The 576,716-nt window shown below is 42.7% G+C and overlaps 1 protein-coding gene across 1 annotated transcript; it reads left to right on the top strand.

The window, feature by feature from the left end:
- Positions 1-118,507: 118,507 nt before the first annotated feature.
- LOC124711310 (lysosome membrane protein 2-like) lies at positions 118,508-548,810 on the top strand. Its single transcript, XM_047241326.1, has 10 exons — positions 118,508-118,696; positions 305,126-305,217; positions 406,452-406,615; positions 491,438-491,582; positions 500,385-500,582; positions 504,699-504,947; positions 512,457-512,598; positions 534,476-534,594; positions 539,230-539,358; positions 547,024-548,810. The coding sequence occupies exons 1-10, from the start codon at positions 118,585-118,587 to the stop codon at positions 547,231-547,233; spliced, it is 1,560 nt and encodes a 519-aa protein (XP_047097282.1). The 5' UTR covers positions 118,508-118,584; the 3' UTR covers positions 547,234-548,810.
- Positions 548,811-576,716: the final 27,906 nt, after the last annotated feature.

The following is a 576,716-nucleotide window of genomic DNA, read 5'->3' as shown; positions in this document are numbered from 1 at the left end:
AATAACAATAGATGTAATGAATTACCAAACAACATATAATAATTAGGTAGACAATGTTGTTAAGAGTTTTACAATAGTAATAAAAATCATTTTGTTCGTAATAGAACTGAAAGATGAATCGATATAAAGTAACATGATTATAATTCTGATAAATATGAAATAGGTAACGGCGTAAGGAGACAGATTAATGAACCAGCACATCGTCTAAATAACTCGTATTAAAAAACCAGAGCCAGCTCACTGGCACTTGCTCATTGGTGATAACTTCCCTATCGGATCGGTGATGCACAACAATTTCCAACACCACGAGAACGTCTAGTTCCCTAACCTTAGACTGAACATGCAAAATTATGCCGCAAAACAAGCCCGCGTTTCTTCCGTGCGTGGAAAGCCGCCCTTACGTTCTGTTTTCTAAAGTCATGCGCTATGTTATTGCAACAAGTGCCGAAGTAAGACATGGAAATGAGTTTGAATTTACCTTTCAAAGCTGATCGCTGAGAGAATTTTGCTACCCATCCGTCATACGACGGAAAGGAACGTCAGGGACGTCAAATAAACAATGAAAAATATAATGTATGCCTGACAAATAGGTAAAAAGACGAGGGCTAGTAGAACTCTTAGGGTAACAGAAGATATATTGAATTTAGTTGATGAAAGGAGAAAATATAATAATGCAGTAAATGAAGCAGGCAAAAAGGAATACAAACGCCTCAAAAATCAGATCGACGGGAACTGCAAAATGACTAAGCAGGGGTGGCTAGAGGACAAATGTAAGGATGTAGAGGCAAATATCACTAGGAGTAAGATAGATACTGTCTACAGGAAAATTAAAGAGGCCTTTGGAGAAAAGAGAGCCACTTGTATGAATATCAAGATCTCAGAGGGAAACCCAGTTCTGAGCAAAGAAGGGTAAGCAGAAAGGTGGAAAGAGTATATAGAGGGTCTATACAAGGGCGATGTACTTGAGTACAATATTATTGAAATGGAAGAGGATGTAGATGAAGATGAAATGGGAGATACGATACTGCGTGAAGAGTTTGATAGAGCACTCAAAGATCTAAGTCGAAACAAGGCCACAGGAGTAGCCAACATTTCATTAGAACTACTACAGCCTTGGGAGAGCCAGTCCTGATGAAACTCCACCATCTGGTGAGCAAGATGTATGAGACAGGCGAAATACCTTCAGACTTCAAGAAGAATATAATAATCCCAATCCCAAAGAAAGCGGGTGTTGACAGATGTGAAAATTACCGAACTATCAGTTTAATAAGTCACAGCTGCAAAATACTAACGCGAATACTTTGCAGACGAATGGAAAAACAGGTAGAAGCCAACCTCGGGGAAGATCAGTTTGGATTCCGTAGGAATGTTGGAACACGTGAGGCAATACTGACTCTACGACTTACCTTAGAAGACAGATTAACGAAAGGCAAACCTACGTTTCTAGCATTTGTGTACTTAGAGAAAGCTTTTGACAATGTTAACGGGATTACTCTCAAGTTCTGAAGGCGGCAGGAGTGAAATACAGGGAGCAAAAGGCTATTTACAACTTGCACGGAAACCAGATGGCAATTATAAGAGTCGAGGGGCATGAAAGGGAAGCAGTGGTTGGGAAGGGAATGAGACAGGGTTGTAGCCTATCCCCGGTGTTGTTCAATCTGTATATTCAGCAAGCAGTAAAGGAAACTGTGGTGTCACCGCCAGACACCACACTTGCTAGGTGGTAGCCTTTAAATCGGCCGCGGTCCATTAGTATACGCCGGACCCGCGTGTCGCCACTGTCAGTGATAGCAGACCGAGCGCCGCCACACGGCAGGTCTAGAGAGACTTACTAGCACTCGCCCCAGTTGTACAGCCGACGTTCATAGCAATGGTTCACTGACAAATACGCTCTCATTTGCCGAGGCGATAGTTAGCATAGCCTTCAGCTACATTTGCTACGACCTAGCAAGGCGCCGTATTCAATTGATATTTATTATGTGAAGCATGTATCATCAAGAGCGATGTTCTACAATTGTGGATTAAAGTTAAGTATTATATCAACTACTTACTTTATTTGCTACTATTAATTCCTTTAACTGTTCCAGACCTCGCGCCAGTCAGCATGTAATTAAACGCGTGCATTTCGGCCTCCTCTAGCAACACAGTGTTGGCTCTTATGCCAACACTACAGAAACAAAAGAAAAATTAGGAGTAGGAGAATTAAAATCCATGGAGCTAAAATAAAAATTTTGAGGTTCGCCGATGACATTGTAATTCTGTCAGAGACAGCAAAGGAACTGGAAGAGCAGTTGAACGGAATGGACAGTGTCTTGAAAGGAGGGATCGGTTGATAGGACATGTTCTGAGGCATCAAGGGATCACGAACTTAGTATTGAAGGACAGCGTGGAGGGTAAAAATCGTAGAGGGAGACCAAGAGATGAATACACTAAGCAGACTCAGAAGGATGTAGGTTGTAGTAGGTACTGGGAGATGAAGAAGCTTGCACAGTATAGAGTAACATGGAGAGCTGCATCAAATCAGTCTCTGGACTGAAGAGCAGAACAACAACAACAACAATAACAACAACCTCCTACGAATTCTATTTGGCCAAATAGCTCTCCCGTATATAAGTAACGTTACATTCGGCAAGACCGGAGAAATCTAGGGAAGTACTGTCGAATGTAAAGGTTCTGCTCAATGTTTTCTTCGATTGTAATGGCATGAGTTCGTGCCAGAATGTCAGACGACCAATAAGCAGTATGCTATTTCCAGGAAGCAATGCGAAAGAAGCGCCCGGGATCGTGGCGAAACAATCAATGGCGTTTGCACCACGATTATGAACCTGCTCACGTTTCATTGCTTGTTCGTGAATTTTTGGCGGAAAGCAACACTGAAATGATGGCCCAGCTTTCATATTCGCCGGATGTGAACCGGTATGACTTCTTTCTATTTCCAAAAGCATAGGGCCGTCATTTTGGGGGTATAGATGAGGTTAGAAGCAAATCTCTGTAAAAGCTAGTGCTGTCCCTAAGGTTGAGTTCCAGAAGTTTTTTGGGGGTTGGAAGAAGCACTGGCGTAAGTGTGTAATATCTAGTGAGGACTACTTTGAAAGAGGTAACATGAATGTAGACAAACCGATTATTCTTAAAAAAAATGGAAATACCCAATACTTTGAACACACCTCACATATGCTGTGTCAGTTCTACAATACTGCTGACTACTGGAAGCTGTTGTGAAAGTACACTTCTTCCTGTTGTATCCCAGAAATGCGTATTGGTGACCAACAGGGCACCACGGTAGTCCAATCTGGGACCCGCACAGTCCTCAACGTGTTTGTGGTGTGCAGTAAACTATAGCAGTGGTCGTAAAAGCTATTTGGTTAAGAGCCAGTATTAACATTGAGGGACGACACCTCGGGCCGCATATGTACCAATCTCATTATTAATCGGTAAGCTATACAAATTGGTATGTTGCAAGCGTCCAGTAGCATAGTTGTGGTAAGGGCGCGATAAGTTGGCAGCCGGCTCCCCATGTAGCGATTATTAAAAATCGGCACCATTTAGAATACTTCGTGTCAATTGTTCTCTGTTTCAAACTGTTCCACCATCAGCGACCCCAAAGTAGTAGAACAGATCTGAGTAATTAAGTCTTGTGTTGTCTGTGTGAACGGATGGTTAATTGGTTAATAAAAGTAACTGCACTTATGTTTTAAGGCATTATTCAATACGAGTCACTATGTCATGATTTGAATGTCAGTTTTCTTCTACTCATTGCACCGTATGTTAAGATCTTTAATGTAATGTTCCTTGCTGCAAGCAAGTATCACATTTGAAGATGATCGTCTCTGTAACGTGCATTCACAAATCCATGATACTTCCGTCTCAAAATTCATACCGTTAACTCTGATCGCTACGAGACGAGCCGGCAGGTGTGGCCGAACGGTTCTAAGCGCTTCAGTCTGGAACCGCGCGACCGCTACGGTCGCAGGTTCGAATCCTGCCTCGGGCATGGATGTGTGTGATGTCCTTAGGTTAGCTAGGTTTAAGTAGTTCTAAGTTCTAGGCGACTGATGACCCCAGAAGTTAAGTCGCATAGTGCTCAGAGCCATTTGAACTCTTAGTGATATATGCCTCTACATCCTTACATTTGTCCTCTAGCCACACCTGATTAGTCATTTTGAACCATTTGAGCCACGTGACGCTCCCACACGTGAGTTGTCGGTACTGGAAGACAAAACAATAAGTTTCCCGCTGTGAACACAGCAGAGGCCACGCTACTTGACTCCTATACGACTGAGGTAAGCGGCCATCTTTACTTAGCTCATGGACGAATTCATCAACATCGATTAAAATTAAACACATCTTAAAATCGTGCTAGCTGTGTACGTATTTTTTGTTACCAAGCAGGAAAACTACAGCTATTAACGTTAGTACACGTTTTGGATTCGGCTGTTGGTTGTCAGATGCATATAGTTATAAAATACAGCTGAGAATCGCGGGCCACACGAATATTTGATTCGGGCCACAGTTTGACTAACACTGGTCTATAGCATGGCCCTTGCATTATACTATTGGAGTAATGACATTTGGTACACTGATCTTGAACGATATGCCTACAAGGCTTACATTTCTTACCACATCCTGCCAGGCATATAACCTCAACAACTATCAAGTCAGTGGTGTCATTTCCAATAACACCCGCACCGCAGGTTGGAGTGATAGGTAAACTGAGAACTGCTGCTTCCTGTGACTTTTATCGCGTCATCTACCCACTGTCATCGATCTGGTCACCACTAAAGTTACGAGACTTTAACTGTTGAAGGGACTTCAGCTTTTGACGGGATCTTAACTTTTGTGAGGGCTGGACGTGCCGCAGTGCTGAACTTTAACTTCCCCGCTAGCATTATGGAATCGAGGCTAGACAGAGTATGAGTGCCTACTTTTTATCCCTCGCATTTTTTTGTGTGTAAATCGCGAATCTGAACTCTGATTTAAGAGACTCACAGAAAATCACTTAATGTCTACATCTACATCACCATGACTATTCTGTAGTTCACACTTAATTACCTGCTAGCGCGTTCATCAAAACACTTTCACAGTATTTCTCTGCCGTTCAGCTTTCTAACAGTGCGTGAGAACTCCGATTTCTCTTATTTTATTACAATGATCGTTTCTCTCTATGGAGGAGGGTCTCAACTATACATTTTCGCATTCAAAGGAGAACGTTGGAGAGCGAAGTTTTGTGAAAAGATTCCTATGGCAACAAAAAACACTTTCGTATTAATGATTGCCAGCCCACTCGCGTATTGTAGCTATGAATTTTTCTCCTCTATTTTGCGATAATAAAAAACTAATTGCCCTTATTTGAACTTTTTCGATGTCTTCCGCCGATCCTATCTGTCACGGATACCATACTGTACAGAAATACGCTATCACACGACGGACAACCGTAGTGTACGCGCTCTCTTTGTAGATAAGTTACATCGTTTAGGTCTTCTACGGATAAAATGCAGTCTTTGATTTTCCTTCCCCACAACATTATTTAAGTGATCCTTCCCATTTAAGTTATAATTCCTAGGTATTTAGTTGAGGTGACAGTATTTAAATTTGTGTTATTTACCGTGTAACCAATACTTCACAGATTGCCTTTAGCACTCATGTGATCCATTTCCAATGACACACCATACAGATATCTCGTCTAAATCATTTTGCAACTGCTTTTGATCTTTTGATCACGTTATTAGACGGTAAATAACAGCACCATCGCCGGCCGCGGTGGTCGTGCGGTTCTAGGCGCTCCAGTCCGGAGCCGCGCTGCTGCTACGGTCGCAGGTTCGAATCCTGCCTCGGGCATGGATGTGTGTGATGTCCTTTGGTTAGTTAGGTTTAATCAGTTCTAAGTTCTAGGGGACTGATGACCACAGCAGTTAAGTCCCATAGTGCTCAGAGCCATTTGAACCATTTTTGAACAGCACCATCTGCTAACAGTCTAAGAGGACTGCTTAGATTGTCTCCCAAGTCGTATGGGTAGGAAGAGCAGAAGTCCAATAATACTTTCTTGGGGAACGCTTGATATCACTTCTGATTTACTCGATAACTTTCCGTCAGTTAACACGAACTGTGACCTTTCTGATTCCAAATCACGAATCCAGTCTTACAACTGAGACGATACTCGAAAGGTACGCAACGTGATTGTAAGCTACTAGCGAGTAATGCTATTTAAGGCATTTTGGAAATCTACAAATATGGAATAACTCTGAGATCCCCAGCCCATAACATTCATTACTTCGTGAGAATAAAGTGCTACTTGTTTTCCACAGCAAGAACGACATTTTCTGAATCAGTAACGACTGTGTATCAGTAGATACTTTCCCTCGAGGTAGTCCATGATATTCGAATACAGTATATGTTCCAAAATCCTACTGCAGACAGACATTAGAGATATGGGTCTGTAATTCGTCGCATTACTCCTGCTTCCTCTCTTGAGTGTTGGTGTACCTGTGCACCTTTCCAGTTTTTAGGAACGGATCTTTCGTCGAGCTGGCGGTTGCCTATGAGTGTTAAGTACGGAGCTATTATATCAGTATACTCTGAAGAGAATCTAATTGGTATACAATCTGGAGCTGAAGACTTGCCTTTATTAAGTGATTTGAGTTGTTTTGCTACTCCGAGGATATCTACTTCTATTTTACTCATGTTGCAAGTAGCTCTTGATTCGAGTTCTGGAATATTTACTTCGTCTTCTTTGGTAAATAATTTCGGAAAATCGTATTTAGTAACTCTACTTTATTGGCACTGACATCGGTAGCATTTACAATGCTGACGCGCAGTGAAGGTACTGATTACGTCTTGCCGCTGGTGTACTTCACATAAGAAGCATCTCATACAGAAGTTCTCTCTCAGCTTCAAGCTTCTGTGAAATATCGCCAACATTGGGGGTTTTGCGTTCTTTTAAATTTGGTACGCTTTTTTCGTTTCTTCCATACCCACCAAAAAATAAACGCAAAATTTACAAAAGCAGAAAAATTTTGGTTGACGCTTTCCTAAAAAAGACAGCCTCCATCGTGTCCTAATTATGAAAGGGCAGGCCAAATGAGGGTTAAATTCAAAGGAATAGTATCGACAACTGTGTAGTGACCTGTGCTCATTAATTCCTGTATCCGCCATAATACTGCATATTTGCTCGGGATTGCTTGTTGCTAAGAGGTCAAATGTGTTTTTGTAATCATTCAGGATTAATCTGTGTTAGTCATAACACAACCTAAGTAGTACTGCTGTAATATCTAATCCCACGTATAAAAAATGCGACCTCAAGTGGTGTAAAATGAAAGTAAATAGTTATGCGAGTAAACCAAAACTAGTGAGTAGACTGCTGACTGTCGCGGCAGAAAAAAAAGTACGTTTCTTTGACAATTTATATTGCCTACACTCGTACGTTTGTAAGCAATTTCAGAGAAGAGATGTAGAAGGTGAATTAGCACAGCATATAATTAATTTGGAGTCCAGAGTCTTCGGAGTAACTATTACTGTACAAGAAAACGTGCCCACCAACTTTCTGAGAAATATCATCTATCACGTGGCTTCAATGCAGGAAAGAAGGAACCAGTGTGATAAATATGAGGAAATAGTACACGAACGTAAGTTTACTGCTGACCATTTGTATATAACGTGATGAAACAGCATCATCCACAATTCACAAATCGTCCAAAGCAATTTCCCGAAAAGGCAAACACCAAGCGGGCGCAATCACAAGCGAAGAAAGGGGTCTTACAGCAACATGTGCTATGCATGCAGCAGGTCAGTTCATACTTCCGACTTTAGTATTTAAGCGCATCACAACGAACGGTGTCTTAAAAATGAGAGCGCGAGAAAACACAGGATTTGAATGCTCGACAAATGGATGCAGAACATTTTTAGAACACTTCATAAAATGCACAAAATTATTAGAACAGGTACGAGAAACTAGTCATACTTTTACTGGCTGGACATAGCAAACACACCAAAAAATTTAGAGACAGTTCAGCTGGCACGTGATAATCATGCTGTCATTTGCTGATAACACGACTCATCGTCTACTGCTGTTGGATACGTCGCTCTTTAAAACATTATAAAAAACAGGTACAATGAAGCGGTATCCTCGAAATTTCGTTTAAATCTTGTTAGCGTCATAAAACAAGCTAACTCTGAGAATGCATACACCACATCAGCATAGTACTAAATGGGTTTCAGGCAGCAGACTTTGTGGCTAGTATTGTACATATTGTTGACCAATCTGATTAAGAATCGGCTGATGGAAACGAAACAACAACACGAAAATCTGGAAGGCGACCTAACGATGCAACACAGCTTAGTGACCAGTCTAGATCTTCAATAATGTCTCGAGAATATAGACCTGATAACTTTATTCCAACAGCTTCCAACTTTAACATATAACCCATCAAGTCGTACATGAACACTCTATCTTCAATCCCATGTTTAGCGATAGTTATCAAGAAAAATATGAAACGACCTAAGCCAATACTAGAATTGACATCAACTCCTTACAAATAAGAAATGGAAACCAAGGAAAACGTAAATAAAAAGAAGACATCTGTGCACAAATCTATAGAAGGACCAAGATGAAAAATGCAACAAGAACAAAAAAAATAAAAGAATGAACGGGTTATGGCAATTGTTGAGGGAAGGAGGCGTGATTCAGTGTATGACTTATAAAGGATGGGTGCGTGGGAAGTAAATTTGGGTAATATTTCTGTAATATCTGTGTTCAAACCAACTGATTTTCGATATGTTAGTTTAAGTTGTTAAGAATTTATGTCTTGTTTGCTGTGGTAAATCCCCTGTGTGTAGCTCTGGAAATAATGTACCTTATATAGTTTGTAATTAGTTACAGTGAAGTTTTGTTATATTATTCCATGAATTTGTTATGTCATCGGAGATTTCTTGTCCTAAGTGCGCTATAGACCACAGAGAGGGAGGGAGTTGGGGGGGGGGGGGTTGCGGATTAGGAAACTAGGCGCTTTAAGGTACAGATCTGAAAATGTATTAAGGGGTACGACTTGAGCAACATTATCCTAACTCCTTGTGAAAAGTTGTGAAGTTAACTCACATGACTGTTATGGGATGCAAGTCGCTCTTGTCTGTAGACGTTGATGACCTTGCTGTTTACTTCTCTAATCCACAAATAATCATCATCATCATCTCTTGTCGATGGTATGATGTAAGTTGGAAACAACGCATGGCAGCTTGAGGATTCAAGCCAGCTTCCCGACGTTTCGTGGTGACACTCTACCCGGATTTCGACTGACCTCATAAATCCAATCGCCGAAGCCAGTCGAACAGTTTTACGATCTTCTCGGGGTGCAGCCTTTCTGGAGGAGCCCCATGCCTCCTCTTCTTGTCACACCTAGTGTTTCAAGTTCATCTTGTCACCACTGTTTCGTTCAAGAGAAAAGTGGCAGTCTGGCCTGTGCGACTGGAGACCGTGGTCATGCATGTGTGAGGTGTTTCTGCTTGAATGAATGTGCGTGTATGTGTTTTCCTTTCTTTTCTGAAGAAGGCTTTGGCCAGAAGCTCAGTGTACACAAACTTTTCCTTGTGCTTGTCTGCAACTCAACGTGTCATTTTTATGGTGAGCAGCAATCTGCCTTTTACATAATGGTTGATATTCCAACCTGGCCTCTCCATTGTTGGATTGCCAATTATGTTGTACTCGGTCAATATGTTCATGGTGTAACGTTTTCCCTTTTCGTCAGCGCTCCTACGTGTGACTGTAGTTATGCACTATGCCTAAAGGATCAACCACTAAAGGAAAGTGAAACGAAGCTAAAATGTACAAACGAATTTTTACGTAGCTGTTCACAAATACACCATCAGTTTATAACTACATACTGGGAGGACGTATAGCAAGTATGGATTCAGAGGGATAGCATAGACACTAACGTTTATGAGAGTTGCAACGACAGTAAGGATGCAAGCGATTAAACGAACTTATATTACCAATATGTACAGCAGAACGGTACAGACCAAAGAGCTGTTTCCAAAGTAAGTTAAGAGGATTTTCTGCTGAAACTTAATATGAGAGAAAGTTCCAGTGGCGGCTTTGTAGAGAACTTAACTCCAGTTCTTGTATATATGAGTATCACAGAGTAAAGCCATTCACCCACTGCGAGTAACTGACGAAAAAAATCTCGAATATTGTGTGACAGACAATAGCGTTAAATAAGTCCTTTTATACAATGAGATAGTGTGGTGTAAAGGGTGGGATAATAGCTTCATATGAAGGATGTTGTGGGTTCGAATCTCATGAAAGGCAGTAAGTTTCTTAACTTTTAAATGTTTATCGAAATGACTTTCACCATCATGTTATTCAATTAATTGATTTAAATCCAATTTTTTATTTCCATTCCTTTGTCATATCATTTTAATCATAATAGCTACTACTTCATTTGCTCTAATTTTTCTTCCCATCATTCATTTTCACTTGAAATCTTTGTTCACGTGTTTTTAATTAATTTTATGTATTAATTTCTTGTGTTTTACTATCCTGCTCCTTCGTCCACATTATTGCATTCATTATATCTGTTTCTCATTTACTTGTATTTTGTTCTACTTATAAAAGTATCTTTCATTTAAATCTTTTGTCCACAATGCAATATCAATTTAGGTTAAATTTTAATTTTTGTACGACGATTACCACGAAAAATACTGCACATCTGGTAAGGAAAAATACATTTTCCACACCATTTCACTTTCCATAGAAATAGACATAAATAGATTCTTTCTTTTCTTAACAGTTAGATCAGAATTTCCAAATAATTGACTATTATAACAGATGAATATAATTAAATTCATATTTAAAAAATTCCGAGTGGAAAAAAATGGCATAAAGAAAGGAAACAAATGAAAAAGTTCATATGGTGATTAAAATAATGTGACAAAGAAATAGAAATAAAACACACATTGAAACCAATTACCTGAATAAAAATAATGATCAAAGTCATTTAGATAAGGATTTAAAAACTAAGTAACTTACTTTGCCTGACAAGATTCAAACTCACAACACCGTGATTGTGGAAGTACTATCCTACCCATTACACCACGCAACCAAACTATGCAACACAACTATTTTAACGCTGCTGAGTGTCACACCAAATTTCGAAATTTTTTCGTCAGTTACAAGCAAACGAGGGCCCACCAGGGTGAATGGCTGCAGGATGTTTTACCTGGAATCTTAACCTACATCATCCTACATTTGGTTTCAAAAAAATCAATCCCATCGCTGTGGGCCTCTCCGTGTAGGATGTCTAAATGGAATAGAACAAAGAGGCTGCCGTTTTGGGGTCACCAACACATGCTCTACAAGTACATATGCTGCCATCAGTGAAGCGTTGCTTGATGCGGGAGTCGTCCGGAAACACTACCTTTTACCAAAAAACACGATAGCCCATCACTGCAACTTGTTACCGCCAGTGTCCAAGCATCAGATGGCTCCACACCTATTGCAGACCTCCAGCCCCAAGAGAACACTACGGGCCCAGTATTATCACAGGGTACCGCGTACAACCATGACACTCCTGCTCACTTTCGTAATACATTATGGCGGCAGTGTGCCGCATGGTCATCTAAGATCCTTACAATGAAGAGGGATTGTCCCACGACGTAACAGAGAAGGAGGAAGTTGATGTGGAAGTGACTAATGATCCATTAATGTGGTCAGAGTTTGACAGAGCACTGGTGGACCTATGCTCAGAGATGGTAGCAGGCTTAGTCTACATCCTTTAGAGTTACTGGAATCTGTAGATATTATGGTAAATACGAGATAATTTGAGATGGCACAGCCCTGTGAAACAATTAACTCACCTTTAGATATCTAGAAAAGTGTTAACGTAGCGTTACCAAATGATTCAGAAACAGGTAAATTTGATAACCATCCGACGTTCAGTCTCATGTGATATGCCTGTAACGTACTAACGAGAACAATATGCAGAAGAGGAGGAAGAAAATAGAAGACTTAGTGAACGAAGATCGATCCGGTTTCAGATAAGGCAAGATGTAAGAGAAGTAGTGCTGACTTGGTGTGTAATAGTGGAAGATAGACGAAATATCAGGACATCTTCCGGGGATTTGTCTTCGACAACTTAAAGCAGGTTAACATGCTTACAATTAGGTTTAAGTGTTATACGCACAAGAAATTAGAACTTTTCTAGGAATCCCTCTCCCGCCACCAGTCCGTTCTACAGGGTGATCGCGGGCTTATGTTCCTAGCATCCCCCACAAAAGTGCCAATTTATAATGTGTGCATACCGCACGGGTAGACAAATAATCTACTACATCTATGATACTTAAGTGGTATGTGAAGAACGATTAGCTTGGGTTAATATGGTTGCAATGGGAGGTGTGGTTTTGTGGTTCATCACCACTGTTGTTGAACTATTTTTTGTTTTCTTTGAGTTAACAGTCTGACTGGCCCGAAGCGGAAAAACCACGAATTCCTCTCTTGTGCCAACCTCTTCATCTCAGAGTAGCACTTGCACACTGCGTCCTCAAATTATTTGTTGGATGTAGATCCGCAGTTTTCACAGTTTATAGCTCCTTCTATTACCACGGAAGCTATTCTCTGATGTCATAACACGCGTCCTATCATCCTGTCCGTTCTTCTTATGAGTATTTTCCAAAATTTCCTTTCTTCGTCGAATCTGTGAAGAGCCTCCTCAGTCTTATCAGTCCATCTAATTTTCTACATTCTTCTGTAGCACTGCATCTCCAGCGCATCGATTCTCCGGTTTTCCCACAGTCCTTGATTCACTACCCTACGATGCTGTGCTCCAAGAAATTCCTTCCTCAGGCTAAGGCCTACGTTCACATCAGTAGACTTCTCTTGGCCAGGAATACTCTCTTTCCCTGTGCTAATCTGCTTTTTGTGTTGTCCTTGTTTGTCTGTCATGTGTTATTTTGCTTCAAAGATAGCATACCTCCTTCACTTCGATTTACTCTAAAACTATATTCTGTACTCATTAGACTTCATTCCATGATCAGCGAAACTTATCATTGGTAGCTTGTCATCCTGAAATTTCATCCGACTCTTCATACTTTCTTTTCTTTCCATGATTGCTTTTATGATCTGTACACCGAACAATGTGGACGAAAGACTGCACCCATGTCTTGCATCTTTTTTAATCCGAGGACCTCGTTCTTCGTCTTCCATTCTTATTGTTACCGCTTGGTTCTTGTACGTATTGTTCGTTGTCCGTCTTTCTTTATGGCTTATTCCTATCTTGCACCATTTTACATTGTCCAAATTTTTTCCAGGTCGACAAATCCTAAGAACTTGTCTTGATTTTTTTAAAGTTATACCTCCATTATCAAGCACTGCGTCAGAACTGTCTTTCGGTGCCCTTACATGTCCCAAATGATAGTCGTCTGCCATAGACTGTTATCTTATTCATTCTTCTGTTTATTATTCTCCTCAGCAATTTGGATGCATTAGCCGATAAACTGTTTGTACGATAGTTCTCGCACTTATTTTCTCTTGCTGTTTTTGTGATTGTTTAAATGTTTCTTTCCGATATTATGATCGTATATCACCAGACTCATTGAATCTATATACAAACTTGAATAGTCGCTTAGTTGCTACTGCCCTCAATGATCTAGAAAATTCCATAGGATCTGTATGTAACAATTCTGTCTTGTTTGATTCCAGGTCTTCCAGAGCCTTATTAAATTCTGGGTTTAGCAGCGGATTCTCTATGTCTTCCATCTCTATTTCTTCCACCGTGCGAGATGGTGTACGTTCGGGAGGACGACGGTTCAAACCCGCGTCCGGCCATCCAGATTTCGGTTTTCCGTGATTTCCCAAAATCGCTTCAGCCAAATGCTGTGATGATTCCTTTGAAAGTCTAAGGCTGCTTTACTTCTCCACCCTTCCCTAATCCGGGCTTGCACTCCGCTTCTAATGATCTTGTTGTCCTCTTCCTGCTCCCCAATGTCTTCCTCACTCACGCCATCAGACAAGTCCTCACTCTTGTATAGGCCTAAATTTTAAGTACTGTTTCAACTCATCCTCTTTTACCTCTACGCTTAATAGTGGAATTACCATTACGCACTTAATGTTCAAAAAAAGGTTCAAAAGGCTCTAAGCACTATGGGACTTAACATCTGAGGTCATCAGTCTCCATGACTTAGAACTACTTAAATCTAACTAACCTAAGGAATCACACACATCCATGCCCGAGGGAGGATTCTAACCTCCGACCTTAGCAGCCACGTGGTTCCGGACTGAAGCGCCTAGAACCGCTCGGCCACCGCGGCCGGCTCACACTGAATGTTGATGTCCTTATTTTTAATTTTACAGGAGTTTGTTTTTAGTTTTCCGTATGCTTAATCATCACTCCTCCCAGCGACCATTGCGTTTTTTATTTTTTCACTTTTTGTCTTTATCCATTACGCCTTGTCTGCCCTGCACCTCCATTTTTTTTTTCATTCCAAAGTGATATATTTCTCTGTATTCCTGAATTTACTTGAACAATTTTGTACTTCCTTGTTTCATCGATCCATTTAAGTATTTCTTCTGTTATCCAAGGTCTCTTCGCAGCTACCCTTCTTGTATCGATGTTTTTATTTCCAACTTGTGATTGCCCTTTTTAGGGACATCCATTCTTCTTTAGCTCAACTGCATACGGAGCTATTCGTTATCGCAGTGTCTACAGCCTCAGAACACTTTAAGCGTTTGTCTTCATTGCTTAGTGCTTGTGTATCTCACTTGTTTCCGCACTGATTCTTCTTGACTAGTCTCTTAAACTTCAGCCTACATACAATGTGTTTATATCTGATTTCGGAATCTCTGTCTAACCATGATTTAACCCACTTGGAAGTTTCCTCTATCTCCAAGTCGTGTGTTTTTGGAACAGTGCATTTGCCATTACTAGCTCATATTAATGACAGTACTCAGTTAATCTTTCTCCTCTCTCGTTCCTACTACCAAGCCCATACCGTCCTGTAACATTTTCTTGTACTCCCTCCCCTACAGACACACATTAAATTTTCATCTTCCTTTACGTACTGAACTATCCGTTCAGTATTCTCATATACTTTCTGTATCTCTTGATCCTTTTCTTGCAACATTGGCTTGTATACCTCAAATATTGCTGTCGGTGTTGATTTGCTGTCGATTCTCATGAGAACAACACTATCATATAACTGTTCACAGTACTCACCCTCTATCCTACCTTCCTATTCATAGCGAATCCTACTCCCGTTACACTTATTTCTGTTGCTGCTCATATTGCCCTATATCGTGTCTGATCAAAAGGATTTCTCCTCCTTCCGTTTCACTTCACTGAACACACTATATCTGAGCCTTTGTATTTCCCGTTCTAGGTTTTGTAGATTCCCTACAACATTCAAACGTGTGATTTTACACGCTACAACTCACAATATGTTGCCCTTTCTTTGGTTATTCAATCTTTTTCTCATGATCACCTCCCTCTTGGCAGTTCACTCCCAGAGATCCAAATGGGGGAGTGATCCATAATCTTTTGCCAATGGGAGGTTATCATGGTACTTTTTCGCTATAGGCAACATATCCTCTGGATGCACGTTAGTCTCCACTAAATTCTGCATCCTCATGTCGTTTATCATTGATGATTCTTGCACCTTTCAGGGGAATTTTTTCATCCCAAGGACAAATAGTTGCCCAGAAACTCTGATCGCCGCTGCGCCCAATCTGACAAGCTATCTGACAGAACGGGGGTGACCGGTTCTATCGGAAAAATTGACCGTCATTGCTGATGATTCTAGTGTAAGACTCATGTCAATAAATAATGTTCTGAAAAAATTATGTTGTACAACATGAGGTTCTGCAGCTACGATCTTGTGATCGTTTACCCTTGTCATTGTCTCCTTAGCGGCGGAGTATTTCAGCTGTTTCTGGATAATCAGCAACCAAACGAAGCTGGTGGACACGCATCTAAATCAAAAAATGTGCACTGTTACTGGCACAATCAGGTCCGCTCCAGTATTGTGGCCACCTGCACTGAGTCGCATACCGCCATCTAAACTGAAATCAAAGAATAACCTTCTAGGGGGATATAAGAAAATCTGCAACAATTTGCTGATTCATGCCTGCTATCCGAATCAACGCACTCCACTACAGGCGTCCCCCATTCAAAACTGCTGGACCATAACTTCAACTTCTACGAAACAGTGGTACAATAATACTCCACCAGAGTTCCTTACAAGGGAATCTCACCATCGCACCCCCCCTCAGATTTAGTTATAAGTTGGCACAGGGATAGGCCTTGAAAAACTGAACACAGATCAATCGAGAAAACAGGAAGAAGTTGTGTGGAACTATGAAAAAAATAAGCAAAATATACAAACTGAGTAGTCCATGCGCAAGGTATGCAACATCAAGGAGAGTGTGAGCTTCGGAGCGAAGTGGACCCGTGGTTAGCGTGAGCAGCTGCGGAACGACAGGTCCTTGGTTCAAGTCTTCTCTCGAGTGAAAAGTTTAATTTTTTATTTTCAGACAATTATCAAAGTTCAGGCAATCACACATAATCAACTTCCCTCTCCAAAATTACAGGACATGTTCAGATTTGCTTGGACATATGCAGGATTTCACGGTCTACACACGGAACCATTTGAAAACGTAAAAAACATATGTTTTGACAGAGCACAGGGAAAACTGTGCGACTGTGAAACTGTTGCATTCATTTGTAGCAGTTTATGTGACAAACTCATATGTTTTCATTACTTTTGTGGGAGTGATTATCACATCCACAAGAAAACCTAAATCGGGCAAGGTAGAAGAATCTTTTTACCCATTCGCCAGGTGTGCAAGTTAGGTAGGTCGACAACATATTCCTGTCATGTGACGCACATGCCGTCACCAGCGTCGTATACAATATATGAGACGTGTTTTCCTGTGGAGGAATCGTTTGACCTATGACCCTGCGATCAAATGTTTTCGGTTCCAATTGGAGAGGCACGTTCTTTCGTCTACTAATCGCACGGTTTTCGGCGCGGTTGCAAAACACAGACATTAAACTTATTACAGTGAACAGAGACGTCAATGAATGAACGGTCAGATCGTAGCTTTGCGAAAATAAAGTAAGTAAAATTTTCACTCGAGGGAAGACTCGAACGAAGGACCTCTCGTTCCGCAGCTGCTCACTCTAACCATGGGACCATGGTGCTCCTCAGCTCACGTTCTACTTGTTGTTGCCTATCATGCGCATGGACTACTCGGTTATATATTTTGCTTATTTTTTCATAGTTCCACACAACTTCTTCCTGTTTTCTCGATTGATCTGTGTTCAGTTTTTCAAGGCCTATCCACTGTGTCAATTTATAACTAAATCTGAGGGGGGTGCGATGGGGAGGGTCCCTTGTTAGCTTTGTCCAATCCAACAACAATTTGAAGCGCTTCAGTCGATGAGATTCCAGGCCGCAGTAGTGTTTGGAGACGCCCCGGACAGCGGTGGATACCAACTCGACTTTCGCCCGCCATACGGTCTGACAGACGGAAGTGATGGTCTGGGATGCCATTTCTTTTCATAGCTTTGGTTTGCCGTCTGCGGCACCCATACAACAACACAGCGGTACTTCCAGGGTATTCTACGCCCTTTTTTATTGCCCTTTCTGGCAATCAGTCCTGCACTTATATTTGAGCAAGATAATTCCCTCCCTTCCCCGCCCCCCCCCCTTTCCCTCCACTTGCCAAATCCTACCTTGACCAACTAGGTCGCCGGATCTCTCCCCCACTTGAGAACGATTGGAACGTTATGAGCAGGTCTTTCCTAGCAACTCGGGATTTTGATGACTGGACAGAATTTGGCACGATATCCCTCAGGAGGACAGCCAACAAATCTGTCAATCGCTGCTTGCATAATGGTCAGAGGTGGACCAACCTGTTAATGACTTACTCAATTTGTGAAGCTCATTCTCCTGAATAAATTATCAAATATTCCTGAAACTGTAATCATTTGCTTTTCTGAACATGTAAATCATATCTACCGATTTCTGTCCCATTCGAATAATTCTCTTGTGGTGCTTCATTCTTTTTTTCTTTTGATTTAGTGGTTTTTTTTTATCTCTAGAGTGATGTGTTACTGGCCTACGATCAATAATATTTACTGATTTGTTCAAAATTTAAGCAGTGGCTGGTTTCGAAAGTGGGACCCAGCACGTTTTGGTTACTACTCAAAGACGCTATCACTTTTCTTCTTATTGTTCTTCCTTGGCGTTTGCCCCGCGTGTTAGAGGCACCGCTGTACGCAGAATTCGGCAGATTTAATTTATCTATGCCTTTGTGGCCCGGTGTCCGTCCTGTGGTCACAGTGGTCAGTTATCTTAGGGATGGAAACGGTGTGGCAACCGGAGGTTGCAGTGTGTAACTTCATTCCGCGTCTGATAGATTTTTTAATTGTTTCTGTATCGTACTTTCTGAGGAGGAAATTATAGATTAGTCCAGCGTTTGCCTAAACGAGCGAGTGAAAACTACACTCAGGTTGACTGGTGCTCCGGATTTTATACCTGACCGCGATTCTCCCTAGAACACGATTGACTTGTACAACGAAGAAAGCAATGAAGGAAGTAACAGATAATTCGGCTGATAAATGAATGACTGATGTTAGCGCTTAAGTCTTCTGACTGGAATTAACGAATAGCTACAAGTTTTCTACTGAAGAATGGGCAGTTTACTTAGCTTGAGTGTTTATTGAGGATAGCCATAGCAAGGACGTAATGGAATGGAGAAGAGCGATTTGCCCTACATCAGATTTAGGAATGCCGTATTGGCCGAAAAAGTGAAAGGCTACTATCTAGCGAACCAATATTTCGCTGGATAAGTGAAGCAAGCAAGATACAAATACATCGGCGCAGGTAAAGAAAGCTTTCTTCACCAAAAGAGTTTCACTGATGTCAGATGTTAATATAGAAGTGAGAAAAAGATTTCCTTAAAATTGTGTATCTGAATTTTTGTCTGGGTTAGGGGCGCCCAGCTTCTAGCTTGTTAGCCCGTGTACATGTGGAATACAGAATTGCACAGGGAAAAAGAAACTGGTAGCATTTGAAATGTGGCGCTATCAAGGAATGCTAAAATTTAAGTGACCAAATAAAGTACTACCTGAAGATGTACGAAAAGGAACAGGAGAGGAGAAAAGTTTATGGTAAGCAGAAGAACGGAAAGGCAAGTGGAACATCTGCTACGATATCCAACAACGGTCAATATGCTGATTAACGGAGCAGTGGAGGTGAAAAATACTGGAGGTAGACGAAGAGAAGATTCTGAAAAACATACGAAAGTGGTCCAGTAAATAAGGACATAAGAATTCTCACAGGTGTATAAACTTGCCGGACAAAATGAAATACCTGTCTGGACGTAAGAGAGGCGATTTAATCCTTCAAACACCGCCGTTCGACCGAGGATGAAGAGATACAGAAAGTATATGAGAATACTGAACGGATGATACAGTACGTAAAGGGAGATAAAAATTTACTAAGTGTCTGTAGGGGAGGGAGTTGAAGAAAATGTTGAACGAGAGAGTAGAAAGACTAATTAAGTTATGTCATTAATATGAGCTAGTAATGGCGAATGCACTGTTCAAAAACACATGACGGAATGGATTTGGAGATACAGGAAACTTCCAACTGGGTTAAATCATGGTTAGACACAAATTCTGGAATCATATATAAACAAGTCGTATGTAGGAGCAGATACAGACTCGAATCACAATTTAATCAAGATGAATAGTAGGCTGAAGTTTAAGAGACTAGTCAGGAAGAATCAGTCCGCAAAAAAGACAGATACACAAGCACTAAGCAATGAAGACATACGGTTGAAGTGTTCTGAGGCTGTAGACACTGCGATAACGAAGGTAGTTCAGCTGAATAAGAATTGTCATTCCTAAAAATGGCCATCACAAGCTGGAAATAAAAACATCGATACAAAAAGGGTAGCTGCGAAGAAACCTTCGATAACAAAAGAAATACTTCAATTAATCGATGAAACAAGGAAGTACAATACTGTTCAAGGAAATTCAGGAAAACAGAGAAATAAATCACTTAGGAACGAAAAAAAATAGGCGGTGCATGGCAGGCAAGGCGAAATGAGTAAAGGCAAAAAGTGAAAAAATCAAAAAAGCAATGTCGCTGGAGGGACTCATTAAGCATACAGGAAACTAAAAACAAACTCCAGTGTACTTAAAAAAAAAGGCCATCAAAATTAAGTGTGAAATGGTAATTCCACTATTAAGCGCAGAGGTAAAAGGATATGGATTGAAACAGTACTTAAATTTTGGCCTACGCAAGGGGGAGGAAGAGGACAACGAGATCATTAGAAGCGGAGTGCAAGCTCGGATTAGGGAAGGGTGGAGAAGGAATTGGGCCTTAACCTTTCAAAGGAACCATACCGGCATTTGGCTGAAGCGACGGCATTTGGCTGAAGCGATTTTGGGAAATCACGGAAAACCCTAATCCGGATAGGCGGACGCAGATTTTAACCGTCTCCCTCCCGAACATACACCATCTAGCACGGTGAAAGAAACAGAGATGAAAGACGTGGAGAATCCGCCGCTTAAGTCAGAATTTAATAAGGCTCTGGAGGACCTGTGATCAAATAAGACAGAAGAAATAGACACGATTCCTATGAAATTTTCTAGACCAGTGGTGGGGAGTAGCCACTAAGCGACTATTCAAGTTGCTGTATAGAATCAATGAGTCCGGTGATGTACCATCATACTGTCGGAAAAAATTCAAGAGTAAATCGAAGTGGAGGAGGTATGCTGTTTCTGATGCAAAATAACGCATGACATACAAACAAGGATGACACAAAAAGCAGACTAGCACAGGGATAGAGAGTATTCCTGGCCAAGAGAAGTCTACTGATGTCAAACGTAGGCCTTAGTCTGAGGAAGGAATTTGTTGGAGCACAGCATCGTAGGGTAGTGAATCAAGGACTGTGGTAAAACCGGCGAATTGATGCGCTGGAGATGCAGTGCTTCAGAAGAGTGTAGAAAATTAGATGGACTGATAAGACTGAGGAGGCTCTCCACAGATTCGACGAAGAAAGGAAATTTTGGGAAATACTCATAAGAAGAACGGACAGGATGACAGGACACGTGTTATGACATCAGAGAATAACTTCCGTGGTACTAGAAGGAGCTATAGACTGTGAAAAGTGCTAAGCTACATCCAATAAATAAATTGAGGACGTAGTGTGCAAGTGCCACTCTGAGATGAAGAGGTTGGCACAAGAGAGGAATTCGTGGTTGGCTGCTTCGAACCAGTCAGACTGTTAACTCAAAGAAAACAAAAAATAGTTGAACAACAATGTTGATGAACCACAAATCCACACCTCGCATTACACCCATATTAACACAAGCTAATCGTTCTTCACATACCACTTAAGTATCATAGATGTAGTAGATTATTTGTCTACCTGTGCGGTATGCACTCATTATAAATTGGCCCTTTTGTGGGGGATGCTAGGAACATAAGCCTGCGATCACCCTGTAGAATGGACTGCTGGCGGGTGAGGGAGGGAGATTCCTAGAAAAGTTCTAAGTTACGTTGTGCTTATGACACTTAAAACCAATTGCAAACATGTTATCCTGCTTTAACTTGTCGAAGACAAATCCCCGGAAAATGTCCTGATATTTCGTCTATCTTCCATTATTACTCACCAAGTCAGTACTACATGTCTCACATCTTGCCTTATTTGAAACCGGATCGATCTTCGTCCACTAAGGCTTCCATTTTCTTCCTGTCCTTCTTCATATTCTTCTCGTTAGTACGTTACAGGCATATCACATGAGACTGACCGTCGGATGGTTTTCAAATTTACCTGTTTCTGAATCATTTGGCAATGCCACGTTAACACTTTTCTTGATATCTAAAGGTGAGTTAATTGTTTCATAGGGCTGTGCCAACTCAAATAGTCTCGTATTTCCCATAATTTCTGCAGATTCCAGTAACTCCAAAGGGTGTAAACTAAACCTCAACTTCCTCCTCCTCCTCTGTTACGTCGTGGGACAATCCCTCTTCATTGTAAGTAATTTAGAAGACCGTGTCGCACACTGCTGCCACAATGTATTACGAAAATGAGCAGGAGTGTCATGGCTGTACGCGGTACTCCGTAGTGTTCACTTGGGGCTGGAGGTGTGCAATAGGTGTGGAGCCATCTCATGCTTGGACACTGGCGGTAACAAGTTGCACTGATGGGCTGTCGTGTTTTTTGGTAAAAGGTAGTGTTTCCGGACGACTCCCGCATCAAGCAACGCTTCACTGATGGCAGCATTTGTACTTGTAGAGCATGTGTTGGTGACCCCAAAACGGCAGCCTCGTTGTTCTATTTCATTTCGACATCTTGTAGAGAGGTCCCCTGCGGTGGGATCGATTTTTTTAAACCAAATATAGGATGCTGTAAGTTAAGACCTCAGGTAACACATCCTGCAGCCATTCACCCTGGTGGGACATCGTTTGCGAGTAACTGACGAAAAAATTTTGAAATTTGGTATGACACTCAGCAGCGTTAAAAAAGTTGTGTTGCATAGTTTGGTTGCATGGTGTAATGGGTAGGATAGTACTTCCACAATCACGGTGTTGTGAGTTTGAATCTCGTCAGGCAAAGTAAGTTACTTAGTTTTTAAATCCTTCTCTAAATGACTTCGATCAGTATTTTTATGCAGTTAATTGGTTGTAATGTGTGTTTTATATCTATTTCCTTGTCATATCATTTTAATCACCATATGAACTTTTTCATTTGTTTCCTTTCTTTATACCATTCTTTTTCCACTCGGAATTTTTGTGAATATGAATTTAATTACATTTATCTGTTATAATAGTCAATTATTTGGAAATCCTGTATATCAATTAAAAAACAAAAGAATCTATACAGGGTGTTACAAAAAGGTACTTCGAAACTTTCAGGAAACATTCCTCACACACAAAGAAAGAAAATTAGTTATGTGGACATGTGTCCGGAAACGCTTACTTTCCATGTTAGAGCTCATTTTATTACTTCTCTTCAAATCACATTAATCATGGAATGGAAACACACAGCAACAGAACGTACCAGCGTAACTTCAAACACTTTGTTACAGGAAATGTTCAAAATGTCCTCCGTTAGCGAGGATACATGCATCCACCCTCCGTCGCAGGGAATCCCCTGATGCACTGATGCAGCCCTGGAGAATGGCGTATTGTATCACAGCCGTCCACAATACCAGCTCGAAGAGTCTCTACATTTGGTACCGGGGTTGCGTAGACATGAGCTTTCAAATACCTCCATAAATGAAAGTCAAGAGGGTTGAGGTCAGGAGAGCGTGAAGGCCACGGAATTGGTCCGCCTCTACCAATCCATCGGTCACCGAATCTGTTATTGAGAAACGTACGAACACTTCGACTGAAATGTGCAGGAGCTCCATCGTACGTGAACCACATGTTGTGTCGTACTTGTAAAGACACATGTTCTAGCAGCACAGGTAGAGTATCCCGTATGAAATCACGATAACGTGCTCCATTAAGCGTAGGTGGAAGAACATGGGGCCCAATCAAGACATCACCAACAATGCCTGCCCAAACGTACTGTAGAGCAATGAGTCGCATGTCAACACAAGCACCGAAGTCAACATTACCTTCCTTCAATTGGGCCAACCGGCGGTGAATCGAGGAAGTACAGTACATACTGACGAAACTAAAATGAGCTCTAACATGGAAATTAAGCGTTTTCGGACACATGTCCACATAACATCTTTTCTTTATTTGTGTGTTAGGAATGTTTCCTGTAAGTTTGGCCGTACCTTTTTGTAACACCCTGTATATATCGACAGTGAAATTGTGTGGAAAATGTATTTTTAGTTACCAAATGTGCAGTTTTTTTTGTGGAAATCGTCGTACAAACAAGTAAAATATAATCTAAATTCATATTGCACTATGGACAAAATAACGGAGATGAAGATTTAAATGAAAGAAAAGTTTATAAGTAGAACAAAATTCAAGTGAAATAAGAAACAGATATAATGTGGAAGAAGAAACATGACAGTAAAACACAAGAAACTAATACTTAAAATTAATTACAAACGCGTGAACAAAGATTTCAAGTGGAAAAAGAATGATAGGAAGAAAAATTAGAGCAAATGAAGAGGTTGTTATTATGATTAAAATGATATGGCAAAAGAATGGAAAAAAAAATTGTTTTTAATTCAATTAATTGAACAACGTGATGGCTAAACTCATTTCGATATAGATTTAAAAGTTAAGAAACTTACTGCACTTCATGAGATTCGATCCCACAACATCCTTCATATGAACCTATTATCCTACCCTTTCCACCACACAATCACATTATGTAACACAAGTTCCTTAACGCTATTGTCTGTCACACAATATTTCGAAATTTTTTTTTCGTCAGTTACTCGCAGAAGAGGGCCCACGTGGGTGAATGACTGCATAGTATGATACTTCCACATAAAAGAACTGGAGCTAACTTCACTACAAAGCCGTCACTGTAACTTTCTCTCATATTAAGTTACAACAGAAAATGCTCTTTACTTCCTTTGGATACAGCTCTTGGCTCTGTACAGTTATGCTGTACATATTTGTAATATAAGTTCGTTTAATCACTTGCATCCTTACTGTCGTTGCAACTCTCATAAACATTAGTGTGTATGCTACCACTTCTAGGGTACAAATAACAAAAGCTGAGTTGATGTTCATAACACTTTGTGCATTACACATTACTTTGAATCCATACTTGTTATATGTCCTCCCAGTATGTAGTTATAAACTGATGGCGTATTTCTGAACAGCTACGTAAAACATTCAGCAGATTATTGTTTGTAATTTACAGCTTCATTTCTGTTTCCTTTGGTGGTCGATCCTTTAGGCATAGTGTAAAACTACCGTCACACGTAGGAGCAAAATATGACACCAAGTAGTACATTGGACACTGACAAAAAGGAAAACGTTGCACCATGAACACCTTGACCTAATACAACAAAACTGGTAATCCTACAATGGAAATTCCAATTTGGAATATCAACCACTATGAAAAAGGCTGATTGCTGCTCACCATAAAGATGGTACGTTGAGTTGCAGACAGGCACAAAGAAAAGCTTGTTATACACTTAGCTTTTAGCCAAAGCCTTCTTCAGAAAAGAAAGGAAAACACATACACGCACATTCATTCAAGCAGGAACACCTCACACATGAACGACCGCGGTCTCCAGTCGCACAGGCCAGACTGCAACTTTTCCCTTAAACGAAACAGTGGTGACAAGATGAACTTGAAACATTAGGTGTGAGAAGAAGAGTAGGCATGCAGCCCCCCCCAGAAAGGCTGCACTACGAGAAGATCGTAAAACTGTTCGACCGGCTTCGACGATTGGATTGATGAGATCAGTCGAAATCCGGGTAGTGTGTCATCACGAACTGTCGGGAAGCTGGCTTGAAACCTCAAGCTGCCACGCGTTGTTTCCAACTGACATTATACCACCGACAAGAGATGAGGATGATGATTATTTGTGGATTAGAGCAGTAACCAACAATGTCATCAATGTCTACAGACAAGATTGACTTGCATCCCGTAACATCCATGTGAGTTAACTACACAACTGAAACGTCTCCTTATAAAAGTTTATGAATGACTGTGCTGATAAACCTCTTACATTATTTGACTTTCAAACAGCTGAGCAAAAGTGAACGTACTCAGACATTTCTCTCTTTACCTATTCTGATCAACACTGAACTGACACACAATATTTTTAGCGCAACGCAATCTGACTTTCAATAATCCCTACAAAAGAATGGCCCTGACTAACAATAACCTATACCTATCATGGATCACTTACCTCACAAAAATCTTCGTTACTCGAACTACTGCAATACAGCGAGCGCCAGTACTGCCAGCTAAATAAAAGATTCTAACTACTGAAGGCACTAACTACTGATAGGCATAGTTAGCAAATGAAAGATTCTGAAAGAGAACAAACAATGTATTTACCTTAATAGTGTTCAGTAGTCATAATATATATATATATATCATTTCATGACATCCAGTCTTACAAATTTACTCTCTCTGATGGACACACGTCCAGATCATCCACTCTCAAAACTCTGCCATCTGCCACAACTTGACTAGAAGAAGGGATCGGTTGGTAGGACATGTTCTGAGACATCGAGGGAGCACCAATTTAGTATTGGAGGGCAGCATGGAGGGTAAAAATCGAAGAGGGAGACCAAGAGATGAATACACTAAGGAAGGATGTAGGCTGCAGTAGGTACTGTGAGATGAAGAAGCTTGCACAGGATAGAGTAGCATGGAGAGTTGCATCAAATCAGTCTCAGGACTGAAGACCACAACAACAACAACTTCTCTTATCAGATAAACATATAAAGACAGGAAGAACACGAATACACAAGGGCACACAAACACATAGCGGAATAACACAAAAGGAAAGAACAGGGTTCGTTTTCAGTGTAACATTTGGTACTGCAGTCCAACCCAAAACTTCATTCCATAGATCTTTCCTCTTATTTCAACATTTGTTCCTGCAAAAAAAAAAAAAAAAAAAAAAAAAAAATCCTATCTAACCCTGTTGTCCCTGAACCCTACTGTTTTGTTCGTATCCTCTTTCAAAATAAATATTTCTCATTGTACAATAATCATTTTTGCCCATATCTTTTTCATATAACTTCCCAATGCATTCATTCCCTATTCTTTATAGTTAGTTTCTTATATAGTCTACCCCCTCTTAAGCTAACTTAAATCTACTGAGCTCAGGTATATATACTAAGGGACGAGGCAATGCAGCAGCACAAAACAACTAACACTAACAACAATGACAAAAAACGCAAATTGGCAAAGCTAGCAGCAGTAAATTTAAATTAGCAAAGCAACTGCAGTATTACAACTAATATAAGGCAATGTGTAGCAAACAAGAAAAATAAATGAGTAGTAAAACTGGCTTAACAGAGTAACACAAAGTGTAATTTAGTAGCACTATGCCTGGCAAACAGCAGAAGCAAATGCATAACTTATACCTAAATATGACATAGCTTAAGCAGAAAAAAATATTACAGTAAAAATAGGAAATGTCTAATACCTACGAACGATCTTAACACTAGAGTGATGCATCACAAAAACGTATGTACAAAAAAGTTACCAAATCGTTGAAAAAATTATGTATGCAATTCCTGTGGAGGGAAATGTCTATTTGTTCTCTCTTTTCTAAGAAAGTAATCATAAAATTATTCTTTACTGGGTCTGTAGACAGAAAATAGTGATTTTAGTACATCTATTAAATTTTATTTTAACCAATGCTGCAGTGCAACTAGAAACTAGATATTAAACAAAATGAGCAAATAAATACATAAAGCAGGGCGTGAAACGTCATTCACTAGCCACAAGGCATTTCATAATGCAGTAAAAAATCTCTCAACTAGCAAGACAATAGACGTGAAATGTTTCTCATCATTTCATTATCATTTCAGTAAATATCAGAAAGTACAAGCTCCAAACTGTAATTATATGTTTCAAAGATGAGCGTGTCTTATTTGAAACGCTTTATACTAAGAAATGTCAATAGTGAGGTTAATGGCCTCTTTTTTTCACCTAATGGCTTTTTCTCGAGGCGACTGGCACAGCTGGGCGCCCATAATGCATTACGTCAAGGTCACTTAGCTTTCTTACCGAAATACTTGCGACAGCAGTTTGCACTACAGTGGCAGTCTCATATAAAAAAAAAAATTCACAAGTCGAGAATTTGCGTTACAAATGTGTAGAATCTAAATCCTACAAATATAACAGTGTCCAAAAAATTTTCGTCGGCATTGTGATTCATTCAAGTATTTACACACATTTCGTAACTCCTAAAGTACTATCTTGGTTTCCAACATCCTTTTTCACAAATCAGAGTCCCTAACCACTACTCATTATTCCTTACCTTATTACACATATACAATTCGTTGACACTTCTTCAATATTTCATCATAATAAATATGTAGCATAATCAAATTCCTCATACAGCATCAGCTTATTGATCATAAACACACCTCAACGCCATAATACACGTCGTCGTCGTAATGATAACATCATAACACCTCAGTCAAATCTCAAAATCGTCGTAGCTTCCTCCAATAATTTCAGAACCTAAAAAAAATTCTCTGCTCATTTCAATAGTGTCATATACCTCAAACGTACTTTAAAAATCATGATCCCATACCAAATACATCAATCAAAGCTCTCATAGTGTCACAATGGTTCCGAAAAAATATGAAAAATTCACAAAGTACAGACAAAATACAATTTCATAAGTGTGAAGTTATCCAACTGTGTAATTGCGTAAACATGTGTCACTGATGCAGTAAAAAAAATGTTTGTCTCTCTCAGTTAAATGATCAGATAGCTGTGTAATTCTGTGTTACAGAAATATGGTACCGATGTGTAAAGTTGTATAAGCAAATACCATATTAGCTAGGGCTCCTTGTGCTTGCCAAACACATGGTACACAAAGTAAGCATGTACCCCCCTGAGGATTAATGTAATTATACCCTCAGGTGTTACAGATTACAGCAATGGAATGAAATATATCACAGAAAACCTTTGTATCTTTGTAATTCAAAAATATTTAAAAATAAATGTTTTAAGTACACAATTAATCAATCAAATACGTGTACTGTAGCTCTAAACTGTGCGTCTTGTAAGATAATTCTGTCGAAGTGTCGTAGTTATCGTCCTCTGTAAGCAAAGTTCTGCTGAAGTCAATGTACTTACCTCGTAATAAACAAAAGTGAAATGCTATACATACAGATATCGTAGTAATTACGTACATTACCGTGATCAAGAAAGTGCTATACTGTAAAGTATTGTTGTGCTGCAGAAAAGGCTGTCTCATTGTAGCTATACCACAAAAGTTACTACTAAAACATGTTTTACTTTCCAGAAGAATTCAGAAAAACTGTGCAGATATGAAACAGATACAGCACAAAAGCAATAATATAAATTGTGTCACTCATTAGTAGCATCGTGATATAATCGTGTAGCTGTCAAATAAACTAACCACTGTGTCGTCTGGTATCTCTCAGAAAGCACTTTAAATCCATAATGTATTTTCAAGTAAACCAAAATGTTGCATTACAATGTCATTAGCAGTACCAGTATATGTTCTAAGTATGTAAGCCTTATAGTCGTTACGTAATCATGCAACGAACAAGGAAGAATGTACACACAACAACACTGTGTCGTCTGTTCACTATAACAATGCATTCGTAATTACTGTCTAAATACGTTCCCTAGGTTCTAGACTGGATAGTAAACTTCAAAACATTGTTGCGTGTTAACAGTTCCTAAGTGTGACAAAGCGTAGTAGTAATGTAAAGTGAAAAATGTTATATCAAAGACTAAGTTAAAAAGCAGATTATCTCTCAAAAAACGGTTTTACATGTGAAATGTTGTGCAATCCTTTACTTTTCCTAGTACGCAGAGTTTCAGTTTCAACGCAATTATCATGTGGTATACGTCGGTAAGGAATACTGGAATTTTTCTCAAGGTGAGCTTATGTTATTTCTCAAGCCCAGCCGGCGCACATGGCTGCCTGCGGTGCCAGTCATTGTCTGTTTCTTTGTTGGCGCACGTCGTTATTAGGATTAGGAGACCTAACTTCTACAAATTCACCTTGTCGAGAGGGCCCTGCCCTGTTTGAATCCCGACAGTTCTGATGAAATTCAGGTCTGTCGTCATGTCGGTAGATTCCATAGTGTCTTTCTTGTCGGTACGTGGTGGAGAATTTCTCCCTGAACCGTAACTGCACGCTGAACTGTTCGTCTGAAGCTATTCTGTCTCCCTTGATAATAATTATGTTGTTTCCCATATTGTCTGTTTCTCTGATTGTCTCTCTCATAGTCATTAATGCGGAGAGGCGATCTTTCACTGTAATTATTACTACTCTGCCAACGGTTGTCATATAGGTGGTGTCTGTTTTGTTCACGATTTGCGTTGTAAGAACTGCCTTGTCGTGTCCAGTTATTATTTCTTTCATTGCGGAATTGTGACGGATGTGACCTGTAATTGTTGTGTTCCTGCTTTCGCGTCCCGCGATTGTCAGTGTCAATTTCCAATTCTTGTAAGAGTCCCTGAAAAGCTTCAACGTCGTCTTTGCAACGTCCTGCCAAAATAATATGCCGTAAATGTTCAGGCAATTTGATTAAGCAAATGCGGATGATTTCTGAGGGGCTGTATGGGTTTGACAGGTACTGATTCTTGTGCAACATGTCTTCAAAATATTTCACAAGACTGGAGAATTCAGATTGTTCGAAATGTTTCATAATTATTATGCTATTTTTTACTCGGTCTTGTGTAGCTTGATACCAATATGCTGAGAGGAAGGCATGATAAAATTCTCCTTCACTGTGACAATCGTGAATGACCGATCGCATTCTTACAGCGGGTTCATTTTCTAAGTAGCCAAACATAAATTCTAACCTGTGCTCCAGTGACCAGTTGGGAGGAAAACAATGAGAGAATTGATGAAGCCATGCTTGTGGATGAATGTTGTTGCCAGAATTCTTAAATGTTTTGAATTTACGTGTAGTAATGAACAGCTTATAGTCAAAATCATTATGTCGGCGAGTCGCATATCGCTCATTGTTACTTCGTTTCGGCGGTTCCATCTCAAAATTCGGTGAACCTTGCCAAATTCTTTCATAATTTCCGAAGTGCCCTGTGTTATTATTTTGTGGCTGTTCCGTATTTCTGTGTCCCTCTTCCCGTATTGGAGCACGAGTGTCCTCTGAAATATGTAATTCTTGTACTACCTGCGTCAACTGATCTTGTACATCTCGGATTTCTCTTTTGTACAGTGTATTGATTTGATTTTTATTTTGTTTGAATTTCCTAATTTGTTCGCACTCTTCTCTGTCATTAAAGACTACCGGTTTTGTGTCATTCAGATTATCATCTATCTTCGTAGATAAATTATTTAGTTGATCCGAAAGTTCAACTACTTTCTCTGATAAGGAACTAATGTCCTCCATGTGTCTTTCTGAACCAATTTTCAGAGTATCTACTGTGTCCTTTAAATTTTCCTGAGTTTTTGCAAGTTGCGTAACCGAATCGGTAGATGCAACTGAGTTAATTTTAGCCCGCAAGGTCTCGTGATTTTCATTAACAATAGTTTGCATTTCTTTTATGGCTGCTTCGTGATTCTGCAATGCATTTTCATGACGCGAAAAAATAGGTTGGAAATGTTCACAAATTTGTGTTTGTACGTCATTAAAGACTTATTGACATTTCGATTCGATTTTAAGTAACTCAGCAGTTAAACCTTCACGTGTTTGTTCAAGCGTGGTGTCTAACTTTTGAAGCTGCTTCTGTGACTGTTTTTGATTTTGTTCCATTGCGTCTAACTGTTGCTGTGTTTGTCTCTGGTGTTGTGATATTTGTGTCTAACTTCTGAAGATTTTGTTCCATTGTGTCTAACTGTTGTTGTGTTTGTCTCTGATTTTGTTTCATTTGTTGCATTAATTGCAATAATAATGTATTAGTGTCTGGAATCTGTTCCTCTATGCTTTTCGTCAGCGCATTTCCACCGGCAACATTCACATTTTGACAAGCAGAAAATGTGTCTTGACTTACTTGGGAAAACGGTGAGGACCCAAAACCTGAATCTACAGTATTTGCAAGATTGTGTCCTGTCATTTCGGATTCCTGAGGCGAGCTTTTGCCCACCGATCGATCGATAATGCATCCCTGATCACTAACTGTTTCACTGTCTACTCCATTATTTGCCACCCGCTCCATTTCCCTATGCACAATTACCAAATTACAATGTTGAACATTAGTTAATTCATTACACAATGGCGCTAACACACTACTCTCGTCTTTCTCAGTTTACTTTGGAGTCTAGTATTACGTTTTTCACACGCCATTATTGTCACAATATTTCACACGATAACACAGAAAAGCACAATCTGAAGAGCAAAATAAGAAAACACATTAACATAGCACTCAAAATAATATCTAATTAATTGCAAGCACAGCTGCGAAATACTTGGCGCAAATCTACGTACATGCCGCATCTGTTTTACTGTACAACAATGCAAAAATAAAAACCACAAAGAAGATTCTCTCTACAATTACGCGCTAGCAATAAACAACAGCTACGCTAATTACACAAACTACAAGAAAAAATCAGAAGATTCTTGTGAGGTATCCTCGGCTAAGGGTCGACTTATGAAACGTCCTCTTAGAAAAATTTATGAATGACTGTGCTGATAAACCCCTTACGTTATTTGATTTTCAAACAGCTGAGCAAAACTGAACGTACTCAGACATTTCTCTCTTTACTTATTCTAATCAACACTAAACTGACACACAATATTTTTAGTGCAACGTAATCTGACTTTCAATAATTCCTACAAAAGAATGGCCCTGACTAACAATAACCTATACCTGTCATGAATCACTTACCTCACAAAAATCTTCGTTACTCGAACTACTGCAATACAGCGAGCGCCAATATTGCCAGCTAAATAAAAGATTCTAACTACTGAAGGTACTAACTACTGATAGGAATAGTTAGCAAATGAAAGATTTTGATAGAGAACAAACAATGTATTTACCTTAATAGTGTTCAAAAGTCATTTTTATATATATATATATATATATATATATATATATATATATATATATATATATATCAGTTCATAACATCCAGTCTTACAAATTTAATTTACTGTCTCTGATAGACACACGTCCAGATCATCCGCTCTCAAAACTCTGCCATCTCTCTCCCCACATCCACCACTGCTGGCGGCTCACCTCCATTTGCCCAACGCTACGCGCTGTTCACATCCAACTGCCCAATACTACAATAGCGAATATTACAACAATGTCAACCAGCCACAGACTGCACACAACACAACCAGTGATTTTCATACAGAGCGCTACGTGGCGTTCCCAATATAAAAACCTAAAGAGCCTACTTACACAACTTTTTACAAGGAGTTAGGGTAATGTTGCTCAAGTCGTACCCCTCAAGGCTTTTCAAGATCTGTACCTTAAGACAGCTAGTTTCCTAATCCGCAAGCCCGCCTCCCGCAGTCTAAATCGTACTTAGGATAAGAAATCTGCGATGAAATAATAAATTCATGGAATAATATAACAAAACTTCACTGTAACTAATTACAAACTATAAACGTAACATTACTTCCATAGCTACACATAGGGGAATTACCCATAGCCAACAAGATATAAATTCTTAACAACTTAAATTGCATAAACTGTCATGTCGAAAATCAGTTGGTTTGAACACAGATATTACAGAAATATTTCCCAATTTTTTTTTCCCACGCTATCGGATCGGTCACGCGCCCAACCCTTACATGTCATACACTGAATCACGTCTTCTTCCCGGTCTTCCCTCAACGACTGAATAACCCGTTCGCTCTTTTATTTTTTTATTCTTGTTGCACTTTTCATCTTCTCCTTTTATAGCTTTCTACACAGGTGTCTTCTTTTTATTTACCTTTTCTTTGGGTTCCATTTCTTATCTGTGAGGAGTTGATGTCAGTTCTAGTATTGGTTTAGGTCGTTCCATATTTTTCTTGATAACTATTGTTAAACACGAGATAGAAAAAGTGTTCAAGTAAGACTTTATGTGTTGAGTGTTAATGTAGGCAGCTGTTGCAATATTCTACTCGGGTCTGTATTCTCGAGACATTATTGAAGATCCACACTGGTTACTAAGCTGTGTTGCAGCGTTAGGCCGCCTTCCAGATTTTCGTGTTCTTGTTTCAGTTCCATAAGCCGATTCTTGGTCAGATTGGTCAACAATATGTACAATAGGTGCCACTAAGTCCGCTTCCTTAAACCCGTTTAGCTCTATGCTGATCTGGTGTATCCATTCTGAGAGTTAGCTTGTTTTATGACGCTACCAAGATTTGAACCAAATTTCGAGGATACTGCGTCATTGTACCTGTTTTTTATAGTGTTTTAAAGAGCGATTTGTCCAATGGCAGTAGACGATGAGTCGTGTGAGCAGCAAATTACAGCATGATTATGCCATTATCAGAAGTCAGCTGATTTGTCTCTAAATTTTTGGTGTGTGTGCTACGTGGAGCCAGTAAAAGCAAGACTTCTTTCTGGTGCCATTTCTTATAATTTTGTACATTTTATGAAATGTTCTAAGCATCGGTATAACAGTTTTTATGTTCACCATCCATTTGTCGAGCATACAGATGCTGTGTTTCCTGGCGCTCCCCTTTTTAAGATACCATTCATTCTGAAGCACTTAAATATTAACATCGGAAGTATGAATTCGTCTGCTGCATTCATTGCACATGTCACTGCAAGACCCCTTTCTCCGCTTGTGATTGCGCCGGCTTGGTGTTTGCCTTTTCGGGAAATTGCTTTGGACGATTTGTAAATTATGGATTATGCTGTTTCGTCCACGTTATATACATGGTCAGCAGTAAACGTATGTTCATGTACTATTTCATCATATTTATCAAACCAGTTCCTTTTTTTCTGCGTTGAAGCGATGTGATAGATGATATTTCTCAGAAAGTTGGTGGGTAGGTTTCCGTGTACAGTAATAGTTACTCCGAAGTCTCTGGACTCCAAATTAATTATATTTTGTGCTAATTCATTTTCTACAACTCTTCTGTGAAATTGCTTACAAACGTACGACAGTATGCAAAAAAAAATTGTCAAAGAAACTTGCGTTTATTTTTCTGCGCAACAGTCAGCAGTCCACTCACTAGTTTTTGTTTACTCGCACGACTATTTAGTTTCATTTTACAGTACTTGAGGTCGCATTTTGTAAACGTGGGATCAGATATTACAGCAGTACTACTTTGGTTGTGTTATGACTAATGCGCCTTATCCTAAATGGTTAGAAAAACACATTTGACCTCTTAGCAACAAACAATCCTGAGAAAATTGGCAGTATTATGGCGGATACAGGAATTACTGACCATAAGGTCACTGTATCGACACTTAATACGATAACATCCATAGATAACATACATACCCACCAAAACATAAACGAAAATTTACGAAAGCAGCCTCCATCCGTTCCTAACTAACTATGAAAGCAGAGACCAAATGAGACTTTAATTCAAAGGAATAGTATCGACAGCTGTGGAGAGATTTATACCAAATAAATTAATAAGAGTCGGATCTGGCCCCTCACCCACGGTACACTAGACAGATGACAACACTATTGCACAAGAAACGAAAAAAGCGCACCAAATTTAAAAGAACGCAAAATCCCCAATGTTGGCGACATTTCACAGAAGCTCGAAACTGAGAGCGAACTTCCGTAGATGTGCTTCTTATGTGAAGTACACCAGTGGCAAGACGTAATCAGTACCTTCACTGCGCGACAGCAATGGTAATGTTATCGATGACAGTGCCAATAAAGCAGAATTACTAAATACTATTTTCCGAAATTACTTACCAAAGAAGATGAAGTAAATATTCCAGAACTCGAATCAAGAGCTGCTGCCAACATGAGTAAAATAGAAGTAGTTATCCTCAGAGTAGCAAAACAACTCAAATCACTTATTTAAGGCAAATCTTCAGCTCTAGATTGTATACCAAATAGATTCTCTTCGGAGTATGTTGATAAAATAGCTCCGTACTTAACACTCATAGGCAACCGCCCGCTGGACGAAAGATACGTACCTAAAAACTGGGAAGATGCACAGGTACACCAACACTCAAGAAAGGAAGTAGGAGTAATGCGGCGAATTACAGACCCATATCTCTAACGTCTGTTTGCAGTAGGTTTTTGAAACATATACTGTATTCGAATATTATGGACTACCTCGAGGGAAAGTATCTACTAATACGCAGTCGTCACTGATTCAGAAAATGTCGTTCTTGTGGAACACAACTAGCTCTTTATTTTCATGAAGTAATGGGCTGGGGATCTCAGAGTTATTCCATATTTGTAGATTTCCAAAATGCTTTAGATAGCAATTCTCACAAGTAGCTTACAATCACGTTGCGTACCTCTGGAGTATCGTCTCAGTTGTAAGACTGGATTCGTGATTTGGAATCAGAAAGGTCACAGTTCGTGTTAACTGACGGAAAGTTATCGAGTAAAAGAGAAGTGATATCTGGCGTTCCCCAGGAAAGTATTATGGGACTTCTGCTGCTCCTAATTTATACAAACAACTTAGGAGACTATCTGAGGAGATGGTGCTGTTATTTACTGTCTAATAACGTGATCAAAAGATCAAAATCAGTTACAAAATGATTTAGACGAGATATCTGTATGGTGTGTTAGTGGAAATTGGCCCTATGTAATGACAAGTGTGAGGCCGTCCACGTGAGTGCTAAAGGCAACTCGTAAAGTATTGGTTACGCGATAAATGACACAAATTTAAATACTATCACTTCAACTAAATACCTAAGAAATACAACTTAAATTGGGAGGATCACGTAGATAATGTTGTGGGGAAGGAAAACCAAAGACTGCATTTTATCCGTAGAAGACATAAACGATGTAACTTACCTACTAAAGAGATTGCGTGCATTACGATTGTCCGTTATCTCCTGACGTCTTTCTGTACAGTATGGGATCCTTGACAGATAGGCTCGACGGAAGACATCGAAAAAGTTCAGATAAGGGCAATTAGTTTTTTATTATCGCAAATAGAGGAGAAAAATTCACTGATATAATTGAGGTGGCAATCATTAAAACGAAGGAGCTTTTTGTTTGCCAGAGGTATCTTTTCACATAATTCCACTCTCCAACATGTTTTAAAGGCAAAAATATTCAGTTGACACCCTCCTCCATAGAGAGAAACGATCACTGTAATAAAATAAGAGAAATCAGAGTTCTCATGGAAAGATTTTGGTTTTAATTTTTCTCCCGCATTGTTAGAAAGTTGAACGGCAGAGAAATACTGTGAAAGTGTTTCGATGAACGATCTACCAGGCACTTAAGTGTGGACTACAGAATAGTGATGGTGATGTAGATGTAGACATCAAGAGACATTCTGCGAGTCTCTTAAATCAGATTTAAGATTCGCGATTTAAACAAAAAGATACGAGGGATAAAGAGTAGACACTCATACTCTGGCTAGCCTAAATTCCATAACGCTAGCGGAGAAGTTAAAGTTCTGCACTGGGGCACGTCCAGGTCTCACAAAAGTTAAGATCCCGTCAAAAGTTAAAGTCCTTCCAACAGTTAAAGTCTCGTTATTTTAGTAGTGACCAGATCGATGCCAGTGGGTAGATGACGCGATGAAAGTCACAGGAAGCAGTAATTCTCAGTTTACCTATCACTCCAATCTGCGGTGCGGCTGGTATTTGAAATGACAACAAAACTGATTTGGTAGTTGTTGAGGTTATATGCTTGGCAGTATGTAGTAAGAAATGTAAGCCTTGTAGGCATATCGTTTAAGATCAGCGTACCAAATGGCATTATTCCAATAGTATAATGTGAGGCCCATGCTGTAGACTACTGCAAAATACCAACGCGTTGAGGACTGTGCGGGTCCCAGATTGGACTACTCTGGTTCCCTGCTAGTCACCAATAGGGCATGTCTGGGATAGAACAGGAAAAAGTGTACTTTCACAACAGCTTCCAGTCAGCAGTATTGTTGAACTGACACAGCATATATGAGGAGTGTTCAAAGTATTGGATATTTCCATTTTTTAGGAATAATCGGTTTGTCTACATTAATGTTACATCCTTCGAAGTAGTCCACACTAGATATTACACACTTACGCCAGTGCTTCTACCAATCCCCAAAACACTTCTGGAACTCAAGTTTAGGGACAGCAGTTAGCTTTTCCACCGATTTGCTCTCAACCTCATCTGTTGTTGTTGGTGTCGTTGTGGTCTGCAGTCCTGAGACTGGTTTGATGCGGCTCTCCATGCTACCCTATCTTGTGCAAGCTTCTTCATCTCCCAGTATCTACTGCAGCCGACATTCTTCTGACTCTGCTTAGTGTGTTCATCTCTTGGTCTCCCTCTACGATTTTTACCCTCCACGCTGCCCTCCAGTACTAAATTGGTGATCCCTTGACGCCTCAGAACATGTCCTACCAACCGGTCCCTTCTTCTTGTCAAGTTATGCCACAAACTCCTCTTTTCCCCAATTCTGTTCAATACCTCCTCATTAGTTATGTGATCTACCCATCCAATCTTCAGCATTCTTCTGTAGCACCACATTCCGAAAGCTTCTATTCTCTGCTTGTCTAAACTATTTATTGTTCATGTTTCACTTCCGTACATGGCTACACTCCATACAAATACTTTCAGAAACGAATTCCTGACACTTAAATCAATACTCGATGTTAATAAATTTCTCTTCTTCAGAAACGCTTTCCTTGCCATTGCCAGTCTACATTTTACATCCTCTCTACTTCGACCATCATCAGTTATTTTGCTCCCCAAATAGCAAAACTCCTTTACTACTTTAAGTGTCTCATTTCCTAATCTAATTCCCTCTGCATCACCCGACTTAATTCGGCTACATTCCATTATCCTCGTTTTGCTTTTGTTGATGTTCATCTTATACCCTACTTTCAAGACACTGTCCATTCCGTTGAACTGCTCTTGCAAGTCCTTTGCTGTCTCTGGCAGAATTACAATGTCATCGGTGAACCTCAAAGTTTTTATTTCTTCTCCATCTGTACACCCAAAAGGGCGGCCCTTCGAGGTTCTCTTTGCTTTTGGAAGCAGAAAGAAGTCATACGGGGTCATATCTGGCGAATATAAAGGCTGGGGCACCATTTCAGTGTTCCTTTTCGCCAAAAATTCACGAACAAGCGATGAAGTGTGAGCAGGTGCATACTCGTGGTGCACACGCCATGGATTGTTTTGCCACGATTCCGGGCGCTTCTTTCGCATTGCTTTCTGGAAACAGCATTCTGGCACGAACTCATTACAATTGAAGAAAACAGTGAGGACCAGCTTTACACTCGACTGTACTTCTCGATCTTCCTTCGGTCTTGACGAGTGTAACGTTCCTTGTATACAGACGAGGCACTTGGCCACCTAAAATTGGTAAGAGGTAAGGAGTACGTTAAGCCAGCGGGCCCAGGGGATCCAGAGCCCGGCGCGACCAGGCCAGCGGAAGCGAACATTGCTCGGCCCATGTACAAACGCCATCGACCTAGCTTGCCCGGAAGTGGGTAAATCCCAGTACGGGGAATTTTTAACTGCGGTCTCGCTCTTAGAAGAAGAGACGATGCACCACCAGTGATGTGAGACAAGCTGAAAGACGGCTTCGTATAGCACTTAGAAATTCAACAATGCATCACAGCCAAATAATAAAGCAAATCTGAATACATGTGCGATCTCAGGAAAATGAGGTGCGTCCAGTGATACAACGATCTTTTCAATATCTTGAAAACTAGAGAAGTTAATCGTTTACAGTGACTAAACATTTTGACTCAGAACTTCTGGATTAAAGACCTTTAAACGGTTCATGCAGTTACAACAAACAATGTCTCAGATGACAGCATTGCACTATAGCTATCATACCTGAAAGCTGCGTATCTATAGCTACTTTATTTCTTGATGTATTATGTTTTTCATAGCCTTTTCATCCTTCAAATATCTGTCAGAACATTGTATTCCCCACAATCACACAGCAAATGAATGCAGCATTAATACATCATATCTTGTATACTTGCGTATTTATTTATTGAATATGTTACTGTTCGTGCTAGATATTTATTGAATATTGATTACAACTGCTAATACAAAACCATAGTAATTTAAGAAGTGATAAATCGCATGTGTTAGCTGACACCACCTTTGAAAACAGAGCCAAAATACGCTTCTGCCAAGCAGGCTTAAATAACTGTTTAAACAATGTTTTAACCACTGTCTGTTGTTATTTAACGTGAACGTACTTGCGCACATGGACGTTAACAATTCAGACAATATTGGGGTGCTACAGAAGAATGCTGAAGATTAGATGGGTAGATTACGTAACCAATGAGTAGGTACTGTATAGAACTGGGGAGAAAAGAAATTTTATGGTATAGCCTGACTAGAAGAAGGTATCGGTTCCTAGGACACATTCTGAGAGATCAAGGGTTCACCAATTGAATGCTGGAGGGAAGCGTGTAGGGTAAAGATCGTAAAGGGAGACCAAGAGATGAAAACAGTAAGCAGATTAAGAAGGATGTGGGTTGCAGTAGTTACTCGGAGACGAAGAGGCTTTCACAGGATAAAGTAGCTCGAAGAGCTGTATCAAACCAGTCTTGAGATTGAAGACCACAGCAACAAAAAAAAAAACTTGCGCAAAATACTAGCTCATTTATTTAAATATTGTTCTAATATATTGGTTTGGTCCAGTAAGTGGTCAAGTTGTGTCAAATCATGTTTAGAACTTAAGAACGATGTATTTTTTGGGTGGATGAACTTCAGCCAATGGAAAAGTAGACGGTGGTAGAACACTGCTGAAGTCAAGTAAAGATGGTCAATTTTCGAGTGCTGCACTCAAGGGAGCAATTCAGGGTACTTTTCATTCGGACCTGGAAGAAGACGCTTTTACGTTCGTTCTCGAAGAAGGCAGACCTGTCAGTGGTTTAGTGCACTATTCGGTCATGCAGGTTATTTATTCTGGGTGATGAATGGGCACTACAGTATTCTAACGTTTTTCCAATTGTATTACGGAATTGAGAATAGACATAGTATGAGCTTCTGCGCATTATCTCACACGTGTTAGTTTGTAAATCATCATATCAAACTCTGAACTGTTTTGAGCTGGTGAATATTTCGCATTTTGTGATTCGGTTATTTGAGTTGTACTTTCTTGAATAAACATTATCTAACATAATTCCCTGTTGTCTACATCAATTAAATAGATCAGAATAGAACTATTTTTATTAAACTATTTATTTATTATTTTATATTTCTCCGTCTTTTATTAATTCACAATTCTAGCCAGTGCACAGATAATTTGACTGCTGGATCATAGCTTCAGATTATTATTTGCAGGGAGATGGCACCTGGGTATGAAAGCAGACGTGCATGGCTCGATGTATGAGTAAATCGAGCTATTCTTTTAAACAGAGCCGTGCGTAGCCCAATTACGTAAGATGTGAGCAACAACAGGTGAAGTCGCAGCTGGTTTGCTCGTATGGGATTATGGGATACTGTCTAAAGAGTAACTGTCCACCAGCAGGTAACCGTTAGGTAACGTTGCACGATACAAAATGCCTCCACTGGGACAACTGAACCTTATTTCCCATGTCATACGTGCACCTCCATGTTTTGTAAGCATTTACGATAAATTTCAGTGGCTCTGCTTAGTTGTTGACGTCATTTAGCGACTTCTGAGGAACTTCCATTCGCTGCGGTATTTGCTTGAAATTCAACACATTTGGCATTAATTTTGCTGTCACACGTTTTATACCCAAACCATCCGAAAAGAGTTCATGACATGAGCCAGTTAATACGCCAACACCACCAGCAACTTCAACTTCTGTAACTATGAATCGGTGATTCTTTACAATAATTTCTTTTACTTTTTCCACCTTTTCATCAGTTATCGATGGGCTGGGCATCCATAATGTTCGTCAACTTCTGTACGACCACTTAGGAAACGCTTATACCACTCGTAAACCCTTGTTTTACTCAAGCAGACTCATTCAACATTTATACAACGTTGTTACATTTTATTCCATTTTATAGCAAATTTAATACAAATTACACTGAGAGGTCTCTGTTGGATTCCTTTCATGTTAATTTCTTAAAACTGTTGTCATTTACGGCATACATTCCACCTCTAAATTTACTGTGGTGTTTCTGACTATCTGGGAGGAGACTGAGCAGTGTAACGTGTTACTTTTATTCATAAACAAGAACGATCTGTCGCACTACTACACTTAAAAACACAGTTTATATGTATTTCATGTCACACAGTCTCATACAGAACCTACGTCCGCTTTCTTTTATATACTGTATATGATAAGATACTGTCATCCCCCTTCCTTCTGTGTGAAAGGATGAATGAGCAATGTATTTTTAGTTGCATGCTTGATGGTAGCAGACAAGCCTGTCTGCTAGAGAACTGTAGGACCAACGTCGGAACAGCTAGGTACGCTTTCTAAAAGCAAAGAGGTTTCTGTTCTTGGTATGGTCCTGTCCATCCCTTGTCATGTTGGTATAGGAAGCTGCCTCTCTGGTCACTTCCGTTTATATCTGTGAAGCACCCTCCATAGGGGCCCACAGCAGTCGGTCCACAGCGAGCGTCTGAAGTGGTAAGATCTCCAGCTAAACGCGTCTCTGCTAAGTCCGTAGGACAATGGATTTCTTAAGTTCAGCCTAACTGGAAATTTAATCACCTTTGTTTCAGGTTTAGATCTAAAATATGTTATCTTAAATTGCAACGCAGTGTAATTCGAGTGTGAAGTTCAGAATATCTTCCAGTAGTAGCTTTGTCACTACTTTGTGAGTAAAGTGGAACCACGTGTTGAGGATCCGTAACTCTAACTAAGATCGTCAATCTTAAATGCGAATGTGCGTCAGATTATAACGTCTCGTCTTGACAATATTTTTCAATATAGCAACTTTTTTTTATGTTTAACCCACGTGGGGTGTACTTTGTGAGACCAGTACCATGTGCTTATACAATTGTTTGACCCATCAGGTTAATAGTAAGACGATAGTAACCAGTTCGAGGTTTTTCTTTTGTAAATTGCGTTTCGATGTAATTTATTTTAACTATCAAAATTATTGTTACACTCTTTGTGTAAACCAAGTTGACCACGTGAATCATGTGGTGTAATCATCAAAGTAGCCGTCAGCTATTCTTTTCGGGAAGATTTCACAGAGAGCTAGTATGAATTTAGTACACCAGTGTGTGGTAATTTCATGACGGACAGGACTGCGCTACGATCGTAACTTCTTTGGGTGAAAATTGAATCGGTTGGTTGTGGTTAATTTCCTCTTGCATATGTTTCAACGTTCTTTGTGTGGTATTTTATGAATGCAGTGTTGTATGCAGTCTCCCAATCTTGGCTCCATATTTGATGTGTTCCGAAAGATTACAAACTCGCATTTTCACAATCCTAAATAAGGCACCAATTTAATTATGAATCAAGTTTAATACGCTGCAATTTTGACGGAACAATGATATATATATATATATATATATATATATATATATATATATCACCGGTTGTCGTAAGATGACTATTAAAAGATTGTAATTAATGTTAGTCTGGTTGGAAATTTGGTAAGCTAGATTGGATGCCTGGTGAAACAGTTACTCAGTAATGCAAGGTTAACTTCCCCAGAAAGCTCACGGCTTTTAACCCGCTTTTATTGTCTTGAATATCAGCACCGCTTTCAGAACAAATTAATGCATCAACATTACAACATTTTACATTTCTAAACCGTATCAGTAATTGCCAATAGCTATCGAACACATCTAACCTTCTTGACAACTGGCGAGAGACTAATCATCCAATATGGCTTACACTGTACAGATACCTTTCAGATATGTTTAACAACACAACAACGAAAAGTCGCGCGAGACGGACTAAAAAATCCCCGAAATTACAAAATTCCAGGTACTTTTTGAACACGCCTTGTATTTCAGGCATGGTAAGAAATTCCTTAGTGTGATAATCAGAAGCTGTTTGTTTCCAATCCGCAACGAATACAACAATGTACTCGTGTCCATGGGGTCAAACCTGACCTTTATTATGATAATGGACGATGAATTTTTCCGGCGGAAATCATGTCCACGTTTAGATAAAATCCAGGTTTCACAGGGAAAAGACGACATCACGCCTGTGCCTGGGATGACCGTCGTGATCTTCACATTAAATTACGGCGATATTGGCGCAAACAGCTGTCAAAGTACGGCACTGTAATTGTAAATGAGTACGTGTTCCACTAGCTCTTTGCTTGAGATCTCTGATTCTGTGTCCGTCTAGTTGGAGCTTCAGTAGAACAACGACTTGCGTGACCAGTATCAACCCTCGTAAGTTAAGGAAAGGGGCGCGATTAGGAATAGAGCTTCCTTTTTGCCAATGGTAGGGTAGTTAGTTTAGGGGTGATGTAATGTCTTAGGTTAGTAATATTCCTCATCCTGCTTTTAATTAATAAATGTAAGATTTGATTACATACTACAGTTAAATTTATTATTATTTCCGGAGTTAGCAAACCACTTATTGAGAATAAGAGTTTTATTAACAGATATCATTCAAAATTGATGCAAACGGTATTGGTGTATTATTCGCGTCGTTAAACAGAGCCCAAGTCAGATAGCACTAAATAAGTAAGGATGTTTAATATACATTATACACCTGTACGTTGAAAATGAGAGTTTCGTAATTTAATAACGGTCTACGAACATCTCTAAAAATCTGCATAAATATGAGAATGGTGCTTTATAGTGTAACACTTACCATTTTCACCAGTGTTCTGTGTTCCAAAGTAGTGAAAAGTAAATAAATATCACAATTTTTTGGCTCAAAAATGTTAGGTAAGATTTTAATCACCTAACCATACCATACATTTCAGTAACTTATTTCAAGGCCGGGAAGACTAGATCATTTGCCTTGAAATCCCCAGCACGTGCACTACAAATTTTCTACAAAACGAATGAGAGAACTATGACGCAAAGGGAGGTCATGTCAGACGTAGGTGCAAGTCAGAACACTAACTGGCATGATGGTGATGTAACGCTTTTGTGTGCCTTCAAAGCCAATCACGTAAAGTAAGTGCTTTACTGCGTCAAGCACGTCCTTCAGTATGTGTTGATTCATCGCTGGACGTGATTTCTCTTTTGAATTTGGTTCAACCTTGCCTACACCTCATAAACAACGAAATTACTGCTGTTTTGTCAAGACGACCTGCGTCATGTTGCGCGCAAGAGAACAAAACATGAATGAAAGTATCGTATGGTGATCGAAAATCGATTATTGTTCACAAATTATATTCAATAATTAATAAGACACCGATGTAAGTTGAGACATTACACTATAACTGTTGTCGAAGAAATGGACGTATTAAATCAGCTACCGTAAGAGAAACGCAACGTATGCAGCCCAGCATACACAAGTGTGAAATTAGCAGCAATCGGGATGTTTGTACATACGTTTATATTTTGCAAACGATGTAGATTAAACGCCAGCAGTTCATTTGATAATGGTGGTGGTGGTGGTCATATTGGACTTCGTCGTCATCATCATCATCATGGTAACTGCAAAATTAATTGCACTTACGGTAACAGATGACTGTACAGAGTCAACTGCAAAATGAAAACGTAACGACAATAGGAACGAACCTAAATATAGAGAATTTTTTTATTTAAAATCTCATTATAAACGTATGAGTTCATACCTACAAACTGAAGGTACGGAGATTATGATGGAAAATCATACAAGAAACAAACTTAAATATGGAATATATATATAATTAAATCTTCTTGAAGTTTTGCTCCATAGCTTTCATATAATACACTACTGGTCATTAAAATTGCTACACCACGAAGATGACGTGCCACAGACGCGAAATTTAACCGACAGGAAGAAGATGCTGTGATATGCAAATGATTAGCTTTTCAGAGCGTTCACACAAGGTTGGCGCCAGTGGCAACACCTACAAAGTGCTAACATGAGGAATGTTTCCGACCGATTTCTCATACACAAACAGCAGTTGACCGACGTTGCCTGGTGAAACGTTGTTGTGATGCCTCGTGTAAAGAGGAGAAATGCGTGCCATCACGTTTCCGACTTTGGTAATGGTCGGATGGTAGCCTATCGCGATTGTGGTTTATCGAATCGCGACATTGCTGCTCGCGTTGGTCGAGATCCAATGACTGTTAGCAGAATATGGAATCGGTGGGTTCAGGAGGGTAATATGGATCGTCGTGCTGGATCCCAACGGCCTCGTATCACTAGCAGTCGAGATGACAGGCGTCTTATCCGCATGGCTGTAACGGATCGCGCCAGCCGGGGTGGCCGAGCGGTTCTAGGCGCTACAGTCCGGAACCGCGCGACCGCTACGGTCGCAGGTTCGAATCCTGTCTCGGGCATTGGTGTGTGTGATGTCCTTAGGTCAGTTAGGTTTAAGTAGTTCTAAGTTCTAGGGGACTGATGACCTTAGAAGTTAAGTCCCATAGTGCTCAGAGCCATTTTTGTAACGGGTCGTGCAGCCACGTCTCAATCCCTGAGTCAACAGATGGGGACGTTTGCAAGACAAAAACATCTGCACGAACAGTTCGACGACGTTTGCAGCAGCATGGACTATCAGCTCGGAGACCATGGCTGCGGTTACCCTTGACGCTGCATCACAGACAGGAGCGCCTGCGATGGTGTACTCAACGACGAACCTGGGTGCACAAATGGCAAAACGTTATTTTTTCGGACGAATCCAGGTTCTGGTTACAGCATCATGATAGTCGCATCGGTGTTTGGCGACATCGAGGTGAACGCATATTGGAAGCGTGTATTCGTCATCGCCACACTGGCGTATCACCCGGCGTGATGGTATGGGGTGCCATTGATTAAACGTCTCGGTCATCTCTTGTTCGCATTGACGGCACTTGGAACAGTGGACGTTACATTTCGGATGTGTTACGACCCGTGGCTCTACCCTTCATTCAATCCCTGCGAAACCCTACATTTCAGCAGGATAATGTACGACCGAATGTCGCAGGTCCTGGACGGGCCTTCTGGATACAGAAAATGTCCGACTGCTGCCCTGGCCAGCACATTCTCCAGATCTCTCACCAATTGAAAACGTCTGCTCAATGGTGGCCGAGCAACTGGCTCGTGACAATACGTCAGTCACTACTCTTGATGAGCTGTGGTATCGTGTTGAAGCTCCATGGGCAGCTGTACCTGTACACGCTATCCAAGTTCTGTTTGACTCAATGCCCCAGCGTATCAAGGCCGTTATTATGGCTAGTGTTGATTGTTCTGGGTACTGATTTCTCAGGATCTATGCACCCAAATTGCGCGAAAATGTAATCACATGTCAGTTCTAGTATAATATATTTGTCCAATGAATACCCGTTTATCATCTGCATTTCTTCTTTGTGTAGCTAGTTTAAATGTCAGTAGTGTACTTATATAAAGCTGCTATAAAATTTTGTTTTGTTGCAGCTAGTTGCACCACATGATGAAATAATCAGCATTGGTTGAAGCAAAAAAGTTTTGTAGATTTTTGGTGGTGACAGTGTCTCGAAAAGAGGCTATAAAAAGAATATGAACAAAATTGAAATTAAAGTATTGAAATGTAGTCGAATTAAATCAGGGGATGCCTAGGGAATTAGATTTGGAAATAAGGCACCAGCAGTAGAACAAAAAATCTTGCATCTAGGGGAGCTGGGTGAAGGGGACGGGCAAAGTAAAGAGGATTAAAAACGCCAACATACAGAAAAGTGTTCCTGAAACAAAGAAATTTGTTAACACTTAACAGTACGCTCAGAAGTGGCAAGTGGACGATAAACAGTTCAGACAACAAGAAAACAGAAGCTTTTGATACCTGAATATTAGGCGGCTCGACGATATAGCTAATTAAAAGATACTTCATCGAACTGAGGAAAAAGAAAGTTTAGCACAACTTGACTACAAGAAGGGATCGTTTCTCACCGGGTGGTTACAATTAAAGTTCAGCTACTCATAGGATTCCACTGTGGGCTGTAATTATTGTGTGACAACGAAACTTGTTAGATATTCGAGGAATTCCGGCACGGTAGCTCTGCGTGTTCGGTCAGAGGGGTAGCTGCCCTGGGTAATAAAAAAACTGAGTGAATGGATCAACTATGGACTTGAACGGGTGTCATGAGGGGTCCACATGGAACAAATGCAACGAACAAAATGAGCTAAAAAAAGAGGGCAGCGTCTTTGATCAGTAATCAAAACGCCCTCGGTCCCAGGTTCGAAACCCACCACCGCTTAAACTTTGAATAAATATGAGCTTTACAGGCCTAAGACTTCTGGCATAAGAAATTACCCTCATTCTGCCAACGGGCTTGTGAAAGTGGATGGAGGAGCGAACAGATGTTCAGGGCACACTCTTGCTCATGTGGTGGGAAATTGTCCCTAAAGGCGTAAAAATCAGCAATGATCAATGCCATGAGGATGCAGAAGGCAATGGAAACCTCTGTATTGAAGACACATAACGTGCATCCACTAGACATGCGGCCTGTAATTGGAAAGGTCTCATGATGATTTCTGCATTGCCAAAAAATTTCGGAATAGTCCCGCATTTGGATTTTCTGGAGTGGACTGACAAAGGGGGAGGTGACAATGAGAAAAGGTTGAATAACCCACGAAAAGACAAGGCTGTAGCAGTCGGGGCGTGGAATCTCAGGACCTCGAATGTGGTAGGGAAGCCAGAAAATATGAAAAGGGAAATGCACGGCTCAATCTAGATATAGTGGGGGTCAGAGAAGTGACTTGGAAAGAAGGCAAGGATTTCTGGACAGATGAGTACAGGGTAATATCAACAGCAGCAGAAAATACGAGTAGTATAACGGGAGTATGATTCGTTATGAATAGGAAGGTGTGGCAGAGAGTGTGTTACTGTGAACATTTCAGTGATACGCTTGCTGTAATCAGAATTGACAGCAAACCAACAGCTACAACGGTAGTTCAGGTATACATGCCAACGTAGCACGCTGAAGATGACGAGACAGAAAAAGTATATGAGGATAATGAAAGCATAATACAGTACGTAAAGGGAGATGCCAATCTAATAGACATGGGGTACAGGAATGCGGTTGTAGTGGAAGGAGTAGAAGAAAGAGTTACAATAGAAAATAGGTATGGTACTATGAATGAGAGAAGAGAAAGACTAATTGGATTCTGTAATAAATTTCAGCTAGTAATACTGAAAACTCTGTTCAAAAATCACAAGAGGAGGACGTATACTTGGAAAAGGCTGCGAGATACAGGAAGGTTTCAGTCAGATTATATAACAGTCAGTCTAAAATCAGATATTGGATTGTAAGACGCACCCAGGAATAGATGTAGACTCAGATCACAATGTAGTAGTGGACTGAAACTTAAGAAATTGGTCAGGAAGAATCAATATGAAAAGAATTGGGATACGGAGCTACTAAGGAATGAAGAGATACACTCGAAGTTCTCTGAGGATATAGATACTACAATAAGAAATAACTCAGTAGGCAGTACAGTTAAAGAGCAATGGACATCTCTAGAAAGGAAAGTCACCGAGGCTGGAGAGAAAACAGGTACAAAGAAGGTAACTTCGAAGAAACCATAGTTGACAGGAAAAATACTTCAGTTGATCGATGGAAGAAGGAAGAATAAAAATTTTCACGGAAATTCAGAAACATAGAAATACAAGTCGGTGAAGAATAAATAACATATAAAGTGCAGGGCCTAAGAGGAAATGGCTGCATGAAAAATGTGAAGAAAACGAAAAAGAAATGATTGTCGGAAGGCTGACTCAGCATATAGGAAAGTCAAAACAATTTTCCGTGGAATTAAAAGTAAAGGAGGTAATACTAAGAGTGCAACGGCAATTCCACTGTTAAATACAGAGGAGAAAATGGGTAGGCGGAAAGAGTACATTGAAAGCCCCTATGTGGGGGAAGGTTTGACTGGTGCGATAGAAGAAGTTACAAGGACAAAGGATCCAGTATTAGATTTAAAATTTAAAAGACCTTTGGAAGACTTAAAATCAAATAAGGCAGGAGGGATAGATAACATTCCACCAGAATTTCTAAAATCATTAGAAGAAGTGACAACAAAACGACTGGTGTGTAGAATGTATAAGTCTGGCGATATACCATCTGACTTTCGCAAGAATATCATCCGCACAATAGCAAGGAATGCAAGAGCTGACAAGTGCGAGAATTATCGCACAATCAGCTTAATAACTCATGTATTCAAGTTGCTGGCGAGAATATTATACAGAAGAACGGAAAAGAAAATTGAAGATGTGTTAGATGAGAATCAGCGTGGCTTTAGGAAAGTTAAAGGTAACAGTTGTGGTTGATAAAGGAAGCAAAGCTAAAGAAAAATATAGACCAGTTCATACTATTTGTCGACTTGAAAAAAGCTTTCGACAATGTCAAGTGGTGCAAGATGTTCGAAATTCTAAGGAAAGACAAGATCTGCTGAATGGAACAAACAGCCTCATGAGTACAGAATATGGACTGAAAGTAAATCAAAGAAAGACGAAAGTAACGAGACGTAGCAGAAATGAGAATAGCGAGAAACTTAACGTCATGATAGATGGTCACAAAGTAGAAGAACTTAAAGAATTCTCCTACCTAGGCAGCAAAATAACCAATGACGGATGCAGCAAGGAGGACTTCAAAAGCAGCCTAGCACTGCCAAAAAGAGCGTACCTGGGCAAGACAAATCTAATATTATCAAAAATAGGCCTTCATTTGAGGAAGAAATTTTGAAGCTTAGTATTGTATGGTAGTGAAATATGGAACAGAAGAGACTCGAAAGAGTTAAGATATGGATTTCAGTGAGTAGCTGCACTTTAATTATAACCACCCGGTATAAGACATGGTGAGACGTCAAAGGGTCCTCCCACTTCCCAGAAGGACAGTGAAAAGCCGAATGGGAGGCCGTGACTTGACCCGCGACGCCGTGATCGGCCCTGGCGTAGACTGACCGGTAAAAGGCAATATTCTGCTATCGTAGATGTGCTCCACTGTTACATGCGTATGAGATAAAAACACGGTTAACAATGGATTTCCTCAGTATATGGCCAGTTCTATTTGAAAAATTTTGTGCAAAACGCAAAAAATCTGTAGACTTGGGCGCCACATCGTAACACTCATCACTCATGCGATCCACCTTGGTTTTGATGATGTTATTGTATTGTTCGGCTGCACTGAAGATAATCTTGAACAGCTTACAGAATAACTTAAAGGACACTCTTTGAAAGTCGGCTTGAAGGTAAATTATAATAAGCCAAACATAGTGTATAATCAAAACACAGAAAGATAACGTTAAAAATTGACACCTAACCCTGTGGCATTTTTTTCCAGATTTGTTCCAATTACTACAAAATCGGTTTCATAAAGTACACATGTTCTGCTGTGGAGCGACCTGAATGTTTGGAAATGAAGAGCACACTTCGTACGCCGCGATCAGTATAGAAACTTTTACTCGTATTGTTCCAAGATGACCAGTTTCAACGGTATTGAGCTACCATCGTTTGATCTAAGGGGAGAACACGAAGATAATGGGGGTGGGGGGAGACTACAATAATTAATTTCACCTCTTACTTAAAATACAAAGTTTCACGAACCTTAAGGAACTTGTTATAAAAGTGTCTTGATACATTACATGAGCTCAAAGCGCAAAAGCCACTCCACAGATATACAAATCTCGATAGAAAAACACAGAGCTGATAAAATGCACACTGTTTATAATATCTTTGTGTCACCGATGCCCATGACTCTCCCAAGCTTATGAACTACGAGCTACCTATCTCTTCATGAATAGCGGTACACCAGAAATGAAGGTGGCTTTATCAAAATGCCCGACATAACAGGAATACCAACTGATCGTACATTCAAAATGACTAAGTATGTCCGGCCGAAGTGGCCGAGCGCTACAGTCTGGAACCGCGCGACCGCTACGGTCGCAGGTTCGAATCCTGCCTCGGGCATGGATGTGTGTGATGTCCTTAGGTTAGTTAGGTTTAAGTAGTTCTAAGTTCTAGGGGACTGATGACCTCAGAAGTTAAGTCCCATAGTGCTCAGAGCCATTTGAACCATTTGATAGGTATGGTCAGCTGCCATTCCTAATTGTTATAACGGACATTTTGAAAAATCCGTCTTTATTTGTGTTGCACCGCTTGCAACCACACCATATGATCATTTAGCGTGTACTGCTTACGCCAGCCAGAGGCGAGATAGGTAACTTAGAAGCGGATGTGTCACCTCTACGTTGATACTCCGCCTGTAGCGTTGTACAGATTATGGCGCAGCATAAGACTGTTGAAACAGGTCATCTTGGGAACAATAAAATTTCTATACTACGATCGCGTACGAAGTGCGTTGTTCACTTCCTATTACAAAATAACTTCCTTAACGACGACCTCACCCTAGTTGACGTACAGTCTTTGCGAAGAGCGTAACAGATCTTCGTGACACGTTGTCTAACAGGAATTCAGTTCTCGTACATAGAAATTATTCTACTAATATAAAATGACAATGACAGGATAATATGTTTGTCACTCGGTGTTTCCATTAGAGAGCAACGAAATAAACATCCCTTCTCTGGCCGGCCGGAGTGGCCGTGCGGTTGTAGGCGCTACAGTCTGGAGCCAAGCGACCGCTACAGTCGCAGGTTCGAATCCTGCCTCAGGCATGGATGTGTGTGAAGTCCTTAGGTCAGTTAGGTTTAATTAGTTCTAAGTTCTAGGCCACTGATGACCTCAGAAGTTAAGTCGCATAGTGCTCAGAGCCATTTGAACCATTTGAACCATCCCTTCTCTCAAAATTACGTAGAAACTGCAGAAGAAACTGTAGTATGTATTGAAAGGGCCCTGTCTCAGCCACTTTCGCAGTTGGTAGAGTAAATTTTCTGATCACCAGTCTCTGTGCCAATTCCCTGGTTTAAATTTCAAATCACTCCACAGCGTTCATGAAGTGAGAGTGTGCGACATTGCTGATGGTGATCTGTCCGTCGGATGGCGACGACAAGCTCTGCGATCCCCTTGGTGGTCTTCGAAAACACACACACCTTACAGTCACCTACACTTAAGGGGAGGTTTACTATCATTGGCCCAAAAAAAGCATGTTCTTTGAGAATTTTTTTCTCGGGATATGTTATAGGTATCAATGTCAAATTTGGTCAAAGTGTTTATTAATATTTCCTCTACAAACTGGAATTTTGTCGACCCGAAATGTCCAAGAGCAAAGGCGTAAGTGCCATCCTAACGAAACAAAATTTCGATGGAGACCTCCACGCGCGGTATGTCACAGGTCAGCCGGCTCGTCTGCAATCAAAATTGATTTGACGTTAGCGAAATATATAACATTCTTTAGGAGTTGGACCTCGCTTAACTTATTTGGACCATAGGAAACAAAATGGCGACCATATGAAGAAAATAGTGTTTTTTTCATCGATTTTTCGACTTCGCCGGCCAATTAAAAATATTTATTGTTGATGGATCGGAATAAAAGTGGTACAACTCCTAGATAATTTAGTTAGCTTCGTCGGAAACAAAGAATCATGCCAATTGGTTCAGTAGAGTTGAAGTTACCATACCGCGCGATAAAAAAGTCATTTCGAGAAAAACGCGTTTGAAGTTTTGACTACACATAGATGCAATATTATGCAACTTACGTTCAATCTGCTACTCCGGGTCCATAAACTAGTCCTTTTTCTTCCTTATAGAGGGTGTTCTGCTCAATCTGGGCCATCCTGCGCTGGTCCAGAGCCGCTCGTACGGCCGGTGACAAGCGGTTTTCGGCCGCTTGAATCCGGTGTTCGTCCGAATGGTTGGCGAACTGCGTCGAATAGAGTCCCAGGGTGACGTCCATCGTTGTCATGGTCTTCAGAATTGCTGAATACCCTTCGTTGAAGCTACTCACTGCCATGAAAGTCGCTATCTCCACAGTCTTCGCTCCAGAATGCAAATGCTTGGGGGCTAACTTCAAAACACACGCGCTCAAACTTTCATTTAAATTTTGTGTGTTTCCTCCCAAGCACCGGTACAATAACTCCTCCTCTGAAAGGGCCTCGTAGATCGGATGAATCACTTTTTGAACTTCTTTGGAGAGCGGCTGGACGTGTTGATATTCGTCCAGATGTCCGGTAGCCTCTGCAATGCGCCACTTGCACCAACTAGTTTCCCCAGCCGGACAATTTTGGTGTTGTGGGTGGTCATCCGTCGAACACTTGTGGAAATACGTTGCCCAAATTGCCGTCTTCATCTGAAGGCCGTCGGATTACCAAGCCGTAGTACGTCGTAAGCTCCTTGATCACATTACCAGTTTTAGTCATGGGCAAGCACATAGTATATAATTTTTCGCGGCTACAACATCGAAATTCCCGAAATTCAGGGTCAACCAGCCACTCATGCCATACGACTTCAACTTCTTTTCACCCACTTTCATTTAATTATCGTTTTGCGCTTATTTATATTTATTTCGCTTTCAACTAGTCTAGCAGACTACCCTTCTGCTACTTGTTTTATATCTCGTATCATAGCTGGGAGAAGGGCTGCATCGGGAACCACCGTTTACTGATTTTATTTTTCTGTTTTTCACTTCAGCAACTTGTTCTATCCTCTCCTCATAAACCCCATCATGTTTGAGCTACATAATGTGTGGTTGAGTAATTGGATGTGCACTTACAACTGAATAATTGGGGTAGTTTTGTCTTATTCTTTCTGTGTAGAGGTTGGATAACTACGGTTTAATTTTGTTTTCAATCCTGGCTACTGGCATGCGGTGGCCAAGGACATATGTGTCCTACTTTTTTTCAAAAGTATGGCTTCCTATTGCTCAGATAAAAATAAACGCAGGAAGCTGTGGAAATATCCACTGCTTTCCCTGTTCCAATTCTGTGCGGTAAGTTTCAGTGGGAACAACGAAACGAATTTTTGGCGATTCGCTAGCCCCATCTTATAGGGTAAGCGGATGACAAATCTTGAGCGTACTGCCAATTGGCCAACTAAAACCCCCACTCTGTAAAGATGCGCTGGTTACATGGTCACTGACGTATATTTCTAAAATGTTCGGAGACTGCTGTCTGGCTGTGTCGGAGTGGTGAGTAAGATGTGCTCTTATGAGCTCATCTAGTACAAGCTCTTTTTCGTTTAGAATACGTTAATTAATTGATAATTCAATGTTGGTGATCACTAAGATATTTAAATTCAATCACCAGGATAACGAATACTCTTTGGTGACATGCGAATTCGTGATTTTTTCTAAGATGAAAATGTACAAGCTACTAAATGTTCATTTCATAAAAACGTACGAGGGCGTGCTTAAAAATAATGCTTCCTAATTTTTTAAATAAAAACTCTTAAACTTCTTAAATAAAACCAAAGTCACAGACATTCTACACCTTTACCCTTCGTGTCTGCATATTTGCTGCCCTCTGCCGTCAGACGGCTCCGAATTGTAGCGTGTAAAATTGTGGCGTGTTACGTAATTATGTCGGTCGGTGAGAAACAGCTTCCTGTAATCGAGCTTCGAATTCAAATAGTCTTTCAACACATGTAGCACCCTCTCCTTCAGCATGAGAATGCCAGACCGCACACGAGCGCTCCGACATTTCCAGCAATCCGACGCTCTTGGTTTCACTCTCATGAATCATCCTCCATACAGTCCCGACTTGGCGCTATCAGATTTTCACCAGTTTCCAAATCTTAAAAAAACACCTTCGAGGACTTCATTTTGGTAGTGATGAAGCGGTGGAAACGAATGTAAATTTGTGGCTCCTCAACAAAGTCAGACACAAAAAATGTTCAAATGTGTGTGAAATCTTATGGGACTTAACTGCTAAGGTCATCAGTCCGTAAGCTTACACACTACTTAACCTAAATTATCCTAAGGACAAACACACACACCCATGCCCGAGGGAGGACTCGAACCTCCGCCGGGATCAGCCACACAGTCCATGACTGCAGCGCCTTAGACCGCTCGGCTAATCCCGCGCGGCAAAGTCAGACATTATGCACTGATGGTAACAACTAACTGGTCTCCATTGGGGAGAAATGTGTTCGTCGCCAGGATAATTGTTTCAAGAAATAAACATGTAGACATGAATAATGAAGAAGCAAAACGTTAATCATGTTTATATTACTTATAAATCCTTAAAAGTTTTCACATTGAAAGTTCAGAGGCATTACCTTTCAGCACGCTCTTGTAAATCCGTTTTTGTTTTCTCCTATTTGCACTTCACCATCTTCCTACAAGAATTTGAAACCATTTTGACTATTTCTCGGCAATGACAGCCTCAAAAAACATGTAAAGGTTCTCAACTACCGCTACCAGCCACAAAATTTGTTAACTGGTGTATTACTTATTTATTGTGCGACATGTTTCGAGGATATATCTCATCATCAGGCTATATGGCATTACAAAAACAGTTCCACAATAGGATCATGCAGACGTTAAACTGTCTTTTCATAAATGCTGTGATTATCCTGTGGAAGAAAAGAAAACCTAGTAAGAGGCGATGTCAGTTTGTAAGCTGGACTGATGTTTGCATGAAAATGTTTTGTAACAGTAACTCACTTTGTTCTTATGGTGTAAGTGCAAACATCAGTCCAGTTTACAAAGTGACATCGCCTCTTACTAGGTTTGTTTTTCTTCCGCAGGATAACCACAGCATTTATGAAAAGACTATTTAACATCTGCATGATCCTATTGTGAAATTGTTTTTGTAATGCCATATAGCCTGATGATGAGGTATACCCTTGAAACATGTCGCAAAATAAATAAATAATACATCAGTTAACAATTTTTGTGACTGGTAGCGGTAGTTAAAAACATTTTCATACCTTTCTACAACGTCTGTGAGGGTACTGACAACAGCACTCCTTGCTTAAAAAATGATAACTGAAGGTCTGATGTAATCCATTCCTTAGGCCGTTGTCTTGAAATCATGAAATAAATTTCCTTTGCGCACCTGATATAGTTTAAGGATCCATACTCTTTTAAAGATTTCACACGACATGGCATTCAGTGGGCTCATTAGCACTGTTCAATGGGAAGAAAGAGAGGAAGGAATCCCTTTAGTACCAAAACGACTGATAAATCATTCCAGGATGTTATGGGTGAAGGAAACGCCGTTCTCGATTATGGTATCAGTGCTTTCACCTTTTTCAGGAAGACTTGACTAAAGAGGCTTAAAGTACCTAGCAGAATGTACCACATTCTCGTGCAGAAACGTAGATAGTTCTTTTGGGAAACGCAGCAGTAAAAAGTTGCTTTCATCCAAGTTGTACTGCTAAGAGAGACTGAAACAATGTAGCTTACCCATTACCTGAGTCTTTGGCAACAGCAGTGGGGATACAAATATGCCGCGCGGTCTAGGGCGTCTTGTGACGGTCCGCGCGGCTCTCCCCGTCGGAGTTTCGAGTCTTCCCTCGGGCTTGGGTATGTGTGTTGCCCTTAGCGTAAGTTCGTTTAAGTTAGATTAAATAGTGTGTAGGCTTAGAGACCGATGACCTCAGTAGTATGGTCCCATAAGACGTTACCACAAATTTCCAATTTGCTATAAATTTTTCCCGCTCCAAAGATACATTGGAGCCTGTTGCAACTCGGAAACATATATAATTTCCAGAAACCTATATGCAAAACCATTGAGTTAGATTTCACAAGAAGGACTTTAATATTCATTTCATTTTTTTAATAAAGGAGTTAAGAGAGATGCAGTGAAACAAACTTCGACAAAAAGAAATTTTCTCTGGACTGCTTCTAGTTCTGTAAATTTGAATGAAATTTTCTGGGACAACATTATAACGCAAGAATCTTGTTGTAGTCGCTGAATACGTCTGGTCTAAAGAAGCACGCGAAACTGTAAACTATTCATAGTATTCGCATGTTTAAGTCATAAGCTTGAATGACGAACTTTGATAGCTAGGCTTGCACGGTGGCATTCGTTGTCATCACTGCTATTATTCCTTAACGTTTTTCTTTTGATTGTGTTATTTATTAATTCTTTAAGGGAGTACTGAACCCTAAGGGGAAGAGAATTGGAAATCTGAGATTATTGTCAGCGCTTGACGCTAGAATGGATGAGGTGTTTTTGCTAGGCTGGCTGTCTGGAGAGGTAACAATCAGCTGATATTACGTCTCCCTACTGTAATTTATTATTTGATATATTGATTTTATTAGTATTGACTGTTACGTAAAAAACAATAGAGGCCTTAATAAGAAAATTGATTTGTAGGTGGACAAAATAAATGTTATGATTTACTTGAGCGCCAGGTTCCGTACAAATTATTTCAGATGCTCTTAGCGTAATGGAATTCCGGTCAAGTCCACTGACCTAAAAATAATTGCATCTTTTAAAACATTTAGTTTTTGACCAAATAACATTATTCAACTTTTTAAATAACTTAGTGACTTGGAATGATTTTTACTACGCTGGCTATTGAAGTAATCTGCACAAAATAGCAATTTTAAACATGCCGCGTAATGGCGGCCAATTGTTACCAGTCAAAGATTACCGCTGCTCGCTTCACAGCAACTGAAAAATGCTAAATATCCTTTTTCAGTTGACACTTTATGAAGAGGTGCTTGTATGGGTTTTTAAATGACCCAATGCACTCACTTCTATCGCTGTACGTAATCTGTCCAATACAACAGCGCTCATACCTTACAGACAGCAGACTAACAGCGAAAGAAAAATTCATTGTCTTTTTTTCAGTTTATATATAAGAACAAAGATCATAATGATAGCCTCTACACGTTATACACTACGATTTCATCCACTACATATAATTTCTTTTTTTTTTTACATTACGATCGATACAGCCTAATATTTCCTTGAAATTAATTTGATAAATTTTCATACTTAATTTGACGTTCCTGACCATTTAATACTATTCACCGTCTCTTTTTTTAGTCATTTCATATGTATTGTCCTTAACATTTCAAAAGGGATACTACACTGACCAACAACAGAGTCCCAGAAATGGGCTCCTCTTCTCTTCTATGTCCTTTGGGAAGTAGGAAGATCTGTGTTTAGTTCCTATAGGTATCGGAACACGTAGGCCCTAACCTAATGGGAAGCTAGTGGGTGGCATCAGAAAACAGACGGGAGCTGTATGAAGACCCTTTTGCGTAGAAAAGTATAGCGAATGCGTTTATCGAGCAGTGGATGTCGAATAGCTGATAACGATGGCATGAACCTCTTTCACGATTCCCGCAGCAACCAGTGTGCGGAAAGATTCTCTCATCCAACTGCGGGGCGGGCATCTGCTAGCCTCATCACCCATCTGACTTCGTGCGTCCGTCGTCAAAGTCTCGGATACCCGTCACGTTTCACCGCAGGGAGCCTCCCCGGACATCCCAGTGCATTAAGAGCTGATAGCTCTTCACTTACGCAAGACAGGGTTGCGTTGCGGTTGCGTAAAGCCTGAGGCACTCGTGTTGCGCAGTGTTTAACCGTACACACGAAACTAACCATTAATGAGGCCAAACTGGCACAAGGATTTACTTGAGCCACGGAAATACAACAGAAGCACTGTACGACATTCGTCACACAATATACTCCATTCTCCATATCAAAGCGCTTTAGAGTGAACATGAAATATCAGTCACTATCTAATCGTAGGCTTTTACGAGTAATTCACACGCATGTCACACATGCGAAGATACATTTACAGCTGCAGTATGCCTCACTGTCGTTATGTTTTACTATTAGCAGTAAACGTACGAGGACACATTTTGCCCCTAGCTAGGATACATACACAGGATGCACATTTAACTGCAACTTCCAAGATTCGTACATAGCCAATAGACCAGAGAATTCGATTGACCTGCTGCGACCTAAGATGTCACTAATGAAATGAGGTACATGAAGGGGCACTTTCACGTCTGCGCTCAGGCTACAAAAGCCATGGGGCAGCGGCATGCACATGTAGAGATGGCCGCAGTATCGCGTACACAAAGTATAAAAAGGCAATGAATTGGCGGAGCTCTCATTTGTATTCAGTTGATTCATGTGAAAAGGTTTCCGACATATTTATGGTCCCACGAAGGGAAGTACCAGACTTCGAACACGAAATGGAAGTTACAGCCAGACGCATGCGACGCACTGTTTCGGAAATCATTAGGGAATTCAATATTCAGAGATCTACAGAGGCAAGAATGTGACGTGAATACCTCATTTCAAGCATTACCTCTCACCGCAGACAACACCGTGACCGACGGCCTTCACTTAACGGCCGAGTGAAAATGGTTCAAATGGCTCTGAGCACTATGGGACTTAACATCTATGGTCATCAGTCCCCTAGAACTTAGAACTACTTAAACCTAACTAACCTAAGGACGGCACACAACACCCAGTCATCCCGAGGCAGAGCGACCGAGAGAAGCGGCGTTTGAGTAGAGTTGTCACTGCTAACAGACAAGGAACGCTGCGTGAAATTACCGCATAATTCAACGTGGGACGTACGACGAACGTGAGGCGAAATTTGGCATTAATCGGCCACAGACAAATTAGGCGAGCGCCTTTGCTAGCAGCACGACATCGTCTGCAGCACCACCCCTGGGCTCTGACCATATTGGTTGGACCCTAGACGGCTAGGGAAACGTGACCTGATCAGATGAGTCAGGATTTCAGCTGATAAGAGCTGATGGCTGGGTTCGAGTGTGGCGCAGACCCCTCGAAGCCATGGTCCCAAGTAGTCAACGAGGCTCTGTGCAGCCTGGTGGTGGCTTCGTAATGACGTAGGTTGTGTTTACATGGAATGGACTAGGTCCTATGGTCCAACTGAAACGATCATAGACTGGAAATAGCTATGTTCGGCTACTTGGAGACTATTTGCAACCATTCATGGTCTTCATGTTTCCAGACAAAGATGAAATTTACGTGGATGAAAATCCGGCTTGTTACCGGGCCACATCATTCCTCGCAGATGGTTTGGAGAACTTTCCGGACAATTCGAGCGAATGATTTGGCCAGCAGGCTTCCCGACATGAGTCTCTTTCCACAATAATGGGACATAATCGAGAGGTCTGTTCGTGTACAAAATTGTGCAAAGGCAGCAATTCTGAAAATTATGGGCGACTTTAGAGGTAGCATGGCTTAATGTATCTGCAGTGGACTTCCAACGGCTTGTTGAGTCCACGTCACATCGAACTACTACCCCACGCCCGACAAAAGGTGGCCTGACACAATATTAGGAGCTATCCCACGACTTTGTCACTTCAATTATAAAAAGGAATAGGTTCTGTGTTTCACGCTCCCTCCAATTACAGATGCATGCGTTCGTAGTTCTACATTGAGTCTCTAACCTTTGCTTATGATCGTCCGGTGACTTTCAGAGTCAATGAGAACAGAGACTAATGTCGTGGGTAGCCTTACGACACCTGCAGAGTCGAAGTGCGTAGGGCAACCTAGCTCTGGCGCAAAAAGTGTACGCTTTGGGGAAGACTGCTGCTGTAATGCCAAAACTTAAGTTATTTCTCCGGCAGCACATGCTGAAACAATTTTCTGAAATGTTGTTTATTTATAAGGCACATAAATATTTAAATTGGACTACTACTATTGGCTCAAATGGCTCTGAGATCTAGTCCCCTAGAACTTAGAACTACTAAAAACCTAACTAACCTAAGGACTTCACACACATCCATGCCCGAGGCAGGATTCGAACCTGCGACCGAAGCGGTCGTACGATTGATATTGGAAACAGAAAGTAAATTGTGGCCCTTTGTTTTTAGTTGCACTGATATTTTACATTCTACATATTCAGTTATACGTAACAAGACTATGGAATTGATAGGGGCCGGCCGGGCCGGTGTGGCCGTGCGGTTAAAGGCGCTTCAGTCTGGAACCGCGTGACCGCTACGGTCGCAGGTTCGAATCCTGCCTCGGGCATGGATGTGTGTGATGTCCTTAGGTTAGTGAGGTTTAATTAGTTCTAAGTTCTAGGCGACTGATGACCTCAGAAGTTAAGTCGCATAGTGCTCAGAGCCATTTGAACCATTTGAATTGATAGCAAGTTTCATTTACACAGGAGCGTTCCGGTGGCGAAATGACGTAAGTTAATGTGCAGTATGATAGGCAATCTTAGTAGCGTGCTACACTTCTAGAATTCCCAAAAACCTGTAACTCGTCGCAATTTATATCGACCTCCTAACATCAGATTCTGCCGTTAGCCACTAAAATCTATAATAAAGCGGCTCTCTCTGTAAACGTGAGACATTTCCGCGATGTTTCGCTCACTCATGGAAGGCGCTCAGTGGCTGCGTCGTCTAGATATTACAAAGAAAGACTACTGAATTATTTCCAATCACGGACTCTTACAAGAGACAAAATTACAAAATCAATATCTACAGTCACGGGTTGATTTCATGAATATTTGACAAGACAGGAACCTTATTACACATTTTTTTTATTACAATAGTAATTTTCCTCTTATTCTGGAGACGTCGATATGCTGAAAATCCAGCACATTTGGATTGTGGGGATAAGTATAATATCCGCCAAATATATACTTTAAGAAATTCACGAGGTGGAGTAATTGTGAACAACGGAGACTTTTGTTCAAATGGAAAACCGCGGAGGAAACCGTTATTGGCAGGGGGGGTGGAGGGGGGGGGGGGGGAGGGGTAAGAGATGCCTTTCTGGTGCGACCGCAGAATGACCAACCCAAGCACTAGGATCCCTTCCCCCACCCCTCATTCCCCCATCCCTCCTCGACACACCATCTCTAGTAATATCGACTACAGATATTTTTTCCAGAGTAGACTCTTCACCGTGTTCTCTCCGAGCCTATGAAAGCACAGACACTGACTCTCCGAACCCAATTTGGTGTAGATTCCTGACAGAGATCATACGTATGCAACTATGCAACAGCGCTGTCATATCGCTTTCAAGTATTAGTGCAGTAGTTGCTGCCATGTGTGCTTAACGTGTACTGGCATCCATTTCTTTGGAGTTAGCCATGTAAGCAATCACATCGATGGGAATCTGTTCACACCATGAAAATATCCAAATGCCTACTATGATCGCCATATTTATGACGCACGCAGCTTACTCCGCAAGGTGACTGCACATCATCAACTGCTGCTGACTGGTTACGATTTGCTGCACTTGCTGCCCTTCATATTCGAACCTCTTGCCTCTCATACTCAGCAAACAAGCTCCTATTTTGTCTGAAGATGGTGTCCCGTGTGTATTAGTTAGGATTCCTTTGGGTCTGGACGAACAATTAATTTCTTCCATAATGAATTTTCATTCTGCAGTGAAGTGTGCGCTGATCTGAAACTTCTAGGCAGATTAAAAATGAATTCCGGCTTGGGCTCGAACCTAGGACATTTTGCTTTAGCGGAAAAGTGCTCTACCACCAAAGCTACCCAGCATGACTAACGACCCGCCCTCACAGCTTTACCTCCGCCAGTACCTCATTTCCTACCTTACAGACTTCAGAGAAGTTCTTCTGCATGCCTTGCGGCACTAAGACACCTGGCGGACAGGACGTTACGGAGATATGGCTTAGCCACTGCCTCCGGAATTGTTTCTTTTGCTTTGCTCTACAGGTACACTCCTTTAATTTAGAGCACAAACCTAACCCAGGTTTCGCTGAAGAATAATGAGTCCTATATTTTCAGTTTTCATTCCTCCTGCGCTATGGCTCTCTTGTTGCAACAGCATAAAACAGTAATGAGAAGGGACCCCAAGCTTGATCTTCTGTTGTAGGATAGTGGTTATAGTGTTAGACTGTGAGACTGAGTGTTAAATACATAGATATACGTGAGATAGAATCAGTACTTATAAAAAACAACTATACGGCTGACCCACTGGTCAGACGAAGTATAGTCTTAAGTTCTTTCCAGTTAAGTTCAGGCGAGTGCTACACAGTTTGCTGATTTGCTCAGAAACACAACGAAGAGAGTAAACACGAACAAACATAAAAGTCATTTTAAACGATTCACAAACGGACGGGGAACAACGTAATTCCCTCGTTTAATATCACATTCCGGAGTCAAGTAGAGTATCCGTCCCCAGAAACCAGACACCGACTGCTATAGAAATGGACCTTTTTGGATGATACCGAGTAAAAATAAATCATTTGACAGTACATCTGTGTAATCAGTGAGTGAGTTATTAATGTCGTTAAACTATCGACGTTGAAATTCTCTGGGATTGGAGTTATAGATTTACACGAGCATTTAACGACATGCACTATTTTCTCGGAAATATTTATGTTCGTATGGCCACCACAGCATAGTTCGCTTCGTCGTAGCGGTTTAGTTAATGGTCATAGGTGAAAATGGATATCAAAATTCGAATCCCACTATACCCTGGAACAATGCCTCATGTAAAGCCACTCCTGAGATGAGTTAAGAAACGAGCCCATCTGATTCCTGTGTTATGAAATCTTCTGATATCTTGTATCAGTCACTTGAGTATTCAGGTGTCAGATGTTACGAACAGGTGCTGCAGAAATTGTTCCAACTTTTTAAGAGTTATCTATCTTGCATCGATTACGTCAGTTAATGGAGTTGCAGTAACTCCATACAGCTGCTGTACAAAACTTTCAGACTCCGGAAATTTCATGTGCCCATAAACAGGATGATTCAGCCTAGTTGCTCATCTCATGTATCTCATAAAACGTTTAAGATATCATTATTCTGTTTCCACCAAGTGGATTATAAAACAGTCCTCAATAAAAGACTCAGTCTCTTTTCATATCCGTATAAACTATGGAGACATGAGTTACACCTTGTTAAATGAAACTTTAGTACTTGCTGATGCAAGTTTCGTAGTTCTAGAAGAGACGAATTCAACGGTCTTTTACTGTTCAAAATTCAATCAGTAGTTTCCAAAAACTTACAATATTTAGAAAATAATGTGTATCTGTTTTAGAAGTTCGCTATTTTCTACCTCAATAAGGACATACACAGAAGTTACAAAAACGTGGGATACCTCCTAATATCGTGTCGGAGCTCCTTTCGCCCGTCGTAGTGCCACAACTCGACTTAGCATGGACTCGCCAAGTAGTTCGAAGTACATAATTGCCAGAGTGTTGTCGGTGCAGGATTTTGGGCACGAACATATCTCTCGATTAAGTTCCATTAATGTTCTATGGGGTTCATGTCAAGCTGTCTAGGTGCCCGAATCATCTTCTTGAACTGTCCAGAATGTGCTACAAGCCAGTCGAGAACAATTGTGGCCCGCAGCTCGTGGTTGTGCGGTAGCGTTCTCGCTTCCCGCGCCCGGGTTCCCGGGTTCGATTCCCGGCGGGTTAGGGATTTTCTCTGCCTCGTGATGGCTGGGTGTTGTGTGATGTCCTTAGGTTAGTTACGTTTAAGTAGTTCTAAGTTCTAGGGGACTGATGACCATCGATGTTAAGTCCCATAGTGCTCAGAGCCATTTGAACCATTTGAACAATTGTGGCCTGGTGACGTGGTGCATTATCATGAGAACATGAAGTCCATGAATGGCTGCAAATCGTCTCAGAGTAGCCGAACATAACCATTTCCACTCAATGATCGGTTCAGTTGGACCAAAGGACGCAGTCTATTTCATGTAAACACAGCCCACACCATTATGGAGCCACCAACTGCTTGCACAGTGCCTTGTTGACAACATGGGTCCATGGCTTTGTGGGGCCTGATCCACACTCGAAACCTGCCATCAGCTTCTACCAGCTGAAATCAGGACTCATCTGACCAGGCTACTGTTTTCCAGTCGTCTAATGTGCGCGTCATTTACGACGGCGGCCGAGTTTAGGTTCCTTCTGCGCATCTGACGTCACAAAACACAGTCAGCCAATGAACAGATAACGACGTTGGCAGAGCTCGACTGCAGTGCAGAGCATGGACGAGTGTCTTCAGTTTTAGAAACGTTCAGTCATAAATAAAGTAATTGAACAAAAGTAATGTCTTGATAGCAGACTTTCTATAAAAGAAAACTTGGAAAAAGCATTCTTTATACCAATTGCTTCATATTCTATTAATTAATTAAACCAAACAAGCAATAAGCCTCCTAATTCAGGCGATGGCAAAGAAATTCATTTTCACTAACCGCTTTTTCGCAATAAAGAACAGTGGTAACTGTTTATTTCCTATTGTACTTCGACGAAACGTGAGTAATTCATAGTCATACCAACAGTGTTTGTTGGTAATTTGCGTGATTCTTAAAAGTCCTCCAGAACATCTATGACGAGCTGCGTTAGCGTAATGGTTAAGATGTTTGGCTGCTAAGCAAAAGGTTCTGATTTCAAACCTTGTTCAATACTAAATATTTTCTTTATTTAAAAACAGTATCGAAGTGTCTTACTTCATGAATTTTATTCGTTTGAATGTAATTTTTTGAAATTTCTAGTGACAACTAAAATCGACCATACGGAAAGCATACGCTGTGGACTTTTACCTCTGCAAACTCTTCAAAATTTCGTGCAGTGGTTTACTACATTTAATGCTGCACAATAACTGCGTTGAACATCGAAACATAATTAAGTCATTTATGGGGGGAAGGTATAAGTCAAGAGGATATGTAAAAATCAAATTTTTGGGCCAAATAGTTTTTGTGAAATCGAATGATAAGTGTGTCAAAGCAGTCTGAACAAGATGTGTCTGCACAGTCGAGCAGTGCAGTAATGACGGAGTGCGGGGAGCGCGTCTCTGTAGCAGCGAAAGGGTTAATGCGGCCGTGGTGGCTATGCTTCATAAACTGCGCGCTTCCCCCCCCCCCCCCGCGAAACTAAGTTTGTGAACTATACTATACTATGGCGCTGCAACTGGCAACGCAGCAGTCTCCTGCGTCTGTGCGGGCATGCGCGAGCCGCCAAGATAAAAGAATTGAACTACAGGTCACGAGCCAAGTAGAGGCGCTGCAGGTGATCTCGTAGTTAGCTTCGGTCGTCTGTTACCATAGACCCTTAACGCCAAATTTCGCCGTGCTGTCTTAACGGGTACGTTCGTCGTACGTCCCACATTGATTTATGCGGTTATTTCACACAGTGTTGCTTGTCTCTCAGCAGTGACAACTCCACAGAAACGCCGCTTCTCTCGAATGTTATGTGAAGTCCGTTGGCCACTTAGTTGCCCGCGGTGAGAAATAATGCCTGAAATGTGGTATTTTAAGCTCACTCTTGACACCGTAGATTTGGAAGTATTGAATTCTCTAACGATTTCCAAAGAGGAATGTCCTATGCCTCTACCTCCAACTGCCATTCCGTGTTCAAATTCTGTTAATTTTCGTTATGGGGTCATATCACGTCGGAAAGCTTTTCACATGAATCACGTGAGTACAAATGACAGTTCTGCCAATGCCCTGCCCTTTTATACCTTGCGAAACCGATACTACCGCCATCTGTATATGTGCATATCAGTATCCATGCCTTTTATCACATCAATGTACATCGCGTCCTATAAAGGCAAACAGTGTTGCATCGACGCTATACTGTTATACTAGGGTCACAGGGGAAACATAACTGTCATTCTGTCTGTGTTGTTCATGTGTGTCAAATTCTGTTTCATTAAAAAAACGTTTTTAATAAACCAAGAGAAACCAGCTAAGCTACTTCCTCAAAGAGAATACGGGAGAAACTGTAATTTCTTTTTCTGTATTGACTGCTCTCTCACAGGCATTAACAGGCCCGACATAATGTTGTGTAGTTTGGGCTGTGTACGGTAATTTCTAACATTATTTGTGGCATGACATATGATGTATGAATTTCGATCTTCAACTTTTAATAAGATAACATGTGTGACAATAACAAACATTATATGCCAGTGGATATTGTACCAGTAGGTTACTTAATGTTAACGACCGCCTGCAGACAGGATTCTAAAAATCTTTGGTCATACCATAACAGCTTAGCCTGTACTGTGATATGGCAGTTTTCTGTTTGTGTAGGCTAATGTACACTATTTTTTTTGTGCCACCTACGCGTATAAATGCGATGTATAACTTTCCGCGTGTACCGGCGATGTATTAGAATGTGAAATGAAGCGTGAAGCTTAAAATATGTAAGTACGTGACAAACGGTTGAAAATGGCCAGCTGCATGGATTATGGACCATGTTTTCATTCTCTAAGAGACATGTTAGCAGCGCGCTCAAAAGAACCCGACGTACCCTCCAACAAGAATGGCAGTTCAGTGATTGTGCAAAAAATTTATTTTAGAAGGTAACTGCTGTGCTACAAGAGGGTAAAGGGCAACTCTACAACGAGAGGAGTTAACAAAATACAAAATCAGCATAATCCACACGATAGATTTGGACAGATTGCGAGTACGTTTGGAATTATCCGGCCCAGCGTTGCTCACATTTTTTGCGCAAACTGCTTCCACTCGTGTAATGTGTCACTTCACCAGCAGATTAAGCACCGGAATTGCAGAAGACGCCTGGAGTTCTGTCGCTCGGCTCTGATACGACATTAGGAGAACAGTTTCCTTCTTCAGAAATTTTTCTACTGATCGAGCTGCCTTCACAAATCATGGAAAGCTGAAAGTTAGAAATATGTGTTATTTGGTCGCTGAGAATCAGTGGTGGCTACGGTTGTTGAATGTCAGAGACGGCGTAATATGAACGTTTTTTACGTGATGACTGGAAACTACGAGACCGGATCTTACTCCACGGAAGATTCTGAACGGGTAAAAGATACGCCTAATTTCTTACCGATGTGCTATTGGCTCCCTTAGAGGAAGTATTACATGAAATACGTTCATGAATGTAGTATCAGCAAGATGGGTGCCTGGCCCATTATTTGCTTGTGGTGACGAAAGCATTCGCCCAGCTCTTTCCTGGTCGCTGATAATGTGATATTTCTAGCTTTGAAGCCGTAAGATTCCTTCCAAAAATTTACTCCACACTTCCGCTGAGATTACAATAGATGAGGAATGACATAAGAGATGAGGTGAAAGGAAAACAACAGATGTTACAGAGAGTAGCAGTTATGTGAGACATTGCACCAGTTTAGTAGGAGGATAACGTAACTGGTTGCCGCACAGAAAGCAGCGCAAAAAATTTGTTGGATTCATTTATTAGTATGTGATAAAGTATAATTCAGATTTCACTATCTATCATGTTGAATATACACTCAATAGCAGTCTTTAATCCACTTCTTTAACATTTCAATTTTAAGAAATTTCCATTAAAATGAGAATAACGATATTCAGAAGCAGCACTTCGTGCATCTTCGGCTCCCGTCCAAGTGCGCCACGAAGTAAAATGATTCAGGCTGTCCGGCGAATGTGGAGCGAGGGTTTGAACGGTATGGTTCGCGTTACTTGCCATACAATTAAGTTCTCGGATGTTTCTTGTGTTGTTGATGGAAAATGGTTGTTAGCATCCCTAATTTGGAAGCTCTCAGATAGTTTACTAAAATTGAGAGCCTCAGAAATCTCACCAGTTATTTTACAGCCTCGCTTCAAGAACAACGAACCCTCGAACTGAACTCTAAATCTGCGCTGGGACAAGGACGTCTATAGAAGAGACTAGGTTAGTGAAGTGTCACAGAATATCTGTGTTGCACCTTAAAGCTGCAGATCACAACCGGTCCAGTATAAAGAGAGACAGCTACATCTCATTCGTGGTAACACGGATGAGGGCAAGCGAAGGAAGAGTTAATGCTTGGAATGAGTGTTGATTTGCAGGCAGACTAATATCGTCATATTGCAGTGCCTGTTTTTTTAGTATTCTTTATTCGCAACATACTCCATTACAATATTTGTGATACCACATGTATATATTTTGTGTGTGTGTGTTTGTGCGTGCGTGTGTGTGTGTGTATGTGTGTGTGTGTGTGTGTGTGTCATATAGGGTAATGTTTGTGTTGTGTGAGGGTGAAATCTCGTGCCGGCACGTAGCCCACTCCTCGCAAATAGCACTAACGAGGAAGTCAAGCTTAACGTCCCCATCCCACAGATGGAACAACATCACAGCCTCTCATGCCCTACCTACATGCGACGGTGCTGAGAGATTTAGCACTTAAATCAGGACATTGGCGCAACGTCTGGTGACTAGAAACCTTACGCCACCATCTCTCCTCCCTTTTCCGGCCAAATAATGGCAGTGAAAATTTTTTCCATCACCGAGATTCAAACCAGCTTACCCCCAGGTCGAGCCCTACCGCACAAGCGTGCGTTAGCTATCATTGCCGTGCGTATGTGTTCCCGACGTACGATGCAACGTTCCTTGGGACATACATGCATGTCCGAAGGGATAATGCGTCGTACCTCTGAACCACACAGGCACTGCAATATCGTATTCATTCTCTGACACCGGGCAAGCGACGCTCAATTACATAAACAATGGATGTACGGGTGCTGATTGTAGACACAACGTTTGACGATATATCGAAGTTTTGGTCTGGCTGCGAAGCTTTGTAGGTTAGCCTAATGATGGGCGACCGCTCGCGACAAAGGGAAAATCCGGGTTCGATTCCCGGTCCGGCAAAAATTTTCATTGTCGCCATTCCATTATACAACTGACGGTTGCCCATTCAGTACTTGGCTCACCTGATATTTGTCTTGTAGGTGAACCCACAAGAATCCCTGACTTCAGCTCATTTTCTTCTCTCTTCTCTCTCTTTTCTCTTTCGTGCCGCCATTATTGGATGTGAAGGCGCTATCAAGCTGGCCTGTGTTTTCGCCTGATTTGAGGCCAATGGACACTTTCTCAGTGGTAAACACCCACGAATTCCGGCAACCCAAGAGCATTTAAAACATCGTGTTGTTGCAAAATGTGCAATTATATCGAAGAGATGTCTTCGCTCTGTCCGGATGTCCTTACACCAACGACTGCGAAAATTTGTTACAGTGAACGGTAGACATTCCGAAAGCATGGTGACGTAAACGGTATCTTAAGGAAGTGTTTAATGACCACATTTTTTTGTGATTTCCTTTTTGATGCTTTGCTGAAATAACTTTGCAATACAAGTGTGTGCCTTGACATTAACCCTAGAACAGTAAAGGTGGGAAAATTTTACCTCGTTTTTAAACTATCGTAAATTTTACTGCTCCATATTTTATTCAAAGGAAGTCATAATTTATAGTTGATACAGTAGTTAATTACAATTATAATGTCGCCACAGGTCTGTCACATACCAAATAAGTACAAAATGTCCTATTTTATATCCTATGCTGACAATACCAGGTTGGCAGGAATCGCTGAATGGTACCATCTGCAGTCGCAAATTTTGCGAGGATTTAGTAATCCAGGCTTAAGCAAGTGACGCGAAGTTTAGATTTAACAGTCTTTACACCTCCGTTTAATTTTTGACTCGCAACTTACGTTCAAGGTACTAGCAGACGCCCTAGTTACCATAATTAAATGGTGAATCATCCTTAGTTAGATTGTCACATCCCTTGCCTTCCAGTTGATGAGACGGTCCAGCTACATGTATCCAAGTGTCATTATTACTAGTTTTAAATTAAACTTTTCTCCAGGATTCTGTTTTTGCATTGAAAGGTGGCTACACTGAGTCACAGCGCCAGAGATTGCGCCAAAGATTATTATTCCGCCGCCTCCACTGGTGCAGTAGTAGTTCAGAGGATGTCGAGGGCAGTTGTTCTATTGGGCGAGAGAGTAGATGCTGTTCGGTTGGTGTAATGTATAGATGGAAGAAGCTGCAATTCAAAAATTGGTTCAAATGGCTCTGAGCACTATGGGACTTAACATCTCAGGTCATCAGTCCCCTAGAACTTAGAACTGCTTAAACCTAACTAAGGACATCACATGCATCCATGCCCGAGGCAGGATTCGAACCTATGACCGTAGCGGTCGCACGGTTCCAGACTGTAGCGCCTAGAACCGCTTGGTCACCCCGGCCGGCGAAGTTGCAATTGTCAGAGTGTATTTGAGGAGATGGGCTTTTGATTTATGATGCTGGAGTAATGGAAAATTTGTCAATATGTAATGAGGTAAAAAGGTATTACAGTTTTCTTTAATGACAATGCCTTTTGCCCACAGGTACAGTCAACAAGGCATCTGGCTCGTGTTCATTTATTAGACTTGTAATTTTGGTTTCTATGTGCAATTATAGTAATTCTGGTTTTTCAATTAGTTCATTTCAAATGGTGTTTAAAATATTTTGTCGTATTGAGGAAGAACCGAGCCAGATACATGTACGTTGAGTCACACTACCACATACAGAACAGTTACACTTGTGCTTTGTTGTTTCGTAGCTTTTATAGTTGCAGGGAACTTAATTAATCAATTGTGTTAATGGAAATTCCTTGTCATTCTTTATTTTTATTTTATGCAGTCAGATTGCGTGCTAATAATAGTCAGGGCCAACCAGTTACGAGACTTCGTAACCGGTCACACAGCTACTAAAATTGTTACATTTATTCATTAATATTAGTCCTTTCCTTTTAATTAAGCTCCCATGCAGTATGTTAACTCTTTTAGTTGCGAGAAACTGGAACGCCATATAAGCTTGACGCGACAGTTCAGTATAATAACACGAACTTCCGCATGGGACAGGAGCCGGTTTATTGTTCACAAAAGAAAAATCTTAAGTTGTAAATATTGTAATTTCACCGAAACTACTAACCAGTTTTCGAAGAGCGAAACACAGATGAATAATTCTTTTCTAGTACTGCAACACTAGCAGCAGACATTACGAGGGTGCTTCGGAAAGTAAAGTCTGGTTTCTTATAATGCATAAACCATCACAGATTTTTTTGCAGTAACTGTTTTTATGTAATTCCTTACTTTTTCTCTTTGTTTCTACACGGTTTCCATATTTGTTTACATATTTTTCAGAACGTTCTACAAGCTTTTGTATCCCCATCTCAAAGACGCCTGCCGCCTACGAGGATAATCAGACTTTAACTTCTTGTTGCACCTCGTCATCTGTTGTGAAGCGTGTGTCACCGAGGAACTCCTTTAGGTAGTAGAACAACTGAAATTCGCTCTGCACTAATTCTAGACCGTACGGTGGGTGGACAATCTGTTCCCATCCGAAAGATGTGATCAGATATTGGGTGTGAATGCCAGAACTGGGCCTGGCATCGTCATACAACAAAACTCCAGACGTCGGAGGGCCACATCGCTCATCCTGCATTGCACGTCGCAGTTTAGTCAGCGGAGCGCAGTTAAGTGGCTGCGTTTACTGCTGTCCCTTGCTGCATGAATTCGACTAACAACGCTCCATGTCTATGCCAAGGCATAGTTGCCATAATCAAGAGTGTTGAGATTGCCTGGTTGGCCTTGACATTCAGTGGTAGTGTCAAGTGATGCCATTCCAATGACTAACGTATAGACTCTGGAGTCATGTCAGCAACCCACGTCTCGTCCCCTGTGACAACATTCTCTAAAAATTGCATCTTCCTCGTGATATCGGTCCAAAGAAATCGAGTCCATAAGCTATTCTTTCCATTTTGTGTTACTCAATAAGCAGCTTGTGAACCTAAGCTGCGCACAATTTTCGAAATTGCAACGTTTCAGAGAAAATTTTGTACAAAGCTGTTCTACTCACAATCGGAAAATCCAATATCAAAGTGGAAAATGTCAATCGCCGGTCTTCACGAATCTTTTCGTCCACGACTTTGACCAGATCTTCTGTGATCACTGACGGTCAGCGTGATCACGTTTCGTCATGGACAGTTTTCCTGTTACTCATCGCACTGGGGCCATATGCCTCACTTATGTGTCGAGTAATATTCGCTGCTGTCAAAAGCCGTGTTACCGTATTTCACAGTCGGAGGGGTAATCAATTGTTTTAAACATTTTGAAGTGACACTGTAAAGAGCACACTGAGGCAATACCAATTCACATGGTGTAATTTGACAAGCAAGGCAGACCTAAAGACGGGGTGCATGCACGTTGCAATGTTCGTGCGATATTCGATTAGCTACGGCGATTCGGACCTTACTTTCTGAATAATATTCGTAATATGGTTCCATTTGAAAAACCGAATCTGACATTGTTATCCCTTTAGTTAGTATAACTACGAAAAGAAAACGTACGTCATCTAATGCGGACTGTTTCAAGATTCATTTGCATGAAAACAGAATTATGATAACTGAAAAGATTCAATAAACACGCTGCAGGAGATAGATGACACTTTGTTCATTTACCGTATGCAATCCCTTATTTGTGTGTGATGTGTTCTGTATGTATGTCAGTTATTTCCATGCAGATTTTACCTCGTCCATCAGTAAAACTCCTATTGATTAGTTTCTCTTCAGTTTTTAGAAACCTTAATTAAAGCTTTTTTTTGCCGTTAGCATTTAAATCTGAAGCACTAGAAAAGTTAGCCCTATTGCATTCTGTTTTTATCGGTTCAGAAGCTACAAAACAGAGAAACAGTTATTTCCGAATTCGGAGATTCATCGCCAGAAATTATTTAGCACCGGAGTACAATAAAAATCATTGTCTTACGTCATTCGGGAGCAACAGTATTAAAAGCGAAGGCGATGTACACGACACGCGCAAGTGCATCAGCCAACACCAATAGAAAATGGCTCTGAGCACTACGGGACTTAACTTCTGAGGTCATCAGTCCCCTAGAACTTAGAACTACTTAAACCTAACTAACCTAAGGACACCACACACATCCATGCCCGAGGCAGGATTCTAACCTGCGACCGTAGCGGTCGTGCGGTTCCAGACTGTAGCGCCTAGACTAATAGAGACGGGAAGCCTACACAAGTTGATCAGAATCACCGGACATTGGAGACGGTAACTGCAAAGGACCATATGTCTAACATTTCACACATGGTATCGATACTCGATCGGTACTCCAGTAGCAGCTTTTCAAGAGTTCAGCAAATGTAAACTGCACAGCTGCCGCAATATGGTACTATACAAAATTATGATTATTACCAAGGACACTAAAGGTAGACACAAATACTGCTGCGAGTGTAAGACTTTAGCTCAGTGATTAATAGAAGGGCCAGTCAAATGAAAACGAGACAGGTGGGAAAAAAGTAAGGGAACTGTTCACTATTTCAAAAATAATCGCAACTGCTAATACATTTATCCCACTGAAAGACAAAACGGTCAATGCCTTCATTGAAAAATGTTTGCGCTTGTCTACTGAACCATCGTTATACCCAGGCGCGCACTTCTTCGTGCCGGCCGGGGTGACCGAGCGGTTCTAGGCGCTACAGTCTGGAACCGCGCGACCACAACGGTCGCAGGTTCGAATCCTGCCTCGGGCATGGATGTGTGTGATGTCCTTAGGTTAGTTAGGTTCAAGTGGTTCTAAGTTCTATGGGACTGATGACCTCAGAAGTTAAGTCGCATAGTGCTCAGAGCCATTTGAACTTCTTCGTATGATGCAAATGGACGACCACGAATATCTCTCTCTAGGGCATCAAAAATGCGGAAAACGTATCTGGAGGGATAGGAATTGTACGACTTCTGCAGCGTAGTCGAAACCACTTTGCCAGCATGTGGGCCCGCCCGTCTTATCTCTCAGTGGGATAAACGTATTAACAACCATAGTGATTAATACTGTAACAATAAGCAGTTTACTTACTTTTTTTCCGCTTTTCCGTTTTCATCTGAGTGCCCCTTATAGGACAGAGTACTGTAAACGAAGTGTCATCTTTAATATCTCGTATACATAGCAGTAATGTGTATACGTCGCTTAACTCGTGCATTTTCTGCAGACTTCTTGCAGTTAACACACTGAAGACACTGTTATTGTGTGACTTAAAGTTTCGTTGCAGTCTCTAATTTATAAAGTTTCTTTCCGATAACTAATTACGCTTCAGGTGACAAGTAGATTCTGCGGTAGAATAGTGTTATGATAGATAAAACTGATTCTGAATTGTGGGGACAAAGTGCAGAAGATGAATCCTGAGAGAATAAGGGAAAAAGAAGGCGTAGTTGAGAAGTAGTATATAGCAGCTGTATGGACCTTCGCACCGATAAACGAACTTCTTCCAGCGTGGAAGAAGGTGTGTCCTGCAGGTATTGTAAATACAGCCTGCCTGTGAGGCATCGCAGAACAAAGCACGTACATTCTCAGAAATTTATTCCTCAAACTAAGGCCTATGTTTGATACTACGCTAAGGACGACACACACACCCACGCCCGAGGAAGGACTCGAACCCCGAGGGGGGGGGGGGGGGGGGGGGGGGTGAGGGGGGCGAAGCTGCGTGAACCGTGACAAGACGCCCTAGACCGCACGGCTACCCCGCGCTGCTTGATACTAGTTAACTTCTCTTTGCAGGAATGCCTTTTTTGCCAGTGCTAGTCTACTTTTGATGTCCTCCTTGCTGCGTCCGTCACTGGTTATTTTGCTGCCTAGGTAGCAGAATTCCTTAACTTCGTCTACTTCGTAATCGCCAATTCCGATTTTAAGTTTCTCGCTGTTCTCATTTCTGCTACATGTCATTACTTTCGTCTTTCTTCGATTTACTCTCAGTCCATATTCTGTACTCATTAGGCAATTCATTCGACTCAATAGACCCTAGAATTCTTCTCTTTCACTTTCACTGAGGACAGCAACATCATCAACGAAATTTATCGCTGACATATTTTCAACTTGAGTTTCAATTCCACTCTTGAAGTTTCTTTTACTTCCGTTATCGCATCTTCGACGTACTGGTTGAACAGCAAAGACGAAAGACTGCATCCCTGTCTCACACCCTTTTTAATCCTGGCATTTCATTCTTGGACTTCCAGTCTTATTGTTCCCACTCGGCTCTCGTATGTATTTTATAATAGCCGTTTTTCCCTATAGTTTTTTCCTGCTTGTCTCAGAATTTCAAACATCTTGCACCACTTTACACGGTCGAACGCATTTTCGAGGTTGACAAATCCTAAGAACGTATCTTGATTTATCTTCAGTCTTGCTTCCATTATCAACCGTAACGTCAGAATTGCTTCTCTGGTCCCTTTACCTTTCCTAAAGTATAACTGATCGCCATCTGACACATTCTCAATTCTCTTTTCCATTCGTCTGTACATCACTGTTGTCAGCAACTTGGATGCGTGAGCTGTTAGGCTAATTGTGCAATAATTCTCACACTTGTCGGCTCTTGCGGTCTTCGGAATTGTGTGAATGCGTTATTTGATGCTAAGTCTTCCAGATCTCTTTTAAATTCCGATTCTAATACTAGATTCTCTATGTCTCCTGTTTCGGCTCGGTGTGTTTCTTCTTCTATCACGTCATCAGACAAGTCTTCCCACATGAGGGGGAGACATTCAATGTATTCTTTCCACCTATCTGCTCTGTCGTCTGCATTTAACTGTGGCATTCCCGTTGTACTCTTAATGCTACTCTCCTTGCTTAAAAGCAACTATGAGATAGCGGAGACAATAATGGGGATTCTCTTTGTGAAAAAATAAATATGATTACCAGACCAGTTCCCTGCGCTACCAGTAGCACTTACAGCAACTGTTGGCAAGGAGGATTATGTTGTATAGTCCCATCAAAATGGTTCAAATGGCTCTGAGCACTATGGGACTTAACTTCTGAGGTCATCAGTCCCCTAGAACTTAGAACTACTTAAACCTAACTAACCTAAGGACATCACACACGCCCATGCCCGAGGCAGGATTCGAACCTGCGACAGTAGCGGTCGCGCGGTTCCAGACTGTAGCGCCTAGAACAGCTCGGCCACCCCGGCCGGCATAGTCCCATCGACGAGTTCGTTATAGCGTTCATTACCACAGGACAAACACGGAGAAGAAAATCGAACATCTCCTTTTTTTCCAGAAGAATCATACCGAAATTCACCTTAGGCAGCGGAAAGCGAAACCCACAATGACCAAACTAGAAATTGAACGGTGCTCCTCCAGAATGTGATTCCAGGGCTACTCCTCCGTGCTACTATGGTCGGTGCGGGCTTCTCCACCGTGCTACTATGTTAGGTGCGGAAACGAGCAGCAAATAACGTCTGCTGAACGGTACCGTTGCTGTCGCAGCTGACCACATTCCCCTCCAAACCCGCATCCAGTGACGCCTTTTGCGCAGGATGACACGGCGGCCGGTCGGTGCCGTTGGGCCTTCCAAGGCCTGTGCGAACGGAGTTTAGTTAGTTTTTTAGGCGGTTGAATTAACCACTGTGCCATCCGGACACAGTGTTTATCGCAAACGCGCGGACTATCATGGCACGTTCCCCGGCCGACTCACATTCCCATCTAGCGCCACATATCCGCCTCCCCTTCCATGTCTTCCATGTTCGCTAGCTTTTGATTCCCGTTGGGGTCGAACGAAATGTGCATCCGCACTGAAGATTGGGAACTTATTGCCATCGAGGCGAATCAGTTATATGAATGCATGGTGCCTGTCCTTTCGGAGAGATGGTAGCGCAGTGGATGGTAGGTCTGCGTTCAAGGGTCAGACCTCTTATTAGTTTCGCCGTGTGTCGAGAGCGCCGTTATGCTACTGCCTACTGTACTTATTAATAACAGATCTAGTTACTAAAAAGTTCATTATTTTACTCCGAAATCAGTTTCCGTTTCTATATAGAAGCGATTTTCCAGTAGAACCTGACAATCGTGCTGTAGTGAAGTAAAGCTTCGCTTTTTTAGCAAATGGAGAGGTTATATGTCAATTCAGTTTGAACTTGACTCAAATAATCATCGCAGCACATATTCTGCCAAAGCTCAGAAATATAGGCCGACCGGAGTGGCCGAGCGGTTCTAGGCGCTACAGTCTGGAACCGCGCAACCGCTACGGTCGCAGGTTCGAATCCTGCCTCGGGCATGGATGTGTGTGATGTCCTTAGGTTAGTTAGGTTTAAGTAGTTCTAAGTTCTAGGGGACTGATGACCACAGCAGTTACGTCCCATAGTGCTCAGAGCCATTTGAACCATTTGAACTTTTCAGAAATATAGCTCTTCAGTACTTTAATCGCATTCCTGTCTTGTGAAATTACTTCTCTTCTGTGAAAATAAGTCTGGAATTATTTGTTTACTAATTATTTATCACGCCATACACGTTGTATTAGGTTAACAACCGATTAAAAGGTTTATTCCGGCGTTATCACAATGTTATCTAAAAACTGTTTCGCATCTATAAACCAAACATCTTCGCTCAGTCGGTATACGAGATTAATATCATACGACACACAGCTGTGCCACTCCAGCTGACAAATCAAATTATGATATTAAATCACTGTGTATGAGCGCACGCGCAAGCGCTTGTGTGTGTGTGTGTGTGTGTGTGTGTGTGTGTGTGTGTGTCAGTTTCTCTTCCTTTTATTGTATTACATCAGAAACTTATACCATTTACGATGTGGACGATACTGCATTATAACACCTAAATTTAAAACGATAGCTAAATAATAAACTATAAAAATTCGTGTATAGTTTTTAATCTAAATCAGTATCTGGGCCGTTTCAGAACGGTATATCCGGAATTTTCTAAACTCGTTTTCCGCTAGCTAAAACAGCAACATAAAATAAGCGAAGAATTTTAGTCTTATCAAATTATACTATAAAAAAGATCACTGCGCTGTAGTCGAGATATGAATCTATCCATATAGCATCAGGTGGCTGAAGGTTACAGAGAGATACAGCCACAAATAGTTGTCTCTCGAGCAAGACTCGCGGAGTCTCAGTATAAGCTGTTTTATGAATTTTCGATGCGCTTTAAAGTCAATTGTCCGAAAAATTTATGGAAGATATATAATTAAGGTTACAGAAAAATCAAAATTAAGCAAAATTCTGTAGGTTCTCCGCAGAAAACACTAACGGTATAATACTTCGACACGCTAGAACATTTATTACAAATAACGGCTCACAGTTGAAACAGATCTACATCTCCATACATGCTCCGCAAGCCACCGTAAGGTAAGATGAAAACGTTTTTCTTGCACGTGATGTGTCACTTAACAGCAAACTGGTATATGCGCATGTCGTGTGCTCAGCTACGTTATTCACACTGAGACGTGTTTTATATCGACTTGGGTGCATTTTGCCTAAAATAAATAATGATAGCCTATAAGGTGTCTCATTTAACTTGACTACAGAAATACCTCTTTGTCCAGGAGCAAAATTAAAAAATTATTGATCAGATACTAATAGGATTCGCGTTCCGACGAATCTGTACAATCTCTATTGCGTATATAGACAGTTCATCCGACCCGCGAATCAAGAATCTCTATGATTTTAGCCGATTATCGACATTTATGCTAGCAAGAAATCGGTCTCGGGAATTCGAAGACGTCCGAGAAAGTTTCATTTCAGTTTTAAACATGGCTGTTGGTCAGCAGCCGTATACTAGTTTCAACATAGGATTGTACAGCCAGCCGGTTGCACATGACTGGTAGGTACGTTGACCTAGGTTTCGACACCTACTAGGGGTGTCTTCATCAGAACGAAATTTTGATGAATCGTACAATTACGCTGCTAAAAAGGAATGGTCAGAGTTCAGAGCAGCAGTGCTCAAATCAAAAGGGAAATAAAGCTTTCTAGCCTTTGCCACGTGTGCCTAGCTGGGAACAACATCGCCGGCCTATGTGGCCGAGCGGTTCTAGGCGCTTCAGTCTGGAACCGCGCGACTGCTACGGTCGCAGGTTCGAATCCTGCCTCGGGCATGGATGTGTGTGATGTCCTTTGGTTAGTTAGGTTTAAGTAGTTCTAAGTTCTAGCGGCCTGATGACCTCAGATGTTAAGTCCCATAGTGCTCAGAGCTATTTGAACCACTTTGGAACAACATCAGACCTCCATTGTTCCCAACTAGACACAGGTGGAAAAGGCTAGAAGGTTTTATTTCACTTTTGACTTGAGCATAGCTGATCTAAATTCTGACCATTGCTTTTGAGCAATCTAATTTTACGATTTATCAAAATTGCATTCTGACGAAGACACCCTTAGTAGGTTTCCAAACCTAGGTAATGTACCTATCAGTTATGTGCAACCGATTAGCTGTATAATCCTATGTTGAAAGTTTCATTTGTTTGTTTTAAGTTTAAATCTTTTGTATATTTTCGTGTCTGCTATTATAATTCCTGAGAAAAAGGGTTCTTAATAGAAATATAGACAGGCAGTCGAATAACAAATGACAAAAATATTTTTAACGTGTTATATAATTAGAGTTTAACAATTTTCGTATTTTTCCGCTTACTTGTACTACAAAATCTTGCTGCTTGTCAAATTTCATGATTCTAATACAACGGAAAGCAACCTGTAGGTTTTGAAGAGTGAGTTTGCGAATATCAAAATATGACATAACTGGCCGTGTCTTTTGATTGCTTTGAGTTAGAAGCTTCAATTTTTTACATCACTAAGAGATAGCACCCCTTAATATGATGATGATTAGGGTAGTTTGGGGAAGGAAGTCGGCCGTGCCCTTTCAAAGGAATCATCCCGGCATTGGCCTGAAGCAATTTAGGGAAATCACGGACAACCTAAATCAGGATGGCCGGACGCGGGTTTGAACCGTCGTCCTCCCCAAATGCGAGTCCACCGTGTTAGCCACTGCGCCACCTCGCTCTATGGTATTGGGTACCGCTACGGTAAAAAGTTTCTCGTCTTCACTAACTCAAGTAGCGAAAGTTTAATTATAACCATCCTGTATATAACGGGCGTAAATAGCGTAAGATGTTCACTGATCACAGTGAACGACACGGAGATGCCGCCTACTCTAGTAAGAGAGCGTTATCAGCACCTGACAAAGTTTGAAAGAGTCTCATTGTTGGTCTCCGTTTTCACAGTCAGGTCGAATCGTGTAATATCCAGTTTTGTGGGGCTTTGCATTCGGTTGTGACAGTGGTCCTTTGTTGGACTGCATGGGAACGTGAGTGCAGGCATATTTCTCGTCAAGGTTCCGGTGGACTACATCCTACGCCACAAGAGAAGATTCCCGTACTGGGCACCAAGTACATCGCAATTCCTTCATATCTGCATTTACCATCCGAAAGTAACTAATAACACCTGCAACATCCTAAGACATCTCGCACCACTGGTCGGAGACTAGCAGCCATCTCTAAACGATGATATGTGGTTGGTGGGGAGTGCTCAACTGCGCGGTTATCAGCGCCCAAGCCACACTACGTAACATAAATTTCAACTTGATAGAGCCACTCATTCCTGAGAAACAGGATTCTTAACAGTCGGGCAGGCAGACAGACTGATAGGCAACAAAGGGTTCCGCATTTATCGATTGAGGTGTTGAACCGTAAAAAAAGTCAAACATATTACTAGGAGGACATTAACCAGTAACTTGTGCACGTGCTAGAATTGACAGTAAACAAATGGGAACAGTAAAGAAATGCGCACCGGTCATTCAGTTGAAGGTTTGTGTCAGTAAAACACACGAACAAAATGCTACTCATCTATGAAGAATGTAAATTTGAGTTGAAACTGACCGTCTCCGGTGGCGTCACAATAAGATGGGAAAACATCTGTCGGGAAGGTGCGTTCCTGTCAGGATAGCGCTTTCTGTAGAGTTCCTCCGCCTGAAGGAGTCGCCCTCATTTAGCCAACGGCCTTGTCAATGACGGCGGAAGAGCGGACAGAGGTTCAAGGCTCTCTCTTGCTCTTGGGGTGGGAAACTGCCCCTAAAGGTGGAAGAATCAGCAATGATCAACAGCATGAGCCGCGCGGAGTGGCCGCGAGGTTCGAGGCGCTATGTCGCGGACTGCGCGGCCCCTCCTACCAGAGTTTCGAGTCCTCCCTCGGGCATGGTAGCGTGTGTTGTTCTTAGCATAAGTTAGTTTAAGTAGTGTGTAAGTCTAGGCAACGATGACCTCAGCAGTTTGGTCCCTTAGAAATTCACACAGTTTTGAACATTTGAACAACAACACGAGGATGCAGAAAGCAGTGGAAACCACAGCATTAAAGACGTATAATGTGTATTCATAAGACATGTGGCCTGTAATTTAAAAGTGTCATGATGATCTCTCAGTTGGCAAACGATTTCGGGCTATTCTCCCGTTCGGATATCCAGGACGGACTGGCAATGGTGAGGTGACCACGAAAAAAAAAAAAAAAAGACAACGAAAGAATAACGTTCTACGGGTGGGAGAGTGGAATGTAAGAGGTTTAAAAGTGACAGTGAAGCTAGAAAATCTGAAAAGGGGAATTCCAGGGCAGAGTCTAGATACAGTGGAGGTCAGTGAAGTGAAATGGAAGAAATAGATGGATATGTGGTCAGATGAGTACGGGGTAATATCAACAGCAGCAGAAAAGGTATAACGGGCGAAGGATTGTTATGAACAGGAATGTAGGGTAGAGAGTGAGTTACTGCGAACGGTTCAGTGATCGGGTAGTTCTCATCAGGATCGATAGCGAAACAACTCCGACAATGAAAGTTGAGGTATACATGCCGACGTCGAAAACCGAAGATGAAGAGACAGAGAAAGTATATAAAGTTACTGAACGGGTAATTCAGTACGCAAGGGGAGGTGAAAATCTAATAGTAATTGTGGACTGGAATGCGGTTGTGGGGGATGAAGTAGAAGAAAGAGTTACGGGAGAATATGGCATTGGGACAAGGAATTAGAGAGGAGAAAGACTAGTTGAGTTCTGCAACAAATATCAGCTAGTAATAGCGATTGGTCTGTTCAAGGATTGCAAGAGGAGGAGGTATACTTGGAAGAGGCCGGGAGCCATGGGAAGATTTCAGTTAGATTACATGATGGTCAGGCAGGGATTCCGAAATCGGATACTGGATTGTAAAGCGTAACTAGGAGTAGATTCAGATCACAATTTAATAGTGATGAAGAGTAGGGCGAAATTTAGGGGACTACTCAGGAAGAATAGGTACGCAAAGAAGTGAGACATGGAAGTACTACGGAATGAAGATACACGTTTGAAATTTTCTGCGGCTTTAGATCCTGATGTAAGGAATAGTTCAGTAGGCAATTCAGTTGAAGAGGAATGTGCATTCTAAACAGCAATCACAAAAGTTAGAAAGAAGGTAACTGCGAAGAAACCATGGGTAACAGAAGAAATACATCAGTTGGTCGATGAAAGAAGGAAGTACAAAAATGTTCAAGGAAATTCAGGAATACAGAAATACGAGTCAATTAGGAATGAAATAAACAGGAAGTGCACGGAAGCTAAGGCAAAATGGCTGCATGAAAAATGTATAGAAATCGGAAACGAAATGATTGTCTGAGGGACTGCTTCAGGATATAGGAAAATCAAAGCAACCTTCACTGAAACTAATAGCAGTAACATTAAGAGTGCAATGGGAATTCCACTGTTAAATGCAGGAGAGAGAGAGAGAGAGAAAAAGAGAGAGAGAGAGAGAGAGAGAGAGAGCAAATAGATAGAAACAATACACTGAAGGCCCCTATGAGGCGGAGGACTTTTCCCATGACATGATAGAAGAAGAAACAGGAGTCGATATCAAAGTGACAGGGGTTCCAGTATTATAATTTAAAAGAACTCTCGAAGATTTAAAATCAAATAAGACAGAATGGATAGATAACATTCCATCAGAATTTCTAAAATCATTTGGAGATGTGGCAACAAAATGACTATTCACGTTGGTGTGAAGAATGTAAGAGTCTAGCGATATACCATCAGACTTTCGGAAAAACTTCATCCACACATTTCCGAAGATTGCAAGAACCGACTAGTGCTAGAATTATCCCACAATCAGTTTAACAGCTCATTCATAGACAACACAATAAAAAAGAAAATTGAGGATGCGTTAGATGATGATCAGTGTGGTTTAGGAAAGGTAAAGACACCGGAGAGGCAATTTTGACGTTGCAGTTGATAATGGAAGCAAGGCTGAAAAAAATGAAGACAGGCTTATAGGATTCATCTACCTAGAAAAAGCGTTAGATAATGCTAAGTGGTGCAAGATTTTCGAAACTCTGAGAAAAATAGCGGTAAGCTGTAGGGAAAGACGGCTAGAATAGAATATGTGCAAGAACCAAGAGTCAATGATAAGAGTACGGATTGCTCGGATTTAGGAAGAGCGTAAGACATGGATGTAGTCTTTCACCCCAACTGTTCAATCTGCTTCTCGAAGAAGCAATGACGGAAATAGAAGAAAGTTTCAAAAATGGCAATAAAATTCAACGTGAAAGGATACACTGCTATACATTGTTTTTTGCCAATGATTTTTAAGTGCTTTTAGGACCACTTTGTCTTGCTGAATGCAAATGTGGCTTCAGTTTGCTAAATTGTTCCCATTTTATGGTAATTTAACATTTATTGATGTATATAAACATACAGCAATATCATGTCTGTATCCTGATCACTAGTCACATGATTACTGTCTCAAACAACACCAAAAAGGCATATTAAGAACTAAAATTAACAATTACGTTGCATTACTTAATAACAGGCAAAACATTATACCTAAATTCAGTGCAGTTACTCCTTCATGAAACAGTCAGTTTGATTTTCTTCTGTACTGGTGTTCAGGACAATCGCGTTGGAGGTAACAACAGTAGTCGGCCATCGTATGTGTGTCCCACCTGCCTCGATATCTGCCTTCCATTATCTTAATTTCTTGGTGGAACTCTCCCCTTGCTCCTCGCTGTAATTGCATAAGTTATCTGGAAATCTTGAGAAGTGGCTGTGAAGAAAATGCACTTTGATACTCATATTAACACCCAACTATTTCAAGGCTCTCAACATGTTTCACACAATTTCTTTGTAATTGTCGGCCTTATGATTACTTAAGAAGTCTTTCACAACTAAGGTATAACGAGGCCAAGCAGACAGTTATGAATCATTCATGAAATTTTTCACGTTGGAATCATTTATGAGTTTTAGAATCTGGGCCCGATCAAATAAATCTGTTTTCAGTTGTTCAGTCCTCAGTGTAGGAAAAAATATACATATGCATTTCAAGCAATTGCCTTCTTTACCTAGGGCCCTAACAAATTGCGTTATCAGTCCTATGTAATGGAGGAAGAATGTAACAATGGAGGGAGAATCATTTTCTTTCTGTTAACCAATTCCTCCTGACTTATGATGGCTGCAGCCACAGTAAGACTTTCCCTTAAAGGGAAAGTCTTACTGTAGGTGCAGTGCATAAGTATATAAAACAAAGGTACTTCGTGTATCAACACTGCTGCCCAAGCGAGATGTTTACCATCTTCATATCACGACAAACAGACCATTGATGTTCATGATAACTTAATTTCTGCAATATAATTTTGATAGTTTCGTACTTCTCTATCAGTTTTGTTGAGTGGCTTTGGAGAGAGGATGCGAAGATGTTAATGTTGTGAAGCAAAACACTTTTCAGGCCTCTGGTGGAGCTGTCTATAAAAAGCCGCCAGTCTTTTGGTTGATATTCCAGCAACCCTATCTGAATGAATAGACCGGGAATGTTATTGCAAATTATTCGTCTTGGCTGAAGTGTTGGAGAAGACCTACTTCTCTTGTACGGTATACTGAAATTTTCGCTTCTGGACCAAGACAGTTGCTTTCCTTTAGCCTGGATGCTAGAAATTCTTTTCCATTCTTTGACAAATTATAATCTCTTACCAGATAATTTAGTTTCTCTTGAGTGAACAATTTACGTGTAGAAATTTCTCCTCTACATTCACTTCCACTGCTGATGCTGCTTTTGCGCTACAAATCCTGTATTTCTTCAGGTTTTGACATTACGAGTTCAGGTACTTTAGTAAACAAACGTACAATTACTTCTTCACTGTGTGCTACAGGTCATCCGCCGGGTTCTAAATCTGGATACTCCCTTTTATGTTTTTAGAATCGACTGAAACATTTGACATCTACAACAGAAAAGTAACAGTCATCATGGTGGTTCTTTAGCTCTCGCCAGACCATTTTTATACCGAAATTTAAGCATTCTCTTTGTCCATTTTCCACTGCGAAGACATTCTACACAATTTTTACAAACAGTCTGGGAAGCCAGTGGCCTATATTGGTCTCCAAGCTGTATACCAAAATATGCAAGATATGCCTTCTTTAGAAAGTTTATACATCCTGTTCCCGAAAAACTTATGTTTACCTGAAACACACAGAACGAAAATACAACATAAATTTTAAACAGTTTAAATTTAATAGAATGTTTAACTGTGAAATATTAAAGAGGGACAAAGCTGGATGAAAATAAAGATCAACGGAACTGACGCAAATCAGCAGCTTTGGAAACATTTAATTAAAATCCAAAAACACAAATATCTTCAAAACTACAAATAATTCGGGAAAAGTAAAGTCATATTCGGATTCAGGGCCTCTGGAACATAATAAATGCATTCGAATATCTTTGGCACCAAAAAAAAAAAATATTTCTGTAGAGTTGTGATATCAATGATACATTTTGCTGATGACATAGCTATCCTCAGTGAAAATGAAGAAGAATTGCAGGATCTACTGAATAAAATGAACAGTCTAACGAGTACAGAATATGGACTGACAGCAAATCGAAGAAAGTTGAAAGTAATAAGAAGTAGCAAAAATGAGAATACTGAGAAACTTAACGTCAGAATTGGTGATCACGAAGTAGATGAAATTAAGGAATTCTGCTACCTAGGCAGCTAAGTAACCCATGACGGACGGAGCGAGGGGGACATAAAAAGCAGACTAGCACTGGCAAAAAGGGAATTCCTGGCTAAGAGAAGTCTACTAGTATTAAACAATTAAACATACGCCTTAATTTTAGGAAAAAATGTCTGAGAATTTACCTTTGGAGCACAGAATTGAGAAGTAATGGACCATGGACTATGGGAAAACCAGAACACAAGATAATCGAAAAATTTTGGATGTGGTGTTACAGAAGATAAATTAGGTGGACTAATAAGGTAATAAATGAGGATGTTCTCAGGAGCATCGGTGAGAATAGAAATATGGAAAACATGAGAAGAAGAAGGGACAGAATGATAGAACATCTGTTGAGACACCAGGGAATAACTTCCATAGCCCTAGAGGGAGCTGTAGATTATGAAAACTGTAGAAGAAGACGGATACTGGAATATATCCAGCAAGTAAATGAGGACGTGTGTTAAAAGCGCTATTCTGATATGAGAAGGTTGGCACAGGGGAGGAATGCCCCAAATTAGTCAGAAGACAGATGACAGAAAAAAAGTGTCTATTAATCGTCATCAGTTCAAAGGAATGGGGACAAATGATATCCCTTACGGAAAGGGTGCCAAGGGATGAGAAGGTATACCATGTACGCTCAGTTAGTATGCTTTGGGGGGCTCTGTCAACACACTGAAGAGGCTATTCAGTCAATGACTGAGGGAACAGGGTGTTATGAATTGCAAATGATGGCACACGTTTGGACTAACGATCCCTGTCGTTTGAGTTAGATGATTCCAGCGACTGGCAGAGAGAGTTCAGAATACTATCTTTCTTATGGAGTCTCAACAAAGCTGGAAATCGGGAGCATTACCTCCTGGTTCCGATCCGAATGGAAGACGAGCCCGAAAACACGAAGGTTCTGCGACAACCTAGGCGGTGACTTCCTGGACTTGAGTAATACAGTTGAGAAGTGTAGATTCCTCCTAAATTGGTAGGAGTGCACTACACATAAGAGGCTGCCACCCAGTTAGCTGACCGTGTGTGGGGTGCACATAAGGGAATTTTTTTTTTTAGATTAGGCGGCTCTTAATCATACGATAATCAATTTAAGATAATTACAGTTTTTGTGGTGGGTGCGATAAGACAGCCTGTGAAACATTACTAAATGCCTTTTCTGAAAACTAATTAGAATAGATAGTTCGGAACCACACTCATGATGGAGATATATTAGATTTAATGGCAACAAATAGACGTGAAGTCTTTGATGATGTCCACATCGACAGTGACCATGAGGTAGATGTAGTAACAATGATTACCAAAGTATCAAGGGCAACTAAAACGAGTAGAAAGATTTAGATGTTCAGTAAACAAGATAAGGAAGCAGTAGTGTCATATTTCAATGAAGAACTTAAACTTTTGAGCTCAGTACAGAAGCATGTAGAGGAATTGTGACTCAAGTTTATATGAATATTTGACCGTGCATTAGATGGATATTTACACTGTAATACAGTTCGTGATGGGAGGGACCCACCATGGTACACAGTCATTGTAAAGAAACTCGAAAAGTAACAGCGACTCCAGTATAATAGGTGTATTACAAAACAGAGGGCAGTAGATGGAGAGATACTGAAAGAAAAGTGTTTGGTTTCAAGAGAGAAATCTGTGAGGCCATCAATGACTGCCGAAGTAGAATACTACGAGACGATCTTTCGCAAAACTCAAAGAAATTCTAATCGTAAGTGAAGGCTGTTTGTAGTGTTTGTAGTATACGGTCGCTGACAGACCAGACTGGAAAAGCTTACCTCTGTTTTCAAATGTTCTTTTACGAAGGAAAATGAGTTAAACAGATATTAATGTCACTGGCATTGAGAAACAGCTGAAATCCTTAAAACTGAACAAAGTTTCAAGCCTCAGTGGAATCACTACCGGATAAAATACGTCCCTACAGGACCATGTACCTAGGGACAAGGGGCATATGATGTTTCTTGGTCTGCACTTCAGTATAGAGATTGATTTAGAATCGCATGAAGGAATGCTCACGACAGACAGCCATAATCAGTTTCTGCCATTTTCTACTGTTTTTGTTGTTGCTAGACATGAGGTTGTCCTTTGTGCAACATTCGTAAATATTTCGTGCTCTGTACATCTAAGTGCTGTCTAATATATTAAAGATATCTCGAATATAATTTTAATTCTTCGTGTGAAGAATTTTATGGTGAGTAGAAGCTATACATTTTAGAACTATTAATATAACATTTGGACAGTCAAACCACACTCCGTCGGTCGTGTACCGCCTTGTATCTTGAAACAGTAGAATGTCTTTTACCATGGAGCATGATAGTACTTGTAAATAAGCTGAGTTTCCTTAATGTCCTAACACTTTTACCTGTTTTGAAAATGGAAATTTATGTTCGTTTTCAACGGGATCTGTTTGAAAAAGTATTTAACTTGTAAGCGGATTTTGGTTATACTTCTTCTTAATTTTATTCAACTTGCTGGTTATTGGTGTGTAGTAGACTGTAGTAGACTGTAGTAGACTGTGTAACGCAGTGACTTTGTCAAGTACATAAGGCACGTAGCGAGGCCACAGCGTCTCCTTTAGTTCTGTTCACAGAATCGAATGCCCAATAAAATTCCGAATAAAATGATACCGAACAGAGACCGTTCGATGAATTAACTAACAAGTCGCCACTCTCAGTTACTCAATTAACAGATCCGCAGACACCACCGAGGTGTCATCTACATACAGCATCATCGGTTGGAAAGGACAGGATAATTTTGGCATTCCTCGTTTATTTGATATAGAAAAGACTCAAGATGGCGAAATATACACTCCTGGAAATGGAAAAAAGAACACATTGACACCGGTGTGTCAGACCCACCATACTTGCTCCGGACACTGCGAGAGGGCTGTACAAGCAATGATCACACGCACGGCACAGCGGACACACCAGGAACCGCGGTGTTGGCCGTCGAATGGCGCTAGCTGCGCAGCATTTGTGCACCGCCGCCGTCAGTGTCAGCCAGTTTGCCGTGGCATACGGAGCTCCATCGCAGTCTTTAACACTGGTAGCATGCCGCGACAGCGTGGACGTGAACCGTATGTGCAGTTGACGGACTTTGAGCGAGGGCGTATAGTGGGCATGCGGGAGGCCGGGTGGACGTACCGCCGAATTGCTCAACACGTGGGGCGTGACGTCTCCACAGTACATCGATGTTGTCGCCAGTGGTCGGCGGAAGGTGCACGTGCCCGTCGACCTGGGACCGGACCGCAGCGACGCACGGATGCACGCCAAGACCGTAGGATCCTACGCAGTGCCGTAGGGGACCGCACCGCCACTTCCCAGCAAATTAGGGACACTGTTGCTCCTGGGGTATCGGCGAGGACCATTCGCAACCGTCTCCATGAAGCTGGGCTACGGTCCCGCACACCGTTAGGCCGTCTTCCGCTCACGCCCCAACATCGTGCAGCCCGCCTCCAGTGCTGTCGCGACAGGCGTGAATGGAGGGACGAATGGAGACGTGTCGTCTTCAGCGATGAGAGTCGCTTCTGCCTTGGTGCCAATGATGGTCGTATGCGTGTTTGGCGCCGTGCAGGTGAGCGCCACAATCAGGACTGCATACGACCGAGGCACACAGGGCCAACACCCGGCATCATGGTGTGGGGAGCTATCTCCTACACTGGCCGTACACCACTGGTGATCGTCGAGGGGACACTGAATAGTGCACGGTACATCCAAACCGTCATCGAACCCATCGTTCTACCATTCCTAGACCGGCAAGGGAACTTGCTGTTCCAACAGGACAATGCACGTCCGCATGTATCCCGTGCCACCCAACGTGCTCTAGAAGGTGTAAGTCAACTACCCTGGCCAGCAATATCTCCGAATCTGTCCCCCATTGAGCATGTTTGGGACTGGATGAAGCGTCGTCTCACGCTGTCTGCACGTCCAGCACGAACGCTGGTCCAACTGAGGCGCCAGGTGGAAATGGCATGGCAAGCCGTTCCACAGGACTACATCCAGCATCTCCACGATCGTCTCCATGGGAGAATAGCAGCCTGCATTGCTGCGAAAGGTGGATATACACTGTAGTAGTGCCGACATTGTGCATGCTCTGTTGTCTGTGTCTATGTGCCTGTGGTTCTGTCAGTGTGATCATGTGATGTATCTGACCCCAGGAATGTGTCAATAAAGTTTCCCCTTCCTGGGACAATGAATTCACGGTGTTCTTATTTCAATTTCCAGGAGTGTAACTTTGTTCCGTGGCCGTTATTTCAAATCCTCGTTGGAGCCACGCGTTGGTGGAGACATGCAGAATCTCCCACTTCCTGGGAATCCACGCCAGTTCCGGCCACCCAACTTCAAGGCAAGAACTCGGCCCCTGCATTTGTCCAGAATAGAAGGGACGGTTACACCTCCAACTTCTGTTACGTTGGCTACAAGGACCTTTTCGTATACCGCAGAGCTACACCGTAGTTAGTCGATCGAGTCTTCAAGCACTCTGGAGAGCAGCTCTCCACCGTATTCCATAGCTGTGACTAAAGGTGTCGATACTGCGAGGTTCATCAGGTGAATTAAATGTAGACTGACTGCTTACTGCACAGGTATTTCGCGACGACCCCCTTTGTTTCATGTTAGTTACATAACGCTCAAACCATTTCGCAGCGTAATATTCTGATTTACTTAAGAGAATGGTGTGCTTCAGACAGGCAAAGACTTTTGACAGGCCACAGAAAATGCCAGTAGCCTCTAATTTACTATCAAATGAATTAAGTACATCCTCACTGTAACTGTAAATAGCTTTCCCTATATCAGAACCCTTAAGAAACCCAAACTGTGACTTGGACAATATATTATTTGCAGTCAGATGTTTAAGGAGAGGCTTGGACACAACCTTTTCAATTTTAAATTCAGAACCTGTAAGAGATTTCCTTCCAGCTTATGTATAAGATATGAAGACAAGCAGATCGAAGAGGTTGACAGTGTTAAATTTCTATGAATACAATTCGATAATAAATTCAGTTGGGGGGTACATAACACAGAATTGCTGAATCGCCTAAGCAAGTCTGTATTTGCAGTGAGAATGATGCCAGATGTAAGAGATATAAATATAAAAGCACTTGCATACTTTGCTTACTTTCATTCGACTAGGGTAAATCCGGGAGATATGGTGCACATTTTCAAAATTATTCATAAAAGTCCCATGACGCACCTAAGTCAAAATAATATATTGTACAAGTAAACAAACCAGTTTTCCTTAAAATATAATTTTTTGAGAGTTTCACATACACTCATTCGTCATGATATTTGACCATTAAGAAAGCCTTACACTGCGGCATCTATCCCTTAGGCTAAGGGTGACATGCCGTGCCCTTATGGGTGATATGCCACGTGATGATATTTGTTGAAATTTATATTTTTTTTAACAATTAAAATATTTGAGGAATAAAAATAAAGACTGAAGAATTGACAAACAAATCCTTTATTTTTGTTAGTTTTGTTATCTCCATCATTAGTTTTTATTCCTATTTTCCCTGCCACAGTCAACACAGTAAGTATCAAAGACTGTACAATTTTCGTGTACCCAAAGCTTACATGCCAAGCAGCTAAACCAGTCACATTTTTAGTGGTTTCACAATACGGTTCTTTGCACACCTTACATGGTGTCTTACCAAGAGATGCTTTTTTTGATGTAGGCTATGTTTATCGTAATCCGGATCGTCGGGATCTGAATCGAGGTTTTCCAAATTTAAATTCCTTTTTCCAGTCTTAGCTTCAGGCTTAGAATCCTTTTCTTCTTTAGCTTTTTCAGCTAATTTCTTCTTCAGCTCATCTCTAGTTTCTGTATTTAGTTTAGGTATAGGGAAAATGGCGGCTAGAAATTTTGAAGGAGTTCCCTCAGGCTCAAGCCCGACGCTTTCTTTGCTGGAACCAGGTTTTGGTTCGCTGTCAGATGGTTGTGAGATGGAAGTTGTGGATGAAGATGCCGTTTGAGGTTGTGAAGGTATCGCATCGGGATTAGGCGCAATGTTATTTGATGTCGAAAAGAGGTAATCCGGAAGAATATTCTGGTCTAGAGAGTAAATCTCTGTAGCCTTGAATCCACTAGTCCCGTTGCTTACGGAAGCTGCTTGTTCCCAAGGCCCACAAAGTGCAGGGCCAACCTGGTACCTAGTCATCTTCCGGACAACATTTTGTTCAACGCAGGTGTTGCTCCCTGCTTTAAAATAAGTTTTGAGTTGGGCGACTTATCAAGAGGCTGGAGAGCGTGTGTAGTGTGAGGGGGTAAACACAGCAATGAAATATTTTCAGTTTCTGTTGAGTTCAAGGAGCGCGATTGATGTGAGGTGCGAACAACGTCCGTTGAGAATTAAAATATTATGCCCTTGCGCTTTCCGGGACAGGAACACATCCTTACAGCACTTAAGAAATATTTTCTTGTTTATATAAGCAGATTTTTTGTTCATGTAGACTTTGGAGCCATGGGGCAGTCCATCTTGGAACTGAGGATTTAAACTTTTTCCTTTATGGATTAAAGATGGAGGAAGAAATCTTCCTTCTGCAGAGCAGTATGCCACCAAGTTTACAGTCTCTCCTTTTTCTCCAGTTGTAACCTTATTAATCAACTTTGCTCCTTCCTTTGCTACAACTTTTCCTACTTTATTTATTAGTTGGATCCCACTTTCATCCACATTAAAAATGTTCTGAGGTTTATCCCTCAGCTTATGCTTTTCTATCTCCTTCTCAAGCAGTTCATAAAAATTATTTGCTGCTTCTCTAGTGAGCCCTATTACCCTTGCCACTGACAAGCCATCAGCCTTTCTAATAGATAGATCAGAGTGGCGATACATAAAGCTTGAAAGCCAATCGTATCCTGCCCTCTTTTTATCATTATTAAATCGATATTCAGTTTTTAAGGCGACCGCAAATTCATATGCCATTCTTCTCACTGCCGTCTGGTTCGGACATAATCCAGCATCACCAAGTTTATTTGTGTGTCTCACAAGACTCTTTTCATTTTCAGGTCCAAGACTACCTAGAATACCACGAAAACGGTTTAGTGCACTGTTGTTGATATAAAAACAAGTGGTTATTGGTGTAAGCTTGACTATAAATAGCCTGATAGTAATTTATAAACATAATAAAACAGTAACTAGTTTTACAGTAATATATTAATAGAGGTATTTTTTAACTTACTCGTAGGCCCATGTCCAGATGCATCAGTTGTCACTTTGTCCATTCTTCTTTTTATAGTTCTTGCTGGTACTCCGTAGAATCGTTCTGCCTCCCGAAAAGATATATCGCCAGCTTGAATCCTCCACGAGGTTTAGTCCCTGGTTTTCGTTTAAAACGTAGGCATTTTTATCAGGCCTGGGATAACACCCTTGATACAGAATTAAATAAGTTAAAATAGTCTGCTACAAAATTCTAACTGCCTTGTTAAAAAAATATGTTACAAGGTCTTTGAACTCTCAAAATATACATGCCAAGCCTCTAAAACATATGATGAAAACAGAACCGTTTATACACTTCTGTAACTTTTATTTGACTTGTGCAGCAAGTATCCCTAATAAAAAAAAGTGTGGCATATATACCGGATTTCACCGCGGCATGTATCCCGGTCTATGATAGACGCCGCACCCTACGACTCTGTGACCTTAGCAGCCAAGATGGCCGGACTAGAATCAAAAGGCACCCAATAGGAATTACTGTTCATACAGATATTTAAAAATATGTCACTATTTAGCAGCATCTAATAACTAATCGTAACACTAAAAAGATTTCCAGGCAAGATTTAGAGACTTACCTTCTTTGTTAAAACTAACTCGGTTAACACTCCCACTATCGGAACAAAATCAGTTAGTTGCCTCGCCGCCCGGAGTCTACTGCGCAACTTCAAAGCGCATACGCGCACACTCTGCTGGCTTTTACCAAAACTAGGGGGTGCACAGTCTGTACCGCTTGCGCCAACTCTCCCAGACTTGTAGTGTATTGTAACGACCTAGAAACGACGGAGTGGCTTCGTCCCCGCCGTAGCCCACAGTGGTTCACAACTCCACAAGAGGCTACAGCAGTCAACTCAACCCACCGCCGCCCCACACTGAACCGAGGATTATTGTGCTGCTCGGCCCCCAATGGAAATCCCCCTCTCCCCTGAGAACGTCTCACACCTGACGAGTGTAACCCTAAATGTTTGCATGGTGCGTTAGACCGCAAGGCTAACTGGGCAGGCTCTCCCAGACTTACTTCATGTGATACGGGATCATATTCTGGGGTCACTCATCAAACGGAGCGAAAGTTTCATCGTGCAAAAGCGTCTAATAAGAATCATTTGTGGTGTAAATTCAAGAGCATCTTGTAGAAACCTGTTCAAGGAACTTTGTATTCTAACCACTGCTTCTCAGTATTTCGTTGCAAGTAATATATCTCTGTTTCCAACCAGTAGCTCAATGCGTAGTATCAATACTAGGAATAAAAACAATTTATATAAAGACCTAAAATCACTTACCTTGAGCCAAAAATAGGTCCTATTTTAGGAACACACATTTTCAATAAATGGCCAGCAACCATTTACAACTTGGTTTCAGATGAAGCATGGTTTAAACAGAGTTTTAAAGATTTTTTGATGGGTTACTCCTTCTACTCTATAGATGAATATATTAACAAGAATTGTTAGATCAGATTAAGTAAAAAAGTCTGTTAGATTTCAGATTTGACAGCATTTGGTCACAACAGTCCAGATTAAGGATTTTGTATATGATAAATTTATTAAAAGTGCATAACAATGTTTCATTCTGACAGTGTATCAATTCTACAAATATTAGCAGTTCCAGTTTACTGTAATGTATTCACCTGTTTTCACAATCTCCTAACAAATGATCAGGGCAGCAAGTATTATATTCAAATCTTTTATGTTATCCTTCCTGATATGTTCACACCCATGAGAATCATCTCATTTTTTGGGTCTATGAGACGAAAACTGAATCTAATCTAATCTGTCGTGCAGTAGTTACCGCCATTTTGCGGTAGGTATTGTCTGCCCTTACCTTGGGTATAGCTTCGTGTTAACTGTCCACGAGTTTTTCGTGGTGTTTAGAATTACAAAGTACGCTGCAACTACAATGGATGAGTTTGTGCCGTATTTCTATTTGCACCGGCGCTGCAAATAAACGTTTAGCGTGGTAAGCTCTATTGCCCTATCACTGTTTCCGAGGCCTCATTCCTGACGAATGGCTAGCTTCTTCGTTGTAGTGATTCATACTAATTCATTTGCGCTCTCTAAGGACTGGTTTTTACACAGAGGGCGTTATTTTTTGTGTGAACTTTTGCTCTTTTGATATTTTTTACAGTAAGTCCATTGCTCGTCTAGCGGCTGCTTTACTGTGAGTGATACGTTAGGAAACCTGTGACAGGGTTACTTTTCATTTACATGCCCTTTTCTGTGTAGATGCACTGCCACACAATATCGAATTTCATTGGCCTGTACTTCGCTGCTGTCCCTTTAATGAATTCTTTGCTCGACGACGAAACATCTGCGATAAGAAACGAAGTTTGACGCTTGGGGCAGAATATCAACACGTGAATGATCTACTAGGGAACAATTGTAGTTGTCCGCAGCTCGTGGTCGTGCGGTAGCGTTCTCGCTTCCCGCGCCCGGGTTCGATTCCCGGCGGGGTCAGGGATTTTCTCTGCCTCGTGATGACTGGGTGTTGTGTGATGTCCTTAGGTTAGTTAGGTTTAAGTAATTCTAAGTTCTAGGGGACTGATGACCATAGATGTTAAGTCCCATAGTGCTCAGAGCCATTTGAACCATTTTTTGAACAACTGTGGTTGGTACAATTATTTCACACTCTTGAGAGGTGACAGAGACCCCAGCCACAGCTACAGCTATTCTCCCAAACAATACACACGCTACAGCTGCAACACTTAAGAAGTGAAGGCTGTTATTTAAAAGTTTTATTTGAAAATATACTAAACTTCTATTTCACGAGTGGCTAGAGACGGAAGTCAGAAAAGTGTGCCACGGTTACAGTACTCTCTCCTACTGAATTTGCGACTGAGTTCGCCACTATTTTAGCTTTAATCTACCGTAGATTCCTCGAAGAAAACACTGTACCCACTACTTGGAGCCGGCCGCGGTGGTCTCGCGGTTAAGGCGCTCAGTCCGGAACCGTGCGACTGCTACGGTCGCAGGTTCGAATCCTGCCTCGGGCATGGATGTGTGTGATGTCCTTAGGTTAGTTAGGTTTAAGTAGTTCTAAGTTCTAGGGGACTGATGACCACAGATGTTAAGTCCCATAGTGCTCAGAGCCATTTGGACCACTACTTGGAAGAAAGCACACGTCACACCGGTCTGTAGAATAATAGAAGTGATCCACAAGACTACCGCTCAATACCCTTGCATCCTTGACATCTATATATTGTAGGATCCATGCTGGTTGTCGTGTTCTGTTCGAGATACCTCATTACGCTTGAATCGGAAAGCTTTTGATCATGACAGTTAGGTTTGATGCAGTATTCCTCGATTTCCGAAAATCATTTGACTCAGCACTACATCTATGCTTATTATCAAAAGTCCTGTAGTATAGGCTATCAAGCCATATTTATGACTTGATTGAGAATTTTTTGATAGAGAAAGAGCAGCAAGTGATCTTGGATGGGCAGACTCATCGACAGATGTAGTCGTAACTTCACGTGTGTCCCAGGACAGTGCGTTGAGACCGCTGCAGTTCACATTATATATTAAGGACCTTGTGACCAATATTAAGAGTAACCTCAGAATTTTCGCAGACGGTGCAGTTAATTACGATGAAATGCTATCTGAAAGAAGTTGCACAAATATTCAGTCAGATCTTGAGAAGATGTCAAAGTAAGGCAAAGATTAGCAACTTGTTTCAAATGTTCATTAATGTAAAATTCTATGCTTCACAAAACGAAAATACGTAGTTTTCTGTGACTATCATATCAGTGAGTCACACTTCGAATCAGAAAACTCAGACAGATCTCTGGGTGGAAGAGTTTCTAGGAATATGAAATGGAGTGAACGCACAGTCTCGCTCGTAGGTAAAGCAAGTGGCAGATTGCGGTTCATTAGTAGCATATAAGGGTGCAATCAGACTACAAAGGAGACTGCGCACAAAACACTCGCGTGACTCACCCTCTATTACTACTCAACAGTGTGGGACCCGTACTAAACAGGACTGACAGGCGATGATGAAGTTATACAGAGAAGGGCAGCATGAACGGTCACACGTTTGTTTGAGTACGGGAAATTGTCGCAGAGGTGCTGAAAGAAGATTCTTGAAGACAGACGTCAACTATCACGTGGAAACCTATTTAGAAGTCTATAGAGCTAACTTCAAGTGGGGAATTTAGGAATAGAGGCATTCAAGCAATCATTCTTGCCGCAATGTATACGCAAGCAAAACGGGAGAAAGCCCTAACATATGGTACAGTGGAACGTACCTTCTACCACGCAGTTCACAGTGGATTGCAGATGTCGATGTATATGTAGGTACGTATGGTCTTCCTCTATTTGGGGAACAGGAATCGGTACATTATCCTCCCTGCGAGGCTCGATTAAATGAGAGGTTTCCTTACGAGTGATTTGATGTCGAGCGACATGCTGTGTTTTATCTCGTCGTTAACCACTGTTTAGGGCTTCAGACACAGAGCATCCGTGTTCCGAGAGGGAGGCAAGTAGTTGCTTTCTGTGTCATTGTTGGAAACGAAATCGCTGCAGGGCATTTCCGACATTTCTTTCTGTAGATAGATTCACTATCTGATCAAAAGTATCCGGACACCCCCAAAAACATATTGGGTGAATTGCGCTGCCACCCACTGCCAGGTACTCCATATCAGCAACCTCAGCAGTCATTATACATTGTGAGACAGCAGAATGGGGCGCTCTGCGGAACTCACGGACTATGAACGTGGTCAGGTGATTGGGTGTCACTTGTGACATACGTCTGTAATCGAGATTTCCACACTCCTGAACATCGTTAGGTCCACTGTTTCCGTTGTGATAGTGAAGTGGAAACGTGAAGGGATACGTACAGCACAAAAGCGTGCAGGCCGACGTCGTCTGTAGACTGACAGAGAGACCCGACAGTTGAAGAGGGTCGTAACATGTAATAGGCAGACATCTATCCAGACCATCACACAGAAATTCTAAACTGCATCATGATCCACTGCAAGTATTATGACAGTTAGGCGGGAGGTGAGAAAACTTGGATTTCATGGTCGAGCGGCTGCTCGTAAGCCACACATTAAGCCAGTAAATCCCAAACGACGCCTCGCTTCGTGCAAGGAGCATAAACACTGGACGAATGAACAGTGAAGAAACATTGTGTGGAGTTACGAACCACGGTACACAATGACGCGATCCTATGGCAGGGTGTGGGTGTGGCGAATGCCCGATGAACGTCATCTGCCAGTGTGTGTAGTGCCTACAGTAAAATTCGGAGGCGGTGGGTTTATGATGTGGTTGTGTTCTTCATGGAGGGGGCTCGCTCTCCTTGTTGTTTTGTGTGGCACTATCACAGCACAGGCCTACATTCATGTTTTAAGCGCCTTTTTGCTTACCACTGTTGAAGAGCAATTCGGGGATGGCGATTGCGTCTTTCAACAAGACAGAGCACCTGTTCATAATGCACAGCCTGTGGCAGAGCGGGTACACGACAATAACACCCCTGTAATACACTGGCCTGCACAGGGTCCTGGCCTGAATCCTATATAACAGCTTTGAGACGTTTTGGTTCAAAATGGTTCAAATGGCTCTGAGCACTATGGGACTTAACATCTGAGGTCATCAGTCCCCTAGAACTTAGAACTACTTAAACCTAACTAACCTAAGAACATCACACACATCCATGCCCGAGGCAGGGTTCGAACCTGCGACCGTAGCGGTCGCGCGGTTCCAGACTGTAGCGCCTAGAACCGCTCGGCCACCTCGGCCGGCGAGACGTTTTGGGACGCGACTGCGTGCCAGGCATCACCGACCGACATCGATACCTCTCCACAGTGCAGCACTCCGTGAAGAATGGGCTGCCATTCCCCAAGAAACCTTCCAGCATCTGATTGAACGTATGCCTGCGAGAGTGGAAGCTGTCATCAAGGCTAAGGGTGGGCCAACACGATATTGAATTCCAGCATTACCGATGGAAGGCGCCAGTAACTTGTAAGTCATTTTCAGCCAGGTGTCCGGATACTTTTGATGGCGTAGTGTAGCTAGCTGCTGACTAGGTATGACAGTAATGCTGGTGCAGTGCTGTGTCCTTGCTCTAGGACTGTCTCTGTAACCATCAGGAGATTCCATTGTTTGCGTATAATAAAAATAGATGAGGTTTACGTTTTTCGTAGCTTTTTTATATCAATTAAAAGCAAACGCGGCTGAGTGATTTCCTAGACAAGACACAGCGAATTTTGTTCACCTTCCTTATCATATCGTATATTCCGCTCCGTTTCATATTATATTTGTCGTTGTCGGTGCATTAAACGCGTTCGGTAGGCTGTTCGACTTCCTTTAAAAAATTGAGGTCTTACTCCTGTGAAATGCCGATTGCTTGCTGACCCACCGTTGCAGAAGGGAGAGATGAAACTGATTCAGAATCGATTTTCGAAACAGCAGTTTCTGCTGCGTAGAAGCAGCAGAATGACGTATCAGGCGGATAAAAACGACCCAGATGCGAGTCACACATTCCGATTAACCAGGCCTATAGCCTACAGTTATGCAATAACAGTCACTGAATTATGGGCAACGGAATACATCGGAGTGCACAACTTTAGAACGAAAGTAACTTTCACATCATGTGTCAATGTCAAGTAGTCATACCTCAATGAAACTTGGACCATACGAAGGAAGGTCTGCTAGTGTTGTGCAGAATGTAACTGAACCTAATACACAGTGAGACGAACAGGAACGACAGTTTTATTCAAAGACAATAATTACACACAAGTCACCTCGATTCACGATGGTTCCTTGCACATTACAAAAGTTGGGACATAGTTCTTAATAAGGTGTTTGATCACCATGGACGGCAGTTCACGCTCTACAGTGTGCTCCCACACTGGTCACAGAGTTGGTAACAAGCTCTTGTGATTGGATAGCCGGCCGGTTTGGCCGTGCGGTTCTAGGCGCTTCAGTCTGGAACCGCGTAACCGCTACGGTCGCAGGTTCGAATCCTGCCTCGGCGATGGATGTGTGTGATGTCCTTAGATTAGTTAGATTTAATTAGTTCTAAGTTCTAGGCGACTGATGACCTCAGAAGTTAAGTCGCATAGTGCTCAGAGCCACTTGAACCATTTGTGATTGGATGACCTATTCTCTCACCAGTGCGACCGACAATTGCTGGACGGTCGTTGTTGCATGTGGACGCGACGCGCTGCAGTACGTCATCCCAACCCATCCCTCACATCCTCGATGGGATTTAAGCCGGGGGGAACGGACAGGCCAGTCCTTTCGCTGAATATTCTCTTGTTCCAAGAATTCCTCCACCTGCGCTGTTCGGTGCGCTTATACACTGTCATCCGCAAAAATGAAGTCAGGGCCGAATGCATCCCTGAAAAAAAAATTAAAACGCACGTGGGTAAGAATTACAGTGTCACAATACCGTTGATCAGTCAGTATATCGTGTACAGATATTTGGAATTCAGTTCACCCCACACTATAACACTTGGAGCACCAAAAATGTTATGTTGGACAATGATGACGCACTCATATGTGGCGAGAGGAGGGGACTCATAATGTTCCGAGGAACATTGTCGCACTGCCCTACTTCCCATATGCGTCCTTTCGGAGGTGACTTCATTTTTTATGTTTGGCAATGCATGACCGCATCGAACAGCGGGGGTGGAGGAGCTTTTGGAACCAGCAGATATTATGCAATTGCACTGGCATTCCCGTTCCTTTGTCTTAAACCCTATGAAGCACGCATGGGATGGTTTGGGGATACTATGAGGCGTCGGGTAAGCTGTTTAGGTGCTGCAGACAATTTCCCCGTGCGAATTTAAGACAAACAAACGCAACGGGTAAAGTTTTATTAAGTTCGAATTATTAAGGATGGTCCAAATAAGAATGTAAGTGTGTGTATCATACCCCACACAAACATATTAATGGAGCGATCTACCAAAGCATGAAATAAAACTAATGGTGTCTGTAACAGTCTGGTTTATTGCCAAAACACATAAAAAATAATTTACCTACTGAATCCCATCATTTAGTAAGTGGACAAGGGACTCCAAATATAAACTATACCCTTGGCTGAATACATAAAAGAACGATATGAAACAATGGACAATGCTTTTCGAAAAAGGTTATGATTTGAAGAAACTTCTCAGACACGCATAACCGAATACCAATAGTCTGAAGTGCATGAAGGATGCAACTAGCTAGTTGTGAAAATTAGTTCTACAAAATGAAATCCTAATGAAAATTGAGTGACTTCGCACTTCCTTCATTGTGGTGCTTGCAATGATGGCGCATGCTTCTCGTACTTAAGCTGTGTGAGTGGTTCAAATGGTTCTATGGGACTTAACATCTGAGGTCATCAGTCCCCTAGACTTAGAACTACGTAAACCTGACTATCCTGAAGACATCACACACATCCATGCCCGAGGCAGGATTCGAACCTGCGACGGTAGCAGCCACGTGGTTCCGGACTGAAGAGCCTAGAACCGCTCGGCCACAGGGCCGGCCGCTGTGTGAGTGTACAAGGTGGCTGCAGATTTTAAGTTCAGCTCATCCTCCGTACTCGGCGCTAAATTGGATACGTCTTCTACTGCTGCCTAAGGCGGAGTGTCGTCCCCAGTCTCACTGAAGCAAGTGAGTTCTAACTTTACTCCATGAAACAGCTGTTTCTCCAAGCATTTGAACCTCGCTGAACAATTTCAGCAGGTCTTGAGAGTTCCGACCAATGATAATTTAATATATAAGTCTAACAATCCAAGAAGAATATAATAATTCCAATCCCAAAGAAAGGAGGTGTTGACAGATGTGAAAATTACCGAACTATCAGTTTAATAAGTCACGGCTGCAAAATACTAGCGCGAATTCTTTACACACGAATGGAAAAACTGGTAGAAGCCGACCTCGGGGAAGATCAGTTTGCATTCCGTAGAAATGTTGGAACACGTGAGGCAATACTGGCCCTACGACTTCTCTTAGAAGATAGATTAAGGAAAGGCAAACCTATGTTTATAGCATCTGTAGACTTCGAGAAAGCTTTTAACAATGTTGACTGGAATACTCTCTTTCACATTCTGAAGGTGGCAGGGGTAAAATACAGGGAGCGAAAGGATATTTACAATTTGTAGAGAAACCAGATGGCACTTATAAGAGTCGAGGGGCATGAAAGAGAAGCAATGGTTGGGAAGGGAGTGAGACAGGGTTGTAGCCTCTCCCCGATGTTATTCAATCTGTATATTGAGCAAGCAATAAAGGAAACAAAACAAAAATTCAGATTAGGTTTTAAAATCCATGGAGAAGAAATAAAAATTTTGAGGTTCGCCGATGACATTGTAATTCTGTCAGAGACAGCAAAGCATTTGCAAGAGCAGTTGAACGGAATGGACAGTGTCTTGAAAGGAGGATATAAGATAAACATCAATAAACGCAAAACGAGGACAATGGAATGTAGTGCAGTTAACTCGGTTGATGCTGACGGAATTAGATTAGGGAACGAGACACTTAAGGTAGAAATAGAGTTTTGCTATTTGGGGAGCAAAATAACTGATGATGGTCGAAGTAGAGAGGATATAAAATGTAGGCTGGCAATGGCAAGGAAAGCGTTTCTGAAGAAGAGAAATTTGTTAACATCGAGTATAGATTTAAGTGTCAGGAAGTCGTTTCTGAGAGTATTTGTATGGAGTGTAGCCATGTATGGAAGTGAAACATGGACGATAAATAGTTTGGACAAGAAGAGAATAGAAGCTTTCGAAATGTGGTGCTACAGAAGAATGTTGAAGATTAGGTGGGTAGATCACGTAACTAATGAGGAGGTATTGAATAGGATTGGGGAGAAGAGAAGTTTGTGGCACAACTTGACTAGAAGAAGGGATCGGTTGGTAGGACATGTCCTGAGGCATCAAGGGATCACAAATTTAGCACTGGAGGGCAGCGTGGAGGGTAAAAATCGTAGAGGGAGACCAAGAGATGAATACACTAAGCAGATTCAGAAGGATGTAGGCTGCAGTACGTACTGGGAGATGAAACAGATTGCACAGGATAGAGTAGCATGGAGAGCTGCACCAAACCAGTCTCATAACTGAAGACCACAACAACAACAGCAAGTCTAACAATTTCATACTCTCGCGGAAGCAATAAGGTGTATTTTTTCCATGGCGTGGGAGTGAAGGAAGAAAAACCCTCTTATTGAAAGACAAATTTTCATTCATAGCTAATCAGAAGCCATACACGCGGGCACATGTGGGAAATAACACTCTCTACTGGAAAAATTACAGTGAGCCAACCAGAAAACTCCTTACTAGACTCTGAACTCACATTCGAGCAGGCTGCACTGAGGCTTAACGGCTGTACCCACACATTGAATACTTGTGTTTTCTCCTGGCCTTTAGATTCTTGTCTTAGCTGTAAAGGATTTCTGTTTGCTTATCACACAATGCAGTTTTATGTTACACCATCCAGCCTCTTTGATGCTCCTGCTGGGCCGATATGGCTAACTGTCGACATTTACTCGCTGCCTGCACAGAGAAAGGCTTTCAACAGCATCGAACTTTACGACTATTCTGCTCACTTAAGTGAACTTCTTTTTCGTGAGCCACCTAAAAGGCTCCCAGGGCTGCTGAAATAACACGACTGTCCCTTCGTATTACAAGGAAAGGAGATATAGAAGTAATAGGAAGAGCAACCATTGGCGCTAATGAATATGGCTTGCAGTTTTCATGCAGCGTCAGTGATTTGAATTGACTGACTGTTGGGATTTGTTTACTACATTATAAAACAGGTTATGGGACAGTATGAAAGAACTGCAGTGTAACATCACCTCTTTGTCATTTTCAAAATTGATGTAGTTACGACAAACATGGAAATACACATACACACTTACTCACAGGCTTCACACACTCATTCGCAGGTGTTAAGTGTAAATTTATTTGGAATACGTGTAATTAAAGGGGAACAGCAGATAACTAATTACCACATAAACAAAATGATTGGCCTTGCAATATTTATAAATGAAAGCAATGCCTTGACAACCGCACATACGTGTTCTATGCTTGCGTTCAAATACACGCACACTCGAAGCCAGTTGGACAGTTAGTTATTACTGATTCACACTTACTGTATCACAACAGCAAATCATTCCTTCATTCAGAAAAATATCATACTAAGTTGTTTGTGACAAATGCGCTGAACAAATAGGCACATAAAATACACTCAGATATATAAAACTCATATCCTTCACATCAAAAACATTAGATTATCTAACACTCATATAATAACACATGCACCACGTTGAAAAAAAGATACAAGGACATACTTGTAAATTAGTGTCATAACTGTGACATCGACATTAACTGTATCATACAAAACAAGGTTGTCATCACATTATATCACTCATAATAAACTACTCTCAAGTTACAGTCATGTACAAGTTACAACACCACAGTTGGTGCACGTCAAGATCATATGATTAATTATTAATTGCCCTTGACAAGACATCATGATAACAAAAACATTCAAGTTGCTACGCCGCTGTTTGTGTGCACCAACATCGTTACATTAATTAGTCCTTCTAAAGGGGCTTATAGGCCTATCTGTGACAGACAGCCGGAGTGGCCGAGCGGTTCTAGGCGCTACAGTCTGGAGCCGCGCGACCGCTACGGTCGCAGGTTCGAATCTTGCTTCGGGCATGGATGTGAGTTATGTCCTTAGGTTAGTTAGGTTTAAGTAGTTCTAAGTTCTAGGTGACTGATGACCTCAGAAGTGAAGTCCCATAGTGCTCAGAGCCATTTTTGAACTGTGACAACAAATAGAAACAACTGTAGTCTCCCTTGAAATATACAAATAAAAACACCAAAGAAAACTAATACACTTCACTGTTCTCAGGCAAACACACTTCTGATCACATTAATTGTTGGACCAATAGTTAAACACAGGAAGTGAAACTGGTTTTTATACATCTTCTCGTGGAAGCACAGTATGATTCATAACTCCAAGTTAGGAGCTTGTTCGCGTAACTGGTGACACAGCTCATTCGTAATCAATGGGCTGGCTAGCATAAATGTTCATATCTATAGCCTGCTCACAAACAGTAATTGTATAATTGTTATATTGCACCCATTGTCTATCATTACGAAGTTCACAAGTCTCCACTGAAGCAACAGTAAAAGTTCATGTGACTGACTCACAATAAATCGATACCGAGGTGATTGAGATAGTAGTGTTCTTTCTCACACACAATTAACAAAGGAATTCGACAACATTTGCTAGTTCAATCTGAATACATGTCACGTGTCTAATTAACAAAGGAATTCGACAACAAGTGCTAGTTCAATCTGAATACATGTTATGTGTCTCATGATTTAAGTGTGTAAGCAGGTAAGGGTTCAAAGCAAGTGTCAGATCACTGATGTAGCATAACACTGTGTGGGCAACACACAACCATACTTTTGTGCATATCCCAAAAAAGTTTGCTAATGTCTCAAGTCAACTTCCAGTCTCCATGATAATGTCTCAAGTCAACTTCCAGTCTCCATGATAATTAATGTTCTGGACGTGGATATGCCGCTTCTTGGCCAGAGCATCGGCCGTCAGCATGACTGTCCCTAGCCAGATAAGCAGACTTCAATCTTCTTGAAACTTCCTCCAGATTAAAACTGTGTGCCGGTCTAAGACTCGAACGCAGAACATTTGCCTTTCGCAGTCAAGTGCCCTAATGACTGAGCTATCCAAGCATGACTCACAACTTGTCCTCACAGTTTTATTTCCGCCACTACCTCATTTCTTATCTTCCAGACTTCACGGAAACTCTCCTGAAAAACTTGCCGAACTAGAGGATCCATTGCTTAGCCACAGCCTGGGGTATGTTTCCTGAATGAAATTTTCACTTTGCAGCGGAGTGTTCACTGACATGCGTAATCTTCTTGTTGTGGTGGCCATTTGAATGACTGTAGGTCACCTGGCATCAGTAGCCAGTCCCTTTGTAGTGTACGTGTGACTGCCTGCACTGGCCTCATGTGGCTGGAGCCACATGTCGAAACAGGTGAAACACCCTTGAGTGGAAGCCGCACCTGCATAAGGGTAACGGCACCCCTTGGCAGGAACCACATTCGTCCTCACCCAGCACCAGTATTTCAGGGTCATCTCGTTCCTTCGGGGCAGCTGCCTCTTCGGTCAGGCACCTCGTATTCTCGTGTGTGTACCGTCGCGCCTGCCGGGGTGGCCGAGCGGTTCTAGGCGCTACAGTCTGGAACCGCGCGACCGCTACGGTCGCAGGTTCGAATCCTGCCTCGGGCATTGATGTGTGTGATGTCCTTAGGTTAGTTAGGTTGAAGTAGTTCTAAGTTTTAGGGGACTGATGACCTCAGTAGTTAAGTCCCATAGTGCTCAGAGCAATTTGAACCATTTTGTACCGTCGCGTTGTTGATCATCTTGCCCTCAGACAGTATTTCATACATACGAGGGGGTACCCAAAAAAAGCAACCGGAATAACATTGCCTTGGGCGAAACTTGAGTAGTACGCATTTCAGCGGCTAGGCGTGTACAGGGCAACTCATTGCCAGTTCAGTGCTGACTGTGTTACCGACCTGGCTTGTTCTGGTCGTATGCAGTGATTATTTTTGCTACTGCTGTTTTGTTCTTGTTTCGTTTTTTGTGATGACAGGTTTAAGTGAACAACATGCAGCTGTGAAATTTTGTTTTCTACTCGGTAAAAATGCTGCTGAAACTGTTTAAATGTAGAAAGCAGCTTATCAAGACGCCGCTACGGGGAAACATATCAACAGGCCTGGACTAAACGGGGCTCTTCCAAGAACAGTACAAGAGGTACCACATCCGCTCCGGCGGACTTGCCGAGAATAATCAGACGGCACAGCGTTGCCTGTGCCTGTGCCTCCTCCACCTGTCAGTGTCCCATACCTCCTCCGCACCCAGTGTATTCTGCCTTGGAATAAGTCGCGCAAGTCAGGTCATTGTTCGGTCCTTAGGAATGGCGGGAGGCAAAATGTGTCAAATTTGAAAGTGGCCAATCAGACTCACTCCCACCTGGCGTAACTTTTCCGTCCTCGCCCGTATCTTTCCCTGACCACTTGTCTGAGGCTCCTACTCTTTTGCGAACGATACTTTCACATCCAGGGAGAGAGCAAAATCTCGTTAGATTATAAAATCATCCCAAGACTTACAACTGTGCGTCCCTCCGTCCCTTTCCCCCTTCGCCGTCTTCGTCTCACCTCAAACTGCGCTCTGTCGCAGGTAAAGACAAGGAGATGTCCAGTGAATCTCAAACATTCCAGTTATTCGCCTTGCAGAGTATGAGTTCTTCTGTCTCTTTTCCGTCCTGTACTTCTCCCTCATGCCCAATCTGGGCTCTCCCCTGTCCGCAGCTCGTGGTCGTGCGGTAGCGTTCTCGCTTCCCACGCCCGGGTTCCCGGGTTCGATTCCCTGCGAGGTCAGGGATTTTCTCTGCCTCGTGATGACTGGGTGTTGTGTGCTGTCCTTAGGTTAGTTAGGTTTAAGTAGTTCTAAGTTCTAGGGGGCTGATGACCATAGCTGTTAAGTCCCATAGTGCTCAGAGCCATTTGAGCCATTTTTTGAACATAGAATGAAGCAACTCACTTGAAATAAAAGCACCTAACATCTCCCATCTTCCTTCCAGCAGCCTTTCGCGCGGTCTCGCCAAGGTAAAAACTAGCATAGCATACGGTAAGATCGACATGACGTACGGATGACACAATTAGTTAATCCATTGAAAGGGCCTACTAATCATCTTTCAACAAGTCCATCCTAGTTGACGATTAACAATGTTTTTGTGCAGATCTTGATGATTTCTGGAACGCAATAATATTGTTTAAATAAGTGAAAAAAGTCCGGCGGTAGAGTGTATATTCATGCTGGATATTCTCCCTGTATACAACAGTGTGTATCCCAGAGTACCTTAAGATGCTGACTTCGGCTCGTGTGTAGACTGAGTGACGTGGTTATGACTGGATTCGTACTCCAGAGAAGTGCTATTTAGAACTGTACCCGGTCATCTTACTTTAGACATCTTGTAGTTTCCCTAAATCACACGGGGCTAGTACGTATACGGTATGCCTTTTCTATGGGTCGTCCGGCATATTTTCTGTGGTGTTTCGACAGATACTTGCAATTTGTTTTTTGCAGTGTGTAGCTCGATTCATCCCAAACAAATACTACTCGTCAAGTCTTTCACGGGACGCCTTCTACCAACCGAAACCATCGGTTTGTTTCCCATTACGAGCAAAATGATTTTTAAACCAACTGAGCGGTCCCAGATTAGTCTACTACAACTACATTCTACATTTATACTCCGCAAGCCACCCAACGGTGTGTGGCGAAGGGCACTTTACGTGCCACTATCATTACCTCCCTTTCCTGTTCCAGTCGCGTATGGTTCGCGGGAAGAACGACTGTCTGAAAGCCTCCGTGCGCGCTCTAATCTCTCTAATTTTACATTCGTATAAGTAGGGGGAAGCAATATATTCCATACCTCATCCAGAAACGCACCCTCTCGAAACCTGGACAGCAAGCTACACCGCGATGCAGAGCGCCTCTCTTGCAGAGTCTGCCACTTGAGTTTGTTAAACATCTCCGTAACGCTATCACGGTTACCAAATAACCCTGTGACGAAACGCGCCGCTCTTCTTTGGATCTTCTCTATCTCCTCCGTCAACCCGATCTGGCACGGATCCCACACTGATGAGCAATACTCAAGTATAGGTCGAACGAGTGTTTTGTAAGCCACCTCCTTTGTTGATGGACTACATTTTCTAAGGACTCTCCCAATGAATCTCAACCTGGTACCCGCCTTACCAACAATTAATTTTATATGATCGTTCCACTTCAAATCGTTCCACACGCATACTCCCAGATATTTTACAGAAGTAACTGCTACCAGTGTTTGTTCCGCTATCATATAATCATACAATAAAGGATCCTTCTTTCTATGTATTCGCAATACATTACATTTGTCTATGTTAAGGGTCAGTTGCCACTCCCTGCACCAAGTGCCTATCCGCTGCAGATCTTCCTGCATTTCGCTACAATTTTCTAATGCTGCAACTTCTCTGAATACTACAGCATCATCCGCGAAAAGCCGCATGGGACTTCCAACACTATCTACTAGGTCATTTATATATATTGTGAAAAGCAATGGTCCCATAACACTCCCCTGTGGCACGCCAGAGGTTACTTTAACGTCCGTAGACGTCTCTCCACTGATAACAACATGCTGTGTTCTGTTTGCTAAAAACTCTTCAATCCAGCCACACAGCTGGTCTGATATTCCGTAGGCTCTTACTTTGTTTATCAGGCGACAGTGCGGAACTGCATCGAACGCCTTCCGGAAGTCAAGAAAAATAGCATCCACCTGGGAGCCTGTATCTAATATTTTCTGGGTCTCATGAACAAATAAAGCGAGTTGGGTCTCACACGATCGCTGTTTCTGGAATCCATGTTGATTCCTACATAATAGATTCTGGGTTTCCAAAAACTACATGATACTCGAGCAAAAAACATGTTCTAAAATTCTACAACAGATCGACGTCAGAGATATAGGTCTATAGTTTTGCGCATCTGCTCGACGACCCTTCTTGAAGACTGGGACTACCTGTGCTCTTTTCCAATCATTTGGAACCTTCCGTTCCTCTAGAGACTTGCGGTACACGGCTGTTAGAAGGGGTAGTCTAGTAGTCTAGTGGGATATTTGCTTTATCGGTCTCTATTAACTGTGACTGTAATACACGAAGAGAAACCAATACTCCAGCTGCAACAGTAACGCCCTGGCCCGCACTGACAGCTACCGCCACGCAGCAAATGGTTCAAATGGCTCTGAGCACTATCGGACTTAACTACTGAGGTCATCAGTCCCCTAGAACTTAGAACTACTTAAACCTAACTAACCTAAGGACATCACACACATCCATCCCGAGGCAGGATTCGAACCTGCGACCGTAGCAGTCGCGCGGTACCGGACTGAAGTGCCTAGAACCGATCGGCCACCGCAGCCGGCTTGTCACATAGCAGCGCTGCTCAGTAACTGCTCCTGGAGCACTGGTTTCTCTTCGTGTTTTACAGTCACAGTTAACAGAGACCGATAAAGAAAGTATCCTGCTAGATTAATCTGGTACCGCTCAATCGAATGGGCACGTAAAATTCCTGTTTAAAAATCATTTTGCTCATCGTGACGGGAAATAAATCAACACTGTGTATCGTCACTTGGCGTCGCATGAAAGATTTGTTGAGTAGTATTTGTTTCGGCTGACTCCAGCTACACGTAGTGTAGTTCGACAGCCTCCTTGACTGCGGTTTGGATTGTGGTTTCTTTTGTCTACCTTGGTTGTAGTGGTTCCTTCTGCCTTTCGGTGTTTTAAGCACCGGATTCTGAAGACAGCAGTGCTGTCCGTCACTTCACCCTCTCTTGAATGAATCCATCGTTGTACTGGTTATCACACGTTAGGTGGATTTGGTAAGAGGACTGATCGGCGTTTAAACTGTTCCTAGTTTCAGTTGCCATCCTGTTATGTGAGCAGAACTCTTGGCTGCCTGTCTCACCGCTTACGCAGTTGTAGGGACTTCTCTCAGGTCGATCCTTGGAGCACTGTCTGTGGATCACTCCCTTCTTATTTGGTCTGATTGTGTCAATTGTTTAAAAATAATAGTTTGTTTAAATTATTACTATTGCTTGTGGCCTTCAGCCAACAAACGATTTCAATTCTTCCTAATAAGGCCTTCAGCTGCCAGTGTAGCTTGTGTTACAGTCAATTTTTAATGATTGTTTTAAAAATTATTTTGGTATTTTTTAACGTGTAATTGTCTTCCTCATTTGTAATTCAGGCCTTCAGCCGTTAATTGTTCTGAAGTACTGCTCCTGGCCTTCAGCCGACAAATAATTTGAATTCTTTCTTAATAAGACCCTAAGCCGTCAGTGTAGTTCGTGTTACAGTCAATTTTTCAAAAAATTATTATTTTTAAAAAAATTATTTCCTTAATTAAAGTGTGTGTGTTCATTGTGGCAACCAATGGTAACTGATTAGGCCCTATCCACACCTTTTCCTGTTATCCTAAGTCCCACGTCTCAGACAGGTTCGTTACAGGCCTTCAATTGGCCTCCTCCTAACCAATACATGGCCATCGCTGGCATCCAGACAGAACCAGCTTTCATCAGAAAACACAACAGAGCTCCACCCTGCCTTCCAGTGAGCTCCCTCTTGACGCCTCTGAAGTCGCAAATGGCCGTGGCTTGGGGATGGTGGAATGCACGATACTGGGATTCTAGCTTGGAGCTGTACTTGAAGTAACCAATTTGTAACAGTTCGTTGTTTCACTATAGTCCCAACTGATGCTTAAATTGCTGCTGCACATGCAGTACGATGCGCCAGAGCCGCACGCCAGCCCTGGCGGTCTTCCCTCACGGTAGCGCTAGGTGGCGGTCCGGAGCCAGATTTTCTTGCGACCATGGTACGGGCGCAGTCGATGTTGATGCAGCATTCTCAACACCGACGTTTTTGAGATTCCCGATTCTCGCGCAATTTGTCTGTTACTGATGTGCGGATTAGCCGCGACAGCAGCCAAAACACCTACTTGGGCACCATCATTTGTTGCAGGTCGTGGTTTAATGCTGACTTCGTCAAGCCAAATCTCAGTTGTTATTGATTAAACGCTAGTGAACCGAGCTACGAGCAGCTAGTTTCATCTTAAGCTATTTAGAGAGAGTGTTGTGCGGCGTGAAACACTAATTATTTCAGCTAATAAAGGTTGATTCCTGTCACACATTGGACAGGCTTTGGATTGTCAAAATGATAAATGAAAATTTCCCATTTGGCCTGTTTAAAATCAGCCTAAAAAGGGTCCATCGTTTTTATGCAACAAAACACCACATTTTATTGAGAACAATAACTTACTTTTAAGCACCGATAATGCTGCTTCAGTATACTTAATTTTTTAACTAAATAATCTGCGAAGGCTGATTAGTCTTCATAGCTTCTTAACACTTTACTTTTTAACATATCTTAGTCCAGTTTCTGAATATAGCAACAGCTTTCAAGCAGGACTTAATGTTGCCAGTCACTTCACAATTTTTTGCGGTTCTTGCTATCGTGTCGTCCAGCTTCAAGTATTTCTTCTCCTTCTCTTTTCTTCTTCTTCTTCTTCCCTTCAAGACTCGTCTCGAACTTCATGTACATGCAGTTTGTGTGCTCCGCTCCCTTTTTCAAGAAATCCATCAAACAGGTGAGTCTAGGATGAGGGTTTCCAATAATATTGTTTATTTCGTTGAGGCACCCCTCAACAGTATTCGTCGTTGGTGTCTTTTCCTTAGCAGTTCCACGTTGCTAAGGGGATATCCTCATTCTGTAGCCATTTGTCAACAAAGTAGCCAAACAGCTGAGAGAGCTTGTGCATGAATCTCAAGCCATTCTTTACCTACGTCCTCCGGTTTTACACACATGCAGACGTGAAGTCTTCAAACTTCGTTCTTGCGTCAATGCTAAGTTAGGCCAAGAACTTGATGTCTTCACCAGAACTCTTCTTCATATGAAAATAACATCCGCTTATTTCATTTGATAGGAGAACTTGACGAAGGGCCAATATCGCAGCTGCCTTAAAATCGACGTTCGTTTATCTATGACACCGCTAAGGAACAGCTTATTTAAGCAGAAGAAATAGGCGAACATGTGTGTCTTTGTTCTTATTAAGGGGCGGTGCAAATACACCAGGAAACATGTTTTGTTACTTGGGCGTCCTTAAGTCTGCTTGGTGCGGCTCCTAAATGTTCCATCCAGAAAGAAATGGGAAGATGTTTTTATGCTTTATTTTCATGATTATTCTCTGCTCTAATCTATAGTCTTCTAGAAAAAACTAGTAAGATGTTCCATTTTTAGTGATCTTCACGAAGATCAGTTTCATATGAGTTCTTGGGCTCTTGTTGGTTCCTCCGCAGTTGATTCCGCTGGAGACGCAACTTCCTCTTCATAGAATCTTAGTTTGGCATCCCTGCAACGAAGTCATAAGCTTGAGATTATGCAGATTTCCCATTTGATCCACGTATATCTCGAGTAACTGCGTAGTTTCTTCTCGAGTCGTCTTCTTCTCCCTCTTACAATTCTCCTTCCCACCTTGGTATATGATTAAACGTTATTTGTTCAGCATGATTAACAGAAAAGGAGAGAAAAAGGAATTATATTAATGACGAGAACGAATTTTCTCTGGATCAGCACATTGTTGATCCGGTACTAATAAAGTTATTCATGACAGTGGAAAGAAACTGAAATATTTCAGCGATAGTATTAGCGTAGAAGAGCTGTATTTCTTTAAATCAGTCGGCCTTCGAAAATCAAATTCTGGAAAAGACACAGGTTCTTTTATTGATCAAGCAGTAAGCATTTATGGACGCAGCAATGACTGCCAATCAGTAGCACCACTGTGCATTGAGGTGACAAAATTCATGGACTACCTCCTACTGTCGAACCGGATCTCCTTTTACGAGGACGTGCTCCACGTGGCATGTCCTCAACAAGTCGTTGGACGACGCCTGCAGAAATACTGAGACGTGTTGCCTCGATAGCCGTCCGTAACTGCGAAAGTGTTGCCGGTACAGAATTTTGTGCACGAACTGAACTCTCCATTATGTCTCGTAAATGTTCGCTCGCTAGGAATGATGTTGAGCGATCGGGTTGGCCAAATCTTATCCACAATGTTTTTCAAACCAATCGAGAACAATTGCGGCCAGGTGAAATGGCGCATTTTCATTCATAAAGGTCCCATCGTTTTTTGGGAACATGCAATTCATGAATGGCTACAAATGGTCTCCAAGAACCATTTCCGGTCAATGATCAGTTCAGTTGTACCAGAGGACCCAGTCCGTTCCATGAAAACAGAGCCCATACCATTATGGATCCACCACCAGCTTGCATAGTGATCTGTTGACAACTTGGGTCCACTGCTTCGTGGGGTTTGCGTGACACTTCAACCTTACCATCACCTGTCAGAAACTGAAATTGGGATATACCTGACGAGGCCACGGTTTTCCAGTCGCCTTGCTTCCAACCCGTATGGTTACGAGACCAGACCAGGCACTGCAGACGATGGCGTGCTGTTAGCAAAAGCATTCACGTCGCTCATCTTCTGCCATCGTCTGGTAACGCCAAATTTCGCAGCTCTCTCTCCTAACGGATATGTTCGTCGTACGTCCCACATTGCTTTCTGCAATTATTTCACGCAATTTTCCTTGTCTGTCAGCACCGACAACTCTAGGCAAACGCCGCTGAGATCGGTGGTTAATTGAAGGCCATCGGCCACTGCATTTTCGGTGGCGTAATCCCTGGAATTTGGTATTCCCTGCACACTATTGACACTGTGGATCTCGGAATATTGAATTCCGTAAGGATTCCCGAAATGGAATGTCCCTTGCGTCTAGCTACGATTCAGCGTTCAAATTATGTTAATTCCCGGTGAACGGCCGTAATCACATCGCAAACCTTTTCACATGAATGACGTGAGTACAAATGACAGCTCCGCCAATGCTCCCTTTTTATACCTTGTGTATGCGATGCTACCGCCATATATATATATATATATATATATATATATATATATATATATATATATATATATATATGCATATCGCTATCCTGTGAATTTTGTCATCTCAATGTATTAGTAACATCAACATCGTTTCCGCTTCCGACTAAACAATCGAAACATATATTCAGCAACAAGGTTAGGACAGGAAGTACGAGGGTTGGAACTTAAATAGAGGCAACTATTTCTTCACAACCGATACAAAAGAGTTACATGTTAGCACCTGTTTCTGCCCTTCAAAGTACTCACCAGCGTTGTGTGGAACCCGCTGCCAGCGATGTGGATAGCGCAGTGTACCGTTAGCAGAGCCTGTTCTGTTGATGGTGCGAATGGAGCGGTCTACTGACTGTCGAATCTCTGGAACAGTTCTGAAGCGAATACCACGAAGTGGTTCCTTCATCTTCGGAATTCAATCGAAGTCACAAGGACTTAAGTCAGGAGAGTATGGTGGATGCTACAGTACTTCCCAGTACAGCTTGCGCTGTATGCGCCCGCGCATTGTCGTCCAAAACGATGGGTGGGTTGTGCAGAAAGCGTCGCCGCTTCTTTCACAAAGCTGGTCGCAGGTGATGCTCCAAAAACGAACAGTAATACTGTGCATTGACGGTCTGCCGTGGAGGAACGCAATGCGTTAAGATAACACCATCACAGTCGTACACGAGAATCACCATAACTTTCACCATACTGGGGCTCTGACGCACTTTCAACTTTAGCGACGACCCGTAATGACACCATTCGTTGGATTGGCGTTTCAGTATTGGCTCGTACGATGTGGCCCATGTCTAATCCAGTGTTACGATACGGCGTAAGAAAGCCTCTCCTTCGCGCTCATAGCGCTCCAAGTGCGTCTGAGCAGCGTCGTAACGCATCCACTGCTGCGTTTCCGTCATGTCATGCGGAACCCATCGTGATGCAATTTTTCGTATGCCCAGGCGTTCATTCAGGGTACGAAGCACAGTCGTATGCGCTAATCTGGTTTCGTGGGCTAGCTCACGGATCGTATGGCGTCGATCACTGTCCACTCAAATGGTTCAAATGGCTTTGAGCACTATGGGACTTAACATCTGAGGTCATCAGTCCCCTGAAACTTAGAACTACTTAAACCTAACTAACCTAAGAACATCACATACATCCATGCCCGAGGCAGGATTCGAACCTCCGACACTAGCGGTCGCGCGGTTCCAGACTGAAGCGCCTAGAGCCGCTCGGTCACAGCGGCCGGCCACAGTCCACTTACGCGGCAACAGAATACACGTCTTCTTCAGAGACGCTAGGACCACCTGCCCGATGCATCTTTGCCACAGTTTGCCGATCTTCGTTCAAGGCTTTTACCCAACGTGCTAGTGTTCTGTACGGCAATGCCTATTCCCCGCACGCCTCTTTAAGACCATGATGACACTGTAGTGCTGTACGACCTCTGGCACATTCAATCTTGATCAAACTCCGTTGTTCCCGTTTCGAAAACATAGTGACACCGTTACGTTAGACCGCTCGCTCACAAATGACTGTTTTTCCCTCGATTGTGCGCACGCCGGTGACGCAAGGGCGAGTCCATTTGTTCGGAGGTAAGGTAGGTATGACAACAACATCTGCTTTCAGCGACAATAGTAGATTCCATTGCATAGTGTCTCCACAGCAGTGTTGCCACTGTTTAAGTTCCAACCCTCGTATTAATAACATTACACCAAGTCAGATCACGTTTAAGTCAAATGCAATTAGTGTAAATTGCACAATAGCATCACCTTCTGCTTCCCGTGCAGACAGATAAGACGCCGAACACAAGTCATACAAGAACAAATAAGCCTGGAGTATCACATGTTTTCACACAAACATATAACGAAAAAATTAATATCTTTAATGCCCATAGCATCTGATACCTTAGAGGGCTTTGGATTTATTTTTCTCGATTTTTAATTTCCTATTGAATACTCTCCACTATTTCTCCATTTCCAGAGCAGCATCATTGTGTGGTCCACAGAGATGTTCTGATACGTTAAACATCTCTTCTTCCTTCGAATGCGTCCTTCCCTTGCAAGATTTTTGACGTGAGCATACCCACGCAACAGCACCTTTATTTACATTCCATCACCTTACGATTCGCGTAACAACTTTAATAAATAGAAGGCCTGCCCTTGGTCGGTGTAATAATTTTCATGTTGATGGCCACACTCGTAACTTCAGAAGAAAAGTGAGCATAAGGACTTGCCTTTCGACCAGCGTAGTCTTATCCCTTCGAAGCAGGTGCAACCGTCTAGAGGAATTCAAGGAGCAAGGTGGTAGGGGAGGAGGAGGAGGAGACAATGGTACTCAACCCTTCAAAGTAGATAAAAACAGCAATGTCGTGAGTCGCAAATTACCTCGTTCGCAAGAGTCCGAATACCGTCTTGGAGTTCTTGGTGCACCGCACGAGACATTGCTGAATAGAGTAATTCGACTTCAATTGTGACTGTCGTACACAGGGAGACTGCTCTTTGCCACATGACGGACAAGGAATCTCAGTTTGGTAAAGCCGGGTCGTGCTCGGATTGAGACACAACTTCCGAAAAAATGCACGAGAGACACAGTGGTTGCGAGCTGTTACATGGAGATTCCGGGAACGTTTGAAACACGCGGCATGCTTCATTCATCACCAGCAACACCGTTCGGCAGGTGCCACGTGCGTAGAGACAGAACGGCGTGACGCGGAACCGAATCGTTTTTGCCGCTGCATGCCTGGCGCATGCGCAGTCGACGCCGTGTGTTGCCGTGGCCTGGGTAGGCACGTGTTTATCAGCGCTCAGTCCTCGGCGGTCAGCTGAGGGGAGCGGACGTGTGTGTTGTCCCTGTGCGCGGTCCGGACTGTAGACGTTGTTTCGCGAGCCAGCAACATGTCGGAAAATCACATCACGGCGGACGGGGTGAAGTACAGCCCCGTCAGAAAGTCTGCTGACGACGAGATGAAGGAGCCATCCAGATGTTCCCCCGCAGCCCTCTATGCTGGTACGTTCGTGTTCAGCTCAGGAAAGTAATTGTTGTACAAACAATTGCAACGCTTTGCGCTGCAAAAATGGCTTTCTCGTAGTTCTCCTTGTCGTAACGTTCATAAACTAATTATTAAAACTTTTACTTAGATGGAAAGCTTCAAACTCACTGAAACTAACTTAGTTAAATAAAGAAATGTTTTCTCCTCAAGAACGTATTAAGTTTGTTGCTGAGTAGGATGCGAATGTTGCTTTCTCAATTCAGCTCATATGTATGAACATGGCGATCCTTTTGTTGTTAAGTAGTCATGAATTTCCAGTCTACCATAACTGGATATTTTGTCGCGTTGTTCATTACATCGGTTGAAGATGACGAAATGTCACTGTGATTAAAAAGTAAGCAACCAGTCGCTTTTTAATTCGATAAGATTTATTGTATCATTAAAAAGTTTTCGAGCCACTGCTAGGCGCTAGGATTGTGGGAGTTAATGTATGCCTAATTTTACTTTATTTCGGCTGCTACCACGATGTTTAGTTGCACGTGGTCCAAGAAATACTCCACTCTGGCAATGAGTCTGCACCGTCTCCATAACTAGTTAGTATATCGTATCAGTTTTAAAAAAGTCGACTGGAATATTGTACCTACCGAAAACGCCAATCTGTCATATTACACTTGAGCCAAGTGTTCAGAGTCCTCTGCATTTTATGACAGATCAAGGATGGAGGATTATGGTATTTCTTCCTGTCGACGATGTCACTGGAACACGAATTAGCGTTGAGGACAGTAATCGGCCAAGTCCTTTTCAACGGTAATATCCTGGCAATCAGATTAAGCTATTCAGGAAACCTAAGTCAAATGGAAAATTTGAATAGCCATATGGGGATCCGAAGCCCAGTCCTCCCGAAAGCGAGTTGTTTTATTTAACCATTACGCCGCCTCGCTTAGTCTCTGAAATGGATGATAACTTTCGAGAATCAAAGGAGATTCTTTGAGGTACACAGTCGTGCGTGTATCACCAATAATGGAAATATTTCAGTATGACCAAATAGCCTCTAAAATTGTTATTCCACAGATGCTTCATTTTAATTTGTAAGCCCAGTCTTCAATGGTATTAGTGTTCTCCTTCGTATCCTGCGGTCTTTGTGGAATATGGCTACTGTGTCACCATCATGAATTCCATAGCAGGTTGCTGAGGTAACTTGTTACTGCTACAGTTATTACACCAACGATGTTCAAAGTTGCAACCGAATTATTCTCTAACCTGCACAGTGGTTAGAACATGGGCCACGCAGTTATGAAGAGCGGGATGCAAGGGCCCCGTCCAGCAATCGTGGTTCAGTTATCCTCCAGTTTGACTAAATCGCTGAAGATGTGTGCACGCATACTTCATTAAATAAGGCTGCAAACAAGTACTTTCTTCCCAGTTGGCAGGTTGAGAAACTGAAAGACCTTTACTGGTGTTGACTGGACGCCAGACTCGTCTTTCTTCCTTCCTTCCTTCTAAACCATTTCCCTCCGTGCTGGTACATGAATCTTCACACGAAGATAAAACTGTCGCCATTATCATTCCACAGTCGCCCTCCATGTTGTTGCTATCGCAACAGCCGACTCAGTTGACTCGAAAAGGTGAATCAAATTATTTAGGAAGAGCAGTCAGCCTGCAAGCTATCCAAATCATTACGATGGCTTTTTTGAGGCATATCAGTAAATATCAGTGGTGTAGTATTTTCTTCACTCCTTTCATTTTGACCTTACAGACATATCAGCACCAATTAACAATTTCGTGGTGTCATTATCGTTGCACAGGTCAAAATTCGACAAGTTATTGAAATGTTACTAAAACGACTCTAACAAAACACAGTTGTCAATTTTATACCAGCACAAAATGACCCTGCTACGCTTTTTAAAACTCACTTAGCTACTGTTGTGTTGTTATACACAGCATGTGTTTTATGCCAACGGATAGGTGTACAGAAAGCCAGAATGAGTCTGACTTGGATTGCATCCCACTGTTTCGGACCACTGTTATTTGAGCATGACGCTATACCAGGTACTGATTGGTGACGTGCAGCTACGTCACAGTTTAACGATCACAAGTGACAGGTGTATTCGATCTCGCAGCCTCTGGTTTCGGGATTATTCTTTAGTATTTGGAAGGAGTGCTTTGATTTCTAATTAATGAGAGCGGTAAGAAAAGCTAGGTACATTTTCTTTTCTCTCCTGCAGTTGTTACTCATGTTCTTACGCATTTTTGTCTAATGTATCATACAGTTATACCGCCAACAATGACCTTTTTCTCTAACAGGAGACTGCGAGATCCCCACAAATTAAACTTCACCTTTTCCCAGACAAATTACTGAGAAACAAGAGAGAAAGGAAGCGTCCGTTGGTCAAGCTGTTTCCGTTTTGAAGCATACGTGTGACTAATTTTCCGTCCACATTGAATTCTGGAGATGCATTTTCATTTTATTTGGCTATATGGTTGGAGAAGATACGTAAGACTTGCCTGGGAGACTCTGCCTTGTTTAACACCTAATTCAGAAGGATCTATTCCTTCAAAATGTTCGCAAACTTTCTATAAGTGTGTGTGAAATCAGGTCTATGTTCTTCGAACTGTTTCGGAGGCACCGGTAAAATTGACGTCCCACTATCACAATCGATAACCTGACAAGCACATTTCATAAGCAATACGTAGATTTTGTTTGGACACAAAGGCGATGGAGCATTGTCTGGTGAGCAGGCTCATTATTTATATATCGGTTTCAATTGTACCATGCCAACCATAGCTACATGGTCACTGAACGAGTCAGTACATGGTTTACGCAATAATCATTAGAAAACTTACAAAAATTAATGAAACTCGAAACTGAATTGAGAATAAAACTCGAAACTAAATTGAGAATTTTCGAATAAATTACAAATTACAGAGTAGAGTTCTCACCTGCTGCGAGGAGCTCCTGTACAGAATATGTATGGATAACAAGGAAATCTTTCAGCTCGGATTTGACGGTTTATCAGTCAATTTTTCCCGTTCTGCTGGAAGCCTATTGGAAATGAAACGTGGTGAACAGAGTACACATTTCTGTACAATACTTAAATTATTACCCAAGTGCACATTATTTATGCACTGGACTCGCATTCGGGAGGACGACGGTTCAATCCCGTCTCCGGCCATCCTGATTTAGGTTTTCCGTGATTTCCCTAAAATCGTTTCAGGCAAATGCCGGGATGGTTCCTTTGAAAGGGCACGGCCGATTTCCTTCCCAATCCTTCCCTAACCCGAGCTTGCGCTCCGTCTCTAATGACCTCGTTGTCGACGGGACGTTAAACACTAACCACCACCACCACCACCACATTATTTATGATTCTAATATTTGCTGAATGAAAGAATGAATGTTGCAGTTTCTTCTGATTGAGTGAGTATTCTCAACAATGCATCCCACATCTGAAAAACAGGGTACACGAAGTACGCGCGTCGACACCGCAGATCAGCCAGACAGCGCTTCTCCAGGCTAAGAATATTCTTGATGAATAGACAGAGCTCCCCAAAAATATAACCCCATAAGAGATAATGGAGTGAAAGTAAACAAACCCACGCGTTTCAGTGTCACAGTGGGGGTCATTCTTACAGTGAAGATATATGGTAGCATTCAGTTACTACACCATATTGCGAAAGCGATACTTCCAAGAAAACCTTCAATTTATTCTGAGTCTAACTATTTTAAATGGTCGACTCCGCTGGCTGACCACTTTGGGACAAAGCAATTTCACTTTTGGAGAAGTTCGGTGCCAGAAACGGTATGCGATTCATTTTGTTGCAGTTGAGCATTAATCAGTTGTTTGAAAGCCACGAATCGATGTTATTGACTGCCTTTTCTGTTCAAATCCTTCACAGTTGTAGACGATAAGATGGTGAACGGTTCCCTGCAAAACTAGGGGTTTAATTGGGATTCTAAGCTGCATATGCAGAGATCGCCAAGTTTGCACCGTAATATTTAACCCAGTTCTACCAGCATTAGAACCCTGCAATTTAGTATGATTTCCATCGTGCAGTTGATCACGGGAGGAACAGCAGCCTGAGAAATCATTTTCGGGGGTGGGGGAGGCGGTGGTAAGGATAGCATACAAGGACCCTTAACTGAATGTTACCTAAGTTAACAATAATACGCGCTGTTGGTTCATATGGCTCTGAGCACTATGGGACTTAACATCTGAGGTCATCAGTCCCTTAGAACTTAGAACTACTTAAACCTAACCAACCTAAAGGCATCACACACATGCATGCCCGAGGCAGGATTCGAACCTGCGACCGGAGCGGTCGCGCGGTTCCGAACTGAAGCGCCTAGAACCGCTCGGCCACTCCGGCCGGCTCGCACTGTTGGTGTATTACTGTCGATGCAGATGGTAATTACTAACAAGGTACGTTGGGTGGAAGTCAAAGTTCTTTGCCTAGTGTGTAGATAGGTTATTGCAAGCAGAACATTCTCATTTGAAGGATATTGAAAGAACCATCACAAAATTGAACTGGTATTAGACTCTAAAATAAGGAAGAAAAGGTTTCAATATCTTACGATGAGTTCAGTGAAAACAGAACACTAGCTTGGACTAAGAGAGGATGGCGCAGGAAATAGGCTGTGTCCTATTCAAAGGAAGTATACTGTCATTTGCGTTATTTAGGGAATCCATGAAAAATCTAAATCTGGGCGGAAATGCTGGGATCTGATCGTCAGTCCAAATGTTCATCCTGTCTCTTAAGTCGGCGCCGCCTCTATCAATGTTATCATAATCTAATAACACACCCAGATAGATGCTTAAAGCTTAACAGGTGATCCTGAGGACAATGTAATTGGTCTTGAACCATCTGCTTCGCTTCAGTACGAGCAGAAGGGAACAAATTACTTGTATCAGAGTTGGCGAAAGATGATGCAAGATATATCTGGCAGTGCTGTTGCCACTTCTCAACTGTGTAGCGCAAATGGCTGCTAGCGATAAATGACGGGTTGAGGTAGACGTGCGAAGCAGTCGTGCCTATATCTGGCAGTGCTGTTGCCACTTTTCAACTGTGTAGCGCAAATGGCTGCTAGCGATAAATGACGGGTTGAGGTAGACGTGCGAAGGAGTCGTGCCTAGCCCACCACACGGCGGTCAGGGATCTCGCCGACTCAGCTGGACACTGATGTGACAAAAGTCATGGGATACCTATTAGTATATATGAAGATGGTATCTGTTCTTTCAGACATGTCCGAAAGAACAGATACCATCTTCATATATATACAGCTAAGGCTCACCGGCCATTTGACCATCTTCTTCTGTGTGGATGCACCAACAGTGCCCGAACTCTTACAGGAATCGGCAGTAAAGCCGCCAGTAATGAGTATAATGGGCAGAGGCACTATTAATATAGTGTGGGACAATAAGTTGAGAATGTGGGTCTCACGTGAGGCATACCAGAGATAAGTCCCTGCAGTCGCACTATCCTCTGTGTCCTCGTTGGCTCAGATGAATAGAGCGTCTGCCATGTAAGCAGGAGATCCCGGGTTCGAGTCCCGGTCGGGGCATACAGTTTCAACTGACCCCGTTGACTTATATCAACGCCTGTATGCAGCTAAGGGTATTCATTTCGTTGTAATTTCATACCTATTAGTATGGAACCTCCTTTTACCCGGCTTAGTGCAGTAGCTCGACATGGCATGGAATCAACAAATCGTTGGAAGCCCTTGCACATGCACTGAGCCGTGCTGCCTCTACAATCGTCCATAATTGTGAAAGTACTACCGGTGCATGATTCTGTATACGAACTGACCTCGCGACTATGTCCAATAAATGTTAGATGGGATTCATATCGGGCGATCCGGGTGAGCAAATCATCCGCTCGAAATGTCCAGAATGTTCTTTAAACCAATCGCGAGAAACTGTGGCATGATGACTTGATACAAAGTTACCCTCCATGAATGGCATCAGATTGTCTCCGAGTAGCCGAACAAAACCATTTCCAGGCAATGATCGGTTCAGTTGTACCAGAGGACGCAGTCTATTCCGTGTAAACACAGCCGTCACCATTATGGAGCCATCACCAGCTTGAACAGTGCCTCGTTGGCAATTTGGGTCCATGGGCTCGTGGGATCTGCTCCACATTCGAACCCTACCATCACCTCTTAACAACTGAAATCGGGGCTCATGTGACGAGGCCACGGTTTTCCAGTCGTCTAGGGCCCAACCGATATCGTCACGAGCCCAGAAGTAGCGCTGCAGACGATGTGCTGTTATCAAAAGTCCTCGCATCGGTCGTCCGCTGCCACAGCCCATTAATGCCACATTTTGCCGCACTGTCGTAACAGATACGCTCGTACGTCCAATATTGATTTATGCGGATATTTCACGCAACCTTGCTTGTCTGTTAACACTGAATGTTCTACGTAAACGCTGCTGCTCTCGGTCGTTAAGTGAAGTCCGTCGACCACTGCGTTGTCCGTGGTGAGGGTTAATGCCTGAAATTGGGTATCTCGGTTCACTCTTGACACTGTGGATCTCGGAATACTAAGTTTCCTAACTACTTCGAAATGGAATGTCCCATGCGTCTAGCTCCAACTACTATTCCGTGTTGAAAGTCTTAATTTCCACTGTGCGGTCATAATCACGTCGGAAACCTTTTCATGTGAGTATAAATGACAGCTCCGACAATGCACTGCCTTCTTAAGCCGTGCGTATGAGACTCTAGCGTCATCTGTGTATGTGCATATCGCTACCCCCATGACTTCTGTCTCACAGAGATTCAAACGAAGTCGTTACGTAAATGAGGAAACCAGCAGGAAATGCGAGAATTAGATCTCCTGTCGACACGCGACCTACGTCTTGCTGCCGACTTGTACTGGAAAGACTGCCCAGCTTAGTGGCCTCATCTGCTGGATGGTTGATATCACGATGACCTCGAACGCAACGCCACCTGGATTTAGCAGTATCAGTTTAGAGCGCCAGACCATGCCTGACGGGTTAAGATATTTTGTTGCCTACAGCGATTCTGACATTATCACTCATCTTGTACATTATTTCGTCTTCATCTTCCACAACTTTAGTGGAATAACGGCACGAGCACGGAAACAAGTGCTCATGAAGGTCATAGGTGGTGCCGTACGTCGAAATCTACTATAAATAGATGCGCTACTTAACAATAGCGTACCTCGAATCTGGTTAGAATCTCCAGGTAGATCACGCATCAGATTCCTGTACATAGCACTTCGACTGGCAGTCGTCGAAATACTGTAAAAAAGGAAAGCTCGACTGCTAAATAACCAATAATATGTCATATTTACAAAGCTCGTTAGCCATGTCGTTAGGTGAATACTGTATATCAGTGTCACTTCTCCCAGAATGAACCATTTGTATAATTACTAGGGCCTGGATTTAATGGCAAGTCATATTTTTTTTCTGCACTATAGGGCGAAGTTTAGAATAATTTATACACAAATCTAGGCATTTTAGTGTCCTAAAATGTATTTTGATTGTGCATCGTCATATTTCAACAAATTTTAGTAATAGGTCATATTGCGGCTAACTTTTAATATAATAGGTCATATTTCCGTCAACTTTTGCCAAAAATGCATATACCGTTTTTCTCGTATCTTACGGGACACACGAGTAAGAAAAGGAATATCTTGCTCACGAGACAATATTTAACGTTTTATTATGAAAGACAGACAGATAAATTAGTACACAGCTTTATTTCTCAGGACTGTAGCAGAAAATCGGTGTACTACAACAGTCGTTTCGCGTTGCGCAGAGTCGACAATACGCTCTCTGAGCCAACAAAGGCGTCTTCTACCGTAATAATCATACCGTAATAACATGCCTAAGGTAAAGTGCTCCGACAGCGTGAAGTTGCGAGGATATGTTCGAGAATTTGGAGAGAAGTTCTTTAGTACTGAGGGAAAATATTATTTTGCAAACTGTGTGAAATGGTTCAAATGGCTCTGAGCACTATGGGACTTAACATCTGAGGTCATCAGTCCCCTAGAACTTAGAACTACTTAAACATAACTAACCTAAGGACATCACACACATCCATGGCCGAGAACTACTGGAGATAGACGTTGGATGTGGATATTGTATCACTGACACAGGTCCCTTTGACTGTTCAGAGATGTCACTAAGCCCGCCCAAAGATGTAAACAACCATGCATGAACAGAGCCTATTAGACGGAGGGGGTCCGAGAGTCAATCAGTTCCTGTCATTCCACCAGGAAGGAGGTACACGGCTCGTGTTGTTTGTAGTTGAACCATGCCTAGACGGTCAATACCGCGCCTCGATCGCGTCGGCATTGTTACTTTGTGCTAGGAAGGGCTCTCAACAAGGGAAGTGTCCAGGTGTCTCAGAGTAAATCAAAGCGATGTTGTTCGGACTGTCGATGGCATTGCTCGCTCAGGCCGCCCAAGGGCTACTACTGCAGTGGATAACCACTACGTACGGATTATGGCTCAGAAGAACCCTGACAACAACGTCACCATGTTGAATAATGCTTTTCGTGCAGCCACAGGACGTCCTGTTAAGACTCAAACTGTGCGCAATAGGCTGCATGATGTGCAACTTCACTCCCTACATCCATGGCGAGGTCCATCTTTCGAATCACAACACCATGCAGCGCACTGCACATGGGCCCAACAACATGAGGAATGGACCGCTCAGGATTGGCAAAGCGTTCTCTTCACCGAAGTGTGTCGCGTATGCCTTCAACCAGACAATTGTCGGAAACATATTTAGAGGCAACCCGGTCAGGCTGAACGCCTTAGACACACTGTCTAGAGAGTGCAGCAAGGTGGAGGTTCCCTGCTGTGTTGGAGTGGCATTACGTGGGGCCGACGTACGCCGCTGGTGGTAATGGAAGACGCCGTAACGATTGTACGATACTTGAATGCCATCCTCCGACCGATAGTGCAACCATATCGGCAGCATATTGGCGAGGCATTCGTCTTCATGGACTAAGATTCGCGCCCCCATTGTGCACATTTTGTGAATGATTTCCTTCAGGATAATGGCATCGTTGGACTAGAGTGGCCAGCATGTTCTCCAGACATGAACCCTATCGAACATGCCTGGGATAGATCGAAAAGGGCTGTTTACGGACGACGTGACCCACCAACCACTCTGAAGGACCTACGCCGAATCGCCATTGATGAGTTGGAAAATCTGGACCAACAGTGCCTTGAAGAACTTGCGGATAGTATGCCACGACGAATACAGGCATGCATCAATGCAAGAGGACGTGCTACTGGGTATTAGAGATATCGGTGTGTACAGCAATCTGGACCACCACCTCTGAAGGTCTCGCTGTATGGCGGCACAACATGCAATGTCTGGTTTTCATGAGCAATAAAAAGAGCGGAAATAATGTTTAAGTTGATCTCTATTCCAGTTTTTTTGCAGAGGTTCTGGAACTCTCGTAACCGACGTGGTGCAAAACTTGTTTTGATATGTGCATTTAGTTAAGCCTCATATGTTCCCTGACGCCAGTTTCTGACGCTAGCGATGATTTACACAGAATGTAGTTCAGTAGACAGCTTATAGTTGGGACACTCCCAGGAGCTGCTCGAAAGCGCGACCTTTGGTCGGTATGCACGCAGAGAATCGTCGGCACATTGACTGTCGTGTCCGTTCGAAGTTTCCTGGCATGTCCGCAATGATGCCAGCAGCGATGACAATTCTAGCGACGGGGTTTAACTCTGTCTCCAGAATAGTTTCATACACCAGGTACTTCATACGTCCTCAGAGTAAGAAATCCAGACACTTGAGATCAGGTGAACCGGGAGACCAGGCCGCAGGACCATATCGGGCGATCCGTCGATTTCCGAAGGCGGCTCTCAAATAGTTCCTCTTAGCAGTGCTGAAATGGGCTGACGCCCCATCGTGCTGAAAGGACATCCTTTGTCTAATATTCAGAGTTACATCCTCCACCAGTTCTGGCAACATATGTTCCACAAAGATGCAATATCTCCGTCCGCTGAGGCGAAATGGAAAAATGTGATATCCAGTCAACGTATCTCCGAGAATGCCGGCCTCCACATCAACTAGTCGTTGTTTATGAGCACGAGGTCAAGTACCTCGTGGATTCACATGTGACAAAACTTGTGAATTGTGGATACTGAAACAGCCTTCATGACTAAACAAAGCCACGTCAGTGTACAGAACCTCGACCAGATATAATGGGTGGAGGACAGCCTGTTGTAAAAACCGTTGTGCGGACGGCACGCGTTGGGGAAAATCTTCAGATGCTATAGCTGCCACGCGTTGGAGATTGATGGGAAGGAGCTGCTTGTTATGTAACATATTCCACACTAGGCTGTGCATAACGCCAAGGATGTGTGTAATACGCCGTGTATTTTAAGATGGAGTTTCTTCAACATGTAGCAGAATCTCGTCTTCCACTTCGGTAGTTCGCACTGTTCGATTCTGACCTGTATCATGCATACTTGTTCACGGAATGTGCCTGTTTGCCGACGTCCGATTGTTTGGTGTTGTAGAACCCGTCAGTTGGGAAGGTGCTGTCGATACTCTCTCACTGCAGCTCGTCCATTTCCGTTCACAGACCTGTAACCAGATGCATGTCAGCCATTTTAGCGTACTTAAACTGGTCTATGTTCACTGTCATCACATGGTGTTGAAGACTGCGGCTAAATCTCTGAGTTTACAAGAAATCAGTGACTGTCACGTGGCGGTGGTGCTTGCGAATGAATCAGTGAGTTTCCAATAAGACCTCAGAGCTAATCATTCATACACAGAGCGGTTTTCAGTGTACATTCTCTGTCAAAATCACTCCAATCAATAACTACCGCGGTTGCACTATTACAGAAACACTAATACATCTGTAGATACAGAAAAAGCAGTGTTGGTTGCACAAGATAGGTTTATTCAATCTTCACACTTGATGCGTTTCGCCATTTCTAGGCATCATTCGACAGTCTGGAGGAAATCTCAAACTGGTATAAGTATAAATTGCTATTAACGACAATAATAAACAAAAAAATGGCTCTGAGCACTATGGGACTCAACTGCTGAGGTCATTAGTCCCCTAGAACTCAGAACTAGTTAAACCTAACTAACCTAAGGACAGCACAAACATCCATGCCCGAGGCAAGATTCGAACCTGCTACCGTAGCGGTCTTGCAGTTCCAGACTGCAGCGCCTTTAACCGCACGGCCACGTCGGTCGGCAATAAATAAACAAATTAAAAATAACAGAAGGAAGACAAATATCGATTGGAGTATGGAGCACAGAGTTCATATGAAACAACGAAGCTATAAGCAACGTTACAATTTCTAGCTGTTTCTTTACTCTTACTCGTTTGCCAAATATGTATTAGCCTACACATATGTTGGTGTTTTTTGCACTAGTGAGTTTTTTCTGCTGACTGAAATTGCCTGTTTGCCTCAGTTAGATACCCCCTGTCGTTACCTGTTTTCGTGTTGAGAGGGGAGGGGAGAGGGGGGGGAGATGGAGAAACGGTGCTAGTGCACAGCTTTTCTCTATGGAATAGCACTAGGGGAAGTGGAAAGGGGGGGGGGGCGGCGGGTGTCTAGCTTATCGTCCCCATCCGACAGACAGCCGACGTGGTTTCACTTCGTGGGGCATTGGGAAAGGTTAGGAATTTAATCCTGGAAACTGTTCACCACCGCCCACCCCCTTTTTGCTGATCCAATACTGGCGCTGGAAGCTTCTTCGACCAGCTGCATTCGATCAGACTGCTTGCGAGATTACCGAGTTAGCGCCTTCTGATACGGAGACTGTACCACGTGAACCTAGCTAAACTGAAATCTACGTTCTCAAGATGAAAGCAGTTTTTAGCTGCAATTTTATATATTTTAAGGAACACGCGTTTCGCTGAAGGTAGCGCTTCTCTGGTGATTTAACACCTATGCTCCGCAGCCTTGCGGTGTGCCGCAAAGGTTCAACTTGGACCACTACGTATTCCCCTCTTTCCTATTCTACTCGCGAATGATGTGCATAAGGAACGAGTGTTGTCGGACTCCACGTGAATTCAAATTCGTTTGATTTTACTGACATGTGTATTCGGCGAGATGTTTATCCGAGATGTCAGGCATTGCGAGATGGTAATGGGCAAAATAGCTGAGCTTGATGGTAGTGTGGCTATCAGGAGCTGCAGATCTGAAGACATGCACATCGTGGACTTTCGTCAACATTTTTTGACTTGGCGAAAGTGTTTTCTCTCCTCACTGTCTGCTTACGTCTGTCTAATGAATATTTGTTTCATGGTCTGCACATTCTACCTACTCTGTCGCGATCGGCTGATTTTGTGTTAGGACTGTGTACGGTTAGCTGTAGTACGCTCCCTCGGGCTAGTCACGCTGGTGGTAAAACAGGCGATCTGAACAAAGCAGCCGTCGGACCAGTATGCCTGTGAATGGGCCGCTTTAACTCAACCAGTTCAGAGGGCCTGGAGAATGCTTCAGCTCGATTTGCTTGCCTACGGGAACGACAGAGGCTTCAGTATGGCAGCGTGATTTCTGCTGGCCAAAGATCGAAAGCAGCTTCAGATGTACTACGGCTGCACTGAAAATGTGATGAAAAGCAACAATGAGTACGTGGGTTATTGTTACAAAAGCATTTCGACGTATATATGTATAACGAGACTGATTTAACGAGACACACAGATTTAATTTTTTGAAAGGATCCGTTTCTGTTCAGCATGAACCATCCCCAGCTCTGTGTAGGGAAAAAGAGTAATCTGCCCATCTCATCAGCAACATTTACATGCTATATCATACAATAACATTTGGTCCTATGACGTAGCATGTAAATTTTCCTACACTTTTGTCTTTCCTATATTTTTCTTTATTAGATACTCCTCATCTGTTCTTGTTATATTCTTCAATATCTGCTGTAACTCTGGTTCTCATTGAGCCAGCAAGGCGTTATCGTCCGCGTGTTGTAGAGTCCTTACGCCTTTCTCCTCAAATTAAAACTCCTCTTGCGTCATCAATTTTTTTATCTATCATTTGTTCCCCATACACGTTGAATAGCTTCGCTGACAGTGAGCGTCCTTGCCATACACCCCTTCCAATGCTAATCTGTTTTCCCCCTCGTGCGCCACACTCTCACTTTCCTTTTGTTTACTTCTTCAGCACAAATCATTATATTCGCGTAATTTAATTGGTAGCTGCGCTTTTAAGCATGTCGTCGTCGTCGTCGTCGTCGTCGTCGTCGCCGCCGCCGGTGGTGATGGTGTTGCCTTCTCTCCGAAGACTGGTTTGATGCACCTCTCCACGCTGTTCCATTCTATGCAAACCTCTTTATATCCGAATAACTACCGCAACCCACATCCATTTGAACCGGCCTTATATAGTCGTCTCTTGGTCTCCTTCTGCAATTTGTCTCAGAACGTCTATCAACCGATCCCTTCTTATTGTTGTGCTATAAATTTCTTTTCTCCCTTTTTCTATTCATTACTTCCTATTAGTTACACGAACTGTCCACCTAATCTTCAGCACTCTTCTATAGCACCACATTTCAAAAGCTTCTATTCGCTTTTTGAATGAACTGTTTATTGTCTGCGTTTCACTTCCATGCAAGGCTACTCTCCAGACAAATGCTATCGTAAAACACTTCACAAACACGTAAATCCATATTCGATGTTACCAAATTTCTTCAGATACACTCTTTTGCCATTGCCATTCTACATGTTGTATCTTCTCTTCTTCGGCCATCATACATCATTTCACTGTCCTTATACCAAAATTCGACTACTTTGTATCTCATTTCCTAATGTAATTGTCTCAGCATCCTTTAATTCGACTACATTCCATTACCCTTGTTTCGCTTATCGTAATGTTCGTCGTATATTCTCCGTTCAAATCACTGTCCATTTGGTTCAACTGTACTTCCAAGTCCTTTGCTGTCTCTTCCGGAATTAGAGTTATCGGAAATGTTTACTGGAATACACTCTTGTAATTCCTGATGGATGCCGAGGTGAAATACAGGGATCGAAAGGTAATTTACAAATTGTACAAAAGCCAGAGGGAAGTTATAAGAATCGAAGGGCATAAAAGTGAAGTTTGAGAATGGAGTGAGACAGGTTTGTAACTCCTCTCTTGTTATTCAGTCTGTACGATGAGTTAAAACTCTGAAGGAAAGCGAGCAGAAATTTGGAGAAAAAACAATCTTTTTAGCTTAAGAAGTGTTAACTGAGGCAAATTAGTTTAAATAGACATTTCTGCTGACGCGTGGTTGACTGTCGTTTTATGACCGTACCTTCATAAATGATTGACGATACTACACGCAGATAGTATTGTGAGGAGAGGAATTTGTGGTGGGTAGCACAAAAATAGTCGGACTGGAAATCCCGAAAAAAGTCTTCGCAGTGCTGGACTTCCGCCCTGAGGTTATTTGGGGAATGTTGCTTGTTTCGACGTTCCCTGCGCAACTCTCTCCTTATCAGGTTCTTTTTTTCCGACTGTACAAACCATAGGTTCCTAAAGTAGCTAAGAACCGTTACCGATGGTAAGTGGGCGTGGAAACTCATGAATCAATTCACTGCCGCAGGGAGGAGTATTCCGACCGAATGTAACAGAGTTATCAACGCGTAACTGAATGAGAACATCCCGAAACCCGTAGTGCTCTCTAGATGTCTCTTGAACAACAAAAGGGCGGTACCACGAAACACACTGCATTAGCGTTGTTAGGGAGGAACTGAGCTAGCAAGCTGCGAGGCCAGGAAGACACTCTAAGTGGCTGTCAACTGTCCCACGACTTCCTGCAACCCACACAACCCGCGGAGGTCTTTCGGTCTCAGGTCCTCATCTACCGTGCTTGGCAGTGAGCTTGGAGTCACAGTGCACGTGCTATAGCCCTCGCTACGCACTATTGTCTTGGAAACCCTTGTTCTGGCACGTACCTGGCCGCAGTTATTGCCTAAGTCTGACCATTTCTTTTGTTGCTTCGGAATGTGCCTAATCTCAACTTCACCTCGCCGCTGCTGCGCTAACAGTGGAAAAAGCGAGTCAAACGGCCATGGCGACATATCTGTTTAGAGAGAGCTAATGTTCGCACATTGTTGTCGCGAAATAGTCTTATATAACGGAACATATGATTGTCCATTTAAAAACAGACTTAACTCCATAACATTTAACCGGTTGGAAACTTTCCTCATGTCAGCACGTTGTAGGTGTCGCCACCGCCGCCAACCTTGTCTGAATGCTCTGAAAACCTAATCATTTGCATATCACAGCATCTTCTTCTGTCGGTTAAATTTCGCGTCTGTAGCACGTCATCGTCATGGTGTAGCAGTTTTAATGTCCAGTAGTGTACTTAGAAAAATGTATTGCCGAAGTACCATTACTCTATATTAATTACTTTTTTGCTCTTGCGATTTTTCCCGTCAGTGTATTCTATTTCGTGCTTTCTGGACAAAACTTGAAAGTGAAAATAACTGGAAAAAGAAACGTTCATGTTTTCTGTGGGATGATTTTCGTAACAGTACGAAATAAAATAAACATGTGACATAATTTCGATTATGCTCAGTCATGTGCAGCAGATAAGGTGCCGATTGAGAATTTAAGGTTAAATGTTTAGCCTCTAGTTTTAAAGACTACTAGAGGACGTTGTCTGGTGGAATTTAACTCAACGGTCTCATTACGTCAATAATGTGAGCATCTCACTTCTTGTGATTTCTAACGTCTTCCGTAGGCATGTCATATGATTGTCTAACCCCTTCTGTATTTCGTACTTATAAATAATTTCACATAACATTTGACAAGTTTTTTCAACTTTTTAGTTGGTTATACATTAGCAGCCCATTGTACTGCAGTGACATGTCGACGATTAATGGCATTCAATGTTGTTTTCGTACTTTATTTTCTGCCCGGAGTTTCCTATTGCTTCGAAGTGTTCCTTTTAATAGAAAGTCCACTTCCTTTCACGTGTATCCCATTACTACGACCAACTTAAACACAAAAAAGAAATTTCGTGCACCCGCTGTATCCAAACATAAGGACGATAAAACCTAAAGGCGAATCAACCAATCAAACCTATTAGACTTATTTTGATCGTGTTATAGGTATCATGCCTTTACTACTATAGTGCAGGATAGACAGGTCATCATTAATGCTTCTTAAGCAATAGTTGAATTATCTTAGATACTCCCCCAATGTACTACCATCACTAGCATACCCAAGGTAGTATGACATGAATCTTTTTCAATGATCAAGCCAGTGGCTGTTGGCTTACGAAGAAATCAGTCTTCAATCTCTGTTCCACCCTAATTTTCAAGGCCATAAAATTAATTTTACCCTCTACTTATATTTCCATAGCAAAATTCCATATTTTTACGCAATGCATTAAAGGTGTTCAAAATTTCATGAACGTCTGCCTCGTCACCTGTGACGACCATAAATATATCCTCAACATATCTACTACACAATTTTATCTTCTCTGAAATATTAATGAAACCAATGAGGAATTTATTTTCCAGGTAATTAACAAAAATTTCTGAAAGTGTCTCTGATAAACTTGATTCCGCAGCAAGCTCTTCCTTCTGGTAGTAAATTTTCTGACTGAGAGTAAAGTAATTAAATGACACAGAAAAGCTAACCATTGAGTAATAAATTAAAACGTCATGTCTGATGCTGCAGTTTTAGTGCATGAACAGCGAAAATGTAGTAGACGATAAACGTTTTTTTCCGTCATTTTATGGGGGGTGTTAGAGACAAATATTTTCGTGAAGATTTGAAGTTGTGTAAAGTTTGCTGGACGTCGATAAGTGCTCTCATTTTCAAATACTGGATGAATATAGTCTGGGTAATTTGCGCGCTGTGAAGTACGCTGCCTCAAGATATGTACACAATTTCTAACTTAATACTCGACTTATTATACCTCTTAGCGAGAAGACGATGACCGTATTTTGTTTTTCTATTCAGTAAATAACTGCATGAAACATTGAAACTCAAATTGTTTCCCCTGTAAGCCAGTAGATAGGCAACCTGCACCTGCAACTGCATTCGGAGTTAACCGTTTAGTAATATAGGTTACTTCCGCAACTGCTCCTCCCTTGTTTGTTTAGTGACTCTCACCTAGCTGCAATGATGATGACAGTCGGCAGATAGTATGCTATGGGACTCTGCTGGTCCTACGTCTAATATCATTATGTAGACAGTGTCCTGAACAAAGTATTCCATAAAGCATTAAGCAATCAGGTGATTCACTCTCTTGTCGTATTTTTAGATAGTAACAGTATCTTTTATTAATAGAGACTTATGGAAGAATGAAAATTTGTACCAAGGCTGGAAATCGAACTCGGGTCTTCTGCTTACTAAGCAGGATCGCTAACCACTAAGCCACTTTGGCACAGCAGTTCGCTCAACTGCACAGATTACCCTAGCACTCCTCCCTCCTCGATCCGAAGTCTTACTACCATCCCAGTCTACTTGTTTGCTAACGACTGTACCAACGTGGTTTAGTGGTTAGCGCACCTGCCTAGTAAGCAGGAGACCCTGGTTCGATTCCCGACCTTAGTACAAATTTTCACTCGCCGCCTCAGTCGACAAACATAAAATCATATCTGTAAGAGACCAGTACAAAATCTCTGAAATTGTCATTTCATTAGTATCTTTTCAGTTGGGGTGGTGTTAGCTATGTGAAGGCCTTCTGCCGTATCTGGGCATTAACAAGCACTATTTTGGTATATGTGTTCTGAGAACGCTTCATTCTTGACGGCAGGATACTCATTACGTTGCGTCTGTCTTAACATTCCTCAGTACTGATGTCGCATTATTCGTTTCTCATTGTATAAAATTTGGAGAACAGTTGAATCATTTCAGTAGCAGGTAAATCACCTAACCAGAGACGGAGATTTCACAGATGGCAACTTTCTTTCACGACATGTATTGGAAGGTTATCATGCGATCACTTTCGTAGTAGTTAACGTGTCTCACTGCTGTCCCTCTCAACTTTGAGGTGTCTGCAGCAGATCTTGAGGAAGGAGAAGCGTGTCAATGTGTTTCAGTATTATTCCTATCCCTCCTGTTTGTACATCAATTTTAATGAATGATAGAGTGAATAATTCTTCCTCTCTACTTCCAACCTCATGTTTATCTTCGGAAATTAAGAATTCTAAGACGAGTTTGTCCGTTCTGTAGGTGAAGGGTACAGCGTCTGCAACGCAGATTTGCCAACACTAAAATATTAGTTCGTGGACAGAGAGGTTGCATGTGTACCTCGTTCGGGCTGTAGACGAAGGGTGCTTTTGCGAAGCTGGTAAGGGCACGTAAGCTTCTTTGAGGAGCTTTCCCTCTCCACAACCACGAGCGGCGAGTGGGGCGGAAATCACCTGGAGAGAGACTTGCGGGCCACGGATCAGGTGAGGGAGGCGTGTACTTGTCTAGAATCCTTCGTTATTTTGCGTGCGCGTGCGCGTGTGCGCGTAACACGCCCGTGATGTGGTGTGCTTTTGCCAGTCGGGTGCATGAAATCAGGGCAGTAAGGTGGGATGACGTGTCCTGAAGCGCTCGTGACCACTTCGTTAATGAGGTTGTCCGATTTGTTGGTGTGAATGTCCATTGCATATATAATGAATCGTTGTACCACTCGGAGTCATGTAATATGGAATAAGAGAAATGGCCGTTACAAGACGGTGACGTCGTGGTAATGGCAATCGATTTCCAGCCCGACGAGAATTCTTGCTGTCAGAGAAAACAGATCCAAGCAACCAGCTTCCATGTGAACAGTGCTAAGGGAGTATCATGCTATGGTCATTTGGAGTCATGTACCTTGCAAAGGTCCATTAGTCACAGTAGCAAATAGCGCTGAACGTCTTCCATTGGCCAAACATCACAGTCACTGGACAGTACGTGAGGCAACGAAGCAGAAAGTCTTAGCTACTATTTTTATCACCAGAAATATATACACTACTGGCCATTAAAATTGCTACTCTACGAAGATGACGTGCTACAGACGGGAAATTTAACCGACAGGGAGAAGATGCTGTGATATGCAAATGATTAGCTTTTCAGAGCATTCACACAAGGTTGGCGATACTTACAACGTGCTGACATGAGGAAAGTTTCCAACCGATTTCTCATACACAAACAGCACTTGACCGTTTATCGTATCGGGACATTGCTGCTCGCGTTGGTCGAGATCCAATGACTGTTAGCAGAATATGGAATCGTTGGGTTCAGAAGGATAATACGTAACGCCGTGCTGGATCCCAACGGCCTTGTATCACCAGCAGTAGAGATTACAGGCATCTTATCCGCATGGCTGTAACGGATCGTGCAGTGACGTCTCGATCCCTGAGTCAACAGATGGAGACGTTTGCAAGACAACCATCTGCACGAACAGTTCGACGACGTTTGCAGCAGCATGGACTACCAGCTCGGAGACCATAGCTGTGGTTACCCTCGACGGTGCATCACAGACAGGAGCGCCTGCGATGGTGTACTCATGTACTCAACGACTAACCTGGGTGCACGAATGGCAAAACGACATTTTTTGGGATGAATCCAGGTTCTGTTTACAGCATCATGATGGTCGCATCAGTGTCTGGCGACATCGCGGTGAACGCACATTGGAAGCGTGTATTAGACATCTCTATAGTGGCGTATCACCCAGCGTGATGGTATGGGGTGCCATTGGTTACACGTCTCGGTCACCTCTTGTTCGCATTGACGGCACTTTGAACAGTGGACGTTACATTTCAGATGTGTAACGACCCGTGGCTCTACCCTTCATTCGATCCCTGCGAAACCCTCCGTTTCAGCAGGATAATGCACGACCGCATGTTGTAGGTCCTGTACGGGCCTTCATGGATACAGAAAATGTTCGACTGCTGCCCTGGCCAGCTCATTCTCCAAATCTCTCACCAACAGACAACGTCTGGTCAATGGTGGCCGAGCAACTGGCTCGTCACAGTACGTCAGTCACTACTCTTGAACTGTGGTATCGCGTTGAAGCTGCATGGGCAGCTGTACCTGTACACGCCATCCAAGCTCTGTTTGACTCAATGCCCAGGCGTATCAAGGCCTTTATTACGGCCGGAGGTGGTTGTTCTGGGTACTGATTTCTAAGGATCTATGCACTCAAACTGCTTGTGTAATCACATGTCAGTTTAGTATAATGTATTTGTCCAATGAATACCCGTTTATCATCATAGCAATTTTAATGGCCAGTAGTGTACATTAAAGTAATTACAATATACGTACTATTCTGTGTACCTACACTATTTTTCCACGTAGTCCCATCCGTCGGTTCAGACATTTGTCACATCGCAGCACAGATTTGAGCCGCCCACTCTGTGGCAGAATTCGTCCCGCTGGCCAGAACTACCGTCGCACTGCTGTCTTGGCTTAATTGTTGCCACGTGAAACAGTCCTGCCAGGAACTTCTTCAGCGGGCCGAAAACGTAGAAACCATTAGGGGCGAATGTCCAGACTATATCCTGGGTGATGCAGACTCTGCCAGTGAAATGGTAGGAGCTTGTCAGCGTCCTGAATGTCACATGTGGCCTCGCATAGTCGTGGTGGATAACAATGTTGTCCACTTCGAGAATCCCTCGGCGCTTCTTCCTGATGGCAGCCCGCAGACGTGACAGTGTGTAACATGCATCTGTCGACATTGATGGTTCGGCGGCCACCCCGACGCTCATTGTCATGCAAGTCTTCGCGAGCTTTCTCGTACTCACCACAGCACCACACCACAGTTTCACACTTCCCAAAGCGAAACACTTTTCCCATACGTAGGTTGCATTCCCCGTGGATTTCGATGGGCATTCGTCTCTTGCTGCATAGAAAACGAACCGCGCTTCGTGGCTCTTCCACCATGGACGTGTGAAGCAGAACCGTCTTCTTCAACAAGTGACAGCAACTCCGTGTCGTGGTGCTACCGGTAGATAAGGCTGAAGCTGGCACAAGAAAGCTCCACCGCTGGGATCGGATATGTTGACTTAACTATTACAGTCGTAATTTGACTATAAAAAAGTAGGGGCAAAGACACTCTGCGTAACTGGAGGCGTATTCGGTTATCCGATGATTAGTAATTTTGCGTCTTTTCAAATGTTGCCCAATGACGCGTAACCGTAGTCTACGGAATACACAGCCTGCGACAACTGGTAAGTTGCCCTCATGACGTCAGGAAGCCAGTGCTGGGTCTCAGCAAATATGCGTGAAATCCTCTATGATACAGGTGAGTCAAAATCGCGTAGGCTGTGGTTATGGGTTCCATGCATTCAATAAGGTTTAACGTTTGTGCGAGGAACATCGGCGGTGTTTGACACTTGATAGTTAAATTTGTTTCTGGAAATGTGTCTTGGTGTCACAAAACTGTTGACAGACTGACGTAAACAACAGTAGATAAACTCTCCCTGTCCATTATGGCCAGGGGATATCGGCTAGTACGTACTTCTCAATTCAATAAACTGCACCAACAGTCGTATGCCTTAGGTTATTTTATTTTATTTGGAACGCAACCCATTTCGGCAGTTCATTTTGGCATCTTCAGGCCCCATACGCTTTTTTCGGATCAACGAGCTTATCGCATGGTGCCATAAAACTGGATACAGTGAATTCAAATCGTTATCACCCTTTCGTATGAATCAGTTGTACAACGATTGGGTTCACGGCATCCAGTTTTATGGCGCTATACGATAAGCTCGTTGATTCGAAAAAAGCGTATGGTGCCTGAAAATGGCAAAATGAATTGCCGAAACTGGTTGCGTTCGGTATAAAATAAAATAATCTAAAGTACAGGGTGTTTCAAAATGAAAATACCGCTTTTAAGGCGTTGGAGCAATTACGTTCAACTGGTTGAATGACGTTGTATCCGACCGTTGGACTGGGCGCAAGGGGCCGGTTGACAGTATTTTATGCATTACCTCCACGTTCACACACGATCTGACGCGATCCTGTGTATGTGCCTCCGATACGAGCTGATCTGTCAGACTTTAGAAACAGTGTTATTGTAACAGTTACTCCTGACACATTGATCAAGGTTTCGAAACAACTCGCCAATCTACTCGATGTAGGATCGGTGTTCACACTGAATAATTGTCAGAAAAACTGTATTTCTCTTTTATTTGGTGTATTATTTACAATTCTAAGGTGAATGTAATATGTGCTACAAAGCCTTAAAACCTGTATATTAATTTGGAACACTTGTATACGGCTGTTGGTAAAGTGTATTGAATTGAGAAAAACCGTAGACAGAGGTTAGCTTTCGTAGTCTGCAAATGTTCGTTATTCTGAACGTTTCAGACAGTTCCGTTAGCGATAAGGTTTGGGCGCCAGACATACGTGTGTTACATATTACCATGTGCCAGCTTCACTTCGCGTATCTTAAACGCTGAAAAGGAATTGAAATAACGAGTGTTAAAAATTAAATCTATGTCGATTGGTGACTTACATGGAACAGACATATTACTGGGTCCTATTAGGCATTTTCCATAAGCAAATAAGTAAAACAGGAACCTCTAAAAATGACTTCACCGTTCTTTATTGAAATTCATTCATGAATATATTATAGCACTTGTTGCCAATGGTGGTGAGCTTACTGCAGTCACGGTGACAATAACTCATGTTACTCAGTATCTTCAGAGGCTTCTCAAAGCAGCCATCTGATTTAATATTTTAAACTGTCGCTGAAGGATACCAATTGTTTCAAAAACTTACTCAAAATTTGTTCCTAAGCAGTGCAAATCTTAGAGAAGTATTGAAAAAACTTCTGTAAATGACAGTTGAATAGTCTCTTCTTTGAGAAAGAAATCCCTTCAGAATGTGAGAAATAAGGATTAACCGCTTCGCAAGCAACAGTAGACTGTGGTTCCAGATATTTTCAAGATAAACGCAGATCTCTGTGCAGTGAGGTGCTTTTCCTTTGTTGGTTCTCCCTGGTAAATGCTTCCTTTTCTGAAACATCAGACGTGAATGCTATATTTTGCACTTTAGAAAAAGTTCTAAAGCTCTTCATTTCATAAACTATTGCAAATGAAGTAATCGCCTTGGAGGTAAGTTGTTTTAGGAATGATGTTGGCGAAAAGTCTTTATAGTCTTTATTCCACCTCCCCAGTTCGTCTACAGAAAAGAAAATACGTGGCTTTTTATGCGTTAGCACCGAAATTTCCAACTGGAAACCGCGTTACGAACTGCTAGCGCGGTCGCACATATGCCTGTAAATAGCACTCAGGCTGCAACGTCACTAGAGGAAGTCCCGATGCGCACGAGGAAGACAGGCCACGGCACATAAGTCACACAACATCACACAGCATGTCAACAGTGCCAGCAGAGGCAGAGAGTTTGAGTACTATTTCTTATATTGAAAATCGCGCTTCATTTGTTGAACTCTAATTTCGTCTTTTTAGGCTTCTGTACCTTAATCGGTGGGAGGGGGGGGGGGGTGAATGTTTGATGGGTTTAATAATTCTTAATTGCGCTTCTAAAAACAAGCTACCTCGCGATAGCACACGGCAATATTAAAACCTTCAGTGGTTGCCTTTTCATTGGCGTAATGATTTCCTGTGGGCTCTGCGCGGAGCAGAGCATTAAAGTATAGCAGATAAGACGTCTAGTGTGACGTCACAAGTTCGTTACAAGGCCCGTATTCCTTGTGGACCCCGAGACAGTCCAGGACCAAAGAGATACACGTGCCCTGTGGGCATGTGTCGCAGCACGTGACGCTACAGGTCCTACGAGTTGTAACGGCTCTCTCTGGCAGGGAGCGAATTACCATTTTAGACCATTTTAATACTTCGTAGCTGCGCATTTAAATACTTTCGTTATAAGTAACACATGACTGTTACGGCCTCCAGTTACTATCTTTCCACTGAGGTACTGATTCCCTGTCTGGCCCGGGACATAGCCGAGCATTGGCGATGTATGTCGGGCAAGACAACTAGTGTGACATCCTAAGTTCGTTTTGGGGCCCATATTTCCCATGGGCCTCGAGGCAGTTGCACGCTTCTTTTCACGAAGACCTCTTTATGAGCTGTATTGTGTGGAGGCGGTTCTATGATGTTTTGGGGGTGTTTTTCGTAATGTAACTTGGGCCCACTCATTCGTGTTATTGTGAACTTTAACTAGGGCATATATGTGGCAGTGTGGGCCCTTCTTCTACATTCTCATCATAAATACGTTGTGGAAACTCCCCCTTCCGAGATAAACAAAACGGTGTTCATAGGGCTGTGCACATACTTTCCGGGTTTGACAAACTCAGGATCCAATCGAACCTCGACTGGCTCGCTAAATCACTCGATCTTAATCACATAGAAAATTACTCGAATTACTTGTAACTGTGGCTAAAACGTAACAGTAAATATCCCAGCAATTTGGTGGCTCCCTGGGGGGTTTGATCACCAATGATTGGCTTCAGTTGTTTATGGAATAACTCAAGAAACTTAAATAATCTTTCTTCCTCGGTGAATTGATACCGTGATCCATGATACAGGTGGTGTTTCATGGTGCTGGTGTGATGTGTCGTTTGATGTTTTATTGTCTGGCGTGCTTAAGAGTTCTATTAGGACATATTTGGGCAGAAAAGCAGAACTAGCTATTTTGCTGTTTTCCATTTTCTGTAAATTGCAATTACGTTCACAAATCGGGCTCCATTAATAGTTTGAGTACTATTTCTTATACTGGAAATCGTGTTTCTTTTGTTGAACGCTAATTTCGTCTTTTTGGGCTTCTGTATCTTAATCGGCAAAAACAGAATCCTTCTACACACATCAAAAAAAGTTTTGCATCAATTACTCATGAAAACCACGCATTGCATGTTGTACCACCATGCGGCGAGACCTTCAGAGGTGGTGGTCCAGATTGCTGTACACACCGGTACCTCTAATAGCCAATAACAGTCCTCTTGCATTGATGTACGCCTGTATTATCGTGGCATCTCTGAACAAAGGGACTGTGTCTGTGATACAATATCCACAGTCCACGTCTATCTTCCCGAGTTCTTGGAACCGGGGTGATGCAAAACTTTTTTTGGTGTGTGTATGATCACCTTGTTGCCTGTCTGTCTGTCTGTCCGACAGTTAAGACCCATTTTTCTCAGAAACAATTGCCAGTATAAAGTTGAAATTCATGTTAAGTACTATGGTGTACAATCCCTAGGCAGAGTGATAAAAAATTTAAGCTTCTAAGTCAATTTAATTTAAAGATACGGCGGTATAGGGCACATATTTAGCACTCGCAAACTCACATCAAAACCTGTAGCTGAACTGTCTACATAAACGTCTGGCCTGGTGGTCTGACAGGAAAGCGACAACGCGGAAACCGAGAGATCGCGGAATCGAATCTCGATGAGAACATGGATTTTTCAGCCTTCGTCTTAACCTAACCTTCACTTCTCAATGATATGAAGAGTTGGTAAAAAAAAAACACGTGGTTTGAGTTCCACGTTAAGCAAAGTGTCCCCTTTCCCCGGTTGGATAACTGGTGTAGGTTAGGGACCCGCAGGTCGACGAAGTGGCGTCCAATAGAAAGACTTGCACAAGGCCACTGAGTCACACCAAATTATCATCATCATCATCATCACCTCCCCCCAAAACACACACGCACACACGCACACGCGCACACACGCGCACACACGCGCACACACGCGCACACACGCGCACACACGCGCACACACGCGCACACACGCGCACACACGCGCACACACGCGCACACACGCGCACACACGCGCACACACGCGCACACACGCGCACACACGCGCACACACGCGCACACACGCGCACACACGCGCACACACGCGCACACACGCGCACACACGCGCACACACGCGCACACACGCGCACACACGCGCACACACGCGCACACACGCGCACACACACACACACACACACAATAGTAATAACCGCCATTGCAGCAAAACTTACGTAAATGTTACATGAGCTGAGGCACGATTAACTGGAGTGAACAGTAGCCGATATCTGCAGAGTTTTAAAAAGTAGATCATGCCCTGAACTGGTTTCTGAGGCAGCAGTCAGAAGGGAGTTGCGTAACAGTTTACAAGCAAAATTTCTGTGTGTCGCCACAGCGAGATTTACAGAAACAAAGACATAAAGAGAAGTAAGAAAGTGTTTAACTTTTGCAGTTGTGAAGTTGGATTTATACTATCACGTCGCTTGCTAATATTGACTGGCGTGCGAGACTACAAGGCCACGTAAAAATTGCTGTGCTCAGAGTAAGTTCAAACATCTTCTAAAGATTTCCTCCGCCTTGGATACACACAAAGTACTACGTCCATCTACGGTGAGTTACTCTGTCGTACCTCTACATCGCCGGCCGAAGTGGCCGTGCGGTTAAAGGCGCTGCAGTCTGGAACCGCAAGACCGCTACGGTCGCAGGTTCGAATCCTGCCTCGGCCATGGATGTTTGTGATGTCCTTAGGTTAGTTAGGTTTAACTAGTTCTAAGTTCTAGGGGACTAATGACCTCAGCAGTTGAGTCCCATAGTGCTCAGAGCCATTTGAACCATTTTGAACCTCTACATCCTCGGTGATATAACTCCAAATACATGAAAATAATACGCATTTGCATACAAGCCACAAAAGAAACAACACTACAAAAAAGTGTTGTAAGGAAGTTTCTGTAAACAAATTCATTCATTTTTCGATTTCCAAAACAATTTCCAGTACACTGTTGGCATCGCTATGCTTCAAAAGTAACACAATTTATTTTCCCCCAAAATATACTGACAGCTAGAAAAATTCTTACTCGCACGGGACAAGACCACAACTATAGGGACAATACTCAAGGACTTCCATATCCGTTTCGGTTAAACAGACAATGCGCACTGAAATGATGGAACGTTTTTTTGACAGAACAACATTCGTTTCTCGACCAAGAGAGACGTAATCCCCTTAGAAATTTTGGATTGACGTTGATCCATGTAGTCCTTCCTGGTTATTGACCTTCGTAAGTCCGGCACAGCAAGTTTTTACGGTACCCGCACGTGAGATCAGCCATCTTTCTCTGCTTCACGGACAAAGATCTTCGTATCGTTCTGTTACAAAGGTGAAGTTTTGTTTTTGTGATGTGGGTAAACAAGAAAAGTGTTTCATTAGCTTAAGCAGTGTTGATGTCTGCTACTTACGATTTTATTTTAGTTTTCCGTGAGATATGGTGGTCCCACTTGGCCCTCTTTAGAGAAGTTTTAGCTGCCTTTCTTGAAGTGCTACAGCCCCATCTGATGAAACTCCTGCTCTTCCTGAGACTCATCTGTCCCATTTGGTTTTAGTGAGATGCGTCGGGCTCACCTGGTCTAATTGAGACAAGTGAAAAAAAATTAAGTAGAATTGGTTTCAGTTTTAACTGTCATTACCTACAGTCGTAAAATAAGCTGTAGTCTTTTCGGACGCTCCATTGGTTTGAGGAATACATTAAAACCTTTATATGTTTAACCAAAAGTGTATCAAAACCGCTTTCCTCCAAAATACGACAGCACCACGTTGCTCAGTATTCGGGCCAGAGAGATCCAGAAATACACTTTTTTAAAAAGTCTCTCCGTGGGGCTGTTGTGGTCAGCGAAGGCACAAATTTCGACCAGTCTGTGTCACTGTAAGGAACGTAAACTTCCAGTACATCAGAATAGCGATATTCAGGAACGTCCATACCATAGGCTGCGTGTAGTGCACCATCAACGAATTTGGAAATTGCCGAGGATGAGATGTGACAGCAGGTGACACTTCAGAACATGATAAAAAAAAAAACATTCTGCCCTGTAAATTGGAAATACTGGAAGGTAATTTTCTCACTCTACGGAAATGGTCCATAACTTTTTTCTACATTGTCACCTAACTTTTTTTTTCTGTTTGTGTCTTTGTCGACCTGTCTCTCTTTTCCTCTTTCCCCTCCTCTGTGATGATACAAAGAAACTGTAGTGTACGTCTGTAAACGGATTAAATAGGTTTCAGCCCCTAGCAGTTGGCACTTAAACTGTGTGACTGACAAATTTAAATCCTATTTTTCTCTTAAATTATCACTTAAATTTTGATTCATCCTTGTGGCTCAGTAGTAGTCTTGTTCGTAAAAGTAATAAGAAGAATAGTTGCGCGGTCATGGACTAAAAGAAGAATATAATACACTGAAATTTCATGGTGCTGCTAAGTTTTGTAGATTATGGTATACAAGCAGTGTTGAGGAAAGCAGTGTACCTGTAGCTCAAACAAACGTTGCCTTTGGGGAACATACAAGAAGCATCTGAAAAGTTTGGGATACTGGCTGAGAAAATAAAGAAAACAAGAGTTACAAAGAAAGTACTTTCACTGGCGTTACGAGTAATCACCATTATCTACAACATACTTTAGACATCAGTTGTAAAGCTATCGCAAACAATTATCAAACACTTTCTGTGGAATCGCTTGAAGACTGTGGCCATGCGTTGTGAGATATCCGCATCAGTACAGGAGATAAGATCTGATGCTAGCAATATGATCTGGACAGTCAATAGCGTTGTGTTCGTCGTCTTGCCCCCCCCCCTCCCCTCTGGGAGAAATGCACTATGGATGAAGCCCTAGCCGTCGGAAAAGGCGATCGACATCGTCTTATTCCTGGATTTTGTCAGCATTTTAGGCGGGGAAAGCGAACACGCTGACACTGACTGTCACTTGGTAGCACCAGGTCTGATCTCCTGTAATTATGCGAATATCCAACGACGCGTCACCACGTTACTCCAAGCACCTCCAGAAGAAGTGTTCGCTGACAGTTTCCGACGGCTTTACAACCAATACCATCAGAGGTTTTTTTTTAGCTGATGGTGATTACACTGAAGACCAACAAAGATATTTTGTTTGTAACTTTTGTTTCCATTATCTTCCGGGACTATTCGCCGAACTTTTCAGAATTTTTCAGACGCATCCAGTAGAGTAATCAGTGCATCTGTTGCATCATGGATAACAAGCATAACGGCAAAAGCGAATAAATGAAACGCGTATGCCAAGTGTTCGCTTGCTTTCCTCACTTCGTGATATACCGCACTTCGAGAAAATTGATATTCACTGATCGTCATACCTCCCCTGATCAACATAGGGCAGTTACAGCAACCAGACGTAGTACAAAATCAGAACTCCGGCACTTCTGAGCATTCGGCATTCGACAGTCACTCAGAATAATATTTATAATGATGACAATTCCATCCTCGCACATACACTGCTGGCCACCGTAAATGCAACACCAAGAAAGACAAGAGGTAGCACAACAAAATTTATTTTGTAGATAACATGTTGACCAAGTATCAAATGATTACGTTTACAGACGTCTGTGACATGTGGTTCCTGCCAGAATCAGTAGCCAGAGTAGCCGCCATTGTTGGAGATCACCGCTGCCACACGTCTCGGCATTGAGTCAAAGAGACGTTGGATGTGTTCCTGGGGTACAGCAGCCCAAGCAGCTTCCACACGTTGCCAAAGATCATCTGGTGTGGCAGCTGGGGATGTAATCTGGGTCACTCGTTCAGCAACCATGTACCACATGTTTTCTATCGGCGAAAGATCCGGAGAGCGAGCCGGCCAGGGAAGCAATTCAATCTGGTTATTGACGAAGAACCTTTGGACAATGCGTGCCACGTGGGGTCGCGCATTATCCTGTTGAAATATGGCTGTGGCCGAGCCCTGAAGGTAAGGAAGGACAACTGGCTCCAGCACCTCGGATATGTAGCGCCGGCTATTTAAAGTACCGGCAATGCGTACTAGAGGCGTGCGAGAGTAATATCCAATACCGCCCCATACCATAATACCCGGTGCAAGACCAGTGTGGCGGTGCATAATGCAGCTGTCCAGCATCCTCTCTCCACGGTGTCTCCACACTCGAATCCGACCATCGTGGTGCTGCAGACAGAAGCGTGCCTCGTCAGTAAAGACAACGACATTCCACTCTGCCGTCCACATCCGTCTGTCATCACACCATTGGCGACGGAGACGTCTGTGGTTCTGCGTCAATGGTAGACGAAGCAATGGACGTCTTGCGGACAGACCACTCTGCTGTAAACGGCGTCGAATGGTACGCGCAGACACTGGATGATGCGTTACAGACGCAATGTGCTGTTCTATGGTTCGGGATGTCACTGAGCGATCCGTCACTGCCATGCGCACAATTTGCCTATCAGCACGTGCAGTGGTGCACCGAGGTGAATGCGATCGACCACATCGGTCCGTCGTACCATCCTGCATCCAACGGTCACATATCCGCATTACAGTTGTTTGGTTTCGTCCAACACGACTAGCGATTTCTCTGTATGATAAGCCACAATCTCGGTAAGCCACTATTCTTCCTCTGTCGAACTCGGATACTTGATCAAAAGATGTTCGCTGTTGTCTACGAGGCATAACTGATCGTCTTGTGAAACAACCACAAGGTAAACACACGTGCCGAACGTACACTCGTCGAAATCGCCAAGCCTTAAATGGCGCTATGAGGTGGCGCCACAGGCGCGCGTGATGTGCGTCTGCGCTGAAATTCTAATCAGTTGCATATCTCATCGCTGCAAACCCATGGTGTAAATTTCACTTGATTCGGATGCTTCCTTCAGGGTGTTGCATTTACAGTGGCCAGCAGTGTCGAACAGGAAACGGTAATGGCAGACATTGTCGGTCGCGCTCTTGTCATAGGGCTGGAGGGCAACACCCGCTGCTGCTCGCTCACGTCCATCCGAGGGCCGATTACGTCACAGCGGGCTGGAGTAAAGGGTGATGCTGACTGGTCTACTCGACTGCGTGCATTCTTCACAGTGCCGTTTCCGACCCTGTTGTGGATATCACAGGTACCGTGGCACTTCCGATCAGCCGGTTCTGCACGTGGTATGTCCGACCAGAACCTCCCGCACTAACGATGTACTCCACTCGTTCACCAGCAGTGAATGTGCTGTCACCGTCAGTGAGCCAGTGCCCTCGCCGGCAGCCTAAGTTTCCAAGCAGTTTTGTACCCTACGTAAGTTTCGTGCACTTGAGTAATGGAACGAAAAGGAAGACACGTCTTATCAGTGATGATTATCGGTTCAAATGGTTCAAATGGCTCTGAGCACTATGGGACTCAACTGCTGAGGTCATTAGTCCCCTAGAACTTAGAACTACTTAAACCTAACTAACCTAAGGACATCACAAACATCCATGCCCGAGGCAGGATTCGAACCTGCGACCGTAGCGGTCTTGCGGTTCCAGACTGCAGCGCCTTTAACTGCACGGCCACTTCGGCCGGCCGTAGACTATACTTAAATAATTTATTTTGTGCTATTTGTAAATGGTTCACGTTTGTTTGACAGGTTACCCCCCCCCCCCATGACGTATTTCATACACAGTAATAATGAGGATTCAATAATTGTTTTGATAACTTTAGTTTTGTTATTTTGGTTACTTTGATAGGTAACATCGCCATTAGCGTGCGGATAATTTTGAGTTTTGAAATCTTTTTTTTTCTCAAACATGTGTGAATGAATCCTTTATTGAGCCAAACACAAAAGTTTTTTTTTTTCCTTGCCACGGGATTAGACCTTCGTAGAGTGTAAGATCTCTATCCAATACAGGCATTACCTGTGTAAAAAGTATAGCCGCTTTTTTGGTAACGTTAATGATTCTTAGCTGATCCAAAGATTCTAATTTCTTCAGTTTCCTTTGCATGCAGCCTATCGTTTGTGGTACGTTTCTTCTTGATGTTAAAAAGCCGTGTCGTCAGCGGTTAGGTTTGTTCTGGCATTATTTTATTGTGGCAAGTCGTTTATGTAAATATTGAACAATAACAGTGAGATTGCTTATTCTTGAGGAATACCCGAGGCAGGATTCGAACCTGCAACCGTAGCGGTCTTGCGGTTCCAGACTGCAGCGCCTTTAACCGCACGGCCACTTCGGCCGGCATGATTATCGGAACCGTGTGCACAGGACATATGACAAGTAAACTAACAGGTTGTGCGTGAAATACGAACTGAGTAAGTGCCAAGACCGTGTAAAAATCGCGAATGTCAGAACCACGGCTTAACGACATTTTTGCGCACCTGACGAAACCGATGTGCAGATTGAGAAACCTATACGTAACTGCAAGCAGAGGGTTTTGGAAGACAAGCCAACGCCTGTTATCCAAATTTCTGAAGTGGAACTTTAAAATTTGAAAGATGGAGGTTTAGATTTCGTAACAGATATGCAAAACTGGTCATCTCAAGTCTGGGTCATGTAGAGCAAGAAGAGTTATTGGGACCATCCAGAACTCTGGCTTTAGTTCGGAGTTTCACATGAGCGAAGACATTTTAAAATTAATTTTGAAATTGATTTTTTAAAAACTGGCCTTCGATTTGGTGCTGAGAAGACTTGGTGTTCTGCTGTGAAAAAAGCGGAGAAAATCCTGCGTGAAATTTCAACTCGTCTTATCAGCGTGACAAACAACGGTACACAATACTGGTCGACAAGAGAAGAACAGAGGAAGAGAGGAGGATATTTCCTGTTCTCTTTACCTCCCTTATAAAATTCAAAATGCATGTGAAAGACTATTTTCCGAACAAAATAAGATGCCTGAGTGAGTGGTCACCGAAAACTGCTATTAGATTTTTGAATGGCTACCATTGACGCTACGAAAGCAGTCTTCACTGAAACATCCGTTTTCGGTTGCAGTTGTCGCTTCAGCCGTTGTCTGTGGAAGAAAATACAAGAATACAGGGATAGGGAAGTCAGATTGTTTTGATGATAATGGGAGAAATACCCAATGTAGGAAAGTTCACGTAATTCGCAGATTATACAGTCAGTGTATGGAAAGGTCTAGTGTTCAAATTGAAATGTCGACCGCTGCTAACAAGCAGCACAAAAGCACGATCACTGTCTAAGATTGCCATAGGAAACTCCTCAACAAATCAAAAACATCCGAACTTGTCCTTTCCGATAGATAACGTGACGGGGGAAGAAGTATAGGTCATATCTGAAATTATAAGAGATCTCATTGGCCTACCTGTTCAAAAAAGAAGGAAAGGATACATAAATCTTGACACTTGTGGGGGATATAAGATGTTTAGAACCTTTGGCATTCTCACAAAGAACTCAGCAATTAAAATTCGTTAAATAAGACGAAAAGTTAAATCATTTGCTGCAATAATGCTCCACACAGAGAGGTAAATATTAAAAACATACAACATTTAAACATACCTATGTACAACGTATAACCAGTTCTAAGACTGGGTAAAATGTGCATGGATGTTCTTAATACTAAAACGGTCTGATAAACGACAGCTAAAATATTTGTAATTGGAAACATCGACGTTGACGTCACTGCTTGCAAAGTCCACATTGGAAAGTCCGCGACACCGTTTACTCTTGCATGTTTTCCACTTATCACTGATTTGAGGACGTGCAAATACTTATCGTGTTGTGACTTTAAAAAAATAATTAACCCCTCGCCCCTCCCGTCACCCCCCCCCTCTCTCTCTCTCTCTCTCTCTCTCTCTCTCTCTCTCTCTCTCTCTCTCTCTCTCTCTCCCCCTCCCTGTGCGCACACACACCTAAAGGAATATCCAACACTGGACATAAAAATTCCGAAATTCTTCCCTAAATAAATAATTATTCGTATCAGAAATGTGAGGTTAATTTTAGTCCTTAGTATCAGACACTACCTCCCCTTGCACATTTTCATTTTCCACAGATAATTCGTAAATATGCCAATTTATTGTTAAAAGTACCGAAATATCCTCAATTTTCTTTGGTCGCAGTGACGTAAACTGTGAATTACAAGGATTACTACAAAGTGGGGATATACTGATGGCTTGGGCAACGAGCTCGTACGTGATAAATGTGGCTCCTACACAATGCTTGGGAACTGTATCGTGATTCAGCGCTGCTTAATTGTAATTAATCCATTCTGACTGCAAAGTAAACATAGGCCTGTAATTACTACCAATATACATATGACTTTATATTGCGAAACCATACTGAAATACTATTTCCGTCATTTATTAATGAAATTTTAATCGGTATTGTAACTTCATATAATTAAATTTGATATTTTATAATTATTACAGTATTGTATTTAAACTGAAAATGTTAAAAATAATGCGCGATTGCAAAAACATAGACAGCCAAATTAAGCTGTTGAGAGCAAAAACTGAAGTAGATGACTGAGTATTAACTACTTGAAAAAACATTTATTGTAAACTGTTGTTGACAGTCTGTAAATTTTATAACGAACATTGTAAATAAACAGTGAAATGGACTTTTTAATTAATTTTTTTCTTCCGACACCCTTTGCGAGGCGCGTGCTGTAATGTACAGTTCATACGTTATCCGTTGTACCATAAAAATGTTTGGCCAATAAAACGACTGTTTGCGTAATAGGCAGAAGTGTAATCCCATAACTTAGTCTGCAGGCACGGCTGCTGTTAGAGCCCTTACCCATGTAGATTCGTGCACCTCGCAATGTTATACCTGGCCTTCAAACAACCACGCGCGAGATTTTCATATCCTCTCGCTCACGGCGCCTAAACTATTAGTCCTACAAAAAAAAATTAAAAGGACCTTTTTGCCGGAAATTGAATGTAGTTATATTTCGTACTGTGATAAGTTTTAGCTAGAGGCCGTAGTTTGAGAGTTATTCCAGAAAATCATACGAAAGTGACCTTCAAACATGATCTCACACCCATACTTAACCCCTATCGCTCAGGATTCCTACTATGTTGTTTATGGCACTCCCTCCTACTACTGAACCAATATTCGCGAGAGCACGAATTATTTCTCCACATTCGACCCTTTTTGGTCTTCATTGACTGGCCTTGTTAGCCCACCGGCGTAGTCGAGCACTTACAAATTGTGAAATTGACGTTTTTGTGAATTTTACCTGACAATTTTGTGAATCGTAACAGCATAAAATAATTACATCGTTGTATTAGTCATGCCTTCTGACAAAGGAACTGTTTTTGTCTGGATCGAATTTTCCACGTACTTAGTTTTAGTGCAACGTTTACAAAAGTCATTTTCCTTTCATTGCCCTCAAGCACGTTTAAATTGACAATCTTAATGAAATAGCCAACTATGCTGGTAGCGTAATGGGCACAGGGACCAAAAAACGTCGAATATCGGGAAATGTTCATGTAGTCTTAAATTTTTTGTATAATGTTGCGAGGGAGTGCCACGTATAATACACCAGAAATCCTGACTGCTGAGGGATGAATCTGGGAATGGTGGTGCGTTTGGACGTCACTTTTGTACATTTGTCTTCAATAATTCGAGCGGGAGAATATGAAAATCTGACGAGTGTTTTTGAAGGCCAGATATATCATTGCGAGTTGCATAAAAAATTGGTAGGGACAGCTGGAAATAAGTGTATACTACCCGCACAGTGATACTGCTATTTCGGAAGATTGTCACTACGACAAATCATGTGAAAACACCATTCGCGATAGGGGTCACACACTTCAGACGGGATACTGAAGAACATAGTTTTGCTGCTAACAGTTAGCTTCTGTTGCTCATCGAACTGTCAAGCTATTCGTACCAGCAACACTGCTCGCAGCGGATGCACATAGAACGGGCACTGGAGGACAGTACAGCACAGTACAGTACAGTAAGGTCCAGGTTAGACAAGGTTAACGCCACAACAATACAGAACGGAAGCCGAGGCCTACAATCATATTTATTTCACGCTCGCATCGTGTCACTCACGCCCGAAATTTTACATCAACGCTCTGTACCAATCTGGACGTTAGAATGTCGTCTATTCATGCTGTGGTCGTGCTGACAACTAGCATCGTAACCATTGCTTTAATATTATCATTGATAATTATTTTTCTCCGCTTTATCCGCAGTTGTCCTACCAGCATAGTAGTTAACTGACCCTGTCTTACAATTTGGTCATTAGTTGTAAGAGATCATGATATAGCACTCAAACAAGACTTTTGTATTACTTCCAGCTGTCGAAGTCTGATTTTACGCTAACGCTCGTACGGAAACGACGTACAATGTGACACAGCGTTTAAGGCCCTGGACACGCATTTCGGGGAAGATTCCTGTCAGGATATAAAGATTAATGTTCCCTAAATAGCTTACGGGATAGTTTCGCTGGAAAGGACATAGCCGATTTCCTTCCCCATTCTTTGCGGATCAGAGGTTATCCACAGCCTCTAAAACACCTTCGTCGACGCGGCATTAGAATCGACTCTTATTTTAGATATTCACTCGAAAACGAGTATACGTACATAAGCCAAATATTTCTCGTTGTGGCAGTGAGGGACTGCGTATTTGTACCTAGAATGCACTCCTGCCTTGTCGCATTGTATGGGAATGTACCGTGTCCATACTGTCTCAGTGACTGAGTAGATTCCATCTCTGAAGTGTCGTTGTGGAACGAGCGCTCTTTCTCAATGCCATATTAAGTCTACTTCTTCTTCTTAACTGTCGCTTTGGCCTGGGAGATCGTACGCTTTCTCTACATTCCTCCACCAGTCATTTCTGGTCCTGGCTTTCGTGGTCCATTCTCCATTTCTCAGGCCCATCGCCTCCGTATATCCGTTGACATCGTCCTTCCATCTTGTCCGTGGCCTCCCTCGGTCCCTTCTGCCCTCCACGGATCCTGAGAATACTACTCGAAGTAGTCTTTCTCTTCCAGTCCACGTCAGTCTTCTTTTCTTGATCTTTTGGACAATATCAGCCTGCAAGTACTGGTCTGCCAGTACCAGATTTTTTAAAATTTTTCGTTCTTGTGATTGGGCGTCGCTTTTGGGACCAATCATTTTTCTTAATATGTTTCTCTCAAAGACTAGCAGTTCTTGTTTATCTGTTTTCCTTAATGTAAATGTTTCAGTGCCATATAGAGTTACGGGAGAATTATGGTCTACTGCACAGCACGTTCCTTAAGCCAAATTATGATCTATTTGTCACAGACATATTTGCCTTAATCTCAATTTTCGTTCTGTTCTGCTCGTTAAAAATGCTTTCCAAATATGTAAATATGTACTACTTTAAAAGTGAATTCATCGACTATCGATGGGGTTCAATTGTTGGGGGCCTTGCTCATGACCACATACTCAAGTTTTCTCGTCGTTAATTTGCAACCCTGCTTTCTTTGCAATATTTCTGTAAAGACTTGTCTTGAGCTTACCACATCATCATCGTCCGCTTAAGTAAGCCGATTTGTGTTGCTGTCCAGTTTTATTCCAACTTGGTTGAATGTCTGGTGTTCTGTCTTTTCTAAAATTGAACTAAAAAGTATTGGAGATAATGTATCTCTTCGTCTGATTCCGCTTCTGACTTGAAAATGCTCTGAAATTCCTATAGTGACCTTCAGTCTGTAGTAAGTTTCCTCTAAAAACATCTGTACGAGGCGTACTAACTTCTGTGGAAACTGAAACTCATCCAAGGCATTGATGATTGTGCTCGTATATAGACTGTCTTAAGGTTGTCTGAAATCAACAATAACCATGTGAACATCGATTTGTGGTCCCGAAAACGCATTGATAGTCCGGTATAATATATTCTGCAACTGGGGTCATTGTTTTCAGTAAGCACGGAGGGAGGAGTCTGTATCTTACGTTAAGGAGTGCAATTGCTCTACAATCATCACACACCAGGGTCGTTTTTTTTTTTAATATTGGGCAAATTACGACCCTTTTCCAGTCGTTAGGCAATTTCTCGTATTCCCAAACATTGGTTAATAGGTTCATAATTATTTTAACCAGTATCGGTGCTCCATTCTTTATTAGCTCTCCTGCAATTTGAATTTCGGCGAAAGCCTTGGTGTTTTTTAGGTTTTTGATTATTTCTCTTATTTCTTCTTCGTTGGGGGGTCTACTTTGCTGTTTACGGTGTCTATTTACCTCACAAAGAAGAGACTCAATGGGGTCATCACGGTCGAGTACGAAATAGTCTGCCCATCGCCTTTCTATTTCAGTGCCATTCGTCGGGCGCTGATAACCTCGCTGTTGTGCGCCCTAAAACACTAATCATCATCATCAATCATCATTCAGTGCCATTCGTGAGGTTCTTCTCTTGTGTGTCTTTAAGAAATTTATCTTTTTTCTTATATTTCTGTGTTACTTAATTTACTTTTGGTACATTTGTCTTTCCTTGTGATGGATATAGTCCTCTTCGGCTTCTTCTTTTAGCTCCTTGTAATATTTACGTCTCGCCTGCCTTACTATAGTTACCGTTTCCTTCCTTACGCTTCTATACCTTTCTTTAAACTCCTGAGCCCTCAGATTTTGTAACTAGCCAACCTTCTCTCTTCAGTTTTTTGCTGACATACTTGACTGGACCACACCTTATCTAACCCCCTTTCGTTCTCCTAGAATTTCGGATGCTACCCTCTATACTGTTTCCGTTCTATTCGTCCTATCTTCTATGCTATTTCCGTCCTATTCGTCGTAGTCCTGTCAATTTCTGTTTAAAATGGTGCAATAATTGTGTAAAATATCATCCAATTATTAATCCAAGTAACCTTTTACCCGAGATAACTGTCTTCATCTTGTTTGGTCACCTCTCGAAACTTTGACTGCCAGTTGAGTTCAGGAATTTGATCGTGGTATTATTGGGCGGTAACGAGCCTGCGCAAAGGATATGAGGTTTGCACAAAAGATTATAATCGTTCGCTTGTGCTGCCAATCTCGCACACACTCACTTCAGTATGTTAGACTGCAATATCATGAACTTTTCGAATGGCTTTCTGAGTTATTACGTAAACGGCTCCTGTGTAACGTGTTTTAGCTCCCATTCTTCTGTGTCTGTGGTAGCTTAGATTCATTATTGCACATGCAATCTTAAATTCAAATGCAGAGTCGACTCTAATTAAATCCAATTTGGATATAGTCATCAGAGCTGTCGAATCCTGAAGTGAACATATTTAACAACTGCGCAAAACTCGTTCATTTTCGTCACCCACACAGAGCAAGATGTTGCAGTCACTAGTATGCGGGAGGTCGGCACTTCAGATCCCCGTCCGGCCATAGATTTGTTTTCCGTGGTTTCCCCAAATCGCTTGACGCAAGTGCCGGCATGTTTCCTCTGAAAAAACACGGCCTGTTTCTCTTTCTTTCTTTCCGCAATCCTAACTTGGCTCGACCTTTAATGATATCGTCGATGGGGCGTTGAACCCTAATCTTTTTTCCTTCCCTCACCCACGCCAGCCATTTCATAGAAACAACCGCAAGTCACATTAATGTGAAACTTTACACAAAAGCCTTACGAGACACAAGCAGTGACACGTGGTCGCTAGAAAGTTTTTTTTCTTTACACGGAAATACCATCGCCAGGTTGGTTGTAAGGAGTAGATTGAAGAATGAATTTTTTATTCTGCAACGGAATGGGCGCTGAGATGAAACTGGCAGATTGAAACTATATGTCGGAATGGGACTCGAACAGGGGAACTTCGCCTTTCGCGGCAAGTGCTCTAACCACTGACCTACCCAAGCACGAATCACTTCCCGTCCTTACGCAGCTGTGCGTGCGCCAGTATCTCATCTCGTACATTACAAACTTCACAGAAGTTCTGCTCTACTTAGAGTAACTTGTGGGACTAGCAATCTCGGAAGAAACCGTATTGCGAAGACGTATCTTAGCCACAGTCTGGAAGTTTGTTTGCAGACTGCTTCTGCCTGCGAAAGGCAAAGGCTCTGGGTTCAAGTTCCGATCCGTCACACAGTTTCATTCTGGAAAGAATCCTCCATGCTGTCGCTAAGCTATGTCTTGACAATACTAGTTCTTGCAAGAGTGTTAGTCCTGTAAGTTACGCAGGATGACTTCTGTGAAGTTTAGAAGGTAGGTAATGAGATGTTGGTGGAAGTAAAGCTGTCAAGACGCGTGGCCAGTTTTATATCTTGTTCCTAGTTTCGACCATTTCCTTCAGTATGTTCACGGAGGGCAGATGCATCAGAAGTGTTGTGAATTCTGTTATGACTTCCTGCGTTTCATTTTCTGACATAATGTTGATATTCATATTCAAAGGGTTTTTTAGATTTCAAAAGGGGTTGTGACAGCCTACATAAGGCCACAATCAACAATGTCTTGAAAGGGTTTGTTTCCACAAAAGTTAATAAAGCTAGTACAGACGTGTTTAGAGGAAACCTATTGTAGAGTACAGATCACTACTGCAATTTCAGAGCATTTTGAAGTCAGAACTCATCTTAAACAAAGAGACGCATTATCTCCAATACTTACTAATTTAATTTTAGTTCTAGACAGAGAGCGCCACATTTTAATCCCAGCTGAGATAAAACTGGGTAACAACACAATAAATCGGCTTGTGCATGCGGACGATGTTCTGGTAAGTGGTGGCAAAGAAGACTTGCAGCTCATGACAAGTTCTTCCAGGAATATTGCAAGGAAAGCAGCGCTACAAATTAACGGGAGAAAACTGAGTACATGGTCGTGAGAAAGTCACTCAATTATGAAACCCCTTCGTCAGTTGATGAATTCACTTTTAAAAGAGTAGACATATTTGGGAAGTATTCTTAGCGAGCATAATAATATGGAAAGTAAGATTAAGGCAAGGATCGCAGTTGCAAATGATCTTACTTTGGCTTGCGGGGCGTACTGTGCAGTAGAGCAGTTTCGAGAAGTTTTGAAAACGGATTAAATCAGGGTATATTTCTCCCGGTAATTCCATATGACGCTGCAATATGTACATTAAGGAAAACAGATAAAAACTGCTCGTTCTGGAGAAAGATACTAAGCAAAATGCTTGATGCCAAAAGGGACAGCGAATCACAGAAATTGAGGATAATAAAAAAACCACCAAATGGTTAACATACACTGCGGTGACAAAAGTCAGGACTTACCTCCTAATATCGTGTCGGACCTCCTTTTGGCCGGTGTAGTGCAGCAATTCGACGTGGAATGGCCTCAAAAGATCGTCGGAAATCCCCTGCAGGAATACTGAGCCATTCTGCCTCTGTAACCATCTATAATTATGAATGTGTTGCCGGTGCAGGATTTTGTGCATGAACTGACCTATAGATTATGTCCCACAGATGTTAGATGGGATTCATACAGATCAATCTGGGTGGCAAAACCATTTGCTCGAATTGTCCAGAATGTTCTTCAAACCAATCGCGAACGATTGTGGCCCAGTGACATGACGCATTGTCATCCATAAAAATTGCATCATTCGTTGGGAACATGAAGTCTATGAACGGCTGTAAATGGTCTCCAGGTAGCTGAACAAGACCATTTCCTGTCCGTAATAGGTTCAGTTGGACCAGAGGACGCATTCCGTTCCATGCAAACACAGCCCACACCATTATGGAGCCACCAGCACGCCTCAAAATGCCTTGGTGACAACTTGGGTCCATCGCTTCGTGGGGTCTGCGCCACACTCGAACCCTACCATAAGCTCTTACCAAGTGAAATCGGAACTCATCTGACCAGGCCACGGTTTCCCAAATGTCTAGGGCCCAACAGATATGGTCACGAGGCCAGAAGAGGCGATGTCGTGCTGTTAGTAAAGGCACTCTCGTCGGTGGACGGTGCTCATTAACGCCTTATTTCTCCGCACTGTCCTAACGGATACGTTCGTCGTACGTCCCACATCGATTTCTGCGGTTATTTCACGTAGTGTTGCTTGTCTGACAGCACTGACAATGTACACAAACGCCGCCGTTATTGGCCCTTACGTGAAGGCACTCGGCGACTGTGTTGTCCGTGGTTACAGGCAATGTCAGAAGTTTGGTATGCTCAGCTCACTATTGACACTGTAGATCTCGGTATGTCGAACTCCCTAACGACTTCTGATGTGGAATGCCCCATGCATCTACCTCGAACTACCAATCCGCGTTTAAAGTCTGTCAATTCTCACCGTGCGCCCATGATAAAGTCGGAAACCTGGCCACATTAATCACCTGAGCACAAATGAGAGTTACGCCAATGCACTGCCCTTTCACACCTCATCTACGCGATACTGTCGCCATCTGTATACGTGCGTACAGCTATCGCATGATTTTCGTCACCTCATTGTATACTCACAAGATACACTACTGGCCATTAAAATTGCTACACCGCGAGGATGACTTGCTGCTCACACAAGGTTGGCGCCGGTGGCGACACCCACAACGTGCTGACACGAGGAAAGTTTCCAACCGATTTCTCATACACAAACAGCACTTGACCGGCGTTGCCTGGTGAAACGTCGTTGTGATGCCTCGTGTAAGGAGGAGAAATGCGTACCATCACGTTTCCGACTTTGATAAAGGTCGGATTGTAGCCTATCGCGATTGCGGTTTATCGTATCGCGACATTGCTGCTCGCGTAGGTCAGGATCCAATGACTGTTAGCAGAAAATGGAATCGGTGGGTTCAGGAGGGTAATACGTAACGCCGTGCTGGATACCAACGGCTTCGTATCACTAGCAGTCGAGATGACAGGCATCTTATCCGCATGGCTGTAATGGATCGTGCAGCCACATCTGGATCCCTGAGTCAACAGATGGGGACGTTTGCAAGGCAACAACAATCCGCACGAACAGTTCCACAACGTTTGCAGCGGCATGGACTATCAGCTCGGAGGCCATGGTTGCGGTTACCCTTGACGCTGCATCACAGACAGGAGCGCCTGCGATGGTGTACTCAATGACGAACCTGGCTGCACGAATGGCAAAACGCCATTTTTTCGAATGAATCGAGTTTCTTTTTACAGCATCATGATGGTCGCATCCGTGTTTGGCGACATCGCGGTGAACAGAGATTGGAAGCGTGTATTCGTCATCGCCGTACTGGCGTATCACCCGGCGTGATGGTATGGGGTGCCATTGGTTACACGTCTCGGTCACCTCTTGTTCGCATTGACGGCACTTTGAACATTGGACGTTACATTTCAGATGTGTTACGACCTGTGACTCTACCCTTCATTCGATCCCTGCAAAACCCTACATTTCAGCAGGATAATGCACGGCCGCATGTTGCAGGTCCTGTTCGGGCCTTTCTGGATACAGAAAATGTTCGACTGCTGCCCTGGCCAGCACCTTCTCCAGATCTCTCACCAATTGAAAACGTCTGGTCAATGGTGGGCGAGCAACTGGCTTGTCACAATACGCCAGTCACTACTCTTGATGAACCGCGGTATCGTGTTGAAGCTGCATGGGCAGCTTCACCTGTACACACCATCCAAGCTCTGTTTGACTCAATGCCCAGGCGTATCAAGGCCGTTACTACGGCCAGAGATGGTTGTTCTGGGTACTGATTTCTCAGGATCTATGAACCCAAATTGCGTGAAAATGTAATCACATGTCAGTTCTAGTGTAATATATTTGTTCAATGAATACCCGTTTATCATCTGCATTTCTTCTTGGTGTAGCAATTTTAATGGCCAGTAGTGTAATATTGTATGAAGGATGAAGAAAACAGATTAATGTGCACAGGGCAGCTAACGAGACTGGAAGGGGAAAGGCTACTAAGAGCAACATTCTCAGAATCCGTGGAAGGCATAAAGGGGCGAGGGACGCCATGGACAAGATGGAAGCATGATACCAACAGGGATACGAAGGCGATGGTCCTCAAAAAAGAAGAGGTACGAGAGCCAGGAACAGAAATGATTTGTGGCGTGATTGAGAATGCGTATGATCTCCCTAGGCTCTGTCTTTCATTAGGACTGAAACGTAAGACCTTTTCCCCTATATTGTCATTCGCTCTCATCGGCTGTAGCTCGACGGGGAGGTTGGTTTCCATACTGAGTCTAGTCGCGCCAGTTCGTCTCAGGTGAAAGTGTCGTAATAGACGGGCCTGTCAACAAAGTTTGGCTACAGGTGCCTCAGGCCTCGCTAGTATTAGAAGCGAATGTGAATGAGCTGGCTGGAGCCGTTGCTGACGTCACCGAACGCACAGACAGCTGCCGAAACGCGCTGGCACGCAATCACTGGGACACGGGATCTGGCAACAGTAGCTTATCTCCTCAGGCGGTCGCGTGATGTTGGGTCACGCCATTCCCAGACACACGAGCATTGTGTGAGGGGCGCCGCCCAGCGCTAACAGTACCTGCTCTGTCCGTGCTCTCGTCTAGATTCTTTTCTGAGGCCTTTTATGGGTGAATATGGCAAAGCGTATTGCGATCACGAACGAAGTGCTCGTATTAAGAAGGGTGTAAGACAAGGCTGTAGCCTTTCGCCCGTACTCTTCAATCTGTACATTGAGGAAGCAATGATGGAAATAAAAGAAAGGTTCAGGAGTGGAATTAAAATACAAGGTGAAAGGATATCAATGATACGATTCGCTGATGACACTGCTGTCCTGAGTGAAAGTGAAGAAGAATTAAATGATCTGCTGAATGGAATGAACAGTCTAATGAGTACACAGTATGGTTTGAGAGTAAATCGGAGAAAGACGAGGGTAATGAGAAGTAGTAGAAATGAGAAAAGCGAGAAACTTATCAGGATTGATGGTCACGAAGTCAATGAAGTTAAGGAATTCTGCTACCTAGGCAGTAAAATAACCAATGACGGACGGAGCAAGGAGTCTTCGCTATGGCAAAAAAGGCATTTCTGGCCAAGAGAAGTCTACTAATATCAAATACCGGGCCTTATTTGAGGAAGAAATTTCTGAGGATGTACGTATGGAGTACAGCATTGTATGGTAGTGAAACATGGACAGTGGGAAAACCGGAACAGAAGAGAATCGAAGCATTTGAGATGTGGTGCTATAGACGAATGTCGAAAATTAGGTGGACTGATAAGGTAAGGAATGAGGAGGTTCTACGCAGAATCGGAGAGGAAAGGAATATGTGGAAAACACTGATAAGTGGAAGGGACAGGATGATAGGACATATGCTAAGACATGAGGGAATGACTTCCATGGTACTAGAGGGAGCTGTAGAGGGCAAAAACTGTAGAGGAAGACAGAGATTGGAATACGTCAAGCAAATAATTGAGGACGTAGGTTGCAAGTGCTACTCTGAGATGGAGGTTAGCACAGGAAAGGAATTTGTGGCGGGCCGCATCAAACCAGTCAGTAGACTGATGACCAAAAAAAAAATTGCGATCTCCGTTTGTTCATTGCTGCAGTTAGGGAAATCGTTTAAAAGACTGTCGACTGTGGATGTGGTGAATATATGACAAAACTGACGTGACAAGGCCGACCGCTGTGGCCGTGCGGTTCTAGGCGCTTCAGTCGGGAACCGCGTGACCGCTACGGTCGCAGGTTCGAATCCTGCCTCTGGCATGGATGTGTGTGATGTCCTTATGTTAGTCAGGTTTAAGAAGTTCTAAGTTCTAGGGTACTGATGACCTCAGATGTTAAGTCCCATAGTGCTCAGAGCCATTTGAACCATTTTTGCCGTGAGAAGTACACCACGACGTAAATGTGCACAAACTTATCTCAAGGAATTCTGTACGAAATAAATCCTAGTGGCTCCCCTATATTCATTTTATGTTAACTTGCCACATGCAGTTGACCCACAGCCTACCTTGACCCAGGTTGTTAACTGTAATGACTTCTCAGCTCTAAAATAAGCTGGTACGAGTAACGCGGACGATATCGAGTTTTTCAGTTGACTTCGGATGACAAGCGTAGGGAATCGTTTGCAGCTTATCATCGTAGAACGTCCTTGTTAAAAACTAAAGCAGTATCTTGTAAAGATGTAAGGCGTTGGTGGAAAGCTCTCGGGTTTCCAGCCGGGTCACAGTCGTAAAATACCGCAACGTTTCGACGAGTGTCACTTTCATCATCATCTGGCAAAGACCATGAGTATGACACTTGTCGAAGTGTTGCGGTATTTTAACACCGCCGGCGGAGACGGTGAGTAAGACACCCAAAGACGTTGTGGTATTTTAGCACTGCCACATGGCTGGAAGCCTGAGACCTTTTCACCAAGGGTATACACCGGGAGAAAAATTCAAATGGCTCTAAGCACTATGGGACTTAACATCTGAGGTCATCAGTCCCCTATACTTAGAACTACTTAAACCTAACCAACCTAAGGACATCACACACATCGATGCCCGAGGCATGATTCGACCCTGCGACCGTAGCAGACTGGTCTGAAGCGCCTAGAACCGCTCAGCCACAGCGGCCGGCTACACCGGGAGAGACTGCATTCACATGTAAGGCATTATTTGTCCGATACGTCCATCGTATCCCTTGAAATACCTCACCTACCTACCTTCCTTCCTTCCTACACGCACACAGGCACACGCACGCACGCGCTCGCACGCACAAGCTGCAAAACATACATCAGCTATTGCATTGTCAGAGTAATTGGCCTTACCCTTTTTCACTGCCATTTATATATCAGCCAATCCTACTGATAAAAGAAATAATCTCTTAAAATTCTATAAACTGCAAATAATGTTTTGTCGCGCTCGCCGAAGAATGCAGGAGTTTAGTGGTTATATCGGGATGGGACGATGTATCGCTTCCAGTGATCAAAAGCCACACTCAAATCTGGAGCGATGTGGTAAGTGTAGCGATCTCGAAGAGGAAATAATTAGTGTATTTCTGCATAGTTGTGAGTGTAGGCGTGAAGAATAAGGCCAGCAGCACAACAGTAAATACAAGAAGCTACTATAAAATAACTGGGCTATTGCTGTAAAAAATGTTATCTCAGAAACGTAAATACTTATTGTCACCTTCAATATACACTCCTGGAAATTGAAATAAGAACACCGTGAATTCATTGTCCCAGGAAGGGGAAACTTTATTGACACATTCCTGGGGTCAGATACATCACATGATCACACTGACAGAACCACAGGCATATAGACACAGGCAACAGAGCATGCACAATGTCGGCACTAGTACAGTGTATATCCACCTTTCGCAGCAATGCAGGCTGCTATTCTCCCATGGAGACGATCGTAGAGATGCTGGATGTAGTCCTGTGGAACGGCTTGCCATGCCATTTCCACCTGGCGCCTCAGTTGGACCAGCGTTCGTGCTGGACGTGCAGACCGCGTGAGACGACGCTTCATCCAGTCCCAAACATGCTCAATGGCGGACAGATCCGGAGATCTTGCTGGCCAGGGTAGTTGACTTACACCTTCTAGAGCACGTTGGGTGGCACGGGATACATGCGAACGTGCATTGTCCTGTTGGAACAGCAAGTTCCCCTGCCGGTCTAGGAATGGTAGAACGATGGGTTCGATGACGGTTTGGATGTACCGTGCACTATTCAGTGTCCCCTCGACGATCACCAGTGGTGTACGGCCAGTGTAGGAGATCGCTCCCCACACCATGATGCCGGGTGTTGGCCCTGTGTGCCTCGGTCGTATGCAGTCCTGATTGTGGCGCTCACCTGCACGGCGCCAAACACGCATACGACCATCATTGGCACCAAGGCAGAAGCGACTCTCATCGCTGAAGACGACACGTCTCCATTCGTCCCTCCATTCACGCCTGTCGCGACACCACTGGAGGCGGGCTGCACGATGTTGGGGCGTGAGCGGAAGACGGCCTAACGGTGTGCGGGACCGTAGCCCAGCTTCGTGGAGACGGTTGCGAATGGTCCTCGCCGATACCCCAGGAGCAACAGTGTCCCTAATTTGCTGGGAAGTGGCGGTGCGGTCCCCTACGGCACTGCGTAGGATCCTACGGTCTTGGCGTGCATCCGTGCGTCGCTTCGGTCCGGTCCCAGGTCGACGGGCACGTGCACCTTCCGCCGACCACTGGCGACAACATCGATGTACTGTGGAGACCTCACGCCCCACGTGTTGAGCAATTCGGCGGTACGTCCACCCGGCCTCCCGCATGCCCACTATACGCCCTCGCTCAAAGTCCGTCAACTGCACATACGGTTCACGTCCACGCTGTCGCGGCATGCTACCAGTGTTAAAGACTGCGATGGAGCTCCGTATGCCACGGCAAACTGGCTGACACTGACGGCGGCGGTGCACAAATGCTGCGCAGCTAGCGCCATTCGACGGCCAACACCGCGGTTCCTGGTGTGTCCGCTGTGCCGTGCGTGTGATCATTGCTTGTACAGCCCTCTCGCAGTGTCCGGAGCAAGTATGGTGGGTCTGACACACCGGTGTCAATGTGTTCTTTTTTCCATTTCCAGGAGTGTACTTCCCTCTTCTGTCCCTATAACGCTCGATGCGAATTTTTCATTGACGGAAACAGTGCTGAAAGTCTTCCTTGGTGACCCCCTAGATGATGCGTCCCGCCTTTTTTCACTTCTGACTGAAATTTTGTTCCCTTTAACGAAGATTTGACCTTGGCGAATCGATAAGTCACATGGTGCTAGGTCGGGCGAATAAGATGGATGGTCTAACACTGGGATGCAATACTTCGCTAAAAACCTCGTAACAGATAACGCGATATGAGACGGTGCGATGTCTTGATGCCGAACCCATGACTTGTCCTTCCACAATTCGGGTCATTTTTTTCTTATTTTCACACAGAGTTGAGCAAGAACCTCAAGGTAGCAGTGCCTCAAGGTAGCAGTGTTGATTCAAAGTATGACCTTCAGAAACCCAGTGAAAACAAACAGTTTCATGAATATCGAAAAAAATAATCAACATCGCTTTGAATCTTGATTTGCTCATTCGAGCTTCTTTAGCTCTCGGTGAGGTCGGGCCCTCCCAATGCGTAGATTGGCGTTTAGTTTGTGGACCACAAATGAAAAACAAAGACCCGCTACATGTTATCACTCTTTCCAAGAAATCAGGATCGTTTCCATTGGTATTGAAAATGTCAATATAAACATTGTCAAGAGTTTTCTTTTTTTTTTTTGTTTTTTCCGAATGCGAAAATTTTCGGTACCGGTATAGCACACATTTTCCTCATGTCAAATTGGTTATGTAACATTTGTCTTTGGCAATCGTCATCAATTATTACAGTTTCAGCAATCGAGTGAATAGTCAACTAACGGTCAGATCGCATCAGTTACTTTTTCGATATTTTCATCCGTTTTTGATGTCGAAGAGCGTTTCGGGCGTGAGCCGTCTTCAACAACTTCTTGGCCATCGTGGAGATGCTTGAACCACGCAAAAGCTCGCTTATTTGATAGTCTTCGCCATAAACTTCTTTTCCTAAAAAATTAGCTTTGAGCAACAGTTTTTCAAAGTTTCAGATGAAACTCCACGACAATTCATTGCTCTGTTATCACACTAACCAACTTTTCCGACAGCAAAATAACACTTCTTACACAAACGAACACCATAGCCGCACTGATATATGTACAGACGCCAGAGATGTCGTTCATCTTTGACGCATGCGTTCCTTACTCTGTGACAGCCTGAGTCCCATTATTTTATAGCCATACCTCGTACCCTATGTGATCAATAGTATCCGGACACCTCTAAAAACATACTTTTTCGTATTAGATGCATTGTGCTGCCCCCTACTGCCAGGTGCTCCATATCAGCGACCTAAGTAGTCATTAGACATAGCAAGGGAGCTGAATGGGGCACTCAGACTTTGAACGTGGTCAGGTGATTGGATATCACTGGTGTTACGCGTCTGTACGCGAGATTTCCACACTCCGAAACTTCCCTAGGTCCACTGTTTCCAATGTGATAGTGAAGTGGAAGCGTGGAGGGACACGTGCAGCACAAAAGCGTGCAGGCCGACCTCGTCTGTTGACACAGACCGCCGACAGTTGAAGGAGGTCGTAATGTGTAATAGGAATACTTCTATCCAGACCATCATACAGGAATTACAAACTGCATCAGGATACACAACAAGTACTATGACAGTTAGGCGGTAGGTGAGAAAACTTGGATTTCATGGTCGAGCGGTTGCTCATAAGCCACACATCACGCCGGTAAATGCCAAACGACGCCTCGCTTGGCGTAACGAGCGTAAACGCTGAACGATTGAACAGTGGAAAAGCGTTGTGTGGAGTGACGAATCACGGTACACAGTGTGGCGACCCGTTGGTAGGGTGTGGGTATGGCGAATGCCCGGTGAACGTCATCTGCCAGCGTGCGTAGTGCCAACAGTAAAATTCGGAGGAGGTGGTGTTATGGCGTGGTCGTGTTTTTCATGGAGGGGGCTTGCACCCCTTGTTATTTTGCGTGGCACCATCGCAGCACAAGCCTAGATTCATGTTTTAATCACCTTCTTACTTCCCACTGTTGAAGAGCAATTCGGGTATGGCGATTGCATCTTTCAACACGATCGACCACCTGTGGCGGAGTGGTTACACGACAATAACATCCCTGTAATGTACTGACCTGCACAGAGTCCTGATCTGAATCCTATAGAACACCTTTGAGATGTTTTGGAACGCCGATTTCGTACCAGGCCTGACCGCCCGACATAGATACCTCTCCTCAGTGCAGCACTCCGTGAAGGATGGGCTACTATTACCCAAGAAACCGTCCAGCACCTGACTGAACGTGTGCCTGCGAGAGAGGAAGCTGTCATCAAGGCTGCGGGTGAACCAACACCATATTGAATTCCAGCATTACCGATGGAGGGCGCGACGAACTTGTAGGTCATTTGGAGGCACGTGTACCGGATACTTTTGATCACATAGTGTATATTCCAGTCTGCAGAAAATCGGGGCTTAGTAACTAGTGGCTTAAAAGCTCGTCGCGACAGAGACCTAAAAGTCTGGCCACAAGGAAAAGATAAATTTACAGTCTTCAGATAACCTTTTATTATATTGTGAACAAAATTAGTAAACTGGTACAGCTGTGCTCGAAAGACCCGTTCTCAACAGCACAGGACCTTTTTTCAACACTATTAATTTTGGCTGGTAATAAAGATATTTTGCAAAAAATAAAATTTGATGTTTCTTTATTGTTACTGACAACTATGACTCGTACGTTCGTCTACGAAAAATGTCCTTAATACCAAAATCCACTATATATAGGTTTAGATATGAAGAAACACACATTAATGACTTCTGTGCTTTGCGTTTTTTTAAAATACCAGTTAAACTTCGAAATCTAAGACATATCGATATTTAAACTTATTAGTGTAATTACCTAATACGTAACTATTATTTACTTCATTCAAATTGTTCGTATTTATTGTGTTTCGAAATAAAGACGTATCCCATAAATTACTCACCAATTGTATTTACACTAACTGAATGAACTGACAACTTTGGCGGGCACAGTGTTCATACTTGCCGCCTGTGTTTTGTTTCTTACTGCAAATAGATAAGCGGACGTACGCGAGGGTAGGTCCTCGATACGGAATTGAAGTACTAAGAGAATTAGCGGCCAGTCAGGAGGGGGGGAGAGAGGGGTGGGGGGAGAGAGGAGGAGGGTGGAGAGAGGAGGAGGGTGGAGAGAGGAGGAGGAGGAGGGTGGAGGGAGGAGGAGGGTGGAGGGAGGAGGGGGGTGGAGGGTGGAGAGAGGAGGAGAAGGGTGGAGAGAGGAGGAGGAGGAGGAGGAGGAGGGTGGAGGAGGAGGAGGGTCGAGAGAGAGGAGGAGGAGGAGGAGGAGGAGGAGGGTGGAGGAGGAGGAGGGTCGAGAGAGAGGAGGAGGAGGAGGAGGAGGAGGAGGAGGAGGGGTGGAGAGAGAGGAGGAGGGGGGAGAGGATGGGGGGGAGAGAGGAGGGGGGAGAGAGGAGGAGGGGGGAGAGGAGGAGGGGGGAGAAGCAGAAGTTGAAACACTTACGAAAACAGTGGCATGCAAAAACTCATTTTGAAACTTTCGTGTTTGAAGTGGCTACGCATTATAGTATTTCGAACTGTTAACAGTGCCCTAAAGTAGAGATATTCGTCGTCTCACGTAAGGCTTACACGGGACTGGTCATAACACCCCCAAAACTGTGTTCACCCCGCGAGAATTGGCACGTGTGGCAACACTGCTTTCAAGCTTGGCGATAAAGTGATGGATTTTCTTTATGGCCCCAAAGGGAAAACGGTTATTTTAAGTACAAGTACAAGAGCTGTCACTAAAAATCCTACAGGCAGTGGTACTAATAACCTGCTGTCATTGTAAATATTATCTATCGATTTTGCAGCGTAAATTAATTCGACGACATGATGCTACCTATTTTCCTTCGTGATATCTGACAGATTATTCTAAATATCGTAGTACAAATAATGATTCTTCAATGACACAGGTGACCAGGCAGAAGTTGGCGGAGGGATCGCGTGACCGTCGCCCAAACGCTTGTTACCACAACGTGGCAGACGTTTCAATTTCCTAGGATCTCAAAAAACGCAATAAAAGAAAAATTCACAAAATACTACCCAACATCAAAAGTCTCGGACATGGATTACGTGATGAACGATATGTTTTAGTGTCATCTGTTGTAAGTTACAGCACTCTCTTCACCTTTAAAGAAACATTCCCGGGAGACATCTACCGGACTCTATTATCTTTACTCTGAACTGAGTGATGTAGCGCAGTGCTTAGCGCAATTGAGTCGCTTTCGAGAGGACGGCGGTTTAAATCCTAGGCGGGCCGTCCAGATTTAAGTTTCCCATGATTTTCCTAAATAGCTCTAACCAAATGCCCGGATAGTTCCTTTGAAAGGCCATGAGCGATTTCCTTCCCCATCCTTGAAACGATCCGATCTTGAGCTCCGTTTCCAATGACCGTTATGTCGAGGGAACAACGGAATATTAAACCCTGATCTTCCTTCCTTCTTCACTTTGCGGCGTTAAGGACTTCTCAAACTGCTGTTTTAATCAATGCCAGTCATTAGTAAAATTTGTTGGTTTTAATCGCGTTCGTACAGTGAAATGAAACGAAACGAAACGAACAGCATGTCAGGATGCACATAATGTGAGATAGCGTGACAATGTCTTTATCCAAGCAGTCGATAAATGGTGCAAAGCACAGGCGTACACATCGTCGTGACGCAACCTGCGAGGTTAGTTCTCGGTGACTTTGCTCTGCCTGCCACGATCAAAACTTTGTGGAAACCGTCTAAACACGCGATGAAGACGTCTGATCGCGCAGTTCAGGAAATATACGTTGAAGCTGTCACATCGAATTACAAAAGTGTGTGTTATTTATTAAGTTACATAACGCTTTTAGGGCGTTTCCAACTGTTTTCTAACTATATGCTTTCACAAGACACCTCTCTCCACTCTGAGTTCTCATGTTTCTTTAAAGCAGCAAGAGATCGAAAGAAAGTGAAAATATAGGTTTCGAAACGTATAGTTTCGCTACAGCAGAATTCACAATTCGTTACTGATGGTGGTTCACAACCATAACGTGTGTATTTTGTGTCTCATGTTTTATTGGTGTGTGTGTGTGTGTGTGTGTGTGTGTGTGTGTGTGTGTGTGTGTTCCTAATGAACGAAACTGCTGAGGTCATCGGTCCCTAGACTTACACACTACTTAAACTAACTTTCGCTAAGCGCGCGCGCGCACACACACACACACACACACACACACACACACACACACACACACACACACACACACCTTCATGCCCGAGGGTGAAGGACTCCAACGTCCGGCGGTGCTTTTGATGAGTGGTCTTACGAGTGTCAATATACGTGACATAAAAGGCCGTATCTTCTGAGCGACTGACTTAGCACCTAACGTTTGTTACACCACCAAGGGGCCATATACCATAGTATGTGACACAAATTTCAATTTGATATGTCTTTCTGTTCCCGAGAAAAACTATTTTGAACAGTTGGACGGACGGACGGACAACAATGTGATCCTAAAAGGGTCCCGTTTTTACCGATTGAGGTACCGAACCCAAACAAAACGGAAAACTTAAATCGAAAAATTTCTAATCTGTCAGTAAAGTAAAGCTTTACCCTGTATTAAGATAATCAAAGTCTGTTTCTGTAATGATTTTCGTAAAGAGATGCGAATCATTTAGTTAACTTAGCAGACATCGCTGTTGCTCAGTAAGTCCATGTGCTCCAGCACCAAACTAGATGCAAAGCGTGGATTTACAGATCACAGGAATGCCATAAAATTTTTGATACGTTCAATGAAGATACTTCGCACACAGCATTCGAAGATAAGACTGATATTGGCTGGAAACAAGTGAATATCTGTCACAGGTCATACAGCCTTTCGTCTACTTCCTAAACAGCTATTACAGACAGTCACTGCACCGCGAATCTTCTCAGGGTGAACAGGTAATACTTGCTGTGTCAGCTTAGGTGGTAAGAGATAATGTACAGATGATACTGGTACAAATTCTTATAACTGAAATGAACGGCAGCATTACGCAATGACACCTATAATGTAAAACCTATTGTGCACAGTATAATTTGATCGCCAATGTTGGTAGTGAGAAGAATCAAGATATCATTTCGATTTGAAGCGGCCTCTACTGTTTTTGTACTATTGCCAAGTCTGGAAAACAAGGAAGTACTATATTGGGATTGACAAGACAAACTACTCTGGTACAAAGACGAAAGTTGAACCACCTTATTGACCAACACCTAATCAGAAACAGTTTCGAAGCGGGCTTCATTCTGTTTATAAGACACTAAGGGTTAAAAGGCTAATTAAATTTCGTATAAGAATACTGCCTGATGTCTGAAATTCGTCTACGGTGTTACACATTCTTATAAAAATGTTACTGTTTATGACGTGGGCATGTGGAAAATATTTCGAGACACTACGGTGACACACTCGATTTGTTGAACAGTATCAGGGATTTTTCCTGCCTCGAGATGACTGAGTGTTGTTGTGTCGTCTTCATAATCACCATTCATCCCCATTACAGTCGGAGGAAGGCAATGGCAAACCACCTCCACTATGACCTTGCCAAGTAAGGCGGCGCGGGTCTCCCGCGTCGCCTTCCCTACGCTCTGTAAAGAAGTATGGGACTCATCATCATCATCATCATCATCATCATCTATACGATGGATTATCTACACGATTGAACATAAACATCACTTGGCATGGAAACTTCACAAGAGACTGTATAAGTTTTAGAATTTCAACACAAACTGCCTTGGGTTAACGTTGGTAAACAGTCTTGATGATTTGTGCGCAACATTAATTCATCTTGGATTTAATTGCATTGTCGAAGACATCTATATTCTTTAAAAACACATACCTGTGAGCAATTGTACGTCCACAGAAAAGTGCAAGCGATTTGACGTCTTGGGTGCCACGTATTGATGGATTTCTTAAGTTTGTTGATGACTTATCTTCTGACTGGTATCTTTGTTCTGTGTTCTTACTGCATTTAACGGTTGTTCTTAAGATTTTGCTGACTGCGGAGACACACGTTCATATTGTTCGCCAATCCCCTTTTCACAAACTGATGCTAAGCAACGGCATGGGTCGTTGCAAAGACCACCTGTATTGTTAAGTGCGTCACGCCGCGATGTGTTGTTTACTCTTTGTAAGAGGATATACGGAAAACTTTCACTGCACAATTAAGGAAATTATCCAGGGATAATAACAGGTATAGGTTAGGTTAGGTTAGGTTAGTGGTGTTTAACGTCCCGTCGACAACGAGGTCATTAGAGACGGAGCGCAAGCTCGGGTTAGGGAAGGATGGGGAAGGAAATCGACCGTGCCCTTTCAAAGGAACCATCCCGGCATTTGCCTGAAACGATTTAGGGAAATAACAGGTATATGACAAGGTGAGAGCGACCAGAGCAATACTCCTGAGGATAATGTATGACTGGAATATAAAAAGGAATAAAGAAGAGAAATCAAATGAGAAAGAAAAGTGGAAAATTGTACAACTGGTGAGTCAAGAGGCGTCTTTCGGTATGTTAAAACACGGGAAATTTATTTTGGTAATTTTTCTGACGTGGAGCGATGCTATGTTTTGGTCACAGCAGATTGTTGGACCACAGACTGAATTTTTAATATGAAAGTCATCCTTCGTAAACCTGTTTCCTGTATAGCCATTTTTTTGCTGACCCCTTTGTATCTCTTAGATCCAGAGTACTCAGAAGAAACCGTATTATCTGCTGTGTCAATATCCCTTGGTCCACTCTTAGCATGTGTCCGAAGAACGTAGTGTTTTTCCTGATAATATCAGAGGTTCTCTCTATCTGGTTATACACTTCTTGGTTCACTCGTCGTCTGCATTTCCTGTCTTCTATTCTTAGAAGTCCTAATATCCTTCCGAGAACACTTCACTCGACAGGTTCTCTCCTCTTAAGTAATCCTCTTCTCAAAAGCCTCAGACTTTCCGCTTCTTATAAGACTTAATGGTGGATCACTGCCTCATGTTTGTTTTGTATCGACTGAAAAGTTTCTTCTTAATGTAGATGTTCGTAGTTACTTTGTGTGCTGAGGTCCTCTTGTTTATTCCAACTTCCATTGCTTTTTTCTGTCAGCCAAGTTTGTAGCAACCCCCGTAGGTAGGTATTTAGCGCTTTCTCTCTTCTGAATTTTCCCCTCATCCATCTACGAGTTGCCTTGATGTTCGCCTCCACTATAGCTTCAATAAACAAGGTTTTACCAACACTTGCCTGAAATACCAGACAGAGAGAACTTAACAATTCTCCAAAAATAATTTCAAAAGAACATAAAGTGAAATGATTCATAGACTACCCAGAGTCTAAGGACAACAGATTACTGATATTAAGCAAGAGCAACATTATAAAATCATATTTTCTTCCTAAAACAACTTAAAATATTTAAAAGCATTTAGCAAGAATAAAGATGCCTGTTCGTATTTAATTTTAAAAACACTGCACCATTAACCACCAAAATGAGTAATAAAATGCTTAACACCACTAAGCCAAAATTAAATACCAAAGTTCGCTGAACAGCCTGACAACAGTGTACCAGTAGCAGAATACAACTATAATACAAACGCTCCCAAACACCATCAGAGTATTAAACAGAGTTAACCCATGGTGTACATCAATAGCAGAAGCTGACAAGTGTTTGTGTACTAAACTATCAAGCTCTAGATTTATTGGTTTGCGTTCTTCCTTCTTCCCATACTACGGAAATCGACGAGCAATACGGCGGAATTACACTTTCAGTACTTGTTGCTTGTTGCGTCTGTTAATATTTAGATAATTGGGCCAGCACCTGTATCATCGCGTAAACAGCTCGTAATCACAACGGAAAACTAACGATACACAAAGCATAACGTTTCCACACCAATGTTTGGCTTACTCGAGACACAACTTGAAAATTCACCTTACTTTCAGGTGACATTATGAAAATACGCTATAACTGTCACCGAGCTTCCATCCAGTGTAACACTGTGCCAAACACGTGGTATCAACTCCATATCTGAACAGCTCCATTGCTGTCCCACAAGATTCACTACAATTTCATTCGCCGGAGGTGACAATGCTCTGAACCGGTCCGCGTTCGGCGTGTTGTAGCGTCGTAGCGTCCATAGCACGATCCCACTGCCGCCTCGCGTTACGCCGACGTAAAAGTTGCATAAAGACGCGGCCTCTGTGTCTTTGGATATCAACAGTGGACCGATTCATGTCACAGCTTCATGTAGTAACTACGAAAGCTTCGCGGTATGCTCATCTAACTCCAGTGGTAGAAGCTTCAAGAAAGATGTTCAGCTTCACGGTATTTTTTTTCCTGCTTCCTCCTATGTGTACCTCGAGTATAGATAACATCAGGTGGATGCGAGTTCGAACGAATATGCTCATTGAACTTGTAAGTAGGCTGTTTATGTGATTGTATGTTGGCAGTGCTATGTAGCGCTCTGCGTTAATAATTGTGACAGCGCTGTGCTCACTCTGTAAGAGGCTCGTTGGCTGGTCGCACTAGCAATTGGAAGTTAAGTCAGCGCTGATGGCAGTTGGAGGCGAATGGCCAGCATTGATGGAGGTTAGATGTGAGTAGTTACAACTGATGGATGTTACAGGTCTGAAGTGTTAGCGCAAGCTGAGCATCTGGACGTGTATCTGTCATGGATATGTAATATTGTCGATTATATAATTTTTGGAACTGGATGTCATGCACGATTATATAATTTTTAAACTAGTTGTCACATTATTAAGGTAAATACAGTCTTTGCTCTGCAACAAAAGCTTTCCTTTGCTAACCGCATGCCTATTAGTAGTTAGAGCCTTCAGTAGTTAGAATCTTTTATTTAGCTGGTAGTATTGGTGTTTGCGGCATTGCTGTAGTTCGTGTAATGAAGATTCTTGTGAGGTAAGTGACTTATGAAACGTATAGGTTATCGCTAGGATTTCTTCTAATTAAGGGCCATACTTTTGTATTAATTATTTGAAGTCAGGTTATCAATATTAAAGCAGTCAGATCGAGTTATCCTTGAATATTGTGAATAAGTAATGAATAGGAAAAGTTTGAGTTCTGTTTGTCAGGACAAATTCTGTAGGTCCGTGTTGAAATGATACGAATAAGAAAAGACAGAGTAGGCTCAGTGCGTTCAGTTTCACTCAGCAGTTTAAGAACATTGAGTAAGCATTCAACTGTTACGTAAAAATTTTATTAAGAAATTTCAGACTTTCGAGCTATGGCCTTTCTTACCCTTTTTGCCGTGTTATTTCCGACGAGAGCCTGCTACACTGTTTCGACTCCTTCGACGCAGCAATAGAGAGGATTGCCGTCATTGCTGCTCGTTTCACCTGCAGCAGTTTAATCTCTCGTTTAAGTGAATAAAATGTGAAGCGGCGCTCTTATTACAAAACGGTTGGAGAAACTCTTGCTACCACCAGCCAGAGGTGCATCATGGTATTTCGGACCACAGTCTCCACCACTGTTGCGACGTCGTTTGACGGTCGCGGTCGCAATAGTAACTGCTGAAATTCACTTCAAGACCAAAAAGAAAAAGACGCACCTCGAAGGAATTAGTCAAATTGCGAGTAGCCTGCAAGTAGATGTGATGCACATATACAGACAAACAAATGATTACAATTTAAGAATAATTGGATAATTCATTCAAGAGAGACCAAGTTAATAACGCATTGGTCCACCTCTAGCCCCTATGTAAGCAGTTATTTGGCTTGACACTGATAGTTGTTGATGTTCTCCTGAGGGATATCGTGCCAAATTCTGTCCAGTTGGCGCGGTAGATCGTCAAAATTCCGAGATGGTTGAAGGGCCCTACCCCCAATGATTCCGCAGCCGGAAAGTTCTCAACGGCAGTGAGATCTGGCTATCTTGTAGCCAAGATAGTATTTGGAAAGCACGAAGACACGCAGACGAAACTACCCGCCAGGCTAGACGAGCGCGCTAACGCGCTACTTCCTGGGCTCGGGTAGGCGCGCCGGCCCCGGATCGAATCCGCCCAGCGGATTAACGATGAGGGCCGGTGTGCCGGCCAGCCTGGATGTGGTTTTTAAGCGGTTTTCCACATCCCGATAGGTGAATGCCGGGCTGGTCCCCAAGTTCCGCCTCAGTTGCACGCGTCGCAGACATTTGCACCACGTCCGCAGTAGTTCACAATTCACACTAGATGGAGACAGTTGGGGCACGGGTACGGGTTGGCGGCGGGAAGGGCATCCGGCCATCCGTAACACTAACATTGCCAAATCCGTTGTAATCACGCCGACCCTGCGATCGCTGCGTGACTATGGCGGCAGCGAAAGAAGAAGAAGACGAAGAAGAAGAAGACACGCAGACGAAACTCTGGCCGTGTGCGAGCGGGCACCATAATGCTGTAACGTAAACCGAGGATGGCTTACCATAAAGAGGAACCGAAAAGGGTGCAGAATGTCATCGACGTACCGTTGCGTTGTAAGGGTTCCACGAATGACAACCAAAGGGATCCTGCTATGAAATGAAATGGCGCCTCACATCATCGCTCCTGGTTCTCGGGTCGTGTGGCGCGCGGCAGCCAGGTAGGTATGCCACTGCTGTCTGAGGTGTTGCCAGACATGTTTCCGGCCTGGAATCTCATTCACTGGAGTGGAATCGTCTTCAGCCATGAGTGCCGCTTGGAATTGAGCTCCGATGCCCTGGAAAGAGATATCTCGAGATTCCTGGACAGCGGCGGGATACCAACCTGAGTGGCGCCCGCCATATGGCCCGTCAGCACGGAGGAATGGTCTAGGGTGCCATTTAATTTCATAGCAGGATTCCTTTGGTTGTCATCCGCGGTACCCTTAGAGCACAGCGGTGCGTCGACGATATTCTGCGCCCGTTTTGTTGCCCTTCATGGCAAGCTATCCTGGACTTACATTACAGCAAGATAATGACCGCCCGCACATGGGGAGAGGCCGACCGCTGTGACCGAGCGGTTCTAGGTGCTTCAGTCTGGAACCGCGCTGCTGCAATGGTCGCAGGTTCGAATCCTGCCTGGGGCATGGATGTGTGTGGTGTCCTTAGGTAAGTTAGGTTTAAGTAGTTCTAAGTCTAGGAGACCGATGACCTCAGATGTTGTCCCATAGCGCTCAGAGCCATTTGAACCATTTGAACATTGCGAGAGTTCCTGCTGTTTGTTTTCGTGCTTGTCAAACCCGAACTTGACGAGCAAGGTCACCGGATCTCTCCCCAATTTCAGACGTTTGGAGCATTATCGGCTGATGCCTCCAACCAGCTCGAGATTTTGACGATACAACAGGCCATTTGGACAGAATTTGGCATGATATCCCCCAGGAAGACGTCCAATAATTCCAGCAATCAACTCCAAACCGAACAACTGATGAATGGGCTTGAGGTGAACCAACGTGTTACTGACTTGCTCAATTTGTGAAGCTCTTTCTCTTCAATAAATAATCCAAATTTTCTGCAATTGTAATCTCTTGTTTTTCTGTACGTATACATCACACCTACCGATTTCCGTCCCATTCGGGTAATTCGTTTGTGGTGTCTCGGTTTTTTTTTTTTTTTTTTTTTTTTTTTTTTCTTGGAGTGCATTTGTGGCCGGAAACACCATGTTGATTTATAGGACAAACAGACCGCAGCCGGAAAGTTCCCCGACCGTTATGGCCGAGAGGTTATAGGCGCTTCAGTCCGGAACCGCGTGACTGCTACGCTCGCAGGTTCGAATCCTGCCTCGGACATGGATGTGTGTTATGTCCTTAGGTTAGTTACGTTTAAGTAGTTTTGAATCTAGGGGACTGATGACCTCACATGTTAAGTCCCATAGTGCTTGGAGCCATTTGTTGAACCGAGAAGTCCACCACACCCACGGACGCTTACCAACAATCGTGCTTCCTACGTGACACTACTGGAACTAACTAATGGAAAGGGTGGAAGTGACACTAGTACGCAGTATCCTCCGTCAGACTCTGTGACTTGTTGTCGAGTTGTAGATGTGTTGCGCGACTGCGCCAGTGCTCGGCGGAACTGAAGATAGGTCGCATTTTGTAAGAAGGCAGATGAATAATCGGTTTAGTATTTGTGTATAACGATCATTGCAAAGCAACCGGGTGTTGCGCCCATTCAGGGCATCCACGCAGCTTACGAACGTTCTGCTCGTCCTAGCCAGACTGCCTGTACGCAGACAGACACCTCGCTGTAGCTGCCGTCTCTGCTGTCAGGTCGAGGACGGGCGTAAAATTAAAGGGATGGAGACTGGAGGCCGCGGAGAAGCGGTGAGTCACGGCGTGGGACGGTGACCGCGCCGCCAGACGCCGCCGTCGCAGCCTCTACCAGTAGCCTGATGAGAACCGTCCTTGTCCGCTCTCCTCTCCTCCCTGCGACTCTGCTTGTTGGCAAACTGCGCGCTCGTTGGCGGGCGGGCACTGATTGGCTAATGGGCGGTACGCGCTTCGCAGAAGGCCCACAAAGGGCTGTCGGCCTCGCAAGCGCCGCGTCCGCCGCCTCCACTGGCGAATAGACTTCGCACAATTCCGAGACCATTTGGTCACATTCGCGAGGTCATTTATCAATACAGTATGTGGTACACTAGGAACAACCGCAATTTATGAATGATAAAGTGGAGGCTTAAGTTTAAGAAAATGGTCCGAAAGAATCAAGGTGGATACTGAAGCACTGAGAAATGACGAGAGCGTTTCAAGTTCGCTAAGTACGAGGGTCACTCCAAAAGAAATGCACACTATTTTTGTAAAAATACAGTTTTCATTCTGCATGTGTGAAAGTTTTACAGTGTTGGATACATCCTTCCCGCTTGTTTTCGAACTTAGTTCAACCTGTTCACAGCATGTCTTCAAGATGGCTGCTACACTTGACGTTCCTCAGAAGCAACGTGCTGTCATAGAATTCCTGTGCTGTGAAAACAAGACAGTGGGAAACATCAACAAGAGGTTGAAAAAGGTGTATGGAGATACTGCTGTCGATCGCTGTGCAGTTAGTCCGTGGGCAAGCAGGTTATGTGATGAAAGCGGGAATGGCAATATTGAGGATTGTCCTAGCAGCGACAGGCCTCGTACTGCACACACTCCAGACATTGTGCAAAGAGTTAACGAATTGGTGACTGCTGACAGATGCATCACAGTGAACGGATTGTCACGGTACGTTGGGATAGGGGAAGAAAGAGTTTGCAGATTACTGAAAGTGTTGGCGTTAAAAAAGGTTTGTGCCAGGTGGGTTCCCAGAATGTTGACAGTGGCTCACAAAGAAACAAGAAAACGGTATGCAGCGAACTTTTGGAACAGTACGAGAACGGTGGAGTTGAATTTCTTGGAAGAATTGTGTCAGGTGATGAAACAGGGCTCCATCATTTTTCACCAGAGACGAAGAGGCGGTCAATGGAGTGGCATCATGCAAATTCACCCAAGAAAAAAAATCAAAAAAATCAAAACCACATCTTCTGCTGGAAAAGTTATGGTTACGGTGTTTTTCGATTCCGAATGACTCTTGCTTGTGGACATCATGCCAATTGGAACTACCATAAATTCTGATGCATATGTGGCGACACTGAAGAAACTTCAAGCTCAACTGAGTCGTGTTCGACCACAGCGGCAAAAGCACCATGTTTTGCTGTTGCACGACAATGCATGGTCACACGTCAGTCAAATAACCATGGAAGCCTCACAAAACTCGGATGGACAACACTGACACACCCGCCTTACAGTCCTGACCTGGCTCCATGTGACTATCATCTCTTTGGTAAACTGAAAGACTCTCTTCGTGGAACAAGGTTTGTAATGATGACTCACTTGTACACGCTGCCCAACAGTGGCTCCAACAGGTTGGTCCAGAAAGTTACCGTGCGGGTATACAGGCGCTGGTTCCAAGATGGCGTAAGACAGTTGAGAGGGATGTTTCAAACATGTAGAATAAAAGATGGATTTAAAAGAAATAGTGTGCATTTCTTTTGGAGTGACCCTCGTATACCAATACTGCTGTAAGGAGCACCAGAGTAGGCAACTAAATCAAAAAGGGGTGGACGTCTGTAATAAATGCAGTCACGCATTTTGAGGAAACAAAACTTGGCACAAGGAAAGTAGCTGCGAAGAAAACTAGGGGAACAGATGAAATATTTCAATTAATCGAAGAAAGGATGAATTACAAAAACGGGAATACAGCAACACAAATTCCTTACGAATGAGATAAGTAGCAAATGCTCGGCAGCCAAGACGAAATGGATCCAGGAAAGATGTGAAGTAATCCAATAGAATGGTAGTCGGAAGGAATGACTGAGCATATAGAGAATTCAAAACAACTTTGGGTGAAATTAAAAGCCGGAGTGTTAACATTAAGAATCCAATGGGAATTCCACTATTGAAAGCATGAGAAAGCCGATAGATGGAAATACTAAACCGAAGGCCTTTATGAGGGCGAAGACTAGTCTGATTACGTGATGGGAGGAGAAACAGGAGTCGCTATGGAAGAGATGGGGGATCCGGTATTGGATTCAGAATTTAAGAGCCTTGGAAGACTTGAGATTAAATGAGACAACATTCCATCGGAATTTCTAAAATCATTGCTGGAACTGGCAACCACACGACTACTAACGTTGGTGTGTGGAAAGCATAGACCGGTGACGTAATCTTCTTGTGGGAACGGTTTGTTAGCCATGATCGTAAATATTTGTACATAGATATGTAGTTTGAACAGATTAAATTGCATATCCAGATCACTTAGTACAAGGCAGTAGCATCTACACCGAACTTTATAGTTAGACATTATATTAGAACTGTGTTCTACAATTTAACTCACGGTAAAGTTTAGAGCTTTACATGAATCTTCACTGTGAGCTAAATTGTAAAACAGGTTTGAAAAAAAAGTCTGACTATAGATCGCTGTAGAAGGTACTGCATTGTACTAAGCGATCTGAAGAAGGCAATTTAATTTGCTGAGCCGGCCGAAGTGGCCGTGCGGTTCCAGGCGTTGCAGTCTGGAACCGCGAGACCGCTACGGTCGCAGGTTCGAATCCTGCCTCGGGCATGGATGTGTGTGATGTCCTTAGGTTAGTTATGTTTAACTAGTTCTAAGTTCTAGGGGACTAATAACCTCAGAAGTTGAGTCCCATAGTGCTCAGAGCCATTTGAACCTTTTTTTAATTTGCTGAAACTTATCTGTTTACAGATATTGGCGATCAAGGCTAATAGTGTTCCCACAAGAAGATTACACTATTGAAATTGAGCGTAGTTCAATTTTGTACTGGGAGACAGTTTCAATAGAAGCTGCGGTTTTGGAGTTATTCAAGAAAAACATAAAATTTGATCTTTAAACGCCCTCCCCGCCTTCCTACCACAATCACCACCACCACCCCAGCCCTCACTTTTCACTGGTGAGAATTTTTAGTTCAGATGGTTCTAAGCACTATGGGACTTAATATCTGAGGTCATCAGTCACCTAGAACTTAGAACTACTTAAACCTAACTAACCTAAGGCCATCACACACATCCATCCCTGAGGCAGGATTCGAACCTGCGACCATAGCAGCAGCGTGGTTCCGAACTGAAGCGCCGAGAACCGCTCGGCCACAGCTACCGGCGAGAATTTTTAGTAAGCTGTTCATTGCGCTCCGTCCTACCACTGAGCAAAACTTTGCGACTGCACCAATTTTTTTCCTGGATCTATCTTTTTTTTCATCTTCATTGACTGGGCTAAGAACAGAAAGCCAGTTAAACCAAGATGGCGGTAAATAGGCAAGCCGTCACACTCTGTGCAGCACTGATTGGTAGCGTAGGTCAGTTCTTCCCTTTCAAATGAGATCTTTGATGGATTTGCGTTCAGTTATCTTATCGATACCGTTCTGTCGTTTACTCGTCCTCTGAAATCCTCTCCTTATGGCGGGCGGGAAACGCATTTTAGTCGAAATGGCTCTCAGCTCTATGGGATTTAACGTCTGAGGTCATCAGTCCCCTAGAACTTAGAACTACTTAAACCTAACTAACCTAAGGACATCACACACATCCATTCCCGAGGCAGGATTCGAACCTGCGACCGTAGCCGTCGCGCGGTTCCAGACTGTAGCGCCTAGAACCGCTCGGCCACTCCGGCCGGCCGCATTTTAGTCCTCCACAGTGAACGGCTCAGGCCCGCATTAATAGTCGAAATGTACAGACCTTCATATTGCAGTCTACTTCATCGCTACTATTCCGTTACGCATAAATGGGAGTTTCTGCTCGTATGCGGGAAGCTAAAAGTGAATATCGTTTTGAGCGAAATGGAACATCGTTTTACGTGCTAAGATAGCGTGACATGGAGACTTCCAAGGTAAAGTTACTATTTTCTGAAGCCACTTGAAGTTCTCATACGACTTTCTTTACTCTCACCATTCTTGAGGAATATCTGCAGGTGGGAAGTGCATGCGTAGAAACCCCCTGAGGAGAACTGCATTATGTACTTAAAGAATGTAGTGCCTAATCTATCGAGATTCATTTGACCAATCAGAAAAATGGCTGCATCCACGATATTGGCTCTACTTACTGGAAATATGTTAAATTTCAAAATAGACCTACGTTTTTGTACGAGCTGATATGACTTGTTCACCTTCAGTAATGTTGGAGGTACTGGTACTGCGCTGTTGCACAAGTGGTACTGAATATGCTCCCACAGATCAAGAAATAAGGCTGACGAATCACTAAGAACCCTGTCGTTAAGAGAAACACTTGCTGTCATTATTCACAAGTAATTTCAACTTCAGACAACCTCTCGTGTCCAAAATTAACATCCTCAAAAATCAGGTCAGCCTGTAGACGCCACGCCTAGCGAGCTGATTCTAGGATTGACAATGGACTCGCATTTGGGAGAATTGGTTTTTCCACGTTCTCGTGAAATCGATTTCTGCAAAATCCAGGAGAGTTCCTTTTCAAAAGGACACAATCTATTTCCTCCCCCATTTTTCCACAGTCCGAACTTGAGCTCTGTGTCAAATGGTTTCGTCTTCGATGGGAGTTAAACCCTAACTTTCCTTCCTTGCTTCGGACGCCATGCTCAGGGGACTCATCTAAAATGGAAAATTTCGTTGCTGTAGTGATTTTGTGAAAAAGAGTACTCGCAGTATCCAGTGAACGCCACATGAGGCAGTGGGCTAATCGCTGATCTGTATCGCAACTCGACGCGGTCACATTCCCGAAAAAGTTTAAAAAGAGTTGGTGTTGGTCAAGGACACTTGCGCTAACATGACAGTATCAGTGGCCTCAAGATTCTCTTCTGATGGGGTAATTCTGTTACATGTGCCAGTTTGTTCACTTGCGATGGTGGCATGGTTGAGTGTGGCTGACACGGACAAAGATACGTTCCATATCGCAACCTTGAGACAGTGTACCATGTGAAATTTGTAACTAAGCCTCAATCTTCCATGGACTGATAACATGTGAAACGGTTGGCCATCTAGGTGCAACTGTAGAGGATCAGACTACATATGAGCCCCGGTTTCACGTTTATTTCTTCCATCCTCAACAATAGACAGGATACTAAACTGTAATACTCTACACTACCATACCTCAACGCGGCTCCATGCACCAACCTACTTACATACTTCGAGAATCACTATAAATCGTTTAGGCAGACGATAATTATCACAACTGAACCATATATTCATTCACGGAATGGAAAATACATGGAGAGCTTAGTACTTCATTTCACAGTATTGTGAAGGAAGGTAGGATACGAATAGAGGGGAAAGAATGCATTACGGTTTCAGTATATAAAAATAGAGATAAACAAGTCGTGGGAAATTAACTTTGAATAACTGATTGGAGCCAGAATACAGAATGATACAGAAATAGCACAGCAAAAATGATTCAGAAAAAAAAGGAGCGCAGTCGATGCTGTTCGCGCTCTGTGTGGAGAAATCCAGACCAACCTACCTGTGTTTTGTTGGCTGGTAAAAACCTTTCACACGTTTTGAAAAAAGGACATAGCTCAAACCTTAATCGAAAAGAGAATGCCAAAGGGATAGTAAAGGACTCACGGATCAAATTATGAAAGATAAAGGTAGCAGACAAGGAAACTCATTAAGCCAATTACTGTTCACATTAATAACAGGTCATATCACTGATGGAGTGAGAAACAAACTAGGATAAAAAAATGGGAAATAGAGTGGTAAATGTGTTATGCTGATGAAGCTGTATTGATACCAAATAGCAATATAATCATAAAATCCCATCTAGAAAATCAGATTATGGTAATACCAAAATCATTTGTAAGATGTAAATTGGATGGTGTGTCAGTTATTCAAATGATGACTTATCTCTGGACTGTTACCATCAGCCGTATAGACTCCGCTATGAAAGTGGAAAACAAAGTGATAAAGCAGTAAGTGTAACAGGATGCCTGCAAAATACTGTGTGGAGAAATAAATTTGTAACAACTGAGGGCAAAATAAAAATACATAAAACAATGGTGAGTCCTGTTGCGACATTGCAGCAGAAAGTAGAGATCAAACGAAAAAAATGAAATAAAAGTTAAATGAAGGTACGAAGATAGAACCAGGAGTACAAATGTATCTCTAAGGGATCACCGTTTTAGTTCAACGTATACTTAAAATTTTAATGTAATGTAAGTTACGTATCTTTATTCCTTCTGAAGAAGATAGCCCTAGTGTCACTGAAACCTGGTCAAGGCTTATTACAGTCAACTTTATGTAGCTGATTGCCTGTGTACGTCATTTATCGAAAGTTTATTTACGGTTGCTACTGTGAGCCATGTTCAAAATTGCGCGATCGATGTGGAACACAAGATAAAAGTAAATGAATGAAAACAAGAAAAAATGGAAGGATCGTGTTGAAAGGATGGACCCCACAAGACAAAATTTGTAAAGCCGGGCGACCGCAAGGGAAACCACTGCCCGGAAGAACATGTAAGAGACGATACAGGAGTACGCCCACGAACGAGACCGACAAACAGGGGAAATCGTAGTAAGCAGAAGAATAAAAAGTTGAAGAACAGGAGGAATGACCTGCTATAAACAATTGCTTGTAAGTAGCCAACTTAATATCTCTGGCAGCGATCTGTACAGGGTCGTTAGGCAGGGATCTGAAGAATGTCTTAGTTTACGGGCTGAAAAATAGTTCTTACAATTTTCCTGTGTGGTTTTCGTAAGATACACAGCTTCTTTCTTAAGCTGTCTGTTTGACATCATCTACTCACAATGTCCTATCAGTCAGACAGACCTGTGTCCATATGCGCCTTACACTATTATACAGGGTGGTCCATTGATCGTGACCGGGCCAAAAATCTCACGAAATAAGCGTCAAACGAAAAAACTATAAAGAAGAAACTTGTCTAGCTTGAAGGGGGAAACCAGATGGCGCTATGGTTGGCGCGCTAGATGGCGCTGCCATAGGTCAAACGGATATCAACTGCGTTTTTTTAAATAGGAACCCCCATTTTTTATTACATATTCATCTAGTACGTAAACAGATATGAATGTTTTAGTTGGACCACTTTTTTCGCTTTGTGATGGAGGCGCCGTAATAGTCACGAACATATGGCTCACAATTTTAGACGAACAGTTAGTAACAGGTAGGTTTTTTTAAATTAAAATACAGAACTTAGGTACGTTTGAACATTTTATTTCGGTTGTTCCAATGTGATACATGTACCTTTGTGAACTTACCATTTCTGAGAACGCATTCTGTTACAGCGTGATTACCTGTAAATGCCACATTAATGCAATAAATGCTCAAAATGATGTCCGTCAACCTCAATGTATTTGGCAATACGTGTAACGACATTCCTTTCAAAAGCGAGTATTTCGCCTTCTGTAATGTTCGCACGTGCATTGACAATGCGCTGACGAATGTTGTCAGGCTTTGTCGGTGGATCACGATAGTAAATATCCTTCAACTTTCCCCACAGAAAGAAATCCGTGGACGTCAGATCAGGTGAAAGTGCGACCATAGTATGGTGCTTCGACGACCAATCCACCTGTCATGAAATATGCTATTCAATACCTCTTCAACCGCACGCGAGGTATGTGCCGGGCATCCATCATGTTGGAAGTACATCGCCACTCTGTCATGCAGTGAAACATCTTGTAGTAACATCGGTAGAACATTACGTAGGAAATCAGCATACATTGCACCATTTAGATTGCCATCGATAAAATGGGGACCAATTATCCTTCCTCCCATAATGCCGCACCATACATTAACCCGCCAAGGTCGCTGATGTTCCACTTGTCGCAGCCATCGTGGATTTTTCGTTTCCGAATAGTGCATATTATGCCGGTTTACGTTACCGCTGTTGGTGAATGACGCTTCGTCGCTAAATAGAATGCTTGCAAAAAATCTGTCATCTTCCCGTAATTTTTCTTGTGCCCAGTGGCAGAACTATACACGATGTTCAAAGTCGTCGCCATGCAATGCCTAGTGCATAGAAATATGGTACGGGTGCAATCGATGTTGATGTAGCATTCTCAACACAGACGTTTTTGAGATTCCCGATTCTCGCGCAATTTGTCTGCTACTGATGTGCGAATTAGCCGCGACAGCATCTGAAACACCTACTTGGGCATCTTCATTTGTTGCAGGTCGTGGTTGACGTTTCACATGTTGCTGAACATTTCCTGTTTCCTTAAATACCGTAACTATCCGGCGGACGGTCCGGACACTTGGCTGATGTCGTCCAGGATACCGAGCGGCATACATAGCACACGCCCGTTGGGTATTTTGATTACAATAGCCATACATCAACACGATATCGACCTTTTTCGCAAGTGGTGAATGGTCCACTTTCACACGGGTAATGTCGAAGCAAATACCGTCCGCACTGGCGGAGTGTTACGTAATACCATCTACTTACACGTTTGTGACTATTACAGCGCCATCTATCACAAAGCGAAAAAAGTGGTTCAACTAAAACATTCATAATTCTTTACGTACTAGACGAATATGTAATAAAAATGGGAATTCCTATTTTTAAAAAACGCAGTTGATATCCGTTTGACCTATGGCAGCGCCATCCAGCGGGCCAACCATAGCGCCATCTGGTTTCCCCCTTCAAGCTAGACGAGTTTCGTTCTTCGTAGTTTTTTCGTTTGATGCTTATTTCGTGAGATATTTGGCGCGGTCACGATCAATGGACTTCCCTGTATATGATCGATGTCCACTGTTTGTTTTATCAGATCTTGACTTCAATTACACACACTAGGAAATGACGCACCACCAAGTAATTATCCAAGTAGGACAGAAATCAGAAGATGTAATGTACATATGCAGACAAACAAATGGCCACAGTTTCAGAAAAATTGCATAATTTATTCAAGAGAAAGAGCTTTACAAATTTAGGAAGTCAATAACGTTGGTCCACCTCTGGTCCTTGTGTTAGCATTTATTTGGCTTTGTGTTGATTGATAATTGCTGGATATCTTTTTGAGAAATATCGTGCCCAAATACTGTCAACTTGTGTGTTAGATCGTCACAATGCCGAGATGCTTGGAGGGACTTGTCCATATTGCTCAAAACGTTGTCAGTTTGGGAGAGATGCGGCGGCCTTGTTGACCAATGTATGGTTTGGCAGGCATGAAGGCAAACAGTAGAAACTCCCGCTGTGTTCGGATGGGCATTATCTCGCTGAAATGTAACTCCAGATTAGCCTGCCGTGAAGGGCAACAAAATGGGACTTAGAATAACGTCCAGAAACAGCTGTGCTGTAAGGGCTCTGCTATGAAATGACATGGCACCCCAGACCATCCTCCTCATTGTACAGCTGTATGGCGGCCGACAGTCAGGTTATTCTCCAGCCGGTGTCGGGGCGTCTCCAGACACACCTTCGCTGGTTATCAGGGCGCATTTAGAAGCGGGTCTCACCACTGAAGACAGTTATGTTCCAGTTAATGAGATTCCAGGCCGAAGAGGTGTTTGGAGACGACCCGGAGAGCGGTGGAATGCAACCCGACTGTCGCCCACCATAGGCCCAACAGTCAGACTTTACGGTCTGAACTAATTTGTCCCGAAACCAATACCTACTGAGACAATCATTATAGGAACATTTCTTCTAGTTGTGACCAATATTGTCCTTATGGGAAAGCATGACAATTTCTCTTAGATATCACGTGTAAATAGTCTAGCTTGGAACGTCGGAAAATCGGTTAGCCTGTTCGCCTAAAATGCTGTTATTAACAGGTAGGTTTCACTCAGAGAAACTCTTAAAAACTCCGTCCGGACAGGCCCTCCGGCCGCCGTGTCATCTTCAGCCCACAGGCGTCACTGAATGCGAATATGGAGGGGCATGTGGCCAGCACATCGCACTCCCAGTCGTATGTCAGTTTACGAGACCGGAGCCGCTACTTCTCAATCAAGTACCTCCTCAGTTTGCCTCACAAGGGCTGAGTGCACCCCGCTTGCAAACAGCGCTCGGCAGACCGGATGGTCACCCATCCAAGTGCTAGCCCAGCCGAACAGCGCGTAACTTCGGCGATCTAACGGGAACCGGTGTTAGCACTGCGGCAAGGCCGTTGGCGCACTAACAGAAGACCGTAGCAAAATGCACAAAGACCTGCAGAGGGTCCACAGTTGTCACAAGGGCTCGCAGTTGATTCTGAACTTAAATACATTCTAAGACAAAAAAGGACGAATTGCTGGGATGTACAGGAAAACACACAAAAGGATCAGTGCGCAGACTGGAAGGGAAGGCGCCGTAAATATGACCGTAATGAAATTCAAATGGTCGTGTCGTGCTAGGGACATATCACCAGCTGATAGCATTCAACAAGGACAAAAGAATTTATTTAGTGGACTCCAAGAATCAAGAAATGAAAGATAACGAGCTAATGAAAAGTAGATAGAAGACATAAGAAAAATAGAGAAACAACGTGGAAGAGCACAAGTTTTGAAAATTCGGTACGGGGCCTTAATCCAGCATTGGATATTCAATGGCTGATGATGGCTACCTGATTACTATGCCTGACTTGCCTCCATCCCAAAGGTTTTTCCCTTATTTGCACCCTCTACAAACATTCTGCCCAATTGGCGCATTAGATCGTCAAAATACTGTGCTGGGTGGAGGGCCCTGCCCATAATGGTCCAGCCGGCCGCGGTGGACGAGCGGTTCTAGAGGTTTCAGTCCGGAACCGCGCGACTGCTACAGTCGCAGGTTCGAATCCTGCCTCGGGTATGGATGTGTGTTATGTCCTTAGGTTAGTTAGGTTTAAGTAGTTCTAAGTTCTACGGGACTGATGACCTCAGATGTTAAGTCCCATAGTGCTCAGAGACATTTGAACCATTTTGAACCATAATGGTCCAAACGTTCTCAACTGGGGAGAGATCTGGCGATCCTGCTGGCCAAGGCAGGGTTTGAAAAGCACGAAGACAGCGGCAGAAACCCTCTCCATGTGCGGGCGACCTTTATCTTGCTAAAACGTAAGCCCAAGATAGCTTGCCATGAAAGACAACAAAACGGTGCGTGGGATATCGTCGACGTACTTCTGTGCTGTAAGGGTGTCGCGGATGACAGAGGCGTGCTGATCAGATAATATATGGACCTCAGACCATCACTCCTGGTTGTGGAGCAGTATGGCGGGCGACAGTCGGGTTGGTATCCGACCGCCGTGCGGGGCGTCTCCGTACCCGTCTTCGGCCTGGAATATTACTGACTGGAGTAGTCTTCAGTGATGAGTACAGCTTCTAACTGAGTCCCAATGACGGGAGAAGACGTGTCTGAAGATGCTCCGGACAGCGGTAGGATATCAAGGATAAACCTGATCAAGTAAACTTTGGTAGTAATGCGACGTTGCAGGGTCACCATGGGACCCCTGGAACATCACGATACGGGTACCTAAAGCATCACTAAACTCTAACCATCTGTCGCTGTTGGGGTGTAAATTTGGCCAGAATTGGAAAGAGTGATAAACGAGACTTTTCCAACCAAATTGCTTTCTCCCGTTGCTCCATAATCCATGTTTTCTGGCTTCGGCACTAAGTTTTCGTATTTAACCCAAATGGTGATGCCGTGTTCAAAGACGTCTGGGCCCCTGTTCATACAGCTCGAATAGCCGAGTACTGATTTTGTGGCACGAGGACGAATTTTCGCGTCTCACCTGGCCGCCACAGCCAGCATATGTCACTGTTTTGAGCCTTTGTGGTCTAGTTTGGAGAGAGAGGTTCATGATAACTAGCTACCTCCATCATAGATACTTGAACTTGCCACCGTTTTGAAAGAAGAATGATACGGAATTCCCTTGAAAACTATACAGGACGGTTGGAACTGTTTTTAATGCCAATCGTTTTCCGGCAGACTATTAGGTAATTGGTGTTTTTGGTGTTCCGAAATTTCTATCCCTCCCCTGTATAGCATATAATTACGCTAAAACATCCTTTTCTGTCCAGTTACGCTATTGACGACATATCACTGGAAACAGTACCAACCGTAAAATTACTAAAGTGATCTGTTTTAAGGCATATGTCAAATACTACCCCTGTTCCTGTTGAAAAATGCCTTGTTTTCAACTACCGGTTACTTTCGTTGAATATCTTCGTGTGACTGGTTCCCAGGACTTCAGGGGTGCTTTCGTACACACGCGAACAGTATCAATAGTATGTGGATTTACGCATGGCCTTAATGATAGAATACTAAAAAGTACAAACACCGTTAAAGGAAACTGAGAAATGTCCAAATCGAAATGACCCAGATAATCATCCATGTCCACAAACAAGGGACAAACCACACTACTTATGCGTGTATGTAGTGGAAAACGTAGAATGGGATGATGACATAAAAACAAGTTGTCATAAAGACGGTTGCCAGGCTGAGATTCTTCAGAAGAATCTTCATTCATACACGAAAGAAGTGGCTTAAGCACTCGTTCCAAGGATTCTTGAGCACTGATCTCCACTGTGGGACTCTTATCAGGCTGAATTAACTGGAAATATAGAGAAGTCCCAAAGGAGAGAAGCGCGCTTCGTCACGGAATAGCTTAGTATGCGCGAGAGGGCTGTATGCGCGGATCATACCATTCTACTGATAGACGTCAGAGCCAACGTCTTGCTGCATCAATTACTTCCGCATCATCCACGTACTGCTTCTTGCGGAGTGCATCCTTCATTGAGCCACACAGATGGAAACTGGAAGGTGCGAGATCTGGGCTGTAGAGCGAACGAGGAATAACGGTCTAATGAAGTTTTCTGAGTTTCTCTCTGACGTGCATGCTTGCCTGAGGCCTTACGTTGTCATGGAGGAGAAGTTGGTTTGCATTTTTGTGGCGACGAACAAGCTGATGTCGTTCCTTCAGTTTCCTAAGGGTAACAAACATGTATTAATTAAAATGGCTATGAACACTGTGGGACTTAACATCTGAGGTCATCAGTCCCCTAGAACTGACAACTACTTAAACCTAACTAACCTAAGGGCATCACACATCCATGACCGAGGCAGGATTCGAACCTGCGACCGTAGCAGCCGCGCGGATTCGGACTGCAGCGCCTAGAACCGCTCGTCCACCGAGACCGGCCGGAATAATCGTTGCACCATGAGGGAGGACATCAAACAGAATAACCCCTCCCAGTGCCAGAACATTGTAGCCATGAATTTACCGGCTGAGGGTGCAGCTTTGAACTTTATTTTTTTTTTTTTCGGAGGAAGGAAGGAAGATTGAGTTTAATGTCCCGTCGACATCGAGGTCATTATAGATGGAGCACAAGAGCGCATTGTCTCAAAGACGAGGAAGGAAATTGGCCGTGCCCTTTCAGAGGAACCATCCCGGCATTTGCCTGCAGCGATGTTGGGACGTCAGGCAGAATTTAAATCTGGATGGCCAACCTCCCGAATGTGTGTCCAGTGTGCTAATCACTTCACCTTAACCGGTTTCATCGGCGCCACTCCATGGATCGCCGTTTTGTTTCCAGCTCGAAGCGGTGAACCCCAGTTTCAAGCGATGAACCCCAGATTCTTCGACTGTGACAATATTCAACAACAAAAATTTACGGCCAGCCTCGTAGCGAGCAAGCAACTCCGCAGATACGGTCCTTAGTTGCTCGTTATGCTCTTCCATTTAGGCGATGAGGTTCCCAGCGGGCATACGAGTACCTCAAATGGTGGACGAGTACGTCAGCACTACCAGCAGAGACGTCAAATTGCGCTGCGAGCTGACGGACTGTGATCCGTCGATCACCTGGAATGAATGAGTTCCAACATTTCGTGAGTGACGCCTATGTGGGGGAGATCGGACAGGTTTGCGCGACCTTGTTGCGATGATGACAGACGTCTCGCTCAACGGCACATCGTGTTTTTGTTACTGCCAGGTCTTCTAAACATTCTGCAAGCGTCTATGAAAATAAGCGATGCTCTGGTTTTACGCCAAAAGGAACTCGGTGACAGCTCTCTTTGGAGCGCACCTCCGTTACAGACTTCATTTGAGAACTACGTCAATCGCAACTTCATGAATGAGTGGGAACTGATTCGTGAGTATTCCATTATGTCCCACAACAAATTCCGCATTTTTCAATCCAAACCGGTCTAGAAAGAAATGCGTTGCATTACTTATTAAACGGCCCTCGTACTATGCTGTTACAACTTGCTCGACTTCCTCCTTCAAAGCGAGATAACGTTAGACTTACACAATATAACTGATGACAATCTTTCACCTGGTTATTAATAATAAGTGGCATGACACTATCTTAAAGAACTGGAATCTACATCTGCGGTTATATAAGTTGTCTTCCTTATGTGAAATTTTTGCTGTACACTGAAGAGTTAATAACTCCAGAGTTATAGCATTAATTCTGAAAATACGCCGTCTTAAAGTGTATCGGAACACGTTTCAAGATGTCTTTAGTACAATACCGTCCAAGTTTCGATTTAAATATGTCATAAGTTCTAGAGGGTGTATGCAGGATCTGAGCCACGAAATGGGACAGTAATTCGTGTTAGTTTCGCCTAGACTGCCAACATAGTTCTCATATTTCATTTGGCTCTGAATACACTTGCTAATAGTGAATATCCATCACTTGCTCAGGCTTTATTCGCACCGATGCTGAATTAAGAGATCTGTCTGTTGGGCAAGATACGACCTCGAGCTGAGAAGATTTTTTTCCCTTTAGGAGGAGAGGAAAAGAGGGAGATGGAGACAGTTGCGCCCCCCCCCCCCCCCCCTACAGTCCATATCCCACCCAAACATGAAATACTCTTCTGATTCATGCTACAGTGGCTTTATCAGGCAGTTTGCAAAAAGAACTGTGCTGACAAGACACAATTTTTTTTCCTTCATTTCCATTTGACTCATATCAGCGTTGCCCAACCAAGCTTAAACGTTTGCGAAAGAAGTACGGCGGCAAACTAAGGACTTCGTTGTTTTCGACGACTATGTTTTCACCAATGTTTCCAAAATGAAAAGACGTAAGCAAAACACTGTGGTGCACTTAGGTAACTAGGCATCCTTAACTTTGGGAGTTGGTCTTAGACGTTTCCATCAAAGCTTCTCAGTGTGTTTAGTTCAAATGTACATCTATGACAGCGTGCTTCTCTCAACCAGCCCCCCCCCCCCCCCCGTCTAATCTTCCCATCTAATCGTTCACATATTCTACAACTCTTGCTGATTTTGTAACGGTATTCGAAACAGGCCAAAAGCTGCTTAATCTATTCTTGTCTCAATGTGGGTTATGGACAAAGTTCCGGTAATCGATGACGTGTATTCGTAGTCCGTGAAAGACCGGCAGAGTCTGCGGAATAAATTCAAATCTAGGTTCGATTTCCAGTTCCGTACAGAGATTTAACTCGTCACAAATGTTCGGAGAAGTAGTTGCTACCGCTCTGCAACACGGAGGTAACTTGTAGTGGTTTACTAAACAAACTCCGTTAGTAGGATAACTCAGAGGATCTGGCTAGTTCGTATATGGGCCTGATTTAATTAACCTAAAAGGAAGAAGGTAGAGTACTGAGAGTATTGTGGTTTTTTTTTTTTTTTTTTTTTTTTTTTTTTTTTTTTTTTTTTTTTTTTTTTTTGTGGTTTTAGGCTGCAAAACTTCTATGGTCATTAGCGCCCAAGAGAGTATTGTGAACCAGACGTCCATAAGGTTTAAGAAATCCACCTACTGGTGAAGACGACATATAAGCAGTCCCAGACGACACTAGTATAGCTCAGCGTGTTCCATTTTGCAGGAATTAAGGAAGAATAAGTTCGTAAACTAGCTCGTTAAGCTGTATCGATCAGACTTGCCGAAAACATGTCGATGGTGTCTGATGTCATATAGAAGCATTAGCTCATTTTGGTAATGGTTTAACACCCTAAGATTGCGGTGCTCCTATGCCAAAACGAATCAGTTACGTCAGTCAGCGTGGCCGCAAATATCAGACGACGCTTCACAATCGAACGAGGTGTACGTCTGACCATCGTTGTTGGCAGCCTCCAGGTGATTGAAATACATTGCTTCACGATCAGCATAGTTGTTACCTGAGCAGGTGACTTCCTCGTCTATTATGAATGAAATAAATCGTTGTAGCTCAGTCATAAGTTGCATTGCGAAGTGTCTTTTTTTTTTCTTTTATTTCTTGATGGTGAGTGGTTTTGGATAGCTGTGTCCATTTTCAAACTATCCGAATCGTAAGTGCGACAAAACTTGCGACAGCCTGCGTATAAAAATTGCCCCTGCAGTGATGGTCAAAGTGGCATTTTGGACGACTCAGCAACAGTAAATAGACCACATAGGACGGACATTCGAGAACTCAATAGCGCCGCTTTGATCACCACTGCAGGGGCAGTTTTTGTACATAGGTTTAACGCCTGTGTTTGTCTCACTTACGATACGTATAGTTTGAAAATGGACACAGGTGTCCGAAACTAGTCACCATCAAGAAATAAGAAAAGAAGAAATTTGTCAGTGCAACTTACTATGGAGCTACAACATTTGTTTCAGTTATAAGACAAGTTGCGGATCTATTTTTCAGTTACAGCATGCTGAAAGTTCGTCGTTATCGTGAATGAAATTGAGCACTCAAAGCTAGCGTATCCTCGTACAATCCGCAACTTATTCACTATAAATAAATAAAACTTTCTCGGTTTTCCAGCCGCGTCAGTTTTAATTAAATCCTCGAGCTTTCGATGGCCATCTCCACCATCGTAGTCAGGAGATCACTTACTGCCGGGGCTGCTACGGTTTCTCGCTTATATAGGCATGATGACATCATCAGCACTATAAACGCCAAAACTCACTGTCGTCAACCCGGTACACTTGAACTGATTTGAATCTACTGCGAAAATGCGTTTCCTCATATAGAACAGAGAAGTTCTTACACAATGCTTCATCCACACTCCAGAAACTGGCTCGTCATACAATAATACACTTCTAACTGTACCATGCCCCTGAAGATGGAATAATCACTTTCTGAATAATTCGGTAGAAGTGGTAGTGCAACGATAACACATACCCTCAGCACGAACGCAATTAATATTTTAAAGAATTAGTAATACAATGCGCTAACATAGAGTTCGCTCCTGCGCTCATATGGCGCACTATAAGAAACTTCAGTATGAATCAATGCTAAGAGCGATAGGTTCCCAATGTCAGGTAAATGTGAGAAACTAGGGAATATGAAGAAAAGACACTTAAGACCAGAACTGTTTCAGAGCAACACTTGTGACATCTGCAGCTTTCTGAGATTAATGTCAGTTGTTGCAAAATGAGTAAATGAACGCAGTGCTTTAAGAGTGTTTGAGGCCAATCTGAGTAAAAAACCGAAACGAACATCAATTAGATTTCTAAATGTAGCCTCGTGTTTTTTTTTTTTTTTTTGTTAGACAGTTATGGTAATTTTTCATTGTTTATGATCATTCTACATCTAAACTCCGCAAGTCGTCACATGGTGTGGCGAAAGGTACATTTCGTAAAATTGCCCCCTTCCATCTTTTCGGGCGGAGAAAAAGATTGCTGGTAATCCTACGTATGCGATAGTCTCTAATTTTACCTTCATGAACTTCGCGCGAGTTATATGTAGGAGGAACCAATATGACGGTTGACTCTTCCAGGAACGTAAGCTCTCGGAATTTTAACTGTAGGCCAAACCATGATGCATATCGCTTATATTGCAGTCTCTCTCATTGGAGTTAGATGAGTATATCCGTGACACTATCCCGCCTGCTAAATCAACCTGTGATGAAGCGCGCTGCTCTTATTTCAAACTTCATTTCGCTTATCAACATACTGGGTACAGGTCCCTGATGGACGAGCAATATTAAAGTATTTTGGTAGAACGAGGGTGCTGTAACCTACCTCCTTCGTGGACAAATTACATTAGCTGAGGATCCTTCCAGTGAATCACAGTCTGGCATGTGCCTTACTTGCGATTAGTTTCATGTGTCGTTCCACTTCAGATCGTTCCGTGTGCATATTCTGTAGTGTTGGATTTGAATGGGCTGGGCGTTGAGAGATCGCGGGCCTACTTTAAATATCTTTTTATTGCCAGTCATATGTCATCACATGGAAGCGCATAAAATTTTAACCCTTGCACTTGAACACAAAAATGTCTTCAAAATAACACCAGAGAAAAAAAATATTCCGCCCACAACTCTTACTAAAAATTGGCACAGTAATATAATAATAAAAGTAAAATCTTATTCCAAATAAATGTGGACTATTCTTAGACAGTCCAGTTAATTTTACAAATGGGCACCACCAAAAGAGAATCGATATCGGCCCATAACAAACGGGCACACAGAATCACACTGAATAACTGAGACAAGTGACTGCCACTGAAAAAGTTACCCTATACTACCATCGATCTGCATCGTCTATCAAACCAATACTAAAGGACAACACAACTACACACAGTTAACTACCAGACAGAGAAGAGATGGAACACAATACAGAATAACTATTATACAATACTGAAATCACAATCTCTGCGTGAGCGCTGTGATTAAAATACAATAAAATATAACACTCTTATGCACCACGGCCTCGCCATGAGATACTGTAATTCACTTGGCGCAGTTCCTAACGACTTTGCTGTGCTGATAAACCATCACGGGCGGCCCGGCTGGCCGTGTGGTTCTAGGCGCTACAGTCTGGAATTGGGCGACCGCTACGGTCGCAGGTTCGTATCCTGCCTCGGGCATGGATGTGTGTGATGTCCTTAGGTTAGTTAGGTTTAAGTAGTTCTAAATTCTAGGGGACTGATGACCTCAGAATTTAAGTCCCATAGTACTCAGAGAGACAAACCACCACAGAGGGCACCAGCCTATTTACCTCTGTCGGCGCGCGCGCACACACACACACACACACACACACACACACACACACACACACACACCACTGTTAATTTACTCTGGCGAAAGCTGTCCGTTTCACACCAACGATTGTGGGCCACAAAATAATAATTTCGTTGTCTGCACTATTTTACTGTAACTAAGATCTCCACCATTCCTTGTCAGGTTTTCCGTGATTTTCGTAAATCGCTTCAGGCAAATTTCGGAATGATTCCCTTGAAAGGCAGTGACGACTTCCTTCCCAATCCTTCCCTAATCCAATGGAACCGTTGACCTCGCTGTTTGGTCCCTTTTCCCACCAACCAACCATTCCTCGTCGCTGGCTGTAAGGTGCCGTCTCTTTCTGGACACTGGCAGAAGACACTGCTATCAAAGTAGGTGGTGTCGATGGACAGCTGACCGTGCAAGGACACCACGCATCACGCTGCCCGACTCCCTTGCGCCCTTACGAGGAAAACACGGCACATAGCCGTCATCCGATTTCCCTTGAACTTCGCTGAGTGGAAGAAGAGTGAAAATAAGCGAACGAATGTCTCGGCTTTCCTATAGATATTTCACCGTATCTAAGAAAACGGCAGTCAGTGTTACAGGTATTTTAGAGGAACCTTACGCGCCTTTTACAGCACGATATCCTCACACGAAAAGGTTGCTGACTGGAGAGCGTTTTAGGAACGCTATTATTGTTTTTGTTTCATTTTGTTTTTGTTATTTTCATTTATCTGCCCATGTCTATAAAAGGTTACTACAAGAACGTTTCTTATCAAATTAGGGGATATATTATCGTTATATTAGTTGTGAAATTAAAACTGTATTTCGCAATGAGGGTCATATATTTATTATGCAGGCTGATTTTTCCATCGTGCTCAAACTCTAGGAAATGAGAGGAAAAGGAATAAAAAATTTCTAATGAACGTATGTCCGGAAACGGATCATTCCCATGCTAGAGGCCATTTATTCACTCATACTTTGTTACACAGACTGCGGTCAATACGCTCTTGACCATGCAGCCACAATTACAGCATGCATGGTTTCCTCCTACAGGATGCTACTGTTCCTCCTACGTCATGCCCGGGCGCCCTCTCTTGCCAAATCAATTGGTAATGTCGTGTCCGATTCACTTCTCTTGCTCACTCGCCTTGTAGTGGATGTGGTACAGCGCTGCACACAATGGTTCCGTGTTCGAAACGAGAACTTGCCGACATGAAATTTACTTGCGGAAACGCAAATGGCAACGGGCAGCAACTTTATTTCAGAAGACCCTTCCCTCCCAACAAGAACCAAAGCATTCAATGCTTGCAGCAGTGCCCCGCCGTTTGTCTGAGACAGAGTCGTTTCAGGAAGCAGGAAATCGTGAAGGACGTCCCCGAAATGTTCGGACCCCAGACTTGGAGGAAATTGTGGTTAACACACTGCGAAAGGCGACAGCCGTGTCAGTACCAGGCAGTTGGCCGGACAGTACAGGGTAAGCCAGACAATGGTGTGGAACATCTTTCCTGACAGTTAGGTCGGAACTATCAGCGTTTCTTGCGAGTGACTTGGCTTCCCCTGCTGGAAGAACTGCCATTGATGATTCATAGGGTTATGTGGCTGCTACACGATGGTGCTCCAGCCCACTTCGCCGTCAAGATCCGGACGCATCTCAGTCGTGTCTTCTCTGGTCGAGGTATCGGACCAGGGGTCCCAGTTGCATGGGCTGTTCGTTCACTGGAACTCAACCCGTGCGATATTTAGTTACGGGGCCATCTCAAAAGTATCATGTATACAGAGCCCATTCCAGATGTGGAGACACTGAAGCAGCGTATTCATGCTACGTTTGACACTTTCAATGCAGGCTGGCCGATGTGAAGGTGTGAGACAAAACATACTACGGCGCTTACACGCATGCTTTGAGGCTCATGGAAACCATTTTCAACGCGTACTGTAACTCTGGGTGCATGGCATAGCGCGTTTTTGACCGCAGTCTTTGTAACAATGTATGACTCAATAATTGTCTCTAGCATGGAAAACAAGCATTTATGGACATAAGTTCATTAGACCTTTTTTGTTCCGTATCCTGTCATCCATCAATCCGTAAAGTTCGTAGACAGTGGAAAAATGCTATATATATATATATATATATATATATATATATATATATATATATACTCCTGGAAATGGAAAAAAGAACACATTGACACCGGTGTGTCAGACCCACCATACTTGCTGCGGACACTGCGAGAGGGCTGTACAAGCAATGATCACACGCACGGCACAGCGGACACACCAGGAACCGCGGTGTTGGCCGTCGAATGGCGCTAGCTGCGCAGAATTTGTGCACCGCCGCCGTCAGTGTCAGCCAGTTTGCCGTGGCATACGGAGCTCCATCGCAGTCTTTAACACTGGTAGCATGCCACGACAGCGAGGACGTGAACCGTATGTGCAGTTGACAGACTGAGCGAGGGCGTATAGTGAGCATGCGGGAGGCCGGGTGGACGTACCGCTGAATTGCTCAACACGTGGGGCGTGAGGTCTCCACAGTACATCGATGTTGTCGCCAGTGGTCGGCGGAAGGTGCACGTGCCCGTCGACCTGGGACCGGACCGCAGCGACGCACGGATGCACGCCAAGACCGTAGGATCCTACGCAGTGCCGTAGGGGACCGCACCGCCACTTCCCAGCAAATTAGGGACACTGTTGCTCCTGGGGTATCGGCGAGGACCATTCGCAACCGTCTCCATGAAGCTGGGCTACGGTCCCGCACACCGTTAGGCCGTCTTCCGCTCACGCCCCAACATCGTGCAGCCCGCCTCCAGTGGTGTCGCGACAGGCGTGAATGGAGGGACGAATGGAGACGTGTCGTCTTCAGCGATGAGAGTCGCTTCTGCCTTGGTGCCAATGATGGTCGTATGCGTGTTTGGCGCCGTGCAGGTGAGCGCCACAATCAGGACTGCATACGACCGAGGCACACAGGGCCAACACCCGGCATCATGGTGTGGGGAGCGATCTCCTACACTGGCCGTAGACCACTGGTGATCGTCGAGGGGACACTGAATAGCGCACGGTACATCCAAACCGTCATCGAACCCATCGTTCTACCATTCCTAGACTGGCAAGGGAACTTGCTGTTCTAACAGGACAATGCACGTCCGCATGTATCCCGTGCCACCCAACGTGCTCTAGAAGGTGTAAGTCAACTACCCTGGCCAGCAAGATCTCCGGATCTGTCCCCCATTGAGCATGTTTGGGACTGGATGAAGCGTCGTCTCACGCGGTCTGCACGTCCAGCACGAACGCTGGTCCAACTGAGGCGCCAGGTGGAAATGGCATGGCAAGCCGTTCCACAGGACTACATCCAGCATTTCTACGATCGTCTCCATGGGAGAATAGCAGCCTGCATTGCTGCGAAAGGTGGATATACACTGTACTAGTGCCGACATTGTGCATGCTCTGTTGCCTGTGTCTATGTGCCTGTGGTTCTGTCAGTGTGATCATGTGATGTATCTGACCCCAGGAATGTGTCAATAAAGTTTCCCCTTCCTGGGACAATGAATTCACGGTGTTCTTATTTCAATTTCCAGGAGTGTATATATATATATATATGTGTGTGTGTGTGTGTGTGTGTGTGTATATATATATATGTATGTGGGGGGGGGGGGGGGTACACTGTGATCAAAATTATCCGGGCACCTGGGTGAAAATTACTTAATAGTTCGTGGCGCCCTCCGTGGGTAATGCTGTAATTCAGTATAGCGTTGGCCTACCCTTAGCCTTGATGACAGATCCCACTCCCGCAGGCTTACGTTCAATCAGGTGCTGGAAGGTTTCCTGGGCAATGGCAGTCCATTGCTCAGGAAGTGCTGCACTCCCGGTCGCTGAGGCCTGGCACGAAGTCGGCGTTCCCTGGCACGAAGTCGGCGTTCCAAAACATTGCAAAGGTGTTCTACAGGATTCAGGGCAGGACTCTGTGCAGGTCAGTTCATTACAAAGATGTTATAGTCGTGTAACCAATCCGCCACTGGCCGTGCATTATGTACAGGTGCTCGTTCGTGTTGAAAGCTGCAATCGCTATCCCCGAATTGCTCTTCAACAGTGGGAAGCAACAAGGTGCTTAAAATATCAATGTAGGTCTGTGATGTGATAGTGACACGCAAAACAAGGGGTGCAAGCCCCCTCCATGAAAAACATGACCACACCATAACACCACCACCACCTCCGAATTTTAGTGTTGGCACTACACACGCTAGCAGATGACGTTCACCGCGCATTCGCTATACCCACAACCTGCCATCAGATCGACACATTGTATACTGTGATTCATCACTCCAAACAACGTTTTTTCCACTGTTAATGTTACGCTCCTTCCACCAAGCGAGATGTCGTTTGGCATTTACAGGAATGATGTGTAGCTAATGAGCAGCCGGTCGACCATGAAAGCAAAGTTTTCTCACCTCCCGCCTAACCGCCATAGTACTTGAAGTGGATCCTGACGCAGTTTGGAATTCCTGTATGACGGTCTGGATAGATGTCTGCCTATTACACATTACGACCCTCTTCAGCTGTCGGCGGTCTCTGTCAGTCAACAGACGAGGTCGGCCTTTACGCTTTTTTTGCGTTACGTGTCGCTTCGCGTTTCCACTTCACTATCACAACGGAAACAGTGGGCCTATGGATGTTTAGGAGTGTTGAAATCTAACCTACGGACGTAAAACACAAGTGATACCCAGTCACTTCACCATGTTTGAAGTCCTTAAGTTCCGCAGAGCGCCCCATTGTGCTCTCTCACGATGTCTAATGACTACTGAGGTCGCTTGGAGTACCTGGCAGTAGGTGGCAGCACAATACACCTAATATGTATAACGTTTGTTTTTGAGGGTCTCCGTATACTTTTGATAAAATAGTGCATGTTGAGGGGTTACAATCTTTTTAAATTTTCATATTCTGGTCTTTCATTCTCAGATCACTTCTTATCTTAATTCTTATATTTTATTCATACGTTTGTTCCTCTGGAAGATCCTTGGATTATCTCCATCGTAGAAACATTCGAAACACAGATATTCCGAACACGACAAGCATTCCTCGACGGTAGGTTTGCCATAGTGACCTTTTTTTCGTGTGAATCGCCCTCGGGAAAGATACGTCGTCATTATTGCTGAATAAAAAATTGTTCAAATGCCTCTGAGCACTATGGGACTTAACTTCTGAGGTCATCAGTCGCCTAGAACTTAGAACTACTTAAACCTAATTCACCTAAGGACAACACACACATCCATGCCCGAGGCAGGATTCTAACCTGCGACCGTAGCGGTCGCTCGGCTCCAGACTGTAGCGCCTAGAACCGCACGACCACTCCGGCCGGCTATTGCTGAATATCTCGCACATTGGCAATAATTTCCCGGCAAACTACGCATAACGGATTACTTTTTCAAAAACTGGCGCTTGCAATAATTTCACCGAAAAGTATTATATATATATATATATATATATATATATATATATATATATATATAATATGTTGTCATTCGTTCATCTAACGTACAACTAGAAGACAGGTAAGGACAACATTATATCAATACAAATCGGAAAACATTAGTGAAGTTCTCTGCTACAAGTATGGGTGTATACTTTGAAAACAAAAATAAAAGTAGTAATCGGGTTTCGAAAACGGGGTGCAAAATTAACAAGCCGCGACGCTAACCACTGTGCCACCATTTCGTTTGAAAATATCGCGCGATGAAAGTCACATAAAATACCTCGAAAACACCTGAAAAATTCGGCCGTCGTTGCTTCGTAAACGGTCGAGCATCTACGGATGAGCCGAGACACATGTTCGCTTATTTTGGCCCCTCTTCCACTAATCCAAGTTTCTGGAAAATCGGGTTATGGCACTCGGTGTGTTTTGCTCGTTATTCCAGTTTCTTGCTTGCTGGCCATCAACCAACTACCACTCCCCCTTTTTAGCACCTCCAGAGGTTGGCCAGATGGGTGCTAACATCGATACCCGCGCACTGCAAGTACCCTCTCGCTTAACGTGCCACCACAAACCGCCAGAAAACTCGGCGCAAGAGGTGGGAAGTACAAGCGTGCTGCCATGCACGGCACAACACCTTTATAGTTAATGAATGTGATTGCTTAGAGTTATTTGTTCTGCAATCGTGTAACCACTCGATAACGGGACTTACTGCTTATTAGTGTGCAATACGTTGCACTTATGTGGACGGTCAATTACCAATTCTTTCACTAAGTGTCGACCCCCTGCTGGTCGTGCTGCATTTCGCTAACATTCTCAAGGATGGTGACTTCTTTGCAAACAAAGGCATCAGCATCGATACGCCTCAAGATATTTTCGACGTTATCCATTAGGTCATTTGTAAACATTGTGAAAAGTGATTGTCTTATAACACTACTACGAAATACGCCCAACCTTACTTTTACGTCTTAAGATTCTCTCCAGTAGGGATAGCAATAATTTATGATACCCATAGCCCGGTATTACGTTCTCCAATCGGAGCAGATATTTTATACATACTCACGTTCACCTTCGCCGAAAACAGATTTGCTCATCCCTTGACGGGAAATTACATCACATGTAGCAAATATGACCATGAACGAGAAGATAACCACAGAAAAAAATGATGGACATAAATTTTTAAGTTCTCACTTTATTCGAAAGTACAACCAACCTCTTTGTTTCTGAAAACCAAATGTCTGGACTCTGACCTGTCAGATATTCAAGACATTTAATGCCGTGCAGTCAAGGAAACGTTTCCTTCAGGGGCCCATAATCTTCGTTGTAAAAATATAGCTACACCGTAATGCTGAGTGCGATTCCGTTTCTAATATGGTAGTCAATTAATTTTAGTCATTAGAAATTAATGTATGTTACAAATATGCGTACTAAGCCTATTCGTACTGCACTGAGTACTACTAAGACAATGTTGCTGTTAATTCGGTACGAGAGGGAAGGAGAGAGAATATTAGCCATCAACGACTAAAACACTATAGTTACATGAGCAGGAAGTTTACTCCCACATAGAAAGTAAAGTTTCGCCATGTGGCCTCAGTAGAAATTACATACGTAATAGAAAAGTGTAGTCAACGAAAGATTTCACGGTGAACGAACACTGGAAATTTCTTTCTCAGGCCCATGTCAAGCTAAAAAACACTTTCACTTGGGGGTTGAGCTCACTTTCAAAAGGGATAGAAGGAATGAGTGACGACCTTCCAGGATTTAAGGAAAATTGTGTCGAGAGATGTCAGAATAGCGACACTAGAGGATTGCTTCGAGCATTAAGTTTGTGCGAAATGTGCTGAGGGGAAAACAGTATTGAGCAAAAACTTTAGTAGACCCCGAAGGTTAGGCCTTCTTAGATTATTCAGCAGAGTGACGTTCAAGATGGAAAGTGAAGGTGGGGATGGAAACGGGATAGAAATAATTAAATAAGTCAATGTAGGGAGCATTTGAGTTATTATATCGGTATGCAAATGGGAGGCAAAGGACAAACGCACAGCGTGCTCCTTTGGAAAACCTCGAAGGGGTCCCTAAACATTGATCGCATGCGTCAGGCGAAGCGTCATGAAGCACTGAAACACGTTTCGAAGAGCTTTGAAATTTGAAACAGAGGTTTAGAGTACGTGCAGATGTGTAAGTTCAACAACATATAACACGAATACTTCGTGTTGAAAAGAACGTAACTGCTAATAATGCATTATTGCTCGTTACTCCGTGTGAGACGCATTTGTCGCAAACCTAACAACTGTGTTTAGTGTATTGGGGATTATAAACAGTTAAGAACCTTAGACGCCAGGAAGGCATCTGGCCCAGACGGTATCCCCGTAAGATTATATGTTGGCTATGCTACAAATGTACCGCCATTCTTATCCATCATCTATCAGAGATCATTGGAACAGCGGAAAGTTCCACGGGACTGGAAGAAGGCCCAGGTCATAGCAATCTATTTAGACTGTTTGCCGATGATGCTGTAGCCTACAGGAAAGTATAGTATCACACGAAAGTTGTGAACAAATCAATGAGGAAATGTAGAAAATAAATGTGTGCTGTAGTGATTAGCAGTTATCTCTCAATATTAGTAAATGTAACCTACTGCGTATAACAAAGCGAAAATCCCCATTAATGTAAGAGTACAAAATAAATGCCCACTCTTTGGAAGCGGTAACATCCGTCAAGTATCTGAGTGTGACTATTACAAATGATTTCAAATGGAATGATCAGATAACACAAGTAACGGGTAGCAAACTCTAGATTGCGGTTTATTGGTAGAATCCTGAAGCGATGCAGTCCTTCAACAAAGGAAATAGCTTAAAATACGTTAGTTCGTCCAGTCTTTGACTATTTTTCGTCTGTATGGGACCCTTACCAGTTGGGTCTGATTCAAGAGACTGAGAAGGTCCAAAGAAGAGCGGCAAGATCCGTGACTGGTACATTTAGCCATCGCGAGAGCGTTACAAATTTCATAGAGAATTTGAAGTGGGACACACTTGAAGATAGACGGCGCGCTAAACGGAAGGGGCTGCTCACCAAATTCCGAAATCCGATCTTCACCGAGGATGTAGAGCATATATTATTCCCTCCAATTTTCAAATCGCGCAATGATCACCATTCAAAGATAAGGGAAGAATTTAGAGGTCGTACTGAGGCGTTCAGACAGTCGTTTTTCCCTCGCGCGATCCGTGATTGGAACAGGGGGGGGGGGGGAGATATGACTTTGGCGCGAATTGTGCCCTTCGCCACACACCGCGTGTTGGCTAGCGGAGTATAGATTTAGATGTGTCATTAAAACTTCCTGACCGGACAGAGGCTCTACCTCGGGACCTTTGCCTCTCGCTAACAAGTGTTCTGCCCTCCCCACCCCCCTCCCCCCTCACAGCGTTACTTCGACCAATAACTTGTCTGCTACCTTCCAAACTTCACGGTAGCGCTTCCGAGAAACTTGCTAGACTAGCACACCTGGAAGAAAGGATATTACTGAGTGTTAGCTTAGCCACAGCCTGGAACTAAGAGGTACAGGCGAAAGTAAAGCCGTGAGGGCGGGTTGTGAGTCGTGCTTGGATAACTCAAACTCAGTCGGTAGAGCAATTGTCCGCGAAAAGGCAAATGTCTCGAGTTCAAATCTTGGTTTGACACATTGTTTTAATCTGTCAGGAAATTTCTTATCAGCACACACTCCGTCCAGAGTGAAAATTTCATTCTGGAAACTGTGTCATTCATTAACTGCAAGAGGTAAGGTGCTATGTGCACATGTAACGCCCAGAGGAGGAAACCATGCATGCTGTAACTGTCGCTGCATAGTACAGCGCGTATTAGACAGCAGTCTCTGTGACGAAGTATGGTTGAATAAATGGTCTACAGCATAGAACTCTCATCGATCAATCCCTACAGTTTGTACACGGTGAAAAAAATACCCTGTACAACCACAGACAAATTAGCTCTCAAATTAAACTTTGTGAAACTGAACGCACTGAATCAAGTGGTTCAAGTGGCTCTGAGCACTATGGGACTTAACAGCTATGGTCATCAGTCCCCTAGATCTTAGACCTACTTAAACCTAACTAACCTAAGGACATCACACGACACCCGGTCATCACGAGGCAGAGAAAATCCCTGACCCCGCACTCAAACGATATTATTCTTCTTTCTGGAATCTCAGTTAACGAACTCGGTGGATTAACACTAATGACCTAGTCGTCGACAGCAAGTAAAAGGTAACCTAATCACTGTATGCCTTGAAATAAAATCTCCTCCTCAGCACTGCAGTGTGTGACAGTGATCCACTTTTCTGGGATTACTTAGCATTTATTGTGCTCATAAACCAACTGTTATTAGGGGTTTCGGAAGAGAGCAATAACTTTATGTGGTTCAAGGGTTTTCCTGTAGCAGTCCGTTTCGCACGCAAGAGGTTGCCGCCTGATAACACAATCGGCCGAGCAGCTTAAGCGGTGAGCACAAAGATAAGAACAACTTCCCGATATGTAGCGAAAGTTGGTCTGGGAGTAGCGTGTTCTTCAATATAACAACCGGAACTGTTACATCTGCAAGGGTAAGATATCCAGAAGGCTTTTGACACCGCTTCACATAAACGGCTTCTAATCAAATTGTCTGCTTCCATCTCAGTTCTGCGACTGGTTTCCTGATTTCCTGTCCGAAACTTCATAGTTCCTAGTAACTGACGAAAGTCGTCGAGTAGACCACAGCTAGGCACTGAAAAATAAAGATGGATGTCGTAGACATTCGAAGTGAAGCGTTAGGATCCAGAATCAATCTGAATCTGTAACGGATCCATCGCCTATTTGAAACGTTTTGGCAGATTTAAGCCGTGTGATGGACCTGGAATCGAACATGGCAAAAGTCCCAATTTGAAGTATCGGTCCAGCACACCATCTGCCAGAATGTTTCGAAGCATTAGCCGAGTAGAGAACAACGGCCACATGAATGTTTGCAAGGAACAATTGCAGTATATGACTGAAACAACGTAGGAATGTGGGTGAACAGATGACTCGAGTCCCCACTCCCTCCGATTAGTTCAGCGGCTTAAATACTGCGCCACCACTAAGGGTGCAAGCCGAACCTTTCCTTCCAAAGACGTGGAGATGGAAGAAAGCAAGAGACATCCCGGAGTGCTCTTGCGAAAATGTGTAGCACACTCAATATTATTTTAGACCCCTAAAATACTCAGCGCTGCCTAAAAATAAATACATTTGAGCGACGCAATTTTTTATAGTGTAGAGACGCTGAGGGTCTGACCACTCAGCAGAAAGTGAACCAGCGTTAATGAGAAAAAACAGCAGTTCGTAAATAGGGCGTACGAGGTCTCGGTGAAATTTATGGCTGCTTTCAGCAACTTCTGCTTCACATCTTACGCGCATGCAGCTACACATGAGCAGCATAGACATCTGATACCAAATTATTTTCTGTATCTTACCAGTAGGTAGAGCTATGGAGAAAGACATGAAACCACTTTGCACTTTCGTGTGTGTTTGTTTGAGTGGAGGGGGGGGGGGGAGGGTGCCATGTGTGCCATGTTCTTTCCTGCAAAAAATTAAATCGTGTTAACGAATACAAAGAATATTTGAATAATCACTGAGGAAACCTTTAATAACAGCTTATCTCTAACAGACGTTCATTGAAAGTTTTCATTTTGCGATGTCTCAGCCTTGTCCCTGATATATGAAATAATGACTCCACTTCAGCTGTTTAATGCTCCGCATTACCTGACAAAAAAAGTGAAGCAGCCAGGAGACATGCTTGGATGTCGAAGTATCTTCATGTACGTAGACACCATCAGCTGGCTTGTAAATGCTGAGTTGCTATTCCAGAACATGGAGAGCCCCGGCAATTCTGTTCGTGTGTTAGAGGTATTTTGAAGTGGAATGCAGTGGCAATGAGAATTTGGACTGAGGACTGAGACATGCCAGGGTAATCCGTACAGCTGTGTGAGCCACTGTGCTGAACTGGCTCAGTGGCTAGCGCACCTGCTTATAAGCAGGAGACCTGGGTTCGATTCTCGGCCTTAGTACAAATTTTCACTCGCTACTTCAATCTAAATACATAAAATCATATCCGTATGAGACCAGTAAACTCTTTGAAATTGTCATAGTTCCCATTGTGCGAGACAGGTACAAGGACACTTCAGAAAATGTTATGTCGTCCCACACCGAGACCGTTGTGCAACAAGTGATGCATTGTCAGCACAGAGCACATGTTCTGGATTTTCGGCAGAGACAGTCCTGCACCACAGTGTGAGTGAACATACCCAAAGCTGAAGTATGTGGGACAGCAAGATTCTTGTTGGCAGAACGCCAGATTCATCATGAAATCCTGGCGATATGTGAACCAGATGCAATTTCGTGTCCAGGTGTAATGGAAAGGTGCCAACAGTTTGCCCAAGAATGTACAGATGTGGGTGGTACTGATCGGGAAACTGAGATTTTACACCGTGCGATTTACATTGGGGCAGGGGGGGGGGGGGGTGATTTTCCAACGCCGAGGACGTTCAGACAGCGTGGCGTGTACGCTGTGTAGTGCTGCATTTAATAAAAATTACTTGGCCTGCTTTAATAATGTGTAACTTATTTTTGAAGTCCCTCTAGTACACAGTATGTATATGCGGTAAGTCGTGTGCGGTTGCAGTTCCCTGACCACTCGGCTGATGGCAGAACGTACTCATGAGGACAGAATGTTTGCAACAGCCACCATTGCATTGGAAATTTCGAGGAAGCCATGAGACTACATTATTGTTTGATTTGGCTCTGAGCACTATGGGACTTAACATCTATGGTCAGCAGTCCCCTAGAACTTAGAACTACTTAAACCTAACTAACCTAAGGACAGCACACAACACCCAGCCATCACGAGGCAGAGAAAATCCCTGACCCCGCCGGGAATCGAACCCGGGAACCCGGGCGTGGGAAGCGAGAACGCTACCGCACGACCACGAGATGCGGGCTGTTTGATTTCTTACGTAGTCCTACATTACTATTATCCTAGATATAATTGTACATTTTCGGCAACAGATCATGTAACATATCGGCAGCACTTGGGTCAAGTTTGACAACTGACTTTGGATAAACGATTTCAAGTATAAATACTAGTTCTGCGACATTACATTTTACCATAATTGACGCACGCTAAAGAGATATATGGGTGACTATATGATGTTTAACATGACTTATATTTTATTGATCACTGACAGTACAGTAACCGGCTCTGACCATCACGTTAGATATATCCTCACATTCCCTTAAATGTGCTTATAGAGGGACGAGACACCTCAAACATATTGGTACTTAACAGAACATTAAATCAGCGTTAAGCAGCCCCGGGTTGAGTCACTGTTATACAACTGGCAGTAGTGTTTTCTTGTGACGTCCAAGATAATGCATTTGCGACAACGTGCGGCATTGGTTTTACTGAGAAACTGTTAGTTAGAATTTGAAAAAGTCATGATTACCATCTCGGCCTGCTGATAAAATTGTTTATTTAACAGCCAGTTTCGGTCTACATCAGGCTCTTTAAGCATTTGTAGGATTTTCATTAGTCAAATATAAATCATTGACTTCGGACAATGAATTTGTCACTGTTGCCACACGATAATATAAACTATATCTTCAGGATGCAGACTGTAATGGGTATCAGTGCAGATATTTTTGTTGGTAACTGAGAACAGTGCACTGAACAATATTACATCACCATTTATTTCGTTTACAGACTAATAGTTACAGCTATTAGAATTATATGTTTTTAGGTTGGTTAGTACTTCCAAGTACGTGTGGCAAGACAAGCCATTAATGCTTGTTTTCCCCTGGGCAGCAGGTCAGGGTTTGAAGTGTGGAGAAGTGGACGCAAAATGGTTTGCCAATACCGACAGGCGTAGTCCACATAGTGACGTAGTTAAGAACGCTGTGCAGAAAATATAATGTATTAAATTATGTGACGTGTTTGTGAGAAAACTGTCCGACACAGAAGAAACAACTAAGCCATTGATATGTGTGCATATATTAATGTAACACAGACCAAAAAATCAGCGCTTCACCCATTACTATATATATAGTCACACTTTATATGTAAATGATGTTACTTGTATTAAGATGCGACAAATTCATGGTCTTGTTTTCGCCTAAAATGATGCTGTAAATGCTTTTAAGAAGCTGATGGTCTGTCGACCGAAACTGGTCGTTAAATAAAGAATTTTATCAGCAGTTCGAGGCGGTAATCGTGACATTTTTCAAATTTTTACGGAGTGTGGGGCACCACCTCATGGAAATCTGCTGTGAGAAATTAGCTTTTACACCCCCAACCGGTCCTAGCACCTTTTACAAGCAATTACCCTAATTTTCGCTTTTGTTATCTCTCCTTAAAAACTGGTTGGAAGGGCTACTTGTCAGGCAAGGGCATTCCACAATAGCACTGGCCTAGTTCAGCTTGTCAGTCAATGACTTACTTCTTTATCGGTTTATATTATTTCGATTATTCAAAGAACGAGGTAGTCCACTAACCGCGGCAGTCGCTCAGCCCGCAGGGTCTGCACCTTGTTGACTGCCGCAGTGAGAAGCCCACCTCAGAGCAAGCAGACCGCTGCTACTGCCGCAGGAGAAAGCAGTGTATCGATCTAGGAAGTGCAGCGACTAGCGTAAGTCACTGCGACACGGGGGTGTCCCGATCGCCCGTAATTCCCAGGGGCTTACTCGCTCCGTGCGTTTTACGTAAGACTCTCCTGCCACATGCGTGAGATTTTCTAAGACGGTCGAGCGTCCCGTTCTTTTCCTACCCTATTTAGTCTTCTGTACCGATAAAGGAACTATTATTTAGAGTCCTACTTTAAAGCCCAAACCTCTTTTCATCATGTCTGAGCTCCATGGCGCTCTTTCCCACGCATGGGATTTGTTTAGGCCTCTATTCGAAGTTTTCCAAACGAGCAAGCTGTGCGTTTGTCTCCTCCCAACATTTCTTTTGCATGCTCAAACAGCCTAGTGTCAAACACCATCAGTTACAATCATACACAGACACATAGCTCGCACATTTAGTATTTGTAATTACAAGAACGAGCTATAAGCCATTTACATTAGTACATTGTTCAGAAAGCCATTGGCTAATTCCCGCACTGAACTCGGCGCTCACCTACAGAACATAGGACTGCCCGTTTAAAAGAAAACTAAAGATATTGGCTGTTTACCGTCACAGTTCGTAGCGCATTACTGATGCGACCTTGCAGTTCTCAACACCTAAGGAAGACAACTGCGTCGGTCGTGGAAATGTTGTTGTTGTGGTCTTCAGTCCTGAGACTGGTTTGAAGAAGCTCTCCATGCTGCACTATCTTGTGCAAGCTTCTTCGTCTCCAAGTACCTATTGTAACCTACATCCTTCTGAATCCGCTTAGTGTATTCATTTCTTGGTCTCCCTCTACGATTTTTAACCTCCACGCTGCCCTCCAAAACTAAATTTGTGATCCCTTAATGCCTCAGAACATGTCCTACCAACCGATCCCTTTTTTTAGCCAAGTTGTGCCACAAATTTCTCTTCTCTCCAGTTCTATTCAGTACCTCCTCATTAGCTACGTGATCTACCCATATAATCGTCAGCATTCTAATGTAGCACAGCATTTCGAAAGCTTCTGTTCTCTTCTTGTCTAAAATTATTCATCGTCTGTGTTTCACTTCCATACATGGCTACACACCATAGAAACTCTTTCAGAAAAGACTTCCAGACACTTAACTCTATACTCGATGTTAACCAATTTCTCTTCTTCAGAAATGCTTTTTTGCCGTTGCCAGTCTACATTTTATATCCTCTCTGCTTCGACCACCATTAATTGTTTTGCTCCCGAAATAGCAAAACTCATCTACTATTTCAAGTGTCTCATTTCCTAATCTAATTCCCTCAGTATCACCCGATTTAATGTCCGCCCGCGGTAGCTGAGTGGTCAGCGCGACAGAATGTCACTCCTAAGGGCCCGGGTTCGATTCCCGGCTGGGTCGGAGATTTTCTCCGCTCAGGGACTGGGTGTTGTCATCATCATCACTTCATCCCCTTCGAAGCGCAAGTCGTCGAAGTGGCGTCAAATCGAAAGACTTGCACCCGTCAAATGATCTACCCGGCGGGAGGCCCTAGTCACACATTTCCATTTACCTGATTTAATTAGATTATGTTTCATTATCCTCGTTTTGCTTTTGTTGATATTCATCTTACATCCTTCTTTCAAGACACTGTTAAACAGCTCTTTCCAAGTCCTTTGTTTGGAAATATCGTGCAAAAAAATAAACGCTTTCACACCGGAAAGCGTACTTTCACTGGCACATTGTTGTTTTCAAACTGGAGTCTAATAGTTCAGCATTTTATTACGTCCGTGAGTGAGTGGTAAGTGCGTCTGACAAGGGAAGACCTCAGACAGGGCCATATTCCGCTCACATTTGGCAGGTTCATTGTGGAAACTTAAAACGCAATCCTCAACATGTTACCGTTCTTAAAGAAAGCATGGCTCAAGTTCATGAGCCCAATAGACTCAAAATTGATAACAGGAATTTGAGCGTTTTTCAACATATGCGAGATGCGTGAGACAAATAATGAGATTGGCAACAGTGCGAGCGAACTGGCAACGCTGTGTTTAAATGGCTCTGAGCACTATGGGACTTCACAACTGAGGTCACCAGTCCCCCTAGAACTTAGAACTACTTAAACCTAACCAACCTAAGGACATCACACACATCCATGCCCGAGGCAGGATTCGAACCTGCGACCGTAGCAGCAGCGCGGTTCCGGACTGAAGCGCCTAAACCGCTCTGCCACAGTGGCCAGCCAACGCTGTGTTGTGTTTGTGCAGCGCAGTATGTTCATCCCCTTCAGATGTTCAGAGTTTTTAGCTCTGTACAACTATGAAGTGAGTTTAAGAACGCCAACAGTGAAGCTGCGTGTTACGTAAATAGGGCAGAGGAATTTAGTGCATGGTTTTGCCATCAAATTTTGTCTTGAAATTGGCGAGTCCGCGAGTGTGACCTTTGAAAAGTTGAAACAGGCTTATGGATAACATTCCTTATCGAGAGCACAAGTTTGTCGCTGACACACACATTTTTTGGAAAGCCATGAATATCTTTAAGTTGAACCTCGCTCAGGGAGACCTTCAACTTAAAAAAGCGACGAAAACGTCGAATCTGTCCATGCTCTCTAGAGATGAGATCCACGTTTAACAATAAGGATGATGGCTAACCTGTTTAACCTGAACGCTCCAACGTACATAAAGTTTTGACCGAAGTTTTGCACATGCGAAAGGTTTATGACAAAATGGTGCCGAAAAACCTCGCAACTGAGCGGAAGGACAATCGAAGAAACGTGTGCATTGATCTTGAGAGGATTGCCAGTTACCACGAATGATTCAGTCGTGTGATCACAGGTGATGAATCCTGGACGTTTGAGTAAGATGCTGAAACAAAACAACAAATTAAGGAATGGCTCAGTGAGACATTTCCTCGACCGAAAAAAGCTCGAATGAGCAAATCAAAGATCGAAACAATGCTGATTTCCTTTTTTGACGTAGGGGTATGTTGCAGAAGGATTTTGTTCCTCCAGGACAATCTGTCAAGCAAGTGTTTTACAAAGGTGTCCTTGAAAGGCTCAGGTTAAAGGTGAATCAAGTGAGACCAGGCAATGCAAACAAGGGGACGCTGCATCATGAGAACGCCCCATGTAACACAGCCATTTCCATCACGGAATTTTTTTATCTCAAAAGGCATTCCTATTGTTCCACAGCCCCCTAATTACTTGATCGGAGTCCATGTGACTGTATCCTTTCCCCGAAATTAAAAAATGTCTTAAGGCATAGAAAGACCCTACCAGTCGAAGCCTTTCGGGGCTGCTGCCAACAGAGAGAACGAAGACTCTGGCAGTGCACAGCTGCCTTAAGGAACTACTTTGAAGAGGACAATATTATTATTTGGAAAGAACAATAAAAACTTCGGTAGATAAAAAATGTCACACAATTTTGTTCAAACACCCGGTATATTTCCTCGAAATCGAGCAAAGAAACTTTTTTCACTTACTCTTACTTACCCACAAGGTAAACACTCCGCAACGAAAGCGCCGCTGTCGTAGCGACCAAGCCATCTAGCTGGGGAGCGAAGAACCTGTGTTCGATTTCCAAATGCATTCCTTCTCTACATTTTTTTCTATATCGAAATAGGCAGTAATAGGCGAGTTAATAAGGTAAGTAAATCAATAATGAATAACAACAACACAGTGCTGATAAATTTCCCAGACGACTTAAATTACTATGGAATCTCCTTGAATGCAAACAATTCCCAGTAAGAGTGCTGCGAAGATGAGCATTCCACGCACGTTATCGCGTAAAGGAGAATAACGAGTACATATATACAGGGTGTCCATAAAGTCCCTTTACAACTTAAAAATTGTATTACAACGGCAGTTGTTGAAATCTTTTAGCAACATTTATTTTATTGTAATCAGTGTTTATAAAAAAAAATTTACAGTGTTCAATAGACCTCTATATAAGTGCCTTTAGTTGGGCGAAGCACACGAAGACAGTACTCGATTTCTTGCCGTGTCCGCAGTATCATAGCGTCATCAATGGTGGCAATGGCATTACGAATCCTTTGCTTCAAGTCAGCAATGTCCCGTATCTACGTTTGATACAAGATATCTTTTACATACCGCCATAAAAAAAAGTGCAAGGGAGTGATATCTGGCGAACGCGGTGGCCAAGGAATTGGATCATCCTTCCCAATCCATCTGCTTGGAAACGTTTCATTGAGGTGGTGCACCATCTTGCTGGAAAATAATAGTTGCTGTAAGTCAGTCAGTTGTGGTGCTACATTCGGTCAGAAGGTCGAGGTAAATATCTGCAGTAATTGTTGACTCGTTGAAGAAAAATGGACGAATCATTCGGTTGCACGTGATTCCACACCACACATTCACTTTTGGACTATCCCAGTGAAGCTCCCTAGTCACATGGAGGTGTTCAGATCCCCAGATTCTCGCATTGTGTCTAATGTCCCAGAAAAATGGAAAGTTGCCTCGTCACTGTAACAAATTCGCTTGAGGAATGCTTCATCCTCCGAAGGGCGTTCCAGCGTGTTGAGTGCAAGCTCTGTCCGTTTTTTGCGTATCATTTGGCTCAAGTGTCTGTAACAATTGCACTTGTTAAGCGTACAACCGTAAGTTCTTGTGGAGGACCTTATGCACAGTTCAACGTGGTAGTTGAAACTGTCTGGCAGCAGTGCTGATATAATTCGTGGGTGAATGAGTGAAGACGTTTAAAGCGCGATCGATGTTTTCCTCGGATGTTCTTGGTCGTCCGCTCCTCCCTTTATCCAACACTGTCCCTGTCTCCATAAATTTTTTGTGCCATACACGGAATGGAGGGCGCGATGGTGGATCTCTACCATACTTCGTTCTGAAGTTTCGTTGAGCCTGAACATCCGATTTTGTCTCAATAAACCAGGACACACATTGTGCCTTCTCTTCAGGAGTTGCCATTTTATAGTTCAGTTCCTTCATCAGCAGAGTACCTGAAACACGCAATTTTAGTGTGTATAAAAACTTAAGCAAACAGTGATTACAGTAAAGAAAATTTTTTTAAAATATTTCAACAACTGCCGTTGTAATAAAATTTTGAAGTTTGAAGTTTTAAAGGGATTTTATAGACACCCTATATATATAATCATGCATTCGTACACGACGCTGTATTCCAACAAAGCGTTTGCAGTCAGCATCTCGTGGTCTAGTGGCTAGCGTTGCTGGCTCTGGATCATGGAATCCCAGGTTCGATTCTCCGCCAGATAGGGGACTTTCTGCACCCAGGACTGGGTGTTTGTGTTGTCCTCATCATCATTCGGATAGTGGCGAGACTGTAAACGGGAAGATTAGAACTTGTACGGACGCTGATGGCCATGATGATGAGCGCTCCCAAACCATCATCATCACAGTGTTTGGAAATTTTTGTGTCTAAATTTTTCCTGTGCTCACACGGGACTAATGATTAACTTGGTCCTCGCGGTATAGAAGAGGTCAGACGTTTAACTGACTCGTCAAAAAAAAAAAAAAAAAAAAAGGTGACTTGCTCCAAATATACGTTACATTGAGTAATTAAGAAATATGTCTTGAACATTTACAAACCATAAGTTTCTGATAAATCGTTTAGTCTGGTATTCGATTCCTTGGGTGCGTGGTGGTATGTTTATAGATGACGTGGGTCAAGCGACTTGCATGGTAAAGATAACTCCGCCAACCTGCACACCTGTGTGCTATCCTTCTGATGTTTATTTTTATCCTCAAGTTAAAACATTATTTCGGGGCTTCAGTATTGCAGTCAGCTCCTGGATATCCACCGGGAATTGCACAACCACATGAATGCAATAACGAAACATACCATAATTCATTATCAATTTTTCATTACCAATTTTACAGCCAATGATTTCGTATGTGTGGTATACATGAAACTTAATTCTCTCAAAATAAGTATATTTAAATGTAAACAAAGTTGGTTTTCCGCCGATTCTTGGAAGGAAATGATGTACTCGTATTTGCGCGAATATTGCAGTCATGAGATGTTCTCCGTGCCGTGAGTATATTTGTTTCGAATGTTTATATGACAACTAGCATATGCTGTTCGAAAGAAACGGAGGATGTGTAACAGAGTATGGGTAAGAGTCATTGTAAAGCGTCTAGTATTTATAATTCCAAGTCGTTTGAGAAATTCAGCCTGATTTTTCTGTAGCACCACATCTCAAACGCTTCACTTCCCTTCTGACCCGATTTTCCTACTGTCAGTGATTCACTACCATACATCTGAGGTCATCAGTCCCCTAGAACTTAGAACTACTTAAACCTAACTAACCTAAGGATATCACACACATCCATGCCCGAGGCAGGATTCGAACCTGCGACCGTAGCGGTCGCGCGGTTCTAGACTGTAGCGCCTAGAACCGCTCGGCCACTCCAGCCGGCCCAGGAGGGTACAATAAGACTGGAAGACAAATAACGAAGTGCACGGATTAACAAGTATCTGAGACAGGCATTCAGTCTTTCGCCACTACTGTTCAATGACAGATAAAAGAAAGGTTCAGCAGTGCAATTAAAATTCAGGGTGAAAAGGTATCAACGATTGGATTCGTTAACGACACTACAGCAGTTAAGTCCCATAGTGCTCAGAGCCATTTGAACCATTTATTTTTTACTCTCCTGGTTCTTGTACGTACTGTATATCTCCCGTCATCGCCTATAGATTTTCCTAGCTCGATGAATGCTATGAGTGTGTCTTGGTTTTTCTTCAGTCTTGCTTCCATTGTCAAGTGCAGCGTCACCAGTGCTTCTCTGGTGCCTTTACCTTTCCTGAAGCCAAACCTATCGTCATACCTCTATTGCAGGTGATGGTTGCAAATACGTCGTATTTGTGAAATTGTACTGGCCCCAGAATATAATAGGCCGGTCCTGATGAAAGGAAAGGATTAGGAAAGGTGCTGTTGGACTACCCGGCTTGTCAGTGATTGGAGACAGTCTGTAAATAAGCACTTCGTTTCTGATGGCCGAGGTTTCTTCCTTGTATGTGCGGATACGGATTGACAGTTCTGTTAAATTGGCTGTCTGCCCTGCGGCCGCTCGCGGCACCTTTGACTGGGATAGCCAGGACGCCGGAAGTTTGTAACCATTCTCTGCACTGATATCAGGCTGCTTAATAACTTCATTCGCCTCACTTATTTTGTGCTGACGTGTCTACGACTCTTGCGCCAGCACACGGGCTTCCTGGAACATGACAGGTTGTCCACAATCACGGTGGTTCGGACACTACAGCCTAAGTAAAGGGCTACAGAGAAACTGTCAGTGCATTTACGCTCATACCACGAAGAAAACATGCCTACCAGAAGCCAAGAGCTGTTTTTAAGACTGTCGCCAATCACTGACAAGCTGGGTAGTCCATGAATAGCTTCTTTCTTACCCTCTGCCTTTCGTCATTGCTAGCCTGTCATAATATAGGTCCAATAAAGTTTCACAAACATGACGTATTGCCACCGATCGTCTGGAATAAATAGTCACCTTTCCTCCTCCTAAACCAATCCTATCTTAAGGAAGGCCGTTGTAATATGGTCGAAACGTCGCTATTACAGTTCATGATTGTAGTATTTTACACAACTACGCTGTACAACACACAGAAGAATTTTAATCATGACACTGACCACGGAAGCCTACGTATTTATAACGGTAATCAGTTCGTGGCTCAGTATTTCAGTAGCACAAACTGTCGGAATCCTTATCAGGGTTTAAAAAGTGGGAGTGTTGCTTTTATAAAGACATTTGTGTTCCACAGCAATTAGCGCAAAGAAGATGAAAATTATGAAGAAAATAGTTAGTAACGTGAAAATGTGATGATGTGCAGCATGTGACTAAATGAGAGGAAACGCAGATGCCGACAAAAAACTCGAATAGCTAAATTAATTTCTTATTTACGTAAACAAAAAAATAAGACGTTTAACTGTTTTATAATTTACAAATATCGCATATGAAAAGGAAAGTGTATTATTCTATATAGCACAGCAGATGCCATTAAGTAAGAGGCGAAACGCGTCTCGATCACACAAAATAGATTCCAGAAAGAAAAAGGCTTTTCTCATTTACAGAACGAGTATTTCCGAAAAGTCTGACAGAACAACACAAACTGCAAAATACAGACACTAAATTTCAACAAAGTCTCGTACCTTTAAGACAGATGTCATTTGTTTGGATACGCGTGTTCTCAACGCTTGCAGGGCCACTATATGCCGAACTGCAGTACTGAAATACAGCAGCGACTCACCTCTGCGATACTTTCATTGACAAGATAGTGAAACAGCTGTGCTTTTTTGTTTTAAAAATTGGAAAGGCTCTGAGCACTTATGGGACTTAAATTATGATGTCCTCAGTCCCCTAGAACTTAGAACTACTTAAACCTAACTAACCTAAGGACATCACACATCCATGCCCGAGGCAGGATTCGAACCTGCGACCGTAGCGGTCGCGCGGTTCCAGACTGCAACGGAAGTTATTTTATTGTCTGTGCCCAGTTACTTTCCTCCCTAGTGACTTACTATAAATCCCACGTCGACTGAATCTTTCTCTGTTGGTTCCAGTCAGAGAACGAAAGGCAACTAACTTTTAATTTTCATTTGTTGGAGTTCTTCCTCCAGTGTAGCTGCTTCCCATTAGTGTTCCAGCAGTCTCATTGTGTAACTATCTTGTTCGTGATGTTTCTTAGTTCATGCCATTTTTTGTCGCATTAAGTCTCGGGTAAATTCCGTGGTAGGTCATGTCTGAATTCCTACATCCGGCTTTATGTAACTAGGTGCACGGTTGAGTTTTATACTTCCGTGAGTCATTATTGCGTTGAATGAAGAAGCGAAACTTTCCACTTCAAGTTTCCATTTGAAATTAGCTCCTACTGGATATAAACAGGCACCGTTAATAATAGAGCTGCCTGAACAAGCCTTACTTTAAATTGAAAACATTATTCCCTTTCTAATAGAGATCCATCCCATGGAACGTTAGTCAGATGCCATTCCTCTAAAACTTAGTTAACAACGAAAAAACGGCCTAAAACAATCTTTATTCATCCTATTTCCAGATTCATGAAGTGATGCCAGCTTTCACTCGTAGCCTCATGAAGCTGACATTGATTTGTAATATTTATTATTTGAAGGAACTTTCTAGTTTTCTGTATTCCTTTTTTTGCTTATGAGACGTAATATTCGGACAAATTTTGCCATCATTTTATATAATTTGCATATAGCGTGACATAATTCTAATGAATCCAGTGCTTTCTATACTTAGACTGAAAAGAAGAGCATACTCGATAGCTAATTGATTGCTTCAAACCACAAGCTCTTTGATTTTCTAACCCACATTTAAGCAAAATAAACATTGGCTCTGATGTAACATAACATACACTTCTGACCAACAGCAATTGCCACTGAGCCAGCAATACGAAAAATGGTTTTAGCCACTTTTATGTAAAAACTTGCGCTGTCTCATTTAATGGTGAAAATACCTAAATTGGAATGCCAGTTTTCCCTGAAAAGACTTTAAATTGCTTAATAAGTATTAACAACTGGAGAAACTTTAACTGGTTTCCGTACAAGGTACGTAAACAAAATCAAATTCATGTTGCTTGAACAAAATTTTACCAATTCAAAAACATAATTGAAATTGTACAAAATCCCGTTTACTTTTGCTTAATAAAGTTGGTCATACTGACGTCACCGAAACAAATCGTGTCCATAATTATTTTTTCAAATTCGATTTACATGCTGTATGAGACGGTGTTCTATAGCGAGACTCCTCTCATCTATCTACTATTTTAATACACCTATAACGCATTGATGTTTTGGCTTCCCTCCTACGTTAAAGTGAATTAAATTTCTATTGCCGAGAGAGGCGTGTTTCTCTAACGTTACGGCGCTTGGCATTTGAACGAAGTCTGCATGCGTCAAGCGAATAAAAAGACTTTTGCATGGGAGGAAGGAGATTCTGCACTGTCATGCTCGATGTGAGAGACACACGGCACCTGTCATCGCCAACAACATTGTGCAGACAAAGGGAACTTCTTTTCGCCGGGACGAAAACAAGAGGAACTTTCGCACGTTCTGGAAGAGCTGCCGAGCATTTATAGTGCAGAGTCTCACGCTAGTGGGCCGCATGGACATTTGAACGAGGCTTTGCGGGGATTATCCCCCTGGCTAAGCTTCCGCGAACAATGAGTGGCGGAACGGAAGACGGCTGCCCTCAGTAGCAGAACGGGAAACCACTGGTGGAAGGGGTGAGAACTCTGGTTTGTTAGTAAACTTTGGGTGGAGTCATCAGCTGTCCGCTTGCCGTTGCGCTGCTGCGTGTGGTACGTTTCCTCAAACAAAATATACAGCGACTCTTGTCTGCAAATTTCCAAACTTAGCCCTTCCCGTGAGAACGATGTGCAAAGCCAAACAAAATTTCCAGAATTTCCGATAAGTTTAGAAGGTGGAACAGGCTGACACTCATTTCCCGTTTGCGTACGTGCGTATCTTACTGGTGGATACTGATGTGTACAGGTCGTCTGGGCAGAAACGCTCTATGTTTTACTGAATACAATATCAACAAGACTGTGTCCGTCTTGGGCGCCACGCTGTCAATCACTGCAGTAAACAATTCTCCCTCAGCGAATGCTGTACGTGACTCCGCTTGTAGACGAAGATCCGCAAGCCGATCACCACTACGAACTGTAGCTACGAACATCAACCCTTGAACTCCGTATTAGAACTGTCGTACGACAACGCCGAACACGATCTATCCGTTGCTGACTGTGGCCGCCGTTTATCACAAAGCGGAAGTCCATCTCATCGGTGGCGGCGAGGAGGTTGCAGATTGGACCGCGCTTGTGGCTAACAGCGAACTTCAAAGCGCCGCCCGTGGCGCCTGTCGGAAACTGTACCAGCGTGCCAGCCTACGGTTCCGTCCATTGGCGAGAACACAACAGATACATTTTAATTGTATGGTGGAGGCTAGGGAATGGACATCCAGATCCCTGACTGGAAGAGCACTTGGACCCTTTCTGGGCTTGGCTGGAAAGTATTGTGCCAGGTGCCTTTCCTAGAGCTAAGGAAGACTACTACAAATTGAGAGACGCCTTCAGAGTCGGATTCCGATTCGTGTGTATAGTCTGATCAGAATTCATACTTGGCGAGGCTACTCTAGATTCTGCGGTGTTATGCGTTTTCCTTGACTTCAGTCCTCCGCCAAGACTTCCAAGTTTCATTGTGAGCCAACGCGCATCTGCAGGGATTAATCAGGATAAGATCCACGACTCGCATCGGTTCAGCCAGCGAGTCTTAGCAGCCGACACAATACGGCGCACTATGATATGTCAGCAACCACCTCAATGGCAGCCACAGTACGACCATATTTTTTTATGCACACTCCCTCTTCGGAAATCGCGATACACTGAGGGAAGAGTAGTTGATTCCTGGCTTCTATTTTTCGTCTTAAAATGGTTCAAATGGCTCTAAGCACTATGGGACTTAACGTCTGAGGTCATCAGTCCCGTAGAACGTAGAACTACTTAAACCTAACTAACCTAAGGACATCACACACATCCATGCCCGAAGCAGGATTCGAACCTGCGACCGCAGCAGCGCGGTTCCGAACTGAAGCGCGTAGAAACGATCGGCCACAGCGGCCGGATTTTGTAGTCTTTGTAACTTAACAAATGACGGTCGGAGCAAGGAGGACATAAAAAGCAGACTATTACTGGCAAAAAGGGCATTCCTGCCCAAAAGACGACTACTAGTGTCAAACACAGGCCATAATTTGACGATGATATTTCTTAGAATGTGCGTTTGGAGCACAGTATTGTACGGCAGTGAAACATGGAATGTGCGAAAACGGGAACGGAAGAGAATCGAAGCATTTGAGATGTGGTGCTACAGACGAATGTTGCAAATTAGGTGGTTGATAGGGTAAGGAATGAAGAGGTTCTGCGCAGAATCGAAGAGGAAAGGAGTCACTGGGAAACACTGACAAGGAGAACGGACAGGATGATAAGCCATTTGTTAAGGCATCAGGCAATTACTTCCCTGGTACTAGAGGGAGCTGTAGAGGGCAAAATCTGTAGAGGAAGACAGAGATTGGAATACATCCAGCAAATAATTGAGGACGTGGGTTGCAGGTGCTACTCTGAGATGAAGAGGTTGGCACAGGATAGGAATTCGTGGCAGGCCGCATCAAACCAGTCAGAACAATGATGACCGAAAACAAGTTTGATCTACGCCCTTCAAGCACTGGTATATACGTTCTTCTGTTCAAATAGTTCTGAGCGCTATGGGACTTACCATATGAGGTCATCAGTCCCCTAGAACTTAGAACTACTGAAACGTAACTTAGGTAAGGAAATCACAGAAATCCATGCCCGAGGCAGGATTCGAACCAGCGACTTTAGCAGCAGTGCGGTTCCGGACTGAAGCGCCTAGAACCGCTCGGCCAGAACGGCCGGCTTCCATACCCACGGAGCACTTGATAAACAAGAGGTCGTGTTCACGGCACACCCAGCTTCTGAAAACCTAATTTATTGAATGGTAGCTTCTGTGCTGAATTACACCTTCTTAAATCTCCAGCATCAGCATGCGTGCGTGTGTGTGTCCAGCGTTTTTTATTACTGATGATAACGGAACTGAAAGAAAGATATATAGACTCTCAGGTAGTGCCTATGTGCCTCCTGACCTCTGTCAGATGAGGGCAGATTGGGAAAGCCATATGATACCAACGGTTTTGATCGCGGTCAGATGGATGACGTCTGACTGCTGGATCACACTGTTTCAGAGGTCGTTCATAAAGGAACTTTTGAGGATCTATCTCTATTTCGAGAGAAACGGCTATCATCGTATTCTTCCACAGTGATAGTGGAGTACTGTAGTAGATTGTAACAAGTGGTAAGGAGACTACAGGAAGTAGAAGTAACTCACCAAATAAGTGCAGCAGCCACACCCTTCACAGCAACTCCGCGCTGCGGGGTGCAGCTCGCAATGAAACCCATGTGTACCACTGCCCACCGCACTTCCTAGGAAATAGCAACTAGTATGGACCCAAGCATGTGAAATGGTCGTTTGGACTATTGAGCTACAATATGAGTTCGTACACGCCGATGATGTTGTCTGACAGAAACCACGTGAGGCAATGTCTCCCGTTTGTCAATAAGGTACCTTTCAAATTAGTTGCTGTTGCCGCCCGTGGATCACTTTTGCAAGGGTACTGGATATGATATTACAACTTAAGAACAACAAACAGTAACGCAATTCGTATGATGGGTTGATTCCGTGATGATGATACAAAGTTTCAGGAATGATGGAGGGTAAATATATTAATTCGAGGTAAGGAACGCTGGTCCGGAAACGACCCAACAGAAAGTTACCTAAAATCATTCTGAAAATTTCGACAGTGGACGGCTTCTACTGTAAGCTCTTTGCCTTCCGTGTTTTGGGAAGGGGTGGTGTGGATCATAACAAGAAAAAAATTGTCTGATACTCATGGGCTCTAAAATGCTTACCTTAAGAGCTATGAACATGTGTTTAGCAGAGGATGTGTGTTCCACATTAGCGAAGATGAAAAAGTGCTCATAGCTCTTAAGGTATCTATTTTAGAGCCTATGTTTAACGGACATTTTGTTCTTGTTTTGGTCCATTCTGTCTCCTCCCAAAGTTTGGAAGAGAAAGTCGCCTCACAGTGTGTTTGTAAAGGGTGCTTCTTGCATGGTACCACTATTTATTGCTCCCTTGCTTGTTCCATTAGCGAATAGCGAATGTGGAGGATTGTCAGCAAACCCCCATATTAGTTACAATTTCTTAGATTTTCTCGTTAAATTTTCTTAGATTTTTTCGCTAGACATATGGGGAGGACGTAATGTTTCCCGAATCTTACTGGGAAGTACTATCTCGGAATTTCGATTGTAAACTTCTCCGTGTCGTACAACGCCTCTCTCGTAGCATCTGCCTCCGGAGTTTACTGCGTATGTCCGTAACGCTCTGGTGCCAACGAAACGCGCCAGCCTTCGTTGGATGTTGTCAATCTTTCCTTTTATTTGGACATACTAAGGGTCCCAACCTGATGAGCGGTACTCCAGAGTGAAGCCGAAAAGCGATTTGTAAGCCACTTCTTTCGAGGATGAATTATATTCTCTTCAGATTATTGCTTTGAATCTCAGCCTAGCATCTCCTTTTCCTACAATTTGTTTTATTTGACAATGCCACTTAAGTTTGTTCCGGGCAGTTACTCGTAGGCATTTTACCGAAGTTATTGTTTCAAGTGATATGTCATCAATAGTGTACTCCTACAGTAGATTCCTTCGCCTGTTAATGCGCAACACGTAACATTTATTTACTTCTGCGAACAGTCATAATTATACAGGGTGTACCAGAAGGAGGGCATTTTGCTCTGGCATATGACACGAACGATCATTCCAAGCTAAAAAGTTTAGTAAACGTGAAGTCTAAAACGTATACTTTAAAAGTTGTGAGCACAAGCTCGGTGCAAGAGAAGTGTTTCATAGTAACGAAGATGAAATAGTGTTCATAACTAATAAGGTATGCATTTTAGCGCCCAACTTTGTTAGTATCTTTAAATAATGAAAATTCCTCCTGGAACACTCTGTAATCGTAAACAGTAAAGTTCATATCTCACTTTCTTGGGGTACTAGTGAAACTACCTTTGCATCTGTCGATTACGTGCCGTTAAGAGCAACGTGTTTGTCTATTTGCGCCGGCCGTTGTGGCCGAGCGGTTCTAGGCGCTTCGGTCTGGAACCGCGCGGCTGCTACGGTCGCAGGTTCGAATCCTGCCTCGGGCATGGATGTGTGTGATGTCCTTAGGTTAGTTAGGTTTAAGTGTTCTACGTGCTAGAGGACTCATGACCTCAGATTTTAAGTCCCATAGTACTCAGAGCCATTTGAACCATTTGTGTATCTGCAAGGTGGTCCTCAATCCAGGCAATAAATCTGGTCCGATACTCATGAAGCTTGTATCATTTTCACTAAACGAGAGAGCGGAACAACACTGAAGAGCCGAAGAAACTGGTACACCTGCCTAATATCGTGTAGGGCCCCGCAAGCGCGCAGAAGTGCCACAACACGTCGCGGCATGAACTCGACTAATTTTCGCACTAGTGCTGGAGGGAATTGACACCGTGAATCCTGCATGGCTGTCCATAAATCCGTAAGAGAACGAGGGTATGGAGATCTCTACTGAACAGCACATTGCAAGGCAACCCAGGTATGCTCAATAATGATCATATCTGGGGAGTTTGGTGGCCAGCGGAAGTGTTTAAACTCAGAAGAGTGTTCATGGAGCCACTCTGTAGAAATTCTGGATGTGTGGGGTGTCGCATTGTCCTGCTGGAATTGGCCAGGTCTGCCGGAATGCACAATGGACATAAATGGATGCAGGTGATAAGACAGGATGTTACGTACGTGTCACCTTTCAGAATCGTATCTAGACATATCAGGAATCCCATATCCCTCCAACTGCACACACCCCACGCCATTACAGAGCCTCCTCTAGCTTGAACACTCCCCTGCTGACATGCAGGGTCCATGGATTCATGAGGTTGTCTCCATACCTGTACACGTCCATCCACTCGATACAATTTGAAACGAGATTCGTCCGACCACGCAACCTGTTTCCTGTCATCAACAGTCTAATGTCGGTGTTCAGGGCCCAGGGGAGGCTTAAAGCTTCGTGTCGTGCAGTCATCAAGGGTACAAGAGTCTATAACGATGATGTTTGGTCGAATGGTTCGCACTCTGACGCTTGTTGATGGCCCAGCACTTTGCAGCAGTTTGCGGGAGGGCTGCACTTCTGTCACGTGTCGAACGATTCTCTTCAGTTGTTGTTGATCCCCTTCTTGCAGGATCTTTTTCCGGCTGCAGTGATGTCGGAGAGTTGATGTTTTGCTAGAGTCCTAATATTCACTGTAAAAATGGTCGCACAGGAAAATCCCCACTTCATCGCTACCTCGGAGATGCTGTGTCCTATCGCCCGTGCGCCGACTATAACACCACGTTCAAACTCACTTAAATCTTGATAACTTGCCATTGCAGTAGCAGTAACCGATCTAACAGCTACGTCAGACACTTGTCTTATATAGGCGTTGCCGACAGCAGCGCCGTATTCTGCCTGCTTACATCTTTTTATTTGAATACGCTTACCTACACCAGTTTCTTTGTCGCTTCAATGTACATCAAATGGCTTACTGAAGTCAAGGAACACGGCATCAACCTGGACGCAGATACTGATGAGACGTGATAACATAACCTGGTAGGCTTCATAGCTTCATTTGAAAATGTACTTTCAGAAATGAAACGTAGTGGCAGGAAATGAGTCCGTTTTTCGGAGATCGCTTCGAATATTGAGGTCATTTCTTTTTTTTTTTTTTTTGTTAGCCGTTCTGAGAAGATATTCTCCCAAAACGCCCTAGCTGTCTCTGAGTGGAAGGCACAGATTTCACTATGTTCCATCGAATATAGGCACAACGTACCCCAAAGTACATGCAGCTTAGCAGTCTTAATTCTGACACTTCGTTGCTGCTAAAAAGAAACCTTACGGAATCGAATTGAACCATTCTGTTGACGGAACTCATCCACTCCAACTCCAAGGTAGACTGCTGTGAGGTCTCTCCCCCCCCCCCCCTCCCCCCCGTGCCTGTGAGATTTTTCGACCAAAATTTCTCAAACGCGCGACCTAAATTAACTATTCATAAGGTACGTAATCGTTACCTGAATTAACTGTAGCGTGATGGGAGGAACTCAAGTTGATGATGGACAATGAACACTCAAGCCACGTATAGTGCGATTCACTTGGATTTCTGTTACACTGACTTAAACATTCCCTTCGAAGTTACATCATCCCATCATTGCTCTCACGACAGGGACTGGGTCAGGCGCATTGGGTGGCATGCGTCGATGTTTGAAGGCGGAGTCGATCAAACCCACTCAACTCTCTCTATTAAAAGTTACGCGCAACAAGGGAAATCATCAGATACAATACCACAGAGGTTTCTAGCTTCCGACGGAGAAGCAGTTAACGGAAGGAGATGAACAGTGTTCGGTCGTTATCCCCGAAAAGTCCGCCTCCAACCTTTCCTATTTGGGCGATAAAAACATTAAAAATCCGATTCAAATTGCGTATGTCATAAGGAGGCAGGATGGCTGTTTTCTTTAAATAATGAACTCTGCAGATTACAGCGAGGTAAGTAATCGCTAAGCCAACAAAACACAATGGAATCTGGCTTCCATTTGACAAAAAAAAACTCTCTCGTACGGAAGAAAAGACGATAGTTAGGCTACAAATGAATTATCCGTTACCATTTTTCCCAGCTTCTGTACTTTTTTCTACAGTTTCTGGAAGTTTCAGTGTATTTAGTAAAATTATACAAGTGTTCGTTGGTTGGTTAATTTCCATCACATTTTCTGTGAATAAACTGTTGCCTTATAAATTAAATGAGAACTGAAGAAAAAAATAAAATGTAACACTTCACCACCTATTCACATTACAGCGACTTGTAGAAATTACGGTATTAATTTTTACAATATTGTATTTTTTCATTTTTTGGGTCTAGTTTTTAAACAAATTCAAACTCAAATGTCATTTTAATAAATGATACTATTGTTATGTATTATCGAGTCAGTATTTAGGAAATTAATTCACGTACATTTTTAACTGTGGGTAACTAAAAAACCAGACTTCAGATCAAGCACAGATCATCTTCTCCGTCATCTCCACCCCCCCCCTCCCCCCCGTTCCCCTACCCCTTTTGTTACAACGCCTTCGAACGGCACTTATTCGTTTCACCGTCCACTTGAGAAGCAATAATGCCCCTAGGGGACGACAACTCCCTGGTTAAAAACCACTTGTCTACAGTACCCCATAAGCGACCTTTGCTTACTTCAAGCCTGCTACAGCATAATACGTTTAGCATTTCAAGTGAATATGCTAGTATTTACGAAATACCACGAAGAGTAAGAAAGATGTTTGCGTCGACTGAACTCGCAGAGACAATCGTCACTCTCTGCAGCTGACTAGCGCAGAATCCTTGCAGCAAGTCAGCAGAAAACGAGGGACTGGGAACCTTGTTATCATTTCGTCACAGGGGAATGGACATTGAGTCAACACGTGGCGATAATTCTTATCAGTGTGCGGCTCTGATTTCACAGTGTCTGCAGCAGCATGTCGGCGTGAAGGGACGGCCTCATGACGAACCTTCTGTCGTGGAGCCGTCAGCGCGGCGAACAACGTTACGTATCGTCCAGTAGACTCCGCTCCCGGAACCCGACGAATCGCTGTTTACAAGCGACGGCACGGAAAGACGCGGAAAACCTGATGCGCTTGATGCTGACGTAGAGCTGATGAAAGCGAGGCGTCTAGTGCTCTATGCGCTAATACGCAGTATGACCGTTTACAGATCACAGTGCGCTTTGCCTTATCCGTGATCTTCGTAAATAGCGTCTGCTAATGACAGAGTTTCATCAAAACTCTTATCTAATCGTCTTCATGCGAGCAATATAAAGACAGTTTTAGTGTGTGTGTGTGTGTGTGTGTGTGTGTGTGTGTGTGTGTGTGTGTGTGTGTGTGTGTACCTTATGACCAGCGGAAAAAGCTCTTATTGGGGCACAAAATAGGCGAATATGCTCCTGTTTAAAAGACTCTTCCTCAAGAGTGGGTACCAGGTGTCTCTTTATACCTTCCTCAGCACCTTTAACAATTTTGCCAAAAATTTTGGCGGGCCAACATATTCTCGCTCTTTTTAAAATGCAACTCACTTCTCACTTTCACATAGTCCCCTATCTGTAATTCGCTCACACTCACTAGTCCATCGTTGTGCCTCCCTCTCTTACTGCTACTATCTCATTCATTGCTTCCCACTGCTGCTGTCTCGTCTCGCTATCACTATCACTGTTTTAGACATTCTTATCATCACTGGCTCTCACCCACATCCACTTTCTCCTCTCTATTCCTCTCCAACTGTCATTGTCTCCTTCGCTTTTTCTGTACCACAGCCATTGTCTACTATCTTCATTTACTGCTTTTCTGTCTCTGCCCCAGATGCTCACATGCCAAAATTCCTGGGAAAACTTTTAAGGTGCTGTGGATCGTAGGATGTGGCAGCTGGTACCTCACTTTTCAATCTATTTTTATTAAACAACATACTCGTCCCTTCTGTGCTCCGAAAGAAGCATTTTTTCGCTTGTTCCCTTCTTCCCCTTTTACAGCATGGTATTTCGCTCATATGAGAAGAACTTTGTCGGGTAATAAAATTTTGATAGTTTACTTACCCGAAACTGAAATAATGCAACACTAATTTTACGCGTCAGATTGTATTTTACGAGAACAAAATTTTTCCACGTGGTTCAGTTCTAGAACCCATCTGATGGTAATAGAGACACTTAACGGCATATTTCTCTGTGTTACGTCACTTTACAAACTACTTTTTCGCCTCTCACCTGTTCTGGTGTGGATATTTTACTTGCACCAGTAGGGCAACTTTAACCCTCTGTGTCCCAGAAAGAGAGGAAGTTGTCAAGAAAATTTTCAAGTTTGTTAGAGATCGGTATCTTAGGAATGTAGCGCAAAAATTTCAGCCATTTGCTGTGCATTGCCATATTGGACTCCGCGGCTTGGTTCTGGTACCCAAAAACCACGTTTGTCGGTGAAAAGCGCTTTTTTTCCGGTTTTTCTCAGGAACCACCCATGAACCATAAGGCTTTAAGGCGCACCGTGGACCACAATTCTTACAGAGAAAAGACTCAATTCTGGCGATGGGATGTGCATATGTCGGTAGATTTTAAAGTTTCACTTGTTTAAGCAAAATGTTTCGCATTACCATTTCATAATGGCCTTAAGGCCCAAATGGCACTTGTGAAACATATAACTGCAACAGTCAACGGCAAATATGACGTCCTGTAAAAAATGACACACTTGTTCCTCAAGGGAGCTTGTAGAGAACCTTGAGTGGTGATCTGGGTCTGCATCACCTAACATTAACAAAAAAGTATTTTTAATCAATATATGGAGAAAGTGTAGACTTGGCAATAACCAGAAACACAAAATTACGTGAATATTAAACTTCTCGTTTACTAAGGAAATATCTTGGAGATAAGCTACGACAACTCACTGGAGTGTTGACAAACATCCAGCGCCTCGGATGAGCCGCACATTAACGTTTTTCACCCACGGTAAAATACGATGTGAGCAGAACACAGCGTTGTATCACTGTATTAAAGCGGAGCACCTCAAAGCAACAGTTAGACTGAACGAGTCACGGTAGGCCAAAGGAGTTTTTATAATAAATGAGTGTCGTCTTTCTATTTCCGAAACGTCATTAATCGTACACTCATAGCAATTGGCATACTACTTCTACACACATAGAACAATTATCAGAATGTCTCCTGAGTGATGAACTGTTTTCGCTGTCTCGAATTTTAACATATTTTTTTCAGTATCCACCTGTCGGTCCAATAATTTAAACCACAGTCCTCACATTTACGGAGAACAAATATAAAAGATTTTCCAACAATAAATAGGGTCAGTAGGATGAAATGAAATACAATGTTAAATTTCGCACAGACAAGCTGAGTACGGTAATCAACATGTCATGGCAAATTAAGATTTTTTCCCAAACAGAGATTCGAACCCATATCTCCTGCACATAGCGAGCTGTCGGTCTGACTAACTACCCCGTCTCAATTTGCCTTCAGTGTTTCGATATTTTCAATAATTCCGCAGAGATTAACACCCATCGATCTAAGCTACAGTTCCACTCTTATTCCCTCCACTGAAGATTTTCTCGTGTACACTGCGGGAGAACGGCTGGTCGTATTATTAGATAATAGGAGCGACAGTGTGTAAAGGATCAAATACTAATGGATCAGTGTGCTAGTATTAATTTGTCATAAGTTCAAAAGTACTGGCATGAAACGGTATTGACACACGTCGGAGACCTGACAGACAATCTATTTTTTATTTGATTAAGGCATATTTCGCCCAACAATTGTAAATGAACGTTTTTCTCCAGCTGTGAGTTAGTTGGGTGCAGCGATAACAATATATAAACTCTCACGAAAGCTGCTTTATTCGGAGATGATCGGTTATCTCTGATTCATTGTATGTAACGAGAACTACTACTTACGTTCAGTTACTTAACAAGCGGTTTTTTGTGAATAAATCAAAGATATTTAACAAGGTAAAATATTTTTCTTCAACAAAACCTACAAAGACAATTAACGTTAAAGATAGTTCAGACAGTTGGAATCCATGAGAAATGATCACAGGTTAGAGCCTGCTTGCGGTCTGGCTTTATATATGAAAGAATTTTCTCCGTTAAAGTCGTTACACCAAAAATAAATTTTCTCCTTATGCAGACAAGTGATTTTTACTCCATGGAGAGTGCTACGTTTCATGGTAGTCACCAGTGTGTCTGAAGTGCTCGCAGAATTTTTTGTCAAGTCCCAGCATCAAAAGAAACACGAGCTGCGGCGGAGTGGAGCATATAGAATTCTTCTGCGACTGTCTTCAGATGGCTCTAAGCACTATGGGACTAAAAATCTGAGGTCGTCAGTCCCCTGGACTTACAACAACTAAAACCTAACTAACCTAAGGACGTCACACACATCCGTGCCCGAGGCAGGATTCGAACCTGCGAGCGCAGCATTAGCGCGGTTCCGGACTAAAGCGCCTAGAACCGCTCGGTCACAGAGGCCGGCGGCGACTGTCTTAACAGTTTCAGCTCTACGAGACACCGAGCAGTGTGTCCAATAAACACAAACTGCTATCAAAGATGATCTGTTTCTTTAATTCCTGTTTTCGCAATTCACTAGGGGACCTTAAAGAGACCTATAAAACAGATGGTTAATGAACTGCAATTTAATAATCTTAGTCAGCATTCGATGAACTCCGTTGAGTTAGACTCGACAAAAGTAACAGACTACTGAATTAAATGTCGCTAATTACATAATTACCAGAATTCTACAAAGTAAATCAAATATTGTCTTTTCACTATTAAATAGTTATTAAAAGTGATAATGTAAGTCGAGGTCAGATTTATGCTTGGAGAGCATAATGGGTAAGGCGATAAGCAGGAGACCGGGGTCGCAGCCTCTCACAAATATTTTTTATCGGAACGTATCCACTAACTTTTTCAGTGAGTAAATGAGATTAAAACCACATAAAAACTGAACTCCGTTGCTTAACAAATACTCCAGTTTTCTTTAGGAGTTGTCATTATAGGTTATGCCGAGGATGACAGAGTTTCTTTGGTCTGGGCCTACACTCCTTCAAACATATTTTAATAATTACGTCAACAAAACTCTGATAACCAGTTTCGCCTGAATTAGGATTTCTTCAGACGTAAAATGCTGGGAGCAACCCTCGTTATGTGTTTTAGTTGTGGGTCTGAATAGTGCCAGCTGCGCCGGAAACGATATCACATATAAAAAATCTCTGTTGTTGTAGCAGTTATAAAGATATCACTGCCGTCTCCTGCGGCAAACGCCGCGTTTCTATGTATTTTAATAAACTGGGATGCACAAGGTTCTAGCCATTAATCTCAAAGACGACTCACTGCTCAACTATGGAGCTCCACCCCCTTGGTCTACAGATAAACACTTCAGCTTCTGAATCCATCTTAAGATTCCGTTCTTGTCTTATGTTCAGTATCTCACGGACCTTACCAATTTTCAAAACTGTACTCGAACCAACACTCCAGTTACAAATGATTCGGTTCTGCACATGTTGGTACTACTCGTCGGTTTTCCTTTGGTATCTCCGTGCTTAGTGCTGCATCCTAGCATGAGATTAGGTTGCCAGTGGTCCAAAAAATTGACATTCGAAAACTTTCCATTGACGTCTTGGAACAACTTCCTGACGTCAAGCTGTGTAACGGCCTTCAGCCGTGGCATTCCCCTCGCTCTCCGGCGCAGTTGTGTCCATAAAAAAATTTTCCTACATCACGTAACACTGTCCGACAAAATGGAGTTGTTCGTCACCTGGAAGGAGTGAGAGCGGCTGAAAGAAAAGTTAATCCTCTTAGGCAATTTACACCACTGGCTTTTGGCTTCTCAGCTACAACTGTTCAATTACAGATGAAGCTTTCAAACATGTCCACCTGGTAAATTTAAAACGGACCACTACCTCAGTAAAATGCTTTTCTTAAGCAGCCATTAACGATACGTTGCAAATAGTGAGAGATGTTGTGTGGTCTTTAGTCCGAAGACTGGTTTGATGGAGCTCACCATGCTACTTTATCCTGTGCAAGCCTCTCCATGTTCAAGTAACTATTGCAATCTACATCCTTCACAATCTGCTTACTGTATTCATCTATTAGTCTCCCTCTACGACTTTTACCACCCACACTTCCCTCCGATACTAAATTTGTGATCCCGTCGCGTCTCAGAATGTGTCCTGCCAACCGACCCCTTCTTTTGGTCAAGTTTTCCCACAAGTTTGTCTCCCCAGTTCTATTCAGTACCTCCTCATTAGTGATCGACCCATCTAAATTTCATCATTCTTCTGTAACACCACACTTCGAAATCTTCTATTCTATTTTTCTCTAAACTGTTTATCGTCCATCTTTCACTTCCATACATGGCTACACTCCAGCAAATAACGACAGAAAAGGCTTCCAAGAAACCTAAATCTATATTAACAAATGTCTCTTCTTTAGAAATGCTTTTCTTGCCGTTTCCAGGCTACATTTTATACCCACCCTACTTCGGCCATCATCAGTTATTTCGCTGCCCAAATAGCGAAATTCATCTACTACTTTAAGTGCCTCGTTTTCTAATTCAGTTCCTTTAGCATCACCCGATATAATTCGTATACATTCCAGTATCCTCGTTTTGCTTTTGTTGATGTTCATCTTATATCCTCCTTTCAAGACTCTGTCCATTCCTTTCAACCGCTCATCCAAGTCCTTTACTGTCTCTGACAGGATATGTCACCGACAAACATCAAAGTTTTTATTCCTTCTCCCTAGCTAGATGGTCTTTAATTTCTACTCCAAATTCTTCTTCGGCTTCTTTTATTACTTGTTCAATGTATGGATTGAATAACATCGGGGACAGGATCAATCCTGTCTCGCTCCCTTCTCAATCACACCCTCCCTTTCATGCCCTCAAGAGTGCCTCATTTTATTTCCGTCGCTCAATTCGGACTACTTACAGCATACATTGAGCGGGGACACGTTTGTTACTGGAAAAACTAAAATAACGGAATACTCTTACGTTCGTGCTACGTATCTAAATGAAGCGCTTGAGTCATTCCTATACTTCACATTTCTTGGAGATTTACGCTTTAATCCGTATTCCTCGTTCACCGTACGTCTGTCATTAATCGAAGAAGCGGAATTACATACACACTTGCTGTTTGATAATCGTATTAAATGTATCTTACGCTCTCAATTGCTTCGTTTCCAAGCCAGATGTGGGAAACCTTAAATAGCACTGAAAAACCACATCACGATGATTAACATTCTCTATCAGAATGACGGTCGTTGACAGAAATTTCAGAGCCCTTAGGAATATGTGAACGAGTGACCAGACTCTGCAGCTGCGCTGTATGTTGATCTTGAGCGAGGAGCCGAAATCATGATGATGACAGTCGGAATGATCAAACTAATAAAGGCAGAAACTTGTTAACTGGAAATTGCGTGTGATAAAACCTTTGGCTAGTAATGTGAAACACAGGACTATTAAGATTCCGATAACAGTGTCTGATCCAGACTCGCCTTGAATACGAACCTAACTGCGCAAATTTCTTTCGATGTACATGATGCCAATTAAACTAAGCTGCATCTGACTCCTTGTAAATGAAATTGAAAATAAAGAATGATTATCAGTAACAATCACAATAACTTTCTCTTGATACAATCATACACAATGGCTAACTGTTGCGTAATAAAAAATGTGCCCTGTTTGAAAAAACATGGCCACTGAGTGGTTATAAAAATTTTTAAATGAAAACCGTTCTTAATTTTCTCCCAAAAGTTCATTTAGGCCCTGAAATAGTCACACTTTACAAGAGTTAACTCGGTTCCACTCTTCTGCACACTGCAAAACTGTGAAGTGCTGAACTGTATGTACCTGCAATAAATCACTGCGCAGCAAAGTGACTTACCTCACTTATTTATCAGGCCGCATCAACAAATTACTTTTTCATATATATATATATGGTTCACTGTCCACGCAAAATTGTACGGCGTGATAATGCACGTTTTACCAACTCTAATTTTCATCTGCAAGTGTTGGTAAAGCTTCGTGAAATACCTGTAAGTGGATAGGAAGGCATTCTGAAATTACATTGAATCTTTTAATGACACAGAAATAACTCATACTAACAGAAATAATGCGTTTCCTTGAGACTAGCATACTATAAAAATTGTACACTGTCTTTAAATTACATAATATTTACTCGTTGCCTTTCTTAATGTAGCACTTTTAAGAATGGAGGGAGGAAACTATCCAGAATTATGAAAAAAACTGATAATTCACTCTGGATACAAACCATTGAAATCATTACGTTGCAATACTTGGCGGTTAGCGCTTGCAACAAATAAAACTGATGCGAATTACCTTTTCCCAAATGAATCGCATTTCTATAAAATCGTCTCTAGTCCTCCTCTGTCGTCGATTGAACGTCAGGGAGCACCTCAGTTTTCAGTGCGGCACGTCCGGCATCCAACGCCGTCACTCTTCCATGACAGAATGTTCTCTCTCCCCTCTGGCAGGCAGATGATTCAGACTCCTTCGCCATCCCGAACTCTAGTCAATATTACAACGCTTGGTAGCCAAAGGTGCTCATACAGGTAAACCTTCCAGATACACTGTCAAATGCCGGCCGGTGTGGCAGAGCGGTTGTAGGCGCTTCAGTCTGGAACCGCGCGACCACTACGGTCGCAGGTTCGAATCCTGCCTCGGGCATGGGTGTGTGTGTGATGTCCTTAGGTTAGTCAGGTTTAAGTAGTTCTAAGTTCTAGGGGACTGATGACCTCAGATGTTAATTCCCATAGTGCTGAGAGCCATTTCAACCATTTTTTAAAAAGTCTCCTTCCGGGGTGGCCCAACGGTTCTAGGCGCTACGGTCGCAGGTTCGAATCCTGCCTCGGGCATGGATGTGTGTGATGTCCTTAGGTTCGTTAGGTTTAAGTAGTTCTAAGTTCTAGGGGACTGATGACCTCAGAAGTTAAGTCCCATAGGGCTCAGAGCCATTTGAACCATTTTTGAAACGGTCAAACACTAAACAATCTGTCCTTTATCTTCAGTAACCATTTCTCCTAATATGAACATCTTTCAAAGAGCGTTACTCAGACCCAATTCCGGCAGTCCATATCGGTTTTTCTACGGTACATGTAAATCTTCTGAGCCGATTGCCGGAATGGTTCGCTTTAAAGGCAAACTGGCGATTTTTTTCCCCAGAACTCGTCCGCTCCCTGCTTCTCTTCCGTCTCTAATGACATCGTCATCGGCAGTACGTCAAAGTCTAAACTTCCTTTGTTACTTCTGTATTGAACAATTCGCACACAAAATAAGCGCACAGAATAGGCTACGTGCTCCTTGGTGTGTTGGCACGCCATGTGCAGCACGCAACAGTGTTCATACGTTGTTGTTGGTTGTTGCCTTACTTCGTAGCGTTTTCCCACAAGTTTAATAAATATAACACACACACACACACACACACACACACACACACACACACACACACACACACACACACACGTAAGACAGACTTTAGTCATCGATAATACCGCCTTCTTCGTGGTCGTTGTTATTGAATTACGTCTGCAAGACGCCCAGGTGTTGACAACAGATGTCAACAGTAATGGTTACTCACTGGGGTCGCAAATCATAGTACACCACACCGTGGCTGTTCCATAAGGTGCATTACATTCTTTAATGAACGCGCGTAGGTCTTTGTAGGGGAGATGCTGCTTTGTTTGGGGTCAACCATTCCTTTCTTTTTCGTATGTTAGCATAAAGACACAATTTCTCGTCGCCAGTAATGTTACAGGATAGGAACGATCGGAGTTCACGAACCCTCTTGTGATTCTTTTGATTTTGGCTTGTGGTACCCATACAAGCGGTTTTTGAACATTCCTCACTGCATACAAAATGCCGCACAATGTTCACGCATACACTGACGTCGATCATTATACAGGGTGTACATAAAGATCGGGCACACTTTCGATTATTTATTGCACAAGATCTAAACATTGTACATACATATTGCATTTTGAAGAGAAACACTGAAAGTTTTCTTTACAACCATTCGATATGCGAACTATGAGTGATTAATGCTGTTAAACAATCTCCTACAAATCCCGAAGGTTTTACTGACCGTGGAGAGTCAACTAATGTCAAAACGGCCCTCCTTAAAGCGAGAAAACCATTTTCTTGCCGTGGTCTGCCCAATGGCATTATCCCCATTCAAGGGGCAAATGTTTCTGGCTACCTCCAATGGTGTCACCCCATTATTGAACTCGCACAGAAGATCATGTCGGAAATGTCAGTTTCTCCACTTTGCACTTCGCAAGTCTACTCACTATCTCCAAATGAAGAAATGTAAATGGCACTTCACGGCTTCACTCACTATCTCCAAATGAAAAACTGCCATATAGCAGTAGCGAACTAGAAATAAGAAATGACAATCGATAGGTAAAACCATAACAAGCGGAATACCAGTATCCAAAACAGGAACGCTCCGCACTTACGCACCAACCTAATATTTAGCCTGAAATCAACTTTTTCACTGATCAGCCTAAACAGTACGACCACTGTCCACCGCGATACTGGATACAGCCTGATGGCGCGGTGGTCATGTGGCGCGGCAAGGAAAGTATACAGGGTGGTGCACTGATAGTGACCGGGACAAATATCTCACAAAATAAGCATCAAACGACAAAACTACAAAGAATGAAACTCGTCTAGCTTGAAGGAGGAAACCAGATGGAGCTATGGTTGGCCCGCTAGATGGCGCTGCCATAGGTCAAACGGATATCAACTGCGTGTTTTTTTAAATAGGAACCCCCATTTTTATTACATATTCGTCTAGTACGTAAAGAAATATGAGTTTTAGGTGGACCACATGTTTCGCTTTGTGACAGATGGCGCTGCAATAGTCACAAACGTATAAGTACGTGGTATCATGTAACATTCCGCCATTGCGGACGGTATTTGCTTCGTGATACATTACCCGTGTTAAAATGGACCGTTCACCAATTGCGGAAACTGGTCGATATCGTCTTGATGTATGGCTATCGTGATCAAAACTCCCAAAGGGCGTCTGCTATGTATGCTGCTCGGTATCCTGGACGACATCACCCAAGTGTCCGGACCGTTCGCCGGATAGTTACATTATTTAAGAAAACAGAAAGCGTTCAGCCACCTGTGAAACGTCAACTACGACCTGCAACAAATGATGCCCAAGTAGGTGTTTTAGCTGCTGTTGCGGCAAATCCGCACATCAGTAGCAGATAAATTGCGCGACAATCGGAAATCTCAAAAACGTCGGTGTTTGAGAATGCTACATCAACATCGATTGCACCCGTACCATATTTCTATGCACCAGGAATTGCATGGCAACGACTTTAACGTCGTGTACAGTTCTGTCACTGAGCACAAGAGAAATTGCGGGACGGTTCAAATGGTTCAAATGGCTCTGAGCACTATGGGACTTCACTTCTGTGGTCATCAGTCCCCTAGAACTTAGAACTACTTAAACCTAAGTAACCTAAGGACATCACACACATCCATGCCCGGGCAGGATTCGAACCTGCGACCGTAGTGGTCGCGCGGTTCCAGACTGTAGCGCCTAGAACCGCTCGGCCACTCCGGCCGGAATTACGGGACGATGACAGATTTTTGCAGGCATTCTATTTAGCGACGAAGCGTCATTCACCAATAAGGGTAACGTAAACCGGCATAATATACACTACTGCGCAACGGAAAGTCCACGTTGGCTGCGACAAGTGGAACATCAGCGACCTTGGCGGGTTGATGTATGGTGCGGCATTATGGGAGGAAGGATAATTGGCCCCCATTTTATCGATGGCAGTCTAAATGGAGTAATGTACGCTGATTTCCTACGTAATGTTCTACCGATGTTGCTACAAGATGTTTCAATGCATGACAGAATGGCGATGTACTTCCAACGTGATGGATGTCCGGCACATAGCTCGGGTGGGGTTAAAGCGGTATTGAGTAGCATATTTCATGAAAGGTGGATTGGTCGTCGAAGCACCATACCATGACCCGCACGTTCACCGGATCTGACGTCCCCGGATTTCTTTCTGTGGGGAAAGTTTAAGGATATTTGCTATCGTGATCCACCGACAACGCCTGACAACATGCGTCAGCGCATTGTCAATGCATGTGCGAACATTACTCAAGGATAACTACTCGCTGTTGAGAGGTTGACGGACATCATTTTGAGCATTTATTGCATTAATATGTTATTTACAGGTAATTACGCTGTAACAGCATGCGTTCTCAAAAATAAGTTCATAAAGGTACATGTATCACATTGGAACAACCGAAAAAAAATGTTCAAACTCACCTACGTTCTGTATTTTAATTTGAAAAACCTGCCTGTTACCAACTGTTCGTATAAAATTGTCAGCCATGTGTTTGTGACTATTACAGCGCCATCTATCACAAAGCGAAAAAAGTGGTCCAACTATTTCTCTTTACGTACTACACGAATATGTAATGAAAAATGGGGGTTCCTATTTTTTTAAAAACGCAGTTGATATCCGTTTGACCAATGGCAGCACCATCTAGCGGGCCAACCATAGCGCCATCTGGTTTCCCCCTTCAAGCTAGACGAGTTTCGTTCTTTGTAGTTTTTTCGTTTGATGCTTATTTCGTGAGATATTTGGCCCGGTCACGATCAATGGACGCCCTGTATACCTGGAGCAGAGACGTATGGAGAATCGGCCTACCGACGATTCAGGCACCAAATGGGGGAAGTACACTGACGAGCGACTTCGACAAGAGGCGGATTATGGCCCTGCGCTGGGAACAAGCATTTCGGTAACTGCGAAGTTGGCCGGCTGTTGGCATGCTGGTGTCGTGAGCATCTGTGGAAAGTGGTTGAAGGACGCTGAAATCACGCGTAGGCGACAATCTGTTTGGCGCCCACGCTGCATCACGCAACGCGGAGGTCAGAGGCTTGTTCGTTCTGTGTAGAGGAGGACGAGCAACGACTTGTGGCAAATCTGACGACAGCAAAGAACAGTTTCTGCTACTGGGTATTTTACATGTGTTTTTAATGTCAAAACATCGTCTCCCACCCACTTCTCTCCTCTTTATTACCTAATCGATTCTTGAAATAAACATGTTGTAAACATTATTGGTTTGTCACTGCCCTTACTCTTATAATTACTTGACGTTGTCATTTTCCAGGAGGCGATCTTAAATAAAGTATTGCAGTCTTCTTTTGAAAAAACTTTTTATTCACCGAGATAGCAAGAGAGTTTCGCCCAGTTAAATGGGCATCTTCAGATAACACAACAGAAAGCAATGTCTACATTGATTATCAAAGAGAGACGCTTTGCCACTATCGTGTTTACAATTGTAACTCTAATATTGTAGTTACAATAGCGTATATACATTGTAACCACTATTTTTGAGATGTAGTTGTAAACATGATTGTGGCAAAGCGTCTCGATTTAGTAACTCATCATTGTGATGTGAAGATGGCCGCCGCGCGGTGTGAGGTGTCACGGTCCTGTCGGCTCCCCCCTCCCTCCCCCCCCCCCCTCCACGTCGGAGGTTCGAGTCCTCCCTGGGGCATGGGAGTGTGTGTTATCCTTATCGTAAGTTAAAGTTAGATTAAGTAGTGCGTAAGCTTAGCGACTGATGACCTAAGCAGATCTTACCACAAATTTTTGAAGATGGCCATTTAACAGATCGAAACTTGCAATCGTTGTAAGCTACCTTGCGATCTTGGCAAATAAAAAGTTTTCCAGAAGAAGACTGCAACACACACACAACTTAAATGAACCATATTACAACTAGTATTATCAGAGAATATTTATACTATCTCACATCACCGTGTTAGTGTAAATTTCAGCCGTTGCGAATCATTACCAGCGTCATTTAATTACAAACAAAAAATGACCGTTCCAGACAGAAAGCCCTAATAATTAGTAGCTACTGCTCTTCGTCCAGTTGATTCTTGGGTTGATTTGGGGAGGGGACCAAACAGCAGGGTCATCGGTCCCACCGAGCGAGGTGGCGCAGTGGCTAGCACACTCAACTCGCATTCGGGAGGACGACGGTTCAATCCCGCGTCCGACCATCCTGATTTAGGTTTTCCGTGATTTCCCTACATCGCTCCAGGCATATGCCGGGTTGGTTTCCTTTGAAAGGGCACGGCCGAGTTCCTTCCCTAACCCGATGAGACCGATGACCTCGCTCTCTGGTCTCCTCTCCCAAAACAATCCAATTCAAAATCCATCGGACCCATCGGATTGGAAAAGGATGGGGAAGGATGTCAACCGTGCCGTTTCAAAGGAACCATCGTGGCATTTGTCTGAAGCGATTTACGGAAATCACGGAAAACGTAAATGAGGATGGCCGGACGCGGGTTTCTACCGTCGGCCTCCAGAATCTTCGTTGAGTGTACGTATGTATGTAATGTCGGTGACTAAGTATAACGTAACTATTTCGCTGCGTGAATAACAGCGTGCTGTAATCGACGTCCGGGTTCGAGCATGCTCTTCTTCAGCATGACAATGCCCGATCACACACGAGGGCTGCGACATCTGCAGCAATCTGGGGCTTTGGGTTCACTGTCATCGGTCATACTCCATACACTCCCGACCCTGCCGCATTCGACTCTCATCTGTTTCCAAAACTTGAAGCGATGTGAAATGGAACGAGTATGTGAGAACTGTGGTAGGGAAGGTGAATGGTCGATTTCGGTTTATTGGGAGAATTTTAGGAAAGTGTGGCTCATCTGTAAAGGAAACTGCATATAGGATGCAGAGATGGGAATCCCTGGAGAGAAGGCGACGTTTTTGTCGAGGAACAACATTAAGAAAATTTAGAGAATCGGCATTTGAAGCTAAATGATAAGATGAAGATAAGATACGAGAAATTAGGGCTCAACGGAGACGTATAGGCAGTCGTTTCTCCCTCGCTCTATTTGCGAGTGGAGCAGGAAAGGAAATGACTAGTGGTGGTACAGGGTGCCCTCCGCCATGCACCGTACGGTGGCTTGCGGAGTATCGATCTAGATGTAGATCCCGTGGAAGCCCAACACGTGGTGGATGTTTCGTGTAGCCATTCGCCTAGGTGACGGCGTGTAAGTACTCAGCCATTGACCTGGTGTGTCAAGAAATGCGATTCATTCGACATTTCTATTGAGCCCCCGTGAAAACTCAGTGTTGCTGTGCCCCCTGCAATTATAACTATGTCGTTGGGTCAGTATGTAGGGGTCGTGTGATGTAGAGCTCCATGTTAAACAATGGCCTTTGAACGGTCTGTTCCGAAACACTTAACGCCCGCACCAGCATTGTACTCAGTCGTCAGACCTGTCCCAGATCGATGCCTATCTAGGATTACATAGTGATGGATCATCCGACCTCTACGTTTTGTGATAAGACGTGGTCGTCCAGTACCATATGGCCCATTCGTTACTTCACCATCCTTCAGCCACTTTTCATAGTTGCTCACGACAGCAGTACGCCGACTGGCGACCAGCTTCGCCGTTTCAGAGATCCTCGTCTCCAGCCGCAGCGCCATAACAATGTGCCCTTTGTTAAAACCGCATATATAAGTGGTTTTCCGCACTTGCGACCCGTATCTTCTCTATAATGACTGCCCATTTGTCTCTCTTCCGGTTGCATTCTTTTCTTAGTTGCCCGCAACACTACCAGGAGGTATTCAACCCCGCGGTGGGCAGTGGTCACAATGTTTTGGCTCATTAGCGTATATTAGACACCAGCAGTTGTCAAAATGGCTCTGAGCACTATGGGACTCAACATCTTAGGTCATCAGTCCCCTAGAACTTAGAACTACTTAAACCTAACTAACCTAAGGACATCACACACCCCCATGCCCGAGGCAGGATTCGAACCTGCGACCGTAGCAGTCCCGCGGTTCCGGACTGCAGCGCCAGAACCGCTAGACCACCGCGGCCGGCTGCAGTTGTCACATTTTATTATGTTCCCAAGTGTTTTAGTTAAGTTATCGAAGTCAATAAATGTTCATTTTTGCCCCCTAATTATATTCAGGCATTCCATAACTAAAACTCATCCCACCTCTGTCCAGGGCACTTCCTGTAGCACTGCCTTGCACAATAATTGAATGCAAGCCATTGTTTTTCATGTATTGTGAACCATTTAAATTAGACGAAGGTTATATGGTTTAGATCTTACATTCTTAAATGCACGATATTAACTGCAAAACCAGAGCCAAGACTATTCAGGCTGCAGCCGCAATCTTTAAGTGGGCAAATACGCGCGAAGTACACGAGCTAACGGTAGTAGCAAGTGATCACTCAGTTTCTCTAAGTAATTTTACAACCTTTTGCAGTTAATGCAGCAACCTTTTAACCTTTCCTCTCTTAATGATGTGGCATAAATCCAGAAATATTTCGTCACCTGTAAATGTGTTTTTTTAAAATGGAATTTTCGAGAGGATAGCGACCTTGAGATTCTAAATGAAGCAGAAACATGCAGCGTCATCTTTGACTACTGCACCAATTTCAAGCCACTTAGTGTTAACTAGCACTTGCTAAGAGGCTGAAGTCATAAGTGTAGTGGCCTTCTGTCTCAACTCGGAACGCCGACCACAAGGTAACCAAGGACAACGTGTTCAGGAACCGCAAGGTAATACTCGGGCCCTGGAAGGAAGGTTGCGACTGTCAAGAACCGAAATGGAGGACGCGTGTAAAACGAATATGTATCCCAAGATTTATTGTTCTTCCTATGAATACGCCCCGTGTTACTCATAAAAACAACATGGCGATAAAACGCTGGATTTGTAACTATAAGCAGCGTCAAGATAGTGTGGTCCAGATTTTACGAGACTGTTATCGATTTTAGTGACCTAAATCATTCTGCAGACAAGAGTAGGGCAATTATCCGCCGCTAACTCATATACCTAAAGACTTTACTCACGCTTCTCGCACATGCATACCCTAGCCGAGAAGCTCGATCTCGTACAGTCTGTCGTGTCGTCGACGTCAGAGGACAACTCACCCCTGCCCATTTTAAATGAGGTAACGTGATCAAGGTAAATAAATGTTGTAAAACGGCTTTCTGCTCGATAATGAGTGGCACAATAGCATAAGAATTATCACACGCGCTTCAGTGTATTGTGTAAAAAGGGGGGGGGGAGATCTGTCGGGGTGGCCGAGCGGTTGTAGGCGGTACAGTCTGGAACCGCGCAACCGCTACGGTCGCAGGTTCGAATCCTGCTTCGGGCATGGGTGTGTGTGATGTCCTTAGGTTAGTTAGGCTTAAGTAGTTCTAAGTTCTAGGGGACTGATGACCTCAGAAGTTAAGTCCCATAGTGCTCAGAGCCATTTGAACCATTTTTGAAGGCTCTTCAGTCCAGAATCGGTATGTCATGTAGCAAAATCGCCTTGAGCATTGAGGCAATCATCCACCAGCGCACCGTCTTGGTGATATCAGTTTCGCAAAACACCATGTCCTGCTGCGTGAAGTCAAGCTCAACATTCTCGTCCGACATGAATCATTGACCCTTCAAGACATTTTTTAAGGAATCGAAGGTATGATAACCGCTTGGGAAGGCATCAGGACTGTGGGGCGGTTGCACTAGTGTCTCCCACTTGAGTTGCCGTAACTTCTGTGATAGGACATTCGTGTTATCATGAAGCAGCAGCACCCATTCCACAACGATGGTTTTCGAGAGTCATTCAGCCTGTAGCGTTTCGCGATTGAAAATCCTGTACAGAAAGTGCGACGGACTAGTAATATGACGATAAATGTAAAATACCTGCGTGAGAGATAAATACTCTGTTGAATTTAAGCACCTCCGTGCGAACTCGATAACAAAGATATACAGACACTATTAAGCTACGGCAAAGAGATAATTATTCCATGTTGGACATTGGAAGAGAGATGTTCTATGTCGAATTGGAGGAGATTATTGGAAGCCGCCATTAAGGCAGTAATCTATGTTTTATGGTATGGATGAAAATAAATACATATAAAAGCACAAAAGGAGTATCAAGTGTATAGAGTTCATAACCCTTAATAATTTAAAAAGAAATATTCAGTGATTATAAAGACGCAAGTGTTGTGTGGTTTGACGGTGCGAAACTTCAGTTTTACACGGTTTTGGGATTCGTCGAGAATATTTCTCCGAAGACATAAATAATTTCACGAAATAAAGTTGGACACCACATTCCATACACATGACACTGCATAGCACTTCGCTGTACCGATCGATTTCCGTAGAGCGATAAATTATCTTTAGCGATTTGAGGTGGATAAGTTCCAGCAAGGAGACTCAACGAGACCTGTTGCTGCGAAACGCATATGGTATTACCGTATTCTTTAACTTAACGGTGAACAGTAAGCAATATAGACTTCATAACCACCGCAAACATAATTAAAAGGACTCATTTTAAATAAAAGGAGCAAATAGTGAAAAGGAATCACCAAACCATAAATAAAAATCAATTAATAATAATACGCAATCACATTAATAAAACGCTCATTAAATAATAGAGAGAATAAAAATAAGAACTTTAAATGCCCATACTCATAGTTCATTCTCCGCTGATTGTCTACCAGTGTTTGTCCTTTGGCAGCCAAGAAAAAAACGGCGCATTGGCCCTGTTTAGAAGCATTTGGTAATAATGTCGCCATAGTTGGCGTTTCCATATTTGCCGCACGCACCGGGGAAAGACACTAACGTCACACTGATCGCTTGCCCATATGTCAGTGTTTATATACCAGTATCGGAGTCGCGCTACGTTGCATATACTCGTCTTTCATGGCTGCTGCCACTGGTATATCTCTGGGGCTAGATGTTTCCATCGTCAGATGTGTAGCTTACCTATATATGTTGGATTAGGCGTTCTTTCGATGCATGTTCTACTTGAACCTGCCAAGTTACCTGTTGTGTCCTGCCTACTCGTCGAATATGGGATGCCTAGGAAACCTGCTCCCTTGGATCGCTAGACAACAATTCAAGCAAATCGTATTGATGATTTTTTTATTACAGTAAGATGAATGTCAGTAGTTTGAGATTTACAACGGTGTATCGCAAGAAATGGACGACAGACAAAATAAGGAAATCTCCTCAGTGTACACAACTCCTGATGCAAGTGAAACAATACATTCCTAAGTCGCTGCTTCAGATCACGTAAACGGCTACTCTTCAACTGGGCCGCGGCCAGGTGGTGCGACGCTTATGTTCTCTTCGCCTAGAGGCCGCTGCTGTATCGGCGTCGTCCTAGAGAGGGCTCGGTCAGCGTACTATTGGCTCCCTACTACTTTGCAGCCCCCTCTGCGCTAACGTTCTTGACCGGTGTGACGGCGCGTGACGTTACACAGGAATATCACCGAGACTAGATGTGAAGTTGAAGGGTAAGCGAAGATATAGTACCGTCAAGGTGGAAAAAAATGCTTTCGTCACTGCCCTACACTGTCTCAAATACGTAATATACGTATTCCGTATTTTGTTTTTCTGAGAATTTTCCCCATGCATGTGTGTCTCAGTCCTATGAGACTATAAGATTAACTATGTTGTTGTTGTCTTCAGTCCAGAGACTGGTTTGATGCAGTTCTCCATGCTACTCTATCCTGTGCAAGGTTCTTAATCTCCCAGTAGCTCCTGCAGCCTACATCCTTCTAAATCTGTTTAGTGTATTCATTTCTTGGTCTCCCTCTGCGATTTTTACCCTCCACGCTGCCCTCGAATACTAAATTGGTGCCGGCAGCGGTGACTGAGCGGTCCTCGGCGCTTCAGTCCGGAACCGCGCGACTGCTACGGTCGCAGGTTCGAATCCTGCATGGGGCATGGGTGTGTGTGTGTGATGTCCTTAGGTTAGTTAGGTTTAAGTAGTTCTAAGTTCTAGGGGACTGATGACCTCAGATGATAAGTCCCATAGTGCTCAGAGCCATTTGAACCATTTTTACTAAATTGGTGATCCCTTGATGCCTCAGAATATGACCTACCAACCGATCCCTTCTTCTAGTCAAGTGGTGCCACAAATTTCTCTTCTCTCCAGTTCTATTCAATACCTCCTCATTAGTTATATGACCTACCCATCTAATCTTCAGCATTCTTCTGTAGCACCACATTTCGAAAGTTTCTATTCTCTTCTTGTCTAAACTATTTATCGTCCATGTTTCACTTCCATACATGGCTACACTCCACACAAATACTTTCAGAAACGACTTCCGGGCACTTAAATCTATACTCGATGTTAACAAATTTCTCTTCTTTAGAAACGCTTTCCTTGCCATTACCAGTCTACATTTTATATCCCCTCTACTTCGACCAACAATGTATATAACATAAAAAAATGAAGACATGTAAGTCACTTGTACATCTTCCATATAACCCTTTCTGTTTAATAACGTGGCAGAAGCCACCGCGTACACCTTTAATTAATCTGATTCCTTATTAAAAGACTGTCGTGACAATTTATGCCAGTGTGTTTCCAAACGGTTGCCTTACAATGAGATGATTGTATTTTATAGACGTTTACGACTTTGGAGAATAGCAGTTTGCTGTCGTCAAAGGGGTAGGCGAATCACTTACCAATTCTGCCTTTAGGGACACCGAAGATACCTACTACGCATCTCAAGACGAGACGGCTCAAAACCGGTTCCGTCTCGGCACTGCACGCAGGGGCGTTACGTAAACTACTCCACACCCGTACGTTTACTGTCTGTTGGTCCTGGTTACGGTTTAACCTTCACGGAACGCCGTGAAGTCGTGAACCTGCTTAAGGAGGCCCTCATGAATAGTATGCGTCAGCTCTCACTAGTCTACCAGTCCTGCAGTTTGTTTCTTGAATCACATTAAGTGCTGCAGAATTGTTTCCGTTACTGCCTTCACATACAGTAATAGTTGACTTTAAGTGTCTCCTCAATCATCCAAGCCAAACGATATGTGCAAAGGCAGTTCTGCAAGTGCGGGCAGTTTGTTATGAAACGGGCATCAAGCATAATTCGTTCATTTTATTTATTACTGTTTAACATAAAATAGTTGCACCGACAACATTCAACTTCAAATGATACCGATAAAAACTAGCGGTCTAAATTCCTGAGGAATTGTTGGTCAGATTCCAACACAGGTATACGAAATGTGTCTTTGCCATAGCGGATTACAACTAACCCCCACCTTCGGTAATAAAGGTTTGTGAAACGTGTGGTGGTAGTGACACACCAAAATCACAATAGTAATCCGTTGTAGTTGCTACATATTTTATTACAATCAAAAGCATTACAAAATCACAATCACAATAATATAGGAGACTGCCTTACAAACCCAGATCAGTTGGACAAATAACAAATTTCTTTAACCGGAACAAGACCTATAAAACTTGAAATTTGAATATGACTAGGGAAATATATACAGGTAAAGATTTACTTAAATAGTACAAATGTCCATACAATTCCCATCAGAACTCGTATTACTTCAAATCAGCTGAGGAACGCATTAAGGATAAGAACACAGTTCTTTTAAGGTTTGGCTAGCCAAATTTCCTATACAAAACTATATGCAAATGACTAAAACAATTTTGACCAAACCAATCTTCAAATTTACTTACTCAGTTGATTAATCAACAATATTCTTAGAATGATTTCAACTAAAACATAACCATATGACAATACCCCTAAAATGAGGTCGCTTCAATATTGCGTGTGAATTAGCGATAGACGCGAGCAGACCAAGGATTAAAATCAATACGAGAGATCCACGAGACATGAAATGACATAGGCATGTATTCAACTTTGCACTGCAAGTGAAATTCAGATGCTATAATTCTCCACCGGAAAGATGGAAACACGCAACAGTGACAACATAACCCAAGATGTAAAAGAGAGGACAGGACTGTAAATGTCTCTGGCCCCGTGGTGCTCTGCTCCCAGTATGCTCGCGTCGACCGCTGCCAATTATCTGTAACACAACACACATCAACGGCGGACAATATTCTGAGACATAAACTACACAATCTTATCAAAATAACAGGTGATTAATACAACTGAATATAAACAAATTAGCCTCGGTGAGTTACTTGGCCAGTGCCAGCCCTTAAATTTTGATCAATAAGTTCGCTAAAAATCATGCCCCCAGAGTTAAGATGAGAAGAATTATCTCGGCGCACATTTACATGCCAAACTACCAAATGAACTACGAGGTAGAATAGAGGACGTATCTCGGCGTGTCTTGAAACTTGCCGCACTTACTCACTACCGCCGGCCGGTGTGTCCGAGCGGTTCTAGGCGCTTCAACCTGGAACCGCGCGACCGCTACGGTCGCAGGTTCGAATCCTGCCTCGGGCATGGATGTGTGTGATGTCCTTAGGTTAGTTAGGCTTAAGTAGTTCTAAGTTCTAGGGGACTGAAGACCTCAGCAGTTAAGTCCCATAGTGCTCAGAGCCATTTTTGCTCACTACTCATGTCGGTTGGTCGGGCGTAGCCACACTTCAACTGCCGTCAAGATAGTTAGTAACGACACCGAGGTAAGTGACAAACAACTAAAACAATACCAATGGATTTTTAGTAAGCTAACATATTCAATTAAGCCGCACGCAACCCACCGAAGCAACTCGGCGACTGCAATTCAGTGGGCCGGCGTAGCTTATAACAAAGGAGCTTGTCCTTCCGACCTCTAGGAAAATCAAATCACCATGGGCGGTGGATCTTCCCTCATGACTCAACACGCCGTAGCCGCTGACCTCGCTCTTTCGTTGTCCGACTCGTCCTCTTGCCGCCCTGCCTACGTACACAGTCCCACGTGACTCTCGCTCACCGCCGATTTCGACTCACCTCCCCAGCAGAGCGCACGCGCTGCCGTTTAATCCGCGAATCCGCACCGCCAAAGATGAGCAGAACACAAATAAGCATCGAAGTCGACTCAAAGATCAAAATGACGATCGATGGAAACTGGCGCCAGAAACGCACCAGCTCAGTTTGCTTACACTGAGGGGACAAAAATAAGATATATCCTAATTTGGTGTCGGACCTTCTGTCTGGCGTGGTGCAGCAGCTCGACATGGAATGCACTCAATTTGTTGGAAGTCCCCTGCAGAAATATTAGGGCATGCTACCTATACAGCCGCCCATATTTGCGAAAGTGTTGCCGATGCAGGAGTTTCCGTGAACTGACCTCTCGGTTATGTTCCATAAATGTTCGATGGGACTCATCTCAGAAGATCAGGGCGGCCAAATAAATCGCTGAAATTGTCCCGAATGTTCTTCAAACCACTCGCGAACAATTGTGGCCTGGTGACATGGCGCATCGTCAACCCCACAAATTCCATCGCTATTTGGGATCGTGACGTCCATGAATGGCTGCAAATGGCTCGGAGTAGATGGATATAACCATTGCCAGTAAATTTGCGATTCAGTTGGACCAGAGGCCATAGTCTATTCCATTAGAAACAGCCCACATCATTACGGAGCCACCGCCAGCTTGCACCATGCCTTGACAACAACTTGGGTCCGTGGCTTCATGTGGTCTGCGCCACACTTGAAAACACTGCCATCAGCTCTTGCCAACTGAAATCCGGAGTCATCCCACCAGGTCACGGTTCTCAAGGCGCTTACTGTCCAACCGATATGGTCACATGCCCAGGACGACTCGCTGCAGGCGATGTCGTACTGTTAAGAAAGGCACTCGGGCGGGTCGTCTGCTGTCATAGCAGATTTTGCCGCACTATCCTGACGGATATGTTCGTCGTACGTCCCACATTGATTTCTGCGGTTATTTCACGCAGTTTTGCTTGTATGTTAGCACTGTCAATTCTTCGCAAACGCCGCTTCTCTTGGTCGTTAAGAAGAGGCCGACGGCCGCTGCTTTGTCGATGGTGAGAAGTAATGCCTCAAGTATGGTATTCTAGCCACACTCTTCACACTGATAACCTCGGAATATTGAATTACCTATCGATTTCCGAAATTGAGTGTCCCAGGGGTCTAGCTCCTACTCCCATTCCTCTTGCAAAGTCTGTTAATTCGCGTCGTGTGGCCATAATCACGTCGGAAACGTTTTCATCTGAATCATCTGAGTACAAATGACTGCTCCGCCCATGCACTACCATTTATACCCCGCGAACACGATTTACCGCCATCTGTATGTGTGCATATCCCTATCCCCTGACTTTGTCACCTCAACGTACTTGGCCACAGTCTTAACCTTGATCTGGTCTGTGTGAAACACGATTCGTGCTACATTTGTCTAATAAACATGAAATTTCTTCTTAAAACATTCACATGGAGTGTATTCGAAGCGGAAGCGAGGAACAAGATGGTCTGACAACGAAAGCGAAGACAATGAAAACAAAAATTAACAATCACACGAAATTAGCGCCTTATTCTGAACAAATTGTGAAGGTCTTGGAATGTCTCTCGTATCTTTCACGTTAGTCGAGTATTTTCACTCTAACGTATGCGTTATCGTGAGGAACACATTTAAACGTCTGTGCTTTTTTGTGTGTCTCCGACGTGTAATTAGGAGACGGCAAATTACCTAAAGTGGGCAATGACGGAACGAAGAAAGAAGATATATTTTCTGAAGTGCATCTCTCATTTGAAATGTACATCAGAAGTCGGCGCAAAAGATTGTGTGTGTGTGTGTGTGAGAGTGAGACAGAGAGAGAGAGAGAGAGAGAGAGAGAGAGAGAGAGAGAGAGAGAGAGAGATTTTTTTTGGGGGGGGGGGTTGTAATTTGTCTACAAATTGATAGTTAACTTTAAGCGTATTCTGAGCATTGAAAGAAACTAGTAAGATTGGTGTTTAACGTCCCGTCGACAACGAGTTCATTGTAGTCTTGTTGAGTTATTTTGCATTTGGCACCAAGCGGGCCGTACTGCTCCGGCCGGCTACACACCGTTGGGCGACCGGTATTGTCGGATCCCATTGTTTTCTCACTCTATGCACAAAGCATTGTGCTCGCCAGTTCTCAAGCAGGAAACATCCCGACCCGAAAATATCAACCCATTTCAAGAATCAAACATAACTTTGGCTCAAATTAAAAATGAAGTTTTGGCAAACATAGACATTGTAGAGTTTGATACCGTACGAGAATGAACGAATTTTTACCAGGTTTTTGTAGTCGAAAGAAGCTCTAAAATTCATACATGTTAAGTGTTGATGAATAAAATAAATAAACGCCGTTTTCCGAAACTCACACAAAACTATCGGTGCAGTGTGAAATTTTTGAAAAATTCTTTGCCGAGACAGGCATCTGAAAACCGACGTAAAGAAAAGGTGTTTCAGTGAGTAGTTTTTGATACGACTTGATAAGTTTGAAACTGTTTCCTTCACTTAAAAATTTCATCAGTATTAACTTTATTCTGGCACTACCTAAAATAAAGAACCTTTTCTGGCCACGCCTAGAGACGAAGTGGCTAATTCTTTGCTGCAATGGAGATCGATGACGACCCGGCAGGGTAGCCGAGAGCGCTAACACGCTGCTTCCTGGACTCTGGTAGGCGCGCCGGCCTCGGATCGAATCCGCCCGGCGGATTAACGCCGAGGGCCGATGTGCCGGTCAGCCTGGATGTGGTTTTTAGGCGGTTTTCCACATCCCGCTAGGTGAATACCGGGTTGGTCCCCATGTTCCGCCTCAGTTACACGGCTTGGAGACATCTGAACACTTTCGCACTATTCCATGGATGACACTCGACGCAGACAGTTAGGGTACACTAATTCCGTACCGGGGGGGTACAGGGTGATGGCAGGAAGGGCATCCAGCCATCCCTTCAACATTAACATGCCAAATCCTGCATAACTGCAGGACAAGGCTCAAGCGATAGAAGTGGAGTTCGATGACGAAGATCTTTGTCAACGATAGTAGTAGTAATTTTACTTGCCAATGATCGGAGAAGCCTGTGAAGAATTTCCTCCAAAGTTAAGTAAAAAAGCGGACAGGAGGCCACTTTTTTAAAAAACCGCTCTTTAACGAGTTTACCTATTGATGTAGTCTGGTGCTCACTACTCCCAGTTTCTTGCAAACACTACCGTAATGTTAAACTGTGTGTGAATTCCTAAGGTACCGCCTCAAACCGCACGCCATCAAGATTCGGCACATAGCCTACTCTCCTTTTAGAGCACTTACTAAGAATTTCACAACACTTGTAAAGGAAATAATGGAAAATGAACAATGTCGAAGTCGTACGGTCCATCGGATCTTGCATTACCATTGTTTATTGTCTGATAAATTATATTCGTGAAAGAGCTTAATTTCTTCTCGGATCCGGGGTGCTTGCTGCATATGCAGCACACATTTAAAGATGAATTACTTGTCATTCTCACTGACAAAAAATTAATATCTCATTAATTGCCACTAAATCAAAATCCACATTATGTGTGAAAGGGTGTCAATTATTAGGAGAGTTACAGTCCAGAGACTTTAATTAAAATCATCTTGGGGGCCGCGTGGGATTAGCCGAGCGATCTCAGGCGCTGCAGTCATGGACTGTGCGGCTGGTCCCGGCGGAGGTTAGAGTCCTCCCTCGGGCATGGGTGTGTGTGTGTTCGTCTTTAGGTTATTTAGGTTCAGTAGTGTGTAAGCTTAGGGACTGATGACCTTAGCAGTTACGTCCCATAAGATTTCACACACATTTGAACATTTTTTTTAATCTTGGGGAGGTATTCTATCTTTCACGTAAAATTCCATATCCTATTTTATCACCATCCAGTGAACGTAACCTGTCCTAGAAATCCCATAACGCTATTTCTCGTCACCAGGCACCTCTCTTAATAAGGCGAAATTGAAATTCCGAAACTAGCAGCAAAATGGCATTGAGAGAAATTCAAAGGCTACAAGTGAATACTTGTCAGAATGGGACTCGAACCCATATTTCCCACTTTACGCGAGCGATCGTCATAACTGCTTCGGTTACCCGAGTGCCCTTCGCATCCAACTCAGATTCCCAACTTGTTGCAATCTACATACGAAGCGGTCTCTGTCCATTAACCTCATTGCTCGCAGTCTCACTGTGCTTCCTGCAAGAGGTTGGATGAAGAGTGCATCTGTGGTGAATGATCTTTGTCATCAAGGCGCATATGTTTATATGTGTGGTGTCTATTGTTTCGGACATGTCAACTACATCAGCGACGGTGGCACAGATGTGGAGGAATGAGTCTGTTTGATGACTCATTCTGGAGTGTAGGCTCTGGGAATTTAGGCAGTATGGTTAACCGCAATGGCCAGTCTCTCATCGCGATGTCTGTCTCACTAAACAGAGAAAAAGGTCGCTTGCCTCAGTTACAGGAAGCATGTCTAAACAGGCTACTGCCGCCATTTTTTACCATTATTGACCAAATTTAACTATTTAAAATGCTGTCAAAATCTACTCATAACAGGCATAATCTTACGCTGAAGTGTCACATATTGCTATGCGATATCAATTCATTTTACAGCCAGTATTTTACCATTACATTTGTGGAGACTCGAACCGTGTGCTGGAAGAGGAAGCTGTGCGCCCTGCTGGCGTCTGACGTCGCGGTGGCATGTCCTTTTGTTGGCAGTGAGCCCATCGCTGAATCTCATTGCGTCAACCATGCCTCCTTCGGGGTGGGCTAACCTTTGTGTAAAGGCGTGTGTCCACTAGCAAGTAAACTTCCGGAAGTCCCTTGCAGAAGCTACTTTTGCAAGTTTTTGGACGTAGAAACACCACCAAAAAGTCGACTTTATTAAGTTTTGTCAACTTGCAGAAGTAGCTTCAGCAAGTTAGTGGAAATATTTCCACTATCATCTTGCTGCAAGTCTTTGACGAACTTGCCAGTTGCCGGACGTTTTTCTCAGACTTGTGAAGTGCTGTGTGTAGAATGCGGATACGGAAATGTCAGTGAAGAGAATGGAGCAAAGACAGATGGATACAAATTTAGTATTGGAAACTTTAAACATAAATAATTGAGCAGCGTCAGCCAAGAAAGAGTGAAATGAGTTTATTGATATAAGTTTAACCAGAAGGGGAAGTAGAATGACAGTAGATACATCTTTAAATTTAAACGTAAACATAACCATTTGTAACAAGTCACATTCGCAAAAATGGAACAATAATTAAAAGGTACTCTCTTGGTGATATAGCATGCGGCATTTTGTGTCCTGTTTTCGGATATTTTATTGTACAATAAACAAGAGATTTCCGAAACTTGCTTATGACATTCTCAGGAAGCTTAAACTGGAAGAGAAGTCTCTTCACTTTCGCTCATTCAGTAATGTTTACACACATTTTTTCTTCTTTGCTCACCTCTTTTTCTTGACACTTTTTCTTCATTAATAATAACGATGGCGGTAGCTTGTCTGGTTTTTAACCACGACAGTGTAAACATCCACTTGCCTGTCTCATCACAAAACTCCAGTGGAAACACTTCCGTAAGTACTTGCAGAAATTCCTGAAGTTAACTTGTCAAGCCGGCCGGGGGGCCGAGCGGTTCTAGGCGCTACAGTCTGGAACCAGACGACCGCTACGGTCGCAGGTTCGAATCCTGCCTTGAAGACATAGTGGCCTGATCCGTAATCTGAGCAGTTCGCTTCTTCTATGTTTTGGATGTGCAACTTAAATTGCTGACTTCATTCTAATTTGAATTTGGTTGCTCAGATAGCGATATCTTGGTGCTATAGCAGCCACGCAGTCTTACTTCGATAGGGTTCCTCTCACAGCGTTAGTCTCACTTGACGTAATTCGAGGTTAAATTAATCTTGATTTTCTGTTAATGTTTAACATTTGAGTCACTTAAGAACAGGTGAAATTCTTTGAGGCAGGCTACTTTTTATTAACCTTTGGTTCATTTTAGAGTAAATGAGATTCTTTTAAAAGTAGTTAATTCTTGATTAACATTAAAAGTAAAAATCAGTTAAAAGCAGATACGACTTACATTAAAAGATCCCCAGCTTGTCCTATAGCTTTCTTGATTATTTTGTATAAAGACGATCGACAATCTGGTGTACTGCCAAGTTATGATTTGCTGTGTTTGTGTTGACCATTGCACACAGTGTCCAGATTAAATAATAGGACATTTTTGGTACACATGATGTAGTAGAAGCAGCTTATAATTTAATTTAAGACGACCCCTCTTCTAAAGGTTTAACGCAATAAGTACTGAAGGTAAAAACTATTTCCTGAGGAAGTATGGTACAGATCAGCGACTTCCAACAAACTTTACACATAATTTCAAACCTTTCCTTAACTAGTTCGTTAGTCTATGGCAATATGATTCGAAACTAATAAAACCAACACAATTGCGGGATCGCGCCTTCAACCGTAACAGTCTTACGCGCTTCACGTCACCCAATATGTAACATAACTGATTTGTAGCGGTTTTATTCTTGGGAGATTGATTCTATAAAGAATCGGGGCTAGAGTGATTACTGATGCGTCCTCCTCCGCTAAATGGGACACCACGATAGCTTCTCTGACTAGAACAATGGCAGCAGTTTATTACCAGTTATCTTTCGTTATAAAATAATAGCGCTGTCATTTCTAATTCTGGAGATAAACGAATAAACTGTGTGCTGAGGAGAAAGTTTTTGTCCCAAGTTCAGATGTCCCAACCATCCACCAAGCCCTTAAGCAAAGCAGGTGACATAGAATATACAGGAAGTCTCGTGGGGAAAAAAAGAATCAGGGTGTGGACTTTTCATTCTTCTGGGTAACAAGGTGAACTGGAACACAGAGAAAATATGAACTGGAAACAATGCACAAGAAGAAGAAAAGGTATTACATGGTCGAGCGCTTCTCTCCCGCTTGGGAAATTTCGCCCTTGGGTCAGAGGACCAAGCATAACAAGGAAGCAGGGTAACAAGAGAGGCTGCGAAAGTATGTCAGTTTTTGGTGTTCCTTCAGCTAGTGAACGAGATGGAATTGATCGTCTTTAGCTCGTACAGCAATGCTCTCTGAGGTGCAGCTTTCTCTCCAATAGAAGGCCCAAGCAGTTTGTGATTCTTGCGGGGTAGATATTGCAGAGCGCCAGCCTTCAGGGGTGTGTTAGTGGTGAAGCTGGGGTCTAAGTCGTACAGTGTGCATAATGCTTCATGAACTGATGGGATTCTAATTTCCCAAGCTTTGATGGTTCATTACAGTCGCTTCCAGAAAGCGTTATAAACAGGGTACTATTCGTTCCCAGAAACAAATTAGAGTTTATACTACAAATGTGTGTGTGTGTGTGTGTGTGTGTGTGTGTGTGTGTGTGTGTGTGTGCGCGCTGATTTAGAAACATGGATTAAAGTGACAAAACGCCATAAACTTTATATATGTGGTGCCTGTTCTTTCTGATCCAGTTTGATCCTGCAGCTACTATGAATCAAAACACAAAGAAGGACATTAGCTCGCCGTGGGCATTGGTATATATCAATGGGGCAAGTTGAAAATTTCTGCCACACCGAAATTTGGACCCAGGTCTCCTGCTTACGAGGCAGACGCACGGACTACTACGTCATCCTGACACAGTGGTCACTAGAACCGCACGGTCTACCCTACCACACCTGTCAGAACAAAATCCTCAACTTACAGCTCACACTACTGTTGCAGTGCCCTTCTTAATTAGCGTGGGTCCAAATCCCAGTCGGACACAAATTTTCAAATTGCCCCATTGATATAAATGAGTGACAGCTAATGTCTTTAATTCTTTTGTGTCTAACATTTTTAATCGCCGCTGCTTGTCACAAACGGAAACGGTTTACTGTTGGTGGTGTTGCAGACAGCTCGCTGATAGGTACTACATTCTCGTACAAAGAATTCTTAATAAATCAGCTTCTAATAATATATCAAACTGACCACCAAGATTACAGTTTTCCATGGTTTCTCTAATCACCTAACTGACTAATCATTAATCGTAAACTTGAAAGATCACATCCGATTTCCTTTGGAATCCTTGATATACCCAATTTTGTACACTGTTAAGTGGCATGAACATTGTATTACCGTCAACCGGACTTTAAACCCCATTCATTCTGAAACTTACTAAAAAAAATTTATTTACTTCAACTGCTGAATGCTTACGCAATGTTCTTAAGCTGCTGAGTGAAACTGAACGTACTGTCTCTTTGCTTGTCTTTATCATTTCATTTCTGACCTACAGAATTTGCCCTGACAAACAGAGCTCAAACTTTTCCTATTCATTAATTACTCACAATATTCAAGGATAACTCGATCTGACTGCTTTAATATTGATAACCTGACTTCAAGTAATTACTACAAAAGTATGGCCCAGAATTAGAAGAAATCCTAACGATAACCTATACATTTCATAAGTCACTTCCCTCACAAAAATCTTCATTACACGAACTACAGCAATGCCGCAAGCACCAATACTGCCAGCTAAATAAAAGATTCTAACTACTGAAGACTAACTACTAATAGGCATGTGGTTAACAAAGGAAATATTTTGTTGCAGAGCAAACAATGTATTTACGAAATTTTACGTTAATCAAGTGACAATCAGCTCAAAAAAATTATGTAATCGTCAGTAATAAATCTCAATGACGGATATACATTCAGACCGTCCGCTCGCGCTAATACTGCAAACCTCCAACACTGCTAATTATTAACCTCTAACCTCCATCACTGCTGACTACTCACTCACAACTTACATCACTGCTGGCTGTTCACCTCCAACTGCTAGTCCCACCAGCAGTCTCTTATAGAGGGCACACAGCGCTGACATAGTTATTAATGCAGTCTGTCGCCAACAAACATACACACACATAAATAGGCTACTTACACTTCTTATTTTCTTTGCAACGATTATCCATTCTTGAGTATTCCAGAGAGTGTCTGATGTTTCAGAACACCTTCCTTGACTGTATCACGCGTGACTTGATTCGCACGCAGTCGTAATACCTTCACCACCAGTGCGATGACGAGTCCTTGAAGAGGCAACGGCGCATCGGGCGTGTGTCATAGCCAAACACTGGGGCGCCTTGGAAGTGGGACGGAAGAATGCGTGACACCCTGGCCTTCAGATCTGCCACGTAATAACACCGCGTGGGTAATGACTACGCACAGGAGCCTTGGCCGTGACGCCACAGGTACCGACAGCTTTGTCCTAGGTCGGTGTTGCGCGCCTTGCCGGGAAATGTTGCGCAAGCGGACGTAGCACTTAAGAGAAAGCTAGTGGAAAACACCGTACGCGTTTAAGCGATAGTGAGCCTGAAACACCAAAACGAGAACGGTGGTCAATGATCCCGGTTCTAATCAATCTCGAGCTGTAATCTTTGTTGTTATCTAATTCTGTGCAAGTCATTTTCCAACAGCGAGAATTTATTTCTTATGAAGCGTCAGAGCACTGTCTTCTGGCACAGACACAGTGCCGCCTACATTCAAAAGACTTGTACGCTTCCCCATCGTGTGCAAGTCTCTAAATCTCGGCATAACTGCTTCAGTTTCCATCCACTTGAATCTGATTGCTTTACTGAACCCTGGTCTCCTCCTACAGTTTTTAAATCCGCAGCTTCCTCAATTACCAAATCGACTACACCTGAATTTAATGTTCGTGCTCTCAACCGATCACTTCCTTTTCTTAAGTTGTGCCACACATTTCTTTTTTTACCAGTCAGATTTAGTACCTCTTCACTACTTAAACAATCTACCCACCTAATATCAGCATTCTTTGGCAACACCACTTTTCAAAATCTTTTGTTCTCTTTTTCTCTGTTGAGAAACTTTATTGCCATCGTCTTTCTGCATTGTATACCCTCTCTATTCCGGTCATCATAAGTTTTTTCCTTGGGGAAAGTGCGAAACTCATCTGCTACCTTATTGTCCAATTTCTTAATTTAATTTCCTCAGTATCACATTCCATTATCCGTGTTGTACTTTAGTTCATGTTTGCCTTATAACCTTCAGTCACTATATATTCCATTCAAATTCTTTTCCAACTCCTTTGCTGCATCTGACAGAATTACGGTGTCATCGTCAAGCTTTAATGTTTCTGTATCTTCTCAGCTTTTAATTCCCTTTCAAAACTACTTCTTCGTTTTCTTAACTTCTTTTCAAATCACTGGAGGTAGGTTGCAACCATTCCCACTACCCTTTCAACTACTGCTTCCGTTTCATGTCCCCAGACTCTTAACACTGGTCTCGTACCTGTAAAGGTCATAGATGACCTTGGGCTCCCGTACTCGTCTTTTATGCCGACTGGTGCTTCTGCACTTCATATAATGCAATCGAACGATAGATGTAATAGCGCGGACTAAAAAAGATCTTTCACTATGCAGTGGAGTTTGGGTGAGTGACTGCACTGGACCAGGCAAGAAGAAAGTTTCAGGTGTATCGCCCGGTCGACGACGGTGTCGACAGGGACGGAATACCTCGTAACAGACACGGATGGGGACGGAGCTCCTATCCTGGCATTGCACTGAAGTAACAGAGTAATCACGGTAGCCTAAACCAGTATGGGTGGCTGAAGTTCGATAGCCGGTTTATTCTGAAACAGGAGCCCCTCCGTCACCTTGCTTCGTCAGTGGCGACATTTTTTGTATTACCCAGGTGCAGTGTGGCTGTTACGATGTGACCCACACCTTCCATACCAATAGGAGACAGAGCTGCCGGAGAATAAGTGTGTAATGCGGTCATGGTGCAGACAAACAGCTTTTGAACACTGAAACACAGTAAAACAGATTGCACCAAAAAGCGAACATATAAAAGCATTCACGTTACGTTAATTTAAATAAATTCGAGGGTTGACAAGAGATACATATTCCGTTGTGGAAACACAAGAGCCGGCCGGTGTGGCCGAGCGGTTCTAGTGGCTTCAGTATGGAACCGCGAGACCGCTACGGTCGCGGTTCGAATCCTGCCTCGGGCATGGATGTGTGTGATGTCCTTAGGTTAGGTTTAAGTAGTTCTAAGGAACTGATGACCTCAGATGTTAAGTCCCATAGTGCTCAGAGCCATTTGAACCATAAGAGCTTCCTTCAACTGAGATACGAGCTTACCTCTTGTAAAACTTATAGAGTGTATGTAAGAGAACTGTTAGTTCGTATTGGTTGTAGAAACTAAAGTGTAAGCGGTAGCAGAACGAGTCCTCTGGTGTTCAGAAACAGTACTGGTGTCCACGTATAGTGAAATGGAAAGGGGAAGTGATAGTTGGGCAACAACACATTCTAAGATTTTATTTGGTTGAGACACGATGAGTCCTGTAAATGAATAAATGAGTTCTTTATCATTAGCATTCCGAGCGTTTTGATGTGACCAGTCCTCTTGTGCCAGTCTAATTTTTCATCTTACCAGTCTTTCATTTTCCGCATTTTTCTGTGACATGAAACGTCACACTTCGATTCACTAATTTTGTTGGAGAGCAATTTTAATCCCGGAGGCTGATGACCTAGCAGTTTAGTATCAAGAAACCAAACCCGCATAATGAGAAGTGCCATAACGGCATATTCATAGAGGCAAGAGTAGTAATATATCTGTCACAGCAAAGATGCGAGTGGGCCGAGTGCTGAAGAATTCTAAGGCGCTGCAGTCATGGACTGTGCGGCTGGTCCCGGCGGAGGTTTGAGCCCTCCCTCGGGCATGGGTGTGTGTGTGTTTGTCCTTAGGATAATTTAGGTTAAGTAGTGTGTAAGCTTAGGGACTGATGACCTTAGCAGTTAAGTCCCATAAGATTTCACTCACATTTGGACCTTTTTTGCTGAAGAATCAATGTTTAGTATTGAAATAATGGCGGCAAAACGTGTTCTTTGATGGCAGTGGCGGATCGTGCAAAATTTAGTGACTGTACTACAGTATTACAAAAGGGAAAAGATTGTGTTTCACTACGTCGTCATGAATGGCGCGATTAAATATTGTTGCGATATTAGCTTTACCTAATGCACTAAGATCAATTACATCGTTTATATGTTTATGATTTCCACTATGGTTTTTTTTCATTAATACATTAATATGTCCTAGATCTTTCGCTCCTCCTGTAGCCTACGCCTCAACGTTGCCAAGTGAGAAACATGGAAAGCAAAACAGTGCATTGTCAACACACCATCTGCGGATCCAGCTCTTTTTCGTGCAGTTTCATAATAAATTTCTGCGTATACTCGCTTCTTTAACGACCACCTATAGCCTTTTGAATTACAAGGGTAGTAATCGAAACTAAACTGAATATATTAATTTTACGTATTAAACTGAACAGTTTAAGTTCCAATTTTATAATTAATAGTTTACGATTGCGAGAAATGAAATGGAAATAGAGACCGTAGCAGCAGGATTCGAACCCAAGCCGACAATTTGCTAGTCTATGCGCTTGGGCATGCGTCAGGGCACTGATACGTGAAGTGCTTCTAAAAACCTCTCATACTGTAGTCTTAAATTTTGAATGAGCGTTTTACCTTTTCTTAGAGCCTACTCAGGCGAAATAGCAAAAGAATTTGAAGGGGGGCAACTACCTGCTTCTACTCACATAGTTTGAGCCAAATCGGTGATTCCTGTCCCATACCCCCACCTTGACATATTTAAATTTGGAGTAGGTCCACCTCTTCAACTCACGCTTTCTACGCCAGAGATCTAAAGGGCTTTTTCAGCAAATCATCTACACTATGTGCCATGTTGCCTGCACAATAATTTACACGCACTTTAAAGGGAAAATACTGACCTGGTGCTCTGAGCAACACAGCACCCTCTGTGATGGAGGGATGACGTCAGATAGGAAAACGGAGCTGCGTCCCTTCTCTTACGTAGTGTGACTGACCATCATTTGAAGAGTCGACACTGGTTTCTAGTTAGCGTGAAGAGAGTGCTAAAAAACAAGTGTTGTTTGTTTTTATTTGAATACCAGCACACGTTACGAGAGTTATGGTGTAATTTTTGTGCGATTTCCGTTTCGCATTCGGAGAGAGATGACATAATATTAATGTGATACTCTGTGTGCTATAGCACATTAGCAGCTAATCACTAGTCATCACTGCTTGAGCCGCGCGGGGTAGCCGTTCGGTCTCAGGCGCCTTGTCACGGTCCGCGCAACTGCCTCCGTCGGAGGTTTGAGTCCTCCCTCGGGCATGTGTGTGTGTGTGTGTGTGTGTGTGTGTGTGTGTGTTGGCCTTAGCGTTAGCCAGTTTAAGCTTAGGGGACCTATGACCTCAGCAGTTTCGTCCCATAAGATCTTACCACAAATTTCCAATTTCCATTGCCTGAGAGACACGGCATATGTTATTGTATTCGTTTCTGAAGACAGAACGTACCGTGACTTTTAAGAAACGCGTGCGACAAGGCATTTGAACAAGTTTTCAGGAAAGTGATTTGGTTAAATTATTTGCCGTTGCACTTCATTGACTCTTGTAGCAAGGTTGGTAGCACATGCGAAACCTACATTACAATAAAGAAGATCACGAATATTTTATTCCGGTAGCGTAGTACAATTTTTGTTGTGTTTCCAAATAAAAGAATGTTGTCAACGAGGCAACACAGGTCAGGAGTTAAATCAGATTGCCAGCCAGAGTGGCCGAACGGTTCTAGGCGCTACAGTCTGGAACCGCGCCACCGCTACGGTCGCAGATTCGAATCCTGCCTTGGGCATGGATGTGTGTGATGTCCTTAGGTTAGTTAGGTTTAAGTAGTTCTAAGTTCTAGGGGACTGATGACCTCAGATGTTAAGTCCCATAGTGCACAGAGCCATTTGAACCATTTTAGATTTATTCCATTGCCACCTACAATCTTCAGTAGGGAGAAACATCTTATTACGCAGGATTTCCTAGTATTTCACCAGATAAAAACTAAACATTCAAAATTACCGCGTCTCCCACAACAAAAAAGCAAAAGCTACTTTCTATACGAGTGCGACAGGACGAAATGTTGTGACCTTTTATTGAATTATACGACGTTGTTGTTGACGATGACAAAGATTTGGGATTAGGGCGCTAAACAGCAAGGTCTTCAGTGGTCTTACTCGAGTTAAATACAGATAAGTGTAGTAAAGCTCTATTTAAAAAAATAATAAATAGGAAAACTAAGAATTCAAAGGATAACCCTGATATAGTGAGCATCGTAAAAGACCATCAATAAATGAGCATCATAAGACCATCAAAAGGTCAGACAATACATAACAGAATAAATGGATGAATTCAAGGTTGAAACACCGTTACAGACACCGTTAGAAAGGGGGACATTACTGTGGTTGGGTAACTACTTACAAGTAATAGGTGACCGAACCACTCTGTGACACCCAAAATTTTGGGAAGAATTCCAGATATCACACAACATCTTAAAACACGAACCACACTCCCCTGAGTATCAGTTAAAATAGAAGACAGGTCCTTCGGAAGATGTAAATCTGCCCTGAGATCATAAAAAGCTCACTCAGTTAAAATACGTAGAAATAACAGCTGTGTTCCACATCAGGACACACATGGGGTTCATCGCGACATAACAGAGCGCCATGTATCAATGGGTAATGCCTTACTCCAAGCTTTGTAAGAGCTACTTCTTCACTTCGTCGTAGTCGGATGGAGGTAAACCACGGTCACATTGAAGGTTTCACTCAACGCAGCTTATTATTCCTCACTTCCAGCCATGGACCCCCGCAACGACACATGATTTTTTTCCCCTTCTTCGTATATCCATAATTGAAACGGACTACTTGGGACGTCAGCTAGTATAATATAAGTTAAAAATGATGAAATTCCTCAAGCTGTATAAAGGTGTTGGTTTTATTGGCAACTAGTTTCGATGTTGTTACAACATCATCTGCAGGCCCATACTTGTTGACAGTAACCGTATGTGCCTAACACTAGTAGTCATTGGTGAGATAGGCGTGTTCCATGCGGAAAGCAGGTAGTAACTGATATCAGTTTTTAACACACACGATCGTTTTGGTCACAGGTGGTCGGAGCAGCGAGCGGGACGTAAAAGGGAGCACGCCTGCTTGGCAGCCGCATGGCGAATTCATTCACACGGATCCCTATTTGCCCTGGAACCCAGGAGAAAATTTTCTTTTCCTGCTTTTGCAAGAGGAGAAGAGTGTCCTGCGCATCTTGCACCATGCGATTTGCTGGATATATCTGACCAATAGCGAGAAGGGCATTGTGGGAATATGAGCAGATGAGGAATTTATTGCCACGTACAAATCTCATCTGCTCCAGCGCCCTAAGAATAGAAACAGTTCCGCACAATAAACTGGAAGCTGCTCTGGGATCCTTACCCTGTCAGGGAACACGATGGAGCAGCCGATAATACATTGCCCTATACAGGGCTATTACAAATGATTGAAGCGATTTCATAAATTCACTGTAGCTCCATTCATTGACATATGGTCACGACACACTACAGATATGTAGAAAAACTCATAAAGTTTTGTTCGGCTGAAGCCGCACTTCAGGTTTCTGCCGCCAGAGCGCTCGAGAGCGCAGTGAGACAAAATGGCGACAGGAGCCGAGAAAGCGTATGTCGTGCTTGAAATGCACTCACATCAGTCAGTCATAACAGTGCAACGACACTTCAGGACGAAGTTCAACAAAGTTCCACCAACTGCTAACTCCATTCGGCGATGGTATGCGCAGTTTAAAGCTTCTGGATGCCTCTGTAAGGGGAAATCAACGGGTCGGCCTGCAGTGAGCGAAGAAACGGTTGAACGCGTGCGGGCAAGTTTCATGCGTAGCCCGCGGAAGTCGACGAATAGAGCAAGCAGGGAGCTAAACGTACCACAGCCGACGGTTTGGAAAATCTAACGAAAAGGCTAAAGCAGAAGCATTTCTTAAACAGGAGATTGGAAAACCGATGGATCGGTCGTGGTGGAGATCATGATCAACAATTCATGTCATGGCCTCCACGCTCTCCCGACTTAACCCCATGCGATTTCTTTCTGTGGGGTTATGTGAAAGATTCAGTGTTTAAACCTCCTCTACCAAGAAACGTGCCAGAGCTGCGAGCTCGCATCAACGATGCTTTCGAACTCATTGATGGGGACATGCTGCGCCGAGTGTGGGAGGAACTTGATTATCGGCTTGATGTCTGCCGAATCACTAAAGGGGCACATATCGAACATTTGTGAATGCTTAAAAAAACTTTTTGAGTTTTTGTATGTGTGTGCAAAGCATTGTGAAAATTTCTCAAATAATAAAGTTATTGTAGAGCTGTGAAATCGCTTCAATCATTTGTAATAACCCTGTATTAATAATTTACATAACCCTATAACAAAGGATGGTTTTTATACGTGCGCCGGCCGGAATGGCAGAGCGGTTCTAGGCGCTACAGTCTGGAACCGCGCGACCCATACGGTCGCAGGTTCGAATCCTGCCTCGGACATGGATGTGTGTGATGTCCTTAGGTTAGTTAGGTTTAAGTACTTCTAAGTTCTATGGGACTAATGATCTCAGAAGCTAAGTCCAATAGTGCTCAGAGCCATTTTATACGTGCACTCAAAATCTTTGTGCTAATCTCTGCCGACTGGGAACTGAGATATCCAGAACTGCTTCCGCTGATTGCTCGTGGTTATTGTTACTAAGTAGTAGCCATTTAAGGATACTGCAATGTCGTAACAGCAGAATATTGAGAGACAGGATGTCTTAGGAGAATGGAACCACCTGTCCTCCGCAAGAGCTCTTACAACTGCTTATGTGATAGCGCTTATCTTCATTGTTGATTACTCAATATCTTATCCAATAACACGTGGCCCATACATTACCAGCGGAAACTGATATTATTAACGATTTTCTGTATGTTTCTCTGTATGTCCATGTCGCGTTGTATTTTGTTACTAGTATGAGTCACTAACTAGTAACAGGAAGTGAAGCCCTGTCTTACACCCTTTATAATCCGAGCACTTCGTTCTTCGTCGTCCACTCTCATTATTCCCTTTTGGCTCTTGTACATATTGTATATTACCCATCTTTCCCTATAGTTTAACCCTATCTTTCTCAGAATTTCGAATATCTTGCACCATTTTACAAAGTCGAATGCTTTTTCGAGGTCGACATCCTATGAACGTGTCTTGATTTTTCACCAGTCTTGCTTCCATTATCAACAGCAACGTCAGAATTAACTCTGGTGCTTTTACGCTAGTTTGAACCGTCGTCCTCCCGAATACGAGTCCAGTGTGCTAACTACTGCGCTACCTGGCTCGCTACAATCTTCGTAATTGTGTGGATCATGTTTTTCCGATGGTCAGACAGCAAATCGCCACTCAGATTCTACACACCAGCGTGAATAGTACTTACGTTGCCACTTCCTCCAATGATTTCAGAAATTCTGATGAAAAGTTACCTGTCCCTTCTGCCTCATTCGATGGCGAGTCTTCCAAAGCGCTTTTAAATTCGGATTCTAATAATGGATTCCCTATTCTTCTATATCGATTCCTGTTTCCTCTATTGCGTCATCAGGCAAGTCTTCCAGCTCTTAGAGACCTTCAATGCACCCTTTCCATCTATCGGCTCTCTCCCTTGCGTTTAAAAATGGAATTCTCATTGCACTCTTAATACTATCGCCCTAGCTTTTATTTTCACCGAGGGTAGTTTTGACTTTTTATATGCTGAGTCATCCTTCCAACAGTCACTTCTTTTTCGATTCCGTCAAATTTTTCCTGCAGCCATTTCGTCTAAGGTTCCCTGCACTTCCTGTTTATTTCGTTCCTAACTGACTTGTAATTCTGTATTCCTCAATTTCCCTCAACATTTTTGTACTTCCATATCCCACTTCTTTGCTCATTCATCCTTCCTGACGAGTCTCTTAAACTTCAGCCTACTCTTCATCATTACTAAATTGTGATCTGAATGTACATCTGCCCCTGAGTACGACTTAACATCCAGTATACGATTTCTGAATCTCTACCTGACCGTGATGTAATCCACCTGAAATCTTCCCTTATCCCCCAGCTTTTTCCAAGTATACTAGCTCCTCTTCTGATTCTTGAACAGAGGATTTGCTATTGCTAGTTGAAATTTATTGCAGGAGTCAATTATTCTTTTTTGTCTTTCATTCCTAGCACTGAGCCCACATTTTCTCTTAACCTTCCACTACTCCTTCCCCTGCAACCGCAATCCAATCCCCATAGCTACTAGATTTTCATCTCCGTTTGCGTACTGAATAACGCGTTCAATATCATCACATACTTTCTCTATCTCTTAATCTTCGGCTTGCGACGTCGGCATGAATACCTGAACTATAGTTGTCGGTGTTGGCTTGTTGTCGATTGTGATAACACCCTACCACTGAGCAGTTCACAGTAACTCACTGTCTGTCCTGCCTTGCTATTCATAACGAATCCCACCCCCTATCATTTTCTGCTGCTGTTGGTAATGCCCTAAGCTCATCTGGCCAGAAATCTTTGTCTTTTTTCCATTTCACCTCGTTAACCCCCACTATATTTAGACTGAATCTCAGAATTTCCCTTTTCTGATTTTCTAGCTACCCTACCAAGTTCGATCATCTGACATTCCACGTGCCGACTGATAGAACTTTGTCCTTTCGTTGGTTAATCAGTCTTTCTCTAATGGTCAACTCCCCCTTGGCAGTCCTTTCCCGGAGATCCGAATGGGGGACTTGTCCGGAATCCTTCGCCAGTGGAGAGATCCCGAGGATGTTTCGATAACTAATCAAAGACGCTACCCATGGAGCACATGGCTACACTGTCGAAAATGGCCTTCGAATAAATGCTGTATTTATAAGCAAACCGTCGCTCATTTTTACATACATATATTACGTGTTACTTTTGCTGCATTGCGTATATTATATCGTTGCATGCTGATATGCCTGTTTGCCTGCTCCGTGTTTTTTTCTTCTATTTTTTTATAAATTTTAGTATTGCGCAATGCCGTTTCTTTACTTTCTTGTTTTACACCTATATTAGAAATGCACTAAAAATTAGGTTTCCACAAGCTCAAATGTCGAAGTTACAAGAATGTGTACATTGACGCGATCAAGATCACGTGACGCTGCCAGAAGTTCGCAACATACTTATCTTCATGTTGTGGTTAGTGTTGCCTTTCAGCAACTCTGTCCAGAGGTCGCAAGATATTTGCCCCGTAACGTCACGTAGGCTATCAAACATGGGCCACTTTCAGTGTCAACGTGGTTGTGTAATGCTCATAAGTTGTTACCATATTAATTCAAGTAACGCCTAAAAGTTCAATCATCAAGGTAAAATAGCAATAACACAGAGATCCAGCTCCAGAGCGGAACATTAACAGCTTCCTCCATTCGGGAAATGTTCATTGGCGGTCTAAATGGTGGAACGTTTCGGCCCACCAGGTATATTTTTCAGATGAACAGTGCCTACTGAAATGTTGACATCTGATGTAAAAACTGTCCGCATTACAGTTCCAGTTGGCCGCGAGGGTTCAACATTTTTTTCTCCGTTACTGATGACACAAAACTGTTGTATCGCAACACAGCGTGTACAAAACAAATGCCTCTTCTACATTTGCATTTAAATGATGATAAAGGATCATATTTGGTGTAGCAAAATCGCTAGACATTTGTTCAAGTTCTGCCTATTAATAGCTAAAAATTTATTTCCAGTTATTTAAGAAACGGTGATACATTGGTATAAATCATATCCAAATGACCTAAAACATGTAGTAGTAGTAGTAGTAGTAGTAGTAGATTAGTGTTAAGCTGATAACCACAGATAAAATCCTGCTTGTAGGAGTCGCTAACATTTGTGAAAATTGGCTACACACGAGAGTTCTTATTCTGAACACATCCTTTCATTGTATTTAAGGGTTAGGCCTCTAAGTTTCTTGTCCCTATGAGCTCGACTGAATCTTCGAAGTTGTGAATCGACCCGCAATTCTGCAACTCCAAAATCGATTCAAAAGAGTAATACCACTACTTCCTGGCGTGTAAACAGCTAATTATCTCGGGCAAGGATCCAAGAAAATTTGCAGCAAATTATTCATTAGAATGTCACAGGTACTAAATTTTGATATAGATGTGAACCTCGTCATAATTGGAAAATTATTAGGGGAAGTGAAACTCCTTGTCAGATTAAAACTGTGTACCGGGCCGGGACTCGAACTCTGGACCTTTCCCTTTGGTGGGCAAGTGCGGAGAAAGTGTCTCTATACGTTTATAAGCATGATATTTTACTCGTTTTCTCGTTAAAGCAATAAAAGTCGGCAAGATCCTGATAATTTGTGAGATGAGATGGTTCGTAGTGGCGCCTTCTGACTGGATAGCTTGTGTAATCGCCGTCTTGTGTGAATCATTCTGATAAGGCCGCAGAGACAGCTAGACGGAACACCTGTGTGTAAAGTCGGTTTTGTAATTCTTGGAATCGCCAGGCGTGACACCTTCGTGTCGTTAACTAGTGTTCTTTGTAATCCGTGGCTTAATAGCTGTTGATATGGTAGCTGTTAATGTAAATGCCTCTTTTCCTTACGGAGCAAAATAATCATCAATACTGGTGACTTAAATGTTGTTCATTGTATGAACCAGAAGTTTACTTTAATGCGTCACAAGAATACATAATAAGCTTTATAAGCGGATTCAACAGCGTGAAAAATAGTGCAAGGGATGGGAAGGATGCCCCCTCCCCAGCAGCTACTCTGCCTCGGCCTCCTCTCGTCCCTTTAAGCCCTAGGGAAAGAAAATGAGAGTCTTGTGAACGAACTCGAATTCTTCCAAGTCACATCGACAGACGCGTCAGTTCAGTACTGATTTGAAGAAAGTCGGAACGTGTTACGGATGTTGAGGAGCAGCAGGAGCAAGTGTCCCCAGAGCCAATTGTCGCGACCTCAAAACTACCTTGCCTGACAAAAAAACGTTAAGCATCCGCTAGACATGGTCGAATGCAGATGTAACTTCGTATACGTACACACCATCGACGGGTGCGTAAAACATGGGAGCTGAAATACTCTCTGATCGAACGACCAGAAGAGTCATTAGTGTTGTGTTAAGGGAGATAAGACGTCAAACGGGCCGACTTGGAGCAGGAGAGGCACCACAGGACATTTTAATTTCCACTGTCTATACTTTTACAAATAAATTCATAAAACATTGTCAGCATGACCAGGAAGGATTCAGGATTCACGCCCATAGCAGTGGAAGTTCAAAAACATAACAAAATGAATTTTTTTTCATGTGAAAAAAATCATCCATTTTTCACTTACTATTGGTTGCATTTGTTGCTATGGGTACACTTTCCTTCATAAGTAAGAGTGATTCTTGGATGAATTTTGCACTACTTATTACACACAAAGTCCTTAATGCAAAACTCTAGAATTTTCCAAATCTATTAAAAGCTGTGCAAAAAATTGAGATAATTAACTACAAAATTTGAATTTTTATCTGAACATTAAGTTCATAATGGAACAGCTCATTAATTTTCTCACAAATTAAATAAATTCACGAGTTTCATACACCTGTAAGCATGGTTTGTATGCTGTGCAAAATTCATCGAAGGATCTCTCTTACTTATGAAGAAAAGTGTATCTATAGCAACAAATGCAGACACTACTAAGAGAAAAAATGATAAAATTTCACGTGTAAAAAAAAAATATTTTATGTTTTTGAACTTCCATTGCTATGGGAGTGAATCATGTATCCGTCCTGGCCATGCTGAAAAAGTTTTATGAATTTATTTGTAAAGGTGTGGACAGTGGAAATTAAAATGTCCTGTGATGCCTCTCCTGCTCCAAGTCGGCCCATTTGACGTCCTACCCCTCTTGAAGTGTTGTTACCAGGGTGTAAAAGGGTGTAGGACAGACGTATTGTGTACCAAGCAAAATGTAACCCCTTCACGTCAGTGCCTGCCATCCGAGAACAAGTAGTGGACTCCCTGCATCATTTGACGTAGTCCAGAAGCAGTCGGAAAGAAAAATCGAGGTCCCATGTCTAGGCTAGCGTTAACACCACAACAAAAACGACCGCGTTTGCAGTGGCGCCCTGACCGGAAATAATGGACTGCTGGTGAATGGCATCGCATTGTGTTCAGCGATGAACCGAGGTTGTGCATTGCCCCGGATGACGTTCGTCGGCGAGTATGGTGACGACCTGGTGAGAGGTCCAATTCTTCCAATATTTTAGAGGGGCACAGCCGTGTTACTCCTCATGTCATACGGTGTGAGAGCCATCGAGAAGGAATTCCGATCACAACTGGGGAAGTGAGTGAGAGAATTCCAACGTTACGGACACACTGACTGCTAATTGGCTGTGAATGTTTCAAATGTAATAATTTTTCAGAGACCTCTGCAAGTCTGGAAGTGGTCTCTGAGAAACCATTTCACTTCACGGGTATCATGAGTCCTCTGGCGTTAGCTTTCTTGCAAACAGTACCGTGGTGCCATTTTTCAGCAGGACAACGTTCCTCGACACACGACTTGTGTCTCCACGAATCGTCTGCGTGACGTTCAGGTCTGAGATCTGTTCCCAGCTGAACATGGGTGGGACCCTCTCTGAAGTCAACTTCGTCCAAGAGCCAGTATCGGTATATCAAGTACCAGTCACAACAGTTCTGGGTTAGCTTACCTCAGGAGAGGATATAATGGCTTCATGACATCCTTCCCAACCGCATAAGGGCATGCATGCAGGCCGGGGAGGATGTAACGCTATACTGGTAAGTGCGCTCAAACAGCCTTGCTCTCTGTAAATTTCACCCGAGATTGTGATCATTGAACCCGCTTTCATTTGCTTTCCACACCTCTCCCCCCCCCCCCCTTTATTTGTTCATGAGACCCAGAAAATACTAGATACAGGCAACCAGGTAGATGCCATTTTCCTTGATTTCCGGAAGGCGTTCGATACGGTTCCGCACTGTCGCCTGATAAACAAAGTAAGAGCCTACGGAATATCAGACCAGCTGTGTGGCCGGATTGAAGAGTTTTTAGCAAACAGAGCACAGCATGTTGTTCTCAATGGAGAGACGTCTGCAGACGTTAAAGTAACCTCTGGCGTGCCACAGAGGAGTGTTACGGGACCATTGCTTTTCACAATATGTATATAAATGACCTAGTAGATAGTGTCGGAAGCTCTGTGCGGCTTTTCGCGGATGATGCTGTAGTATACAGAGAAGTCGCAGCATTAGAAAATTGTAGCGAAATGCAGGAAGATCTGCAGCGGATAGGCACTTGGTGCAGGGAGTGGCAACTGACCCTTAACATAGACAAATGTCATGTATTGCGAATACATAGAAAGAAGGATCCTTTATTGTATGATTATATGATAGCGGAACAAACACCGGTAGCAGTTACTTCTGTAAAATATCTGGGAGTATGCGTGCAGAACGATTTGAAGTGGAATGATCATATAAAATTAATTGTTGGTAAGGCGGGCGCCTGGCTGAGATTCATTGGGAGAGTCTTTAGAAAATTTAGTCCATCAACAAAGGAGGTGGCTTACAAAACACTCGTTCGACCTATACTTGAGTGTTGCTCATCAGTGTGGGATCCGTACCAGGTCGGGTTGACAGAGGAGATAGAGAAGATCCAAAGAAGAGCGGCGCGTTTCATCACAGGGTTATTTGGTAAGCGTGATAGCGTTACGGAGATGTTTAGCAAACTCAAGTGGCAGACTCTGCAAGAGAGGCGTTCTGCATCGCGGTGTAGCTTGCTGTCCAGATTTCTAGACGGTGCGTTTCTGGATGAGGTATCGAATATATTGCTTCCCCCTACTTATACCTCCCGAGGAGATCGCGAATGTAAAATTAGAGAGATTCGAGCGCGCACAGAGGCTTTCCGGCAGTCGTTCTTCCCGCGAACCAACGCGACTGGAACAGGAAAGGGAGGTAATGACAGTGGCACGTAAAGTGCTCTCCGCCACACACCGTTGGGTGGCTTGAGGAGTATAAATGTAGATGCTCCTCTTTCTCTGTCGGGCAGTGTATTTCGCTGTTAACCGTGGTTTTATGTGCAACTGAAAACTTCAGATGGTAAGAGCTTCTGGCAGCTGCGTACTTCGCGAAGTATTTTTCTCGTGTTACTTGTCAGTATCAGAAACTTCTAAAAATGTGACAGTAGAAAGTATTTGCATGTTTTACTCGACAAAGCGGACCGTAGACCCGGCCGCAGTTGCGGCTTAGTTGATCGCATGGCTAGGTGCGGCCACATTGCAGCTCAATTAGCTTCCATTTCAGTTGGTGCGCGTCGTTGTGCTGGAGTGCAAGCACGGAAAGTGATGGCGGAAAATGTCGTTATTCCCGACAATCACGATGCCTTACTACTACCTACATTAAATTCATTGACGATGGGACTGTGAAGGAAAACGAGGACCTGACGGGACAGGTGAAATGACGTACACGCGAATAACGCAGGAGGGACATGGACAACTGTCTCCAGTTAACGACATGAGAGAATGTGTTATTAGCAGCAATTTTGGTGATAAGAACAATATAAATAAATACCAACTTGCGAAGAACTGTTTGTCGTACACAACTACACTTCAGAGCCAGCAGTGCCTTATGAGAAGAGATTGTCCTTGCTGTTGGATTTTCTTTCAAAAGGTGCCAGAATAAACGAGCCATAAGATATACGAAATAGACGACATAGTTTCAAAAGCATTTACGAAAAAATGCAACTTCAGAATTATAACTGCCCGCTGTCACGCAATGTTACGAAATGTTATCAAAGTGTGCCAGAAGTACTGTCAAACATAAGTGGCGGTCAGTATTCAACACTGTTGTGTTATTGACGTAACGACGTGTAGCTTGGGATAAAGCTCCAGCTGTAAGAATATTAGAATGCAGCCCGTTACTGCTTCCCCTCCCTGTTCCTCGGGCGTAAACGCGATGGTTTTGACACCTTGCGTAGGTCATAAGGCCGTTTTGGCGAGCATTAAAGAAGTTTTACCCGCCTTTCAACAACCTAATTCAAAACTCACACAAACTATACTCCTTCAGTTAATCACATCATAGGTTGCAGATACATATTACAAAGTGTTAGAGCAAATAAATATTCTTTTCCATAGGTTTGAGTTTTATTCTGCTAAAAATTGTGCTTCGTTTTCTCCCCCCTCCCCCCCACCCCCTTTCAGCTTCCCCTAAACTAACACGAGTTGTACTCTCTACCTCAGGTCTGTACGTAAGCTACAGACTAGACTGAAAACTTTCTAAGAAATAGAAATGAGTACGTATTCCCAATCGGAAAGAAATAGGTTTTTATTGGCTTTCGGAACGTACCCATCCTGCCATTTTGACATAGGCAATGGTATATTACAATTTGCTTTAACAGTTTTTGGTAGACATCATTTTATGTCTTACCCCGGTGCGAAGCTACATAGGAATAAGAGGACTGATTCGCAATAGAACAAGATTTGAAATAAGACTATACTGAAACGAGTAAGCAAGATGAAAACGGAACGCAGGATACACAGTGGTGGTATACTACAAAAATCTTATCGGTAACAGAATAAGAAATGATGCCGCCGTTGGTAAACACTTTGGATATTCCCAATTAAGTCGATATTTATGACTGTATATCTAAATTACAATAAAATTTTCTATGTCTGTGTTGTGAGAACTGTTTAAAAGTTGCTGGTAGAGAAGTGAATATACCATCTAGAGAGAACAGAAGAACTGCTTACCAAGAATCAGAGTTGTGTATTACAGCCACAAGTGTAGATACAGCGGTATTCAGACACTTAGATAAAGGAGGTACATAGATACGTATTTAGAGGCTGAGCGTTCCAGATTATGCAGAGAAGCACATGGGGATGTGGTCAGTAAATTAAAATTTGGTCTTCCTCTGTCATTCTAAGTCACAGGACCATTAGATTAACAACGTAAGGAGCCGTATTTTGGATGTTGGCACGGTTGAAGAGAATAGTTAAACAAGAAAAGAGATTCTGGATACTTAGTCAGAAGCTCCACGAGGCTGATCGCGAACAATTCTGTTGTGCATAGGGAACAAGCAACGACAGAAAATGGTTCCCGATTTGCAGACAAATCTGAACATATTCGCCACTTGGTACAGGGACAGTCGGCTGACTCACACTCGAAATAAATGTGAAATATTGAACAGGAATATCCGTTGTGGTGGTGGTGGTGTCCGAAGACCGCATTCAAGCAGTTCCTGCGCTAGTGTAAGCGGTGCAAGGTTCATGATAACTGAGTAACTATAATGCTACCTCAATGAATTTCCGTCTACTTATTCCATTCGAGCGGTGCTCTAGCTTACCATTTTTATCTCCACGTTACCTTCCGTAACCAAATTGACGATTTCTTGACAACTCGGTATGTTTCCTATCAATGGATATTTTATTTTAGTCCAGCTGTGCCGTAAATTCCTTTCTTTCCCCCAATTCGATAATGTACCTACTCATCAGCAATCAGGTCTACAAATCGAGTCTTCAGCATTCTTGCACAGCACCACACATTTTGAATGCTTCTATTCTCTCCTTGCCTGGGCCGTTTACCCGCCTATCCTTTGGCATTCTTCTTCAGGAACCCATTTTGAATGCTTCTATTCTCTTCTTGCCTGCGCTGTTTATCGTCCACGGTTTACTACCGTACAAGACTGCATTCCGGACAAATACTTTCCGAAAACCTACTACTTAAATTTCTATTCAGTTTTAAGCTAAACTTTTTTTTTCTGTTGCCAGTTTGTCCTACTTCAGCCATTATCAGTTATCTGGCTGTATTAACGGCAAAAATCATATCTACTTTTTGATCAAAAATTTCCGACACCAATTACCCGACATTAATATGGCTTGTGTTAACTCTTCACTTCTATGACGGCTTGAAGTCTGTTGGACACTTTGTCAGGTGTTTCAACGGCAGCCCATTCTCCCTCAGATCCCAAATTACAATAGGGAGTGATGTTGGAGGATGGGATCTGCTGCTAAGGGGACAACACCCCAACCACAGAAAACACCCCCTTAACGCCAAATGACCTCCATATTTCACTGCTGGTACTACATACGATGGCTTGTAAAGTTCTCCAGATATTCGCCAAACCCAAGCCGTTTCATCGGACTGCCACAGGGCATAGCGTGAACCATCACTACAAATCATTTGTTTCGAGTCATCCACTGTCCTGTGGCGTTGCGCCTTACACCACCTCAAGCGTCGCTTACGGCGGTGCCTACAGAAGCGTTTGGCGTGTGAGCAGCTTTCAATTCCCTGCACAAGGTTCTTGCACGCATTAGCTGGACTGCTATAGCGCGTTGGAAATCTCGAATTATTCCTTCCGCAATTTTGATGCAATTTTTTACAACCACTCTTCACAATGTTCGTTGATCCCTGTCTGTCAGTGTAACTTAGGAAGTGGGGATGTGGGGTACACTTAGGATGGAAGGTCAAGGCCCCTGTCCCCATTGAAATTGAAAATGATAAGATTAAGGAAGCTCTTTCAAACTACGGAGACGTTAAATCAATTGCAAATGAAAGATGGTCGCCTCGCTTTAAACTGCAGTGTTTTAACGGGGTCCGCTGTGTAGAGATGGACGTTAGGACGAATATTCCGTCTCACATAACTGTTTGTGGGTATAAGGCACAAATTGTTTATACAGGTCAGGAAGCTACATGTCATATATGTAACGAAACCGGCCACTTCAGACAGGAATGTCCGCGGCGAACTGTTGTGCTTAAAAGTAATTTGATACAGCGTCAGAAGCTTACCTTAAATGATCTGTTACCAAAGAATAGCCCGGAACAACTGGTTGAGGATGTTTACGCAGCGGGACAAGCTGATGTCTCCCTTCACGATAACAGTCAATTTCCCCCGTTAACAACAAAAGGAAACCCCGTTGCCACTACTCGTGAAACTGAAATGCAACCGAAAAAACGACCTCTGGAGCTAACTGATAGTTGCTCAGAGGACGAGCTGTCTTGTCCCACTCCCTCACTTCGCAAGCAAAAACAGTGCGATGAGAAGGCAGAGGAACCTGAAGGCAAAATGCGAATGGAAACTAATGAACAGAAAGATAATACACATACGGTACCAGAAAATGAAAGGGGTGTAAGTAGCATTAATTTGCAAGAAACAACAGGTGCAGTAGCCGATTGCAAAGATCAGAATCTATCTGTTAATAAACAACTTCAGGGAGAGGATGCAAAACTGCAGTCTCCATTTGTTTCCCTCGATCAGAAAGTGAGTGAAATTAATAAAGAACGAGGAAGTGGTGGCCAAACTGAAATCACGGTCAACACCTCAGGGCAGGCGCCGGCAACCGAAATTGCGAAAGCGTCTGCTGCTGCTCCAGATAAGCCGCGAAGTAAAATACCGACGCAACCAAATGAGAATGTAGCTCGTAACCAAGGGAAGGGAAAATCCAGTAGGGGCGACCCAAGCCCAAAGAATGTTCAGTCCGAAACGGTCGTACACGAATCACTGGAGGAAAAATCAGAAAGTTTACCAGGAAATCAGTCTGCTTGCGGTACAAGAGAAAACATCAGAAGTAGAAAAAAACGGGACAGTAACTAATAAACTGATTGAAGTGTTATTCCATGTTCAGCCCTCCGAGAAAAACTGTTACAGCTTAACTGAACCCTGAACCACAGTAAACTAAATTAGTTCAACAAAACAACTACATAGTGACAGCACAATGACGCAATCTTATTCTGTCACCACTATAAACATAAATAAAATCACGACCGGTTTGAAATTATCGGCCCTTAAGGAATTTTTGTACGAATCCGCGACTGATATTGCCCTGTTACAAGAAGTTCTAATTTCGGATTTGGTAATTCCCGGTTTTGTCAGTTACATAAATGTGTCTCCCGAAACAAGTGTTGGAACAGCTATTTTGGTAAGGGAAGGGATTACAGTAAGCGAGTTGGAACGACTGGAATCCGGAAGGGGAATAGGACTAAACATCTATGATGTGACTATCATCAACTTGTACGCCCCTTCAGGAAGTTCTCATCGAGCTGACAGGGCACGTTTCTTCAAAGATGACCTGATATACTTGTTAAGGAAATCACCAAGACAGTTATTACTTGGAGGTGATTTTAATTGTGTTTTAAATCGAAAAGATCAGTTACCTAATTTTAATTTCTCAAGTGAACTAAAACAATTAGTTACTGGTTTAGAATTAAAGGATATATGGGAAATCAAATACCCCTCCACTGTTGAGTTCACTTATGTCACGGCAACATCACGTAGCAGGATTGATAGACTATATATTTCTAAAAATCTTGTAACTTCCGTGACAAAAGTAGAAACCGTTCCTACGTACTTTTCAGACCATTCAAGTGTCTTAGCTTGCATAAATCTAACAAGACAGCCGGTTCGCCGATTCAAGAATCAGTGGAATTTGAACACTTCCTTGTTAGTTAATCATGATTTAGAAGATCTGATTAAAGAAACATGGGCAATATGCCTGCGAGCCCGTAGTAAATATGCCACTGCTATTGACTGGTGGGTTAAAATGGCAAAGCCAAAGTTGAGGAAAGTTCTTATTCAATACAGTGCCCAGAGCGCAAGGGAAATGAAATGCACTATAGAGTATTACTATTCTGTTTTGAGAGATCTATATGATCAAGTCTCAGCAGGTTCCTCACTTCGGATAGCAGACATAAAAAAAGTCAAAGCCAAGTTACTTAATATCAAGAGAAGTCAAATGGAAGGGTTGAAGATAAAATCGAAGGCAAATTCGGTGTCAGCAGATGAAACTACTTCCCTATATCATTTAGTGAAGCATACGAAAAACGGGAGAAGGACTTTTATTGAAGAAATTCGAACAAAACACGGCACGATTCTCAGAACCCAGCAGGATATCATGGACGAGATTTATCGCTATTATTGCGAGCTATATTCTGTACATCAAAGTAGTGATACTTCCTTGGAAGAATTCCTTGACATCATAGCCCCACAGCTGACAGAAGATGACAACGAAAATTTTCTCGAGGTTGTCAGTGAAGAAGACGTGTATGAGACTCTGTGCGCCTCGCCACCAAAAAAATCCCCAGGACCGGATGGTCTGCCAGCAGAGTTTTACATCCGTTACTGGCCAATAGTAGGTGCGAAAATTACGGACATTGTAAATGAGGTTATTCAGGGTAAAATGATTCCGGCTGAGTTTAAGGAGAGTAAAATTGTTCTGGTGCCAAAAAATAATGGAAACAAAGATTTAAATAATTTTCATCCAATTTCACTGCTGAATTCTGATTATAAATTAATAGCTAGAATAATAAACAAGAGAATTTCATGCCTTACAGATAAAATTATTAGTCAACATCAGAACTGTGCGCAAGGCAGAACCATTTTTCAAAATCTAGCGGAATTCAGGGATATCATTGCAATAACTTCTGTAACAAACATAAAGTGTGCTTTATTGTTTTTAGATTTTTATAAGGCGTTCGATGTAGTTAACCATGAATATCTTCTACAGACATTGAAGAAAATAGGTTTCAACGATAGGGTTATCCAGTTGATTAAGAACATAGCAACTGGAATAAATGCTAAAATAGCGGTGAATTGTCAACAATCCAGGCCGATGCAAATACAACGAGGTGTTCCTCAAGGAAGTCCTCTGTCCATGTCGCTCTTCGCAATTTCGCTGGAACCTTTCCTCCGACACGTCCATGCTACATTAAAAGGCTTAACATTATCAGGAAACAAAACAGTTATAAGAGCTTATGCTGACGATATAGGGGTCATTATAAGGAATAATGACGAGGTAACCACGCTAGCAACAGTGATTGATTCGTACTGTAGAGCATCTGGAGCCAATGCAAACGGAAAAAAAAGTAAGATGTTAAATCTCAGAGGTTTTGCTAATATCAACGTCGAGTGGGCAAAATTAGTCGGACAACATAAAACACTTGGGATCACCCTGACAGCATGCCCTATGAAAATGACGGCTTTAAATTGGAAAGTTGCAGCAGATAAAGTGCAAGGAGCCATTGTAGAGAATTTAACTCGATATATGAACCAAGTTCAACGAACACAGTATATCAACTCATGCATCCTTGCTAAGGCTTATTATACTGCCCAGCTGTTTCCAATACCGAGAATGATAGCGAGAAGAATAATGTCCAAAATCACAAAATTTTTGTGGAGAGGTGAAGTGTTCAGAGTACCTGCTAAAGTAGCCACTTTAGATCCTAAAAATGGTGGACTAGGATTAACTGACATAACGGATAAAGCCTCTGCTCTTTTTATCAAAAGGCAAGTTAATTTAATAAGAGACTCGCGAGAAAGCATAACCAGCCAACTTTTCGAGATCATTAAACCTCCAAGCCTGCTTCCCCCGATTGACGTGCGGAATATCAACAGTCGCTTACAGCACGTGAGGATTTTCTATGTTGAGTTTAGTTATGTCAGTGTCGAACTCAGGCAGTCCCGACACTTAACATCGAGAGCCATAATGCGGGAACGAAAGAAAAGCGAAGGAAGAAACAAAATAGAACGACAGTTTCCAAACATTGAGTGGACTGAGATTTGGAAGAACATTAGTTCTAATGTGCTCACGTCTAACATAAAAACGTCATGGTACAAGACAGTTAACAACATAGTTAGCACCAATGAAAGACTGCACGCAATCGGACTCTGTGAAACAAATTTATGTCAACAATGCCATCTAGTTGACACAGTAATTCATAGATATACTTGCAGTGGTCACATGAATAGTTCGAAGTGGATCCGGGAGCAAATAGCTCTGACTACAAGAACATCCCCTGAGTATATATCGCTGTCATTGATAAACAGGCCTGAAGCACGCTATTTCCCAGAAGCAAAAAATAACGCTGTGTACTGGTTGCTGGGAAATTTTGTTAACTACGTCCTTAACAAATTAGGATCCGATAGCATCATAGAGTTCAAGGTACACATGCTGTGTGAGTTCCACAAAATTAGAAGCTATTCGAATCACAAGAAAAAGTTCGGTAATATGCTAAAAATTGTATTTGAAAGAATGGGCATTGGTTAATATAAAAAAGAAGACTGTGTTGACAGTGATGTATTATAGTTACCTTAAGGATACTATTTAAGATTTTACAGTATATTTATTATGTGTGCTTTCTCTACTTCAGAGAGTAGTTTTTTGAAATTTATAAGCTAATGTACAGAACTTATGTGACATTGAGATTGTGTGTCTAATAGTGCCAAACACAAAACATGAAAGGTGCATTATTGGCTTATACTAGAAATTTGGAAACAGACAGTTTTTTATAGAAATTTCCTTATCGATTGGTTAAAACCATAAGATTCTATCCGATAAATGTAATATTCAATGGCTGGCACATTGCCCTGTTCATTTTTGCAGTGAAAGACTGATTATATAGATCTGATCACTTGAAATACTTAGATTCAATTAATGTCCAGAAAGTGTAGTTGGAAGGCTAGTCAACTTTATTATATATCTCCTTTCCGCCATTCTCAAGTATTTATGTTTAATTTAATTCTTTCTGGTGATTTAGTCAGTAACACAATCTTCTGTTGTCTTTCCTTAATGTCAGCGCAATTGAAATGATCAAACCGCTTTGTTTAAATAACTTCATGTATGTATAACTTAGTATGTATTTGCAATGTGTAACATTGTTTTTTTTAATAAAGGAAAAAAAAAAGTTGGTAGAGCACTTGCCCGCGAAAGGCAAAGGTCCCGAGTTCGAGTCTCGGTCGGGCACACAGTTTTAATCTGCCAGGAAGTTTCAACTACCAAATTCATTGTTTATTCAAAACAGGTAAGAGACAATAAACGTGGCCATCTTTTATAAAATATTACAGATATCTTGCTTCTCCAGCAAGACAGTAGGTAACAATAACCAACAGACTTAAGGAGATTACCCACAGAGATTTCAAATAAATTACAGTCTGAAGCTGATTTAAAGAAATGGCACAATTTTTTTTTTAAATAATAATTTACAATATGAAGGTGATTTACGAAAAGTATCAGTTCGCTTAGAACCCCCAAAATCTCAATTAGCACAACACGTGACTATAATTACAATTCATTCTCAACAAATTTAAAACCTTTAGAAAAATACATGAGATAGGTTACATTTTTATCAAACGGGCAGTGACCCCAGGCTGCCCTGGGCAAAGCTGACTAAACTTAAATGCCGGAAGCAGCAGACCAGCCTTCCAGACAACACCTAAACGCCGGGGCCCAGCCGGGAGTCACTTCCCATTAGACGGCACGTCACAGCTTCTGTGCATCGAAGCGGGACGTGGCGCCGCACTCACGCACCCCAACTCGCAGAAACTGGATCACAAACAGACCGCAGAATACACGGCAAACACTAACCAAACGTCAATCAATATACGTTAATAAATCGTTAAGTAATAAAATACACAAACCAATTACTGTTGAGTGAGTGCATTCAATAAGTGCACGTATATAAGAAGTACACTCCTGGAAATTGAAATAAGAACACCGTGAATTCATTGTCCCAGAAAGGGGAAACATTATTGACACATTCCTGGCGTCAGATACATCACATGATCACACTGACAGAACCACAGGCACATAGACACAGGCAACAGAGCATGCACAATGTCGGCACTAGTACAGTGTATATCCACCTTTCGCAGCAATGCAGGCTGCTATTCTCCCATGGAGACGATCGTAGAGATGCTGGATGTAGTCCTGTGGAACGGCTTGCCATGCCATTTCCACCTGGCGCCTCAGTTGGACAGCGTTCGTGCTGGACGTGCAGACCGCGTGAGACGACGCTTCATCCAGTCCCAAACATGCTCAATGGGGGACAGATCCGGAGATCTTGCTGGCCAGGGTAGTTGACGTACACTTTCTAGAGCACGTTGGGTGGCACGGGATACATGCGGACGTGCTTGTCCTGTTGGAACAGCAAGTTCCCTTGCCGGTCTAGGAATGGTAGAACGATGGGTTCGATGACGGTTTGGATGTACCGTGCACTATTCAGTGTCCCCTCGACGATCACCAGTGGTGTACGGCCAGTGTAGGAGATCGCTCCCCACACCATGATGCCGGGTGTTGGCCCCGTGTGCCTCGGTCGTATGCAGTCCTGATTGTGGCGCCCACCTGCACGGCGCCAAACACGCATACGACCATCATTGGCACCAAGGCAGAAGCGACTCTCATCGCTGAAGACGACACGTCTCCATTCGTCCCTCCATTCACGCCTGTCGCGACACCACTGGAGGCGGGCTGCACGATGTTGGGGCGTGAGCGGAAGACGGCCTAACGGTGTGCGGGACCGTAGGCCAGCTTGATGGAGACGGTTGCGAATGGTCCTCGCCGATACCCCAGGAGCAACAGTGTCCCTAATTTGCTGGGAAGTGGCGGTGCGGTCCCCTACGGCACTGCGTAGGATCCTACGGTCTTGGCGTGGATCCGTGCGTCGCTGCGGTCCGGTCCCAGGTCGACGGGCACGTGCACCTTCCGCCGACCACTGGCGACAACATCGATGTACTGTGCAGACCTCACGCCCCACGTGTTGAGCAATTCGGCGGTACGTCCACCCGGCCTCCCGCATGCCCACTATACGCCCTCGCTCAAAGTCCGTCAACTGCACATACGGTTCACGTCCACGCTGTCGCGGAATGCTACCAGTGTTAAAGACTGCGATGGAGCTCCGTATGCCACGGCAAACTGGCTGACACTGACGGCGGCGGTGCACAAATGCTGCGCAGCTAGCGCCATTCGACGGCCAACACCGCGGTTTGGCAGCGATTGAGAGTCAATTGGACTTGCCATGAGCAACAATTTTTTCTTAATTAAGTTTACAGTCACAGAGTATATACATATATATAAGTGCAGAACATGAAATGAAATATAGTGCACATGCACTGAGTACAGAACATATCAAGAAATTACAAAATGTATACGCAATGAGTACAAAACATATTAACAAATGACAAAGTGCATACGCACTGTAGTACAGAACATATCTAGCAATGACAAAATGTATACGCAATGAGTACAAAGCATATTAACAAATGACATAAAGTGCATACGCACTGTAGTATTTTTTTACCATTTTACAAGAACTAGGATAGGAAATGGAAGGATTGCATCATGGTTGTAGCACAGTAGGTTGCACGTAGCTGCACTGAAAGTCCATATCTTTCTACAGAAGCACAACACCAAGTGAGACAATCTGAAGTTCTCTTCCTGTAGCCATGACACTGAAATGTCGTATTAATATTCAATGTTATCATTTTGGTAGTACATTAGGTACACCAAACAGTGGGACCATAATAACGTCTCCATTGTTCAAGGTGGTGGACAGCATGATGTGTCAACACCACACTCTTTCACCAACGTAGAATTAGTGCAAAAACCAAATATGGTGCTCCATGATCATAAGGATGGACAGGACAAACGGATATTGCAGTAATTTCTGGTAATTAGGTCAGAAGGTGAAGGACATTAAGTCTTATGCTAGTCATCATTGAGAATTACACTAGTCTATCAACCGATTTGAGTAATTGGTGGCACTCATTGCCTAGTTACTAAACATTTCTGTACTACGTATGAAGTATTACAGAATAATATTCATAAGTCATCTGATTACAGTGAACATTGGCACTCATTGGCCAGTTACAAACCGTTTTTATGCATTATTCAAAACTGATCATTCAAAACAAGAGTTAATTAATGACATACCAGTTACATAATTCATCTAGTTATACTAATCATTGGCATTCATTGGCCAGTTACTAAACATGTAGCAAGTATTGAATATTACGAAACATTATTCATAACTCATCTGATTGTGGTAATTATTGGCACTCATTGGCCAGTTACAAACCATCAGAAGTCATCATTCAAAATGAGAGTTAATTATTAGCATAGCATTTATAGAGTATAACAAAAATATTATTTACAGAAATTATTGGCATAGCATGTATGCATCATTACAAAATTCACTATTACTCAGAATTCATCATTCAAGTGACATTGGACATATTTAAAATGTAACACACTGTAACTATTACTCAAGGTCTGTGATTGGAAAACCTCATTCAGTATTACTCAGAACTCTCTTAAACTGGTAGCATTATTTGGGACTGGTAATACATTTTTTTTTGTGCTAGCAATGCATTGCGTTGGGATCGATAATTAATTGCTGGGGATAACAATATTTGCTTTTGACTTATTGCTGCAAATGAGGATAGGTAACGTCATTCGTCATGAGTCAGCTGTAGCAAGGTTATGAAACAAGTAGAGTATATGTGATCACATTCATGAATGACACACACAAATGGGTAAAAAAAATGCAAGTACTAGAATAGGTTTAATGACTAACTGCTTATAGCACATTAATTTCATGAATAGCTTCTTCTAGAAAAAATACAAAATGGATTATTAAGCTGAAAGAAGAAACGCATATTATGCTGAAAAGTAGTGAACTTCAAATTAACAGGTAATGAAACGTGTACTCAATATGTGTGTACTCTAGCTGTCCTTTCCAAAACATTCAGTCATTATACCATGCAACATAAGACATACTGTCAAAACGAACTGCAACAAATACTTAAATAACTGCATAGCATTTCTTAACTAACAGTAAATATATAAACTTCATCATTATTCTCATCAGCAAAGAAAAACTTCATTATTCATATTACCATAACTTCACTACTATCATCACCTGCAAAGAAAAACTTCATTATTCACATTAGCATATTCTTAATATAACTATTCATCATCATTCATTATCATCTGCAAAAAAGACACTTCATTATTCATATTACCATTTACTTCATACAACTATTCATAGTATAGATTTCCTATTTCTAGCATATTTCATCACTAAGACTAAGATGTGTAGTTCTGTCTGACAGCTTGCATCAATTGCCTCGTATTCTGAAAGAAAAATAAATAGTTAAGACTGCTATCATACGATGTGTATAGTATATTCATGTTAATGCTTGTTAATTCTGATCCATTTTCTCTTCGTGACGAGGTATTGCATCTTCTTCCGTTCATTCCGAAGGTGAAATTCCCATTTCATAGTAATCCACTGTGGTTTGTTTCATTTATTTCATTTACACGTTATTGCTTTCTGAAAATGATGAACAATGATTAATGTCTTGCATTTAAATCATATACCCATTAAATAAAAACTGGTTTCTAGTGATATAATTAAGCATACAGCATAGCATGACAGAAAACGTATTATGTCAAAAACATAGTGTTCAGGTGCAAAAATGTACACAGAGTATCATAATGTAGTAGCAAAAAAAAAAAAATAAAATAGTCACGATGTTGAGATATCATAAGGCAAAATGTCAAAGTCAAGTGGTGTTTGTTATATCTTCAAGATTTCGTAGTGCATACAAACAAAACAGGAAAACAATCATACATACATGAAAAATGGAAAATGTGCACAGTTTGATATATAACGACAAGAAATGACTTCCTTTGTGTTCAGCTTGTATGTTGTATAGTTGATAGAGGCGAGAGTTGATGACTTTACTGGGCAAAGAATTTGATAAAATTAATATGTCACTAGATAGAATTGCATAATTGGTCATAAAATATGTAAGTTTATCTGGAAAAAAATGTGCACGGTCTTATGTGTAACGACAAGAAAAGCGACCTGCTAACCTTACCTTGCCGGGCACTTGCCAAGAAAAAATATGATAATCATCAGTAACTAGTCACATAAATATAATTGCATCATTGGTCATATAAAAATCAGGAAATGGCATTACAGTGTGATAAATCGTAAAGTATGTTCATTCCATAAAGGATTTAATATTGGAGACATGGTGATTGCCTTTGCTTTTTCTGGTTCTCAAAGTTTCGACGTGTACTACATTGGGGTGAGGAATGCTGCGAATTCGATATGGATCTGCGTATAGAAACTCAAATTTACTGCATCTATTCTTTCCTCTGTTGGATAGATAGTGTGTACGTACTAATATCTTCTGTCCAATGTGAAAGTCACGGCGAGTACAAACCTGTTTTTGCTGTCTTCTCCGGCGCTCTGCGGCACGTTTGATGTTGTTCAGCGCAATGTCAATTATTTCATGGTGTCGTAGTCGACGAGATGTAGGAAAGGATACTAATTCTTTAATTTTGTTAGGTGGTTCAACATTTTGCAGTATAACAGTCGGAGATAGCATAGTAGACTCATTCGGTATGGAATTAAGTACATCCTGGAATGAGTGTGTGTGTGTGTGTGTGTGTGTGTGTGTGTGTCAATCAATATGTCTTTTATGGCAGTATATTCTACATAGTTTACCAATTTCTTTCATTTGTCGTTCACAAGGGTTCGAAGAAGCATGGTACCTGGATATATAGATCGGAGAAATGTTTCTAGCTCGTAACATACGTGTCCATATAGCAGATCGAAACTGTGATCCATTGTCGGAAATTATTTTCAATACATGCCCTACATGGAATAAAATGTTTTACAAATGCATTCGAAACAGATTTAGCAGTAGCTTTGCGTAACGGAGTGAAGGTAACAAATTTCGAAGTGAGTTCAACAGCGATAAAGATGTAGCAAAAACGTCTATTAGTTCTGGGAATCGGACCAAAAATATCTACAGCGGCCATGTGTCTCAATTTAACAGGTACAGTGGGATGTAATGGAGGAATATGTGAAGTCGCATCTGACTTAGCTTTCTGGCAGATTTTACACGAGGCTAAAACTCGTCGAATACGTTTCTCCATGTTGGCAAAATAAGTTCTGTCTCAGTATAAGAAAACATTTTCTGGCTCCGTAATGTACGTAACTTAAATGAGTATACCAAATTAATTTGGTAACAAGGTCGTCAGGAATACATAATAACCAATTGTTGCTGTCAGGGTGAGAGCGGCGAAACAGAATATTATTGCGTACAGTGTAATGGTTTCTAATGGTAACAATATTCCTATCTTCCTAAAGGTGTTTAATTTCTTTCCATACATTGTCTTTACTCTGCTCTTGTGCTATGTCTCGTAACGACGACGAAATGAAATTTTCAAATGCAACTTGTTGAATATACATGACGCCGAAATTTGCTTTGCAGAAGTTGGTTGCGATGTCTTGCTGATTGTCTGCTACAATATTTTGTGTACCGGGAATGTGAACAATTGTAAAATTAAATTCCTGTAAATGAAGTTTCCATCTGCTTAACCTGTCGTGTGTAAATTTTGCGGAAAGTAAAAACTGTATAGCTCTATGATCTGTGTAAACGGTAGTGTCTTCCATAAAGAAAATGCCTAAATCTCGTAAATGCCCATACAACACATAATGTTTCAAGTTCTGTGACAGAATAATTGCGTTCAGCAGGTGACAGAATGCGACTCGCAAAGGCGATGTTTTTAATTACTGTAGAACCATCTTCTTCAATTTCCTGAAAAATGTGTACGCCTAAAGCGGTGTTAGAACTGTCGGTAGCAATGGAAAAGTTTCTAGTAAGATCTGGATGTGATAAAAGTGGTGCATTCAACAAAGCTTGTTTTAGATTGACAAATTCAGAATGTGCTTGGCTATCCCAGGACCAAATAGTGTTTTTACCCGTCAATTGACATAAGCTAGGGGTGTCTAAAGCAGAGTAATGAATAAATTTACGAAAAAAGTTAATTAAACCCAAAAAGCTGCGTAGTTGTTTCTTTGTCGTAGGAAAAGTAATGTCACGTAAAGCTTGAAGTTTTTCCGGGTCAGGCGCAATGCCTTCTGCTGAAATTACACGTCCAAGAAATTTTATAGAAGTTTTGCCAAAGTGCGATTTACTGAGATTAACTGTGAGTCCTTGTGCACGAAAAGTTCGTTACAGTTGTTCAAGAATCAGATTGTGTTCAGACCAGTTAGCTTCTGCAATAAGAATGTCGTCTACATACGTCGTGATTCAGTCTTTTAATTCTGTCGGAAGTATAGTATTCAAACCGCGAATAAATGCTGCTGAAGAAATAGTTAAACCGAACGGTAATTTGCAAAATTGATAAGTCACCAAAACAGAGAAAAGCTATGTACTTTCTGCAGTTCGGATGGAGCTGAATCTGCCAAAATCCAGATTTCAAATCTAATATGGAATAAATAGCAGTACCATGAAATTTCTGTAGAAGTTCTTCTAGTGTTTGAGGGCGATCTGTTTCATTAATAATAATGTCATTGATGTGACGCGAATCAAGTACGAGACGAAGTGAACCATCCTTTCTCTTAACAATATGGAGCGGGTTTATGTACGGACTAACTGCCGGGTCAATAATACCTTGGTCAAGCATAGCTTGTAATTCTTTCTTAACTTGTTCTCTGTGAATATACGGAATGGGATAATGTTTAGCTTTCAATGTGTCGTGCTGTTTAACTTGAAATTCATACATAAAACCGGACATAGTACCAGGGACGTTGTCAAAAACTGGAGCTTGCTGTAAAAGAATTTTGAGTAGTTGCGTGCGTTCGTCGTCTGTATTTACACTGCTCTGTTTAACTTTATCAGAAATCATCTGTATAACGTCATAGTCGGCTTCGTCTGGAGTATTATAGTTGTGTACGTACGTATCTGTGAACAATGTGGAATGACAGTCTATGTTAAATGATGCGCGAAATGACCTCTGTACGATTGTTCGTTCTTCTGCAGATAACGAGTGCTGAAATTCTAAAGCCAGTTGTACATTTTCATCCTTTAACATTAAATAGGATTTTTGAAAGTCAATAATTGCGTCATGTTGTACCAGAAAATTCGTACCTAAAATAACGTCTGTTGTCAATAAAGGAACAATCCAAAAATTTGAGTGAAACGTATGACCTGCAATACAAAATGATAAGTGTCTGTAACTTTACATCTACTCCTTTACCAGATACTGCTCCTTCTACTTTAATTTTGCCTAATGGTAACGTAGGATAGGTATTCTCTTTGTTACATTCGTTGAAAGTTTCCTCATTTATAACTGACATAGGTGATCCAGAATCGATTACTGCTGAAAATTTGGATGATCCAATCTTTACTTCAATGACAGGGTGTGAAATGGTTTTTTGAATAACTGGTCTTTCCTGCAAAAGAGTGTCTCGGATGTCGTCAAAAGTAATAACATTTTCGTGAACAAGATTCTGCGTGTCAAAAGTATTGCTTGCGTTGCTGGAAGATGCAACCTGTACTGTATCTAGTCAAATTCTATCTGACGTGCTGTTATTTGCGGGAGGATGCTGTGGCATTTCGACTATTTGTACTGTTCTGTTATTTCGTCCTGACGTATTACGTTCGGGATGATATCTACTGTCTGGTTCATTCATGATGATCTGTTGTTGCGGATGATTTTGTTGCGGGTAAGACTGACTGTTATTAAACGTACGCTGAAAATTGTGCTCATTACTTTTACGTCTGCCATGATAGTCATTTCTATATGGTGCATTGCGATAGGAATTGAAATGATGAGTCTCCTGTACGTAGTTATTTCTTTGTTGCTGTGCGTTACTATTTGGCGGAGCCTATGCTATACGTGTAGGCGGCGAAACATTAAAGCTTGGTTGACCTTGCACGTTACATTGTTGGTTAGGTATGCTAACCGGTTGGTTTGTTCCTGTTGTTGGGAAAAACCTCTAATGTTACCAAAATGTGGTTCCTGTTGCTAATAATTTTGACGATATTGATAATTAAAATTTTCTGTTATTAAAGTTCTGGTGGTTGTCATTTCTGGACCGTATAATAACTGTCACTTTCAGGTAAAACTTGTCGTATCGGGTTTTCTTTACTCATTCTTAATTCTAGATAGATCGATAGTTGAAGAGCTGTTTTGATAGATATAAAGGATAGTAGAAGAGAAGGCAGCAGTGCAGAAAACTAAAGATGAAATAGCACTACTACGGCTCCGGGCCCTGTGCACGCTACGGCACATATTCACCGAAGCGTAATGAATCCCCTGAGATCAATACCTCTAATAAATACCTACAAATAAATTGTAGTTACTGCGTTACAGGCAATGCCCATGAAAATACAAAAGCAAATTGTCGTATCCAGTCCAATTCTAGTTTCTGCATTACAGGCCAAGAAGGTGAAAGTACAAAAATAAATTGTCGTATCCAGTCCAAACGATGTATTTGTGTTCTGTCATTTATAAATACCTTAGATTTTTTTTTACCGATAAAAATTGCTTATTATCAACGTTATCGTCTCTGAATGTGTGAACAGGTTCAGGGTTGAATGAGAATCTATTTGTCTGTGTCTGTTCGTTGTAGCTGCTTGCGTATTCCTTAATTCTTGAGCAACAGATCTAATTTTTTCACTACTGCTCCTAGCACAAGCCTTAATTTCCTCACGTAATTGTTCTTTAGTATCATGACACTGCGCGGCAACGGCTGTAATCTGTTCGCTAAGTTGTTTGTTCTGTTCATTTAGGTTGTCGTGTTTTTCATTCAACTGTTTGAAATTTTCATTAAGGTTGTCTTGTTTTTCACTAAGTTGTTTGAAATTGTTCTCTTGTTCTTTCTTCGAATGTAGCAATACTGCCATAATTTGATCCAAGCCAAAATTAATGACTATTTTCTATGCTGTGTAATGGTGTATGTGCATTTGTCGCGTTTTGTATAACCATTTGGTCATTCTCTGATTCTTGAACAGGTTCGCCAATTGAATGTGCATTGTTAGTCACTACCTCGGAATCAAATAAGTCTGACGTATTTCGACTACATTGTTCATCTTCGTGAGAAAAATTTATCTTTTCACAATTCAAATTTTGCAAACCGGGTGTGTCAAACTGGGCAGCGTTCATTGTATCGGAACGTGCCGCGTTATCATTTGTCGCATTTACTGTGGACATAACCGAATGTGTTTGTTCACCATTAGGATCAAAATCATTGCTAGTGATCGGCACGCACTGATTATCTGTCATAAGGGGATTATCACTATTAGACTGAGTGTAGCTATTATTATCTGTCAAACTATTCGAGTCGGTTATTTCACTCATTGCACATCGCGATGTACTGTTAACAGTTTTTCGCGGCATTTTTCACAAATCAAAATTAAGCACAAAATGAAACAAAGTCAAAGCAAAAATGGAACAAACACAATTACAACAAAGAGCAATAAATTGCCGATGATCTGTGAAAGAAAGAGTGACAAATTAGTAAATGCGTTGCGCCAGATGCAAACTACATTTAAGTAAATAAGAGCAGATATATGACTACTTCTCAGAGATTCACAAAGAATACGATCCCGGCCGGTCGTCGCCAAGTGTAACCTCCCCACAAAAAATTGTTCATGTAATAACATGATTATGATTCTAATTTTAGTATAACCTCCCCACAAAATTATAATGAATATGAATTTGATTCTAATTTTAGTATAACCTCCCCACAAAATTGGTTCCCATTTATAACCTCCCTACAGAAATTCATTCACATTTAACCTCCACACAAAATTTGTTTTCCCATTTAATGCTGGAAACAGAAATTCCTAAACCTCGTAATAAAAAATAAATTCAGTAACCTGGTAAATTTTGGAAGACAGCAGCGCTGCGTCATGGCCCTGTAAGATCATTTTGAAGAAAAAAGCAAAAAATTCTTACCTCAAAGTCGCCAACTATCTGCTCTTACAATAACCTTTTTCCGGCACAGCCCTGTGCAATGCTGGGCGATAGATTTGTCATTTATGAAAGGAAACAACTGATTTTTCTTTTGCAACAATCGGAATGATCATCGATTGGAGAAATTAGTAAATTCTTTAAATTGAAATGAATGCTTGTAAAAAAATTACTTTATATCACAAAGATTATTATTAGGACATTTTTAAAACATTTACATCGGAGTTCACATAACATTACTAGATATGCGCGAGGCTGCTTTTTACCTTATACAATAATAATCAGGCTCCGGCATCGCTGCACCGCGACCGGCCAGTCAACACGATACACTATACCAGACCAGAGCAGACTCCAGACTAGCACAGACTAGCAACAACTTACTGCTACAGCTACACAGTTCGTACTGAGTCAACACTGCTCTCTGGTCAGCGATTCTCTTATACCTTGCATATCGCAGGCAGCGCATGAGCAATACATCGAAATTAAATCTGCTCGGACCTCTTACATAAAATTACATCTGCTCGGACCTCTTGCATAAAATTACATGTGCTGGGACCTCATACACGGTTTATATTGGACCAACGAAAAGAAGTGTCAGTGCCCGCTTAACCGACCACGAAAGGAACTGTCGACTGGGACATACCGACAAATCAGCTGTAGCCGAACATGCTTTTAAAGACGTTGGTTATGAATTAAAATTTAGTGAGACAAGCGTGCTGGCTAGGACATCGCATTATTATGCACGCATGTACAGAGAAGCTGTAGAAATTCAGAAACACCACAATACTTTTAACAGAAAAGAGGAAGGCTTAAAGCTTGATAAGATATGGCGGTAGACTCTGCACCAACGATGCGACAAGCGATTACCTGCAACCGAGAATAATGACATTAGTCAGAGACCGACTTACAGTCGGCTCCATGTGACATATGGTGGTGCGCTCTATATAAACAGGACCTCCACGGCCAGGGGTTATATTAATACCTTCAGCTGTTGACGGGCATTGATATATATCAACGGGGACAGGTTAAAATGTGTGCCTCGACCGGGACTCGAAACCGGGATCTCCTGCTTACATGGAAGACGCTCTATCCATCAGAGCCACCGAGGGCACAGAGGATAGTGCGACTGCAGGGACTATCTCGCGCACGCCTCCCGCGATACCCACATTCTCACCTTGTATGTCCACACACTCCATTCGTAGTGTCCCACCCCAACACACTCATTACTCGTGGAAGACATTCTTACCAAGTGCCGTAAAAGTTCCGAAAGAACAGACACCATAGCCATATAAGTATAAACTTTGGAAAATGCCCGCAGTTGGCCTCTCAGCCCGGAATTTTCAAGTAATGAAGACACCGGCCGTGGTAAGCTATACGTTATGATTGCCAAAAGCGTTAACTATATGTGCAAATGCGTCGGTTTGCTCTTGTTCGACACTTCTTCTGGGATAAGTCGTGTGGTTAATATTGCCTCATATGTCCCTACATTTCTCTGGAACCCAAACTGATCTCCCTCAAGCTCCGTAATACCACTTATTCCATTCTTCTGTAAATCATTAAAGTCAGAATTTCGCAACCATAATTCATTAAACTGAAGGTTCTGTAATATTCACACTTAGCCCCTTCTGCCTTTTCGTAATTGGGATTATTATTCTTGTAGTATCATTATTAGATACAGTCAACCACTGACAGTAACTTTAAAAATCAGAGTATGCCTCCATGGTGCCTTAAAACGGAATGAGCACATAATGACAAATGCTAGAGTAACATTCATCGAAAGAACTGTAAAGAACCATCTTACCTCAGAGGGGGCTTATAAAACGTGTCTTCGACCGCTTCTTAATTATTGCTCGTCTGGAATGTCTACCACATAACATTAATATAGGGATGAATAAGTTTAAAGAATACCGAGACGAAACGAGCTGACTTTTGGTGTGCTCGCGAGCTGTAAGAGAGGTAGTTTGTAACACCCAAGAGAGATTTATCGTTAGAATACCGAGAGGGTACTTTCCAGGAACAGTAAAGCAATAATGTAGTAATAAGAAAAGAGTAATTCGAGCTCATACCTTACTTACAGACTAATATTCTTCCCACGCACCATTCGTGACTGAAACAACAAACAGAGTGAAATGTTGGTGATACTCTATATATCCTCTGTCACATACCGCAAGGCGAATTGCGTAGTATGAAGAGAGATTGAAGAGTACCATTGGCTTCTTTTAACCTAGTAGTTATGTGCCTATTTCAGCAAACACAAGTGTCATGTGCGTAAGTCTCACTACTGTCTCCTAGGGATTCCAGTACAACTCAGAAACACATCAGCGTGAACGTTAATATATGAATCAGTTCCATGAACTCTAGAACCTTCTCTAAGCGATTCTACGGTTATCAATTTTGACGAATAGTTTATTACCCGTCATTCTAGGTACCTCTTTTGTTTCGATTCTTATATCTCTGGTCTTAGATCAGTTTCTTTCTAACAACCTTAATTCAGTTATATATAACGTTGTTGAAACAAATTATCTAGAATCTCATGCTAGTGTTGGTGTTTCGGAACGGCAACAGTTACTGGCTGTCCTAATCCAGTCTCAGAATATACTCGTATTAATTTCCGGTTGGTCCTCGAAAATAGTTTTCGATTTGTTCGCTCCAGCAATCACCAAATCAAGATTAAAAGAGGCATGATTAAAAACCGCATTTTTCGCGAATTTTGAATAATTACCATATCACTGTCACAGTAATTGCCATCTATGCCCAAGTACCTCAGTATGTAAATTTTATTTTGTTAATTACGTTTTCTGGGTTGTTTTACTACGAAATAAACAACGTTTTCATCTCGTATGTTTACAAATCACGTATCATGACATAATGTAGCTAGTTTGCAAACGACGTCCCATCTTTTATAACATAATCATACTAGTGTGAATACTGCGCATTCGTTGAAGATAAGATCAAAAGGTTGTCAATATTGGCACAATTCTTTTGCTATCATTTTCCAGTTAATGCGTGCGAGTTGATGAAAATAGGACTTCTCACGTACAAGCCCGTTTCCGCTCTTTGTCACAACAGGGTTAGGTTACCCAGCGACTCTCACATCAGATAACATCAGTGTTTCCGAACACTGACCATAAACACCTGTTTTTGCCTATCCTGAAAAAGGTGTGAAAATGCACCAAACTCTCCTCTTAAATTTTTCTTCAGTGTCGGTTATTGCAGAAGTGGGTGAGCAACATGCTTCATCCTCCAGTAGCAAGGATGGATGGAAATGTTTTATTTATAAATGGTAAAATACGAATAACTTCCGTTTTTTGCTATTACGAGCAATTGATTTGACGGTACTTCTGCACCATATACGTCAGTAGTATTTTGAATGTTGTCGTTGGATATTGCTTTCGGGGACCATCTGTTGCAGACTGCATCAGATTTCGTACCAGCAAATGTGACGCTTCCTGAACAACAGGCGAACGCGCCGGCGCCGGAAACGCATTCACATCCACGCTTTGCACAACAAAACATTCAGTGTTTCCGGAACTACTTTTTACTGTAGTGCCACCTCATGGTACGTGCGTGGGTAGATGTTTCCAGCCAAAAGGCATGACTCAGATTCGGGAGGACTGGATTAAAATCCTACTCCAGCCATCAAGACAGGCTTTCTGTGGTCTGCCACGACCGCTTAAGGCAACTACCAGGACGGTTCCTTTGAAAAGGACTCCGACGATTTTCTTGCCTGTCCTTCCCTGACCCGAGCTCTTGTCTCGCAACCTCATCGTCCAAGAAACCATCATGTTCGTTCCTGAAGAATTGCCTTAGTTCATGATATCTAGATTATATGAAATTACATCATTGGACACTGTAAATGGCCGGCCGGAGTGGCCGAGCGTTTCTAGGCGCTACAGTCTACAACCTTGCGACCGCTACGGTCGCAGGTTCGAATCCTACCCGGGCATGGATGCGTATGCTGTCCTTAGGTTAGTTAGGTTTAAGTAGTGCTAAGTTTAAGGGGACTGATGATCTGAGAAGTTAAGTCCCATAGTTCTCAGAGCCATTTGAACCACTTTTGACACTGTAAATGTAATGATATTTTCAATAAACAAACAAACATTAACTAACTGTATTTTTTTCTGGCTGAACTGTAACGCAAACAACATTCTTCTATGGCTTTCTAATTCGAAGGGGACAAATAATACCGATCAGAGGACATCCAGCCACTTCTGACTGTCTGCAGCTCAAATGGAGGTAGCAGTTCCCAGTACAAATTTACGAAAGAGAAGACTTCCGAAATTCTTAACGAGCCTAGTGGTCGCCCTTAGTATGTTGTCTTGTTGATCTTAAGCAATGTTTTCACATTAGTGCTTCTGTTACTTCTGTGTTTACATAATGAATACTATTGTTGATACATCTCGCAAAGACACACAAAATTAAATAAACTGTATGGTGAGCAGTCTGAAAAACATGAACTGTGCTGTACATACTCTACATTTACATAAAATAATTTCCCTGTTCTGTGGCTCGAAATGGTTTCGCTCTATGTCACAGGCGCATGGGCTGAAAAAACTTTTCTGTGAATTATAGATACGAGTGATGTCTGTTCTGTCGAGCATGAAGCAGTTGGGGCACGTACATGAATAATTGGCTCAAAAGGAATGTAATGGAAAGGAAATGGTATGGGAAAGAGTTAGGTAGGAAATAATGGATTCCAGCCGCACAGGGCATTGGCTGGAACTGCAACTGTGTACCGTACCTGGACTCAAGCTTGGACGCTCCGCTTCTTTAGAACTGTTGCCTTACCCCTCGGCCATCCGGACCGCTTTGCGCCATATTCAAATTTCGAACTTCACGCTCGGCGCACCTCAACGACCCACGTCCATTAACCGCCTACTCGTACATTTCTGATCCCCGTAGGAGTTCGGACTTTGGCTGTGCATCCACACTGAAACTTCTTCATCAAACAAAAAAAAGTCAAACGATGGGTGATAGAGGGAGTGTGTTCATATGACAGTGTAGGAATCACCTTTATCTGTTTTTCCCTTTATGTGACGACACACTTTAACCATGACAAACTGTTTAGTCATTGTTGACATGGTTACCTTTCGTAGCATGCCCTCTTTACAGTGTTTGCTGAAACTGCAGCAACGAAGATTTGAACCCTAGACGACTGGAAAATCGTGCCCTAGTCAGAAGAGTCCTGATTTCAGTTGGTAAGAGCTGATGTTAGAGTTAGTTTGGCGCAGACCCCACCAAGTCGTAGACTCAAGTTATCAACAAAGCGATGTGCAAACTGGGGATGGCTCCATAATGGTGTGGGCTGTGTTTACATTGGACTCTGTCCTCTGGTCCAGCTGAACCGATCGTTGACTAGAAATGGATATGTTGGACTAATTTGAGACCATTTGCAGCCATTCATGGACTTCATATTCCCAGACAACGATAGAATTGTTACGAGTGATAATGCGCCATGTCACAGGGTCACAATTGTTCGCGATTGGTTTGAAGAATATTCTGGACACTTCGAGAAAATGATTCGGCCACCCATGTTGCCCGACATGAAACCCATCGGATATTTATGGTACATAATCGAGAGTTCAGCTCGTGCACAAAATACCTGCACCGCCAACACTTTCTCCATTATGGACGGCTATAGAGGCTGCATGGCTCAGTATTTCTGCAGGGGACTTCCAACAACTTGTTGAGTCCGTACCCCCATCGAGTTGCTGCACTACACTGTGCAAAATGAGGTGCGACACGATACTGGGAAGTATCCCGCAGGTTCTGTCACCACACTGTAGTATTCATCCCGGTGCCGCATGTGCACTTGGGGTACGATGACCTCGGACGCATCGGACATCGGAGGTCTAGCTACGAAATAAACTTGCAGTGGTAATGAATGGCTGCATTTCTTGCACTTACGAATTTTACTCGGTAGCTTTAAAATGTTTATCCATTCTCTATGTCGTTACATTCCCTAACGTTCCTGGTGGCAACCTGCTTTAGCAGCGTCGGTTCGAAAACATTGTTCTCCCTAAATGGCATACCATTTTGCGCCCCCACCCACCACTACCATCTGACGTTAGTTGCCTTTCCTTTGTCCTTGGTAACCACTTTAAAAATAAATCTAATCGTGGTAACAGGCTGTCGATCACTACATAGACATTCTTACGTAGACATACCTCCGTAACATAAATTTTTAATTCTTATTCCAGTTCTAAACATTAAGAAAAGAAACAATTCACTTCCGTTTAAGGTAGCTTCTGAGATCTTTAAAAGCTTTTAGAGAAAAATTTGTTTTACACTGACGGGAAAAAATTGCAGCACCAAGAAGACTTTGTGCGAAGTAAACGACAGTGGGGAGGCGTGCTTCTACATCGGAAAGATGACATCTACTCATATTTCGCGCCAACCGCGTAAGAGTGGCGCTAGGAACGCCACGGCGAGGACCCAATCAGGTTGGCTTTAAATACACGCTGTAACGGTAGTGAGCTTTTGTTATCTTTGAGACTGGACGTGGTGAGTTGATGTTAGTCAAGAACGCGACTGAGACACCATTATCTACAGCTCACTGAGTTTGAACGAGGACGTGCAATGGGGATACGAGATATTGGATGTTCCTTCCCCGTTATTGTTGAAAGACTTGACAGGAATGTAGCCACTGTACATTGAGATCCCTTGCTATACCCGCAGGACAGGACAGATAATTTAATTTGTGGAAAGGGGTCAAAATGAGTGGCTGTAATTGCACCTCGAACATACTACTTTATTCATTTGACGAACATTACAAGAGCAAAGAAAACGTTAAAAACAGAGCAAGCCAAATATCAATTTTAGAACTTAATTCCCGACTAAATGCGGCATTCAATCTCACGCCGCAAGGGCAAAACAACTTTAATTTAAAATCGGCTAGAAGCCATACATAAACAAACAACAAGGACAGATAAGAAAAGGCAACACATCAAACGGCGCTCAGAAGTTCCCAAGGGTCGGCCTGGAATTCAAACACTAGGTGAGACAGGCAGTCGGCCCAACAATTCTCAATCCAACGGCAACCCAACCGCCAGTCAGTCAACGGACCAAGCGACAGGATAACTTCCGCGCCACCCGACCAGCACACAACAGGCAGTTCAAGGGAACAACGCAGAAGGTATCGGCGCCCACAACGAATTACACATTCAGCTGTCAAACTACACGCCGTGCTGGACAGCCACAAGAAGAAGAGGAAAATACACTGCCTGAATTTACGTCAACGCCCAGGGCAGGTAACCGGAACGTTAACGACCACAAGGCAGAAGATTCTGCTGGAGCACTTCAATTCAAAAATAATCAAGTTAAGTTAAACTCCACAGGAGGGCGGCTAGAATTTCGCCATCTTGAAAACGCATGTTGTTGCTCGCGGGAATGTCCCAACAGCCCACAAAGAAACTCAAACGACACAATGTGAATAATTGGGGCTGGCTGGTAGATTAAGTAAAGACTCAACTTTCGTGTCTGGGAACGCTGAGCCACGGACCTCGTAGTAATGGGAACAGCCCCTCACACTCCGACCGCAGGTGGACGCCGCCAGCGCCCCTCACCAGACCCGTGCCATGGAGACTTCCTCCAAGCCAACCGACCAACTGCCCACACAGGGCACAGCCGGAAACTGTAAGCGCGAGGCCACAGATAGTACAAGGGTGCGGATATCGATACACGCTGCTGCTGTGACTCACGAAGAGAGAGGATAACAGCATAATCGCGATAACCGTGGGAGACTAATCACAGAATAGCAACCAAGGTTTAATGCAAAGCATAACACGAGCCAGCCACGGCTCATACATAATTGCTGGTAGCGGTGGTCACAGGAAACTACGGTCGCAAGGAGCCAAGACTCCAGACGGCTGAGTGGCACTACTGAGAGAGAGAGAGAGAGAGAGAGAGAGAGAGAGAGAGAGAGAGAGAGAGAGTGAGAGTTCGGTGTACGTCTGTAGCGCATCGCACTGCGTCTGCAGCAGCAACTCGAGCAGCAGTTAGCACCTCAGAGACACATCGAACTGTTACAAATCGGTTACTTCGAAGACCGATCCGAGCCAGCTGCCCTGTAGCGTGCAGTTCACTGACCCCAAACCGTCGCCGTTTGCTACTTCAGTGGTATCGAGCGAGAGCTCAATGGAGGGCCGAGCGGAGATCTGTTGTTTCTTGTCATGAGAGTCGGGTCTGCCTCCGTGCCAGTGATAGTTGTGTGTTGATAAGGAGGAGTCCTTTTGAGGGTCTAGCCCCACTGGACTTACACGTGAGGTTATCGCCTGGGGGTGCAGAAGCACTTCCCTGGATATCCCACGCACCCTGACTGCAAATTTGTATGTTATGCTGGTGATTCGACCTGTTGTGCTGCCATTCATGAACAGAATTCCAGGGGGTGTTTTGCAACAGGATAACGCTCGCTCACATACCTATGATGTAACCCAGCATGCTGTACAGAGTGTCGACATGTTGCCTGGGCCAGCTCGATCACCAGGTCTGTCTCCAGTCGAGCACATATGGGACATCATCGGTCGACAACTCCAGCGTCATCCACGACCAGTATTAACCGTCACTGTATTGACCGACTGCACCAGACAAACTGACATGCGGCAGCTGCACTACACAATGCATGTATATTTGTAGGCTTGCATTCAACATTCAGGCTTCTTAATATACCAGCATTTCACATTTGGAATTGCTTATCTCGCGCTTGTATTAACCTGTGGTCTTGCTATGTTAATCACTTATATGTGTTACTTAGACAAACACATTCCCGAAATTTCATTCCTCTACACAAATTACTTTTTGGTGGCGTGATTTTTTTTCAGTCATTGTAGCAGGTTATTTTTCCTCTTGTTGCAGTGGCTGCGGTATTATCTCTGCTGACAGCGGGCTTCGTTGTTGGAAGCGTCGTCATGTGGGGCACCAACATCTTCGAGGATGCAGTCCTACAGGTAATACTGTTAGTGTTAAGACAGCAACGTAACGTGAGTGATGTTGCAGCATATGCCACTACCATGGTCCCTAAGCGACATAATATTCCCACGGTATTTGCGTACTGCTTACTCTGGGCTGCGATGTGGTATTGTCTCCACTCTCCTCCATGTAGACCAATGATGACTGTTAGTGACTCGCAACCAAGCTTGTCTGCTTTAGGGCCCCCATTTGGCTAGTTCCTCTCTCTCCTCTAGCCACTGTCTTCTATTACTCTCATTTGCTTCTGCAATGGTTCTGACATCAATAATTACCGGCAATAGAACTTTGTTCATTTAACCTTGAAGTGTATATGTAGGTGAAAACGGTTACTTTTAATCTAATCAAGACAATCACTGATGTAATAGAATTAGGCCAAGTATTTCTATATGTAAGTTACTGAATCTTGTATTCCAGTCAACTGGACATGGGAGACCCTCGAGGAACGAAGCAATGATATGCATATTGTAACCTCCCCACAAAAATGAAAGGATATTAGTCAAATGTAAATGGACCTAGAGCTAAGTGTAAGCTCCCCAGAGAAATTTTGAAACACAATAATTGAATGTTAACTAGAATACAACTTAATGTAACCTCCCAGCAAATAAATTTAAAGACAATGACAATTAAATGAAAACTAGCTATCTGACCCAAGTATAAGTTCCTCACAAAAAATGAAAATCAATTCAGTGATAATAAAATCTCAGTGACAATGAAAACACAAATAGACCGAAGTGTCGATCTTAGACCCTGTTCACTAATTAAACTGTAATTCTTACCTTAGTAAAACTGCTTCTGCTCTTATTTTTCGCCATAGCTTGGAGGAAATTCATTGCAAAAATTTTGAATTTAAGGGAAACTTTTCTTTAAGGAATAGCAAGGGAAATGTTTCTTTCATTAAAGGATTCTTTGTTAAAAAATTGCTTTGAAAACAAAATTATTATTGGGGCGATTCTTGGACAAATTAGTTACAGTTAATTTACATCATTAGCTGAGCGCAATGCTGCTTCATTACTTTATTTAAAATAATATACCTCGTCCTGAATCTTGACCAGAATGCCATGTCGACGCCCGCCGACTGCTCACACACAACTGCTAACCCGCAACTGAACTGTCTCGTAACTCGACTGCCACAGAACTGAACTCTCGCGCGGTCAAGCGCAGACTAGGAACGACAAATAGCTCTCTGGTCAGAGACTCTGCAATGCCTTGCCATCGCCGCCACACAACATACGTGTTTCAATTGCTATGTTATGTAGGCAACGGTCTTGTCGCAGTGGATACACAGGTTCCCGTCAGATCACCGAAGTTGGGCGCTGTCGGGCGTGGCCAGCACTTGAATGGGTGACCATCCGGGCCGCCATGCGCTGTTGCCATTTATCTGGGTGCACTCAGACTCGTAATGCCAATTAAGGAGCTATTCGACCGAATAGCAGCGGCTCCGGTCACAGAAAACCATCATAACGAATGGGAGAGCGGTGTGCTGACCACACGCCCCTCATATCCACATCCTCAGCTGAGGATGACACGGCGGTCGGATGGTCCCGATGGGCCACTTGTGGCCTGAAGACGGAGTGCTACGTTGTGTGAATAATACTGCCTGAGAATGGTTAGAAGTTGTCATAACAAAGACAGAATGAAATTGTATTCATTCAGAACATAGACCTCGTCACTGCGTACAGTTGCCTCACACCCACAACGGTGCTGGATTACAGTGTTTCACCCAAAGTCGTTAGTCGACGAGAAATATGAGTAGCACTTGACATTAATTGTTGGATAAATGTTTCGTCCGCAGATTCCAAGAGGAAAGGAATGTGGAAAAAGATGGGCAGGGTGATAGGGATTGTATTACGACGGGGAGCAGCTTCCACAGTACTGGAGGGAACCGTAAAAGATATAAATTGTGAGAGACGCCAAAGATTGAAACATATTCAACAAAGGATCGACAACGTTGGGTGTAAGTGCTGCTCCGATAAGAAGGGTTTCAACAGGAGAGGTAGTTCTGGCGGGCTGCCTCAAACCAGAAGACTGGTCTCCCGGAATTAGACTTCCGTAAAATGGATTCCGGGAAAGAGTTAAATGAGTGCTTCTGGCCATCGTTTAGTGTGGATGGAGTGAGGAACACGTTATCCTGTCAGTCATTGTATACGCACTTTCTTCTCCTGATGGATCTGCGTCTGCTGAACCAGTGGTGGATTTGAGTGTGTTCATAACAGGTGCAATACACACTTTCCGATTTTCTTCAAAGCGAGTTTCTGTGAAGTTCCGTAAATATACAGAAGACAAATACGTTAGCGTAAAATGAAATGTGTATTACAAAAAAACACAATCATTACCCTTTTTGCATTTAAAACTAAAGTAAACCATAGAACGCAGTAATATATTTGTTTCCGCAGTTCGATCTTCTAACACATAGAAACAACTTTGTTGACGAACTAATGTCTTGTCAATATCTACGTTTCTTGGCTCATTTGCAAAAGAATCTGCTCACTCCTACTTTCAAAAATGCATTCTCTTTTGTAGATTTTGGGGAAGGTCGAGACACTCCACTGAGACTCGAAATTGAAAACCTAATACAGTGAAACGTCCTAACCTCAGTGTTGTTTCGTTCTTCCAGTCCAACCCTTCGACGTGATAATTTCCACATATTTCAACATATTTCGGACCAACAATATTATTTTCTACACATCCTTTTCTTTTAAGCTGAAGACTAGACGGCTCAGGGAGCCGTGACCATTCCGCCTGTACTCATAATCAAGAAAGCCATCGTCTGGTTCACTTGGCATGTTTGGATAATCAGCTACATTTGTTACACGTCATTCTCAGATCACAGGTATAATAGGAAAGAGAATATGGGTACCCTAACCCAAGGTTCACCGTAATGTGACTCAAAAATACAAACAGTGACAATATACAAGAAAAAATAAATCATATATTTACCAAAGCATGTGCAAGACTAAGTTCCCCATTATCAAGTATTGTAAAACAAGGAAACACAAATAAAAACACAGCAGTACTGCATATACTAACAACCATGTGAACATCTACTCGTGTATTGTGTTGTAACATAAGATATCTAACAGCTTCCATGCCATGAGACCCAGCCAGAAATAAAAGGCCAGCAGTAAATATTTATTGTCGAACAAAAAACTCCTTAATGAACACCTCATGTTGAGACACAACACTCTCACAAAGCTGACAGTTGTAAATAAGGCAGCTGCACATGTGAACTATTGAGATAGGAGTATATTACACTCCTACCTCACGCTTGATTTGAGGATCGAGAATAAGGACAACAAGCTTAAGAGTATGTAGGAAACCCACATTCACAGGTGCAGTAACTGGTAAGATCTCCTGACCTCCAAAGTTAAAATAACTTTCTCCAGGGAACAGTACGTAGGGCTAATTCCACCCCAGTAAGCCCAAAGAACGAGGATGAACAAATGAAAACACATAGACCAATGACGGCAGAAAGTGGTTTTGACGCGGGTTTAATAGGTGGGATAGATGCAGCGGTAAGACAGAGAAACTAACAAAGCGAGAAAAATCGGAAGAAATATATTCGTGCCATATTGGGGAAATCTCATATAAGCCGGCGAGATTAATTCCAAAACAGAGGGTTAAAATTGTATTCAGGGCAGGCAACCAGCAGGAAGCAGAGGCAGAAGCATTAGATTGGTACAGGTCAAAATCGGACGAGAAAAGCGAGAGTCAATGAAGTAAAGTGCCAGGATGTTTAAAGAGCATAATAATAAAGAGAGTAGCTCATTGGCGCTGGCTTAGCACCTCAAGAATGAACAACATTCGTTGGGTAGGACGACAGACAGCATTAAATGTATTGCACCTCCAAAAAAAAGTGTGGCTGTCAGATGTAAGGCAGAAATTTTCTTACGCTTCTAGAGAAGAGTGCGTGAACGTATTAAATAAGGCGACAAAGGTGTCCAAGGGGCATATCTGGGCGCACTTTAGCGATATCCTCGTTGAGAAGTAACCACCAAATTATTTCTCTTACCAACGTTAAATGCCGGCCTGTGTGGCCGAGCGGTTCTAGGCGCTTGTTTGGAACAGCGCGACCGCTACGGTTGCAGGTTCGAATCCTGCCTCGGGCATGGGTGTGTGTGATGTCCTTAGGTTAGTTAGGTTTAAGTAGTTCTAGATTCTAGGGGACTGATGACTTCAGATGTTAAGTCCCATAGTGCTCAGTGCAATTTGAACCATTTTTTGAACTAACGTTAAATTTTAATGTTTCCTGTTGGTTATCCTCTATGGATGCACACCTTGCATCATAAGTGCATTACTGGTTTTTAGCATTAGCTGGGACTGACATACGACGTTCAAAGATTTTGCTGTTGACAGAACCATCGGTGGGGGACAAAGTATACACTGATCAGCCAGAACATTATGATAACCGACCCAGTATTGATGTAAACCCGTCCAGGCTATAGCAGCGTCACCTGGCGACGAATGATTGCTAGTCAGACACACGCAAACTGCATCTAGTATCAGTGAGCATGCTGTCCGTGTGTAGAATGGGGAAGGTGCGAGATCTATCTTTGACCGAGGGCAGATTGTGATGGCCAGGAAGTTCGGCGCGAGCATTTCGGAAACTGCACAACGTGTCGGATGTTCGGGGAGTCGTGTGTTGAGTGTCTTCAACACGTGGCGAAACCAAGGCGAAAGCACGCCCAGACGTAGTGTGGTTCGACGGCCCCCCTCGTTACAGATGTCAGATGTCGTCGGTTGGGCAGACCGGTTAAACAGGATAGACTGCGAACTGTGGCAGAACTAACATCAGACTTTAACGCTGGGCAGAGTAAAAGCATGTCTGAACATACATTGCACCGAACGCTCCTAACGACGGGCCTTTGCAGCCGACGACCTATGCATGTGCCAACACATCGTCAACTACGATTGAAACGTACACGTGGGCGTCGGCACTGGACGTTGGCGCAGTGATAGACCGTTACATGTCTGATGAATGCCAATAATTTCTACATCCTGCAAATTGGCGAGGAGCAGCTCCGTGATACCTGCACTCCGGGACGGACACAAGCTGGAGGCGGCTCAACTACGCCGTGGGATACATTCACGTGCGCATCCATGGGTCCAGTGGAGCTCGTGGAAGGCATCATACCGGCCAGAAAGTATCGTACACTGGTTGCACACCATGTACACCACCTTCATGACTATCGTGTTTCCCGACGGCAGTGGCATTTTCAACAAGATAATGCGCCATGGCACAAGGCCAGAAGTGTGATGGAGTGGCTCGAGGAACACAGTGGCGAGTTCAAATTGACGTGCTGCCCCCCCCCCCCCCCAAACTGGTCTGATCCGAACCGGTGGAAGACATCTAGGATATAATTGAGCGTGGCTGTGGGGCGGCAGGTTGGAAATATTATTGCTGTTATATAATTATGTTAGAATGTAGAAACACTGCATTTCCCGGCCAATTAACCGTATGTGCGGCGGCGGGTGGGATTATTGTTTTTAAATGTTCCTATTATTTATGCTGTCTTTTGCCGTTCTCAACACTGGCTTTCTAACTACAATATTGGCAACCAGAAAGTGATTAGCAAAACGTGAAGCCTGTAATTAGAATTCCTAGTGCCCACTTCATCTGAGAAACACACTTATGGCTGCAGCTTATAGCTCTGAGGAATTAGGAGATTGTCTGGGATTCAAAATCAAAAACGATTTTCTAAAATAGTTGAGTATATTCTGAAAGTCACAGATGAAAAAAAAAAGAGAATCCACACAATCTAACTAACAGAGCAGTTCAGAGTCTAATGCGCTGATGCCACTATAATTGTCCGAATTAACTGTTTAAATGAATGCTCGCCATAATTTGATGATTAGGTTCATCAAACGCCACGCTAAATAATGGTAGAATGTTTGTCCCGCGGCGGCACGTGAAAATACGACAATACGCAAACTGAAGATCGATAATTAAAGTCATCCCAGAATTAACACTTCACTCGAAAATGATTTCATGGTTACGCGTATCCCGAGTAAATTAATACGGCATCCGAGGCTGTTTGTAGCAATGATACCGACGCGGCGCGACTCCCGACACAGATGGCGTGCTATTCAGCGTCTGGAGAGAACAGGGGCCTTGCCTTCCTCGCGCAGCGTTCTTATATATAAAGCCGCTAAGGGAACGCCTGATCAAATCGGCTTTCCCGACTAGCCGCTGGGCTAGTAATGCACCACTTTAAGTTACCTAATAAATTATAGCTTCTCTTGCTGATGGCCGATGAAGTTCTTAATTTAAATGTGCATTCAACACACAGGTAAGTAATCATAATAAAAGTTTGACGGGGCTAAGTTAAATATTTTGGGCGAGAGAATTAATTTAATTACACTGCACGCAGTAGACGAGATCTGAACTGGCCCTTTGGAGATACGCTATAGCTATAGTTTTATAGGTATTCAAATGAAACTTTTCACATCTTTATAGTTATAGCGGATCTCCAACATACTTAAATGTAAACATCCTAGTCTCATTTATTAGCCTACTTAATCTATCTTGCTTCCTTAAGTTTTGAGACGAAAACCAGAAAATCATTAATTTCCACTAAAATTTTAATTTGTAAAATCCAAAGTACTGTTTTTATTAAATTATTATGAAAGATGAATCTACATATAGATTTTTAACACTCTAGCTCTTTTCTGTTGCGCCAATGATTTTTACAGAAAAATGTCCAAATTTCGAAAATGGCTAAAGTTATCGAACTGATATTCAACACACATTAATTTAGTATTATTCCTGACATGCTAGAAACATTTTAGGTTATTTGCCTAATTTTTAAAGTATTGCGCAACATTTATGACGTCAGAGCTAGTTACAGCGGACTGGTTGGCACATAATGGAAAGACTGATGTGAATTTACTACAGCGTGAGTAGGCTGCTTCCCTACATCACCCTCTACTTAAATTTTTTGTTTTTGAATGTTAATGAATCAAAGAAAAAATTTAATTACAAAAAGGGAAGCAAGAGTACAGTTTAACTTCCTATAAAATTAAAATTGAAATGTAAACATATATAAATATTAAAAGAAAACTGATTACCTACTTTACTTATTTAAATTGCGGGCATGTTCACTGCCTCTTAAGCAATATTATTACTCAAAATTCAAGCAAAGTCAATGAAACACTTTGGCATACATATTACCTTAGACAAACAAACACATAATAATATGTAAAATTATGAAAATCTTAACTCCATTAAATACATTTTTACATACACAAATTCAAAGAAAATAACATGATACATAAACAGATGATTATCTCTTAGCAGTCTTTTCTAAACCTGAAAGAAAATTTCACAAATAATTTTTACACACGTGGTTGTAGCCGCTTTGGCTGGCGTTCTACACTTCCATTCACAAGGGTAGAGGAGGGGAAGTTGCTATGGTGTGCGTCCTTCACGTTCACTCTAAATTACATGGGGAAAGGGGAGGGGTCACTGTGAGTTGTGTCCAAGTCACTCCACGCTTTCACGCAGCTACCAGGCTGCCATTATCTGGTTTGTCCTGTAGAACAAACAAAAGAGTGCCTCAGACTCTGTTCACTTAACATCCAAGGGTGGGTCACAATGAAATGGGGATATACATTTTATCTTCCAATATGTTCCTGGAACAAAGTTAACAGAACCTTTTTAATTTTACTCTCATGGTTACTTAATTGTCATAAAATCGGTAAACAAATGGCTCAAAACGCCGTTAGTCACGTACTAGAGAAAATCTATGCTCAAGGCATACAATCATAAATCTCAATTTATTATTTCAGGGCCGGAACACCGAACCAATGCTCGGTACATTCCTGACAAATCTGTATTTTATTCACTTAGCTAACTCATCTTTGATTACCTTATTCTGAGAGATAGTATGAGTATATTTGATTAGTAGTTTCCTCAGCTTCTTTGTACATGTGAGTAACGTTTGGTAATAGTACAGTTCTGAGTGTTCAAATACACTACGTTTAGTTGACTACTAAATCCACTTATTGGTCCTCTGCTGCTGTGTCAGTTCCACATCTGCAATTATGTACTTACTTACTTTGAAGTGTATTTATGCTGAGCTATCAATAATGTTTCACATCTGTCATTATGTTACTTATTTACTTTGCTAGTGTATGAACTTAAGTAATACTCACTCTATTAACATTTAAAACACAGGATAGCACATTTTCTTTCATATCTATAGTGTATTGCAGCTTATCAGTTTGCTCACGTGGCAAACTATTTCCACTCGATCGGACGCTGAAACCACAGGTAGTCTCTCTCGACCTACCACTAAAATGCATCAAGTAATTATGGACGAGCGTAATGCTAAATTCCTTAAACCTATAGGACACCATGAGCTGCTCTGTCTCATCTAACATAAGGGTACCTATGGTCGCATTCACGCCTCCAACTCATAACCTCAATACATGTAGGTGTGTCCTGTCACACACTACACCAAAATAATGGCCAGCTCCAACCTTATAAATACTTCAGGGACGTGTCCTTCACGTCTCAACCACAAACACTGTACAATTCTATTACACTGCCATTCCTTGCTACACAAGGTGAGTTTATTCTTACAACTTATCTGCATATTTTTCATAACACTAAGCACTCTTTCTTACTATTTATTAGTTAGCTTTGATGCATACACTAGGTTTTACTGCCACTTCAGATCCTGCTTGTACGCGAATTTGTATATCTTTTTTAAAATATTATTATGTGACCATTTCCAATAAAACAACACTTTGTACTTACTATATTACCAGGGTTCTATACATAACTGTTACTCAAATACATTTGTATCTTAATTACGTCATACTTCTCTGTTGTTTACGTCACTGTTAGGTTTGTCACATAAGGTATTTTTCTTCACTAATCGGTGCATAGAATGGTTCCAGAACTCATGGCTCGGTAGCCATGACGGAAAATTTTCGTATTGGAAAGAAGACGTCAAAATTTTTGTAGATAGGAAAGATGAAGAATGAGTGAGACCTGAAAAGGAAAGATGATCTCACACAGCTGGGACTGTACAGCTGCCACACTGTGTAGAGGTTACAGAACAACCTCCTCCCTACAGCATTCATTAGTTTCAGAAAATTTTCGTAATGGAAAGAAGGGGTCGAAATTTTTGTGGACAGGAAAGATGAAGAATGAATGAGACCTGAAATGGAAAGAAGATCTCTCACAGCTGGGACTGCACAGCTGCCACACTGTGTAGAGGTTACAGAACAACCTCTTCCCTACAGCATTCATTCATAACCTTTGACCACGCCACGTCGATCTGAAAATACCTTATGATGCCTTTTTAGAACCTGTCTCAGTTCTTCCTTCTGATTAGCTGAAATTTTATTGATTTCCTGCAATTTAGCTACTATTTTGTCCAAAATAATTGCTTCTTCTGTGTTCAGCTTATTTTTACTAAGATTAACACCTTCGTCCCAATACCTCCTATTTTTTCAGAACTCGTATAGGCAGCTCCCAAGTTTCATCATTAGTTACTACATGTTTATCACTAAAAGGTACTGTAATTACTCCGGTTATTGGCAAGACCATTTTTAACTGACTTCTTTCAAAGTCAACAACACTCTGATACTTTGACAAGAAATCTATGCCAATTAAAACTTCAATACTGAGATTGTTTACAATTAAACATGGATGATCAATTAAATTACCATTAATGTTAAAGGGCAGCAAAGCTTCTTGCTTTACCGTTTTTGACACCTTGCCAGTAGCACAAATTATTCTTAGTCCTGATACCCTCATTACTGTAAGCTTGTCTTTACCAGGTAATGCATCAAAGGAGGACTGAGATATCGCACTCACCTCAATTCCACTAAGAGACAACGTACATTGATACCCAACATATTCACTATTATTATATGGTGGCTTATTCTAGGTTGTGCAGGTGGTTCCTCAAACTCATCCAATAGTTCCTTTTGGATTTGTCTCCAACTAAAGTGATCGACATCTGTCTTCATTACATTTAGGTCACAGTGTGTAGGGGTTTCCTGAATTACATTTTCAGCTGCCTCTTCCAGTCGGTCTACCAATTTCAAATCGAAACACCGCACGACTTCATTACATTTAGTTTGCTGAACATGACTCAAATTACTGTAGTCTGAGCGATTCTGCGCCTCCAGACCGGGCATAACACTAGTTACAGCTAAACCATTTTCATTATTATTGTCGGGTTCCTTCTCAAGTGACAACTGGTCACAGCTACTGGGTTCATCGACCCCCAACAGGCTACCCTCTACATTCTCACTTATCTCCTGTCCTAAATCTATTAGTACGTTATCAACATCCTGCACAGGCACTTAAGATAAGAGCAAATCATCCTCATCGTAAATATAAGCAGAAATTTCTTCTGCTTCTTCACCTGACAATTCAGTATTTTGTAGCTCCTCCCTATCGTTACACCGCTGCGCCTTCTCTTTCTCTTCCCACTTATAAAGCGTCTCTAACACGGTATCTATCAAATACTGTGAGTGATCTAATATTTCTGTTATATCCTTAGATGCTACCGACCCTTCATCCACATGTTCAGTCTGAGTATTATGTTCTGTCTTACCAATTACCGTAACTACTGGCTTAGGAAAAGTAACCGCCTGGTGAGCGCCGGTGTCCTCAAAGACGGGAACTAGTTTTCCTGCCTCGGCCTACTACTGTTTCCTTTATTTTCATTGTAGTTAACTGGCACAGCATTGCTTTCCGTACTGTTGTTTACGTGCATAATTTTGTTTGGAACAAAATTATCATTTGGATGCCATTGTTGGTTCTGATAATCATTTCTCCAATTCCTACCTCTCTTAGGATGGCGAACGCCTACTGTTCTGATGTTTACATTGCCATTTTGCTCGTTCCTAAAATTACTACTATTGTTATTAGCATTTCTGTTATTACGTGCATGCTCCTCATTGGCAGCAACACGTTCCAAATATTCAATGAAACGATCCAGATTGTCTCTAGGGGCAGATATAAATCTAGTTTGCCAATACCATGGCAGTTTGGCTTCAAGACCTAGTATTATCATTTCAGGTTTCAGCTTTTCGTCCAAATGTGACAAACGTGAAATCCATGACCTAGCAAACTCTTTAATGGATTCCTTGCCTGCATTGAAGCGTTTTCCACTCCAAAATTCTCTCAACACTTCATTTTGCTTATTACTAGACCAATACTCATTAATGAAAGCTGTTTTAAACTCCGCTAATGTTTTACACTTCAACATAACATCAGCTGACCAACGCATGGCGTCACCTGCTAAATGGCTTCTAATAAATGAGATTTTCTCTCGTTCAGACCAAGTTGGTCGAATCACATCTTCAAAATCGTTCCAGAAATCTAGCGGGTGGATATTTTTATCTGGATCAAACCGCAAGAACTGCCGACACCCGATAAAAGCGGCGTTTGCAGCTACAATTTGTTGCATACTACCATTACCAGAAGTTACTGATGCTACTTTACTCTCAATGTTAGCAATGTTAGTACTAATATTTTCTACTCTAATTTCAACATTATCTACTCTTTGCACAATATGAGTAGTATCAGTTTTGATTGCGTCTACTTCTGCTTGACATATGTTTACTTTTATATTAACATCTTTAAACCTATCTGAGCACAGTTCAGATTCCGCCTCGATCTTTTCTGTTAACTTGTGCTCCAGCTTCGCATCTTCCATTTGGAAGTCTCTGCGAACCTCAACAACTTCGGATTTTACTGTTTTATACATTTCAGAAAACTGTTGAGCAACCTTTTTCTTAATATCCTCATGATTGTAATCAATTTCATAATTCAAACTGTCCAGATCCTCTTTCAACTTATTGCAACCAGCCTTGAAGAAAGTTTCTAATTCAGCTTTATTGGATTCTAATTTATTGTCCATTACCTCAAACCGTTTATTAAAATTGGTCTGGCTGGCCACAATCCCATTATTTACCTCAATTATATTAGATTTTAATTCAGCATTACTGGCTGACAATTTTGCATTACTGGCAGCTATTGCTTGTAATATAACATTTAAATCAATAGCCCCAGTATCTTTGGGTTGCTCACTAGCTGGCTTTTTATCACACTCAGGTGACGAAAAGCTAGCTCCAACACCAGAATCATCAAAACTAAATGAAACTTCTGATTGATCAGTCATATTTAACTTATCCTTTTTAAACTCTACCACCTCTGATGGCTGTTTTGTTTTTAATTCATCAGATAAACTATCATCCAATAAATTAACAATTTCTGATTTCTATTTTACTTCAGGGGTCTCTATTATTGAATCATTGCCCCTTCCCACACTACTGTCAGGAGACAATACTTCTTATTTCACTTTAACATTACTACTTTCATGCATATTTACACTTGAACCGTTGTCTGGATTTACAGTTCCTTCAACAGACATAGGCTCTGATTTAAGTTTAACCTCAGTTTCTTTTGGCGGTTCCATCGCCGACAGTCTTTTAGTGCAGGTTAGTAAAATTTTTAACAGCTTTTCACTTAACTTAGTTACTTCTGCACGACGTATGGCGTTGCCGGCGTGGCGTACCAGGTTTACTGATGCGTCGCAGCTCGCTGAATTGCAGACGGCACTCCGACGGCTGTTGTGTGTTTGCGTGGCCCGCAACTGCGGGCGCGGCTCCGGCGGATGACTGCGGTGCGGCGAAACTGGCTTCTCGCGATGCCGGCAGCGCCGCTAGACTCAGTGCCAGCTCCGTCAATTCAGATGCGTTGTTAATCCAATTGCGTCGTCCACATGCACACGTAACACTTACACTGTTCTATTACTCAGTTGCGTGTCGCATTTCACTCGCGAATCCGAATATTTAAAAATCACTTTCACTTTACTCAGTTTCTTTCCCGGCCGATGCACCATATGTGGGGCGGCAGGTGGGAAAATTTACTGCTGTTATATAATTATGTTAGAATGTAGAAACACTGCATTTCCCGGCCAATTAACCGTATGTGCGGCGGCGGGTGGGATTATTGTTTTTAAATGTTCCTATTATTTATGCTGTCTTTTGCCGTTCTCAACACTGGCTTTCTAACTACAATATTGGCAACCAGAAAGTGATTAGCAAAACGTGAAGCCTGTAATTAGAATTCCTAGTGCCCACTTCATCTGAGAAACACACTTATGGCTGCAGCTTATAGCTCTGAGGAATTAGGAGATTGTCTGGGATTCAAAATCAAAAACGATTTTCTAAAATAGTTGAGTATATTCTGAAAGTCACAGATGAAAAAAAAAAAAAAGAATCCACACAATCTAACTAACAGAGCAGTTCAGAGTCTAATGCGCTGATGCCACTATAATTGTCCGAATTAACTGTTTAAATGAATGCCCGCCATAATTTGATGATTAGGTTCATCAAACGCCACGCTAAATAATGGTAAAATGTTTGTCCCGCGGCGGCACGTGAAAATACGACAATACGCAAACTGAAGATCGATAATTAAAGTCATCCCAGAATTAACACTTCACTCGAAAATGATTTCATGGTTACGCGTATCCCGAGTAACTTAATACGGCATCCAAGGCTGTTTGTAGTAGTGATGGGGAGCTCGTGAATGAGTCGTTCAAATGAACGCTTCACTCCTGTGAAGTGTGAACTAACCATTCAATTTCAATGAACTGGTACTTCAAACTCTTCACAGATAGCACACTCCACACTTTTTTCTATTTCACTCACTCTCTTCCCCTCTCCCTCACCCACGTCACTCCTCCTCCCATCATTTCACTCCTCCCTGTCCTGCCTGTCGACGAATCACGCGGTGTTAGTGGGGAACGATAGGTTAAGACAGGCGGAGGAGGTGAGGGGTGAGGAGAAGGCAGCGTCAGCTGCTACCTGCAGTGCTGACATCATTACCCGTGACTATTTGTGCAGTTAAACTTCGCGTCTACGAGTAGCCTACCGTTGGCAGCGCTTGAAGACAAATGAATATTAAAGATAGAAACGAAGTGGCTATCTGTGTGAGCACGCACAGCAAACATGAAAATAAAAGGTTTGTTAATAACACTGAAAGAGGGATTTTACTTGAAATCGTACCAGTGACTACAGGTGACAGTTTATGTTTTGAATCTAGTGGGTTATTATTGTCAACAAAAATAAAATCTACAGGAAAACTTCTGAATAATTATTTAACGTAGGTATATAGACTTTGTGACAGTGTTAAACATACTCATTCTATTTTGGATTAAATTTTAAAAGGAACATAAAATTGGACTGCATTTCGTTGGTAGCCCTATTTTTCAGTTCATGAATACAACAAATAATGTTTCATTTGGCAGATAGACTTTTTTGGGCGCTTAATGAGAAAATGTCGAGCAAGATTAAATGTAGTACCTTCTTTATATGTGGCAGCCTTCTCTGTTTATCTTTCCTTTGTCCCCCTTTTTTTTCTTTGTCATTTTGAAACCTGTATACAGGCAGGCCTGCAGCAGCATACTACGCCGCTCTTTGGCCGCAGAGAAACACAAAAGATAGAAATGAAGACAATTAGAGAAAAAAGATGGTGGACATATAAACGGAGCCAAACACTTTTTAAAATACAAGGTGCCGTTCACGGGCGTAAAGTCCAAGATGAAATTGTTCAGACACTTGGACACAGACAGAAACGCCCTTTGTCCACCTCGACCATGCTGTATTTAAGATAACTCAGACGCTGTAAGAGCGTAAAACGTTGCGTGCACGTTACTCCATAGTTCTGGCATCTGTTGGTAAAATTGTGAAGTATTACGAAGCTTTATTGTACGAGCGAGGCGAAGCGAGCGTAGCAGCGGCTGAGCGGCGAACTGGGCAACTTCGCTAGGCTTCCGTACTTCACGAATGAACTACTTCATTTGAACGCTTCACGGCAAAGAGTGAAATGAATGAAGTAGTTCACGGGAGTGAACGAGTTCGACCCACCTCTAGTTTGTAGCAATGATACCGACGCGGCGCGACTCCCGACACAGATGGCGTGCTATTCAGCATCTGGAGAGAACTGGGGCCTTGCCTTCCTCGCGCAGCATTCTTGTATATAAAGCCGCGGTGCGGACGGCTAAGGGAACGCCTGATCAAATCGGCTCTCCCGACTAGCCGCTGGGCTAGTAATGCACCACTTTGTTACCTAATAAATTATAGCTTCTCTTGCTGATGGCCGATGAAGTTCTTAATTTAAATGTGCATTCAACACACAGGTAAGTAATCATAATAATCAAATGAAACTTTTCACATCTTTATAGTTATAGCGATTCTCCAACCTACTTAAATATAAACATCCTAGCCTCATTTATTAGCCTACTTAATCTATCTTGCTTCCTTAAGTTTTGAGACGAAAACCAGAAAATCAATAATTTCCACTAAAATTTTAATTTGTAAAATCCAAAGTACTGTTTTTATTAAATTATTATGAAAGATGAATCTACATATAGATTTTTAACACTCTAGCTCTTTTCTGTTGCGCCAATGATTTTTACAGAAAAAAGTCCAAATTTCGAAAATGGCTTAAGTTATCGAACTGATATTCAACACACATTAATTTAGTATTATTCCTGACATGCTAGAAACATTTCAGATTATTTGCTTAATTTTTAAAGTATTGCGCAACATTTATGACGTCAGATCTAGTTACAGCGGACTGGTTGGCACATAATGGAAAGACTGATGTGAATTTACTACAGCGTGAGTAGGCTACTCCCCTCCCCAAAATGTACGTAAATTAGGTGACTGGTTTTTGCATAAATGATGCCATCTCCCTCCAGCGACCTTACCAAGGCCTCATTGCTTCCATGCCATGATGCGTCGCCGCTGTTATCCCTGCTAAAGGTAGACATATTGCCTATTAGGTAGGAGGTAATAATGTTCCATCTAATCAGTGTACGCTACAAAATAGTACCGTCTTTGGTAGGTCAAAGTAGCTAGCTTCAGTTTACAACTGAGCTTTTTGAGACCGTTATGCGCCAACATGATGTTCAACGAAGAGTTTTATGTTGATAATGCATGTTTGCTCCTGGTTTACTTTAGTTTTGACGGCGCGTAATGGCATAGATACTTAGAGGTACGTTATACTACAGGACAATATAAATATTTACATGGTTTGTGTAGTATTACTATATATTGATTTGTGTTCACTTATTTTATAGCACTTGACAGTGGGACAACGTTGTGTCAAAGCTTGCGGTAAATATAAGTAGTCAAATGAAAAGGAAGCAGAAGGAAAAAGCGAGGAAATTGTTTATTGTTTCAAAAGTAACTGTTAATACATACATCGCACTGAGACAAGACGATAAATGCCTTCATGGAAAAACTTCGAATTTTCCTGCCGAAATATAATAATACCCAGGCAAGCACCTGTTTGTCGGAAGCAAATCAAAGGCCACGAATTTCCTTCTTCAGGTCTCCAAAAATAGGGAAACTGCATGGGGAAACGTCAGGACTGTATGGGCGATGTGTAAGGACTTCTTAGCGAAACTTTTGGAGCGTAGTCTAAACAATCTTGGCAACATGTGGGGCCGCCCACACGGCATTTCAATATTTTTGGAGCCCTTCAGAACGGCATTTGCGGCCGTCCATTTGCTTCGGACGGACAGCGGTACGTCTGGGTACAATCGCGGTTCCGTAGGCAACAGCAAATATTTTTCCATGAAGGCCCTGTCTCACAGTAGGATAGATATACTAACACGGCGTTTACTTTGGAAACAATAAACAGTTTACTTACTTTTGTTTCAATCTGTCTCGTTTTCATTTGACTTCCTCCTATAGGGCTAAATTACACAATCGACAATAGGTACGTAACATTCTCAGTACTGATTCATAAGAAAATTTTACGATGGATTCATAACAGATACCTTGTGATTATGAAGATACGTTCCGAAGTACCACAGTGTCAAACAAGAATCTTTGAAGAAAAGGAGCAATGAACACAGTTGAATGTTAATATTAGTGTGGCTGGACCGAGCTTTCAGCCAGGCTCTTGTGCCACTGCAATTAATCGTCTCAAGAGAACTGAGTGCACTGAAATGAAATCAGAATATGTATCTGAAAAAAAAATGAAAATGCAACGACATAAAATGATACTGGTGAAATCTGGTCAGAAATTAGTTGTAATGTATTCGGTTCATTGTCTCGCCACTGAGTCGAGATTAACTAGTGTTAGAAGAAGACAAAATTAAACTACATGTAAGTTGTCACGGAAATACTCTTAATTGAATCTTATCATTGTATCATATCTACTTATCTTTATCACCCTCAGCTAATCGATCAGAGAATTGCATAATGCACTTCAAATTACGCTTGTTTTGCCGCTCAGGTGTTCTCAGCTGCCTTCTTTGGTTGGACACGTGCTTCACGATCATATTTTTAAAATACGAAAGGAAAAACTGTGAACAAAGACGTAATTTTTTTAAATCTCTCCTATTTGTCACAGGTTTTAGAAAATGTTAAGTGTCCTCCGCATAAAAGATTTTTACCCTATGTAGCAAAATATACAGGTCATCCAAACAGCGGATACACTGAGCGAAAACGTAAATAGGACAACTGCATATATTTTTGAGTAATTACTGTTCGTCGCAGAATGGAGGTAATGCCTTTCTTCAAGCAGTGAAATGTCATCTATAATGGAGGATTAAATCTCCCACAAACACTCAGCATTGTGTTCGCAAAAGACTGGCGGGTTTGTCGGAAGAATTGTTGATGTTCATCACGATCAGTAACCACGTTTCGACTTAGTTACGAGTAGTGATTCCCCTCTTTTAACCCCACCACTTTCTCGTTGGGAACTGGATGCGCTTAATAACCGGAAAAATCGAATCCTTTAATGTGATTCACACTTATTGAGTTCTGAGGTAAATCCCCAGATTGCCTCACTAATTTCTAAGTGTAATTCGCGCACTACAACACACAAACACTTAACTCTCTCATGTCATTGAAATCCCAGACAAGTTTGTCAATAAATCAACAAATGGGGAAAATAATTTATAAAGTTTTAAAACTGTGGGAAAATGCTCATGGGGTGTAGGCCTAATGGTGAGAAACATAAAACCTCGCTTCTCCACTCCGCTCCCGTAGGGAGAATGCAAAGTCCTCTTTCCCTCTCCCCCCTCCCCCCCCCCCCACAACCGTAAGTTAGTTTCTTCCTTTTTTTTATTTTTGCACAAAATTTCATTTTTAGTTGAGAGCTGTGATTACAAAAAATATTTGTCTTTAAATTTTAGACAAAAATGGTTCTGTGCTTATTTTATGTGAGACGAACAGTTTGAGATACAGGAGTTGGTATAGGATACTGTTAATGCATAATTTTTGCAGATTTTGTTGCTTAGTCAGCTATTTAAATGAAAAGTGTAAATATAGGGAAATATTCAGTTCCCCTTCCCTTTCACTCACCGTTCCACAGCACAGTCGCTAGCGTTTCTCCCTATACGTGACTAGCTTAGATGAGTTTGTCGTGAACTTGTTAGAGCCATGCAAGACAGTTTGTTCCATTGTGTGTTGCGCGGGATTAGCCGAGTGGTCTATGGACGCTGCAGTCATGGACTGTGCGGCTGGTCCCGGCGGAGGTTCGAGTCCTCCCTCGGGCATGGTGTGTGTGTGTGTGTGTGTGTGTGTGTGTGTGTGTGTGTGTGTGTGTGTGTGTGTTCTTAGGATAATTTAGGTTAAGTAGTGTGTAAGCTTAGGGACTCATGACCTTAGCAGTTAAGTCCCATAAGATTTCACACACATTTGAACATTTTGTTTGTTCTCCTTTTCTTCTCTGTTCACTGGGAGAAGAAAACTGCTGAGCCGTACCACCTGTTTTATTTGCGGTAAATCTGTTTTGAAACGAGATGCATCAAAACTGACAAAGAGACTGGAAATTTTGCTACGTGTCGGCAAGGAACGGATGGATGAGTCTCATGCTCTGCTACAAATCGTTGGAATGCCTGAAGTACCTAAGGTACGTCGACGTAAATGTATTAAGCAACGTAATGTAAGGCATCTAGTTAACCAGAAAGCTGCACAAGTAGATCATAAAAGTTTGAGATCATTTTCGTCTCATCCGTTCAATTTCATTAGGCTGTTTCAACTGTGCTAAAATGTGATTTAGAGGGTGAAGGGAAAAACTACTCCAATAAACGTCATGGAGCTTTAAAAGTTTGTTCTTTAACTCCGAAACACGCACTGCTTGCGAAAGCAGAGAAATGCATTGATGATTTCGGTAGAAAGGCTGCCAAACGCATCAACAGTGTTTCGTGTCTAGTAGTTTTAGATGCCAGTTGTTATCAGTATTGCTATGATAAATTTACGTCGAACTATTCCTCTGTTCGAAAAAGAGGTGGGCCCTCATGATACAAACTTTGATGCTGCTTTTCAAAATGTATGTCACTTTGTGGATTCTTCAGAGGAATGTCAATTTTCACTGCATGGCTTACCGCAGAAATTCAATGAGAGTCATCCAGAAGGAGGTACAGTTACCATGAAAGCTCTAACTGACCATTTGACAAGCAGTCAATTCTATTTCTTCAAGCAGCAAATGATTGAGACAGCACTTAAGCTGTGTTTGCTGAAGGGAAGTTGCAGGCTTTCCATCTAGTCAACCGATCCCTGTATATTCATAATATTGCACGAATTTTCAGTGATCAAACTTCGTCACCTGAGGTCACTGCAAAAGCAGGAGAAAAATTAATTTTCTCTCTCTACAGAAAAACAGGAAAGTCCCGGTGAGAAGACCTTACATGACTCCATTTTTCATTATTTTACTGTACTTGTAGGTTAGGCAACCAATGTTGTCATACTCCTTCGTTTGCACCGTCTATTGATGCAACATGTCCACAGTCCTACCGAGTATTTCTTAAACTTAAGCTGTGGTTGGGGAACAGCTTGGACCAGAGAAACTAGGTCTGGCAGGAATCCCATTCATCCTCTCTCAAATTCACATCAAACGACCACCAGCTCCGGACAAGATGTTTTTAGTGATCTCATGAGGCTGTACCTAAGGTTGTGGAAGGAAGTGTATGATGATGTCTGACTTACGCTGCTAAACAACATGTAAAAGCTGTCGGGGACAAAGCTGCCTCAATGTGACGCGCGGTGATTTGATAGAAGATTTGGAGGATGTAAATAATTGTATACAACAGCATATTTGTTCAGCAGATATTGCGGTATTTTAGTTGCATAGCTGTTGTATAGACGATGACTACGAGTGTATTATAAAGACAGTAACTGCTAATTAATTTTACAATAATTTCTAATCCTCGTAACAAATAATTCTGATTCCAATGAAAATGTTAAGGTGCATAATACCGAACAAAAGACTGTATAGCAGAATTTTCCTGACTCAATAAATGTCAATTTTAAAAGGAATTTTACTATCGGTCTTGTTACCTCCAGATTTTAGTAGTAACATTTATGTGCTACATCTATGTTTCTCAATGTATAAAAGGCAAGTAGTTCTGGAGAAATAGAAGAAAGGTTTAACTGAACGAAAATCGAAGAGGAAAATTATGGCAAACCCATATGCTGAGGGTGTTCTAATCTTCCAGATGGAATTTCTCGAAAACGGTTATCTTGCGTAATACTTCGCTAGGAATATTTCTGCGCGCGCGCGCGCACACACACACACACACACACACACACACACACACACACACACACAGAAATATGAACCTTTTTCGTAAAAATTGAAGAAAGTTAAAAAACGAATTAGAAGTGGGGGAGGGGCGTAATTTCTTAAAACATATCCTCTGAGTGTTTCTCCAGTTCCAAAAATTTATAAATTATTTTCTCCTTTATCCTCATTTTCCTGGGATGGGAGGAAAGGAGACTACGTGCGTGGAGAAAGAAATATTTTCCAATCGTATGGCTGAACAAGTATTCCGGTTTTCCCACGTAACAAAGACATAGGACATGTTTCTTTTTATTGCTAGAATATATACTTTCCAGTGTGTCCCCAGAGATGTGCGGACACCCCCCGCCTCTCCTCCCCCTCCCCCCCCCCCTCCCCCCCCCCGGCAGACCCACCGACAGGACATTGTGGCGTTCAACCTGAAAAAGGCAAATCGATCAAGAAGTACGTGTTTTCTAGTCTAGCAGAAAACATTGTTTGGCTTTAGAATGTGCCTGAAATCGTAGTGTTCACTAAGGTGACGGAGGTAATGGCATACCGCCTAAGCTCTTGTCGATCCTCCTTTTGCCCGGCGGAGTGCAACAGCGCTACGTGACATGAACTCAAGAATTCGTTGGAAATCCCCTGCAGAAATAAAGAGCCATGCTGAATCTATAATTACGACAGTTTTGCCGGTGCGGGATTTTGTGCACGAACTGACTTCTCCATTAGGTCCCATAAATGTTCGAAGGGATTCGTGTTGGACGACCTTGGTGGCCAATCATTTCCTCGAAATGTCCAGAATATTCTTCAAACCAATCGTGAACAAATCTGTCCTGGTGGCATGGTGCATTGTGATCCATAAAGATTCTATCGTTGTTTGGAAATACGAAGTCCATGAAAGGCAGCAAATGGTCTGCCATCAGCCGAACATAACCATTTCCAGTCCTACTCAGTCGAACCAGAGGACCCACACCATTTTATATAAACATAGCCCACATTATTGTGGAGCCACGCCAACTTGCACACTTCCTTGTTGAGAACATGGGTCCATGGCTTCGTGGGGTTGGCGCCACACTCGCAGCTCTTACCTTACCATCAGCTCTTATCAACTGAAATCGGGACTCATCTGACCAGGCCACAGTTTTCCAAACTTAGCCCAATTTCGCCGCTTGTCCTAACGTATACATTCGTCGTGCGCTCCATATTGATTTCTGCGGTTTTTTCAAGCAGTAGTGCTTGTCTATTAGCACTGACGACTTTATGCAAACGCTACGGTTGTTAAGTAAAAGCCGTCGGCCACTGCGTTGTCCGTGGTGAGAGGTAATGTACGAAATTTGGTATTCTCGGCACATTCTTCACACGGTGGCTGTCGTAATATTGAAATCCCTAACGATTTCCGAAATTGAATGTCTCGTGCTTCTACCTCCAATTACCATTCCGCATACAAAGTCTGTATTCCCGTCGTGCGGCCATAATCACCTTAGAAACTTTTCCACGTGAATCACCTGAGCAAAGCTGACAGCTTCGCCAACGCACTGCCCTACTATACCTTGTGTACGCGATACTAGCGACATCTGAATACGTGCATACCGCTATCCAATGACTGTGTCACCTCAGTGTGTAACAATAGTGGACGTGAACTAGTAAGGTATCACAAAAGCTATGAAAGTTGCAGCAAATGCCTGACAACGAATAATATTTAAATTACAGCGCTGACTTTCTGACCAAACTGATCTCCTTTCGTTTTCTGTCCTTCAAGATCTCACAGATTGTGAAACCGTTAAGTAAAAACAAATCTTTACAATGGTGACCCATTTCAGCAGAGAGGTGCAATGCCGACAGTGGTTGCATTGTAATTAGTACAGCACTGTTCGTGAAAATTGGAACACCAAGAAGGAGGCGTGATTACAGCGAAATTTATTACACAGGTTAGGGACATGAAAGTACACAAATGACTAAAATCACAGAATTGAGACGCACTTTGAACGTGATAATCCAGTACTGTGTGAGGCCGCGACATGTTGCAATCAGAACCTCCAGACATCATGGAATGCAGTTAGAGGGCCTGGATAAACTGCTGGGAATACAGCTCCATGCGATTTGTAGGCGCGTGAACAATGAATTGAAAGTGATTGCAGGGGTACCGGAACGCACAAGATGTGGGCCGACTACATCCAAGGCATGTACAATGAGCGACGTGCCAGGCAAACATGCAAGCCTGGGAAACTGTGCTACAAGTCCCTTTTCGGAGAAGGCTCGCACATTCCTCGCCACATGTAGTCGAACAGTGTCCTGCTAAAATGTGGCATTTGGAATTGCTTGCAGGAGGGAAAATACCTAGAGAACTGAAACGTCACTGATGTCCAGATCGTCAACATTACAGAGGAGGCCATATCGTACGTTACATTTAATTGCGCCCCACAGAGTCACAGTTGGAGTTTATCCCCTATACCGCTCAGCAATGCAGTCAACCACGGCAACATCTAACACGTACGTGGCCATTACTACTGAAAAATTTGTATCAAGACTTGTCCGAAAACACTACATTTCGCCAATCAGCACTCGAGTGACGGCGTTCACGTGTCAATTGCAATATGAAGGTTGCTGATTTCTGTCTACGGAAGCCGACGCAGTAGTACGCGTTCCACAATCCAGCCTTCAGTAGCACAGTCGACGCAGACTTGTCCATGTTGTTTGCAGTGCTCCAACTCCAAGCCAACACTTTGGTGGGAGTTGTTCTGTCGATTACAGCCGTGCGGACGAGATGGCGGTCATCCTGCGCTTTTGTCTCATTGTTTGGTAAGGTACCTGCTCGTCGCTGTGTACGACTCTCTTCCGTTCACTGGCTGTATCCACGCAGCACTTTCGTAGCAGGGTGTTTTGTACGAGTCACAATGTCACAGAGCGACAAATCCGTTTTCAAGGAGTCCAGTCATTCATTCGATCTATTTCACATACTGGTATTGCTTCCGTTGATGTTGATGAGGCATACCAGCAGTATCTTGCACGTTTCCACTTCGTTGGACGGCTCTGCACCCACTGAGCGTGGCCTAACTCTGACCTGTCAGGTCACACAAAGGAGGGTTCTCCTGGATCTACGTGCACGCTACCTGTCTCCAGACTTAATAACTTATTATGCTTCCTCTTTTTTACAGTTTCACTGATTTTTTATTGATTCAAACCATACCTTCTGGGTGTTGCAATTTTCACTTGCCGTAGTGTGTATTAATTCCTTTTCCGGACGATATAATTAGTCTTTTCTCGAGGATTAACTAGGGTCCAAATTAGTGTGCAACGTCCCACTTTCACATGAACAAATCTTTCTCAGAAATGAAAATAAAGTGGAATTCATAGAGCTTACCAGAGCTATAAACCTGGAATTTAGGGTTCCTGATCTTGACACACACTCACTAAAGCTGTCAAAGTGACCTTTCTCTGATCAAAAAGCAAGTAAACAATGTATATCTGGCTACCAATATATTAGGTAAATAAAAGTGGGGCTGTAGTTCACCCCGTTCAAAAATGGCTCTGAGCACTATGGGACTCAACTACTGTGGTCATAAGTCCCCTAGAACTTAGAACTAACCTAAGGACATCACACACATCCATGCCCGAGGCAGGATTCGAACCTGCGACCGTAGCGGTCGTGAGGTTCCGGACTGTAGCGCCTTTAACCACTCCGCCACTCCGGCCGGCTCACCCCGTTCGGATTGCTAAACCATATGAGGGGAATTTCCAACCCTATCCTCATGTATTCCATTCCTATGATGGTGCTCAAATGTTATAGTATTAAAAGGGATTTTCAATTCTCACTTCACTTCCTTTAAAAATATCATTTGAGAATTTTTGTCAGGTGCTACGAACCAAGCTTCCTAATTTGTCTAGAAAGCATGTGCTGTTCTGAGTACCACACACGAAGAAAAACAGAGAAAATTGCAAGCTGAAGAGAGATTGCAGAAACTTGACACTTTTTTAGAATTTAAACTCATCGGCCTTTCTTTAAATTTAGAGGTATCTACGGAGAAGTAGATTTTTTCAAAGTAACCATTTTGGTTAAGATATTGTAAATACACTTTAAAATCGATACAGGCACATAGTTGTAACATAATTGGCGCAGTTAACTATTTGCAATGTTGGCAAAAACTAAACACACTTGCATATTCACACTGTAAAATATATTTAATCTGTAATGAGGAATACTTGTCCTCGCAGTATGTTCTTTGGCTATTGGAGCTATTCGATTCAGACATCTTATTTACAAAAACAAAATATTTAAAATAAAAAAATCCTTCTAAATAGCTATAATAATAATAATAATAATAATGACGTGTGACGAGGGCCTCCCGTCGGGTAGACCGCTCGCCTGGTGCAAGTCTTTCGATTTGAGGCCACTTCGGCGACTTGCGCGTCGATGGGGATGAAATGATGATGAAAGACACACAACACGAGGTAGAGAAAATCCCTGATCCCGCCGGGAATCGAACCCGGGACCCCGTGCGCGGGAAGGGAGAACGCTACCGCAAGACCACGAGCTGCAGACTCTACATAGCTGATTATAGGCGAAAAGAGAGTAAACAGTAGTACTGACACTCAGTCAAAGCTGGACGTTCAATTCAGTCGCTGTATTGTGTATTTCACTACAGGTTAATAACTAATTCTTTCAGCGAAAGAGCGATAGTGCCGCAGTCGCTTTATTCATCTGCTGTAACAGTGCCGTGACAAACGCACAGTAAGAAATACATGGGGTTATCAAAACCTAAAATATGCACCGTTACGTCCCGTACTCAGAGTGCCACGTTAACACTATGTGGGGCCTCTTTCGGGTATTCTTTCCGTTGTGGGGAGAAGTTCCTTTCAGTCTATATGGGAAGAATTACAGACGTATCAACCTGGTGCACGTTAAGGTTCTAGTTCTGCTCATAGACCCACTTTATTCTGGAAAACTACACTCCTGGAAATGGAAAAAAGAACACATTGACACCGGTGTGTCAGACCCACCATACTTGCTCCGGACACTGCGAGAGGGCTGTACAAGCAATGATCACACGCACGGCACAGCGGACACACCAGGAACCGCGGTGTTGGCCGTCGAATGGCGCTAGCTGCGCAGCATTTGTGCACCGCCGCCGTCAGTGTCAGCCAGTTTGCCGTGGCATACGGAGCTCCATCGCAGTCTTTAACACTGGTAGCATGCCGCGACAGCGTGGACGTGAACCGTATGTGCAGTTGACGGACTTTGAGCGAGGGCGTATAATGGGCATGCGAGAGGCCGGGTGGACGTACCGCCGAATTGCTCAACACGTGAGGCGTGAGGTCTCCACAGTACATCGATGTTGTCGCCAGTGGTCGGCGGAAGGTGCACGTGCCCGTCGACCTGGGACCGGACCGCAGCGACGCACGGATGCACGCCAAGACCGTAGGATCCTACGCAGTGCCGTAGGGGACCGCACCGCCACTTCCCAGCAAATTAGGGACACTGTTGCTCCTGGGGTATCGGCGAGGACCATTCGCAACCGTCTCCATGAAGCTGGGCTACGGTCCCGCACACCGTTAGCCCGTCTTCCGCTCACGCCCCAACATCGTGCAGCCCGCCTCCAGTGGTGTCGCGACAGGCGTGAATGGAGGGACGAATGGAGACGTGTCGTCTTCAGCGATGAGAGTCGCTTCTGCCTTGGTGCCAATGATGGTCGTATGCGTGTTTGGCGCCGTGCAGGTGAGCGCCACAATCAGGACTGCATACGACCGAGGCACACAGAGCCAACACCCGGCATCATGGTGTGGGGAGCGATCTCCTACACTGGCCGTACACCACTGGTGATCGTCGAGGGGACACTGAATAGTGCACGGTACATCCAAACCGTCATCGAACCCATCGTTCTACCATTCCTAGACCGGCAAGGGAACTTGCTCTTCCAACAGGACAATGCACGTCCGCATGTATCCCGTGCCACCCAACGTGCTCTAGAAGGTGTAAGTCAACTACCCTGGCCAGGAAGATCTCCGGATCTGTCCCCCATTGAGCATGTTTGGGACTGGATGAAGCGTCGTCTCACGCGGTCTGCACGTCCAGCACGAACGCTGGTCCAACTGAGGCGCCAGGTGGAAATGGCATGGCAAGCCGTTCCACAGGACTACATCCAGCATCTCTACGATCGTCTCCATGGGAGAATAGCAGCCTGCATTGCTGCGAAAGGTGGATATACACTGTACTAGTGCCGACATTGTGCATGCTCTGTTGCCTGTGTCTATGTGCCTGTGGTTCTGTCAGTGTGATCATGTGATGTATCTGACCCCAGGAATGTGTCAATAAAGTTTCCCCTTCCTGGGACAATGAATTCACGGTGTTCTTATTTCAATTTCCAGGAGTGTATTTCGGAATAATGATCCTGACTGATGTGCAATGTCCTTCTATTGATAGTTGAAGCGTCTTCATTTTCATCAGTAGCTTGTTATCAGCATCTATACATATTGAAGTTCCAAAGGAACGGGTACACCTGGCCAATACCGTGTAGGGCCCTAGCGAACACGCAGAAGTGCCGCAACCCAACGTGGCATGGACTCTACTAAAGTCTGAAGTAGTGCTGGAAGGAATTAACACCACGAATCCTGCAGGGCTGGCCATAAATCGATAAGACGTTAATGTATGGGGAGATTGGTGGCTAGCGAAAGTGTTCAAACTGAGAAGAGTGTTGCTGGAGCGACTCTGTAGCAATTCTGGACGTGTGGCTTGTCGCATTGTCCTGCTGGAATTGCTCAAGTCCGTCGGAGTGCGCAATGTACATGATTGCATGCAGGTGATTAGACAGGATGCTTACGTACGCGTCATCTGTCAGAATCGTATCTAGACGCATCAGGGGTCCCAAATCATTCCAACTGCACAGACCCTCCGCCAGCTTGAACAGTCCCCTGCTGACATTCAGGCTCCATGGATTCATGTGGTTGTCTCCATACCCGTACAAGTCCATCCGCTCGATACAATTTGAAACGAGACGTGCTACCAGGCAACATGTTCCAGTCATCAACAGTCCAATGTCTGAGTCGATGGGCGCAGGCGACGCCTAAAGCTTTGTGTCGTGCTGTCATCGAGGGTACACGAGTGGTCCTTCGGCTCCGAAAGCCCATGTCGATGGTGATTCGTTGAATGGTTCGCACGCTGACGCTTGTTGATTGCTCAACATTGAAATGTGCAGCAATTTGCGGAAGTGTAGCACTTCTGTCACGTTGAACGATTCTCTTAAGTCATCATTGGTCCCTTTCTTGTAGGATCTTTTTCCAGCCGCAGCGATGTCGGAGATCTGATGTTTTACCGGATTCCTGATATTCACGGTACACTAGTGAAATGGTCGTACGGAAAATCCCTACATCATCGCTATCTCGGAGATGCCGTGTCCCATCGCTCATGCGCCGACTACAACACCACGTTCAAACTCACTTAAATCTTGATAACCTGCCACTGTAGCAGCAGTAATCGATCTAACAACTGCGCCAGACGTTTGCTTATATAGGCGTTGCCGACTGCAGCGCCGTATTCTGCCTGATTACATCCCTGTATTTGAATACGCATGCATGCCTATACTAGTTTCCTCGGCGCTTTAGTGTAGAACTAGTTCGGTTGTGATTAATGACGGCTCTGTTAATGGCTCTGAGCACTATGAGACTCAACTGCTGAGGTCATTAGTCCCCTAGAACTTACAACTAGTTAAACCTAACTAACCTAAGGACATCACAAACATCCATGCCCGAGGCAAGATTCGAACCTGCGACCGTAGCGGTCTCGCGGTTCCAGACTGCAGCGCCTTTAACCGCACGGCCACTTCGGCCGGCGGCTCTGTTAATGACCCAGCATAATGTTATCTGAAAACCATAAAACAAATATGTATGAGTAAGGAATGGAAATATCGTTAACCTCCAGTTCTCGCCCGTTTCGTCACGCGATCGACGGTAATTGGACAAGTATAAATTGACATTCAAGTACATTTGTTAAATACAGAGTGTTGATAGGAATTCGTGTAAACGTCTCCAGATTTTCTTAAAGCGCTTCAAGAGTTTGTGACTGGTATGGTGTCGAACTGATTATCTGCTTTTCGAAAGGATTCTGTGACTTCTATACAGTAGGCATTGAAGATACTGGCTAGCTCTGAAAGCTTAAACATTTCCCAGGCTGGCGTAACATGGCGGTACTGATCAAGATTAGTGCCGATTCTTTGTCCTAGTATTTGTGAATACCGTTTTAAATGTCAGTCACCTGTTACAATAAAAAATGGGAAGATTAGAGTTTAATGTCCCGTCGATAGTTGCAGAGAGATGAGAGAAGTTAGCAGGAGCTGTGGATATTGAGGTCAACACGATGAACCGACAGTATGTAAAGCGAGTGCCTTGTAATGTACGTGGCAAGGGGAAGTTAAATCTACTGAGTTCTTGTCTGTCTTCTCTACGGTAAGCCGGCCGCGGTGGCCGAGCGGTTCTAGGCGCTTCAGTCCGGAACCGCGCGACTGCTACGGTCGCAGGTTTGAATCCTGCCTCGGGCATGGATGTGTGTGATGTCCTTAGGTTAGGTAGGTTTAAGTAGTTCTAAGTTCTAGGGGACTGATGACCTCAGATGTTAAGTCCCATAGTGCTCAGAGCCATTTGAGCCATTTTTTTTTCTCTACGGTAAAGCTATCCTTAGCTGATGTCCAAGACTACGACACTGAATAGCGTGCTCTCTAGAACATCGTTAGGTTTCGTTCCGCAGAGCGGTTCTTACGCAAGAGTCCATAACGGCACAGCGCTTCGACTGACTCATACGATGTGTATCGGTGTAGTCGAAAGTCCATTACGGTATTGTTTGTCATGCACGGTTCCCAAGACGGAGGGAGGGCTGTGTGAGAACGTTTCGACGGGCATCGGCTGCCTTTTAATGCCATGTTTTACGGTGACATGACAAGCTCGCAGCGAGTCTCATTCAAAAGGTGAACGGCACTGTTGCATAACACACAACACACTCCGCTATTATCTTCCTACCACAGCGCTTCCTGGGGCAACGCATGGACAACAAGCAGCCTATTCACCAACGATATAAAACTATTCGCTTCAGGCGACAAAGTAAAGCTCCCTACTGACGTTTTTGTATCATCTCGCCAAAATGCTTTTACATGATTATTGTTCATCTGCCTTACGTCAATAAATAAAGGTGCTTTTACCGAAGCGGAACCATTCATACATACATCATGCGCCATCTCAAAAGTGGTATTACAGGAGAAGCATAGTGGCAATAACAATTTTGACTACATTCTTGAGTTTCATTCGATGGCTACAACAGTGGATTTCTCCCTCTCTTTTTTCAATAGCAAATTGCGCTCTAGTAGTCTACGCATGATCTAGAATCTATCTGACTTGGCCAGCTTCTTCATTGTGCGAGATTAACGTGCCTTCTTAATTTGTGCCATGAAGTGTATTGCAACAGCAAACCTGTCAGATGCACAACGGAACTCTTACACTTACTGCGTCTGCCACGGAGGTTGGTCTTCTTCGCTTTGCTTTCTCTTTTGCTCTGTTTTCCCTTTTCCTTAGAATGTGTACGTGCACCGCATTTCATAGGAGTCCAGGTCTAAGGAACCACAGCTTATTTGCTAATGGAAGAAAGTATAACACAAAGCTTTCAATTCTCTCGTGTCAGGTGAGTGAAGTAACGGAAAAAAATTCCCTGTGACATTGATAATGACAACATTTGCAACTTAATGTAATAACATTTTCTAGTGCTAACCACTGTTGTTGCAGTGATACACAATAACGGTCGTCAGTAGGCGAGAGGCTGAGCGATTCAAATGATACGTGAACACTGAACTCTCTCTGATGAAATCTGTTTTCACATTTGTACGCCACCTTACAGTGTGTGGTAGAGGGTACTGCCATCTTCCCTGTAGCAGTTGCAAATGGCGTGAGTGGAAACAAATTACACTCCTGGAAATTGAAATAAGAACACCGTGATTCCTTGTCCCAGGAAGGGGAAACTTTATTGACACATTCCTGGGGTCAGATACATCACATGATCACACTGACGGAACCACAGGCACATAGACACAGGCAACAGAGCATGCACAATGTCGGCACTAGTACAGTGTATATCCACCTTTCGCAGCAATGCAGGCTGCTATTCTCCCATGGAGACGATCGTAGAGATGCTGGATGTAGTCCTGTGGAACGGCTTGCCATGCCATTTCCACCTGGCGCCTCAGTTGGACCAGCGTTCGTGCTGGACGTGCAGACCGCGTGAGACGACGCTTCATCCAGTCCCAAACATGCTCAATGGGGGACAGATCCGGAGATCTTGCTGGCCAGGGTAGTTGACTTACACCTTCTAGAGCACATTGAGTGGCACGGGATACATGCGGACGTGCATTGTCCTGTTGGAACAGCAAGTTCCCTTGCCGGTCTAGGAATGGTAGAACGATGGGTTCGATGACGGTTTGGATGTACCGTGCACTATTCAGTGTCCCCTCGACGATCACCAGTGGTGTACGGCCAGTGTACGAGATCGCTCCCCACACCATGATGCCGGGTGTTGGCCCTGTGTGCCTCAGTCGTATGCAGTCCTGATTGTGGCGCTCACCTGCACGGCGCCAAACACGCATACGACCATCATTGGCACCAAGGCAGAAGCGACTCTCATCGCTGAAGACGACACGTCTCCATTCGTCCCTCCATTCACGCCTGTCGCGACACCACTGGAGGCGGGCTGCACGATGTTGGGGCGTGAGCGGAAGACGGCCTAACGGTGTGCGGGACCGTAGCCCAGCTTCATGGAGACGGTTGCGAATGGTCCTCGCCGATACCCCAGGAGCAACAGTGTCCCTAATTTGCTGGGAAGTGGCGGTGCGGTCCCCTACGGCACTGCGTAGGATCCTACGGTCTTGGCGTGCATCCGTGCGTCGCTGCGGTCCGGTCCCAGGTCGACGGGCAGGTGCACCTTCCGCCGAACACTGGCGACAACATCGATGTACTGTGGAGACCTCACGCCCCACGTGTTGAGCAATTCGGCGGTACGTCCACCCCGCCTCCCGCATGCCCACTATACGCCCTCGCTCAAAGTCCGTCAACTGCACATACGGTTCACGTCCACGCTGTCGCGGCATGCTACCAGTGTTAAAGACTGCGATGGAGCTCCGTATGCCACGGCAAACTGGCTGACACTGACGGCGGCGGTGCACAAATGATGAGCAGCTAGCGCCATTCGACGGCCAACCCCGCGGTTCCTGGTGTGTCCGCTGTGCCGTGCCTGTGATCATTGCTTGTACAGCCCTCTCGCAGTGTCCGGAGCAAGTATGGTGGGTCTGACACACCGGTGTCAATGTGTTCTTTTTTCCATTTCCAGGAGTGTATTTCTCTGTGTCAGTTCGAATCTTTCTAATTATTCCTTAATTGACTCTTGACGAGATGTACTTAGGAGGGACACCTCCTTGCTTACCTAGTGAGTTTTTAACGAAACGCGCTGCTCGTCTTCGGATCTCAACTTTTTCCTCCGTCTCCTATCTAGTATGGATCCAAAACTGACGAGCAATATTTACGTACTGATCGAAAGAAGGTTCTGTAAACCACGTCTTTTGTGGGAGGACTTACACACCTTCTGAAGATTCTTCCAGTGAATGTCTGCCATCTACCTTACCTGCAATTAGTTCTATGTGGTCGTTTGACTTTATATCGCTCCATTCACATACTCCCAGATATTTAATGGATTTGACTGTTTTCAATGATTCTTCACTAATAGCATAATCATACAATAGTGAGACTTCTGCTTATTTACAGGCCATACGTTACATTTATTTAGGTTGAGTGTCGACCGGTAATCCCTGCATCGAGCCAGGATGCTATGCTGGGTTTCCTGCATTTCACTACAATTTTCGAGCGTTGCCACTGCACTGCATAAAGTACCATAAAATGCGAAAAGCCTAATCGAACTTCTGCCGTGATATATATTTTTGTGAATGGTAATGGTCATATGACAGTTCCTTGGAGTACTCGCGAAGTTACTTTTACGTTTCAAAATTTTTCTCTGTTAAAAATGACATACTGTGTTCCACTTGCTTATCAGTTGCGTGGCAGCGCCATCTTGAAGAAACGTTCAAAGATCCTTCTTCTTGTCCCTCTCGCCTGGATATATCGAATAACAAACTCGTTGAAACAATGCTTCGAGACGACGCTGCCACATGACTGAAAAAATGATAGCATTTCATCAGTAAAATTCACCGATAAAGCTTGCACTCTCACTCTGTGTGTTTCGTTTGTCCCTTCACACTGGACATCGTCCCCAAATTAATGAGTTGCCAGCAGACCGAAGGTAATTCAAATTGCGAGACCATGAAGGCGGAATGCAACATACGAGAAACTGGCGCAAAGTGTACTACGTGATTGAAAACGCAAATGATTATTGTTTGAGCTCAGTTGTACGAAGTAGGTAGGATTATTTTGAACTTGGCTGCACTTCAGCAACGGTTACATAATAGCAGGTGAACAAGACAGCCAACCACTTGCAATAAATGGTAGTTTCCAATTGACCTTAACTATGGTTTCAACGGATTTAAACCCATATTCTTCAGCAGGACAAGAAACAAACCTCACATTAGCAGCCAGTCAGTTAGTAAAGCGGGCAAACATTTCCACGTGAAATGTGTCGGCAACGATCTGTACATCCATTTACAGAAGTTAAGGCCCCTAATATCAATGGCTTGCCACTTCAGTGAAATCAGTCACATAAAATGCTAGACCATGTCAAGAGCTACATACCGATTCAATAGGATTAACGTGATCTACATTATCTACATAAGGGAAGATCATCCAGCGGTTTTCTGATTCAGGAATCGCATTTGGATTTTGTTTGCTTGTGAGAAGTCGTGTAATAAGGAGGAATTTCACCCAGAAAGTGTCGCATTCGAGGGCTGTCGTCACGGCGATCATTGTTGGGGGTTCCCCGACGAGAAAGCAGACACACCCCAAAAGGTAACACTCAACATAGGAGTGGCAGCACGTCGTCTTTTCAGACGAGAATCGGTTCTTTGTGCAGCATCACGTATCGAGGCTCAGAGAACGAACGAACGTCGCCGCATTGCATTCGTCATTGTCACACGGCCAGATTACGACCGTGATTTCTACAGTGATGGAAGTGAACCACAGCATCCATCTGACGATCTGGAGATGACCGGTGACTATATAAAACTGTAATTTGATTTTGAAATTTCTGTTGTGGACCATAGATTATTCCCAACACAAGCCATCAGTTGTGCGTCCCCAGTACGAATTAAATGTCGTTCTTTCCAAAAAGACGCCTTTCTCCAGCCACTGCGATTGATGAAGTCCGACGCAGAGCTGACACAGCTTCGGGCGACATGCCGATATTTCATCCAAATTCAAATGGTTCAAATGGCTCTGAGCACCATGGGGCTTAACATCTGAGATCATCAGTTCCCTAAAACTTAGAACTACTTAAACCTAACTAACCTAAGGGCATCACACACATCCATGCCCGAGGTAGGTTTCGAACCTGCGGCCGTAGTGTTCTCGCGGTTCCAGACTGAAGCGCCTAGAACCGCTCAGCCACTCCGGCCGGCATCCAAATTCAGTTAGACTCTATGCCCAACCTGGTTAGAGCCAGAATTTCTGCCAGAGGTAGCAACTCCGTCTACTAAACTTTGCACACTGTTGACCACCAAAGCACGTACAAATGTAACCATCTCCTCTTCCTACTACTGGGTGGTTATAATTCAAGGGCAGCTACACACACAGAGGTCCAGTATGGGATGTAACTATCGCATGGCAGTGAAACTTGTTAGATATTCTAATGCGTTAATGCGGAACGGCTACATGTTGGAAGAAAGTTAGTTCCAATTTTGGCCACCAGGTGCAAATTTGGCGCTGTGAATGCAAAAAAGATATATAGAAATTTTCCATAGGTAATGGATTAGGAGCAGAAAGATCAAACAAATGAGAAAGGTATAATCTACATTTTATTATTAAATGCCACATACAAAATTTGTTCAGTATGAACAATGGAGATATCCCTGATCCAACAGTTGCTACCAACTGTTCCGGTGGAATCTGAGCTACGTGTTCCTGTATGCTGACCTTCACATCTGGTTGAGACCCATCATGTCCCTGGTAAACGTGTTTAGATATCCCCAGAGCCACAAGCCGCACTGATTCAGATCTTTTGATTTTCTAGCCTCTAGATCTGGAAAACCTCTGGAAATAACAAGTTCGTGGAAGTTTGCATTAAACAGATCTTTCACAGGGCAAGGGACATATTCTTCCATCTTGCATTAAAACAGTGATTTTCACACAGTTGCAGGAACCACATGGTATAAACGTAAGTCTCGATAACGCGAAAAATCGCGGTACGCCAGACAGGCCCTCCGGGTGTACTCTCTTAGAGAAAGAATAAAGGTGCTTGTGAATCAACACCGCTTAGTCCCATACGGCGAATGCAATGGCTCTTCCTGCACAACACGCGGTTTAACGGTACCCTAAATTCCGCAGTTCTGCGTATTCACTGCACCCTCTAATGTAGAATGTGCCTCGTCACTCCTTAGAACATTGCCCGGACGCATGTCATGAACTTCGGTCCGTAAGAGAAACCGAAGAGCAAATTCAGAATCTTGCTGCGGATCATGAGGTTTTAGTTGCCGCACCGAATGGTTCTTGTACAGGTGCCAGGGTAAAAAAAAAAAAAAATCGCAAAACTTTCCGTACTGTTGACCATTCTCGTGACACTACACGAGCACTAGCGTTACACGGAGTACATGTTTCATGGTCACTTAAAGCAACAGCAACCTCATCAATAACTCACCGCCTTCCATTTACAGGTGCCAAGCCAAGCTCACCCCTGTTTTCGAATTTCATTATTTTCTTTAAACCATGTAATGACGTCAGGCATCTGCTCAGGCATTTCAGTCGGCGACACTCTCTCAATGCAGCACTGTATCTGCTGCCGTTCACATAAAATAGTTTCACTAACAGCGCAAGGTCTATCTTCTCGATAGCGATACTGATGACGGCGCGGATGTCATACAGTCTCACAAACAGTGCACAGCTACAGTTTTGCACTTGGTGTCCACAACTGGAACTAATTGTTTCTGCACGACAAATAGGATCCGCATTAAGGCATTCAAGTTTTGCTGCCATACGATAATTACAGCCTACACTGGACTTCTGTTGAATAGATGCACTTGAATTATAACCATCCGGTATATTGTATACACTCACAAGGGGGGGGCCGCCAATTGTGAAATTCAGATTCGATTCATACTGCGCATAATAAAAGCTCATGGCCAGAGGTGTAATGTGGCAAAGCAGTAAGATGCACTTCTCAGCCGTTGTCGAGAAAATCGACAGTTAAAAGAAACCGTTGCGGTGAAATGCTCTCTACGGTTAATAGTTTTATACAGCGTCGTGGCGCAGCGGTAAGCGCTCGGGTTTGTAATCGGTAGGTCGGTCGCCGGATCGAATCTCGCGCCATGCAACATTTTTTTTATTATTAGTTTTTTGTAATTCAAATATATATATATATATATATATATATATATATATATATATACTATTAATGAATTGCTTATGCATTTTGGTGAAGGCGGATCGCTCTCCAATTGTACCGCCTCCATTTTTCCGTTTGTTTAACAGGGTGTACCAAAGCTCTCACGTCCGCACTGATTTTCGACGATGTTATAAGTTGCGCTAGGGACCGCATCTACCTTCTTTCGAAGTTAGCAGGCAACTACGCTTTTATGCGGCGGCTCGTTTCGGCCCATTCAACATCTGTCCTTCAAGTGTAACGAGCCAGTAACGGAGCTTATATTTCTTACCTGCCACAGCAAATTTGTGTTCGTGGGGTCTCTATTCTAATTCGAACGTTTGACTTACGCTATACGTATTCGTTTCGGAAATCATTTCTACGTCTTCCGTTAACTATACGTGGTTAACATCATGAAGACAATTAATAACATTTGTGAAATACAACTTTGTTTGCGGAAAACATAATGATGTTCGAAGTCGCCAGTCGCCAGTTTTTCCACGACAAACGACCTTCAACAACTTATTATATGCATAATTCTTGCAACTGATTGCCGGGAATTTATATATATATATATATGTGTGTGTGTGTATAGACACATTTGAATAACAAAAAACAAATACTAAAAAAAAAATTGCATGACGCGAGATTCGATCCGGCGACCTTCGGATTACGAACCCGAGCGCTTACCGCTGCGCCACGACGCTGTCGATAACCATTAATCGTTCAGAGTATTTCACCGCAACGTTTTATCTTAACTGTTGATTTTCTCGACAACGACTGAGAAGTGCATCTTGGTGCTTTGCCACATTACACCTCTGGCCATGAGCTTTTATCATGCGCAGTATGAATTGAATCTGAATTTCACAATTGGCGGCCTCCCCTTGTCAGTAAGAAAAATTTATGACCTGTCCGGATAGCCGAACGCGTTAAAGCGCCACTTCCAAGATATGGGGAGAACAGCCAGCTTCAGATCCAATCCGACTCACAGTTTAACGACGATGGCTAGTGACCGGCCAGGCCGGATGTGGGCCGGCCGGAGTGGCCGAACGGTTCTAGGCGCTACAGTCTAGAATCGCGCGACCGCTACGGTCGCAGGTTCGAATCGTGCCTCGGGCATGGATGTGTGTGATGTCTTTAGGTTAGTTAGGTTTAAGTAGTTCTAAGTTCTAGGGGACTGATGACCTCAGAAGTTAAGTCCCATAGTGCTCAGAGCCATTTGAACCAGACCGGATGTGGTTTTCAAGCGGTCTTCCACGACCAGCTAGGTAAATACGGGGCTTGTACGCACGCCCCGTCTCAGATACACTCTACGCAAACGTTAGGGAAACCTTCTCACCCTTCCAAAATGGCGGAACGATCACTGGAAGAAGTTACCTCCTAAAATATCTTGCAGAATGCATACAGAGCGCTTGGAAGTGGAAAGACCACATAAAATTGCGAGTAAGGCAGATGCCAGATTGCTTGAAGAATCCTAAGGAAATGTAGTCCATCAACGAAAGAAATAGCGTACAAAGCTCTCTTTCGACGGATACTGAAATATTGCTCGTCACTATAGGATCCGCACCTGAGAGAACTGACAAAGGAAATCGAGAAGATGCCAAGAGAAGCAGCACCTTACGCTACAGGTTCAGTTAATAATCGAAAGCGTCACGGAAATGCTCAACCAGCCTCACTGAAAGTCGCTGCAAGAGAGGGGCTCTGTGTTAAAATTCCGAGAATATACACTATGTGATCAATAGTATCCGGATACCAGGTTGAAAATAAATTAAAAGTTCGTGGCGCCCTCCATCGGTAATGCTGAGATTCAATATGACGTTGGCCCACCCGTAGCCTTGATGACAGCTTCCACTCTCGCAGGCATGCGTTCAATCAGGTGCCGAAAGGTTTCTTGGGAATGGCAGCCCATTCTTCACGGAGAGCTGCACTGTTGGGAGGTATCAATGTTGGTCGGTGAGGCCTGGCACAAACTCTGCGTTCCAATACATCCCGAAGGTTCTATAGGATTCAGGTCAGGACTCTGTGTAGGCCAGTCTATTACAGGGATTTTGCCGTCGTGTAACCACACTGCCACAGGCCGTGCACTATGAACAGATGCTCTATCGTGTTGAAAGATGCAATCGCCATCCCTGAACTGCTCTTCGACAATGGGAACCAATAAGGTGCTTAAAACATCAATGTAGGCCTGTGCTGTGATAGTGCCACGCAAAACAAGGGGTGCAAGCCCCCTCCGTGGAAAACACGACCACACCATAAAACAATCACCTCCGAATTTTGCTGTTGGCACTATACACGCTGGCAGATGACGTTCACCGGGCATTCGCCATACCCAGACCCTGCCATCGGATCGCCACATTGTATACCACGATTCGACACTCCACAAAACGTTTTTCCACTGTTCAATCGTCCAGTGTTTACGCTCCTTACACCAAGCGAGGCGTCGTTTGGCATTTACCGGCGTGATGTGTGACTTATGAGCAGCCGCTCGACTGTGAAATCAAAATTTTCTCACATTCTGGCCAACTGTCGTAGTACTTGCAGTGGATCCTGATGCAGTTTGGAATTCTTGTGTGATGGTCTGGATAGATGGCTGCCTATTACACATTACGACCCTCTTCAACTACTGGTGGTCTCTGTCAGTCCATGGATGAGGTCGGCTGTGGAAATCTCGCGCAGAGACGTATGACACAAGTGATACCCAATCACGTGACCAGGTTCGAAGTCCGTGAGTTCCACGGAGCGCCCCATTCTGCTTTCTCACGATGTCTAATGACTACTGAGGTCGCTGATAAGGAGTACCTGGCAGTAGGTAGCAGCACAATACACCTAATACGAAAAAAGTATGTTTTTGGAGGTGTCCGGATACTTTTTGATCACATAGTGTACGTACCTAGAAGACCTAACCAATACATTGCCTCAGCCTACGCATATCTCGCGAAAAGACCACGAAGATAAAAACGGAGAGATTCGAGCCCACAGGGAGGATTACCAGCACCCTTCCTTCCCGCAAACCATACGCGACTGTAACAGGAAAGGGGCAAGAGACACTGGTACACAAAATACCCTCCCGTCACACACAGTTAAGTGGCTTGCGGAGTGTAGATGTAGATACGGATGTGAACACAGATTCCATCCACGATGTTGAAGTCGGGAAGGCAATCCGGCCACGAGCTGCTGCTAACAATGCCTGACTCCTTGTAACAATACCGACCTTTTAGAAGCGGGAAAAGGCTGGAGGAGAAGGAGAACAAGGAGAAGCAAAATAAGTTATCCTTTGTTTTCTGTCTGGTTGATGTTACAGTTTCAATGGCCAGCAGTGTACAGTGACGTGACATACTGTAAGTCAAGGGACAGCGATATACACATATGCAGATGGCGGTGCACAAGGTATAAAAGGGCAGTGCTATTTGCACTCAGATGATTCATGCGAAAAGTTCTTCATGTGATGACCACACGATGGGAATTCAGACTTTGCAAGTGGAATGGGAGAATGGGAGTTAGATGCATGGGACATTCCATTTCGGAATCGTTAGGAAGTCAAGAGTATGCCGAAAACACTATAATTCAGGCATTACCTCTCTTCACTTAAATACCGAGAACAGCGGCGTTTGCGTAGAGTTGTCAGTGCTAACAGACAAGCAACGGCATGAAACAGCTACAGAAAACAACGTGGGGCGTACGACGAACATATACGTTAGGTCAGTGTGGCGAAATTCAGCATTAATGGGCTGTGGCAGCAGACGACTTACTCTAGTGCCTTTGCTAACAGGAAGACTTCGCCCGCAGCGCTTCTCCTGGGCTCCTGATCGTATCGATTGGACCCTGTGCGACTAGAAAACTGTGACCTGGTCGGCTGAGTCCCGATTTAAGTTGTTAAGAGCTAATGGTAATGTTAAACTGTGGCGCAGACCCATCGAAGCCATGGACCCTAGTGGCAACGTACTGTGCAATCTAGTGGCGGCTCGTAATGGTGTAGGCTGTGCGTACATGGAATGAACTGGGTCCTTTGGTCTAGTTGATCCGATCGTCGACTGCAAATGGTTACGTTCGGCCACTTTAGACAATTTGCAGCTATCCATGGACTTCATGTTCCCAAACAAAGATGCAATTGTTATGGATGTCAATGCGCCATGTAACCTGGCCACAGTTGTTCGCTATTGATTTGAAGAATATTCTGGACAGTTAGAGCTAATGATTTGGCCATCCAGATCGTCGACACGGGACATAGTCGAGAGGTCAGTTCGTGCACAAAATCCTGCACCGAAACGCTTTCGCAGTTATGGACGGCTATATAGGCAATATGACTCAATATTTCTGCAGGGACAAATTCTTTCGAGCCCGTGCAACGTCAATCAGCTACACTACGCCGGGCAAAAGGAGCTCGGACACGATATTGTCACCTCAGTGTAGATATAGTTATTCAGGGGCACAGCAGATTACTGCAGCTCTTTCAACAGGCAGGTGCTCGGCAACAGAATCCCGAATTTTATACCTTCGTTCCTAGCAAAGACGATACACCCTCTGTCACGAACGAAGCACTGAAATCGTATAAGGGCCATTAAGTAACAGCATTTCTCATTGACTTCCGAAAGGCGCTGAAACACAATACTTGAACATTTTGAATTTTGGCTGCTAACAATAGCGTTTTAGCTCATCTTTCCGGTGCGGCTAGAGCGTGATGAAAGTTCCCCACTGCTTCGCTAACTAGCGTTGACTCGACACACGTGTGGACTTGGAAGACTTCCCCCATGGACACTCTCACGCTCTCTGCGTGCATCGTTGTCGCTAAGGACGCACGGAGCCAGCTGCCGTGGTCAGGTGCCAATTTGTAGCTGCAGGTTGCGAGGCGGCGATTAACAAACGGCCGCTCTTTGGACATCGTCACACACTTCAAGCTTCGTCAGAACAAGAGTAGCGTCGATTTTTCGCTGCTTTTCTTAATAATTCACCATCTAAACTACTATGGCAAGATTAATGTTGTTACAAATGAATCGCAGTTTAATGTTTCAATTCCTACCTCAAAATAATAGTTTCCTAATCATTGTTTCGTTTCTGCCTTAGATGACTGACTGCAATCCTGGCACGTATTAAAATACCACTGATAAAATGGCGTACTGTACTGTAATTTGTCCTCGGCAGCAGTGAAAATGTTGCTACAGTCACGGGCCAATCTAGAGGGGTAAAGAAATCTAATGACTGGCCCCACATAGCTACAACGTTTCCACCGCTGCCAAAACAAATTACGTCACAATACCCCCATTTATCAATGGACTGCTTGCTTTTCTTTTTTATTTTTCTCTTCTAGCTCGTTGAGTGTGTTTGTGAAGAGTTAAATGAAATGCTCTAAGTTCTTTTGATAGGGAGGGTGTGAGGTCTATTTCTCACACGAGAATATCGTTGTTACCGAGCATGGTTAAACATGATCGGTCCCAATTATAACTTCGGAGGAACAGTGCATTTGAAGTTCTTCCACGTCATAAATACTAAATAAAGTGTTCAAATGCGGAATTAGGTCAATGAGATTAAATGAGATTAACCGTGATGGACGTCTTTCAATAGGGATAATAAATATTTTTTGGGAATTGGTGAATCACCTTGTAATGCCACTCTCCTCAAGTGAGAGCAAAAAATTACATTCATAATTACTTAGATTTAAAAATGAAGCACCTGAGGCTAAAAATTGTGTCAAGCACTGTAGTAAATAAATTTTCGTATCGATTTAATGCGCGGTGAGAAGAGAGCCAGAAATGATAACTAGACAATGTTGGTAGATATAGAAGTATTTTTCCTTCATTTTCTCTAATTGACACCTAGTTGCATTTAGAATTAACTGTTTACCGCAAGATAACGATTTTCATTGAAACAGGCGTAGAATGAACTTGGACATTTTCCCGCGCAGAGGTACACCGCTAAGTGACGTTGGCTATTACAAGACATCACTGCCTGTCTATGTTCCAGAGTGGTCCTTCCACCGCTGCAACAAAAGATGCAGGCTGGCTATGGAAAATGGTGACACTTTGGTTTGTCGATTAGAATTCTTGGGAGAAGAGGTTTCTAGAACAGACAAGGCGAGTAATTGCTCTCAGTTTTTGGATCGCCTTGGAGATCTTAACACGGCCATCTGCGACATGTACAGCCAGGCTCCAGGTAACGTGGATCAGTTAGGCATTTTGCTTTAGCAGTGTTCCTGAGAGCAGAATCCTCACAAGTTTACGGAAGACTGACTGTGTCCAAAGAGCAAACAATACAAGCACCTTGTTGCTCGTTAATCACTACAACGCGACTAAGAGATATTGTTAAGATAGCTCAAAAGTACGCCTGCAAGCGAACCGTAGTCATCCATACTGCTCCTCTGGTTACGGTAAATGCCCTCCCTCTGTCGTATCATTATTTTCTTTCTCCCTATTTCCCCCCCCCCCCCCCTTTCTCACTCTCTCTCTCTCTCTCTCTCTCTCTCTCTCTCTCTCTCTCTGGCCATCATATTCTCGTATTTTACAGTCTAGTGTGTGTGTGTGTGTGTGTGTGTGTGTGTGTGTGTAGCTCTTGTTGACCGAACAATGACTGGCAATCCAAATAACATGTAAAAACTGAAGAGTTGTACACTTTTCCACTCATTCCAATGCTGCCACTTTAAACTTTTAAGTGAGCTATGTCTGTACGTGAGAACTTCATTCAGTATGCCAGTTTTAGTCTCTCTCGTCTCTTATTTGCATATCGTCGTAATCCCCCCACCAGCCATTGGTAATCTGTTAGTAACTTGATCATAACAACAGTAATTAGACAAGAGGCCAACAGTAATTACATTTGAAAATATGGAAGGAAGTTGATTCCGTGGTCATTAAAACTTCTTGCAGTACATAACGGGCTTGGTACACCAAACGGTATGTATGATATGAGGAAACAAACAGTCTCTGTGGCAATGTTAAATTTTTTATTATTTCCCAATGACGTGTTACACCTTTATTTAGGCATCGTCGGATTGACTGATATTCAGCAGTGATGGGTACTTGGGATATCGAGGATAAAATATCCCAGCAGGTAAATGCCCCTTGTCAAAGCTTTAAAAACACTAGTGCATTCTAATGCAAGCCAAACGGGATCAGACTTTAAGCAATGCTCTGCATCATAAACCTGCCGAAGGTGCAGTGCATATTCTGGTTCCACGCATCACTGCTTTACTGGCCGGCCGAAGTGGCCGCGCGGTTCTGGCGCTGCAGTCTGGAACCGCGAGACCGCTACGGTCGCAGGTTCGAATCCTGCCTCGGGCATGGATGTGTGTGATGTCCTTAGGTTAGTTAGGTTTAACTAGTTCTAAGTTCTAGGGGACTAATGACCTCAGCAGTTGAGTCCCATAGTGCTCAGAGCCATTTGAACTGCTTTACTGTAAGCCTGATACCTTTTGGATTGCATTGGACTGCGCCACACATTGGAATAAGGAAAACGCACAATGTTTTTAAAGCTTTGACAAGGTGCATTTACCTGCTGAGATGTTTAATGCGCCGTATCCCATCTACCCATCACTACCAAGTAACAGCCAATCTGAAGATGCCTGAAAAAAAGGTGAAACACGTCATTGAGAACTAATAAAAAACTTTTAACACTGCAACCAAGACTTATTGCTTATTCATATTCTTGGTCACTGTCAGGACAGGCATCTTTAAGGCTGGTACACATTTCAGCAAGAACGGACTTCACCTATAGGACAGCGATTCTAATCTGGAAATTTCAGCCTTCCTGCAAATGCAATGAGGCATCCAGTCACCAATGCCCAACACTCTCTCACTCTCTCTCTCTCTCTCTCTCTCTCTCTCTCTCTCTCTCACACACACACACACACACACACACACACACACACACACACCAGAGCACTGACTTCATGTAAAATGTGAGAGGAGTCAGTCTTACCTTGATTGCTTTCATCACTGCTCACATTCTTCCTTCATGGATGAACTGAAGGTCGATAACTTTCCGTCTCCCTAAGCTTGTCAGCTAGATGGATGGCGAACTCTCACTAAAGTCTATGATGTGAGAGTGCTTCGTGACTAGAAAGCGAACTTTGGCGGTTGCTCCTGGCCATAATCCCTAGCGAAATGTATGACATATTCGCATTCGTTTTTGGAACTCAGTGGGATCAAAATTGGGCAGCATGCAGAATTGCAGTATTACAGACTGAAAAGTACTATGCACGGAGTTAACGTATATTATTCATATTGTTGTTCCCAATTAATCGAATCGTTCAGTCGTATTTTATATATATTGTTCAATTCCACAAAAAGATATTACATGGATGTTAATTTGGGAATGATCTGGACCTCGCAGTGTAAAAGAGGATGAAATACATGTGCACCCTCGCCTTTATATTTTAAGGATAGTTCGATTCAAGTCGTTCGATCAATGTCGAATCAATGTTGGTGGTTCGCGCCACTTCTGTAACGGCTATATTGTTTCTCTGGTACTTTTCCTTCCGGCTGATATAACACGTGAAATGCGTTCTGTTCTTTTCGGCTGAGCGTAGGCCAGCTCTAATTTATGTTAGATTTACGGCTATTATTCACATGTTACGATGTGCATCTGGTTTACACGCAATTTTTCTTTGAGTTTCGTGATTGTTGTTTTGAGCACATGTGCAATTGCCGTAACAGAATGGACTTGATCCAGTTTATGGCGGCGTGATAAGTAACCAGTGATAAATCTTTTGAAGAGAGTCTTGGCTGCAAAAGAGGCTTCATTATGTTACGTCACGCCAATGATGCGTTTCGCCTTGTCTAAGGCATCCTCAGATTTGCCTGCAAACAAAATAAAAGCTTTCTTAAAAATCGCATGACTACGGTTTACTAAAACTTTGGACTACCAAGGAGCATACGAAAACTAACTTCGTGGCAAAACAAATGTTAAACACAAAGGTTGGCGCACATGAAAATTTCTTACAGGCAAACACCATTGTCAATATTTCAAGAACATTGCGTGATACCCCTTTAAAATAAATATAAAAGGGGTACGATAGCCTAAAGCATTTGGTCATGTCCACCACAGAGACCAATACAAATAACAGGAAAAATCAGAAATCGGTAGTTATTTAGCATTGCCGCGTTTTAAGATACTTCGTGCAGTGCCCTATTAAAATAAAATGAACCAAAAAGTAGCCAAAATAGCATTCAAGGCAAGTAATCTGCTTATGCCTCTAAGCTAAGTACTGCAAAAGACACTGAAGTGACAAAAATCATGTGATACCCCCAAAAATCGTGTCGCACTTCCTTTCGCTCGGCGTTGTGCAGCATACCAATGTGACATAGAATCAACAAGTCGTTGGATGTCACCTGCAGAAATACTGTGCCCTGCTGCCTTATAGCAGTCCACAATTGCGAATGTGTTGCTAGTGACCAAAACATTCGCTCGTATTGTCTAGAATGTTCTTCAAACCAATTGCGAACAATTGTGGCCCAGTGACACAGTGCATTGTCACTCTGTAACGTCCCTCCGGTTAGTGAGTAGTTAAAAATGGTTTAAATACCTGTGAATATCTTGCCTTCGGTGTCCCTCGACGACTGCATACATGAGCTAAAATATGCTTGTTCAATAAATACAGGATACGATAATGGGTTTCACCACAATGATGTAGCCCACAACTGAAGTAAAGTCAGTATGTAGATTTATTCACTTCAAAACCTGTATCTTACGAGCTCATGATCAATCTTCGGTGTAATAAGCCTCGTTGTGACTACTACAGCTAACCGATGGTAGCACATACTACACTGGCGATATTAAATAGTCCAGATGCAGTAATTTGATAGAAATGCGTGTGTGAGCTCCATTGCATTGTTAAACACTAATACTCAACGAAGTACCAATATAAAGTCACATATCATTCTGCCTTTTGCGACATTAAATCGAACTGTTTAACACTCCGAAATAATCCGTCACTGCACTGTTCTAATATCGTGTTTTAGACAATGTCCAACACACGAGTTGCTCTCTTGTAAATCCAAACCTGAATGATGCACCAAGAACCTAACTCAGCTGTACGCACAGATCTGTCCTCCAGTGGGTCCAACACTCATCTGCCTAACAATACTCGAGGCCAAGTATTTACACCCTTCCCACAATGTACTACTGGTTGTAAAAATGCAAAACATAATTTATAATATGAAATAGTTTAACAATGTTATCAAACACTCTGTAATATCCCGTTCTTTGCTAGAACAAGTCTAAGACATTTTCTATATTCATAAAAATCACATTAATATTGAAATTGCAGAAAGAAGCATTCTAACAATGCTGAATGATCAATTATCTCTATTTTGTTAATTAGGCTCGAGATTTAATTCCTACCATTTACAGATGATGAGAACGAAATATATTATTGTCTAAACATTTTCCACATATTAATTTCTTAAATCTGATTTTGATTGTTTATGGTACAAAGGGTACAGTACCTAAGATTGTTTGGAATTGCTATTATTCTTCTAAAATCCTTTTTTCTAATATGGAAAAGTAATTGAATTCAATTGTAGCTGGAGATATAAGAGTATTGGTCTAGGAATACATAATGCACGGGCGGTAACCATAAGCCTGGAATGTTACAACCCATAAACATTTCCATCACTGTTCTGGAACATGCAGTCCATGAATGGCTACAAATAGTCTCAAAGTAGTCGAAGAATAGCAATTTCCAAAAAAAAAATGGTTCAAATGGTTCTGAGCACTATGGGACTTAATAGCTGTGGTCATCAGTCCCCTAGAACTTAGAATTACTTAAACCTAACTAACCTAAGGACATCACACACATCCATGCCCGAGGAGCAATTTCCAGTCAATGATAGGTTCATTATGAGTAGAAGACCCAGTCCACATCATGTAAACACAGCCTACACCATTATGGAGCCACCACCAACTTGCCCAGTGCCTTGTTGGTTCTATGGCTTCGTGGAAACTGCGCCACCCTCGAACTTTATCATCAGCTCTTACCAGCTCAAATAGGGTATCTTCTGAACGCGCCACGGTTTCCCCAGCTAGGTTCCAACCGATATGGTCACGACCCCAGGAGAGGCGCTACAGCCGATGTCGTGCTGTTAGCAAAGGCACTCCTGGCGCTCGTCTGCTAGAATAGCCCATCAACGCCAGATTTCGCAGCACTGTCCTAACGGATACGTTCGTCTTCTTTTCCACATTGATTTCTGCGGTTATTTCAAATAGTGTTGCTTGTCCTTTAGCACTGACAACTTTAACGGAAACGCCGCCGCTCTGGGTCATTAAGTGAAAGCTGTTGGCCACTGCGTAGTCGGTGGTGAGAGATATTGACTGAAATTTGGTATTCTCGGCAAGACTCTTGACACTGTGGATCTCGGAATGTCAAATCCCCTAACGTTTTCCGTAATGGAATGTCCCATGCGTCTGGCCCCAACCACCATTCCGCGTTCAAAGTCTGTTAATACCCGTCGCCTTAATCACATCGGAAACCTTGTCACATGAATCACCTGAGCACGTATGACAGCTCCACCAATGTACTGCACTTTTATTCCTTGTATACGCGATACTACCGCCATCTCTATATGTGCATATCGCTGTCCCATGACATTTGCCACTTGAGGGTAACGAAGGAGTTGATTACCTTGTAGAGAACATAGTACAGTCGAAAAGATACCAAAAACAGGATCAGGTCTATAAAAATGCATAAAAAAATGTTAACATCTAGGAAATGGCATTTTATTTTTTTCGACCGTGGAACCTGGTTGTTGTACTTCAAGAGATACCCGCCAGGGTAGCCGAGAGCGCTAATGCGCTGCTTCCTGGACTCGGGTAATCGCGCCGGCCCCGGATCGAATCCGCCCGGCGGATCAACGACGAGGGCCGGTATGCCGGCCAGCCTGGATGTGGTTTTTAGGCGGTTTTCCACATCACGCTAGGTGAATATCGGGCTGGTCCCCAAATTCCGCCTCAGTTACACGACTCTCACACATTTGAAAACGTTCGCACTATTTCATGACTTACACTAGAAGCAGACAGCTGGGGTACACTACTCCCGTCCCAGGGGCTTTGGGGTGGCGGCAGGAAGGGCATCCGGTCACCCTCTGCAAGTAACACTGCCAAATCTGTCATAACAAAGCCGACCCCGCGTTGGAGCGGGACAAAGGCCCGAGAAAGAAAGGAAGAAATTGCGCTACAAGAGATGTATAGCTAGTGTGCGTGGATCGTAGCAGATGGCGCCATGGGAAGAGAATTACGACAGAGTTACCTTAACAGCCAAAATGCAGTGTTGAGCGGGGTTGAGTAACGATTTAAAATGTGTAAAGTATACATTATAACAGCGCAGGAGAGTAACAATGCATGAAAGAACCTTGGCAAGTAATGTTTGGTGGATTAATTGGAAAACACCTATATTGCACAAGTGTATCTCCACAAATGCGAAATTAGGAAACAGTTATACTGTAAACATGTCTACAATAGCTAAAAGCTTAAATATAATGAGAAGCAGCAATAAAGCACGTGACTGTTGGGCTACGTTAGAAAATACACTTCAGTAAAGCACAAGATACTAAGAATGTAAAATTGGAAAAAATGTATAGAGAGGAGATTAAAAAATGGGGGGGGGGATGCAAATAGGCCAGTGTTAGCAATGTGTCACACCATAAACAGCATAGCTTATAAGACAAAATACGGACGTTTTAACGTCGCAGATCAGCGGACTTGAACAAAAAAAAGAGATAGCACCCATCAAAAGAGCGATACCAGAAGTTAATTATTTACGCGAAAATAATGTCATAGTATCAAAGGATATTGGATTCTTTTACGGCCAGCTGATCGTTTAGTAGCTTTCTGTCTGTTTTTACTACGTGTTTGGCTATTTCTATTTCTTCTGAAATATTCGCCTTTTGCCTTTAATGGCTGAATAGAGGATTTTTCAATTCTGTAGCATAGGGGCCGGATGTCTGCTGGCCCGAAGATGTTCTATGAAGGCCTAGTCGTTTTTGACTTGGCCTTTCTTGTTCAACAGATATTCATGAAACCCGGCTTTGAGAGTCCTGCCAGTTTGGCCAAGGTACGCAGCGTGACGTGAGAGTAGTTATTTTTCTGCAAGTGCAAATATTCAGTACATCTACATGTACATTTATACTCGGCAAGCCACCCAACGGTGTGTGGCGGAGGGCACTTTACGTGCCACTGTCATTACCTCCCTTTCCTATTCCAGTCGCGTATGGTTCGCGGGAAGAACGACTGTCTGAAAGCCTCCGTGCGCGCTCTAATCTCTCTAATTTTACATTCGTGATCTCCTCGGGAGGTATAAGTAGGGGGAAGCAATATATTCGATTCCTCATCCAGAAACGCACCCTCTCGAAACCTGGCGAGCAAGCTACACCGCGATGCAGAGCGCCTCTCTTGCAGAATCTGCCACTTGAGTTTGTTAAACATCTCCGTAACGCTATCACGGTTACCAAATAACCCTGTGACGAAACGCGCCGCTCTTCTTTGGATCTTCTCTATCTCCTCCGTCAACCCGATCTGGTACGGATCCCACACTGATGAGCAATACTCAAGTATAGGTCGAACGAGTGTTTTGTAAGCCACCTCCTTTGTTGATGGACTACATTTTCTAAGCACTCTCCCAATGAATCTCAACCTGGTACCCGCCTTACCAACAATTAATTTTATATGATCATTCCACTTCAAATCGTTCTGCACGCATACTCCCAGATATTTTACAGAAGTAACTGCTACCAGTGTTTGTTCCGCTATCATATAATCATACAATAAAGGATCCTTCTTTCTATGTATTCGCAATACATGACATTTGTCTATGTTAAGGGTCAGTTGCCACTCCCTGCACCAAGTGCCTATCCGCTGCAGATCTTCCTGCATTTCGCTACAATTTTCTAATGCTGCAACTTCTCTGTGTACTACAGCATCATCCTCGAAAAGCCGCATCGGACTTCCGACACTATCTACTAGGTCATTTATATATATTGTGAAAAGCAATGGTCCCATAACACTCCCCTGTGGCACGCCAGAGGTTACTTTAACGTCTGTAGACGTCTCTCCATTGATGACAACATGCTGTGTTCTGTTTGCTAAAAACTCTTCAATCCAGCCACACAGCTGGTCTGATATTCCGTAGGCTCTTACTTTGTTTATCAGGCGACAGTGCGGAACTGTATCGAACGCCTTCCGGAAGTCAAGAAAAATAGCATCTACCTGGGAGCCTGTATCTAATATTTTCTGGGTCTCATGAACAAATAAAGCGAGTTGGGTCTCACACGATCGCTGTTTCCGGAATCCATGTTGATTCCTACATAGTAGATTCTGGGTTTCCAAAAACGACATGATACTCGAGCAAAAAACATGTTCTAAAATTCTACAACAGATCGACGTCAGAGATATAGGTCTATAGTTTTGCGCATCTGCTCGACGACCCTTCTTGAAGACTGGGACTACCTGTGCTCTTTTCCAATCATTTGGAACCTTCCGTTCCTCTAGACACTTGCGGTACACGGCTGTTAGAAGGGGGCCAAGTTCTTTCGCGTACTCTGTGTAGAATCGAATTGGTATCCCGTCAGGTCCAGTGGACTTTCCTCTGTTGAGTGATTCCAGTTGCTTTTCTATTCCTTGGACACTTATTTAGATGTCAGCCATTTTTTCGTTTGTGCGAGGATTTAGAGAAGGAACTGCAGTGCGGTCTTCCTCTCTGAAACAGCTTTGGAAAAAGGTGTTTAGTATTTCAGCTTTACGCGTGTCATCCTCTGTTTCAATGCCATCATCATCCCGGAGTGTCTGGATATGCTGTTTCGAGCCACTTACTGATTTAACGTAAGACCAGAACTTCCTAGGATTTTCTGTCAAGTCAGTACATAGAATTTTACTTTCGAATTCACTGAACGCTTCACGCATAGCCCTCCTTACGCTAACTTTGACATCGTTTAGCTTCTGTTTGTCTGAGAGGTTTTGGCTGCGTTTAAACTTAGAGTGAAGCTCTTTGCTTTCGCAGTAGTTTCCTAACTTTGTTGTTGTGCCACGGTGCGTTTTTCCCGTCCCTCACAGTTTTACTCGGCACGTACCTGTCTAAAACGCACTTTACGATTGCCTTGAACTTTTTCCATAAACACTCAACATTGCCAGTGTCGGCACAGAAATTTTCGTTTTGATCTGTTAGGTAGTCTGAAATCTGCCTTCTATTACTCTTGCTAAACAGATAAACCTTCCTCCCTTTTTTTATATTCCTACTAACTTCCATATTCAGGGATGCTGCAACGGCCCCATGATCACTGATTCCCTGTTCTGTACATACAGAGTCGAAAAGTTCGGGTCTGTTTGTTATCAGTAGGTCCAAGATGTTATCTCCACGAGTCGGTTCTCTGTTTAATTGCTCGAGGTAATTTTCGGATAGTGCACTCAGTATAATGTCACTCGATGTTCTGTCCCTACCACCCGTCCTAAACATCTGAGTGTCCCAGTCTATATCTGGTAAATTGAAATCTCCACCTAAGACTATAACATGCTGAGAAAATTTATGTGAAATGTATTCCAAATTTTCTCTCAGTTGTTCTGCCACTAATGCTGCTGAGTCGGGAGGTCGGTAAAAGGAGCCAATTACTAACCTAGCTCGGTTGTTGAGTGTAACCTCCACCCATAATAATTCACAGGAACTATCCACTTCTATTTCACTACAGAATAAACTACTACTAACAGCGACGAACACTCCACCACCGGTTGCATGCAATCTATCCTTTCCGAACACAGTCAGTAACTTTGTAAAAATTTCGGCAGAATTTATCTCTGGCTTCAACCAGCTTTCTGTACCTATAACGATTTCGGCTTCGGTGCTTTCTATCAGCGCTTGAAGTTCCGGTACTTTACCAACGCAGCTTCGACAGTTTACAATTACAATACCGATTGCTGCTTGGTCCCCGCATGTCCTGACTTTGCCCTGCACCCGTTGAGGCTGTTGCCCTTTCTGTACTTGCCCAAGGCCATCTAACCTAAAAAACCGCCCAGCCCACGCCACACAACCCCTGCTACCCGTGTAGCCGCTTGTTGCGTGTAGGGGACTCCTGACCTATCCAGCGGAACCCGAAACCCCACCACCCTATGGCGCAAGTCGAGGAATCTGCAGCCCACACGGTCGCAGAACCGTCTCAGCCTCTGATTCAGACCCTCCACTCGGCTCTGTACCAAAGGTCCGCACTCAGTCCTGTCGACGATGCTGCAGAGACTGGCAGTCTTCACCAAATCAGATAGCCGCCGGAAGCCAGAGAGGATTTCCTCGGATCCATAGCGACACACATCATTGGTGCCGACATGAGCGACCACCTGCAGATGGGTGCACCCTGTATCCTTCATGGCATCCGGAAGGACCCTTTCCACACCTGGAATGACTCCCCCCGGTACGCACACGGAGTGCACATTGGTTTTCTTCCCCTCTCTTGCTGCCATATCCCTAAGGGGCCCCATTACGCGCCTGAGGTTGGAGCTCCCAACTACCAGTAAGCCCACCCTCTGCGACCGCCCGGATCTTGCAGACTGAGGGGCAACCTCTGGAACAGGACAAGCAGCCATGTCAGGCCGAAGATCAGTATCAGCCTGAGACAGAGCCTGAAACCGGTTCGTCAGACAAACTGGAGAGGCCTTCCGTTCAGCCCTCCGGAATGTCTTTCGCCCCCTGCCACACCTTGAGACGACCTCCCACTCTACCACAGGTGAGGGATCAGCCTCAATGCGGGCAGTATGCCCTCAGTGGCAAAGATGGATAGAGCGTCTGCCATTTAAGCAGGAGATTCACGGTTCGAGTCCCGGTCGGGGCACACATTTTCAACTGTCCCCGGAGATCAACGCCTGTTAACAACCCAAGTATGTAACAGGCTTACCAGATATCTCTCGTTTTGTTGATTTTTGTTCCCTGTACGTTTCGTGTCTACATAAACAAAAATCAGTTGCCACATGTATGAAAGACAATCACCCGAGAATGGCTTGACTGATTTGGTTGATTTTTTTCTGTTCTTTATTTCAGGAAGGGCTTAGTATGAAAGAAAATTTTTGGAAAATCCACCGGAAAACTCGGCCAATTGTGAAATATCAGTTGAGATGGCTCGACCAATATGATTGACTTTTTTTTTGTTGTGTTCGTAATTGTAGATGGCAATGGTATTTTTGGTATGAAAAAGAAAATAAAAACATTTTTCCTGTACCGATATTTTTTGGCTAGATGTCCGTTGGGTAGAGGGAGACAGTCCTTAGTGAGTATCATTCTTTTGCGCGAGATGGAACATTACATTAGTTGGACGGTACAGTACAGCACTGTAGTCGAATGCACCCGGTCACTTACAACTATATATTCTTCAGGTCCAGTGCATTTGCTCTATTTTCTGTGTGTCTATACGAGAGTCGTAGATGGTTCCTCTCACTGGTGGATCCATCTTCGAAACCTATCCCAGATGTAGCGCATTGCGGATCCTCCGACTCCATCCAAGATATAATGCGTGGTGGATCCACCTTCTAACCCTGTCCTGGACGTAACACATTGTGGATCTGCCTCTAGGTACCGATCCGGATATAACTTGGGATGGATTCATATTCAAACACTAACTCAGGCATACCTTGCGTCATGGAAGCCATCCACGACACGCGCATAGGCATCGACAAGAGAAAAATAGGTCAAATGCAATGCATCTGTATAATATATTGTTGTAAGTGACTGGGTGCTTTCGAGTACAGTGATACAGTATACTGCCCCATTTATGTTCAATTTCGTGCAGAAGAATGCTTACGAAGGACTGTCACCCTCCAACCAATGGACATCTAGCACCAAAATATCGGATTTGACTAAAGTACTGTTCTACACTGAAACGCCAAAGAAAATGGAAATTATTTTCATCATGGCAACGACAAACTGGAAATCGGAAATCTGTGGCAAGTTCCTATGGGACCAAACTGCTGAGGTCATTGGTCCCTAGTCTTACACACTACGTAATCTAACTTGAACTAACTAACACTAAGTACAGTACACACACCCATGCCCAAGGGAGGACTCGAACCTCTGACGGGTGGAGCGCGAACCGTGGCAAGGCACCCGATAACGCGCGGCAAAGAAACTGGTATAGGCATGCGTATTCAAATAAAGAGATATGTAAACAGGCAGAATACAGCGCTGCGGTCGGCAACGCCTATGTAAGATAACAAGTTGGTTCAAAATGGTTCAAATGGCTCTGAGCACTATGCAACTTAACCTCTGAGGTCATCAGTCGCCTAGAACTTAGAACTAATTAAACCTCGCTCGGTTCCAGCCTGTAGCGCCTAGAACCGCACGGCCACTCCGGCCGGCAAGATAACAAGTGTCCGGCGCCGTTGTTAGATCGGTTGCTGCTGCTAAAATGGCAGGTTATCAAGGTTTAAGTGAGTTTGAAAGTGGTTTTATAGTCGCCGCACGAGTGAAGGTACACAGCAGCTCCGAGGTAGCGATGAAGTGGGGATTTTCTCTTACGACCGTTTCATGAGTATACGGCGAATATCAGGAATCCGGTAAAACATCAAATCACCGACATCGCTACGGCAGGAAAAAGATACTGCAAGAACGGGACCAACGACGACTGAAGAGAATCGTTCAACGTGACAAAAGTGCAACCCTTCCGCAAATTGCTACAGATTTCAATGCTGAGCCATCAACAAGTGTCAGCGTGCGAACCATTCATCGGAACACCATCGGTATGGGCCTTCGGAGCCGAAGGCCCACTCGTGTACCCTTCATAATACACAACACGAAGCTTTACACGTCGCCCGGGCCCGTCAACACCGACATTGGACTGTTGATGACTGGAAGCATGTCACCTGGTCGCACGTCTCGTTTCAAATTGTATACAGCGGATGGACGCGTACCGGTATGGAGACAACCGCATGAATCCATGGACCTTGCATGTCAGCAGGGGACTGTTGAATCTGGTGCAGGCTCTCCAATGGTGTGTGGTGTGTGCAGATGAAGTGATGTGGGACCCAGATACGTCTAGATACGATTGTGACAGGCGAAACGTAAGTAAGCATCCTGTCCGATCACCTGCATCCACTCATGTCCCTTGTGCATTCCCATGTTCTTGAAAAATTCCACAGGACGTACTCTTACGGATTTGTGGACAGCCCTGCAGAATTCATGGTGTCAGTACCCCCCAGCACTACTTCAGACGTTAGTCGAGTCCACCCCAAGTTGTGTTGCGGCACTTCTGCGTGCTCGCTGGGCCGTACTCGATATTAGGCAGTGGCTATTCAGTGTATCTCGTCTAGAACAACACTCACGAAGAACCGTCTCGCTCCGTTCAGTGGCCATCTAGCACACAAAATATCGGAATTGGAATTATCATGTGCCGTCATCAAAGGAGGACGCCTTGGTTTGTTATTATTACTGGAGAACCTAGACAATATTGGTACAAATATTAGTAATACAATTTGTACCGAAGATGTTACGCCCTTTAGCAGGTTGCATTTAAATGTGCTTACACTCCCTACAGAACCGTTTTGCGAAGAGGTTTTCGCTATTTGCAGGGCTGTAGCACTGCAGAATATAACGTAGCCTACATGTAGTTGAAATCGAGGCTTCAAAAAAAAAAAAAAAAAAAAAAAAAAAAAAAAAAAAAAAAAAAAAAAAAAAAAAAAAAAAAAAAAAGTGTGGGAATCGTATGGGACTTAATTGCTAAGGTCATCAGTCCCTAAGCTTACACACTACTTAACCTAAATTATCCTAAGGACAAACACACACAACCATGCCCGAGGGAGGACCTGAACCTCCGCCGGGACCAGCCGCACAGTCCATAACTGCAGCGCCCTATGCCGCTCTGCTAATCCCGCGCGGCTCGAGGCTTCAGCGACTGGTAATATGCATGCAGGGTCTCTGAGTGTATATGTGTAGAGCTGTCAGCGGCGGACGGTTGCGGTTAGAACGCATAATTTACTAACTGTCTATAAATGGCGCTGCCGCGGAGACGCAATCTGTAGGTAGGGAAAACTCTTACGGCCCAGGATGCTAAGTGCAGTCGACACACTGTCAACTTATTACTAAGGTAAAGTTACAGAAGTCTGTGTAGATGTCCTGACAGGGTTGTGGGTTCGTATGTGTTAGACGGTGTAAGCAGAAGTAGCGTAGCTCATATGGTAAGCAATAAGAGCTTACACATATGGGAAAAGTATCTGAACAATAACAGAAATCAACTCTGTACACACGGCAACTCCCTCTTGCAGATCACTACACGATGGAGTGGAAGTCAAATGAGCATGTACAACAGTTTCCAGACACTGAGTCTCCATCAGGTGCATCACTACATGAGTCTGCAGAAAACCACTCTTACGTGTCGTAATAGTACACTGAACTGTTTCCAAACTTCGGCTTTCCAATGTATCCATCATATGCATCTGGTACAAAGCGAGTGTTACTATAGTTTTCATGGTCGTCATATCCAAAACTCATGCATGGAGATCAACGGGAAGAGGAGAATTCTTAGGATTTTTAGTAGGCTTGTGTATAAAACGTGCAAATATCCTCATATAAAATTAAACAATGCATGGTTATGTCAGCAATATGATCATATACCTATGAAACACTATAGAAAAAATATGGAAATTGACATAAAATCGGTAAAAGTCGAGGAAAACCTGGTATAGTAACTTTAAATTGATGAGAAATACTGAAATATGTAAAATCGCGAAAATTTAGAAGAATCATGTACGTTGACTGAGAATGCATAAAATTAGAGAAAAAATACCATGAAGTGAAATGCGGGAAATTTAGATGTGTTGTAGGTAATTGGACACTCTGTCTGCATTCAATTTTGATTCCCCGCCCCTGTAAACTGCGTGGGTGATCTTAACGAATACTTCAACAAAGGCAATATAAGTATTACATAGAAGCGCTATAATAAAGCAGGTGAAACATATGTAACCCAACGCAGGACAGTGTACTCACAAATGCTGTCGAATGTAGATATTACAGAATTAGGTTTGGTTCTCGCTAGCAAGGTTATTGCGTAAGTATTAAGGAGAAAGATCGAAGTGCTTAACAGACTTAAGCCATTCCCTAGGACTGATGCCACATATATCTGCCTTTATAGTGTCAGGAGAGAGTACTATAGGGACGTGGTGTTAGGATGAAATTGCTACATTATCCCACACATGCGCAAAGCTACCTAACATCAGACCACGGCTTTTGTGTGTAAGAGGAAGACTGCCTGGGACATAATCTTATTGCTGTTTACATCTCCTTAGGTTACCGATCGTGGTGTTCATTCCCTCGTAAGAAATTGCTGTTTCTTCGTGTGCATTTTCATGCAGCAGGATGTGGGTGCTAATTCAGTGTATCAACTAACGAAAATATTCACGTCGGTTTTCCTAGTGAGGCGTGGACGTGCAGTTTTAGGCGCCATGTAACCGGCCGCTCGGGATTAGCCGAGCGGTTGCCGGCACGGTAACTCAGCGTTAGATGGCCCTCTGCAATAAAAAAACTGAGTTAATGGATCAACGACGAACTGAAACGGGTGTGTCTCGTCCGCACCGAGCAGATGCAACGAACAAAAACGAACAAAATAAGGAAAAAAAAGCGGTCTAAGGCGCTGCAGTCATGGACTGTGCGGCTGATCCCGGCGGAGGTTCGAGTCCTCCCTCGGGCATGAGCGTGTGTGTTTGTCCTTAGGATAATTTAGGTTAAGTAGTGTGTAAGTCGGCACCGATGACCCCGGCAGTTCGGTCTCTTAGGAATTCACACCTATTTTAACACATTTTTGAGTGAGGCGTGACTGCATCCATCAAAGCTGCTACTGCCACTAATACACGCGATTGACATGGGAAATGTGATTCAGGGTATGTATGTTTCTGACTTAAAAAAGACGTATAAAATTTGTTAATTTCCTTAGACACAGAACAGCAGTCTCCCGACTTTGTTCTAGTTGGTTTGCAAGCAGTTCGAGCGGCATACATACACCAACGATACCTTCGTACTGAGGAACTGCTCGGTCTCTTCCTAGGACACCAAAATAGAGTAGAAGGAAGTAATTTCGCATCTTAAAGTTTGTCACCGTAGTGATTGGGGTAGAAAACTTTCAGGGTGGTTGTATGCCTGATGTTGTATTCCCAGCGTTACATTCCACACGACTGATACTTTGGAAACCATATGGCTTTAAGATTATAGTGGTTTTAAGTGCAGAACCGAGCAGACTTAGGTGTGTGTTTGCTTTTTCCCTCTTGCCAGTGCCTTCCTAGTACTGACTCCAGACAGAGGAATAACACTCCAGAATTGATTGCACAGATGATTTACGGGAAATGTTTTAAGTTCCATTTGCTTGGAGCTCCATCATGCATAAACCACATGTTTCTTTTAATTTCATAGGCTTCCGCGACCAGAGTCAGTCGTCATATAAGTTTACTCGGTATGGTGCCGCGTCATAATGCATAAAACTACTGCTGCTGGAGAAAAACCAATGTTTCTGCCACGGTTGTAGCGGCCTCCTTCTGGGTCTACGGGTGTGTTTTAGCTATGCAGTGTAACTTTTATTTTGTTTTTACTATTTACTGCGCAAGCCATTACGTCACAATTTAAAAGATGGTTCGTTTCATTGGTCACTTAAGGAGGAAGGAGAGGAAACTTTATTTTAATAGGTTATTGCGGAGGAAGAAGAATGTAACCTCTGTTGTCTATTGTCTCTTGCGTTATGTGCTATGATTGGTGGTCACTGTCGAATGAAAAGTTGGGTGCTGTTTACCAAATGCTGGACGTCGGCCGCGCGGCGGCAGTTACTCGCCGGTAGTGCTCGTGCCTCGTGTTGACAGTGCGGTCTGTTGGGCTCTGATTGCTGGCAGCCAAAATGAAGCACGCCGGAGTCCATCCTCTCATCGCAATACTTAAACATCCAGATAACATGAATAGACAGCTGCTTGCAGGTGTTCCTCAATGCTGCTGACTCGTCATGTTTCCATATGCAGCGATGCCTGCCACATTTTTTTTGTATTTATTTATTTGCCAGTAAGATAATTGTAACGTTTTTTTATTTGTACTACCGTGTGCGTGTTGTGAGCAGTATCTTCCGAGGACGTTCAACATCAGAACAGTGATAATTAGGAGGCATGAACAGGCAGAACACCTGGATATCTGTTACCTGTCACTGAAACACAAAAGTCATTTGTTGCAAGTGATAGCCTGCTGGATATAGTCTTCTTCCTGGACAGGTGACAAAGCCTTACACACACACACACACACACACACACACACACACACACACACACGCGTTGGTCTGTGTAAGCGAGTTATGGAGCAAATGTGATGGATGTGAGCACGCTGACAGTATTTGTTTTTCGATATGTTTGTAGAGAGACGCGGTAAAATGTTACAGGGTTCTGTTAAAAGGAGTGGTACGATGAGTTAAAGTTTGGACGCAGATGGTTTGTAGTTTTTCATACCTATTCTAGATGTTACAAAATAACGAAGAGAAATGCTCTCGACAGTAACAAGTGACTGTATAGATGCTGATCTGCATCGGTATTTCATATGTATGAAATTAATGTAATGCTCTCATGCATGGCACTTCGTAATTTGAACATGAGAAATGCTCTCAAATATACCGCTTTTGCTCATGAAACTAATAGAAATCGACCATGTCCATTCTAACGGAACAATGACTGTTTTTATTATTATCGTCGTGATTGTGTGGATAAAAATATACAGGGTGTCCCACTCAAACCTCCCTGGTTTCAAGGACCCAGGAGAGAGAAAGCACAGTAGATACGACAATGAAAAATGCACCACATTGTAGAGCATCTCAAAGAATTTATATTCCCACGTCAGAAGTGCCAAGTATCGTCGCCAGAGTGCAGCATGGTCGCATGAAGTGAAAATGGGAACTCCGCAGCAGCGCGCGCAAGCAGTAGTGTGGTTTGCAGAAACAAAATTGCCGATTACTGGTGCAAAGAAATTATCGTCGTTTGTATGAATGCCATCCACCTCATGTGAAAACAATTAAGGAATGGTATAAGAAGTTTCTGGCAACAGGAAGTGTTTTGAAACATTCTGATGGTTCACATTACGGAGTTTCAGAAGAGAGAGTGGGGGACATCAGACAAACGTTTCTCAGAAGCCCACGTAAGTCAATTCGTCAAGCATCTGGGCAACTTGATGTACTTCTTCAATACTGGATTGTGTAATTCACCAGCGTCTTCGTATGTGTGCTTACAAAGTGCAAATTCTGCAACATCTGACGCCGAACTACCAACCACCCCGACAACAATTTGCTGTGAATATGCTACAGCATATGGATATGGATGCCAGCTTCCTGGAAAGATGTTCATCCTCAGATGAGGCAACCTTTCATCTATCAGGAAGGGTTAATAGGCATAATGTTCAGATTTGGGGGTCCCAAAATCTGTACGTTGTCATTGAAAATGTTCTTGATAGCCCTAAACTTAAGACTGGTGCGAGCTAATGCACGACAGAATTGTTGGACCGTTCTTCTTTGCGGAAAAAACAGTGAATGGGTCAGTGTATCTGGACATGTTGGAGCAGTTTGTGTACCGTCAGATACAAGACTGGCAACCCAACATCATTTTTCAACAAGTTGGAGCTCCGTCGCTTTCGTCAACGGCTGTTCGCAAGTTCCTAGATAGGAAATTTCCCAATCGTTGTATCTGACGCGGAGGACCCATTGGCTGGCCATCACGTTCACCCGATACTACGCCACTTGATTTCTTCATGTGGGGATTTGTGAAGGACCGCATGTATGCGACCAAAGTGTACGATATTCCTACCTTGCGACGTTCGTAACACTAATGTGATTGCAAAAATAAAAATCAAATGGCTCTGAGGACTATGGGACTTAACATCTGAGGTCATCAGTCCCCTAGAACTTAGAACTACTTAAACCTAACTAACCTAAGGACATCACACACATCCATGCCCAGGGCAGGATGCGAACCTGCGACCGTAGCGGTCGCGCGGTTCCAGACTGAAGCGCCTAGAACCGCTTGGCCACGTCGGCCGGCGATTGCAAAAATAGCATAGGAAATCTTACAAAGAACTTGGCAAGAAATTGAATATAGACCCGATATTCTTCGTGCTACAAATGTGTCAATGTAGACGTGTATCGATGATAAAAAAATTCTTTGAGATGCTCTACGGTGTGGTGCATTTTTCATTGTCGTATCTACTGTGCTTTTTTTCCTGGGTCTTTGAAATCAGGGAGGTCTGAGTGGGAAATATTACCAAAAGTCCTGTATTATTTCGTACTTCCTAATGTCTGCTTATAAAGTAGCCACCACTTGAATTATAGCTTGTTGTGGAACCTAGAAATGATAGTGTTTTTCTCGGCATGTAAGTAGATTGTGTGAAACAGGCAGTTCTGTGATGACCAGATTGCTTCCAAAACTACAGAACAAGAATCTGCTGCTACTGCAAATGTGCTGCTGGATGTTGTCTTTTTCTTAAAATTTATTCTCGATGTTTCGTTGAAGTCGTATAGGATTCTTTACTAGGTGACGTCAGGAGGTTCTATTACAAGGCATGCTCTCACGATTTGTTTTTTGACATTTCGTGAACGTCAGCGCCATATACCGTCGCACTGGTAAAACGGGACCTGCCATTGTGTTACAAAACAACAATGTCTTCTTGAACTATAGCTTGTTGTTGCCAAACGTAAAATGATTCCGTGAAAGGCTGTATTCTGTAATGTTACTTCACGTGTCTGTGATGCACGTGATTTCAGACTGATCTGAACACCAGGGACGCTCTCAAACAACGTAATTTTGATTAAAATTCTTCTGGGTATTATGCCGCGTCATTGCTAAAAAAAAAACTAACAACAATAATAAACTAAAACCGACGCTTCGGCCGAATTGCAGCGGCCTTGCTCAGGGCACGATTGGTTTTGCATGGGGATAGGTGCTTCTATTTATTACAGACTATCAATGTCTGACGTCACTGTTGTCAAACTTTTAATTGGCCCTCTAATATGATTGGCTAGTCATGACGTAAGGGAAGATGGAAAGAAAGAGGCTATTGGGAATTTTGTCTATCAACCTGAAAGAAATCGGTTAATGTAGATGTTTCGTTAGACTACAGATTTTTGTTTCTTCGGAGTTTAAACTTCACACTTTTCTTTACCCCGGCGAGAGTTGCGACGTAATGAGGACATTCCGCAGTGATCGGTAGTTTTCACAGCGAAATAGAAGTTTTTTCGATTTTACATAGGGTAGACATGAATAGGCGATGTGAGCTAAGTTAATGTATCTGTTAGATGTATCCCTATAGCGCTCCGACCTCTCCAGTTTGCTAATCTGTAATCGGCGGCAGTGCTGTAGATTTTTTTCTTTTTCACGTCTTTAGATGTCACAAAATATCAGGAGGTGGGGAGAGAGAGAGAGAGAGAGAGAGAGAGAGAGAGAGAGAGAGGTCAAACGCAAAAAGTATACCGACTTTGCTCAAAAACTAAAATAAAATAGACTGTCTCATGAAACCAGACTTATTATAGTTGCAACTGTGTTTTTTAAATAGATGCTCGCTTATAAGAGGTGCGTTGGTGTAGATAAATACAAACGGTTGCACTGAAATGTTTCTCTCAGAACGGTATGCACATACAGGGGCTACTGCTGGTGGCATGGAACTTGTCTTCTTTAGACCGTCACAGCTGCACTTTTAGGTAAACAACACGCTTCTTTTCGGGAGAGCCATCATTTATCTCGGTTTATTCTGTAGCCCGCTGGAGTTGCGGCCTATTATGTATGAGTAGCTTTTGCCTGCATCGATGCGCTGGCCACGCCACCCACATCCTCAGCTGGGGTTGCTGCCTCCGATCGCAGCTGCCGAAGACTCTTGCTTGCTGGAGCGGGCTTCGCAGCACTTGTTGCGGTTGCGGCTTCTCGTGCAGCCACCAGCGGACATAAGAAAATGGATTCTGGAGAGCTCTCTGGAATTTCGTTGTTGTTCCACGGGGGACAGTCTGACAAAGACGTTTAATGGCTTGCAGGAAGCATCCTGTTCTTGAGTCTTTTGTCCATCTGTGACTGATTTCCACAGATTAGAAACAGTGTATCACTGCCACCAGATTTATCTCTTTGTGTACATTAACGACAAGATAGAACGGGCCTGTAACCCTACCTATGGTGAGCGGAGTGATAGGAAGGCAGATAAGACTGGTTCTGAGCTGGTTAGTCCGTGACCCCACATCAAGGTGAACATGCATCCACCTGCCATTGCTCTCTCCTGGCGCCATCTTTTGGAGTCTGTTTTTGCGGTAGTTGCGTAATGACAATAACTTTTCTCAATTCCTATTACGTGTGTTGCATTACGCCCCATTGTTTGCTATTTTTTTTTCACGACACTTTCGATGTGTCATTAGAACAGTGAAGCATTTTCCATCAGTTGTGGTAGCGCATATTGGTCTTCCTACACTTCAGTGATGGTTTGCTGCACTATCCCTTCTTGCTATGTATCAAAGTATAAGTTACTCAGCAGCTGTACCAAGGTGATGAAGTTGTCGAGAGATAAAGACAGCACCGTTTATTTGTTATATTTTGACTAAAGTTCAGTCTTGATCACGTCATGTATGTTTTAATGATACAGGTAACCGGTTTCGGTTCTTTCTACAAAACCATCCTAAGGAGCCATGGGTCTGATGATGGTTTTGTAGAAAGAACCGAAACCGGTTACCTGTATCATTAAAACATACATGACGTGATCAAGACTGAACTTTAGTCAAAATATAACAATTAATTGATCACTGCTTTCCAAAAATGTTTACCAAAATTGTAAAAAAAAAAAACGTTTATTTGGATTTCGTGCACCAGGGCTGCAGTTTGTTTGTCGAGTGGGGCTTACAGCAATGAAGTTGGAGGCAGCTGTTGCGAACTCGGACGTCAAACAGTGAGACACAAACGTATGGCAGTGAGCGCTTGAAGTCGTCTCCTGCACTGTAGAGTGGCTGGCTATTTTCAGAAACATGAACAACCCTAGCACAGGCAATAGCCTCTATGAGCTGTGAATGCATCTTCAGTCCGTCCCACTGCATCGTCATTATTTGCCGAAAAGTATTCCTCTTCCTTCATCCATTATTACCTCCTTCCATTACTGATGTAAGAGGTTATAGATACAGTCCTCAACTGTATGCTTGTAGGTGATACACTTATTAAACTCTTCTCTGTCCAACACCAACATTTAGTCAGTTGAACACATTTCCTGCCAACAATATAGCAACTTCCTCTCCAGCCTTTTACTCGCCAATACACAAGTGGAGCAGAAGGATTTATTTCGACTTGTAGGTAAAGGGATCATCCTGCATAAAGTTACTATTTATGTTGAGTATGTTTGTTGTTAGTTCTGAATGATAAAATGAACTTTACCTGCAGGATAACATCAGTTGTATAGCAACGTCAATTTTTGAGCTATATTGCGATTTTAGGCGCTTCTTGTGTAGCACTATGCGTATAGATTTATAATTAAGACCAATCTGTATGGTTAATAACGTAATTAGGACCGATCCTTTCTTCAGTTTCCCACCTAGAATAAATAAAGTTCCCTAACCTAAGCTGCCCTCCTGCAGCTGGACAGAGACAGACCGTTTCCTTGTGTAGGGTGATACACCTGGGCTTTCCACCTTGAAGGACCAGGATTCAAGTCCCAGAATGGGCACGAGCCATTTAAAATTACTCTTCAGTTCCGGGGTGGGGGTGTGACGTCAGCACAGCCTTCTTGTTGTTGTTGTTGTTGTTGTGGTCTTCAGTCCTGAGACTGGTTTGCTGCAGCTCTCCATGCTATTCTATCCTGTGTAAGCTTCTTCATCTCCCAGTACCTACTGCAACCTACATCCTTCTGAATCTGCTTAGTGTATTCATCTCTTGGTCTCCCCCTACGATTTTTACCCTCCACGCTGTCCTCCAATACTAAATTGGTGATCCCTTGATGCCTCAGAACATGTCCTACCAACCGATCCCTTCTTCTGGTCAAGTTGTGCCACAAACTCCTCTTCTCCCCAATCCTATTCAGTACCTCCTCATTAGTTATGTGATCTACCCATCTAATCTTCAGCATTCTTCTGTAGCACCACATTTCGAAAGCTTCTATTCTCTTCTTGTCCAAACTATTTACCGTCCATGTTTCACTTCCATACATGGCTACACTCCATACAAATACTTCCAGAAATGACTTCCTCACACTTAAATCTATACTCGATGTTAACAAATTTCTCTTCTTCAGAAACGCTTTCCTTGCCATTGCCAATCTACATTTTATATCCTCTCTACTTCGACCATCATCAGTTATTTTGCTCCCCAAATAGCAAAACTCCTTCACTACTTTAAGTGTCTCATTTCCTAATCTAATACCCTCAACATCACCCGACTTAATTCGACTACATTCCATTATCCTCGTTTTGCCTTTGTTGATGTTCATCTTATATCCTCCCTTCAAGACACCATCCATTCCGTTCAACTGCTCTTCCAAGTCCTTTGCTGTCTCTGACAGAATTACAATGTCATCGGCGAACCTCAAAGTTTTTATTTCTTCTCCATGGATTTTAATACCTACTCCGAATTTTTCTTTTGTTTCCTTTACTGCTTGCTCAATATACAGATTGAACAACATGGGGGAGAGGCTACAACCCTGTCTTACTCCCTTCCCAACCACTGCTTCCCTTTCATGTCCCTCGACTCTTATAACTGCCATCTGGTTTCTGTACAAATTGTAAATAGCCTTTCGCTCCCTGTATTTTACCCCTGCCACCTTTAGAATTTGAAAGAGGGTATTCCAGTCAACATTGTCAAAAGCTTTCTCTAAGTCTACAAATGCTAGAAACGTAGGTTTGCCTTTCCTTAGTCTTTCTTCTAAGATAAGTCATAAGGTCAGTATTGCCTCACGTGTTCCAGTATTTCTGCGGAATCCAAACTGATCTTCCCCGAGGTCGGCTTCTACTAGTTTTTCCATTCGTCTGTAAAGAACTCGTGTTAGTATTTTGCAGCTGTGGCTTATTAAACTGATTGTTCGGTAATTCTCACATCTGTCAACACCTGCTTTCATTGGGATTGGAATTATTATATTCTTCTTGAAGTCCGAGGGTATTTCGCCTGTTTCATACATCTTGCTCACCAGATGGTAGAGTTTTGTCAGGACTGGCTCTCCCAAGACCGTCAGTAGTTCCAATGGAATGTTGTCTACTCCGGGGGCCTTGTTTCGACTCAGCACAGCCTTAGGACAAAGAAATTTCTGCTATTTTTGAAATTCCCACCATTTTTTGAATTTCCCACCAAAATACGAAATTCCCACCAATAGGGCTGAGGGGGAGGGGAAGAGATGTGGCATGGAAGGGTTAATTTTCAAAGTTAAATTAATTTGCATAATTAAATTGTGACATTTCCACATCTACCACTAAAACCCTGTACATTGCTGGGGAAGGGGGAGGAAATATGGCAACAATGCAAACTTTGTGCTTGTATCGGCTTTGCCCTACTACTAATGTGCATAGGCTCCATATTTTTTTAATATCTATAATATCAACATATATATCTAATACGTAAAGGAGGAGTGTAGTTACAACGAACATTAAAAAGTTCTTGACCAATTTACTTCAAATTCTCTACTGAACATTCAAATGGAAATGGACATAGAGAAGAGCGAGGAGGAGATGGACAGAGAGAGAGAGAGAGAGAGAGAGAGAAGAGGTATGAAAAGCCGGGTATAGAGAGGTGGCAAGGAATTTAGAACATATATGGAATTCCCCTACTTGTTTAGTAATTGTGAAGAATTGCTGTGTTCACTGGTTTTTTAATAGATGTTAGCGATCAGTGGTTCACTGACAAAGTACTCCTACTACTGGTATTAACAAATTAGGCTCATCCACTAAGTACGAAATGGAATACTAGTAGGAAGGGTAAAAATAGTTACTTCCTGGGAAGTCATTCGGATGTGGTTCGAAGAAGCAACTAGCAGTTAATACGGCAATGAAAGAATCATCAGCAGAACGGAAAAGTGAAGAGCGAATGAAGTTATTATACTAGCAAAATCTCAACATCCTTTTCATTAGAGGATCCCTCTGTTCATCATCATGCTTCATGGCTTCATCACAATGACGAACAGTTTGATCGTCCCTTGCCAAGAGGTTACATTGGCATAAAAGATAGCCGGCTGTCTTTATATGAAAACTGCAGAGGAATTCAGCAAATACTAAACTGTAATTTACGAAAGATTATTTTCAGTGAGCATCGCCTAGTACAAAAATAATTAAAAGATTTTGAAGTCAGTTTTCTTTTTCAGAAACTGTAGAGGTTACCATTTAAGTAGACAACTAATCTAGGGATTATATCGGAGAACTAAGGCTTTTTTTCTGTTCAAAGGCAAAAAAAAAATATTTTAGAATTTGATAGTAGGGTGAGATGTTGTAAACTGCTAGGCTGTAATGGCACGTTTCAGTACCATAGTTAGGAGAGTACTTCGCTGTGTACTGTACCATTTCCATTCCTCGAACGTCGGCGAGTGCCGGTCGTTATTGTGAGGAACAGCGCCGGTTTCCTGGCTTCCTGCGTAGCGGTGTTGTTCTTCCGTCTGTTTTGCTTAATCCGGCTAAAGGATGGTGGCTTGCAAGACCTATCTGTTTTCAAAGGCGACTATCTCCCACAGGCTGGGGGGTGGTGTTTAATACCCTCTCATCTACTATTAGGGGCGTTCAATACATAATGTAACACTTTTTTTCTGGAAGCAGGTTGGTTTTATTCAGGATTCCAGTACACCATATTATTCCTCACTTTTTGCCAGCAAAACCCTATTTTTCAACATAATCAGTGCGACGGCATTACGCCATCTTACGGAAAGGTCCTGCATGCCCTCATGGTCCCACCCCACTGGTCGACGTCTTGCAGCGACAGTAACTTCCCCACCGTCGGAAGGTGCGAGATCCGGGCTGTAGGATGGATGAGGAAGAACAGTCCAGTGAGGTTTCGTAAGCACTACCAACAGAGACGTCCACCTGAGCAACGAGGTGCCTGTGATCCGTCGATCATCTAGAATGAGTGTGTCCGAATGTTCCAACACAGCAGGAGTCAAAGCTATATGCGACCGGCCGGAACGTGGGATATGGGACATGTTTGCGCGACTGTGTTACGATAGTGACAAAGGCCGCGCCCAACGACTCACCGTGCTTCTGTTCACTGTCAAGTCCCCGTAAACATTCTGCAAGCGCCTCTGAATATCTGCGATGCTCCTGATTTTCCAGCTCTGTGGTTGGAACGCACGTTCGGTACACACGCCATTTTGGAGCCGACGTACAGCGCCGCAACGTATGGGAATTTCATGAAACTGTAGGGGCTCAAGCGGGAATTTCCACGATATTACACAGTCTGCATTTTTTTACTGAAATTAGCCGAGAAAAAGAATTGAACGCCCACCGTAGAAACAAACTACTTAGAGTTGGCAGGTAGCAGCACTTTACAGTTGGTGCTAAGAGCGATGACATGAAATGGTCAATCGAAATGTTTACTTGTCGCTCTTGAGACTTGACTGGCCCAAAGGCATGCATGTTACAGTAAATTAGTGGAGCGTTTGGGAGCGGGCGAGGTCAGAGAAGTCGTCGGGCAGCCCTGGTGGGAGCAGGATGCGAGTCTTGAGCCCTTTCGGACGGAGGTGGTGTGGTGGTGCGTATTTCGGAAGATAGTAATCATGGATTAGTAAATGTGTTCTCAGTGTCAAAATATATGAAATTTGGAAATCTGTGGTAAGGTCTTTTGGGACCAAACTGCTGAGGTCATAGGTCCCTAAGCTTACACACTGTTTAATCTAACTTAAACTAACTTACGCCAAGGACGACACACACACCCATGCCCGAGGGAGGACTCCAACCTCCGACGGGGGGAGCCGCGCGGACCGTGACAAGGCGCCTGAGACCACGCGGCTACCCCGCGCGGCTCAAAATATATGATTCAAATGGCTCTGAGCAATTTGGGACTTAACATCTGAGGTCATCAGTCCCCTAGAACTTCGAACTACTTAAACCTAACTATCCTAAGGACATCACACACATCCATGCCCGAGGCAGGATTGGAACCTGCGACCGTAGCAGTCACGTGGCTCCGGATTGAAGCGCCTAGAACCGCACGGTCACTGCGGCCGGCAAAATACACTCCTGGAAATGGAAAAAAGAACACATTGACACCGGTGTGTCAGACCCACCATACTTGCTCCGGACACTGCGAGAGGGCTGTACAAGCAATGATCACACGCACGGCACAGCTGACACACCAGGAACCGCGGTGTTGGCCGTCGAATGGCGCTAGCTGCGCAGCATTTGTGCACCGCCGCCGTCAGTGTCAGCCAGTTTGCCGTGGCATACGGAGCTCCATCGCAGTCTTTAACACTGGTAGCATGCCGCGACAGCGTGGAAGTGAACCGTATGTGCAGTTGACGGACTTTGAGCGAGGGCGTATAGTGGGCATGCGGGAGGCCGGGTGGACGTACCGCCGAATTGCTCAACACGTGGGGCGTGAGGTCTCCACAGTACATCGATGTTGTCGCCAGTGGTCGGCGGAAGGTGCACGTGCCCGTCGACCTAGGACCGGACTGCAGCGACGCACGGATGCACGCCAAGACCGTAGGATCCTACGCAGTGCCGTAGGGGACCGCACCGCCACTTCCCAGCAAATTAGGGACACTGTTGCTCCTGGGATATCGGCGAGGACCATTCGTAACCGTCTCCATGAAGCTGGGCTACGGTCCCGCACACCGTTAGGCCGTCTTCCGCTCACGCCGCAACATCATGCAGCCCGCCTCCAGTGGTGTCGCGACAGGCGTGAATGGAGGGACGAATGGAGACGTGTCGTCTTCAGCGATGAGAGTTGCTTCTGCCTTGGTGCCAATGATGGTCGTATGCGTGTTTGGCGCCGTGCAGGTGAGCGCCACAATCAGGACTGCATACGACCGAGGCACACAGGGCCAACACCCGGCATCATGGTGTGGGGAGCGATCTCCTACACTGGCCGTACACCACTGGTGATCGTCGAGGGGACACTGAATGGTGCACGGTACATCCAAACCGTCATCGAACCCATCGTTCTACCATTCCTAGACCGGCAAGGGAACTTGCTGTTCCAACAGGACAATGCACGTCCGCATGTATCCCGTGCCACCCAACGTGCTCTAGAAGGTGTAAGTCAACTACCCTGGCCAGCAAGATCTCCGGATCTGTCCCCCATTGAGAATGTTTGGGACTGGATGAAGCGTCGTCTCACGCGGTCTGCACGTCCAGCACGAACGCTGGTCCAACTGAGGCGCCAGGTGGAAATGGCATGGCAAGCCGTTCCACAGGACTACATCCAGCATCTCTACGATCGTCTCCATGGGAGAATAGCAGCCTGCATTGCTGCGAAAGGTGGATATACACTGTACTAGTGCCGACATTGTGCATGCTCTGTTGCCTGTGTCTATGTGCCTGTGGTTCTGTCAGTGTGATCATGTGATGTATCTGACCCCAGGAATGTGTCAATAAAGTTTCCCCCATCCTGGGACAATGAATTCACGGTGTTCTTATTTCAATTTCCAGGAGTGTATATGAATGAATGGTTTCACGGCGATAGGTAGAGACAGAATTCTCTCGAACTTCCAGCCACGTCAAGTGCTTTAAAATCCGTAAGACAGACGGCGTCGCGATGGGGAGACCATTAGCTCCAGTTACAGCCAAACTGTTTATGGAGTATTTTGAGGACATCGCCCTGTACATGGCTCCCGCAGAGCCTAGTTCCTTTTATCGTTAGGTCAACGACACGCTTGTTGTCTGGTCTCATGGACGTGAATGATTGGGAGAATTCTTGGACCCTGTCAACAATATCCGCGACAACATAATGTTCACGATGGAGGAAGAGACAGTTGGTGCATTTTCGTTCCTTGACGTCCTCGTCTGCAGTAAGGTAAATGGGTGTCTCAGCCTTAGTGTTTATCTGAAACCCACTCTCGCGGACCAATATCTGCACACTAACAGCTATCAGCTACATCCGTCGCAGAAACGTTCTGTTCTGAGGACCTTGGTGCGTCGAGCGGAAGCCGTCTCAGTCGGTGAAAATCTGCCGAAGAAACTGAGCCGCTTACGGAAAGTATTCAAGGCAAACGGCTGCAACAACCGCCAGATTTCGCAAGGCATCTTTCCAGAGCCACGTAAACAGAAGTACCACCAGAGAGACTTAAAGAAGCTTGCGTTTCTGCCGATCTTTGGCTCAGTAACAGAGATGAGCCAACTCCTAAAGAGACATAAAAGCGATTCGGTCCTCAGGACTCCAAACAAAAATTCGACAGCCTGTGAAAGATGATGTAAGCCTCAGAATGCCTGGAACATATAAAATATCGTGTTGATGCGGAGTTTTTATGTCCGTACCATTGAACTTCGGTACCCAGAAAACGGACGTCATATTCGAAGAGAAACCTGTGATTGCACCGATTGATAGTTTCTGGGATAGCGTTATAAAAGAAGCGATCGTGATAAAAATTTGTGACACCACCTTCAATAAAGACAGCGGCCCGCAGTTAAGCACGGCTTGGGATCCGGAAGGTTGATGCGGGCGCGCATCTTAAACTCTACCTTATATCATGCTCGAGCGAGCACCAGTTGCATCACAGAAGGCAACGCGGCTGTATTAGGACGGTAGCAGAACCAAGACAGTCAGCACTTGATAAAAGCCGAAGAGTGCTCGGCCAAAAGCTCGTGGATTTTAAACCACTTGACGCGGCCGGAAGCTCGAGAGAATTTTATCAGCTTATGTCAAACGCTCGGGGATTGTTGGGAAGCGCGTTCCCGTGCGCGGGTGTGGGGAAACGTTTCAGTTCCATTTGTGCTAGGTGTATCTCGCTGTAAGCCTGTTCAGGAAGAGGCTGCCTAACATAGTGTGGAGCACTGGCTAGCAGGAGGTGTTTTCTAACGAACGCAGTCGACCTGGCGAGAGTTATTAGAAGATAATAAATTGCGTTTTAATCCAATGAAAATTTGAAGTGTGGAGTTTTTGTGTATGTACTTTTCCTCCTCGACTTTAGACTGTGACCCTCTCGTGTTTATAGAGGATATGTCGCTGTTAAAGGGTATGGTAGACACCATTCGGTGACGCTATGGAGACTGGCTGCGGTGTAGGTCGGATTTGGGAGCCTTCTGGAAGTCAGATTTATACAGGGCACTGATTAGTGACTTATTTAACCGCGTCTGGCGATCGTTACTTAGCTTGATAGTATGTGTGTAGCAGTGCATACACGTTATGAACGTCCGCCTACAAACTTTTCGGAAAAAGTCTACAGAGCAGTAAGTCCTGATATTTCTCTCGCGCACCGCACTGCGCGACGAGTTCGTGAATTCTGCCCGCGGCCGCGCTTGGGACTTCATCAGATGCTTCAGAAGCTATAAAGGCACATTTGCATGCCGAGCGTGAGTTTCCTCGGAAACGCGAGATATTATTTAAATAAATAATCAGTGACAAATAAATAAAGCCTATGGCACACAACTGCAGCGCTGTGTCGCTGATAAAACAAAAGTACATTTTCGTTAGTCGTATGTTTGATTAAGAAGAAAGAGCTCTGGTTCAAGTGGTGCGAGAAGCACGTATTTTAGTTTATTGTCTGGCACACCGCCATATTTCATGATATAGAAAATTACTGCGAGTTGCAACCATACTAGGCACTCGATTCTGTAAAGAATTTATATTTATAAAAGTAAGTAGGATTATGAACTGTAGGCTTATTCATTGAATATATCTGATTTAACTAACTGTGTAATTTTTTGTTTAGTAGACAATCACCTCTGTACGACGTTTTGGCATGGCTGGCAAATTATTGTAATATTGAGATTTAGTTTATGAGTCCGCACCTACCGCAGCAGTCTTTGGAAACGATTTAATTACGAAGTCCGATTATTTCAGTTTTATTTCACGGTCAACTACGAGTAACATTGCCTTTACGAAAAAGCCATTGTCAAGCGTCTGATACCGAATAATCAAAACCTGACGACTCATAGGAGAGCCAATCATACAGATAAAAATAATTAATATTTTATTTTATTTTATTTTATTTTATTTATTTTATATTGGCGACTGCGTGTCGGACTTGTTATTTTGTCATTTGTTACATTGTTCTCTTTGTTTCATGTGAAAAATCAACCTTCTGGTCCTGGACTTGACTATATGAGAAATAAAAAAAAAAATCAGAAGATATTTGCCAATTATAAAATTTTGCGGGAAGACGCAAAGAAGCTTCCAGCAAAATAAGGTAAGACGCAGCATCTTTGCATTAGCAGGCTTGACCAGACGTATAATTCAGTGTATTAGCTTTTCAGTAAAATTCTGTAGTGTTTCTTTTCCGCATAACAGTTTCAGTGATAAATTCCATTCTCAGTATTTTTCCTTAAACAATAACGTATGCAACAATACCAATACACGAGTGTACAATATGGCCGACTTCTGTACGATATCATGTAACATGGCCAGCAGCCATTACCAATAATCTCAAATTCAGTTTATATTTTTAAATTAACAGACAGCCATTGTTGCTACGACCGATTCATGCTCAACTGCATTTTATTTTAAAACCAGTGTCAAACATTAATTTCTTGAAATATATAGCACGTGTGGCATGGTAATAACTAGAAAACAATACGCAAAAATGGAACAGCAAAGACGTACTATTCAGACGCAATCCGACTCGGACGAGAGACAAATGTTAGAAAATGACTTTACGACAGCAACCGGTAGTGACGATACATCAAATATTGACGCAAGTGTCAACGGAAATTTTGACAATAGGCCGTCCACCACAAAAATTTCAAAGTCTCAGTCAGAGCCCATGTTAATACATGACGTCACGTCTAATGACGCGGCGGGGGCAGAGACCTTGCAAACAGTAAACATTGCCAACATGTTACAAATGCTAATGAAACAAAACGCAGAAAATATGGCAACCTTAAGGATGCAGAACGCGGAAAACATGGCAACCTTAAAGACACAAAATGAACAGTTAAAGACACAAAATGACGAAATTAAATCTGATCTCATAGCAATCAAGGCATGTAATGACACTTTGTGTAAACGTGTGGAACTTATAGACGCCACACTGACCGAACAGATGACTGAACTCAGTACGAAATTTTCCAGGCTTAATACGAGACAAGAAAAGACTACAAATGACGTAGCACTTTTACAGAAACAATTAAAAAACCTTAATGTCACGTGTGAAGCTCTTACTGAACAAATTCAAACATATCCTTCAGTACACGACAACCTTGAAAAACGAATTACTGACGTGCAGAATAAATTTGACGATGTTGAACAACACCTGACTGACATCTTACAATCTGATGCCACAGCTCATTTTCAAAATATTAATAAAGAATTTCATGATTGGGTAGAGAACAAAGACAAACATTTTGATAGATGCATACGTGAAAATTTACCAACAATTGTGCACGACTCCGTAGCGGAATACATCACTAATAACAAACAGCTGATTAGTGACGCAGTACAATCCGTCACTGCACCCATGAGACAATTCACCGATCAACCACAGTCTGAATGTAACGAAAATATCAGTCAAAATGTACAGTTCAGAAACCAATATACATTCGAGTATGACGCACACATACCGCACACCACAAACACACAAGAACAAAACACACCACGACTACAACACATACCACGACGTGCAACCACAAACACAAGCTATTATCATGGTAAACCACAGCAACATTATCGTAATTACTCGCCAGCTGAGCATTGCAGTAATTACAGTGGAACAAATCCATATCATAATGCAAAGGAAGACGAAAGCTTAATAAAACACAGGCAATTTCAGGCTTTTATCCCAGAGAAACGAACCATTCATCCGGTGATTTTTCTTAAATCTTTTAGTAACGCATTTCCACGCACTTGGAGTGACCGGAAAAAGATTTCATATATTGTCGGTTACATCCAAGGCGATGCAGCTGTCTGGGCATACAGTCAAGCTGACGTATGTACCACGTACAGTGAGTTTGAGCGTGCTTTTCTGAACAAATTCTGGTCGCAATCCGTCCAGGAGCGACTCAGAAGACAAATCTTAGAACCTGAAACTTTTAACAGTAAAAATGGTAACTTACGCAGATATTTTGAAAAATACTTGAACATGGGACATTTTTTAGACGAACCAGTCGCAACACGTGATATACTCCGAGCGTTGAAGGCCAAATTGCCTTTCAACATTAAGGAAAAACTTCTACATATCCCGGATGACGATTCAGATTATTTTTTAACAGCTTTAGATTCGGTTGACATGTTACTTGAAGATCAGCGCTTCGCGCGGCAAAACAGCAGCCACAATGTTTACACTAGTGGTATGCAAAACATGCAGGCTTGCCAACACAATTCTGGCGCGCCCACAGTTGGATACGCGGTACAACAAAAACAGCAAACTCACATGCCGTCTCAGTACGGAAATCAAAATCAACACGCGTATTCCAATACGAACAATAGTTACAACAGTAATAACATTTCATGCGGCAATCCATACAAAAGGCACCGCGGTAATAACTACAACGGTAACAACGGATACAAAGGTAATAACAAAAACACAAACAGAAATAGAAATAATAATAACTACGAGCCAAGACAGCATGAAGGTTGGACTCGTAACGATCAGTACTTTCATTCAAACTCTGCTTTACCACAGCAGCCACCAGGTCAAAATTGGAGCATACCTTACGACCGACAGGTAAGTTATAATGCGCAACAGCAACAACAACCGCAAAAGTTTGGAGATCATAATAGGCAATATCCGAATGTGAATATAATAGAAATGACACCTGATGCACAACCTCAATCTGTGTCAGTACCTAGTACAAATGCTAATCCAACAAACTAGAAACAGTCACTACTTTGGCCCAGGTCGTGGCTGAAGAATCCTTGGGGGGCGGCTTCAATGTTAATCAGTTATTTGACACCACACTTGAAAACAGAATAATGATATGCCGAGTAATTCTAAACAAAAACTACCTGTTTTATTTATAAGATATAACCACAATAACAATATATCAGATGAACTTTTACAAGACAGTACACAATGTCGTTTAAACACAAATGAAATTGTTTTAGCATCCACTACTGGTGTAGTAGGTGGGATTCCAACTACTATTATCCTAGATACAGGTGCAGCTGTGAGCGTTTTATCTTTTAACTTTTATAAAAAGATGTGTGAATTGGAACCTGTGCCTGAGTTTCCTGCCCAAAACTGTAAAATAACTACTGCACTAGGTAATAAGTCATGTAGGGTTACGAAGCAAGTTTTTGTAAACGTTAAAATAGGTAATGGAACCGTACAATGGCCATTCCTGGTTGTACAAAACCTTGTGACAAATTGCATATTAGGAATAGATATTATGAGCGAGAAGGACTGCATTATAGACTTCTCCAAAGGTAAATGTATTTTAAATGATAAAGGCAGTGTAATTATTATTGATTTGGACAGGAGAACTCTAAAGCATGACAAACACTGTGCAGGGTACAAGGTTCAGTTAGTACTTGACAAAGACATTCAAGACATGCAAACACACTCATCTGACACAGAGCTAATGGACTTGAAAACATTGCTTGATCATAAGATAAGTGAAGCTACAGCTCTCAGTGTACATGAACGTATAAAACTACAGGAAGTGTTATCCAAATATTTACAAGTTTTTACCAAACGATTAGGTGTTATCAACACGTATGTGTACAAGATTGAAGTTAAGCCTCACAAGATCTTCTACCACAAGACATATAACGTACCGTTATCTCAACGACCTGCTGTGTGGCAAGAACTAAAACAAATTACAACATAGATTATAAGTAGTATAGAAATTTTCATTTCAGCGGTTCCAGAGTCGCAGTTGAAGACAGAAGAACTTTTCTTTCAACGCCGCGGTTCCACCGAGAAGACTGAATATTAAAGTAAAATTTATGATTACGTAGCAGTGAATGATATATAAATTTTTCACGGAACATTTGTGACTGTAGGTACCACTGACTTGCTATGACACCTGACGAACCGACAGACGTCATCTGTGAAGCGATCTTTTACTTCGAGAAATAGATTAGACGCACATCTCTCAGCAAGAAAAGCATCTACCAGTAGTCAAGGCCACACAGACACACTACACACACGCACAAAACGCGAGGAATCGAACATTTTCTCTCTCTTACTATTTTGAATATTTATTGAGTAGTGAAAACGCCTGGTCTTGCCTACTGATGTAATGAATGTTGTGTCTAACCTATCTTAATTTCAGATGACATCACAAAAAACATCGATAATATCCCAGCAAAACCGCTAAAGAGGATGTAAATATCTGCAATTCATGTAATCAAATATGACACAATGTAATAACCTATAGCTATGTAATGATGATGTAAACATGTTTATGTGCAACTGTATTATGTTTATGCTAAGAAAATATGTGACGTGTGTATGTATTATTACTTATGTTTTTTTTTAAACTGATGTATAATGTAACTGTTACTGTGTGAAAATTTGAACGATAACGAGTGCCAAAATGTGAAAAACTTTTTTTTAAAAAAAAAAAAAAAAATTGCGTAGTGAACCACTATTCACGGACATTAACGTACATTACTAAGTCTGCAACTACGCAGAAACCTATGTGAAAGAAACTGTTAATGACATTCATGATGCATCGTACCTTTGTTAACGCGATGAACGATTTCTTCGATGAGTAACCACGAACATTTAGGTGAGCTATATTTAAAAAAAAAACTGAATATGTGAAGTGCATAATTCGTGCATCGTCTAGCGACATTACTACAGTACCCAACTTCAAGATGTTAACTGGATTAAATGGACACAAAGTGCCTGTCCAGAAAACAACACGACGGGTGGAAGAATTTTGGTTGGAACTTCAGGGAATGAAATGTTCTCGAAATGTGACGGACACGCTTACCTGGACTGTCCAAGGATCGACGCCAGCTATGTGCCGTCCGAGGTTCTGCAACCAAGCTTCCACGGAATATCGAAAACTAACTGCATATGGACTAATTACTCGACGGGTCACGTCTGATCTGTAATAAACAATGCTTTTTGTCACAACGAACTGCATCACAACGACTATAATGGAAATAGGAAATGGACATGCTTATGTATCAATCACGTTATTATACAACGATGTTACTGTGATCAAAAAAAACTTTACCACGACGATACTAACCTGTAAAAAATTATTGTGCAGCAGATGAATATGAACTGTGATAACGACACCATGTGTATAGGTCAACGCACCTGAAAAATACGGACATTTTTCTTTGAAGCATTTCATTGCAATGCTATGTAACTAAGAACATTCAACAATCTAAAGTTGTATTGTATTATAACAAATATTGTAATTTTAAAACTAAGTTACCTGTCATAGAATGTAGTCTTCATATGTAATCTTGGTGGAATATTTTCTTTGTGCAACGACTAAGAAATGCGCGCGCACACGAACAATATGAACTGCAATACTGTGCCGCGTGATCTAAATTTACGAAATAACGGCAGTGCCGTAGTTACACAGACGCTTCTGCGCATGCGCGCACTCTGTTTTGCCAACATAAGAACTTTTTCGGCGCACGCGCGTCATTCAAATTTTGTGTATAATATACAGTATAATGTAAGTCATGTAAATAGTTGTAGATAACTTAGATTTTCTTGTGCCTTTAGGTGAATTGCTCGCCTGCAGGTGTGTCCTTTCGCCTCGCAATTCAGGGGGCAATATAAAGGCACATTTGCATGCCGAGCGTGAGTTTCCTCGGAAACGCGAGATATTATTTAAATAAATAATCAGTGACAAATAAATAAAGCCTATGGCACACAACTGCAGCGCTGTGTCGCTGATAAAACAAAAGTACATTTTCGTTAGTCGTATGTTTGATTAAGAAAAAAGAGCTCTCGTTGAAGTGGTGCGAGAAGCACGTATTTTAGTTTATTGTCTGGCACACCGCCATATTTCATGATATAGAAAATTACTGCGAGTTGCAACCATACTAGGCACTCGATTCTGTAAAGAATTTATATTTATAAAAGTAAGTAGGATTATGAACTGTAGGCTTATTCATTGAATATATCTGATTTAACTAACTGTGTAATTTTTTGTTTAGTAGACAATCACCTCTGTACGACGTTTTGGCATGGCTGGCAAATTATTGTAATATTGAGATTTAGTTTATGAGTCCGCACCTACCGCAGCAGTCTTTGGAAACGATTTAATTACGAAGTCCGATTATTTCAGTTTTATTTCACGGTCAACTACGAGTAACATTGCCTTTACGAAAAAGCCATTGTCAAGCGTCTGATACCGAATAATCAAAACCTGACGACTCATAGGAGAGCCAATCATACAGATAAAAATAATTAATATTTTATTTTATTTTATTTTATTTTATTTATTTTATAAAGCTCCGAGACGACTGACGAGAACGAACGTATCATGTGCCAATTCCAAGCAAAAGCAAAAATATTTACAAGGAGTCGTAGGAAGATCTTGGAAAAGGGGCTAATTTCATGACTTTTGGTAATAAAGCAGTTAATACTAAAGAAAAACTCCTGAAATTACACAAATGGATGTCCTAAAAGTATGTGCAGCCATCCGAACAAGAATCGTAGAATACGGTACGGAAAGGGCTAATCTCCCGTCAACAGGTGTGCAAAAACAGCGTAGATCCGTTTCTCTCATAATTTAGTGATTCAACATTTATCGCTGTTCGTTTCCCGCAGAGTTTAAGGTTTTGCAACATGATAGTTGCGCGCACTTCATATTGATTTGGGACGCGCACTAGTTGTACCTGGTTCGTGTAAGGTACAATCTCTGTGGCTGTTATGTAAACTTTTATTTACCTACAATGTACGTACACGCAATCGAAAATGTGGATGACTATTATATGCTAGGTCGACTGAGAAGTAAATAGTTCTACGGCAGTAGGAACCAAGCGCACAATAGACTTAACCAGCCACTCGATCTACCCTTAACCAGTTACCACCAACGAGAGGCCATGGTGTAAGAGCCAGCCCAGCTTTCCGTAGATTTGTGTAGTGGAAACCCAGAGACAGCTAACATAGTAACATAGAGTAAGAATGGTTGCCCCCCGCCGCACTTTCTCCTCCGCGTGCATGAAACTGTTCTCCATAGATGCCGCAAGCTGAAAATCACTCTCAGGCTAGAAAACAAAACTATCACAAATCACAGACGTACCATTATTCCCTGATAGGCGCTCGTAACGAGATGACTTTAATATTGGCCCAAATGTTTGCTGCGTTGCACATTTTCGCTAATTCAAAACTGTGTATTGGACGAGAACTAGAACCAGGGAACCTGTCTCTTGCGTGTCGTTTCCTTCAAATGTAAGCAACAGAAACACCAACTCCTACCTTTAACTTACCATTAGTTTCCTTCCATTCCTGCCACCAAATCTGAGGCTACGATTAATTCAAATTGTCCACATACTTCCTCCCAACAGTGTTAATCTCATATTATGTTGGAGAGCCTTTCTGCGGTATTTAGTGCAACGTGGTGGTCAATTTCACACTCCATGTACTTTACGTTGAATCACGTTATTCATTGTGTTTATTCATCTCGTATGGAAGTTAAGTCCCCATAAAATGATGTTTTTTACCTATATCGGAAAAATCGATTCATAATTTTTAATAAGCATCATCCCCATTGTTCAATCAACATCTACCCCTCGTAATCCAAAGCGTCATCACCCTGTCTGCCCACTAAGTTGCTATGAGTTCGTTTCCAGGTTCTAGGTCTAGGTCTAGGTCTCCTAGTATCTACATTAGCTTCATACTGCTTACACTACTTAGCTTGCCGTCAAGTATCCATAAGGCTCCTGTAGTGGTGCGTAAATTCGCTTTAGGAGTATTTCATTGCCTTTCTCTAAAACTCTGCAATTATTTCGTCTACTTCTCCATATCTGTTCATACTGTTTTTGAGTTTATGTTCAGCTCTCGACAAACCGCGCCCGCGCCCACACTCACTCACTCACACACACACACACACACACACACACACACACACACACACACTCTCTCTCTCTCTCTCTCTCTCTCTCTCTCTCTCTCTCCCCTGCTCTCTCCTCCTTAACAGTCCACTACAAAAATATGCTCGTTCAGTTTTGTTTATTTTTTTCCTGTTTCTCTATATTAGAATACATACATGTATCTATACCATTTTGCTAACTAATTCTGCTGTTTGCGGGAAATAAAAAGAAACGAAAAAATTGGCCAGGAACGAGTAGTGCTTGCACTTTGAGGGTCCTGTACAAACCCAATTGCGTATGTAGACAGTTCATACATCCCGGAAGTCGAAAATCTCAAAGAATTCTGCCTGTTATCGAGAAAATGGTTTTGGCAAGGTATCGGTCATGGAATTCAGAGACTGTTGAGAATGTATTAATTTTAAGTTTGAAGACGCATAACAAGTGACAAATATTCTTTTCATGTGATATAACTGTAAATTAACAATTTTCGGATTTTTTTCTTTCGGTTGTACTGTGAAACCTTGCTTCTTGCCAAATTTCGTGAGTCTGTGAACGGGGAGTATCCTTCAGGATTTCATAAGTGAGTTTTAGAGGATCAAATACACAACGTAAATGGCCGTATCTTTCGACTACATTTACTTAGAAGCTTCAGTTGGTTTACTCAACCAAGGGAATGCAGAGTTTGGTATGTGACGTAAATTTCAACTTGACACGTCTACCCCTCCCGAAGGAAAAAGCGTCATTAACAGGGGGACAGCCGAACACACGGAAAGACAACAAAATAATCCTTTAGGATTCCGTTTTTTGCCGATTGAGGTACCGAAGTTGGTTGGAGTCTCAGCAGCGGCCAACTTACGTCTGCGCTCGACGCAGCTGAGGAGTACAGCTAGGGATGCTGTCGAAATATCGTATGAAAAATGTTACTCTTTTTTTGTTGGCACTTCGGACATTTGGGGATTGTCAGTTTTGACAAAACAACCTTGCAATGTCTCTCTTTAACAGTCTTTTCCTTAATAAATAATATTAATTTCCTGAGACACAGAGAGCAACAAACATTTTTGTAATGGAAACTCAATGTGCAACTACGTTCCGGAATTTCCGTCACGTGGCCCTCGCCGCCATCCGTGTCGTCATCGTTCAGTCGGAGACGATAATAAACGTAAGCGACCAGGACGTCAGTTCGTGTTTGGACTTTCCTCAAAGGAACCGAGCGGAAGGGTAACCTATTTTGAATAACAACACTGCGCCGCAGTTAATTACAGAATGTCGGTACACTTGCGGCGTCTTTATGAACCAGTTGCAGCGCATAAGACGCGAACTTATTAAGGCCTTGTCAAGGGGCGACCGGGAACGGGAGCACTACGCAGGTCAGACAGCCGTGTAATTGAAAACAGCACAGGTTAGTGAGCTGAGCCCATACGTAATTATTATTCATTCGTCGGCGGAGGGAGAAACTTCAACATCCATAAAGTTTAGGAACAAAGGCAAAGTTAGGTGGAGATGGATGCGTATTATTCAAGAAGTTTGTCGTTATTTTGTGATTTTTCGTTTTTATGGATGAAAAGTAGCGCACTACACACTGGTTCACAGTTGCTAAGGAGCAACTGACACGTGTTACGGAGCAACCGACAATTGCTACAGAACACCAGACCAGTGACGAAGGTTCTTGTGGAAACGATTAGTGCAACATTCGATGTGATACGGCAACATGTCTGCATGGCAATGTTTGAGTGCTTACGATCGTTGAGGAGCAGTTGAATGGCTCGAAGCATGTCAAAGTGTCACTGCTAACGTCACGGTGACGGTGTGTCCAAAAGTGACATCTTGAAATTAAAAAAGGTCACCGACTGTGGAAATGCTAGACGAATGCATGCCGGCGGTTGTCGACGAACCACCACACTGCAAGAGGATCGATACGTAGCCCTAGTGACGAAAAGCAACAGACATATCACTCCTAGGCAGATCGCGGAGACCTTGCAACGTCCGATGGTACACTTGTATCTGCCATAACAATTTCGCGACGGTTAAAGCATGCTGGTTTGTAAGCTCAGAAGTCTCCTAAATGCATCCCGTTTCAACCACACCATCGTCGAGAAATAGTTCGTTGGTCCAGGGAGCAGTTGGTTGGAGTCAGCAGCAGTGATCCACTGTAGCAAGTGATTTCGGCCACCAGTTGGTGCGGAGAGTAACAGGGAAACACGTTACACACCACAAAATGTTCATAAACGTCATCGACACGGACCAAAGATAGTGCTCTGGGCATGCATTACTCACAGTGGCTAAACACCGCTGTATATCTTTGCGCGGTGTGGTTACAGCAGCCGGCTGGTGTGGCCGAGCGGTTCTAGGCGCTTCAGTGCGGAACCGCGTGGCTGCTACGCTCGCAGGTTCGAATCCTGCCTCGGGCATGGATGTGTGTGATGTCCTTAGGTTAGTTAGGTTTAATTAGTTCTAAGTTCTAGGGGACTGATGACCTCAGAAGTTAAGTCCCATAGTGCTCAGAGCCATTTGAACCATTTTGTGGTTACAGCACAGCGCTATTGCGGGGAGATTATGCGTCCGTTTAGAGGCGCGACAGGTCCCGACTTCCTGTGCACGTACCACAATGCCCGCCCATACAGGACTACTGAGATGTCCGACACACTGGAAAGTGAAGATAGTGATTGTATGGAATGGCCTACGTACCCCCAGGACCTGAACCCTATAGAGCAGTGGTGTTGTCCCTAATGAGGCCTTTATACCGCTCCTGTCTGAAGTCTGTGTATCGGGAGAATGACTTACGCGTGCACAGTGACAGATGGTCTGAAGCGAGTTCAACCGAGTAATTTTCATCCACCATGGTACGGTAGCGGACAGAGACATTCAAGAAACAGGTCAAGAGAATGCTTTTGTGAATTGTTCTGTTTATTTCTTGAAGGCTTTTTTGTTTATTTATGTTTGTGCAGTTTTGTATATGTTTTTAGCCATGTGAATGATGCGTGAATGCGGTCTGAAATAAATATGTAGATCATTGTTATACGGACAAACGCTGTACGAACTAGCGTGAGAAATTTTTAGGGCAGTGTGAATGCAGACAACGGGGAATTTCGTATCATATGTTAAGTAAGTTTACGGTAAAAGGAAAGCTAAATAGAGTGCAAATGAAAGTAGTTAATAACGTAAGTATAAATAAAATATAAGAATGTTAAATATTTATTTCGGGAAAAAGTGCAATTGGAAAGTGTGTTATTTATTGGTTAGTCATGAAAAGCGCTGACTAGCGCGGGAGAATGTTATTATTCTATTGGCCTTAAAGAGAACTGAGCAACCAGAAGGGAGTATCGTCGTACGTCTTTTCTCTCGGATATAATGAATGCTTACAGCAGTCTGAAGAGTCGGAGCCCAGCCTTTCAATGGTACGGTCGTGTGTAGTTCGAGCTACCAAGGAAGTTATAGTTTGCCGGTTTTAGTTGTGCTACATGCCTCAAAAGTGCTTTACAGTGAAGACATATTTATTCAGGTGTGTTCGTTTAGAAAGTACGGATTTTTTAAGTAATTTTGTGCATGAGAAAAGACAGTAATTCCGCGTGGCATATTGAGCAGATCAGTGACCAAAATCCGGAGTGCTTTAGATGCCGATAAACTTAGTAGTATGGCGAGCACTTTCATTTAAGAACAATCGGTGTTTAGTAGCTGTTCAGATTTCGGGAGATTCGTTACCATAAACGTGCTAACGGGAATGAAAGGGTTTGTGCATGACTGTGTTAGGATTAGCACGGGCTTGACAGTAAACTTTAATTCTAAACTTCAGAATATACCGAAGTTTCGCCAGTATTTCCACCTTTCATTCAAAATTAAAACCTTTTCCCGATTTTTAGAATAGTGACGTTGTATGCCTCCTGGCTCGAGCCGCAGTGCGGTAGGTTTCTGCTCGACTTTCCTACCGGCGATATGCTGCGACGAGTTCAGAGACAGGCGCTGGTTTAAACCCAGAAAGGAACCGCGCCGCCGCATTACGGCATAGTAGTGGGTGTCCCAGCCACCATGGTGAGCAGTAGAGGGCAGGGGTTGTAAAAACATTTTCTTTGGGCTTTCATAAAACTTGACACAAAGTATCTGGTAAGTATTTATGTTATTTACTTTAACTCGCTGTAACTGCACATTATAAATTTTATAAGGTGAAATTACTTTCCTACTTTATAGCTCACAGTTACAGTGGAACCGGTAGGCGGTTAGAAAATTTTACAACTACCAGTAACAAAAAAGAGGGTAGTAGGTAAAAAAGAGAATGCCTGGGATGCTCAACGAACACCCCCTCCCGAATCGCGCAAGAACTGAAAACCGCCTTGAGAGTGGAGTGGGGCAATGTCGCTCACGGACTCCTCAACAGCTTGGTAGCCAGCACGAATAAAAAATTCCTTACTCAGTGTCCGATATCGACATTAACGTTGGGAGCCTGACGTGTGTCAAATATGAACGTTACTTATATCTGTTATCCTGCTTTTTCATGTCGTGAAATCTCTTCCATTTTCGTTATAAGTATACCAGTCCGCCTTTACTACGTACCAACCGTGATTTATGCCGTCCATCATTATCTGTGATTGTTCCTGGTAAACAGTTCCGTAGCACTAGGGTATTTCATTGTTTCCTGGAAATTATCTTAAACAGTTGTCATTTTACACTCCTAACGTGAAGTTATGCCTCTTGAATGTTTGTATTCTTTTATAAAAAACGGAAATGAAATACAAATAATTTGAAAGCCCGCTAAAACGCTTCATCCCAGTCATGCGATGTCTGTGACGTCGGCCGGCCGGTGTGGCCGTGCGGTTCTAGGCGCTTCAGTCTGGAACCGCGTGACCGCTACGGTCGCAGGTTCGAATCCTGCCTCGGGCATGGATGTGTGTGATGTCCTTAGGTTAGTTAGGTTTAATTAGTTCTAAGTTCAATGGGACTGATGACAACAGATGTTAAGTCCCATAGTGCTCAGAGCCATTTTTCTGTGACGTCACTGGCTAGCTCGCAGCTCTTACTGTCATAACGCTAATTCACAGTGATGTCTTATTTTGGAATTTACGTTTCGAAAATGGTGTGTAGTATCACAGTGTACAAATACATCTATAAAAACTCGTGAAAAGTTTTTTTGTGTGTTCCAGAGAATGAGAAGATCAATAAAATGTGGTTGCACTGTACCGACAAATTGCCACCACATCGACGCACAAGTTCACTAACTGAAAGATATAGTGCGCTGTGAAGTTAACGTTACTTTAAGTCCGAGATATGTTTACCCACTGTTACGAACAAGGACAGCGTCATTCAGCGAAACTGAACTCTCAGTGAAAATTGTCATTTCATCCAAGTACACAAAAATTGTTCGTTAGCTTAGTTGTTACGCCTTCTGTAATAAAAAACTGAGTTAATGGATCAACGATGAGCTTGAACAAGCGTCATGGGACGTCCGCCCCGAAAAAATAGAACGAACAATAAAGAACAAAAAGAGATAAAATATGCCAATATGTTGCCGATATGGTTGCAATATCGGTCGGAGGATGGCATTCACGTATTGAACAGCCGTTACAGCGCCTTCCGTGACCACTAGCGGCGTACGCCGGCCGCACAGAATGCCACCCCAAAACAGCAGGGAACCTCCACCTTGCTGCCCTCGCTGGACAGGGTGTCTAAGGCGATGAGCCAGACCAGGTTGCCTCCAAAAAAGTCTCTGATGATTGTTTGAAGGCATATGCGACACTCATCGGTGAAGAGAACGTGATGCTAATTCTGAGCAGTCCATTCGGCATATTGTTGGGCCCATCTGTACAGCGCTGTATGGTGTCATGGTTGCAAAGATGGCCCTCGCCATGGACGTCTGGAGTGAAGTTGGGCATCATGCAGCCTATTGTGCACAGTTTGAGTCGTAACACGATGCTCTGTGGCTGCGCGAAAAGCATTATTCAACATGGTGGCGTTGCTGTCAGGGTTCCTCCGAGCCCAGCTTCAAATGTCGGTTGTCAATAGCGTTCCTCGAAAGGAGCATTCCAGTATCTTCAGAGATTCCAGGTAGCGGTCATCCACTGCTCTAGTATCTCTTCGGTGGCCTGAGCGGGGAATTTCGTCGACAGTTCCTGTCTCTCTGTATCTCCTCCGTGTCCGAACAACATCGCTTTGGATCACTCAGAGCAGTCTGTATATTTCGTCTGTTGAGAGCCCTTCCTGGTACAAAATAACAATGCGGACGAGATCGAACTGCGGTATTGACCATCTAGGCATGTGTGAACTACAGATAACAGGAGCCGTGCACCTCCTTCCTGGTGGAACGACTGGAACTGATCGGCTGTCGGACCACCTCCGTCTAAATAGGCGCTGCTTATGCATGGTCGTCTACATCTTGGGCGGGTTTAGTGACATCTCTGAATAGTCAAATGGACTGTGTCTGTGATATAATATCCACAGTCAACGTCTATCTGCAGGAGTACTGGGAACCGGAGTGATGCAAAACTTTTCTGATGTGTGCATTTACCTACCTTCTCACAAAATTTGAACTGATTCGCACAGTAGTTTGACATAAAAGTGGCGCACATAAAAAAGACGGACAGAAAACGCCTTTTAATGCTCACAAAAACCGAATGAAGCTGGAGTTTGAAACGAATTTTCAATTTTATTGTAAGAATGCAGTTTTTATTTATTTGATTCACTTTAAACCGTTTCCGCGTATTCAGTTCATGTTAGAATGAATTTTACGTACTACATTTAGTTTGACTTAAGCCATCGTATCACGACAACGGATACAGATTATTCGATAAAAACTTCATCCGTTTATATAGCTTCGTGCAAAGTTTCAGCCGATTCGTACTAACATAGAAGTGTCCCGCATTCAAAACCACCCAGAAAAACGTGTTTTTCACGTATTTGCACGTAAAGTGAAAGTTGCACATACAATTGGTGTCTTAGCTGAGCATTAATTTCATCCCAATTAACATCTTTCGCAAAAGGAATAAATCGAATCGCACAATTTGCTTGGGCGCCATCTACAGTTCGTCATTCAAATCTTGCTTAATATGTTGTAACAAAGCTACAGTAAGACTGATGTTCGAATGGATATACAAATGGCCGCTTGGCCGAGCTAAACCTAAGACTTTGTACCCCATGATCCTAGATCAAATAGGAACCGCGCACCAAGATTGCCCCCCCCCCCCCCCCCCCCCGAAAGTGCGAGTCTGCACGCGGCCTTCTCAACCGTATTTGTTAGTAGCGCTTCCGCGCTGTAACGATAAGACAAGAACGGACATTAGCATGTCAACTCGTAGATCAACAATCCGTGTATCTTCATAATCGATACAGGGAATCAGGGAAAACCCAAATCGAGATTGTCGGACGAAAATAAGTCAGTGTGCTAACCACACTGATGCCTCGCTATGCAGTGGAACATCGAACTTAAAGAATCCATTCTAGATGGAGGAGCTTGTCCGCTGTTGTTAATTTCAGTGTCTGAAACAATATTTTGCTCTCTTTCTTCGGGTGCCTTCTTCATTACTTTTTCAGTTTACAGTGCAGTCAGTTTCATAGTAGTTTCACCCCATCCTCAGGCGTCTTTCACAGATCCTCTGCATAAAAACAGTTTGATCGGATTACACTTCAGGTATGTTTTGCGGTTTGCCGAAATTCTTCGTCATTGTTTGTAGTGTGTTAGTGTTCGACTATTCTCTTCTTAGCCCAACAGGTGGTGGTCAAACATACTTCTTAAAACTGAAGGCTATTCCAGCTGCTTCCGTGACTGTCAATTTCGTATCACGTCCCTGCACGCATGTTCCCATATACAGGGTGAGTGCAGCTAAGCTTGGTGACTCCTTATATCTCGTGTAAATACCAAGAGGAAAATAGCGTAATTCGGGCGGTTACTGACATTTCATCCCGACAAATACTAGCTAATGTAATGGCGATGGGAGTGTGAGGAAGAAGGAGGAGGGTTTAGTGGGGGGGGGGCGGGGGGAGAGAGGAGAAATGATTCTGAAATAGCGGTACCGCACACAGTATGCTTGCGAAGTACAAATATAAATGCAGATGATGAAATATTCTTATACCCTTTGTTTTATGTTTATATAGAAAATGTTCCGTTTAATAATACATCTAAGTCTAGGGGACTGATGACCTCAGATGTTAAGTCACATAGTGATTAGAGCCGTAGGAACCATTTTACTGAAGTAGAGGTAAGAGTTAAGATACAAAAGAACCAGAAATGTAATTTTTTTTAAAAATTATGCCATTTTCATTATGAATATTCGTACATACATCCGTTTAGATTCATTCATATTAAACTCACTACCATTACTATGCTTAGCAGTTGTAGTGTGTTACAATAAAACAGGTCACAAATTTTCTTGTAGCTGTCACGAGTACAAGTTGGCGTAAATAAAGATATCCCATGTAAGTAGAGAGGAAATGCAGTGAAATTATAGAAATGAAGAGATGAAATAGGCTTATCATTTCTTTAACATGAAAAATGAAGTGAAGAGTACATTTGTAGAAGATGGTGAAAGTGACCCCCTCCAACATCAATATTCAACTGTGCGCGTCTAAGTGTATTCAGATACACCCGCTGTAAAGTTCGGATATCGATGGCGCCACCTTCAAGGCTGAAATTGTCTTTCATTTCCTGTATTGTGAGTAGATTTATGTCATAGACTTTGCTCTTGAAGTATCCTCACAGGGAAAAATCAGATGCTGTTAGATCCGGCAAACGTTGTGGCCGTAAATGTTTGCTGACAGTCCGGACTCATTCCAGGGATACCACAGGGGGTGTGGCATGTTGCCCCATCTTGCTGGATGAAGCAGTACTGTCTTTCATATTCAGTGAGTTGAGCACAAAATAGTTCAAAAATTTCCATGTGTGCAACTGTGTTGACGATAATGTAAAAAGGTATCGGTGCAATAATTCGCGTTCCTACTACACAGCACCGAACGTCGATATTTTTCATCATGGAGGTGTTGCTGACACACAATCCGTTAGCAGTCGCTCATGTTCTGTGAATTCAAATGACCGGAAAGATGAAACCATGCTTCATGGCTCATGATCTAGTGGACAGCGGCCAGCCAGAGTGGCCGAGCGGTTCTAGGCGCTATAGTCTGGAACCGCGCGACCGCTACGGTCGCAAGTTCGAATCCTGCCTCGGGCTTGGATGTGTGTGATGTCCCTAGGTTAGTTAGGTTTTAGTAGTTCTAAGTTCTAGGGGACTGATGACCTCAGATGTTAAGTCCCATAGTGCTCACAGCCATTTGAACCTAGTGGACGTGTTTCAACAAACCATCGTTCATGTTGTTCAAACGCCACGTGCAGTAATCTATACGTTTGTCATCCTCCCGTAATTGTTGCACAGCCGTCACACGATATGGTTTCAGATTAAAGCCTTTCAATAGGTGCAAGCAGCTCCTACTTACATGCGCCTGTTGGGCCAATTTACGTGTAGACTTCTATGGACTCTGAATAATTCTTCGGCGAATGTCTGCAATAACCTCTGGTGTGCGAACTGAAGGAATTCTTTGTCGTTTCACATTTTACACAGATCCCTATGTGCGCCAATTTTTATACAGACTTTGTATTGATCGCTTTGCTGGTAGTCCTCTATCCGGACACGTGAGCCCCAAAATTTCGCGAGTTTCCTGAATCAAACCTGTTTTCACATATGTTTCCACAGCAGTGGCGGTTTAAATTGCTTTGTAAAACTTTTTAATATCTACAGATGCGGCTGCGGATACGCATAAAAAACTCTTCAGGACGCGGGTAAGGATCTTGCGGCTGCGCACAGCATTTTTCTTACCCGCGCAGACCTGTATCAGTGGGCCAAACAACACAGGAACTGGACAGTAGCTGACGTAAGGCGAGTAAAGTTGTTCGAAGGATCACGATTTTGCCTCTGTTTCAAATTCAGTAAGGCGTCGAGGACACCTACTCCACGACTTAGTGTTTAATTTGTAGCGTGCAGGGGATGTAGTTCCGGCCGAAGGCGAGTCTGTAATTTTTGGCGGTGTTTTTTGTCCCTCGGCTTAGACTCACTCGTACCCTGAACAGGAACTGTGTTTACTCAAACATTCTTAGTCAACGCGCGCTTAGATGCGCCATGTCACGGATTGCGCAGCCGCTCCCGCCGGAGGTTAGAGTCCTCAGTCGCGCGCGCGCGTGTGTGTGTGTGTGTGTGTGTGTGTGTGTGTGTGTGTGTGTGTGTGTGTTGTTGTTGTTGTTGTTGTTGTTGTTGTTCTTAGCATAAGTTAGTTTAAGTAGTGTGTAAGTCTATGGACCGATGACCTCAGCAGTTTGTTCCCTTAGGAGTTGTCACACATTTGGACTTTTTTTTTTTTTTTTTTCCTCAGTGACCAAGCGTTGCCCCTTCTAGATATTCATGACGAGTATGTTGTTAACATCCCTGTCCTCCACGATGACCATACTCTGTTCACCTTCAGAATAAACCTGACGTAAACAAACGGAAACACAAGCGTGATGATTGGTCAGAAACCGTAGCACACGTACACTGGTGGTATTACGCTCTTGGAACTAGGTTCTACTTTTGTGTAATATACCTTAGATATCTTATTACTAAGTTACGTTAAATGAAAATTTAAAGATATTCTAATATGTTACCAGCCATCAACGTTTCCATTAATCATGTTTTAGCTATGTAGTTTTTACTTCAAAATTCGTGTAGTCAGTTTCCATGCTGTTGTGCTCTGATTGTCGAACTGTTAGTACGCAGTATGAAAATGGCTGCGGTTGCTTCCTGCTCCGAAGTGAAAAACGTGTGGAACACGGTTAAAAAGTGCCACGAAATAGGTTGTTCTTAATGTTTCACATGAATTTGCAGAAAAAATAGGTTTTGATGTTTTCGAGGAATTGTGTGTAATGTAGATAAATTACAAATACACGTTGGATGTATAGCGTAATCAGTATCGTAGTAGATAGTTAAACTTTTCACCATCATTATTTATGAATACTGCACGTCTTGTTTCTAATTACATATACCACGCGAAGTTCCTGTTTTTATTTCAAATATAAACTCTTAGCTATCGATATCTTACGAAAGACTGTTTTAAAGGTTGCTTAAATTAAGATAACATAACAATTTAATTTTAGAACAAAACTAAAAAACCAAATACTCTTTATTTGAACTATGTCCATGGTTTTACACCACAGATGTAGTCTCACACGAACCAGAGTGAGAAGTGTCGCAGAAACATGAAAAACAATCATTTTCACAGCAACGAGGACACCGTACAAATGCTGGATCTTTACATTTGTCGCTGTACCATTTCAAATTTGTCGCTGTACCATTACAATATAAACCCAGCAGAACTGATCTGGATCCAAGTTAACGGATCTGTCGCGTTAACAAGACTGTTAAGATGCCAGACTTGCTGGAACTAACGCACGCAGCTTCTTCACATGTTCCTGCCGAACGCTGGTGGTATATAGAACGGCACGTCGTAAAAGAAGGGGAGAAAATTGGGCGCTTGAGTAGCTTCGTGTGGATTCTGTTGCTGATCGACTCATTATCAACGTAGCAGATGACAGTTCCAGAACTGAAATGTGTTTTTCGGATTGGATAAAGGAGGAGCGAGTGACTGCAGTTAATACCGTCGTTGGCGTCGGTATTCAACAATACGGTGAAATCCCTGCAGTGTGCTTTTGCACCACACATACCTCGATAGTAACAGTTATCCTGTCTTTAAGTTAGGAATTGTCATCACTCTTGTTTGTGATTAGAATACTATGTTAGGTGAGAAAGAGAGCCTTCCGTCTGGTCACCTACGAAGCGTGGGGTAGTACCGGAGTTTCGTCGATTCTTTTTTTGTTCTCTCCAAAAATTAAATGGCATTGTTTCTCTGTTCGTCTCTTTCTACGTCTGAACTGCTACTGTTCACATCATTGAAGGTTAGTTGGACCAGCTGGCTGGCAATTGCTGTCCTAGTTAAATGAGCCGAAAAAGCTGTTGTCCTCCATTATCGCTCTGTCTGTGTGAGTGTAACACAGCATAAAACATATCCTTATGATCGTACTTGACCGTACTGGGCAAAGCTTGGCTCCTGATCCACATGAAACGAAACCCAACGAGAATAAACCAAACGCAGAACAACGCATGGTGTAATGTTTACATCAGGTTTATTCTTGTGATGAAGACAGCATAGTCGTGTTTACAAGCTAAGCTTCTGGCACGCTGTCGCACATCGACTGGCGCGTCAGATCAGCTGATTTTAATCGCATGGAAAATCCCTGAGACCATTTTGAACCGCAGCTGAAACATGGCAGTCAGCACTCTCGTAATAGGACAGCTCTAGGTGATCTAATCACCAATGACCGGCATTAATTTATCGACAACAATGTTAAATAAACCAGTGAGAGGCTTCAGCTGCTTACGGCTTACCGGAACAAACTTCCTCACATTACCAATACAGAGGCGTTGTTAAGCGTTATTAGCGTGAAGCGCCCTATGGCTGACTGCTGTGCTTATTTTGTCTTTAACGGATAGTGCAGCTTTAGTCAGAAGCAATGCTCCTGTTGAAATTCTTTCTAGCGCAAAATTTCCAACCCCTTCACATACATTAACAAAGTTATAGTAACGGATTCCTTCGTTCCTCTATAAAGCGTTTCCTGTAATCACAAGAGCAAGAAGGCACAGGAAGGGACTATCGAACTCCATATTGGTAAGCTGAAAAAAATTGAGTTTCTGATAAGCGCGAGGGTGACCGAGGCCCACAGGGAGATTAAGGTGCCTTCCCAGCTGTGGCTGAGAAAGTGTCCCCGATAAGCCCAGTAACGGCAGCTGTACGTCATCAGGGTCGGGGCAGGGGCCATCGCCACAGTTCCTGGACTCTGTACGGGATTGTGCCACTGAGCGAGGACGAAGCGTCACTCTTTCGAAACAGCGCGTCGCCGTAGCTGTCACCACGTTCAAAGATCGTAAACATATCCGCTGTCTGCCGTATCGCACACAGTGACTCCGACAGAGTGGCAACCCAGCAACAGGTGCTTCCCAAACTGTGGGGTTTTCCAGATATTACATTACTCCATTCCCGTCGTATCTTCCTCCCCAGTTTTACCGACGTGCTCTCAATATTGCTGCTTATAGCTCTGAATACATTCTACGTTGTTGCTGCTGTTCTTGCTGCTGCTGCTGCTGCTGTTTTCAGTCTGAAGTGCCGTTTGATGTAACTCTCCGCTAGCCTATCCCATTCTGCAAGCATCCCTATAAGATTTCTAGTTTTTTTTTTTTGTATTCAAGGAAAGTGATGTAAACCCTATTTGCATTCGATGTGTCATATTTCATATGTATTCACCTGACATCCCTCAAACAGTAGTTTTCGATAGGGCTGGGCAAACGATACTAGAGTTCGAACGGGATCGAGATTTCCCGATACACCGCAGCGTCCGATACGGTATCGAGCTTGTTCGGACTATCACGTGATATTTCACTCACGCGGCGCCTGTGCAAGGGATACGCAAGAGCCGGCCGCGGTGGTCTCGCGGTTCTAGGCGCGCAGTCCGGAACCGTGGGACCGCTACGGCCGCAGGTTCGAATCCTGCCTCGGGCTTGGATGTGTGTGATGTCCTTAGGTTAGTTAGGTTTAAGTAGTTCTGAGTTCTAGGGGACTGATGACCACAGCTGTTAAGTCCCATAGTGCTCAGAGCCATTTGAACCATTTGATACGCAAGAAACTGCGAACTTGCATTACAATAAACTATTACTGCATAATTTTTACACTTCCGTGAAACAGTGGAGGAAACAGCATAAAATCCTACTACTGTGCAAACTCTTACTGTGTTTAAACAAATCTGCAGTACCATGTCTCGTGCAGTACATACCGGTATGTATATGAAAACATTTATGCCGGTTTTTAAGTAAAGGTAAAAAAAAAAATACTACTTGAGTGAACCCAGCATAATATTTTATTTTATTCCAGATTGAGATTTTCACTCTGAAGCGGAGTGTGCGCTGATATGAAACTTCCTGGCAGATTAAGATTCGCAGAAGAGCTTATGTGTGAGAGGGTCACCTACCCTTTGTAATAAAAAAACGGAGTGAGCGGATCGACGAACAACTTCAACGGTGTCATCAGACGTCCGCCCCGAACAAATTCAACGAACAACATTGAACAAAATTATACAACAAAAAAAGAAAGAAACAGTTGGTAGAGCACCTGCCCGCGGAAGACTAAAGTTCCAAGTTCGAGTCTCCGTCCGGCACACAGTTTTAATCTGCCAGTAAGTTTTTTTTTTTTTTTAATTTTGTTATTAGAGCCGGTAATGATTAACTAAGTAGGTTGCAAATGAGCAATCCGATCCCTGATCACACATTAAGTAACAGAAATAACTTTGCCAGATGTTAATCAGTAAAAAAAAAGACAGCAACATTCTAACGAAACATTTAAGACAACTAAACGAGAAATAAACGCCTAACAAACGGAATGTATCGCAACAAAGTGACTACAGTTTTTATCGCGAGAGTAAATTACTGGGGGATGATCGGCCTTGGAAATAGTACGATCAGGCCTCACTATATCGCAGGACGAGCGTAAGCTCCAGAATTACGCACAATCTTGATTGCAACCTTGTATTTATTTATTAGTTGCCATTGTTACGCGTGTCATGCACTTGGAAGACATTTTTTATTGTTAAAATCCTCAGTGTATTAAAAATGCTTTGTAAGACAGATCGTTGCGATAATACCAACAAAAGCCACTAAGATCGCAGGCATATCAAAACATCGAACAGAACCCGAGATTTTCCGAACTGTGACGTAAATTGTTCGAACAGATCGAGTCGTGTTCAAACACAGCCCTAGTTTTCGATAGTCGATGTATTACGCCACAGATGTTCCGACAAGGAGAACTCCCCTTCGCACCGACCTCAGATTTAGCGGGAAGAGAACCCAGTGGACGGCCCCCGTCAAAAACGGAACTCAGATCGAGCATGAGAACAGGAAGAAGATGCACTAACGGTGAAAAAAAAATGGGAACGGTGAACAGTGCAAGCACAAGAAGTGCAGAGCAGAGCGAGAAAAACGTGGCGTCGTGGTTTGCAAAGCTCCCTCGCACCAATCTTATTATTTTCCTCCGCGCTGTTCACTATACTCAAATTTGTGACTGTCCTGGTGGCCGGCCGGTGTGGCCGTGCAGTTCTAGGCGCTTCAGTCTCGAACCACGTGACCGCTACGGTCACAGGTTCGAATCCTGCCTCGGGCATGGATGTGTGTGATGTCCTTAGGTTAGTTAGGTTTAATTAGTTCTAAGTTCTAGGGCACTGATGACCACAGATGTTAAGTCCCATAGTGCTCAGAGCCATTTGAACCATTTTTTTTGAACTGTCGTGGTGTAACGCCCGTTTGCAATAGCGAGGTGTAAGGAAGGGACCTGTAATGAAAGTTGATACTGCACAGCTACTCTATTAGCAGCCAAAAAGAAGTGACTTTCGAATTAGAATCGCAAACGTTTGATGACAAGGCGGCAGGTCAACTGAATCCTCCACCAGAAAACACGTCTGGTGTGTCATACACGGCATTAGTGAAAGTACATATGTCGTAAGATAGGCATCTTTTATCGACGCACCTAATTTATTCGCATTGTGAGTGAGTGAGTGAGTGAGGAATGCCACCTTGCTCGATTAAGTATTGGTATGACTGTGAGTGTGATTCCTCCCAAGGAAATGAAGAAGACAAAATAGTGTGTCCCATAAGCTGCAACGAATTAACGCGACAGTTTCACGATCACACAGCTTCTCTGTGCTCTGTCAAAGAAAACGTTTTTAACGGTTTTGAAGCTGCGTTCCGTATTCATACCATTTGGTGTATATTCTGTTGCCAAGACTGCCGAAAGAGAACAAACATTTCAAAGAACGAGCGGACAATTCTTAATGTTTTTGAAAAAATAAAATAATAAATAAAAGTGGCACTGGGGAGTTTTGAACAAGGCTCGTCCGCTTTGCAGTTCCACGAAGTGATTTTTTTCCGCACAGTTCGGTACATCTTCTTCCTGTTTTCATGCTTGATCAGTGTTCTCTGTTCAGTTTTTGACGGGCAATCCATTGGGTCATCTTACCAAAAAATCTAAGGGGACTGTGACGGGAAGTTTCCTTCGTGAGTACAGGCACAGTGATCTTTGGTTGTCAGTAGCGTTGTTGTTTCAGTAAGCATTTTAAGCAAGTGAGAGAGTCAGATGTTTGCTATGTTACTGAGCGGATGGAAATGGCTTGCAGAGCACAGAGATAAAGATATAGAGATGGATGAATTGTGAATTACGATTTAGCTATCATTATTTGTACTAGTGAAGATTATCAGATAATGTTTTTTCTGCACTCCTTGCTTGCGCGTAGTTACGTGTTTCATTAACGAAAAGTTTTGAATGCCATTTTTCTGTACTAGTTTGGGTTAGTCAGTTCATTTTCCAAACGAGAATAAGTAAAGTTTTCTATTCATATAACCTGCACTCTATTATCATTTTCAGTGGTTAGTTTCGTATCGGAGAAATGTTTCTTACAAAAATCAGTTTTGCAAAGATGACTATAATAGTCAGGCAATGCGTTTTTCTGTAATGCAGTTGTTTAAAGATTAGTTTTCCTTCAGGCATGTAGGAAGTTCGTTTCACCATCGTCTCCTCCCGAAAGAATTTCGTATTTTATGATTGTGTGTGTCGCTGCATCGCACTTCGCTGAACACAGTGGCTGAAGCTCAGACATGAACTCCTTGCAGTAGTTGCACGACTTGCATTGCACTTACGCTAGACTTTCCTTGTATTTAGCTTGCTTTCTGTTGCGCTTCATATTTTATGTTCATCACTTCGGGCTGTATTAAGTATCTGTTGTCACAGGTAATTTCACAAAAAAATTAGTACGGGCAGTTACAGTACAGTAAGGCACAGTGAAATCATTCATAGTTGGGTGTCACTTTTCAAAATTATTAGATTCAGTATACGTAAAGTTCAGTTAGGATTACAATTCTTGTCAGTATTCTCACGGGGCAGTGTTGTATTCACATGTGTGTTATTCAGTGTTTAGAAATTTTAACAGTTAGTTCTGAGTAAGTAAATTTACCGGGCATTTTTGTAGAAAGATTTTGGTTATTTGTTCCTTCAAGATTCAGTTGGTACTTCATGTAATATTTTTTCTCTCTTAGCTTTTGTGTTGGACTATGCATGTCACGTATTGTGACGTCACGCATTATAGTACCTATACTGAAAAATTTGTTTAATGTTTCTTTCCTAATCACTTTCGGAAAGTTAATTAAAAATACCACTACACAAGTTAAATTTGGACGACTCACCTTATCAGATTGTTTTTTCGTAGTTACAGCCCTTGCATTGTTCAGGACAACAATATGGATACACGAGTTACAAGGAATAGCGGTTCACTTTCCTCCAGTTTCGGTTCACAAAAGTAAACATGAGAAACGTTACACTTTTATTAATAGTGCAACCAACATAAACTTGAAACTGTTTGTTGTACCCAAACCGTGATTTCCCAACTAAAATTTCTTCCGCTCACACTTCCCCCCATTACCACATTGACCATTCCTTGATGCCACAGGACTTTCCTGCCATCGATCCTTTGTTAGCTAAATTGAGCCATACATTTCTTTGGCGTTAGATTCTATTCAGCGCCGCCTCATTTGTTACCAGTTATCAACACGCAGCAACGAGAGATTTTGTGGTCACATTCCTGAGGACAGCGGTTATACTCCTGAATTACGTGTGTAAATGTATTTATTTAACATTCTTCTTTCAACACAGTGCGAGAGAAGCAAATGCGAAATGTCAGTGAATGGCCTGAGTACAGGAGGAATGGAAGAAGTTTACTAAAAGTTAGTGCTTATAGGCACTGAATTCAGAAGTAAGGGAAGAAAACCTGAGAGATTTAGGGAGTTTATGGAAAGTCTACTCAAGAGTAACTGCACAGCTGCGTAATACGGTGAAGAAGACAAATGGAGAAATAGAGCATTATACTGAACGCCCAGAGTTTGGCAGAGCATTGAGGGATCAAAGTTTGCAGCTGTAAATAATCGATATCTCTATGAAAAATGTTTAATGAAATGGTCTGGAACTGCAAAGTTATTCCAAAGCTTGTGAAACGTAAAGAGACGTCTTGGGGCAATAGACAAATATTTGTGCGATGCTCCAGTGGTCTGGTAGGAAAAATTCGTGCTTACAATACTGGACAGAATAACAGCTGATAATTTCCGTAAATATCATACGACGAGCTTCAAATCTTTTTCAGCCTCTTTGTTCAACAGAATGACGTACAGAGCACACAGACAAAATTATCATTTATTTCTGCTTCAGAAAAGAGGCAGATATGCACAGAGATTCTGGTTTCATACTTGCCAAAACCTTGTAGAAAAACAAGGGTAAACACGCAGGATACACGGCCTGCGACGGCTTTGTTTGTTGGACACTTTGTGGGCAGTGGCGCTGGTGTCTCGAAAGTTTCGACTTGACGGCAGGTAGCAGCGATCCCAGCGTCACGAATGCTGCAGTTCGGAGACCGTACCAATATCACCACTGTCCGTGTATTAGGAACAGAAATGACACTTTTATCCTAAGACAATAACGACATTGAAAGAACCACAACTGTCGGTCGGAGTTAAGTCGCATAGTGCTCAGAGCCATTTTGAACCACAATTTATGGTGGTACCCAAGGCATTATAAAAGGCGGGACGTGGTTTTTAATAGGACGTGTGATCACTATCGTCAGCAAGATTTACACGTCGGTAAGCCCATGCAACATTATGCTTCTCCACAACATAACCCCTGGACCATCAAAAGGATCATGTTCGACAATGTTCCTGGATGCATGACGTTGTCCCACCTCTCTCCGTACGAGGGTACATCCAGAATGTCTTGTCAGACTGAACCTGCTCTAATCCGAGAAAAACATGCGACCCACCCTTAGTTGGATCACTCCCTATCCGCTTGTCAAGATCGCAAACCGTGACGCCGATGTGTGGGCGTCAATGAATGATAACGTACTGGTCGCCGGGCAACAAGATCACCCCCATACCCTGTCACTGTGGAAAGTGTGACTTCGTTCCTTGCAGTCCTGTTAAATGTCGCTGCAACTGCACTCGCTTTTTGACGTGGGTCCTTTCTTGCTTTTTGCACAACGTATTGGTCATCAGCTGGTGCAGTTGACCTTCGACAACAATCTCCTCTCCTTCTGGCAGCAGTACCTGTGTTTCGGAACGCTCCCCAAGCAAGTGAAACAATGGTGTAAGCAGTACCAAACTCTAGGGTTACACTCACCACACTTCGTCATTCTTCCAGTTTTCCGATGAGTCTTCCCCCTGCGAGAGCATTCAAATGTTGCTTCCGGGTCATGTTGCAATGAAGACCACCACCACAGTGCATCGCAACGTCTCGCTGATTGACACACACTGCCGTTTCCTGATCCTCAGCCACCTCCTGTGGCGTCGCTATAGCCCATTTGGCCCGCGTGGCGTCCAGTTTCCTGTACACAACAGGGAGACCGCACTTCATTCCTTTCCACCGAGTTGCTAATGTTTCAAAAAATGGTTCAAATGGCTCTGAGCGCTGTGGGACTTAACATCTGTGGTCATCAGTCCCCTAGACTTAGAACTACTTAAACCTAACTAACCTAAGGACATCACACACATCCATGCCCGAGGCAGGATTCGAAACTGCGACCTTAGCAGTCGCGCGGTTCCGGACTGCGCGCCTAGAACCGCTAGACCACCGCACCCGGCTGCTAATGTATACTTTATCCATCTCGTCCGCGAGTTTTACTCAGCAATGTGCAATTTAGTGAAATATGCTTGCACATGCGCATTCGGGAGAACGACGGTTCAATCCCGTCTCCGGCCATCCTGATTTAGGTTTTCCGTGATTTCCCTAAATCGCTTCAGGCAAATGCCGGGATGGTTCCTTTGAAAGGGCACGGCCGATTTCCTTCCCCATCCTTCCCTCACCCTGAGCTTGCGCTCCGTCTCTAATGACCTCGTTGTCGACGGGACGTTAAACACTAATCTCCTCCTCCTATGCTTGCACATGTAAGTATTTAAAGTCGGAGTATAGGGGTCCTTATTGTCTATTAAATTTACCACGTCTAATATTCAAACGATCATTAGGTGATCTCTGGAAACGTGTCTGACAGGTATTCGTTCCGTGTGTCTGCGCAGAATCTCGTGATCCGGAACGACACGCAGACGTTCCAGTGGTGGGTGGATCCCCCGGTGCAGCCGCTGGTGCGAGTCTACATCTTCAACTACAGCAACGCGGTCGAGTTCGAAGCCGGGAATGCAGAGAAGCTGCGTGTCAACGAAGTGGGGCCTTTCGCGTTCAGGTAAGCTGACGACACATTCTAACTACTCAGATTTCCGTAATACACTACGTCCAAGATAAAAGCAGCATTGTTCCAACACTCTGGCCAATGTTTTCTTCTAGTTACTTTACAGCCTTAGGATTACTTGCGTACAGTTTGAGTATATTTAATGTTCCTGCAGTTGAAAGCGCAAGCAGACATGCTTGGTGAAAGGCGGCTACACACCTTTACTAAATGGACAGTCTCCTGTGAACTCTTCGCGAATTTAACACAGCTGTAGACGAGTGTAGCTGCACCTTGCTGGAAAACTCAGTACTGCCTTTAATTTTCCTTTAATAGAGAGTAGAAATACTTGAAAATTTGAAGATGCACCTCTGTATCGACAGTAGTTGTAAAACATATTGGGCCGATAATTCACATGCCAGAAACCGCGCAGCAACTCTAATTTTCTTTCTTTAAATCGTGAAGAAGATCTGGTGTACAATGTGTGGCTTTTCAGTGACCTCAGGGTCGATTAGTCTGTCCATTCACATGGGTGCAAAGGTGAAACCCTGTTTCATCACGTATAAAATACAGTAGCAGGCACAATTCGCCATCCACAGTCTTTCTAAGAAAATACTCGCAATACCTAACCTTCTCTCTCAGTTCGAAGTAATGCCTGAACACATGTATCGCGATAGGGTTTCATGTGCAAGGATTTAGTACGTTTATCGCCATTCTGTTGCGAAAGCTGCCGGACAGTTCATTTTCGTATTTGATGACAAAACAACGGTTTTCAGATAATGAAATTCAGATTTATTGTAATAGATAGAGATGTACGACCTCGGATGACCTAAGTCGCGACAGCTCGCGGGAAATCTTGGTTCGAGTCCCGGTTCCGCACAAATTTTCGCCTGTTACTTTAGGTAGTACATCTGTACATATGGCAGTTAATTTGTACTCAGACTATCTTTAATTTCCTGCAAAATGCATGCAATTAGTTCCGGAGTTAAAACGACAGCTTGCGGTTACGCTTGGATTTAGAGATATCGCCATTGAGCCACCACATTATCAACTTCTGAATACTAATTTTTGTAGGAATACTGGAGCTCTGGAATTGTTTAAGGATAATTTCACGAGTCAAATGAACCACAGCAGATATAAGCTTTAACTATAGACGCGTAATCCAGCATTCGTTACTCGAAAAACTGGAAGAACGAGGAAAATAAACTCGAAGTAGCTGAAAGCAATCAGCAACAAACGAAGCGGCGACAAAATAATAACCACGACCGTTATGTGATTGTAGATCAGGCGTGTGGGAAACTGTAAAATCACAACTTGTTTGTTGCTGAGCGTTGGCGCTTTTATTTTGGACACACTATAGGTAGGTTACAGACGGATCAGGCGAGAAGAAAGTGAGCCTTCTTAGTATAACGCGGTTGTTGGTATTTATAGGAACAGGATAGAGGTCTGCCGAAACAGTACATAGAAGTGGCATCTAAGGGCATACATTTAAAACAGGTTCGTAGAATGTATGAGTATGTATCGGTAAGAGATAGAGGTTATCGCACGTAGAAATAGAGAAATGGCATAAAGTGAGAAAGCAATGATGTGGGAATAGGTGAAGAGTGTCTTTTGTCGTCGGCCGCGGTGGTCTAGCGGTTCTAGGCGCTCAGTCAGGAACCGCGCGACTGCTACGGTCGCAGGTTCGAATCCTGCCTCGGGCATGGGTGTGTGTGGTGTCCTTAGGTTAGTTAGGTTTAAGTAGTTCTAAGTTATAGGGGACTGATGACCACAGATTTTAAGTCCCATAGTGCTCAGAGCCATTTTTTGTCTTTTGTCACCTGTGTTCAGACAGGTTTGATGCGGATCTTGTGTCCAACCTGTTCATCTCACGTTACGGTAGCACTTGCACGCCATGTCCTCAGTTTTTTGTCGGATATATTCCAAAGTATCTTCCACTACAATTGTTAAACTCTACTGTCTTAACGCCTATTTTGTCATCCTATCTTTTCTTGTCGTTGTTAACCAAATGTTACTTTCTTCTCCTGTTCTGTAGCGAATCTCTTCATTCTCTATCTTACCAGTCTACCTAATTCTCAACATCCTTCTATTGCACCACATACCGCCTAGATTTAAAAAATTGCTCTGAGCACAATGGGACTTAACATCTGTGGTCATCAGTCCCCTAGAACTTAGAACTACTTAAACCTAACTAACCTAAGGACATCACACAACACCCAGCCATCACGAGGCGGAGAAAATCCCTGACCCCGCCGGGAATCGAACCCGGGAACCCGGGCGTGGGAAGCGAGAACGCTACCGCACGACCACGAGATGCGGGCAATGCCCTTATCGCCTGCGTTAATCTGTCTTCTGACCTCCTCGCTTCGTCCGCCATACTTTATTTAGCTTCTAAGACAGCAGAATTCCTTTATTTGATACACTTTTTGGTCGCCAGTTTTCCTGTTAGTCTATCGCCGGTCCTATTTCTGTTACTTCTCTTTATTTTATTCTTTCCTCGATATAATTTCAAACTATTTTCTGTACTCATTAGACTGGTAATTCCATTCAGCACATCCTACAATAATTTTTCTTAACTTTGCCTGAGGACAGGTATCGCATAGAATCTTTTCGTTGATACCTTTCCATCATAAAATTAACTCCCATCTCTGACTTTTTCTTTTGTTTCCGACACTGCTTCTTAGATTGATCGATAGATTGAAAAGTGGTGGCGAAAGACTGCATTCCTGTCCTACAGTTTTTAACCCGAACACTTGCTTCTTATTCTTTTTTTTCTTTCTTTCTTGTTTTTCCGTATGGTTTTTATTCATATTGTGTGTTACCCGTCTTTCACTCTTATTTTTCTAAGAATCTCGAACATACTAACCGTACGTATCTTGATTTTTCTTCTGTCTTCCTTCCATTACCAATCGCAACGCCAGAACTGTCTGTGTGGTGCATTTATCTTTCCTAAGGCCAAACTGTTTCTCATCTAACAGATTCGCAATTTTCTTTTCCATTCTGTGTCATTATTGTCAGCAGCTTGAATGCATGATTCGTTAACCAGATTCTGCGATAGTTTTCGCCGTTATCTGTCCTTGATACCTTTAGGGGTTTTGCGAAAGTCTGATGGTGTAACTCCAGTCTCATAGATTCTACAAACCAATTTGGGTGTACTGGTGCAGAATGCAAGGGTAATAGAGAGAGAGAGAGAGAGAGAGAGAGAGAGAGAGAGAGAGAGACATGCTGCCGTTGCTCGCTCATTCTAAATTACGAAAGTTTTAAAGGTAAATTTGCCCTCAAGATTGGTTTTAAGGCCGCAGTGCTGCATTAGAAATAATCCTATTAGGCATGCATGCATGGACCCTTACTTTATAGTGGACTTGAATCCATTCTTCGGTACGGTACTTTTTACAAGTACATATCATGACCTGAGGTGAAGCGCCAGCAAAATTCCTAGGACAGACTGTTCATTGAATCACAATATTTTGTATTTGTAGTCAGATACTTACCCACTTTACCACCGAGCCACACAACTAAGCTGGGGATATTAATTGGTTTTTGTAACTGAAATGGTTGTCAAATCAAATTATTTTATTCCTGCAACAGTAAGAGGCCGTCGTGGTCTAGCGAGGAGAGCACTAGACTTCGACTGTGGAGGTCCTGGGTTCAGTATTGGGTACGCTCTTAGCCAGCTATCAAATGAGTACCCGTGATCTGTCCTGGTGGTAAAAGGCAACCAAAACGATGGGTCGTCTACCCTCCCCCTCCTAGTGCCATTCCAAAGAAAAGCTGCACTCTACCTACAGTGGTCAGTAGGCCGGTCACGAGTTTTACCTTTTTCCTGTAACGATTTGTAGACGTGGCAATCGGTTCAAAACAAAAGAATGGATAATTAACAACTTAGTAACCAGAAAGAAATGTGAATGGTGTGATTAACAGTCACTGAAGAATCAAGAAAGAAGACAGTAAATCAGATTAGAAGAATAGTCTGAACATAGTAAACGGAAAAATTGTCATATTGGGTTCAAATGAAAGGAATAAATTTGGGAATATTAACAGTGAAATTAGGACAGACGTGAAGCTGTCCCACGAAACCCTTCAAATTGCTAAATTTTCATAAGATAAATCGTTGTCGGCGTAAATAACGTCAGAATCCGATACAAAGATGCAAATTCTGCGTCAACATAATGATCAACTGCAGTAACCTTTACGAATGGCGATTAGTGGACGTTTGACGTAAGCTAATTTACTCGGTGCAGCTATGAAACGATATTAATTTAAATTACCGCCGGCCGGGATGGCCGAACGCTTCTAGGCGCTACAGTTTGGAACCGCGCAACCTCTATGGTCGCAGGTTCGAATCCTGCCTCGGGCATGGATGTGTGTGATGTGCTTAGGTTAGTTAAGTTTAAGTAGTTCTTCGTTCTAGGGGACTGATGACCTCAGATGATAAGTCCCATAGTGCTCAGAGCCATTTGAGCCCCCCTGCGGGTCCGGGGTAAGAATAGGCCCGAGGTACTCCTGCCTGTCGTAAGAGGCGACTAAAAGGAGTTTCAACCGTTTCGGCTTTCCATGTAATGGTCCCCCCTGGGGTTTGACCTCCATTTTTCAAAATTCTACATAAGTACGAGCCTTTTGGGGAAGGACACCTTACGTGGTGTATCACTGGTCCTCCGTGCACTAAGACCTTTGCACTCAGCATTGTAACGGCGTTGTAACCATACCCACTATTCATCAAATTGGGCCTAAACGCCGGATGGGTTGTAAAAGTTACGCCCATAGTGCGTCCCCATCTGCACCTACGATCGTGATGGACTTTCCATGGCACCCGAAATCCAGCACGTTAGCCAGCCCGTTGTGGTGGGGTCGTCATGTACCCACTAGGTTGTAGCCCCCTGACAACACTGGGATCGTACTGCCGATACCTGAGCTGCACCCTCCCCACGTCGGCCAAGGAGTAGATGCCCGTCTCCTTGGGGCATCATGACTCCCGGCAACGGTCATCATGCCAGGTGGCCCTTGCTGAGGCTGGGTGGCGCCCATGGGGAGAGCACCTGGTCGGAGTGGGTGGTATCGGGGCGGACGTTTCGCAGATGAAACGTCAACATGTATCAGGTCGCTCTGCGGCCGAGTCTTTCAAAAAGAAAAGTACTGTCTCTGGTTCTCCTGCCCTTTCCCCCTTGGCCACTCCCTGGGAGGAAGGACAGGCCCGCCAGCTTGGGGCGAAGTACTTCCCCCGCTATTTGGTCTGTTCTCGGGCCGATGGGGGGGGGGGGGGGGCGTTTGCCACCTCCAAGCCCATGTTCTTTGTTCAGCACATCGAGGACATCTTTGGGGAAATCGAGGCTCTCAGCAAAATGCGTTCGGGGTCCGTTCTTATAAAGACCACCTCTGCCACACAGTCGGCGGCGCTCCAGGCGTGCGACCGACTAGGGGACATCCCACTGTCCATTGTCCTGCATCTGGCACTGAATAGGATGCAGGGGGTTATTTTTCATCGGGACCTCCTGCTGCAATCTGATGAGGAGCTCAGGGCCAACCTGGAACGCCGAGGCGTGCATTTCGTCCGGCGAGTCCAGCGCGGCCCCAAAGATCGTCGCATCGACACCGGGGCCTTTATCCTCGCCTTCGAGGGGGACATTCTCCCGGAGAAGGTAAAGGAGATGTGCTACCGGTGTGACGTGCGACCTTACGTCCCGCCTCCTATGTGCTGCTTTCGGTGTTTGCGCTTTGGGCACATGTCGTCATGGTGTGAGGCTGAGCCCCTTTTTGGGGATTGTGGACGTCCTCTTCGTGAGGAACATACATGCACCCCACCACCTCGGTGCGTTAATTGTCCTGGCATCCACTCTCCTTGATCCTTAGACTGCCCCACGTATCAGAAGGAGAAGAAGATTCAAGAACTGAAAACTTTGGATCGTCTCTCTTATTCTGAGGCCAGGACCAAGTATGACCGCCTCCACCCCGTGACGTTGACCACTTCGTTTGCCTCAGTCGTGTCCTCTCCTTCCACAGTATCCTCACCCCTATCCTGTCCCCCCTCCACCTCCTTCCCCCATCCGGGGTCTATACCTCCACCTCCCAAATTCCTCCCTTCCAAATCCTCCTACCCCATGGCCCCCGCCCCCTCTGCCCCAGGGGCCACCCTTCCTCCTCCTCCCCCCCCCCCGCCGCCTGATAAGCGATCCTTTTCTCAGGCGTCCATCGGCAAAACGTTCCGGACCCCGGCTTCCGAGTTCCGGCGTTCCAAAACGGACCCCGCCCGTGAGAACCTTCTTCGGGTCCAGCCCACCATCCCTGTTCCTCCTCGGACTTCCAAGAAGGCCTCCAAGAAGAAGTCTCTATCCCCCTCTCCACCCCGGCGCGTTTCGTCAGACGCTCCATCCGTGAGTTGCTGCTCCCGGCCATCCTCGGTTTCGCCGGGACGCTCTGCTGCCAGGCGCTCAGCTGGCCTCTCGTTGGCAAATGATGCTGCCCCTCCTACGCAACCGGGGACAGCGGCCGTAGCTGGCGACGACTCGATGGAACAGGATCCGTCTCCCGCCGGTTGTAGCGTTGTTCCCTCGAAACCTGGCCCTCCGCGGCCGTCGAGGTGACCAGCTCTTCCCCCATCTCGTTCCCCCCCCTTTTTTTTTCTTTTACTAGCGATGGCCTTGTTACATTGGAACATAAGACGTATTCGATCTAATCAGAAGGAATTACAACTGCTCCTCCACCTGCACTGTCCGCTTGTCCTTGGTCTCCAGGAAACTAAGTTGCGCCCAACTGACCGTATTGCCTTTACCCACTATACCTCAGAGCGGTATGACCTCACCCCTGTGGACGGTATCCCAGCTCATGGTGGTGTCATGTTGCTCGTTCGGGACGATATCTATTACCATTCCATCCCATTGACTGCCCCACTCCAAGCAATAGCTGTCCGCATTACTCTTTCTGCTTTTACTTTTTCAGTTCGTACCATCTACACTCCAGTCATCTGCTGTTAGTCGGGCTGACATGATGCACCTGATTGTTCAGCTTCCTCCGCCGTTTTTATTGTTTGTCGACTTCAATGCCCATCATCCTCTTTGGGGCTCTCCTGCAACCTGTCAACGAGGCTCCCTCTTATCGGATGTCTTCAACCATCTCAATCTTGTCTGCCTCAATACTGGCGCCCCGACTTTCCTCTCGGACTCTACTCATACCTACTCCCACTTGGACCTTTCGATCTGTTCTACCACTCTTGCCCGTCGGTTCGAGTGGTATGTCCTTTCTGACACCTATTCGAGCGACCACTTCCCCTGTGTCGTTCGTCTCCTGCACCACACCCCATCCCCATGTCCTTCAAGCTGGAACACACCGAAAGTTGACTGGGAACTTTACTCCTCTCTGGCGACCTTTCTGGACCACGATTTTCTCAGTTGTGACAGTCAGGTCGAATACCTCACGGCTGTTATCATCAATGCTGCCGAACGTTCCATTCCTCGTACTACCTCTTCTTCAAGTCGCGTTTCCGTCCTCTGGTGGAATGAGGCTTGTAGAGACGCTATCCGTGCTCGACGACGTGCTTTACGCACCTTTCGCCGCCATCCTACGTTGGCGAATTGTATTGGATACAAACGACTCCGAGCGCAATGCCGTAGAGTCATCAAAGACAGCAAAAAAGCTTGTTGGGCCTCTTTCACCAGCTCCTTTAACAGTTTTACTCCCTCTTCTGTCGTTTGGGGTGGCCTGCGCCGGCTGTCGGGCATTAAGGCCCACTCCTCGGTATCTTACCTGACCTCAGGTAATGAGGTCCTTGTTGATCCTGTGGCTGTCTCCAACGCCTTCGGCCGCTTTTTCGCGGAGGTTTCAAGCTCCGCCCATTACCACCCTGCCTTCCTTCCCAGGAAAGAGGCAGAAGAGGCTCGGCGACCTTCCTTCCACTCGCTGAATCTGGAAACTTATAATGCCCCCTTTACTATGCGGGACCTCGAACATGCGCTTGCACTGTCCTGGTCCTCTGCTCCGGGGCCAGATGCCATTCACGTTCAGATGCTGGCACATCTTTCTCTGGCGGGCAAAAGCTTCCTTCTTCGTACCTACAATCACGTCTGGACCGAAGGTCAGGCCCCGATGCGTTGTTCCTATACCCAAACCCGGGAAGGATAGACACCTTCCTTCTAGTTACCGCCCCATTTCTCTCACAAGCTGTGTCTGTAAGGTGATGGAGCGCATGGTTAATGCTCGGTTAATCTGGATTCTCGAATCTTGACGGCTACTTACCAATGTCCAATGCGGCTTTCGTCGCCGCCGCTCCGCTGTTGACCACCTTGTGACCTTGTCGACATTCATCATGAACAACTTTTTGCGAAGGCGCCAAACGGTAGCCGTGTTCTTCGATTTGGAGAAGGCTTATGATACCTGCTGGAGAGGAGGTATCCTCCGCACTATGCACAGGTGGGGCCTATGCGGTCGCCTGCCCCTTTTTATTGATTCCTTTTTAACGAATCGAAAGTTTAGGGTACGTGTGGGTTCCGTATTGTCCGACGTCTTCCTCCAGGAGAATGGAGTGCCTCAGGGCTCCGTCTTGAGCGTAGCCCTTTTTGCCATCGTGATCAATCCAATTATGGATTGCATTCCACCTAACGTCTCAGGCTCTCTTTTTGTCGATGACTTTGCGATCTACTGCAGTGCCCGAAGAACATGCCTCCTGGAGTGCTGCCTTCAGCGTTGTCTTGACAGGCTATACTCATGGAGCGTGGCAAATGGCTTCCGGTTCTCTGAAGAGAAGACGGTTTGTATCAACTTTTGGCGATATAAAGCGTTCCTTCCGCCATCCTTACATCTCGGTCCCGTTGTTCTCCCATTCGTGGAAACAACTAGGTTTCTAGGGCTCACATTGGACAGGAAACTTTGTTGGTCTCCGCACGTCTCTTATTTGGTGGCCCGTTGTACATGTTCCCTTAATGTCCTCCGAGTTCTTAGTGGTTCATCTTGGGGAGTGAATCGCACTGTCCTGCTTTGCTTGTATCGGTCCATAGTCCGATCGAAGCTGGATTATGGGAGCTTCGTCTACTCGTCTGCTCGGCCATCCCTCTTACGCCGTCTCAACTCCATCCACCATCGGGGGTTACGTCTTGCGACCAGAGCCTTCTACACTAGTCCCGTCGAGAGTCTTTATGCTGAAGCTGCCGAATTACCATTGACCTACCGACGCGACGTACTGCTGTGTCGGTATGCCTGCCGGTTGTTGTCAATGCCTGACCACCCCTCTTATCAGTCCTTCTTTGCCGATTCTCTCGACCGTCAGTACGGGTTGTATGTGTCTGCCCTGCTGCACCTGGAGTCCGCTTCCGTCGCCTGCTTCGACAATTGGATTTAGCCCTCCCTACCACCTTCAGAGAGGGTGAGAGCCCGACACCACCTTGGCTCCAGGCTCCGGTTCATATTTATCTCGACCTCAGCTCCCTCCCGAAGGAGGGTACTCCGGCTGCAGTGTATTGCTCACGGTTTGTCGAACTTCGTGCTCGACTTGCCGGTCACACCTTTATTTACACCGATGGCTCCAAAACTGACGATGGTGTCGGCTGTGCCTTTGTCGTCGGGGCCGCCACCTTTAAATACTCCTCGACCAATGTTCGAGCTTTACGGTCGAGCTTTTTGCTCTCCATCAGGCCGTTCAGTATGCCCGCCGCCACCGCCATTCATCGTATGTACTTTGCTCTGACTCACTCAGTGCTCTTCAGAGCCTTGGAGCTCCCCATCCGGTCCAGCCCTTGATTCAACGGATACAGCAGTCCCTCCATTCTTTCGCTGATAATGGTGGTTCTGTCAGCTTTCTGTGGGTTCCCGGACATGTAGGAGTGCCTGGGAATGAGGCTGCTGATGCTGCAGCCAAGGCTGCAGTCCTCCTGCCTCGGCCAGCCTCCCATTGTGTCCCGTCATCTGACGTTCGTGGGGTTGTTTGTAAGAGGCTTGTGTCGTTGTGGTGGGATGCTTGGTCATCCCTCCAAGGAAACAAGCTCCGGGCAGTAAAACCGCTCCCAACTGCTTGGACGACCTCCTCCCGACCGTCTCAGCGAGAAGATGTCCTTCTGACCAGGTTGCGGATTGGGCATTGCCGGTTTAGCCACCGCTCTCTGCTTTCCGGTGACCCAGCCCCGCAGTGCCCCTTGTGGTCAAGCATTAACAGTGCGCCATGTTTTATTGTCGTGTCCCCGCTTTAGTCAATCTCGTGTTGTCCTGTCCCTGCCATCTACTTTACCGGATATTTTAGCTGATGACGCTCGAGCAGCTGCTCGTGTTCTGCGTTTTATAACTTTGACTGGCTTGTCCAAAGACATCTAACTTTTTTCCTTATTTTATCTGCATCTTTGTACGGACTTTCTCGTGTCCCCCTCCCCTTGAGTTTTACTAGATTCCATGTGGTCTAACACTTGTGACCGGGCGCTAATGACCTCCGTAGTTGAGCGCCCTTAAACCCCACCAAAAAAAAAAAGAGCCATTTGAGCCATTTGAACCATTTGTAAATTACCAACTCGAACAGTATAGGCTATCTAACCTCGTTATAAAATATTGCATATCTTGATATACAAACTATTACACAAAATTCACATCCGTAGCCCGTTCGTTAGTAACTCGGATTCATGATCGAAATCGCTTGCCTGGTGCTTGCGGAGACTGATTCACACAAAGCCGATATACCTGTTACTCCAGCTTCTCCGCCTAAGTGGGATTGAGAACGCTGTAAATAACTGCAGGTTGGTATTAAATCCAAAGACCGCATTCTGGCTGCTCAGGATATGTACTTAGGTGCACGCTACGCCACACACAAATACATGTGGTGGACAAATATATGCAAACACCAAAAACAACACACATTGTCAAGCCCAGAACGGTGTAGCAAAACTATTGGCATTCAAAACAGCTTCCAGACGTCTCGGAATGGATAAAGAAACGTTCTGTCCGGTTTTCAAGGAAAACGTATACCTTTCCTCGAGCAAAATAGTGGCACGCTCAGGTAACGACGATGGAGGTGGATACAGGTAATGCTCCCCTCTCTCCAAAACAGACCACAGAGGCTCAGTAACACTAATTGATATCGCCGACTGTGGTGGCCAGAGGAGATATGAAAATTCATCTTCGTGCTTACAAAACCAGTCCTGGACGATGCGAGGTGTTTGTGTTCCTAGGCTACAGAACCCCTGTTCACAGTGTCGTCATTGGGAACAAACGTTGTACAATGGGATGGATCACGTAATACCTGGCAATAATGCTACCTTGCAGGGTACGTATGGGACCCATGGAGTACCCCGATTACGCTGCCCTAATGATCACGAGCCCTCGTCATGTTTCGCTCGTGGAACCCAACTCGGCCAGAAAGAGTGTGTAACAAGACTCATCCGACCAAATTACTTTCTTCCATTGCTACATAGTCCAGGTTTTATGGTTCCGGCACGACGTTTTCCTGTTACGAACATTTGGATCACTGATGAGTGGTTCTGCAGTTCTACCTCACTCCGCAATTCCCACCTTCTGGAGCTCCCGTCATAATGTTTTGGTGCTGACAGATTTCGCGAGTGCGATATTCAGTTCTGGGTTGAGTTTTGCAGTAGTCGTCTGCTTCATTTTCGTCACAGTCCTGTTCAACGACCGTCTGTCACAATCATTCAACACACGGTTTCGTCTATGTTGTGTCTTGGCGAATTTTGTTCCTCTTTCCCGCTACGTGATATAAACCTTAGAAGTCTGTTGGAACACCGAACACTTCAGCTATCTTGGTTGCGGAAGTATCAACAATTCGCCCACGTTGGAAGTCACTTGGCTTCGACATAGTGCTTCCACGACTACACAGAGAACGATTCTGACCACGACTGACACCTGGAACGTGTTCAGTTCATTCCACATGCGCCGTTCGTGGTCAAGTACAAAAGCGCAAACTGCAGGCTTTGCTAGCATCTGCATTTATGTCCAAGCAAGCATTTCTCACGATGTTTCCATACTTCTACCTATCGAAAGAGGATCATAGTCTAAGAAGAAACTCAATGTCAATGAAACCATCATCAGTCTAATCATGGAAATTAAATTACTTTTAGATCACCGCAGTCCATTACAATGATTACCAGTTTCGGTCTGTACACCATATGGGCCTACACGAATTGAACATATTATAAAATTATACATTGTCGTGTTGGAAGTCAGATCTGGAAGCTGGAGAGATCTGTAGAGATTGAATGAGAGTCCCTAGCCGTTCTGTCCACCAACCTGTCGTCTTCTAAAGTTGTGTCCCCAGCTCAGAAGACAGCTTTTCTGTCGTGAGATCTTCTTGGGCCGAGCCTGGTATAATCTCATCTCGAACTTGAACCTGTTTTTTTTTAATACACCACTTGTCCAGGTTAGTCTCTGCAGCACTGACAATGATGGTAGGGGTCCCATTAATGTATCCTGTTTATATACTAAAATATCACTTTTTACACTGTTTTCTACAACACTCGACATAGTTTTCTTAATAGTACGGTAACTTTTCTGACAACTTCCGCTATAGAGTACGACATGTCCGCCCGAAACGGAGATACACGTCCGGCTCTGGAGAACACCAAGCAGCAATCGGTATTGTAATTGTCAACTGTCGAAGCTGCGTTGGTAAAGTACCGGAACTTCAAGCGCTGATAGAAAGCACCGAAGCTGAAATCGTTATAGGTACAGAAAGCTGGCTTAAGCCAGAGATAAATTCTGCCGAAATTTTTACAAAGGTACACACGGTGTTTAGAAAGGATAGATTGCATGCAACCGGTGGTGGAGTGTTCATCGCTGTTAGTAGTAGTTTATCCTGTAGTGAAATAGAAGTGGATAGTTCCTGTGAATTATTATGGGTGGAGGTTACACTAAACAACCGAACTAGGTTAATAATTGGCTCCTTTTACCGACCTCCTGACTCAGCAGCATTAGTGGCAGAACAACTGAGAGAAAATTTGGAATACATTTCACATAAATTTTCTCAGCATGTTATAGTCTTAGGTGGAGATTTCAATTTACCAGATATAGACTGGCACACTCAGATGTTTAGGACGGGTGGTAGGGACAGAGCATCGAGTGACATTATACTGAGTGCACTATCCGAAAATTACCTCGAGCAATTAAACAGAGAACCGACTCGTGGAGATAACATCTTGGACCTACTGATAACAAACAGACCCGAACATTTCGAATCTGTATGTACAGAACAGGGAATCAGTGATCATAAGGCCGTTGCAGCATCCCTGAATATGGAAGTTAATAGGAATATAAAAAAAGGGAGGAAGGTTTATCTGTTTAGCAAGAGTAATAGAAGGCAGATTTCAGACTACCTAACAGATCAAAACGAAAATTTCTGTTCCGACACTGACAATGTTGAGTGTTTATGGAAAAAGTTCAAGGCAATCGTAAAATCCGTTTTAGACAGGTACGTGCCGAGTAAAACTGTGAGGGACGGGAAAAACCCACCGTGGTACAACAACAAAGTTAGGAAACTACTGCGAAAGCAAAGAGAGCTCCACTCCAAGTTTAAACGCAGCCAAAACCTCTCAGACAAACTGAAGCTAAACGATGTCAAAGTTAGCGTAAGGAGGGCTATGCGTGAAGCGTTCATTGAATTCGAAAGTAAAATTCTATGTACCGACTTGACAGAAAATCCTAGGAAGTTCTGGTCTTACGTTAAATCAGTAAGTGGCTCGAAACAGCATATCCAGACACTACGGGATGATGATGGCATTGAAACAGAGGATGACACGCGTAAAGCTGAAATACTAAACACCTTTTTCCAAAGCTGTTTCACAGAGGAAGACCGCACTGCAGTTCCTTCTCTAAATCCTCGCACAAACGAAAAAATGGCTGACATCGAAATAAGTGTCCAAGGAATAGAAAAGCAACTGGAATCACTCAACAGAGGAAAGTCCACTGGACCTGACGGGATACCAATTCGATTCTACACAGAGTACGCGAAAGAACTTGCCCCCCTTCTAACAGCCGTGTACCGCAAGTCTCTAGAGGAACGGAGGGTTCCAAATGATTGGAAAAGAGCACAGATAGTCCCAGTCTTCAAGAAGGGTCGTCGAGCAGATGCGCAAAACTATAGACCTATATCTCTTACGTCGATCTCTTGTAGAATTTTAGAACATGTTTTTTGCTCGCGTATCATGTCATTTCTGGAAACCCAGAATCTACTATGTAGGAATGAACATGGATTCCGGAAACAGCGATCGTGTGAGACCCAACTCGCCTTATTTGTTCATGAGACCCAGAAAATATTAGATACAGGCTCCCAGGTAGATGCTATTTTTCTTGACTTCCGGAAGGCGTTCGATACAGTTCCGCACTGTCGCCTGATAAACAAAGTAAGAGCCTACGGAATATCAGACCAGCTGTGTGGCTGGATTGAAGAGTTTTTAGCAAACAGAACACAGCATGTAGTTATCAATGGAGAGACGTCTACAGACGTTAAAGTAACCTCTGGCGTGCCACAGGGGAGTGTTATGGGACCATTGCTTTTCACAATATATATAAATGACTTAGTAGATAGTGTCGGAAGTTCCATGCGGCTTTTCGCGGATGATGCTGTAGTATACAGAGAAGTTGCAGCATTAGAAAATTGTAGCGAAATGCAGGAAGATCTGCAGCGGATAGGCACTTGGTGCAGGGAGTGGCAACTGTCCCTTAACATAGACAAATGTAATGTATTGCGAATACATAGAAAGAAGGATCCTTTATTGTATGATTATATGATAGCGGAACAAACACTGGTAGCAGTTACTTCTGTAAAATATCTGGGAGTATGCGTACGGAACGATTTGAAGTGGAATGATCATATAAAACTAATTGTTGGTAAGGCGGGTACCAGGTTGAGATTCATTGGGAGAGTGCTTAGAAAATGTAGTCCATCAACAAAGGAGGTGGCTTACAAAACACTCGTTCGACCTATACTTGAGTATTGCTCATCAGTGTGGGATCCGTACCAGGTCGGGTTGACGGAGGAGATAGAGAAGATCCAAAGAAGAGCGGCGCGTTTCGTCACTGGGTTATTTGGTAACCGTGATAGTGTTACGGAGATGTTTAATAAACTCAAGTGGCAGACTCTGCAAGAGAGGCGCTCTGCATCGCGGTGTAGCTTGCTCGCCAGGTTTCGAGAGGGTGCGTTTCTGGATGAGGTATCGAATATATTGCTTCCCCCTACTTATACTTCCCGAGGAGATCACGAATGTAAAATTAGAGAGATTAGAGCGCGCACGGAGGCTTTCAGACAGTCGTTCTTCCCGCGAACCATACGCGACTGGAACAGGAAAGGGAGGTAATGACAGTGGCACGTAAAGTGCCCTCCGCCACACACCGTTGGGTGGCTTGCGGAGTATCAACGTAGAAGTAGATGTAGAACAGTCTGACTAGCGCAGCCAAAGTACTTCGTCTCTCAGGCGTGCCAGCGCGACCCGAAGGTGTCCGAAGCACTTCGGTTGCAATATCGTTACACTTATGTTTCTCATAACTAATGACATTTAATAAACAGATACGGTAGACTCGTATGGAAACCATGAGAGATTGTCATACTGAAAACTGAGTTAAAGACAATGAAATGAAATGTCATGGCCGGCCGGAGTGGTCGTGCGGTTCTAGACGCTACAGTCTGGAGCCGAGCGACCGCTACGGTCGCAGGTTTGAATCCTGCCTCGGGAATGGATGTGTGTGGTGTCCTTAGGTTAGTTAGGTTTAATTAGTTCTAGGTTCTAGGCGACTGATGACCTCAGAAGTTAAGCCGCATAGTGCTCAGAGTCATTTGAACCTTTGGAATGTCATGTGGCTAGGGCCTCCCGTCGGGCAGACCGATCATCAGGTGCAAGTCTTTTGAGTTGACGCCACTTCGGTGACTTGTGCGTCGACAGTGAAAAGTATATAAATAATTAATAAGAGAAATTATGGCGCCTGACACCCGAATGGGCCGACCAATCAGAAGGAAGTTCAGTACAATTGGCGGACTCTCCCACGGGAATGATACATACTGTACCATCTGCTGCTTGTACCTCACTCCATTTTTGTACCATATGCTACATCACGTGTATCAAGCTGCATCGAGGCGAGCTTCTAGCAAGATAAAATACTGGCTGCCACAGCCAGGAATATCACGACTGTGACTGCTTACTGTGTGACGCACTGAACTCACAGGAGTGGTGTGTGTGGGTCATCTCGTGTGCAGATCGAAACTATTGATCAACGTAATCAATTTCGATGAAATGGACGGCAAGGAATTTAAATAAAGAATTTAGTGGCAGATGAAAGTAAATTTTGCGCTAGTAGTATTACCCGAGAGAAAGGAAACAACAAACTGCAGTTAAGGACAGTTCAGTGCCCTAATGGACGATGGAGCCAATGTAGTCACGAGATATCGTCACTATATAACTTAAACATTAGCTGATTCTTCGCAAAAAGAACGGCAAGGAGTACCCATTGACTTCACACGCTCCTGTACTGGAATCCTACATCATTTGCTATTCAGCCGCTCGCCTGTATTGTCTCCACGTGCTTGATACGTGCGCGGCATTAATATCTCCCTTTGCTTTGCTTGCATCGCCTTCAGTCCGTGCGATCGGCAACACAGTACTCGATGAGGTCTTGAGACTATCAACAAACCGTTTACCTGGATTAAATTTCTTGTCAGCCTCCACGAGTCTATTGACACTGCTACAACCTATGGAGCAGTGACCTTTGTTTGTAAATGGTGTAAAAATGTAAAATTTACTATTTAATTACAATTGTAGACCCAATACTTCTAGCACAACTATTTTTAAAAGACATGTACGTGTACGCAAAAAACGTACGCAGCGTCTAAAAGACGAAATGTGAACAGCTTATCTAAATATTTCGTAATTTCATGAACACATGGAAATGAATTTTTTTTTTCTCCATATTACGCTACAAACACTTCTGTTTTTGTTTTCGTTACTAATAGAAATTTGGCATAACTAATGCCCGAGCAGTGCCGGGTTATCAGCTAGTTAAGTATAGAAACTGCTCAGTATAACTAGCACGGCGCAGTTAAATAAATTACATTTACGAAATAATTGTAATTTATTCGGTCGAAAATGAATGTTGTGCAGCTCGTCTTTCCTGCCGCAGTCACAACCCGTGCAACTAAGTCTCCTTCCGACTGTGTAGGCATCTCGAAGGCAGCCCTCGCATAGCTCCACAAATCTCGAAGCCCTAGAAAAAGTGATCATCCATAATCAGTGCTCCGCTCTAAAATTTAATTCACGACTTGGGATAGTTTATTATGCTGCATTCACTTTTAAAGACACCTGTTCGATTTGGTTGATCAGAATCATGTGATATTTCAATTATGTGTAACATTACTCAGAGTATATGTTGTTCAGTACGGGAAGGAAAGGTCTGCAATGGTATTTTTATTTTACTGTCACCTTTCGCATGAAGTAGATTAATTACGGCATTATTCCAGTTTTGGAGACTCTTTTTTTCCTTTCACAGACTTTCTATAAATGATTTCGTAAATTCCTTTTACATTACCTTGCATCCAGCTTTTACAATTGTTGCACCTCCACGCATCATTCCTTTTTTTATCATGTCTATTCGCCACAAGACTAATCAAGCCAAAAACTTGAAAACTAAAGGACTCTTCTTTCCTGAGAAAGTAAAGAGGTTGCCGAATTTGAAGTGTAAGGGATCTGCTCTACAAGAGTATAAAATTCCTGCTGTTTCACTATGTCTTTCCCTCACCGGGTTATTTAAAACCGTCACAGAAAAAAGTTTTATTGCGAGACCTGCCGGTTAGATGACAATTCATCTCCGCATTCCTTCATCGCACTGATAATTGCTCCGCTAATTACGAGCACATGCGACATACTGTTGGAGGCTACTCGAAGCAAGTACTCCTGGCGTGGAATCTGCACATTCCGTTACTGCGTTGTTTTCATCCACTGTCATCTTTTGCCTAGAAAATCCTCATTGCCCGAAAGCGTAACACAAAATACCGTCACTATTTTGACTACAGTTCATTCAGCTCAGAATTTTATCTAAACCTTGGTTAAATAAAATGCGATCCACGTGCCTTGGTCTCCGTTTATACACGGAAGAGCCAAAGCAACTGGTACACCTGACTGATATCGTATAGCGTCCCCTTGAACACGCAGAAGTGCCGCAACACGACGTGACATGAACTCGAATAATGTCTGAAGTAATGCTGGAGGAAATTGACACCATGAGTCCTACAGAGCTGCCCATAAATCCGCAAGAGTACGAGAGGGTGGAGATCTCTTCTGAACAACACGTTGCACGTTGATGTTTTACCGGATTCCTGACATTCACGGTACACTCGTGAAATGATCGTTCGAGAAAATCCTCACTACCTCGGATATGCTGTGTCCCATCGCTCGTGCGTCGACCATAACACCACATCCAAACTCACTTAGCCGGCCGCGGTGGCCGTGCGGTTCTAGGCACTTCAGTCCGGAACCGCGTGACTGCTACGGTCGCAGGTTCGAATCCTGCCTGGGGCATGGATGTGTGTGATGTCCTTAGGTTAGTTAGGTTTAAGTAGTTCTAAGTTCTAGGGGACTGATGACCTCAGATGTTGAGTCCCATAGTGCTCAGAGCCATTTGAACCAACCAAACTCACTTAAATCTTGATGACCTGCATTGTAGCAGCAGTAACCGATCTAACAACTGCATCAGACACTTGTCTTATATAGGCGTTGCAGACCGCAGCGCCGTATTCTGACTGTTTCCGTATCTCTGTATTTGAGTACGGATTCCTATACCAGTTTCTTCGGCGCTTCAGTGTAACACTGTAAACGGGAGAAAAGCAATAATTCGTGAGGCTACCCCGGCGATTTGCTGACATTTTTGAGTTGTCGGGTGTAGTGCAAGGAAGACGGCGATATGCACCAATACATCCGGCAACTTAAGAATGTCAACGATATTCTGTTTGAACCGCATTCAGGGTCTCATGAAAAGAAAGTATAACAGTATAGCTTGTCAGGGCTAGTTAGAGAACGTTTTTCCACGCAAGCAATATGTCATTTCATCGTTCCCTCAAACTCCCGTGTCCCTCTTATACTTCCACTCCTGTCAGTTTTCGCCACTAACTATGGTAGGTCCCTGTATGCACTTCTTTCGCCGTCCCTCTCTGCTTGGCCCTTAACTGGCTCTGCACATGTCAACGCACGCAGTACACTACTCGCAAAAATAGCCTAGGAGCGTGTTAAACATGAAACAGGCGTCTGCGCAGTTTCAGCCACGTTATGCTTTGTTGACGTAGCGAGACAGGTGAAAATCTGCTTTTACGACGCTTCGGCCTGGCCTCTTACTAAGTCCATTTCCCAATTATTTTAGCGGACGTGTTCACTGCGGACATTGCCTTGTGCTAGATGGCGGTGTTCCTCTCTTCACGAGATATCGATTGCAGTTCTGAAGGTGCACCGTTCCACTGACAAAATTTTGTTGAATTTTCTCTTTGTGAGCACCAGTGAAATAGAAAAAGATATTTGTCCCTTTCCGTAATATTATTGGCCAAGAATGTTATTGTGCGTCTTGAAATTTTTGCGAAATATTGAAGGCAGCAATCTGATGCACGCGTGGAACATGTCATACATCGACTTGAAATGAACTGCGTTGTTCAGGTCAAGATACTCACGTAATCACCTTCCTGTAGATCACAATTGTACGTTAAGAGGAAAGAAAAAGGACGAGGGCAGCGAAAAAACCCTATGTTAAATGAACCATTTTTTGTCGTAAATATATTTGTGGAACCAACAGTTACTATGGAAAATCACTTAGGAACAATTTGTTTTTGGTAGCGACTTCTGCTATACTGACGAACTTCTAAATATAAATGAGACTATATATGCTTCTTGAGCGCTCAAAACGCAAAGCATGCTGCTCAGAAAACGTGGTTAAAACGTGGCACAGTGGCTCATCGGGTGGTCCCCTGTTCGATATGTCGGAGGAATACAACGTTGCAAATAGGGTTTCTAATTAGAAATTATGAAATACTGGTCTGTTCTATCCTCGCAGCTTGGAGGTGGGGTCCACGTGCCATCGGATATTAAAGGGCCATTGACTGGGATGTCGTAAATTACTATAGCGTACCCGTTTCTATTCCTCAGATTACAGCACCATCTGTGGCGAAAGGAAAAAATGTCAAACACAACTTACGTATATTTTGCCGTAGGATCGTAATTTGCAATAAAAAGCGGGGTTCCTATTGAAGATTTCAAAGTTGTCCTCCTCCCCCCTCCAACCACCCCGGGGATAGTATGGGGGATCGAAAGTAATAACATTGGAGAACTCCCCTCCGAGGCAAACAAATCGGAATTATAACTTTTTTTTATCCGATGTGTAGATTGCAGGCAGAACATTTGATGTCAGGTACAAGGAACGCATGAGAGCCTGGAAGTATGGGATGAATCGCTCTGCATGAGCAGAACACCGAAGAGAACAATCACAAACCAACCCCTAGAGAATACGGCATGAAAATAGTTAAAATCAGCAATAAAAACACCTCCTAACCTTACAAGAAGATTACCACACACAGAAAAGCAAAGCAGAAAAGAAAACCCTGTTGAATGACAAAGTTCATATCCCAAACAACTCATTGTTTACACTAACAGATAAAATAATAGAGTAACACTCCAACACAATATGATGATAATAATAGTAATATAATAATATAGTAGTAGTAGTAGTAACAATAATAATAGTAATAATAGTAATAATAAATCCCGTGGAGGCCCGGGAAAGAATAGGCCTCCGGTATGTTCTGCCAGTCGTAAAAGGCGACGAAAAGAACAATCCACTAATAGGGCTAACCCCCCTTTTAGTGTGATTAGTTGGTTCAGGACAGAACTAAAGAAGCCTCGGACAAGCACCGTCAAGGTCGGGGACGACGCTTGAACCCTATGCCCACCCACAATGGTAACGACACTGCTAGCCAACTGGAAAATGATTCAAATCCAAATAGAGGTGTTTTGCAGGCTATGCTTCCTGCAACCACCCTAGAAGGAAAACAAAGACAGAGGATGAGATGGTCAGATGAAGTTAATCGACACCTCATGTTCTGTTATTACCAAGCAGCAAACCTAAGAACCAACACAACTGGATACAGATCACAAGTATACACAACATTTATTACCAGATACCCAGAATTAAAATTTTTAACAGAACAACGACTAGCTTATCAGATCCGTGTAATAATCAAAAATAACAGGTTACCCCAGTCAGAATTAGAAAACATTAAACAACAAGTACAACAAATACTGGAAAAAATAATGTGCAATCAGAAGAAGAAGAAAATACAGTAATGGACTCAAACATCCCAGAGCAAACAAACAAAGAACAACACGCATCAATTAAACAGTCAGAGGAAAACGAAATCTTAAGACAGCCACCAGAACAAGCACAAATAGAACACGAAGTGACACACATGTTAGATATAGACGAAAAATTTCAGCTGACATATATAGAATACTAAGACACAAATACAGACATTAGACCATTCTTGCATAGACCACCAAATAACCCACAAGTCGAAACAACAATAAAAACTATCAACACAATAAAATAAATGAAAACACAACTATGGAAGAGTTACAACTACTGGTTTATATAGGAGCACTCACTACACTAAATATACACACTAGGCAGAGATCAGAACCAACCAACACACAGAAGAAACCCACAAAACCAGCATGGCAACACAGGCTGCAGATCAGAATAGAAAAACACAATTTATAAGAAATGAAATGTCAGAAAAAAAAACGAAAAAGGTTTGGTAAAATCTCACAACAAGAAGTGATAGAGCAATTAGATGAAAAGCAGCAGAAATTACAAGCATTGGCCAAACGACTTAGAAGATACAAAAAAAGTGAAAATAGAAGGAAACAAAACCAAACATTCAACACAAACCAAAAGAAATTTTACCAGACAATAGATAACACACACATTAAAATGGACAATCCACCAAACGTAACAGACATGGAACACTTTTGGAGCAACATATGGTCAAACCCGGTACAACATAACAGGCATGCATGGTGGATACAAGCAGAAACAGATACGTACAAGATGATACCACAAATGCCTGAAGTGATAATTTTGCAACATGTCACCCAAGCAATTAATTCTACTCACAATTGGAAAGCCCCTGGAGATGATAAAATAGCAAATTTCTGGCTAAAGAAATTCACCTCAACACATTCACATCTAACTAAATTATTTAACAGTTACATTGCAGACCCATACACATTCCCTGATACACTTACACATGGAATAACCTATCTGAAACCTAAAGATCAAGCAGACACAGCAAACCCAGCTAAATATCGCCCCATAACATGCCTACCAACAATCTACAAAATATTAACTTAAGTCATTACACAGAAATTAATGACACATACAACACAGAACAAAATTACAAATGAAGAACAAAAAGGCTGCTGCAAAGGAGCACGAGGATGTAAAGAGCAACTGATAATAGATGCAGAGGTGACATATCAAGCTAAAACTAAACAAAGGTCGCTCACTATGCATACATTGATTACCAAAAAGCTTTTGATAGTGTACCCCACTCATGGTTACTACAAATATTGGAAATATACAAAGTAGATCCTAAATTGATACATTTCCTAAACATAGTAATGAAAAATTGGAAAACCACACTTAATATCCAAACAAATCCAAATAATATCACATCACAGCCAATATAGATTAAGCGTGGAATATATCGAGGAGACTCATTAAGTCCTTTCTGGTTCTGCCTTGCTCTGAACCCACTATCCAACATGCTAAATGATACAAATTATGGATACAATATTACTGGAACATACCCACACAAAATCACACATCTGCTATACATGGATGATCTAAAACTACTGGCAGCAACAAATCAACAACTCAACCAATTACTAAAGATAACAGAAGTATTTAGCAATGATATAAATATGGCTTTTGGAACAGACAAATGTAAGAAAAATAGCATAGTCAAGGGAAAATACACTAAACAAGAAGATTACATATTGGATAACCACAGCGACTGCATAGAAGCGATGGAAAAAACAGATGCCTATAAATATCTAGGATACAGACAAAAAATAGGAATAGATAATACAAATATTAAAGAAGAACTAAAAAAATACAAAGACTAACAAAAATACTGAAAACAGAATTGACAGCAAGAAGCAAGACAAAAGCTATAAATACTTACGCTATACCAATATTGACCTACTCATTTGGAGTAGTGAAATGGAGTAACACAGACCTAGAAGCACTCAGGACACTTACACGATCACAATGCGACAAATATAGAATACATCACATACATTCAGCAACTGAAAGATTCACATTAAGCAGAAAGGAAGGAGGAAGGGGATTTATCGACATAAAAAACCTAAATTATGGACAGGTAGACAATTTAAGAAAATTCTTTCTAGAACGAGCAGAAACTAACAAAATACACAAAGCAATCACTCATATAAATACATCGGCTACACCACTGCAATTTCATAACCACTTCTACAACCCTTTAGATCACATAACATCAACAGATACGAAGAAAGTAAATTGGAAAAAGAAAACACTACATGGCAAGCACCCGTATCATCTAACACAGCCACACATCGATCAAGACGCATCCAACACATGGCTAAGAAAAGGCAATATATACAGTGAGACGGAAGGATTCATAATTGCAATACAGGATCAAACAATATACACCAGATATTACAGCAAGCATATTATTAAAGATCCCAATACCACAACAGATAAATGCAGACTTTGCAAACAACAAATAGAAGCAGTAGATCACATCACAAGTGGATGTACAAAACTAGCAAATACAGAATACCCCAGAAGGCATGACAATGTAGCAAAAATAATGCATCAACAGCTTGCCTTACAACATAAACTTATAAAACAACATGTTCCCACATACAAGTATGCACCACAAAATGTACTGGAGAACGATGAATACAAATTATACTGGAACAGAACCATTATAACAGATAAAACAACACCACATAACAAACCTGACATCATACTCACCAATAAAAAGAAGAAATTAACACAACTAATCGAAATATCCATACCCAATACAACAAATATACAGAAGAAAACAGGAGAAAAAATTGAAAAATACATTCAACTGGCTGAGGAAGTCAAGGACATGTGGCATCAGGATAAAGTTGACATTATACCAATTATACTATCAACTACAGGAGTCATACCACACAATATCCACCAGTACATCAATGCAATACAGCTACATCCAAACTTATATATACAACTACAGAAATCTGTAATTATTGATACATGTTCAATTACCCGAAAGTTCCTAAATGCAATATAACACATACCATACAGTTAAAAGGAAGTGACGCTTGATCAAGGTCCACGTCACTTTCCATTTTTAACCAGACCTAAGGTCTGAGAAAGGAAAGAAGATAATAATAATAATAATAATAATAATAATAATAATAATAATAATAATACCACTCAACCCTTTTCAACTCAGTTGTCCATGAATCACTTCGTAAAACATTTGAACCAAAACTCAAATCAGCTAAACACCAAAACTTTCAGCCACTGTCTGACAGTTATCACATTCACATTCAATATTCTAAAACTCGCACTGAATAACCGTAAACAAACCAAACAGGATGAGATATGAAGTGAGCTTACAGTTAAGTCTTTACATCACAAATTTCGATCAAATACCCCCAGCTAGTGACACAAGGCTAATACTGCGCCACAACAAGGGAAAACAATTCGAATTCTGATGAAAAAATTCGAAACATAAAAACGCACTTATTTTCGTATATGAAATTATATGCGACCTCCAACATGCGACAAGATGAGAGGAAACGCAGGTGCGAACCAAAAAATGCGATCACTTATTTGCATAAAAATGAGGCGTGAACTGCTCTATAATCCACAAAGAACACACATCAAAAATATATCATTCTAGATACCACTGAAGATGCCTTAAAGTAGAAAAGGTGAAACGCGACTGGGAATAATAAAATATAGCGTAACAAGAAAAGGCGGTTGTAGCAGTAATAGTCACTTATCGCGCCTTAGTGCACTGTAGCTCCACCCCGAAGTATTCGCTTCGATTCCTGGTAGTGGAAGAAAAGCCGACAATGGGAACGAAGTGCGTGTTGGCATGGTTACTGACCGCCTGCCCTAACGCTAAAGCCCTGAACTGAATACCAAGCCCGTCTGCAGTGACTCACAGAGTGATGTATGGCACTGCAGATACTCAAAGACCCAGCGGCAAGTCTTAAAGAGACGTCACAACATTAGGCTAAAATGAAGGTAGGTTTTCACACTATAGGAGCTTGGGAAGCAAGATTACGCATTGCAATCGGCGAAAAACGTTATAAATTCGTGAATTCGAGCGTTTATAAAATAATCTGCAAGACCGAAATAAATGTTATGTTGGTTAGACGGGCAGGAACTAAGCAGTTCGATTTAGAGAGCGCACAAATGATCAGAACAACACTGCCCTCGGTAATCATATGAACGTCGATGAACATGAAAAAAGCCCTACACAAGACGATTTAGACATTTTACGCAAGGCACTTAAAAGCTACGCCTTATATTCGTATTAAAAGAAACGAATATTTTGACTCGCAGCAAAAGAGAATGACACGAGCAAGATGATTTGATTAAATTAATATTTTTAAAGCTCCTGAGATATTAAAGGTAAGATTGTCGCTCAACGTGGCATCAGAGTTGCAATATGAAACCCAAATCTACTTTCTCATTGTATTTTGCAGTGGCCGGAAATATATCCGTTCAATAAAAGACCGTTCTTTTAACTTTTATTTGTCTGCATCAAACATATTTATTTATTTACTTATTTTTGCTTATGACTGCTACAGACGATGAAAAAATCTTTATTGGCACAGGAAACAGCATTAGGCATGGTTGCGAACGCGACATTATATAGACAGACATTAAAATTAAGGCTGCCGTGTCCACTGCCGTTTTACATCGGGTTAACATTATGTGGAAAAGATAAGTGCAAATTTTTCTTGATTGTTCCACACGCCAATAACACCACACTTGACAGCTGCTGTTCCCTATATGTTTAAGACAGTTAACTTCTTATACTTTCTGATGTAGAGCATGTCTGTAGATAATGTTAAATTCGAATACTCTACCACCAACTTATGATAAACACAGACAGTCGTCTTTTCTCATAATTATGTCGTTTATTTATTATGATCCCGTCCCCTTTATTTGACTGCAGCTCCGAACAGTTTAACGCCAGAGTTGGAAGAAATGCAGTAAGACGCGCACGCTTTTCAATCACCAATTTCGTATTCTGAAAATCAATTTTGAGTATAGAAAAGACACTTTTTATTGCGACGACATTGAGAGAGAGAAGTGGTACAAAAAAAAGCCTTCTTTTCATTCAGATATGTGGATGCAGCTTAATTTAGATGAAGTATAAAGATATTCTTTGCCATTCGCCGTTCAATCAAGAATGTTAACTTATTAATTGCTTAATGTGCAAGATACAGTACACCAAGAAGACCCCCGAACCGGTTACCGATAGCACATCTGCACGCGCACTCACACCTGAGAAGCCAGCAATTTTTTAATCGGCAAATAGTCTTTGTTGCTGTTGCAGGACGTAGGCTATGAACACTGCAAGGAGCAATGGCTATTCGCAGTTTTTATTAATAAGCCGAACTGCTAGATAGACAAGCGGAAATCATAGTTGGTATTTGCTAAAGCTTAGAAAGTGACTCCGTCGACTGTCATCAATGAGAAGCGACCAATCCTCTTTCTGTCAGATCATCTGCCGAAGCCTAAAGAAGTAAATGCTTGTGCAGCTGCCTGGACGGTGTGTTAACTGTATTCCAGATCAGCGTTTGGAGATCGCCGCGCAGGTGAGGCCACAAGTTCGTGACTCAGCAGATTCAGAAGACTGGATCCATGTCCTTGGGCCACTTCAGCAAATTCATGCGTCATTTGTTCATGTCGGAGCGACGAATTAAGAGATGTGGTCCAAAAATAGTCTTTTTTTTTTAATTTCTGTGAGCTTCTTTTTCTCGCAAGCTCGGCTCTTTGTATCCACGTAGTTATTCCATTCTTTTCCAAGTGAATTGTTTAGTATACTGGGCTTGTGTTGTAATTTATACAGTCCAACAACATGTACTTGGTTTGCCCATCTTGGTTGTTATCAAGCCAAGTGCACAGTGGTTAAACCGTTGGAGTCAGGAAGACGAAACCGTTATTGTGATCTCTCTAACCAACTTTAAACGAATGTAATGGAATTATTCCATTTAACAGATCTCGACTGACTTCCATTCTCAAGCTTGTACGGCTGGGCTAGTGCTCCAGTTTTATCAATGATGGTTTTTAAAATGCATGGACAAAGAATGAATGACTGAAAGAAGGGAGGAAGCAAGCAAGAAGGGACGGAATAATAGATGTCTGGTCGGCAACGAGGTCACCAGTCAGTGGAGAAACAGTAATTTGAGAAGCGTGTTGAACGAAATCGCCAGTGAGCTTTCAAATGAACTTTTCTAGCATCAGCACATGCATTCCGCATTACCGTGTACCATAGGTAATTACAGGTATAGCACCTTGGTTTCTTTGCGAGCCATATCGGTAGTGGGCTGAGCGTGTTCTGGTGTAGCTTACATTGTTTCCAGATTTTCGCCCTTCCTATCTCTCCCCCCCCCCCCCCCTCATAACATCATTGATGATGCCATCATGACAGTCTGGAACCGCGCGACCACTACGGTCGCAGGTTCGAATCCTGCCTCGGGCATGGATGTGTGTGATGTCTTTAGGTTAGTTAGGTTTAAATACACTCCTGGAAATTGAAATAAGAACACCGTGAATTCATTGTCCCAGGAAGGGGAAACTTTATTGACACATTCCTGGGGTCAGATACATCACATGATCACACTGACAGAACCACAGGCACATAGACACAGGCAACAGAGCATGCACAATGTCGGCACTAGTACAGTGTATATCCACCTTTCGCAGCAATGCAGGCTGCTATTCTCCCATGGAGACGATCGTAGAGATGCTGGATGTAGTCCTGTGGAACGGCTTGCCATGCCATTTCCACCTGGCGCCTCAGTTGGACCAGCGTTCGTGCTGGACGTGCAGACCGCGTGAGACGACGCTTCATCCAGTCCCAAACATGCTCAATGGGGGACAGATCCGGAGATCTTGCTGGCCAGGGTAGTTGACTTACACCTTCTAGAGCACGTTGGGTGGCACGGGATACATGCGGACGTGCATTGTCCTGTTAGAACAGCAAGTTCCCTTGCCAGTCTAGGAATGGTAGAACGATGGGTTCGATGACGGTTTGGATGTACCGTGCGCTATTCAGTGTCCCCTCGACGATCACCAGTGGTCTACGGCCAGTGTAGGAGATCGCTCCCCACACCATGATGCCGGGTGTTGGCCCTGTGTGCCTCGGTCGTATGCAGTCCTGATTGTGGCGCTCACCTGCACGGCGCCAAACACGCATACGACCATCATTGGCACCAAGGCAGAAGCGACTCTCATCGCTGAAGACGACACGTCTCCATTCGTCCCTCCATTCACGCCTGTCGCGACACCACTGGAGGCGGGCTGCACGATGTTGGGGCGTGAGCGGAAGACGGCCTAACGGTGTGCGGGACCGTAGCCCAGCTTCATGGAGACGGTTGCGAATGGTCCTCGCCGATACCTCAGGAGCAACAGTGTCCCTAATTTGCTGGGAAGTGGCGGTGCGGTCCCCTACGGCACTGCGTAGGATCCTACGGTCTTGGCGTGCATCCGTGCGTCGCTGCGGTCCGGTCCCAGGTCAACGGGCACGTGCACCTTCCGCCGACCACTGGCGACAACATCGATGTACTGTGGAGACCCCACGCCCCACGTGTTGAGCAATTCGGCGGTACGTCCACCCGGCCTCCCGCATGCCCACTATACGCCCTCGCTCAAAGTCCGTCAACTGCACATACGGTTCACGTCCACGCTGTCGCGGCATGCTACCAGTGTTAAAGACTGCGATGGAGCTCCGTATGCCACGGCAAACTGGCTGACACTGACGGCGGTGGTGCACAAATGCTGCGCAGCTAGCGCCATTCGACAGCCAACACCACGGTTCCTGTTGTGTCCGCTGTGCCGTGCGTGTGATCATTGCTTGTACAGCCCTCTCGCAGTGTCCGGAGCAAGTATGGTGGGTCTGACACACCGGTGTCAATGTGTTCTTTTTTCCATTTCCAGGAGTGTAGTTCTAAGTTCTAGGGGACTGATGACCTCAGCAGTTAAGTCCCATAGTGCTCAGAGCCATTTGAACCAACCATTTTGATGCCGTCATGCTAGTGGCTAGATATTTCCCTCTCCCACCACTCAGACGTAGGCTAATCAAGAAATTAAAAAAAAAAAGGCTTGGTTTCCCCTTGACGTTACAGCTCAGAATCCACTACAGGTATATAACTGGTTCCATATTCAGTTCTGAACATCTAGAGATACTAGATGTAACACCCAGTGAGAAGATTATATCTGTGGTGGAAACGAGGAAAAAAACTTAATCTTGAAATTCCTACAAAAACCTGGTTCAGCCACATTTGCACTTGGAATCAATGCAGGTCTTGGGGAGAGACAGAGAGATTAGTAATTCAACTCAGAACTTTAAAAAGCGTTGGTAATCAGCATGTATCCATCTTGACAAATGAATGTGTAATTTGAATATAGAACTATTTGTTCCACATAATTATGATCAACAGTACAAACGATCCACGGAACATGAAATTAACTGACGTTAGGTTATCCGTACAATCTCGAGCCTACATTAACCCACATAATCGAGAGAGGCCCGTATATAAAACTACATACTAGCTGTGTTACATTATGTTTTGTCCAGTCACGCAGAGAAACAGCAACTACATTGTGTGAAAGTGAGCGTTGCTGATACCTTCGGAAATCTAACTTTAAAGCCATGAAGAGAGTAGAGATCACAGCTACCAAATACTCATATTTTTTAGAGTCCTGCATAAGTTGGCTATAATTTGCAGTGAAATCTATCGAAACTGGAACATCTCGTACATTTCATTCAGTGCTTAATTTAACTTTAATTTCTAGCTGTAATAACTATACTAACAGAAAGCTCTTGCACAGTGAGCTCTCCAACACTCTTAAGCTGTGATACCTTTCCAAAATTGTTAGCTAGTACTCAGTTGAAACTTCCGGGCTGAGAGGCCATGGTCGATGTATAAAATTTCCACCTGACGTTGCGCCAGCAGAATGACAATCGATTACTCTTAATCGAGAATGATGACGCCTTCCAAAGATAGGCATACCGTCTGTATCACGTGACGAATTGTGGTACCCTCTATGCGCTCTATAAATGCGAGAGTACCTGGAGCCTCAGTGGCAGTAGCCGGACGACCTCAGAAGATGTCTCCCGCAGATGGAGGCGAAACGTCAGGTGGAAATTTTATACATCGACCACGGCCTCTCAGCCCGGAAGTTCATCGGCAAATCTGCAAGGTTTACCGACAAAATGCTACGAGTGATTCAATGGTTAGAAGATGGGTCAGACTGTTAATTGAACGACGTGATTAAGTGCACGATGAAGAACGAAGTGGACGCCGGTTACTGATGAGCTGGTTCACACAACTGAAGAGAAGATTAAGCACAACCGTAAGTTTACACTTAGTGCCCTTGCTACGAAAGTTCCGCAAATCTCAAGATCACTAATGCATGAAATTGTTACTGAAAAGCGTAAATTTCGAAAACTTTGCTCACGTTGGGTACCCAAAATTCTTACTGAACAACACAAGAAACAACGGATGGGCAGTGCACTTCAGTTTTTGAAGTGCTATAATGAAGAAGGCGATATTTTCTTTCTCGGATAGTCACGGGGGATGAAACTTGGGTATCGTACGACACCCCTGAAACAAAGCGGCAATCAATGGAATGGAGGTACACTTCATCCGCAACGAAGGTTAAGCCTAAGCAAATCTTGGTACCTCGATAAGTCAAGTGCACCGTTTTTTGGGACAGAAAAGACATTTTGCTGATGATTTCTTACCACGAGGCCAAACAATCAATGTACATGGTTACTGCGAGACCATTAAGAAACTGCGCCGCGCAATACAGAACAAGCACCGAGGATTACTGTCAAAAGGTGTTTTTTTTCCATGATAATGCCTGACCTCACACGGCGAATGTGACCAAACAACTCTTACGGGAATTTCACTGGGACGCGTTTGATCATTCGCCGTACAGCCCGGGCCTCACTTCTAGCGACTTTCATTTCTCCTTACACCTAAAATCTGTCCTTGGTGGTCAATACTTCAAAGATATGACGAGCTGGAAGAAAATGTCACGACATGGTTGAATACGTAGGCGGCAACCTTCTATGAAGAAGGCATACAAAAAAAACTTGTGCCACACTATGACAAGTGCCTGCAAAATTTCGGTAGCTATGTAGAAAAGTAGTTTAACAGTTATAGATTTTTGTACAATATTTATTTTTTCTGTTTCTGTACACGTTTGTTTTATATAACCAAACGGAACTTACTTTGTGGACATATCTCGTATAACATGGCAATGTCTATGTTATTCCGAATTACTGTGCAATGAAATGCATGTCAGAATGAACACTGCATTGTAATTAGGAATACCAAAGGCACTGCAGTCTGTATATACTTCGTATGTTGCTTAAGTGACGACTTTCAGTAGTGTTCACTGAAACAGATTTTGTGACATTTTCCGTTGAATATGTACTCACAATTGGGAAGTCACTGAAGCATTGAAGTTTGGTTATAAGCTGACATCACATCTTGCAAACTGTTAAATTTTAGTCGCATAGTTCGTTTATCAAATACATGTTAATTGCAATTATCACAGCTGCCCTGTTTAATTTTATTGTTAGATATTGTTTTCGTCCTTTTTACGGGTAAAGTATTTATCATTGATAAGCGCTCACCCGAGTAATTTTCATCTGTGCTGCCAGCTCATTTTCATTTGTCGCGAAATAAGAAATAAGTTAAGGGCAGACTGAGGCAGCTCTTATCTTGCCATGGAATAGGGCGGAGGCAGAGAAGAGCGTTTCTTTGTGCCATTGTTGTTAATAAAACGTTGAGATAAAAGAATCTCCTGTATGGACTACACTACTAAACTACCCAGAATAATCATATTTTACGTACGTTAAAGAAATTCCAGCACCAGTCGCGGCAGCAGAATTAGAAAATTAGAAAGATGTATTAAAACTCGCCACAATGTTTTATCCCTTGAACGTGCTACATTTCGTAATGTGATACATTTTGCATTCTATTTGTAAGTGCTCGGTGGTCAGAAAAAGTCTGAAAAATTTGTAGGGGGTTTGCAGGGTAGGTTGTGCTGAGAAATAAATGTTAAGAAAAAAATTAGATAGTCTGCGCTGTTCAGAGTTAATTGGCATTGAAGTTAGCAAGTCAGACCGTTTCGCGCGCAAATCCCAGCGGCATGCCATATACAATTAGCGTCAGAGATTCTGGTCGTATGTCAAGTACGCCAACGGCAAGACAAAGTCAATGTCTTCTCTGCGCGATAGCATGGAGTAAATATCTCTGGAGTGAGCATTGCGTTCTGCGCATGTTGTCAACATTAAACCAGGTCTGTCAGGTGTTTTCGGGACTTCGCTGTGCGTGTGTGCTTTCCGCAGAATTTGAAGTTTATAATATCAAGAGTTTTTGTTGCGTTTTCACCGTTTGTCGATAGTGTAATACCGATGGTGAATTACTGTTGTTGCTACGGTTGCGAAGAAAAATATGTGATAGGAGGGATTGTAACTTTTCATGGGTACTATATTTAAAAATTTCGAGACTCATTATAATTAAATGGTTCAAATGGCTCTGAGCACTATGGGACTTAACTACTGAGGTAGCGCCTAGAACCGCTCGGCCACTCTTTTTATACAAATGGATAAAAGGAAGGCCGTTCCTCTTCGGCTACATAAAGAGAATAATAGGATGTCGTCCCGTTTCGACAACGGATGTTCCATGCTATAGCCTTTTGCGAATTTTTCGATGCTGTCGTCTCGTTGCTGTGTTGTTTCCGTAGTTTGTTCAATCTCATAAAAAAAGGAACTGGGAAGCGGTGCTATGGTTATCGTCTCATATCATCGATAATCCAGCTGCGAGGCGGATTATGGAATGCGCTCCAAAGAAAATTAGAAAAATATTGCCTATATTTAGTGTTCTTGACGATCGCACAATGTCGTTCGTTGAGGTAATACCAAAAATCGGGTATTGTCTTTTCGCCATTACCGAATAGTTAGTGAACAGCGTGGCCGCTGATCCACATCAGAGTTCGTTTTTGCTCTTGGGAAATACATCTCATCGGGGAAAAGAAGGGATCGGGTAGTTATCCTGTCGGGAGTATTGCGTGTGAGAAAAGCCAATATCTGACGCACCAAATACCAAACGTCCTTTGCCGACCCGCATTCGAAACGATGTTCATCCGTGTCAATCACTTGGCATGTGGCACACAAGGGTGAATCAGCGAGGTGGATGTGATGTAGGCGGGACTGTCACAACTGTTTCCCATTAACAGTTACGTACCATGCAGATTGCACGTCAGTATCAAGGGTGGTGGCATTCACTGCCTGCCACACAGCGTGCCACTTTGTAGTGGGGTGTTTGCTTTCAATCACATTCTGCGTCTTGTTAATCTGCATGGCAGCATATATCGCCCTCGTCATCATCAAGCGTGTGGGTAGTAGTGCGGTGCGGATGTAGCTTAATTCAAGGAAGAATTGGCTAATGTAGAAGAAAGATGCTGGGATGTCAGAGATCATCACAGGGGGTGCGAGTGAGATTGGTCGTAAGGCTTCCAGTAAGAGACATATGAGGCACGTCGGACTTCGTCGCCACAGTTGCAGGTGACAGCTGACGAACAGGGCCTTCGCTCTGTTTTGAACATGACAAAGGCCTAAACCCCCTCTGCTCCTCGGGAGGGTTAGGGACTAGTAACGAATCTTAAATACGAGTAACATGACCGTATTAACAAAGGATCCCAAAACCGCCAACATGCGGTGAGCCAGGGTAGATGGTCGGGAGTATCTATGCAAAATGGGGGATACGTGACGCCAAATAGACGTTAGCATTTCGTGTCCGTTGCAGGAGGTCTAGATGTCTAAGACGGTGGTCACTTATTCTTGCTCTCTTCTGATTCAATAAACGCCTGTAGTTAAGGGCTGTTGAACGCTTCATGTCAGATGCAAATTCAATGCCAAGACAGCGGATTGTGTCACTGATTCGTAGCGGTGCGACGCTCTCGTCGGGTAGACCTCTGCCTATAGACAGGGCGTGTGATTTGTGGAGATTGAGATGGCTCCCCGATGCCGCGCCGTAGGTCGCCACCCACGCCAGTGCTGCACGAACATCGTCATTACTACGAAGAAGGAATACCAGATCATCCGCATAGGCAGTGCAGCAAAAAGTGTGTCCACCAAGGGACATCCCAGTCAGGCGTTGTCGGAAGCCGCAGAGGAGTGGTTCCAAGACGAGGGCGTACAATATCGCCGAAAGAGGGCAGCCTTGTCGCACCGATCGCTGGATCTGTATTGGCGGCGTGAGACCGCCATTATAAAACACCTTGGACGTCGCGCCGCGTAGGAGACGCATCAGTACTTTAACTGTGATGTCCCGATAACCCATGTGTCGCAGTACCTCCATCAAAAATGTGTGGTCGACTCTGTCAAAGGCCTGGCTAAAGTCGAGTGAGGCCAAAACTCCTGGCAGTTGGCGAGCTTTGGCTAGTGCGATCATATCTCGATATCGGCACAGTGCAGTGCGAATATTATGGTCACCACCTAACGATGCCTGGTCCTGCGACGCAACACATCGTACTGATCGTTTTAGGCGTGCCGCCAGAAGCCGGGTGAAAATCAAGTCACTGTTGAGTAAGGTCAAGGGCCGATAGTCACTGATCCTGGATCCGCCTCGTGGTTTGTGTATGGGCACAATCTTTCCTTCTAGGAAAGCCCCAGGGATCTGCGTCGTGGGAGACATAAGATCACGGCAAATATCAGTCCATGCTGGTGCCAGCAGTTGTTGATATGTCCGGTAAAATTCCAGAGGAAGACCATCAGGTCACGGGGACTTATGAGCAGCCCCAGCCTGTATTGCTTCAATGATTTCCTCTTCCGTTGCATCTGCAGTCAAATCCGCTGCCGCTGTCGGAGAGACCGTGCCATAAGTGGGTGGAGAGACTTCGGCGATCACCTCTAGGGGATGTCGATGTTCCGAGTACAGCCTAGTGTAGTGAGCATGAAGGGCGTTTCCTATGTCGCGCTGGGTATCAAGGCGTCGTCCGTCTCCCGTCGTGATAGCTTGGATCAGTGTCATGCGTCGGCGCCGTCGTTCTGCAATGACGTGGTACATGGACGGTTCCTCCTCGACCACTCTGTCTTGAGTGCACGCTCTGACCATCGCACCGTCAAGGTGGCAAGTGTTAATCTGATGATCTGTGCCTTGGCACGGTTCACCGTCACCTGCCGTGCAGGTGAGTACGGCAGTGTTGTACATTCCCTTAAGATGCTGTAGTAAAAGTCCATGGTGTGTCTCTTCCATGCTGCAACATCTCGGCCGTAGCCTATCAAGGTCTTCCGGAGGTTTGGTTTGGTGCAGAGTAACCACCACGACAGTGTAGACCGGTAGGTGCCACGCCAGCGACTGCAAGAGTCCCACGTGTTCTCTTTAAGGCGGCGGCATTCCTGAGAAGCTAGGTGGGCGACGCGTACAGCTTCCAAGGACCACGGCTGTGCCAAACCTTCTGGAGGCCGAGGGTAATAGCGCAGATGTAGGCCTCGTGGTCAGAAAAAGTTGTGGGCCAAACTTCGGCAGCTCTTGTCCCAACAGCTATGGAGCGCGAGATGTAAATCCGGTCGATGCGGCTGGAGGAATGGCTGGTGTAATGAGTAGATCCGGGCCGATCGCCACAAACATGTTCCCACGAGTCCACCAATTGAAGATTATCTATAATTGTCGCAAGTTCTGCGCAGGGAGAATGATGTGGTAACTGATCCTTAGGTGCTTGGCTACAGTTGAAGTCCCCTCCGATTATCAAGGCGTCCTGACGGCCCATAAAGAGGGGCGTGATTGTATGAGCGAAAAAGGTGGATCGTTCGCAACGCCGACAAGATCCTGACGGTGCATAGATGTTAATAAGCTTGACTCCTTGGATAGTAAGAGCCATGCCTCTGGCGTCAGGGAGATACTCGACTTCTTCTGCGGATATACCTTCGCGGAGGAGGATCGCCACACCAATGACATTAGCAGACGCATGTGAGACCCAAGTCTTGTAGCCATAGGGTTCCTTGAAGTCTGCGACATACACCTCTTGAAGGAGCGCAATGTCGATATCTGCTGCGTTGAGCAGATCATGTAGCATCCCTAGTTTATGTCGGGCACGTATGTTGTTGATGTTCATCGTCGCCAGACGATGTTTGGTCTGCCAGGTCGGCAACTGGGTTGTTTAGGAGGCCAGGTGTGGGCGGCAGGGGCTGTCCCACAGAGGCTGACGATACAGCCGTGGTCACTGTGGTTGGTCGGTGCTGGGCACAGCCGAGGGAGCATCTCTGCCTTCGGCATCCTCCTGGTGCTGTGGCTCATCCTCGAAATCATCCGCCCAAGAATCAGATGCAGCAATTGGTAACTGTTGATTAGTGCTGTCAGTAGAGCGCTCGCGCGCATGTTCAGTAGCAGAAGTGATGTCAGTCCGAGGCTCAGAAATTGTATCCGCCGTAGCATCGTGATGGGAAGGGTGAGTTGTGATGGTAGAGTCCTGAGTGTCGTCCGACGCCGGATGTTCGTCCGGGTCACACATCCGAAGCAGGCAATCATCGGATGGCGTATGGGGCCGTTTCTTGCGTTTACGAGCGGACCGTTGTTTCCGGACGTGTTGTTCTGTGTCAGAGTGCAGGCGGCATTCGTCTGATGCGGTCTCCATTGGTAGGAAGGCACAAGTTCTACTTCCATCTTCTCTTTAGGGTCGTCTCGGTGGCACAAGTGATCACCGTCTTGAGGCAAGTCTGCCGATGACGTCGTAGAGGGGGATATGCTGTCCACCACACTGTCATCGACCTCTGACTGCAATATGGTGTTACGATCCTCGACAGGAACAGCTGTTGCGGTTGCAGCCGCTGCGGTTGCAGCCGCTGCATACGTGATGGGGAGTGAAGTAGGCGTCGCCGGCGATGGAACTACACCAACCGGTGTCTGAGTCAGTCGGCGTTGACTGCAGGCCGATCGGACATGTCCTTCCTGGCCACAGCCGGCGCAAGTACGCGGTTGTCCGTCGTACATGACAATGGCTCTACAGCCGCCAATTACTAAATAGGATGGCACATGCTTCGTCAGTTCAATCTTAATTTGTCGCACTCCGTTTAAGACGGGGTACATCTCAAAGGTTTGCCATTTTTCAGCCAAGTGGCTTAGCACGTTGCCGTACGGTTTGAAAGCTGTCATCACAACATCTGGCGGGACTTCGAATGGCAGCTCGAAGACCCTCAGAGTGCAAGGCCTAATCCAGCGTGGTCGATCGTGACAGTTCCTATGTGGTCATCAGGATGCTTAAATTTAAGTCCACGAGTGTGGCGGCACACATCAGTGCACGCTTTTCATTGATCAGTTTGATGTAGACGACACTTTGTGTTATAGAAAAGTGGATCCCAATGATGTCTTGAGGTGCAATATGAAGTTCTTCCCGGATGAAACGTTCAATGTCAAATGCTCGAGGTCTTGCGTAGTCCGCTTGAAATGTGATCTTAATTGTGGACTTGCGGTACGAGTGCGCCATGGCACTACCGAGACACGGACGCGTGACACTCGCCGCAGCGGAAGGTAAACAGTAAACACTCGCGCGCGCGGTACGCTAACAGGGGGACACAGGCACCACGACCTTGCCCCACCGCTGCTAACAGCGGACTGTCCACCACTCCGGCCGGCCATTATAATTAAGGCTTGATTCAGTAGACCTATTTTTCTACCATTTTGTGACTATATAATAGATATTACGGCTCGTACAAAAGCTTACAAACAATCGCTTCCTCTCGTAAATTTGCTAGTGGAACAGGAAAGGGAATGGTTAGTTGTTTCAGCAAATACTATCCTCCATGCATTTATGAGTGACTTGTCGATTATGTATATAGATTTGAAAGACGGGAGACAGATAAATTCAATAGAGTGCGAGTCTTTAATTGTCTTCGTATAATGTGTGTCCAAACCATTTTGTTTACTATAAAGTTACAGTAGGAGACCATGTTAAGTGTGTCTAGGACATGGAGAATGATTATGTGTGATTTATATTTTAGTTTTCCGAAGGCTAAACAACGAGAAAAGATGTGGCTCCAGAAAGTAAGGAGGAGTAATTTTGTCCCCACAAAGTATTCCGAAGTATGTTCAAAACACTTTGAAGAGGAATGTTTAGACAGAGGAAAATTTGGAAGTGTGTGGCTGAAGGTAGATGCTATACCAACTATTTTTAATTTTGCACAGCACCTACTACCAATTTCTGCATTCCGCTTAAATACATTTTCTGCACAACTCAAAAAACACAATAGTGTAGCTAATCAAAGTACACATTCATCTTCTTTGGTTTATTTTGCCTTCAATTTATTTTCTTCGCCATTTGATTAAGAAGCGTAAAATATTAGTAAACATGTCCCCAAACTCTTTCATTTGTGTCACTTTCCACTTCCCTTAATAGTGTTATATGGGTTGACTGTTACATGACCAACTGTATTTGCTTTACAGTACATTTATTCTCCGATCGCCTTTTTTCCCCTTCTTACTCAGTCTACTATTTATTTAATAAACTGGGAGTAAGTACGTAAAATGCGTTAAATAAACACTTCAATGTGTCACCAGTAAGAAAAATTGTGCTTTAGGTCGCAAAAAAGAGAAAATAAATACGCAGATATAGCAGGAAAAAAGGACGAATTAGCAGGGATATAATCGCTAATGTGTGGTAAATTCGGTGTTTTTCGGACACTTGCAAAAGTACTAGCGTACTGTCAAGTCGTTTTGCAAGACTACCACTGCAAAAGTGTACGTCAGGCTCTGTAATACTATAAAGTGCCGTATCATACCGAAGACTACCAAAAATAGAGTGCATCTGAACTGTGACACCTATCGCAAAGAAGCAGAATGCAATATCACTTGCCCGTAAAAGTTACGTAGCTGGTTTATTCCCGGTATCAAATGGATACTGTTAAAAATGTCTGCGCAACATATATAAATAATCCACGACACGTACGAAAAGAATCAGTCTGTACTAGGATGTAGTGACATTCGAAATATACAGGGCGCTACACGGACAAAAACACTACGTCCCGAGAACACGTGACCGGGCCGGCAATGTGGGTTGACAACACAAAATCTGTTCTGCGCATGTGAATGCTCACTCCAGAGATATTTACTCTATGCGCGATAGCAATGGAAATACTATCGACGACAGTGCTGCCAAAGCAAAGTTATTAAACACAGCCTTCCGAAATTCCTTCACCAAAGAAGACAATGTTCCAGAATACGAATCAAAAACAGCTGCCAACATGAGTAACGTAGAAGTAAATATCCTCGGAGTAGTGAAGAAACTTAAATCACGTAACAAAAGAGTCTTCCGGTCCAGACGGTATACCAGTTACGTTCCTTTCAGAGTGTGCTGACACAATAGCTCCATACTTAACGATCATATACAACCGTTCGCTCGACAAAAGATCCGTACTCAAAGACTGGAAAGTTGCACAGGTCACACCAATATTCAAGAAAGGTATAGGAGTAAAAGCCCCTATCATTAACGTCGATATGTAGTAGAATTTTGGAACATACATTGTGTTCGAACATTATCAATACCCCTAAGAAAACGTTCTATTGATACAGATACAAGGATTTGAAAAACATCGTTCTTCTGAAACACAACTAGCTCTTTACTCACAAGATGTATTGAGTGCTATTGACAAGGGATTTCAAATTGATTCCGTATTTCTAAATTTCCAGACGGCTTCTGTCACTGTGCCACACAAGCGGTTTGTAGTGAGATTGTGTGCTTATGGAATATCGTCTCTGTTATGTAACTCGGTTCGTGATTTCTGTGAGAGAGATCACAGTTCGTAGTAATTGACGGAAAGTCATAGAGTAAAACAGAAGTGATTTCTGACGTTCCCAAAGGTAGTGTTATGGGCCCTTATCTATAAACTATTAAGGAGACAATCTAACCTTTTAGTAAGCTCGTCAGAAGATCAAAACAAATTGCAAATCGATTTAGAAAAGGTATCTGAATGATGGTAAATTTGGCAATTGACCCTAAATAATGAAAAGTGAGGAGTCATCCACATGAGTGCTAAAAGGAATCCGTTAAACTATGGCTACACGATAGATCAGTCCAAATCTAAAAGTCGTAAATTCAACTAAGTGCTTAGGAATTACAAATACGAAAAATTAAAATTGGAAATAACACACAGAAAATGTTGTGGGCAAACAAACCAAGGACTTGGTTTTATTGGCAGAACACTTAGAAAATGTTACACATCTACTAAAGAGACTGCCTACACTTCGCTCTTTTAGAGTACTGCTGCGCTGTCTGAGACCCGTATCAGATAGGATTAACGGAGTACATCGAGAAAGTTCAAAGAAGAGCAGCAAGTTTTCTGTTATCGTGAAATAGGGGAGAGTGTGTCACAGACATGATACAGGATTTGGGGTGGACACCATTAAAACAGACTTTTATCGTTGTGGCGGAATCTTCTCACGAAATTTCAATCACCATCTTTGTGCTCCGAATGCGAAAATACTTTGTAGATGCCAACCCACATAGGGAGGAACGATCGTCATAATAAAATACGGGAAATCAGAACTCGCACGGAAAAATATAAGTGTTCGCTTCTTCCGCGCGGTTGTCGAGAGTGGAATAATAGAGAATTAGTGTGAAGGTGGTTCGATGAACCCTCTGCCAGACACTTAACGTGTGAATTGCAAAGTATCCATGTACACGTAGATGTAGATTGCGATGGATGGAGCGTCGAACAGCCTACATGACACTTTGTGATGGCTTTCGGTAATTACGTAACTTGTCTCTATTAATGCATACGAAACAGGAATTACGTAAGGCAGCTTTTGGTACGGCGGAAGTAGGATGTACATCGAAATGTGCAGAGAACCGGGTAGAGCACCAGTCGCCATATTTAGCCCTTGTAGATCTCAACAACGCATCTGTCGTTTCCTAGACAAGACAAATACAAGCCCGTACAGCAACACTCCGTCCAGAACGGGTAATAATAAAACTAACAACTTAAACAATAATAATAATTATTATTATTATTATTTTTATCGGTCGCCTGTAATGTAAAAATAGACGAAAATAGTAGTACTAACTCTGTCACGCCCGCATCTCGTGGTCGTGCGGTAGCGTTCTCGCTTCCCACGCCCGGGTTCCCGGGTTCGATTCCCGGCGGGGTCAGGGATTTTCTCTGCCTCGTGATGGCTGGGTGTTGTGTGATGTCCTTAGGTTAGTTAGGTTTAAGTAGTTCTAAGTTCTAGGGGACTGATGACCATAGATGTTAAGTCTCATAGTGCTCAGAGCCAACTCTGTCACTTTGAACCACAAGGTAATTATTATTCACAAAGTAATTATTATTGCGGTTATGGACGCAGACTTTTATCTGGAAAGTCAGTATTACTACAAATATCTTTATCGTCTACTTGTAGGTTTTATACTCAATCCAAATCTTATGAGATACGGTAGGATGCTACAGTGGCAACAGTGTGAATCAATAGAAGTAGTTTAGAATTCGGTGAAATTGCTCTACAGTATAATGTAGGGGAAGTTTTCTTACAGGACAGCGCAACTGTCATTTATGTGTTATACGCTCGGAGACTGTCTTCATCTAAACTTCCAAAACGCTCGCTTGTCGTAAAGTGAAATTAAATGTTAAGCCCGAGTCACGAGTGTTACAGCAGTCTAATCTAAGGTTACAGGGTCCTGTGGGGACGGGAGCTGATGACCCAAGAGGCCCAGTCATTACGTGAGTTAAGAGTCTAGATAACGACGTAGCGCCTCCAAACTTCCGGACCAGCCACATAAACAACTGATAATCAGTGGAGGGCGACTAGGAAAGCACAGAAGAAAGAGCGGTGTAACTTGTAAACACTAGTGGACATGGGAGAAGGCGCTTGGTGAGTTTTCCCCCGACATTCACAGAACTCACTTACCACTCAATTAGCGAATCAGTAATAGAACCATTTCCTCTTTCGATGAATAAATGTGTTCATGAAAACTATTTTCCGTGCAGCATTCGAGAATTCTCTAGTTAGAGATTTGTTGATTCGTATAAGACATTTAAATACAGAGTTCATATGTACTTAATGTGGAATTGAAAACTAAAGATAAACTTCAGTCACACTTCGAAATTTACAAACATAACCATTCTTCGATTTGCTTACCACAGTGTGTAAAAGTGACACTATTCCATTCAGTAGCTACTTAAATTTGAAAAAAAAAAATCAGTTTGCAAGCTGAATACACGGTACTTTCACAACTGTCAGAAAGTAAAGCTATATTGGCTGTAGGCCTAATACATTTAATTCGGTGCTCATTTGAAGCGAAAATTGTTCAGTTAATATGGGTTCAAAAATACATTACTTAAGAGCTACAAAGACTTCTTCAGTAGAAGAGAGATGTTCCACTGTGTCGAAGATGAATTACTGCTCATTGTTCTTCATATATGCATTTTTGAGCCGATGTTTACTAGATTATTTTTTTTGCTTCGGATGTTCCTGTCGTATCCCTGAATATTGACCATTCATCCCGGGAAACTATAAAGGGTATTTTAATTCGAGACAACTAAATATCTCTAAAACGACGCTTCACACAAGAAAGAATGTTCTAGGTGAAAAGTTAAGACCAGTTAAGGGGACACCGGTCTGGGCTAGAACTGGCCACCAACTAACCACCTCTCTTAGGTGGGCGGAGTGAACTTCGTGTATTCAAATAGGAAACCCCCTCCCATTTTTATTGTATTATCGAATTGTACGCCCCCCCCCCCCAAAAAAAATAGTACAGTTTACTCAAACCATTGTTTCCCATTCCTGGTAGAAGGCGCTGTAATCGGCAAATACAAGGTGCGGCTGTTTTTGCAATAAAGAACCGACGCAGTTGATTTCATTTACGATGTAACTGTAAACCTTTGTGTTCCAATGGTTGATATTGATACTGAAACTTTACTCAAGTGTTGCTGTTAATAGTGTAGTACAAATAAGATGGCAAGACGTTAACATTTCTGGCAAGTACGCTGCTTGTAACGTACCGAAATCAGTCATCCCAGTGGTGAGAGGCGAGGGTATTCATCGAAATAAAGCACCCTAATTGTGAAAGGAAAGGGAATGCATCGAAATCAAGCGTCACTATAGGAACAGAAAGCTGTTACATCAGGTAGTTGTTCCCGGATCAAGCTAAACGTAGTTTCCGGGACGTTGAAACGGCTAACCGTATTGTACTGTACAGTCAAATTTGCAACACTAAAGTAAATTCTGAAAATCAGTATCAGCCGTTAGAACACGAAGGTTTACATTTACATCGTAAATGAAATGTAGAATTAAATGTGTCGTTTCTTAATTGCAAAAACAGGCACACTTTTTTCGTACGATGCGTCGTTTTCGAGATACTTGTCTCAAAACAAACACTCTGAGTATAAATTGTGTGTGTGTGTGTGTGTGTGTGTGTGTGTGTGTGTGTGTGTGTGTGTGTGTATGCAGTTTTCAATCCTGAATATTGGACTCGTACTCGAAATTATCAGCCTGTGTTCTTGGCGTTAGGCACAACAGTTACCATTATTTTCATTCACTTAGTCTCGTAAAGCAATACAAATAGAATACTAAACTGAAAAAGCGCTAATCGTAGTACACCATACTGAGCACACATATCGTGTGTTTTGGAACTAAGGCTTTGACACAATTTTAAATCAGAATGGTCAGGAAGGTTTCTGTATTTGGCTCGAAGGTTTAGTGAGGTGCTGGTATAAACTTGCGTCTTGTAAATCGCGCTATTTCTGTACCTTCAAAGGAAAAGGCACCTCATGCTGGCAACTACTGCTGCTTTTCGCGAACTTCACACTCATTGAGTTTCGGCTAGGGTTTAGAATGACACACCAGCGTCTCCCCGGCCAGTATATCGGGAAGGGAATGTGTGTCACGAAGCTCGAGGACCGCCGGCAGACCAAGTGACGAAAGGTCGTTCGGCATGGCTTCCTGGCAGGTAGCCCAGCCCTGCGTCCTTCAGGTTAGTAGCCCCCACCAGTGGCGCACCAGCTGATGTCTTCGTCTCCTTCGACGTCCACTTACATAAACTTAGCGTTTTTCTGTCAAAACATTTGGCCACACCTTAAATATCCGACAAGAGACGTCTCTGAATATGGAGGTGTGGCGCATTGCATCGTGATTGTGACTTAGGTAACACTGCGAGGCGCATGTACTGCATTTTTTTAGTAGCATGATAGATACAGGGAAAGATAAGAAGGGGGCAATAATAGTTACTAAAGGAGTGCGACAAGGGCTTAGCTTTTCACCTGCTATATTCAGTATATGCTTAGCCGACACTGTTAATGGAAACGGGAAGTTAAACAAGGTGTCAGATTAATACCAGGACATACTCAAAAACTAGGGTTGCCATATTTTGACAAATGAAAAGCGGTGTAATCACCAGTTATACTGAAGCGCCAAAGAAACTGATGTAGACATGCATATTCAAATACAGAGATATGTAAACAAACAAAAAAATGGTTCAAATGGCTCTGAGCACTATGGGACTTAACTTCGGAGGTCATCAGTCCCCTAGAACTTGAAACTACTTAAACCTAACTAACCTAAAGACATGACACACATCCATGCCCGAGGCAGGATTCGAACCCGCGACTGTAGCGGTCGCTTGGTTTCAGACTGTAGCGCCTAGAACCGCTCGGCCACTCCAGCCGGCAGATATGTAAACAGGCAGACTACGGCGCTGCGGCCGGCAACGTTGATATCAGACAAAAAGTGTCTGGCGCTGTTGTGACATCAGTTACTGCTGCTACAATGACAGGTTATCAAGATGAGACACAGCATCTCCGAGTTAGCAATGTAGTGGGAATATTCCCGTGCGATGGTTTCATGACTGTGCCGTGAATATCAGGCATCCGCTAAAACATCAAATCTCCGACATCGATGCGGCCGGAAAAAGATCCTGCAAGAACGGGACCAACGAAGACAGAAGTGCTACCCTTTCCGGAGCCGAAGACCCACTACTGTACCCTTGATGACAGCACGACACAAAGCTTTACGCCCCGCATGGGCCCGTCAACGCCTACACTGGGCTGTTGACGACTGGAAGCATGTTTGCTGATCGGATGAGTATCATATCAAATTGTATCTAGCGGATGGACGGGTACAAGTATACAGACAACCTTATGAATCCCTGGACCCTGCATGTTAGCAGGGATGTGTTCAAGCTGGTGGAGGCCCTGTAATGGTGTGGGACGTGTGCAGCTGGAGTGATATGGGATCCCTGATACGTTTAGATAAGACTCTGACAGGTAACACGTAAGTAAGCGTCCTTTTGTGATCACCTCCATCCATTCATGTCCATTGTGCATTCCGACGGAGTTGGGCAATTCCAGCAGGACAATGCGACACCCCACACGTCGAGAGTTGCTATAGAATGGCTCCAGGAACACTCTTCTGATTTTAAATACTTCCACTGGCCACCAAACTCGCCATACATGAACGTTATTGAGCATACCTGGGATTCCTTGCAACGTGCTGTTCAGAAGAGATCTTCACCCCCTCGTACTCTAACGGATTTATAGACAGCCCTGCACGGTTCGTGGTGTCGATTCCTTCCAGCACTGCTCCAGACATTAGTCGATTCCATGCCAAGTCGTGTTGCGACACTAGTGCGTGCTCGCGGGGGCCCTACACCACATTACGCAGGTGTGCCAATTTCTTTGGCTCTTCAGTGTATATTACATCACACAGTAAATTACACAGCTCTTCCATACACTTCATAATATGCACTAAATGTAAATAGTGCAGAAGTACTCATCTAAAAACACACAAGTTACATATGTATTTTTTTTTCTAGGCCAAGATTCAGATTGATTCTGTTTCACTGAAACTTAGGCACCTTTTAATAATGGAATATTTAATTTTCAATAATCGAATATTTAAATGTTTTTGAACTGGGCATGTTTTCATATTTCACTGCCACCTTGAGTTCCGCGCTGATCAACTCTGATGAACATCGGTTTCTTGTGTCATACCGTATTTTTCACGGAAGAAATGATTCGGTCCACGAAAGGCATTGGAGCGATGGATAGTGAATAAAAATCCTACTAATTAGGAGATATACCTTGGTACACCTTACTCAGGTACTGAAGAAATGAATTTAAGACAGTTCGCAACAGAATCACAATCTTCGTTCACACTGCTGCTGAGATAATCTCGATGACTGCTAAACTCTTCATGTAGATCATCTTTGCAAATATTTTCACTTGGATGAAACTGTTCTACGGTAGTTTCAAAGTATTTGAACTCAGTCCCTTTCTGCAGAGAAGGATGCATAGGGGCTGTCATCTGTCATAAATTTTTTGCGGATTGGTGTGAAAGCCGTTAGGGTCTTCAGATACTATTTCTGTGATGGAATAAATAATACAACAATCCATTTAGAGGTTCTTTTGCTTTGCTGCCAAAAAATTGTGTTTCCTTCTCTGCTGTATTTTAGAATTGAGAAGTTCATTTAATTGTATGGCACTTAGGACATTTTAGTGTTTTAGCTACCATTTCCAGCCAACTCACAACAAACTCCTTTTTCAACAGGATAAGTTTTAAGGTTATATTTATCCCATAAAATATAATTCGTAATATACATAAAAACAAAAACGGAGAATTATTTCCTATAGAAGATAAACGGAGGAACGGAGGAACTGCAAGCTCAGCAGATCATGATCGAGGCACAATGTCCCGAATGTATTTCGCGTCCAGCCCTGATTTCATTCTGGCATAAGCAATGCACATCCCTAAGGTTATTTGCGAACCATGTAACAGTGACTTGCGATCAGTTTGAGCAAGCACAAATTACGTATGATCTAGCCATTGTCTCCGAACTGTGAATCTGAAGCTCTCGCTTTTGTCAGATACAGGTCCCACAGAACTGATGATGGCGTTAAATTACTACGACTCTCCAGTGGTAAAAACTTCAGGAGCCAGTATTATTTTGAAATCATTTCATTCCTTTTAGATGCGTATGAGAAGCAGTAGGAAGAATGCCCACCACTATCAACAATGACAGTTGCTCGATTGCTCAATAAGGAGGAAAGAATATTCATTTGCTAACTTGGTTTTTACAATTTCTGTCACTTTATTCAAATATCGGAGCAAAATAACTCTTCACAGGCCAGGACGCGATACAATGACGAAAATCCCCCCTTCCGATTTTCACACTGTAAAGACACTTTAACGTACTATATAAGACTAAGCTGGTCCCGTTTGTAATTGCATTTTATTAATAAATGCTTCAGTTACTCTGTAAAAATAAAATAAAAAAGAGAAACAGCCGATTTTCATTTCGCGTGGCTCTTCTGTAAAGTTTTTTAACTCGCTGTTGGAAGTATTCGGTTAAAAAAATGAATTTCTTTACACATGGTGGTGTAGCATCTCAGCTTGGAACCGGTACCTTTTTTATAATTCGCAGCGATCATTGCGAAATGTATTTTCCAAATACACTGTGCTCTTGTATCTAGAATAATTGGTATGCTAGATAAGAGTGCAGCGTGGTTGGGATTTTATGTGTGACCTTGTATCCTCGGAGTCTTTCGCGGCGGAATACCTGAATGAAATCTTCTCGGGTTACAAGCTGCGTCATTTCGAATGAAACACTCGAACTTTCTATGGCTATTTCCGCCGTCTAAAGATTCAGTGTTTATTCGAGAAGGCGTCGCTTGTAAACAAAGAAGATTTTATTAATCATAGTGTGTAATTCCGTATGAATACGATGGTTTTCATACGCAACCATATAAACCTGACGTTCATTAAGTACTGATCAAAACTAGTCGTCTCAAAAATATATGTGCAACTGACCCGGTGAAATAAAAGGATAAATTTAAACGTAGTTGCTGAAGCTTACTTGATAAATATGTCGGCAGTAATGTAGAAGTGAATTATTAAATAGTACTAATGCGGCATTCGCAAACCGACGTGGTGCCCAGAGAGTTTGAGCGAAGCCTCAAACACTGCAGGAAATAAAAACGAATTACTATAAATCGTTTTAGGTGTAGTGTTTTATTCTTGTGTGAGTTCAATCATCCATGAACGTAAAATTTAAGTATATATGAACTTTCCGTCGGCGAGTTGTGTAAGCTGCACAATTACATGATATGGTCTTATAGTAGCTTACAGTTTGTTTTAAATAGCAAGCAATTAATTCTTGTCCATATTCTGCAATTAAGTGAAATGTACGTAGATTTTTCTACATCTAAAGTGACTAATGTTCTCTACTCCTTGTATGTCTAAATACCCCTTTCGTAATTCTAAGGGAGTCTAATACTAAAAGTCGTAAATGAGTACATGCTTTAGATTGATCATATCTATACGTCCAAAACAGAAAGAAAACTATGCTTAGCTCTTGAGAATAATATTTTTTATGACAAACATTTGATGAAACCAAGACCGACTGCAACATTGTTTACATGATTTTTTCCCGGATCGCGTAATCTCATCGTCCCAACTTTTTTTGTTCTTCTTTCTAAGACGTTTCCATGTCGATTTTACTACATTAACTGAAATAATAATAAATGATACAAGAAAAGTATGGCTGTATAGTTGCCTATTCTTACAGGCCACTGAAAGTACATGGACAAAGCTTTTTTTTCGGTGTTGTTAGCATCGCATTGAAATAAGACGAAAAGCAGCCACAGTTATTTACTCTATTCATTTTAAGTAAATAATGTACGTGCCTCAATCAAACTGAAAAGTTCAATTTCGAAGACTGTAGTTGTTTTGCGTCATCAATCTTGTGACTGGTTGACGTGGCCCGCCACGAATTCGTCTCCTGTGCCAATCTCGTCATCTCAAAGTAGCACTTGGAACCTACGTCCTTAATTACTTACTATCTGTCTCTACAGCTCCCTCTAACACCATGGGACGTTCCGCTTGACGTCGCAATAGTTGTCCTATCATTGTATCCCTCCTTCTTGTCAGTGTATTCCATATACTCCTTCCCTCGCTGTTTCTGAGGAGAACCTCCTCCTTCCTTACTGCATCAATCCACCTAATTTCCAGCAATCTTCTGTATCACCAAATCTCAAACGATTCTACTCTATTCTATTCTATTCTGTTCCAGTTCTCCCAAGCAGCAGAATTCTTGAAGTTCATCTATTTCGTGATCACAGACGGCAATACAAGCTTTGTATATTTTTTTTCTACAATAGGTTGCTAATAGTGGTATTTTGGTTGATACGCTAATCACAAAACTACAGTATGATCATGCATACAAACGCCATCACACAAAACCGGTTCTACCATTCGAAGATAAATCTTTGAGGTTATAAACAGTTAACGACTCCGTTCAGCTAAAGTAGTGTAGATTGTGACCGGTTGTCTTTATTTCAGTAAAAAAAATAAAAAAATGTGACTTCTTGGGTCTGTCGTCAATTTTTGACGGAATAGCAAAGTCATTTGTGTGTCTAGCTTCATTGTGAAAGGTTAATGTCGGGACTTCTCCCAAGTGTGTTTCTGTTATGAGGACATTGACCTTGTATTGCCCGAATACTCGTATATTGATAATCACTCTAGCAGTTGGACAGTATAAACTAGAACACATCCGCATCATCTTCGGGCAACAATTGCGTTGTCCTAGCGGATTCAGCTAACGAATCCGTTATCAAGCACGTATAATCAATTACATCACGCCTCATCAAATAAAAACACATTGATATCATAGTAGGGCTGTAAACATCAGGAAAAGCAGCACATCCAGTGACTGTCTGGGGTGTGAGGCACTTGATAACATCGGATGTAGTCATGCAGTGTGTTTGACCCAGAGTGCTCCAGTAGCTTTTGTCGACCTAGATTTGGTGGACAGCGAGGAAGTCCGAACTAAAAGCCATCGTCCATGTATAGTATCTGTGTTTCTAAACCGCTCTCGCGAAATAATGTCCAACTGAGGGCTGCATATCTACTGGCTACCAGAGGCAACAAAAATTTTGTTTTCAGTATTCTGCGTAATTATTGGCTGACTGTAAAACTTCAACATGCTATCATAATCTGCTCATTGAGAAGTCTAATCTTATGGTAAAAGTTTAGTACAGTAAGACAAATATTACAGTCAGGAACTGTGTGTCTTGAGGTAGTGTAACTAGCGGAGTGTAAATACTTGCACCATGTTCTCCAGTAATTTGAGAATGAGAACGCTTATTGACTTTCGACGAACTTCACACATAATTTCAAAGCTTTTTCTCGTCGACACTTCTCACAAAATGATTAAAGGAAAATTTTCTCGCCGACTACGTTTTCGCTGTCTATCCGCCTCCGTGGCCGGGGTCGCTAGCGTACGTCGGTATGGTGCCCGATTCCAATCCTTTTTGTCATCGGTCTTCTGACTCGATTTATGCGGCTCGTCACGGACACCTCTCCTATGCCGACCTCTTCATCTCAGAGTAGCACTTGCAACCCACGTCCTCAATTATTTGTTGGATGTATTCCAACCTCTCTGTCTTCCTTTACAGTTTTCGCCCTCTACAGCCCCCTCTAGTGCTGTGGAAGTCATTCCCTCATGTCGCAACAGATGTCCTATCATCCTGCCCCTTCTCCTTGTCAGTGTTTCCGCATATTTCTTTCCTCTCCGATTCTGCGTAGAAGCTCTTCATTCATCACCTTATCAGTCCACCTAATTTTCAACATTCGTCTGTACCATCATATCTAAATTGCTTCGATACTCTTTCGTTCCGGTTTTCCATAGTCCACGTTTCACTACCATACAATGCTGTGCTCCAAACTTACATTCTCAGGAATTTCTTCCTCAAATTAAGGCCTATGTTTGATACTCGAAGATTTATCTAGGCCAGGAATGCCTTTTTTGCCTCCTTGCTCCGTCAGTCATTGGTTATTTTGCTGCCTAAGTAGCAGAATTCTTTAACTTCGTCTACTTCGTGGCCATCAATCCTGATTTTAAGTTTCTCGCTGTTCTCATTTCTGCTACTTCTCATTACTTTCGTCTTTTTTTTATTTACTCCCAGTCCACATTCAGCAGATCATTTAATTCTTCTTCGCTTTCACTCAGGATAACAGTGCCATCAGCGAATCGTATCACTGATATCCTTTCATCTTGAATTTTAATTCCACTCCTGAACCCTTCTTTTATTTCCATCATTGATCCTTCGATTACGCCCTTTTAAATTCGAGCACTTCTTTCCTTATCGTTCACTCTCATTATACCCTCTTGGCTCTTATACATACTTTATATTACCTGTCTCTCCGTATAGCTTACCCCTATTCTTTCCAGGATTTCGAACATCTTGCACCGTTTTGCATTGTCGCACGCTTTTTCCAGGTCGACAAGTCCTGTGAATGTATCTTGATTTTTCTTCAGTCTTGCTTCCATTGTCAATCGCAAGGTCAGAATTTACTCTCAGGTGCCTTTACCTTTCCTAAGGCCAAACTCATCGTCATCCAACACATCCTCAATTTACTTTCCCATTCTTCTGTATCAGGCAGCAGTAGCCGGCCGAGGCACAGGCAGCAACAGGGAAGTAACCGATATTGTGACTTTTACGAGTTCCTAACCAGGAGCGAATTTTATATCAGCTGTGTGCTTTAATAGTATAGTTTCTTGAGTTTCTGCTTGTTTATTTAATATCTTGTGGCCACAGTTATCGCATTTTCGTTTGCGTCGGAAAATAAATCGATTTTGTGGCATATTACAAGTTCCTAATCAAGGGCGAATTATTTGGTTTCACCTGAGTGCTTCGGTAGTTAAGTTTTTTAATCTCTGCGTATTACTATAATGTATTAGACACAGTTCCTGCAGTTTCGTCAGGGTCTACAATAGAGTTGTGCAGCACGTGCCGATAGTCCGTTTATCTGCATACTTTAGTTTTACGCGTCTTCAGTATGGACAGGGACGGCGATTTTTGCGTGCGGATGCGAACCGAGTTGGTGACACTTCGCTCTCAGCTTCAGGCTGTGATGGCTTCGGTTGCACAGCTTGAGGCTGCAGTGGATGGGCACCACTGTTGTGGGCCGGCCGTGGGGATCCAAAGGACGCCCAGCACGTCAGAGTCCACCGATCGCTCTTCACCGGTGGCCAACCCAGTTGATCTCGCAGTGACGTTCACCCCTCGCCTGTGGTCGAGTGGGAGGTCGCCCTGGGGCGCAGCAGGCGGCGAAAGCTTCCCAGGCGGCCTCACGTAAGACCTCCCCGGTTTGTCTGAGAAACAGGTCCAGGTGCTGTCTGTGGCTGACACTGTCGCTGAACCACATGCTGTCGCCTGTCCTATTTCAGAGGAAACCTCTCAGCCTGCAAGATCCGGACAATTACAGAGGGTGGGACTGTTAATAATTGGGAGCTCCAATGTTAGGCGCCTTATGGGGCCCCTTAGGGACATGGCTGAAAAGAAGGGTAAGAAACCCAATGTGCACTCTGTGTGCATACCGGGAGGAGTCATTCCAGATGTGGAACGGGTCCTGCCAGATATCATGAAGACCACAGGGTGCAGACAACTGCATGTCGCAGGTGGTTGCTCACGTCGGTACCAATGATGTGTGTCACTTTGGATCAGAAGAGATTCTCTCTGGTTTCGAGCGGCTAACAGAATTGGTAAAGGCTGCTAGTCTTGCTTTGAAGATGAAAGCAGAGCTGACCAATTGCAGCATAGTCGACAGGATCGATTGCGGACCTCTGTACAGAGCCGAGTGGAGGGTCTGAATCAGAGGCTCAGACGGTTCTGCGACCAGGTAGGCTGCAGATTCCTCGACTTCCGCCAAAGGGTGGTTGAGTTTCGTGTTTCGCTGAATAGGTCACGTGCCCACTATACACAGGAGGCGGCTCCACTGGTAGCAAGGGCTGTGTGACGTGGACTGGGTGATTTTTTAGGTTAGAGGGTCTCGAGAAAACACAAGAAGGGCTTCAGTCACAAAGGGTGCAGGCTGAACACAGAAAGAACGTAAATACAGGAACCCTCGGTATAACAGTTGTAAATTGTCGTAGCTGTGTTGGGAAAGTACCAGTGCTCCAAGCGCTATTGGAAAGCACTGATGCTCAAATCGTTACAGGCACTGAAAGCTGCCTAAAGCCGGATATGATCTCAGCCGAATTTTTTGCGAAGAGCCTAACGGTGTTCCGAAAGGATAGACTAAACACGGTTGGCGGTGGCGTGTTTGTTGCTGTAGTTCATCCTGTCGCGAAACTGATGTAGATAGTTCCTGTGAGTTAGTATGGATAGAGGTCATTGTTGGCAACCGGAATAAAATAATAATTGGATCCTTTTACCGACCTCCCAATACAGATCATACAATTGCTGAAAGGTTCAAAGAAAACGAGTTTGATTTCAAACACGTACCCGACTTGTACAATTATAGTTGGTGGTGACTTTAATTTATCCTGGATATGTTGGCGAAAATACATGTTTAATTCCGGAGGTACGCATAAAACATCATCCAAAATTGTGCTAAACGCATTCTCTGAAAATTGTTTCGAGCAGTTAGTTCATGAGCCCTCACGGATAGTAAGCGGTTGTGGAGACATAGTTGATCTCTTAGCAACAAATAATCCTGAGTTAATAACGAGCATGAAAACGGATATATGGATTAGTGAACACAGGGTTATTGTAGCGAGAGTGAATACCGTAACCCCCAAATCCTCCAAAAATAAACGAAAAATTTACCTATTCAAAAAAGCAGATAAAAATTCATTTGACGCCTTCCTGAGAGAGAATCTCCACTCCTTCCAAATTAATAATACTAGTGTAGACCAGATGTGGATCGAATTCAAAGAAATAGTATCGGCAGCAGTTGAGAGATTTATACCAAATAAATTAACAAACGACGGAGCCGATTCTCCTTGATACACAAAACGGGTTATAACACTGCTGCAGACGAAACAAACATGCCAAATTTAAATACACGCGAAATCCCCAAGATTGGCGATCTTTTACAGAAGCTCGAAATTTAGCACGGACTTCAATGCGAGATGCTTATAACAGTTTCCACAATGACACTTTGTCTCGAAACCTGGCAGAAAATCCAAAGAGATTGTGGGCGTATGTGAAGTATGTTAACGGCAAGAAACAAAAAATGCCTTTTCTGCGCAATACTAATGGAGATACTATCGAAGGCAGTGCTGCCAAAGCAGAGTTACTAAACACAGCCTTCCGAAATGCCTTCACAAAAGAAGATGAAGTAAATATTCCAGAATTCGAATCAAGAACCGCTGCTAACATGAGTAACGTAGAAGTAAATATCCTCGGAGTAATGAAGCAACTTAAATCACTTAATAAAATGAAGTCTTCTCGTCCAGACTGTACACCAATTAGGTTCCTCTGAGTATGCTGATGCATTGGCTCCATACTTAACAATCATATACAACCGTTCGCTCGATGAATGATCCGTACCCAAAGACTGGAAAGTTGAACAGGTCACACCGATATTCAAGAAAGGTAGTAGGGGTAATCCACTTAATAACGGGCCCATATCGTTAACGTCGATATGCAGCAGGATTTTGGAACATATATTGTGTTCCAACATTTTGAATTACCTCGAAGAAAACCGTCTATTGACACACATGGGTAGAGAAAACGTCGTTCTTGTGGAACACAACTAGCTCTTCATTCGCATGAAGTGTTGAGTGCTATTGACAATGGATTTCAGGTCGATTCCGTATTTCTGGATTTCCGGAAGGCATTTGACACTGTACCATACAAGCGGCTTGTCGTGAAATTGCGTGCTTATGGAATATCTCTCTGTTATGTGACTGGATTTGTGATTTCCTGTCAGAGGTCACAGTTCGTAGAAATTGACGGAAAGTCATTGAGTAAAACAGAAGTGATTTCTGGCATTCCCCAAGGTGGTGTTATAGGCCCTTTGCTGTTCCTTATCTATATAAACTATTTGGGAGACAATCTGAGCAGCCGTCTTCAGTTGTTTGCAGATGACGCTGTCCTTTATCGACTAATAAAGTCATCAGACGATCAAAACAAACTGCAAAACGATTTAGAAAAGATATCTGAATGGCGCGAAAAGTGGCAGTTGACCCTAAATAACGAAAAGTGTGAGTTCATTCACATGAGTGCCAAAAGGAACTCATTAAACTTCGGTTACACGATAAATCGGTCTAATCTGAAAGCCGTAAATTCAACTAAATAGCTAGGAATTACAAATACGAACAACTTAAATTGGAAGGAACACACAGAAAATGTTGTGGGGAAGGCAACCAAAGACTGCGTTTTGTTGGCAGGACACTTAGAAAATGTAACAGACACTACGCTTGTCCGTCCTCTTCTAGAATACTGCTGGGCGGTGTGGGATCCTTACCAGGTAGGACTGACGGAGTACATCGAAAAAGTTCAAAGAAAGGAAGCACGTTTTGCATTCTCGCGAAATCTGGGAAAGAGTGTCACTGAAATGATTCAGGATTTGGGCTGGACATCATTAAAAGGAAGGCGCTTTTCGTTGCGACGGAATCTTCTCGTCGAAGTCCAACCACCAGCTTTCCTCTCCGAATATTGAAATATTTTGTTGACGCCGACTTACATAGGGAGAAACGATCACCACTATAAAATAAGGGAAATCAGAGTTCGTACGGAGAGATACAGGTGTTCGTTCTTTCCACGCGCTATACGAGATTGGAATAATAGAGAATTGTAAAGATAGTTCGATGAACCCTCTGCCAGACACGTAAATGTGATTTGCAGAGTATCCATGTAGAAGTACTCTTGTTCGAATCCTAGAGGTGGGAAAATATTTCACTGTCAGTATTTGGTCGGCAAGGGGAGGAGAGTTGGTGGCGTTAAGTTCCTGACCACCAGACTGTGCGCCACTGTTCTGGTTTAGAAACCAAATCTCACTTAAATGTCTCAAGAAGTGAGGGCATGAGCGGCTATTGATGGCAATCCATCCCTCGGATGGGGACGTTAAACTTGTCAGCCCCCTTGGTGCTATTTGCGAAGAGTAAGCTATGTGCCGGCACCTGGTTTCACACTGCCCTTTTGTCATCATGATCATCATCATAATCGTCATCATCATACAACACACACACACACACACACACACACACACACACACACACACACACAAGCACTATTACAAATATTGTAAAGGAGCATGTTGTAAATAAAGAAAAAACACACTTGGCGAGTTGTTTCTCTAAGGAGCAGTCAAATGAAGACGAGGCAGATGGAAAAAGAGTAGGTAAAGTGTTTGTTGTTTCAAAAGTGGTTTCCGTAACTTTTAATACATTTATACCACTACGAGAGAACACGATCAATGCCTTCATGAAAAAATGTTTGCGGTTACCTACGGCAGCATGGTTCTACTCAGGTCTTCACGTCTTCGTCCGAAGTACATAGACAGCTATGAATATTTTTCTTCAAGACTCGAAATGTATGTAAATCGCATAGGAACAAATCTGAACTGTGTGGACGATGTGTAAGGGCTTCACAGCGAAACTTCTGCAGCGTAGTCGAAACAATCTTGACAACATGTGGGCCTGCCCATCCGATTTCAGTATTTTTGGGATCCAGAAGAAAGATATTCATGACTGCCAATTTGGTCCGACAAAGACATTCCCGACTGGGTAGAGTCATGTTTCCGTAGGCAACCGCAAACATTTTTTCATGAATGCATCATAAAATAATGAACAGTTTACTTACTTCTTTCCATGTGTCTAGTTGTCATTTGACTGCACTTAAACATATATCATTGAATGTACCTGCAAAATTATAGCGTTGTGCGACACACAGTTTAGAAGGTATGACATAATAAATAGTGAGCTGTGTGAAAAACTAGCTTTTGTTGAAATTGTAGAGCACATTACGCAGACTATATTCATACACTCTGCTGCTCGTGGTCTCGCGGTAGCGTTCTCGCTTCCCGAGCACTGAGTCCCGGGTTCGATTCCGGCGTGGTCAGGAATTTTCCCTGCCTCGAGATGACTGTGTGTTGTTGTGTCACCTTTATCATCATTCATCCCCAATACGGTTGGAGGAAGGTAATGGCAAACGACCTTCACTAGGACCTTGCCTAGTAGGGCGGTGCGGGTCTCCCGCATCGTTCCCCTACTCTCTGTCGGAGTATGGAGCTTTATCATCATATTCATGCAGTATTTCATCATAATAGTAGCGCTTAGCGGAGACTTCAGACAAATTTTAAGCATAATTTCTAATGTTTCCTAAAATTTCTCACATTTACGTACTTAGTCAAATTCTTCATATATTAACTCATTTGTTAGTAAGTGTCGTGTGACTAGGACCTCACGTCGGGTAGACCGTTCGCTGGGTGCAAGTCTTTCGATTTGACGCCACTTCGGGGACTTGCGCTTCGAATTTGTAAGTTAATATGACATTTGAAGCTGTTTTAGGCAAGGGCGCCCGATTATATTGGGTTCGTTGATAGAATTACGTTTTTTCCATTATGTTCGTTTCGTAAGTACCGAAAAACAAACTCTCAACGTTCTCGAAGAGTAATAGAGCTGTCTGTATGCGTAAAATATAGACGGTGAAGAAAAGTGTAGCAAAAACCTGCGGAATGTACATGCTAATTATTGGCAGACACATATTTCGTGACAATGGGGGCTTATTTAGTTTCAGACACAACGAATACTGTCACAGAAATTTCTTTCCAACGTATTCGTTAGTCTTAAGAATTGCTAACGAGATTCGGATTCGCAACACCATTCAATTTCAAGAGTGGGCCAGTTATTGTTGAATCTTATTATAATACAAAGAACAATGCAGTATTACTATGCAAGCTTTCGCTGCAGGCATCCGAATTGAGAAGCGAGGTTCCCAGCTCAGTGGGCAGTGGTCCAAGAACCACTGAGCTGTTGGCGTGTTGTTCGGAATCGCGTGGGCCGTCGTCTGACAGCTTCCAACACCAGGCGTGTTCCCCAGCGTGGTTACCTTCACGATGGTCGACGAATGTTGCACGATTTTCAAGGAAGATCGGCGCTCGTCTCGGCATGTCTTGTAGATGCCTCTGTTGTCACAAGAAGTAGGCGTGAGCCTTGTCTGGAGCTGTCGATAATTTCAAAGCATCATAAGGTGCCTTATGAAAGAAGGGCAGTTGGGTTCACTGCGCCACAGCTGCTACATTTTTAATGCAGTTGGTCTGAAGGGAATATCTTAATTTATCTGGCATCCAATGCTGAGTGAAGGTATCCCATAGATATTTCCGTACGTTAGTCTTCAGCTATATTCTTCCATGTTACTCCCAAATGGGCTATTACGCCCTATTCCCACATTCCATTAGGTTGTTGTATCTGTATTTTCTTGTCTCCTGAAATTCAGGAGGACAACCTGCTTGGTCCATCTGTCATCCATTCACACGGCTTGCTGTCAAATTTCATTGTAATCACTATTACATCAACTACTCAAACCAGTTCGGATCAATTTTTTTCGTCTGCTCCTCTCCCTCATCTAGTCATCAGTCTCCTGGTTTGATGCTGCCCGCCACGAAATCCTCTCCTTTGCCAAACGCTTCATCTCATAGAAGCACTTGCATTCTATACCCTCAATTATTTGTTGGATGTATCCCAGTCTCCGTCTTCTTCTACACTTTTAACCCACCAAAGCTCACTCTAGTACCACAGAAGCTACTCTCTGACATCCTGCGTTGTCAGGTGTTGATTTGCTTCCAACGTAGGTACTCTTATTTCTGCTGCTCCCTATTACATCTTTCTTCAGTTCCATAGTGTTTGCTCATTAGACTGTTCATTCCATTTAATAGGTCACATAATTCTTTCTTAATTTCATTGAGATCCTGTACCTTGAATGTAATCCCAGTTCTGAATGTATCTATTATTTCCATCACTGCTTCTTCGAAGTTCAAAATGAACAGTAGAGACTAAAGATTTCATCCCAAACTTACACACTTTTTAGTGAGGCCACTTCGTTCTTGATGTCATATTCTTATTTTTCCCCTCTTGAGTCTTGTGCACACTCTATACTATCCATCCTTCCCTATACCTTATCCGTATTTCCCTGAGAATTTCAAACATAAGCACCATTTTACATTGCTTTCGAAATTTTTCGCACCATCATCCGTGTATAAAATCTCCTCTGTGTTCAGACCACGTGAAATTGGAGTTAGAACTCGATCTATCGCCAGGAGGTGACTGCGAGGAGCGAAAAAAAAAATGGTTCAAATGGCTCTGAGCACTATGGAACTTGACATCTGAGGTCATCAGTCCACTAGAACTTAGAATTACTTAAACCTAACTAACCTAAGGACATCCCACATATCCATGCCTGAGGCAGGATTCGAACCTGCGACCGTAGCGGTCGCGCGGTTCCAGACTGAACAGGAGCGAAAAACTATAGGCTTGCTGATATCGTTAAGGGCCTCATGCTCATTCCACCAGGCCAGCTAGATTTTTTGGTTTGCCAAAAACACATAAAGATGGCGTTCATTCGATTCAGACCAATTGTTATCACCATCAGGTCTCCTACTTAAAAGTCGGTGAAATATCTGATGGTAGTTCCCGGTGCCTAAAGTATGCAATTGCAGCCATTATTTACAGAAATCCAAAGCTTTCGTTTGGATAATTAAAGGGCTACACTTAGCCCCGAACAACATTATGTTGAGCCTGTATTTAAGAAAGTATCTATAGCAAATGTATTTGAACTTCTAGCTGACTATTCTCCACCTGGCATTCCCAAACTTTTTCAACACGTTTTGGCAACCACATACTTTCTGTACGATAGGAAATAAGAAATGACGGGTGTTGTGGCTATGGGGTCTTCATTATCAACAGCTTTGCTAACTTCTTTATGAAAAATTAGAAAAATGTTGGTGTTTTCGGACGTTTTAGTTGAACGTATATTGAATGTACAACTGGGTCATTTTCTGTACAGAAATCTGACTAAGAACTGACTGAATGAGCGCAGTTCCCACCATCCATCTCAGCAGCATTTTGTTCTGAGCACTTGTTTTTACAGAGTACAGACAATTTCAAATGATGATCACCTGGGGTCTGAATTGTAACACCTTAAGAATGTGTTGAGGAAAAGTGGATACAAACATTAAAGCTTCATTTGCCGGTAAACATAGGAGAAAACCCATCCAGCTAATGGAAGAATGCAAACCCTCAGCATTCCTTAAATTCTAAAGGGCGACCTCGAACAAAATTGGATGCCTATTATCTGAGTATTGTATTAGATAGGTATTCCGATGTTTGCGGAATTTTAAGGACTTGCTGCATCCAATGAAAGACACCCCGGATTTGAGAGTGCCTGGTGTCTACAACGACCCCTGTGAATGTGGTGAAAATTGCTCAGTGCAGATGATCCGCACCGTAGCTGAGTGCGGCACTGAACATAGACGGCACAGTACGTGTAGAAATCCCGAGAAATCAGCGGTAGTGGAAAATAGCCTTACGGGAGGACAAAACATTAAAACGAAGGTCCTCTTTCACGTATCGACCTAATGGGGTTCCACAATAAAAGATGAGGTAGAAATGCGCGTGGGTAGTAACTTTTCAACGGAAACGGAGATCATAATCTCAGTGTGCCTGGGAACTAGCACTTGAGACGGATTTCTTCGAAGAAACATTACCAAAACTCATAACTCCTAAGGAGGTATTCGATGTTGGGTGTAGTCCAGCAGTCGTAAGCCGTCGGTGGAGGTGTGCAGCTTACCGCTACGTAAATGAATTCATGCATCTGCGCTTGCTAATAGAAGTTAGAATTCCAATCGACGTTACTCAACATGACAGATTTGAAAGAAACTATAAAGGAAGCACTCTTCACTCTTGGCGGTCATTTCCTGACGAAGAAGATGGCGTTAATCTTCGAAATCACGAGTTTCGACTCCGATTTGACGCGGTCTGAACAGCGAGAAGGTTTTGTAACATTTTACATCGTCGAAAGCTTTTCCTAGTACGCGAAATACTATGAACGTTCCATTATTTCCCCGGCTCCATTATCAAGTGCAACATCAGAAATGTTTCTCTAGTGTCTTTCCCTTTCCTAAAGCCGAACTGATCATCTAAAAGATCCTCACCTTCCGTTTTTCCATTATCTCCTAGAAAGTAATCCCAATAATGCGTCTCTTTATTGCTCATGGAGCAGTCTTCCGGTTTTGAATAGCTTTCGCATTGAAAGTCGTTAACTGTTGTATGTCAAAACCTGGTAATACAGCCAGATTTTAAACTTTCCTTTCTTTGTAATTTCTTTAGACTTATAATTTTATTTTTCATTTTAATGTGCTAAGAGTGGCAGGGGTAAAATACAAAGAGCGAAAGGCTATTTACAATTTGTACAGAAACCAGATGGCAATTATAAGAGTCGAGGAACATGAAAGGGAAGCAGTGGTTGGGAAGGGAGTGAGACAGGGTTGTAGCCTGTCCCCGATGTTATTCAATCTGTATATTGAGCAAGCAGTAAAGGAAACAAAAGAAAAATTTGGAGTAGGTATTAAAATCCAGGGAGAAGGAATAAAAACTTTGAGGTTCGCCGATGACATTGTGATTCTGTCAGAGACAGCAAAGGACTTGGAAGAGCAGTTGAACGGAATGGACAGTGTCTTGAAAGGAGGATATAAGATGAACATCAACAAAAGCAAAACGAGGATAATGGAATGTAGTCAAGTTAACTTGGGTGATGCTGACGGAATTAGATTAGGGAATGAGAAACTTAAAGTAATAAATGAGTTTTGCTATTTGGGGAGCAAAATAACTGATGATGGTCGAAGTAGAGAGGATATAAAATGTAGACTGGCAATGGCAAGGAAAGCGTTTCTGAAGAAAAGAAATCTGCTAACATCGAGTATAGATTTAAGAGTCAGGAAGTCGTTTCTAAAAGTATTTGTATGGAGTGTAGCCATGTATGAAAGTGAAACATGGACGATAAATAGTTCGGACAAGAAGAGAATAGAAGCTTTCGAAATGTGGTGCTACAGAAGAATGCTGAAGATCAGATGGGTAGATCACATAACTAATGAGGTATTGAATAGAATTGGGGAGAAGAGGAGTTTGTGGCACAACTTGACAAGAACTAGGGACCGGTTGGTAGGACATGTTCTGAGGCATCGGGGGATCACAAATGTAGCATTGGAGGGCAGCATGGAGGGTAAAAATCGTAGAGGGAGACCAAGAGAACAATACACTAAGCAGATTCAGAAGGATGTAGGCTGCAGTAGGTACTGGGAGATGAAGAAGCTTGCACAGGATAGAATAGCATGGAGAGCTGCATCAAACCAGTCTCAGGACTGAAGACCACAACAAAAACAACGTCCTAAGGGCTACAACAATGTAGCCATTATAACAATAGTATTCTCCCTTCTTGAACACTTACCGGACGAGGTTAAGACACTAGTCGTGTACTTGAGAGGACGGCAGACCCAACCCCCATCCAGCAACCGAGTGTCGGGTTTCCCTGATTTCCGTAAATTACTTAAGGTCTCTGTCAGGACGATTACTTTGAAAGGGTACGGATGATTTCCTTCCCCAATCCAAGCTTCCGCTTCTTTCCCACCTAAACTCGTCGCCGGCTACCCCGCGCGCTCTTGGCGCCTTGCCACGGTTCGCGCGGCTACCTGCGTCTGTGGTTCGAGTCCTCCCTCGGGCATGGCTGTGAGTGTTGTCCTTAAACTTTTCCTTTCTTTTTGGGCACTCCACTGATGAGGGAACATGTATTGCTTCGTCTGACTGCAAGTAATTGTTACCAAATGAACGGCGCTCACATGCTGGAGAGAGTGAGCGGTTTCCGCTACTTTATACTTTCCTCTGGTTGTGTATACACTCTAATAAAATAAAAAAACAAAACAAAAACGCAGCATGAAGGAATTTTCCGATTGAGACGGAAATCGCTATATGTGATGTACGTATACAGGCATACAAATTATTACTGATTTAGAAAAATTAGTTGCCTTAGTGAAGAGAAAGAACTTCACAAATTGAACAAGTTGCAAAGCGTTGGTCCACCTCAGGCTCTTAAGCAAGCAGTTATTCGGCTCGATACTGATTGACAGAGCTATCGGATGTCCTCATGAGGGATAGCGTGCCAAATTCTGTCAAAGGCGTGTTGGATGTTCAAAATCCCCAGCTGTTTGGAGGGCCCTACCCATAATGCTCCAAACATTCTCATTTGGGGAGAGATCAGGGCCCTTGCTGGGCATGGTAGGGTTTGGGAAGCACGAAGACAAACAGTAGAAACTCGCGCCATCTGCGGGCGCGCAATATCTTGGTGAAAAGTATGCTCAATATGACTTGCATGGGGGCTTAATTAAATATGATTGAAAATATTTTTTATTTTTCGTAGCTGTAAGTCCGATTACGCTGTTTCGTAAACGGTTGGCCCTGACTAGTATTATTACGCTATCTGACTGCAAAGAACAACAACAAAGAATGAAATGAAAATTTTCATTAACACAATTAATTAATTAAGTCCCCAGCAACTATAAAATCTACGAAGCCAACAAAGCACAAGTGTAGCTGTTCTGTATGTGGTAGTATGACTCAACGCACATCTGGCACGGTTCTTCTTCAACAAGACAAGAATTTTAAATACCAATTATACTGACGTGATAAAAGAAAATTAGAAAAACTATAATTACGCAAGAAAACCAGAGTTACACTCTAATACAAGAACACAAGCCAGATGCTTTGTTGACTGAACCTGTAATGATGCATTATTTGAGACACACAAATAATAAAAGAACATAGTGGTTTTTACCTTCATATATATTGACGAAATGCACTCTGATCATTGCAATATCTTCATTAGAATAACATCTGCTATCTCTCCCATCAAATAACTGGATAAAACATGGAACAAACACTCCCTACTACCACATATCCACTCCGACTTCACGACAAGCAGTGCCCACCACAACTTCTCGGCAAGAACTGCCAGCCGCTACCTCTCAATAATCACTCTCTGCTACAACATCTCAACACAGACTACACCGAGTCCTCGACAGGCACTGACTACTACGAGCTCTGGACAAGCACTGTGGAGGCGGCTTAATAATACTCTTTGGCGCAATCTCTGGCGCAGTGGCTCAGTGTAGCCACCTTTCAGACTTGCTACGAAGGGCAACAAAACGAGGCTTAGAATATCATCTACGTACCGTAGTGTCGCGTAGGGAGCCGCGAATGACAATCAAAGGGGTCGTGCAATGAAAATAAATGGCAACCCGGACCACGACTCCTGGTGGTAGCCGTTTGGCTGCCGACTGTCAGATTGGTATCCCACCACTGTCTGGGGCGTCTCCAGATAAGTTTTCGCTGATCAACGGGGCTCATTTCTAACTGGGACTCATCACTGAAAGTAATGCTACTCCAGTGAGCGATAAAGACGACAGCATCGTCTTAGACAGGCCGCCAGTGTATTAAATGTCTTAGGCAGATCGTTAATGTGAACGTTACGTCTGTTATGCTCCAAGTGAGAAGGCTTGTAAAATTGTCCGCATCAGTTGATACTTTAATATTCAGAGACAGTTGTAAATACTGAGAACAGACCTGTGGAAATTCTGCACAAATTTAAGTAAATCTTAGTACCTATGTTACAATGTTGTTGTGGTCTTTATTCCAAAGACTGATTTGATGCAGATCTCCGTGCTACTCTATTCTGCGCAAGCCTCTTCATCGCCGAGTAACTACTTCAACATACATCCCTCTGAATCTGCTTGCTGTATTCACCTCTTGGTCTCCCTGTACGTGTTTTACCCCGCACGGTTGCCTCCGTTACTAAATTGGCGATCCCTTGATGCCTCAGAATGGGTTGGTAAGACAAACCGATCCCTTCTTTTAGCCAGGTTGTACCACAAAAATTTCTTGCCTCCTCAGTTCTCTGCAGTACCTCCTCATTAGGTATGTGTTTTACCAATCTAATCTTCAGCATTAATCTGTAGCACCACATTTCAAAATCTGCTATTCTCTTCCTGTCTAAGCTTTTTATCGTCCATGTTCCACTTCCATACATGGCTACACTCCATAAAGTACTTTCAGAAATGACTTACTGATACTTAAGCCTATGCTCGATATTAACAAACTTTTCTTCAGAAACGCTTTTCTTACCATTGCCAGTCTACGTTGTATATCCTTCCTACTTCGACCATCATCAGTTATTTTGTTTCCGAAATAGCAAAACTCATTTACTACTTTAAGTATTCATTTCCTAATCTAATCACCTGAGCATCACCTGATTTAATTCGCGTGCATTCCATTATCCTCGTTTTGCTTTTGTTGATGTTAATCTTATATCCTCCTTTCAAGACACTGTCCATTCCATTCAACTGCTCTTCCAAGTCCTTTGCTGTCTCTGACAGAATTACAATGTCATCGGCGAACCTCAAAGTTTTTATTTCTTCTCCATGGATTTTAATACCTACTCCGAATTTTTCTTTTGTTTCCTTCACTGCTTGCTCAATATACAGATTGAATAACACCGGGGAGAGGCTACAACCCTGTCTCATTCCCTTCCCAACCACTGCTTCACTTTCATGCCCCTCGACTCTTATAACTGCCGTCTGGTTTCTGTACAACTTATTAATAGCCTTTCGCTCCCTGTATTTTATGCCTGCCACCTTTAAAATTTCCAAGATAATATTCCAGTGAACATTGTCAAAAGCTTTATCTAAGCCTACAAATGCTATAAACGTAGGTTTGCCTTTCCTTTACCTATCTTCTATGAGAAGTCGTAGGGTCAGTATTGCCTCGCGTGTTCCTATATTTCTCCGGAATCCAAACTGTTCTTCCCCAAGGTCGGCTTCTACCAGTTTTTTCAGTCTTCTGTAGAGGATTCGCATTATTATTCTGTAGCGTGACTTATTAAAGTGATAGTTCCGTAATTTTCACACGTTTCAGCACCCGCTTTCTTTGGAATTGGGATTCTTATATTCTTCTTAAAGTCTGAGGGTACTTCACCTGTCTCTCTTGCTCGCCAGATGGAAGAGTTTTGTCATGGCTGGATCTTCCAAGGCTATCAGTGGCTCTAACGGGTATGTCGTCTACTCCCCGGACCTATTTTCGACTTAGGTCTTTCAGTGCTCTGTCAAATTCTTTACGCAGTATCGTATCTCCCCTCTCATCCTCCTCTACGTCCTCTTAAATTTCCATAATACTGCCCGCAAGCACATCTTCCATCTGAAGCCCCTCTATATGCTCCTTCCACCTTTCTGCTTTCCCTTCTTTGCTTAGGACCGGTTTTCCATTTGAGCTCTTGATTTTCGTATAGGTGGTTCTCTTTCCTCCAAAGGTCTCTTTAATTTTCCTGTAGACTGTATATGTCTTACCCCTACTTTGTTATTATAAAGTAAATTAATGATTTGCCTGTTATAGTTCCACTCCAATCTACTCCGGGAGCAAACTAAGAACCCACAGTTGTGTTGGCGAGTGTATTCTCGTACGGACACCACTATCCTTTTCGCGTATTGTGTGAGAGAAGAATGTCTCTAAGCCTCTTTATGCACCTTAATCTCTATAGTCTCGTGATCCCGATGCGAGATATACAACAGTGGCAGCAAAACTGTCCCACAATCGTCGTCCAGTACCTGTTGTTTAAAGTTTTTCAACAGGTTTTCTCAAGAACAAAGTCACATTTCTCCCGAAGATACCCGTTTAAGTCCTCCGAGCATCTCTGTTACGGTTTTGTACTGGCTATACCCAACTGTTAGGATCATCCTAGCAGTGCGTCTGCTCTCATACGCACGTAATAGTTTGATCACACCATTGTCTTGTATAAGATTTCCTTTACATTCTTACTGCACTTTCCCAGAACCCTTCCGATAATTCTTAGTTTTCAGTTCGTTTTTACTAATACGGATTTTACGTGTTCGTCCCATTTCTTATCACTTTTTAGTATTGTCCCTAAGGGAGCCGTATCCGTACGATGTAACTTCCTCCAGATGCTCAATACGACTGGATTCTTCCTCTTTGATAATGGGCATTATCTAGTATCCAGCCACTTTAAAAGCTGGCTGACATTTACTACACCGAATGGAAATCTTGTCAGTCTTTTTGTATCTTCTTACGATCACCCAATTACGATACTTTCTGGTAGACAACTTCATCGCCAGCGAAGAATGTAATAACGCTGCTGGAAGGCGATGACAATTCATTTCTGTCTAGACTAAGCAGTAGGGATGGGCGACATTTGAGGGAACTATTATAACAACGCTGTTATGGAATCGTGGCCGAGCGCTTAAAGGCGCTACAGTCTGGAACCGCACGACCGCTACGGTCGCAGGTTCGAATCCTGCCTCAGGCATGGATGTGTGTGATGCCCTTAGGTTAGTTAGGTTTAAGTAGTTCTAAGTTATAGGGGACTTATGACCACAGCAGTTGAGTCCCATAGTGCTCAGAGCCATTTGAACCATTTGAACGTGGCCATTAAGCAAATACGTTCCACGCTGGAACTTATTACTTTATTGATAATAATGGTATCAGTATCATAGGTGCTTTTTCACTGTAGTAGATGGCCTCAGAATTCTGTGTCCGCAGCTCATGGTCTAGTGGCTAGCGTTGCTGCCTCTGGATCACGGGGGCCAGGGTTCAGTTCCCGGACGGGTTGGGGATTTTTCTCTGCCCGGGGACTGGGTGTTTGTGTTGGCCCCATAATTTCATCATCATCATCATCATTCGTGACAGTGGCTAGATTTGACTGTGAAAAAAAAATTTGGGATGTGTAAAAATTGTAACTGTGTACGGGCGTTGATGACGGCGCAGTTGAGCGCCTCACAAACCAATCATCCATCATCATCAGAATTCCGTCTCGCGACGTATTACACACAGGCAGCTCGGTGAGATAAAGGCGATCATTCGGACTTTCCTTCTAAGCCACTGGGTGAGGCAGTCGTGACTCAACAACCCCTTCTCGTAGACGAATCCAAGTCGTGGATACAAATGCGGACCGATCGTAAACATTACTAGCGACACACGTGGGAACTAAAGTCGAACCAAATTTTTGTATCGTGTGTCGGATACGGCTCTGTTAAATACGTACATTGCCTAAAAAACAATAAAAGGTCAGAGAAAGGAAATTTACGTTGGTTACTGAACAAATATAACAGAGGTGATGTTAAAACATGCCCATTTCCCGTAGACTCAAAACACACTATCGGGCCCATCGACGTGGGAATGCGCGGAGTGTTTACATCTACCACACTGGTTCAAAATGGTTCAAATGGCTCTGAGCACTATGGGACTTAACATCTATGGTCATCAGTCCCCTAGAACTTAGAACTACTTAAACCTAACTAACCTAAGGACATCACACAACACCCAGCCATCACGAGGCAGAGAAAATCCCTGACCCCGCCAGGAATCGAACCCGGGAACCCGGGCGCGGGAAGCCAGAAGCTACCGCACGACCACGAGCTGCGGGCTCTACCACACTGGTTTCGGAAGTATCATGCGATGCAAGACTACTAATTTTTAGAGTTGTAGGTATTTTCCAATTACAAATTCGTTCAAGGGGAGCTTTTCTTGCAATTTTTTGTTGGCAATATCTACGTTTAGGCGTTATTACATTCCTTATGAAGAAGGCGCACCTGAGGACGCCCACAAAGATTATAATTTCTATTGAGGTATTAATTGTGAGTAAAAAAATTCTGTTTTGAAGTATTTTTTGAAGTACCGTATTACAAAATTATATCTGGAATTAAATTAGTGCCAACGTCTACAAGAGCAGTACCACGTGAAACAAATAAACGTGTCGCTACATAACAGCTTGTATTGCGGTTATCTCGCGTATCATGTTCTCTAGTTTCCCATGCGTCGTCTCCAGTCGTTTGGGAACAGATTTCGTCGAGCTAAATTGTAAGGGAAGGTGCTTCGCCTGGCTCGTGGCTCGAACGTACTTGTTCCTCCGGCAACACCCAACAGGGCACGAACTGCCGAGTGCAGTGTGTTGTTCCACTGCGCAAGCAATGCCACCTTTTTAACGTAGGCGCTCCAAGTTTGTTTTTTTTTTGTACTGGAGTTCTTTTTTTAATGTGTTGCTTATTCTAAATGTTTACCGTCGTTGACGATCTGGTCTTCTACGCTGAATGTCTTTGGGCAGTTGACACTTTAGTTTTTTCGCCTTCAGAAGCAGATGGGATCACGGATGGGTCCTGTTTCTTATGTTGAGTTGCAGGTTTTTGCCAACTGTTTACAGTTTCGCGCTTTCTTTCTGATGTTATTTTCATTGTTGCTGGTCAGGTAACTGGATGGTCTCTGCCGATTTCACTGGCTCTGGAGAATTATCCCTACCGTATCTAGTCGCCTGATGGTGATTCGGTTTTCATCTGTTTCAGTGGAAAAGTTTGGCTACTCGAGCTCTGATTTTCTCAAGGTATTTTTCTTGCAGTGTCCCATGAATTTCGATTGTCCTAGCCCAGCGAAACATCCGTAGACTATATTCAAATGGTTCTGAGCACTATGGGACTCAACTGCTGGGGTCATTAGTCCCCTAGAACTTAGAACTAGTTAAACCTAACTAACCTAAGGACATCACAAACATCCATGCCCGAGGCAGGATTCGAACCTGCGACCGTGGTGGTCTTGCGGTTCCAGACTGCAGCGCCTTTAACCGCACGGCCACTTCGGCCGGCCGTAGACTATACTTAAATAATTTATTTTGTGCTATTTGTAAATGGTTCACGTTTGTTTGACAGGTTACCCCCCCCCCATGACGTATTTCATACACAGTAGTAATGAGGATTCAATAATTGTTTTGTGTAACTTTAATTTTGTTATTTTGGTTACTTTGATAGGTAACATCGCCATTAGCGCGCGGATAATTTTGAGTTTTGAAATCTTTTTTTTTCTCAAACATGTGTGAATGAATCCTTTATTGAGCCAAACACAAAAGTTTTTTTTTTTCCTTGCCACGGGATTAGACCTTCGTAGAGTGTAAGATCTCTCTCCAGTACAGGCATTACCTGTGTAAAAAGTATAGCCGCTATTTTGGTAACGTTAATGATTCTTAGCTGATCCAAAGATTCTAATTTCTTCAGTTTCCTTTGCATGCAGCCTATTGTTTGTGGTACGTTTCTTCTTGATGTTAAAAAGCCGTGTCGTCAGCGGTTAGGTTTGTTCTGGCATTATTTTATGTGGCAAGTCGTTTATGTAAATATTGAACAATAACAGGGAGATTCCTTATTCTTGAGGAATACCTGTTGTTGTGACCTTTGGTTTTTTACTTTTTTCTTTGTGTTTGCACCATCTACCTTCTACATTGAAGATGGTTATCGATGGACTTGACGTAGCAGTATTTGTATGGGCGTATTCTGTGTGGGTTTTGTGGTGAGTATCTGGTGCCATACAGTATCGTATGCTACCTCGATATCAATGAATACTCCTTTTGTTGATTTTGATCTATGGAAAACAGCTGGAATTTCTCTTATTATTCGAAGAAGCTGTAGTTCGGCTGATTGCTTCGACTGAAATCGTAACTGCTCCGGCCGTATAATGTTGTGGTTCCAGTTGGTCGTTGACTCGTTTTAACAAGGTCCTTTCTAAAAAAACAAAAAAAACGCGTTGTTGATAGCAGACCAAAGGGTCGGCAGCTGACAGGTTCAGACTGGTTTTCCACGAATTTTAGAATGGGTATTATTTTTGCCATCTTCCAGGCACGTAGAAGGGGGGGGGGGGGGGGAGGCATGGTGGCATGGTTCAAATGGCTCTGAGCACTATGGGACTTAACATCGGAGGTCATCAGTCCCCTAGAACTTAGAATTACTTAAACCTAACTAACCTAAGGACATCATACACATCCACGCCCGAGGCAGGATTCGAACCTGCGACCGTAGCGGTCGCGCGGTTCCAGACTGAAGCGCCTAGAACCGCTCGGCCACTCCGGCCGGCGAGGAGGCATGCGTGAATCGTACACCTGTTATTGGTTGCCAGTAAAGTCATATATATATCCACTCGATTTCCGCCATGCTTCAGCAACAGTAATCCAGAATGAAATTTTCATTCTACAGCGGAGTGTGCGCTGATATGAAACTTCCTGACAGATTAAAGCTGTGTGGCGGACCGAGACTCGAACTCGGGACCTTTGCTTTCGCGGGCAAGTGTTCTACCAACTGAGCTACCCAAGCACGACTCACGCCCCGTCCTCACAACTTTGGAAGGTAGGAGACGAGGTACTGGCAGAAGTAAAGTTGTGAGGACGGGGCGTGAGTCGTGCTTGGGTAGCTCAGTTGGTAGAGCACTTGCCCACGAAAGGCAAAGGTGCCGGTCCGACACACAGTTTTAATCTGCCAGAAAGTTTCAACAGTAATCCAGTTTTAAACGAAAAGGCAGTCTCTGTTGCAGGTACTTACTTTAAAATTGACGCGTGTAGCTCCTCCTCGGAACTTCTTTGCTAGCGTAAACCGCTCCATTCACTGTTTTCTTTTTGAATAGTGCGGTTTACGTTGTCAAAGAAATTCAGAAGATACGCCACTAGGGTGAAACGCGTTAATTAAAAAAAAATACCTGCAACAGACTGCCTTTTTATTCGGAAGTCATGTCTCGTGGGATTGTTCTTGGTTTTCCTTATTTGCTTGCTATTTGGATCTTGTTAGTAAGTATCCTAATGCGATCTATCACATCAGCTGTCTGAGCTGAGAAAATTATAGAAATTCTACACTAAATTTTGTATATAGCTGCGTTTGGTCGTCAACAATGATTAAACGAGGAAAACTTTATTATTTTTGGTTATATTTTGCACAGTGGCATACTTATGGTGAAACGTATATGATGCTTTAAAACGACTGTGAATAATACGTTACGAAGAGCGTAGTCACAGCTTCATAACTTCCATTAGTTGTTGACGTCTACGTATCTGTTGCCAAACAACTGTAATAACGAGTACTCGTTCAGCATTCATACACCTTGCACTTTCTGCTATCCTGTTCGGCAGGTTTCAGCGTGCTTCGCGGCCTGCACGGAACATACCAAATATTTAAAAGCTATCTCTAAGCTCTAACTTGATCATGTTGAGCCCACAGTTGACATTAATGTTAATAATTAATGAGAAACAACTCAGCTGTGTTATAACACCTTCTTGTGTTGCGACCGGTTTCGTTTCTTTGAACATCTTCAGGTTGGCTGCAGTTAAGAAAACAGGAAATTAGGCTAAAGCTGCAGTATCCTTCGAACAGAACTGGAGACTCGCACTCAACACAGTTGTGCTGAAGTCATGATATAAATGATCTGGTTGTCGTATGTAATGCTACAGACCAAATCCAAGAATACTGATCGTAAAACGTTCTGACGACCGATTGGCAAAGTATGGCGACCCGATACTACATGCTGTGTACAGGAAACTGCCTTGCCCTAGACAGAGGTAAACATGTAAACAGTATAACCCGACCACGATGTTATTGCACCTGGCCTCCCGTGGCCGTCACCGGAAACACGCGGTGATGTTACAGTAAACAAGTACAGTGATGACTGAGGAAAACGCATCGCACTGTGAATGATTCAAAGACACCTGTGTTTATATTATCAAGTGGTTCTGAAATATCACGATAAAAACTAACGATGAATCGAACGAAACGACCTCCCTTCTAGGTGAAATAATATTGTGGTCGAATAATACTCGAATTTGGCCTCGGTCCAGTGCTATAGTCTACTGTGCGATCATAATCGTTACAAGCAATTACGAAACTTAAGTACAGAACTAATACTAAAGAGTGCGCAATTAATGGAAACAGCTGAAAAGTAGAACCGAACAGACTGTGTTATTTTCGTCCGGTTCCACTTTCAGTTGTTTGCATTACTTGTGCCCTCTTTAATATTAGTTTCGTTCATAATGTTTCGTCATTGCTTGGAACGATTATGATCGCACAGTCGACCATAACGCTCGACAGAGACTAAATACTGAGTTTACGTGTAAACTCTGTCCTGTAGCGCCACTGTCTAGTTGTTTATTGTATGCAACATGCCGCATCGTCTCGCAAATACTTCTGCCAAGCGGTCCGCTGAATGTTTGCGATCATTGCTCTAGGATGTTGTCTGTAACATCACATACCACAAACAGAGCATATATGTATTCACTTCAGCACAACTCCGTGAGGATTTCGTACAAAGTTTTTACCAGTGCGAGTCACCTATTTTATTCGTTAAGATGCTGTAGCTTTATCCTAACTTTCTGTTTAGTGTACCTACATCTCCATACGTACATACTTCGCAAGCTACCGTACGGTGTATGGTTACTTCCCTGGCGTACTCTTGAGGATACCCTTGTACCACTGCTAGTCGCTTTCTTCCCTGTTCCACTCGCACACAGAGCAAGGGTAAAATGACTGCCTATATGCCTCCACATGAGCCCTTATTTCTCTTATCTTTGTCGTCCTTAGGCGAAATTTATGTTGACGGCGGTAGGTTCATTCTACAATCAGCTTCAAATGCAGGTTCTCTAAATTTTCTCAACAGTGTTCCTCGAAAAGTACGTCGCCTTCTCTCCAGTCATTCCCATTTAAATTCCCGAAGCATCTCTCTAAACACTTGCGTGTTGTTCGAACCTATCGGTAACAAATAGAGCAGCCCGCCTCTGAAATGCTTCGCTGTCTTATTCTAATCCAACTTGGTGCGGATCCAAACACTCAAGCAGTATTCAAGAACCGGTCGCAGCAGCGTCCTATATGCGGTCTCCTTCACAGATCACCACACTTTCCTAAAAATTCTGCCAATAAACCGAAGTCGACCATTCGCATTCCCTACCACAGTCCTCACATACTCGTTCCATTTCATATCACTTCGCAACGTAACACTCAGATATTTAAACGATATGACTATGTCAAGCAAGACACTACCTACACTGTATCCAAACGTCATGGGTTTGTTTCTCCTTCTCGCCCGCATTAACTTACACTTTTCTGTATTTAGAGCCGGTGCCATTAATCACACCAACTAGAAATTTTGGCTAAGTTATCTTGTCATCCTACAGTCAATCATCTTCGACACATTCCGTAGACCACAGCATCGTCAGCAGCCAACTGCAGATTGCTGCTCACCTTGTTCAGTCAGATCGTTTGTCTATAGAAAATGATACGGGTTCTATCACACTTCACCGTGGCACTCTTGACGATACCCTAGTCTCTGATGAACGCTCGCCGTCTGTAACAACAAACTGTGTTACATTACGTAAGAAGCCTTTCAGGCACTCGTACCTCTGGGAACCTATTCCGTATGCTCGTACCTTCGTCTGCTCTGGGGCACCGTGTCAAATGCTTTACGGAAATATAAGAAATATGGAATTCTGCCCGGTGTGCTTCATACAATATATCACGTGAGAAAAGGGGCAGCCCGAAGACATTCATAGAAATGAAACCGGTCGTAACACAAAAAAATGTGTAATAATATGGCTGCGATGCTTTTCATTACTCAATAATAGTTTTGCCTACTATTGGGTGCAGTACACAACGTATGGTTCTAACCTACAGAGCAGCTACGGCGACCTCCAAAGAGCGCAGACGAAAGCAGCCAAGGGAAGGTCGTTAAACTTCCCTGCTGGGAATTCCCGCCCGCGAGCTTTGAATCGGTGCCAAATGTGTTATGCAGTCGGTATGCGGGCGAGCGCAGCCTTCGTAGTGACTCCGCAGTATGCCAGAGACGGTTGTCGGCCTCGGCCAAGACAGCGGCTGTACTGTATGGTGCTATGCTGTGACGTTTGTGTTTGCGACTCGTATTGACCAAGGCCGTCTCCGTTGACACCTGTGTCCTGAGCTTGGCCTGTCCTCCCGTCGTTGGAAGCGGCGGTCGCAAAGCATCATTATGTCCGTATCCCGCTTCTTACGTAAACATATACACTGAAGTGACAGTGATAGTGATATGTACATGCAGAGATGGTAGTAGTATTGCGTACACAAGGTATAAAAGGGCAGTGCGTTGGCGGAGCTGTTATTTGTATTCAGGAGAGTCGTGTGAAAAGGTCTGCGACGTGTTTATGGCCGTACAACGGGAGCTAAAAGACTTCGAACGCGGAATGGTAGTTGGAGCTCGATCAGGGGATATCCCGTTCCGGAAATCGTTGAGGAATTCAGTATTCTGATATACACAGTGCCACGATTCTGCCGAAAATATAAAATTTCAGGCATTACCTCTCACCATGGACAACCCATTCTCTGGCGGCCTTCACTTAACGATTGAAAGCAGTGGCGTTTGCGTAGAGTCGCCAGTGCTAACATTCAAGCAACACTACGTGAAATAACAGCAGAAATCTGTTATGGCAGTGAGGCGAACTATGGCGCTAATGGGCTATGGCAGCAGACCACCGACTCGAATGTTGATGCTAACACATCACCTGCAGCCCCTCTCCTTGGCTCGTGACCATATCGCTTGGACCCTAGACGACTGGAGAACTGTGGCGTAGTCAGATGACTCCCGATTTCACTTGGTAAAGGCTCATGGTAGGGTTGGAGTGTGACACAGATCCCACGACGCCACGGTCCCAATTTATCAACAAGGCACTGTGCAAGCTGGTGGTGCCTGCCTAATGGCGTGAGCTGTATTTACATGGAATGGACTGCTTCCTCTGGTCCAACTGAGCCGATCAGCGATCGGAAATGGCTGTGTTCGCCTACTTGGAGACCATTTTCAGCCATTGATGGACTTCATTTTCCCAAATAACGATGAAATTTTTATGGATGACAATGCGCCATGACACTGGGCCAAAGTGGTTCTGGACAATTCGAGCGAATGATTTGACCACCCAGATCGCCTGATAGAGTACCATCGAACATTTATGGAACATAATGGAGAGGTAAGTTCGTGCACAACTTCCTGCATCGCCAACACTTTCGCAGTTATGGACGGCTGTAGAGGCAGTATGGCTCAATATATCTTCAAGGAACTTCAAACGACTTCTTGAGTTCATGCCACGTCGAGTTGCTGCACTACGCCAGGCAAAAAGAATTTCGACACGGTATTAGGAGATATCCCGTGACTTTTGTAACCTCAGTATAAATGCAGTGTGTTAAAAAAAAGAGGTCTAGTACTCATCTAAACAAGAAAAATAAATGTATTAGATGTGTGTCCGGAGATCTCGTCACTTGTTAGATGCCGAAAGACGTTTAGTTACGGATACGAGTACAAAAATAGTTAAATTGGCTCTGAGCACTATGGGACTTAACTTCTGACGTCATCAGTGCCCTAGAACTTAGAACAACTTAAACCTAACTAACCTAAGGACATCACACACATCCATGCCCGAGGCAGGATTCCAACCTGCGACCGTAGCGGTCGCGCGGTTCCAGACTGTACCGCCTAGAACCGCTCAGCCACTCCGGTCGGCGATACGAGTACAGTCGTTGCCTTGGCGTTCTGTCAAAAGTTCAGGCAGAATGTTTAGATGTCTTTCTGTATCATAGCACTTCAGGTACAGATTAGTTGAGCTTTAAGCCGTCCTCTCACGGGACGTGTAAATTGTAAACGCACGAGGACAAGGAGGTGGAATTGCAGGTTCCACTACACTCCGTAGGGTGAAATGAAGATTCTGGCATGTCAGATTTCTGCCTCGTGGAGAGGAACGTGGCCAATGAGATACGATATCGTTTTCATTTCACAGAGAGAACTGAGAAGCCGTCTTGTTGTATTGGATTAAACTACGTATTTGGTTGGTCTTCTTTATCATAGAGTACGTAGTATGAATATAAGCTGTTCCAAAGCATCAGCACTTTGAGAATTTCTCTAAAACGCGTTATTCGTTGTAATAAATTGACACAAAACTACATACCGGTAGATAAAGGCTTGTTGTGTTGACGTTTTTAGTTTTATAACTTGCGTGCTATAAAAATGTACCGTTTCAGTGCTGCTGCACAATGAGCTATCAAAAGTGCGTAGATTTGATACAATCTGTTTTAGTTAACGCCAAATAATGATAGTTTTATATACAGTCTTTCGACAGTGTATACCCTGTCCAGGGGCCTGTCTGCCATGATGATGCCACAGGTTAGTTGATACAGTCATGACCTGTGAAGCGAAAAGTAACAAGTATTCAATCACCTCCTTCCAGACGTTAGTATTTCACCTTTTGTTTCCTAAAAGATGCTGTTGATTTCAAATGATTCAAATGGCTCTAAGCACTATGGGACTTCACATCTGAGGTCATCAGCCCCCTAGAACTTAGAACTACTTAAACCTAACCAACATAAGGACATCACACACACACACCCATGCCCGAGGCAGGATTCGAACCTGCGATCGTAGCGGTCGCGCGGTTCCAGACTGTAGCGCCTAGAATCGCTCGGCCACAACGGCCGGCTGCTGTTGATTTAATAGGACTGTTACCTCCTGTAGTCCATGTTATTTATTATAGATAATGTATTTGTTTACTTTTTGCAAAGGCCAACGGCTAGAATGTTCCCCAGTGTTCAGAGATCCTAACGTAGCTGCCAGTTAGTGAAAAATACATATACATATCTCTTGGTTTTATGGTGCGCCTCATGTTTGTATATTGACAGTAAATATCTTTTTCAGTTATGATGAGCGGCCTAGAAAAAATCTCCCCTTCCATTCGAATGAAATTACGAAACAAACCTCAATCGTGAAATCCATGTGGTGAAGTACGTTACTTCAGAGAGACGGTAGTCGGTGCATCATCGACAATATGAATACTGTGAACGCACAAACTGGCATTAGACAGTATATTTTAACTATATTTAATTTGAAAACTAAAATTGGAAGGTGATTGCATTGAGTTAATGAGTTACTTCTAATAGTGTGTATGTCAGATTTTGTAAAGTGTTATTTGTTACTGAAGCGATCTACGAGTCCAGAATCTTTTTAGTGATTTCCTCCGCTTTTTCTTCTACTATCGTCCGCCTGCTTAGCCGAGTGGTAACGTGCTTGCCTACCATGCACCGGGCCGGGGTTTGATTCGCGGCCGGGTTGGAGATTTTTCTCCGCCCGTGGACTGGGTGCTGTGTTATCATCATCAATCATCTCATCATCGCCGAAGCGCAAGTCGCCCAACCTGGCGTCACCTGAAATAAGACTTGCAACCCGGCGGCCGAATTTCCCTGGACGGGGCCTTCCGGCCAACAATGCTACACGATCATTTTATTTCATTTCTTCGAGTATCGCAGCTGTTTTGCGCGCCACAATTTTCGTAGAACAATTATGTAATTTAAGGAATGATATTATCCTACTAAGTGTAGACAAGCATTTTGAAGTGTCAGCAGTAGAGATACCAGCTGTAGATATGCCCAAAAAACTAATTGTACTATGTGTATACCGTTCTCCCAGTGGTGATTTAGAAACATTCTTTTCAAAACTTATGCAAAGCCTAGAACAAGTGTCATCCCTGAAAAGTAATATACTCTTGTGTGGTGACTTAAACATTAACACAGCTAAGGCAGATGAAACCAGTAACACTTTTCTGAATAGTTTTGGCATGTCCTCTTTAGTTAATTGTGCAACAAGAATAACCAAACACTCAACATCTACCATTGACCATGTAGCTACAGATATAGGTGGGGAAAACTGTGTCATAACTGTCAAAAATCTTGGACTGTCAGATCATTTATGCCAAATCATAAAAGTAAAAGCTTCTGTAGAAAAACCAGTAAACCTCCACATGTTTAAAAGAGTCTACTCAGACGCAGCAATACAAAAATTTTGCTTACAATTAAGACATGAAAGATGGGAAGAAATATATTCAGAAAATAATGTGAATCAGAAATTCTCCAAATTCATGTTGGAGTTTAAGATAATATTCGAAGAAGCCTTCCCCAAAGCACTAAGTTCTACTGGAACATCCACCAAAAATAAGTTGATTACCACAGGAATTAGAAAATCTGCCCAAACTTTTAAATACCTAAACTCTATAAAAAACAACAACAGTGATCCAGATTTTCTTCATTACTACAGAAACTACAAAAAAATCTATAGGAAGGTGCTCAATGTTGCAAAAAAAAAAAAAAGGCCAATGATAGACTAATAAATCTAGCTAAAAAAAAAGTAAAGCTACATGGACTATAGTGAAACAAGAGACAGGAACAGCAACACAAAGGCAAATAAACACCCAAATCAGGAACAAAGAAAACCTAACAAGTACCCCAAAAGAACTAGCAAACTTTGTTAATTCTTACTTTAGTAGTATAGCTACAAAGTTACAGGAAAATTTTTCAAAATCTCATAATCCACGAACACGGGAATATACATCAAATTCAATGGTATTGCTACCCACTACTGAGGAAGAAGTATGTAATGTGGTAAGGAAATTAAAGAGCAAAAATTCAGCAGGTTTAGATGAAATTCCAATGTCTGTGCTGAAAAAATGCATAAATAGTATCAAAGCCCCCCTAACCAATATCATAAATGAATCTTTCAAAGCCGGTTGTTTCCCTGATTATCTGAAACATGCAAAAATTTTACCTCTACACAAAAAAGATGATGTAGAAAACATTGAGAACTACAGGCCAATTGCCCTACTGTCATCATTTTCCAAAATAATAGAGTCCATAATGAAGAACAGACTTATGAGCTATCTAAACAAATACAACCTTCTTTCAAATGACCAATTTGGTTTCAGACCAGGCAGAGATACAGAAATGGCAATAGCACATTTCACTAAAGTGGTTCTAGAAGCACTGGATGAAGGCAACTATGTATCTGGCATATTCCTTGACCTGTCAAAGGCCTTTGATACAGTTGACCACCAGAATCTATTACTTAAGTTAGAAGCACTAGGAGTAAGAGGGGTAATCAACAAATGGTTCCATTCATACCTTAAAAATAGAGTACAGTGGGTAGAGATCTCGCATGTCTCCAGTAGATCAAAGTTCATAGAAAAACACCTGTCAGATCCACAGCATATTAATATTGGGGTCCCTCAGGGAAGTGTGCTGGGTCCGGTGTTGTTCTTGATTTATATAAATGACTTTCCACAATATATCCGACATGGAGAGAAGATATTGTTTGCCGATGACAGCAATATTATAATCACCAGTGAGACATCAGCACAAATGTTGGAAAATTGTAATGAATCACTGAAAGATGTCTACAAATGGTCTACAGAGAATAAAGTGAACTTAAATATTAAGAAAACAAATAGCATACGCTTTAGAATAAACAGAAAAAACAGTCCCCTAAAGTTAAAGCTACATAACACCTCTGTAGACGAAGTGCCCACCACAAAATTCCTAGGGTTGCATATTGACAGCCAGCTTAGGTGGAGTGAACATGTTAAAAAACTCACAAAAAAGATATCTACAACGTGTTACGCACTTAGAGTTCTCTCCTCAGTATGCAGCGATGAATGTCTAAGAACTGTATATTTTAGCTATGTACATTCAGTCATAAGCTATGGGATAATTTTCTGGGGAAATAATGTACTCAACTTACAAACAGTTTTTAAAGTGCAGAAGAGAGCAGTGAGAATTATAACTAAAAGCAGTAAGTGGGCTCACTGCAGAGAACTATTCAAAATACTTGGTATTCTAACTGTTCCCTGTTTATTTATGTTCCACACTATAGTATATATAAAGAAAAATATAGTGAATTATAGTACAAACAGCATTTTACACAGCTATAGCGCAAGAACAAGCCACTGCCTTCATCTAGATAGGAGAAACAAGCATAAGACCCAAAAAAGTTTCTTGTATCAGGGTGTAAAATTGTATAACAAGCTGCCACAGGAAATCAAAGAAATTAACAGCATGTACTGTTTCAGAAAAACTCTTAAACTGTATTTTCAGGAACACTGTTTTTACACAGTAAGTGAATATTTAAATGTTTGAATGTAATTTAAGTGACATAATGACATTGTATTGTATATTCTGTAAATGTATAACAAGCTGCACAGGACATCAAAGAAATTAACAACATGTACTGTTACAGAAAACCCTTAAACTATATTTTCAGGAACACTGTTTCTAAACAATAAGTGAATATTTAATTGTTTGAATGTAATTTAAGTGATAAATGTCATTGTATTTGTATACTCTGTAAATGCATATAAAAGTGTCAATGTATCTGCAAAAATCACTGTATCCAAACTGACAACATCCATACATTGCAAAATGTCTACGGATGGCTAATCAAATAAATAAATAAATAAATAAATAAATAAATACGCACGAGATGCCGCAGACTGCCGCTGAGATAGCAAATCGCGATGAGGTACGGTCCGTGAGATACTGCAGGTGGTTTCAACGCGACGACGGACACCACCACGCGTGGCATGCTTTGCGATGAGAAACACGTTCAGTGTGAGGACGGCTTTAGATAGTTACCGTACGTGATTCCGATTACTTGCTACTGTAAGTTATTGTCGGGTTAGTCTCATTTTGCAGTACACTACTCGCTACTCTGGGTATGTGTGGTGGTGTCTTACTACTGCAAACGACACTTTTGTCTTTATTGTAACGTACTATTTTTTCGGAAGAATGGTTCATTACGATTTTATCATTTCCACTACTGCTCCACAAGTGACAAGGTGAATAAAACTTCCCATTACAGTGTAGCAAATGGAAGTAGACTGCCAGCATATGCTCTCTGTTCCACCAACTTTCCCAGCCTGTTAGGGACACAGATTCTCCAGCAGCCGAAAATGTTAACAGCGGGATGCCTCGCTCAGCCTGCACTCCTGTGATGAAGGAGAATGTGCTACATTTAGTGGACGAAAATCCTGTAACCACTGGGCGACGATTAGCAGCAGTTGAAGTAGCGCTTGTCCTCTTGTTTGGTTGGGTGGTCCTTCATGAACAACTGCTGTACTGCAAAGAGTGTGTGACCTCTTACTCTTTAGATTATTCCAGCATTTGCCTTAGCGCTTTGGGGAAGCTATTGAAAACCTGGACGACTGGACAGAGATTTGAACTGCTTTCCTCCAGAATGTGAGGAGCCGCCTTGTTTGGTGAAAGTAAATAAAATCAGACCAAGACGACTTAATTGGAAGTAGGTAGGTGACATCAGAAAACATATAGTAGCAACATAGATGACTGTAGCTGAATGGTATAATGTATGGTTATGTTCAGAGACAGTCATTATCCGGCATACATTGGTGATGACAAGGATGACGACGATGATGATGAGGAGAATAGGATAGGATGATGACTCTTTTTTGGTCATGTCATGACTGTAGCATTATTCATCAAAGCTGGGCTCACTAACTGAATCATTTATGCATTTCACAACATGAAACAGAATCCCACCATGTTCGACAGAGCTGGGCAGTCATTGCTTCAAAGATGTAAAGTAGGTACAGCAGCAAGACTCAGCTCAGACTGTTGTTAAAGCCTCTTGTGAATTAATTTGAACATGTCTTCCATAAAATATCATTTTTATTACTTTAAATTCTCTGAAGCTTGAGGAAGCTTCATTTGCATAATATACAATACCTTATAGAAGAGATCATGAACAATGTTCATTAAAAAAAGTAATTCTGTGTGACATAATATCGCAAGGCACTAGACGAGCGGCCCAAGGCACTTTAGAGTCCATCAGTGTATAGAGAAAGAGTGACAATGGTAAATATTAATAGTGTGTCCAGTGACTGGCCAAGCACACCTTTAGGTCTGTACAGAGAAAGTCGGTGGAGGTGACGAGGAAAGGCACTGAAGTAAGGAATTCGCCTAAAAAACAGTATTAGCACTAACCAAAAGCTTTTGGAACAGTTGTGGTTGCCTTTCAGTGTCTGTGGCATGAATGTGTAGTTAACATGTTAAAAGAACTTTGCAGGTTTACCATAAACTTATGAGACTGACGTACTTTGATAATTTCTATGGTAAATCAGTCAATTACTCCAGTCTTTATTCTGTATGTGCACATCCGTAATTTGTCTTTTTATCTGCATAGTTTAAATCCTAACTCAACAAATCCATTCTATTCCGGGGACTACTGACTTATTCATTGTTGTAATGTCATATAGGTTACAGCTCCATGTTCTTACATACAAGGAATGAGCACTGTGTTGCACTGATCTCTTATCTTGATTTGAGCCTTTAATGATATCATTGGAACAAGTCACTAGTAAAGCACTAGTAGCACTGATAGTAAAAGGCAGCAGTCAGGGACTAAGGGTTGCTAGAGTGGTAGAGTGTAATCATTGATGGATAAAAAGCCATTGTAAGACACCTATCTGAATAAATTATAATTATTGAAAAATAAAGTGTTCTGTGATTGTATCTGGAAGACTGTAAGTATTTGCTCCCTTATCTTCTTCGTATAAACTTCTCTTCTCCTTTCCATCACTGCCTCTGCTAAGTATGCTAGTAGACTTTCTCCCTCTCACTACATTAAAGAGAAATAAGCAGATACCAACCCTTAGCGCTTTCATTGTCCTGAAAGCACCACACAGCCCACATCTTTATACAAGGTTGGTGGGACACTGCAAGGTTTCGTCATTATGCTTTTTTACTGAAGGTCATGAAATTTTACTTAACCTTCAGTTCTATGCGACAGTAAATAATTAAAGTAATAACAAACTCATTCTAAAACTTCTGTGCATTTTTTGTACGTATCTTCTAAATTAAAATATTTTTACAGTGCCACAACTCATTTTTGTAAACAACATGATGAGTCTGGAGTGGTTTGTAAGCTAGTTGGTGAGGAAGTAAATATTTTGATATATCATTTTGGAATTGGTTACAGTTTCGGCCAAATCATTGTCCATTCACACCACATTCGCATTTCTCAACCACTGCCAGAATGGAAAAGATAAATTAAGTGCACTCATATTACTAGAAGACATATACTTGTAGTCTTGTAGAGTTGTCCACATATCAGTGTCAAAAATACTTTAAGCAAAGAAAAAAATGAAAGATGAGGTATTAATTTGAAGAAAGTCATGACTATAAACCATGAAGAGCTGCAGAGAATTTATACATGTATTCATTACCAGTCTTGATCAACTGACCATCAGGAGAAATGTGCTCTCCACACAGAGGCATGGAATACAAACTATGAACTAAGATGTGTTGATGCAGTTTGCTCTTGACAGTAGTGTCAGTGATCTGAGACAGTTATTATTTTATTTCATTACCACTGCAGCAAGAAAGATTTCAAACCGGTCATGTAAATAATTGTATATTGCCTTTAGAATGAATTTTCACTCTGCAGTAGTGTGTGTGCCGATTTCAAACTTCCTGGCATATTACAACTGTGTGCCAGACCAGGGTTTGAACCTGGGACCTTTGCCTTCTGTGGACATGTGCCCCACTGTGTGAGCAGTCCAGGCATGACTCACAATCTTATGGCAGTGCCTCAACTCCTAGCTTCCAGACTTCACAGAAATGGTCTGGGGTATCTTGCGAGACTAAGTGTGTTGTGAATCATGCTTGGATGGCTCAGATGGTACCTCATCTGTCTGCAAAAGTCAATGCTCACAAATTGTAAGTCTTGCTTTGGCACATAGTTTCTGTTTCATGTTGCCTCATAATAACTCGTTGGTCGAACGTGGTAGTGAATAAAGGATTATTTCATCAGCAGCTCTTAGTGGTTTAAAAAATGCAATTTTGTTAAAACATAATGGCTTAAGGCCCTGTCAACATCAAGGAAACTATACTGAGCACAAGCTGGGGAGGGAAGCAGCTGTTACCATGCAGGCATTTGATTAAGCTACTTAAAGAAACTATGGATAGATGGAAAGATTTGAACTGCCAACATCTTGAGTGCGAGTCCACTATGCAAACCACTCTGCCATCTTGCTCAGTTTGTCATGAAGAGCAAGACCTACATAACATTTGCACGGTTATTATGTTTCAGGCAACACTTGCACAAAGTAAATGTAGCTTTCACCAACAATGGCACTGTCCGGTACCAGGATGATGCGTCCTTCACCTTTGTGCCCGAGTTGTCTGTTGGCGGACTCAACACCACGAAGCTGCGTCTCATCAACATGCCACTGGTGGTGAGTCACATCTGCATTAGTGAGAGAAACTTAGACTCATCAATAGCTGAACAGTTGGCTGCAAAATATGGTAGATTCCATCCTGAGACAATTTTGAGTTACATGCACTATCCTGTGTGACAAAAAAAACTTAGTCAATTCAAGAATCATTAGTCCTCTTGTTCCTCAATAGATGAAGCCTCTTCTTATTATTTTTTTCACAAGAAATAGGTAGCTCCTGGGTTACATCCTTCTGCGTCAGGCGACTGATGGAGGGTTATTTTGTTTATAGAAAAGTTACGCAACTGTGTTAAATGAATAGCAGATTGTTTTCTGATAAGGATAATACTGTATACTGTATATTGTTGATAGAATAGAGTGAGTCAGAAGAGGAAAGAATATTTAGCTCTAACAATATAGACAAGCCCACTGATCAGGAAGAAATTGCATTTAGCAAAGATGTTATGGACAGAAATCAAAAGCTTAGACAAAGCAAAATTTTTAAAATGATGTGTAATGAAATGATGGATGACTGATGGCAAGACATACAAAACTGTAAATGTCAAATGTAAATTATTCCGAATTACTGGCCATGATTGTGCTAAGCTGGGTTTCCCCCAAACACTGTACAAAAACTTTCAACTAAACAACTTTTTTCCCATAATTTTTCTGCATTGACTGGACCAGATACCGTAGCTCCAAACGAGTTTTACTAGATACCTATTTCCATACCAAACATTTGTGGGTTTGTTTCTTCTTTGTCAGTAACAGAATAAATTATTCAGCTAAAAGTTGTGCAACCATATTAAGTCCTGTACAGGGAAAAACTAGTTTCATTCAAAGCTTAGCTTACTGGTAAGATTTTACCGACACCAATTACACCCCCCCCCCCCCCCCGCCCCCCTGCCCCCCCCCCCCCGCCCCCATGAGTATCTGCACCTTTCACCATAATGAAAGCCATGTAAGTAGCACTTTGAATAGTTTCTGTAACTTTTATAAAGTAAATACATGAAAGTTAGTTAATGCAGTGAATTTTATAAAGTTACTGAATTACATTAATACAATACTGTAATAAAAACTCTCTAAGTTATCCAGTTAATTACCAGTATCTGCAGAAAATAATGTGGGGGGTGAACTCACTGAGCTTATACTGAACTTGAGCAGTTTGTGATGAAAAGGTAATATGCTTTTATTGCTGTAGAAAAGAAAGGTCCAAATCCAGGTACAACAACAGCTGACCGGCGTGAGCAATTTGCTCAGTTTGTGCTAAATACATTTTAGAATTTCGAAGGGATTTGTTTCCACCTTGGAATCATCCATGTAATGACCAAGCAATAGTACAAATTGGACAGGCACAGTGTACACCATGTAATTCGAGCAAAACTGGCCTACAACAGTGGTTCTGCATGGGCCTTATATACATTTTGCTATAATGTCAGTGTGTGTTAAAACCAGAAAGTTAATGAAATTTGACATAAATTCAAACAGAAAATGACATATTATGAATTGCAAAATAAAATGTCATTAGGCAATAAATGAATCTTGTTACAGAAGAGTCTCATTCACAGTGAAAGTAGTCAGCCATGTAAATGTAACAAACATATTGCATTTTAGTGGATTTTTTGGAAAATATCAAATATAATTTCTTCCTAGCATGTTCTCTAGCTTCAGTAAAAATTTACTTCATTTCAGTAATAACAGTTTTCCAAAAATCAATATGGAAGTTCCTTGAAGTAGTTAGTTATGTTTTAGCCTTTTTGTTAATAACACATTTCACACCAGCAGGAAAATGCTTTGCAGTTACATAGTAAGACTCATATCTTAATTTAATTTGGCTTTTTATTCACAAATAACATCTGATTTAAAATATGTGTCACAGAAAAATATCACAACCTTATTTTAGTGGTTTTAAGTAAACGGCATGATTTAAAACATTTGTACCAATTAAAGAGTAAGGATCGTAAGGAATACATTGTACAGATTTATTTCATAAAAACAGTTCAAAAGTGTAATGTTACCTATATTACCCATATTTGTCTATGCTTAGGATTACTGTTGATATGTTATTAGCATTTCAATTAATCAAAAATAAGTGAGAATCTGGTGGTAATAAATTTTAAAGAAGTGGGAAAGATCCTTATTGATAAGTTTCAATTTCCAACTTCAGCATATGCAAATGCTAACTTGCATGTAAGTGCAGTGGTGGGAGGATGTACAGTAACTAATTGATGTCTGTGGAAACCTGGCTTAAGTGAAAAATGACACAAAGTAACTTGGCACCTGTACAGGCACACATTCTCAGCACTGGGCAGGCCCACCACTTTGTTCACTGATTTTCTTATTCAGGACTCTAGTCAGAGACTGTGAACATAAATTTGTGGTGGGACTGGTATAACCTGTTAATACAGTTGTTTGGAATCATGCTAGCTGTGCGTTAAAAGCTGTGATTGTAGATAGGCCTCAGCTGATGAATTGCAGCTTCCCTACCACGAGTTGGCCACATGCGACAGAACACCCACTAGAACTGTCTTTCCTGTCTTACCATATCACCTGCACAGGTAAGGGATGGATTATTTTATGTGTACTTTAATTATTTCAAAAAGTTGGATAAAAATTTACAACAGTCTGTTTATTCAGGAGGCCTCATTAGTATCAGTCGAGCTCAGTGAAGAACAGATAATAATATGCACTATCAGCCAAGATCTTTCTCAAGCATGTATTCTGTTCATGGTTGCTATGTCGAAAAAAGGCATTTGCATAATTCTGAAGCATGAAATGTTATGACTGTAAATTGTAATCATCTTTAAATCCGTTTTCTAAAAATAGACAAAATGTCTGTTTTGGGGACAGAAAGAGGTAGCTCCAACAATGGGATATGTTCTACGAGATGTAGAAGACGTATTTTGAGCTGAATTACACATTCCACGAGATGTAGAAGATGTATTTTGAAGTGAAAATCCCTTTAAAAATAATTCAAAATCTAGTGATCATACAAAAGAATTGTTTTCTCTATCAACATAGGCATTCCTTTCAATAGAAATAAATTTCTGAATCTTAGTGCAGTGGTAAATATCAAATGAAGAAAAACTGATTTCTTTTCAAGGTAGTTTCTGAGATCTTTAAAAGATTTTAGTGATAAAATATACTGCTATATCAGTTCTATTGTTCCAGCATTAAGACAAATGTGTCATCTATTAAACTGAATGGAAAGAATGAAAAGATAAATATTCTGATGTTTTTTAGTTTAGAGTGTAATTAATTAATTTTATAGTTTACATATTATTTTAGTTTTCAGTGAAAAAAAATAGGATTTGTAAAACATAAGGCACTATTTAACTGCATAAGTTGTATCCCAGATGTGAAGAGAGTTCAAAGAATGTTGGCAAATATTAGAAAATTTGCCATGAAAGTAAATAAAAACTGAAAAACATCTTCAAACATTTTATGTTTGCGACTGAAAATCATCTTCTTCTTATTCTTATTTTCATTCTCTGGCATTACAACCCTGTTAGTATGAGCTTGTTCAACAAGTGTCCTCCATTCTGCCGTCTCCAGGGTAGTTCTCTGCCATCCGTTGACTCTTAAAAGATTTTATATCTTGTTCCACATTCTCTATCCATCACTTTCATGGCTTTCCTCTTTGTCTTCTTCTAGTTGGCCACCATTCCGAAACTCTTTTAGTTGTTTTTCAGTATCCATCCTAAGTGCATGTCCAAGCCAAGCTATTCTCCTACTTTTTATTATTCTTTCAATGTCAGCTCCTTGTATGAGGCGATCCAGCTAAGTGTTTATTCTAGATCTCCAGAAACTATTGTTATCCTGAGGTGTCTCAGGATTCATTAGTGACTATGTTTCACATCCATAGGTTACAACTGGTTTTATCCTTGCGAATTTCCAGTTTCAGCTGTCTATTTAGTAAACTAGTGCCAATAATTTCTTAAGCCTGTGGAAGCACCTATTACTACTTATGATCTGTAGTTTTATCTCAAATGAGATGGAACTTTTTGTCCTATTAACATTAAAATTCAAATAGTCTTAAGTTCTGCACTTGTTCAAGAGGCTTCTTTCAGCTTGTATTGTTGTCTCTAGTGAAGCCGGCCAGAGTGGCCTAGTGGTTCTGGGCGCTACAGTCCGGAACTGCGCGACCGCTACGGTCGCAAGTTCGACTCCTGCCTTGGGCATGGAAGTGTGTGTTGTCCTTAGGTTAGTCAGGTTTAAGTAGTTCTAAGTTCTAGGGGACTGATGACCTCAGCAGTTAAGTCCCCTAGTGCTCAGAGCCATTTTTTTGTTGTCTCTAGTGAAATTCTTCTTCTACTAATAATTACTACATCATCAACATATGCACACACATGGGTTGACTTTGTGCCTATGTGATGAGATATTTGAAGCTTGAGAATGGGGGATCCAAGAGTTAGATTAAAAGGCATTGTAGAGAGAGAGAGAGAGAGAGTGTCCCTTTGCCTGATGCCTTTACTAATGTTAAATCATTCACTTAGTTCTCCATCCACGTACCCTGTTGCCTTGAAACCAGCCAGGGTTTCTGAATAAATGAAACATCCTTACATGGTATAACAAGCAGTAGCAAATGAATTAACATTTGTGCCTTGTAAAAACTATTGATGGCCTGCTTGAAGTCTACATAGTGGTTCTGAAGCTCAATATTGTACTCGTGCTCCTTTTCATGTATTTGCCTCAGCACAAATATCTGATCTGTTGTTGACATATTTGGCTGAAATCCATTCTGATAGTCTCCCAGAACCTCTTCTGCATATGGAACTAACCTTTTGTAGTATTCAGGAGGGTAAATCCTCAGTAATTTGAACAAGAAGTCTTGTCTCCTTTCTTGATTGGATAACCCCTAAGGTCCACTCTTCCAGGACTGTTTTGTGGTTCCATATCAACTCAGTAGATCCCAAATTAGCTTATGAGAACCAGTTCCCCCATTTTAACAGTTCTGCAGTTAATCCATCAGTGCTTGGTGCTTTTTAGTTTTTTATACATTGCACTACATTCGATACTCTCTCTGCTGTGGGGTCTTCTGTCTCTGGATCTGCAGTGTAGTAGAGTGGCTGCTCACTCCTGGTAGGATTGCCCTCCAGAATTCCATTGAAGTATCCTCTGCATCTAATCCAGAACATCTTGCATATCTGTCAGATACAGCTGAAAGTGAATACACAATGTGTGTGTGATAGAAAAGAGAAATATATATCAGTCATATATTAATTCCAATTGTACAGGTAATGTACTGACAGATTTTCCCTTGGATAAAAATGTCATTTTAAAATTTTTCTTTAACTTGGTAATTTTTTTCAGTCTATTGACTTCAAGGTGTCACTTTCAGTGGCTGAACTTGATAGTCCACACACTTTTTCTTGAGAAAATGTTGACTTAAAATATGTTTTTATCAACTTGGGTTAAAAAAAAACCTTTCACCAAAGGCAACATGCTGCAGTGTAGTAGTAAGTTATTCTTTGTTAAGGTAGGCCTAGGGTAAAATATGATCTCAAATAGATGGGGATTTACTAAAACAGTTTACATTTCAAATATATGTATGCTAACTAGGAAATATTTGTTACTGCAGTCAGTGGCAGCCTGTAACATTACAGTCATAGTTCTCTCTCACACGACTCATTTATGGACTCAAGTTTACTTGAATGTTTTTGCTTTTATCATCATCATATTTCATATGTGCTAGTTTTTACTAATAATTATGGTACATCCCATAAACAAATTTGGCACTTGGGTGTCACTCTTGGCATGCTGCTCCAAGTGGCCATATGTCTCTTGGATCTTATGCTCTGGATAGCCAGTATGTACGAGAGAGCAATGCTGTCACGCCATGGACCATTCAATGTGTGAACTAACAACTGATGAACAGTTGTACCAGTGCTATGGGGTACACAGTCCACCACTACACAAATGTAGGCTACCTCTGCTTATTGCATGTCACAGACTCAAGAGATTAGTGCAGATGCTTGAAGCATGCTCAACAATAACAAGCCTTAACCTCACTGTTGTTTTTGTACATTGGCTGAGTTAGTTCAGTGAACAGCTCTACTCATAATGATTTCAGTGCACTTAATTATAAGTGCCCCTTTGTTTGTGTGCACCAAGAAATAAATAAATGGGGGCTATGATTCATTTTCTGTATTCTGAATGGACTAAAGCTATGAAGATGGTTTACTGAACACAGCTTCAGTATGTTGATGGCTGTTTTATTGAATGAAATATTAGACAGTGGATAAGTCATTTGAAAAGTGCGCTGAAGAGGGGTCAGGTATGTCAAACAATTTTGAAAAAGACAGTGACATGGAGACAACTTAGTGAATGATTTATGATAGTCTTTGAGCCAGAAACAAGGCTACTGCATGTCAGTTGAACATCAGTGAAGGTTCAGCATTTGTAACAATCAATCAGTCTCTAAACTGCTGCATAGCTTATGCTTGTTGGTTGTCATGTCAACTCACAGACACATACAAATATTTGGAAATGTTGAAATCACATATAAGCCATTTGAAGTGGGAGGAGAAGAGGCATGGGTCAATCACTGTGATTCACAGCATAAGCAGCAGTGTGCAGGGTGGCACAATCTTCTTTACCTACCACAAAAAATTTTTTAAAACCAAGCTTCTGCAGTAAGGTTGATGTTTTGGGCTGTGAAAGATTCAATATTAATCCATTATACTGACTTAAAGTGAGTGGTGATGGCTACTTTGGGTGGTGAAACCGTAAGTGAAAACAGAGAGGAGGAGGAGGAGGAGGAGGAGGAGGAGGATGCTTTCAAAATGTATGATTTTGTTTTGAGATAACACATTCAACCAGAAAAACAATCAATGTACTCAATCTTGGGTCTGAGTTGCTGGAGCACTCACATTACAGCTATGGCCTAGACTGAAGGGGTCTTCATATGTTTGCTCTGATGGAAGAACATCCACATGAATCAAAGTTTTCAGCAGATGACAAGGTTGTGAAGGCTTGAATCAGGATGCTTACTGAGAGACTGAGTGCATAGAAGCTGTGAGTAGAGAAATGATACTGATTGCATTGTTTATCAATAAAAAGTTTCATTTATTCATTTTGACTTTTCCTCAAATGTGAACCTTCTGTACGATCAAAGAAGTCCATTAATACACCATCCTATCATGTCTGGTTTGAACAAGACCCCATAATGTAAAGGAATTTTTAAGCCTCTCTCCCTCCTCACTGGTTACTTGACCACGGTGTTATTGAGCACATCTGAGTCACTGCTGAGGGAGATGTTCGGATCCGAGTCCCAATTCTGACCATTCTCCATCAGCCGTGAGTGGCAGTAAAGCAGCCATGTATGAGAGTGACTGCAAAAGCCTTTTGGTATTTCATGAAGTCCATTTTACAGTGAGTCAAAACTGTTATTGTCAAAGGGAGTGGTATATACAACTGGGTAGATGTGTCTAAATCCACTACTAACCTTTTTGAGAGTACTTTATTTTGAAATCCACTACTAACCTTTTTGAGAGTATTATATTTTGTTTATGTTTTACTGCAGCTTACTTCAAAAACAGCATAAAATCTTGGATCCTAGAATGGACTGATGCTCATAAACATATTCTGTCTCTCCTTGTATCATGTTGTACACTGTTTTCCTAAAACAGTTCAACCAAATGTTTAAGATGTTTGTCAAGATAAGCTGTAGATGGCTAACTAGGTTTTCTGCTATCATTACAATGACTAGAGTGTCAGTTAGTCACAACTGAAATTCGCAGACACATACAAATACCTGGTGTAACACTTTATAAGGATATTACCTGGAACATTCGCATAGGCTCCATCAAAGTTAAGGTAGGTGGCAGACTGGTTTATTGGTAGAATACTGGGAAATACAATCAATCTCAAAGGAGAGTGCTTACAAACTCTTCATGCTATCCATCTTATAATAGTGCTCTAGTGTCTGGAGTCCCTACCAAATAAAATAACTGGAAAGGCAGCATAAATGGTCGCAGGTTTGGTTGATCAGAGGAATAATATTACAAAAGATACTGAAGAAACTTGAACTGGTACGTACTTGAAGATAGATGCAAACTAACCCAAGAAAGCCTGCTTAAAAAGTTCCAAGAACCAGCATTAAATGATGAGTACAGGAATATATTGCAACCTCAGTTACACTCCGAAGGAATGTGAGGACAAGATTAGATACAATTCAGAGTGCGTAACATCAGGTGGGCCAACAGTGAATTGCCAATGCAGCACAGGCAGAGACATTTATACAGCTACACCTCCCATGCTCCATATGAGAATGGAAGGGGAAGAAGCCGTAATAACTGCTAGAATGGAAAGTACCTTCTGCCATTCATCTCTCAGTGGTTTGCAAAGTACAGATGTACATGTAGATAGCCTTTTTGTCCTTAATAAACTAACAGGAAAAAGGACTTTCTTGTCAGTTAACTGAAATTGCAGTGGTCATTAAAATACTGGCTGATACAAAGGTGAGGAGCCACCCTTCTAAAGCAAAAACTACCTCTTGTGTTGGGTAACACTTACCTTACAGGCCGTGTCTTTTCCATTCAGTGTCAAAATGAGGAAGAAAAGAGCCAGGCGTGTTAACTCTTACAATCCCACCTAGGGTAAGAATACTAGCATAATGGGTGCAAAATTAAAAGTTTCCACATAAACACTGTGTTTTTCTTATAGAAATTGTTTCCTGAGATAGTCTTTTCTGTTGTTAATGTTTTTAGTTACCAGAGAGTTTAATCATTATAGTCTGTTCAATGTATCAGTTAAAGTTCACATCATGCAGTTTCATGGCAGCAGTAACTAGCAGCTGATAGAGAGGTGTTACTCTTTCAGAGTGCCATATCGATGCTGCGGAAAAGTAGCTACTGGACACAGTTTGGGGTGAAAGCAGTGATGGCCAAATCTCCATTCCTGCACTTGGATGTGGAAGAGTTCTTGTGGGGCTACCAGGAGGCCCTCATGACACTCTCCAGTATCTTCTCCATGTTTGGACTGAGCCCCTCAGATATGCGCCTTGGCTTCCTGGAGGCTGTAAGTATTCATGCACTTTTCACTGGAAGATTGCTCAAACTAACTCCAGCTAGTTGCATGATCCATAGACCATATTTCACATGCAGGCGCACGTGTGCCCACACACACACACACACACACACACACACACACACACACACACACACACACACACACAAACCATTTGTAGGGTTTTAATTTACTAGTTGTTACTGTTCAAGAATTCCTTGTTATGGCAAACCAACTTTAATCTACATTAACAAACCCTTCTGCTGTCTGGCATATTATTTGTCAGATTAGCTTGAGCTTATGGTGGAGTACTGCTCTCTTTTCTGGACATAAGCTTGATTCAGTATGAAAGTGCAAATCATTTTTCCTTTGGGTAGTGTATTGGTGAATAACTCTTTTACTCTTGCACTGGAATAGACTGTTGACAGCAAATTAAATGTAACTCTGGCTGCTGCTGTTAATATTCTCTGTTGGATAAACAGGTGGAAGATTTATGTCTGTGAACTCCACATATAGTTCTAATTTCTTTCTTTTCTGCAATCAATGTTTTACCTAAGTGTGGAGTGACCCTAAAATAATATTCTGCAGAATGTCTGTGAATGGAAATATGAAAAATATGGTAACTTACTGATTTTTATGCTTCCTAAGTTGATGATAATTATTCTTACGACAAAAGTTTTTGAAATTAAACAATTCAGCAGGTCTGCTATGTACTTTCCCAGTTTAAGTTCCAATCAGTGTGTACAGCCAAGAATACAGAACCTTCTAACCTGTTCATTATTTATTGGTGGTAAATTGTTTCATAATATATTGGGTATTTTTGACAGTGCAAAACTGGATAAACAGTTTTCAAAACTTAGTCAGTATACCCCTGCAAAACCAATTAACTAGTGACATCATTTACTATTTCCCTTGTCAATGCTTCTTTGAACAGACTGATTGTAATACTTGTATCTTCTGCAAACAGGACTACTCTTGCCTCCTGCGTCATATAAAGTAGTACATCATTAACATAGCACAAGAAAAGAGATTGACCCACAAGGGAACCTTGTGGAATGTCCATTGTGATTTCTCCCCATGAAAATGATAGTCTCTCTCTCTCTCTCTCTCCCTCTTTCTCTCTCTTTCTCTTTCTCTTTCCTCCTACAACCTAGTGCAACATTTTGCATATAGCTGCTTAAATAGAAAATGACCAGGCATTTGTTGAACCACAAATGCCATAACATTCAGTTTTTCTAATTGAATATTATGATTTAAACAACCAAATGCATTTTATAAGTCACAGAAGATCCCAATGGTTGATAGTTCATCATTTAAAAATTTTATTTTGTACTCAGTAAAGGTATAAATAGCTTCTGTCTAGCAGCCCTTTTGAAAACCAAATATTGTGATTATATATTCTATTACTAAGAAGGCAGTGGCATCACACTCTCAAAAAGTTTGGAGAATGATGTAAGAAGCAAGACTGCGCAATTGTTTCTGACAGTTATTCTAGTACTGAATTTTTTATTTTTTTTTCAATAAATGCTTTAAAAATTGTTACAAACTTATTAAGAAAATGGTTGATTTTTAGAGCTGGCAAATAGGTTTGTTCCAAACTTCAGTTATTTTCATGTTTTCCTAAAAATGTGCCATACTCTTTGTCACTAATCACACTCATTGTTTTTGCTGAGTGTTTTTTGGACTGTAAATGTAGTTATGTAGTGTGACTGTGCATTATGATTTTATATTCTTTTTGTCACAGGGTAAGCATTTGTGTGTTTCAGTTCTGTTTGTTTTATGAAAACACTAATCACTGTATTATCATCTAAAGCTACCAGAGTGGGGAAATTTATAACTGACACTAGAACACACATGACCAATAATGTCTCTAATTCACTTTTTCTGCCAGATAAGTATAAGAAATTTACATAAAAACCATCACAAACTATAATCGTTTCTTTGTATCTGACAGATAGCACAATAAACAATCAATATTTTTCATGAAAATTTCCCAAGTACCTATCAGCAACCTGCACACTGTAACAGTAACTCAGGTTTTCCCAAACGGTGTTCAGCAGAACAAGTACTCTGCAAAAAATATTAATAACATGGAAATTTTTTGACATTTTTGCGATACTAATTATTTTTTAAAATTAATTGTGATTTCTGTGTTATTAGTTAAGATTTAAAATTGAAATTGAAGCAAGCTAATCTGTAGTTATTACCTCATCCTCTTCCCTTAAGCTCAACATTGACCTTTTCTTTTAGTGTCTGACACACCCACTTGGGAAGCAAGCTTGATACTGCCTGTTGGGTGTAAGAGGCTGTCTATACATTTTAAGATTCACTTTATACCATGTGTTCACTGTTATTAAGAATAATATTTTTTTGTAAATTGCACTTGCACTACTGTTCTAACTGTGTAATCATACTTTTTGATCATAGGATGGCCTATGATTGTCCCTTGTACCAACACTCGTAGACAGTTGGCAAAATAAATAAATTACAATTATAGACACAAGCATATACTTTCCCAGTACCTTACTGGTCAGTTCCAGTGGCAATATATCAAGAAAATATATATGGGCATTCATGTATTAAAAAATTGCACAACCATATTAAATGTCCTGTAGGTAATGTGTTACCAATGAAAACAAAATTTAAAATAAAAATAAAAATAAATAAAATACAAAAATTTAAAAAAAAAATTCCATTGGTCAAATCCTCATATTGTATTGAAAAATATCAATACAAAACCTCTTAAAATAGGTGTGCAAGTTACAGTTCTTTACAATTACCATCAGAACTATAATTTCATAATGTTAGATCATTTCAGTGTCCCTTTTATGTATTTCCACATTCCGGCAATCCCTCTCTGTGGGATCCACGAAATAAAAATACTGAAATTTATTGAAAGCGTAATTAAATCTTGCAGGATAGTCATATATACTTCACACAAACATATAATGTATGAAGATTTTATTTTGTAATAATTGTAAAGCAAATAAGTAGCAAGAGGAAAGGAAACTCGCAGAAAATAGTTAAGTCTTAGGAACTTTAATAGGGGAGTTCAGATGAGGGTGTATGGGGGTCAAGTTGGGTGCAAAGACTTAGCTACAGTTGTGTTGTTTCAATAAATAATAAGAGTAACCTTATTTACAAAAATGTGAAAGATATATGAATTTTCTACATTTATAAGGCAGGTTATTCCACAGCTGGTTGATTGCCACATGTATGGTACTGGTGTAAGCACTATTGATGTGAGTACTGTGGGGTGGAAGAATGACAGTAAAAGGTAGTAAATTTGTTTTATTGACTTTTTTGGTAATACTAAGTTTAATGGCAGATATATGCAATCTTAATCACTGATGGGATAACCAAACCATCTAAATCCACCCTTCCAGTAGTACACAACTTCTTTGAAGTAAGGTTAAAGTGGTGTTAGACACATATTTTGGGTGATCACATGCAGAAATTGTGCATGACCATAGAGGAGATGATTTTTGTGCAGTTGTCATAAGAGAATAGTATAGTGCCATAAGCGTATTCTTTGTAATGCATCCTCAGTAAGGCTTTGTTTTTTCGTAACATATGAAGCGAAAAATGAATAACATGAATGGTAATGTGAATTTTCAGTGCAAGTAAAATGTTTGTCATATTTCTGTAGGACTTTAAAATGGTCTTTCAAATGATCTTTCAAAGAGATTTGCAAGACTACCAACTGATGAGTGTTAGAACTAAAGAGTCAACTTGAGATTTCCTGTAGTAGTTATTCTTAAGCATTACTTTATTTCCTCAGAAATAAATGGCTTGCAGATTTTTGTTAATGGGAAGTTACCTTTACACACACACACACACACACACACACACACACACACACACACACACAAAATATATATATATATATTATCATCTGTATTCCATTCATCCAACATTGCTAAGTCCCATAGTGATAGTATTTAACCATTTGAATTTGGAGAATGGTCCTTCCTGATCTTATTCAATGTTCTATAATTGCAAGCATTATCTGTGTGTTCCCTGCAGCAGGTGATGGTTCTGACAACATTATCACTTTTGGGCTTCTCTACTTTTGGTCATTCACTTTATCATTACAGATGTAACTGAAACTTGCCATTTTGTCTTCAGCGCAGTGGCATTGGACGTTCAATGATAGAGGCAGAGACCGGAGCCCGTGACATGAAACAGCTGGGCGTAATTGTGTCTGTTGATGGTGAACCACGACTGCGTGCTTGGGGTGACACAGAGTGCTCCCGTGTAGATGGCACTGACGGTTCCATGTTCCCACCACACCTTGTCGAGCAGCGTGCGCCACTCTACCTGTTCAACAAGGAGCTCTGCCGTCGGCTGCCCCTTGAGTTTGAAAAGGATCTCATGGTAAGTTTTGGCTTTTGGTACTCCACTACACTTGGTGACTGCTCAGTTGATTCCAAGCTAGTGCCTGACGGAAAAAAGTAGAAACCACAACAAAAATGTTGTCACACATGGTTGTTCAGGGCTTGTAAATGGTCCTGAATGACATCAAGACTAAGCTACAACAGTGTCACTTCACTTCATTTGTAACTGTATAGAAAAGTTTATATTATGAAAGATGTAAAGGAAAGCCACAGCTAGGCAGCATGTTCAGCTTGTAAGGATTTGTTAACAAAATAACTGAATGACAAAAGGAACATGAACTCTCTCATGTAATGAGTTGTGACACAGCCAGAGCAAAAATCCACAGTGATCCAGGAATGGTTATTTTGTATTTATTTCAGTTTTAGATCACAATATTTCACTTTAGGTTACTAATTTTGGTCTGTGATAACCATCTTCAGATCTACAAAATAATGAGACAAAGGCACTGTGCTGTGCAAAGTGCATCAAACTTAAAAGCAGGGTGATTATAAATCAGTTTATGCATTAATTTCACATTCATATACCTGAATACAAACAGTTTTTTGATCAGTTGGGGCAACATACCTAAATGTGGTGCAGTAAAATTATTGCAAGCCAAAAATCCAAACAAGGTTCATCATTTTTATGTAAATTTCAAAGTGCCACAGAATGTATCTGGGTTATTACTTTGACTGTACCACTTTTACAAATGGTAGCTTGATGTGATAGAAAAATTGTTTTTAGGCAGTAATGTGAATGTGTTTTGGTGTATGGCTGTCATTCTGGAATACATTATTAATTTGATTGTTCTTCATGTTTTCTTTCTCTTGTCCATCTTATCTTGTAAGGCTCTCCTTGGACAGCACTTCCATTGTTGTTAAGGTAATATACATCACATTTTTAAATTATCATCAAGAGTTCAATTTGAATTAATAACTCATGTATTGACCTCTCAGATATACATAATCAGACAAATTACAACAAAGTCTTCTGACAGTACTCAAGATGATTACAGAATGAATCCTAAGAGACTTCGTTTGTTTCTCTTAGCTTACCTGCTTCTAAGTAGGCCAGCAATCACTGGTACTTCTGTTCTCATGTCCAAGAAGATATCTCTCGTGAAGCTGCTTGATTGCAATCCCTTGTCACAGTAGCATGATGTCTCTCAAAATGACTCACCACACGCAAATAACAACCACCACCACCCCTCACATTATCTGCAGTCTTACCTATTACATCTTACCTTATAGTTTTCATTCATGAGTATAATTTGGCTGTAAGAAGAGCTAGGGATGAATGTCACTTCACTGGAGTGGTATCACTGCAGCCTTGTTGACATGTAAATTGATTTGTTACTGCCTTACTTGTGAGTTTGATCCACTTTGTACATCAAAATGCCTCTAACTTACTGTTTGTAAATCCAAATTCTTATCCTGATGCAAAATTTTGTTATCTTTAACTGGAACAAATACGAAAAAATCTCTCTCTTAGCAACGAATGAGCTACCAACACACAAGAGTTGTGCACCATGGGTTGTTTCTCATGGTTTCATATTACAGTCAGTTTTTTCTTAATACATGTGAATAACCTTCTGTCAGCTGTACCAGATGACTCTAAAGCTCTTTTGTTAGTGGATGATACTTTCACAATTATTACAGATTGACTAACATGGAAAGAAGAAACTTCCAGTTTGCAGTGAATACCGTATTTACTCGAATCTAAGCCGCACTTTTTTTCCGGTTTTTGTAATCCAAAAAACCGCCTGCGGCTTAGAATCGAGTGCAAAGCAAGCGGAAGTTCGGAAAAATGTTGGTAGGTGCCGCCACAACTAACTTCTGCCGTCGAATATATGTAACGCTACACAGGCATCCTTTGTAGGCACAAAGATAAATACTGGCGCCAAAACCTCTGCGCCAGTAAATAAAATTAAAAAAAAAAAATTGGAAGAGGAGTTTTTTTTCTCCGCCCGAGTTTCGACCACTGCTTTTTCATACATTATCCAATGAATTAAATACAAATTCCGTATTGTTCATCTTCGAATGTAGCAGCATTTCAATGTACTACGAAAATTCGACTGGCAAGTCTGGGATTTTTGTCAATATGGCCAACTCTACGTTCTGAATTTTTTCCTAGCTGTGAGAAGAGATGGTTGCTAATAGGAACCTGATGAAATGTGAATCACATGCAGTATTCTCTTCACCATAAGAATAATACGAATATAAACATTTTGCCATGTATTCTTTCGTGTTTGCTTCTATCTCATTTAAATCCTGTCTGCCTAATAAACTACGAAACTAGAGTGAGACAACAGCAAACGCGGAAGAATATACGTACCTTGTCATGTTTATATTCGTATTACTCTTATGCCTAATAGTGATACAGTCAGAAATGAAACACGGCAACTGACTAGATTTTTAAATCTGTGCAGAATTTGATGTACTAAAGAAGCGGCCGCAAAGATTTTCAAACGGAGAAAAATTTTCGCCAAACTCTCTTTCAGAACATGTTCTATCATACGCAATCTATTATTTGGTTCTTGTTGATCATTATCAAAGAAAGCAGCAGTGTAAGTAACAACCATGGAGGTATAAGGAGTACCTCCATGGTAACAACAAATAGCAGTCTCTTGCCATTGTTTCGCTAATGAGACGATTCCTCTCTTTTTTTAATTGTAGGCGGCGGTAGCGCGCACAAAAGCAAGCCATGCCGCGAGCAGCGACAGGCCGTAAACACGCACTATCAGAATGCGACAAACAATGCATGACACAGTATAGTAATGCATTTTCGGCTTAGAGTGACTGACGTAAACACCTATAACATAGAAAACGGCACTTATCAGATCAAAGCAAAATAAGCAATCGATTCAAACCAGACGAAGCACGTGAAAAAGGAAGGGTATCCGTATAAATACGGACGGAGCACCTGACGCATAGCAATGGCTACCTGGTAAAGCTTAACTGCTAAGCTTACAACTCGAACCAAACTACTGTAGCTGTATCGTCATTCATTCGACCTAAATTGTGTCTCATATTACAATGGACCAACTTTGTTTCGATTTGGAGGTTCGGCCTAAAACTTTTTTCTCCCCTTGAATTTCGAGGCTCAAATTTCAGGTGCGGCTTAGATTTGGGATTTTTTTTCCCTTTATTTCGAGGCTCATTTTTCAGGTGCGGCTTAGATTCGAGTAAATACGGTAGACTGGCTTCATTCCAGTAAAGCACAGTACATTCAGCTTTTTAAACATATTGATACTCAGGTCTTTAATAGTGACTCAGTTACTGATGTACTAGACATGAGACCTGTTGCACCTGGAAAGTGTGGCTGTTGAGGTCTCATGCAATGCACATATTCATGACCTGCTGCAGAAACCACACACATACTTTTACAATTAGAATATCTTAAAATTACAGCCAGTGACACACTCCAACTTTCCTAACGTTGGATACACTAATTCTTTAATGTAATATGGGCTCATATTTTCAGCAAAATGTTTACTTCAAGCCCAACAGTGAACCATTCAGGTGGTATGTGGTAATAATTCACAAATGTTGTGTAAACCTCTACACAATGAGCTGCAAGCTCAGCATTTATAACTGTTCAGAAAGTATGGAGTACTCAGAAATATACAGGATGAACAACTACTCCACTGACACCCTTTCACAGGAGGCAATGTGGATCAAAACAAGAAAAAACTGTCCATAAAATATGGGCTCTAAATTCCATATCTTAAGACCTCTTAGCACTTGTTCATCTTAGCTACAGTGCAACACATCTCTTTGACTGAAAAAGTGTTCATAGCTCTTAAGACATGCATTTTAGAGCCCATGTTCAGTGGAACCTTTCTGTCCATATCACCACATCTGTAAGTTTTTCAGCAGAGTTGTGGTTCACACTGTTGTGACTCAACTTGAAGTTATTACACACACTGCGTATTTTAACAGGTTTCCACATGAGTTGAAAAAGGTTATTAACAAATCGCATGATTACAAACCCAGACTGAAAGTGTTCCTTCTGGGAAACAACTTCTGCTTTCGCAGGAATACTATAGGTACACTCACAGGTTTATATGGCTATAATTCACTAATATGAATCAGATATTATACAGCATTGTTCATACATTACTTCTTTACACTCTTTTTCATTGTCTTATCATAACTGAGTATCAGTAAAGTGTGTTGAAAAGTTTTAACAGCAGCCAATACGAAGGCAAATGTAAGACGTAAATAAACTATAGATACATTGGTTTTGACTGTGTAGGGGAAATAAAAAAGAAACAGGTTTTTACATGATGTCACAGATGCACTATTCTCTGCTAGGGTTTTACATCCTGTATAGGCTTGTTTATGTAATTCAGACATTTTGACATGAGTTTTGATGATTTTTCTCGCATTGTGCCAGATGAATGACAGGCTAATTCCTCTAAGGCCGTAGATAACTATTTATGCTATCCTTGTTCATTATTAAGATATGGACAATTCTAATGATGTGTCTTGCCTGGCACACCAGTGAGTTAACAATGAGGACTGACATGTATATCAGCCTGGAGATGGTTCTCAGGAAGTTTCCTACAGCTGACTAGGTGAATACCAGGCTAGTAATGTCTTGCATCTGTTAAACAATTCAGACCTGTTGAAAACAGTAACACACTTTCATGTGGGATAGCTCTAGACACAGGCATATGGGGTACATAATTATATTTTGGGGAGGAAGGAGTGGCAACAGGTAGGGCATCCTGCCACCCTCTACCAATAACACTGCCAAACAAAGAAACACTGAGCATGTGAAGACACAGGATGTGGTCAGAAGGAGGAGGAGGAGGAAGAAGAAGAAGAAGAAGACAGCATGAATTCTAATGGTGTATGTCTTTTTCTAGATTTGGTTTTATTGTTATTTTCATTCTGAAAGTTCGTAGTTCAATGTCATACCATCCAGATTTTTAAAAACAATTCCTTGTAATTTTATGCCAAATTCTGAGACCAATTGAACAGAAATAAAATTAATAAATCAACCCAGCCTAAAATATGCAAATGACTTCCTTCCTTTGATCAGATGTCTTGGAGAGTTAGAATAACTGTGCAATAGCTGGACAGCATAGTTTGCACAAAACATGTATTTGCAGTAGCCAAAACTAAGGCAATATTGAAGGAAAGTGGTAGACATACAAAGCATCACAATTGGGAAGACACAATAGTAGTAGTGGAAAAAATTGTTAGTTATTAGTGTAAAATTAAGTAGACAGATAACATATGAAATGAAAGATACTAAGAAAAGAACATGTGAGCAAAGAAATGAGAGTCTTTACCATAAGGAGAGACAGGTAATAAGGACATCTATTACATTTTACAAAATACTTAACTTTTTACTCAAAGATGGAATAGAAAAGCTGCAGTGGTGAAAAACTGTATGATCAGACAAACATTAAACTACATCAGAATGAAAATGTCCATACAGAAATTTATTAAATTCAGAAAAATACATGTGGTCTGCCTAGAACTTATCTTCAGAAGGCATCTCTCCCAGGAGTACCAATGGACACACACACAAAGATATGAAGACTGCTCTCATAGCTTTTGAAACCATAGATACATTTTCACAGTAGCGAAGTAGTAGTACTGAACATGTAAGAGAAGTGTGCCGAGTCACTCAGAAACCAGGCCTTTCAGACAAGATGGATTCATTTTAACCTGTGCTCTGAGTTATCTTCCTTTCCCCTTGTCTCTTAATCCCCCAACATTTTTTTTTCTATCATGAACAAGGAACCTGTCTTTCTGAAAGATCAGAGCACAGACTATACAGGGTGCATAAAAAGGAATCATCATATTTTTAAAAAAATCATAACCATTATGTTATTTGAGATATGTACTAGAACAACATATGGTTGGAAAGAGCAAACTCTCAAGTTTTACATGGTTCCTGCTAGTAGCAGCAATGTGTGTCCATTTCAGTTCTAGTAAAAATGGTGTTGGGACAACAGAAAGCATTTCGTGCTCTACGTTTTGTGTGGAGCATATCAGTAATAACTTTTCAACTTGACTTTCATACTAGGTATCATGTGAATCCTCCTACAGCACAGAGCATTAGACGATGACACGAACAATTCCAAGAAACAGGATGTTTGTGTAAAGGCAAATCTCCAGGCTGTCCATGAGTACCTAGAAAGCATCCACCATAGTTTCACAAGGAGTCCATAGAAATCCATGCAACGTGCTGCTACACAGCTCAACAGGCCCCCGATGTCCATTTGGCATGTGTTATGTTGCCATTTGCACATATAATTGTACAAAATTCAGCTACTGCAAGCCCTTCGTGAACATGGCAAACAATGTGTGGGATTCTGAATTTCATTCTTGGCAAGATGGGGATGCCAGTTTCCTTCCACACTTAGTGTTTAGTGACAAGGCAACATTCCATTTAAATGGAAAAGTGAATTATCTTAATGTGAGAATATGAGGTATGGAACAACCACATGAAGTTGCAAAACATGAGAGGGATTCTCCAAAATTTAATGTGTCTTATGCAGTTTCATGCGAAAAAGTGTATGGTCTTTTTCTTTCCCAAGGACATGATTGCAGGAAGCATGTATCTCAATATGCTTGAGAACTTAGAGACTGATTTGAAAGACTTCATTTACCAGCAGGATGGGGCCACACTGGCATCTGGGAGTGGAAGAATTTTTAAATTGAAGGATTACTGAATAATGGGTCGGTTGCACTGGACCAAATGATGCAGCCTTATATTACTGGCCTCCAAGGTCACTGGACTTGGCTCTATGTGATTATTTCTTGTGGGGGTTTATAAAAGACTCTGTTTATGTGCCTATATTAACAACAATGAATGAACAGAGACATCACATAACAGCAGCTGTGGAAGCAGTAACTCAAGACATGCTTACTGCAGTGTGGGAACAACTTGAATACCACATTGACAAATGCCATGCACCTCAAGGAGGCATATTGAACCCCTATGAAAAGGTACAAAAAAATCTTTTTCAGTTTCCCTTTCATCCAAAAGCAAAATTCATTGTATGTTTATTAGTTTCAGAAAGAAAGACGTGACAAATCGGATGATTCTTTCTGATACACCTTGCATTTGTGTATGTAATGGTAATATCAGTGGGTGCACTCTCCAGCTTAAGTTCTGACCAGTCCATGTGCCTGTTTGTAAATAATAAAATGTGTAAGTCCTTTTATTGTAACAAAACTGTGCCTAGACAGTTGCTCATTCACTCATTCATTCATTGTCCATTACAGTCGTAACAACAAGCTCTCCCATTGTAGGAACATTTTGTAATTAGTTTGGGTATTTGAGAAATGAAAACATACAGTTTTCCATAACTGACAGGTGCTTTCTTTATATGAAGTGTTTACTCTCTCTCCACAACTAGTCTGTACAACTATGTGATATTGCTCCTTTACATCAGGCAGTTACATGGATGTTGCAGTTAGGTATATACAAAGAGAGAATTTGTTACAGCTCAATAACTCTATTTAAAGTCCACAAAATTTCCAGGTGAACGATATTCCTGCAAGACGGTACAGGCCTCCACGAAATGTGTTTGCAAGGGGTGACGTCAATCCTGAAAATGCTTGCTTCTGCCAGAGTGATGAGTGTCCACCTGGAGGAGTCTTCAATGCTTCACCGTGTGCCTTTGGTAAGAATAGAAAAGTAACCTACAAATAATGGATTTTATATGCCATTTATTTGCAGTTATTGAATGTCTTCTCTACCAAATATTGTCATTGTCATCTTCAATAAATTCAGTTGCTGTCAATTAAAAAATATTATATTCCAATGGAGATTATTTAAGCTTTGAAACTTGTCAATGTACAGGTGGGTATCAAATGTTTATGTACTTTAATATACCACCAATCTGAAGTAATAACAATGTCTTGTGTACTAGCTGTTCTCTGTAACTGCAGTAGTGGAACCTCATCTGCTGTATATTAGGTGACATGTTAGATATTTGACCTTGAAACTGGTCAAATACAAATGAACTGAGATAGAAAGTCCCTCTGATTTTAAAATATAACCTATTATTGGAAGCAGGCCAGAGGCAGCAGAAACATCAACTGTGTTACGAATCAGTAATATGAAGACTAGCTGTGTCCAAAGTAATTATGGTGTACAGTCATCACAGTTTTTATGTATTTATCATCTTCCTAGTTAACAGTTAGTAGAAATTAGAAATCTGAGCAGAAAGCATTCTATGGTAACAACTAACAAATCTTTCTAATTTATGAGAAGATAATGCCATAGTTAAAAAAGTAGGCAGACTGTGATGATCTTTCCACAGTGAAAGTCAACCCTGGTGGCTTCTGACATCATCTTCACAGCATCCATGAGACACAGCCAGGACACAGTCACTGCATGATAGTCAGGACTGAACTATAAATACTGCAGTTGCCCACGTCTCTACTAATAATCATTATGTAGAAATATAAACCATCTTTTAGAAGTGTTACTTTCCAAAGAATTTTAAACTTTGATGGTATGAAAAATTGTAGAATCTGTTGCCTGTCCATTTCATCTGTTACTGGTAGTGTTAAGTGAAAGAGACTGAAGTTACTTCATCCATGTCACTCTCTTTGCTATGGTAATCCATGTGCAGGCAAAGCTTGCTTGCCATACAAAATCATTGCTAAAATTGGTCAACATGTAATTTGCTGACCATGCATGACTGTCAGTGGGGTGACACAGCAAACATACCAACAGACAAAAACTTCTACTTCATTGTTTGAAGAGCAGGATATTAAAGATGACTGCCATAATTATAAATCAGAACTTAATGCAAGATTAGGTTGCAGAAACAGGCAAGTGGGTATCACAAGCTACACATGTGCAACATCAACATGTGGGTGACAATTAAGACACTTCTGATTGTCACTAATTTTAGCATTATGCTCTTGCTACCAGTATTGAACAGCATGGACCAACTGTGACTGTAGCTAGATATATGTAGTCGATGTAGAATGTTGTTATGTATATGAATGCCTGTGTTCTACTATAAACATGAAACTGATTAAGGTTTACTAGGGCTACAATTTCATTGAACTTTTACCACTGTTCCATTCTTCAGGATAAATTATGAATAAGAATTACATGGAAAATTTGATGAGGGACACAGATGCTAAATAATAAGGCACACTCTTCCATGATAAAACTGCTCTAACTCATAATATTTTAACATTATTTAGCATACAAGCAGCTCCATATTATGAATCATCTATAGTCAATTTCACAGCAGAGAATTTGGTTAAATTTCTTTCACCATTGCATTAAGGGAACTTTGCACTAGATTGCATTGTGAATAATATGCAAGTATCTTAGAAATAAGTTGTATGCATACTTCCCCCAACTTGATTGCTATACAACAATTCCAGTCAGTTCAAGGCTATTTTTTGCTATTTTATTTGCCATGTTTGTTGTTTTGATAGCCACCTGTAAATAGTTGTAATTAGGAATAAGCACAACACAAAAAGTAGACTGAACACAACTTTATTTCGTGAAAGCATTAACAACTTGAACACAGTATTTAAGTAACATTCAGCAGGAACCAATTACATACACAAATAACTATAGCAATACACATAGAACTAAGGCCAAGTGTAGCTCAGCTAGCCTTGCCTGAAGGCACCATCTGTGGATGACGTAGTACTGCCGAAGCATGGCCTTTTGAAGGTATGTGCACACCTCACTGCATTCCTCCTGTCTTAAGGAGATCATTGATTCTTGAGACATCCATGCTGTCCTCCTTGTCTGCTGGGCTCTGGCTAAGGTGGTGTGCTGCAGCAGGAGCATACAGTCTGAAGTGCTTTGGGTGCAGACACATTCTGCCCCCACTTTCCCATGTCAAACCATATGGCAACAGTTACAACACTGTGGTTGTTTCCATGTCGATCTTGGGCATCAGCTCTGGCATTGGTGCTCTTGGTGTGGTGACCGTACAGGTATCAGTGGTCACTTAGGGATGGGTGATGGAATCCCTGAATATGGTATTGGAAGCAACAGAAGAACTGTTGATTAGGCCACTGAGGACAGATGTCCTTGCCTGCATGGGAATGGAGAACTGGCAGTGGTAGGTGATGTGACACCTAATGTGGATGGGCTCAGAGGTGACAATGGGACATCAGGGGGTACCCTGTCGTCCATGCGAAAGTGAAGCTGATCATGGTGCCTGGAGAAGCGACCATTCTCCACGCAAATGTCGCAGAGATCCTGCCCCTGGCATCTGGTGATGACAGCTGGAATCCATTTAGGGTAACCCTCTGCAAAACTGGATATGAAGCTACAACCTTCATGATCTGTGTGCTAGTTACAGGAAAACCATCAACCTTCTGCTGTGTGGTGATATCAGTGTGGAAACAAAGCAGTTCCTCCTGATCAGACCCTGGGTCTGGGCTGTCTGGCAGGCAGGACAAAGCATCGGCATTTGTGTGTTGATTCATAGGGCAGAAATGAATCATGCAGTTGTAATGCGAAATAAAAGGAGCCCAGTGTTGAATGTGTTGTGCCACTTTATCTGGTAATGCTGCAAAAGGACTGAATAAGGAAAGCAATGGTTTATGTCGATGACCAGGTGGAATTTGGTACCATAGAGAAAAACATGGAATTTCTTCACAGGATATACAATGACCAAAGCTTCCTTTTCTATCTGAGAGTGCCTAATGTGAGCAGGGGTCAATGTTTTTGAGGCTTGAGCAATAGGCCACTGAGAACCATTGGGATATCTATGAGCCAGTACTGCCCCCAACCTGTACTGTGAAGTGTCGGTCGCAAGGACCAATTGGAAGCCTGTTTTGTACGTCACTAAGAGGGGTGCAGATGGCAACATGGCCTTATAAAGGGTGGAAAATGCAGTTTCACAAGTCAGCAATCAGCGAAACTGAGTCTCTTCGCACAGCAACACATGTAATGGCTGCATGATTGTTGCTGCCCCAGAAAAAAGTTTATGGTGGTAGGCAGCTTTGCATACAAAAACCTGAAGTTCTTTGACTGACATAGTGTGGAAGTGGCATAATAGCAAAAACATGTTGATACAGGGGATTGAGACATTTGCAAGAAACTTCATTCCAAGCTAAATGATAGAAGGTTGAAAAACAATTGACGTTTTTCAAAATTACACTTCAACCCAGCCACTTGGAGGACAGAAAAAACAACAGTACAGAGATTTTGTAAATGTTCCTCAATGTAATCCAAATAGTTTGCAGAACCTGGCACAGACACTACATGTTGTTCCAAAAAAATGCTGAAAAATAGCAGGAGTGCTGGTGACAAGTGTTGGTACAGTTAAATTGGGGTATTGACAAATAACATACATTGTGACTCTGTACCTAAAGGGAGTAGCAAATAGGTATCTGACAAGTCAATTTTTTAGAAGTATTGACCACTTGATAACTTCACAAGGAGTTTGTCTTAGAGTTATATTGGGTATGTATGCACTATACATTGTGCGTTCACATAAGCTTCAAAATAGCCACAAAAGTGTAACTGGCCAGACTATTTCTTTACTATAACTAAGAGGATACACCATTCATCTGATGCAATGGGCTGAACAATGCCACATCCATGAGGCGATTTAATTCATCTTTGACTTGTTCCCTGAGTGTCACTGGAACCAAATGGGCCCAGAAAAAAAGATGCCAAGCAGAAGGTTTCATGGTAACATGCATGTACAAATTATTGACACACCATTCCAGGAGAGAACAAAGAGAAAAACTCGGAACATAATGCGTTAACTGTGTTTATGGCACTTGTTGAGAGACTAAATTCACTTCATCTGAAATGGTAAAATTAAACAACTTAAAAGCATCTAATCCAACAAGATTCTCCGTGTGTGCATTATCTACAACAAGAAATGTAAGTGATCAGACTACTGACTTGTAGGTCACTGGGGCAGAGAATTGGCTGAGAACAGGAATACTCTGTTCATTGTAATTTACTAACTTTTGTGACATACGGAGAAGCAGAGAGGAGCCCAAGTCCATTTAAGTTTGTGAGTTTAACAAGGTTGCTGAAGCTCCTGCATCCACTTGCATTTGCAGATTTTTACAAAAAACCATAACATCAATTAAAGGCTTGTAGGGTACAACAGAAGAAGCCGATACAATGCTTACATCCATAACTGCATCAGATCTTTGTGCTGAGTTTTTTCATTACAAACAGAATCAATGTCGCTTTTTTGTTGCAGTCATGACAAGTAGCTCAGTGTTTCAGGCTGTCTGGGTGTTCATGGTTAATGAAGCAATAAGGGCAGGACAAGAGCTTGAAACTCTTTAATTTACTGGCCTGTTTACTATGTTGGTGCAGCTGTTGCTGGAAGTGAGGCCAGCTGCTTTGATGCCATGATAGTGTGTGGGCCACCACAACCATGCCTTCTCCTGTGAACTATATGAAGCTTGGTGTGGAGGAGAGAATTGGATTTCTGATACCTCACAACTTGACTCAATTTGGTTATCTGCTTCTCATGACACCTTGAACAACTATGCAATTGCTAAAATCTCAGAAATGGATTTTCACACTGGAGAGCACATTCTCAACCTCACGATCTGGAGCTAAATGAATAATAAGATCTCTCACTATCTGATCAGCATATGGCTCTTTATGCACATCAGATACAAAATGATGACAATGACTTAATCCACTGAGTTCAGCTGGCCATTCTCAATAGGATTGATGCAGTTGCTTCCAATAGAAGTAAAACTTGACCAGGGATGCAATAACATGGGTGCACTTGGAGTAGTATTTTGAAAGAAGTTCACAGATTTGGTCAAACGTTACAGAAGACAGATCCTGCAATGAGGCAAGTCAACATAGGACTTCATACATTCTTGTTAATATTCATGAAACCAAGGCATGACATAAAATAGCATCAGTAATCCCAAAAGCTTGAAAGTGTTGTCGCAAACGTTTCTCGTATGCGTCTCGTTCCTCAGTGGTCTCATTGTATGTAGAAGAGGCAGATGGATAAACAAAGGGGACTGTGGACGACAAAACAGAAGGTGACACAGTGGATGGAGGAACATGCTGACCAGACAAAACAGAAGCCAATGATAGAAGCACTTGAGTTTGATTGTCCAGTGCCTCTGATTGGTGGAGAAATGCTGTGGTAAATGATTCTTGCAGTTCAACCAACCAATGAAAAATGTCCTCCATAACACCATCAGTCATCAAGAGAATAAAGATAAGACTAACCAGAGTAGAATTCTGTGTGTAGAACAGGACCACACTCATCGCTAATCGTGTTGTAATTAGGTATAAGTAAAACATGACCAGTAGGCTGAACACAACTTTATTCCATGGAAGCATTAACAAGTTGAACACAGTATTTCAGTAACATTCAGCAGGAACCAATTACGCACGCGCACATGCGCATGTGAGACGCCCTGTGCACATGATGTAGCACTGCCTCATTCTTGGCCTTTCGAAAGTACACGCACATGTCACTGCATAAATACTTTACGGTATATTCACTTGTAGCATCATATTAATTAAAACTAAAGGTAGACTTATTAATTAAAACTAAAGGTAGACTAAAACTGTGTGACAGACTGAAACTTGAACCTAGAACCTTGTCTTTCACAGGTAATGCTCCCACAGACTAGATAGTCCATGAATGACTTGAGATGCACTTGCACAGCTCCTCTCTGATCAGGGTGTTATTGCCATCCATTAGGTGATGAAAAAGGTAGATTCCACCTTAGTGCCCACCTGCACTCTTTTTCTCAACTTTGATAGAGTGGTGCTTCCATATAAGATCAAAGCAGGCTATGAAATTATCACAGTCCAACCATACATACCAAACCCAATGCGCTACTACCAATGTCATTGTTTCAACCACACTAGAATGCCTTGCCAACACCCAGCCAAATGTGTAACCTGAGGTAGGGATGCACATGAGGAGGATTGTCCACCTCCTTCTCCCCACTGTATCAACTGAAATGGTGACCATGCAGTCTCCTCTCTGGATTGTCCCATATATCTTGATGAGCGGGCTGCCCAGGAGATCTGGGTAAAGGACAAAAAAGGCCTTACCCAGTTGCTCGCAAGTTACTGGCTAGTCACAAACCCTTCGTTCTCCCATCTGACACCTATAGTTCTGTTCTTGTTACCTCTTGCTCCATGAAGGACATGGCGAGACAGACATGCCACCTCAAATTCAGTTCTGAGGTTGTGAAACGGCCCAGTGTCAAGGTAGCATCACCATTCCACTGTCCAGCTGTGCAACAAACCACCAGACTCTCACCTCAAGGGGTGAAGCCACCAGCTACACAACTGATAGGCTGGAAAGGATAGGAGAAGTACTCCTGTGAGGACTTCCTATGTCCCTCATGTTCTTCGCCTTCACCGACTTGAAGACCCTCTTAAACGGTGTTGCCATACGAAACCTTAGCCCGGCCAGCCTCTGCGTTGCCAGTGTGCACCACCAACCATTTCTCTGTGTTGGACTCCACAGAACAACAGCACAAGCAAGCTGATGCTTCTGTGGACCTCATGGAGCAGGATCCTCCTGCTTCTGTGCCCTGAAGCAGCAAGTCTTCGCAGGCTGTCACTCGGCAGCCTTCGAGGTGACACCCCTTCATTTCTTCCTCATCATGGCTCTCCTCCAATGGAAAGTTTGCAGCCTTCAGTCCCACAAAGAGGATTTATGGCTGCTTCTAGCATTGCAGCATCCCCTTGTACTCTACCTTCAAGAAACAAAATTGCATCCTCACGACCGTTTTGAGCTTTCACATTTCTTCCCGGTTCGTTTTGACCTTCCCCTGAGGTCAGCATTCTGTCTCCTGGAGCATCATGCTACTTACATGGGATGACATTCATAGTCAATCCATCTCCAATGACTACCCACCTTCGAGCTGTTGCAGTTCACCTTTTCGTCCCTCACCTGACTTTTCCCTCTGTACCACTTATGTCCCGCCATCATTTGATATCACCATGGCAGACTTTCTTCAGCTTATTTGGCAGCTACCTCCCCCATTTCTGCTACTCAGTGACTTTAATCTGCGTCATCCCCTTTGGGGTTCTCCCGGAATCTGTCATGGAGGTGCCCTCTTGACTGATCTTCTTAATCAACTCAACCTCTTCTGCCTTAACACAGGAGCACCCACATTCCTTTCAGACTGCTCACAGACCTATTCCCATTTAGATCTATCCTTCTGCACTGCCCAGTTTGCCCATCATCTTGAGTGGTCCTTTCTTTCTGACACCTACCCAAGTGACTATTTCCATGTCCTTTCCATTGGCTGATTCCTACCTCATGTGTGTGCCACCCAAATGGCAGCTTACTAAGGTTGTCTGCAACTTTTCTTCTCCCTGGCAACCTTCGAAGAACAAGATTTTCAAGGTTGTGATGACCAGGTGGAATATCTCACAAACATTATCCTTACTGCTGCAGAATATTCCATTCCTCACACTTCCTCTTTACCATGCCATCCCCCAGTCACTGGGTGGACTGAGGCATGCTGTAACGCAGTTTGCACATGGAGATGTGCTCTCCACATTTTAACCATCATCCTACAATGGCGAACTGCATTCAATACAAACAGATGTGTGCAAAGTGTCATCACGGTATTCAGGATTGCAAGAAAGCTAGCTATATTTCATTCACTAGTTCTTTTAACAGCGTCACCCCTTCCTCTGCCATGTGGGCCAACATCTGACTGTTCTCTGGGAACAAGATCCATTCACCAATTTCCAGCCTGTCAGTACCAGACGAGGTCATTATGGACCCTGTTCCTATCTCAAACACCATCGGCCACCATTTTGCAGAAATTTCAAGCTCTTCCCACTATCACCCAGCCTTCCTCAATCGGAAACATACAGAGGAGGTTCGAGCAATACCCTTCTCTCCTCAGAATTGTGAGTGCTAGAGTACCACCTTTACTATGAGAGAGCTAGATCATGCTCTCAGTTCATCCTGATCATCCATCCCAGGGCCAGACGCTGACCACATTCAGATGTTGCAGCACCTTTCTCTTGCAAGGAAGCACTTCCTGCTTAGTAAACCACATCTGGGCACAGGGCACGTTTCCCGGACATTGGCGTGAAACCACCATCATACCCATACCTAAGCCAGGTAAGGACAAAAACCTTCCTTCTAGCTACTGTCCCGGCTCTCCCACCAGCTGTGTTTGTAAGGTGATGGAATGTATGCTTCATGCCTGGCAGGTATTGTGGCTCGAGTCTTGCAATTTACTAATGAATGCACATTGTGGATTTTGAATGCAGTGTTCTGCAGTTTGACCATCCTGTTACTTTGTCCACCCATGTCATGAACGGTTTTCTGTGGAAATCCCAGACTGTGGCCATGTTTTTCTATTTGGAGAAGACCTACGACACCTGTTGGAGGACTGGTATCCTCCGCACTCTTTACAAGCGGGGCTTCCGTGGCCACCTGCCTCGTTTGCTCCAGGAATTTTTGAAAGACCGAGTTCCAAGGTGTGTATGGGTTCTGCCTTGTCAGCTCGGTTGAGTTTCTGTATGCTGAAGCTGCTGAACTACCTCTGTCCTACCGCTGTGACTTTCTCCTTAGCAGGTATGCATTCCACTTGTCTGCCATGCATGGCCACCCATCTTATGCTACCTGCTTCAATGATTCCTTTGGTTGCCAGTATGGAGTGCGTCCCTTTTTTGTTACCTCCTGGAGTCCACTTTCAGTACTTGCTCCAGTGGGTTAACTTCACACTAGCTGCAGCTTTCCTGATGGGTGTGAACCCTTCACCACCTTGGCTTCGTGAAGTGGCCTGTGTTAACTTTGGACTTCATTTGCTTGCTAAGGAACTACTCTAGCCTCGCTCTGTTGGCTTCAGTTTCCCAACCTTCAGGTGGAACTTCGTGATAGTACCTTTGTGTACACCGATGGCTCTCAGACTGACGGTGGTGTCAGGTGTGCCTATTGGCGCCAACATTTTTCGATATCGAATTCCGGCACACTACTCAGTATTAATAGCTGAGCTCTTTGCTCTATATCAGGCCATGGGGGTACATCCGGGGACACAGACTTTTCAATTGTGTCCTCTGCTCAGACTCTCTCTGTGCTGTCCAAAGTCTATGTGCACTGTACACCACCCATCCCTTAGTGCAACAGGTCCAGGAAAACTGTCACTTGCTCACTCTTGGTGGAGCCACTGTGATGTTTATGTGGGTTCCTGGTCATGTTGGTCTGCCAGAAAACAAGGCTGCTGATGCTGCTGCCAAGGCTGCAGTCCTCGTATGTCAGCCCATTCGCTCCTATATTCCCTCCAGTGATCCCTGTGTTGCCGTCTGTCAGGAGGTGGTATCACTTTGGCATCACCATTGGTACTCCGTGCATGGAAATAAGCTACAGATTATTAAGCCTCTCCCAGTGGCTTGGATAACCTCCTCTTGGCCCTCCCATCGGGAGGAGGTCATTTTAACTACGTTGCACTACACTGCATATTGGGCACTGCCTTTTTAGCCGTCGTCATTTGTTAAGTGGCACTCCCGCACCACTTTGTACACATTGCACCCAAGTTTTAACTGTCCACCATTTCCTGACAGATTGCCCCTTTTTTCTGTTTATGTTCCCGCTTGGATTTGCCATCAGAGGTGTGATCCTAAAATGTTCCTCTCTCTGGCTATGCCATGAGAGGAATGTAGGGTTAATCAGCAAGCAGAAAAATACCCCCCCCCCCCCCCTGCCCCCCATTCTTAGTTTGCACAAGGACTGATGGGGATTCCTTCTTGGTCACAGAGCCACAGGTGCTGCTTACTTCTAACAAGCTGGGTGACATACCGGTGACTCTCACTCCCTGTAACAGTCTTAATATGGTTCAGGGCATCATTTTCCACTGCCCTTGCTCTTACAATCTGATGATGAGCTACACACGAACTTGGAGTGACAGGGTGTACACTTTGTCCATTGTATACTTAGGGGGCCAAAGGACAATAGGGTCACTGCTGGTGTCTTCATCTTGGCTTTTGAAGGCAGTTCATTACCTGAGAATGTCAGAGTGATGGTATACTAATACTAATGTGATGTGAAACCACATACTCCCCTCCCCCATGCAGTGCTTCAAGTGTTTGAAATTTGAGCACGCATCTTTGCATTGCAGCACTAGACCCATCTTCCATCTGCAGAGATTGTGGCCGAGCACTGCATGCAAACGCTCCTTCTGCTCCTCCCCTCATCTGTGTCAACTGTGGAAAGCCCCATTCTCCCTGCTCACCAGATTGCACTGTTTTCCAGAGAGTAAAGAAGATACAATAATCTGGACAAACTAACCTACTAAGAGGCCAAGAAGTAATGTCATATGCTACAGCTATGATCACATGGCCCTTTGGCAATGGTACTCCCACCCATTACATCTCCTACAGTGGGCCCTCAGGGCTGTTCAACCATGCCTGCCTCCCTGATGATTGGGGGATCCTCTCTTGCTGCTTCCCCCATGCCTACTTTGGGATCGATGGCTTACCACCCACCAGGGACATTGGTCTCTGTCTCCCAGCTGGAGCTGAATCTCCTTCCTCTGGGTTCTCTTGCCAGGAATGGGTTTCTCAGGACACTTCCTTCCACAGTTTCCATCAGTCTGAAACTGTACACTGGCCAGTGGGTGAAGGAGCCACAGGTTGCTGCTCACAGGGGTCTATGATTATAATTTTTATCTGAAACTGATTCAGAGAGAAGCCTTCACCATCATCAAAATCCTCTAAGGAGAGGAAAAACTAAGAAAAAGTCCTCCAAGAAGGAGGTGAGCCCCACACCAACAGATCCCACCTATTCCACTTCTGTGGCTTAGGTGGAGATTCCGTCAGCTCCTGAGGCTCCGGTTCACACCACACCACACAACAGAACTTGGAACCTCTGTATATTGTTGCCATAATCTCTCAATCAGTAACAGCAGGTGACCCTAGGGCATAACCTGTCTCCTTGGTCCCTTGATGGCCTCACAATACATGAACAACGTTCTTCTCCAGTGGAAATGTAGCAGATTTTTCCACCACCTGGCTGAGCTGCGACACCTTCTAAGCACAGCTTCCTTCTGCATTGCCCTCCAGGAGATTTGGTTTCCAGCAAAGTGGACCCTTGCCCTACATGGAACCATGCTGTCTATGACAGCGTGTCGGGAGGAGTTTGACATGTATTCTGGACATGCTAAGTAGCGAACTTGTGCCTCTTAATACACATTTGAAGGCTGTGGCTATTCGGTGTATGGGCATTTTAGGATATTACCATCTGGAATGTTTACCTCCCTCCCAATGGTAAAATGTCTCAGAACATACTGTTTCCATTGGTTTCTCAGCTCCACCCACCTTTGCTAGTCTTTGGTGATTTCACTGCCCATTATCCTTTTTGATTTGCAGCCTTTGTCTTCTCCCATCCATCCACTGGAGAGTCCACAGTGAACTGTCTAGTAGTGACCACTTCCCTATCACCCATACCCTCCCTAAGGATAACTCCCCTGGACACTTGGCCATATGGGCTCTCAACAGTACTGACTGTGGTGCTTTCACCTCCGCCATGCCATTGCCCTTGGCTTCTCACCTCATGGAGATATCAATGAGGCAGTCCAGAATACAACTACAGCCATCCTTTCAGCAGCTGATTTAGTGATCCCCTGTTCATTAGACCCACCCCAACGGAAGACAATACCCTTGATGGTCATCAGAAATCACAAAGAGGCCATTAGAGATCATAGGCAGGCCCTCCAGCACCATAAGTGTCACCCATTGATGGAGCATTTCATTGCCTTTAAATGGCTCTGTGCTCAGGTCTGCCACCTAATAAAACAATGGAAACAAGAATGCTGGGAATGGAATGTTGCAACCATCAGAACACATATCTCTCCTTCACGGATTTGGGCTAAGATCAGACATCTTTACGGATACCAGACACCTGCAGGTGTACCAGGTATTACCTTGAATGGCACTGCCTACCCTGACCTAGATGCTGTTGGCGAACATTTTGCTCTGGATTGTGCTTGAGCCTCAGTGAGAATTATCAACTTGCCTTTCATGTTGTAAAACAGTGGGTGGAGTGAAATAAATTCTCTCTTACTACATGCCATCTGGAGCCATTCAGCAAGTGGGAATTGGTCAGTGTCATAACCCAGTGCCCTGATACAGCCACAGGACCAGAACACATCCACAACCAACTGATCAAGTACCTACTAGTGGACTGCCAGCATCATATCCTTGCCATCGTTAACCATATCTGGAGTGATGGTGAGTTCACATCACAATGGAAAGTATTATTGTCCAAGTGCTGAAACCGGGTAAGCATGCTCTAGAAATGGGCAGTTATTGTGCAGAAAGTCTCACCAATGTCCTCTGTAAGTTGCTAGAACACATGGTGAGCCAGCAGCTGTGTTGGCTCCTTGAGTCTTGAGGTCTTCTGGCTCCATCCCAGGGTGGTTTTCACTACTAATAGTCTGATGATGTACATGGTGTATTTGATCTGAACAGTTTTTGCCTGGTGTTAACACCTTATAGCTGTCTTCTTCAATATGCAAAAGGCTAATGACACCACATGATGATGCCACATCCTTGATACGTTACGTGAGTTGGGTCTCCAGGATCTGCTCCCAATTTTCATCCAGAACTTCCTGTCACTGTGTGTTGTGGGTTAGAGTTGGTGCTTCCCACAGTCCCCCTCCCCATACCCAAGAGAATGGGATTCCCCAGGGCTCTGTACCAAGTGTCCCTCTCTTTCTAGTAGCCATCAGTGGTCTAGCAGCAACTCGTGTCTCCTCAGTATCACCTTCCTTATATGCTGATGACTTCTGCCTCTACTATTACTCCTCTAATGTTGGTGTCACTAAATGTTGACGGCAAGGCACAATATGAAATGTGCAGGCTTGGCCCCTAACCCATGGCTCTGTTTTCAGACACCAAGACTACAAAATACTCTTCTGTCGACATCGTTCCATTCACCCACAACCAGAACTTTACCTTGACAGCCAGCTACTCAATGTTGTGGAGACTTCCCACTTTCTAGGAATGGTCTTCATATCACTGTTTAGAACTGGTCTCCATATCGCTTGTTAGAACTGGGCCCCTATAACTTTTTAGAACTGGTCTCCGAATCGCTTTTTAGAACTGGTCTCCGAATCGCTTTTTAGAACTGGTCTCCGAATCGCTATTTAGAACTGGTCTCCGAATCGCTTTTTAGAACTGGTCTCCGAATCGCTTTTTAGAACTGGTCTCCGAATCGCTTTTTAGAACTGGTCTCCGAATCGCTTTTTAGAACTGGTCTCCGAATCGCTTTTTAGAACTGGCCCCCGAATCGCCTTTTAGTACTGGCCTCCACTTCTCCGTTGACATGGATTCCTCATCTTCACCAGCTTAAGCAAAAGTGCTGTCTGCACTTTAATACACTTTTCTGCCTGAGTAGCACCAGCTGGGGCACAGATTGTACTAACATTCTACAGCTTTACAAAGTCTTGATACAGTCCCATCTTTATCATGGTGTAGCGGTTCACCCACTTAGTTTCTTCATTGATCATTTGTTAATTGTCCTCGGTGTCAACATACTGGGAGTCTGGCATATGATTTGGCACCACCCTCAGCATTGTAGGTACTGGATCTGAAACACCACTGCAAGGTTGGACTTGAGACAGGAGCCTTTTGAACTAGGCCTGTGAACAGCTTGCTCAAGGGAATTGGCGGCCCTCCATTGCATATCATGTGATAACAGCAGCTTGTCTATTAAGCTACCCACAATTGCAGCTCCCCTAAGCATCCAAACTACTATGTTTTCTTTTGAAACATGGAAATTCGTCTCCCACTATGGTGGCCCAGATCACGGATTATGATCATAATCCTTGACTGGTCCATCCTCTCTGAACTCCAGTTGCTTCGTCTTCCACCTCTCATCTGGGCCCACTCATGTACACCTCTATGGTGCATCCCTTAGCCACAGCGTCAACTTGACATATCACAGGGTCCAAAAGACTCAGTCCCTCCCAAGACCCTCACCACCAATTTTTCTCCATCACTGGCACATCACAGGGTTTGGAAGTAGTCTATACTGATGGCTCGATGGTTGCTGGTCCTGTGGGTTTTCCTTATACTCACATGGGACATAGTGATCTGTGTTCCTTGCTGGATGGCTGTAGTGTTTTCACTGAATGGTTTATAGCCATCTCTCCTACTCTTCAGCACAGCAGTTCCTGTGCTGGTGGGTACTTTCTCACCTGCAGTCATTGCTGTGAAGAATTCCCTGTATATCCTGGAACAATATGGATGCTCAATGACCTTCGTCTGGACCCCAGGCAACGTCAAGATCCTGTGGAATGTACTCACTGATAGTTTGGCCAAGCTGGATACCAGCAAACTTACTTTTGAGATCATTATTCCACATACAGACCTTTGATCAGTATTATGCCATTAGGGTTTGGAGATCTGGAATACGGGAAGGACCAGTCTGACTAATGGTGATAAATGAGACTACAAATCAGTGGAGGTTCTCCATTCAGTTGTCTCTCAAGAACTCTACCATCCTCTGCCATCTCTGCAGCAACCAAGCCTGGCTGACTCATGGTCATCTCTCCCATTGCAAAGACCCGCACCAGTGTCGTGGTTCCCTTTTGACGGTGGTTCACATATTGCTGGACTGTCCCAACCTAGCTGCCCTGTTGTGGACTCTTCCTGACTCACTACACCTGTTGTTAGGAGATGATGTCTCAGTGGCTGACTTAGTTTTATGCTTCAATACCAGAGAAGAAAAGTTGCTGCTCACCATATAGCGGAGATGCTGAGTCGCAATAGGCGCAACAAAAAGATTCACACAATTAAAGCTTTCGGCCATGAAGACCTTTGTCAGCAATAGACACACATACACGCACACACTCACGCAAACGCAACTTGCACACACATCTGCAAAGAAACCACACTGTGAGCAGCAGCACCAGTGGATGATGGGAGTGGCGACTGGGTGGGGATAAGGAGGAGGCTGGGGCGGGGAGGGATAGTATGGTGGGAGTGGCAGACAGTGAAGTGTTGCAGTTTTAAACATGATATTCCTCATCTCAGTGACTGCTTCACAGCCTGTGCCACTTGGATCCTTCCCACCAACACCTTTTCTGAATTGCTCAGATGGGAACTTTACCTGCAATACATCCTACATTCCTGTAACCCTCCTGGCCTCAACCTTCGTTAGTCACGGTCCTCACCCATCCAGCCCCCTCCCTGTTCCCATTCCGGCACTACACAGCCGTCATTTCACTGCCACACCCAGTCTTTTAATTTCTTTTTATTTCTCTCCTTTCTGCTACTTACCCCATCCCCCCTCCGCACCTTCTCTCCTGCCCTCCGTCTAAACTGCAAACACTTCACTGTCCACCACTCCCACCATACTACCCTTCCCCCTCCCCACCCCAGCCTCCTCCTTACCCCCACCCAGTCGCCACTCCCATCATGCACTGGTGCTGCTGTTTGCAGTGTGGTTTCGGTTCTCTGAGACTGCAGACGTGTGCAAGTTGCATTTGCGTGAGTGTGTGTGCATGCATGTGTGTCTGTGTGTGTACTGCTGACAAAGGCCTTAATGGCCGAAAGCTACAATTGTGTGAATCCTTTTGTGGTGCCTATCATGACTCAGTATCTCCCCTATATGGTGAGTAACAACTTTCCTTGTCTGGTAATGTTACATTCCATCCTGGATTTTCCATCGTTTGATTTTTGCCTGACTGTTTTTCTTCGATTCTAACCCTGTGCTGTTTTCCTTTGTAGCTACATTCTTTTGCATCCGCTATACTCAATGTCCATCCTTCTTTCTTTTCTTTCCTGTGTTTCTCTTGTTGCCTTACGAACTGCACTGCACGCTCTACTTATGAGCCACACTGTATCAACCATCTTGGCTGCGCGCAACAGATGGCCTCAAGACCACGCTGATTGTTAGTGCAGCATCTTAGGTCCCACATTGCTCCTGCCGATATAATGAAGCCTATACCTTCACACTGATCACACTCCCTGTGTCAGTTCCCGTATTTTTGCGTGTTACCTCCTGCACTTTTCTGGTGCCACACGATCTTACATCTGTAACTATGAACCTCTCCCCACCCTCCACACTTTCCCCATTCTATCCCTGTTCGCATCCACTAAATCCGCCTCATCCAGTCACAACTGCTGTCCCCCTTACGCTTATTCGCCCTCAAACCTGCTACCCACAGTAATATACATGTATTTAATATTGATTAGTTATTCTCTACTTTGACTCTTGTGACTTTTTGCCCATTTTAGTGAGTTTTCGTTTTCCACTATCATCATCTTCCTCAGATTTCATCTCGTCCCCCCCCCCCCCTCCTTGTGCATCCATTTTGTCCTTTTCACACATATTTGGGTGTATTTTTGCCTAATTTTTTGGACTTAATTCTACTTCGTACATAATTTTTTGCATCACCATGGATCCTTGCTCCTTCCGTCTGTGTCAATACAGAAAAGGGTTCCTTATCCCTAGCCAGATCCCAGTCCCACATACTGTTCCTGCGTTGTTGCTTGGATCATGAAATCCCCCCTAATGGCCTTACCATCAAATTACCCATCTCTGGTTGCCACCTCTCCTTCCACAATGACCTCCCCCTGTTCAGATTCCGCCAATCCTTAGCCCTCACCAACATAGTCCTGCATCATCATGTAAAACAAGCCCAAACGTCCTTGCAATACCTTCTCTCCACACTAAAATTCTCCTGCTACACAATCCCAAATTCCTGGAATCCATACTACTCATTGAAACTCTTGCCCTGCAGGAACTTGAGCAACATTCACAATGTCACCTCAAAAAAACTCTCCATCCTACTCACTTCCTACTTATGCCTGTCCACCACGTCTGCAACCACCTCCAAACCTCCACCATGCCCCCTCATAGCTGACAAACCATGTCTTGCAGACCTACTACACGTACCCCACCCCCCAAAACTCCCTCCCACCACCACACAGAACCCAGAATCTAAACAGACCCACAACACAGTTGCAAACCTTTCCTCCAGAAGCCTTAGTCCCACAGAAATATCAGTCCTTTCCAAAGGCCTCACCTTTTGCCCCACTCCCAAATCCAACCATGCAGGACTAGTTAAAGACCTTCTCTCCTTCTCCTGGTCCCTACAATGAAAACACTTTCTTGCCACAAACCCTACCAATCAGACTCGACCAAAGACCAGTATTGAACCTTGCCTAACTCAGTTCACTCCTCCAACCAACCATGATCCACCCCCTGTTAACTTTCCAGAATTTCTTAACCTTGAACCTTGCGTCAACATCATTCCCCAAATCCCCCAACATGCAAACTAACCTTACATCCACAGAAAGAACCACAGTCCACATCTAAAAACTAATCCCAACCTTATAATCGTACCTGCTGACAAAGGCTCCACCACCGTTGTTCTGAACTGCGAGGCTTACGTGGCAGAAGGACTCCATCAGTTGTCAAATACTTCCACCTACAAACCATGCCACAGTGATCCCATTCCAGTAATCCAGCAGGATCTCCAGTCACTACTCAAATCCTTAGGCCCCTCCCAGAACATCTCCCCAGAGTCCATCTCTCTATGTACACCTACCACTCCCTGCACTCCCACCTTCTACATGCTTCCTCAAGTCCATAAACCCAACCACCCAGGACGCGCCATTGTGGCCAGTTACTGTGTCCCCACTGAGAGAGTCTCTGCTCTCGTAGACCAACACCTTCAACCTATTACCTGGAACCTATCCTCTGTTATAAAAGATACCAACCATGTCCTCGACCGACTCTCCACAGTTCCTGTCCCTTTACCACACGGTGCCCTGCTCGTCACTATTGATGCCACCTCCCTGTTCACTAACATTCCTAATGCCCATGGCCTTCCTGCTATCAAACACTACCTTTCCAGATGCCCTATTGATTCCAAACCAACAACCTCCTTCCTAGTCTCCATGGCCAACTATATCCTCACCCACAATTACTCCTCCTTTGAAGGCGTTACCTACAAATAAATCCATGGTACGGCTATGGGCACCTGCATGGCACCATCCTATGCTAACCTGTTCATGGGTCATCTAGAGGAACCCTTTCTATAAACCCACAATCCTAAACCCCTCACGTGGTTCATACTCATTGATGACATCTTTGCTATCTGGATTGAAGGTGAGGACATCTTATTCACATTCCTCCAGAACCTCAACAACTTCTCCCCCATTTGCTTCACCTGGTCCTACTCAACCCACCAAGCCACCTTCCTAGATGTTGACCTTCACCTCAGAGATGGCTACATCAGTATCTCCATCCATATCAAACCTACTAACCACCAGCAATACTTTCACTTCGACAGCTGCCACACATTCCATACCAAGAAGTCCCTTCCGTACAGCCTAGCCACTCGTGGTCATCACATCTGCAGTGATGAGCAGTCCCTCTCAAAATATACCGAGGCTCTCACTGAAGCCTTCACTGACCACAGTTATCCTCCCATCCTTGTACAAAAACAAATCTCACGTGCATTATCTTTCCGGTCTCCCACCACCTCCCAAAGTCACACAGTCCGGCCACAGAGGAGCATTCCTCTCGTAACTCAGTACCATCCGGGACTGGAGCAACTGAATTATATTCTTCACCGGGGTTTTGGTTAGCTCTCGTCGTGCCATGAAATGAGAAATGTCCTGCCCACTATCCTTCCCACCCCTCCTACCGTGGTATACCACCATCCATCGAACTTACACAACATACTCGTCCATCCTTGCACAACCCCTGATCCCAATCTCTTATCTTATGGATCATACCCCTGTAATAGACCTAGATGCAAGACCTGTCCCATATGAGGTGCATTCAAGTTCTAAGGCCTCCGAATTTTTTTCTAATTAACTACTCACCCGAAATCGATGAAACTGGCGTTACTTCTCGACGTAATCGCCCTGCAGATGTACATATTTTTTCACAATGCTGACGCCATGATTCCATGGCAGTGGCGAAGGCTTCTTTAGGAGTCTGTTTTGACCACTGGAAAATCGCTGAGGCAATAGCAGCACAGCTGGTGAATGTGCGGCCACAGAGAGTGTCTTTCATTGTTGGAAAAAGCCAAAAGTCACTAGGAGCCAGGTCAGGTGAGTAGGGAGCATGAGGAATCACTTCAAAGTTGGTATCATGAAGAAACTGTTGCGTAACGTTAGCTCGATGTGCGGGTGCATTGTCTTGGTGAAACAGCACACGCGCAGCCCTTCCCGGACGTTTTTGTTGCAGTGCAGGAAGGAATTTGTTCTTCAAAACATTTTCGTAGGATGCATCTGTTACCGTAGTGCACTTTGGAACGCAATGGGTAAGGATTACGCCCTCACTGTCCCAGAACATGGACACCATCATTTTTTCAGCACTGGCAGTTACCCGAAATTTTTTTGGTGGCGGTGAATCTGTGTGCTTCCATTGAGCTGACTGGCGCTTTGTTTCTGGATTGAAAAATGGCATCCATGTCTCATCCATTGTCACAACCGACGAAAAGAAAGTCCCATTAATGCTGTTGTTGCGCGTCAACATTGCTTGGCAACATGCCATACGGGCAGCCATGTGGTTGTCCGTCAGCATTCGTGGCACCCACCTGGATGTTTTCGCATTTTCAGGTCGTCATGCGGGATTGTGTGCACAGAACACACAGAAATGCCAACTTTGGAGGCGATCTGTTCAACAGTCATTCGGCGATCCCCCAAAACAATTCTCTCCACTTTCTCGATGATGTCATCAGACCGGCTTGTGCGAGCCTGAGGTTGTTTCGGTTTGTTGTCACATGATGTTCTGCCTTCATTAAACTGTCGCACCCACGAACGCACTTTTGACACATCCATAACTCCATCACCACATGTCTCCTTCAACTGTCAATGAATTTCAATTGGTTTCACACCACGCAAATTCAGAAAATGAATGATTGCACGTTGTTCAAGTAAGGAAAACATCGCCATTTTAAGTATTTAAAACAGTTCTCATTCTCGCCGCTGGCGGTAAAATTCCATCTGCCGTATGGTGCTGCCATCTCTGTGACATATTGACAATGAACGCGGCCTCATTTTAAAACAATGCGCATGTTTCTATATCTTTCCAGTCCGGAGAAAAAAAAATCGGAGGCCTTAGAACTTGAATGCACCTCGTACATCCTCCTACCACCACCTAGTCCAGTCCGGTCACTAACATCACCTATCCCATCCAAGGCAAGGCTGCCTGTGAAACCAGTCATGTGATTTACAAGCTAAGCTGCAACCACTGTGCTGCATTCTATGTAGGCATGACAACCAACAAGCTGTCTGTCTGCATGAACGGCCACTGACAAACTCAACTTTTGGGGGCTTCTGGCTGCTCCCTAGATGGGGCACCTTGCCTGTGTTCCTTCCTCTGTGTGCCTTCTTCTTTTTGTCCCTTATGTGGCCTTTGTTGACCTTTCACAGACTTTGCTTTTTCTCTCTGGGTTTTGAGTGGTAGGCTTTCTCTGATCTAGTCATGTAGACCTATCTGTTCATTTAATCATGCAACCAGTCACAGTTTTGAAGTAGCTAATCGTGCAAGTTGACAGCTGGCTACTTGTCACACCCACATGGAATGCTGTACAGTAATTGCAGCATAGCTGATATAAAACATGGCTGCTTCCACAAATGACCATGCCGTTTATTGGTGTGACTGGTCTAAAAAAGGGAAGACCACACGTGAAAGCACCCATGTTATATACCAGCTATGATGCAATAATTGTACAGCATTCTACACAGGCATGATAAGTAACTAACGGTCTCCTCAAATGAATGACTACTGTCAAGCTGTGACAAACCACAAACTTTTCCATCCAGTTGCCGAACATGTTGTGCATCACAACACAAAAATGATTTAAATAGCAGCTTCACTACTTGGACTATTTGGATACTCTCTTCCAGCACAAGTTTCTCTGAACTATACATATGGGTATTCTCTCTCCCACACATCCTGCACCTTTTCCATCCCCTTCGCTTAAACCTGTGGTAACCTGTTCCCACTGCCTCACCTTGGCTTTTCCCTACTCTGTTCTGTCCAGACCACTCCTCCTCCTTCCAGATCATGCACTGCCATCTCCCCCACTACTCTCACCCCCCCCCCTAGTTCCCCCCCCCCCCTCTCTCTCTCTCTCTCTCTCTCTCTCTCTCTCTCTCTCTCTCTCTCTCTCTCTCTCTCTCTCTCTCGTTTTTCACCTCCATCAGCTCAGGCAACTGCTTTCAGTAATACAGTATTAGTAATTGCAGTAGTCTTGCCATGGCCTTGGGTGTGTGTTTCTGTGTCTCTGTAGTTGTATATGTGAATGTATGTAGTATTACCAGAGAAGGAGCTAGTGCTCAAAAGCTAGTGTGAATGTTGTTTTCTGTTATGTGTTACTGTGCTCCATGCCTCGACCTGGTATAGGTGTGTGGTTGCCTTTCCCGTATTGCTCCATCCAGGAATTTCAATTACTGTTTTAATTATTGTTACAAATAACTTCTGCTTTCTCAGGAATACACAATAAAATGTAAGCCATAACTTGTTGCTAACGCTATTATTAATATTGCAGATTTATGTAGAAAAATTTCTGTGTGGTAATTTGTGTATTATTACTTTCATTTAGGTGCACCAATCATGGTATCACTTCCCCACTTCCACCTAGGAGACAAAGAACTGCTTGAAGCAATTGAGGGTATGAAACCAGACCCAGAAAAACATGACATTTATCTAGATATTCATCCAGTAAGTATCAAAGTTGGTAGACCATATGTACATAAATATCTGTAGAAGACTGTGTTATGTATTTTCCTTTCTTACAGTATGTAAGCATGTTAGCCATTTGGCTGTGGACAAGCTAAATCTCATACTACATTGCTCTCGGGCTGCTGAGGACATGTTTAAATGTGGCACCTGCATTTTCCTTAAGCACTATTGACATGTCTATGCATCCTGTTTCACCAAACCTCTCACTCCTGTGGACAACTTACTTCCTTATCTTAGTGAATAAAAAGGTTTAGAGTATTTATCATATAATGTGCCTCTTTGCATACTGTCTTTCGCACACAAAGAAACTTGTTTCTGCATTCCAAACCATTTATGAAATGTGACAGTTGTTATGACCATGATTCCTGATACACATGGATGGAAGTGGATGCACACATCTGACTGTCTGCCAGATACGAAAACCAGTATCTTGAGAATGATACAACATTCTGCTCTCAATTTCAAAGAAAATTTTGATATCATATCTACATTTCATACACAGTAATATATGAGCTAAAATCAACCATATGTAAAGTCTACATTATGCTTTTTTTTTTTACCTTTGCAAACTCTTTAAAATTTCATGCACTGCTTTGTTTAATTTGATGCTGCACAGTAAATGTGATGAATAAGAAAACAAAATTCAGTCCTTCATGAGGTGAAGATACCACAAGATGATCAAAAATAAGCTTTTTCACCAAATAGTTCTTTTAAAAGTGAATGATAAATATTCCCTAGAAGCTAAATGCCATCTCTCGGCACAGGTTTTAGCATGAGGCAAGCAGTATAAGTGGCGATAAAGCCATACTTAGCACAGAACGCAGAGAGCATCTCCATAGCAGTCGGAAACCCAGTATAGTGCCAAGCCATTTTGTACCAATACAACTGAGATTCTTTTTTAGAGTAACATCATGGGTAAGCAAGGTGTTTGAAACTGCACTGCTGTGCTACTTCTTGGTCTCTGCACTGAGCATGAGCTTTTTATTCACCAGTATGCAATCCCATTTCCCTAATCATTATAAAACTGTAAGGATGCATCCATGCTCCAAACAGTGGAATCTCTGACTGTCAACACTTATCAGCATGACAAGAAAGATGTCATGATCGCGAAATCAGCTTGAATCACAGACAGTTGTTTAACTGATCACAAACTGCCAGTTAGCCATCTGAGTGTCTTTGTCCATCGTAAATCATGATCCTACTTCTCAAACCCTTCCATGAAACAATTCAGTATGAACAGCCCATAGGATATAACTGTTCAGGCTGCCTTGGAAGGAACACTTTTGGATAGACTTGGCAAAACGCCATCTAACATAACAGATGTTGAACAGAAATGGACCACTTTAAAAAATACCATCAAAAAGGCTGGTCACCGGTTTTGATGCAAAGAAGAAAAAATATTTGTTCGATGACAACAATGAAGTGATCAACAACCTCATATGGATTAAGTAGGATGCTTACCTATGTCTTACTCAAATCCATCCTCCATGGAAAAGATATCACATTTTCAAGAGCTCACACAGAAGTGTCAAACTGAAATGAGAACAATCAAGAACAACAAGTGGCAATAAAAAGTTAAGAAATTCCCAAACTCTGTCAGATGCCAGGGACTTCAAGAGTTTTTATACTAGAATGAAAGAAATATGTGGGGCTGTTCATTCCTCATGAGGAGCCCTGAAAGCCACTGACAGTACAATCATCCTCACTAATGGTCACACCATTTTGAATTGCTGGGAAGAGCACTTCAGCTTGCCCATCAACATTAGTTCTGCTGCTGCTGCTGCTGCTGCTGCTGCTGCTAACTTCAAGATGTGTGCAATAACTATAGGAGAAGTGCCGGGAATGACATAAGCCCTTGTTATTAGTGTTCTGTGACTTAGAAAAGGCCTTTTATAAACTGCCCAGAGAAGCTATGTGGAAGGTCTGACAATGATTTGGCTGTCCTAACAACTTTCTCAGACATGTCCCATAGCATCCACCACAAACTTGGATGGCAGTGCTATCAATATTTCATGAATTTAGCAAGGCACTAGATAGAATAAGAAAGGCACCCAGACCTGACAACATCTCCCTGGCAATCATTCAGAGTGCTGGTTTGTCTCTAAAACCAGATTATTCAACCTGTAGCTTGTAATTTGGGAAACCAGTAATGTACCAGCTGACATGAAGAACTCCACAACTGCCACTGTCTCCAAAGAAGGTGACTGAAACATCAGTGGTATTTACCATTTCATACCTTTGCTCTTAGTGCCTAGCAACTCAATGTATGTTTTATGACCATGCACTTTAATAAATTTTGATCCTTCAAAGTTGAAACTGTAATCATTTTATTTTGTATGTGTAGTTATATCCACCTGCCTGCAAACAATAGCAGTCATCTGTCTTGTCCTTCCTGCTGCGGCTCTTTTTATAATGATCAGTGTAGAAAGCTTCAACCAACAGAACCTTAGATACCGTATGAACTTCAAATGAGGCGACTTCATACCAAACACAAACTGTTCTTGACAAGGCAAAGGTCTACAGTATAGAAACCACAATCGATGGCCACCAACTCAGGTTGATTGGGCATCTCCATTGTATGAGAAACTACAGACTTCTTTGACAAATTCTATATAGCAATGTAAGCACAGATATGAGGCCCCACGGTGCTCCTCTGAAGTGCTATAAGGATAAATTCAAGCTGGCACACATCTACTTCAGCTGCTGTTTTAGATTTTGAGCAGGCATGTCAGAAACAGTAAAATGAGAAATGTCAGAGATGCAAACTTGACTATGTACAGCCACAACCACCATCATCTACACTCCTGGAAATGGAAAAAAGAACACATTGACACCGGTGTGTCAGACCCACCATACTTGCTCCGGACACTGCGAGAGGGCTGTACAAGCAATGATCACACGCACGGCACAGCGGACACACCAGGAACCACGGTGTTGGCCGTCGAATGGCGCTAGCTGCGCAGCATTTGTGCACCGCCGCCGTCAGTGTCGGCGAGAGGGCTGTACAAGCAATGATCACACGCACGGCACAGCGGACACACCAGGAACCACGGTGTTGGCCGTCGAATGGCGCTAGCTGCGCAGCATTTGTGCACCGCCGCCGTCAGTGTCGGCCAGTTTGCCGTGGCATACGGAGCTCCATCGCAGTCTTTAACACTGGTAGCATGCCGCGACAGCGTGGACGTGAACCGTATGTGCAGTTGACGGACTTTGAGCGAGGGCGTATAGTGGGCATGCGGGAGGCCGGGTGGATGTACCGCCGAATTGCTCAACACGTGGGGCGTGAGGTCTCCACAGTACATCGATGTTGTCGCCAGTGGTTGGCGGAAGGTGCACGTGCCCGTCAACCTGGGACCGGACCGCAGCGACGCACGGATGCACGCCAAGACCGTAGGACCCTACGCAGTGCCGTAGGGGACCGCACCGCCACTTCCCAGCAAATTAGGGACACTGTTGCTCCTGGGGTATCGGCGAGGACCATTCGCAACCGTCTCCATGAAGCTGGGCTATGGTCCCGCACACCGTTAGGCCGTCTTCCGCTCACGCCCCAACATCGTGCAGCCCGCCTCCAGTGGTGTCACGACAAGCGTGAATGGAGGGACGAATGGAGACGTGTCGTCTTCAGTGATGAGAGTCGCTTCTACCTTGGTGCCAATGATGGTCGTATGCGTGTTTGGCGCCGTGCAGGTGAGCACCACAATCAGGACTGCATACGACCGAGGCACACAGGGCCAACACCCAGCATCATGGTGTGGGGAGCGATCTCCTACACTGGCCGTACACCACTGGTGATCGTCGAGGGGACACTGAATAGTGCACAGTACATCCAAACCGTCATCGAACCCATCGTTCTACCATTCCTAGACCGGCAAGGGAACTTGCTGTTCCAACAGGACAATGCACATCCGCATGTATCCCGTGCCACCCAACGTGCTCTAGAAGGTGTAAGTCAACTACCCTGGCCAGCAAGATCTCCAGATCTGTCCCCCATTGAGCATGTTTGGGACTGGATGAAGCGTCGTCTCACGCGGTCTGCACGTCCAGCACGAACGCTGGTCCAACTGAGGCGCCAGGTGGAAATGGCATGGCAAGCCGTTCCACAGGACTACATCCAGCATCTCTATGATCGTCTCCATGGGAGAATAGCAGCCTGCATTGCTGCGAAAGGTGGATATACACTGTACTAGTGCCGACATTGTGCATGCTCTGTTGCCTGTGTCTATGTGCCTGTGGTTCTGTCAGTGTGATCATGTGATGTATCAGACCCCAGGAATGTGTCAATAAAGTTTCCCCTTCCTGGGACAATGAATTCACGGTGTTCTTATTTCAATTTCCAGGAGTGTATTATGTGTTACCTATGTGGCTGAATGTTTCATGCAAAGATTGGCCTGCTAAGCTGTCAACTAAACTGTGATGCTGTAAAGGAAATACAGGATAAAAATAAAAGCTCTGATATTATTATCATAATCATCATCATCATCATCATAATCATCATTATTATTAGTTTGTTTCTTCAGCATTTAAATGGAATATACTTCAGCACAATTGGCTAGTAATATTTATAATGCAAGCAAATGTAACATCCACTTATTTCTATTTAATGCTTACTTTCAGACACTTGGAGTAGTGATGAGGGGTAAAACGAGCCTCCAGTTCAATGTAAGAGTTGAAAAATCAAAAGTACTGACACAACTGGACAGGTTTTCTGAAGGAATGATACTACCAATTGCTTGGATGGAAGTAGTAAGTATACCATGTAGACAATATCAGTTGTTGTATTGTTATGCATGTGGTCCCACAATTACTATCTGTTCATTTAATTATGCCATGAATAGTGAGAATAATTACATGTTACAGACTTTTCTGATTTATATTTATGAACACCCAAAGTGCCTAAAATAACTTGCATATTAATGTTTGACATAAAGGAAGATACGGTTTCAAAACTGTAATCAAAATAGGATACCAAATTAATATGTTTGCAGCCTGATGATGAGTGATTATAGCTTGAAGGAAGTCATGGTGCTTGAAGCTTGAAATTAGTTCTAATCTAATCTCTATTAACAAGAACAAAATTGAAGTTAAAATAATGCTTAGCAAATCTCAATGTTAGAGTGAACTGGTTTGTATGAATGTTTTGCAATACCTTAAGAAGCAAAAATGATACCAGTATTAGAGTTCTTCCTTCAGATTAGGTCTGAATGTTTATGGTTGTGTTGCCACTTAACTTTTCATCAATGTCCAATACTAGTTCTTCATGTAGTTGGCACAGTTGGTCTTCAAGATTATGTTTCCGATTTTTTGTAAGACTTTCTGGATTCATTAGGTTAATGGACAAAAATAAGTGAAAAGATACAGGTATTTAGTTTGTTTCTTCTTTATGTTAATAATCACTTCTTAGATTCAATCACAACACCACAAGAAGACAGTCCTCTACACACATCAGTTCCAATTCTTCCTTCCTGCTACAACACGTTGCCACCAGAAGCATAGAAAATCACAACAAAGATACCACTCAACATCAATATCAATAGATACAGTTACAGTCAGAAGACTGGCTCAACATATAGGAAAATCAAAACAACCTTCGGTGAAGTTAAAAGCAAGCTGGGAAACATTACGAATGCAATGGGAATTCCAATATTAAACTCAGAGGAGAGAGTGAATACGTGGAAAGAGCACATTGAAGGCCTCTATGAGGGGGAAGGAATTGTCTGATGTGACACAAGAAGAAATTGGAGTCAATATTGGACACACAGGGAATCCAGTATTAGTCATAATTTAAAAGAGCTTTGGAAGACTTGAGATTAAATAAGGCAAAAGGGATACATAACATTTCATTGGAATTTTTAAAATCACTGAGGGAAGTTGCAACAAGATGACTATTCAAGTTAGTGTGTAGAATTTATGAGACTGGCAACTTACTATCAGACTTTGGAAAAGTGTCATCCACGCAGTTCCAAAGATAGCTGGTGCAGGTAAGTGCAATAGCATCACACACCAGCCTAACAACTCATGCATCCAACTTGCTGACAATAATAATACACAGAAGAATGGCAAATAAAATTGAGAATCTGTTAGATGATGATCAGTTTGACTTTAGGAAAGGTTGGAGGCACCAGAGAAGAAGTCCTGATGTTTTTCTTGATAATGGAAGCAAGACTGAAGAAAAATCACATTAATAGGGGACTGTCAACCTGAAAAAGTGTTCAGAAATGTAAAGTGGTTTACGATGTATAAAATCCTGAGAAAAATAGGGTTAAGCTGTAGAGAAAGGCATGTAATGTACAATAAGTACAAGAACCAAGAGGGATAATAAGATTTGGAAGATAAAGAGCAAAGGCTCAGATTAAAAAAAAGGGGTAAGGCAAAGATGCAATCTTGTCACTACTCCTCAGTCTGTCATTGAAGAAGCAATGACAGAAATTAAGGAAAGGTTAAGGAGTGAGATTAAAATTCAAGGTGAAAGGATACCATCAATAAGATTTGCTGATGGTATTTCTGTCTCAGTGAAAGTGAGGAATAATAAAAGGATCATTTGGACAGAATGAATATTTATGATGAGTAAAGAATATGAACTGAGAGTAAACTGGAAAAATGCAAAGATAATGAGGTGTAGCAGAAATGAGAATAGTGAGAAACATTACATCAAAATTGATCATGAAGTTAAGGAATTTTGCTGCCTTGTAAGCAAACTTTATGGATGAAGCAAGGACAACATGACAAGGAGGCCATTAGCACAGGCAAGGAGGCCAAAAGTAGTTTACTAGTATCAAATAAAGGTCTTAATTTCACGAAGAAATTTCTGAGAATGTATAGTATTTGAGATGTGGTACCACAAAAGAACGTTGGAAAATTAGGTGAACTGATAAGGTAAGGAATGAGGAGGTTCTCCTCAAAATCACAAAAAAGGAACATATGGAAAGCACTGATGAGAAGAAGGGACATGATAATACAACATCTGTTAAGACATCAGAGGGAGAAGATTAGCTGGTCACAAACAAACAGATTTTAGCAACAGCCCACAGACATTTCTGGCAGATTCTTGAAGATCTACAGCCCCACCTGTGTGGAGGTGGAGGCACAGATTTGAGACAATTACCTGCTGTTCTGGGAACTGAGACTCTGGCCTCTGAGCAGGTACACAGATGGGTGGATTTCTGCGACTCCTCATTCCACCAAGTATGCGAGTTTTTGGTGAGCTGATGGCTGACACACTACTTCAGCAGAATCTCACGCTCATGTCAGCTACACTGGAATCTTTCCCTCACAATTTTAAAGAAACTATTCAGTAAAAAAATGGTTTTTACATCTGTCATAGCTTTGTATGTCACCTTCATGATGAAGTTCACATCATTTCATTAACGGTCTTAGTTATTGTGATATCTCACATGTAAGTAATATACTGCCCGAAATTCTAAAAGTTTGTAACAAAGAATAGGGGTTGCCATGAATTTGTATTTGATGCATATTAGGCCATATGATGCTGTATATGAAATTTAGCTAACCTATTGAATTTTTCTTTAGACTTGGAGAAGGTCTCTATCTTGTCTTTATTAAGAAAATTGCTTTATGTAGCGAATTTACTTGTGATCATGCAGTTCAGTGATAAAGCTAGAACAAAATCAACACTGCATCCCTCCTATCTCAAAAACAGTTTGAGATATCAAAACATGATTTTAGCAAATGGAATGATGTAATTTTTTAAGAGTTGAGGATGGCTGGTGAAATCTGAATTAGTGTGGCTTTGTAACAGGATATGTGAAGAAATTACATTTTTATATTTATGCCAATAACCTCTTTTTCATAAGCTTTTGACCTGATTTGAACTAAGTTCCTCATTTAATAAACCACTGTTTCAGTATCCTACTCCAATTGCAACTACACTAGAATGTTAGTGAGGTGACATTAGGTAAAGCCTGCTTTCTTTTGCCAAAAGAAGCAAATTTTAATATGGAAACCAAATAAATATAGGTGTTACTCAAAATTTGCTAATGATGAATGAATAGTTTTCAGTTGACAGCAAGTTTTAGTTGCTAAAAGTATAGTAAAGGGAGTGGACCAGTGGCCACATCGAAAAATGTATAAAACTGTAGGGGTGTGAAATACCTTGTTCCTGAAAACTGATAAGCAAACATCACACAAACAAGAGTGCAAAAAAGTAGGACAAATAGAGATGGTTGAAAAATTTCTAGACTGTATTTGAACCGTGGAACATAGTTTTATAAAAACTAACAAGTGCCACATGAGGGGAGATCTCAAACACACAAGCAGACAGCATTATCATAAGTAACAAACATTTATTGTAGCGAAATGTTTTTAGGTGCAGAAAGCAAGCTGGCACGCAAATATGTTTCATTAAAGACTGCTAATGATGCTTCATTTTAATAGAACAAAGTAAATTTCATGACAAAAATACAAATTTTGTTGTAGTTGCAAGGATGGATTTAAAATACCTTCAACAATTTCAGGAATAATCTCAGAAAGGTGTAGATCTCTGGAAAGAAGTATAAAGGGGATAAAGGGAGGGAGGTGGAATGAGTTGTACAAACCAACACTGAGTGTCAAAATAATGTTGCCTGTCCTATGTTCATTATTGTAGGCTATTACACTTAACTGTGTTATGTCCGTTATTTTACAGGTATTATAAAATACTGTACATGACAAAGGTCCAAGCAGCTACTGCCACAATTTTCTTCATAGCATCATCCATATTTTCTCTTGAGGGTGTAAACTGCTTTCAAAGTGTGAAAATGTACTACAGTAAATAAAATGACTATATAACATCATACTGTACTGTACAATATACTTGCAGTGACACTCAATAAAAACTCCCGAGATGTGTCGCTCGTGGCCTCTTGCCTGTTGAACATGCACTGCAGTCATGGGTCTGCATATAAATCACAAAAATATGCCAGTTTGTCACCATATACAAATGGACCTGACCTGCAGGCAGATCAGAGCGCTAGATCCAATGGGCAGTGACTGCACATTAGCACATTAGTGGGAAATGACACACCTCATGTCAGCAGGTCTGATCTATCAGATACACCTGCAGAACTGGCCTATGGTTCTGATCAGTCACAGAAATCCACTCATGTGTGGCCAGCTATTGGAGTATATTGAACTAATAATTTAGGATGTAATGTGCAAGTGCTACTCTGAGAAGAAGGGGTTAGAGAATAGGAGAGGAATTTGTTGTGGGCCACTTCAAACCAATAAGAAGACTAATGACCCAAGAAAATTCATTTGTGATTTTATGATGTTGGATGATGATGTTGATGATCAGTATTATTGTTGTTGTTATTGTTGTGAATAAAATTACAGCACCAGTAGCACTTTTCTATTTTAATAACTGTGACTGGTTCCTGTGCCTAAGCCCATTATCCAGTGATATCTACATATTACAGAAAAACAAAATCAATCATATAGAGAAGAATATAGCATATACATCAACAGCAAGTGTAATAAAATGAGGTTGAAAAACCACTCATTCCTTCAGGTTGTTACATATCTTGATTTCTTAAATTGTAGAAGCTTTTTACAATGTAATTTTTCATGCTGTTTTTATGATGTTTGTTGAGGAGTTGCTTTTAAATATTATTTAGTTTGTTTCATATATCTATTTCCTGTAACCTAGTCACATCAAATAATGAATTGAAGTTGCAGAGGAAAAGGAATTGAAAGTAAAGAAAAGCATGGCAGTGTGACAAGGGTGGTGTTTCTCTTTATCAGAAGACTGTTTAGAGCCCTACAGCAACCAACAATCATACTAACTGAAATGTACCAAATCTGATTTCACAGAAACCAGTAGGTTATTTGAATATATGTCATTGAATTAATAGAGGAGGAGTTTATACAACATTATTTATTTTATTTTGCTAACGTTATGAAGTGTATGGTGGAACTGTTTCTTAACATTATTTTATTACTCTTGCTGCTGATGGTTGGCCTTGCTGCAGGGGATATACCGGTTCCCTTTGGGTCACTGAAGCTAAACACCATTGGGCCTGATTGGCACTTGCATGTGTGACCATCTAGGCTGCTATGTACTGTTGACCTACTGGGGTGCTCTGAGCCTCATGACTTCAATTGAGGAGCTACTTGACCAAATAGCAGCAGCTCCAAATGCTGGAAACTGACAATGGATGGGCAAGAGGTGTGCTGACTCCCATACTCCTCCATATGTGCATCCAATGATGCCAGTTGACTGAGGATAACATGGTGGTTGATCAGTTCTGTTGGGCTTATTGTTATATTCTTCTCTATATGATTAATTCCATTGTACTTTGGTTTTAAAAAAAATGTAAGTTGGTGCCACCAGATAATGGTCTTGGGGACCTAAACCAGTCATCTTTTTTTAAATAAAAAGAAACTTGCAGCTGGTGCTGGTATCTTGTTCAAAATCAATATTACAGTTGTGGAACCTACATCAAAATGCTCAATATGCTGGCCAAGGAAATAACAATTCATGTAACTGGTTTATAAGAAGTAAAAAGTGTGTTTTATAATTGTGAAATTGTATTATTAACATGAAAAAGGGCTCTTTTACACTAATACACAAGCAAACAACGCACCAGCATATGTATGAATGCAAATAAAGTGAAAAATTATATTATACAAAATATATTAATGGATCAAGTAGAGAATTTATGTACCATTGACTAGCTCTGTTTTAAACTGAAATCATAAAATGACTGATTTGATTATTTCCTACATATTGATAATTCTGTTTCTATGACATTCCAATATGGAGGAAAAAATTCACCAACTCAAAATTTTCTGGACCAGCTCAATCACTCTAATTACATATTTTTGTTTTTCAGATCTCTAGGCACTTACCTGATTGTTGATCACCTTCACACCTCTTTGCGTTAAGGCCACCACAAGCAACACTAACCTCACTTTGAAAAGCTTTACTTTTTCACTTCTTACCATTGCAGCCTTTCATTCTACATGAAATCCATCTCTCCTGATCACAGTTCTCCCAATAAATGTACTAAAAAAGTCTTGTGAGCACATCTATAACATAAATCACTCAGATGAAAATTAATTCCATACAGTGTGATCTCTTAATTGGTGTTGCTCAGCCCAGGCTGAAGGATGTCTATTAAAAATAACAGAAAAGTATTCTACTTGTTACAGATACCAGTGTAGATTGATTCTGCCAGGGCATGTATTTCTAAACTGTCAGAGATAAGAATAACACTAGTAGATCTATTTCTACGTTTCAAATAACATCAGTTAACCATCCTCCCAGCTTCTGTCATAAATTTTTTATGCAGCATTACACATCTAATTATGGTTCTTTCTCCACCCTTTACCCATGTGAGAGACATCACTGAAAACTCCATGCTTTCAATATTTTCAGTAATACATGCTCAATTCTCTTTTAACAAAAATGTGTATAATTAAGATCAAGGTGATTTATTAGCGCACACAATAGTTTCATCACCTGATTCCAAGTTCTGTAAAACTTTCTGTATTATAAATATTTATCAGCATTCAATATTCTGACACTGAGCATAACATGGAACATAAAATGACCTGTTCAATTAAGCATCTGACAACCCGCAATAGCACGAGATGTACTCGAAAGTAGATGCATATTCAAAATTTATTCTATACACATCACTGAAAGAAAAGGGAAAAAGTATCATGCTACGAACAGTTAAATTTTCACTGATTAAAAATAATATACTGAGTGAGGTGGCGCAGTGGTTAGCACACTGGACTCGCATTCGGGAGGACGATGGTTCAATCCCACGTCCAGCCATCCTGATTTAGGTTTTCCGTGATTTCCCTAAATTGTTTCAAGCAAATGCCCAGACGGTTCCTTTCACAGGGCACGGCCGACTTCCTTCCTCATCCTTCCCTAATCCAATGAGACCGATGACCTCACTGTTTGGTCTCTTCCTCCAAATCAATCCAAAAAAGATAATATAACTAGCTATGATGTGAAATGGGAAAGAGCACTTTGTGTGGGCCACATATTTTCTCAATAATTGTATTTTAATTAATACACAAAGAAATTACAGATAGTGGCTGCAAGTGGATGTCGATTTAAATCAAATTAAATTTGTGCCAGACCAGGAGTCAAACTGAGCTGGGTTTGATGGGAGGCATGCTAGGGTAGTCTGGATTGCATAGTGGTCTGAGCATCTGCTTAATAAGCAAGAAACATGGGTTCAAATCCCAGTCCAGTACAAATTTTCAACTTACCCATTGATTTCAGTCAATGCCCACTTGCAGCCAATTTCAGTGATTCCTCTGTATCTTAATTCATAGTGGCTGCTGGATCAAAATGGTGTCTGTTCTTTCAGACATGTCCAAAAGAACAGACACCACACATTATAATATTTTAATTATGATATGCTAATGTTGCTACTCTTCTTTATTTTTTCATAGGCCATGAATGAACTTCCTCCTGACCTGCATTCAATACTGTACAGCGCAACACATACTGTGAACCTTGCACGCCAGATCCTCCGCTGGGGTCTCTTAGCATTGGCTGTGCTGTGTTTTGTGATGCTGAGTTGTACTCTGCATAAATACAGGTCAGAGATGTGCAGCACCAGAAGGACAGAGAGTAAAGACCATGTACTCAAGCCACTGTAGCGTGAAGTCAAAGGTGCCTACATCTGGGAGTGCATTTCTTCAAAGTGCTACAGAGTGTAAAAATAATTGCGAGTTTAAAGTTTTGCATGAACGATACGTGCAGTGTCGGAACTGCAAAGTCTCGCTGATACTATATCAAATAATGACTGAGAGCTGTGTTCTGATGTCTTTCTTCATTTTGAGGGTTGTCTGGCATTTGAGTATAGTTTTCAAAAGAAACTGTAAAAGTCAGAAATATGTTTGTGGAAATGCAATATATTTTGGGTGTTTGACAGGTTAATATCAGTGTAATGTCAGTGAAATGTAACAGTAATCATTATAATGTTGTCCCACACTTTATAATTTTGAAATGCCTCAACTTCCCTAACAAAGTGCTGCTTTGAACAGTATTATGGAAGTCTGGAATCTTCTGAAAACATTTTCACAAACATAGAACATTTAAAGTTGTTCACTTTCAATACTCTTGAACGTGTCATTAAACAAAGGAACTTAAAACAGCTATTTCTCACAATAGATTTGTGAAGCTGCATTGTATTTGTGGAAAAGTTTCTTTCGTGAATGTACACAATATTCAAACAAATGACTCCATTGCTGTAGACACACTAGTTTTTGCAAAATATGAACTGCACAAGCCTATCAGTGTGTCACAGTCACTAGTGTGTTTGTGAATTTTCCAATACAAGGAGAAGCATAACTTTACTTGTAGTATCCAATGAAGACAACACTTCAGTAGTGGCCATCAAAAAGCCATATTCATAATTAGTTGCAGAAATACTGATCATTGAGTTCTATATTCAACTCTATCTTGTCAACTGATTCATTCCAATGGTTTCAATTTTGTCTTGTACAAACAATAATGTCAGTATGGTCATATATGAATTTAAATAAACAGAAGTCAAAGCAAATGACTTCATTATAAGGTTATAATGTACAACACATGGATTGTATCCAGCTTATTGCTGTAACTCCTGTACACTATTTATGTTAGACTTCAATTTGCATTGTATTCTTGTTTTATCTGTCATAAATATGCCATATCTCTTTGGTGTTTAAAGCCAAAATGAAACATTTTCCTGGAATATTTGATCCTATTCGGGAGAAAATAATAATAAATTTGTAAACATGGTTTACCTTCCAGTAAATAATTAACTCTTGACATTGATGATTTGCCGAAGAATGCAAAACAGTTTTTGTGGCAATTTCTTGGTAGCATATACTACACAAGCCCTTTTTGGCTCATTTTTACAAAATATATTTTTATAATTATATTTTTGCCACAAATTATTTTATGAATGTTTGCAGAAGGATTTAAAATACATCCATTTAAACATCTCTAATGTTGCAAAGAGATTTGTTTTAAAAATCTGACTTTACTCTGAAACTACTATTGGACATTAACTTCACATTCGAGCTATATCACATCATCAAAGTAAAATTTACCTGTTACATGCAGAGCTATGTGATAATATTTTTATCATTAAAAGAAATGTAATTGCTTCCATATATTTTGAGACAAACATAATTTTTGTACTTGTATTGTTCTATCTTTGAAAATGTATTTGCTTGTTTGCTATAAATTATTATTTTTTTGTATCTGAGACTATTATAAATTTACTTCTTCCATAAATTTTGTCAATACTGTAACAAACTGCCTTAAATGTGTGTATGCATGCATGAGAATTCCCTTGGAGACTCTGATGATACACATCACAAGGAAACTTTGACTGATATGCAAATCATTTAAGCTAATAAGAATAAGGATTTTTAAAACGGAAAAAAATATGCCATTTACTGCATGTGTTCGCTTTAGAAAGAATGAGAAGTTTTAGTATGGTTCCTTAACGAGCAGAAGAGCATAGTGACATTGCTGCAGCAGATGCAGTATCACAGGACTGAGATTATCACAGTAGTGAAACAAGAACAATAGCACATGTTATGTCCAAGTACACAATATTTTGCGGAACCATTGTTTGTAGGCAATTATTCATTTTGACTAATAGCTTCTCATTATTGTTTTGAAGTATTTGTTGCTGCTCTGCTTGTCACAATTAGCTATGTATAATTTAATTGGAACATCAGAATACATTCAGTAATTTTTACACTGGCAAAAGTGGGCAGTACTTATTGACATTCATTGATTTGGCTATGAAACCCACTTATTGCCTTTAAATACTGCAGCATAATCACTATTATCAGAATTTAATAAAATCACCAAGCTTTCAGTTGAATTGATGCTTAGTTTCCAGTTTCTTCACCGAGTTTTGCTTGACACCTCTGTGTAGCTATTACATCTAACCACCTCAATAAACAGCATATATATTCAGATTGTTGTCTTCCCTGCAATTTGTTTTCCTTTTACTTCTACATGATGTTACCAATCTGCCTCTGCAGGTAGTAGGGGATTTGCATTAGATTTCACCTAATATAACTTAATTTCCATAAATATCTGTTGATGGTAATTCATCATAATTTGCTAGCATGTGGTTGGGATGCCAGTCATATGTGGACTGGGAGACCTGAGTTTCTCCTGGCATATACAACTTTCAAATAACTTCTGGGAATTCAGCCAGATAACACTTTCAGTGACCCCCGATATTTCGGTGATCACTGAAAGTGTTACCTGGCTGAATTCCCGGAAGTTATTTGAAATACGTGGACTGGTTAGAAGGGACCAGTAAACACACCCAAAAAGAGAGAGATACACGAAATTCTTTAAACAATAGGACTCTAATGCATATAATTGCTTCAAATGTCTTGTTACAAATGAATTAATGTGTGAAGTGTTTGACATTGAGTATCTGAAGCCTTTACATGAGTGAAGATGCAAAAGCCTAACTATGCTGGTTTTATTAGTTATGGATTATTCATCCACAGCTAGGTTTTCACACTTCTCAGTGTTTATGATGTCATATCTCTAGGGCTACGTGTCCTACAGTGATATATTTTTGCAGATGCATTCAACAGTATTTGCACGTAATAGCTGAAAAGTGTGTTGAGTAAAGCTACTCATAAAGAAGTTATAAATGAAATTGTCATACCTAATCTGAACAGCTAAAAATGTATTACCTGATAAAGTCTATCCCTTTCACTATTTTTATGTGTGTGTGTGTGGGGGGGGGGGGGGGGGGGGGGAGGAGAGGACAGACAATTGGTACATCACTGAAAAAGTTTTGAATATATTTGAAATTATATTTTAAGTTTGTGGAAGTTGCCAAGTACTCTCATTCTCCAATACTAGATGAATATAGTCTGGGTAATACCCAGAATCATAAACTCTTAACCTGGTTCAGATTCATTGATGATATCTTGGCAATATGGATCAAGGGTGAGGAAACCATATCTACATTCCTCCAGAAGCTCAACAGCTTCTCCCCCATTTGCTTCAGCTGGTCCTATTCAACCCAACAAGCCACCTTCCTGGATGTTGGCTTCCACCTCAAAGATGACCACATCAGTACCCCTGTCCATTTCTAACCTACTAACTACCACCAATACCTTCACTTCAACAACTGCCACCAATCCAACTCCAAACAGTTCCCTCCATACAGCCTAGCCACCCATGGTCATCACATTTGCAGTGATGAGAAAATCCTCTCAAAATATATCGAAGATCTCACTGAGGCCTTCACAGACCGTAATTATCCTCCCAACCTTGTGCAAAAACAAATCTCCCATCCCCAAGGTCTAATCGTCTGGCCACAGAGGAGCATTCCCCTTGTAACTCAGTACCACCCAGGACTGGAGCAACTGACTTACATTCCCTGCCAGGGTTTCGACTACCTCTCATGCCCTGAAATGAGAAGTGTCTGCCGACTATTCATCCCACCCATCCATCAGTGGTATTCCACCATCCACCAAACCTATACAATATATTCATCCATCCATACATGACCCCCACCCCCAATCTCTTACCTCATGGCCATATCCTTGTAATAGACCTAGATGGAAGACCTGTCCCATACATCCTCCCACCACCACCTACTCCAGTCCAGTCACAAACATCAGCTATCCCATCAAAGGCAGGGCTACCTGTGAAACCAGTCACGTGATCTACAATCTAAGCTGCAACCACTATGCTGTATTCTGTGTGAGCATTACAGACAACAAGCTATCTGTCCACATGAATGGTCACCAAGAAACTGTGGCCAAGAAACAGCTGGACCACCCTGTTGCTGAGCATGGCACCCATCATGACAATCTTCATTCCAGTGACTGCTTCACAGCCTATGCCATATGGCTTTTCTGAACTGCACAGGTGGGAACTCTCCCTGCAATATATCCTACATTTCCATAACCATGCTGGCCTCAACCTTCGTTAGTCATGGTCCTCAACCATCCAGCCCCTTCCCTGTTCCCATTCCAGCACTACACAGCCCTCTACTCCATCAATGCATCCAGTATCTTTCCTTTTCTCCTTTTCTGCTAACCCCCACCTTCCCCCGCCCACCTTCTAACCTCCCGATTACACCTAGCTGCCATACCCTCCCTCCACCTCGTATCTCATGCTCCCCAACAGTGATTCACTGTCCCCCACACCCACCCTGCCATCCCTCCCCCTCCCCACTGCAGCCTCCTCCTTACCTCCACCCAGTTCTCTCCCCCATCATGCACTGCTGTTGCTGCCCACAGTGTGGCTTTGACTGCCAGAGACTGCAGTCATGTGTGTGAGTTGCCTTTGTGCACCTGTGTGTGTGTGTGTGTGTGTGTGTGTGTGTGTGAATACAATCGTGCGCAAGTGTCGTTTTTGCCTGACAGCTTTTCCTTCATCCTAGCCCAGTGCTGTTTTCCTTTGTTACCATACCCAATGTCCATCCTTCTATCTCTCCTTTCCTGTGTTTATCTTTGCCCTGCATGCTTTTCTTAAGAGTCACACTGTATCAACTGTCCCGGCCATCCACAACAGACGGCTACAAGACCATGCTGATTGTTGGTGCAGCATCTTAGGTCACACAATTTTCTCTCTAATATCATTGATTCTATACTTTCAACTTGATCTCTCTCCCTGCATCACTATCCTGCAATTTCACCTGTTATTTCCCGCACCTCCCTGGTGCCACACGATCTTGTATCTCATCCTATGAACCCCCTCATACCTCCCACTCTTTCTCTACTCTGTCCCACTTCACACCCACTACCTTCACCTCATCCAGTCACATGTGCTGTTCCCCTTCTTCACATTTATTCATTCTCAGACCTGCTACCCACAGTAAAATATTTTTTTTTAAATTATGTCTTTTCTTTGATTTCATTGTGACTTCATGCCAATTTTAGTGACTTTTAGCCTTTCACTATCATTGACTATCTTCTTGTGACTTTTTCTGCGTATTTGGGTGTATTTTTGTGATTTTTTTTTAAATGTATTTCTATGTTATTTAGTAATTTTTCTCATTTTGTCACCACCATGAATCCTTGCTCCTTCCATCTGCACCAATACAGAAAAGTCTCCTTATCCCTTGCCAGAATCCAGGTCCACATACTATTTCTGTATTGTTGCTTAGCACATGAATCCTTCCAAATTGCCTTACCAACAAATTACCCATCTCTGGCTACCGTTCCTCCTTCCACAGTGACCTCTACCTGTCCAGATTCCATCAATCCTTAGCCCTCACCAACATAGTCCTGCATAACCATATCAACCAACCCCAAACCTCTGTGCAATACCTTCTCTCCTCATGTTAAATTCTCCTGCTACGCAATTCCAAATTCCTGGAATCCATAATACTCATTGAAGTTCTTGCCCTCCAGGAACTAGAGCAACATGCACAATGCCACCTCACAAAACTCTCCATCCTGCTCACTTCCTACTCCTGCCATGGAGTACCACTGTCCACCATCTCTATAACAACCTCGAAACCCCCCCCCCCCCCACTTCCCCACATAGCTGACAAACCCTGTCTCACAGACCTACTACATTTACCCCACCTTCAAAACTCCCTCCACATAGAATCCAGAACCTAAACAGACTCGAAACATAGTCATGAACCTTAGCCCCACAGAAATATCAGTCCTTTCCAAAGGCCTCACCTTCTGCCCCACCTCCAATCATGCAGGACTTGTTAAAGACCTTCTCTCCCTCTCCCGGTCCCTACAGTGGAAACACTTTTTCACCACCAACCCTACCAATCGGACTCAACCAAAGGCCAATGTTGAACACTGCCTGACTCAGTTCTCTCCTCCATCCAACTGTGATTCAGCCCCGCTGCCCCTCAAAACACTTCCTGTTAACTTCCCAGAATTTCTTAACCTTGAACCTTGAACCTTGCCTCACTATCATTCCCCAAATCCCTGAACATGCAAACTAACCTTACATCTGCAGAAATAACCAAAATTTACCATCTAAAAACTCAACTCTTATAATCCTAACTGTGGTTGTTTTGAACCGCTAGAATCACCTGGCAGAAGGACTCACACCAGCGGTCAGATACATCCACATACAAACCTTGCCACAGTGACCCCCATTCTGGAAACCCAGCAGGATCTCCAGTGTCTCCTCAAATCCTTAGGTCCATCCAGAACCAATCCCTGGAGTCAGTCTCTCTGCCAGTCCCTATCACTCCTCACACTCATACCTTCTACATGCTCATCAAGTCCACAAACCCCAACACGCAGGACACTCCATTGTGACCCATTACTATTCCCCCAATGAGAGAATCTTTGCTGTCACAGATAAACGCCTTCAGCCTGTTACCCAAAACCTATCCTCCCATATAAAAGATACCAACCATTTCCCCCACCGACTCTCCACAGTTCCTGTCCCTTTACCACATGATGCCCTGCTTGTCACTATTGATGCCACCTCCCTTTACACTGTCATTGCTAATGTCCATGGCCTTACCACTTTTGAATAGTACATTTGTCAATGTCCTAAGATTCCAAACAAACAAGCTTCTTCCTAGTCACCATGACCAACTATGTCCTCACCTTCAATTACTTCTCCTTTGAAGGCATTACCTACAAACAAATCTGGGGTATGGCTATGGGCACCCACATGGCACTATTCTATACCAACCTGTTCATGGGTCATCTAGAGGAATCCTTCCTTAACACCCAGAATCCTAACCCCTCACGTGATTCAGATTCATTGTGACACCTTTGCGATCTGGATTGAGGGTGAGTACAGCATATTCCACATTCCTCTGGAACCTCAACAGTTTCTCCCCCATTTGTTCCACCTGGTCTTACTCAACCCAACAAACCACCTTCCTGGATGTTGACTTCCACCTCAAAGATTGCCACATCAGTAGCTCTCTCTATATCAAACCTACTATCCACCACCAATATCTCCACTTCCTAGCCAAAAGTAGTCATCACATATGCAGTAACCAGCAGTCCCCCTCAAAATACATCAAAGGTCTCACTGAGGCCCTCACACACCATAATTATCCTCCCAACCTTGTACAAAAACAAATCTCCTGTACGTTATCTTTCCAGTCTCCTACCACCTCCCACTGTCCAGCCACAAAGGACCATTCCCTTCATAACTCAGTACCACCCAGGACTAGAGCAACTGAATTAAATTCTTCACAGCCTGTTCCATATGGATCCTTCCCATCAACACCAGCTTTTCTGAATTGCACAGGTGGCAACTCTCCCTGCAATATATACTATGTTTTCTGTAAACCTCTTGTCTTTAAACCTCCATTAGTCATTGTCCTCACCCATGCAGACCCTTCCCTGTTCCCATTCCAGCACTACGCAACCCTCTATCGCACCAAAGGAACCCAGTCCTTTTACTTCTCTTCTTTTCTGCTCCCCCCCCCCCCCCCCCCCCCCTCCCAGCTTATGTTGTGATAGCCTTTTTGCTGTGCATATCTGCAGCTCTGCATCTCCACTTCATGATGAGTAGCAACTATCCTTTTCGTAGTATTGTTACATACCATCCTGGAGTTTCCATAGACTGATTCACTTAATTTAAACATTGTTCTGTAATACCATGTTTGAAAAACTTTGATTTTTTTTTTCTTCCTGGTTTTTTACATACGTTATCAGAAGCAGGTTTCTGAAATTCAATCCTATGTTTCATACAACATGACTTGTTTCAGCAAGGAAGACCCATTTGATTGTCCTTGTCTCCTTTTTTGCTTCATACATTACATGTTATTTTGCCTCCTAGATAGCAAAATGCCTGCACTTACGTCAGCTAGGTGGTGCCCAGTTTGTAAATAGAGTTTTATTACTAATCTAATTTCTGTTCCTCATCCGTACTATTGGCTTTCTGCAGTTTACCTTCAATACACATTCTGCCACTCATTACACTTTTTGTGCTATTCTACAGCCCTGCGTTCCTCACAGGAGGAATGTCACCAGTGAATTTTATGCTTCACCCTGAATTTTAATCTCAGTTCTATTTTTTAATTGATTCAACTTTGGTGTCTTTGTGAAACACTGTATATTGAATTAACTAAATGAAAATACTTTCTTGCCTTGTTTCACAGAATTGTTTTCTGAAGTGAGACAAATAAAGTCTTTTCGGTTAGTCAGTTATGAATCTAACTTCTGTAATTACATCTTCACTGTAAAGATTGAACACCACAGGAGAAAGATTGTATCCCTCCCTTATGTACTTTTTAATTGGTGTACTTTGTTCTCGGTCTTCCTTTATTATTGGTGCCCGCTGGTTTTTCTTTTTTTTTATGTATCATCCATGTATATATTTTTCTGGGGATTTCAGACCTCTCGCACTACTTTATACTGTAAAATACTTTCTCTGTGTTGACAACTGCTATGAGAAGTCTTGATTTTCCATACTGATTGCTTCTATTATAAAGTAAAATGGCTGAACACCTCTCTGGTGCTTTTACTTTCCCTAGAGCTGAGTTTATTGTTATCATACAGAACATAAAGTTTCATTTCCATTCCATTGTAAATTATTCTTATCAGCATGCGCATTCAAGCTAATTGTGCAATACTTCTGATATTCATATGCTTTTGCAATCCTCAGGACTGTGTGGATGATATTCTTTTGAATGTCTGGTGACATGTCTCCAGTATCAAACATTCTGTACACTAATTTAAATAATTATTTTGCTGCTACTTTGCCCAATAACTTTAGAAATTTAGTAGCTGTGTTATATATGTTATCCATCCCTTCTGCCTTCTTTGATCACAAATCGTCCAAAGTTTGGTCAAACTCTGACCCTCATGTTTGATCCCCAATATCCTTCAAATCGGCGCCTTTTATGTGCCATCATATTAAAAGGTAGTTTCTCACCCTCACAGCTATCAGCTCACCTCTCTGTGTTTAAAAATGGAACACTTTTGCGCTTTCAACCCTCAATTAGTCACACGAACTAAAAGCATAGCCAATGTCAATACTAAACACTGCCTGCCTGCTCTAGATAGGCACAGACATGTCTCACACCTAGTAGCTTCATGTAGTCGAGGTGAGATTCAACCCAGTGTAAGTATGACCTTCAGTGAGTTTACTTGTGCCCTTTGAAAATAAAACCACTTACATTTGTACTCCACATGCCTAACTTTGTCTCTCTTTGGGGTGCACATGGCAGTGTCCATGCTTCTAAATTACATGGAAGTTATTATTATTATTTTCCTGTATGCTAAATAGGCCCTTGCATTGATTGTTTCCTTTCACATTTCTTCACATTTTTGTGCAGCCACTGATCCATCAGTCTGGTATTCATTTCTGTTGTGTATTTACCAAAGAAAAAAAAACAGCTGTATGTTTTGAGAAGTTATTTTATTTAGATGACCAGTCAAAATAAAATGAGAGAAAAACCTGGGATAAGATTTAGATTTTTTGAGAACTTGTTTCTTGAACTTTCGTTACGGTTACATCCACTAACAAACTTGTGTAACAGTGTTTAAAATGTTGTTACTGTCAACAATATCAACTATTGTTTAAGTGGAAAACTCAATGAAACACGACAGCTGCAGTTCGTGTGTAACAGTTATAAAGTTTCATAAAAAGTGAAAAAATTGAAATATTGCTGTAATCAGATATGTATGTACACTGCAACTAGGGAACACCTGTTTTATTAAAAGATCAGCTGTATCACCATTTATTAACAGGGTAATAATTGTGTAACGAATCAACCCATAATACACTTGAAAATAACCTCAATGTCTGAAATTGGCTAATTAGGCAAGGTATAATAAATTGAATACTTGTGAATAAACAGCAGATTTGGAATATTTCAAAATGCCATTTAACAAATATACAGCTATGGTGCCCCACTTGAAGAAAATTGACATTTGGCTTGAGGTTCAGATAAAACTGACTGTCCACCTCAGGTATGAAATCTAGTAGTAAGGTTAAGACTTTGTGTTTGAAGGTTGGCAAGGACCTACAAACTCCGGGGAAATGACCCTTGTGGCCTCCCAAGGCTCCAATGAACAATATGTTGCAGTATTGCCAATCTACCTTCTGTTACGAAGTGCTACTATCTATGTGATGTAGACACTGTTGGGAACCCTATATAACAATTGAGCAGCACAGAGTAACAGAATTATGCTTTGTGCCCATAGGGAAGAGAATATCAGAGAAATGATGGAATGTTTTTCCTTAAATGTTGAAATACACAATAAGGGCTTACGGCAGAGCCAAAGCTGGTTCACCGGAAGATCAACGGACACCAGGAGCATTCACGTATGCTAAAATCTCAAAACTGACGTAGGTGTGCTTTAGGTCCTTATGGCTCTCCGCACCTTGAGGTGTTACATTACTGGTCAGCCAGAACATAATGACTACCTACCTAGTAGGTGGTATCCCCACCTTTGGCATGGATAACAGTAGCAATGCATAATGGCATGGAAGCAACAAGGCTTTGGTAGTTAACTAGAGAGAGTTGGCACCATGTCTGCACACAGAAGTCACATAATTCCCATAAATTCCAGGGAGGGGGACGATGAGCTTTGATGCCGCATTCTAACACATCCCCTGATATGTTCGATCGGGTTCAGATCTGGCAAGTTGGGGGTCAGCACATCAATTGGAACTCACCACTGTGTTCCTCAAACTATTCAATCGCACTCCTGGCCTTATAGCATGGAGCATTATCTAACTGAAAAATGCCACTGCCATTGGGAAACATAATCATCATGAAGGGGTGTACATGGTCTGCAACCAGTGTACTATACTCTTTGACCATAATGGTGCCTTGCACGAGCTCCATTGGACCCATTGATGTACACATGAATGTTCCCTAGAGCACAACGGAGCTGCTGCCAGCTTGTCTCTGTCCTGCAGTACAGGTGTCAACGAGCTGTTCCCCTGAAAGATGATGGATTTGCACCCTCCCATCAGCATGATGAAGGAGGTATCAGCATTCATTAGACCATGCAATGCTCTTCCACTGTGTCAACATCCAGTGCCAGTGATCATTTCAGTCGTAGTTGTTATGTCATGGTGTTAACATTGGCACATGCAAGGGTCGTTGGCTGTGGAGGCCCATTGTTAGGAGTGTTCAGTGCACTGTATGTTCAGACCCACTTGTACTGTGGCCAGCATTAAAGTCTGATTTTAATTCCACCACAGTTCATTGCTTATTCATTGATTTGTGTAAGTTCAAGCATTGCACTCAACGCCATATTGAAATCGAGTAAACACGAAGTGATAACTGCTTAATACTATGGCTTGAAATGTCCATTTTTACAAAATGGAAGTAATCTGACCAAATGAAAAGTTTTACATAGGAAATGTTTGCGAAACAAGCTGTGACAGATCTCAAGTTAAAACTTATCACATAAGCCTTCAAATTCATCACTGTTTACATGTGCAAGCTGTGTAACACCATTGATTTTAGCTTCACATAATAATGAGGCTACTTGGTTTTGTAAATATCAGTTTCTTCCTTGCAGCAATTTTAGTTTGATTCTTAATTTTTCCTTTTCTGGGGCTGTGAGCTGATAAATCAACTTCACATCCAAAATCGACAGTTGTTGTAGGACACCCTGCAGGAGTTTCATTGTTTCTATCTGTGCTGGAATTTTTATGTTTTCGACTTGGAAGAAACACACATGTATTATTTACTTGCATGTCTAGGTGAACAGTCATTAAGTATGACTGACATCTGTCTGAAATTAATTCGAAAGACATTATCATACACAGACTGCCAAAGTTGTTAAGGCAGTTAAGATAAGCAGGAAGCACGAAATCCAGGTTTGAGTCTTGGTCCTGCACAAATTTTCATATATCATTAATACGTAGTGTATGTACACCTAACACAGCCAGTGCCAGGATATTCTCAGTCAGCAAATTTATTTTGAATTACCATAGGTATTACTTTAAATAAAAACAGTAGGCTACATTAAAATTTAATTTATACATATTTTCTGAATTAAGCCCAGACCTGTAAGTTCACTCTAACAGTCACATAACATGAATCACATCCGTTTTATAAGTGATGACTGATAAGTGTCCCAAAGAAACTTTAGTCATGCTTTGTCATAAATATGATTTGTGTTTCAGTTTTTCCATTAGGTAACTGCTGGTGCAGAATGTCTTGATCGTCATTATTTTCTTCTAGCAGTAAGTAAAACGATAAACCACAATCACCAATCTGGGAAATATGCGTCTATTTGCGTCAACTATTCCCAATTGAGCTGCAGGCTACTTGCACATTATGCCATCTGGCAACATGCTCAAATTAACTTCTATTTTCTTCATACTGTAGCGAGATGTGATTTCCCTGTGAATTTTAAAAACAATTTTGCTGTGTTAGCTACATTTAGTACACAGCAACATATCACCTAAAATGAACCAAATGTAGTCAGTAACCACAAACCCTTCAAATTTTATGCTGCAGGGTACTAGGAAATTAAAAACCGTATCACAGTAACTGACATATATTGAAAAAGTAGACACTTCATCACAGAGTCCCTTAAAGTGTTTATTAATGATTATGCCAAAAGTTGCAGTATTTTTAGGTGACTATTTTCGAGCCTTACAGGTTCATTTTCAAGATTGGCCCACTGAGGCTGTATTGATGGTGCCTGATTTTAATAATAAACATTGAGTGTCAACATATGCTCTATAAATCTCTGCAGGAGGACTGCCACGATCCACACATGCCTGTTACCAAGTCAAAACAGACTTTTGACTTGGTAACAGACGTGTGGATTGTGGCATTTTTCCTGCAAATATTTATAGAGCATATGTTGCCACTCAATGTTTATTATTAAGATCAGGCACTGTCAGTGCAGCCTCAGTAGGCCAGGCTTGAAAATGGACCTGTAAGGTTCGAAACTAGTTGCGTAATAAATACTGCAGCTGTTGACATAACCATTAACAAACGCTTTAAGGAATTTAAATAAAGTTGCTGTTACCTGCCAACGAAATGTTGAAACTGAAGATTTTTTTACAGTTTAATGAATTTTTACTGTTTACGGCAATAAAATCGGAAAATTTGTTTTTCTCACACTGCCTTGAGCTGCTTTGTGGGAACCGCTCGTTAGTTTCCTGTGTAGTATTACTCTTACTACTGCTCATTGTATGTTTCTTACTTTAACAGTACGCCCAACTAATTGACCTGTAGGTAAGGCCAGCAGCTAAAATACATAAATAATAAAATAAACAAAATTTATCCATTCGCCATTGGCTTCAGACATAGCTGTTTACTCGGTTTCATTAACATGGCAGTACTTCATCCTTGCGCACTGAGTTTAGGATGATGGATTGCAGTCTAGTTTCTATTCCGTACATTCTCTATTCTGTGGCGCGGCGTCTGTTGGGAGCAAACCTTAAGGGTATTTCCCATTAAGATCCTCCCTCAACATTCTCTGTACACGGAGCAACCCAAATGGAACCCGTTGCCGCTGCGAGTTCGTAACCAGTTGACTGCGGATTACTTCCTGTATAGTTGAAAAGGGTTCCACAGACGGCGCGATTGCACAGTGACTCGCCGGTAAATCGCTTGAAACGCATCACCAACAAATTGCCAGCACCGACATTGCCAAGCAATATGAGCTGCGTCGTGTCCTCAAGCACAGCTCTGTATTTGTTTAATTTAAAATGAATGAGCAGGTTGTGAATACTAGTTTCAGAATGAGACAAGATACTGGCAGAAGTAAAGCTGTGAGGACGGGGCGTGAGTCATGTTTGGGTAGCTCAGTTGGTAGAGCACTTGGCTGCGAAAGGCAAAGGTCCCGAGTTCGAGTCTCGGTCTGGCACACAGTTTTAATCTGCCAGGAAGTTTCAATACTAGTTTTATTCGAGAACTAGAACATCACATTTATCTCGCAGTCTGCCTTTGGCAGTGACACAGTGCGGACCGTGTTGCCTGCCGGCCGCGCTGTGGTGCGCGCGCCTGTTTGTTTACGCCGGAGCAGCTTCGCATGTGCGGTGTTGTGAGTCTAGAACGAGATGGCACACTCGTACAGAAAAACGACCTTCAAGTTCAGTTTTGCGAACGACTATACACGACCAAAGGCACACGAGATTGAACGTTTCTTAAGAGAAAAGGTAAAAATCGATCCACAGGAAATCGTGGGAATCAATTTATCGATCGTTTCAAGTGTCGTCTATGTCAAGCTTGTTGACGAGGCTGCTTGCAAAAGACTTCTACAATGATCACCGAATGGGTATCATTTCTGTCATGCTGATGGGAATGGTGTGGTTACAGTCAATCGTGCGGGAATGGGGATCCGCACTATAAGAGTCTTCGAACTTCCGTTTGAGGTCCCGTCTGAACTTGTTATCGACGCCTTTCGACCATATGGTACAGTTCTGTCTCATATGGCCGAAAAATGGACGAGTTTTACCACGTACCCCGTTTTAAATGGGGTGAGACAAATACGGATAGAACTGCGAAAGCACGTCCCCTCTTATTTGTACACAGGAGGTTGTCGAGCGATTATAATCTATGATGGGCAACCTCGAACTTGCTCGGGCTGCGGGAAAGAAGGTCACGTCCGCTCGGAATGCCTCCAGCTACGTTTAGTGCAAACTCCACGGAATGACGTTCCGGCGCCATAACAGATGACTGTCTTACCGTTGACCTTTGTGGAAGCCCTGAGAGGTGACGTGAGGGAGATTTCCAATGGGCACCAGCAGCTGTCCCCTATAGAGAACATGGACACCAACGGACTAGAACTCCGACCACCGGTTCCACCACAACAGACACAGGACACCACACACGAGATGCAGTTGACGGCCGCTCCAGGCTCATCCGTGGTGGCTGCCAGTGCTACCACCGAGAGCGTGATAGACCAGGCCCAAGATGGAGAATATGCAACCCAAACAGCCGAAGCGGAAACAAGGCAACGGAAACAGCGTTCGCCGAAGAGAAGAAAGAAGCGTCGACTGACTTCTGCTGATGATACCCATAGTCCTGAGGGGACAGTGGACGACAACGACAGTATCGACCTGAGACCAGAGGATTCAACAGATACCGAGATGACGATGAAGGAATTGCACAGCGGCGATAACTTGAACTCTCCTTCTGGTGACCAGAAGGCAGAAGTGGAGATGACAATTGTTCAACATCAGAGCAGTGACAACGTTGCCTTCCATCCTTCGACCAGTTCCGGAAATATGCTGGGGGCTGGGCACAAGAAATGGACCAACAGGAACAGAATGAAAATATGGACGCGTTGATTGAGGATAGTCCTGGCCACAGGCCGGGAGGGGTCGGGAAATGTTGAACAACTTGGTGTGGTGAGGAGCGCCAGGGGTGCAGATAGACGCTTAATGACACCGCCCTACAACTGATGAACACCTGCCAGGCATACCGCATTGCAACGATAAACATTAATGGCATTCGGACACCGCCTAAAATTCAAATGCTGAAAGATATGTTACATGCTGGGGACGTGGATATTGTACTCCTACAAGAAGTGTGTTTCACATCGCCACCAGAGTTCTACGGCTACGAGGCACATTATTCAGTGCACGATGAAAGTGGATGCGGTGTGGCGATTCTCACCAGGGAAGGAATAGGACTGGAGGACGTCATGTCTCTCCCTTCGGCACGTGGCATAGCGATCACTGTCGACGGCGTTTGTTTCATCAATTTATACGCGCCATCTGGCTCAACAAAATGAAGAGAAAGGGCGACCTTTTACACCAAAGAGAGAGCACCGTTGTTTGCTGGACGCTATGATAACTATATAGTGGGCAGCGACTTTAATTGTGTCATCGACAAAGAGGACCAAGTACCTCATTATGTCCCATGCATGGAACTGTGTGCGCTGATTACTGAAATGGCGCTTCTGGATACCTGGGAACTGCAGCATGGCGACAGACCGGGTTATACGTTTGTAACGGGACACTCGGCGAGTAGGCTTGATAGAGAGTATGTGACACGAGCTCTACGGACGGCGATATTGGATGCCGAAATCTGGCCAGCGGCTTTTACGGATCATATGGCGTACGTCTGTACGATTTCACTAACGCGTCAGAAGATATGGCGGAGTAAGGGTCACTGGAAAATGAATTGTGCACTTTTACCTGACACTGCGTGTTGCCGGTCGATAGAGGCGGTCTGGGAGATCTGCGTTCGCCGCCAACGAGCATACACCTCGGTGCTCCAGTGGTGGATCAAATGCGCAAAACCAACGTTACGGAGAATGTTGATACAATACGGGCAGGACAAATCGCAGTGGAACCGCACGACAGCAGATTTTTATTTTACAGCCCTGAGGGAGCTGATAACCCACACGGCCATGCGCAGGATAAAAGCCAAGTTATTACAGCTGACGAGACTAAGAAAGGAAGGTATAATGGTCCGGGCGAGATTGGCAGACACAGTTGCTGCCGAAACCCCCTCCATGCACCACGTAGTACGTGAACGCCAATGACGACGCGGGACATTGATCAGGGAACTAATCTCTGAAACTGGCCAGCAAGTTGTGAACCAGCGTGATATTGCGCATGTGTTTACTATTTCCACCAGTTATATGGACCTGTACAAGTGAACCACGAGACACTACACGATGTCATCTCAGAAATGCCAGATAGAGAACCACCACTGGATGCAGAGACTTTCATCACAGCGATAACAGAGGACGAACTGACAGATGCAATTGCCAGAGGGGCTCCAAACAAGTCCCCAGGGCAGGACGGCTTCCCAATTGAATTTTACCCTGCATTTGCGTACCTCATGGGACGGACCTGGATTCAGATGTACAATGAACTCTTGTTACCGCAGACTGAGATACCTGCCGAATTCATGGAGGGTATCATCCCAATACCCAAACCACGCAGCGGCAGAAGGCCAGGAGATTATAGACCACTCACTCTCTTGAACTGCGACTATAAGATTTTCGCGCGCATCCTTGGGGCTTGCCTCGGAGGTAAGAGTAACGTACATACAGCACTCGGTGACTACCGAGATATCATCGCAGTAGCAGCGGCATGCCGAGTGCGTGGGGCAATCGTCGCTATTGACTTCGATCATGCATTCGACAGAGTGGATCATACCTTTTTACATGCGGTGATGGGCAGATTGGGAATCCCACAGGCCTTCATTCTAGTGATCATGTGACTCTTACACGGTGTGCGATCAAAGGTCTCGGTGAATGGGCGGGGCACTGACTACATTGTTATTTCAAGGTCAGTTCGTCAAGGTTGCCCCCTTTCGATATTTTTGTATGCAATGGCTTTGGAACCCTGTCTATATGGTCTCCGAAGACGGTTGGAGAGAGTGCCGTTGCCACAACTGACTTTTCATTGCCGCTCTTATGCTGACGATGTGATGCTGGTGGCAAGGAAAGGCGACGAAGTATGTACGGCATTGGCATGGATACAGTGATACGGGATGGCGGCAGTCTCGCGTCCGTCGGCCGTCGTAATTTAATGTATATATTATTATTGTTATTATTATTTTTTGATTGTTGCCGACTTACGTGGTGGGCCTTAATAAAAATGATATTTAAGTTGAACAATGTAATAAACTCGGCTAGTCAGTTCACTTTAAAGCAAGAAATCTTTAGTTATTAATTAAAATTGCGGCCCACACACGCGCGAGAGTATTTTTCTTACCTCCATTGACCATTGTATTGTAGTCGGAGTCCTGGCTCTGGCTCTCAGCTATGGTACTGAAAATAAGAATCTTAAAGCTAAGTATTTCTGCAATTTCGTGCGGCTGTGGAGAAAAATTAATATTATGTTAATAGCTGGCGAGTTTTCCGCTTCCGCTAATTTTTCGTATGTTAATATCGCCACGTAATGGCGTCGTTGGCTGCATCGGCCGCTGCGATTGTTGAGCTGTAAATTACTTGAATGCAGGTTAATTCAAGGAAGGCGGACATGAAATCGGGATCACCTCTTACAAATTAAAAGTGCACAATAATATTAAATCAGTATATTATATGTTTAACTCATACAAATATGCTTACATTTGTCAGCACACGCAAGATGTCCCTCTAGACACATTCAAGACAAAAGAAGAAGTGAAGTCGACTAAAAAATTAACAAAAGAGCGTATCTTGTCGTCTCTTTAGATCATTCTGTCATAAATTATTTCTTTGCAATCTAAACCTACACAGAGAAATTATTATTTTACGGCTACATGATAAAAAATTTGGCACTGGGGACGCTATATTGCCCCCCGAAATGTTTGTGTCATAAAAAATGTTCGTGTTTTTTGACACAAATATTTCCACTTTCATGTCCACAGTGTCCACACGCAGATTTTTCTTTCACAGTTTACATATGTCACATCGTATGTTGTAATTACTGAGGTGCGTTGCACACAAAGTGTAATACAGATGAAGTTCAAGGTATACAACCACGAGTTAGTCCGGAATATTTGAAGTCCCAGGGGTGTCAACTGTTCGCTCCCCATTTGGCGCAGCCGTAGGGAAACCTGGGGAAAACCTCGGCGGAGCGACAGACTAACTGCTTGGGTCACTTTCACTTAAACGTTTCTCGGATGTCATAGGAGTACAGGATGTGCATACTTTGTCAACAATTTTTCGTTCCACTATGCAAAGGAATGAGGTCATTATAACGCTTGATTGCGGTGTCGTTGATGATCTACGCCGCGACGTTTGGCTCGCGACGGCGTCGGTTGGTGTGTTCGGTGCTCGGCGTTCGCGGCGGCTGCGGAGAGGTCAACGCCCGCTCGACGCCAGCGTGTGTCTCGCCGTCGCGGAACGTCAGAATCAGCTGATCGGCTGCACCGTTGGCGATGCGCTTCTGTCTCGGCCGGGCGTGGCGGAGTGGGATGATATCCGCCCCCCGCTCTTGTTGGCAGGAGTCAGCTCTGCTACGCATCTCCGACGTAGTACATGAAACACACACACAACCAACGTAATATTTGTTTCCCGCTGCAGATGGTTACGTTAGTGGGAAAGGAGCATTTATTAGTGCGGCAGTTGTTGTTAAGTTTTCGCCAGTTTCCGAGTGTCAAGCTAGCACTGTCTTGCAGGGTACATGACATGGATCTTCTCCCGTGAATGAAGTTTTGATGCGCCACTGTTTCCATTACACGTCAGTTTTTGTCTCGATAAAATTATTTATGTTTTCGCCGCACTCGCAGGCACTGGTGAGTGTCCCAATACGAGCTTAGCACAAACATTCGCCGTTTCTGCGGTCGCTGTTTTGCAACAGTCCACGCATCGCATTCCAATCTCGCATTATTGTGCTCACTGAAACTACAGTCTGTCCCAAAAATATTGACTGTGGGTTCACTTCACGTTATCAGTTCACATTTATAAGCAAATTCACAGTTTTTCGTGCGTAATATTGGCGTTTGGCGTCCTCACCGCTGTTGAACGTTCCATACTAGCACTTCACTGTCCGTATCACAGTTTCACCTTCACAGTTTTTCACACTGTTTAAAGTAACTGTTTCGATTAGTTCACAAACACTAATGTATTTCATTCAGTCTGAACTAGATTTTGGCTCGTGCTGGATTTTACCAGTCTCTCGCAGTAATTGTCTCTTTTCATTTTCCATTTAGAGTCGTACTTGCCTTCAGATTTTTTTGACTATACAATTGTATTTCCGTCTCATCTGAGGGAAGTCCCCATGTCATGTCTGCCCACTCATTGCGTACTTGCCCTCCAGAGCCAGGCTCGACTTTACAAAACCTTGCCTCTCGCATTATCGTACACATTTTACAATCTAGGCCTAGCGTGCAAGTTCCTAGATTAATGTTAGATTTGTGACTTTTGTTTGCACTACAAATTCGTGCAAATCTCTGCCTTAGCAGATGGCAATATATTTTAACACTGCTAAGCGGTAGTCGCGTTTACTGATTTGCTTTGTACCTTGTCCACAACACATGAGGTACCTTGGGTGATGTACACCCTGCACTCACATTGTTAAGTAAATTATGCTTGAGCACATTTCAAGATCGGTATAGACATAAATACATGAAACGACTTATACACTATAATATTGAATTTCATAAGTTGCATTACTACTACAGTTCAAAAATATTCATGACACACTAATGAAAAATTCTTTCATCATTACAGGTTATTGATTTTTTTTAAATATTTTTAAAGCATTTTTCAACATGAAATTTTTAACATATTCTTAAACCTACGTTCATTTTTTTCTTCAAATGCAATTGCTTAAAAATACTATTATTCCTTAACATCTACAAAATTGAATCGCACTAATCTTGTGTGCCTCCTTGTCTTTAAATATTACACTAAAATCGGAACATTTACACACAGAAAAAATACACTATAAACTTAACCTACTACACACAAATGTAAACGTTGCTCTACTGAGCGAACTTCTTTAAGTCTTTGTAAGTATTTTTCTTATTTCCTTGGTAACTGCCTCCTTATTTGACCACGGAATGGTGTAGTTTGCGTGACAGAAAGTATCGTGAGGTACCACTTCGATGTTATAGGTGTAGCCCTCGATAACACCGGGTTTTTCCGAAAACACATTCTCATAATCTGTAAGTAGCTGAGTCAATTCGTTTTGTTGTGCTTCAGTCAAATGTTCTGACTCCCTAACTTTCATGGCTATCAGTTTCCTTTTTTCCTCTTTATCTTCAGTAATTAATTCTTTATAATATGCTTGTCTTGTACTTCAGTCAGAATATAAATTCATTACCTGTATTCCTTCGAATCTCGACTGAAAGTTCCGGCTATATTTACCGTGCACTTCCCGTGTCCTCAACAATGGCAAAATTACACGTCTATCCTCATTCATAAGGCTTACTTCCCCGCACAAGAGGTCGATTTTTGCGTCCCTCTGGCGTAAAAATTCCATCCCCAGGATGCAAGCAACACCTAATCCCTTAACTACTAGGAACGAGCTTTTCATTGCTTCATTTCCTACCGTAAACTCGACTTGCACCTGGTGCTTTATGATATGAGATTGTGCACCTATTGCACCTGTAACACGACAATTCTTCACTGGCAATACTGGTATTCTATTATTTTGACTCAAGTACTTGTAAAAATTCGCGCTCATGACATTGGTTGACGCACCGGTATCGACTATTATGTGTATTGGTGCTCCATACATATCTGCTTGCAATATAGCCTGCACAACACTTTTGTCGGTTCGATTACACTTCTGCGGTATGTCTACAAGTTCCTTTTCTATTTTTGTTCCTTCATTGTATCTCAGCATACAAAGTTCATGGCTGTCGTCTGTGAATGTGCCCTCACTACACCATCCTGCAGCCAACAACGGAGAGCGTATTGTGGCTGTCTTTAGTTTAACGGATGAGCATTAGTGGGTTGACAGTTGTCTGTCACTTCCACTAACCTCACATTGTGGTTCTGGTTGTTGTTGTTGCTGCTACTGTTGGGTTGGCCGCCCTGCCTCCCCGATGGTGTATTTTGATATTGTGTATGGCTCTGGTTTTGTGGTGGTCGGTTGTAACTCCCTGACATGTTCTGTGACGGACCTGGGTTGGCGTTCCATTGTGGCGCTGTGTTTTGTTGCCACTGTGGCGTCGGTTCGTTACGACCACGCCACTGGTTTCGGTTGTTGCGCCATTGCGGATTGCCGTTACCATTATATCCATTACTCATGCGTCCATCATGATGTCTCTTTCGATTTTCACGATTATAACCGTTGCCGTTATAACCATTGCCATTGTTTGTGCCTCGATTCTGTTGCCGGTGCTCTTGCCTATTCCCGTTACCATTTGGTACCAAGTTACTACCGTTACTGGGGCTGCTATTGTAATCGGCTTTGTGTTGATAATAGCCTGCATGGTTCCACTTGTTTTCGGTTTTCATATCTTCGATCAATAGGTCAACAGAATCCACTATTTCCATGAATTGTTCTATATCGTATTCCGGCACATTGATGAAATATCTTTTAATTTCACTGGGCAACTTCATTTTTATTAATCTGATTATGTCACGATCGGACATTGGCTCGTCCCAGTACCTGGTTTTGTTTATATACTTTTCGAAATATTTGCGTAACGTTCCCATCTTAGGATTGTACATTTCTGGACTGTACAACTCCTATCGTAGTCTTTCTTGGACGCTATCGGACCAGAATTTTTGCAAGAATGCACCTTCAAACTGTTGCATCGTTAGACATTTTTTGGACACGTCGGTGGCCCACAGTGCCGCGTCACCTTGAATAAAGGAGACCACGAACTGTATTCTTTGTCTTTCCGTCCATGTCCTGGGAAACACATTCCTGAAGCTCTTAATAAATACAACAGGGTGGACATTTCGTTTTTCGCTATTGAAGGGTTGGAATGTCCTGTGTTTTATTACATTGTCCTCTTTTTTGCACATCTGATTGCTACATTCTGGGACATTCATCACTTCGTGATGTGCGCTGCACGGTATCGCGTGTTGTTCGTGCTCATAATTCGCATTAGGTTGCGGTTGCGCACTCGCACCCTGCCTACCGTCAGCGTTATTACAGTAATCAGTACGCGGAGTCGGATTCATGATCTGTCCGCCACTGTTTACATTGCTTTCCAACGCAGACAGTCTCCGCGCGACCTCCTGTTGCCAATTTGGCAACTTCGCAGTCACACGGGATTTGATCTGTGTTAATTCGGCACGTAGTGCGGCAGCGCTAGCGTCAATATTTACACTCGCGGCCGCAGTCGCTTGTTCTACAGCTGTTTTTACATCGCTTTCAATCTTTGCAGATATCTCGCGATCCTTTACTTCTAGCCTTTCATTTAATTCTTTTTCTACTTTTTGAGCTTGCACTTCCAAATATGCGTCAATACTTTTCCGTGCATCTATCTCCACATTATCTACGCGGTTGGTTAAAGTCTGGACATTATCTTCAAGCCTAGCCTGCGATATCTGTAATTTTTGCATTTCGCCGGCTAAGCTTTGCACAAGATCGGGTATTCCTTTGCAAGCGTCCCGCATCTAGGCAAGTTCGCTTTGGATACTATCTAGCTTTGCTTCACTGCGCTGCTCTTGCTCAATGAGCTTTTGCGTTAATTTTTTCTCCTGCTCATGCAGCATCTGAGCCAGTTTTTCGTCTCTTTCCCTATCTCTTTCTTCTAACCTGCGCAGAAATTCAGCAAAAGGGTCTGCAATCGGTGAGCATACTGGTGCGCCGCTTAATCTAGCACTCGATTGGCCCCCCTGCCCAGGCAGTGGAGTTGTTACTCTATTCCCATTCTGCTGTGGAGCGTCATTCACCGACCACAGATCCTCGCCCCCCACTCCGGAAATTATGTTATCCGAGGCGGTGGCTTGGGATTCGTTTACGTATTGCAAATGATCCTCACTTTCCATATTAACAGAATTTTGTTCTTCTGGTACGGATGCTTTAGGTTGTCCTATCTTACCCATACTAAATTCACTTTAAGCCACTGACAAATCTTTAACACTGATACACACACGATTAATTATCCCCTCCAACAATAAACACATAAATACACAAAACGAATAATTATCCCCTCCAAAAATAAACACATAATAATACACAAAACACCGAAGGTATCTCATGTGCACATGGGTTCGATATTCCGCACAGAGCTACACAGGATGCTTGCACAATAGGCCTTACCTTACTTATTTTTCTTTCTCGCAATCCTTTTTCTTTTCTACACTTTTTCCTCTCCAGATCTCCTCAGGGTGTGGTTTTGTTGTTGTACATGTAAAAGAATTCATACAAGCATTAATATTTTACAACAATTAGACACATACATAATTACATTCAATACAATAGAATCATATAATCGGGCCCCAAAGTTGCGGCGCCAATCTCGCGTCCGTCGGCCGTCGTAATTTAATGTATATATTATTATTGTTATTATTATTTTTTGATTGTTGTCGACTTACGTGGTGGGCCTTAATAAAAATGATATTTAAGTTGAACAATGTAATAAACTCGGCTAGTCAGTTCACTTTAAAGCAAGAAATCTTTAGTTATTAATTAAAATTGCGGCCCACACACGCGCGAGAGTATTTTTCTTATCTCCGTTGACCATTGTATTGTAGTCGGAGTCCTGGCTCTGGCTCTCAGCTATGGTACTGAAAATAAGAATCTTAAAGCTAAGTATTTCTGCAACTTCGTGCGGCTGTGGAGAAAAATTAATATTATGTTAATAGCTGGCGAGTTTTCCGCTTCTGCTAATTTTTCGTAAGTTAATATCGCCACGTAATGGCGTCGTTGGCTGCATCGGCCGCTGCGATTGTTGAGCTGTAAATTACTTGAATGCAGGTTAATTCAAGGAAGGCGGACATGAAATCGGGATCACCTCTTACAAATTAAAAGTGCACAATAATATTAAATCAGTATATTATATGTTTAACTCATACAAATATGCTTACATTTGTCAGCACACGCAAGATGTCCCTCTAGACACATTCAAGACAAAAGAAGAAGTGAAGTCGACTAAAAAATTAACAAAAGAGCGTATCTTGTCGTCTCTTTAGATCATTCTGTCATAAATTATTTCTTTGCAATCTAAACCTACACAGAGAAATTATTATTTTACGGCTACATGATAAAAAATTTGGCACTGGGGACGCTATAAGGTCAGTTCGTCAAGGTTGCCCCCTTTCGATATTTTTGTATGCAATGGCTTTGGAACCCTGTCTATATGGTCTCCGAAGACGGTTGGAGAGAGTGCCGTTGCCACAACTGACCTTTCATTGCCGCGCTTATGCTGACGATGTGATGCTGGTGGCAAGGAAAGGCGACGAAGTATGTACGGCATTGGCATGGATACAGTGATACGGGATGGCGGCAGTCTCGCGTCCGTCGGCCGTCGTAATTTAATGTATATATTATTATTGTTATTATTATTTTTTGATTGTTGCCGACTTACGTGGTGGGCCTTAATAAAAATGATATTTAAGTTGGACAATGTAATAAACTCGACATTCATGCAGCGTGATTTCTGTAGATTAAGCACGCTTCCTGCCGCCATCCCGTATCACTGTATCCATGCCAATGCCGTACATACTTCGTCGCCTTTCCTTGCCACCAGCATCACATCGTCAGCATAAGTGCGGCAATGAAAGGTCAGTTGTGGCAACGGCACTCTCTCCAACCGTCTTCGGAGACCATATAGACAGGGTTCCAAAGCCATTGCATACAAATATATCGAAAGGGGGCAACCTTGACGAACTGACCTTGAAATAACAATGTAGTCAGTGCCCCGCCCATTCACCGAGACCTTTGATCGCACACCGTGTAACAGTCGCATGACGTCCCCAGTGCCAAATTTTTTATCATGTAGCTGTAAAATAATAATTTCTCTGTGTAGGTTTAGATTGCAAAGAAATAATTTATGACAGAATGATCTAAAGAGACGACAAGATACGCTCTTTTGTTAATTTTTTAGGGTATCATCCCAATACCCAAACCACGCAGCGGCAGAAGGCCAGGAGATTATAGACCACTCACTCTCTTGAACTGCGACTATAAGATTTTCGCGCGCATCCTTGGGGCTCGCCTGCGGTCTTCAATTTCTGATAGACTCCTCATAGATCAAACTTGCCTCGGAGGTAAGAGTAACGTACATACAGCGCTCGGTGACTACCGAGATATCATCGCAGTAGCAGCGGCATGCCGAGTGCGTGGGGCAATCGTCGCTATTGACTTCGATCATGCATTCGACAGTGGATCATACCTTTTTACATGCGGTGATGGGCAGATTGGGAATCCCACAGGCCTTCATTCTAGTGATCATGCGACTGTTACACGGTGTGCGATCAAAGGTCTCGGTGAATGGGCGGGGCACTGACTACATTGTTATTTCAAGGTCAGTTCGTCAAGGTTGCCCCCTTTCGATATTTTTGTATGCAATGGCTTTGGAACCCTGTCTATATGGTCTCCGAAGACGGTTGGAGAGAGTGCCGTTGCCACAACTGACCTTTCATTGCCGCGCTTATGCTGACGATGTGATGCTGGTGGCAAGGAAAGGCGACGAAGTATGTACGGCATTGGCATGGATACAGTGATACGGGATGGCGGCAGGAAGCGTGCTTAATCTACAGAAATCACGCTGCATGAATGTCGGTCAAGGATTACAACCAGGGGAGGAAGGGCCGCTCATGTTAGTTAAGACCATAAAATGTCTAGGTGTTACGTTCCACACGGATGTGCAGCGGACAGCAGCGGATAACTACTGACGCATATTGAAGCTGATGTGGACAATGGTGCCGTTACAGAAATTAAGAGTGTTGGATATGATTCAGAGGGTGACCTATGTTAATGTATACCTAGCACCGAGACTCACTCACGTAGCACATGTTGTGCCTTTAAGGCGCACAGTGGCATCACGGATACAAGCAACTTTCGGAACCTACGTGAGTGTGGGACACCTGTTTATGATCCAATACACAATGCTTACGCTACCACCTGGAGAGGGCGGACTTGGTCTAGTGAACGTATATGAAAAGGCACAGGCGTTATTCGTCAGTACGTTTTTCCGACAGTGGCGCGGTCAATTCCGCAATATCTCGGGTGCATTGGCTGATGTACTAGCGCCCACTTCAATGCTGCCCCCAGTCAATGTGGGACATATTTCACCGAAGCTGTCACATTTCAAGTCTTTTTTTTTGGAGCTTAGCTATGTAAGAGATTCCTTCCCAACAACACAACTACCGACGACGCGAGATGTATACCAACTCTTACTGCGCCGGTGCCCCATGAATACCCTGGAAAAGAAGTACCCAGACAAGAACTGGCGACAGATATGGCGCATTATACGGAACGTTTACATCCCAACGTCGGTACGCTCAACATGGTATGTAGTGGTAAATAGGAAGTTAGCAACGAATCAACGGCGGCAGGCGATTCATTTGGCAGACACTCCACTATGTTTAGGCTGCGCAACAGTGGACACTGATGAACATCGTTTAGCATGTGGCACTTGTCACAACAGATATTGGCGTTCTTGTTACGCTCCGCCCCTCACACAATTTCATCAGACACACTTTTTTTCCCCCAAGAATCTTATTTTCCAGTCCAAAAAACCGATGCAGTGACATGGGTACGGGGAATGGTGGTGGACTACGTGTTTAACGAATCGGAAAAGGACAAAATTGATTTTTGGCATTTTCTCCTGGATGGACACACGAAGCTGCAACAGCAAAAGAAATATGGGCAAGACTTCGCTAATTACTTGTGACTTGCATTTACCAACCCGCCGCTGGATGGGGTGTGACGGGTGAGGGATGAGATAGACGAAGAAGCCGAGATAGACATTGATCACACTTACGGACCCTTAGTTAATTTCGAGAAGACGACACAGTCTTACACCAACGTCTGGAGAACAAGTCGATAGATGGCTCTCTTGCTCTATCGAATGTCGGGTCGTGAGCAGGTGTCGCCCCCGACACGAATTTCGTTTCATTGCTACAGGAGCATGTTTCTTTTGTATTTGTACTATCCGCAATGCCTTCATGTCTTTCATTTGGGCATTTTCAGTTTTATTCATTTCCTTAATTAATTAATTTTCTAATTAGCCACTATTTGTCAACATGTGGACATTGTAGACACTATTTATGCGGTAGTGCAACAAAATGTATGTCAGCAAAGGTGGTAAGCCTGACATTGGGGGGGAAAAAAAGGCGCTGGTTTTAGGCACAAAAAAAAAAAAAAGGTTGGTAGAGCACTTGGCCGCGAAAGGCAAAGGTCACGAGTTCGAGTCTCGGTCCGGCACACAGTTTTAATTTGCCAGGAAGTTTCAATACCAGTTTTATTCGAGAACTAGAACATCACATTTATCTCAGCTACAAGCTTACAGGCTATTGCAGGTGGGATTTGACGAAGAAAGCATGTTCTGAAGCAGGAAAAATTTTCAAATGATATATACACTATGTGATCAAAAGTATCCGGACACCTGGAGGAAAATGATTTTAAAGTTCGTGACGCTCTCCAGCGGTAATGCTGGAATTCAATATGGTGTTCTTCCACCCTTAGCCTTGGTGACAGCTTCCACTCTCGCAGGCATTCTTTCAATCAGGCTGTGACTAAAGACCAAGAAGAAGTGGACTGCTGTGACGGATGTGACAATGAGCCTGAAAGCGACAAAGGAGAGTTGTGCCCCACAGTAACGCAGCAGAAGCCCTTGACCTTGCGCTAGGTTATTTGGAGCAACAGCCCACTGTTACACCTGCTGATTTGATGTTTATGAAACGATGGCGCAACTACGCGACGTATCTGTCTTCATTACTCCAAAAAACAATGACTGAGTTTTTCTCATCTAAAAAGTAGGGATAAAATGTCCTATGTATTTTAGTAAGTTTGAAGCTTTTTTTTCATTGTTATGCATTGTTTAAACCTAATGTTTTCTTGCCATTTTTCTAATACATTTTACTGTAGTGTGTAAATTAAAATAGTGTGTATGTACAGCAGTTTACTGCACAATTTTCCATACTTAGATCAACATTTTCCACGTTCGGATTAACCGAACGTTCGCAATAGCGGGACTCGGCTATATTTAAAATTTGACCTCTCATTTTTTTTTATTATTTTGCGTCCAGTAAATATTTGCCACTTAGCAAGACCTCATAAATTTCACAAAATATAATATTTAAAATTAGTCCTTGCAATTTTTGTATCAGATGTTCTGGCCAAACCTCGCAAATTTTAAAACGATGTGTTGTGTTTAAAAGTCTGTCACATGTAGTGATGGGCTTTTTTTTCTCGTTCAGCTAAAACTGCGATTTTCCGATATCAGTGATTTCTGTGAATGCTACTTTTCAGTATCTGTTATTCTTAACTGTGATTTGTCGCAGTTAAAAGTCGCAGTTAAGGAACCTAGGTCGTGTATCCCTCCGCCACTGCTATTTCTGCGATTTCTGCTACTTCCGCGATTTCTGCGACTTCCGCGATTTCTGCGACTTCTCTGATTTCTGCTACTTCTGCGATTTCTGTGACTCCTGCGATTTCCGCGACTTACCACCGTATGAAAAAGTTACATCTGTCCACACAGAAAATTGCATCTCAACAAACCTGTCATTGGTAAGTATGTTTTACGTTTGTTCTTCCGTTGGCTTTAATTTTGTATTGAAGAAACAACTGTGAAAATATTAATAGTGTAATTAATATGTAAGTTGCCATACAGTAGCGTAATAGTTGTGTTTATAAAATGAATTCTAACATATTATGTTCACAGGTACGCGAACTACATTTTAGTCACTCAGTAAAG

The sequence above is a fragment of the Schistocerca piceifrons genome, chromosome 8 (assembly GCF_021461385.2).
Source record: "Schistocerca piceifrons isolate TAMUIC-IGC-003096 chromosome 8, iqSchPice1.1, whole genome shotgun sequence".
NCBI classification, from domain to species: domain Eukaryota; kingdom Metazoa; phylum Arthropoda; class Insecta; order Orthoptera; family Acrididae; genus Schistocerca; species Schistocerca piceifrons.
The sequence above is the reverse complement of the archived record's forward strand: the minus strand, read 5'-3'. Positions and strand labels throughout refer to the sequence as shown.

Coding starts and splice junctions, on each gene's coding strand:
- LOC124711310 (XM_047241326.1), top strand. CDS start 118,585: ATGTCGGAAAATCACATCACGGCGGACGGGGTGAAGTACAGCCCCGTC. Junction 491,583..500,384: donor TCATCAACATGCCACTGGTG/GTGAGTCACATC, acceptor TTACTCTTTCAG/AGTGCCATATCGATGCTGCG. Junction 534,595..539,229: donor TTTATCTAGATATTCATCCA/GTAAGTATCAAA, acceptor GCTTACTTTCAG/ACACTTGGAGTAGTGATGAG.